General features: G+C 37.1%; 11 protein-coding genes, 1 long non-coding RNA gene and 1 pseudogene across 20 annotated transcripts; 5 read left to right on the top strand and 8 right to left on the bottom strand.

Annotated features, from left to right (window-relative positions):
* Positions 1-977: 977 nt before the first annotated feature.
* LOC121731484 (small integral membrane protein 14) lies at positions 978-3,986 on the bottom strand. Its single transcript, XM_042120913.1, has 4 exons — positions 3,813-3,986; positions 3,493-3,565; positions 1,490-1,675; positions 978-1,017 (listed from the first exon to the last, which is right to left on the bottom strand). The coding sequence occupies exons 2-4, from the start codon at positions 3,562-3,564 to the stop codon at positions 979-981; spliced, it is 297 nt and encodes a 98-aa protein (XP_041976847.1). The 5' UTR covers position 3,565; positions 3,813-3,986; the 3' UTR covers position 978.
* Positions 3,987-8,780: 4,794 nt separating this feature from the next.
* LOC121731790 (sodium-dependent dopamine transporter) lies at positions 8,781-48,337 on the top strand. The gene is made up of 13 exons (XM_042121416.1): positions 8,781-8,829; positions 16,836-16,991; positions 31,985-32,119; positions 33,660-33,814; positions 34,390-34,493; positions 35,731-35,869; positions 36,284-36,418; positions 36,919-37,022; positions 37,283-37,413; positions 37,645-37,751; positions 41,427-41,655; positions 42,687-42,955; positions 47,497-48,337. The coding sequence occupies exons 2-13, from the start codon at positions 16,853-16,855 to the stop codon at positions 47,659-47,661; spliced, it is 1,812 nt and encodes a 603-aa protein (XP_041977350.1). The 5' UTR covers positions 8,781-8,829; positions 16,836-16,852; the 3' UTR covers positions 47,662-48,337.
* Positions 48,338-58,684: 10,347 nt separating this feature from the next.
* LOC121731927 (ankyrin repeat and MYND domain-containing protein 2) lies at positions 58,685-60,783 on the top strand. The gene is made up of 2 exons (XM_042121626.1): positions 58,685-58,913; positions 59,376-60,783. Exons 1-2 carry the CDS (start codon positions 58,740-58,742, stop codon positions 60,357-60,359), a joined length of 1,158 nt encoding a protein of 385 aa, XP_041977560.1. The 5' UTR covers positions 58,685-58,739; the 3' UTR covers positions 60,360-60,783.
* A 3,338-nt stretch (positions 60,784-64,121) lies between these two features.
* Positions 64,122-104,980, bottom strand: LOC121731787 (T-box transcription factor mls-1-like). The gene is made up of 5 exons (XM_042121413.1): positions 104,856-104,980; positions 99,459-99,576; positions 73,060-73,327; positions 69,123-69,263; positions 64,122-64,556 (listed from the first exon to the last, which is right to left on the bottom strand). Exons 1-5 carry the CDS (start codon positions 104,932-104,934, stop codon positions 64,122-64,124), a joined length of 1,041 nt encoding a protein of 346 aa, XP_041977347.1. The 5' UTR covers positions 104,935-104,980.
* A 6,028-nt stretch (positions 104,981-111,008) lies between these two features.
* On the top strand, positions 111,009-159,115 carry LOC121732121 (ubiquitin-protein ligase E3B). Of its 2 annotated transcripts, XR_006036325.1 has the most exons (21): positions 111,009-111,319; positions 111,627-111,866; positions 117,291-117,543; positions 119,379-119,567; positions 120,371-120,562; positions 120,862-121,184; positions 121,424-121,548; positions 121,997-122,168; positions 122,463-122,581; positions 123,511-123,680; positions 125,718-125,798; positions 126,219-126,426; positions 127,284-127,447; positions 127,999-128,145; positions 128,639-128,754; positions 129,188-129,317; positions 130,401-130,565; positions 134,248-134,359; positions 135,483-135,948; positions 146,445-146,455; positions 159,103-159,115. XR_006036325.1 is itself a non-coding variant. In XM_042121916.1 (19 exons), exons 1-19 carry the CDS (start codon positions 111,165-111,167, stop codon positions 135,653-135,655), a joined length of 3,234 nt encoding a protein of 1,077 aa, XP_041977850.1. In that variant the 5' UTR covers positions 111,009-111,164; the 3' UTR covers positions 135,656-136,515. The 2 variants fall into 2 exon arrangements, 1 of the variants encoding a protein (XP_041977850.1); XM_042121916.1 differs by lacking the exons at positions 146,445-146,455; positions 159,103-159,115 and having other exon boundaries at positions 135,483-136,515.
* Positions 146,862-293,583, top strand: LOC121732122 (serine/threonine-protein kinase NLK). Of its 7 annotated transcripts, XM_042121918.1 has the most exons (11): positions 146,862-147,376; positions 225,576-225,705; positions 232,121-232,176; positions 269,646-269,752; positions 286,898-287,066; positions 289,546-289,672; positions 289,806-289,976; positions 290,515-290,734; positions 291,098-291,191; positions 291,974-292,077; positions 293,443-293,530. In XM_042121918.1, the coding sequence occupies exons 1-10, from the start codon at positions 147,180-147,182 to the stop codon at positions 292,068-292,070; spliced, it is 1,368 nt and encodes a 455-aa protein (XP_041977852.1). In that variant the 5' UTR covers positions 146,862-147,179; the 3' UTR covers positions 292,071-292,077; positions 293,443-293,530. The 7 variants fall into 7 exon arrangements, with proteins under 7 accessions (XP_041977852.1, XP_041977853.1, XP_041977856.1 ...); XM_042121919.1 differs by lacking the exon at positions 291,974-292,077 and having other exon boundaries at positions 293,443-293,583; XM_042121922.1 differs by lacking the exon at positions 291,974-292,077 and having other exon boundaries at positions 293,399-293,530.
* Positions 293,584-296,895: 3,312 nt separating this feature from the next.
* LOC121732124 lies at positions 296,896-298,339 on the bottom strand. Its single transcript, XR_006036326.1, has 2 exons — positions 298,232-298,339; positions 296,896-296,928 (listed from the first exon to the last, which is right to left on the bottom strand). It is a non-coding gene; the product is annotated as an uncharacterized LOC121732124 (long non-coding RNA).
* A 190-nt stretch (positions 298,340-298,529) lies between these two features.
* LOC121731838 (secretory phospholipase A2 receptor-like) lies at positions 298,530-302,136 on the bottom strand. Its single transcript, XM_042121502.1, has 5 exons — positions 302,070-302,136; positions 301,449-301,751; positions 300,877-301,020; positions 299,767-300,024; positions 298,530-299,057 (listed from the first exon to the last, which is right to left on the bottom strand). The coding sequence occupies exons 1-5, from the start codon at positions 302,134-302,136 to the stop codon at positions 298,897-298,899; spliced, it is 933 nt and encodes a 310-aa protein (XP_041977436.1). The 3' UTR covers positions 298,530-298,896.
* Positions 302,137-305,152: 3,016 nt separating this feature from the next.
* Positions 305,153-349,669, bottom strand: LOC121731839 (integrin alpha-PS4-like). 2 transcript variants are annotated; one of them, XM_042121504.1, is made up of 25 exons: positions 349,579-349,669; positions 325,805-325,946; positions 324,563-324,657; positions 324,188-324,258; positions 323,254-323,305; positions 322,005-322,076; positions 321,044-321,148; positions 320,236-320,319; positions 319,944-320,026; positions 319,442-319,651; positions 318,714-318,810; positions 317,895-318,077; positions 317,302-317,396; positions 316,127-316,211; positions 315,628-315,743; positions 314,385-314,584; positions 313,447-313,651; positions 312,166-312,326; positions 310,844-310,925; positions 309,417-309,506; positions 308,576-308,753; positions 307,636-307,726; positions 306,833-306,944; positions 306,466-306,537; positions 305,153-305,274 (listed from the first exon to the last, which is right to left on the bottom strand). In XM_042121504.1, the coding sequence occupies exons 2-25, from the start codon at positions 325,912-325,914 to the stop codon at positions 305,173-305,175; spliced, it is 2,751 nt and encodes a 916-aa protein (XP_041977438.1). In that variant the 5' UTR covers positions 325,915-325,946; positions 349,579-349,669; the 3' UTR covers positions 305,153-305,172. The 2 variants fall into 2 exon arrangements, with proteins under 2 accessions (XP_041977438.1, XP_041977437.1); XM_042121503.1 differs by lacking the exon at positions 349,579-349,669 and adding an exon at positions 327,015-327,132.
* On the top strand, positions 336,627-358,691 carry LOC121731841 (integrin alpha-4-like). The gene is made up of 25 exons (XM_042121505.1): positions 336,627-336,633; positions 337,873-338,013; positions 338,689-338,823; positions 339,501-339,565; positions 340,698-340,848; positions 340,981-341,145; positions 342,220-342,305; positions 342,918-343,163; positions 344,224-344,317; positions 345,296-345,499; positions 345,818-345,915; positions 347,206-347,290; positions 347,511-347,641; positions 348,367-348,439; positions 349,306-349,432; positions 349,779-349,908; positions 351,271-351,345; positions 351,937-352,100; positions 352,859-352,940; positions 353,369-353,452; positions 354,077-354,212; positions 354,654-354,738; positions 355,293-355,416; positions 355,822-355,896; positions 358,476-358,691. The coding sequence occupies exons 1-25, from the start codon at positions 336,627-336,629 to the stop codon at positions 358,584-358,586; spliced, it is 2,874 nt and encodes a 957-aa protein (XP_041977439.1). The 3' UTR covers positions 358,587-358,691.
* Positions 358,692-360,121: 1,430 nt separating this feature from the next.
* LOC121731860 (zinc carboxypeptidase-like) lies at positions 360,122-379,058 on the bottom strand. The gene is made up of 9 exons (XM_042121534.1): positions 378,874-379,058; positions 378,451-378,584; positions 371,947-372,022; positions 369,876-370,026; positions 369,089-369,249; positions 364,262-364,349; positions 363,729-363,931; positions 362,166-362,253; positions 360,122-360,344 (listed from the first exon to the last, which is right to left on the bottom strand). The coding sequence occupies exons 1-9, from the start codon at positions 379,021-379,023 to the stop codon at positions 360,160-360,162; spliced, it is 1,236 nt and encodes a 411-aa protein (XP_041977468.1). The 5' UTR covers positions 379,024-379,058; the 3' UTR covers positions 360,122-360,159.
* Positions 379,059-384,136: 5,078 nt separating this feature from the next.
* Positions 384,137-384,730, bottom strand: LOC121731837 (annotated as a pseudogene).
* Positions 384,731-421,126: 36,396 nt separating this feature from the next.
* LOC121731989 (vascular endothelial growth factor receptor 3-like) lies at positions 421,127-486,915 on the bottom strand. The gene is made up of 9 exons (XM_042121708.1): positions 486,863-486,915; positions 443,037-443,116; positions 438,957-439,332; positions 436,629-436,737; positions 430,435-430,517; positions 429,632-429,768; positions 428,053-428,233; positions 424,237-424,388; positions 421,127-421,255 (listed from the first exon to the last, which is right to left on the bottom strand). The coding sequence occupies exons 2-9, from the start codon at positions 443,095-443,097 to the stop codon at positions 421,152-421,154; spliced, it is 1,203 nt and encodes a 400-aa protein (XP_041977642.1). The 5' UTR covers positions 443,098-443,116; positions 486,863-486,915; the 3' UTR covers positions 421,127-421,151.
* Between the last annotated feature and the right edge of the window lie 5,978 nt (positions 486,916-492,893).

The raw sequence follows: 492,893 nt of genomic DNA, 5'->3' as shown, positions 1-492,893 counted from the left end.
TATCACGTGGCATTAAGTAGAAAATAATAATGACAACTATACTATTAAAATAAAATTAATATTTAAAATAAACTTTAGGAATTTCGCAAGCAATTTTGCTGCAGACTCGGAAAAATAATTTAAATTCAGATCTATACTAAAATTCGACTAAAACTTTGTGATAATATTGTAACTATTTGTAATAATTTTGTGACAAGGCAAGGTAAGTCAATTTAAAACAAATTCAAAGAGTGTATTACCTATCTACACTTCTACCATCAATTTCCGAGAACAACATTTTTACATGTTCTCGAAATTAAAAATAGTAGTACTTACATACAAATTTAAAAGTGATTCATTGAGACAATTTTAATAATTTACTACAATGAAATTAAAATTTGCTACACATTTCATTCCTTTTCATCATCACTTTTTAGGTAAATAAGCAAAAAATAAAACTGGATGAGCCTTGAAGGCTTTAGCACCAATTAAATAAAAATAAAGCATTGACAATTAATATAGATAGAATCAGCAATCTTGAGCGTTTTTGTTATTACAAGCTTATCTGTTTTTATCAAAGGTAAAGTAAATTTTCTTTGTATAATGGCGACTGCTTTTATAAACGAAAGCATACCCTTTATCCCTTTGGCCTAAACCTAAATTAAATTAAATTTTTATTATCATGTTAAAGCAAATACTTCTTTGATAAGTTTATTTTTCATATCTTTGACTGACGCTCAAGATTAACCAGCTCGTAACATAATTATTATGGAATGATCAAAAATACTCTGAAACAAAGGTCCACTTTAGAATATACGTTTTTAAATTACAATGTATAATTATTATATTATTGTATACATCTAAATACAGATCTTAAGTTATACTTATATCATACATAATTTATCTTTTTAATTTCATAATTTTGTATGCCATAATATCATAGTATGGTGTATTATACATTTTGTCTTTTGTATAAACCTTGTGAAGACCTTGTATTCATTAAATTCTGGGTGGAGTTGGCGGCGCACCATCGTTGTCCTGAAAATATAGAGAGTGGATATTAGGAAAGTTTCAATATTCAATACAAAATTGCAACAATTAAGTAGTTCCGACTACTTCTTTACAACAAATTCAGTCTACTGAAGAATGTCAAAGCTAAACTGCAGACACAACTGACATTTTTGTTTGCCTCTAGCTCAGATGGGTAAACAAACATTGGGCACTTTACACTAATGGCCGATTTTCCATCAATACAGGGTTTTTTTTATTAAGGGGCAAACAAGCAAATGGGTCACCTGATGGAAAGCAACTACCCATGGACACTCGCAACGTTAGAAGAGCTGCAAATGCGCTGCCGGCCTTTTAAGAGGGAATACCCTCTTTTCTTGAAGGTTTGCAGGTCGGTGGGAAAATTGCCCAAATACATACATGCCCAAACACTCGGGGTGTTTTGGGCATTTTAAATGTTCGCTTACACACATTTTGCCCACATCTAAAGACTGACACATACATGAGAGTTGGTGGTCGGTTTCGCGGCATCCTGCAGGCGGTCGCGGCGCGGGCGCATCACGTACATGGCCGCCGCCAGCGCCATCATCATGAACACCACGAGGAAGCTGTTCCCGGCGGAGCCCTGCGGCCCGGGCAGCGTCTCCAGGCACTCGTTGTCCGTGCAGTACGACTGCCCTTGCCGAAGCTGGGGAAATTAAAAAAAAGGTAATTTTTTTAATTCTAGGGGCAAAGCGTTATTGGCAGAAGTCAAATTTACCGCGCCGGTATAAATTGAGCCTTACATTTTCGCGCTGCCCACTTCCCTTCTCAACAGAGACAAGTATAAACGACGCATCAAAGTTGCTGGTAATATATTTGGTTTAGGGCCTGTTTCACCGCTTCCTGATAAGGCAATCCACCACTTAATTTGACAGATGGAGTATGGAAAATCTATCAAATAACCCTATCGGGCACCTTATCAGGAAGCGGTGAAACAGGCCATTAGATTTTTTTATATAAACAAGATTGCAGCCAAAACTTCCATACAAATGCAATTAGTTACAATCACTACCATGTAATGTATTAAACCGCTACCTGCAATTTCGCGATATCAAGGTGACTTGTTGTTACTGCTATAGCAGCTGTTGTTTATCTCGACGACGCAGTCAAGTAATTAAATCTCGACACACGACAACGGACGACATGTAGTTGAGAATAAGATATTGCATACAGTATATAAACTAATACTTAAATGTCTATATTCTGTTCTTTTTGTCATGTAAAACGATATTCACCACACACACCAAAAAAAATTATGATCGTTCTTAATAATAGAGTGTGTCCCAGCTAGTTTGTGTAGTGTAGTCCCAGCTAGGCCAGTCTTTTAGGTCAATTGTCTTATGTAGGAAGGAAACAATAAAATACATTGACATTTGACCCTTTAGTTAGCATTACATAAATTACATAAGTTCGGAGGACAACTTGTGCGTATATTTGATAATTTACATTGTGTTAAACATAAAATATGTATTTTTTTCATTGAAACTTTTTAAAATTAAAAACTCACAAAATTTAAAGCCATTATTAATAATAGCCAAAACTATTGTGAGATTGTGTAAAGCAATAAAGATTGAAAACATTGAATTTTGAGTTAAGTATTAAAATTATTTTTCATTTCATCACACAATAAAAATAGTATGTATATTAAATAGTTAGATTAACCCATCAAGCCCCATAAGCTCACCAGTGATCGAGACACAATAGTATAAAAATAGATTTCCAAGAATCCACGATTGAAGGATTGGTCTGATATAATAATTAGTACTGCAGACTTGGTGACATAATAACTTTCATTCTACTTTTTCTTCATGCATCACTGCATTTCTTGAATGGCTATTGAAAAACAATAACAAGTTCTATTGATAAATATTACTCAATATCAGAAATTGTGCACCTTACTTCAAAAGATTTGCATTAATACAAGGCCATCTTCAAAATGGACCTAATATTCAAGGTACTTCAGTTGCATAAAAATCTTTTTATAAATAGTGTAGGAATTGGATATGTTTTTTATGAGCGACAGCCGACAACTGATGATGTCATACACATTAATTGTAAATAATTTTAAAAGATATGAATAGTTCTACATGTTCTTGTTTATAAATAAATTGTTATGAAAACAAGTTTTTTATCCTCAATTAAGTGGTTTAGGTTCATATTAATGTGTAACTTCTGTGAATGTTACAGAGGTAAATAGCCTGTCTTAAAAGATATTATTATCAAGGTGTATAAGGAGGAAAAGTGTCTATAAAACCTTTGATTTGTAGTTCACATTGCATTGTTAGTAAAGTCTGCAGGGGTAAAAAATTACTAGTGTATTTAAAATAATTAGACATTATGTTTATTGACCTACTTCTAATGTTAGTATAGTCAGCGTATTGAAGCAGATAAACGTGCGGACGTGGTTGTGATTTGCTGCAGATAATGTAGCTACAAGGTCACGTATAGTAAAAAATAACTAACCAGAGAGATCAGCCGCCGCATCGCTAGCTCATGGTTCCACAGGCACTCGCACGGATCCATTTCGTCGCCCATTCTGCGCACAAAATATTTTTAGATGATGATAAGTGATCGACAAAAAATGTACCAACACAAAGTAACAGAAGGAAAAGTCACGATACGCAATCCCAATGCGTTCTATGTATGTGCTGATGGAGGAAAGAGTTGTAAAAATAATGCTAGGGAAATCCTTTGTTATTATTTACAAATAACAAAACCACATCTTATTAAAACTTATCAGCTGTCACGAGTGAAAGTTTAATAATAAAACAATATGCACGTACTTGAGCAACTTCTTTACACTATAAACTATATAAAACGTAAATACAAAACTATATTTTCTAAAATATTTAGTGGAATGCACCCGCGCTTCGTCACTTTTTAGGAAAAAAACAGAAAAGTGTCGAATCCACCTACGACGACATTTTTATCACTGTTTGCTTGGAGGACTTTGATTGGTTCAAGAATCGTGACAGATAGGAACCATAGACTAAAGATTACTAAGGTGCTGCTAGTTTAATAAATTATCATCTGTCAACCACGTGATCGGTGGCCACACCACCAGTCACCACAATCCACAACCATTGACATAAGAAACAGGCCACAGCACACAATACAACCACGAATCAGCGGCCTGCCTTATCTTGTAGCCCCGTGGTCCCCAACCGTTTTTTAATACGTGCCAAAAACACGTCTTACTACCGCACTCAGAGTGGAACTAATGTTCCATAATTAATATTAGGTACTTAAATGTAATTAATTCAAAATTTTGGCATAAGCCCCATACATTATCTGTCAAATTCTTCATTTAATTGAAGGTTAATCATAACTTAATGTCTCTGAGTGCGGCGGTTAGTCTTGGTGTCACGGGCCGCAACAAAAATTTTTTAGGGTTAAAAAATAACGTTCTTCAAAATTAACGATTTAAAAGTGTAAACAATTTCACACCTTTCACGAATAATAATAAAGTTTATTTGCAACTACATACATACTGTATGGTGCAGATTTATATACTTAATAATAATATTTTGCTTTACATTATTTTGCCGCTGGTTGTGAATTTCAAAATGGTTTAAGCGCTTATTCCATTTATTCTAGCTAGGTTAGGATCCTAGCTTTCTAATAATGTTATTCCACTTGACTAATTTTTTTAGGATCCTAGCTAGGACGTCCTAGCTAGGATAAGTGGAATAAGCGCTTTAACATCACGCGGGCCACAGATAAAGTCCCGGAGGCGCGCGGCGGCGCGCGGCGGCGACGCGGTGGGCCACATGCGGCCCGTGGGCCGCGGGTTGGGGATAGCTGTTGTAGCTTTATCAAAAGGACTTGGAAATAATATTCATCATCATCATATCAGCCTATAGTCGTCCACTGCTGGACATAGGCCTCTCTCAATGAACGCCAAGATGACCGATCTCCTGCTACTCGCATCCAACATGGGCCTGCAACTAAGCGGAGATCGTCGTCCCACCTAGTTGGAGGTCGACCTACACCCCGATTTCCCACCCTTGGTCTCCATTCCAGAGTAAGTTTACTCCAGCGATCGTCTGTTCTTCGAGCTACGTGACCAGCCCAGTTTCACTTCAGCGTACTAATTCTCTGCACTATGTCGGTGACTTTAGTTCTTTGACGAATTGTTTTATTTCGAAGCTTATCCGCCAAAGAAACTCCGAGCATAGCGCGCTCCATAGCACGCTGAGCGACGGAAAACTTACGAGCTAGCCCTGCTGTAAAAGGCCAGGTTTCCGCCCCGTAGGTCATAACGGGAAGCACGCATTGATCGAAGATTTTCGTCTTCAAGCTCTGCGGAATATGTGACGTGAGAATGTGGCTTAACTTCCTGAATGCTGCCCAACACAACTGTATCCTCCTATTGGTTTCTCTCTCGAAGTTATGTCTACCTACCTGCAGAATATGCCCCAAATAGACCATAACAAGACTTTCTTTTAAGAATCTTGTATCAAGTTGGAAAACACTTTGCCCTTTAACCTAGACTCAAACAACTTATTACTAACAAGTTACACCAAAATTTTATCTAAAGGTAAGAGAAAAATGTAAAAATGTATCATAGCACAATACGTCTCATAACAGGGAAGATGCGATATTTTTATTTTTGTGTTTATTTTAAAGAACTCCATGTAGAACCACCACACAGACTACAAGTACGTATATTAAAAAAAAAACACTGGAATTTACTGCAAAAAATGCGGTTTAAAATTGTGAATTTAAATTTTGTCGCCAAAACGGATCTATAGTCTGTATGACGTCACTACTGTTTGACAATTATTGACAATGGCCCCACCGCCCCCACCCACAGGCCCCACCTGATCGTACCTCTCAAAAAGTGGTGAGCAGGTGTGACGTCACTGAACGCTGATTGGTGTTTTGAAATCCGTTCCGTTTCAAGTTAATTTTAAGTCGTAATTAAAAAAAAAAACAACTTTCTATAAATTTTTTTTTTCTTTCTACAAACCTTGCAGTTGCAGCAGTTCTTTTGTATTTTTTAGCGCGTATCTTGTATGTTTGTAATATTCTTTATTGCCTCGTATCTTCAGAACCGCTAATTTATCATTTTAATAGCAAAATTTTCATCAATACTATATTTGCATGTTCCCTATTGTCTTTAATAGAAACCCACACACTGCAGCTATAATTAAAAAAGTAGTTCACTCTACGCTACAAGTTATAATAATAAAAATCATGCCAAGGAAAAATGCTAAGACGTAAAAAGTGGGCTAACAAATGGCGCAAATAATATGAATTTTCCAGAAGCCCAGCATTTCTATACGTTAACTGAATTGACATGCTCCGTGTCCTTAATACGTCCTTTGAGCGGTGACCCTTGTAATTGACGGGTCGGTGGGCGTGGCCAGTGAGCCACGCCCAACGCCACGCCTACACCCACACCTCGCTAATTGATCTAATTTCTGCGAAGTGGCATTAATTTAATTTTTATCATTTCTTTTTGCAATCTGATTAAGGTTTTTGGTATCGCTAGGTAATTGGAAAGGGAGGCTTGGGATTCCAATTTTACAGTGCTTGGGCTCGTAACTTTTGTAGGTTAAAAGAATTAGGTAAGTATGTAGAGGTAAGAAAGGGAAGGTAGCCCAATAGTATTAACTATAAAAATCATGCCCACTATAAAATTTTCTTTTTTAAAAATTATCTTAACTACATTATAATTTATAACAATATCCAAAAGTTAAACTTCTACTAAAAGATTCAAAGTATAATAATAATTATAGCTCCCACACCGGTTTCGGTGACGGTGGCCGGTTTCATTGAAACCAGGCCAGCTACGCAGGAGTAATTTTATAGTGCCCAAGTGTGTGCGCAGTATACAAGAGCACTCTCTATTCCTTTACTCTCATAATCCAGTGGGACGGAAGACCGACACGACCGGCGAGAGATCAGGCGCGGGACCGACTTTTTACATGCCCATCCGACGCATGGATCATCTTACTTGTCAGACAATCAGGTGATCAGCCTTCATTGTCCTAACCAAACTTGGAAATAACATGTTTCCAACGCGGGAATCGAACCCACGACCTCCGAGTCAAGATTCAAAGTATTATATTTATACGTGGGAGAGCCATGCTTCGGCACGAATGGGCCGGCTCGACCGGATAAATACCACGTTCTCACAGAAAACCGGCGTGAAACAGCGCTTGCGCTGTGTTTCCCCGAGTGAGTGAGTTTACCGGAGGCCCAATCCCCTAACCCCTACACTATTCCCTTCCCTACCCTCAACTATTCCCTTCCCTTCCCTTCCCTACCCTCCCCTATTACCCTATTCCCTCTTAAAAGGCCGGCAACGCACTTGCAGCTCTTCTGATGCTGCGAGTGTCCATGGGCGACGGAAGTTGCTTTCCATCAGGTGACCCGTTTGCTCGTTTGCCCTCTTATTTCATTAAAAAAATATATATATAGTACATATAACTAGATTAGTTACATATTGTGTGTACTCAAAAAGTTGGAGAGTTTTGTACGCCAAGAGATTGTACTTTGTATGTCATGAGTCATGACTCATGAGTCATGACTAATCATAACTATAATAATATTATTCTAGCCTTATAGACATAATAATATAGTAGCTCGTAATATTATCTACACAAAATCTGTATTATTCTTTGTGATAATAATATTATCAAATAATGTTTACTTTGTTTTTCATCATTGCATTCTCGTAGCAACTCGTAGCAGCACTACGGTTTTCGTTGACTTACCGTAGTCGTGTAATATTTTGTTTCTTTAGTAATATTTTGAGCCTTTAGCCAAGACGTTTTCTTTTATTATATAATTGCCGACCAAAATGTATGGAATTGACTTAAGGGCCTTATCACACTGGCGATTAGCGAGCGATTTGAAAGCGACGCGACTGCGCAACGCACACGCCGCGATGACGCTGCGATTGCGCGGCGTGCACGCAGCTTGCCTTCGGCGTTTTGTACACTTAGCAACGAGTCTACTATATTATATACTTAATAATAATCTGAGTAATCCTTCTAGTGCAGTCGGCCAAAGTTTATATAATGCTGATTTTATTTATGTAATAAGGGGGCAAACGAGCAAACAGGTCACCTGATGGAAAGCAACTACCGTCGCCATCATCAGAAGAGCTGCAGGTGCGTTGCCGGCCTTTGATTTCTGCGACACTGCAAAGAGTATCCAGCACAGTCTGATAGACACTGGTTTTTTTTATTATTATTATTATAATGCTCTTGTCCCTGATTTTTATTCGAGGAATTTATGTTCTGAATACAATTTATACTGTCCCATGTCTACAGATAGACACTGGTTACTTTTTGCAGTAGTGTTTCTAAGGCCGGAACCATAAGATCAAATAGGTCACGAGAAATACTGATTTCGACTGAATTTTATATTTACTCGTAGTATAAAATCACTGTAACACACAATACGTTTAGACGTGGGAGAGCCATGTTTCGGCACGAATGGGCCGGCTGGACCGGAGAAATACCACGTTCTCACAGAAAACCGGCGTGAAATAGCGCTTGCGCTGTGTTTCGTCGAGTGAGTGAGTTTACCTGTTACCAAACTCCACTGTTTAATCAAATGTGAAATTGCATACGTTGAGCATACTCGTATTTCAGTAAAATCGATCCCCCAGCGTCGTATGCAGTTGATCCTCTGTACAACAGCCTGTGGCGTGGGCTATTCTGTGCAGTGGGCGTGTCCACTCCACAGGCGTGGTGGTCCAGCCCACCGCCGCGCACCCAGCAGTCTGCTGCGACCGCCGCGGCGCGCGGTCATGGCGCGAGAGCTGCGCCCGCCGAGCCGCACGTAAGTACTTTATCTTCTATCTATCTATATATATAAAACTCAAAGGTGACTGACTGACATGGTGATCTATCAACGCACAGCCCAAACCTATGGACCGATCGGGCTGAAATTTGGCATGCAGGTAGATATTATGACGTAGGCATCCGCTAAGAAAGGATTTTGATCAATTACACCTCCAAGGGGATAAAATAGGGGATGAAAGTTTGTATATTATACTTCTTACGCGAGCGAAGCCGCGGGCAAAAGCTCGTTTTATATAAAACTAGCTGGCTGACCCGGCAAATGTTGCCATATAAATTATTTCTTGTATCAATATTAAAATGTAGATAAATATCTATTCTCATGCCTTACGAATACATATACAAAATTTCATTAAAATCGGTGGAGCCGTTTTGGAGGAGTTCGCGCACAAACACTGTGACCCGAGAATTTTTAAATATATTAGAAAAGGGGCAAACGACCAACGGGTCGCCTGATGGAAAGCAACTACCGTCGCCCATGGACACTCGCAAGAAGAGCTGCAGGTGCGTTGCCGGCCTTTAAAGAGGGAATACGTTCTCTTCTTGAATGTTTGCAGGTCATATTGGTTTTGTTCAGTACTTTTAATTGTTAATGGGATAGTCTGTCTGTACGTTAACTATTGTTTAAATGGGAAAGTTTGTTTGTCAGAGTATAAATACTTTAGTATGAAGATACTTTGACCCCGGTAAAGGATAAGGGATAACTTTGATCGCAGTATAACAGTACTGTACGGTTCCCGCGCGATTATCGAACTTCTACTTGTAGTTACGGATAAATTAATTTTCGCTTGGTCCGTTTTTAAATTCATGTAAAGATGGTCACAACAACGATGCACGTATTTAAAAAAATCAGCCAAGTGCGAGTCGGACTCGCTCACGAAAGGTTCCGTACCGTCTTCCGTGATAGAACGAACGTAGGCAAAAATTGATTTTTTATATAAAATACTATTTACATACTAGTTGACCCGAAATACTTGCTATTTAAAACACGTAACTACTAAACTATAAAAGGTAATATATTACGTCCTTACAGTTCAAGGATTTGACGAGGACAGCTTCACAAGATTTATCATGTTTATAATATCAAAAAACCAAACAAATTTTTTGTCGTACACGGTGGATTTATAATAATAAATAACTAGCTACTAGTGTTGCCCGCGACTTCGTCCGCGTGGACTTTAGTTTATAGTTGTTCCCGTACATCGATTGAGTCGTTTACGCGCAAATCAGAAAAGCATATAGTGTGGGTCCGGGACAAAAACATTCCTTGTCCCAGATTCAAATAAGTATCTCCAATCTACATGCCAAATTTCATCAAAATAGATTAAATAGTTTAGGCGAGAATCATAAAAGTTTATTGTGCGGGAACCGTATATTTTCCGGGATAAAAAGTATCCCTTGTCTTTTCCCCAGACTGAAAGTATTGCCATACCAAATTTCATCAAAATAGATTGAATAGTACCAAATTCCATGAAAATAGATATAATAAAAGTAAATTATGCAGTAACCGTACATTTTTCCGGGACAAATGTATCCTATGTTCATTTTCGGGACTCAAAGTATATTTATACCAAATTTCAGCAAAATAGGTCCAGCCGTTCACGCGTGATGACGTGACCACGCGAAATATAACGTTCCGCGCAGCTTCGGCCGCGTAAATTAGATATTTCGCAGACAAATTAGTCCACAAAAAATAGTCTATGATCCTTCACGTGGTCTACTTCTTATCTGTGCCAAAAGAACAAAAAAAATTGCTCCAGTAGTTCGTGAGATAAGCCCCTTCAAATAATTTCCTCCGTTTTTTCCACATTTTCCTCTATTTCTTCGCTCTTATTAGTCTTAGCGTGATAAAATATAACCTATAGCCTTTCTCGATAAATGGGTTATCTAACACTGAAAGAATTTTTCAAATCTGAACAGTAGTTCCTGAGATTAGCGCGTTCAAATAATTTCTTCCGCTTTTTCACACTTTCCTCTATTTCTTCGCTCCTATTAGTCTTAGCGCGATAAAATATAGCCTATAGCCTTCCTCGATAAATGGGCTATCTAACACTGAAAGACTTTTTCAAATCGGACCAGTAGTTCCTGAGATTAGCGCGCTCAAACAAACAAACAAACTCTTCCCAATTATAATAATATTAATATTAAAAGTATAGATATAGATTATATTTTGCCCAAAAACAAGAAATGGAACATGCAACTCCTATCAGCATTTTTCGCTATCTCCTATAGCGACAGATTTTTCCTTTAGAATTTTTAAAATATTAAAATCGATTCAGTAGTTTTGGTTTATATTTTTATTAGGTACTACCCGTGGCCGCCCGTGGGTTGTGGTAGGTTCTATCGTACCCGCAACTCTGCCCTAAGCGATGAGTGGAGCGCCATGGGGATTAGTCGATAGACTACGCTGGAGTCCCACATACCCCGGCCGATATCCCTAATTTGCCCGGATGCGTAAAGCATTTCCCCATGTTAAAAAAAGGTACTACCCGTGGGCCGTGGCCCGCATTGGTTGGTACCGCCGCAAAAGCTACGTCCCGCAATTTTTTAATCTGTAATATCTTCGAAAATATTAATTTAAATCATATGCTGTAAACGGCCATAGATCTATATTAAATCAGTAATGAATTTAAAGTATTTAATTGAAAAAGGATTATTTCCGTATTGGTTAAAATCGCGAAAAATGAAGTTAAAAGTAAATGACAAAAATGTTATTATGGGATATCCATAAGAGATATTATACCATCGCGAAGTTTTCTGTAGACCTTTTTATAGTGTACAATTAATACAAGACTTAGTACATTATTTTCATAAATTTCGTAGGGTTCAGCCTGCGTTTGCAATGTAAGCGGAAAAGAATGTAATTATTTATGACATCATATTAGAAATCCCAAAAATGATAGGTTAATATTTATATAATTTAACAGTAACATTGTCCTACAGTAGAACAATCCGTATTTTAGGATCATCAAATCGAAATATTGAATCCTTTCTATCCCTGTTAGCAAACACTTTCGAGAATTTTTGCAGTTTTCACGAAAAAGCTTAATAGTAATTAAACGAAAAAATGTTTTAGGGAACCTAGATACTAATTGTTTTCAACCTTTATTGTGATGAGTGGTGTGTATAATATTTCGCGACCCCCTCAATCCTTTACTTTTTAATGTACTATCAGAGAAGTTGATTCCTATGCAAATTGGGGACCTAAGTAGTTTGGTTGCGTTAGTCAAACCCGGCTGACAGATCACAATTAACATTGAATTGACATATTCGACCGAATAACGTTGGTCTGTCATTTGCATAGGAATCAACTTCCTCGATGGTACATTGTATGTGTGGTTATGAATTTATCATTTTGTTTATCTACTAAATCTATACTTATAATAAAATCGTAGAGGTAATATTTTTGTACATTGAAAATAAACTTGAAAAAATGAGTCAGGGGCATGTAAGAAGAGTAGTAAAATACATTTTAACTGTTTTTGAAATTTTTGTTTCTCTGTCTGTTTGTCTGTTTGTCTGTTTGTACAGGCTAATCTCTGAATCCGCTGGACTGATTTCAATGAAATTTGGCATGATGATACCTTACATCCCTGGTCAACATCTTAGATACTTTTTTTTAACCGACTTTAAAAAAAGGAGGAGTTAATGTTTACTTTGCTGTTTGTGGTCAGATTTTCAAAATTCTTTTTTTGTTATATATATTGCCCGAATTTGATACCATGTTTACAATAAAATCGGCCAAGTGAAAGTCGGACTCACGCACGAAGGTTCCGTACCGTGATAGAGAAAAAATAGGCCAAAAGTTGTGCTGTTGTATGGGAGCCCCCCTTAAATTTTAATTATATTCCAATTTTATTATTAATTATTAAATAACACATATATTTAAGGATTCTGCAAAAATTTCAACTGCCTGCCTGTTGTAATTATTGGTATCGAGCAAAAAAGGCCATAAAAATCATGTTTGTTGTATGGGAGCCCCCCTTAGATATTGATTTTATTTTGTTTTCAGTATTTGTTATTATAGCGGCAACAGATATACACAATCTGTAAAAATTTCAGAACTCTAGCTATAACGGTTCTTAAGATACAGCCTGGTGATAGACAGAAGGACAGGCAACGAAGTCTTATAGTAATAGGGTCCCGTTTTTACCCTTTGGGTACAGAACCCTAAAAGCGGTGACTTGATAAGTAATGGAATTGAAGAAACTCCTCGGAATTTACAACGACAACCAAAGTGATTAGGTACCAATTCTAGCAAAGGTCGATCTTTAAAACTTTTCCTAATATTCGTAAACGCTTATCCAAACCCTGGATGGATATTGACCACTGCGTATCTCAATTCGTTACCAGCCATGGAAATTTTAAAGTCAAACTTTACGGATCTAAGTTACTAGCATCGGTCGAGCACATAGGTAGAAATGGTAGAATATGTACGACCGAAGGCAGTATGTTTGAATCATGTTCTCTGGGAGAGTTTTTTCTGCCAAGACGAAAGAAATATATTTGTGGTGCATTAAAAATTTCGTGTGTAATGTAGATTCAAATAAAATAGTCGTAGATGGGTGTTCAATTTTGTAAATCTCGATTTTAATAACATACATTCACGCGGACGAAGTTGCGGGCTACAGCTAGTATATTATATTTTTAATCTTTATTGTCGTTTAAACAGTTCTCTCAACTTTTGGCGACCTACAGATGCTTCATAGGTTGAAAAACACTGCCGTAAACGATTCCGGCTTCATGTAGGATACGGATCGGATGTAGTGGGAAGCGGCTACGCATTCTACGAAATTCGTAGATGCTGCTACGAACGCTGCGTCGCGTCAGAGCCGGGACACATAGACACGATACGACGTGCGGCGTCTACTACGTCGCGACATCGTAACGTGCCACGATACACGGCACGACGCCGTCGATACAATGCAGGGTGAATTGTCGCAGTTAATATTGAGGAATGGACCGTACTAGGACGCGACGTAGTTTTTTACGATGCTCGTCGTAGATTCCCATTCCTCAGGGCACAGCGACGACGCTCTTCGAAATTTTCGTAGACTTCTTCAATTTCAAATTTAAATCACTACATAGTATAATTTCACTACATAGTATAATTCCACTACATAGTATAATTCCACTACATAGTATAATTCCCTCTTTTCTGTCAGATAGAGTGATTAAAGAGGAAGGTTTATAAGTATAATAACATTAATTAAATAGTGGAGAAATACTGTTAATAAACAAAAAATCTGCTGGTTAGTCATCTTTTTTTAGGGTTTCGTAGTCAACAAGGACTTATTGACTACCAACCCATATTTTAGGATCATCAAATCGAAATATTTAATCCTTTCTATCTCTGTTAGCTACCACTTTCGAGAATTTTCGCAAAGAAAATTGTTGTTGTGAGGAAGCTACTCACAAAAAATTAGTTTGATAGTAATCAAATGAAAAAAATGATCTAGGGAACCCGGACTAAATGGTTTCCGGGGACTAAAAACCATATTTTAGTCACAAGAATATTAAAACAGCGTAACTATATCGATGGGTATATCTACTTGGACCAGCTCTTTTGGGTCGTACTTACCAGTTTCCAGACAGAAATGAAAGAAAACCGTTATCACAAAACCCCCGATTTTGTGCAATTTTGGTGTACTTAAATTATCCTACTTGTGGCAATAATATCTTGTTGTTATTTTGAATATCGGTAGAGTTTTAGTTTGTTTATAATTAAGTTAATGTGTTATAACTTTAGTGCACGTAGTTTTCTTTTAAAGATTATTAATTTTCTCGCAAATTCCAATTTTGGTGGGTAAATTTTGGTGGGTGTGTAAAACATAATTTTTACAAAATACCATTGATTCTTAAAGCATACAAATACGTCATTCACTTACTCTCACACAAGCTAACTCGTCTAGGTGGTGGTTGTCGTACCAGTTTCCCGTGAACACCTAATCTGTAATTTTGGTGGAAACAAAAATTTCCACCAAAATTATATAAAAAATGCAAGTTGTTGAAATCAATTCAACTAAAACTAATCTAGAAATACCTTATAAAACTAAGTTTACCTATAATATTGTTCTACGATCTATTCGTACATGAAAATTCATTAAACATAATAGTTATAGTTCCAAAACGAAATTCGTTACACACTCAAATGTGATAGCCTATCACTCCCAGTAATTAAACCATAAAGGTCAGGACTCATAAGTCACGAAACAAACGCCAACCAATTATCCCGCATGTCCGGGATTTTCAAGTCCCGGGATTTTCGAGTCCGGGATTTTCAAGTCCGGAATGTACCGGAGTGGTGTTGTGATGACGTCCACATTTTTCGCGCGTTGGCGTGACAGCCACTCCACCAAATTCGATCAGGGTTGTCACGTTGGAGTTGTTATTGATTCTTGAGTAAATTTTGTATATATTTTTGTGATTAAATAAAACCTTAATATCTGAAACTGAATATATAAGACGTAAGTATCGTATTGTATGCCCTAAGAAACTGATTATATTCATCCTTAAAATTCAAAATGTAAGGTAACAGTAGTTTTTCGTAGAATAACATTTATTTTGTTTTGGCAGATGTAGCGTGGCATTTGTCTATCAAAAATTGAATTCTGTTTTACAGGATTGAATAGACATTATGCTTTAAAAATACTCCCTAATTTTACCTATTGAAAAAGTATCTTTTATTAGAATTTTCATGTAAGAAATTTCTTGTTATTATTTTTACAGGCTTCTAATATTAAAAAAAAACTGAATTGAAATCAGTTCACCCGTTCGGGAGCTATAATGCCACAGACAGACAGACTGATGCACAGACAGACACGTCAAACTTACAACTCACCTCTTATTGCGTCGGAGGTGAAAAAAAAATGTAAGAAAATATTTATAACCTCTAATATACCCTCAATCTAAACAAACGCTTTAAGCTGTGTTCAACCCTAGGTCGGGTGGACATGGACATGTCCCATGTTGAGTGTGACGGCGTGACCGCTAATGGAGAGCTTACGAGAGCTTTATCGTGCCGGTTAATTAAGCTCGAAGGTCGAAGGTCATTTGTGCGAGCTTTTAAAATAACCGAATATTGATTACGTTTGAAATTATATTGATATCACTTTAAAAAGTTACGTTTTAAAGTGACGTAAACACATGGTCTAGGGATATTTCAATTGAAATTCTAAACTAACTCTTTGTTAAGACACCTACACATTTAAATAAACCTTGTTTAATAGCCTATCTAATCTGATATTAAACTTTTAGATAAAGTTAAATTAAAAAAAAAAAACTTAAAAGAAGAGAAGGATTTTTTTAATGACTTATACAATTTAGGGCCGTCTATGGGCTGTTCCTTGTTGACCTTATGTCAGATGGGAGGATGAACTTTCAAAGAAAGCTGGTTCCAACTGGATGGAAACAGCGAAATCAAGAGAACACTGGACTTAGAGGAGGCCTTCACCTGTGGAGGGGTTCTTACAGTAGAAACAAAATAAACAAAATAAAAATGTTATTAACCATATTATATAGTATTAAGATTAAGATAGTATTATTTTACTGTTAAGAAATAAAAGGCATTTTTATTTTATTTTATGGGCTGTTCGTTTTTGGCCTACTTTTGCTGTACTTATAACAGTAACAAAAACACAACTTTTGGCCTATTTTTTTCTCTATAACGGTACGGAACCCTTCGTGCGCGAGTCCGACTCGCATTTGGCCGATTATTTGTAAACTATCATAGATTTTGGCACCAATCTTAATACAATTTTAGTTGTTAATTAATTAATTTTATTAATTAAATCGATTCCATTTTGACACCATACGATTATACGCCAGGGTTAAGATGTCGAAAGTATCAAAAACTACATATTATCTAATTGGTTTGATTCTCGATTGTATCTTGAGCAAAGGTGCCTAAATATATTTTGATCAGCTACCAATTTTAGTTTCCCCTGGTTACTCCTCTATCTTACTAAACTGGTCCTCGTCTCCCAGGTGGTGGTGTGGGTAAGATGTGCAAGTCGGCGGTGCCGGGCGGGGAGCGGGAGACGTGGGGGAAGAAGGTGGACTTCCTGCTCAGCGTCATCGGCTTCGCGGTGGACCTCGCCAACGTGTGGCGCTTCCCATACCTATGCTACAAGAATGGCGGCGGTGAGTAACTCTTGGTCTCTAGAATCATAGCTGGACACTGAAGGTGACTTAAAGTGCTTTTTAACACCTTCATCATGACACAAACAACAGTCTACAGTACTCCCAAATTAATAATGCGCATGGAAATCTTCGCTAACTGTCGTAATCACGAAAACACCCGAATCTATGAAACGTAAGAGCCCCAAACAATGCACTTGCATTTAGCACCTTGATCAAAGGAAATAGAAGTAAATATCATATATACCGGTGGCTGTCCGCTGTCGCCGGTCATCTATAATAATCAGTGCTTATAACTCACCGGGAAGCCATCGCGGCGTTATATTACCGTGGTATCGTCCAAGCTACGTCAGGCGCCTCTGCGTCGCTGCAAAGCGCTGTTTTTTAAGTTAAGTTTAAAACAGCGCTTGCAGCGACTCTTCCGACGCTCGGGAAATACGACAGTTGCCGAAAAATTACGAAAATTTCTATGCGCATTACCACTTTGGGACCTCCATTATACAATGGAGATCAGTGCTTTGGGAGCACTGGGCCTGTAGACAAGTGGCAAAGCGCTAACGCTGACGCTAACGCAAGCGCTACAAAATGTATGCGATTTGACATAAGTCATCGCTTCGCTAGCGAATACTAATGTCAAATCCATACATTTTGTAGCGCTAGCGCTAGCGTTAGCGTTAGCGTTTTGCCACTTGTCTACAGGGGCTGTACTGTAAGCACAATTGACGTTTTTCATAAAAAAATAGTTACCTTCGTAATTAGATTACATTTTCCAGCCTCATGTAGAGCCTTTCTTCTTTAAATACTTCACTCTAGGAAACGTAGAGTGTAGAAAAATCCTAAGTCTCAATTACTATTTTTTGTAAATGCCAAAATATGTCTGCCTCCCTGTTTTCTCTGCAACAGCTAAACAGATTTTGAAGAAATATGTGTGGCTATTTTGAAAGGATATAGGGTAGTTTTTATGACGGAAAAATATAACAGCTGCACGATAAACGAATTTATGGACAACTTGAACATCTAGTCGACTATTTTCTATCCATTTAAGACGAATTTATTTAAGACGAATCCTGCCGAATATTCCGCCATCTCTAATAGACTATAGAGTACAGAGTGCTGAGTGGTTCTCGCCTAACACGGTCCTCGTACCGTCTGTAATTACTGCGGTCTCTTACGACTACGAATATCAGATGTGCTAATTTAATAATATATTGTTTAAATGAAAGTTAACTTTAAAGTGGCCATGTACGTTATAAGTACGCTAGAACTAAATAGTATTTTTTTTAATCTGAATTCTTAATTTCGCCTATAACTAAAATTTAATCTATTATTATGTGTGTCAACGGACACCCGAATGGAACGAAGTTATTTCTTATGTTCAAAAAACCTGTATTACATAATTCACACTCAAAAAATATTTAAAAACGTCATCTATTTACGCCCAGGAATACTAACAACGCGTCGCTGTTTACTCTCGAAACGTAGTTAGTTGACGCACAGGAATACTATCAACGTCCTCTGCCCCTAACATGTAGCTAATAAAAAAGTGTCGAGGTCAAATATCGTTCTCCTCCTTTACGCCGAACGCGCGATAAGGAACTTCGTTCCAAAACGCTTGACAGCGTGAAGACTTGAATAGCTAACAGACAAATTAAATATTACACAACTGAAAAATTGGATACACATCAAACACAAGAAATATTTGCTCCAAACACTCCACGAAAAGTATTATAAACTCCACATGAAATGCCTTAATAGAGACTTAGAGCGCTGATTGCATTCAGGCCGTCTGTAGGGCCCTCCACACTAGTACGGCCTGGCCTAGAGCCCTCGAGGCCTGAGGCCCAGCTCGAGAGCTACACCTTCCTTTGCTAATTGAACGCTTAAACGCTCTAAGATGTGTATTAGTGTGCGTATTATACTATTCTAGGTATGTATGTTAGCTACTTTCAAGTGTTGTAAGTGTATTATGTTCTTGAAAAAATGGTGGTGAATACGTGGTGGTGAATGTTATAAACGTTTAGTTTTTTATCGCTTCTTGGACAGTGCCTGGCTGATGCCATACCACTTTAGACGTTATATTTTGAGAATTCCTTAGTGGAGTACGCGAATAAGAGGAATACGCGAAATTTTAAATTTCCTTTAGAAGCGAAGAAATAGAGGAAAATGTGGAAAAAACGGGAAAATTGTTTGAAGACACTTATCTCGCAAACTACCGAATAAGTTTTTAAGTTATTTGGCACATATTATTATGCAGACTACTGAGTAGATCACCTGAAGCGACATAGGCTACTAATTTATGCGGGCGAAGCCGCGCGGAACATCTTGTTAATTATAAGCAAAAGACATACAGGCTTTATGTACTTTATGTCCTTTATATATGTCGTAGGATGATTTGATAAATCGAATTTTCGCGAAAATTCTAAGGTTTTCGCGAAAACACGGATAATTAGACAATGTTGATTACATTTTTTAATCTTACTGACACAAGGTAGTGTTTTCGCGAAAATGCGAGTCGCCTTAGTACGATTGCAAAACGAATCGTTAGTTATTATCGAAAAAAATCACTGATTGGTCGGTTTAAGCGCCTCACAACAAAATCTTCTCTGATTGGTTGAAGATTTGACGTTTTAAATGTCAATTCATTGTCACGCGTTGTTTTGTTTGTGGTTGTTTTTGTAAGCGAGCTAGCAGTTTTTGATATTTAATGTGTTTAAAATTGCAGTTGGACTTGAAAATTAGTGCAAAAAGTTATCTAAAAGTGTGTCTGTAAATACAAAATGACTGATACATGTGAAATTAGTGCTGAAAGTTAAACAGAACCAGAAACTAATTCCGAAGTTATGTCCTTTATAATTATCTATATTTACCTCAAAGATACATAGGAAAAGATAGTAACCAATCAAAATAAAAGTTGGCCAGTAAGCAAAAATCAAGCCAATCAGCGTTAAGAATGTGCAATGTTACTAAGGCAACTCGCGTTTTCCCAAAAAACCTAATTTTTTTAGGATGATTGAAAAATGTTATCACCATTATCTAATTAGATAATGGTGAATTAGAAAATTATCCGTGTTTTCGAAAAATCCCTAGAATTTTCGCGAAAATTCGATTTATCAAATAATCCTACGACATATACAAGAAATAAAGCCCGCATTGCTTGAAAAATTAATAAGTTTATTCGCATCACTTCAAGCTTCACATCTCAAAGATCAAAACAATGAGCTGTTCCGTGCAGCCGGAAGTGGTTCTCCACCGGAAATGAATAAAATGAGCGTCTCACACCATAATACGGTAAAGTTTTAAGCACTGTAAAGGAAAGTGAACTTTATGTCTTTGGTACTAAGCGGCTCTGAGAGGTAGAATGGCTGCGTATGTCCCTCCGGCTAAGTCCGGCTGTCGTCGGCAGATTATGGTGATATGCTTTTACGTCCTGTGAGAATCTTTATTTACGACCTTTGTGGAAAGGAGAACTAGATATTTTTAATTTTTATTGCTTTTTGATTCGATTTCTTGAGTGTAGAGAGTAATAAAATCGATATTTATTTGGTAAAAAAATATAATAATAGGAAATAAGACAGATAACTACTTAAAACTAGAGATCGCCCAATTGTCGAAATTCGACCTCAGTTTCAACTACATTAGGAGTTAGGACTACTACCTATATTTTGTAAAAAAAAATATTACTCTATCGTATCTTTTTTAACTCTTGTCTCTGGGACTCAGTTAATCTCAGACTGGCCGTGTAAGCATTGTCTAATAGTATCTAAGATTCAATAAAAAAAAACTATAATCTATTTTCAACATAAACCTATAGTATATATCATAGACATAATATATACTGTCGTATTATGTCTATGGTATATATTATTATGTCTATGATTTTCAATTTGTCACCTTGTTGTCAACAGACTTCAACCATGAATAAAAGAGTATAATTCGAATGCATAGGCTTGTCACTCAAAAATCTGTCATTTTTCCTAGGGTGTGTGTTGTAGTGTGTGTAATGTTTTACTTGTTAAAATTTTTTATGATAAAAGCATAATTTCAAAATAATATTAGGTCGATGCACTCCTTCACCATATAAACTATAATTGTGCAAAATTTCATTCACCTACGTTTCCCCATTTTTCGTCAAAAGGGTAACAAAGTTTTTTTCTCACGTATTAATATATAGAAGATAGATAAAAAGCTACCAGAAATAGGCCTCTTGGATATCGTTGCTAAGCTACGGCAACGCCGCGGGTCGGTTGACGGCGGAAACTCGTGACCGCTTTTCTCATAATCATATTATGATTCTCATACAAGCCACTGCACTTTTTTGGTAGGTAATTGTTTATATTTTTAGCACAATAAAAAGTAATGAGCCAAATTACTATTAAGTTTGGATTTCGGAATATTTCCACAGACTTTTTCCGCGAAAAATCTGTATCGGAAGCTATATTTTACTTAAATATACACGATCATGAAATATTTATTTCAAATTCATTGAATATGATTTTTTACTGTGTATTTATTTATTTGTAAGATCATCTTATTAGTTACCTATTACTTATTAGTTATTACTTATTACTAATAACAGGTTGTTTACCTAATTAAAAATTATAGAGCACAAACTAATTCCAAGGCAATCATGTTCATGAGGTCTTCGAAATCCATGATGATGGAGAGCAAATCATCCGTGTAAAAGTAATACCACAGACCAGAGTAGGTAATCGACTGTACGACGTGAAAGTGGAGCTATGTATTAATTGGAAAATTTATGAATAGTTGAATAATGTAAACAAATATATTTTCAGCAACTATTCAACCGTACATGCAAAATAAAAATGGAAAATGAAGATATTGTATTTCATTATCAAAGAAAATTTTAATATGTAATAATATATTATACATATTTACTAGATGACGCCCGCAACTCCGTTGTGCCATAACTCTTGCACAACGGAGTAACCGCGCGGGATTCGGAAACCGTACATTTTCCGGAGACAAAAAGTATCCTATGTCCAGTGCTTGGCGTAACTATAGGGCTGGCAAAATGCCACGGGCCTCCGGCTCAAAACGGCAACATTTTTTAAGTACATAATATTGTTTTATTATTAACGTGACGATTTTTACTGATAGAGCCCCATCAATTTGCCACGGGCCCGGATCTTATAGTTACGCCACTGCCTATGTCCTTTTTCGGGACTCTTAAGGATGTATGGAGTTATCCATGCCAAATTTCAGCAAAATCTGTTCAGCAGTTTAGGCGTTAAGAGGTAACAGATAGACACACTTTCGCACTTATAATATTATTAGTAAATTAGTAATATCAGTAATTAGTATACTTATTATGACAAAAGTATAAATGCAAAAGTGAATATTGAAGGAATAAGTATTGTTCTGAAATATTGAACCGACAATAATTTTATTTGTTATTTTTTATTATATCGTTTTTTAAATTACAATATATATTATTATACATAATGAAACAATGATATTAAAATAACTTGCACGTGATATTTTTGTAATATTCATGCGAGATTTAGATTTAAGCATGATTAATAATCGGCATGTTGATTTCCATACGTTTCCCAATTCCGTCTCGGGAACGAATAAAACGTTAATTCACGATTCGAAGACTGGGAATTTTTGCACCCTACAACACAACAGTACCTCGTACCGCCCATATATTCCTATTTCAGAGCATTTTTTAGCATTTTCAACGTGTTTTCATTAAAACTAGTAAACCGTATTTCACAGCTGATCGCACTCTGACGGACACGTGTTGCCTGAATCTGCCACTCGCCGCGCCACTAGAGATATCCAAGAGCCCTATAGAAAACGCCTTTACCAGGCATTTAAGTACCTTTTCTTCTTTACCTGGAGTTACCAGGCAAAGAAAAGAATCAAATAATATAATAGTATTAAGTAATAATAATTATTATGTACATTAACTTGGAGCCTTTATAGAAACTTTCAGGATATCAAGAAAGAGTTATTTTTAAACAACACACAGTTAAAAACGGTTTTAAAATAAAATAGTTAAAATGACTCTAAGCCGAATAAATTTCTTAAAATGACCATAATGATTATTTTGGATTTCATTACTGGTGACTAATTACTGGTGATGCATTTTATTTTATACTATTCTTACACCAAATACTACACATAAACGTTCGTTTTATGAATCTTCAACCCAACTTCACCAGTCTTCAACATAAGCTAATTGCATCCTCCGCGTCCGGCCGTAATTGACTATCAAAGCGCTGGCAACTTTGTTACCGTAACACAGTAACGGTAATTACGTAATGGACCCCTCGACCCCTCCAGCCTGCTGCTCCCCCAGACCCCTGTTACCCCTGACACCCCCGGCGAGGGGTCTAAGGTCGCGATCGCCGATACCAATTCAATTTCAGCTGACACTAATTTTATTTAGTTACATAGACGCTTTGTAGCGTTACTGTAAGTTTGTTATATTTTTGTTACTAGAGATCGCCCAATGGTCGAAATTCGACCTTAGTTTTAACAACATTAGGACTACCATATCATATTTTTTTCAACTCTCGTCTCTGGGACTCAACTGATCTTAGACTGGCCGTGTAAACATTGTCTAATAGTATCTAAGATTCAATAAAAAAAAAAAATCTATAATCTATTTTCAATTTGTCAACTTGTTGCCAACAGACTTCAACCATAAATAAAAGAGTATAAATTAGTATATATGTATAGGTTCGTCACTCAAAAATCTGTCATTTTCTTGAGTGTGCGTATTGTAGTGTGTGTGTGTAATGTTTTATTTGTTAAAAAAATGTGTTGTAAAAGCATAATTTCAAAATAATATTAGCTCGATGCACTCCTTCACCATATAAACTATAACTGTGCAAAATTTAGTTCACCTACGTTTCCGCATTTTTCGTCAAAAGGGATACAAAGTTTTTCGCTTGCGTATTAATATATTGATAAGAAATATTGTACAAGCATGGAACACAGCTACCAAATAAATGTATTTAACAATATTGTTGCTTTTAAATTATAACATTGTAAATTCAAAGGTGTGTTATATGCTAGTCGATGTCTTTTGTTTTTTTTTCGCCAGAAATTGCTGAACCAATTTACATAGAACACAATATATGGGGACAATATCTCCATACTACCACAGTATAGCAATATGACATAAATATTGCTATACTGTGATACTACAGTATGAAATATTGTCCCGGAGAGGTCATGCAGTAGTTATTCGCAGAAAATGTACCGTTCCAGTTCGATGTACGAATTTCTGCGAGAATGATAATATTACGAGCTACATCATTAGAATGCAATAGCATAGAAATTGTTCGTTTACTTGTTACCTGAGTTTAATTCAAAGTTTGAAGAAGTATATGTCTGTTTCATGACATGTAGGAAGTTTGAATTCGACACTTATTTGTACTTTTGAAACAGAATAAATATTTTTGTTTTCAATGGACATTTGGTAGCAATAAATATAATTACAAAATTCTTCTTATATTCTCATTACTCATACTGTGACATACTTAACAGTATTTCAATCCACTCCCAAACTTTTTCCACCTACTAAAGGGTTGTACCCTCGGTCAGCTGACGTGACGTAGCGTGACGCGCCGTGACGCGCCGTGACGTGACGTGACGGATGGCGGGGGCGGTATGATGAAGTGCACGATCAATTACGACATTCACTAATGACTGATAGCCCTATTATGACGGATTTACTACAGGTATAGCCGTAAATGAAATGTTGCGTTGGCCTGCCCTTTATAATAGTAAGGAGTTATAGATTAATACCCTTTTAAAATATAAGCCCAAAGGTCGAAATTATAGTAATAAATTGATCAACAACAAATATAAGTAACAAAAAATAAATAAATAAAAGCGTTTTGTAAGTGAAATTTAAGGTGGTTAGCCTTTTGGAATTCAAAATGATTAATGAAGTTACAATTAAACACTAGTAAGTATGCGTGAGCACACTGTATGATAACTGGTATTTAAATATATTCAGAAAAAATACGTTATTAAAAATTGTAATAATCTATTCATATTATAAAACAAAGTCGCTTTTTTCCCTCATGTCCCTTTAATCTTTAAAACTACGCAACGGATTTTGATGATTCTATAAAATGTTAGATAGCCCATTTATCGAGGAAGGCTATAGGCTATATTTTATCACGCTAAGACTAATAGCAGCGAAAAAATAGAGGAAAATGTGGAATAAACGGGGAAAATTATTATTTGATGGGGCTTATCTCGCGAACTACTGGAGAAATTTTTATGTTACTTGGCACAGATAAGAAGTAGACCACGTGAAATATCATAGGCTATCGATTTTAATAATTTTTTCATCGGCTATATATTTTATACCCGTGTGATGCCGGGGCGGGTCGCGATACAACATTTTCATTTACTCATACAGACTCTTCACATACACCTTGAAAACGAACATGGATAGTCGCAGCTACTTGTATCCGGTCTTAATATTTAAATACTTCGGTAACTTAATATGAAGTATTAAAGTACATGTGTAGTAATGTACCAAATTATAATTTTGAAAAATATATATAAACAAAGTACAAGACTGAGCTACGCCGTAGCACCGCGTAGCACGGCGTAGCACGGCGTAGCACCGCGTAGCACGGCGTAGGCGTCAGTAAAAATTGACGTAACGTAATTTCAATTTACCTTTCATAATATTCCATTTCTTAACTTATAACTTTAATCTATACTAATATTATAATTTTGCAGAGTTTGTTAGTGTGTTTGTTTGTTTGAACGCGCTAATCTCAGGAACTACTGGTCCGATTTGAAAAATTCTTTCAGTGTTAGATAGCCTATTTATCGAGGAAGGCTATGGGCTATATTTTAGTACGCTCAGACTAATAGAAACGAAGAAATAAAGGAAAATGTTAAAAAAAACGGGGGAAAATTATTTGAAAGGGCTTATTTGAACGCGCTAATCTCAGGAACTACTGGTCCAATTTGAAAAATTCTTTTTGCGTTAGATAGCCCATTAATTGAGGAAGGCTACAAGCTATATTTGATCACGCTAAAGCTAATAAGAGCTAAGAAATAGTGGAAAATGTGAAAAAAAAAAATGGGGAAAATTATATGAAAGGGCTTATTTGAACGCGCTAATCTCAGGAACTACTGATCCGATTTAAAAAAATCTTTCAGTTTTAGATAGTCCATTTGTTGAGGAAGGTTATAGGCTATATTTCATTACGCTAAGACTAATAAGAGCGAAGAAATAGAGGGAAGTGTGGGAAAAATGGGGGGAAATTATTTGAAAGGGCTTATTTGAACGCGCTAATCTCAGGAACTACAGGTCCAATTTGAAAAATTCTTTCAGTGTTAGATAACCTATTTATCGAGAAAGGCCATAGGTTATATTTTATTATTCTACGACTAATAGGAAATATGGAAAAAAACGGGGGAAATTATATGAAATTGCTTATTATCTTAAGATTCTTAAGAACTACTGGAGCAATTTTTATGTTATTTGGCAAACATGAAGAATAGACCACGTTAAGGGACGACATAGGCTATTTTTTTGCGAAAAAATGTACGGTCGCGTGAAATTCCTAAATTACGCAAGCGAAGCCGCGCGGAACATCTATATAATATAATAAAATCGTAAGAAAGTCAATGCTGTACATTGAATATTTTTGTACAATAAATAATACTTGATCTACTATACTAACGCGGACGAAGTCGAGGGCAACAGCTAGTTAAAATTATATATACTCATAGTTTAAATTTCAAGTATTTGTTATTATAACAACTCTTGAACTTATGATTTTATAGTGTTATAATAATTATTATGTGCTAGTGATTATGATGTCGTTCTTACTCAATAATTCATATGAATTATGTCTCCAATCTCTATGATAGATCTATTCAGTATTTATTACCCACTGATCCACTAATACAATTTAAACCACAATCAAAATTGAAATCTCAATATCGGAATGAAGTGAACCGAGAATTATTAAGTCAATAAGCACATTTCCGATACGAAACAATATCCTCCCGGGGGATGATCTAATACCGGGACGGGATTCCAATCATCCCCATCCCGCCGATCCCGCCGGGATGGCCCGGGATAATGAAATATATCCCGGAACACTTTTGTCGCACCTAGAAACAATTAAGTTTAAAGATTCGTTGCTAAGTCTTATCGCTATGTCGCTATTTATTATGGCTGGAATTATATGCGCCGCGAACGCGCGACTGCGCTATCATTTACATGTATATATGCTTGTAATCTTGCGTCGTTGCCGATAAACCTCGCGTTTGTGCAGACGCATATCACACTTAAGACATATGACACAATTTCTCATTTATAATATTAGTATGGACCTCAGCGGTTTGGGCGAGAAGAGGTTACAAACAGACAGAAATACTAACAGACAGCTGATAGATACACTTACGCATTTATAATATTGGTATTTATGATATTGTGCATTTACTCGATAAGATCGTATTATTTTCGAGTAAATGCATACATGACCCTTTTTCTATCATAGTTGGTTAAAAAAACAATATTTTCTCTGACATAACTGTCGACGTACCTCTAACTTCTCAAAGATAAATGATGGAGAAGTTGAGACACTTTGGCCGACTTATGCTAACCCCGACCTGTTGCATCCGGCAATAAAGTAAATCCCTTTCCCCCTGTCTTCCCCTCTATCTTCCCTCCTACCCTCTTGTCCCCCTCCCAAGAGAGTGCCGAGACAAAGCTGAGATTCTCGATATTGTATGAGTGTAGTGGATTGTGAAAATATTGAAGTTAAGCAGGAGGATTTCTCGGAAAGTTTTTTTTCTTTATTAGTGTTGATGGGTAGCGACTAATGATTGTTTCAAAGATTTTAGGATTTTATTAATTTGTTGTAAAAGTAATTGAGAAATACGTATATAATTTAATAATATTATTATGAAAAAAATGGATTTACCGAAATTTTGTAGCTATTTTATTGTGTGAACCAATTAATATACTATGTATTGTTATTTGTTGCTAAAAGTCAAAAGTGTGAAGTACGTAAGTATTTAATTCAATGATAGATTTATGTTATAAAATGCGTATTAAATAAGAATTAATAATTAACGTAATCCTAAATGTTCGTTGTTGTTGGTTCTTTAATTAATCAATTTTGTTTTATAATTAGTCATTGCATACGAAAGTTTATAAATAATAAAAACATTTATAAACTTTTATATTATACGAGCTTTTGCCCGCGGCTTCGCTCGCTTTAAGAAGTATTATTATATACAAACTTTCATCCCCTATTTGAACCCCTTGGGGTTGGAATTTATCAAAATCCTTTCTTAGCGGATGCCTACGCCATAACATCTATCTGCATGCCAAATTTCAGCCCGATCCGTCCAGTGGTTTGGGCTGTGCGTTGATAGATCACTATGTCAATCAGTCAGTCACCTTTGAGTTTTATATATATAGATTACTATTAATATTATTGTTTTTAAAAACTGGTGACATACTCGATCGGCGTGGTGCCTCAGCCTAGTCTAGTCTCTCCAGAACCTAGATTCTAGACCAGCAGGAAGACACCATCCATCGGATACGCGGCTCCGGCACAGGAATCGTCCTCCCACATACGGAGTTTTGCCTAACGCCTCCGTGGTCCAGTGGTTTATGGCGTGGCTCTTGACTCTCGGAGTTCGTGGGTTCGATTCCCGCGTTAGAAACATGCTATTTCCAAGTTTGGTTGGGACAATGCAGGCTGATTACCTGATTGTCTGACAAGTAAGATGATCCATGTGTCGGATGGGATGGGGATCTCTCGCCAGTCGTGTCGGTCGTCCGTCCCACTGGGTTATGAGAGTAAAGGAATAGAGAGTGCTCTTGTGTACTGCGCACACATTGGGCACTATAAAATTACTCTTGTGTAGCCTGGCCTGGTTTTAATAAAACCGGCCACCGTCACCGAAATCTGTGTGGGAGGTATTATTATTATTATATTACTTTTGTCTTCACTTACACGACACGACGATGGTGAATCTCGGAGCCTTTATATACGAAAACTGGTTAACCATAGCGCGATTTAGGATGCATTCACCTGACCTCTGTCGAGTGGCTGAAGAGCTGTGAGCACGCGTCTAGGTTTGAGTCTGGCTAGATAACTGAATGTCGGACGCGGGCGTAGCTTAGTTGAAATCATTGATTGGCAGTGCGGGTTGTTCTGGCGATGTACTGGATGTGTTCGAATTTCAAACGTGTTTGAAACGCACTCTGTTTGATTCTGACGGTTTTTATTCTCATGCCTGTAGATGTAGAGACAAGGCGTTTGCGAGATAAAACTACACCGGGAAAAGTAAAGTTGAATGAGAACAAAAATAGTCGAAGTTAGATTTTTACCAAACCTATTATTACAAATTTGAATTCCCGCTAATAAGGCTGTTTTTAGGGTTCCGTAGCCAAATGGCAAAAAACGGAACCCTTATAGATTCGTCATGTCTGTCTGTCTGTCTGTCTGTCCGTCCGTATGTCACAGCCACTTTTCTCCGAAACTATAAGAGCTACACTATTGAAAATTGGTAAGTAGATGTAGTTTGTGAACCGCATTAAGATTTTGATACAAAAACGGAAAATTTATTAAAAATTTTAGGGGTCCCCATAGGTACAACTGAAACAAAAAAAATTTTTTTTCATCTAACCTATGCGTGTAGGGTATTTATAAATAGGTCTTCAAAAATCATATTGAGGTTTCTCATATCATTTTTTTCTAACCTGAATAGTTTGCGAGTGAGACTCTTCCAAATTGGTAAAATGTGTGTCCCCCCCTCTAACTTCTAAAGTAGGGCCATGATAAGTCTAAAAAAATATATGATGTACATTACTATAAAAACTACCAACGAAAATTGGTTTGAACGAAACCTATCAAGTAGTTTTTTTTATACGTCATAAATGGTAAACCTTAAATAAACTTTCATTAAATCTACTGAAACATAAAAATAAATCAAAACCCTCTTAATTTCATAAAAATAAACCTTATTGCTGCTGCGGAACCCTTCATGGGCGAGTCCAACTCGCACTTGGCCAATTTTTTTTTTCTCGAAAAGACCAATGAATATAAGTGCTGTTATAATATTTAAATAGGTACAAGCCGATTACTGTTTTCCAAATTCAAATTTTCAGTACCTGAGCTTAGTTTTAAATACCGATTGTTGTTTCTAAATTTGATTTACGCTTTGCCAAATTGCCTCTTTTCTTTTCATTTGAATATCTAACTGCTAACACCTCTACATCATGATGGACATAAGGATTCTCTAAGAGGTAATGTAATAACCATACGCAATGTTAGCGCTATTTTACAATACGGCAGTTGTTTAAGTCGTGTCGAACAATATCTGCACCACAGAAAATCTGCACGTAGGAATTTTACTTCAATAACGCCAATTTGGGAATCAAGAGTTTCTGAGAGTGAAAATTGCATGAGATAGGATAATACTCCTTTGGTACTAGTATAGTACGTAAAACAATGCATTAATTTACACACCGAAGCTAATTTAAGAACAAGCGTCGTTCTCGTAAACGGTAATCTCTGATGAGGCCGGAATGCACGTCCGGCGGAAGTGGCTCGTTTAGGAGTTCTTACGCCTTCGTCCAGTCAATTAATTACATTGACAGTGGACAACATTAATGATACTTTGTAAGTTGATATTATTTGTATAATTGATTCATAAGCAGATCATCGTATTAGTTTTTTTTTTATGAAATAAGGGGGCAAACGAGCACACGGGTCACCTGATGGAAAGCAACTACCGTCGCCCATAGACGAGCTGCAGGTGGGTTGCCGGCCTTTTAAGAGGGAATCTCTTGTTGAAGGTTTGCAGGTCGTATAGGTCCGGAAATACTGCTGGTGGCAGTTCATAGTAGAAGGTACTTAAAAGTGAATGTTGGCCGACGTAATCTATCGGCTGGGCTTGATATTGCCGGACCGAATTACACGTAGGTCCGCTATCTCATATCTGCTTATAAAATAGTTTCTCAGATAATAACATAATAATAATATAATATCTATGGACGCTTCACACCACATCAGTCTGGCCCTGTGCTAAGTACCCGAAGGACTTGTGTTACGGGTACCAGACAACGGAAATATATTTAATACTTTTATACTATACATATATTTAAGATTTTTATTATATGATACACATATTTAATTCACATCCATGACCCAGGAACTTTGAAAACTTTTTGTTCCGTCGGCGGGATTCGAACCCGCGACCCCCGGCTAGAGCTACCAAAAGCCCACCAACTGAGCCACAGACGTCGTCACCAACTGAGCCACAGAGGTCGTCGGACAACCAATACAATCTTTAACAATTATAATATCTGTTTAGTAATTTATTAATCTATTGAACTTGCGATGCAACTTTACAACTATTATCGCCCGAAAGTTCCACGGAATCATAAAAGCTCGTAAGCAGATGAGGGACTTAAAAGGGCAATTACCACACAATTTGCCCCTCAACCCCCCAGCCCTCCCGTCGGCCCTCTCGATGAAATTATGACGGAATTGCCCGATCCGAGATTTCTATGGAGCTTTTGAAGTAAATAGGGTGTAAAAACTTTACGGAGCCACTCATCCTGCAATATTGTCGAGCTTTTATTTAATAGTTGAGTTGTGACTTTTTGTAATGGTATGAACTTATGAAGTTGTATAGTTTTAAAATAAATTTACTTGCAGAATAACTGAATTTTAGTGCTTTTGTGAATATATATAATAAAATATCTCCTCTTTACTATACTTTGGTCTTATTGAACAATTTTTTTTGGCTACAGGCTGCACATTTCGTGCACCGCTGCAAAGCTTACGTTTCAAAAGACACGACTCTCTCTAGTATCGACATCGAGGATTAATTTGATATTTGAAAGCCAATTCTTGGGTATCAAACACAGTCAGAAATTGGTACATTTTTCTTGGATTTAATTTCTCACTTATAGAGAACTAGTCGTAACTTATCTACTTTCACATTGTCCCCAGGCGCGTTCCTGGTGCCGTACTGCATCATGCTGGTGGTGGGCGGCATCCCGCTGTTCTACATGGAGCTGGCGCTGGGCCAGTTCCACCGGAAGGGCGCCATCACCTGCTGGGGGAGGCTGGTGCCGCTTTTCAAGGGTAAGCTTCTACCGAGTATAACATAACTAAGTGATGATACTCTAGGGTACCTTGTAAAGAGTTCACTGTGAAAGTAGCAGCGTTGGAAGACCAAATTTTTTTCGCCTCAGCATCACGAGTCTCCCCATACAAAAGTGAAAAAAAAATTGTGAACAACAGTGAACACGGGACTAATACCTAAAATATCCTAAAGTACGGCATCACATTGTTTTGTTACACCCTATTATATATTATGATGTTTGAGGCGGCAACGACATCATTGTAATTTTATGTAAGTACTAACTACTGGTGTCGAAATGCGCAGTTTTTTACATATAGTAACCTACTATACCATACCATACACAACTGTAGCACTAACACGCATAAATATTTACTTAGGACTAATTATACGTAAACCGAGCAGGCTTCATCGCCACATTTATTAATTGAAATTGTACTTCTTTATACCAAAGCTCAAACGCTTAGACAATCATACACAGTAAAGTGTGCAGCACCGGAAAACATCTTAAAAAACTATTTCACTCCATAACAATTCCACAAAAATATTCGAGCAGAAAATTCCATTTGACATAAGCCGTTTTAATAAAATAAAGGTTGTGATTCACCCCCGGATCGCACTTAACACATAATTGACACCACTCCCCCTGAGTGCTCTCAAAGGCGGTAGATGTGCGACTTACGGCGATTTCACTGGGTCACGTTCGCCTGAGTGGCTGCGATGTAATTTTTTCAGGAATAAAATCGGTAATGGAGTGGAAACTTCTGTCCGAGTTAATGCTGAAAGGATTGTTTGTGATTTATGTTCTTTTGGAATGTATTTACATTTATGTACGTTTATATGTTAGAAAGTTAATCTACATGATACATAATGATTTAAATACGTGGTATAATAACTTTTCTTGCCGATATTGTCTATTATTTTCAAGTTTCAAGTTAAGCGACAAAATGTTTGTACTGGTTAAAAAACCCTATGGTCAATTTGTTGTATGGAATTAAACGTGAAACACTCAACGCTCTGTTAAGACTTAATCGGAAGAGTTTAAAGTATGTCAAAGTTTTTTCTTTACCAACGTATTCACGCCTTTACTTCAAGAAGTATTTTTGGTACCCTTGTAAGAGCTAACTTGAGTAAGAGCAAGACGTAGTTTTACTAGATTTCTAGGTGCTCATAGTTCGATATAATACGGTTATTTTTTGTTTTATAAGTTAATCTCAGGTAGCACAAAATTGCGATATAAACGTATTAGATTTCTTTTGGTAAATAATTAACACAAAAGTAAGGGCACCATTTTATTAGCAGAGCACAAAAGTTACAGAGTAAAGTTTTGACATATTGTCATAGATAATAGATGCAATAATCATAGATAGACTAACATAGAGTATTGACAGATTATGAAGTGGACAAAGTAAATATACTCAACACCGCTGTGAGCACGCTTTTTACATAACCAACTATATAATATGTTATGACTACTAAGTCATATTATGGTGTATACTGTATGTCAGTAAACTTTTATTTAGCGAGTTTTTTCTTTCCCAGGTATCGGGTACGCGGTGGTGCTAATAGCGTTCTACGTGGACTTCTACTACAACGTGATAATCGCGTGGGCGCTGCGGTTCTTCTTCGCATCGTTCACCACCATGCTGCCGTGGACCAACTGTAACAACGAGTGGAACACGCCGTTATGCCAGCCGGTATGTAGTTTAACATTGTAGTAACTTTTATTATAACGTCTAGTGGATCAAGTTAAAAATAAGAAGGATCAAGATATATCGGTAACTCTGAGGAAGCTCCAAGGCAAAGCAGGAACACCATCGCATTGTGTTTAAAATAGTTATGATGCACTGCATGTTGTGGCAATTGGCATACTCGTGGTTAGGACGTTTTCTCGTCATAAAAAAATAGTAAGAAAACTAACATGAGGTACCTTACAAATAGTATTTTAATAATTTTTTGGATCCGAATTTTTCTTGATCTTTTCCATGATGAAAAAGCCAGGCAGTTTGCAAATCTAAGCTTATATTTTTGTATCATCACGTACACTGAGTGAGTGACGAGTGTAGTGATTTCAGGCGCGGTCGCAGCATTTCAGGGGGTCACTCACTATACTAAAAATTTATTGGAAAAAATTTCCTTTTATTATTTGGCAAGATTTTGAGATTTTTCAATTTGACCTGAGATTTTGGGGGGAGTCATGTCCCGTGAACCCCCCCCCCCCCCCCTTCGGACCGCGCCTGAGTGATTTGATGTTTCTTTTATTCCTGTCCAGTTCGAAGCCAACTGGGAGGCTATCCGCATGAACCGGACTGCCCGCAACATGACCGTCGCCACCCCCCGGCCCCACTACACTTCCGCCGCTGCTGAATACTTCAAGTAAGTTATATTTGACTGGACGACGTCCGCAACTTGTTTATCGCGCGTGAACCGTACATTTTTACGGGATAAAAGTATCCTATGCCCTTTCTCGGGAGTCAGAGTATCCCCATACCGAATTTCAGCAAAATCGGTTCAGCGATTTGGGCGTGAAGAGGTAACAGACAGACAGGCACAATTTCGCATTAATTTATTAGTAAAGTATAAAGACAAATGGTATAAAGAATCATAATCTAAAATTACTTGCAGCACGTCAACCGTAATAAACGTTATAGAAATTATGCTACACAGTACACTACAATATCAAGGTCGTGAATTCGATTTCCGTACACAATGCTAGACTAAAAGTTGTTTTCAGATTTCTTTGAGATAATGCAGAATTTACCTGATAAGCAAAATTTTATCTATACGGATGAGAAAATTAAAATTCGGTATATCATACGGATTTTAAAAGCACAGACATTCGGTCCTGCGTCTGCATTTTCGCCGGTAGTATTGGTTGTTCAGATGCACGTTATATTATACATACAGGTGTAACAAAACTAAACTACTATTATAATAATAGCTCCCACACCGATTTCGGTGACGGTGGCCGGTTTCATTGAAACCAGGCCAGCTACGCAGGAGTAATTTTATAGTGCCCGAGTGTGTGCGCAGTACACAAGAGCACTCTCTATTCCTTTACTCTCATAACCCAGTGGGACGGAAGACCGACACGACTGGCGAGAGATCAGGCGCAGGACCGACTTTTTACATGCCCATCCGACGCATGGATCATCTTACTTGTCAGACAATCAGGTGATCAGTCTGCATTGTCCTAACCAAACTTGGAAATAACATGTTTCCAACGCGGGAATCGAACCCACGACCTCCGAGTCAAGAGCCGCGCTCTGTACCACTAGACCACGGAGGCGTCACCACTAAACTACTACCACTACTACGTTAGGGTGTGTTTATGCACATGAGTTCACTGTGAAAGTAGCAGCGCTGACAGAGTAACTTTTTTTTTAAATTTTGTATGGGAAAATCTATGACACTGGCGCTTGGCTTTCACGGTGAGCTGTATATAATGAACACATACACACCCTAAATTATTATCACTTTGTTTTGTTACCCCTTATATTATATTATATAAGCACAGTAAACATAACTTCTTCGTAGTTAGGTACACTTCAATTAAGCCAACGACCGACACCAAGGCCATAATGACGATCTGTCTGACATGACTGTTTTGTAGTCGGGAAATCCTAGAGCTCCAAGGCAGCTCGGGTCTGCACGACCTGGGCGCGATCAAGTGGGACATGGCGCTGTGCCTGTTCGCCGTCTACGTCATCTGCTACTTCTCGCTATGGAAAGGCATTAGCACCTCGGGCAAGGTATGCAATCTTCTCTTTGTTGTGTCATATTGCCGCAAGTTTTTTATCACTACAGCTGTTTAACAAGCAAGTATTTTATGATAGAAACCATAATCAGAGATAATAATTATACAGACAGAAGAGATATTTGGACTGTACTTCACCTTTTTCCGATTGTGCAAGAACAGAGGTTATGTTTTTTGGTTGTATTGTACACGTATTACTTCTTTGACACGCTTTAGAAACATGGTAGTTGGTTAATTTAATTCCATGTTATTTGCCCCATAATCTTATCGTCTCAAGCAACATAATGCTTCATACAAATCAAACGCTATCTTTGGTCTACGAACTATAAGTAAGCTTCACCTTCGGTTCGAGTCGGCCCATTCATGTAAGACCTTCCATGGTGCATGGCTTATCGTTAACATATTCCAGGTGGTGTGGTTCACGGCGCTGTTCCCGTACGCGGTTCTGCTGATACTCCTGGTGCGCGGCATCACTCTACCGGGCTCGGCTACCGGCATACAGTACTATCTCAGCCCGAACTTCGAAGCTATAACACAACCTCAGGTATAAATAATATTATTTTTTATTTAATCAAATTATTTATTAAGGTTTTCTTATATTGAACATTTTTTTAATTTTGCGGGTGTCACAAGTATGCAGCCGTCTTAAACTACACCGTCGGGTTGTGTCGGAGCTGGTATTAGCCATCATGTCTCTATGTAGACATAAGCCCGGACGCGTACTAGCGGCCAAGCCGCGGCGGCCATCGAGATAGATACCTTCGTATGAAAGCGCCATATACGACGCGCACCTGGCCGCAACGCGACCTGCGGCCACACCATACTTTCGATGGCCGCCGCGGCCTGGCCGTTGCGGCCTGACCGCTAGTGCGCGCCCGGGCTAACTCAATAAGAGTAGTAATTTCGTTACGTATAAAGTTTTAATTTTTAAAGTTCTTAATTTCATGTTTTAAAAATGTTACTTTTTTGTGTATTGTGAATTTGTACATTATAATTTCTTACTATTAATCAGAATGACGCTCTTCATTAGTGATTAATTACTAGGTTTGGGTTGACGCAGCGACGCAAGTTTTCTTCTCATTGGGCCCTGGTTTTGGAGTTCTACTGGCATACGCTTCGTACAACAAATACCATAACAACGTTTACAAGTTAGTACATACCATACCTTCTATTCTTACTCATTCGAATTTGTTTTGTACAGGTCTTTGTTAAGTAAATGTTAAGTGAAAAACATTTTGAAAGCAAATGTGTTGAAAAAACAAAGAACTGCAAATAGTCTAGTCAGATTGTAGGCTCTGCAACATAATACTATACAACATGCAGAATACTTCCATTGTTTTACTTAGAACAAGGTGCCTAGTTAACTTCTGCATATTACTGCACTTCACCTCGATTGATGTTTGACCAGGGACGCGATCCTGACGAGCGTGATTAACTCGTGTACATCGTTCGTGGCGGGTTTCGTCATCTTCAGCGTGCTGGGCTACATGGCGCACGCCTCGGGGAAGGATGTCCAGGACGTGGCGACGGAGGGACCAGGTTTGTTAAATACCTAGTAGTAGCAAGGCATGAGTTCCTTTTTTTATCTGCTAAAGTATTATAGACATTATTTAAGAAGCATAAAAAAATCTAAAATATTCCAATGGTGCAGCAAAGTTTACTATGGGCGTCCACGCTATACGCGTGACGTGCGTAAAAGATAATAGAAAGGTATGAGTCAAGTGACAAAATATCTTTGATATCTAGTAAAACCGGTCCATTGTTCTCCAGGTCTAGTGTTCGTTGTGTACCCAGCTGCCATAGCTACTATGCCAGGATCTACATTTTGGGCGCTGATATTCTTCATGATGCTTCTGACTCTGGGTTTGGATAGCTCTGTAAGTGTTTATTATTGGTAAAACAAAAATACTAAACAAAAGAGGAAAATTAACTTTATCTTGAAACACATATTAGATAAGGGGACGTCGCATGGTACGTCAAAAGGTAACGAGGCGTCTATTCAATTATATAAAAAAAAGTAAAAACACAACTTGACATTCAGTGTCACTGTTGTCCCGTCGAATCCCGTTGCGTAAGGCCGGCCGCAAATTGTCCGAAATTTCTGATCAGAAACATATGAACTGCCATCCGATCGAGTACTCTGGTGTTTCGTCCCAACCAAGGTTTTTGGGCCCAGTAGGCCCAATCACCAGATATGAATTTTTAACATTTTTTTCATCTGGCGATTGGTCCCAAGTAATTATTTTTTATGACTTTTGGGCTTGTGTCCGTAGGGCTAGCAAGAAAGTTGTAGATTTGAATAAAAAACAAAATAATTGCTTTGTATGAAAGCATTCATTACACACTGAATGAATATAATATGATATTTAAAGAAAAGTAATACAATGGACATGTATATATTAAATCTCTTATGACATAAATAATAACAAAAGTACTTATTTTCTAAATAATCTAATTATATTATTATTGTATAGGTATTTCAGTTTAAAATTTATTTATAATTATTATTTTTATATTAAGCTTATATATTTCTTTAATTGGCAAATTATAGGTATATATTTTTTTTAAGAGAACGACTAATTAATTAATTAATTTTATAAAAGTAAGTTTAATTCAATTACGCGCCATTGTTGTGGCAGAATGTTAAAACTATAAGTATTTAATAAAACCTTTATATCAACAACATTCTGGCAATAAAGACATTTGAATTTGAAAATGAAAAATATTTTGTATCACGTAGGTGCTATGGCAACTTTATGCCGATAGGCGCGAGCGGCTATAGCCCGGCTGAATTTTATTTATGATTTAAATATTAAAAAAAAAAACTTTCCAAGTCTATCGTACAACTAAGATAGAATCATTTTATTTTTCATGGGAAAACAACCATTAAAATTTTACGCAGTACCTTAATAGGTACTGCGTAAAATTTGAAACTCTAATGAGCAGGTATTTTTTAAAAACTTGATTCGACGCAGTATGTTTAGGTATTAATAATAATAATAATAATACAAGTTTTAAGGTGTTAGATATTTTTTAGTGTTAGATATGTTTCGGATCAGAAATTTCGGACAATGTGCGGCTGGGCTTAATCGGCATAGTCTCTTCTAACAATTATTATATCTGACTTAAATAAATATTAAATAAGTTATTATTTATGTAATTAATTATTATTATTTTGAATATGAAATATTTCCTGTTAATGCGGTGTTGCAATAATTAGTAAAATGAAAACTCGTATATCCAATACGTGACCTATAATATTATGTTAGATATTTTTTAAATTTACAAAACAATATTATGGTTATAACTGATTATTTTTGTGTGTGTTTTTGTGCCTACTTCAAAATTTCTTGCCAGAAAATAATGAATCATAAAAGTGGGACCAATCGCCAGATGATAAAATGTTAAAAATTCATATCTGGTCATTGGGCCCACTGGGCCTAAAAACCTTGGGACGAAACACCAGAGTACTCATCCGATCGACGTCATCTGATACATAATGTCAGATGCCTGCCGGAACGCACTCTGCTCATATATTTTGTATCTGACGTCCGGTCCGGATGAGTCGTCAGATACCGTCTATCGGATGGCAGACATTTTTAATTGCGTTCCGGCGGGCGTCTGACATTATGTGTCAGATGACTCAGATGACGTCGATCGGATGGCAGTTCAAATGGTTCTGACGGATCGCGCTCTCTCTTACATTTTGTACTGAGCTGAGTGAGCTCGAACTCGCCGGAAGGAAATTTCGGATAGTGTGCGGTGTGGCGGTCCGGCCGACGTTCAAATGTTTCGTATCAGTAATTTCGGACAATGTGCGGCCGGGCTAATTTCAGTGGGAACTGACAGTAATTAAGTAAACATAGATGCTGCACCGCAGTGTATAGTACCTATATCTATAATATATATATATATATATATATATATATATATATATATATATATATATATATATATATATATATATATATATATATATATATATACCGGTGAAACACCACGTTCTCACAGAAAACCGGCGTGAAACAGCGCTTGCGCTATGTTTCGCCGAGTGAGTGAGTTTACCGGAGGCCCAATCACCTACCCTATCCCTTCCCTGCCCTCCCCTATTCCCTTCCCTTCCCTACCCTTTGCCTCTTAAAAGGCCGGCAACGCACTTGCAGCTCTTCTGGTGCTGCGAGTGTCCATGGGCGACGGATGTTGCTTTCCATCAGGTGCCCCTTTTGCTCGTTTGCACCCTTATTACATTTAAAAAAAAAGGTAGATATTATGACGTAGGCATCCGCTAAGAAAGGATTTTGACAAATTCCAACCCCAAGGGGTTCAAGTAGCGGATGAAAGTTTGTTTATAATAATACTTCTTAACGCAAGCGAAGCCGCGGGCAAAAGCTCGTTGTACATATACATACGTACATATTGTGCCTGTTTGTAATATTGAAAGAACCGTTTTTTACTACATGCATATGAATGTATATAGGGTACAGACATCAAAACAATTTTTTTTTACAATTTTTGTCTGTATGTCTGTCTGTCTGTTTGTTCCGGATAATCTCTGAAATGGCTGGAGTAATTTTAACGGGTCTTTTTTAGGCACATAGCTGATGTAGTAAGGAATAACTTAGGCTACTTTTTAACCGACTTCCGAAAAGGAGGAGGATATATTTCACTTTTTTTATAAAGGAAACTTAAAAGGGGGATTTTTTGCTCTTTTTTATTATCTTTGTTATCACATTTTGCTGACGCGGACGAAGTCGCGGGCAACAGCTAGTAATATATCTTTCACTATACGGTCTTCAGTACTTATCCAAATGCAGTAACTGTCAAAATCCTTTCTTAGCGGATGCCTACGTCATAATATCTACCTTTTTTTTTAAATGTAATAAGGGTGCAAACGAGCAAAACTCGTTTGCACCCTTATTACATTTAAAAAAAAAGGTAGATATTATGACGTAGGCATCCGCTAAGAAAGGATTTTGACAAATTCCAACCCCAAGGGGTTCAAGTAGCGGATGAAAGTTTGTTTATAATAATACTTCTTAACGCAAGCGAAGCCGCGGGCAAAAGCTCGTTGTACATATACATACGTACATATTGTGCCTGTTTGTAATATTGAAAGAACCGTTTTTTACTACATGCATATGAATGTATATAGGGTACAGACATCAAAACAATTTTTTTTTACAATTTTTGTCTGTATGTCTGTCTGTCTGTTTGTTCCGGATAATCTCTGAAATGGCTGGAGTAATTTTAACGGGTCTTTTTTAGGCACATAGCTGATGTAGTAAGGAATAACTTAGGCTACTTTTTAACCGACTTCCGAAAAGGAGGAGGATATATTTCACTTTTTTTATAAAGGAAACTTAAAAGGGGGATTTTTTGCTCTTTTTTATTATCTTTGTTATCACATTTTGCTGACGCGGACGAAGTCGCGGGCAACAGCTAGTAATATATCCTTCACTATACGGTCTTCAGTACTTATCCAAATGCAGTAACTGCGCTGTGGCTTTGCGTCTCTCTATTTTAGAAATTTGTTACAATAATTTCCATTTCAGTTCGGCGGCTCCGAGGCCATAATCACCGCTCTCAGCGACGAGTACCCGCCGATCGGGCGACACCGCGAGATATTCGTGGCCTGTCTCTTCACCCTCTACTTCTTCGTCGGACTCACCTCATGCACGAAGGGCGGCTTCTACTTCTTCCAGCTGCTGGACAGATACGCTGCAGGGTATTCTATGCTGGTGGCCGTGTTCTTCGAAGCGATTGCGGTTTCTTGGATTTATGGTAAGTGAAAAGATTTTTATGGTTGTGAGAAAAACGGTCATAGAAGGGTCATATAAGAGTTAAATCAACGTAAACGACCTCTATTTTAAGAGTAAAGGGAATATAACTACTGTATTCAACAAAACAGAACAATTAAATGGCATATTGCTTTTTTTGTTCATTAACAATATTAACCATTTATATACTCTCTTTTCGGTTCAATATTAAACTCAAACTCAAACTTTTTTTATTCAGAATAATGTTTTGCAAATGTTCTCTGAACGTCTACATGATGCCTACCACCGGTTCGGGAACTAACCCGGCGAGAAGAACCGGCGTAAGAAACTCGCACGGGGCCCACTTTTTACCAAAAAAAGTGAGAAAAAATTAATCTTTTAAAATAAGGTTTACAATGTTGTAACTTAAAATTATATATACAATGTCAACAAACATAATTGTAAGTCATAAAATAATGTAGAAATAGCCTTGTAAGCAGCAATCCTACTCCCAAGATGTGCCATCGTTCATGAAATCATTGACCTTATCCAGCTTTGGCACACAAACGCTCTTTGACTACTTTTTTAAATTTATTAATGGAAAGATTTTGAACGTTTTCTGGGATTTTATTGTAAAGGCGTGTACATTGACCTTTAAAAGATTTACTAACTTTACTATCAATCATATCAATATAAACATAAAGGTTCAACATTATCTTGCATTATAAAGCCAAATTCTCTCAGTCTATTTGGGTTAGAGTAAATCATGGATTTTCATTCATTCATTCAATCATATTTATTAAAAAAATAATTATAATTATTATATATATATCAACAACCGCCTAACATAAGCCGGCCCCTAGACGACCAATTTTATTGTCAATATCATGCTTCAATTTTATTGAACAGTTTATTTGACAATTAGATTGAATGCATGCGATGTTCCATATCAACCCTAGACGGACAATTTACGCATTATGTGATTTTGACAATAAAATTACTCGTCTAGGGGCTGGTACAAGGCATAACTCTACAAAAATGCCTTACAATTTTTAGGCACAGAACGATTCTGCGAGGACATCCGCGATATGATCGGCTTTCGGCCTGGCCTCTACTGGCGCATCTGTTGGCGCTTCGTGGCCCCCGCCTTCCTCCTGTTCATCACAGTATACGGGCTCCTGGACTATGCCCCGCTCCAGTACGAGGACTATGTCTACCCGGGCTGGGCTAACGCGCTGGGCTGGTGCATCGCTGGATCCAGTGTTATTTGTATCCCGACGGTCGCTATATACAAGATACTGACGACTAAGGGTACCTTCTTTGAGGTGAGGAAAAAGTTTCTCGAAATAATATGGATGTTTAATCGTTGCTTTTTCTTCTTCTTCTTCTTTCTTTCTTTAAAATCGTAGCGTCGTAGTACTTAGAGGATTAGTAACATAGGTACTATAATAGTAGTAAAAGTGATTTAAAATTTCGACTTCTCTATTTTTCTTACAATCAATATTAAGAATATAATAAAAGAATAGATATTCTAATCTAATAAGTTCGTTAAAAGTTGATGAATTTTAATATTACGTAATGTGCTACGTTTTTATTATTCGTAGTGTGCTACGAAGCCGCTACGGTGCTACGACGCTACGATCAATATTTATATTAAGAGGAGTCCACACCGCCCTTTTTTCCATACAAACGTTGTCCCCTGTTTCCTCCCTGGATAATGCTAGTAGAGTTATAATTTTTTCCTGTATATCTACGGCCACTAATACAATGTCCCTATGTTTTCTTTTTTTTCATAATTTAATTATTAAATAAGATATGAACGTTCAAAAACCCAAATAAATGGCCAGATTTTCCGTTGTGTTCAAACATCCAGAAAACAGATTTGGCTAGATTATACAAAAAAAACATAGGAACACAGCTCAAGCCTTCCTTTAATCTTTAATGAAAAAAGTACTTAAATCGGTTAAGTTTTGGAGAAGGAATCAGGGGACAACGAATCGTTGATTTTCTGGATTTTCTGCAGTTGTCTCTATCGTGTTCTGCGGTATAGGCTTGAGGTAAGGGAGACAGCTATAGATATTACACGTACTTTTTTTCATTTCTCTAGCCCCTGGTGTATCCTCTTAATGATCGTTGCTGTAGATAGTTTAAATTTAACCCGTAGCAGTATAATGTTATATTGCTACGGGTCTACTGCATCCCTAACTGTTAGGGCATCCCTAAGTTTTTGCGACTATCTTAGATCCTGGCTACCCAAAATCTTTTAGTGGAGAAACAATATCCGTGGGATTGTATTTTAATAATAAAATCCATGGAATAGGCATGATGACTATATTTTTTTCTTATCGGTAATTGAAAGACACTTAAAAAATAGAAACATCGTTGAAAGAATGACTTTGCTAGCTTAAAAATTCACCAAGATATGACAATTCAAATATCTCATAAAAAAGACCTGCCCGAAACGCTCCATACAAAGTGGTACGAAAGTATGACGTCAGTCTTTCGTAGTTTGTATGCATCGGGAGACAACTTTGTTCGACAGGTATATTAAATATTGCGTTTATGAAAGTGGTTTCATAAGAAATAATAATAACTTTTATTTCGGATCACAACAAAAATCCATAGTGTTAGTAAATAATATAATTGAGACTTAAACTATGTTAGTACATCACATTATCAAATAACAATAGCAACAATTTGTGTATTAGGAATGGTGAGGCGTTGGAACTTTTAATGAGCCTATTCCTATTTAACGTGAACCTCTATCCAATGCCTTACCAAACCATCAAGATTATCAGTCAATACCCTTAGAATGCTGTTATTACTACTTCTGACACGCTGCATCAATGACGCCACTCTTTTTCTTATTATGGCGTTAAAGCCATCGGTGCGCATTTCTGCAAACATGCCTGAGGCACTACAGTACCTTGGTAGTCCTAACAGCACTCTAAAGATATTATTGTATTGAACACGAAGAGCATTTATCGCGCGCTGGGTGTAGCTCGCCCATAGATTGCATGTGTAAAAGGACTGGCAGTAAGCTTTAAATAAAGTCACTTTTACCTCATCAGAGCATCTTGCAAATCTACGAGCTAACATGTTCCCACGTACGGCCAACGCTCTTCGCTCCCTCTCAATGTCTACATCGTCAACAAGCGTATCAGTTACCCAATGACCCAGGTATTTAAATTTATGGACTCTAGCAAGTGGAACTTCATTAAGAAACACGGGTGGTATTGTGCTAACTTTATGTTCACGGGGTTGGAAAACAAGTAGTTCACTTTTCTTAGAGTTATACCTGAGTCCTTGGGCCTCAGCATACGCTTGACACTTGCCTAGCAGTTTTCTGAGGCCACTGACCGAGGGACTGAGCAGCACCATGTCATCAGCATAACTAATGTTGTTTAGCATCACTCCGCCCATGGAACAACCGACATTAGTGTTGCTCAGCTCCTCGATCAGCTTATTTATGTAAAGGTTGAAGAGACGAGGAGAAGTTAATCCACCCTGTCTAACTCCACACCTTAATTTGTACAGGTTAGAGAGAGCCCCAGACCACTTTACAGCATTTTCCTGGTTCTTGTACCAATAATCAAAAATATTAATAATCTCAATTGGAAGATCCGTCTCATCCAGCAACTTGTTGCGTAGTATCTCATAGGACACCATATCGAAAGCCTTTGAAAGGTCCAGAAAACATGCATATACTGGAGTGCTTCTATCGGTGTAGTATTTGACAGTCTGCTTGAGAGACAGAATTGCAGTTTCTGTAGATAGTCCTGCTCTGAAGCCAAATTGGGCATCGTGCAACTTAAGATGCTTATCTAGATATTGATCAAGCAGACTGTCTAGGACCTTTGCGATTGTTGTGGCTAGCGATATGGGCCTATAATTAGCTTTACTGGAGGAATCTCCAGTTTTATTTTTGATTATTGGTACAACAACCGTCTTCATACAATCGCCAGGTAAATAAGTGTGCCTAATGCAAAGGGTGTAAAACAAAGACAGAACCCTTGGTAAGTGTGAGCCAGCGTATCTCAGATGCTCAATGCTAATTCCATCATGACCTGGAGATTTACCCTTCGTCATAGCGCGTATTGTGTTAGACACTTCTTTCGCAGTAAAACGTATCGGGTGAGCAGATGTCCGGCTGGGCGAGTGGTTATTAGACTCGAGCGGCTGAGACACACAGTTTGGCCTGGATAAGGGCTCTATCAAAAAGTTCTCCCTAAACATATTGGCAATACCAGCTGGCTCTTGTATGCCTTCAACATTGAGAGGAATGCACGGCCTTGGATTGAGCTTATTGGTTTGCCTCCAAAAAGATTTAAAGTTCTTTTTCGTGTGATGTGATGCCAGAATATCCATTTTTATTTTCTCTTGATTATTCTGACACCACTTCAGTTTAGACTTAAATATTCTCCGAGACGAAGACATATTTTCGAAGATTTCACCCGAGCGAGGTTTGCCATGAGATAACCAAACATGATAGTTGTGTCGTGCTACCCTATGAGCCGGTTGGATATGCTTGTTCCATCCCACAACGCGCAACTTTCTTTTGGTCTCATTACACTTAGAGCTCTCCAAGGCCGCTTCACTTAAAGTATTTACTATACTATTATAAAATTTGTCAATGACATGCTTGTGCTCACCATCATTGCACATATGGTCACAACAGCGACACAATTCCTCAGGAAAGTCCAAAAGTTTTAGTTTTTCATTACATAGCGCATTGTAGAGTTCTATTTGCTGTTTATCTCTATCACCCCAAATTATCTTATTAATTGAACTTTTGCCAATAACCCGTGACTGCTGAGGAATTAGTTTATCTAAATTGCATACTACTTCCAGTGGAAAATGGTCAGACCAAGCAACATCGTCAATGACTCTTACACTGAGCACAGATTGCCTCGCGGCCTCGGTCACTACACAGTGATCGAGCCAGCGAGTGCAACCATGAGCATCACTTATGTAGGTATGAACATTGTTTAAAATATGCGTATCAATACATGACCAATTTTGGTCTTTACAAAAATTTAAAAGTTCTACACAAAAAAGTTCGCCTGGATGAGCGTTAAAGTCCCCTAAAATAATTACAGAAGCGACTTCACATTGATCTACTATAGCGCTAATTTCACTTAAACAGTTTGTGAACTCAATAAGATTTTCACTATTGTCCACTGGCATGTACACCGAAAATACTAAGGTAGATCTATCACAGGTGTGTACCTTTATAGCTGATAACCGAACACTATTACACTATATGACCACCACTTTTTCAAATGCACTTTTTTTCCACAAAAGCGCAACTCCGCCATAGGGCCTTCCGCGCATAATTCCTTCAGAGGTATCAATCGCTGATTTTCCCGTGAAACCAAAAGTTTTATTTAACAAAAGTTGCTTTCAATTGCATAAGTTATCGAATTGTATACAAATATTAAGAAATTTAATTGAAAAAAAATTCGACTTGAATATCCAACTTTGAAGGCGCATAACAAAAAAAATACAAATGCTATCAAGCTGAAATTTATTTTTTACCGTGATTTCTTTATTTTATTCACAAAATTCGCTAATCTTTGACCTTGTCACCATCCCTATTATATGGAGTTTTTTCGTGTTCTGAGTGTTTTGTCATACAGTTTGCGCACGAATTGCGTAAACTTACAAAAAAAAAACAAGACGATGCCCGCAACTCCGTTGCACCAAAATTCGTTCATCTCGCGGGAACCGTACATTTTTGCGGGATAATGAGTATCCTATGCCCTTTTCTGGGACTCAAAGTATATATACTATAGTGAGGAAGTAACAGACACATAGACAGACACATTTTCGCAATTATTATAATATTACTACTGTTTTTTTCCAGCGTCTCACCATCCTAACAACCCCCTACGCGGACACACAGCGGAGCGCCGTCAACGGAGTTGTTGTCTCGGAGAGCGGCGGCGTGCGACTGGCGTCCGCCGCGCCCTCCCCGGCCACGCCCCCCACCACGCCCCCCTCGCACCCCCCACACCCTGCCCTCGTCTGAGCTCAGCTCTCCTTCGACGTGTACTACGTCTAGAGTGTTCTGGAACTATAGTGTGTTGTGGCATTTAAGATCTACTTCTCGCGATATAGACAACATGCATTCAATAATATTGGCAGCAAAGTTACAATATAAATGCATATAGAATCACTCAAAACACTTATATTATCAAAGCAAAAGTTTGTGAGTGTGTATGATTCCTAATTTTACACATCTTAAGGGCTAAATCGATTTTAATAAAGTTTCCTATGGAATTAGTTGAAACCCTGGATTAACAATATGCTACGTTTTACTTCAGTAAAATATTACATTTTTATAATAATAAACAGCGAATAACACAGCGGGGCACCGCTAGTTTATGATGAATGGTGATGATGAATAAATGATCGCAAATGCCATATAACCACTATATAACTCTAAAAAGCCATCACGAGCGCGATGTCTTTGCGGGGAAATAATATTATGTTAAATCCCATACAAATAGTATGATCTTGATTTCTGCTGTCGAAATCATTGAATGCAAGTTGGCTATTGCATAAATTGAGTATCCTACTAAGAGAGCATGACTTTTTATGAGTTTCAATGGAAATTTCAGATGATGTAATTATATCGATTCTTGAGGACTGCGGGGCTAATATGGTCGCTTTGGAGAATCATAATATGATTCATTTTTTTTATTGCAAAATTGACACTCTGCTTGCAATTCATGTCTAGTAATTCGTACTAATTTGACATTTGTCAGTTTGACTGTTTTGACAATTCATTTGCTGAATTGATTGAGAGGAATTGCTAAATGTGACCATTTTAGCCCGCCTGTTAAAGCAGGATAGCGAAGCTGTACATGTATATAATATTAAATATCAATAATAATATGAAATGCTTATTACAATTTAGGAAATATTGGAGTGTAATGTAAAAACAATAATATTTCTTCCCCATGTAGTATTATTAATACTGGTATTTATATTTTTGATCTGGTTGTTTCTTAGAATAATAGTAAGTGAAGTAATTAGGCAATGAATATAATATTATAACTAAGTATAAGGTATCTGACATAATAATTATTGTGTCTTTTGGTCAAGGCGGTATAATAACACTCGTAGTAAATAATATTATATTCAATATGTATACCACTTTAATAAAATAATAACCTTATTGTTATTAAAATCAATGTTATTAGCAAGTATTTCAATGACTCTAGGTCTTTCGAGATTTTATTAGTACTAATATCTAGAGTTTTAAAGTAATTAAAAGTTACTGGATGTGTATTATATTAAATGTGAGGTTTATTATTATATTATTGTTAACGAATGTAATTTTATCAATATTATAAAATAATTGATGAATGTTTATAATATTGTCATTATAAGACGTTGTATCGCATTATTTCACTAGTGAACTTATTCAAGTGTTATATAAAAACATATTAATAATACGTTAAGGGAATAGTTTATTCTACTGTACATTAAGGCAACGTTTAGGTACGGTAAAGTAATATATTATGTAGGCTTTAAAAACTCGCTTTTTTCAAAAACAACGCTTCGCTGAACTATTGACAGGATGGCAAATTCGGGCGATGAAAATTAATAAAACAATGATTATTAACGAAAATAAATATTGCTTAGTCACATAATAATATTAATAAAGTCTTAAATAATCACGTAAGTAGTAAAAAAATAAAGTAGATCAGTGTCATGTATAATATGATATTAGTAATTGTTATAATCATAAATGTGTGTGGTATTAAGCAAGCTTTAGACATAATTTAAACGTAGACTCCGTTCTATGGAATATCTTGTATTAGAAAGCAATATAAAGCAGTGTTAGAGAGTTATTGTGTAGGCTAAGTCACTTCTCGAAATATCTGCACAGTAGAATATAAGATTCAGAAAAGCCGTCGATGTAATAATACAGATAAGATACAAGGTTGATGCTGGAACAATTAGTACAGTAACAGTCGCTACACAAATATATAATACTACAAAGTATTAATTTATAAAGAATATTTTACTTAACGGGCAACATTTAATATAATATTGATACTCGAAATATTGATTGCTTCTTACTTAATATTGTTCGTAGCTCAGTAGCGCAATATATAATGGTACAGAATATTAAATTATATTGAATATTTTACTTAAAGTGCAACATTCGAAATAATATTGATACTCCAAATATTGATTGCTTCTTACTCAATATTGTTCGTAGCTCAGTAGTGCAATATATAATGGTACAGAATATAAAATTGAATATTGATTGCTTCTTACTTAATATTGGTCGTAGCTCCGTAGCGCCATAGCAGCTTCGTAGCTCTTTCGTAGACGCTGCGTTTGGCAGAAATGCTTTTTAGACTTTTTAAGATGTTTAGAAGTGAATAAAAGTATTATGAATATTGAATAATAATAATCTATAGTTGATAAGTAAATGAATATCGTTGGAAACGATTTTTTAGAATAACTGGCAAAGGATAGAAATCATTTGACGTATATTTATTGTTTTTGATATTTAGGTATTTGGAAAAGCAGTGATTTTAATGTTTTTTAGTGTTTTTTTTTAATTTTATTAGCTTAATTTTTTTCTTATTTAATAATGTTAAGTTTTTAATCGTAAACTTGTATTAAAACTTCTTTTTACAATACAAAATAAGATCATAATTGTACGAATACCAAACAAATGCTGTGTAGATAATAGAAAATGTAGTTTATAAAATTATTATATTATAAGAATAAACATAGTTCATATACCCACAGATAGTTTTAAGTATTTCGAAATTCTATGTGTCTATTTAAAACTTATGAAATTTTAATCATCTTAACTCTTGATGTTGTATTGTGGAGTGTGCTCCAATTTTTGTTTGAAATGTTCGTTCCGTTTTTTTTTTTTTGAGATACCATAGTGTAAATGTTTTTTTAAGTCGACAAATTTTAACTAATTAAAGGATGTTCTCATTTTTTATTACTGGAATTGTTACATGAATGATTACTATTCGTCTCTCCGTCTTGGGCAATGCGGATGGATGAATGGTAAAACTTAGCCCCTCCAATGCCCTTCTTCAGTCTTTGAAGACGGCACTGAATGGGTTAAGAGCGCGACGAAACGGAAAGTTAACCCTTCAACGTCCTTCTTCCGTCTTTGAAGACGGAACTGAATGGGTTAAGAACACGACGAAAAAGGAAGTTAACCCTTCAATGCTTTACGCCTTCTTCAATATTTGAAGGTGGCAATGAATGGTTTAATCTCACGACAGGTCTTCTATGATATCAGTCCCGCTTTCAGTGTTTCTATATTGTAGTTGTTAGTTGTCAGTACTATAGTTGTTTGTTCTTAAATATGTAGAATAATCACTAGTCATACCAGCCATAATGACTACTGATTTTATAATAAATTTGTTTATGGACACAGTGTTTTATTTCTCTATATATATTAATAATTTTATAATTGGTATCTACCTCATCTTGTGTCTACATCACCCAAAGGTTGGCTGGCAGGAAATGCCTAAAGGCATTAAGCCCGCCTCTGTACCTTGTTGTGTGCAAAAAGTATATAAAAATATTCTATACTTAATAAATCATCAAGTTGATCAAGTATCATACAGGTTGTTAGGGTGAACACCATCAAATGAGCCCGTCAAAATGAACAACTTTTTCTATGAGAACAATGCTGGGAACACAAAAAAACCGTCATGAACCAATGCAAAAACCCGGGTATTCTTCCGAACGACCTGTGTAACGAGTATACCTAGTTATGATTTTCGGCGTAACGTTTCGGTTTGAGCATTTCCAACAGGCGATCTGTTTGCCTATTTAAGGAGATCATAAATTACAATCATTTAATTACAATGAAATGGAAAGACAGAAGACTTAGTTTGAAGTTTAAAGATAAAATGCCAACTAAGTACATGTAAACTTTGCTCAGTATTGATGGGTAACTAAAATATTAGATAGGTACTTACCTAATAAAAACTAAGGAATCGTAACTCCCATACTATTAACGTTTTAAATTTGGTTCCTTTTGATCTGTCATGTAACGTCAGCCTAGTACCGCTCAAGGTCACCTAAATCACACCTAAATATTGTAAATGTATTGAAATGTGTACCTAAGGTACACTTTTTTGACAAGTATTGTGGAGCATGTTTTTTGACGGAGTTACTTTTCCTTAGTTTTTATTATTCGTAGATACTTACTAATTAATTTTATAAGTTACTCGAATTACTTTCTTATGCGATAATCGCGTTTTTAGGGTTCCGTACCCAAAGGGTGAAAACGGGACACTAGATTCATGAGACTTCAATGTCTGTCTGTCCGTCTGTCTGTCTCCAGGCTGTATCTCAAGAACCGCTATAGCTAGAGTTCTGAAATTTTCACAAATTGTGTATATCTGTTGCCGCTATAACAACAAATACTAAAAACAAAATAAAATTAATGTTTAAAGGGGACTCCCATACAATAAACGTGATTTTTTTGGCCTTTTTTGCTCGATATCAATAATGGCAACAGCCTACCTGTTGATATTTGATATTGACTTGATATTTTCACAAATGCCTCAATTATAAATCTACTTCAATACTTAAGAATATTATTAATACCAATAAATAAAATAAATCATACAAAAACACAATTTTTGTCTATGTTTGTTCTTTAACAAAGATATTCAACACAAGGTAGCCAGCAGCTGAAAAAGCTTGCTCAGCATCCACGCTGGTTGGTTCAATTTTCATTTAGAGTGAATTATAGGTGAATTGAAGGTAAATTGTTTAGCGGGCTGCCTGTAGCCAGTTCACGAACCCCCGCACGCAAAGTTACACGAACGAATCACATTTCTTTGTAATCCCGCCAGTCCCGCGGGATCCCGCTAAATTTTCGACCGGGATTAGTCCCGCAAAATACATGCGGGATCCCGGTATTTCGGGATCCCGGAATTCCGGTATTGCATTCCCTAGCTTACAATATAATAATAGTAAATTTGGGCTCATTCGAAATACCGTCACAGTGGAAAGAGTCAGAGATTATTTTGATTTACAAAAAAGGAAATGCAAAAGATATTGCAAATTACAGACCGATAAGCCTTCTCTCTTGTCTCTACAAACTTTTCGCTACAATTATTAACAACAGAATTAGCAGGACGCTGGAAACAAAACAACCGATCGAACAAGCTGGCTTTCGAAAAAGTTTCTCAACGATTGACCACATACATACGTTGGAACTCATAATGGAAAAATATCAGGAAAAACAAAGAAGTCTCTACATAGCGTTCATCGATTATAAAAAGGCCTTCGACTCTGTATCACACTCTAGTATATGGACTGCTCTACAGGACCAGGGAGTTCACCCAAAATATATAGAATTAATCAAAAATATTTATAATAATAGCGTAGCGAGAATAAAGTTGGGAACCACTGGACCTACATTTGCTGTAAAAAGAGGGGTAAAACAAGGAGACCCCCTATCCCCAAAATTATTTATATCGGTCCTAGAATCAATAATAAAGAATTTAAAATGGGAAAAAATGGGACTCAACATCAAAGGGAATTATCTATGTCACCTGCGTTTTGCAGATGATTTGGTTCTGTTATCGGAAACGAGCACACAACTCCAATCCTTGATCGACTCCTTAAACACGGCTAGCAAACATGTGGGACTAGAAATGAATCTAACAAAAACAATAATCATGACAAACAGCTCAAAATACAGAAATATATCAATAGACGACGAAACTCTACAATACACTGATACGTACACATACCTAGGAAAACTAATTGGATTCGACAGAAAACTAAACGAATTGGAAGTAGAGCGAAGCGCGCAAAATACGTGGAACAAATACTGGTCGCTCAGCGAGATATTTAAAAGCAACAATAAGTATAAAAACAAAAGCGATGAATACCTGCCTCCTACCCTGCCTGACCTACGCGTGTCAAACTTGGAAATTCTCTAACAAAATTAAAGACAAGATTACGACCTGCCAACGCGGCATAGAAAGAAGTATGCTCAACATCAGAAAAATACAAAAAATCCGCCACTCCAACATAAGGAAAATAACAAAAGCGAAAGATACCCTAACCTACGCTAGAAAATTAAAATGGAAGTGGGCAGGACACGTAGCGAGGCTAGAGGACGACCGATGGACTAGCAGGATAACTAAATGGGCTGGCCCGTATGGTAAACGTCTCCAAGGCAGACCACATGCGAGATGGGAGGATGAAATAATAAAAATAGCCGGTCGCTCCTGGCCAACAGTTGCTCGAGATAGAGAAAAATGGAATTCTTTAGAGGAGGCCTTCACCTTCAACTGAGAGGGGTTCTTGCAGAGAAAAAAAAAGTTACATTAACATTAATTATGTAATTAACAGTAGAATAGTATAGTAGTATAGTTAGTTAATAGTCGCAAGTAAATTAAGAGTAGTTTTGATATTTTATTAACCCCCGACAAAAAAGAGGGGTGTTATAAGTTTGACGTGTCTGTCTGTCTGTCTGTTTGTCTGTGTGTGTATCTGTCCGTGGCATCGTAGCATCCAAACGGGTGGACTGATGCTGCAGCATCACCTGGTAATCAATAGGATATCCCACTCCTCGCCAACTTAGAGCAGAGGTTTCGTGTTTGGGCTCATTTTAATAGCGACAACCAGTAAGAAATAGATAGACAGTAAATATTTACATGCTGCTGCTGCAGCATCACCTGGATTCTATAGGAACCGAGCTTCGTATGAACCCAAAGTGGAGGTTTCATGTTTGGGCTCATATTATCGGCCTCATCGAAAAAGACATTGATAGATATAGTAATCATGAGAACATGATTCTGTATATTATAGGAATTATTCTGCACTATAACCAACACAAGTTTAAAAAGTATGAAATAAAATTAAATTAAGAAATTAAAAAAAACCCCCGCCAAACAACTTTAAAAAGTAATGAAATAATATTTACTGCCTGTAAGTTCAAATAATTCCTAACTTGTGTAAAGTAAAATTTTAGTCCATAATTGTTGTCAAGGTGTGTCGGGGGACCGCTATTATAGATGTTTGATTTCACATAACATTATAGTTTAAGGATCAGTTCACACTAATTCACAGCGAACCGAATGGAGATAATCAGCGACTTGGCGGTTCTAGGTTGTAGCTTACTTGGCGGTCCCCCGACACACCGTGACAACAATTATGGACTAAAATATTACTTTACACAAGTTAGGAATTATTTGAACTTACAGGCAGTAAATATTATTTCATTACTTTTTAAAGTTGTTTGGCGGGGGTTTTTTTAAATTTCTTAATTTATAGTCATTATTATTTATTACCACTGTTTGTAAACTTTTATTTTAACATAAGCTCTATTCTATCACATTAGTATCATAGCAAGAAATAAAAGGCTTTTTATTTTATTTTTATTTTTTTTATTATTATTTATTACAGAAAGGGTTAAATAAGTTTTGAATTCTTTTAGCCTCTCTTGGAATTTTGATAGAATGTTCTAGTCTATGGTATTCCGAATCAAATGAGACCAAAATCTTTGAGGAAAATGGTACGTGTGAACTAGAGTAGGAATCTTTCTTAATTATTTTCCTTCTATATTGTATAGAATCACTATAGGAATACATTTGTCTATGGTTGCATGGTATTTGCCCGGGCCGTACAGGCTGCGTAGTGCTTACTGCTTCGACGATCTGCGTGTATCGTCCAATGGTTTCGTGTCATAACGGCCCGGCCGCACCTTTTTTTTTTTTTAAGGATGGGAAATGCTCCTACGCATTCCGCGGGGGACGGGGAAATCCAGCCGCGGATATGTGAGGCTCTCTGCGGTCGGCAAGGTGGTAAATTGACCGCAGCTCTACCCACTAAAACCCGTCCGTGCCTTCTCCTCCGCTTGGCGCTGAGCCGCTGGACCCGCCTAAGGCGAAAACTGCAGCGTCCCAGTTAGCGGCGTCTGCTTTCGCGCAGATACTCCGCGCGGCAGTCTGCTACCGCCTACTCCGGGAGAGCTGCCCAAGGCACCGGGCGCTCTACGTCCGGAAGGACTCGTGCAATAGGCAGCGGGTTCCCCAGCCCGTTGCCCGAGTCCTATCAACCTATTTGAGATTATGGTCGGGAGTGTTAAGTCAAGTCCGGTGGTCGCAACAAGCACCGCTCGCTGTTTAACCCAGGCTGGGCATTCCAGGAGCGTGTGCTATGCGGTGTCATCATCATGATCGCAGTGGTGGCAACGAGGCGTTGGTTCCCTCCTGGCAAGCGTCTATCGTCCGAAGCTTCGTGCTATGAGGCGATACTATTGGACGATACACGCAGCGCAGATAGTCCATTTAGTATCGTTTTTAGCGCGAAGCTCTACGCATATGCGGCCGCGGCATAACACGAAGCTTCGGTACCTCAGAACAGGAAAATAAGGAGAAGTGTTATGTAGCGCCATTTATATGGAAACCTATGTCGCCGACTTCAATGACACTATATTGTCAGAATAGTGTCAACGGTACACGGTCTAGTGATGTCCGGTCTATCTACGGTGTCGATTAATTATTATTACGACGATATGGATGTATTTAAATAATATTAAAAGAATGAAAGTGATAAATAATTAATATTACATTCTAACAAAAACAACTTAAAGGGGCCGAAAGGGGTTGAAATCATCCGTGATTACGAAAAACTTTTACTATGGGACCAACTCAATTCGGCAAAATAATCAGCTGTTTGGCAAAATCGTAACTAGGCAATAGATAAACAAACATTCATAATATTATGTAACCAGATTTTAAGTTGGAAAAAGACAAATATATCTGCGAAAACCGCATTCAAAACGGATCATTAGTTTTTGTGTGATGCTGGAACAAACATACAGACAGACAGACAAAAAACTAGCCACAGTTTTGGCTTCTATAGAGATGTAGTAACATCCCCCGCTTATTATTTTTTGAATATCTTTATGAAGGAAAAAAAGGGACCCTATTCCTAAGACTTCGATGTCTTATTGTCTGTCTCGGCTGTATATCTCAATAACCGCTACACTTCTGAAATTTTTACAGATTGTGTATGTCTGTTACCGCTATAATAACAGATACTATAACAAATTAAATTAAATATTTAAGGGGGCTCCCACACAACAAACGTGATTTTTTTGCTATTTTTTGCTCGATATCAATAATGACAACAGGTACTAGGTAGGCACTTGAAAAGTACAAAATACTCCATTGTATTTATACTTTAACAATTAATAATAAAATTAAAATAAACTAAATAATACACCAGGGGCTAGAGAAATGAAAAAAAAAGTACGTGTAATATCTATAGCTGTCTCCCTTACCACAAGCCTATACCGCAGAACGCGATAGAGATAACTGCAGAAAATCCAGAAAATCAACGATTCGTTGTCCCCTGATTCCTTCTCCAAAACTTAACCGATTTAAGTACTTTTTTCATTAAAGATTAAAAAAAGGCTTGAGCTGTGTTCCTATGTTTTGCTTTTTTTGTATAATCTAGCCAAATCTGTTTTCTGGACGTTTGAACACAGCGGAAAATCTGGACATTTTTTTGGGTTTTTGAACGTTCATATCTTATTTAATAATTAAATTATGAAAAAAAAAGAAAACATAGGGACATTGTATTAGTGGCCGTAGATATTCAGGAAAAAAATTATAACTCTACTAGCATTATCCAGGGAGGAAACAGGGGACAACGTTTGTATGGAAAAAAGGGCGGTGTGGACTCCTCTTAAGGATTCGTACAAAAACACCTTATTTGCCTAATTTTGCTCTATTATGATAAGGAACCTTTCGTGCGCGAGACCAACTCGCACTTGGCCGATTTTTTTCATACATTTCTCTTTGAATTTTGCGTCTCTGAGAAAACTGTAATAGGACTAAAAGCGATGAAGGTAATACAAATCATTCTTCAACGATGCACTAATTATTGTGAGTTATTATATGAGTAACCGTTAAAACACCACTTCTTTCGACTATAAAATAAAACTTCCGCATATCTATAATATAAAAATGAGTCGCTGAATGTGTTGCTAAGCGCCAAACTCGAGAACGGTTGGACCGATTTCGCTAATTCTTTTTTTTTAATATTCCTTGAAGAACGAGGATGGTTATTACGGAGAGAAAAATTCTAAAAAAAAAAATTAAATTTCCTGAGAAAGTCTAAAAACAACACTTTTCTATACTCCCATACAAAAGTTAAAGAAACGACTGTTAGGCGATACGAAGTTCGCCGGGTCAGCTAGTTTATAATAAATTTAGACCTTCCGCGCGGCTTCACCCCCGTAAATTAGGAATTTCAAAGACAAAATAGCCCACAAAAATAGCCAATGGGCTATGATCCTTCATGTGATCTACTTTTTATTTATGCCAAGCAACATAAAAATTGCTGGATGGTGCGTGAGATAAGCCCTTTCAAATAATTTTCCCCGTTTTTTCCACATTTTCCTCTGTTTCTTGGCTATGAGCTATCTAACTCTGAAAAGATACTTCAAAATTTCAAATCGGACTAGTAGTTCCTGAGATTAGCGCATTCAAACAAACAAACTATTCAGCTTTATAATATTAGTGTAGATAATAACGCAACCGCATAAAAAATGTCGATAAAAATATCGATACCAAAATCTGCATCACACCACATCACTAGTGCCTTAGTTTGATAGTTCACGGAACATTTTTCGTGTAAATAGGTGATCCCGCTATTTTTGAAATTCACAGTATCGCTGCAATTTTTGTAGGTATTTATAGCACAAGTCAGCATTTTGTTCACAATTTACGGCGTAGTGGCGGCGTAAAACGTGTAAGCCGTGGAGTGACTGACATACGACTGACAATTTGTGCCCATATGGGCAGGATTTGGCGACATGTGACACGCTCTATAGCATATCTCTTACTTCTAAAATCTGTGTCCGGTACGATAGACGCATGTGCGGCTGCAGCATAAGAGTTAACCAAAAAATGTTCTAGTCTCAATGTTCTAAAATAAAAAAAATAACGTCATTTAGATTTGACATTTCTGACTTTACACTATTGCTGTCAAAAGTGTCAAAATCTATTGAAAAATTGTGTGAAAAGCGATCGGGATTTTATCTTTTGGTGTGCCTATTAAAAGTGTAAAATGTCCGCTGAAAATATATTTGCTGTTATAGCGCAAGGCGATCTAAGTGAATTTAAGACTTTACTAGCCAATTACAAGGGAACTGTTAATTTATTTGACGAAAATGGTATGACGGCGCTACAGCACGCTGCTTATAAGGGTAACAAGGATATGGTCCAGTTATTGCTCGACAGGGTACGTGTTTTAACTATTTATAAGCTTTAATAACTTAAAGATGGGTTGTCTTGACATAGAAATGCTAAAGATCTCAATTAGTTTAAGTCATGCAAAATTAATTTGTATAAAGCGTAAATGTTGCACATTGTCCGCTATTTAAAAGGAGCTATTGAATGTATTGAGGTTGATGTCACATTAACCATTGTCTCTACAATGCTAACATGAATTATTATGCATCATAATACTTGTGCACAAATTGCCTGAGCATACCTTATAAGAAAGTTCCAAATCACATTGTTAGATATACAAACTGTAGGTATGCTGATTAAATTTTTAGTACTACAATATTGGTGTATATTTGTACTTTTATCTTTAGAATTAATGCATGTTAGTATTATTGGCTAATAAAAGCAAAAATATAATTGATAAAAGACAAACAACTTGTTGCAGTTGTTATAAAGAAAAATTGTATATTTTCAGGGTGCTGATGTGAACTCAGGTAAACATGAGTACAATTACACTGCCCTACACTTTGGTGCCTTGTCTGGAAACTCTGAGGTGTGCAAGCTGCTCCTCGATGCTGGAGCAAAACCGACTGCCACAAATTCTGTAGGACGTACTGCATCTCAAATGGCTGCATTTGTCGGCAACCATCACACAGTCGCCACAATTAACAACTACATTCCATTCAAAGAAATATCATACTACTCAATACCTCAAGGTCAACAGACGGACCCACATCTGCCCTCGGTCCTTGTAGAACCATTGCATAAATTTGTCCTAGGAGTGAACATTCATCCAGTAAGATTAGCGTTGAACCTTCAACACACCCCTGCATTACTCGAAAATGCAGACAAAGTAAGTAAGGTCCTAGACATGCTTTGTAAAAAGGAAATGACCAGAGGAAGCGATACCAATGAAGTTATGGCATTTAAGTACCACTATCTAGCTTATATCATAAGAGAAATTAATAATATAAGGGACAAACAGAAACCAAACTCAGATAAGGAGGAAAAGAAACATGATATTGTTGAAGTGTTTGCAAAGAAACTCTTGAAACCTGGCAAAGATGGATTCTCGCTGGACCTCATGGATACCTTCCTAAAGGATTGTGTTCGAGAGTTCCCCTACAGAGAATGTACAACATTTCACCAAATGGTCACTTCCCTGACTAGTAAGGATCCCCCACCTGCATTGTCGGTTATAAACTGTACTATCAATGGCCAGAGAGGCTTTGTTGATGCCATACCATACTGCAGTACTTGTGGAGAGGAGAAACCAGCAAAGAAGTGTTCAAAATGTAAATCGGTACAATACTGCGACAGGGAGTGTCAGCGCCTACACTGGTTCGTGCACAAGAAAGCCTGCAACCGAGAGTCCAGCTCTCCCGCAATTATGAACGCTAAACCAAACATAGACGCGGGCGAATTAACCACTGAACTCCAAAATCTTGTCGCCGGATAGAAAAAGTTAATAGTTTTTGTTAATCACAATATAATTTATATTATGTTTATGTTCTATGTATCTACGTCTGATCTATAATGAAAAACACCAGTTATATTCTAAAGTTAATGTGAGTAGTTAAATTTATGGCCTTCTTAACGCTAAGAGATCTATTCCTAAAATTAGGGAAACCTCTAAAAATTGGAACTGGAGTAGCTGACTAACAAGAAGAATGTTTCACTAAAGCCAAACCATGATAAAAAGTTACACTAAATAAACATTAGAGGCTGTGATTTAAAGTAATTCAAGTAAAGAAACATTATTTGGCTACTTTGGTTTCATATTGCACATGTCTATGTTGTGTGTAATTTTAGGAAAAACAACATTATAGGTCAATTAATAAAATGTATGTATGTATATATTATTTGTTTAAAAGAATACAGAAGCATATTTTGTTGTTATCTTTGTACAATATTATGTTGGCAAAACATTGTGAATTCAATTCTTATTTTTTTTTAACGTAGTCCAAAATTGCTTGATTCCTTGCATTCATAAAAATGATGTGTAACAGTATAAAAACTCTGTACTTAATGATAATATTTTTATGACTAAAACTTTATGATATAAACTTGACCATTAGGCATTCCAAGTTAATATCAGGGAATCTTACTTTTAAGCAGGAAGTTTTTATAATTTGTTTTGAATAATAGATGATGTCAAATAATATGATGGTTAATAACTACAAATAATAAAAACTAAGGAAGAGTAACTGTGTCAAAAAAATGTGTCCACAGGTCTACAAAATGTGACCCGAATACATGCATACTTGCATGTATTCGGTACACAATTTTGTGTAAATATAGAAGTGATAATTAATTTCAACGGCTTTATTTCGTAAATTTGAGTGTAGGGTTTTGTTGCTATTGCCATATTTTAGTGTGCGAAAAGGAACCAAATTCAAAACGGTTGAAGTATGGGAGCTATGTTTTTATTATTCGTAGATTAATAATAATAAAAAAAAGATGTCCACAGCCTCCTTTTATGAAAGTTGGATAGAAAATGTTCAATTATGACACTCACTCTAATAATAAGATTCCCTGACTGTATAACACAAGTAAGTACCTTATACATACAATATTATTATGTGTGTCATAAAATATAAAACATGTTAGCTTTGTGAAGATTTTATATGCAGCTACGGCTGTGTTTTGACAAATTTTATTGGCAAAAAGATTTAACTACCTCCACATATTATTGTGTGCTTTCTGTATGTCAGACTATAGTGTCCTGTGGTTGTACATTAATTTAGTGTTCTATATGGTATATAAGAATGTTAATTCACACTTTTCCAATGTATAGTATACAATCTGAATAAATGTGATCAAACAAATTTTATTTTATTTACTGCTGGAGTATGTTTGATTCGATTCAATGCATTGGCTTCTATAGCTCCAACTGAGTATTATTTTACATAATATTATGTAGTTCTTGTGACATAAAATTAACGATTTTTAATTGTACACTTATAAATAACAGTAGGAAGAAAGCAAGAACACATATACATTTTAAATGTATACTTTTCTAACTTCTAGTACGAATCTGCTATAAGTACTTATATATTTTTTTATTTTATTTATTTATTTATTTATTTATTGATACCACAATAAGTATATAATATTAGTAGTACCAATTGATACACAAAAATGAATATACAGTTAACAAAAAACAGTGTTAAAAAGCCCATACCGGGCTTGTGTTATAAAGATTTCGCTACCAATTAAAAAATACTAAGATGACTCACTAGCATTTGAATTTTGAAGAAAAGAAAAAATGTTTTTTGAACCAGCGCCATCTTGTAGTATTCTTTAGTACCTCTATGTCTCGTGCAGGTCGTGCTACGAAAGCTAGAGTAAACTGACGGGAGATGGCGTTATAGACATCTAAAAGAGCAACATCAAAATAGTATTCCCGAGTCGCTTTTATCTTGCGAGTTGCGACTGGCGGATTTTAAAAATTAACCGCTATTTAATTTTTTACTCTAATGTTTTGGTTTCATCCAGCTCCAGCAAAGCCGATAGGAATATCAACGATCTGATCTTGATGAATAAAAAACCGTCACCGTCTGCAAAGAGTTGGATGTTTCAACGTCATTGTATCGACAGATGCCATAGGTAGTCCTTCCATAGCCCAGTTACCCAGTCCACTAGCACCTCACCCCCATAGCCCAGTATCATTTCTAATATCCATTCTCTGCAATAATTATAGTCCTACGCTGGCCGCTGGCTCTCCTTAGTACACCCATAGTGCGGACAGGGAGAGTCGCCGGCTAGTGTCATATAACAAATATTATATTTTTTAATTTTATTAAAAGGACTTCTATATTGACAAATTAAACATACAAAAAACTATTTTTTTTTTAAAAGTAGTAGAGGAATAAGACTTCGCGCTCAAGTCCGACTTGCACTTGGCCGATTTTTTATTAGGCTTGGGTTAAAGTACTAGATGATCCGCGCGGCTTTGCTCGCGTAATTTAGGAATGTCACGGCAACCGTACATTTTTCCGCAAAAAAGAAACCTTTCACATGGTCTATTCTTCATGTGTGCCAAATTACATAAAAATTGCTCCAATAGTTTCTTAAGATAATAAGTAATTTAAATAATTTCCCCCGTTTTTCCACACTTTCCTCTATTTCTTCGCTCCTATTAGTTTTAGCATGATAAAATATAGCCTATAGCCTTCCTCGATAAATGGGCTATCTACTTAATACTGAAAGATTTTTTAAAATCGGACCAGTAGTTCCTGAAATTAGCGCGTTCAAACAAACAAACTAACAAACTCTTCTGCTTTATAATATTAGTAGGTATAGTATTAAGTATGTAGTAAGTATAGATACTTAATATCAAAATGGAGTTCGCCACTGCAAAGAAGCATTTTAGGCTATCTCCTTTATTTTAGGATATTGCGTACCATGCCAATTTTCAAAGTTTATTTGTATTTATAGGATAGGGTTTAACTTTAATAAAAATTAAACAAAAAAGTTATAATATAAAAATATATTTAACGTTAGGAAAATAATGAACTTACTATGAATACTAGGTACAATTATTTATAATTATTTACACGATATTTACAATTTTTTAATTACGAAAACCGAGATTTCGTTATGTAAATTGTCTTCGAATATTAAATTACAAAATGTAGTCTACTCACCAGTACCTAGACCTATCCTCACATTAAAAATGCTTAACTTATTTTATGATCTTCTTATTAATGGTAGGTATCTATTTAGGTAGGTACCTAGGTAGGTAGGTAGGTACTTACTACTGACAATTCATTAATTAATTATTGACAAAATCTTCTAACAATAATTATGATTACATTTAGGTAAGAACTTAATGTTTACAAAATAATATAAATTCGTAGTTTTTAGGTTGTTATAATACACAGCAATAAGTAGGTAATAGGTATGCACATTGCACATATGTGCAATTATTAACAATTTTTAGATCCAATTTTTATTATTTAGATACATATCGTTTATAAGAAGGTTTTATAATAATAATAGGCAATATACTTAGGGTTTACGACGTATTACGATATAAATACCAAAATATTTTACTATTAGAACAATTCAACTCGGTACAATTTAATAACCGACTACTAAAAGGCGGTTTTTACAGTCTATGTAAGGCACTGTATCACATTCCAAAGCGCACGAGGTAGATGGTTTTTACAATTAACGTAAATATTGCATGTTCTTCCCGCCTCTCCTGAAAATTCCATCAGCCCTCCCCAAGAAGAGCACTGATGGTGAAACTCTTTAGTCGTCTGCAGGGAGCTGGCTGGGGAGGAGAGGGGGCTGGGACGGGGAGGGGAGGAACCCAAGAGGGTAGAGAGGGTATCGCCGGGGCCCACATACCCAGGGGATGCATCTGGAGGGGATTAATGTACAATTCCGGTGGATAGAAGGGGGGGTTTTCCGTCGTTATGAGGGGGTTGGGGGATTCTACTAGCGGGGGTGAGCGGGGGGAGGAGGAACGGAGGCTCCCTTCTTCGGAGCAGGAGGACGCTTCGTCGGAGCAGGCGCGCTTCGCCTCGGAGGCTTCGGCCTCGGTGTCGGGCTCCAAGGTTTTCCTTTTGCATTTGGACTGGCCGCACGCCCGGAAGCCCTTGGCGAAAGGGTTGTTGTCGATCTTCAGTTTAGTTATTCTGTCGTTCTGTAAAGATAGAGAAGAATGGTTAGATATATGCGGGGTTCTTTCTATCGTATATACAGGGTGTAACAAAAACAAGTGATAATAATTTAGGGTGTGTACGTGTTCCCTGTAGAGAGTTCACTGTGAAAGTAGCAGCGCTGAAAGACCAAAAATTTTTTTCACTTTTGTATGGGGAAGAAACTCGTGACGCTCGGGCCCTTGCCCATACAAAAGTGAAAAAAAAATGTTGGTCTTTCAGCGCTGCTACTTTCACAATGAAATCTCTACAGGGAACACGTACACACCCTAAAGTATTGTAGAAGCTAGCAAAGGACATCGGTCTAACAATTTTCATTGTTAGTATGAAAGTTTTACAGACTGTATGTACTTAATAACTCTAAAGCAGGTAATTATTAAAACTACGTATTTTCCTTGAAGCATATACATGTTTGTTAAATAAAATCCTTATCTGTGAAGTACATACTTTTATAGATTGTGAATTAGTTGTCTTTAGCCTTGAAGTAACTAACCAATATTTAAGGCGAAATCTCTACAAATTAAGCAATATGCAAATCGGAAAAGCGTCATCTAGCTGAACACTACAAGCTCAATCGTCTCTGATTGAGTCATTACCTACTAACCACTAAATTATTTAATTGATCCAATCACCAGCCCATCACTATTAAGAATCTAACATTTTGTAACAATCAGCAATTCTACTGCTCTACACTAACCTTAAAAATAACATTCGTCCTAAAAAAATCGATTTTAGATTTATTTATACAAGAATCTATAATTCTGAACATTTTGTGTCTAATTTATGATGAAGCTACGAAAAAGATTATTGTATTTTAATCTGGAATGCTTTAAAACCTTTTTACTTTGTTTATTTTGTACAGTCTTTTCCAACCCCGATTATTATGTTTTATTAAATAATAGCCCATAATTTCGTTCCTCAACTCATAAATCTCGCTATCTCCCGACAACATCCGTTTCCGCAAACAACCTACTAATAGGCAGGGATAATTGTCACATGTGCATGGCGACAGGCCAATTAGCATGGCATGGCATGGCATGGCATGTCGCCGAGTGCGCCGGCGCCCGCCGAGTGCGAAATATGATATACGCAGCCTTAATTGTTTGTGTTGTGGTAAATACCAATAAGAACTCCTTAAGTACATATTCTGATACATAAGTGGACATTTTAATAGCTTTTTATACCTAACACACGGAAAATAAACAGAGAAATACAATTTTATGTACGAGGATAGATTAATTGGACGTGAAAAACATGAAGTACGCGTTATGACCTTACAATGAGTATTACAGTATAAAATATTTTGGCATTGCCCAATTAAAATCTTTTGACTGTTTGAAGGAAAATTGTTAAAAATGCCTGATTTGTGACCTACGCAGTCGCTCGCAAAGATTTCTGTTTGCGATTGCAAAAAACAAGCTATTTGTGCGTCGCGTCATGTTTGTTAGCGCTTATCTAAGCCTCCGCAAATAGTGGATACTTGTGAAGGCTCGATAAGGCGGCGCCGGGTGCTGTTTGTCGATAACTCTCCCAAATGTGAGAGCGCTAAAAGCCCGCTATTAGCTCGAGATAGGGGCCTCCTGAAACGCGTCGGTTAATTCGGGCGAAGCGGCGCCGCCCTGGCCCCGCCCTGTCGTGTTTTTGCGCTGTATATTTGCGTACGTCGCCCGTTTTTTACCGGTCTGATGCAAATTCGTCTAGACGGCAACCGCGGTAACCGTATGCCGCATTATACTTTGCCACCTAGTTACGCGGTGCCTTTGCGCTCGCCGTGATCGGCGGAGCGGTTAATGCGCAACGATACGCTTTGTCCGCGATTCCCGGGCTTTGTCCCGCGTCCCGCGAGTCCCGTTAGCCGGACAATCCCGGGATTATCGCCTCGCGCCTGGCTGCGGCCATAGAGACGCCGCCTTAACCTAATTACGCCTGCAGCGACGGCCCCCGTTTGAAGTAGAGTATCGTGTTGATCCGACTTTATGTTAAGTTACATTGTTGCGTGTAATACGGTGTACAATAGCTTCAAATAGCTATAGATTAACAATAACGGATAAAATACATCTGGGGTAGTTAGCCGCCGCTACCAGTGGGGGGTTAACACAATTTTGTGAGGAAATCTTTAATTAATGTTTACCTTTAAAGTCTATTACTCTACAGTACTACATAATAATAATAATAAAGCTTTATTAATTCCACAATGTAAATTAAGTACTTACTACGAACAGTTTTGTAATTATTATTTATCTAGATGTGGACCCCCTCAGGGTAAAAGCCTCCTCCTACAGTTTACAAACTATATAATAATTACAAAGATGCATAATTGATATTGAATCTAAAATTTATCTAAAAGACTAAGGGCCTGTTTCACCACTTTCTGATAAAGTGCCTAATAGGCTATTCACAACTTTTTTGACAGATTCTCCATACTTGATCTGTCAAGTTAATTGGTGGACAGCCTTATCAGGAAGTGGTGAAACAGGCCCTAAAAATAATATATCAAAAGGGCTATAATTTGTACCTAATTATAGAGACTTAGGGCATGTTTCATCACTTCCGGATAAAGTGCCAGATAGGCTATCCACAACTTATTTGACAGATTCTCCATACTCTATCTGTCAAGTTAAGTGGTGGATAGCCTATCCGACACCTATCAGGAAGTGGTAAAACAGGCCCTAAGTATAAGAAAACCTAATTATTTTAACCCATAAGTATTACCTTTTATTTCCTCTAAAGTCACGAAATTACTTTTTTACCCCACCTAGCTCGTTACAACTATTTACTATTACTTATCCCCATGTCAGTTTGTGAGTCACTTGACACGTCCCAAACAACAGGACAGACAAACAAACACCGTGACTTTGCCGTTTTCTTACACACTCCATTCGTCTAGACGACTGTTGATACTCGTAGTGAATCACGACCAAACATTGTAAAAAGTGACGAATATTTTAGCACATGCTTTTAAAGTTTTAAGTAGATAATTGGCTAGTCTCAAATATTTTAAGATAAAAAAAGAGTCTTAAAAGACATAAAATTTGTACAGATTTTCTTATAACCAGTACCTAAATGCTATTTTTGGATTTTTGGTGTGTAATGTATAAGCCTAATAAGATTTTCCAAAAAAAATATGGATTAAATTGAAATTAAAAAATACTAGGCAAAAAACTATTATAGACACTCACGATTAATAATAATTCAGATTCAAGTAAATTAACTATTTCTGAAAAGACAATTTTGACAAGGCAAGCAGTTTAACATTTAGTTAAATATTTGTTTCATTAATCATCACACAATTATTTAAAAGAATGCGAAGTTAACCGCCGGCTGACCAGAGTGGCCAAATTATCTGTTTTTTGTTAACCCTGTAATGGCGGTGGCGCCCGCCGGGACAAAAACTCACAAGTGCGAAACGCATGAGTTTCGACGAAATTAGTGCTGTTTTCTCAGTAGTGTGACGTCACACTAACGGTCATTTCACTATTTGGTAGTAGACAATCTTATAAAATTCTCGTGTCACAATGTTAGGCCGCGTACTCCTCCGAAACGGCTTTACTGATTTTAACCAAATTTTATATGCATATTCAGTGGGTCTGAGAATCGGCTACTGGGTACTTATTATATTGATAAGTGCATTTGTTGAATAAATAATAGTAAATTATTACAACTCGAGACTGACGGCGACCATTGTGCGACGGGATAGCGATGGACGTTGCCATGGTGACTTCAATAAAATAATACGGGTGAATATTTATATAGCAAAGAAACGTTTGCCGGGACAGCTACTATAACTATAAAAATCGTAGTCAGGAAATGTTCTAGCACTGCAAGCTAATATTTGTTGTTTTTTACACTATTAAGTAATTTAAATAGTGAACATAAGAATGTTATAAAATTTCAAGGCAAGTTTTAAAATATTAAGATAGTTCTCCTGTTTATGCTACTTCGCTTGATTTCGCTCAAAATATAAATTACTACTCTTTTGCTTGTAAGCTCTATCAGAAGACTAGAAGGATGGAGCGTAATGTCGCTCACTTGCAGCAGAGGAAAAATGTACATGTGCATGTCTGGTCATCTAAAATAGAAATAAAAATGAATCCAAATATCCCTTGGTCACGACTCACGACATCACGCGTAAACGGCTGGCCCGATTTTGCTGAAATTTGGTATCGAAATACTTTGAGTCTCGGGAAAGGACAAGGGATACATACAATATTTTTTTATGATTTTCGCATAAACTATTCAATTTATGTATTTTGATGGGTATAAAGATACTTTGAGTCTCGGGAAAGGACAAGGGATACTTTTTGTCCCGGAAAATGTACGGTTCCCGCACAATAAACTTTTATGATTTTCGCTTAAACTATTTAATCTATTTTGATGTTTGGCATGGAGATACTAATTTTAATCTATTTTTTCTTAATTCGAGTTAAATAATCATCGTTAAGACAGGACAACGTCTGTCGGGTCAGGTAGTGCATAATGACTTAATAAGCATAGAATGAGTGATGACTGATGATATGGTAATTTGATATGGTAATATATGCCATATTTACCTGATAAGCAGTGACAGCGATGAACTCAGTCTCTGGGAAGGAGAAGGCAGCGTGCGGCGCGCCCCACGCCAGCGCGGCAGCATCACGCGCTCGCACTACCAGCACTCGGGGGCGGTACTTGTGCATGGACGTCAGGACCATCTGGAAATAAAGGAGGTATTAATAAGGTACTAGAGATAGGCAGTATACTGCTGGATTGATCAGAACTAAGACAGGAGCAGTATGTTGGAAAATATTCAAATAAACGAAAGCGCGGTTCTAAAATGTATTTTAAGGAGCTACGCTGCTTACGAATCCATACAAATATTGTATACGAAAATGTCTCTAATATTTTTGTCTATCTGTCTGTCTCTCTGTCTGTTGCATCTTCAAGCACTGCTGCTTTTGATTTGATGATATAATATTGTTGACTTTCGACCCTGGACAGGATATTAGATAATGGATAGTTTTAACTTTTAAGCCCGTATCAAAGTTGCGAGTAAAATATATTTCCTAATCAAACGCAGAAAAGCTTAGCCCAGCTTTTAACGCCAAACACTACAGCTTTCAAGCACAAAATTTTCCCATAATCCCAAACACTTGAGGTTTGACATAGCAGCGCTACCTGCCGGCGCCGCCCGCACTTGAGCAAGGGTTTCTGTTTTCAATTGTAACCACTTTTTTATATTTTTTTCACCCCTCTCGACTACTGGCGTTGTAAAGTGATATGTTTTTATGACTTTTATTAACTTGTCTACATTCAAGGAATCAGACATTTTTATTTTGTAGACAAATCATTAATTAACCCTAAAACGGTACGTGAAATACAGCTGACAAGTCTAAGAGCGTGGGCTCAGTAAAAAAATAATAAGCTGAAAAAAATTAATATCATTTGGTATGTCTCATCAAGTATGGGTGAAATAAAAAAAATGTTTTTTTTTATAAAAAAAAATATGTATAATATCTCACGGAAATATCATAGACGTTTAACACGGAGATTGACGGAGCAGCAGTTTCATCGAATGCCGTGCCTCGTCCATCAAACTGAGGCGTGCTCGATCAAACACGATTGAAACATCGATAAAATACCAGTCCGTCACTAGTTTTCGCATACAATCATAGTCAGTTTGTGTCATGGTTCCATTATAAAACCGAATTTAACTTAAGTTTAAAGTTTAAACTAAGCATAAGAAATGCCTTTTGTGTCAAATGCTTCAATGTAGTAATTTTAGTTGGTCTAAACTCCAGTCAATCCATTGCAGCTCATTTTTTCAAACTAAATATTTAAAAATAATCAGATGTGAGTTTATAATGTATGTATGGTAAATATGCTGCATGCTCATAAATAATGGGCTTAAGAACTATAATTTATAGCAGTGATTATATCACTTAAAATGGTATTTGATTGTTTTATAGTCATTAAAACAATTTATTTTGATATTTCGAATCGTTATCACACAATACACTTTTAATGGTATTATAATTATTTTCCAGTAAATAAATTAATTGAGCCGCATAAAATTATACTAATTTTACACCCCTTTCATTATTATAATCTGAAATTTCTCAAAAACACGATTATAATATGCATTATAATAGTATGCAATTAGGTAAGCTGCGTTTTAATTGAAAAATAGCTTAATTAATTTAGGGGTCGTTTTTGTCGGATCGGTCTCATTAGGTAGTCTCTCATCAGATAAGGCGGTTGAGGGTTAGTCGCGGCGACATGTCGCATGCTCTACATTTGTCGGTTGACATCCGTCGCTTTTTTCGAAGCCTTCCGATTTCATGTTCCGATAATATTTAATGTGTCGAACATGGGTTTTTGCGTTCGCTTTTTGTGTGGGTATTGTTTTTTATGCACTATAGATGCTCAAAATATTTCACGGTAAAAAATTGGGTATTATAATGCGGCATTACATGCCTTACAAGGCGTGTAATTTGTCTAGAAAAGCATAAAAAAATTAGAAAACATAAATTAAAATAATTTTAAGGGATATCTAAGTACCTATGCTCATAAACTTTCGAATATTAAACAAAATTGCTACTTATTCTACAAAATATCGCATTTCATGAACTGAAATTACTAAAATAAGATTCAATAATAAAGAATTTTAAGTGAAATACCATCGTAATTACACGCTCAGATTGTTTCGGTACTTTTATACCTCCGTCTCTAATAATCTCAAACATGAAACGTTTACCGAAAAATCCGTTCTGTAATTAGCTCCATCTTACACAAATCCTTTGACGTATCGTAAACAATACAATACAATGGGATACGATACAATACAATTCAATACAGGTGGCGAAACCTCAAGTGCGCAAGCGATGCGTATATTTCCGTCTGACTTGTCAAGCCCGGTAGCTTTGACTACAAACACGCCGACAAAAAAACAATGTTTTACCGACAAAAAGTGATAAACATTATAGTACCCGTGTGACTACAATTTTGTCCGCTATTCGGGGTGGAAAAAAAGTTTAGTATTTAGGTGAGGTAATTTTTACCCCGTCTGCATTGGGGGGTTAAGATTTTTCAATCCATACTATTATAAATGCGAAAGTTTGTCTGTCCGTCCGTCTGTTACCTATTCACGCCCAAAGTTTATTCGATTTTGTTGAAATTTTGTATGGGAATACTTTGGGTCCCGGGAAAGGACATAGGATACTATTCATTAAATATGCTAGTAAAATACATTTGAGTAACTTTATGATGAAATTGTCCATGTTAAAAATGTCGATATTTTACCTACCGTTATACCTAGTATTCCGCAGAGCTAGTAAGATCTATTTAATAAATAATATCCAAATAAACAGATGTTTTTTATTGCAGGTTCAAGGTCTAAACATATTATTTCCCATTGGGACTTTTAGAATATATTATGTACTTTCTTGTCTCTATTCTTTAAAATCTTCTCAACTGCGTGTAGCGAGTCCTTTATGAGACACTCATAATATGAGAGTGTATTGATAGGCCTAAACAAATATTTACTGCGGTCAACAATCGTGAAATCTTTCGCGACTCACGCAGGTGACGATCAATGTAAAACCAAACTTGATCCAATCAAATAAAGCACATTTTCCATCGCCAACTAAAGCTGCGAAGCTCAAAAGTCTGTTTGTTTTGGCAATTTATACTTTTTTATTATGGGGCTAAAGTTCAAAATGTAACAATGTCTGTCGGAGGGCAGAGGTAGGCGTTGCCTCTGTAGTTGTGAAGTCACGATTCTTAAGGCATTTCGACTCCATGTTCTTTTGTATGTTTTCTTTTCGATTCAGACGTAACTTTCTTTTTTTTAAACTATTTAATATTGGACTGCGTCTGGCGCCACGTGCCTTCGAATGTTTCGATTAATAAAAAACAAGTAATTAAACAATGTGTTTAGATTCATATTTTATATCCTGTGGGCTTATAAACAATTAATACATGACAGCATTCTTGTTATCAAAAGAGAATTATATATATGATGACATGACTATTGACATTCGATGACGAATACGTAGTTGTCATTATTCGTGCTAGCACTATTGTAAGTTAATGTTACATTTTACGCGACGTAAATTTCATTTAAGCTTATATCTACGACGCTACGCCCGCGTCGTAGAGGGCTCTACGAAATTATTAATATTTATTTTATGCATTATATTAATTTTACAAGTCTGCTTTGTTTGTTTTCTATCATTTTTATAACTGTAGTAAATTTCATCTGCATTTACATCCTTTGCAAAACTGTATCATTTTACTCCATTCAGATCAAAGCACAATATACAGCATACACGAAAAAAAATACCTTAATTTCTTTTAACGCGGTCAAGTAACTATTCGATTCTTGAATTATAAAATTAAAAAGAATAATGAAATCATTATATTTAATCATTCTTTTTCATATTTACTGTAAATTATAATCAAATTACCTTTACATAAATACTATTGTTTAAACAATAAAAAAATACTTACATGTCCCTGCGCATCCATGGTATTATTCGTGAGTTTGAGCTTGCTGAACGACACGGGGTTTGCCGTCCAGTGATGACCAGGGGCTGGCGAGTCGGGGTGCAGCATCAGCCGTCTCGGAGACTGGGGCTCCGCGCCACCCGCAGCCGCCCAAGCACCACCCGCCCAGCGCCACCGCCGCCGTCCTACCAGAGCCAGTTCGAGCAGCACGCAGTACTCCTCCCGAGGGTCCAGCCCTCCCAGTGACATGCGGAGAGACGGGAACATACGTCTGAGGAGAGAAAGTAGTGTTATTGATGGCAAACAGGGTGTTGTAGGAAGATCATATAAAAGTGTTTTTATGGATCGTGAGTGATGACCTTTAAATTTAGAAATAACACAGCCGAATTTCATGTATTATCCCATATATTTTGTCTGCGATGAAACCTATATTAGATATTCTTTCTCGGGACTAAAATTCATCTAAAAATATTCAGAAGCTAAGGCGTGGAAAGGCGACATTAAACAGATTTTTTTTCTTTTAATAATATTAGAATTGATTAGAGTCCTAGTGCCACGTATTGTCAAGATCTTTACGTAACATAATATTATGTTAGTACAGTATCGTTGCTACTGGTTTTTAATCAAAGATTAATGCATAGGAGCTATTTGTAGTATTGAGTAACAATAAAAAATGAATGTTTGTCCGTACAAAGTGGGGGCCGGAGTAATGGATACGATAGTGGACAATAGTTTTAACGTGATTATAAAACGCGATACCACTGATCAATGGGCCGCTTTTGACACCCGCGGCCCCGCACACACTATAGATAAGGCGAAATGAAGAATGTAACACAAAGACCAGAGCCCACTGTTGACCGAGGCAAATATTTTGGAGAATGTGACACAAAGACTAAAAACCACTTGCGCAATGGTAAAATTTTGCGATGGGTTACACATCGTTACACCTAAAAAGCAAGAGAACTGTGATTTCCAAATTAAATGCAAAAAATTGATGGTGTGTTTTTTAAATCCGATTTTTTTATAGCTCACACGAAAGATATAAATTGGCAGCCAAGACAATTATTTGACCATAGATTGTAAATTGTAATTAACTACAAAATTTGTATTTGATTAGTTCTATAGTTTTTAACATAAGTATTGCATGTCTAAAGTATGTCTTTAACTGCTCGTTCATTGGTATAGAACCAATAAAACCAAATACCAAGTCCCTAATATTTATAAACTCAATCATCTGTAGTATCACAAATTACCGAGTTTTAACTACACGCTGTGACAAATCCCCAAGCTTTAAAATACTTTTAATCTATAGTGTGCGGTGTCCTGGCGGTGGCGCCAGTTATCTGCGAGACCGCGGCCGCCGGCGGCGCGGAGATAGCGGCGGCTACCGACTGTGCTAAATGTATGTACGTGTGGGCCTACTCATTTGTACCTCTTAAACTATACCGCAAGTCAGAGGGAGAGGGGTATTTGATAGTATACCGCCTCTTGAAGACTGATCAAAGGATATTTAGGAAATTTTGGTAGTATATTATTATTTATAGATACTTTTTCTTATAAAAATAACGGCGAGCTATCGAGTGCGCTAAATATATGTACGTGTGAGCTTACTCATTTGTTCCTCCTTAAACCGCAAGTAAGAGGGAAAGGGGTATTTCATAGTATCCGCCTCTCAAAGACTTTTCTTCAAAGAAGATCATTTGCGTTAATATTTGGAAAAAATATTTTAAATCTTGAAAGTATAATTTCCATGAATAACTCTGTAGTTTTTATTACATTTCCTAGGACAAGGACAGGAGGTTAAGTTTCTATCTGTTTAAAACTGTTTTTCGCAAAAGTAGGCTAGATTCTAGCCGTAGACAGTCGTAGGCGTAACGTACCTAGCGCGTTGATGTCTTTTGTTAGGTAACATCGTTGTTACAAAATACGAATTTCAGACGTATAATTGTAAGTTGCTACGATCGAAACTGGATGCCAATTCCAGATAAAGCGAAGGTAAATTTTGGGACTTTTTTTTATGAAATAAGGGGGCAAACGAGCAAACGGGTCAACTTATGGAAAGCAACTGCCGTCGCCCATGGACACTCGCAGCATCAGAAGAGCTGCAGGTGCGTTGCCGGCCTTTTAAGAGGGAATAGGGTAATTATAGGTGAGGGTAGGGATGGGAAGGGAAGGGAATAGGGAAGGGTAGGGAAGGGTAGGGAAGGGTAGGGAAGGGAATAGGGTAGGGGATTGGGCCCCCGGTAAACTCACTCACTCGGCGAAACACGGCGCAAGCGCTGTTTCACGCCGGTTTTCTGTGAGAACGTGGTATTTCTCCGGTCGAGCCAGCCATTCGTGCCGAAGCATGGCTCTCCCACGTCTAAAGGACTATCCTGTTTAGGCTATTTCGAATCTTAGCTAGTTGAAACCAAGGGGCTCAAATAGGGGATGAAAGTTTGTATATAAATAATAAACAAAAACATTTGTTTTTTTCCTAACACCACTCAAATTATTCTCCGAGCGATTTTCGAAACGGCTGGTGTGCAGACATTCTGTACAAAATTCATTCTAATTTTTTTTTAAAACACCACCCATGAGTCACGCTGCGGTGACATCAATAGCATCCGTAATTATTCCATTAGCCGATAGATTTTAATTGTATCGGAATTCGTCGGGCGATCACTCATAACCGTTATCAGGGCCGGCGCTAATGCAGGGGGCGATAAGGCGCGGGGCCCACAATTAACGGCCTCGAATTATATCCCCGTTTACACTTTACGAGCGGACTACCGCCTTACACGTAACGTTAGCAACACAGATTTGTAGCAGGCAGAAAAATTAAAAAGAAAATAAGAATTAAGAGTAGCAAGAAACCCTGACCATACTTGACGAAAAATATCTAAGCATGGTAACATTTTTGGCCACGCTATTCTTCGCGTTTATATTTTAAAGCCTAAAAGATTGTAGTTAGAAAATGCTAACGTGGGAGAGCCATGCTTCGGCACGAATGGGTCGGCCCGACCGGAGAAATACCAAGTTCTCACAGAAAACCGGCGTGAACAAGCGCTTGCGCTGTGTTTCGCCGAGTGAGTGAGTTTACCGGATGCCCAATCCCCTACCCTATACAAGGGAAGGGAATAGGGGAGGGTAGGTAAGGACCTACCCTCCCCTATTCCCTTCCCTTACCTACCCTCCCCTATTATTCCCTCTTGTAAGGCCGGCAACGCTCCTGCAGCTCTTCTGATGATGCGAGTGTCCATGGGCGACGGAAGTTGCTTTCCATCAGGTGACATGTTTGCTCGTTTGCCCCCTTATTTCATTAAAAAAAATGCTTATATTTAAGAACCGCCACTGATTAAGGCTGTAACATATTTTTAGAATATTTGTAATTGTTATAATAGAAAGTACATATATCTACACAATACAATAATTAATAAAAAAACGAAATTGATATAAAATGCATACGTTAAACTAATATTGAATGAAATAAATTAATATCTAATTATGATATCGATTGTTAACAATATTGATGAATATTTAAATATGTTCACGAGGTGTCTAATTAGTATTTTATCGAATAAATTCAGCTGCGAAATAATATAAAGTAAATTATTGTGGTTGTCAGCTTACATTACACTTAGTAATTATACTGTACAACACCTGCCAATAAGCTGTAGGAATAAGGTAAATAAATAGACAGACAGAAAGACAATTAATTATAAATTATTAATCTAATATAAAAAAATGCAAAAACTTGAGATATAGTTCCAGTCTAAATTCAAATTAATTAATTTAAACTTTAAAAACTTACATCTACATACATTTTATTCTTAAATAGAAATACTTCGGACATCGTACATTTTACCGTCACAGAAAGCCTTTACCATTCTCTGAATTTAACCCATAAATCCCTAAGCGGCAGCCGGCTGCCGCCATTTAAAAAGATAGTGTGTCTGCAATTCCCTGTGGAGGTGTTAATTATAATAGTTGTGCAATTTTTTTTGGTAATCGACAAATTGTTTTCCGAGCCTATTCATACAAATAAACATTTCAAGACGTGAGTAGAAAAATAAGGTAAGAAACATGAAAAAACTTCCCGTTTTTTTGTATATATGGAAGCGCCGGTCCGAAAAAATTATTTGAAATAGAGAAAGTATGTATTATATAATGTGTAGCCAGATACATTAGCTGGGTTATAAAGTAGATAAATTACAAGTTTTATTAAAATAATTAGGGAAAAATTAGTTATTGTCAATATGTTACGAAATGTTACTTGTTCGATTCTTCCACTCACGTCTTCAATTTTATTTGGTTTTGTAAAAAAATCGAAATTTTTTATTCGAAATATTAATACAAGATTCTTATTCCCCCAAATACCATGTAACATTCCATCGTACAAACTTTTATTATGCAAAGCTTCAAAACATTTTCTTGCGCATCGCTTGATACTCTTATCTGGGTGCCGTCTGTACCGGCTACCGTCGCCTATCAGTCGTCGCCGACAAAGGTGACGAGGACAATTTATGCGCCTACCTTGAAAGCCTACCGCGGATAGATACGGTGTAAGTGCCTGATAAACTTAGGGCTGGGTTTGTGCTAATTTTTTGCTATTGACGCTAAAATATTGAGGTTTTGTAGGTTTTTTTTGACTGGATTTATTGATTGGTTTCGATTTTTAACCGACTTCCAAAAAGGAGGAGGTTATAATTATGTTCGGCTGTGTTTTTTTTATGACGGAAGTTATTCTAAGCTTGGCTCAGAAACTAGGCAGTGGCAGTTTCAGGGCAGGGCAGTGTGTATAAATAATCCTATTTAACGTCTAACAGAAGACCGTAAATATAATATAAAAAGTATCATAAAGTAAGCAATTAAAATGTCGAATAATGATACAAATGGGCGAATCATTTTAAACATTTTATGAAAATATAAAAGCTTATCAAAAAATGCAACTAAAAGTGAAGTAACTATATACCTACTATCAATTGCTTACTTACAACTTAGAAATTATTACAGTAGCTATAGAGCTGCACTATGCAAAGAAGTTTTCTCCTCATAAAAACTAGTAATATAGGTAATCTAGCATAGTGCTAGCCCTAGTATTTATCATCCCCAATAGGTATTAAAATGCAATTACTTTATTATTGATACTCCTAAGTACTGGACGTATATTATATACATTTACTTATCTAAATCGCGGTTTAAATGCTTCGGACAGCCGCGGAATTACAGGGCATTTACTTTTATGACTTTTACATTTATCCACTAACGAGACTTTATGAGAATTGTCAATGGCGTGAAATCATAATTAAAAAGCTTTTATTACTCTTTAAATTCGTACCCAAATTCGCCAACTTATTACCTGACTCAGATCTGGATTAAACGTAAACTGCGCTAAATCTCCTATCTCTCTCTTGACTCTTCTTTTGCAATAATAAAAGATATATTCAATAAGATGTTAACACCCGGCTTAATTGAACAAAGGTTCGTGAATTAGGACAAAGGACTTAACATAGAGTGCTAAGGTATATGCACTGGCAAAAGCCAAATTTTCTAAGTTGGATTACTTTATTAGGTACTTAAATGACATTCTAATATTACATAAGTATACCTTTCAAATTGGTAGCAATAGTAATAAACTCCAAAACTGGATCTTTCTCTACCACTCATACCAGTTTTTGGTTTAAGTTTTGTTAAATACTACTACGGTTTAACTTTTTCTTCCATTTTTTTTTTAAATGAAAAAAGGGGGCAAACGAGCAAACGGGTCACCTGATGGAAAGCAACTTCCGTCGCCCATGGACACTCGCAGCATCAGGAGAGCTGCAGGTGCGTTGCCGGCCTTTTAAGAGGGAATAGGGTAATAGGCGAGTAGGGATGGAAAGGGAACGGAATAAGGGAGGGTAGGGAAGGGAATAGGGTAGGGGATTGGGCCTCCGGTAAACTCACTCACTCGGCGAAACACAGCGCAAGCGCTGTTTCACGCCGGTTTTCTGTGAGGACGTGGTATTTCTCCGGTCGAGCCGGCCCATTCGTGCCGAAGCATGGCTCTCCCACGTCAAAAATAAATTCCATACTTCTTCCACGGTATCTAATAATATTAATTCTGCTACTTCATCATAAAAAGTACCACGCTGCGACCAAGTAGCAAGTGACACACTTATTTATACATATTGATCGTGTTTAGGTGTAGTTTTAAATGTCAATACTGGTTTTCGATTTTTACTATTCCCCGAACCTGCGTCGTAAATAACCCCAGATTAATAGGATGTAAACGACAAAAATAGGTAAATTAGTTTGACGAGAGACAATAAAAGTAAATTATTGTATCATATTACGTCTGTCACACGAATTCATTTTTATAATTTTTAATGTGTATGCAAATTGCGGATCATAAAACGACGAGAGCTACTTACACAGGTTTCGAACAAAATGAATGAGTTGCTTAAGAGTCCCGAAAAAAATTTTAGAATGTGTCAGGGCTCAAAAGGTCAAGAAATCGAATTCAAATAATGAATTTCTCAATTGAATGAAGGCCGGTAGCGAAACGAGGAACGAACGAGTGGCTGAAGTCCTGAAAGATTCTCTTAACCTTTCGAACTCGGATATACCGCGTTATATTGCTTTCAAAGCGCAGAGCGGATTAGATCTATATGGTTGATGTTACAAATCCATACTAATATTATAAATGCGAAAGTGTATCTGTCTGTCTGTTTATCTTTTACCTCTTCACGCCCAAACCGCTAAACTGATTTTGCTGAAATTCGGTATAGAGATACTTTGATTCCCGGGAAAGGACATAGGATACTTTTTATCCCGGAAGAATGTACGGTTCCCACGCGATAAACGAATTTTGGCACAACGGAGTTGCGAGCGTCGTCTAGTTTGTTTATAAAAACGTTACGATGCTGGCTGTTACGAATAAAACACAATGGGACCACCGGCCAGGCCAGGTTAAGAGGCCATAAACTCGTAACAACCTGCCAATTGTACGGAGGCGCTAACAGGAACCGCGCTGATCGCATCCGCACTCGAAACACCATCGTGCGACATCCGCCACTCGACAGGAATTCGCACCAGAATTGGACCCTTGACGGGATTTTCATGCGGCAAAATATTGACGGTGTACGGACAGGATGTTTATGAAATATTGACATGACGCGTTAAAATATTGACATGAGTGTCCAATTTGACGGGTTTTTTTTTAGATATTGTCACTTTATGCGTACTGTCTAAATTGGCCCATGGGCCACCGGCCAATACAAGCATGTTCTATGATTGCTCGTGAATCGTGATTGAAGCCGATTACGTTTTGCAACGATGACAAACATGGTTCGCTATTGTGGCCGCACGCGGAGATGAGCCCTTATAGAACAGAAGGTTAATAATCGGTAATCATAATAGTCGCCCAAGTGCGAGTCGGACTCGCGCACGAACGGTTCCGTACTGTTATAGAGCAAAAATAAGCCAAAAATTGTGTTTTTTGTATGGGAGCCCCCCTTAAAATGTTATTTTATTTTAATGTTATTATTAATTATTAAAGTACACATATAATTTAGGCTTTTGTGAAAATTTCAAGTGCCTACCTGTTGCCATTATTGATAACGAGCAAGAAAGGAAAAAATCACGTTAGTTGTATGGAAGCCCCCCTTAAATATTAATTTTATTTTGTTTTTAGTATTTGTTGTTATAGCGGCAACAGATATACATAATTTGTGAAAATTTTATAAGTCTAGCTGTAGCAGTTCTTGAGATACAGCCTGGTAACAGACAGACGGACAGACAACGAAGAAAAAGGGTTTCGTTTTTACCCTTTGGGTACAGAACCCTAAAAAGGAACGTCAAAGACTATCAATATAATTCAAATTACTAGTTGCACGGGGATCAAATTTCAAGACGGTATTTCCTCAAACTTTTAAAGTTGAGGAAATAGCGGCTCCGTCTGGAAAGACTACACTGCTAAAAACTTGCATAGACCAACATTTGTAATACATCCGGCACTAAAACAAAGAGTTCTTCTAGCTACTGTTTATACTAACGACACTAACCTACCCCACAATAAATTATCTTTACAGCAATTTAATGACTGCTTTATCGTCAAGTTCAATGTTACTGCTTTACCATCACTCGCACAGACCATCTTTGTGCTTACATCTGTCATCTCAAGAGGCTTTAGAGATCAAGGCTAAATAAACAGAAAGAACTCCGTTTGAACGTTAAGTTACTGTCATTACACTGAGACATCTTGTGGTATCAGTGTGGTATAGACACATATACAAAGGTGTTAGGTATATTGTATATAAGAAATATAATATGTTTTGTCTTGTTCTTCCTGAGTTGCAAACATTACATTTGACGGAAGAAATAAGACCACAGATAACTTAGCCAATATTTTTCATCACAAGCTTTTTATGAGAGTGCTCAATTCGTTGGCATAACCTTATTACATTTACACAATTTTTTTTTTTTTTACTTTTTTGATTTTTTTGAAATTTGAATTGAAGAATAACTTAAGCTTTTAGCTTATGTGGTCACATAGGCTAAAAGCGGCTCTACCAATTATCACCAGGTTGAGAAGTCCGGTTTTTTCCCCGCCCAGATGTCTAAAACCTTCGGGGTAAAAAACCGGGACACCTGGATGTGTCAAAATGTTCACCAGTGCCCGTGAGAACCATGGAGTGTTTGCTGATTATCGCCACAATGTTAGGTATAATATTGACATGGGGTTAATCATAATTGCAGTGTAGGGTTAAGAATTAAGATGCCATATGGTCAAAAGTCATACTCCATATAATAGTAATTATTAGTACTCCATATAATAGTAATTATTAGTACTCCATATAATAGTAATTATTAGTACTTGTGTACAAAGTATGTCTTTCTTTAGAAGCGTCATATAAAAGAAGGTGAAGCCAAACGAGCGCAATTTGTGAGTCGTGAGTCGCAGAATTTCGGTCGCGCATATATCTTTTCATACAAATCATGACTCACAAAATTACGCTCGTGTGAATCAAACAGGACTTTTGTATGAAACTGAATGCAGCAGAATTTCTGCCAGCCGAAATTCTGCGACTCACAACCCACAAATCACGCTCGTTTGGCTTCAGCCATACAGGAGAAATTGAGTAGGTAGTTAGACAATTGCTTGACAACATTTTTGGACTAAAGAGTAGTAATTGCCAAATTTGACATTTTCTTTAATTTTTGGCAAAATTTTTAATTTTGCCAAAAATTAAAGAAAATGTCAAACACCTACTTAGGCTAATTAATAAATTTACATAAGCAATAAAATTAATGTCAAATTACTAACAACTGCTATTCGAATAAAAACCACTGAACTAATACACAAACTGCACACTCGAGGTAGGAATGCATAAGAATTAAAGTAACAAAACAAATAAACCAATTTGGGACGGTAAAAAAGGCCGGCCCTCAACCCTGTATTAGCATATTGATGGGACCTATCTGTCCCTTTGTTTAGAATCAGCGACGCAACAGTCAATCATACGATCGCGACAGAAAGTTTATATTTTTTGCCAGCTACCCGCAGGTGGCAAAAAAACTACCGTAAATTTCGAAAACGCAATTAAGCGTAGAATAAATTAAAATTACTTTTTAGATAATTTTAATAGATGTTCGAGTTTTATGTCGTCGTTTTCGAGTGCAATTAAAGTTGTTGATAAGGTTTTTTTGAAGTTTTGCGCTAGACCTAAGTGTTGAGGCCGTGGGTCTAAAATATCCAGGGGCTGTAGCCAAAGTCCCTTTCGTTAAAAACGATGACGAAATTCGTTATCAAAATGTATGCGGTTTGACATATTATGTCAAATCCCATACATTTTGATAAGGAATGAGATTTGACATAATATGTCAAACCGCATACATTTTGATAACGAATTTCGTCATCGTTTTTAACGAAAGATACTTTGTCTAAGGGGGCAGTACATGTTACTTTTCTTTTTTTTATGAAATAAGGGGGCAAACGAGCAAACGGGTCACGTGATGGAAAGCAACTTCCGTCGCCCATGGACAATCGCAGCATCAGAAGAGCTGCAAGTGCGTTGCCGACCGTTTAAGAGGGAATAGGGTAATAGGGGAGGGTAGGGAAGGGAAGGGAAGGGAATAGTTGAGGGTAGGGAAGGGAATAGGGTAGGGGTTAGGGGATTGGGCCTCCGGTAAACTCATTCGGCGAAACACAGCGCAAGCGCTGTTTCACGCCGGTTTTCTGTGAGAACGTGGTATTTATCCGGTCGAGCCGGCCCATTCGTGCCGAAGCATGGCTCTCCCACGTATATACTGCAACTTATTTTGCCGAAGTTTGTTTATCGTATAAAGGCCGCAAATTTTATCTAATATACTTTTTCTAATTTTTAATATTAGAATGGAAATACGGATTATATAACTAAGATTTGCTTATAGTAAAGTTAAATAAAAGTCCAATTTATCCATAGTAATTATAGTAAAGATGTAGAAAAGTGAAATTTATTTAAAACATTAAACAAACTTTTAATTTCAACAAAAAGTTTTGACAAGTCATTATCATTTAAGTGACTTCAAAAGAAGGTCATTCATGTCCATATAAGCCTCAGTGAGATTGAGATCAATTATCGTAGAATATCACTGTAGTCAGTCAGTGCTAATCGACGCACTTGCAACTCCCCAGGTGGTCTGCTTAAAATAAATGCCTAAACGGAAGCTACCACTTTTGAAAGTAAGTATGTGCCTAAAAGTTACAACCATAAAGATCAATGCGAAAAGATGAATTTTACATGAAAAAATGGAAATTTATTTCGCAGTGAATCTGTCTATCTGTTGATTTTATTTTGGTTACCTCTTTATGCTAAAGCCACTGAACAAATTATTTCGGTAAAATGTACTATGGTCCCCCGTCATTATTGTGCAACAGACTTGCGAACGACAAATATGTTTCCCGAAACTTTATGGAAACAAAACTCCAGAGTTCTTCTTATAAACTTAAACTTTCGTGCTTCTCAAATTAGCAGACTGTAGAGGCCTCGCGTTCACTAAAGGAGAGAACACACTGAGACGGGCCGTGCCGGGGCTCAGCGTGCCGGGGCTCATCGCAAAAATCCGCCTCCATACAATTTGTATGGAAGCGGATGCGCGTATCGCACACTGTGTCGGGGCGCAGCGGATTTCCGCTTCCATACAAATTGTATGGAGACGAATTTTTGCGCTGAGCCCCGGCACGGTGAGCCCCGGCACGACCCGTCTCAGTGTGCTCACTCCTGGGGCACTAACGTCGCAGACATTTTAACCCTTAACGGCCTGTCCTCAACAAAATATCTTCACGCGCACGTATTAGTGCAGTACGCTTCGCAATTTTTATCCGACTTCCAAAAAGGGGGTTCGTAAAAAGAGGCGACAAGAGTTTCGTAGAACAAAGACGCCCCGCGGTGCCACCTGCCGACATGTTTATGCGTCTCGGCCCGGTAACGTGCAGTTTTTAATTACCTTCGGCGCTTTATATGTTAAGATTAAAACCTCTTTATGTCACCGAACAATTAATACTTGATAATTATGTACAGTAGTTATTACAGTTTATTACATCGTTTTTGATTCGTGTCTTATAATTTTATAAAGTTAAAAGAAAAGAACGAAAAATATGGATTTAAAAAATCGTTCATTTTTTAGATATTTGCTGCACGTAGAAATATTTATACTGGAATGAAAACTTTAAAGCGAATTTTAAAACAAAGAAGGCGAAGAAGATTATCAATTTGTAAGGTGGTTTTTGTGGTTTTATAAATAAATGTAACTATTAGTTAGCTGTTTCTTTCGATGTTAAACATACTTTGTCTCTTTAGTAAAACATAAAGGCAGAATGAAATGATGGGGCGTGTCCAAGTATAAAGTAATTGTTGCAATTATTTTCACGTTTGCATAAACTAATATGGGTTTTAAAAGTGTAATGGCTGACATTACTTCGAGAAGAAAACTTAATAAATAAGAGGTATGAAGAGAACTTAATAAACTAAAAAAAAAAAAACAAGAGGCATTTAGTAAAGAAATGTAGAAAGAACATGAGAAATTCGAGACAACACAGGCGGTTACTCAGTTAAACGGAGTTAATAATTAACAATGTTGACGTGTACAATAAAAGTTGTCCATTTGTAACTGTATAGAGAGTAGAAACTAAAGAGCTAAAGACGATAATATATTTATTTAATGGTTAAATGTGCTGTCATTAATAAGTAAACTCTACAACGCTGAAAACCTAAAGTTAATACTGGAATTTCGAAACCCATACTTAATATAAAAATTTTCACAATAGTTAAGTTAAGCACCGCTCTTCTTATAAAAAATGTAGTTTTTTTGTGTAGTCAATAAAAAATAATTTAAAAACATAACTTTAAATTGTAATAACTAGATACTGTACAAAAATAAAAAAAAAAACATTTCTGTGTGAAGGACTGTTTTTTTTTTTTGTTTTTAATTTTTATGTAAAAACAAAAATAAAATCAATAAGGTAGTCTTAAAATAAAAAAGGAAAGGTTTTCCTTGCAAACAAACTTGGAAAAAGCAAAAAAAAAACTTGTAATTTAACTTCACGAAATCACATCGTAGAATATTCTAGTACCAAAATAGTAACGTAAGCAAACTCAACGAAACTAAAAGTTCAAGCCGTATATATCAGTCGGCGATTGGCGAAGGACAAACGCGGTAATTTAGTTGACAGTAACAGCACAAAGACGATCGCCGCATCTACGCCATTATGCGCTTGACGCCGGTCAATGAGAACAACAGATTGTAAAGATAAGATCTTGTATCTTTGCCTATCTTTTGCAATTTATTGCTTGAGTTCCGGTATCGTTTGCGGTTCCTTTTGGAAAAAAAGATTTGATGCGATTATAATTTTTGTCATATTATCTATACTAATATTGTAAATCTGAAGAGTTTGTTTGTTTGAACGCGCTTATATCAAAAACTACCGTACCAATTTTTATATGATTTGACACGGATGTAGAATAGGTCATGGGGAAGAATAATTGTATTTTGGGAAGATGTACGGTTCCCGCAGAATTCCTTATTTACATGAGCAGAGCCGCGTGAAATATCAAGTTTTATATCAAGTAGCTTGCTCGCAAAGAATTATATTAACAAACATAATATACATAATAAAACCATTATGTCAAAACAAACTTAATTTGTACGTGTTTAATTGTAATATTTTCTCAGCGCAAGTCAGCGGGAGAGTCCGAAAGAGGTTACTCTATAACTTCGGTTTTTATGGTTCTACTAATTTTAAAATGTAGAAATGTTAATGTAATTCGTATTTAAAAATGCCTAGAAAAAAGCTGTCTACCAAAAATCAAACCTTAAAATAACGATTTTAACAAAGTTTTTGTAATATAATAACAATAAACTAAAACAATATTAAACTGTGGGCCGAAAGGCGGTGGCCTGTTAGCTCCCGACACGCGTAAATCACGCACTTTTATGAGATCCCAATTTTTTTTATTTCTTTTTTTTTTTAACTCGCATTAATGATCGCAGTATGGTGCCTAGCGACGGACGACATCTCCGAGGATTTCTAATTATTATCCTGTCAAATCGATATATTGATGATCGAACATCGCGATCTTAATCTGATTGTGCCACTTGCCGATATTTGATGGCAGTGGTGGCAGTTCCATTTTTTACGGTCGCCGGCTAACCAAATAATTTTTTTCCATATAAAAAAATTGTGTATTTTATGAACGTTTACAGTTAGGCTTCTCTTTAAATTTTATTATGGCAAGAAATATTCATCTAAAACAAAACGTATTTCACTTATCTTTATTGATAAAAAAATGGAATTTATGACGTGAAGTTTTTTTCGTCTCATGTTACTTATTAATTGGGGTTCTTTAATTAAAATGATTATGATACGGCGCCTCTGTACGACGTGGTAAACTTTGCGCAATGTACTTTAATAAAGAATCACTCTGTCGCCTACTCCAATTATTTTTGTCTTACAAACCATAACTAATTGCTCTGCGACGACACTGCTCTACGCCTATTTTTGGTAAATAGAAAGATTACCGCACGGGCGATTAATTTTATATAACAATTTCAATAATAAATACAATGTAATTAAACATTGAAGTAAAAACTATGGGCCCTGTGAAAATGGTCAACGATTAAGAATGTAATAAACAAGTTTTTTGTTGGCTGGCGCCGGCGTGTAAAGCGCAGTATCAGATTCGGTGTAGAGTAACGCAAAACAGAGACTTTTTTTAATCTGGTAATTTCTGATAAGATTAAAATTATTGCTTGATCTTTAAGGAAACACTTCTTTTAAATAAAAAATAAAAGTTTTCCCTCACTGCAGTTTTAACAGCTCTACAATTCGTTTCAAATTTTTTTCACACCTTAGGTCCAAGTTATTTCAATGACATAATAAACCTCTAAAACACGAGTGCCAGTAAAGTTTTATGGGTCTTAAGGGCAAGGGTCAATGTATTAAAATTGAATCATACAACAATAAAAACGGTAACTTACGCTGTCACTTGTATGGAGAAGACAATAATCGAATTCGTTAAGCGTTATCGATTTTAATGAATCGATTTTATTATTCGTCTTTACCGTAGGCGTAAATTCTGCGATTACTAATTGTGACATCAATATTTAAATTCGCAAAACATATTCAAATCGACCGTTTATTTTCGAGTTCGCGCCCACGCGGACTTGCTAAATGTTTTTAAAATATCATATATTAGAGGTCATAGGGGGCAAAAATAATAGCATTATTATAATCTAGATGATGTCCGCCAAATTTGTCGCATAGAAATCGTTTATTGCGCAGAAACCGTAAATGTTCGGAATATAAACTATCCTATACAGTGCCGTAAATAGGGCAGTGCCACCGGTGCCCAGGCACAGGGCGTAGACTCTGGGGGGCGCAAGAATGGCCAGACTAGGCAGGAATATTATTTTTTCTGTTATTTCTCCCGATAATCGATTCCCGAAAATAATAAAGGAGATCCGAGATTGATAGACCAATTTCAATTCTACCAAAACCAAGTTTTTACCCTGAATGGAAGAAAATAGGAGTAACATAGCGTTGCTTTCGGTACCTTTATTATTTAAAAAATACCAAGGGCGTTGTTATAGAAGCTCGCACAGGGCGCAAAAAATGCTATTTACGGCACTGATCCTATATTCATTGTTTGAACTCAAAATATTTGATGAGTGGTTTATGCGTGAAGAGGTAACAGTCATACACATTCTTGCATATTATATAATATATAATATAATATCTATGGACGCTTCACACCACGTCAGTCTGGCCCCGTAGTAAGTACCTGAAGGACTTGTGTTACGGGTACCAGACTACGGAATATTTAATACTTTTATACTATACATATAATTAAGATTTTTTTATTATTTAATACACATCCACGACCCAGGAGGCAGGAACTTTGAAAACTTTTTGTTCCGTCGGCGGGATTCAAACCCGCGACCCCTGGCCCGAGCTACCAACGGCCCACCAACTGAGCCATGATAGAGGTCTTATGTATGGTATTGTACAGAAAAACCATTTTTACTTACTATCTATATATTATATTCAAATATCTTGTTATAGCAAAAATATACTACGAAGCAACATTATTATTCGACGATTCTAAGTATATTCCACAAGTGCATCCAGACTTATAGGTCATACAGGATCTACGCTACTCCGCTTCCTGTTGCCGGATTTCCAACGCTATTCCATGGTTATACAGTCCATAATCGCGTGTGCTCCCGGCGCCAGTATTTTAGGAAGTTTTTCGAAGAAGCGGCAAGATACGCCGACAAAGGCGCCGCGTATTAAGCTTGCTCTAATTGAAGTAATACGTTGCGTGTGGTACAACGAACTATACATGAATATCGTTCGCAGTTTTTAATGTGATACATTCATCACAAGCCCCTTGGCTTGTGATGAATGTATCTATATAAGGTAAGAGGCAAGAGTGAAAACAACGCGAGAGGAACACATTTCATGCGCTATATTCTACGAATAAAAACTAAGGAAAAGTAACTCCGTCAAAAAACATGTTCTACAATACTTATCAAAAATATGTACCTAGGTCTACGAATAATAAAAACTAAGGAAACGCAACTCCCATACTATAACCGTTATTTTGGTTCCTTTCGAACTGTCATGTAACGTCAGCCTGACACTGCTAAATATTGCAATTGTATAGAAATGTGTACCTAAGGTACACATTTTTGACAAGACGTATTGTAGAACATGTTTTTTTAATGATTTACTTTTCCTTTTTTTATTATTACGAGACCTATAGGCACACCGCACACATTTTCAATACATTTGCAATATTTAGGTGGCCTCCAGCGGTATCAAGCTGTCGTTACATGACAGTTCGAAAGGAATCAAAAAACGGTAATAGTATGTGGGTTACGTTTCCTTAGTTTTTATTATTCGTAGGCTATATTATAAAAATACTTATTACAGAAAAAATATAGGAAACCCCCTCATTGTCAAGATTTACGTACTGATTGATAATGGTGATCAATCTGATCATAGAACACTTTTGAATTCTCGATTAGGTACTTCGGTTTCAGAATAAAACTAGACTGTTATATTATGTATTTCGAAGCTGCCATGGAGTACGGACTGAAGCTCAGAAAGATCTATTAATTGTACCACTACAAAGCTATCTGCTTCATACTTCTATTTACTTCATGCTTAAACCGCTGAACTAATTTTCGATGGATGTAGTACTTTGGTAGACTTCAAATCCCTCGAAAGGATAGTAAAAATTCGGTAATTGCAATGAAGTTCTGGCATATAGTACGTATAATATGTTTTATGGGCCCCTATGAGATTGCCCTTCGTCGACGACGATGTTCACACCTCCTCTGATTGTTGTAATCACGCAAACATCGCGTTATCAAACGCGCCGACGCAAGGGTTGCCATGTGCAAGAACTATATTTTCTTTTGAAATTTTCATAACTCTTTTTAAATTATCTCAGAGATTAGAAAAACTATACAGTAAAGAAGAAAAAAATGTTTAATGGAAACTGACGATATAGGTTACGTTACTGACAGGTTTTTACTAGTTACCCTTGGTTTTAACTTAGCTCCTCGACGAGCTCAATGATATTAAATTGTGTATTTCAAGTTAAAGAAAAAATCTAAACCAGTAATATAGCAGGTAACGTATTTATTATTACAGTTATGTTACTAATGAGTTTGTCAAATGAAAATCGAAATAAATTTTCCCTAGAATGTTGTAACTTCTTTGTGATGTTGGCAACCCTGCGATGTCGGGTGCGCGGGCGCAGACTGTGACACTGTTGACATTGAACCGGCGTTTCATGGAAATGTTTCGATGTCACCGCATCACTAATCGCCCGTAATTGGCTCTCGGAAACTCGGCGGCGTTTATGATTTATTTATACCGCTTCATTAGATGTACTTTCTATTTCTTTATGGCTAGTAAATGAGTTGGTTTGAATTCTTTTCCATGTTTGTTAAGCTTAGGTATGTATGTTGTAACTATCGCGTACTTCTTTTAGCTATTGATTTGTAGCAAAAAACGCCTTAAGTTTAAGACTTCTGAAGTTTATTTCAATATAATAAATGCAAAGAGCGTGTCTATCTGTCTGTAAGTCTGTTCTTCACGCTTTAACCACCGGATTATGACTAAATTGGGTACAGAGATACTTTGGGTCCCAGGAAAAGACATACGATAGTTTTTATCCCGAAAAACTGCACTGGGGCCTTACTTCCGAAACTGATATCGATTTCGATTTTCGATTTCAACTGTTTTTGACACTTTAGACATCTAAAATATATATTTTAGATGTCTAAAGCATGTCTAAAGTGTCAAAAACTGTTGAAATCGAAAATCGAAATCGATATCCGTTTCGGGAGTAAGGCCCCAGTGCAGTTTTCGTGTGACACACGAATTTCGACAAATAGGTTGTAGCCAACATCTAGTAGTGAAATAAGTTTTTCAAAGAATCCTGCCACTGTCCACTGAAACTACAGCGTGGGCGCTTCTTTTTGTAATATTTTGTAACGTTAGCATTATGATCACGCGCCCATAACGCCCATCAGATAGCCGTTCTCACAACACGACACTGTGACACCCATCTGACGCTTTATTTGAGAATCGTGCGCCCATGCTCACCCATTTTCTGGCTCCCTATGTAAAATATAACAAGAAATATCCCCCAAAGGAAATTCTACTCTAAAATTACAGTTGTAAGGTTGTATTTCCATTGTGTTTATCACAATCGGGCAGTAGCTGGTTGGCGATAGAGATCGCGGCGTGATGTCGCGATGGACCGGCGATGGTATCTGCGCATGCGCGGGTGGTACAATACATGACATACTTTTGTAGGGAGTAGAGCGCCTGGGAAGCGACAGAACAGTCGGGACTTAGCTTTAGGGACTCATTCGTCCCGTAGAATATCTGGGTGCAGTTTGCAAGATAGTTGGTCAGTATTTCCGTTCGTCCTACAGAAATTCTTAGTGCACTTTTTTGGCCACGCCTATTAATCTTTAATTTTTACGTTGCCCTGAAGGCTAATATTTGCAAGTATTATACTAAAAGTTTAGCAGAAGTCGTTTGTTTTCCGGAATAAAAAATATAATTTGTCCTTTTCAGAAAGTTCTAAGTAGGTCTTTAAAAATCAAAATTGGTGCAACGTTTTATGTTAAGACAGACTGATGACAGACCCAATGTCGTATTCATATTTTAGTGTGGACTAAATCAAACAACCAATTAGAGAAAACAAAATCGGAATCGGTCGTCAATACCATAAAAGGCGCTAAATGATGTAACCTGCATATTGCATTAAAAACCTGTCAAAATATCATCCCGGCCAAATTAAATTTAATATCTGCAATAATTCACAGACAATTATGTTAAATGTGTCTTAATATATGTAATCTATGCGTACGTGGGCGAATCTGATAATATTTACCGTGTAATATTCATATTTTACCATTTCGGGGTAAGAGTGGGTATCAGGTGTCAGCGGTGTCGCCACCTAACCTGTTGATTGCACTTGACACCACGGCCCGGTTAGGTTGTTTATATCAAAATATCACTAATTATAATTTAATACCTACCCACTGAATTTTTAAAGTTGTTTTAACATGACGTGTTTAACAGCTACTGCACTTAATCCCCGCGTTCCATTTGATGTTAAAAACGATCAAAACGCTCAAAATAGGAGGCATTTTGAGCATTTTGATGGTTTTTAACATCAAATGGAACGGGGGAAATATGTAATAGCCAGTGGGACAGTAGTAGACATAAACTCAGCTTTAGAGACAGTAGACACTAGACAGTTGAAATATAAAATAACATAATTCCGTTGTTTAATTGAATTTTTATATGAATGTAGCAATAAAATGTACAAACAAACAAATAAACATTATTTTATTTCTTAAAAAAGTTCGACTACTGCTTTCGTGAGCAGATTATGGAAATAGTTCGACGTCTCCGTATAAATTTGAATAAAATAAATATAATGTTAAATATCATACTTATAAGGCTCGTTGACAACTCACGCTTATAAATTATATTATTTATTAATAGCTGGGTCCAACGGTTGCTACTGCAGGACTGCCAACAGAATAATGACAATAATAGATTAAAAAATCTTAAAACCTAACCTCAAATTCCTATAAGTTTTTAACTAGCTGACTATGTTTAATCATACGTCAACATACTAAGCAATCTTACCAAAAGAGGGCATAAAATAAAGATTAAGATTATTGATATAGATTTAGAAGAAAATTTTTAATTTACAAATCATTTTCATGAAAAAATCTTGCTTGATAAAAATTGGTCGATGGTAAGGAGGTCGATTTAAAAAGATAAGAATAGCATGCTCCGTTTTTCATTGTAGGTTAGGAAGGGTATTTACTATTTATTATCATACTAGTTATTTTGCCCTATCTGAGGTAGGTTACCTACCACATAGATAAATCATTAGGAAAATAGGTGCTACATAAAAAGTTAGCGATATACGGACCATATATCATAGTAATTTGACCTGAACTAAACATGTACTACCAACAAACGCAAAAATAAACCTTACACTTATTGCAATAAGGTCGAAATATGATTTTTAAGATAAACTCGTAAATTGTAGTCATACAACCAGTTAGTGCCGAAGTCCACTCATTTTATAATTATGAAACCATAAATTATATATTTTACGTGGTGGTACTTAGTCGTCAGTGTTACAAGCAGTTAAATATAATTTAGTACATAATTACTTATTTTAGGAGCTTTTATTGTAAGATTGTTAAAGAAAAAAAAAGAAAATTATGGCATAACTATTGTTTGTGGTCTAGAGTTCCTAAAACATTATTTCTATCGGCTTCTCTAGCCTGTTACAATTTACAAAACGATCCAATATCTCTAAATATTCTACAAGACTCGCTTCCCTTCAAAGAAAACTCAGTCTTCTTAATGAAGCAGTGCATCAACAAATATTTCTGCGTTATTTCTTATCTGCCTGCCTGCCTGCAGAACCATACCAAATTTCATCAAAATCAGCTAGCGATTACCGCGAGGAAATGAAACAAACAGATAGACATAATTTTTCATTTATATTTAATGTATGTTTTTTTATATACACATACCTAAGACAAACACGAAACATAAGCTTAGTGTGTTCTGTGCATGCAGCTGCCCATATCAAGGTAACAGGTGCAAGGCCATAAGAGGATCGTTCTGAACCAATTTGACTAATGTTCTTCTAATTACGTAACATACACATTCTAATAAGCCTATCGCTTTTGAGATAAGCTATTTTTCAATTTCTGGAACTCGGTGAATCTATTTTTTGGTTCTACTAATCGTCTGAAAGAACAGGGAGGTGAGCCAAAATCTTTTCGTTTTCGCTTCGTCATAGAATCGCCGATGAAAATGTATGGAATTGACATAAGCGTTCATTAATATGACGTTGACGTTCGACTCGTCTTATGTCAATTCTATACATTTTGATCGGCGTTTCTATAACGAAGCGAAAACGAAAAAGTTTCGGCTAAATGGCTAGGAGCACACAATTTAACTCCACATTTTTGGGAGTCGGTTAAAACGATCACGTTCAAAACAGCCCAAGCTATTATGCTTTTTAAAAGCGTCCTAGCAAAGCTTTTAACTCTCAAAACGCTCTAGAGTCTAGTATCTAAAGCTCAAAAGAGAGCTTCTTATGATCTATCTTATTTTTGCCCGACTTTCTTCAAGAGAAGTTTTCAACGCATTTTTTTTTAAACCAACTTCCAAAAATGGCTGAACTTTTCTAATAAGTCTGAATTTAATTGTCAAGCAAATAATAACATTTTCATAACTATGATCTAGTTGTGTGATCAAGATGACCGTTTGTCCACTTTACGTGATCACGCGATCACGTCAGGTAGGTACTCTACGTGATCATATTTTAATGACGACGCACCCACTGCGCGGTTCCCGGAGACGGAGGCTGTATGGACACGTACGCAGGGCTGTCAAAGATGAGTTTTGAAAAATATTTTTTTAAGAAATTACTTTGTTGATTGGGTGTTTGATTGTACAGATTTGTAGTGTTGTTAATATTGAGTCGAAGCTCTTTCTATTAGGCGGACTATACTTTTATTATGTTTCATTTGTGATCTGTAAGGATATTTATAATTAAGATACAAAATTTTACAAATGCCTAGTGTTATTATACTTATATTTTCAATTAAAACTGTATTGGTGAATTTTGATTTTACCGATTAATTGAGTAGGTATTAATTAAGATGATTACTTACACTTTAAATAATTATTGAATATAATCCTGTTATGTGACAGCCCTAGTAATTTGGGAACGAGTGTGGTTATGAAATTATATTTAAATGCAGGGTTATGATAAAAAAGTGGTCATTAAATGTTTTCTCTTGTGTCTATTGTTATTAAAAAGCTAAAACCCAATTACTATGTTCCTAAATAACTAAATATTATAACAATACAATGTGTTGTGCAATTATTGATTTCAGATTGATATAGAGATTCTTAAAGTATTTTGAATTTTCATTATTTGGAAGTATAGAGTTTACTATAAATTTCATTTACCTTAATTATAACCCGTAATACAGAATATCTATAATAAAATTTAACTTGTGGTCACAAATCACAATGTTTGTAATATTTAAATCTAAATTTACTCACAGAGACTTTCATTAACACTAGGAGCTAGTATCAACTCTAGATACCAAAGAAAATTATAAAGGTGCTTAAACAAAATATCTACATACATGTGAAAAAACAGCTACTTAAGTTACAATAAAAATGCCTCTTCGTCCAACACAGCTACCTTAAAGACTCTAAAACTAGTAGCTGGTCGTAGTATGTTAAGGATTTTTTTAGCCGCTAAAACACTAAAAATGTCTCTACATCCGAATTAACAACTATAAAAAGTGGGATTCCGTGAGAACCCCGCGCCCGACACGGGTTAAATACTCGCAGCGATACGCATCTAAACCGCTGGCGCCATAAAAACAAAACACGACTTTCTTCACCAAATCATTCCAGGAATTTACGTATCCCGATCAGGAATACTAGACTTTTTCCGTCGTGACTAGTCGATATTTCTGTCGCCAAACCATTACTGAATGCTGCCCAATAAACGTGTTTTAAGTGACTCGTGTTTTTGTTTGTTCCATCGATGCTTCGCTTCCGAAATGTTAAGTCAGCGCATTCGATTGCCGCGATGGAGGGTTGGCCGACAAAAAGTGTCGTGACCGGTGAAGATTGAGGGGGGGGACATCGCGATATGATCTGGCGACGACGCGTGCTTCGGATTCCTTATTACGTGCGATGACGTTTTATTTTTTCAGTGACGTCACCGCCGCCATCACTCTAAACGGCAATTTATCGGAAATCGGTCGAATCGCTCCACGGATTACGAGATTAAGCAATTTAACTCTCGATCTCTGCCTCGAGCACTTTGTGGGACGTTCATCGTTAAACTGTTTGATTTTATATCTGTGACCTGTGTCTAATTTATCGGTCGATAATTGCGAATTAACGACGCTAATTAAATAAATTGACGAATCATCATTAATTAGCGCTCAATTCGCTCATTTTATCTGAAATTATTACAATAAATTTTATTACCGTGAGTGTTAATGAACAAAGCCTACTCGTCCAACCACTTTTCATCGTATCACTAAAATCTATCTAATATTTTATAATTTATGGATCGTCGGGAAGCGTAGACTCTTTTATTTATGGTTGTTTAACGTGGACTGACAAAGTTTTTTTGTTTAAATGAATTTCTGCCGTCAAATATTTCGGAGACATTGAAAAGTGACGAGTGGAGTCCACTAGACGGAGCCTGTCATAATCTGATTATTGCCGTGTAGGGCGGGGCGCGCCGCGCGCTGCAGGAGGTCGGCGCCCACGAACCTCTCTCTCCCGCATGCGTATCATCCCGTAGGACAGCCAGAGAGAGAAGATAACCCCACGCAGCTCGCAGGCGACAAACGACCCGTGGTAAAACAAAAGGAATGCCGGGCTTTGAGGCGCCGGCGCCGGCTGACGGCTCTCTAATCACCGATTTTAATTACGACACAGATCGAATCAATTAATCGGTATTTCTGTTGCCGGGCACTGTACCGGAATCTGTATAGTCGGCAGGCTGCTCAATACGAAATATTATAATAAGAAATCATATTAACTTCAATTGCTTCGTCCTGTAGCGAGCGAAATGTTTGAAAGGCAATGATGCATTTACTTAGCTGCATAATGCATTTCTCTTGATGCTACCGCGACTCACTGTTCACTGAGCATGTTATTTTTTTTTTATGAAATAAGGAGGGCAAACGAGCAAACGGGTCACCTGATGGAAAGCAACTTCCGTCGCCCATGGACACTCGCAGCATCAGAAGAGCTGCAGGTGCGTTGCCGGCCTTTAAGAGGGAGGGTAGGGACGGGTAGGGACGGGAAGGGAATAGGGTAGGGGATTAGGTTTCCGGTAAACTCACTCACTCGGCAAAACACAGCGCAAGCGCTGTTTCACGCCGGTTTTCTGAGAGAACGTGGTATTTCTCCGGTCGAGCAGGCCCATTCGTGCCGAAGCATGGATCTCCCACGTATAATATCCTGTTGACTGTACCTCCGTTAGTTCGAGATGGAATCGATAACGGCCTATCTAACATCAATAAACATACAGATTATGAAATAATATCCAACCTGTTGCTCGTCTCCGATAACTATTTCCGTAATCGCTATTGAAATACTTACTCTCGAGATATAGACTGAGCCTTCTCGATTGCAACACAATTTCTTCGGATAATTTGGGAGCCCGAAAAAACACATCAAGAATGCTGTAGGTAGATGATACTGTCGGACGTTTTTAATTATAACTTATGATTTTTTCAAGTGAATTCGGGCGCGCCCTTCCCTTCAGCGAGGATAAATAACGAGTTTTTGTGTTGTGTGTTTGTTTTTAAATGGCGGGAGGTCTGCGCGACGACACGCGAGCGCGGCCAGCGAGCCTGGGGGCTTGGCCAATACGTTTTCTTCATCGCTTTTTTTATCCAAATGTATGGAATTGACAAAACATGAGTCAGATGCCGACTTCATGTCATCGAACGCTTAATTCCGTTTCATACATTTTTGATCGGCGATTCTATGAAGAAGCGACAAAGAAAACGTGTTGGCTAAGCCTCCTGACCGGCGGCGACGATGGCCCCGCGCCCGGCCATTTGTCATATTCGGGGGTTTTTAGAAAAAACAAATGAAACCATTGTTTGTTTGTTTGATTATTGGGGTATTGTTTTATTGATCCAGATGCCTCTTGTCATGTTTTAGGGGTTGAGGATAATCATGCGCATTGTTTCAGCTGTTTGCCTCCGCATTTGTATATCGTAAATCATAATATGCGACCCGTCAATCAAGCGCCAAACGTCGAGACTAGAGTAGAACGCGACGCGAGTTTTTTATGTATTTTGATAGAAACGAGGTCACGTTTTTGAATCGAGATAAACTTTACGACCACAAATATTTGGGTTCCGATGTGTACATTGTCCGGAGAGATGTACATTCTGGAAATTACACTGCCGTCTGCCATTGTGGAGTTGTGAAACGCGTAAGATTTTTCTTTGCAGTTAACACATGCATCTAAGGGCCGGTCCGAGTGTTTGTGCTACCACTTAGCGGGATGCGCAGGTGGGAATAATTGCTTCGGGGGCAAATCCCGGGAAGATGGCGGCAGGTGTTAGCGCTCCGCCCAATCCGCTGTTTGCTCGGAAAGCGCTAAAAGCCGATAGGAAAACTCGTGGACTCAATTACGCAAGAAACGAATTAAACTCTCCCGACGGCGCCCGCGCCGGCGCCTTCGTTAATGTAAAATAAACAAAACTGACCTCCCGGCCGGCGGGGTACCGGGATAGAGCGGTAAATTATCCGAATGTCGGTGGTCCGGGTAGAAAAAAAAAGCGACGTTGACAGCGCCGGAGATGAGGTCATTTAATTAGCTGCAAAAAGCGCCGCTATGCCCTTAACGCGACCAGCGCAGAACGATGCAATTACATACTATTAATTACGACAATTGTGAATGTATCGGACGTGCGACAGAGCTGTGGGACTCGTAATTGCAGGTCCCGCGGGTACCGAGGGGGGATGGGTCTGGTAGGGGCGGTGGGTCTCGCGGGGGCCGTGTGTCTCGCGGGGGGCGGTGGGTCACTCCGGCCGCGCAGGAAACGCGAAGGCGCCGCAGTAATTTCTCCGCTCGCATTATCGACGAAAAAAAATAATTGGGGGGTACACTCGTAAAGCAAACAAGCTTATAATAAGGTGTAATTTGCTAGGCCATTTAGAGAAATGGTCGAATTGGTATTTGGGCAGCTGTTGTCTATGACGGAGGTCCGGACCAAATTACTCGTTAACAAGCCCCGCGTCAGATTCGGCAGCCCTAATGGGTTTTTGTTAAGTTTTTGTTGTTTTACAAGAATTTATGATATACGGCCAACGTGTAATTATTTGGGAACACGCAGATGGCTTATTTAAATGTATTTGTTTTGCCTCGGCGTTTTCACGTTGGGTGTTAAAAAAAGAATAATCGCTCGCTTGATTGAACTTAAGAGTTGTGACTTGGGCGTCAAAACTTAGTGCTAGTCTAATACTAAAACACCATAGCTTACTAAACATTGGAATCTCGTGTTTGTGACTTGTATTGTAAGATTGAACACAACTGCCACGAGAAAGTAGTCTCAATTCCTCCATGCTAAAACCACGAGGTTAGTCACAACAATATCAATTGTATTTGTTTTAACCTTATAAATGTGAAACTTTTTGTCACTCGCTTAATGGATGAGACTATGGTGTATACAACGGATGTAATGATGATTGATGGTACACAATTGCATCAAACGTTGGACCATGATTGCATAGCTGTTAGCGTATAACATAAAGCACATACCTGCCACCCTTGGTGATGATCATCTCTGTCCCGATGTCGTGGAATCGTCGCCACAGCTCGCCGTTCAGTAACCGTGCTTCGCAAGCCGGCGGGGATGCATCTGCACCCACACGAGCGTCTGGAATTACAGAAAAGTTAGAAAAATAGTGATCTGAAATAACAGGGTAATTAGAAAAAACAGTGGTCTGATATGACAGGAAAGTTAGAAAAATAGTGATCTGAAATAACAGGGTAATTAGAAAAACAGTGGTCTGTTATGACAGGAAAGTTAGAAAAATAGTGATCTGAAATAACAGGGTAATTAGAAAAACAGTGGTCTGTTATGACAGGAAAGTTAGAAAAATAGTGATCTGAAAAAACAGGGAAATTAGAAAAACAGTGATCTGATATGACAGGAAAGTTAGGAAAATAATGGTATGAAATGACAGGGATGTTAGAAAAATAGTGGATTAATCACAAAAAATATAGTTTATTCTTTAATGTTATTAAAAATTTAAGGTAAAATTGTCATTGTAGTTTAGTAACCAATATTTGTCAAGTTTATCTATAAGTGATCATCAAATCTTTGGAAAAAAACCTGAGTATAGTTAGGTGCAGATCAACAGTACTTAGTGCTGAGTTGAAACTACCTTAATTGCAAATTCTAAAGGATTCAATTTTGTAAGTGTAGATTAGTTTAGGAGCTATTGTACTAGGTTAGGTAATACTGTAAAACTTCATCAATCATAATAAGAAAGTCATGTTATAATTGCTACCTATTAAAGAAGCGTCAGTAAGCATAAAACAGGTGTGTCCCTAAAATGTAATAAGCAGTTTAATGCGGTCGTGGGAAATATAAATAACAAACAAAGAAATGTAGCGTAAAGTTTACTATCAAAGTCACGAATGTTTTGTCAGCATTTAAGGCTTCTATAGACTACATATTCTAGAAAAATAAGTATGATTCACAATTCTTAAACAGTACCACACTTAATTTAAAAAGACAGCTTTTGAATTTGACTGTCCCGGTATACGGCCACACGTAGGCCAGTTTGAAGACAAAATACTTAAGGGCCGGGTGCCATTAAAATTCTCATACATAATAAGTACCAAAATTATTTTCTCCTACGAAAATATTTAACATGTTTGAGTTATTTTTCAGCTCAAAATAGTAATTACGTAGGTTCCTGCACAAAAATTTACTACAAAATATTTACACACTAAAAATATATATGGAAATAATAAATTTACTATAAAATATTTTCTAGAGTTTAAATATTTTGTAAAACAGAAGATAAGAGATCACATATTGATCTGAACTGACCATAGCTTTTTTTAAAACTCGAAATATCATAATATGTATTGACAGCTTTATCAACTGAGCTCGCATTGACTTTACCAATTTAACGACGCTTACGTAACAGCGTAACGAACATCGTCATCGCCAAAACCATCAACAATTATCTCAGTATTGCAGTGTCGGCGCGTTTGATCCCTGTTAACTCGTTAAAATCAAATATGCAAATCAACGTTCACGGTGTATTCCGATTCGTTAATGAAAATGTACGAAAATAAAATTCGATTTGGCGCCAATGAATATGACCTCTCACCTCTTTCGATTTTGCACGATAGAGTAAACATCTTTGATGATTGCTCATAGAGGTAAACAATTTTGATTGCAAAAATGCACGAGCAGACGAATCACCTGATAAAAAGCTGTTACCGTCGCCCATAGACACGTGGAACACTTTGAGGAGTTGCGTATACGTGCCGGCACGTTCAAGAGATAACCCTACCTATGCTTAGGTAAAACAAACTTTTTTTACCAATAAAATTTAATTAACTCGATTATTCTATGAGGCTGGAATTATTCTAGGAGGACATACAACGTATATTATGGTATAAAACAACGTTTGCCAGAACAACTAGTTATTTTACAAAAGTGGCAAAAAATAAGCTATGTAAAGTAAATAATTTTTCGCTCGATATAACTGATAAGCGATATAGACAAAAACCATAATCGTAAAAAGCAGTAATGACATTTTTATTACTTGTAATTATTTTAGTTACTTTGTTTATTATATGGCATTCGGAACGCGAACAAGCAAAGGGTAAGTACCAAAGAGGCGGAATACTTAGGGCATAACTACAAGTACTAACGCCGGTTTAGGGCATAGGACCCTTTAAATTTACCACCTGCTGCGTTCGCCGTACACAATTGTTCCAGTGGGCTTTTAAAGATCATCATAAGACTTAGGTATGCTTAACTTCTCAATATTATTGTTTTGTTGAAAACATCGAAAATGTTATTGACTTTCTGCAAATCAGATTGTTTACTTGATCGTAATATATTTTTGGTGTTTTTATTAATTACAAATTTTATAAAGCTGAAGAGTTTGTTTGATTGAATTTTGAAGTTTAAATCTTACCGTCGACTTTTATGTAATTTGGCACAAACAAAGAGTAGATCACGAGAAGGATTTTTGAGAAAAATGTACGGTTCCTTATTAACGGGGATTATCTTATCTATACATTTATACATCTATACAATATTATATATATAAAATTGGAGTGTCTGTTTGTAATATTGAAAGAACCGTTTTTACTACATGCATATGAATCTATATACGCTACATACACCAAAACAATTTTTTTTTACAATTTTTGTCTGTATGTCTGTCTGTCTGTTTGTTCCGGCTAATCTCTGAAACGGTTGGAGCTATTTTGCCGGGACATTTTTTTGGTAGATAGCTGATGTAGTCAGGTGTAACTTAGGCTACTTTCTAACCGACTTCCAAAAAGGAGGAGGTATTATTTTACTTTTTTCATATTTGTTAGCGGACTATACGTGTTTGTTATTATACTAAGTTAACGCGGATGAAGTCGCGGGCAACAGCTAGTATGATATAAAATTCTCGTGTCACAATGTTAGTCACCGTACTCCTCCGAAACGGCTTTACTGATTTTTACCAAATTGTATATGCATATTCAGTAGGTATGAGAATCGGCTACTGGGTACTTTTTATATTGATAAGTTCATTTGTTGAATAAATAATAGTAAATTATTACAACTCGGTACTGATGGCGACCATTGTTTGTGCGACGGGATGGCGATGGACGTTGCCATGGTGACATACTTATTTAGTCACTTCAATAAAATAATACGGGCGAAATACTTTACCTATATGGCAAAGAAACGTTTGCCGAGACAGCTAGTTATAAAATAAAATTACTTGTGACATGTTGAAATATTTCCACATGTTTATTCAAAAACTGCGCTGTTAAAAATCATTTATTATTTTTAGAATTAGGTGCATATGCTAAAATAGTTTACACTCACCTGTCCCTAAAATCTTGGCTTGTTCACCACTTCCTAATAAGTGACGAATAGGCTATCCACCAATTAACTTGACAGATCAAGTATGGAGAATCTGTCAAAAAGTTGTGAATAGCCTGTTCGGCACTTTATCAGTAAGTGGTGAATCAGGCACTTAGGCTGGTATAAATAGTCAGTACTCAAGATGCGACCCGGTCTCAAGACGCGGTTCGGCTCTGTGATTGGTCCAAATTTTGACAGCCAACCAATCACAAAGCCTGAACCGTGTCTTGAGACCGAGATGCATCTTGAGTACTGACTATTTGTACCGGCCTTAATAATGTAAATCTCAAGTTGCTGCTTAGAAAGATACAAGTAATTACACTTGTTTTAATCCACCTAAAACTTTTAAAATCACTAAGCTCATTGTAACTTTAAGGACTTCAAATAATTAGAAGATTACGGCTGCCGGCATTTTGAGAGTACAATACAGATTATAACACTCAAGAAATGTGTACAAATGTATACATAATTGCTACTGAGAAACGAAATAAATATTTTAATCCTTTCGACTTCGTGATTCATAGAAAAGACATCAACGCGTACAAGTGTGGCTTTAAACATAATCTAAGTTGGATTATCACTTTTCTTTTGTTTAAAACATTATTTTAATTCTGATTATATTTTCAGCATACTGATAGAAAACATTTAGGTAATTTGTAATAAGGATTAAATATAAAATGAATCAATTTAGGCCTAATATGATTAAGTTAAAGAATTGCATGTCTATAATTGCTCACATTACGAATTTTGTATGACATAATATCATATTATCAAATACAAAAATGTTTCATACAAATCACACCACGTGGAAACAATACATGTCATAAATTACCATTATGTAAATATACCATTATTATGCGTTGTACCTTTAATGAGTGTTTAAACTGCATTTAATTATAATATTTAATATGATAGAATACAATTAATCAATTACGTACAATCATGAATATATTTTAAATGTAAAATACAAGTTTACAGTTATAAAATTAATTGGGTTTTTTTTAACAATTAATATCTTTCAACGTGTAATAGGTGGACTATTTACATTTTTTTAGTTATTTTTTTACCTGTCTTCTTTCTTATCTTTGAAGTTAATTGACTTATAATTAAATATATAAATACTCCCTTACCTACTTTTTAAATTACGCATTGATTCGATATTTTAAATCTTATTTTGAAATATAAGCACTCTACAGTTTTAGTAGTCCCTTTAATCACATATCAATATATTATATTTTTTGCCTTCTAAATGTTTTGTTTATACTACATGCCAAATTTATAACTCCAAAGACGCTTTGACATCCAGTCTTTTGTATAGTATGCTATTTTGTAATTTAAATTTTATAGAGATTCCCCCTGACCTAAATAGCATAACTTTGGTTCAGCTTGATTCCATTAATTTTAAAACAACTTCTCTGAAATCCAAAAAAAACTTTAGCTCTTGCTCGTGAATATGTTATCCCACAGGAATATTGTTTTATAATAAAATACAGTCTTAAAGAGTATAATCAATATTCACCCATCTTAACCAACTTTTTAATAGAAGTAGGATAGGAGGATCTATATATTAATACGTGAGAGAAAAACTTTGTAACCTGCTTTACGAAAAATGGGAAAACGTAGGTGCATGAAATTTATAGTGAAGGAGTGCATCGAGCTAATATTATTTTAAAATTATGCTTTTATCATATATATTTTTAACAAATAAAACGTTACACACACTACGACACTACTACTAGGAAAAAAGACAGATTTTTGAGTGACAAGCCTATACATACGAATTATACTCTTTTATTTATGGTTGAAGTCTGTTGACAACAAGTTGACAAATTGAAAATGGATTGAACATAGAAGAAAAGACAATAACAATATCTTTTAATCCAATATTTAAGGCTGAATAGGATTTGTTAAGAAGACTACTTACTAGTAGTCTTCTTAACAAATCCTATCCCAATTTATTTAGAAGAGTCTAGACTCTTCTTAATAAATTCTAATCAGCCTAGAGTTAAAAGATAGATCCTTCTAGAAAAGGGACTTACGTAGACCACTCAATGACGCCGCATGCAGCATTTGCTGCCTCAGCAGATACTCTCCAAAGTGTGCTTGGTCCATCATCATGATCACTATAGTCACTTGACCACAGCTACTAGAACATCACTGGCACCACTATGTTTATTTTTATAAAAATCGTCTATTAATCTAAGTAAATTCTAAGTAATATAGTCCCAAATACACTATAGTTCGTCTCTGTAAAGTTATTAAAGTAATTTTCTTATTTATTTGTTTGTTTACGCTTCAACACGTGTGTTACGCACGGACGCTGCGAGTAAACTGACTTGCGGTGGTTTCACAGGCGGCGCGTGCGCAGGGCCACGCCCCTCGGCGCTGATTGGCCGAGAGCGAGCTAATGGCGGCCGTCAAAGCCTGAGCTTTCCGCCCGCCCTGACAGGTGCATGACGGTGCTGTGCTGTGGTTTTACTTCAGTTATGTGTTACATGCCGGCTTATGATAGAGTTGTGTACAAATTACTATAAAATAACTTTTATTAATTAGGAAACTGCGTTACAATACAGAAACAGTACAATTTACAAGCTAAATAACACGAAAACGAATTAAAATATAATATATCAATATTCCTCCTAAATCCTAACTCATAATATATTTTGTAATAAGACACAGCAATGAGTGAGGGTCATGATTACACGAATGAATGGATATTTTGCGCAATTAAGATTCGGTTTACTCAGGCGACTTCCATAGGACGGATTTTCTATCAATAACAGAAACATGGTCATTTAAAAATCTGTGACAATATGATTAAATAAATTTTTATTTACTATTTCTATCACTTTCTAAACGTTGTAAGTTCGTGTTAAAGTATAGGTAATAGATTCTAACTAATATTAATAATAGGTGTAGACACGTCTAGGTAGCCTATAATATCCTATATCTATACATTCTGCACTTTGAGCAAGTATAACGAAGCCTTAATTTCGTAGGCGCAGTTCGATGGATATTGTCGGCGCCGAACACTATCAGATCAGCATATGGGACCAGGGCTGTCTACACCACTTCAAATACACCTGCTTTTATGGCCTAATTCTTGAACGTGATAACCCTATGCAATCTGGAAGCGGCTTCTTTAATAAAATCTATCCACTAAATGACAGTCGCCAGTCGGCTATAATTTTCTATTGTGAACTTATTGCATTAAGTACTAAAGTATTTAAGCAGTAATATAAAAGCCTACTAGTATTTAGACTTTAAGCTTTGATAATAAAGGTGTGGTAATTGGTAATTTTACAGTAGGCTACTTGCCTTTTTTTTTTCTTATTGGTAAGTAATTAAAAGAACTCCTGTAAATAGAAATATCGGTAAAGAATGACGCTGATATCTTAAAAACTCTCCAAGATTACAATTCGAAAATCACATTTAAAGTAAGGGTCAATTCAGACCGCAACGCGACGAGGCGAGGCGAGGCGCGACGAGGCGAGGCGAGGCTCGGCGCGGCATAAATTTGTATGGATTTGACAGATTTCAATTACAAATTTAGAAATGCATCTACCCTTCCCGAAACGCTCCATACAAAAATATGTCAGCACGCTAATGACGTCACACCTATAGTTTGTACGCTCGCGGCCCGCGGGAAGACATGTTTTCGATAGCTATGTTTGTTGCGTTATGAAAGTGGTTTCATAAGAAAAATGATTAGAAATTGCTTAACTTATCGAACGATATACAAATATTTATAAATTTTATCCAAAAAAAATCGACTTGAAAATTTTGATTTTTTTTTATTTTCTTTTTTTTTATAACAAAAAAATACTTACACAAGTTACAAAGCTGTGGAAGTGCTTATTTTTTACCGTTATATCTTTATATACTTTGTCTAGGATGAATCAAATGAACTGACATTAATCCTAATTAGGTACTGTACCTACATAATACTTTACCACGAAAACTATTTTCTAGTACCTACTTAAAAATTAACGCAATGCACATTAAAAAAAATTAGAACCGCCACCTTTTTGCAGGTCAGTTTAAAACCAGATTAATCTGCGCTGGGTGCTCCAACAAATATCAATATCTTATCATATTAATGTCCGAGTTTTTAGCTACTTGATGTCAAACTCAGTCCATCGAACTTAATACGTCATAATGTATAAAATATGCAAATGATTTTACTGATTTAATATTTATAGCTACTGATCAATTAGGTGAAGCAGCTGCTCGTTAACTGTGAAACTTACTGTTAAGGTGGTCACACACCGTAAATAAAAGTTGTTATATAGTTAAAAAATAATATTATGCTGAATTTCAAAAGTTGTAACATAAAAAACCTTGTAGGTACGGAGACGGGGTAAATTAAAAAAAAATATGAAATTCCAAACTATTGGAAACTGCAGATAAACGTTAATATTAACTGCGGGCTTTCTCTGATATTCTGAAACCACGTCTATTTTAAGTAACAGCTGTCTTCCACCAGCTCAAAATATTTACTCAGGCATGTCACATAATGTGCAGGTGTCATATAATAAATAATCCTAATAGGTAGATAGTAGGTACATAAGAAGAGTTTATTGTTATCTTTAAAATAATCTTATTACACTCTCTTTTAAAAGTCAAACCTATTTCTATATCTTATCATGTAAAATTAATTAAAAAAAAATCGTCCTTCGTGTTGCCTACTACCTGTTCGGAAACTAACCCGGTGAGAAAAACCGGCGTAAGAAACTCGCACGGACCACTTTTTACCGACTTCCAAAAAGGAGGAGGTTATACGTTCGCCTGTATGTATCTTTTTTTTTTTTGTATGTTCAACGATAACTCAGCCGTTTGTGATTCGATTTTCAAAATTCTTTTTGTGTTGTATAGGGTTTAACTCAAATTTGGTGCTTACAAAAGTGGTGATCTGATAATGGAATCCTGGAGGAATCGAGGGGACTCCTTGAAATTTGTATGGAAACATATAGTGATTTCAATTTTTTCTGAAGCATTCGAGGTAAATGCTACCAAAAAAGAGAAGAACAAAGAGTTATTTAATACTTTTTAGTTCATATTATTATTGTTTTTACCTTTGAAGTCAGTTTTAATTTTTTGTTAAAAATAATAATTACCAAAAACGTGTAAAACTCGTCTTTTAAATAAAATGAAGTTTACTATTTAACCTACTTAATATATTATACAATGTAGGAAACCATGCTAAAATATTAAGTATTATAATATTAATTGTTACTTAAAGCTGTGATCAGTGAGTTTTCCATATCTCGACGCACATGGAAATGTTTAGTTAGGTATACCTACTTATTACCTCATGAGTCATAATACTTTCTTATAAGTACATTTAAATTATAGCTAACGTGTGTAAACACCTGAATGGCGAACACATAATTATAATTTTATTTACACCATAAATGGTAGCATCATTTGACGTTATCTGTGGCATTTCGATGACGACTTTATGTAGAATTTACAAGTTAACGTCTTGATAGATAAGTTAACAGCTTACCTACAAGGAAGAAAATTAATTACCTAAATATTAATAAGTTGAGAAGAAAAAACTGTCACAATAATTCCTAACCATCAGACATCAGTCATCACTCATTAGTCATCACAGATACTAATATTATATACCGTACGCTGTGAGTGCATGTTTGTTACTTATTTACGAAAAACTACTCAAACATTTTGATTTTACCCGCGGCTCTGAAACTAGTGACATAATTATTAATAAAAAGGTAGTTAATTCATAAAATTGGTGTACTTAATTGTTTTACTCTACAGAAATGCTTTTTTTGTAGATCTTTTAATACCGAACCTAGACCAGAATAGTTTCAATCATACTTAGAAGTCTAATTTTGAGTCATACAGCAAAATCAAAAAGTTGAAAATTCCTCACATAGTGATGACGTAATCCTAATATGCTTTTAGCACGATATTGTTCGAGTTAGTCACATTGTAATCACCGGATACTAGACTATTTAGCCGATAGCTAATTGTCAGCTAGCCGGCTAATCTGGTTTTAATTGCTCGCAAAATGATAACGCACTTTTGTTGCTATGACACATTGCTCAAGCCTTTGACTAGTCGAAGAATTTTGAACCGACTTTTAAAGGAGTAGATTATTTAATTACAGGATTTTATTACGATATTATTACGATATAAAGAAAGTGGCTGGCAGCGTATGGATGTTGGCGCCCATCGGGGAGGCAGCAGAATATGGCAATTAACTGATTATGATGATGACGATGATCATTTAAGTTAATTTTTACACTGTTTTTTTTTTTTGCTTGAATGACAGCAATATAGGGGGAATTAAAAATATAGGAAACACTTTGCTACCTCCTAGCGATACCTATTACTTACTACGTCAACTTATGAATAACCCTCTGACCCGGCAAATACAGGGAGCAATTAAACTTTCCGGCCAAATGTCGATGTCGAATCTTTGTTAAAAATAAAAATACACGTACTTTTTATTTTATAATCACTCAGTACTAAAATGTTGACAAATAGCATCCGAAAGTTATCCTAAAAACACCACAATTTTTATCCTAAAAACGCCTCTCCCTGGCACCACCCCCGCGTAACCCCCGCTCTACCCACCGCCGCGCCGCGAAGTGACCGTTCTGCAACGATAAGTGGGATAAAAATATATGTTATTGTTAAGCCGGCGCCAGAAATTGGCTTCAAAGTTTGAGCAAACTTTGCACAAATAGGAAAATGCCAGCAATTAACTTTGCACAAATAGGCAAATGTCAGTGCTACACTTGGCGAATTTGCGTATTTGATCACAATATGACTGGCGCCCGCCTAAAAAAATAACACCCTATTTTTTGGTTAAATGCTCTCTGATACCTCAGCCCTAAAAAAAATGGCCGGTAGGTTTAATTGCACTCTGTATATATTTTGTATACAGAGTGTAACATTTTAAACGAAAAAAAGGAATAAACAGTATTTTACTTATCATGGAACCTGCACCTTTGCAAATTGCAATGTCTTCTTTTCGACAAAAAATAATCTTAAAAATCGGTTATACGACGAAGTTATCAGCCAACAAAGTACAATCTTAATAAAGAATTATTGTGTATGGTCTGACGGAATTGATAACACGGGACACATTTATTTAATATACCCACACAATATTGTGTCCCTTGTATAGAGTTCACTGTGAAAGTTACAGTGCTGAAGGAGTTGCTGGACTTCTATAAAGGTATTGGTATGAGAAATGCCCAATGACAGGTATTACACGCATCAATATTATCATGATTCTAGTATCACGCGATTCACAAGACGTGTAGTGTGATACTGCGATTCGGCTTATTACACCATCAATATTATCACGGAATCGTGATAATATTGATGCGTGTAATACCTGCCAATGTTAATCTAAATTCATCATGCTAATATTCGCTATATTTATTATGTAAGCGGGATAATGTTGTATCTAATACTTTACTGAAGTCCAACGACTTGACATAACTATGCTGACCAGTCAGTCACGATTTGTTTGAAATTTTGTTTTGCCAATTTTTATTTTAAATTTCACATTTCACGCAATATTATAAAATTCAACTGTAGCCTGTAGAGTGATAAAAAAAATCAAAATGGCAACACTGCATTCCTTATATAAGTTATTACCTGTCAGGCTGGCTTGCCGGGGAAAGACTAAAGAGTGACGTTGTGTTTTGTATTATTTTCCTAAAATTGTGTATATTAGGTTTTTAATGTATAATGTTGGCAGAATATTAACCATTAAATATTCGATGTCGTGCACAAGGGTGGGCAAGCAGGGCAAGTGCTTCAAGAAACGTGCTAGTTTTTGTTCCTTCCAAAACCCTCTCGAAAGTTTTAGTAAAAACTTTACTAAAACAGCTAACTTGACTCGTTGACTTAACTGACTACTTTTTTAGACATTTACTAGACTTTCGTTTTAACGATAATCTAGAAAAACAACTTTAAATTTTGTAAACTTTTTACGAATATTTTTTTCCCCGTCATATTTTACTTGACACTGGCCGTGGTTAAAAATCCGAGCGCCATAATAAGAAAAAAAATCTGTCAGGCTGTCAGTACTCAGTTGTCACCACTGTCACCAAGTTGTCACTTGTCATTTGTCAGGAAAAAGTAAAGTGGAGTGTATTTTTTAGAAATTTTAGAAGAAAATGAAAAAATAGAAAACATAATACAATAAATATAATTAATTTCATTAAAATTAAGTGGTATAAAAATGCATCATTATCTTGCATGCATCAGTATTTGCAAAATCGTAATACTACAAGTAATGAATAGTCTCTGACATAAATAAATATAAAGCTAAAACAAATACATTTTAGTAAATCTTCAGAATGTTTCCTAAGTCTAGCAAAGACAGCTTCTTGGAACAAACCAAAGCAGCGAGAGAGGAGCGGGCCTTGGAGAAAAAGCGGGAACAATCAGTTATAAAAATACAGGCCTTGGTTCGTGGCTGGCTTGAGAGACAGAAGTTTGTCAGACTTATTCTGTAAGTAATCTCAATATATTCTTATCGTAGGTTTACTTGCTGCATGTAGACAGCTTATAACTAATATTCTACATAAAATGTTACCAGAGAAATGTATCAATTCAATTTACTAAATCAAGTCTGACAAAACAATATAAAAACAAGATAAAATCTAAACAAAGATTTTATTTGAATGAAGTTTCAAATAAAATCTTTGTTTAGATTCTTAGCTGTGTCACCGTAATTTAATAGCTCTAAGACAGAAATTAAATAAACCATATTACACTTTTAATTATATTAAAATTACAAATATCATAAACAATTCCAGGAATGAATTTGACGAACTTCTGCCAGAACCAGTTAATCAAAGTTCACAAGATGAAAACCATCAACCAGAGGTGATACAGGCTTTGGATGTGTATAAGGTTACATGCCGTCTCTTTCTTATATTCAAACAAGACAGAGACAAACGGAGATTTGAAAAACTATGTAAATATATTGTACAGTCTCTTCATTCTGAATCAGTCAAAGTATCTTATGTTGGGGTATTCCTAAACAAAGAATACAGGTATGTTACATGAATTTTGTTTCTTATAATTTTGTCAACAATATTGATTAAAAAATAGTTTAAACAAACAAAATATATTTACCTAGCAATATTTTTCTCTCATAACCAGGTATCATTACTACAGTTGTAAATTTTTTAACCGACTTCCAAAAAGGAGGAGGTTATATGTTCGGCTGTGGAGTTTTTTTTTTTTTTGTATGTTCAACGATTACTCCGCCGTTTGTGAACCGATTTTCGAAATTTTTGTTTTGTTGTATTAGGTTTCACTCCAATTTGGTACCATGTTCACAAAAGTGGTGACCTGATGATGGGATCCATGAGTAATAGAGGGAACTCCTCGAAATTTATATGGAAACATATGGTGATTTTGGTTTTTATAAGAAGCATCCTAAGCATATGCTACCAAAATGCAAGATTTTGCACCGAGGTATGGTTCCGAAGATACTAACAGAACTCCGGATTCCTTATAAATACAAGTTTGGGGGCTTAGGCGCTGTTTTAAGAACTGAAAGCATATGCTACTATGCAAATTACATTCATCATCATCGTCATCATCATCATCATCACTACCATGTCAGGGTCACCAATGTCACAACTCACATGGTTGTATGTGGATACAATATACATTATACACACAATACCATAAAATATCATCAGTCATCACGTTATGTCCTTATTTATTTGGTACATTTCAAAACGATTTTAGTACAAAAAAATATACTTAATATTGTTTCAAAATACATAATATTTCAAGTACTACAAAATTGAACATAAATAACAAATTCAACCTTTACTCCAGAGCGTAAGGCACACATTTGGGTTGGACTCAAGGAATCGGGGCACTATGGAAAAAAGACAGAAAAATTTTTCGTCCAAATTTTAACCTATTATAACCACCCTTTTTGAATATACCAATCGATAGGTGGCGCCAAGGGAAGCAAAAAAGCTCAGATAAACTTTTCTCAAAAATCAACCCCTGTCGAATGACAGGCTGAAATGTGACCCTTGTTAGTATGACGAAAATACAAAAATTTGGCTAAGGTTTAGGAACCTAGGTCAATCAAATGTTGGTGACATGGGTTAAGCAGGATTGTTTTGGTGAGAAAAACTCCTACTTACCGTTTCCACCGCCAGTAAACTCTCCGTTTAGAAGAAATTCGCATTTGAGATTTTCGTAATCTTCAGATAAGTTCATTGGTTTTCTGATGTTTACGAAGTATTTTTAAGGCATCTCAAGGCTGTGATGTCTTACTTAACTACTCAGCCACGGATACCGAAGGGGGGGGAGGGGGGAGAAAGTCCAAAAGAGGTTAGGTTAGGTATCACTTAGACCACAACACCCACAAATATTTTTTTTGTACTAATTTGTCAAATAAATTGGGGTAGGTTTGTAAACTTCAAAAAGTCTTTTTTCCATAGTGCCCAGTTTCCTTCAGGCCAAGCGAACAAAAAAAAATATCATATTGGCGTTGCGTTCTTTGACGCATTCAATTATTGAATGCGCCAATACGAAAGTTGAATGAAAGAAGATGACGAAAATTGAAGATGAAAGTGCACAGTGTGGACATACATAGCTAATCTACATCGTAATAGGAATAAGAAACACAATCGCAATTAGTATAAAAAATACTTCGTTTATACGGTTTATATTTACACGATTTTGATACATATACAGATCGAATTCCTATGCAAGTTTATAGGTACAATAATTGCCTAGCGGCTAGCACGTGTTTATTGTTCACTTCGACTTTTTTAAATGTATTGTTTAAAATTATCTACCTGATATTTGTGAGCACGACGACTGACTCTTAACAAATTGTAATAAGAATTAAGATACGTAGAATATTAAATATACTTACGCGATGATTAGTAGGTAACTAAAAAAATTATTATTTTTAACAAAAAATTAAAACCGTCTTCCAAGGTAAAAACAATAATAACATCCTTATATTATGAACTAAAAAGTATTAAATAATTTTTCCTATCTAGTAGTAGGCACTATTTTCCGAATTCGGCTAAACCTCAACTATTTCTGTACTCAATCTTCTTCTCATCTCTTCTTCTTATACTTATAAGCTTTACTATTTTTATATATTAATGTAAACAAAGTATAAATAAACAATATGTAACATAGTATAATGGCAATGCTGAATGCTACCAATTTAATGTCACAATCAACAACACAATAAAGTAATACAATGACTAGGGTATGTTATTCGAATATTCGAATACTCGTTTTATTCGAATATTCGACGATTTTATTATTCGAATATTCGCCAAATTATTTTTCGAATAATTCGAATAGTAAAATTAATTTTTATTTTTGTTTAAAATGCTATCAAACATAAAATTAACATGGAATAAGAACATAATTAAGTTTATTTCAGAAAAATAATATTACTTATTTATGAATATTCTACATCTTTAATGATAATATTATAATATATATAAATCTGTTTTAAGTCTAACTAATGAGTATACGACCATTCATCGTCGCCGTTGACCAAGTTTTAGTAACGTGTAATAAATTCATTTGCATGTTTTAGGCAAAATCACGATTTTGCCTAAAGACATGAAAATGAAGATATTATAAACTCCTTTCAGTCGTGGATTTCAGTATCGTATTCGTCAGTAATGGTCGCTCACGATCTGTATCCATTGACTTCTTTCAAGCATAATCACATCAGAAAAGTAAAAGGTGCTACGATCGAAAACGGTTTACACTTTACAGCCTTTCTTTTATTGCCCAGCTGTAACCTTAAAATATACATTTTTAAAGTGTGTAACGATAAAAATTAACTATGTCATTTACAAAGATTTATGTTGATAAAAGTAAAAATTAGAATTGCTTACTTCGTAGTATTAACAAAAGGAAACAAATATAATGACCACCAAAAAATGCTCTGATACCCTTAACTTGTTTACCAAAAAAAGATAATTACCACCAAAAAAAGAAAGTCTAAAATTGCAATACTACCAGCTATTTTAGTCACGGCTACACTTCAAATTGTAATCGAACGCCAAATATAGTAAATGTTCACCAAATATAGTAAATGATCATCAAGTATAGTATATGATGACCAAATATAGTAAATGATCACCAAATATAGTAAATTATCACCAAATATAGTATATGATCACCGAATATAGTAAATGATCACCAAAGCGAGCAAATCAATGCGATATTTCTGTCCCATAAAGTTAATATACCTATAGGTAAATTAACTTTATGTTCTGTCCAAATAAATTACCACGATTGACAAAAATGTGAGCATAATATTAACAAAAAAAGTTTAATAACTCTATATTATATTATGTTATATTCAGCAGTTTGGACCTGAAGAGATAACAGACGGACACCTACCCTTTCTAATTTAAAATATTAGCATGGATGATGAGAGTTTTACATACTACATAATAATAAATGCGAAAGTTTTTCTGGCTGTCTTTCTGTAACCTCTTCACGCCCAAACCACTGAACCGATTTTGCTAAAATTAGGTATGGAGATACTTATACTGAGTCTCGTTATCATTATTATATTATTATTATTTATTTACGATAGTCAAATAACGAGATATTGTAATTCTTTTGTTTCTCATTTTAAAATTAAAATGTAGTTGGTTTTTATTATTTTCCGGTTAGCAATATATTTTTTGGTTCATTTTTCTTTTATAGGATAGCAAAATGAAAATACTTTGGTTATAATTTTACATTAAAATGCTAGTATAATGTTGGAGATCATTTACTAATTTTGGTGATCATTTACTATTTTTGGTTTTACAATGATTTATTTGGAGTCATTTTACATAAATAGGATAGCGAGATGTTAAATCTTTGGTTATCATTTTACATTAAAATGGTGGTCTGTATTTTGGTGATCGTTTACAATTTTTGTTTGTGAAATGTTACTATTTCTGGTGATCAGTTAATTTTATGCCTTAATAAAATAGGTTGTACATGGTTGTACGAAGTTTTTGTTACTTTTGTTCAGAGTTTTCAGCATTTTTAAAAAATTTGGGATTATTCGAATAATATTCGAATTATTCGAAAACTTTTGTAAAATATTCGAATTATTCGAATAGTTAATTTGTCGAATAATAACATTCCCTAACAATGACACATTTTATTAGCTCCATTCTTACTCGTAATCTATACTAATATTATAATTCTGCAGAGTTTGTTAATTAGTTTGTTTGTTTGAACGCGCTAATCTCAGTAACTACTGGTCCGATTTCAAAAATTCTTTCAGTGTTAGATAGCCCATTTATCGAGGAAGGCTATAGCCTATATTTTATCACGCTAAGACTAATAGAAACGAAGAAATAGAGGAAAATGTGGAAAAAACGGGGGGAAATTATTTGAAAGGGCTTATTTGAACGCGCTAATCTCAGGAACTACTGGTCCGATTTGAAAAATTCTTTCAGTGTTAGATAGCCCATTAATCGAGAAAGGCTATAGGCTATATTTTATCACGCTAAGACTAATAAGAGCGAAGAAATACTGGAAAATGTGGAAAAACGGGAGAAATTATATGAAAGGGCTTATTTGAACCCGCTAATCTCAGGAACTGCTGGTCCGATTTAAAAAAATCTTTCAGTGTTAGATAGCCCATTTGTTGAGGAAGGTTATAGGCTATATTTTATCACTCTAAGACTAATAAGAGCGAAGAAATAGAGGAAAGTGTGGAAAAAACGGGGGGAAATTATTTGAAAGGGCTTATTTGAACGCGCTAATCTCAGGAACTACTGGTCGGATTTAAAAATTCTTTCAGTGTTAGATAGCCTATTTATCGAGGAAGGCCATAGGCTATATTTTATTATTTTACGACTAATAGGAGCGAAGAAATAGAGGAAAATGTGGAAAAAACGGGGGAAATTATATGAAATTGCTTATTATCTTAAGATTCTAACTACTGGAGCAATTTTTATGTTATTTGGCAAACATGAAGAATCACGTTAAGGGACATAGGCTATTTTTGCGGAAAAATGTACGGTCGCGTGAAATTCCTAAATTACGCAAGCGAAGCCGCGCGGAACATCTATATATAATAAAATCGTAGGAAAGTCAATGCTGTACATTGAATATTTTTGTACAATAAATAATATTTGGGACGTGATCTACTATACTAACGCGGACGAAGTGCGGGCAACAGCTAGTGTTTTATATAAGTTTATCAAATGAATCAAAACTCTTGACAATTTGTTAGATAAATTTGTAATTTGCAGCAATAATAATGTATATATTATAGTTAAGTAACCCTATTTAGGGCCTGTTTTACCACTTCCTGATAGGTGCCAGATAGGCTATCCACAACTTATCGGACAGATGGAGTATCTATCAGATAACTCGTGGATTGCCTATCCGGCACTTGCGGGTAGGCAATCCACAAGTGGTGAAACATGCCCTTAATGTCATATTTTCAGCCTACAATGGATTTCACACATCAAAGATCTACTCTACAAATGCTGTCAATACCTCGAAGCACTAAAGCCAGAGTCACCAGTAGACATGCAAAGTATTCTGATACACCTTCACACTTTGCTGGCTTTCACCGCAACAAACACTTGGGCGTTAACTCGGCTGAGAAACTTTGAGAAGCTTAGAGGAGGCATGACTCAGCTGTGTGCAAATATCATGGGCTCTCTGTTTCACAGAGGATACTATTTGACTTTAAAGGTGAATCATGATATTTTTTATTAGCCTGTCAATCCCCAAGCGGCAGCCGGCTGCCGCATAACAATGGAGAATTTTACTAGGTATGCCAAATTGCTTGAAATTTTGTCACAAGCCTGTGTGTATACTAGATTTTGTTGCAGTCAGAAATACCTAGTAGTTTTGATTTTATAGGGATTCAAAGTTTCGAAAAATATCGATTCCCGCTAACAGTCCCGCGACCGCTTGTGACGTTATGATGTATGACGGCACAATTCTGCCGCGCGGGCCCCATACAATAAACGTGATTTTTTGCTCTATCTCAACAACGGCAACAGGTAGGCACTTGAAATTTTCACCAAGGTCTTAATTATATGTGTACTTTAATAATTAATGATAATTTATAATAAAATAAAAAAATTAAGGATACATACAAAAATCACAATTTTTGGCCTATTTTGCTCTACAAACTATATTCTCTATTTTAGACGTCGTCTATTTTAGACGTGGGAGAGCCATGCTTCGGCACGAATGGGCCGGCTCGACCGGAGAAATACCACGTTCTCACAGAAAACCGGCGTGAAACAGCGCTTGCGCTATGTTTCGCCGAGTGAGTGAGTTTACCGGAGGCCCAATCCCCTACCCTGTTCCCTTCCCTACCCTCCCCTATTCCCTTCCCATCCCATCCTTACCCTCCCCTATTACCCTGTTCCCTCCTAAAAGGCCGGCAACGCACCTGCAGCTCTTCTGATGCTGCGAGTGTCCATGGGCGACGGAAGTTGCTTTACTTAGTTTGCTTACGGGGGCCTCCCATACAAAAATCACTGTGGTGGTACGGAACTCTTCGTGCGCGAGTCCGACTCGCACTTGGCCGATTATTTATTTGGATTTTTTTACTAATCGGACTCGCTCATGAATACACATACCGTTATAGAGCAAAATAGGCCAAAAATTGTGATTTTTGTATGGGAGCCACCCTTAATTTTTTATTTTATTATAATATTATTATTAATTATTAAAGTACACATATAATTAAGGCCTTGGTGAAAATTTCAAGTGCCTAACTGTTGCCGTTATTGAGATAGAGCAAAAAATCACGTTTATTGTATGGGGCCCGCGCGGCGGTATTGTCCTATGACGTCACACCGTAACCGGCCGCCCGCATCGTACAGTTACAACTTGTTTTGCTTATAAATCGGAAACTAATTAACGTATCCAAGTAATTCTTTCACTAATATTCTTTATTTTTGACAGAGAATGTGGACTGCTAATAATCAAAATTAGGTAACATTCTCCATTGAAAATCTATTGTGTCTGCGATACCCACAATGGAGGTGCTACCTTTTACCAAAAAAAAGTCCCACCGGAATCATACATTTTCGTTCGAAAAAAGTAACTTATGTATTTTCCGTCAACTACTCTATATCTAAGCCAAATTCCATAAGGCAACTTAAAGTTAATTTGTTTTATACTATGTAATGATTAAAAGTAATATATAATATTATATTAAGTTCACTTTTTAAAATTTATTGATTCATCAATAAAATAATCATTAGTTGCTAATTAAAATAACAAGTCTTATTAGAATTTTTAAGCATTATCAGCCATCATAGTAAATAAGCATTGAAATGCGTGTTATTGTAACAAGTATTTTCATGTTTTAATATTGTAACCATTTTAATAGCTTGGGCTGTATGTATGTAACGGAATCTTTAAGCCCGATTTTTACAAATCTCCAGTAGTTTATTTAATTCGAAACTTTGCATGTGTAAATTAAGAGACTCTTTGAAGAAAATAATTGAAAAAGCCGGGGTCTTTTTAGTTTTTTTTTTTAACTATTATTAATTATTATATTTCAGACTCTGCTATTACGAGGTTTGTGTCGAGAGAAGGTCTGCTTGAAGACTATATCTATGACGGCGATAGTAACACTGACGTTGCGACCTCTGGTGTCTGCACAGTTCTCGGAGAAGCTCCTCACGATGTATATAATACAGATACTGTCTGTGCCGACGCTGGTTTATCACATGCAACAAATTTCCCCTGAGGTAAGTATTTAAATATACATGTAACACCAAACTTTATACGTGGGAGAGCCATGCTTCGGCACGAATGGGCCGGCTCGACCGGAGAAATACCACGTTCTCACAGAAAATCGGCGTGAAACAGCGCTTGCGCTGTTTTTCGCCGAGTGAGTGAGTTTACCGGAGGCCCAATCCCCTACCCTGTTCCCTTCATTACCCTCCCCTATTCCCTTCCCTTCCCTTCCCTACCCTCCCCTATTACTATATTCCCTCTTAAAAGGCCGGCAACGCACCTGCAGCTCTTTTGATGCTGCGAGTGTCCTTGGGCGACGGAAGTTGCTTTCCATCAGGTGACCCGTTTGCTTGTTTGCCCCCTTTTTTCATTAAAAAAAAAAACTTTTAACCAGTTCAATAATGATATTACACCACCTACACTGATTTTCGTGATAAAAATTCGTTTATCCCGCGGGAACCGTACATTTCTCCGGGATAAAAAGTATCCTATGCCCTTTCCCGGGAATCAAAGTGGCTCCATACCAAACTTCAGTAAAATCGGTTCAGCGGTTTTGGCGTGAAATGGTAACAGACGGACGGACATCGCATTTATAATATTAGTATACTGTAAAACTGCTATTGTCGCAAGTTTTGCCACCAACCAAGACAAACAATTTAGTCAGTTTGTATGTTCAATCTTGTCGCAAGTAGATTGTAGATATGTTTACTGTTCGTTTTATTGATACAAGTCGTTTAAGAAAATAATTCAGGAAAATCTACTTCTTTATTAAAAAAAAATTGTAAAGTAAAATGCTCATTTTTTTTCGTTCCAGACAATAGTGGCCTTTCGTACACATGGAATTTTTGATAAGTGTGTAGAATTCCTAAGTACGGATCAGAATATGCGTATAGTATTCAACACATTGGAAGGGAACTACGCTTTATGCTTGCTGGCTAATTTGATACAGCTGGCGTACTTGGAGAGAGAACATGCGCAACCAAATACATACTACCCGACTTTTGTGGTATGGTACACTATTATTTTCATATAAATCCTATTTTATGTATAAGTTTATTCTATTATACTTTATTCCCTTATACTTAATTTAAAACCAATTCTCTATAAACACGCTTGTAATACAGTTAATAAGTTAATTAAAAGTTAAATCTCTTTTTGTGTCGTTTATAATTTTATTTATTTAAATTTGAATTTTATTTATGCAATTTATACAAAATTTATACTATGCATGCAATAAAACATTTCTTGTGTGGTAAACAAAATTCAAATTACAAATGTTCACTGAAACTAATTTATTTTTTCCAGTTGGTAGTCACTCGCTTCTTAGACAGTTGCCAGCAGTACGTAGTATGCAAGCAAGGTAACTTAAGCAACTGGCATCCCATACTGGGTTGGTTCTCACAAGGCTTCGATGTCTACCTTCCACCGACTATGGGGAACCTACGGACTCAGCTGTCCTTACTATGGGGTGCTCCGCTACTGAAGAAGCTTCTAGCTAACCCGCTGAAGGAGATGCTAGATGCCGGTGTGAGCAGTGAGGAAGCGGGGCCTTCGCAGCCGTCTACACCGGTACAGAGTAACAATCCAGCTGCGTTTATTAGAAGAGCTATAGAAGCTAGGACTAATAGGTAATATGTTTTAAAGGTCTCAATGTCTGGGTTATGGCTAAAAGTTTCCTCTTTTATATTATCACTGTGATTTGAAAAACGAGAGAGATAATAATAAAAATTAGTAACTTTGTATGAATGAATGAATATACTTTATTGTGCACACATTTACAATAACAACAAACGTTTGTAATAAAAGTCTGAAAAGCGTATATCATAAGTCCTATTTACATTAGCTAATTGTAATTTATATTTCACAGGGGAAATTCAAGTAAACATTTTCGGAAGTTGGGATCACCTGACTGCACAAAAATAGCACTGATATGTACGATGTACCACACCGCCTTAGAGACTATGTCGCAAGTTAAGATGGACATATTGACTGGTAAGAATTTTTCGATAGTTGCTATGAGTATCCCACCGCTGCCACCATTTTTTTGAAAAACTTTCTTCCAAAAAAAAATTCCAACATTGAAATCTAACGTAGGAAATGATGAAGTAACTATTTGTTACTTAATTATCCTGCAATTTATTGTTACTTAATTATGCTGCAATTAATTGTTACTTAATTAACTTGTAATATGATACGTTAATTTAGCTGTATTTACATATAACTTATTGCATTCTATTCTAAAGGTACAAGTTGGAAGTCGTCGCACACGTCATTTCTACGTATTTCTATGAATGTGTCGCTAGCTTCGTGTCGCTAGCTGCATAAAAATACATAAAAACCAGTAGTGTCGCGACGATACGTCGTCTGAGGTTGCTTCATGTTGTCCGCTGCCAACCGGCACCTTTATTCTATTCCAATTTATATATTCTTTTGTTTACAGGACTTTGCAGTCAAGACGAGATACTATACCTTCTCTGGCAGTTTATGTGTACCCTAGGCCCTAATAGTGGACTAAAAGCGTTTCTAGATCTCCTGGCTGTTAACACTAAACTGTCTGCCCCTGAGTTCCAAATGTTGATACTATTTGCTGACTGTATGACGCATTATGTTACGTAAGTAAACTATAAAAAAATATATACGTATTATAATAAATAGGACATGCTTGTTTGTTTGAGTTGAATAAGCCCGAGTGAGTGTTGGTTCTCGCTTAAAACTTTATATATACTCGCTGATACTATTTAGGTGTTCCAATAATTTAATAGTACAGATTTTTAGAAAAGACCAATATTAAAATACAGTTTTAGCTTGTATCAAAATGTAGTTTCTAACTATTTAATTGCAGCCTATTTCGCTTCTACATATACCTTAGTGCTTTGTAACCCCATTTATAACTTTGTATGTTTCAGTATACTGGACGACATGGAGATGTACGAGAAGCAGGAGCCGTTCAAGCTGCAGGACTTCGTCAACATGTCGCACTTCCTCAACATGTTCATATACAGGTGTATCATCGGCCAGCTGCTGGGTGAGTGTCATCGTGGTTGTATATCAGTACACTCAGCTCTGGATTTATGTAGAGAGCGTATAGGCCATGGCCTATGCGTGGCAGCGTTCTATGGCGTTCTAGGATGGCGGCAGAGTTCGTACATAGGGGCGGCGAAATTAAAGTTACCTACACTTATAAAAAATATAAATCTGACCCTGAGTTTTTTTTTTATGAAATAAGGGGGCAAACGAGTAAACGGGTCACTTGATGGAAAGCAACTTCCGTCGCCCATGGACACTCGCAGCATCAGAAGAGCTGCAGGTGCGTTGCCGGCCTTTTGAGAGGGAATAGGGTAATAGGGGAGGGTAGGGAAGGGAAAAGGGTAGGGGATTGCTCCTCCAGTAAACTCATTCACTCTTTTCTGTGAGCCCGTGGTATTTCTCCGGTCGAGCCGGCCCATTCGTGCCGAAGCATGTCTCTCCCACGTCAATGTACACTACAATATGCGACTTTGGTCTACAATAAAGACCGAAGTTGCATTACTGTCAACGCTATGTCGTTTTACATACAAATTTTATTATATTATGTCACACTAATGCTATATTTTTCAATGGATTTACTGAAAAGAAACTTTCGAAAGAAAAGTCTTTTGGTACTCCGATAATACTCTGGCAGCTCAGGCATTGCTGCGGTAAGAACAAAGTACGAACGTAATTTTTCATTTATTGCGCTAAAGGAACGCTGATGTGGCATACAAAGCGTGACGCGACATATCAATGAGGGACAAGGCGTCGCTCTATGTAGCCATAGGGTCTGTCGTGTCAATAAGTTGTCATATGTCACGAAATAGATTCCACATGTCACGAATCACGATATAGCTGTAATATGTCTGTCTGATATATCGAAAACCCTCATTTGTCCTTGGTTTTGAACAAATGAAGAACTGTATTCTCACCCTCCCTCCGCAGAGCTCAAAGGCTTAGCGCACAACTCGCTGTTCACGGCTGCGCACACACTGCTGCAAGCGCTATACCGCCGCGACTGTCGCCGGCCGTACGCGCCGCCCCAGCACTGGCTGGCGAGAGATAGAGATTCGCACTTTCTAGCTGATTTGGACAAGGGGAAGAAACCTCATCAGGTATGAGATCAGTATCATTTTTTCCTATTATAAGTATATACAATGTGCCACGACATCGGTGTCCGATCCTTTAATGTCGTGATCTATGGCATATTTTATCGACAAATTGGCCCTTAAATTTTTTTTTCTCTCTCATGGTTGTAAAATGGCAGCCATTTTATTTTTTTTGGGGTTTCACACTAATCTGACCAGAACTGCTTTTGTAAATATCCTATGAAGATAAAAAAGGTCTTATTTGATAGCTAAATTTGTGGACTACGCTTACACAGGCAATATGTTATAAATTTCGTGGAATTAAACATAGAAAAACCCAAGTTTAAGAAAAAAAATGTGTATTTTTTATTAATGGCTTTTTGTAAAAAATCTAGCACATTAAACTGGTTCTTTTTTATTTTTAAAATATAGAGGAAGTTTTCATCTTCTAAAATTCTTTTACTTCAATGTTTTAAGTCAGATAGTTTAGAAGTTATAACGATTTTCTTATGATGAGGTGGTCAGATTAGTATGAAGCCAGAGAAAAAATTAAAAGGCTTCATGTTAATCTGACCACCTCATCATAAGAAAATCATTATAACTTCTAAACTATCTAACTTAGAGCATTGAAGTAAAAGAATTTTAGAAGATGAAAACTTCCTCTATCTATTTGAAATAAAAAAGAACCAGTTTCATATGCTAGATTTTCCACAAAAAGTTATTAATAAAAAATACACTTTGTTTTTTCTTAAACTTGGGTTTTTCTATGTTTAATTTGACAAAATTTATAACATATTGCCTATGTAAGCGTAGTCCACAAATTCAGCTATCAAATGAGACCTTTTTTTATCTTGGTAGGATATTTACATGTGAAGTACTGGTCAGATTAGTGTGAAAGCCCGAGAAAAATTAAAATGGCTGCCATTTTACAACCGTGAGAGAGATAAAAAATTTGAGAGCCAATTTGTCGATAAAATATGCCATAGATCATGACATTAAAGGATCGGACACCGGTGTCGGGACACATTGTATATGCGAACAAAGTAATTATGTTTCTACTTGCTATCATAGCTGGGCATTAACTCGTTAATCCGTTAATCGTTAATTAACGAAGTTAACATTTTGATTAACGGATTAACTTTTAAGTTAACTTTCAAAAATATGAACGGACTCGTTAACTTCCGTTAATATGCAGAAGTCCGTTAATCGTTAATCCAATGCCTACTATATACCGCACGGCACCGCGGCGGCGCGACACGTAAACAGGTTCAGACCTGTTAGTGTGAAACGACAAGTGCCGGGCGGGCGGGCAGCGCGGCGCCGCGGCACGGCAGCAGCGAAACAAAAACAATACTAGATAAATTTTCAGGCGCATGTGAGTGAGAAGAGATTTGTTTCGTTTTATCATTTTATTACTCTGCGCCGCGCCGCGCCGGTGCTTATAGAGAGAGTGATTTGTTTATTGTTATTATATAAATCATTTGCACGTTGATAAAGAAGAGTGCAGTATAATTTAGTTAGGTAGAATACAATAATTATAGAAGTATTTTGTTTTGTCCCTTACATGTTAACTTCCAAAACCTTAAACCAACAGGTTTTGTATATACACTAACCGAATGATATAAGTTACAACAAGGCCATATTACACATATTAACGGATTAACGATTAACGTTTACTTGCGTTAATTCGTCCGAAATGTAACGCTTTAACGTTTAACGAAGCTGACATTTTTTTTAACGGATTAACGATTAACGAAGTTAACTATTTGATTAACGGTGCCCAGCTATGCTTGCTATGTATTTATTCATATTGTCACTTAATTACTGTTTTGCTTTCCAGTATAACAAAATAAGTAAAATACTGTCAGACTTAACTTTTGTATAGTCCAATCGTAGAGTACACATGTTTAGTAGGGACACGTTTGTGATAGATCAGAATGAATACGGGTCGTTATTACGCATGCGCCGATTGTTCCCTCTTATATTGCTGAGTGAATTGAAAATTGCCATGTACTTGTATTTCTATGAAACAATAAGACATTATGATTCGACGCTTGTTCGTAGGTGCTACTGCAGAAGGCCCCGCATATGATAGCACACAGCGAGAGAGTCCGCCTGTTCAGACGCGCTGTTGCCGATGAAAAGGTAAGTTTTATTAATTTTAAAATTATTAATTCACATTTCACTGTACAAATTGCCACGTGTACATAGTACAAGTTACAACTTCAAACTTCAAACCGCTAACTTGTACATAGTACAAGTTAGCGGTTTGAAGTATTTTTTATCTTTTTTTTGAGTGAGGCTATTTTAACACTTAGTGTTAATTTCAGCCTCATGGGTAAACGCAGTATTCCCAACACAAGGACAGATCAAGATAATAGTATAACTTGGTTGCTTCTGTTGATCCATCCATTGTGCAGGCAACCACAGTCTCCTAAGAGCCTTGATCTTAGCTCTGCAGTCCGAACACCCTCCGGCAAAACATGATAAAGATTTTCGGGCTTCTCGCACACATCGCAATCGGGGTTTGAAGACTTGCAGTGATGTCGTTTTGTATTTTTACAGGTAGTTCTAGGCCTGACCGAGCGTGCGTGCGGCGGCGCCACAGCGCGCTCCACCCTCGTGACCGTGCGTCGCGCGCGGCTGGTGGAGGACGGGTACCGGCAGTTGGCGGCTCTGCCGAGCCGCGCGCTGCGGGGCGTCGTGCGCGTGCGGTTCATTAACGAGCAGGGCCTGGACGAGGCCGGCATCGACCAGGACGGCGTCTTCAAGGGTATTACACGCTGTTACTACTGTCAGAGCGTGCGTGCGCGGCGCCCCAGCCCGCTCCACCCTCGTGACCGTGCGTCGCGCGCGGCTGGTGGAGGGCGGGTACCGGCAGTTGGCGGCGCTGCCAAGTCGCGCGCTGCGGGGCGTCGTGCGCGTGCGATTCATCAACGAGCAGGGCCTGGACGAGGCCGGCATCGACCAAGACGGCGTCTTCAAGGGTATTACACGCTGTTACTACTGTCAGAGCGTGCGTGCGCGGCGTCCCAGCCCGCTCCACCCTCGTGACCGTGCGTCACGCGCGGTTATTGCAGAACGGGTACCGGCAACTTTCAAGTGTATGTACAGTAAAAGGATGAAAGTTAAATGGGAAAAATTAGCTAGCTAAGTACGTGTATGCGACGTATCGTAACATTTTAATGTTAAAGGGCCGAGAAGACAAGGATATTTCGGAGCTAAGTGTCAAGCACACTAGGCTGAATTACGCCGGCGTAATTTCCGTCGCAAATGTCAAACGCATACAAAATACGGACGGAACGCGACGTAATAGTGTGTCACCCCTCGCGTTCGGCCCGTATTTTGTATGCATTTGAAATGCGGCGTAAACGCGGCGGAATTTACGCCGGCGTAATTCAGCCTAGTGTGTTTAGACACTATGACGCACTATGCGTCAGCGAAACTATATACGAAAAGTTAGTTTTGCGGAGTGTGATATGTCGCGTCGCTCCGCAGCAGTGTAGATACACCTGGTGTGGTTCCACCTGTAACCAACGTTTAACAAAATGACGGTGTTAGTTTTGACTTCTATCACTCGCCATATTATCCTTGTAGCTCTGACGAGACTAACATAACTTTATCTTCCAGAATTCCTGGAGGAAACAATCAAGCGTGTATTCGACCCGTCCCTCAACCTGTTCCGGGCGACGAGCGAGGAGCGGCTGTACCCGTCGCCGACGTCCGGCGTCCAGGAAAACCACCTCCAGCTGTTCGAGTTCATTGGACGTATGCTGGCTAAAGCGGTGTATGAGGTGAGCTTATATCTCTTCTAGAATTCCTGGAGGTGACGATCAAGCGAGTATTCGACCCGTCTCTCAATCTGTAGGCCTACTACGAAACCGTTTTGAGACTCAAACGAGAATGCCGCGTCCTGCTCTTACGTCATTTCACGTTTGTTAGAATAGGACGCGGCATTCTCATTCGGTTCGCTTAAATCCCCTCCCGAAGTTGCAATTTAAATTGACCCATTATGATGGTATGCGTGTTTAAATATTAAGGGCACACACAACAATTTTTTAACTGTTAAACAACTGACACATTTACTTCAATCATTGAAGACTACGCCACGCTTTTTGAAGTTACTACATAGCAGCAATACGACATAACGCGTCCCCACTCCCCGTTATATGTTTTCTTTATAAAAACAAAACAACTCACATCACTTTATTCGAGTGTACCGACATACATTACAACTTTTTCCGTCTAGCCCCCTTTCGCAAGTCGCAACGCGCGATAAGGAACTTTGTTCTAATACATTTTAACGAAGCCGCGGGAAAAAGCTAGTCAATATTATACATTACAGGGTATAGTGGTGGACGTGCCGTTCGCGTCGTTCTTCCTAAGCCAGGTGCTGGGTCAGACGCAGGCGGCGCTGTACAGCTGGATCGATGAGCTGCCTTCGCTAGACCGCGAGCTCTACCGCAGTCTTACTTATATCAAGCACTTCCAGGTACAATATAGCTAGGGCTAAAGTTATTAAACATAATATTATTACTCTTATTAAGCATTGCTACCTTTGACCCCAGCTCATTCTAAAAAAAGTCATATAAACTTTGACATAACAACTCTTTTTTTCCAGTTAAAAAGTAGCCTATGTCCTACCTTGGGCTGTAGTATAAAATTTCATTACAATCAGTTCATTAGTTTTGGCGTGAAAGCGAGATAGACGTTATATTAGTATGGGTTGTGGCGAAGCAGCACCATTTGTTTATGTTGTTACTTGTCATCTGAATACAAACGATCTCTTCAAAATCCCGTCATAGGATCTGATTCAATGATTAAGGGACCAACTGACAAGTTACTCTTTCGAACATTAAAACATTTTTTCAAATTGGTTCAGGCATCACAGAGTTATCGATGAACATACAAAGAAAACTCTGAGTAGACATCTTCATTTGATATCGAAGGATAAAAATACATAATAGCTGTCATTTTTGTTTCAGGGTGACATTTCATCACTAGAGCTAACGTTTTCTGTAGACGAGGAGAGACTGGGAGAGATTGTTACGCATGAGCTAGTGCCGGGAGGAAAGGCGGTACCGGTTACTAATGAAAACAAGTAAGTATTTATTAATGCTTCAACTCCCAAGCGGCCACAGGCGGCCGCGATAACAATAGATAAGCTATTGTGTCTGGTTTTTTCACGATCGGTATTAAAATTCTTCTTTTAGTTTTTGTTTTTATGTTACGATAACTATTTACACAGACGTTATAGTTACAAAATGTTACGTATTTGTTTGAAACTTTAGAAAAGTCAAGTAATATATCAAGATTACATGGTCGTGAGTTTTTTTTTAATCTTTATTAAGGAATAGTCGTGAGTTGGCACCATTTTTGTTGCTCACGTTTCCTGGTCGTGAGTTTTTTTTTAATCTTTATTAAGGAATAGTCGTCAGTTGGCACCATTTTTGTTGCTCACGTTTCCTATAAAATACAAAATATAATCTTTACCTAGCTATTCATAGTAGAATAATGTATTTTAAAATTTTCAGAATAAACTACATTCATCTAATGGCTCATTTCCGGATGCACACGCAAATAAAGGATCAAACCAATGCTTTTATAAAAGGATTTAGGACAATCATAAATCCAGAATGGCTCTCCTTGTTTTCAACACCAGAGGTTAGTTTGGTAGTATCGCATTAAAAGAGAATTATATTTTGGCCCAACTTATGAACCTTGTGGTACGCCAACTAATAGTGTATGTACAGAGTGGCAACGTCATTATAAAGTTATATATTTTTTATTGTTACGATAAACTGCCCCTAAAACGTTTACCACTCCTAGTTTGTATCTAATATATTTTGCTTGTTATTCTGTATACATAATGTGATTAATATTATCAAAAGCATTGGTCAAACCCACCAGTATTTTTTATATTTATACAGGGTGTAACAAAAATAAGTGATAATACTATAGGGTGGGTACGTGTTCCTTGTAGAGAGCTCACTGTGAAAGTAGCAGCGCTGAAAGACCAAAATTTTTTTTCACTTTTGTATGGGGAAACTCGTGACGCTCGGGCCCTTGCTCATACAAAAGTGAAAAATATTTTTCGTCTTTCAGCGCTGCTACTTTCACAATGAACTCTCTACAAGGAACACGTACCCACCCTAAAGTATTATCACTTATTTTTGTTACACCCTGTATATAGGTATATCGTATCTTGCAGCTTATTGAAATCAAATCTTTGTCATACCTTTAGACCGATTTGCTTAAAAATAGATGAAGGATCATGATATCTCCGATAGGCTTTCATGAATATAAAGATTGTTGGAGATTTCTCCTGAGTTAAGATAACCCAGGACTGCACAAACTGTATCCTGTACTTATACGTGTCTTCTTCTTAAAGTTAAAATATACCTAGCGTAATAGAGCAACAATCTAGAGCTGTCAAATGAAACCGAAATTGATTAACATCTGTGTGTAAAAATTTGTTTACGTATACATTTAGAGAAGCATCTTTCTAAGAGATTAAATTGCCAACGTGCCGATAAGTGCCGACTGGACGTCAAACAGATGAAAACAATTAATTCTGCTGTCATGTATCACACGTCTCTTCTTACCACGCAGTGTTACTTATAGTGACATCTCGCTTGCTCAGGCCTTTGTTTCTCTATTCCGCTAGGTATATTAACTTTATGGTCTTCTCTTGAACCTAGACAACTCTCTTCCTTTCTTTTGACCACAGCTCACTCTTTTCCTCAGCTCCAACGCCTCATAAGCGGGGACAACGTGCCGCTGGACCTGCGCGACCTACGCCGCCACACGCAGTACTACGGCGGCTTCCACGACTCGCACCGCGTCGTCTGCTGGCTGTGGGACGTGCTGCAGCGCGACTTCACCGAGAACGAGCGCGCCATGTTCCTCAAGGTATTGTCATGTTATAGACATTATAATAATATTCATCATCATTAACAACAGCAACAACAACATCGTAGTTACATTATTCATTATTAATTGTGGTGGTCATCGTTATTAATATAATTATCATTAATATAATACTGTTTATCATTTTCAATAATACCACCAATTACTTCCAACTCTATCCTTTCTTCTAATTTATTTATGGGTCCCAAACTTAAGCTTGTCGCTTGCTGCCAATTTTTGTATCTGTGGATACAGTAGCTTCTCATGGCTGGTTAGAGATTACCGTAACAGACGCAATCGTCGCAAAAATGACCAATATTATTGATATTATAGGGAATTTAATAAAACCACGAATTAGAAAAAGTATGGTGCATCGGAGCGTTCAATAAGTTGAGTGTCGTTTCGCGTGCGACTTGCGTGCTTTAGTTGCGAGTTGCGACTGTGGGTCCCGGCCGGCGGCCCCCGGGAAGTCGGGCTAAGGGCCTAAACCCTTTCCTGTGGGAACGCTCTTTCAGCACCTAATCTTTATTTATCGAAACCATACAAATGTTAGCAATATTTCAAAACCAATACAAAGAGCTTATTATTTAAACTTACAACATTGACCATGCATTCAACACTGTTTCTTACACAGAACTAATTCTAATAAATTACGAGGGCTGCTATTTATGTATCCGGAACTGGCCACTTACAAGAACAATATTTAAAAAGTAATTACAACATTTGAAAATAGAACTCTTTGGTTGAAGAATACATTTTGTTTCATGTGACTGTCAATTATTTTTCCATTGTGGCGTCATTTTGAAAATTGCGTGTCTTCATTTGCCATGGATTTAACGCGTGAACATTTTCGTGCAATGATTTACTACGATTTTCGGCGTGGGCTAAATCAACAACAGTGCTTTATTCAACTTACCGCAACTTTTGGAGATGAAGCACCATCAAAAACCACTGTTTATCACTGGTACAGTGAGTTTAATCGTGGGCGGTCTATGCTCACGGATGAAAATAAAGAAGGTCGCCCAAAAACAGCTGTTGTCCCACAAAATATAGATGCTGTGCGGGAACTAATAATGCGTGATCATGTTACATATCGCGAGATAGAGGCGTCCTTAGGCATAAGTATGACGAGCATACATAAGATATTACACGAACATTTGGCTGTAAAAAAAATATGTTCGCGCACAGACGTAAAAAAAGTACGGACGTAACCTTCTCTAATCACGAGTGAAGCCTAGTTATGGCCGCCCGTGTAGGACGTGTGCGTGATATGAGGGTTGCCATATAAATCATAAATTTCCCTACTTTTAAATTTTGTAAACTCAGACAAGTTAAATGTATTTTTTATACTTAAACATATTTTTATGTTTTTTTCGCTTCAGAAATGTAAGCGGTTGTTAAAGATGTCATAATGAAAATATTATTTTTATGACACTATAGATAGAAAAAAACACATATTACGTACAGAGAAGTATATTATTTACATAACATTATTAGTAATAATGATTATGTACAAACATTTACAATAATAAAATTATTACTAGCTATTTGACCGAGCTTTGCTCGGTATTCGATAAAACACGAATAAAATGACATTTTCTAAAAATAATTCCTAGCTAGACAGATTTATCGCCCCCGAAACCTATTTATGAAACCTGTATACGAAAAGATATAAGATACTTAAGTCCCGTAACCCGTTTCATCAAACAATCAAGTAATATTAAATAAATAATGGCTTGTTAAATCAGTTAACGGCCTGTTAGAGCTATCGAGAGTTCTACCATGCGCTAGCGTCAAATCAAATCACCTAACATGGTGTTGAATTTATTCCTGGTTTAGAGGTCCATTCAATATTTTCATTCCTACTAGGTCTCAATGACGCTCGGGTGACTACACCAATAGCACCTTCCCTCCCCTACTACTGAAGGAAATCTAAGACAACAATTTTATCTATGGACGCTTCACACCACGTCAGTCTGACCCCGTGCTAAGTACCTGAAGGACTTGTGTTACGGGTACCAGACAACGGAAATATATTTAATACTGTTATACTATACATATATTTAAGATTTTTATTATATGATAAGTACACATATTTAATACACACCCATGACCCAGGAACTTTGAAAACTTTTTGTTCCGTTGGCAGGATTCGAACCCGCGACCCCCGGCTTGAGCCACCGACAGCCCACCCACTGAGCCACAGAGGTCGTCAAACAACAGTTATATCCACTTTTGTAAATTAAGAAATTAATAGGGGTGTAGACTATTTTTAGGAAATATATTTATTTTACAGATGTACCATCAAGGAAGTTGATTCCTATGCAACTGACAGACCAACGTTATTTGGTCGAATACTTATGTCAATTCAATGTTAATTGTGATCTGTCAGCTGGGTTTGACGTAACGCAACCAAACTACTTATGTCCCCGATTTGCATAGGAATCAACTTCTCTGATAGTACATAAGTATTTTGGTACACCTAAAAATATGTATAAAAAATAAATACACTCTTATTTCAATAAAAAAAAATCACTTATTAAATATAAAAAATATTATAAAGTTATTAAGTAAAATATGTCCATTTTTGGTAATTCTATAATACAAACTCTCAAAAAACAATAATTTGTATTAGAATTCGTTTAATGTCTACACCCCTATTATTGTATTCCTGCCTAATTACTAGTCAATAGTATCAGAGTAGACAGAATGATAGTATGCTAAATACTTACATGACACTAATAAAAGACAATAAAATTAATTATTTGATTATTTAAAAATAATTTAAAATTTTCCCCGGTTTGGGGAAAATTTCCCCACTTTGTTATGGACATTACTGACCTGTTTGAAGTTGAATTAATATTTACATTATTTTATCAAAATACTTTAAAAATATGTTATCTTACCTATGAAATATTATTCCTTGATGTTTTTTGTGTAAGGTTGTATTGTTCTTGCACCATTTTACAACACAAGATGGCATAATTATTTATTTTTATTTATGAATGACAAAGATGTGTCACCGCGATGCAGTCTAATTGCGTAATGGCGGTACGATCGGCTTATTACAGTACGAGTGTTTGTGCAAGATGTGTACATATGATCGCCTGGGCTTATTAAGGGTGCTTCACTCATTTCTTAATGGCGATCCGTCCGTATTTTTTTTACGTCCGTGTGTTCGCGTTGGATTCCGCACAACTTGACAATCGATCAAAAACGGGCTCGTGTCGATTGGTGCAAAAAAACGATTTCTTTTTATTTCCATACGCGAAGAACAAATTACGTGGTCAACGTTTTTCGAGCCGCGAAGAGGCTGTTGATGCGTTCAAAATGCACGTTTTGGAGATACCTCAATCAGAATGGAAAAAGTGCTATGAAAATTGGTTCCAGCGTATGCAAAAGTGTGTCGATCATCGCGGCGAATATTTTGAAAAGCAATAAAACCATATTAAATGATATATGTTTGTTTCTTTTTTTAATTCCGGATACATAAATAGCAGCCCTCGTATCATAACTTATGGCCTATGGTGTAGTGCGTCGCCTACAGATATATCATCAACATCATTATCATCACATTTACAGTCAACATCTTTATATTCTTGTATGTTGTGTAACAATGTTATTATTAATCATCTTAACTATATCCATAACGGTTTGAATGATTGTCTAATGATACATATTTCAGTTCGTGACGTCATGTTCTAAGCCGCCAGTGCTGGGGTTCGCGCACCTCAAGCCGCCATTCTCCATCCGCTGTGTGGAGGTCGGTGATGATGAAGACACCGGGGATACTATAGGTTAGTGGCAACGCGTTACTTTCATGTTAGTTGGAACGAAGTTCCTTATCGCGCGTTGCGAAAGGGGCTAGACGGAAAAAGTTGGTTCGACATGATACAAAAATGCTATAGTTGTAAGCCGTGCGGTAGCGCGTGTTTCTCTCGCTGTCTCTCTCTCTCTTTTTTTATATAACTTCGTTCCATCCGGGTGTCTCTTGACACCTCTCAAGTCATTTTCATTTGAATCTAATCACAACCTGAAATGGTGTAATAATAATAATACTCCCCACGCCGGTTTCGGTGACGGTGGCCGGTTTCATTGAAACCAGACCAGGTACGCAGGAGTACTTTAATAGTGCCAAAGTGTGTGCGCAGTACACAAGAGCACTTTCTATTCCTTTACTCTCATAACCCAGTGGGACGGAAGACCGACACGACTGGCGAGAGATCAGGCGCAGGACCGACTTTTTACATGCCCATCCGACGCATGGATCATCTTACTTGTCAGACAATCAGGTGATCAGCCTGCATTGTCCTAACCAAACTTGGAAATAACATGTTTCCAACGCGGGATTCGAACCCACGACCTCCGGAGTCGAGAGCGACGCTCTAACCACTAGACCACGGAGACGTTATTGTGTTGCTTACTGAAATGGTGTATTGTGTTATTAAAAATGCCAACAGATGGATTATTTTGAGTTTCTTTATGTTCCTAAACTTAGTAAGCGTAGTAAGGACACGGCTTGTAAAAGGGTTCCGTACAAGTTGGTATAATCAAATGAAAGGTTGTTCGGTCAAATACTCGTTGCATTTGAAGGAATTTTTAATTAAGAAATACGCCATCTTGTGACAAAAAAAATGTTTAGGACTCCTTGAAAATCTCCCTTTTCTACTAATTTCTTCTCTTCTTCTTCTTGTTTCAATATGTAACTAACAGAGAAGTTGATTCCTATGCAAATCGAGGACCTAAGTAGCTTGGTAGCGTTACGTCAAACCCAGCTGACAGATCACAATAAACATTGAATTGACATATTCGACCAAATAACGTTGGTCTGTCAATTGCATAGGAATCAACTTCCTCGATGGTACCTATATTGAAAATAACTTATCTACCCTACGAATAAAGAACGTTTATAAATTCCAGGCAGCGTCATTCGAGGATTCTTCACGATCAGGAAGAAGGATCCTCTCAACCGACTACCTACATCGTCTACCTGTTTCAACCTACTCAAGCTACCCAACTATCAGAAGAGAAGTACTCTACGCGACAAACTCAGATACGCCGTAAATAGCAACACAGGTTTTGAGCTGTCTTAGAAAATACTATTTAGTGTAGTCGGAATTGACTTATGTATGTGGATTTCTAAGAAATTGCTATTGGATATAGTTGGAATGGATCGAAAGCAAGGGCGTTGCTACCACCGTATCTGCCTTATCAATCATACGGGGCCCCGGGCCACGTGGGCTCCCAAAGTGTATAGTTTACCCAAACATATTTTTATACGGGGCCCTAACAAGGCACGCTACGCTACTGATCGAAAGCAATATATTGTAAATTGATATCAAGTAGGTTTTTAGCTCTACTTGGAGAAAGGCGATCACTGTAAAGCGTTTGAATTATCCAAACGTGTTACATAGTTGTAACATTAGATAAAGAAAGGGTCAAAATGCCTTAAACACCCAGCATTTTCAATATTTTTGCAATCAAAAGCTGGTTATGAGTTTTGACTGTAACCATCTGTAACATATAGATAGAATCCATTACTAAAAGGGACTATATGTTAATGAAAACTAAACTTATCATGCGTTGTTTGTAACTGACGTCTATTTAGCTTTAATACCTGGACTTATCAATGTTGTTATTTTTGTCTTACACGTTAGAAAAGCTTTAGTCAAAAGAGTTTTTCTAAGACAAGAAAACAATGATAATACATGGATTACTTAATTATGTCCTATTCGTTTATTAATAAGATCGGGTAGACTTTTTGTTTTCACGTTAAATATAATAAAATGTTATTGGTTAGATGATCTCAGAGGGATGGGTAGTAGTGATAAAACTACTTCTATTGCTATATTATTAATGATAATATTTTGTTCTCTCAGGGAAATAAAATAATTAGCAGTTTAAACCTCCTAATTTGTTCAGCCCTAAAAGACAAGTGGCAAGCGATTATCGTAAACGCTAACAAAATGTATGCGATTTGACAGTCATCGCTGCGTTAGCGAATACTAATGTCAAATCCCATATATTTTGTGTCGTTGGCTTTTACGATAGTCGCTTGCCGCTTGTCTGGGCCCTCACTTTATCTGCGAAAACATTAATTATTATTATGAGGTTTTCGCAGAAATAAATAGATACGCATTTGTAATATAATTATATGAATAATAACCATGTTTCAAAAAGTAGTTTTATTACTTAGTTACTTGTAAATTATGTTAAACTGTGCGCCTAAAATGGAATTTAACAACATCGTATAGTGCAAAACTGTAAATTATAACTGTATGTTTATAATCACATATTTGAATTAGCGTTTGTAGAATAAAACAATAGTTTTGTAAGATTTTTTACGGAATAGTATCGGAATGTTTCTATTTATGTATTTAATTTACACGCCCAGTTTTGTATAGGTCATTAGTTATATTAAATATTCTGTATTTAATTCTTATGTAAATACTTGATGTTGCCCACAACGTTTTTGCGCCAAAATTCGTTTATAGCACTTTATATATACATAAACTCTCTCTCGCATTTATAATATCAAGTTTTAATTATAAATAACAGTGTTTCTTTATTGCACGGCAAACAACGTTTTATTTTTATGTTGCATTCTTGAATGTAACATAAGATGTTAATGTTCAAGAATGCAACATAAGAACCTCTTTCATAAAAGAGTTTCATAAAAGAATAACGGGGTGGTTAGGTTAGGTTAGGTTTGCAAATATCTTAATAGGAAAAGGAGATTGTTAACTTAACCTATTATTAGACAAAAGAAAGCAAATAAACCACCACTTATCAAAAGTTTATTGACTGGTTTTTACAAATATCATATTTAAACCAAAATGATAACAAATAAAACAAAAAATAAAATAAAAATAATAAACATATTAAATACAACTCAAACTACCAGCGGGCCCCTGGTCAGTTACTCAAAAAAATGGCGGCCCTTTGTGAAAAAGGGCGTCCCTTTTTTAAAAACGTGGGCGCGTTCTGTTACAATATAACATTAAAATATTAATATGTTATATGAATGTATATTTGTTTACATAAAGATTAAATTAAATTTGAATAATACACGATAGTCTCTTGCTCGCATGCCTTTAATCTATTTATTATTTTTGTTAAAGTTTTAGTGCAATTTTTAACGCCATCGCCAACGCCGTAATTTAAGTGTTGATAAATCTAGCGTATATTGTAGTGATCATGTTGTGTCCAAACGAAAATATCGGTAGACATGGCTTGACGACGTAAAATGTGTACTGTTTGGCCAGTGTGACCACATTTAGTAGATTTCTACTTTTTGGTAGATTTGAGGTCAAATGAATTATGAATTACGATTTAAGCTTCGCGCACACTTAGCCGGGGCGGGTCGGGGCTCAGCGCAACGCAAAATACGCATATATAGCACACTATTGCCGGGTCGGGTCGCATCGCATTGACGGATTTTGATAGCTCTAGTGTGACCACTTTTAAATCAATCGTGACTCGATATAAGTACTTACCAAAAACGTTGTTATATTATTCACAGATTATTTATATTATCGTCATTAATTTGATTTGAAATCTACCAAAAAGTAGAAATCTACTAAATGTGGTCACACTGTGTTTGGCGTGATTTGTCAGCTGGGTTTGACGTAACGCGAACAAACTACGTAGGTCACCCATTTGCCTAGGAATCTACTATCACTGTGGTACTCCGAAAACTTAGAAATTCGGCAGCGATTTTCGTAAATGAAAGTAATAAGTAGTAACAACCTAACAGGTCAATGACCGAATTTCTACTTCTTCCGTGACCGAGTACAGTATATTCTGTTCGGAATTGTTCTTGTTCTTGTTCTTACATTTAAGGGCAAAAATTGATATCTTGTCAGAGTTAGCATTGCCGAAAGAAATTAAGAAGGCAGTCACTGTTGTACACTATAATGTCTCTCAAGCTACGAATAATAAAAACTATGGAAAGCAACAGGTCAGTGACCGAATTTCTTGTTCCGTGACCGAGCTATAGCAGTATATTATGTTCGGAATTGCTTACATTTAAGGGCAAAAATTGATATCTTGTCAGGGTTAACATTACCGAAAGAAATTAAGAAGGTAGTTTCTATTGTACACTACACACTGTCTCTGAGGCTTTCTTTAATCAGTCGTTTATGCATTGCCTGTAAAATAAAATTCCTGAGTGTCACGCTTTACTATATAGGCCTCGCACAACTAAAAATCGCTGGAACTGGAGGAGAGTAATCAGCGTATGTGTACTATAGAAATGCCAATAACGTAATTAATAATAATAGCTCCCACACCGGTTTCGGTGACGGTGGCCAGTTTCATTTAATTTTATAGTGCCAAAGTGTGTGCGCAGTACACAAGAGCACTCTCTATTCCTTTACTCTCATAACCCAGTGGGACGGACGACCGACAAGACTGGCGAGAGATCAGGCGCAGGACCGACTTTTTACATGCCCATCCGACGCATGGATCATCTTACTTGTCAGACAATCAGGTGATCAGCCTGCATTGTCCTAACCTAACTTGGAAATAATATGTCTCCAACGCGGGAATCGAACCCACGACCTCCGAGTCAAGAGCCGCGCTCTATACCACTAGACCACGGAGGCGTTAATAACGTAACTACAATAGCTACCAATAACGTAACACCGTCTCATCGCGATCTACCAATAACGACCAGTTAAAAACTGATCTTCTTTTATAAAATAAAAGGACAAACGAGCAAACGGGTCACCTGATGGAAAGCTACTACCGTCGCCCATGGACACTCGCAAGCGCAAAATTAGAATACGCTCTCTTCTTGAAGGTTTGCAGGACGTATCGGTCCGAAAATACTGCTGGTGTCAGTTCGTTCCAGAGTTTTACAGTGCGCGGCAGGAAGTTACGCGAAAAACGCACGGTGGAACTGCCACCTACCAATGATCTACCAATAGCGTGGTCCCGTGCGCATCCCGCCCCGCTTACTCCTCACCCCGCCAAAGAGACCCAAAAATTTACCTTTATATTTTGCATAGCGATTTAAAATTTGTGCGTTGTCTATACCAGTTATTTATTGATGCAACATAATGTAAATTGTAAGATTTTGTACCACGCCAGTTAAGTAATCGATGGTAGAATACATAACCGATATTTAAATAAGTATTTTGTACGACCCATATAAATATGTTATATACAATGTGATTCTCTGTGATAATATAATTGATATTTATAAGATTGCTTTTGTTTTATTTCCTTCTAACTAACTATTGTTATCGTACCAATTACCGTACACTCACTTTTCAACTTAGGTAAGTAGTTACTTAGACTGGGTTGCACCAACTAACTTTAACTTTAACCTTAACTATAACCGGAAAAATTGACAGATGTCGTATGAGAATATGGGGTGTTTGGACGCCATATTTAACTTTACCCACGCCTCTGGTGCACCGTGCAACCCAGTCTTAGGGAGCATACCCATACTACGTGACCTACTTTTTAAGATTTTTTGCCCCCCCCCCCCCTCGTGACCACGGGGCATATACCACGCTAACCTAACCCCCCCTTCAATTGTTCACGTGGTATTGACAAGAATAATTTTTAATCATTTTGCAAGTTAATAATAATATCTATGGACGCTTCACACCACGTCAGTCTGGCCCCGTGCTAAGTACCTAAAGGACTTGTGTTACAGGTACCAGACAACGGAAAAATATATTTAATACTTTTATACTATACATATATTTAAGATTTTTATTATATCATACACATATTTAATACACATCCAGACCCGGGAACATTGAAAACTTTTTGTTCCGTCGGCGGGATTCGAACCCGCGACCCCTGGCTTGAGCTACCAATGCGCTCACCACTGAGCCACAGAGGAAGTTGAAAGAGTAGATACTAGATAGCAAATGAAAATAATTTGACTCATATATTTTTAGTTTATTAAGTTATTTATTACAAAAGACTCTTTGCATGTTTATAATAATTATTACTACTTAATTATATAAGGGAATAAAAATAACGATCTCCAAAAAATACATTGATACCCAATAGATTGCCAAAAAGAAATACTTGACACCAATAAAAAAAAATTAACTATAAAAGTAGCAGCGTTGAATGAGCAAATTTTTTTTTCTCCATACAGAAGTGAAAAAAATGGTCTTTCGGCGCTGCTACTTTCACAGTGAACTCTATGTTAGGAACACATACACATCCTAAAGTATTATCACTTAGATTTATGTATAATATTGTATAATAACTAGCGACCCGCCCCGGCTTCGCACGGCCCGGGTATAATAAAATATATAGCCACTGAAAAAAATATTAAAATCGATTCAGCAGTTTTGATTTATATTCTTGGCCGGTGGCCCGCATTGGTCGGTACAGCCGCAAAACTAAGTCTTGCAATTTTTAAATTTGTAATATCTTCGAAAATATATTTATTAAAATCATATGCTGTAAAGGGCCATATAGATCTACTAGCTGTTGCCCGCGACTCCGTCCGCGTGGACTTCAGCTTGTAGCGTGCGGTAGTTCCCGTTTCCATGTAGGCTACAGAAATGCTTCGCGGTACGATTATTTCAAACTTCAAAAATCTTCTTATAACTTCAAATAAATCGTTATCCTTACCACCCCTTACAGAAACACATTTGAGTAAGCGCTTAAGCGATGTAGGACGACGCACAGCGTCATCTATTATGAATTTTTGGAACTAACTTAATTTGAACAGATTTACGTATAAACACTCCTTTACAACCTCTTTTTACAGTTAAAAAGTAGCCTATGTCCTTTCTCAGGCTTAAGACTATCTGTGTACAAAGTTTTATTACAATCGGTTCAGTAGTTTTGGCGTGAAAGCGAGACAGACAGACAGACAGATAGAGGTACTTTCGCATTTATAATATTAGTATAGATATTCAATTTACAATGTATTTAAAGTGGTAAATGACAAAAAACTGTTATTGTGGGATATCCATAAGAGGTAGACATATACCATTGCGGAGTTTTCTGTAGACCTTTTTAATGTGTGCAGTACTTGGTACATTATTTTGATAAATCTCGTAGGGTTCAGCCTGCGTTTACAATGTAAGCGGAAAAAATGTAATTATCTACGACATCACATTAATTAGAAACCCCAACAATAACAGTATTTCTCCACTATTTAAGGAATGTTATTATACTTATAAACCTTCCTCTTGAATCACTCTATCTATTAAAGAAAACCGCATCAAAATCCGTTGCGTAGTTTTAAAGATTAAGGGGAATAAAGGGACATGCGGGAATGTTTTATAATATTTGGTGATAGTCTAAAATTACAATAGAACAATCAGAGAAATAATAGCAGTATTTTGTTTCTATTTTTATTAGATTTCTATCTACTTTTTAGGTTTTTTATGCATATAAGTTCTATGTCATTAGCAATTATTATTGATTGCTCGTCGTTATCGTAGTTACAACTACTTAATAATTAAAAAGTTGATTGATAATTAAAGTTGAGTTGGATCGGGCATACCTACAGGAACGTGGGTTCGAAAGTAAGTAGTTAAGTACCTACGAATCGACAATCTCCACAAAAACATACTGCATAACATAGTACACTACATTCTTTTGAAACAAGAAAACAAAATATGTTAACGTACTTCGGTCTACCTAAAATAGTAATACAGTATTCAATGCCCGTTCCATTCAAAGGATCCCTGAAGTTCGAAACACAGTGGAGCCATGGAATAAAGAGCGACAGAAGACAAGTTTGGTACATACCGGCGAGATAACAAAACTTCTAGTAATGCGCGATATTTTTCTGCAATGACCCACTCTAAAACTGGATTTGTATTAGTTGGATTAATGAATTAATAACATATTAATTTTATTACTTATGGTGTAGTGTAGCTGTTCATGAAATTAAATTGTGACTGCAGCTAAACGATACATTGATTGTTGTAAGTATTTGTTGTCTGTAGTTCAATATTGTTAAAACGAACAACTTAAATAATATTTTTTATTTTAAAATCTTTTGAAGCCGCAATTAAGTTAAAATTTAATTCGGATTTAATAGCAAAATTAGATCCAAATCAGTCCCAGCTTAGTTGCAATTCATATAAAACTCAGTCACCATTGTAATTCATTATTCAATCGAAATCCAGTCAATATTTAGTTTCAGTTCAATCGTGATGCAGTTGCAGTTCAGTCACAATTCAGTTTAAGTTCATTTCCAATTTAGTCGTTAAAACTTAAAATACACAGACACGGTCAAATTAGTTGAAAATAGATCACAATAATTCAATTGAAATTCAGTCGCAATGACGTTTTTAGTGCATTCGCAATCAGTTTCAGATCAGACACAATGCAGTCGTAATTCATAACCTATTCGGTTACAGTGCAGTTGAAATAATTGAATCGCAATAAAATTGGAATTGACATTTTTTAACACACAGTGCAAAACTAGAGGATTGCTATAACTAAACAATAATTATTATTATTTATTGATAACCTAAGCCTAACCTAACCTAAGTAAGTGGTAGAGCCAAGCTTCGGCACGTATGGGCAGGCTCACCCGGTGAAAGACCACGGCCTCACAGAAAACCGGCGTGAAACAGCGCTTGCGCTGTGTTTCGCCGAGTGAGTGAGGTCTCCGGAAGCCCAAAAGGGGAAATGCACCTGGGACTCTTTTGATGTCTCAGATCGTCTCCTCTTATATTATATTTATGTACGTATATATTTTTTATATTATTTATTTATTATATTATTATTATATATATTAATATTCTATCTGCCAACACGCAAACGGACCAGCGTGGCAGATTACGGTCCAAACCCCCCCAATATGATAGACACAACGACATCACGGCCCCGAGTGCCCGGCATCAGGGGTGCTAAGAATCCCCGGGCGGCGGTATCCACACAAACGACCAAGGCTAACATTATAAAGGACTCCGATATGCTTAACGTACTGACTTACAATGTCCGCACACTCCTGAAAGATGAACGTCTAATAGAATTAGAAAATGCATTAAATAGTATTAAATGGGACATAGTAGGACTTGCTGAAGTTAGGCGTGAAGGCGAACACACTGAAGAGAGAGACGACGCTATTTTCTTTTCCTTTGGCAATTCTAGTGGACAACACGGGGTAGGATTTCTGGTGGCAAAAAAGTTAAAAAACAATATAATAGAATTCATTGGATATTCTGAACGGATTGCGATACTAAAATTAAGCCTGAGACCTAATAAAACCCTTACGCTTATTCAAGTTTATGCGCCGACATCTGCATACTCAAATGAGGAGGTCGAAGACTTTTATGACCTCCTAAACAAAGCATGCGATGAAAATAAGGGAACTTTTAATATTATTCTCGGTGATTTTAACGCCAAAATAGGTTGCAGACAAGAAACGGACGACAACACTATCCTGGGTAAACATGGTCTGGGAACTCGAAATGAGAGAGGAAGTCGTCTCCTGCAATTCTGTTTTGGACAAAAACTACATGTAGCTAATAGTTTCTTCTCAAAAAAGTCACAAAGACGTTGGACTTGGGCTTCACCGGATGGAAAATCACATAACGAAATTGACTTCATTCTTCCCTCGCACAAAGAAATAATCTTAGATGTCAACGTAGTAAATAAAATTAAATACAGCTCAGACCACAGACCACTAAGGACTAAAATCAAATTCAATTTTAAAATTCATCGAACCAAAATATTTAAAAAAATTACACCAAATTATCCTAAAGAAACCCTTATCAACAATTCAGATCAATTCAATATAGAACTCTCTAACTATTTTAGTACCCTACAACTAGACGAATCAGATGCAGAAACACAGTATAATGCTATTTCCACTGGTATTCTCAACAGCATGAAATGTATAAAAAAACAGCCCAAACAGAAACATAAATTATCAACCCGAACCATAGCTTTAATAAACAATAGAACTGAAAAGAATATTGGCACAAAAGAATATAGACAAATAGACAGAAAGGTAAAAAGAAGTATAAGAAAAGACATAAGAGAGCTCAACACACATCTCGTGAAAGTAGCATTAGAAAAGAACTCATCGTTAAGAATTTTGAAACAAGGTATCACAAAAGGCAAGTCTTGGATTAGCAGTCTGAAGGATGAAGACGGTAAAAAATATAATAGCAGAGAAAGAATAATGAACATTGCCACAAAATTTTACAAATCCCTTTACAACGATAACACCTTACCAGAAAATAAAAATCTAACATATTTCTGCACACAAGAAGTCAGTAAAGCATTGCGTGAAATGCCATACAATCGAAGCCCTGGAGAAGATGGCATAACCACGGAAACACTTAAAATCGGTTCACCAGTTTTACTACCATTTATAACAAATCTTTTCAACACGATTCTCATATCCGGTAAGGTTCCAAACAAAATGTGCCATTCTAATATAGTATTATTACACAAAAAAGGAGACAAAAGTAACATTAGCAATTATCGGCCAGTCAGCCTAATCTCCCATTTATACAAAGTATTCATCAAAATCATATTAAACCGCATCGACCACAAATTTGATAGACATCAGCCAGCAGAGCAAGCCGGATTCCGACATAACTTTTCTACAACTGACCACCTACATACTCTTAACCAACTACTAGAAAAATATACAGAATTTAATAAACCCCTTTATTTAGCTTTCGTAGATTTTACTAAAGCTTTCGATAGTATAAAGCATTCGGCCATATTTAATTCTTTACATAACCACGAAATAGATCCTACATACATCGAACTTCTTCAAGTAATTTATAGCAATAGTACAGCTGATATTAAACTCAACACCACCGGTCCTAAGTTCCAAATTTTGAAAGGAGTTAAACAAGGCGACCCAATTTCCCCAAAATTATTTTGCTGTGTCCTTGAGGAAGTTTTCCGAAAGCTGGACGACCAATGGAAAGAGAGGGGCATTGAGGTCAATAACAAAAAGCTAACCAATCTTCGCTTTGCCGATGACATTGTCCTTTTTGCTCCTACAGCCACAGACCTTCAAACCATGCTACAAGATCTAAGCACGGCAAGCCTCGAGGTGGGACTCACAATGAACAGGTCCAAAACTCAAATAATGACCAACAGCACGAGACGTAGGGTCGAGGTAGACGAGCACGAAATACACTATGTCGACGAGTACATCTACTTGGGCCAGTTAGTTTCTTTTCATAACAGACAAGGGAAGGAAGTCGATCGACGAATCGAAAACGCCTGGAAGAGCTACTGGTCCATGAAGACGCTGATGAAGGGAGATTTACCAATCTCCCTGAAACGCAGACTCGTCGACATGTGTATTCTGCCCGTCCTAACCTACGGTGCGCAAACTTGGTCACTGACCGATTCGCAAAAGTCCCAACTCGGGGTATGCCAAAGGGCGATGGAGCGCAGTATGTTGGGAGTAAAACTAGTCGACAAAATAAGAAACACCACACTGCGCTCCCAAACAGGTATCAAGGATGTAGGAGCCAAGACGGCAAAACTAAAATGGGATTGGGCTGGTCACGTTAGTCGCATGCATCCCGACCGCTGGGCAAAGCTAACAACTGAATGGATACCCGAAGACGGACGACGCAACCGTGGCCGGCCAAGAAAGAGATGGCGCGATGAGCTGGAGGCATACCAGCCAGGCTGGCTAACGGTGGCGCAGGAGCGAGAAAAATGGAAGACCCTGGGGGAGGCCTTTGCCCAGCAGTGGGACAGCATAGGCTAATTAAAAAAAAAAAAAAAAAATTGATAACCTAGTACTAACTCCTTTTTACTTAATTTTAATCAATTTAGATTGTAAACCTCCGAAAATACTCTGTGTCAACAAAGCGCTATCAGACCGCAACGCGACGCGTTATCTACACGTAATTTGTATGGATTGTAGTTTTTATTATTCGTAGATGGATATGACAGATTTGCACGACGTCTCACTTAATTGAAATCTGTCAAATCCATATAAAATTGGAAATGTACCTACGCGTCGCGTCGCGTTGCGGTCTGAATTGGCCCTTACGGTCAATTCAGACCGCAACGCGACGCGTAGATGCATTTCTATTTTTATATGGATTTGACAGATTTCAAGTGCACGAGACGTCTTGCGAATCTGTCAAATCCATATAAATTTAGAAATGCATCTACGCGTCGCGTCGCGGTGCTGTCTGAATCAACCCTTAGTATTATTATTGCACGCTTGCGTTCTGTATTCATCTATTTTGTGACGAAGCTTGAAGCAGCTGTTCATTGCGTCGTCGCCATTGTTGTTTTCGTCTCGCTCTAGCTGCCGCGGTCCCACTCCCCGGCCCCCGCCCCTCCCAAACGGGCCAGTCTCGTTCGATCGTCGTGGCGCGTGGACGATTACGTGTTACGTGATATCGACAAATATCACGGGGCTCATCCTTTGTGAAACACAGTGAAACCGACAAACAATAACCTTATTCAGGTTCCTGAGTAACGCTGATCCGCCGCAGATACGTACCGTGCGACTGAGGGGTGCCTTTCGTTTGTGAAGTGCGTCGAGTGAATCCCGCATAGTCGTTCGAGCATGAATAATAAAGAAGTAGCCGGTGACACCGTCGCGTTTTCGGGATCGGTTTGGTGATCACAGTGAGGGCTAGGGTCGGGTGATGACCCGGTGACGGCGACCCGCGGATGGCGGCTGTAAGTGGTCCCGCGCGGCACTCTCGCGTCTCCATGAGTGTATCCATGTCGCTGATGCAGGGCGGTACGCAGAGCGCGCCGCAGGGCGCCATCCTGGCGGCGGCGGCGCCCTACTACCAGACGCCGGCCATCCCGACCGATGTGCAGCCCGATCGCCCCATAGGCTATGGCGCTTTTGGAGTCGTATGGTGAGTCATTACTTTATTTTATCCGCAAATTCGCGAATGGAAACGGTCACGGTAATCAGCGTATTGTTAATTATTCGTTATAGCCATTTACTATCTGCAAAAAAAAAGTAAAATTAAAAAAAATAAGTAGCTCCCTTTTTAAAAAAGGAACATGAAGGACGAAGGTAGTTTTAGATTAACGCCTGATGATTGATTGATGGTCTGATTAGCACGTACAAGTTCAGATTTCAGTCAATAAACTCTATTTACTTAAACTCCTTTAGGTATGTACTTATAGCAGGTAATCTCTCTCTTAACTGATAATTCTACTTGAATATAATTTTCAATTTTCAGACATTATGTTTACATATTTAAAAGATTATGGCGTCCTGTTTACAAAACTGAATGTAACATCTTCGTAATAATTTTGCTGTCTATTACAATAAACCCTGACTCTGACTCTTAACATAGTCATAAAACAGTCCACTGTTTTAACTTTTAACTGCCTGATACAGTGCATTATTGTATATCCTTTACAGGTAGAGACTGCAAATTACAATATTTTATCTCTAGTAGGTAATAAATACCTAGGTTTACCTGTTGTAGTTTTAATTTTAAATATTTTATAATGTTAAATTTAATAATTAGGAGGCAAAATAAATACAACACTTTATTTTGCCTCATAATTAAGGCGCAGACAGCTGCCAATTTGACATCTTTGTGCAGTTTTCTAGACGTATGTATTTCATTGATTGGCACAAAAAAAATATATGTGATTTTTGATTATATTTGGAAAAGCTTGTCCGATTTAAATAATAAAATAATGTACTCCTACTGGATGAAAAAAAATACCAAAGTCACATCTTTCGGGAACTTTAAACAGTTCTAACTAAAGTAATAATACAATCTATGCTTTAAAAATTTGTTTATTTGATACCTTTTACAAAAATCCAAAGATTGCCCGATTTAATTTTCGGCTCTGACATCTAGATTTCCCACAATATTTATTTTTCCTCTAACAAACGAAAAATATTTCCACGCTTCTGAGTGAACATTTCACATCTCTCTCTCTCGCATGAAAACCGACAGTGTTCGCTGAGGCGCGGTGCTATGTGGACGTGTGACGGATTTCGCTCTGCCGATATTGTGATTTTAGTGTAATTGAAGCGTTTAGTTCTTAAAATTTGTATATAGGTATTTCTCATTGTTTTATAGTATATTAACTTTATTCTGTAAATATTTTTCTGTAAATATTTGAAATTATATTGCGCGTCTGTAAAAATGAGTGACAAGAAAAAGAAAAGACGTCCAGAAAAAAAGCGACAGCTTCGTGAAAGCCACAAACACATGATGGAAGTAAAAGTAAGTTCAATTTTATCTACTTTCTAGTTGCGTACGTCTTTATTAAAAAAAAACGAACAATTACGACCCCGAATCAAAATATTTCGTCACTCTCAATGTGTTTTAGGATAGCCAGGATCGTTGTGTCAAATAAAACATAAAAAAAACTGTATTACGAATTACGATTGATTACGATTTACGAAAATCCTCTAAGATTCGAACCATAGACCTTGGAAATTGACATAATAATGTTATCACAATCGTTGTGATAACATTATATCAATTTCCAATCGGCCTATGGTTCGAATCTTAGAGGATTTTCGTAAATCGTAATACAGTTTTTTATGTTTTATTTTATCACTGATAATAATTTTGCTTTGTATCTGAACATTTATGTTGGAGTTTTGCACTCCAAAATAAATGTTCAAAAAGTTAAAAAATCACCACTCATAAAGTTGATTATTTCGTTAGCCTAAATAAGTTTTAGCGTCGCGCGTCGGGGATCGATATTCTGATAAATCAATATTCAATCGGTCTATGGATCGAGTTTCAGAGAATTTTCGTAATACTTTTTATGGTTTTTTTTTTATCACTATTAGCACAGAATAAATAATAGTACAAGTACTATAATTAGGTACTATAAGTTCATTTTGCTTTGAATCTGAAGTTTTATTTAGGCCTTTATTATTTAAATTTTTATTTCAGGCGGCGGAAAACCATGGATAGTGCAATTATTGATAACCCAAACGAATCACCAAATGCCAATTCAGATCCAGCGGCAGGTAGTATGTTGGAAAGGTAATATAAGTTTATTTATCTACTTATTATAAGTTGTAACCAAACGTCCTTCACGACTACGAAACACAGCGCAAGGGCTGTTTCACGCCGGTTTTCCTGTGAGTCCGTGGTATTTCTCTGGTCGAGTCGGCCCATTCGTGCCAAAGCATGGCTCATTCATTGTATTTTTTATGATCCAGTTTATCTATTACAAGCTATTTTAGCCTTTTTATGATTAATTATGATTTAATTTTTTTCCAGTCGACCGAAAACGATGGAATTAGATAATAACGCAGTGGAAAATGTAGCAAATGCCGATCGCAATATAGCGACGGGTAGTATTTTAAAAAGGCAAGTATATTTTTACAATTACGATAGGCTAGGTAAATATAGATTTATTAAGTTTATTACTATTTGAGCGCGATGCGATTGCGCGATTCTTTCAGCTCTATTCAAGGACATGCTCCGTAAGGGCCGGGACACAAAATCGCGGCACGACGACGCGACGTCGTACGGCGCCGGACCGTGTTTTTGTGTCCCGGCTCTAATAGGGTGCGGCTTCACTGCGGAGTAGGGGTGAGCGTTATTTCACGTCACTATAGTTACAATAACTAGCTACATACAGTAACCGAATAACTAGTTTCGTGTCGTATTTATGTAGTAGAGTAGTGATTTTTGTAACGTTTTTATTGCATTGGGTGGTATGAAGTACCGTCGAGCGATCGTCGCGTTGTTTCGTTTGGAGTCGCAGCTAGCGCCCGCCGCCCACTGCACCGGTCGACCTAGCGAGCGACAGCGAGTTTGCTATAGTCCGCGCGGAACTAGTTGGCCGCGCCGCCGGTATGTGCGGCCAACTAGTTCCGCGCAGATTACTATATTTTTTTAATACTAATATTATAATTGGGAAATATTTCCCAATTATAATATTAGTATTGATATAAATAATTATATCAATACTAATATTATAATTGGGAAGAGTTTGTTTGTTTGTTTGAACGCGCTAATCTCAGGAACTACTGGTCCGATTTGAAAAAAGGCTATAGGCTATAGGCCCGCGCGCGCGCCTCATCCCGGCGTCACCCCCTTTCATTCCCCCGCGCCGCGAGTGACCTTTCTGCAACGATTTTAAATGGGATAAAATATTGTCATTTAAAAAAAAATAACACCCATTTTTTTGGTTAAATGGGCTCTCCTAATGATACCTAAGCCCTGCGGGGCTAAAATGGTAATATTTAGCAATTCCTCTCAATCAATTCAGCAAATGAATTGTCAAAACTGACAAATGTCAAATCAGTGCAAAAATACAAAAATTAATTGCAAGCAGAGTTGCATTTTGCGATATTAGAGAAATGAATCATATTATGATTCGTCTCATGATTCAACAAAGCGACCATTTTAGCCCCGCTGGAATAATTGGGCAGGAAGGTTTAATTGAGAATGTTACTAGGTATGCCAAATTGCTTGAAATTTTGTCACAGTAAAGCCTGTATGTATACAAATACACTAGTTTTTGTTGCAGTCAAAAATACCTTGTAGTTTTGATTTTATAGGCATTCAAAGTTTCGAAAAATATCGATTCCCGCTAACAGTCCCGCGAACGCTTGTGACGTCATATCACAATTTTTCCGCGCGGGTCCTATACAATAAACGTGATTTTTTGCTCTATCTCAATAACGGCAACAGGTAGGCACTTGAAATTTTCACCGAGGCCTTAATTATATGTGTACTTTAATAATTAATAATAATATTATATTATGTTACTAATCGGACTCACTTATGAATACACATATCGTAATAGTGCAAAATAGGCCAAAATTTGTGATTTTTGTATAGGAGCCCCCCTTAATTTTTTATTTTATTATAATATTATTGTTGATTATTAAAGTACATATATAATTAAGGCCTTGATGAAAATTTCAAGTGCCTACCTGTTGCAGTTATTGAGATAGAGCAAAAAAATCACGTTTATTGTATGGGGCCCGCGCGGCGAAATTGTGATATGACGTCGCACCGTTACCGGGCGCCCGCGTCGTACAGTTACAACTTGTTTCGTCGGTTAAAAATCACATAACGACCCACCCCTACTGCGGAGTGCAGCGTATTAGCCTAATAAAATTTTTAGTATACCTTTTTAATGAAATTAGAGGGCAAACGAGCAAAAGGCTTTTTTAAATATTGACTTCTGTATAATTTTATCCTAATTCCTATTTCCCAATAATCGAAAAGTTAATCATTTTAATTTATGAAATTTTGTGGTGATCCAGTTTTTAAACTGTTGTTAAATGTCGATGTCTCAAAGTATAAACTTACTTACAGGCTGGAAGAAAAAAGTACCCATGACGCTGGACTATGTAGTTTGGAGGCTGAATGTGATGCTGAAAAGCTTATTGTTGAAACTGCACTTCCTCAGAAGAAACCAGATGTCGGAAGAAGAATTATAAGTGTTTCATATTTTTATAAGAGGTTGCAAGAAATTTCTCATCATGGTCCTCTTGGATGTGCTTTAACTGACATAGAACTAGTAGGTGAAAAGCAAGATGGCCTCAATTCAAAATTCACATTTCTATGCATACTTTGCAATCTAATATTGATAATTGATAGTGACTCAAATGAAGACCATTACATGCCTATCAATAATAATAAGGCAATATTCTTAACCTGAAATATGGAGCTGCCCTTGCACCTTATAAAACCAAGAGTGATTTTTGTCTATATTTAATTTGCCCTGTTTATCTATTTTCCAAAATGTAACTTTTTGTTGTGTTATAGCAGCGTCTACTCCAATATATGCTGTGATGGGACATTTAATTTCTAAAATAGTTTTTTCATCGCAAATTCCATCGGGCGTTGCTCCTAAAAATGGCAAGTCTGTATCTATAAATAGCCCGCAAGGCTTTACTTTAATTCCTTCTTGTAATTATAAATCTCTTATTGCTTGTTTTTAATTTTTGATAGAAGAAACGAAGCTAATTTTTTTTATATAAAATGTCTTTTACTAGGTTAGCACTTGCAGTGTTGGGTCTTCTTCTTATCACCCGGCCAAAGTTTTCTAATAATTTTGTAATAACTTCATCATGATCACGCTTTGGGTCAAATTTGTGTCTTTGATGGGATATTTCGTATCAGTTTGTAAATTTTTAGCCTATTACAGAAGTTCCGAAGTAGGTGATTTCGGCATTCAATTTTTTCGACACAGGGTTTGTACGTGTTCCTTGTTGAGAGTTCACTGTAAAAGTAGCAGCGCTGAAAGACCTAATTTTTTTTTATTTTGTATGGGGAAACTCGTGACACTTGCCCTTGCTCATACAAAAGAAAAAAAAAAACGTCTTTCAGAGCTGCTACTTTCACAGTGAACTCTCTACAAGGAACACGTACACACCCTAAAGTATTATCACTTGTTTTTGTTACACACTGTATATATATATATATATATATATATATATATATATATATATATATATATATATATATATATATATATATATACACATAGCTGGGCATTAACTCGTTAAACCGTTAATCGTTAATTAACGAAGTTAACATTTTGATTAACGGTTTAACTTTTAAGTTAACTTTTAAAAATATTAACGGACTGGTTAACTTCCGTTAATATGCAGAAGTCCGTTAATCGTTAATCCAATGCCTACTATTTACCGCACGGCACCGCGGCGCCGCGCGAAAACAGGTTCAGACGAAACAAAAATAATACTAGATATATATTTTCAGGCGCATGCGAGTGAGAAGATATTTGTTTCGTTTTATCATTTCATTACTCAGCGCCGATGCTTATAGAAAGAGTGATTTGTTTATTGTAATTATAAATCATATTTTGCATGTTGATAAAGAGGAGTGCAGTATAATTTAGTTACCTAACTAAATTATACTGCACTCTTCTTTATCAACATGCAAATGATTTATAATAACAATAAACTATATCTATAATAATAATTGTATTGTAATTTCTACCTAGAATACAATAATTATAGAAGTATTTTGTTTTGTCCCTAACCTGTTAACTTCCAAAACCTTAAACCAACAGGTTTTGTATGTACACTAACGCAATGATATAAGTTACAACAAGGCCATATTACACATATTAACGGATTAACGATTAACGTTAACTTGCGCTAATTCGTCCGCAGTGTAACGCTTTAACGTTTAACGAAGCTAACATTTTTTTTAACGGATTAACGATATATATATATATATATATATATATATATATATATATATATATATATATATTATGCATATTCAGTAGGTTTGAGAATCGGCTACTGGGTACTTTATATATTGATAAGTGCATTTGTTGAATAAATAATAGTAAATTATTATAACCTGAGACTGACGGCGACCATTAACTTTGTGCGACGGGATAGCGATCAACGTTGCCATGGTGACATACTTACCTATTTACGGCCGTTCCCAATATTTGATCTATCTCTGGTTTTGCCCTACTAGAGATAGGAATAGCTCACAATTGACATAAAATATATGTCTCTAATGTCTAATGTGAGCTATTCATATCTCTAGTTAGGGCAAAAACAGAGAAAGATCATATATTGGGAACGGCCGTTAGTCACTTAATTAAAATAATAATATTATCGTAAACATAATATTATGGCAAAGCAACGTTTGCCGGGACAGTAAAAAACGATTCCTGAATTTTGTTTTATTTCTTGCTGTACTTATGTAATTGTAATTTTAATGTAAATTGTAATGTAACAGAAAAAATGTTTATGAAAAAAATTGAATGTTTTTACGCAGTTGGGTTTTGTCATTATTTTATAATATAATAGGTATATTATAAAAGAATAACTGTGTTTTATTTACCATAAGTAAGCCTTACACGCTACGGTCTACCGGGGACGGGGGAGATCCACCTCTACAGCACGCAGGTATGCCTGCACAGGTATACCGGTATGTGTGTGGGACCTGGTCGCCTGCGCAGGTCCAAAAAACTGCAAAGGTATATTCCCTCACACATTCCGGTCTACCTGCGTAACGTGTATGGCTTACATTACTACCACAATAGACATAACGAATCAGTATAATATCGACTTCAAACTTTTAAAGATTCCCGCGTATCCTCGAGGACAAACGTGCATTTTTTGTAAGATTCAAGCATTTATGCACTTTAGTTTAATGATTATAAAGTTTATTTTCAAGTGCGTTAATATTACCTCTCCGCTGTGCTCCGTTCTATCTGCATTCTGCACTAATCTTCCGCACTCTTTTAGTTCGCTCACGGAAGTATAGTACATAGTATTTATTTATTACGCGCCATCTATTGAAATCTCTATGCGACAGCTCAATATTAATCAAACCTATCTTTTAGAAGTTCCCGGTTTAGCCGCTAGCAAAGCTGGCGCTGTCTTATCGGACAATTAGGGGGCGTGGCTTAGAAATGCGAATCCTCAAGGTCATTGGCAGTTGTCAGCGTCTTAAGTAGGTAAAATAAAGTGCTTTGCATTTAACACAACCTTTACTAGTTACTACAACTAGTAAAGGTTGTGTTAAATGCAAATCTGGATTATGATAGACTAAAAGAGTATAGACAAAGGCTATCTTGTATTTAATACTTTTCAATGTGTGTCTTTGGCTGTTGTGACATTTCCAATATGCTAGACTTGAAAGACAAGAAGCCATTGTATAGCTGTGTAAATTATTTATTAGTAACGGGTTAAAAATACAATTCTTAATTCGTAAGAAGGTACAGAAATCCATAATTTGATTAAATTATACCATTGAATCTAAATTGATACGGAATTCAGTTATTCTTGTTTGAAGTGGACCAATTTGATACACAGATCAATAGAACCATTTACGTTACTAAAGAGGCTTATTCATATAATTTCCATTCAATATTACGTTGGATGAGTCCTGGTATTATAGTTACCTAACATGAATTTTGTTACACATTAAATTATTGCTTTGGATCTTTTGTAAAAAACACTGTAATAATTAAAATTGTACAGTTAGCAAATAGTTATTTTACAATTATTTTTGTTTAACTATTAAGTTTAAAAGTAAAGTTGTGTGTTTATTCTACTTTTAGTCTGCAGATAATTTCAGTTAAATATAATGGCGTGCGAACGTCTCCACCATATTTTTCTCTTATTTCTCATTGTACTGCTATACACATGCTACAAATAAAATTTTATTAAAATCCGGCAATCACTATTCTAAGCTAGTACCGAATCACAAAATATGGAGCGATTTCAAGCTTGCGTTTTAACTGCCGTCGATAAAATTTTACGGCGACCCCGTTTCTGAACTTCAAGTGCGTTAATAGGATACACCAGAGGCTAGAGAAATGAAAAAAAGTACGTGTAATATCTATAGCTGTCTCCCTAACCTCAAGCCTATACCGCAGAACGCGATAGAAACAACTGCAGAAAATCCAGAAAATCAACGATTCGTTGTCCCCTGATTCCTTCTCCAAAACTTAATCGATTTAAGTACTTTTCTCATTAAAGATTAAAGGAAGGCTTGAGCTGTGTTCCTATGTTTTATTTTTTTTGTATAATCGAGCCAAATCTGTTTTCTGCATGTTTGAACACAGCGGAAAATTTGGCCATTTTTTTGGGTTTTTGAACGTTCATATCTTATTTAATAATTAAATAATGAAAAAAAAGAAAACATAGGGACATTGTATTAGTGGTCGTAAATATTCAGGAAAAAAATTATAACTCTACTAGCATTATCCAAAGAGGAAACAGGGGACAACGTTTGTATGGAAAAAAGGGTGGTGTGGACTCCTCTTAAGGGAGATCGCAGACGACAGACTTTTTGTGCGATCGAGTCTGCGGCGGCGCCCATACAGTCGGCGCGGCGCGGCCATGCCGACTGTATGGGCGCCGCAGACTCGATCGCACAAAGTCTGTCGTCTGCGATCTCCCCAAAGCGGAAAAAGTTTACATGTGTGATACTACTAAAAAGTAAAGTCAAATCACATTGTACCGTGACGCGTAGACGCAATAGATATTCAAAAGTAAACTTTATTAACACACAAGAAGATTCACATTGTTGCCTGCGGGTTCAGGCTGCCTGTTGCGAACGAATCGTGACGATGCAATGTGAATTGACCCTCACACGTAGCTTTATCGCCAAAGACATAAGAGCGGTTTTCAATATTCATATTTCGCGCGTTCGGATGCACACCGTCCCCGAGCGTGCGCCGAATACAAACGATTCTGCGCTCTATTGCATTTTTTTGTCGAACCGCTTTGTTGGGTATTGTAAAATTGCCCTTGATGCGTTGAATTATAGTTGTGTTTTGTTTGTTCAAGGGTTAAGGACGTTGTGCGTAGGTAGGGCCCTTTGCGATTGTGTGAACGACCGCAGCAAGGGAGGGCGTTCGAATCCTCTCCAAAGGTTGAGTTCTATACAATATTTTATGCTAATAGGGGACATAACGAATTAACATTACTCGTTTTGGTCTCTTTAAGTTATTCTAAACACGAAAATAATTTATAGAAACCGATAAGACGGGTGCATCATTCACTTATATCAGCCGACCTCTAGTTCTTTAAATTAAGTTCAGGTTTTGCTATTTTGGATTATGTAGTAGATCATAATCTTAATATAAAACCACATAATGATAGGGGCCACACTTGGAAAATTAACTTTAATGAATGTAGGTATGTCAGAAACAGTATGGAAATTATGTCAAAACTCAAAAGTTAGTTAATACGTCTTTTTAATAAAAAATTCTATTAACTTTATGGTTGCACCAGAGGCGTTCTTATAGTTAAGGTCAAATATGGCGTCCATTATTGACTTTTACTAGGGATTTGACAGATCATTTGACATTTTGTAATAGTTAAAGTTATAGTTACAGTGAGTTGATGCAACCCACAAACGGTAACAACGCCATTATAATAAGCCAGATAAACTAGGGTCGAAATCGCCTGATTAGTTGCATAATAGATCATTAGTCCCGTAATCTTTGAACGATCAACAATGGCACAGTATAGCAGTGACAATGGTTTGAGTGTTTGACACGGACCACGGATTATAACGCAACTGTTTTCCATAAGACTGTCCAACGACTACAGAGTAATAGAGCAAATGGCTTACTTAACTTAGTAGGCGAATATTTCTGTCTTATCTAATATCTTTTATGTACCCAGTAAAATAAGATAAATTGTTTCTTAGGCGGACGTCTACGTTATTTAGATGGATCAAGTCAAGTCAATGTTACTCGTAAGTCGTAATGCTGATGACTGGTCTTGACTCTTGACATTACCCGACTAAATTACGTAAGTAGATATCCGCTAACTGCCTATGAATCGTTTTCTCTAATAGTATCATCTATACATCTAAATAAAATTGGAGTGTCTGTTTGTAATATTGAAATTACAGTTTTTTACCACATGCATATGAATGTTTAGACGGTATATACACCAAAATAACAATTTTTAGAATTTTTGTCTGTCTGTTTGTTCCGGCTAATCTCCAAAATGGCTGAACCGATTTTGACGGGACTTTTATTGACAGATATCTGATGTAATAAGGAGTAACTTAGGCTACTTTTTAACCGACTTCCAAAAAGGAGTAGCATATTTTTTACTTTTTTATGTTTTACCTATGTATTTTACTCCGCCGTTTGTGGACCGATTTTCAAAATTCTTTTGTTGTTGCATAATATAATTATGGTCCAAATTAGATACCATGTTCATAATGTTCATTCTTTGTTATCAACTTATCACATTTTTTTGACGCGGACGAAGTCACGGGTTACAGCTAGTCAAAAATAAATACTGACATATGTCTAAGACACAATTATTATTTGACTGTCACTATTATTGCAGTAGTAAGTATTTTTAAACGTCCAAATATAAACTCATATTGTGTATAATAAATAATAATACAATCTGTTTTGGACGTGCATTTTACTTAATGCGATTGGAATACCTTTATCAGTGTTTAATTAATCCTAATTAGTAATTGGACGTAAATCGCATTGGAAATTTCACGGCGTATTCGGTAATAGTGGAGCGTTTGTCCAATCACTGGCCCCGGTTTGATCACTCAAATTAATTGCGTGGGTGGTAGCCTGGTAGGGTTGCCGAAAATGTTACGTATACGGTATACCGTATACGTATGTTTTGGTACGGTTCCTCTTAGACTTAGGACATAGAAACACTATGTACAGCTGTATATAATAGGGTTCCTACTTCCTATATTATTATTTCATAGTAGTCATTAGAGACGAAGATATCTGTCCACACTCCACAGCCATGCTCTAGTGCCCTTAGGGGCATTCGCTGGCAGGGTCGCGGTTGTGTATCCCGCGTATCCCGTGGCTCTGCCTAAAGCGGAAAGTAGGAACACTCGTTGGGGTTTTAGTGGGTATGCCCAGGGAGTCCCACATACCCCGGTAGCCCTCCCCAGACCGCCGGGGATGCGTAATTGCATTTCCCCAACGATAAAACAAAATGGTAGGCCAACAGGCAAAATTGAAGTTTCTAATGAATTGGGAAGTAAAGAAAATATGGTAGCCCTACTGTTAAATTGCTTTGAACTGGTTTATTTATCCTCGCCCAATTATTCGAAATGTTTTAAAAAGTTGACAGGTAGGCAACCTTAGGAGTGAATTCTGTTGAACTAGCCAACCTTTGGAGCTTGAAAATTGTTGGCAAGTTTTAGCTCCTAAGCCGTAAGTATTCCATCGGTGGTAACCCTGGACCGGCAGCCCTACTGTGACCGATTGCTCTGAACTGGTTCCTTTATGTCTCACCCGAGATTTTATTGTGCACGGGCGATGGGAGGACCCGTAATTTATTACCTGAATTTAATTCTGAGAAATACCCAGTTAATTATACCTATGATATATATGATTATTTTTCCGACCCAAATATCGACCAATAGAATTGCACCATTCGACGTCACGTGGTACAACCTACATGGTATTATACTGATAATTTTTTGAAAATTTTCTCTGGTAGTTGCTATATATAAAAAACAAATTCTAATTCTATTGGCCGACATTTGGGACGGAAAAATAATCCCCCGAATACCACACGAGCTTCAAAATTATCTGGCATTTCCCTCATTCTCTCTTCCCTCTTGTGGAATATATAATATAATATAATATATATAATATAAGTGAAAATAATCTATGAAATATTCTTTCGAGTGTCTTACCTGATTAGTGTTCCTAGTAGAAGATCCATAAGGCCCTAGACAGTCTACACATTCTCAAAATTGAGGTAAAATCTGTTTTTATATTCACGTCAAATTAAATTTAGAGCCTAAAGTTTCACAAGCACAGAAATAAATTAAGATTTATTGTATTGTATTTAGGGCATCGAGACCGGGTTTTCCCGAAACTCGAAAACCCGGGAAAACCCGGGTTTTTGGGCTCACGAAAAAACCCGGGCTTCAAAAATGGAACCCGGGTTTTTCGAGCTTTTCGGGTTTTTTGTTTTTTTGATTATTATTAAAAGCTAGACCTGATTTAAGGTATTTATAACAAACTAACATACAAATTCTTCATCTTTATAATATTAGTATACTTAGATTTAATAATTTCTATTATTCATAATTAAACAAAATATAATATTAAGTAAAAGTTTCGTTTTTAGAGCATCACGGAGTAATTGTTACAAAAATATTTATTTATATTTTAAACATACCTACCAAAACTATTCAATGTAAAAAAGCCAAGTCTCTTCAAGCAACCGCAACACCCACCCACCGCAAAAAGTTTTCAAATCTCATAGAAGTATTACTTTTCAATCAACATTCAGTGACTGACTACAGTTTTCTTCATTTTGTGATCAAAGGCCTACGAAATAAAGAGAACAATGTCAAAAGAAAACAGATTCCAAGAGTTCTAAGTCTGCTGAAAGTACCACTGAGGAAATTGATTCCTCGGCAGTTGACAGACCAACGCTAGGTTTGACGTAATACGACCAAAATATATGGCCCTTTTCACATGCATACGGTTGTGACACGGTCGGAGTGCCGTACAAAGTAAAAATGTATGAGCTATTTAGACAGCTTTCACATGGCACAGCTTAGTAGCGCATACATTTCTATTTTATACGGCACGGCCACCGTGCCGCAACCGTATGCATGTGAAAAGGGCCTATTGGTCCTCCATCTGCCTAGGAATCAACTTCTCTGATAGTACCTTAGACTTTTGATAATGGGCAAGTCAGCGGCTAGTTGGTAACAAAACGTTGTAATTTGGATCGACTGTTGCTGAGAAAATACACCCATCATCAAAGTTTCTATGAAAGAATATTTATAAACCTATCAGGAATTTTGAAGCGAGCCCTATTATATCCCACAACCTGAGCATTTTTGTGGTACACTTTACCGAAACCCGAAAAAACACGGAAAAACTACGCCTATTGATTTGTGTTTTAATATAGTAAAGTTTATTTATATTATGTAGATGTGTTATCATCGGTTACTCAAGGTTTGGTTACTATTAAAATATAAAAAAAACTGTTTTTATTACCGCGGCAAAAAACGAAGCGAGCCTCAAAGCTCGGCTTTTAGCTAGTTCTAATTGATTTTTACCTCATTTTTGTGCCTTGCTATGGTATGGGGCCCAGTCTTCTTTGCAATTTAAAGTCTATTTTATAGTCGTCTAACTTACTAAAAACCTCTTTGTCGTTATAAAAAGCTTTTTGTCGTTATTTGTTATTTATTCGCAATAGTCATAAATCATAATCGTATCAGATAACTGTGAACTAGCCCTAAGTTGCAACCAGTAAAATGGCTCCAGAAAAGCAGCCCCTAGAAACCGACAAAACCATCCAGAGGAGTTTCCATCAAGTAAGTTCTTATGATGTGAAACCATTTGTATTCCAACATTACGGTCTGGCTAATGCGGCAGATTGCTTTTCATAAGCTTTGGAGACTGATGATGGTAACACATAATAGGACGAATGATCTTTCTATAGCCGGCCGTGAATGGCATACTCACTGCGAAATAATTGTTAATACAGTGATTTTAGTGAACCCAGATGAAACACAAGCCAGATTGTTATCAGCACCAGCACCAGATACAATTTCTTGTGTGTTGCACCATGACACCATGGTTTAGCTTCCAAACTCATAAAAAGCAACCTTCCGCATTTGCCGAGTGGTCTGATCTGGTCAAATAAATGGTTATCTGACATGAATTTTGTCACAATAGACTAGAACAAACAACGACAAAATTCTTTAAGGGATTTTCCAGTAAGTTAGAAAATTAACTTAAATTGCAAAGAACAATCGCCTTAGAAAAAAAGCAATTTAAGGTAAAAACTATGCCACAAAAATTTAGTCACAGGTACAAAGTATGCCAAACATCAATTAGGATTAAATAATATAATATTAATAATTTGACAATCAGCAATAAAAATGTAAAAGATTCAATAAAGATTTGCTGGCATACGTTTTATATTAAAGTTCAATTTACTGTCTTCAAAAATTTGAGATAGATTTTATATATTTCATAAAACCCAAATTACATTTAAATAATACATATTGTATTAAGCTTGTTCTAACACGTAATTTAGGCCCGAAAATCTATATATTTAAGCTTTGACAAGATCAGTAATATAGAAGAGGTTAAAATAGTCGCCTCAATAAAAGTATGATACAGCCGTGTCCGTTTGGCGTTTACCCGAGACTTGGTTGGGTAGTGATGTGACCCGAAACAATGGTATTTAAATAGTATTTAACTGGGTAGGTGCTGTCAATCGCAGAAAATCATATGGAACGTATTTTCGCATTGTTAATATTTGAATTGTAAAAAAACCCGAAAAAACCCGAAAAACCCGGGTACCCGGTTTTTCATTTAACAAAAACCCGAAAACGTGGGTTTTGAAATATGGGCCGGGTTTCGATGCCCTAATTGTATTGTAGAAGTAAGTACTTAAAAAAACACTAAAAAGTAAAAACTGTACACCAAAATATCAATTTGAAAAGGATGTAACAACTTTCGTCTAGAAATCTCAAATACGGAAATAATAGTAAGTACCTAGTGTTTTATCAAACTGAACGTTCATTGACCGTCTATAAAAACTTGCAATTAGCCATTTTGAATTTTAACTATTCCATTGTTCATTCAAAAATTTGAATTTGGAATAGCGAATTGGCCTTGTCGTCAGGTTAATAATAATTGCAAACATTTTCTTAGAACTTTGTTTAGATTTGTACATACATTTTCTTACAGTATGTTTAGAATTTGTACCTGCTTTGAACGTCGTCCCCAAGTGTCTTTTGATTGAACCAAAACTCGAGATTTGTACCTGTAGTTAACAGAAATTCGAGAACTTTTTACCTGTATTTGCGAAGTTTGTGTTACTGTTGGCTGTTGCCAACAATTACTATTATTATTTATTAGGTAAATAAACTAACCAGTTTATTATAATTATAAAGACAGAAAAGTTTACTTCGTGTTCGATTAACAAAGATTAACGACTTTTGTCTATTGAGAGAATGAAGTCGCATCCAATTATATATATAATGTAAGTATGTACTTATAATAATACTAGCTGTCCCGGCAAACTTTTTTTTGTCATACTTATAAAGTATTTCTTTTATTATTTTATTGAAGTGACTCAATAAGTATGTCACCATGGCAACGTCCATCGCTATCCCGTCGCACATACAATGGTCGCCGTCAGTCTCGAGTTGTAATAATTTACTATGATTTATTCAACAAATGCACTTATCAATATAAAAACTACCCAGTAGCCGATTCTCAGACCCACTGAATATGCATATAAAATTTGGTTAAAATCAGTGACCCCGTTTCGGAGGAGTACGCGGCCTAACATTGTGACACGAGAATTTTATATATAAGATAATAATATGATAAAAGTAAACAAGCCTGTAATATCTGAAAATAAATGTTGGTAGGTACATGGTTATCATTATAGTCCAAGTATTTTATCGTATTATACGTGACTTCTGCGAAATGCTATCGTAGGCATGTAAAGTCCAAACGGCGAAACGACAACAAAATTTCATTAGTATTTTCTTTTTAAAGAAGAAGTAAGGTAAGTACACTTTTTTCTCTGACATCTGACCATTATAGAGGATATAAGTAATTATAAAGTTAAGTATGAAAGTCGCGCCATACTTTAAAATTTTAATTATAAATATTTTTTTTTAATTAAATAGGGGGGGGGGGGCAAACGAGCAAACGGGTCAGCTGATGGTAAGCAACTACCGTCGCCCATGGACACTCGCAACATCAGAAGAGCTGCAGGCGCGTTGCCGGCCTTTTTTTAGAAGGAATACGCTCTCTTCTTGAAGGTTTGCAGGTCGTATAGGTGTTTTGAAATATTACTTCTGTAACAATTGAGGCATTGCTGAGGATTCCCGTATATAATAACATTTCCTTTAACATTCGTCTTTGACACTCATCCAATTGTATAGGAAAGTCCTAGAGCAAGAAAACTGGTTATTTTACTGTTATGCTTACAAATCAATAAAAATTAAAAAGGTTCTAAAAAAAGAAAACTAGTTATTTTACTATTATGCTTACAATTAAAATATAGTAATCATAAGTTGTTTTGCCTACCAAATTATCGAAAGGCAAAAAATAAACCGGTAATTTTGAGACAGGTCAGGTTCTGAGGCCTATAACTCTTACTCGTAAATCTCTTTGCATCTATGACTAGTTGCGCCGTGCCCACTTCAAGACATTTATACTAATACTAGCTGTCCCGGTAAACTTCGTGTCACTATAAAACCTTTCCTGGACTTCTACGAATATTTTGAGACTAAAATTAGCCCAATCCGTTCAGCCGTTTTCGAGTTTTAGCGTTACTAACAAAATTGAAAATTCATTTTTATTTATAAGTATAGATTATAAATGCGAAAGTGTGTCTGTCTGTCTCTCTGTCAGTTACCTCTTTAATCCTAAACCGCTGAACTGATTTTGCTGAAATTTGGTATGGGGATATTTTGAGCCCCGAAAAGGACACAAGAAACCTTTTATCCCAGAAAAATTTACGGTTCCCGCGCGATAAACAAATTTTGGGGCAACGGAGTTAACTAATCCTAAAAAAAATATGTAACTTAATATGATAATGATGATAAATAAATGTATTCAATTACAATTTAAAATATGTACTTAACATGAAAAAAATTAGAACGCTTTAAATGGTTAAAAAAATATTAAAAAATTACTGGTATTCTTTGCGTGATGCATACAAAAATTTTTAAAAACATTTTTATAATAACTAATAAACGTGTACAAACATAGTTTAGACTATGTGAGTTCTTTTAAACAAAAGTTCTTGTGAAAATAAATACTTTGTTCTATTTCCTTTGGTGAACTTTCCTTACAATTTATAATTTCCTCTGTGAGCTCGATTTTTTCCGGTATTAAAATAGTTTTGCAACTCGACTCAAAACCGTTATTCTATAGAACATGGAAGATAAATGCTTTATTAACGTTGTTTATTTAAGGAAGATATTATAATTTACTTTAATTTACTTACTTATTTAAGTAAATGTGTAAAGATAATAATAATAAAACCTTGCATCTTAAGGTGACGTAGCGTTAAAGTAAAAAACCGTGTTGGTTATGTTTTAGATTGCTTGTGTTCTATGAGAGGCCGAGCAAGCAACGAAACAGCAAAAACTGGAAAGGGCGTAAGCGACAAAATGGTTTTTGTCGCGTTATTTAAAAACCATAAATGCATTTCATAAAAGCTATAGGCAAATTAAAGTGTATGCTTGAACCAATCTATATGTACAAATTTTGGAAGCTTAAATCACTCTCCTCTGTTGGCAAAATAGGAATCCCTTTTTTTACAGAGGTCTTTTTGATTGATTATTCTGTGTTATAAAAGTTGACCAATCGTGTTATGCTATGGGCAATTCAAAGACAAAGACATGATGAATACTGACAATGAACTTTTCTTAGCTTCAGTCATTGCTGAGAAAAATCGATATCGCTACAGCCAAATTATTAAGGCGTCGCCTTAATAAACTTCGTTGCGACTTGCGCCGATATTAATTTATCGCGCGAGAACTCTACATTTTGTACGTGATAAAACTATCCTTCATAATTTTACGGTAAATGCTCAAAATATTTATCCAAAATATGTTCGTATTTAAACAATGGAAGTCTGTTTTATCGCTTAACAATCTTAACATGCTTTTATTTTATCGAAAAATAATTACTTAAATAACTATAATATTATGTTGCAGTTAAAAAAAAGATTGCGCATTTCTAACAACGTAAAGAAAGAGATATAATATGTAGTTATCATTTTTCTTTTTAATCTTGAGGTCTTAATAGCACGAACGTCCTAAAATGATGTCTAGACACGCAATGTCTAGGTGACTTAAAACCAGACTATAGCAGCGAGGTCTTAGGTCAACCACCTATGGCCAAACTGCACCAGTCTAAAGTTAAAGCTCATGTTATTTCTTATGTTCTACGTATTTATTATTGAGAAGACATGATTTTGGACAAACAAAGAGATAGCAAAAGGGCCTAGAAAGTAGAAACTCTTGTTGCCGGCCCCCTAGACGAGCAATTTTATTGTCAATATCACGCTTCAATTTTATTTGACAATTAGATTGAAGGCGCGCGATATTCAATATGAACCCTAGACGGTCAATAATTTTAAGCAATACGTGATATTGACAATTAAATTGCTCGTCTAGGGGCCGGCTAGGCAAATAGGCCTATGAATTATACCTAAATAATTCATAGGCCTATTTGCGCCAATTCGAGTAAAATTTAAACCTGAATTCATATATTTTTGAATAGGAGAAACTAGAGAACCATAATGCTAAATATAATACACGAATACACTGACTGACACCCGACAGAAATGTCGACACTAGTGTCGATCGCGTCCGAACGTCTACATCTGCAACTAACTGTCGCGGCCGTGTACATGTCGCAGACGGCTGGTTAAAATAGGTGAGGTGTACTCCTTACCATTATAGGTTGAAACCTAGGTCCAAGACTAAACTTGGCGCAAGTTTAGACGTGGGAGAGCCATGCTTCGGCACGAATGGGCCGGCTCGACCGGAGAAATACCACGTTCTCGCAGAAAACCGGCGTGAAACAGCGCTTGCGCTGTGTTTCGCCGAGTGAGTTTACCGGAGGCCCAATCCCCTACCCTATTCCCTACCCTACCCTCCCCTATTCCCTTCCCTTCCCATCCCTACCCTCCCCTATTACCCTATTCCCTCTTAAAAGGCCGGCAACGCACCTGTAGCTCTTCTAATGCTGCGAGTGTCCATGGGCGACGGAAGTTGCTTTCCATCAGGTGACCCGTTTGCTCGTTTGCCCCCTTATTTCATAAAAAAGTGGGCCAAAGTAACGTGTTAATTTTGTAATAACGTGCACCGTGCTGCGGGACAGCTATGTGACGTTACACGCAAAATCGCCTGACCCGGTTTTCGTTATCGTCCGGCTGTCACGCTCCGCTAAACCAATCAATTATAACCGAAAACGGTTTAGTTGAATTAAACTTTTTTAATTTTATAGTTTAAAGGTTGAGCTCCCCTGAAAGCGTGATTCGCTATGACGGCTCGATTTAACATGAATTATGAGCCTTCAGTCTACTTTACAGTCATCATTATAGTAATAAATTAAATAAAGTAGGCACTAACAACCCCAGTTCTGTTCGGGCGTTATATTTCATGCTACTAATGCTTTAAAACAATAGTGCAGTGGTGGGACCACAGCAATATCAATCCAGGGCTGCTAAAACCCTTAGAATTTGTGACAAATTAAATCTGACTAAAGGTAAGTATAGGAAGGTAAGTATAGGAATTACTATTCCTTTTTTTAAGCTATGTAGGAGACTTTAGCATACATCTGTGTGAGCGGTCTTCAGTCTTGTATGACCTGTACTTATTATTATTAACATGTATATATTGACCTACAAAATAGTCGCGTCAGCAACTTTATAATAACAATGCGTTATTATTATTATTGGAACAATAAGGAGGTTAAACACGTTATCGACAACACGGCACGTGAACAACACCATTATCGACACAGCCCGAAAATAGGCAGCCTTCAAACTTGGGAATGGGTTATTTTTGGTATAGCTGAGTTAAGCGTGGTTTGAAGCCTTGTTTTGAAACACGGGTAAAGGGTAACTCTACGGTACTAAGACGGAAAATTTTGTGAGTTAAGGTGGCTTTCGGATCTTTGCCGCATACAACCGCGACCGACGAAAATTCAAGCTAAATGCCACTTTATGACATAGGTTATAGGTTTCATTTTACTCTACCACTAGCTTTTACACCGCCGCCGGCGGCAGCGTGGGTCGCCACGCAAATGTCGGTAGAAAATGATACCTATATTCTATGTCATAAAGTAGCATTTTATTTGAATTTTTACCGGTCGCGGTCGCTCGCGGCAAAGATCCGAAAGCCTTTACAATGTTTAATTATTACAATGACACTATGAATCGACACTGGAATAAAGAGTGATATGAAATGAATTAAGAGGAGTCCACACCGCCGATTTTCCATACAAACGCTGTCCCCTGTTTCCTCCCTGGATACTGCCGGTAGAGTTATGATTTTTTTCCTGAATATCTATGGCCACTATTAGCATGTCCCTATGTTTTCTTTTTTTTTTTTCATAATTTTATTATTAAAAAAGATAAGAACGTCCAAAAACCCAAAAAATGGCAAGATTTTCCTCTGTGTTCAAACACCCAGAAAACAAAACTGGCTAAAATATACAAAAAAAAAAACAGGAACACAGCTCAAGCCTTGCTTTAATTCTTAATGAAAAAAGTACTTAAATCGGTTAAGTTTTGGATAAGGAATCAGCGGACAACGAATCGAAGATTTTCTGTTTTTTTATTTATTAGAACTTTTGTCGTGTTGTCTCTATCGCGCTCTGCGGTGGAAGACTTGAGATTGGTGAGACAGCAATAATTTTCAAATACCTATTTTAAATTTCTCTCGCCCCTGGTGTATCCTCTTAATTTTATTGCAGCACTACAAAAACCACTTCACAGTTCACACCTAAACCACATTAACCAAACCGGGCTACCTTATCAAGTAAAAATAGCGATCAACAATCCACTAGAAATAATCGCGCGAGCGATTGCTGGGTGTCATGAATGTCACAAACAATGGTGTCATTTAATAGTGATCGATTGCAATCGTATTGTTTTGGCTGATGCGTGATACGGAATTGCGATTTTGGAGCAATTATCGCGCAATAACTGCTATCGCATTGCTCTCGCAAGATACGTGATACGGGGGCGGGTTTGATCAAATTTACCATGAACTATGAGGATACCTTGAGTCATTCCTGACAAGAAGGTAACAAGTATGTGACAAAATGTACGGTTCAAGATCCATTTCTACGTAACGAAGTTGCCGACAGGCGACAACATTTAGTGTAAAAAAAAGGCTTTTCAGATTATGGCGCCTCTATCGAAAACCACAACGGGTGTTCTAAATCCACCAAAATCCATGAAACTTTTTCTCTCCTTTGTCCGATTCACATGCCATTGAAATTCACGTGAGATGGAAATAACTTTTATTCGCCGGCATATGTATTTACAACTTGGCCGATTTTATACATCCTGGGTTATGGCTTCCTGATCTGGTAGGCCAGGTCAACAAACGATTGATTAATTAGTTTTCCAGGTCAATAAACGATGTGTTGATAAAGCGGATTTGATCGAACGAAAATAGGTCTAGGCACATTTGGAAAGTTATAGTGTAGGTTCCAAAACAAAACCCAGTATATGTTGTATCCGACGCTATTTTTGCTGGTGTCTTTGGTGAGATGTAACTTATTATAAAAGTATCCCAGCAAAGTCTCATAGGTACGCCGTAAAATGCACCGTATATTTCAGAACGAATCGACATTATGGCGTCAATTTTAGCCCTGAGATTCTAGACTCCGTGAGCGCTGGCTGGCCAGTATACTGAGTTTTATTTCGGAACTTACCCAACATTAGAGCGTTTTAGGCAAAAAGTCGTCTAGATAACAGTGTTAATAGCTAAAGGGGTATGAAGATTTTATATGGAGCTGCCAAAGTTGCAATATCATAAATTAGTAAAACTTTGGCAGCTCATATCTTCGAAATGTGACACTTTACGTGGTTTTGTCCAAGATTATCTTTTGTATGTTTTAGCTTTCCATTTTTGAAAAAAATATTCGTGAACGCGAAAAAACACAACAGCGGACAGTAGGTCGGCCAAAATCTTTTCATATCCCTTTCCCGTTTTTGTTTCGGTTTATTAATTTATGGGCGAATTGTTTTCAGTATTGATTTAGGGAGGCACCACCCGGCAATAATTTTTGCCCACCGTCACACCTTGGATTTGTTTGCTCGGCCGGTTGAAATTGATTGCCTTATTTTTATCAGAATATCGCGAAGGAAGACTCAGTAACAGGATCACCTTGGTTTTATATTTGCATAAAGACATAAGGACCTTGGCTGGCTTTCTTGTTGAAGTCAAGTTAAATATGTTTTGGTACGTTTCGTGGTAAATATTAACAGATCTGAAATTATTCAGTTTCTTAACTCTAAGAGCCCCCGCAGACTGCCGACTTTTAGTCGGCTGATAGTTTAGTCGAAAGCTTAATCAATACGAAGATATATGATGGTGCGCACGCGTGATAATAATGTACTGAAACCCCAATTCGGTCAAACTATCCGCCGACTAAAGTCTGTAGTCTGTGGGGGCTCTTAAGCGACCTCTTCGCGTTAGCCGTCTGGGGGGCGAGCCAAAATCTTTTCGTTTTCGCTTCGTTATAGAATCGCCGATGATAATGTATGGAATTGACATAAGCGTTCGTTAATATGACGTTGACATTCGACTCGTCTTATGTCAATTCCATACATTTTGATCGGCGATTCTATAACGAAGCGAAAACGAAAAAGTTTCGGCTAAATGGCCTGATCATGATGAACAAATCTGTACCACCAATAATGAACGTGTTGACTGTAGAGTATTCGTGTATGAATGATCCCATGATCGTCGACGGTGCCATGATGGATGATTATATCCTAATTATCCAACAATGACCCAACAAGGAATGGGCTAATTATGATATGTAAACGAATGTTTTTATTTTTAACGGGTTGTTGTCGGTCACGAAACGTCGAAACAAGAGCAATTATAAGTAACTGTTCGTTTATCTCACTTTCCCCCGTCGACAGGTAACATTACCGTTGGCTTTTAATGAGCCTTTCAAACTTATTTATTACTACCAAATATCGGAAGACCGGTCTTCGATTGAAAGACGAGCTACACCGTTTCTTTTGAATAAAGTTATAATGTTCCTTATTATTGATATAGAATAAAAACACACAACCAAAGGCTCTATCAACTATCCTAGGTCTTTCCCTTGTGTTGCGTTTCTTGTAACCTCTTTTAATTTGACTCGGTCCTCTTTTTAGGGACAGCCAGCTAGGAGTTAGGACTAGTCAAAGGACAAAATTAAGGATAAATCACTTAAATTTTAAAGATCCAAATGAATTTACTTAAAACATGTAAAATGCTGCTAAGCCAATTTAGATGAAACTCTAGCCATCTTATTTTGCAATCGCAATCGCAATTTTTACGCAGCTGCTGAATCTATTTCTATCTGTCTTCTGAACATCTTGAGTATTATGCAACAAAATGGTATACACCATCTGTTGCGACCAGGTGCGGATGTATGCACCTGACACACATAAAGTGCCGAAGGGTCCAATTCAGGTTATCTTTTAAATGAGTTTTATAATATCTTACAAGGGTGAGGCTAAACTAGTGTATTTTCGAATATTTTCTATGCTGTGGTTTTCTGTATAGTATATTTAAGAAAAGTGAATAAAAAAACAGCGAAAAAATCTAATTCACTAAAATTAAGCCTTTTTCACAATCAACTAATTGCAGAAAGACATTTTGTATTTAAAAGACATGTATATATTATATACTTTTGCCTATTTACTTCTTTTATTTAATCAAATTACCTTTGACCTCACCTTGCTTCTGTCTTTTATATATAAACAACTAGTGGTCCGCCCCGGCTCCGCCCGTGGTACATAGTACATACAGAGCCTATAGCACTTAGGGACATCTTAGCTATACATCGCTTTATTCGCAGATCGCAGAATTTTTGAAATCGGTCCAGTAGTTCCTGAGATTATCGCGTTTAAACAAACAAACAAACTCTTCAGCTTTATAATATTAAGTAAGTATACCAGTAGTTCCTGAGATTATCGCGTTCAAACAAACAAACTCTTCAGCTTTATAATATTAGTAAGTATAGGTTTCGACTAAGCTAATGAAAATACCTCGCATCCAGGTATGAAATCGCGAATTTCAGTATAAAATCTCACAAAATACTTTTACCGTGATTACAACACACAGACAGACGGACCGCAGACACGTTTTGTCAATTACAGAGCTTTTCATTGTGTAGTCTGCCGCCAAGCGCTCCGTCTAGACGTCCAACGTAAACCCTAACTTCTTTTATCTAAATAAAGACATAAAATGCCTCTTTCATAAATTAAAAACATGATATCGCTGCGTTTTAGTATATCTGACATTCCTGTACGTGACTAGTAGGATGAATTTTATCAAATCTTGCAGTCACAGCATCACTAACCTTTACGCAATCTAAGTAGTTAGGGGAAATAGGGGTGGATCTCTTTGTTTATCACCTCTGAAGATAAACGAGCTAGAAACGCACCTCTTTATCCATGTCATTACCATTTCTTGGTTAGTGTAACTGTCTACCCACTAGCGATTTCGATTGCCTCGTTAAACCAATCAATCAGTCAAGCTATCGGATAGATAAATTCTGGTCAACCTTACAAACGGGCCATACAGGAGATATAGAAGCCATATACCGTATACCCACAGGGCCTGCCTCTATCTGTAGTCGAATCAGCATCGCTATCTGATAGATAAATTATCGTCAACCTTACAAACGGCGATACAATATTTAGCAGGAAATCTTTATGGCCATATTCAATGTACCCAGAGGACCGGCCTCCATGGCCGAACCCACAACGCTATCGATAATATAAACTTCGGTCAACCTTTTAAATTGATCATACAATATTTAGCATTGGATATCGAGGCCATATACCGTATACCCAGAGGGCCAGCCGGCCGTTAATCAATTTAGCATACGACCGGAGGTCAGCTACAAGATGGGTGCCGAGCAAATTGCCTACTAAATCTTATCTGAGCCTAGAGGAAATTGTGCGAACTTCATTAGTGCGGGTTTTCTGTATAAAATCACCTATCCGTACTTATATTATACGCATGTCAGAGTTGAGCTTATACCGCTAGATTGTATTTGATGGAATTTGGTTCCGGATAAAGATATAAAACAGTTACTACCCTGGAAAAATTTAAAGTGACTGCAAGATAGGCTAATTTCTGCGCAAACAAAGCCTACATACTCGTGGTAATCGTGTATTCATCGGGCTCTAATTGAATACTTAACCCATTAAGCCCCATAAGCTTACCGGTGAGCGAGACACAATTGAATAACAATAGATTTCCAAGAATCCACGATTGAAGGATTAATAATCATTAATCTTTGGTAAAAGTTGCAAATGTAGGTTCAGCATGCTGTTATCATTTCCAAACGTTGGTGGCACTGAAAAACCCATTAGATTGCCCGTTTCACACAATTCAATAGCGTTGTACTAGGAACGCATGAGCTAGTTGAACGCTACCAGTCGGGCAACCTCGGGTTTCGCAACGCAGGGTGACGCAGGTAGATTTGACATTGTGAGCGTTCTCACACCGCGCCACCGGAACGGAAGCCGCGCGTCGCATATTAAGCGAACAGGATGGAATAGCAATTTTGGATCGTAGAAAAAGTGGGACTGGTTTTTTGCCGACTTTTTCGTAACGTTACAACTTACACCCAAGTAGAACATGAAGAACTAGTATGCAGCTGGCTCGGCAATTCTCAGCAATTCTATTAAATTACTCGTCGTAAGTATAAAGCCATAAGTCTAAACTGTAAAATATATTGAATCCGAGATTGCCTCAATATTCCTATTTCCTAGCGACACGTTTCTCCATTATACGTGGAAAAGTGCTCTCGTGGATTGAGTGATCTTAGACACGGAATATGGGTCGCGCTAACCACGCCCAGTGACACATTAACATAACCACTCAACATATTATACTTGTGACAAAGTTATTATAGTATAACTTTGTCACTCTCCATGTTGGCGAATCATGGTGGTTAGCCACGATTGTTTTCAATAGCATCCACAATGGGCGACGATCATGGCCAATAAAGACATTCAATGTAGTTATGGTTAACCATAACCCCCTTGAAATCGCAAGAATCACAGTTTATTCTTTTAGAATTTAGATAGTTGCTACCCCTATGTATTTCAAATTTAAATATATAAGTAATAAATAAAAGTTAAAAACAAATGCAATGCTAGCCCATTATTCACTTCACGTTATATAAAGAATTATGAATAGGCTTTTCCCTGCATACCTAACATTACCGCACGCTTATCCACAATTAATGACTGCGTTCTAAACAAAATTCAATTAAACCCAGTCACGCCGAACAAAAAGCCGCCATTTTACAAACAAAGAATTTAGAAAATGGAAGATAAGTCGGATGCGCTGACGGGCCCTTAATTTATCAGCGGAGATGCAGCCGGGATGAGCTTCCCGCCCGTGATTGCACTGCCTCCTGCCTCAACCCTCCATCCTGCCTGAAAAGGCGTTTTTCATTTCTCTTACCTCATGCATTATATTTCATACCTCAATTCTTGTATTGCCTGAAGACGCCACATTTCTTTTACCTCATGCTTCTTATTTCGTAACTAAATTTTTGTTTCTTCGTGTTTAAATGTGAATCATAGCTTCCTGAATCGAGCTTTATGCTTCAAATCAAACACTACCCTACTGTATCCTGCCTGGAAACGCCTCATTTATCATAACTCTGCTTTGCGTCTCAACTTACTTAACTACTTACGTACCTTTGCTCTTCATGCCTCGAATCATTGTAAGCTAATTATTATTTACGAGCTTTTGCCCGCGGCTTCGCTCGCGTTAAGAAGTATTATTATATACAAACTTTCATCTCCTATTTTAACCCCTTTGGGTTGGAATTTATCAAAATCTTTTCTTAGCGGATGCCTTCGTCATAACATCTACCAGCATGCAAAATTTTAGCCCGATCTGTCCAGTGGTTTGGGCTGTGCGTTAATAGATAGATGATATAGATGTCAGTCAGTCACCTTTGAGTTATATATATATATATATATATATATATATATATATATATATATATATATATGTATATACCAAATTCAGATTCCGAGTTAAATGTGATGTGATTTGCGTTATTGATTTCAGGTGCACAAAATATTGCGCAACACATTGCAATGTGGACCGATTGTAGGCAATAACATCATGGTCTTGATAATGTAGTATCAGAAATTAGGAAACACACTGCTTGAAACGGGTCAGTCACACGAAACGTTACGAGATAAGGCGACTTGGCGCAGCATTAGGGTCAATTCAGACCGCAACGCGACGCGTACAAACATCTCTCAATCTGTACTGAATTAACAGACTTCTCTACGTGTCGCGTTGCGGTCTGAATTGACCCTAGCAGCAATCCTATATAATGAAACGCTGCTGAATATTTAAATTTTGTATGGCTATCATGCATTGACTCTTAGAAGGTATTAGATGCTTAGAATCCCTGAAGTCTAGACAGTTTAATAGCCGATATATTGTATCAATTAAGTGCAGTCGAAGTCAAAAAACAACATTCAATTTATAGCAAATAAAAATGTTCCATTTCTTATAAATTGGTATCTAGAAACAGTATTTGATGCATTAAATATTAAATAGTCGTCCCGATTTGTTTCGTAGTGCTATGATTTACTAGCAGGTAATGATACACACCTCCGTCTAACGAGCTGTAATTACATCTAATGGACCGTCCTCTCGCACGCCACACTCGTTATATATTATGTTAATTTATTCAATTTTATTCCTCTGGGAAATAGTTTCTTGCTATCAACCAAACTAATACTTAATGTTACTGCTGAACAGAACCTCCTTAAAAATAAAAAATAAAAGATTCACACTGGGCATACAGAAGTTTAAAATAAATAATGTTCAATGTTATAATGAAATAATGAACAGGCCATTTAGCCGAAACTTTTTCGTTTTCTCTTCGTTATAGAATCGCCTCGACTCGACATTAGACGAGTCGAACGTCAACGTCATATTAACGCTTGATACGCTTATGTCAATTCCATACATTTTCATCGGCGATTCTATAACGAAGCGAAAACGAAAAGATTTTGGCTCACCCCCCAGGTGGTAGGTCATCACGTAGATATTCTAAAAGAGGAGGAGAAATAAAACAATTTTAATATTTTATTTATTTTTTGTCTGATCCGTTAAAAAATCTTCTGTTCGCTATTTAAAAGTAAAACGTTCTACATTTTTTGCAATTCTGTTGAAGACAAATTATACAACCTTTGATTACTAATACTTAAAAGACTTACTTTAAATAACGTTTTTAGCTTAAGATTCTTAATTTTAGTAAATGAAATTATTGAGAATTAAATTCTCAATCAGCCAAATCTCATTTATTTGAGTGCCAAGAACCGTGATTTTTAACGATTCCGCGGCGATGCAACTAAGATTAATAAAACTGGAAAGTTGGGTGGAAGTTATTGGATTATTTGGAATGTTCAAGTGTTGGAAAGTCTGAAAGAATTTAAGCTGCAAGTCGCTGGAGGGCTAGACTTTATTTGCGTTTTAGCTCCGCAAAGTCGATAAGGATGATTATTTTAGCTCTTACTAATCTACTACCAGTAGCCCTAGCACGGCCACCAGTAGAAATGCAAAAGTATGGACAAACTATGGAGATAAACTTAAGGTAGCGTTCCGATCATTCTTCGTTCCCAAAAATTCAATTATAATGCCACTTTATGACAGACTATAGTCCTAAAAAATCAAATAATATCCTACTATATTATATATACTACAGTCTGTCATAAAGTGGCATTTTAATTATTGAATTTTTGTCGGTCGCGATTGGCCGCGGTAATGATCGGAACGGCACCTTTAGTTTATGTCCACAGTTTGTCCATACTTTCGCATTTCTACTGGTGGCCGTGCTATGGCTACAGATGGTGTTAGATTCAAGTTTGAACTGTGTGCTATACCTTTATTATTACCCAATACGGATTTGCATTTCATCATCTAGTGACGAAGGGTATCTGCGTATCCAAGTTGCATCGGAATTTTACGATAGGTACGTCAGTAGTTGCATTCTATTAATTATTATATATGTATGTATATGGTACAACGCGCATTGGCTATTTTGTAAATATTGGCAACGCGTAGCTTCAGAATGGCCGATGCAGTAAACGTGCAGCTTGAGTCACTGATTAAATATGAAAAGGCAAATAAAAAAGTTCATAATTTCATTAAACACGGCATGCTTCGGCACGAACGGGCCGGCTCGACCGGAGAAATACCACGTTCTCACAGAAAACCGGCATGAAACAGCGCTTGCGCTGTGTTTCGCCGAGTGAGTGAGTTTACCGGAGGCCCAATTCCCTTCCCTATCCTCCCGTATTCCCTTCCCTTCCCATCCCTACCCTCCCCTATTACCCTATTCCCTCTTAAAAGGCCGGCAACGCACCTGCAACTCTTCTGATGCTGCGAGTGTCCATGGGCGATGGAAGTTGCTTTCAATCAGGTGACCCGTTTGCTCGTTTGCTCCCTTCTTTCATAAAAAAAAAGTGTCCTCTGCTCCGTAGTAATTTGATTTCACTTGATGAGGTGGTCGGTCGATATGACTCATTCGATTCGTGACATACTCAGCAGTTCATTCGATTATCTTAATCATTCAATCTAATTTCGATGTACTTTCGAAGTCGACAAAATTTATTTCGACGTTTATGACTTCTTTCTTGGCCTTAAAAATAACTGGGGTGGAATAGATTTTGAGCACGAGCGATCTTTATAGTATCATTAAATGTTATAAACTATAAAGCTAGTAGTTTCCTCTATTTGTCCTTTTGTATTTGCACAGATTTAAAAATAATCTAAATCTATTAAAAATAATTTAAAAATAATTTAAAAATAAATCTTGCGAAACTGAGTCTGATAATATCTGACTTCAAACGAATGAAAATTGAGTACAGAATAAGTTGAGGTTTAGTCGAATTTTGAAAAAGGCACTAATGAAGAATAAGAATTATTACCTCGGAAGTAGGGTTCAATTTTTTAGGTTTAGTTTGCTCCACGACAAAATTCGTAAGTACCCTCTCAAACTATATTCGCACAAATCAAAGAAATTAACTAAAGTTCTAACTGCGTATATATCATATTCAAAGCTAGATTCCCAGTGCGATTGTCTGGTGACCGGTCCCGGGTTCGGATCCGGTTTGTTTCCACCGTGCACTCAGCTCCGGTTGCGGTGTTGGATGTCGCTGCACAAAGCTTCGTCCAGTAATTAATATCTTACTGCGCAGAACTCTTGACAATGCATTGGGAAGAGTGCGGTCCAGACAAAAACCAAACAAAGAGATTTTCTAAGTCTATGACATATTTTGCTATTTTGCGCACGTCTTTCATGGAGAATTTTACATCAAGGTCGAAGCAGAGGGCGCTATTAGCACACACAGTATATAATTATTTTTTATGAAATAAGGGGGCAAACGGGTTACCTGATGGAAAGCAACTTCCATCGCCCATGGACACTCGCAGCATCAGAAGAGCTGCAGGTGCGTTGCCGGCCTTCTAAGAGGGAATATGGTAATAGGGGAGTATAGGGATGGGAAGGGAAGGGAATAGGGTAGGGGATTGGGCCTCCGGTAAACTCACTCACTCGTCGAAACACAGCGCAAGCGCTGTTTCACGCCTGTTTTCTGTGAGAATGTGGTATTTCTTCGATCGAGCCGGCCCATTCGTGCCGAAGCATGGCTCTTCCACGTCTACGTCATAATCCGACCAAAATCCGGCATGTTGCACACGTCATATCAGAATATTGACAGAAACGTTGTCAAACAAAAGTCTGTTGCCGTCTAGCGTGAAAACATTGCAGTAATAAATATACTATTCTTTAACTCATCAAATTGAACTTTATATTGACGTCATGAGAACACCATACCACGGTCAGAGTAGACAGAATGATAGAGTATGCCGACTTAGAACTGATGTTGAAATTTTTAAATTTGACGTATTATGACTAAAATCGTCGCTAGGGTTGTTAACTTGTTACCTACGAATTTAAAACTATGACATATTCGCTGGACGTGTTCCTCTTTGGTCGTATTGTTGTTTGTGTTTTGGCACATGCGATTAAAATTGTCAGAATCCAATTTTGAAATCTTTATTTTAAATATTTAAAAATAAATTATATCAGCCAGCGCGAGGCACATTCCGCTTATAATCCTAGTGAAACCCGACGAATTTGACAGATATTGAAACCTGTCCGTCTCTTTGCAGTCGAACTACTGGTCCTTATGTCTATTGTGCCACGGTTTACAGCTTGACTATGGTATTTAGTGTTGAAATTCTAAACGCCTATTCTGTCTTCTGCTATGTCTTCTGTGCTATTTCTTAGTTCTTACAAGCATATTTTAGCATAAGAGGCTTTATGAGTAACATACATAATTTCAGTGAATTAATCTATTCACTGAAATTATGTATGTTACTCATAAAACCTCAAATGTTATAAAATATAAAATGTATGATATCAACAGGAAATTAATTAAACGACCTTTCTGTTACCGCGTTTTAATTAATGGCAATTTTTTTGAAAAAGCTCTGATAATATCCTCGTAATAATATTATGGCATGCCAAAAAACGTACATTCTCCAAGTAGTTGTAACTTGTAAGGCACAACACCATAATGTCCCCAACTTCTACGGACCAGAGCATATAGCCAAACAAACTTTTCCTCTTTTTCATTAGTATAGACTAGGTAGGTCGCCTGCGCCGTTTTCAGTCAGTAACGCGATCGTTACGCGCTGGCGACCGCAGGCTGTGCAGATGCGAGGTCAGCGCCCCACGCACACATACATCATACACATGTGTGTGTTGATTGTAGATTGTATAAGGAATTAATAAGGTGTAGGTCGCAAAGTTTCAATAAGATTCCTTTTGGCACCTTGAAGAAGTAAATTCTGCTGTTTGTATAACGTAGAACTACAGAAATAGCGAAATACTATTGACCAAACTATAACACTTATACGTGGGAGAGCCATGCTTCGGCACGAATGGGCCGGCTCGACCGGATAAATACCACGTTCTCACAGAAAACCGGCGTGAAACAGCGCTTGCGCTGTGTTTCGCCGAGTGAGTGAGTTTACCGGAGGCCCAATCCCCTAACCCCTACTCTATTCCCTTCCCTACCCTCAACTATTCCCTTCCCTTCCCTTCCCTACCCTCCGCTATTACCCTATTCCCTCGTAAAAGGCCGGCAACGCACTTGCAGCTCTTCTGATGCTGCGAGTGTTCATGGGCGACGGAAGTTGCTTTCCATCAGGTGACCCGTTTGCTCGTTTGCCCCCTAATTTCATTAAAAAAAAAATAACGCAATAACGTCGAAATCATCTCGATGAACTTTGGGTTCTTCAGCAAATGCATGACAGTTTCGTTTTGTCTGTTTCTCAAACTTAAAAGTTAGCTAGGTAAAGAGAAAAATGATATTACTTACATTTGTTCCGTTTACTACGTATATTATATTAGTTACATTTGTTCATTTGTTACGGTCTATGGATAATTTTCTTTTTCTTCATTTTAATCAAGCCCATTATTAGCTGTATATTTGAAAACATGAGTGGAAGAAGCAGGTAACAGTTAAAAAATGTGTATTTTATGGGAAGCCAGATAAATTAGCCAGATAATAAAGTAGATAAGTTTGAAACAATCATTTAGACGTGGGAGAGCCATGCTTCGGCACGAATGGGCCGGCTCGACCGGAGAAATACCACGTTCTCACAGAAAACCGTTGTGAAACAGCGCTTATGCTGTGTTTCGCCGAGTGAGTGAGCTTACCGGAGGGCCAATCCCCTACCCTATTCCCTTCCCCCCCCCTCCTATTCCCTTCCCTACCTATCCCTACCCTCCCCTGTTACCCTATTCCCTCTTAAAAGGCCGGCAACGCACCTGCAGCTCTTCTGATGCTGCGAGTGTCCATGGGCGACGGAAGTTGCTTTCCATCAGGTGTCCCGTTTGCTCGTTTGCCCCCTTAATTCATAAAAAAACATAAGTAACATTTAATAAATGTTACTTATCTGGTTCCTTCACTCACATCTTCATTTATTCCTTGCCTACAATAAAGCCAGTAATATTAAATAGCATGCGGGCAGTAGGCACGTATCATAACATCTGTCGTAGAGCACGTAGGACGCATGGTTTTCTTTTTTTTTCTTTGTAAGACATTTTTTTTTGCTCCGACCCCGTCATTATCGCCGGGGAAGTATTATCTGTGGTACGCATATTAAGCCCTTTAAAGGCCATACATACATACAGATAATAATATATTATGTAGGTACATGCAACATAGTTAACTATGTAATGTGGATGTTATTATTTATGAGATATGTAAAAATCTATTGTATAATAAAAGTATGATTATTGATCTACATAATATACAAGGTGTAACAACAAAGTGAATTAATAATACTTTAGGGTGTGTAATGTGTATATTATTATAGAGTCCACTGTGAAAGTGGCAGCGCTAAAAGAACAATTTTTTTGTGATTAGTATGAGAAAGCGCCTTAGCGTCATAATAATAATAATAATAATAATGTTTATTCGACAATATGACACAGCATTACACTACAATGATAAATTACACGTTACAATACAAAGAAAGGAAATTAAAAACATCACACACTTACGCAAAAGACACAAAATTATAAAAAAAGAGAAAATAAAAAAGAAGGAATAAGACACGGTGATAAGACAGTAGGTATGCATAACGTAAGGACGTAAACTATGGGGACATCCCCATAGTGCTTATGGGTCAGCCATACGAGTAGTGTATTGTTATGTCTATTGTAGAAAAGGATACCACTCAGGCTTATTACCGTGGTGTACACCACAGTGCCTGGTGTTATGTGGTTCCTAATAACAGTCATCTAGAAATAGGGACAGATATGCACTCAGCGTTAACATTTTAACCTAAAAAAAATGTATTTTAAATATTACTTATATAATTATTATTATACATTCTATAAAGTTACATAATACGATGATATCAAATTATGAAAATAAAATAACAAATAAATAAACAGGTATTATTTATGAAGCAACGCGCGTGACCCATTGCTAGCTAAGCTATGGCATGATTTACGGCTATCCCAGCCCCCCGCCGCCCGTGCCCCTCGTAAAACCCATGCACACCATAAAGCATATGGTTGTTGCATGGGGTAGGTGCGCCGCGCGCGCAGGGCTACGGCCGGTCACCGCTAATATACCTCAGCAACGAACAATATACAGTGTAGGTCTATTATTATTAACGTTAGAAAAAGATGCGCATCGTTGATGAACAGGCTCCAGGCAAGCCCCAACACTATCCTAAGCGCGTTGGCATTCAGGTGGGACTCCCCACTGCTGCGGCATTGGATAGGCCTGCATGCGCCTCAAGCTAGGTGCAACTTATTATGAAATATGAAAACAACTAACCTTACTAACATAAATTTTAAGATAAAATATTGTAACTAACAAAACTAACACTACCACTAACACTACTAACTTAGTCTAAGAAAAATTGTTACTAACTTAATAACTAATACTTATGGATGTGTTGTCCGAAATAAATGATTATTATTATTATTATTATTAATAAGTAATAACAATAATAATATAATTTATGTAATACAGTAATGGTACAAAGAGATGTCATGAATTTTTCCATACAAAAGTAAAAAAAAGTTACTCTTCTCGCTGCTACTACAGGGGTGCTACTACTACTGGGGCCCCATACACACCCTAAGTAGTATCACTTAGTTTTGTTACACCACTTACACCCTGTATTATTAATCTTTTATAGCTTTTGATCTGCGTCGTTTAAACAGATGTTATGTACTGTTAATTTTATGACAATACTTTTTCCTTACCTGATAGACAAGGACAAAGTACAGAGTGATTTCTAACAGATACGAGTAGGTTATAGGTTAGGTTTGGTGTATTTGATTTTTTTTAAATACTCCATTTAATTCAATATCCTTGAAAATATTGTACAGAAAATTAATATACAACATTACCCCGAACAGAGGAATTTTAGAAGACACTCATGCCTTCTAAAGTATCTCTGTTAAAAGCGGTCCATGCGGGACGAAAAAGCCGCATCCGTAATCCCATGGAAATAAGAGTCAAAATACATTGTCGTCCCAAGTCATTATCTCAGTTTTATCTTTGGCCCATCAACCCCAGCTTAGAGTTGTATAAATGTAGAGGAAAATGCGACCTCACCGACCTTGCCGAAAAGAGCAGTTTATTTTAATTTAGGTACATTGTTTAGTAAGGTTTTTGCCTCCGCTGGCCTTCACATAATATTTTACCTATATATGTAGAGTTATGAAAATATAAGTTTTTTTGTGCGTTGCAAAGTTTCAAATTGCGTATAAAATAGATTTGCCCTTTGCTAATAAATAGATCTAGTCTGTAAAAATTTATCCAATGATCAAGGATATTTTTTGAAAATCTGCCATCAAAATTTGCCATCCGATCATGGTCCGACCTATACATTGCAATATCATTATTAATTATTTTTTTCTAATATTAACAGGCTTATTCATCCTTTTTTGTATCTGACCGTTCCCTCTGCCCAAATATGAGGGTGCGTGCGGGCTGCGGCACAATCGATACCGCCCCACATGTAAACTTATAAAGCCGTTCTATTTTTGGGCCTCCCATGCCGTAAGGTCTTTGCTCGGGATTTTTGGGGGTAAGTACCTATGAAAAGATAGAATTAAACGGCGAAGTCCGAAAAGTGTGCGCTATTTTTAAAGGGTTGATTTCTTAAATGAGGTGACACTTACAGTACTCCCAAATTAATAATGCGCATGGAAATCTTCGCTAATTGTCGTAATCACGGAAACACATCTATGAAACTTGCATTTTGCACCTTGTTCGAAGGAAATAGAAGTAAATATCGTATAGCCGGTGGCTGCCCCTGTCGCTGTCTCACCGGGAAGCCATCATGGCGTTACCATGGTAACGCTCAAGCAACGTCCTAGGTATGTCCATTTTAACGTAGGTCCTCTACGTCGCTGCAAAGCGCTGTTTTTCTTAAAGTTAAGTTTAAAACAGCGATTGCAGCGACGTCTTCCGACGCTCGGGAAATACAACCGTTGCCGAAAAATTACGAAATTCTCTATGCGCATTGTCACTTTGGGAGCACTGTAGTTATATATCTCTCTACCCAGGTAAGGTACTTCGACACTTTGTTCCTCTTCAGCTGCTTTAATCATGTAAACGTTTTCTGATGAAATTTGACGATGATGATGATGATTTGGTGGGAAGTTAGCCCTTAAACGTTTCCATGCGTATTTACCAAAGCCCAGCTGAATAAAGGCCTCCCACTGGAGTTTTTTTCAATTTATTGATTTTATAGATAAAAGTAAACAGTGACTATACCATTTTCCCATATTACAAACTACTTACTACAGTTAGTAATACAAAGAATATAATATAAAGGGTTAAAAAATATACAATAGTGTTTTCTCACGGCTGGTGTGGTGTTCTGACGTTGCGGCCTGGCGTGCGAGATTGAACGATTAACAGTTTTTACGTCTACCCGCAACTCGGAAATATTTATATGGAGTAAATAGAATTTTATGGTTTACGTCTTTTTTTTGGAAGTGGAAAATTGTTTGATAGAGTTTTTTATTGATAAAAACGCAGTAATACTTTAAAGCGGTCTCTCCACGATTTATATTCATTACAAGCACTGGTTACACGTATAATCTTCTATGATGATTCACATAGGCTATGTGTACGATATCAATTTTGTATGCTATAGACCAGTGACCTAAACCTTTTTTTTACAAAGGCCACAAATCTTGGCGTCGCGGGCCGCAGTCAAAATTTAAGGGTTAAAATTCTTTAAAATTTGCGATTCAAAAGTGGCAAAATTTTCACGACTTTCACGACCACCTTGCACAATTTTGCAATTTTGCCCGTGGCCGGTGGGGGTGAAATTCAAAATGGTTTGTAACGCGGTTCACTGCAAAAGTCCCGGCGGGCTGCAGGTTGGGCATAGCTGATAGAGACAGCTTCGCAATCGTGGCTATCCATCAGCTGAATGTTACCGGACCTTAAAATTTATAATATCCAATCTATATATATGAAACTCAATGGTGACTGACTGACTGATTGACATAGTGATCTATCAACGCACAGCCCAAACCACTGGACGGATCGGGCTGAAATTTGGCATGCAGGTAGATGTTATGACGTAGGCATCCGCTAAGAAAGGATTGTGATAAATTCCAACCCCAAGGGGTTAAAATAGGGGATGAAGGTTTGTATATAATAATACTTCTTAAAGCGAGTGAAGCCGCGGGCAAAAGCTCGTATATTATAAATTTTAACAATGATTTGTTATGCAAGTAGTTCAAGAGCCTGTTGTTGAAGCATCGATTAAATCTGCATCTCACGTAGCGAAATCAATTAAATCACTTTCGTTTGCATCACAAACAGGAAAAGTTTTAATTTTCAACGATTACTTGCATAAAAGTAATAATCGTAATTTTTATGAAAGTGGACGATTTCACTCAAGACTCTTGATAGTATATAAAATAACTGGATATTGAAATTTGTTTATGGGACGGTGAAATTACTTTGTGTTAAAATCTATGCTGTGTCCTGCCACGGCATTCACACTTCAAAGTATCTATGTGCACATGGACTGCCCTGCTCTACTACAGAGCAGGAACAGGCACCTTAGTCGCCACGAATACTCGTCCACAGAGGAAATTCGTGGCACCAACCCCAACCATATCGTTCAATTTATGAGCAGTATTGGGTTGGGGATGATACTCTAGTGCGAAGGAGTCACAATAGATCCTCATGGGTCGCAGTGACGTCAGGGCTACAGTGACCTGCCTTCTTTAAAAAAAAAATTAAAAAAATGTGCACATGGATATTAGTTTTCTGCGATTCACGTAAATACATAATGGACGCACTTTCCCCTTTAGATTATTATTTATTACTATGTATTTAAAACTAATCGAAACTTATTACCCAAGTATTGTATCTTCATGACTTCTTAGCCTAGTTGGTGCTACAATAAGCTATGCCATCAGGTGAACCGACAGCTCGTTTACCCCCTATAGGTTTAATTTCTATCGATATCAAACGTTTGATCGTCGATATAATGCGGTGTGAAATTCTCGGAAAGGTCCAAACAGGTTCAAGACAACAGGTAAGGCGTACGCGGCCAAAAATTATTCATAGTTACGGCTAGGGTTGCCAGCCGTCAGGATTAAGTCGGATAAAGCCGGACATATTATGTCAAGGTGATTTGGATTCGTGTGACAGCAATGCAACAGGAGAATTTGTGATTGATGGCAGATGTAAGTAATTTTCGCCCATCGCGTTGCTGTAGCAAGGAGCAAAATAATTCCTAAAAAGCCGGCATCTAAGGCTTTTGGATAGAAGTATCTATATATTTTAACAGAGTTGTGGTTGGTTAAGTAATGTTTTGATAGTTAATCAGAAGAGCTAGTACATAGGAATTTCTGACAAAAAAAATTGAAATCTCGATCAGACTTATACTTTTCCATGGCAGGCATCTGGCCAAAACTAAATTCTGGCTGTATAGCTTTGCATTCTCAATAATTTGATATGATAAGGGCTTATCATGTTTATATCAGAAATTGTTGATCTTATTAGTCAGAAACGTACTTACTTACCCATTCATACAAATTCACAAGCAATATGTCCGGCCTTTTTAATGTGCATAGTGCATACATGATACAACGTTTGTCCGGCTATTACGTTTAGCGACTTGGTAACCCTAGTACATCCCGTTCAGGATTTCATTGCCCTTGATAAAACCTTAATGCCATCAACATAAGGATCACTTTATCTCGAAGGTTTGTAGGAGCTGGCCGGAATTCCAAAAGGAATCGAATGCAATCCTAGTTCGTTGACTCCCCGCCATCTTGGGTCGCGGTTTTGTGTGTCAGTAAGGTCGTTTTGATTAAAAAAAGTTTTAGATTATTTAGAAATATTTTCCCGGACATAGACAGACAGGACAAGAATAACTTGAATGCTGACTAACTAATAATTAATTGTGGCTTAGTAGATCTTAGAATGAAACGTGAAAAAAAATCTTAGAATGTAACATCCCTGAATAACCAAAAATAATAAGTATTGAATTGGATTTACTTTGTGTAAAACTACTAATCATTTTCTATTTTAGAGGTTAAGTGTCTAATCATAGAAGAAAATCAAGTAAAGTATAGGTTACGTCAGATTATATTGGTAGAATTTGAAAGAAACACTATTTTATATCAGAAAACAGCTAGAGGAATCCGTAGCTAAAACCTCTATGTAGAGTCCGTTCACAGATATACTACCTCTCACGAGACCCTCATGCCAAAGATACAAGAACTATATAAAATGCGATATAAAATAACTGAAAGCACTGCAAGTGTCCAATTTAAATTTATTTAATGAAGTTTTACTCTCCCACGGTACGGCCGTTTTAACGGTCCGAGTGGTCCGAGCTATATCGGAAATCTCACTGAGAGTGCTTGTATTTGTTTCTTTTTGATAAAAAATCTGGGTCCTTAGTCAAAGGTCTCGAAAAAAGCTTGAAACGAAAAAATACGTTTAAATTATCGTTTGACATGATTAACTACTTTTTTTACAGGAGTTCAATAGCGTTGTTAGTTGGATTTCACATTGGCTATTTTTAACACGTTCATTACTAACAATCTAATTTAAAGTATCGTCAATTATTACCATTCATACCAAGGTATGAATTCTTCCTTAAATAGTGTTCTACTGAAGGCCAGGTCAAGTCAGGCGAAACCGCTGTAACCGAAGGCCCAAAGCAACAAAAATATGACATTGTAAAATATTTGCCAGTATATACCAAACGCCTGTCGTAAGATGCTTTAACAAACCTGCGTAGCATCTTACCGGGAGTTACGACTTTAATATTATTTGATATTTCCCTACCCAATATCACCAATATCAAGTATCCTTTGAACAGCCGCCTCTAATCTTTCACACCAATCATGGCTGTGATCACGAACTCGGTGCGGGCGGAAACCGCAGGTAGCTTCGTGCTTCGCCTGACTCAGTATAGGAGCTGGGATTTCCAACATACTATGACGATTCGCACTAAAAATTTAACCCTATAAAGCTGTGCTTGAACTCGTAGTATCGAGACTCGAGTAATAAAAACGCCTGCTATCTCTTCGCGCTTAAAAATCTGAACCGATTTTTATAAATTACGTTATGGAGATAGCCGAGGCCCGAGTCCAGAGAAAGGACGTATAAATTCGGAAGTGTGTATCTGTTCGCTCTTCATATCTAAACCGATGAAACGATGTACAGTGTGTTAGTGTAAACACCGTTATGCTTGAAACCATCAAATGAGCCCGTCAAAATGAACAACTTTTTCTATGAGAACAATGCTGGGAAGTGGGAACTGAAAAAAATGCCGTCTTCATACCCATACGGATGCGGCAATTTCTATGGGTATGAAGACAGATTTTTTTCAGTTCCCAGCATTGTTCTCATAGAAAAAGTTGTTCATTTTGACGGTCTCATATTTGATGGTAGTGTTTACACTAACATCTTGTATAGAAATTTCTGTATTTGTGATATTTTGAGTCCAAGGAAAAGATTCCGGATACTCTTGTCCTTCTCGCACAAAAAATGGCCGAATAGGCATAATTAAGTTGGAGACTTCGTTTAGATAATTATATTTTTGAAATCAAAGCACGGTTGGTTAGTACTCGTATCGAACTCATCACCAAGAAACATGAAACCACTAAGCCATGATGGTTCGTTCGATTTCAACTTTAATGTGTATTTGAAGACATCTAGATCCCCGGCGTATCGGAAAACCATCTGAGGTTCCCCCGGGAATGTTTGTATAATGTCATTGGACGGAGGATAGACGTGATGTGTAAGGAATTAAGTGTGTTCTTCTATAGTCAATAGTCTTTACTCTATAGTCTATACTCTATACTATAAATATTATGTGAAGTTAGTACCTACAGATTACTAGTAGTACTAGTAGTACAGTACAGGTTCGTAAAATTTAGAATATGACAGAAGAAGAAACCTTCGACAACTTTTGAGTTTTGGCCAGTATGTAACTTAGAATTTTTACTATAGAGTATAAACCTGTCTCTAGATTGATCGATTGATGTCCCTTGCGGGTAAAAGAGAAAGAGTAAGATTATTTGTCGATTTTCTCTCATTTCTGAGAAAGTAATTGAAATGATTGTATTTATGTTAGAGTTTCAATATTTACGATATTTAGTTGTTAATTAAATAATTTAAACGAAGTTTTTATCTTGTAATTAATTACTTACCAACGTAACATGATCGCGGTATAAAATAAATAATTTCCGAACACGAAACCACAATATAAATAACTAATAGTAAATCGTCTTCATACTATAGACTGATCACTCACACAGATACATTATTATTGTAGTTCACTGCCGAAACCGGCCAAGGCACATTTGAGTCATTTCAGGCCATTTAGCCGAAACTTTTTCGTTTTCGCTTCGTTATAGAATCGCCGATCAAAATGTATGGGTAACTTGAACGCAGTATCACTTCGCGCACGCATAGAACTTGTATTGAGTCTGATTTTCCGCAGCTCCGGTGTACTTGTACTAATATGTATTCTGTATCTGGTTGAAATGTTGCCTTACTTTACTGTATTTATACTGTGACGTAACATGAAACGGTGACAAAGTCTTTTGCCCAGCCCGCAGCCGGCGCCGCGTTTTCGGCCATCCCGGGTCCCGGAGATAGCGGGGTTGTTGTACGGTGGGGTGTGACCCCCCGCCCCCCAGGGGGAAGCAGGGGGGCGGTTACCCCTCTCACCCCTCGTCGCCCGGGCATCGAGGGCCTCATTCATGCGGCGCCCTCGGAGTTCGTGACCTTTGCGAGTGCCAAGGGAAGGACGTATTGAACGTGAATAAAATTTAGGCCCGCCTGTTCATTTGGATGGAGATTAGAATTCGTTTATCGAATATGTAAATATAAATTATACAATATTCTTATTAGGTATTGCAAGTTTTATCATAAAGACTAGTAGAAATATTAGGTACAACATTTTTGTCCCGGGATTCAATGAATCTCCTTTCATCATCGGTAAAGCTTGAAATAACAGACGAACAAACAGCATGTTATAGAAATGCAGACACAGTTTCTATGAACTTTACTTTGTTTTAATATAGCTGCAATTTTTTGGTACATTACTTTATCAACTATAAATTAAAATTATATACACCAAAAGTGGAAAAATATGAATTTCGTGTGTAAATATCAGTTTAATGCGGTACGAACTAGAAAAATCCAGCTGTGTTCGGATGTTATTTGTATTTGTTACCGGCATTGCCAGGGCTGCCATTTCCTTTCGTGCTGCGGTCTCGTCTTTTAAAATGGTTTTACTTTAGTGCGTCCTAGTTTCTGCATTAACTTTTTTACTAATAAAACTATTTACTTGGCGAATAAACATTTGTATGCTTGTCTTTGTTTTAATAAGCAATCGTTAAAAGGGCCATTAGGATCTTGCTGTCACACTCAGAGACATTTAATGATAACTTAACATAATTTATTAATTGAAGATACGTGGGAGAGCCATGCTCCGGCACGAATGGGCCGGCTCGACCGGAGAAATACCACGTTGTCACAGAAAACCGACGTGAAACAGTGCTTGCTCTGTGTTTCGCCGAGTGAGTGAGTTTAACGGAGGCCGAATCCCCTACCCTATTCCGTTCCTTACCCTCCCCTATTTCCTTCCCTTCCCATCCCTACCCTCCCCTATTACCCTATTCCCTTTTAAAAGGCCGGCAATGCACCTGCAGCTCTTCTGATGCTGCGAGTGTCCATGGGCGACGGAAGTTGCTTTCCATCAGGTGACCCCCCTTATTTGCTCGTTTGCCCCCTTATTTCATAAAAAAAAAGAGTTTGACAAAAATGCATTCAGAAGTGTATGTCATAAACTTTATTTAATTTTTTTAATGAAATAAATAATAATTAGAGTAAAGTAAATAAATAATAATAATATGAGTGCGGCCGTTATACTACAATCTTGTATTTTTAGAGATGTGGCTAGAGGTCTCCTAAATACCTCCTTTGTTGAAGTTATCCCTTGAAAAGCTAGCATATTATAGTTACAATAAAATGTTGGTAGCCCTATGCAAACAAATGATTGTGTAATATAGCGCCAACGAAACACTGTGGGAATAACGTTTAAAATAATGAGAAGTTTACCGTTCAATTCGTTGACTCCTGAAATTCTAATTTTCTCACTTACCACATTTTGTTTCTTGAGTCTGATTTCATTGGTTAAAGTTGGTAATTATTGACTCATTATTTTATGTGACCTGTGCAGCTGTGTTATATAGGGTGGCATACGCGAAAAAAAAAATTAAGTTTTGTGCGTTAGCTTAGCTCCTAAACGGATAAACCTAATTATATAATTTGTACTTTTGTTGGTTTTTCCTGCTAACATTCTACACCTGTTCTTGTCATTCATCAAACTCGAGAAGTCTCGGGGTTTACCAAAAATAATAATATGGTTTTTTTACATTACTACTTACAAGTAACTATTTTGTAAGTGGAAAGTATAACATAATGAATGTCATTGGTTCATTATCGTACAAGGCCAGCTGATAAAGGTCTATTTAATTAGTCCGTTTTAAAATTACGATAGGTACTGAGTTAATGTGCTATTTAAAATTATTTTAAAGTACACAATAATATGCTTAAAATACTGTAACCCTATAAACGTTAATAATTAATGTTGCAAAAACAGCCTATGCAGTATGCACCCTTGGCATTTCATTTGTTAAAAACGTTAAAATCGGCCATATTTCAAGCCACCAGATAAGTCGTTCACATCATGCAAATAATTTAAGACAGTCAAAAGTTTCGTGGTTTTGACCAAAGGTCAATAAAAATAATAATGATGAATAAAAAGTTTAGAACTTTTATTTACTACTAAAAGTTCAAAAACCGTTCAAAAGCTCGACTTGGGAGACAAACAAAATATTTTATTTTATTTACAAATAAAAAAAATAATTTTAATGAATTCTAACTTCTCAGAATTCAAACTGCATCATTGACAGAACCGTTCGTAGAAACGAGATCTTGGTTATCAGTTTTCTCTGACTCAGCTAATCCTTTTGTAGATTATGCGGGCAGGGTTGTGTAACATGTGGCCACTAGTGTTACCAGAAGTTGAGTGTTTCTCAGGACAGTGACTATGGTAACCAGAAATAATGTATTTTGTAGGATAGAAGGCAAGAGATAAGTATTGGCCGCACGAATCGTAGCTGGTTTACTTTATTGTAATCCAGTAATCCAATACAGCGCTGGATTGCTACTGGACTCATGTAAACGGGCATTGGAATGCACTGAATTGAATTCCAGTGCATTCCAGTGACAGTTTACGTTATTCTAGTATCAATCTCAGCGTTGTATTGGTTTACTGGATTGGAATGATGTAAGCCGGCCATTATTTTTCTCTTTTTATCTCTTGCAACTTAATCTTCCAAAGTAATGTTTGTTTCCCTATTGTTCGGAGATCTGGCCAACATGGCCACCCTCTTTCTTAGTGTTCCGGGTAGATGTGGGTTAACTGCTGTTGGCACAAAATCCGACAGACTTTGTAACGACAGTTCACTACCATATGACAGATATATTATTATATAGAAACAAAGGTGCTAAGACAATTGCAAGTGGCTATAATATAGTTGTGCTGAAATTGGTGTATCACGCGGAAACCGTACATTTTTCGGGATAAAAAGTGACCTATGTCCTTTCCCGGTACTTACTTTATCTCTATACCAAATTATAGCGGAATCGTTTTAGTGGTGTGGACGTGCAAAAGTAATATGTAATTTTTTTTTTTTAATGAAATAAGGGGGCAAACGAGCAAACGGGTCACCTGATGGAAAGCAACTTCCGTCGCCCATGGACACTCGCAGCATCAGAAGAGCTGCATGTGCGTTGCCGGCCTTTTAAGAGGGAATAGGGTAATAGGGAAGGTAGGGAGGGTAGGGAAGGGAAGGGAATAGGGGAGGGTAGGAAAGGGAAAAGGGTAGGGGATTGGGCCTCCGGTAAACTCACTCACTCGGCAAAACACAGCGCAAGCGCTGTTTCACGCCGGTTTTCTGTGAGAACGTGGTATTGAATTTAGTATAGATGTAGTCATCAGCCATTCCTTGCGAAAGGGCAACTTGAAACAATCTATCCCAAATGTGTGCCCATAGTAATAGTACAAAGGAAAGTTCCTAGATGGCTCCCTCGTTGATGAATTGTATAAAATAACGCTTAGGGGAAGGGATGCGAATTACCCACAGTTACCCTAATGCCACTTCTATACAAAGAGGGCTCTATAAGCGTATTGATCTAATACTGGCCTGTAGTTGAACTTCTTTGGAAATCAGATTGAAAGAGACAGGTAATAAGTTAATGTACTATTTTTAGGGTTCCGTACCCAAAAGGTAAAAACGGGACCCTATTACTGAGACTTCGATGTCTGTCCGTTCGTCCGTCTGTGTGTCTCCAGGCTGTATATCAAGAACCGCTATAGCTAGACTTCTGAAATTTTTACAGATTGTGTATATCTGTTGCCGCTATAACAACAAATACTAAAAACAAGATAAAACTAATATTCACATACAACAAACGTGATTTTTTGGCCTTTTTTGCTCGATATGAAATATGAATAATGGCAACGGGTAGGCACTTGATATTTTCACAAAGGCCTGTCTACTTTAAAAATTAATTATAATACTAGCTATTTGACCGAGCTTTGCTCGGTATTCGATAAAACACGAATAAAATTACATTTTCTAAAAGTGATTTATCGCCCCGAAACCCCCTATATATATACAAAATTTCATGAAAATCGTCGTATTTTTAAAGAATTTCTCGTTTAAATATATAGGATAATAAGATTAAAATAAAATAAAAATTAAAGGGAGTCTATTTTTGCTCTATATTGGTACGGAACCCTTCGTACTCCGACTAGCACTTGACCGATTTTTATACATATTTTAAACGAACTGTGAACTGTACAGTGTTCTATCACTGAAATTGGTTGATAGGCAAAAATATGCGGGACCAATGCTAATGGTACGGGTAGCTAAACCTTAGATAGGTAATAATTATGTCAAGTGACAAGTCCATGTTAGCCATGAACTGTTGGATCAGACCAAAAAATTGACTGAACTCGACGTAATTTATAACGTGGCCTGGGTCCGCCATCTGCCAATGATTCAACTTCTCTGATAGTACATACTGCAGAATTCAGAAGTCGGAACAAATGATCACGTTATATTTTACTCCAAAAGACGCGTGTGAGCCCAAAATTAAACATGGAAGTCGCATTCAAAGAAAAATGAAACATATTTTATTCGAGTGAACCGTAAGTATCAGCTTTGGGAAGCTGCGGATTGAATAACAAACATCCTGACTAACAATATCCTCGTATACAATAACATAGTGTTAGTGCCGCATTGCTAATGTACTGTACAGTTAGAGACATTAACACGTACGCACTTATTCGCTTCACTAAGATATACGAGTAGAAGCCAAGTATCTACATATAAGTATTTTGAGTACGACCTTTCAGGTAATCCTTGTCATATAATATCGAGAAGTGTGTCTGATTGTCACGTCTCTATAACTAAATAAATTTTAAGACTCGTAAGTCCGAGAATTGTCCGTGACCTAGTGGGTATATGACCTTTGGTTAGCATTCGAGTTTTTTAGATCTCAAGTATATGATACGGACGCTCGTACGGTGAAGGAAAAACATCATGAGGAAACCCGTACATGGTTGGTCCCAGAAATATTGACCTGTTACCTCCTCTGGACTAGGCCAACTATGTTGCGAGAATGCTGTATGTGCTTGGGCAAATATACGGACATTTAAAATCTTGTCCCAGGCAGTGACTGTATTGGAAGAGAGGTTACTTCGCTCTGAAAATACTGTATAAATCATCCACAACGGATGCTAAGGCCTTGTTTTTTAAGTCCGGGAAACGCACTTATTTTAAAATATTCATTGAATTAAAGTTAAGTGATCGTAAAATCTCCCTCAGTGCGATCTTCGTTTTTAGGGGTTCCGTAGTTTGTCTCTATGTGCTTGCGACTGTACCAAAGCTACTCAGATATTCCTAATCAAAGCGTTTAGCAGTCTGTGCTAAATCGAGGCTTATGTCATCAGAGCTCCTGAATATGTAATTGTACGGGATAAGCCTGATTATTATTGGCGCCAGTATCAACTAAGACCATCGAATTTTCACTTCGAATGATGAATGTGCTGTACTTTCTTTAATACTTTCAACGCTAGAATAACCTAATAAATAAGTCTTAATAACATATTTAAATTCAAATTACGTAATACAATAATCATGCTTGGATCCTAATCGATCCTATTTTCCAAAATAAAAGACAAGATTTTTACACTAAATTAGACAGTGCGAAATTGATAATAAAATCTGTTATTATCAAAAAATCAATGTTCTATTCTATTCTATAACATCCCATTTCTTCTGTGGTCATGCTAAACCCATTGTTCTAGTAAAATGATGATGATTAGTGGTCAATGATCATCAAGTAGGTGAGGAAATTGTGTCGCTGGCGCTGCCAACTGCTCAGCTGATCGCAAAGGTCTCTGGGTCAATTGCACAACGGCACCTAGATACGAAGACCCAAATATTGACATTTTTAATACTAACTAGACTACTAACGAATGCTAAAACGACTACTGAATTTAGACCCAATTTCACCAACGACTGTTAAAGTTAATGCACGAATTAGTATCAGTTACCTCTTTCGTTTTTCATATGAATGAAAGAGAAGACATGCCATTTTAACAAGCTGTTAACACTAACAGAAGTTGGTTAAATTGGGCCTTAAACATAATAATAAACTATACTGCTGAATTTAACAGTACTCCGTAGTCCGTACAGAATAATTCTCTTCATGGCGTAATAATAGTGATTGGTATTTTGTGGGTGTCTATTGTTTGGTAATAAAATGAAGAAATTGGATTATGCAAAGATGTAGCAATTTTCGCCATTAAACATATTAAATTAATTAAAAATTGTTTTAATTTTAAACATGCATGACTGGTTGGAGCAAGGTACATAAACTTTGCTAAAGACTCTAAGACTTGCTTTTGGGGTGTTTTTGGACACTGAGGTGCAAAAAGGAAAGTTTAAGGGCCTGTTTCACCGTTTACTGATAAGTGCCGAATATGCTATCCACAACATAATAGTTATCTGACAGATATTCCGTACTCTATCTGTCAGATAAGGTATGGATAGCCTATCCGGCACTTATCAGTAAGTGGTGAAACAGGCCCTAAAACTATTTATATAATTTGTAAATGGCGTTCCAGTCTTCAAACTCATCTATCGCAAAATATACTAAACACATTACCCTCCTTTTTGTCCCGTCGGCTAAAATGCTGGCTGTACGTGCGAATTACAATAAGGGCTAGGGCAGCTGCGTCATGCGTATCGCCGGAGGGCGGAGGGCCCATGATGGATGAGGGCTTACAGTGGTTTTATTATTGAGGATTTTGTTCAGGGATATTTTTTACCTTTGATATGAGGTCTTTATGGCTAGGAAAATAAGGTTTATTTTCGAATGGTAATGTTGTTACTTTGTACGTATGTGCGTTCTTATCAATCGCGTTGTTAAATGATAATATTATCAATACTCCTTTAAATTCAAGATGTGCTTTTTGCAATATTATTTCAAATGATTTTGCGAGGTAGGCAGAACTACTTGTATTGTGAAGGAGGACCTATGATTAGGTTCAAATATTATACCTTTTAATCATTGTCTTAATTTTCATTGTAATTTGTAGTGTAGTGCATGTTATATAGTTGCATGTCTTTATTTTAAAAATTTTAAAAACTAGTGAACAGACATCTCTCAACTTTGCTTTGCAGATATAGTAATTGTTTTGGCTACTGTTTAACGTCAGCAGCCCAGCAAAAGATAATGCCACTGTATTTATATTTTGCACCTTATCAAGACATACGTAGTATTGTTTTATCTACGAGTTTATCCATACTAATATTATAACAGCTGCAAAAATGTGTCTGTCTGTTACATCTTCACGCCCAAACCGCTGAACCGATTTTGCTGAAATTTAGTATGGCGATACTTTGAGTCCCGGGAAGGGACATATGAAATTTTAATCCCGGAAAAATGTATGGTTTCCGCGCGATAAACGAAATTTGGCTCAACGGAGTTCATCTAGTTGATAGTGTGTGATCATGATTCACGATGAAAAGACTGGAAAATTACCTACTAGGTTTCGAACTTTCAAGTTTTTCTTTATTTTACTTTTTGTGGGTTCCAATTCTCGTACCTCGATTCTATTCTTTGGTTGTCTCGTATCTTTTTTCTGATTTTTTACGATGCCACATTGTACACCCGTCTGGCAGCCTGACTCGACTAGTTTTTAGTGACAAGTTAATCACTAGATGCACCTTGAGTTCAGAATGGCATTTTTACCCGATAACTTTTATTTTGCCAATAAAATATTATTGCTATAATTATGTGCAATATTAACGCCTCTTGTGAAGAGAAAGAATAAAAACTTGAAGAGTAGGTTTTAGTTAGCATGTTCTTAGAAGACGATAAAAGACAGAATTGCTGGAATGCTAGATGTATCTTTCAATGATTTATCGAAGAAACTAATAATAAACGCTTAACATATCTAAATAAGAATAAACAATTTTTGTATCATTTGATAGTAGAATTTCTCGTAACAAAATATCTAAATACTGCCAATTTCTCTTCATTTCTACGTGTTACATACTGAATTATGATCAATGATCTACGATACTTTGACCTAGATCTTATGTATCTCGTATAAAGAGCAAAAGTTTCAGCTGTTACTGCGTCGCGTTGCAAAACGTCACGATTCGCATGTAAGTGGGCCATGTGTCCCTTTTGCCCTACATACATAATGGCCGACTGCAGCAAAGGGACTTCGGCATCTTTTTGTTGCTTTTAATATTAGTTTTTTCGTTTAAAAAAGCTGAGAATATGACATTTTTTTACATGAGTTTCACTGTAAAATATACTTACTATATAACTGTTTTGTTGGGGATGACCTGGCCGCTTTCGATTGCCCATGGTGGGCCACATCATATGGCTAACCCAATTCGAGATTCGAAGAATGAGAATAGAGCCCCTGAACTCTTTGTTATTGTCATCTGGAACCATAGATTTTTTCTGGTGAAAGTACCTAAGTACCAGTGGCGTGTTTCCATAAAATGGTTGCCCTTTTGTTATCACATTAAGAGGGCGCGTGTGTGATATCAATATTTGGATATTTACGAGTGGTGTGTACAATGTAGTTAATTTGTGGAGTGAACGGTGATCGTCATCTATCACGCAACAGCGCTCACGAAAACAAAAGGAAAGGTTGGGGCAAAATAAACACGCTTTCATTATTGTACCTACTGTGTCATTGAGAGGAACGATATGTGGCACATAGGAGCATACCTATTATATCTCTACTGAGTTACTATTTAGTATTTTATAATAAAACTAGCTGTCCCGGTAAACGTTGTTTTGCCATATAAAGTATTTCGCCCGTATTATTTTATTGAAGTGACTAAATAAGTATGTCACCATGGCAACGTCCATCGCTATCCCGTCGCACAAACAATGGTCGCCGTCAGTCTCGAGTTGTAATAATTTACTATTATTTGTTCAACAAATGCACTTATTAATATAAAAAAGTACCAAGTAGCCGATTCTCAGACCTACTGAATATGCATCTATATATTAATACGTGAGCCAAAAACTTTGTATCCCTTTTGATGAAAAATGGGGTAACGTAGGCAAATGAAATTTTGGACAGTTATAGTGCATCGAGCTAATATTATTTTGAAATTATGCTTTCATCATACATTTTTTTAACAAATAAAACATTACACACACTACAACACACACACTAGGAAAAATTACAGATTTTTGAGTGACAAGCCTATACTTACGAATTATCTATATATCTCTTTTATTTATGGTTGAAGTTTGTTGACAACAAGGTGACAAATTGAAAATGGATTATAGTTTTTTTATTGAATCTTAGATTCTATTAGACAATACTTATACGGCCAGTCTGAGATCAGCTAAGCCCCAGAGACAAGAGTTGAAAAAAATATGATAAAAATATAAGTAGTAGTCCTAATATAATGTCGTTGAAATTAAGGTCGAATTTCGACCATTGGGCGATCTCTAGTATATAAAATTTGGTGAAAATCAGTAAAGCCGTTTCGGAGGAGTACGAGGCCTAACATTGTGACACGAGAATTTTATATATAAAATTATTCTTCCCACATCGGTTTCAGTGACAGTAGCCGGGGTTTAATTAAAAAGATGATCAGCTCTACTCAGTTGTTTTTTTATATTACCCAGTGTCTCTCTTCTCGTAACCCAGTGGGATGATTGGAGTGGGCGAACGATCGCCAGTCGTGTCGATCATGGAATCGAACCCACGTATTACGGGTCAAGGGCCAAGCTCTTAATTGGACAACGGAGGTGCTGATATAATGGAGTACCCAGTAATAGTATATTTTTGAGTTATTGACTATTTTATTCGCACATTCCACATCCAAATAATATTTATTCAACTAAAAAATGAGATTTTTTGAGAATAGGTTTCTTGTAGGCACGCACATACCTATTGTATAGTTAGGTCTCGCTTAGGATCTTGATCTCAAGAACTTATGTCTTTTTGTATTTTTAACAACCGATGTTTTTACCAGAAAGCGAATACCACGAATGCGAATATGAAAGTCGGCTACAAACCGATCCACATTTTATTTCACCTAAATTCGGAAAACGAGAAGTTACAAACCGAGCGATCATGTTCGAGTTACGAGTTAACAAAAAATATTTACAGACACATCGCAGTTTGCTTGTTTTTGTGCGGGAATTTTACGCATTCCGGCATTGCTGTGTGCATTTTGTAGAGGACTTTAGGTTAGACGTTTAGGGGTGATTCGGGCAATTGATAGGTTCAGGTAGATAAATTAAACTTAAGCTTGGAAACAGAGCCTCTTAAGAGGAATAAGGAGGAGAATTACAATAATAATAATTAGTAGAGCCCGCAAACAAGACATTTTCTACGCGACGTTAGATAAGTATAGGATTTAAAATTGAGAGTTTGACGTAGGTACGTTGTTAAGACAAGAGTTACGTAACTAATCATGTCACCTAGCGACCAGTTATGTCAGATTCCACACATTGACTAAAACCTCAGTAGGTGAATTCTTTCTATGGCTGCGTTTCCACCGGAGCTGAGGGGAGCTGTGTAATATGTTGCGACTTTGCGAGGAATGTGTTTTTGAGAACCAATAGGATCGCCACGCTGAGCGATGTCATGTCAATGAAGCGATTCTATTGGTTTTCAAAAACACATTCCTCGCAACACATTACACAGCTCCGCTCAGCTCTGGTAGAAAGGCAGCCTAAGACATCTGCTTTACCTTGCTTTTTCAGTCAAATACAGAAATAAAACAGCAAATTGAACCTTTTTATAATAACCATAACGTAGAAGTATTCAGATTCCTCCGGCACTTGGGCCTTGTAACAGGACCAAATAAGGCCAGACTTTTCTACAATGAGCCGATTTAGACCAGACCAGCATGACGAGAATCGGTAGATAAATTTCAGTCTAGTTGAAGGCCAATAACTAATATTTAATTTACGATATAACAATTATTTGTCAATTTTGATAAGAGATTCTGAATATTGCCCTTGTAAGTTTTTTTTTTATGAAATAAGGGGGCAAACGAGCAAACGGGTCACCTGATGGAAAGCAACTTCCGTCGCCCATGGACACTCGCAGCATCAGAAGAGCTGCAAGTGCGTTGCCGGCCTTTTAAGAGGGAATAGGGTAATAGGGGAGGGTAGGGAAGGGAAGGGAATAGTTGAGGGTAGGGAAGGGAATAGGGTAGGGGTTAGGGGATTGGGCCTCCGGTAAACTCACTCACTCGGCGAAACACAGCGCAAGCGCTGTTTCACGCCTGTTTTTATGTGAGAACGTGGTATTTATCCGGTCGAGCCGGCCCATTCGTGCCGAAGCATGGCTCTCCCACGTATAAAAGTAGAGATATTTGCTGAACTTACAGCTGACTAGCTGTTTTCACCAAAAGAAAACCAAAAAAACTTGGCTGTTAAAACTGTCTTGTCTTTTTCCGAAGTTCTCTTCATAGACAAAATCTAACTTCGGTGCTATGAGCGTGATATTGTATAAGGTAGTTGAATAGATTTACTTAACCGATTCGTGCCCACTGCCGCGCTCAGCGCGTCATTTAAAAAGATTCAGTGAGGCCGATGACGCGCCAGGCGCGGCATACAAGGATTGTTCAAAAACACGTTAAAACAAATTTTTTATACTGTAATTACAATTCCTTAGTCTAAATGTGCATAAAACACAACCAGTAGCCAATGCCGCACGTGGGGCGTCATCGTTTAGCAGGGCCGATGACGCTTATGGCGCGTCATCGAACAAACTGCTTGGCCTGTGGTAAGAATTCGTGAAAATGAATGTGGCAACGAATCGGTTAAGCAATTATTGTAATACTTAGATTCTAGTAATTCTATGCGACTCCACCTAACGCAATTGTGAACTTGCGTTCTCCCATTGTTTTACTTCATAACATACACTATGAACAAAAACACTGAATATTGAATCTAATTTATGTAATCGAATAGGTTACGGAGCTCAAGGAATCGATTATTCTGCAGTAAAAAATCGATATTGGCTCGATGCGCACGAACTGCTGCAGCCAAGGTGCTGACCTTTCCGCGTCTTGACTTCTTGGGCTTGTATTGATAGACAATAGCTTGTACAGTTGTACTCCGTTTTTATTAATTTTGGTCTTATTTTAAACAATGCTTATAATGCTACCAATGTAAATGTTACGTAGTAATACCGTGCAACGTGGCACATGAATTACAATTACATCAAAATGTTGTAAAGTGCGAGCTTGCGCCTTCTACAATATAATGCTCTCTGAAAGTTATTCGTATTGAAGAAAGAGAAGGCATAATTGACAAAGCATCATTAATATTAAAATAAAAGAAAAAACATTTTAATTGTGTTAAAAGTATTTTGTGTTATTTGAGAGAAATCTCTAAGTTTGCAGCTGGCGTACGTTTGACCAGTGTGAACAATCTTTATTCTCTACTTAGGTCGCAAAACCTTTGATCGTAAACTTTGTAACCACAAGATATTCACACAAAAGATTTTACGGTGGAAACAAAGTAAAGTTTTACTGAGAAAATCTAGCAACTATAATGTCAAGGGATTGGCCGTTTGTCCACCGCTACTGTAGCCGGGACGTCGCCGACAAAAATTAAAATAAAATGCCACTTCATGACCTAGGCTGTAGGTTTCATTTTTTACTGACAGTCAAGCAACCCATGCCGCCGCTGCTTTGTTTATTAGGACCTAAGCCACTTGTAAGTTGTAACTATGTAAGAAAATCTTGGAATCTTAATTTGACCCGCCTCCCGGTCTTGGATTAGGATGAAATTTTGCACACGCTCTGAGTTCTGATGACAATACAATATGACTAGCTAATAAACGTCATTACAAATCGAATATGGCGGCTATTTGAAATGCGTGATATGGGTATCAAATGAAAGGGTTGCTGTCAGTAATACGAAAAAAAATATAAAAGTATTGTGACTTGATTGAAGATTGAAGATGGCGGATTGGCTTAGTGCGTGCTTAAAGCGTGTTTTTTTAGTTTTTTAAACTATTAATACTAATATTATTATCGGGACGCGACGTCATTAAGAATAAGTAATCTCGGTGACGTCGCGTCTCGATGCCGGCGGCGATGGACAAGCGGTCTAATGTCAAGGGATTTTATGTAGTTGCGAGGGCAAAAACTTATTCAAATAAGTTTGTATGACACTTAAAATGTATGACGCAACGTGTCGAAGACGTTTCACACTACTTTAGACCTTAATTCTACGTGTTATGGTTAATTTTCGATTGTGTTTGATATTTTCTGTTTGTTTAAAATATGTCACAGTGATAATAGTAACTTAGTAACTTGATATAAGTAGTGTTTTTACTAATCGTTATCGGATTCAGTATTTTCAAGGATCAAGAATAAGTGCTTACATACTTACTAGTTTTCGTACTTGTAACTACAGAACTACAGTTCAGACATTTAAATTTATAGTCCGAACCACGAGACAAGCTATAAAAGTATATTATAACTAGATGTCCCGCGCGGCTTCGCCCGCGTAAATTAGGAATTTTACGGAAACCGTACATTTTCCCATAAAAATAGCTCTTATGTCCCTACTCCCTTCACTTGGTCTACTCTATATCTGTGCCAAATATTGCCATAAAAATTGCTCCAGTAGTTCGTAATTTCTAATATTTCCCCCGTTTTTCCCACATTTTCCTGAGTTTCTTCGGTCGTATTAGTCTTAGCCTATAGTCTTAGTTCTTACTCGATAAATGAGCTATCTAACACTGAAATAAGTTTTTAAATCGGATCTGTAGTTCCTCCGATTCCGTTCAAGCAAACATACTCTTCAGGTTTATAATATTAGGTAGGTATAGATTTTTTTAAATTATCGCTTGACAAACTCGAGTCTCGATCTAAAAGACTATGAAAAGTACTTACCAATAACATGGTATAATATGGTAGTGATGATGATGACGATGTTGATGATGAATGTAATTTGCATAGAAGCATATGCTTTCCGTTCTTAAAACAACGCCGAAACTCCCAAACTTGTATCTATAAAGAATCAGGAGTTCTCTCAGCACCTTCCGAACCACGGTATACCAGGTATACCTCGGTTCAAAATCTTACTTGTTGGTAGCATATGCTTAGAATACTTCTCACGAAACCGAAGTCACCACATATTTCCCTATAATTTTTGAGGAGTTCCCTCGTTTACTTATGGATCCTTCATCAGATCACCACTTTTGTGAATATAATACCGAATTGGGATGATACCCTATATTTATGATGATACCCAAAAGAAAAATTTTGAAAATCGGTTAACAAACGACGGAGTAATCGTTGAACATAAGAAAACGAACATAACACCTCCCCCATTTTGAAAGTCGGTTAAAATTGTAGCCTATGTGTTATTATGATGTTTAAGCTATATTATTGTAAAGTTTCATTAAAATCCGTTCAGTAGTTTTTGCGTGAAAGAGTAACAAACATCCATACATCTATGTATATGTATATGTATACATCCATGCATCTATACATCTGTGGGATAATGCGTGGCGACGCTAAAGGAAGATCTTCCGACCGAGCGAGGTGTTATGCTCGGTCAGGCCGAAGCCCACGTGATACATTTCAGCTGTCGTATATATACCGACGCGCTCAGAAAACTTCGATAGCGCGATGCAGGAATATTAGGCGATTTGTGGGTACCGCCACACATCCAAAATTTTTCTCACCTTTTAAACCTTCCCTAGACCTCCACGAATAATTCAAGACCAAGATAAGATAAATCCGTTCAGCCGTTCTCGAGTTTTAGCGAGACTAACGAACAGCAATTGATTTTTATATATATAGATATGTGATTTGTCTTGTGGTGTAGGCTGTAAGGAACTAAGACTTATTTACTTTATTAATTTGCTAATGATTTGTTCTTCTTGTTTCAGGTAAATTATCTGTTTTGGTGCTGCTGCTGTGCAGGTTTTAACATTTATTTCCACCTACTTAAATTCATCATAGCTAGTAGGTACCATTTGAAAAATCTATTTATAAGCAAACCTACGTTATTTGTCCAGCCAAAGTTATCTAGTTGTGATCTCGTGTTATGTATTTTATAAATAGTTTTTTATTAGATCATAGATGGGCCTGTTTAAAGCTAGCTCTTTTACAAAAATATATTGTAATAAACATTCATAATATACTGTTCGACGTATGGGATAGCTTTGACTATTCAAAAAACGGTTTTCGTTTGTAATCTCTGCCTGTAGGTTGTATAAAATGTAGACTGTATGACTTAGTTGATGAAGGTTGATGATGATGAATATGATATATTTCAGTATGACATCAATCCGGCGGGGAAGGTCATTGGTTGTCATTCGACGCCGCAGATATCGAATGGACAATATTAGAAACGGCTGGTCAGATGCCATAGATGTAAAGAATGGATAGATCGGTCCATAGGCCCCAAATTCTGACTCATGTACCCTGTGTAGTGTGTATGGGCTCTATACACACTACACAGGGTACATGAGTCAGAATTTGGGTATGAAGCGTGAAAGTATAATATGGTTCGAACCACGGCGCCAAAACATTCCATTCCAATTTTAAATTTACGAGTAATCTTCTATGTAATCGTAAATTAGTTATCATTTAGAAGCAAATGCGCTAATATAAAGTGTGGTTTCCGATTTAAAACAAATTAAATAAATGTCTGTGTGGTCATTTCCGCGTGGTTCTATTTACTCGTTATGTCCATAATATATACCGACCACACTCAGAGAGACTCAACATTAACTTAACTTTAATGTAGTGAAGATTTTTTGACGTCTACACTTTACACTTTACTTTTTTTTGTCAGACTCTTTATTTAATTAAAGTTTAAAATGTATCTGAGTGGATCCGTATGATCCCTATTCCCTATGTCTATTGTCATTTATCCCTCATTAGCTAAGGGCCTGTTTCACCACTTCCTGATAAGTGCCTAATAGGCTATCCACCACTTAACTTGACAAATGTAGTATGGAGAATCTGTCAAAAAAGCTGTGAAATGCCTATTCGGCACTTATCAGAAAGTGTTAACTATGCTATAGCTACACTTTGTCTATGGACCCTCTCGTCTATTACTTCTCTATATCTATGGTCCATATCACGCTGAGTTGCGATTTTGGTCGCAATTTTTCACATCCAAAACCAATATTGGCGGAAAGCGGCTGCTCATGCAGCGGTGTGAAATAAATCCTTAACGACTTGCAAAGAAAAGCTTTTTAAATGCCAAAGTTGGCTGTCACCGATATATACGCCCTCCCACACCGATTTTAGTTCTATTGATACATAATATTATCGACATCGTCCCTATTTTCTCGCCAGTTTTCACCGTCGTATGATCTATACTCTACAGGACTGGTGAAAAATTGAAGGCAGGAGTGCAGGACCCACTTGCCCATACCCAAATGACGCAAGGATCTTCTTTCTTGTCAAACAATATATGATCGTTTGATAAGAAAGATGTAGATCAGAGTGAAATATCCTAACTCGTAATTATTATATCATTTATTCAACTTAAGTTTTTCCCAAGAAATTCCCTCAAAATAACAGCCAGACGTTATAGACGTGAAATTGGAGGTAGTTGGCGTATAAATTCCGCTATCCCATTACTGATGGGAATCGACAGACATATCTATGTGGATAGCTCTACCGTGAAATGCAATACCCGTGCCTCGCCGCTCTAGGTACGGCTCTACAAAAACCTATAAATGTCTATGCATTCTCGAATGTATTTTTTCAATCTTTGTGTTTTACTGTAGGTTATTTAACCTAAAAAGCTGTGTAGATTGTAAATTAATTTATAGTGTCATCGTAGTTCATGAGATATAGCCTGGTGACAGTAGATTCCAACAGATCAAATTCGTAGTATTAGGGTCCTGTTTTTACTCGGGTAGGGAACCCTAGATGAGGGTATATTGCGTAAGTGCTTAACTTTCTCTAGTAAAAATATTAATTTGCCATGTCTCAAGTCTATATCTAGTATCCAGAGACAGATAGATAGCTATCTCACGTGGATCTCGCTCGAGAGTTGAGATACACAGCGGCGGGTTCCAACTTAAAGAACTACATGTATAAATCATACTTCCATACTAATATTATAAATGCGAAAGTGTGTCTGTCTGTCTGTCTGTTACCTCTTCACGCCCAAACCCCTGAACCGATTTTTCTGAAATTTGGCATGGAGATACTTTGGGTCCCGGGAACGGACAAAGGATACTTTTTATCCCGTAAAAATGTACGGTTCCTGCGCGATAAACGAGTTTTGGCGCAACGGAGTTGCCGTCGTCATCTAGTTATTAATATATCAGTTTTTGTTTTCCACGACTAAGGGCCTGTTTCACCAGAACTTGACAGATGGAGTAGGTATACATATATGGAGCATCTGTCAAATAAGTTGTGGATAGCCTATCCGGCACCTTATCAGGAAGTGGTTAAACAGGCCCTAAAACTATCCATGTACTCGTATGTCCTTTATAGAGACTCGAAGAATATCAATACCAAATTTCATCTGGATCGATCGACCTTCGGCGTGAGGAGTTAACATTATTTTTAATATTAGCATGGGAGTTTTAAATTTTAATGTATGTTATATTTTTTTCATGATACTGATTCTTATGGCTCTCAGCATCGTCAGTCCTATTCCTTCTTTGGATCTAAAAATTATAGCATCCAATCCCCGTCCTCACGTAATAATCCCGTTTTACGTCACGTCATATCTGCTCCTCCCCCTCCATCCCTACCCCCTCGTCTGGAGCTGATGATGACCGGTCGATGCGGCTGTGATAAAACTCCGCGCTTAATGTACCTCGTTAGTTGGGGGTTAATACGTGTTGGGTATTTTGATCGGAAGGCGATCGATGGCCTTTGGCTTTTGTATGGGATGCTGTGATGATTATCTTAGTTTAAATGTTACGGGCATAGGTATATGGGTAAACGCCAGGGTATATTAGGCGACTGGCGGATACGGGCTAACGCCCGCAGCATTTTTCCGTCATGTATATGTATGGACTAACGTCCATACATATACATGATGGAAAAATGCTCGTGCTTTTTGGGCATTTATGGGCACGTATCGACCTATATTCTCTGTTTCGCCGCTTATCTTATCATCGTGTATGCCTATTGCCAAATTTTTTGTAACTAGAACTTGTGAGCTTAGCAGGACAAGTTAATCATTTGTAAAAGAAAAATACTTTAAAATGTTAAATTAAGGCTTAACAAGAACAATATACAATATGATAGCTACGTATTTGTTGCAAATTAGAATATCATTAGAAAATTATATTCGTAACGAACACCTAGTTATTTTATTACTGCTAAGACCTGAAGTATCTATAAAGCTTATTCTTGCAAATGCAAATTATAAATCTCGTGCATGACATGGGCTGTGACGTCATAATACTGACTTGCTTTGTCGCGAATTTGCGATAATTGTGCTGCTAATATTAGCTTTACCGTACATGTACAAAGTACAATTCAATATTTCGTGCTGACCTTTATGCCTATGCTACACGGTTCATTTTCGCAGAAACACCGAGGTAAACAACTAAACAACACAGTGTGCATAATATTAGCTACAGCCTATTTATCGTGCATGATTACACATATTAAAGTGTAAATCTTACTCTTGAATCCATTCGTTTAAAAACCACATCGAAGTCCGTTGCATTGCAGCTACATAGGAAAATACGGCAAGGAGCGAGTCCTATTATTTATATTACAATTATGTACTGACTCAACTGAAGTATACCTATATAGAGGTAGAAAAACCCTTCCTGGCAGTCGGGTAAAAATAATAAGACAAAAATCCACAGCCGAACATAGAAACTCCACCTTTTTTGGAAGTCGGTTAAAAATTAAAAAAAGTACGTAGAAAACAGGATCAAAATGTACTGGTAGAATTCAGAAACTTATCTACTTTATTCGTGACAAAAGGTAGCCTTACGAAGCGGGAGACGAAAATATCTACTATCAAGTACTTACCTAAATAATGAAAAAATCTGATCTTCTACTCTGTAAGTCACATAATACATACAAAATGGGCGTACAATGAAAAATATTTCGTTGGGACTAGGATCACAAAAAGCGCCAGGTAAAGGACCCTTAGGTACGATCGGGGACATTTGCAATACCAAATTAAAACCTTATCACACAGAAATAAGGCTGAAATTGTTAGACGCGAATGTGCCGACCGTACCGCCGGGGGCGAAGTCCAAATTTCGAGGACCGGGGCTTAAAATTGGGATATTGAGCCGAGGGAGAGACATGCGCAGCGAGGGACTGGTCAGAGACTTACGTCTGGTGCCAACACTGCAGTAGGGCAGAAGTGTATATGAATATTGTTATACTAGCTTTTGGTTGCGGCTTCGCCCACGTGGAGTTCTGAGAACTAAAAAATTTTAGGAAACAAAAAAGATCAACTTTTTGTACATAAAATATAGCCTATGTCACTCAGGAACACACCACCTTTCTATCGGTGTTAAAATTTTGGCAATCGGACCAGTAGTTTCAAGCCGGGTCCCGACGAGTGTAACGTGTAATGTAATTCACCGTGTAATGTAACACGAATTCTACGTGTGGACGGCACTACGAGCATTACATGTAACGCTCGGGGTTTATCCATCGGCTGTCGGTTTTCGCGCGAGCACAAAGGCTCGTTTGGACAATTCGCTTTGAGTTCGTGTGCCGTCCACACTGTTGACGCTAAATTACACGTAATCTTACATTACACGTTACACTCGTCTGGACCCGGCTTTACAGACTACCACGCTATAGCAGCACAGGGTCAAAATATGTACTATCAGAAAAATTGATGGCAGATGATAGAGTTCTTCGATGGTACATGGTCGCTTCACACTTCATACCGGGTTTACATTATTCTTAATCCAGCCGAATCCAGCCAGATGGAATCGAGCGCTGGATTACTACTGGAATATTTAAACGGGCATTGGAGTAGCAATTCAGTGCTGGATTGGATGACTGGCTTGAAATAATGTGAACCGGCCATCAGTCTAACCCCGTGCTAAGTTCCCAAAGGACTTGTGTTACGGTTACCAATTAACAGAAATTGCTGAAGAGAAGGATTTTTTGTTATCCATTATCATATTATGTACATACTTTAATACCTACTTATCCAGGAACTTTCAGTGTTTCTTGGCGGACTTAGTCCTACGAACCCGCCGTCTTGAGCGATGCGTTCACCAACTGAGCCATTGAGGTTGTGACTATAAACAGTGTGCTAGTTCGATCTTACGTAAAGAAATAATTTTCGATTAATCAAAACAAAATGACTGAATCCTTATTTACAAAAAAGGCAATATTTTTGTTGTACTCGTATTACGGTGCGGGTTTAGTGCGGAAGTAAACATGCGATACCTTATCCTAAAGGTTTCAGGAAATTACCTGACAAAGAAAATTGAAGATGCGTATCCAGAAAGTTTCGGGGCTGTCTTTTGAATACGATATGTTTATAAGGTGTAACAAAACTAAGGGCCTTATCACACTGGCGATTAGCGAGCGATTTGAAAGCGACGCGACTGCGCGTCGCGTCGCGCACTAAGTGATAATACTTTAGGGTGTGTACGTGTTCCTTATTATACCTATAGAGTTCACTGTGAAAGTGGCAGCGCTGAAAGAAGCCGTACCCATACACGCCCCAAAGTATTATCACTAATTAGTTTTGTTAGACTCTGTATTGTATAAATTGCCTTAAAATCTTTGAGCTTTCTGGTATCAACATACAGAATTAAAAGAAACGTAATACTTTGCGTTTTACCGCGAAATCTTTGCCCCGATTTTTATGCCCCTTCCCGGGACTACAAACATCTATTATTACAAAATTTCATTGAAATTCGACAATGTTTAAAACTACGTAATGGATTCGTAATAGAGTGATTCAAGAGGAGGTTTAATAGTGTGAATTGCGATTTTACAGATTGTGCTATACTCCACTCGGGCTAACTTGTCGCTAGCGGTCATTGACTACCTGTCAAAAACTTGTCATTTTCCATATAAAACCACGATTGACAATATCTGACACTTCATTGTCAATCGCGGTTTATATGGAAAATTACAAGTTTTTGACAGGGAGTCAACGACCGCTGGCGACAAGTTAGCCCGAGTGTAGTATAGTGTTCATTAATTTCATTAAGTATATTGATCAAATTATATTTGACAGTTTTCGAGCTTAATAGAAAGTGCAAAGTACAAACCGATGACTGAAACAAAACGATTGTTTAAGCAATTCCAATGGTGTGGTGTAATAATTGTAGTTACTATCCAACTAGCAGTTATTGTGCTACTGTCAATGAAGGCAGGTGGTTAGCTGTCACGGTTCAGGAGACAGCAGGTGCACTCGAGTTACTATGAGTTGGGCTTTCTTTAAGGATAATAACAATAAGTGTGTCTATGGCCAAATACTTACCCTTGTATACCTTTACTAGATGATACCTGCGACTCCGTTGCGCCAAAATTTAATTTTTTGTTTTTCCTAAATTTTTCCTGGATACAAAGCATCCTTTGTCCTTTCCCGGTACTATAAGGCTTTCCAAATTCACCAAACTTTAGCAAAATCGGTTCAGCGGTTTGGGTGTAAAGAGGTAACAGACAGACAGACACTATTTCGTATTTATAATATAGGAAGTATGGATTTAGACTCTATCTATTTACCCCCCCAATTTTAAGGCCAATTAAAGGGTTCATACTTCATAGAGATTTCTAAGTTTAGGTGTAAGATTTAAGTTGGAAGAAAATACTATTTAGTTCAAAAAGAAAAAGAAACAAAAGATGGAAAGAAGAAAAAATACGATATATCTACAAACTTTTGGTAGCCAGTTTATTTATACGATAGATCGATACTATCGATCAAAAATAAATGGCCGCCCTTACAGGACGAGTTACACCGTTAATCGATCCAAATCAGTCATTACAGTATCTACCGGTTAATCGGCGCTATATTGACAACCATAACAGCCACAATGGAATGCAACGATGTAATAATACATGAATGCATGTTGTTCGTGTTACAAAGTCAGAATGTTTGATGAATAATGAGAATAATGATACAGTAATGACTAATGAGTAATGAGGCAGCAGAACCAGACAGAATATTCAAGTTTTGCTGAAAATCATCATCATTGGTCTTTAGCTGTCCGCGTCTAGCTACGCCAGGATTAGGCTGCCTTTCCACCAGAGCTGAGCGCAGCTGTGTTGCGAGAAATATGTTTTTAAGAAAAATGTGGAAAAAACGGGGGAAATTATATGAAAGGGCTTATTTGAACGCGCTAAGCTCAGGAACTACTGGTCCGATTTGAAAAATTCTTTCAGTGTTAGATAGTATATTTATCGAGGCTATATTTTATCACGCTACAACTAATAGGAGCGAAGAAATAAGAGGGAAATGTGGAAAAACGGGGGAAATTATATGAAATTGCTTATTATCTTAAGAACTACTGGAGCAATTTTTATGTTATTTAGCAAACATGAAGAATAAACTACGTGAAGGGACATAGGCAATTTTTTGCGGAAAAACTTACGGTTGCGGGAAATTCCTAAATTACGCAAGCGAAGCCGCGCGGAACATCTATACATAATAAAATCGTAGGAAAGTCAATTCTGTACATTGAACATTTTTGTACAATAAATAATACTTGGGATGTGATCTATTATGCTAACGCGGACGAAGTCGCGGGCAACAGCTAGTTGGTAATATTAATTGGAGGCTAGGTGTATCTGACCCCGGGGTTACTGTAGTTGACAGCTGGTATTCATATCGATGTAACGGTATGGCGTTACGTAACCACTAGGACAATAGGGTGTTACAAGTTTGAAATAGAACTAAGGTAAGTACTAAGTACTAAGCCACTGTACCAATCATCTTGATACGCTCTGGAGTCTGGGCATATCAAAAACGTGTAGCTAAGTCAAGATTAGGCCAATAATCAAGCCTTTCACGTAACTTTTTGACAGCACAGTCCAACAGACATAGCATTGATAGTATTGCAGTATTTTTAAGCAGTAGAACTGCAAACGTGGGAGAGAAATACTTCGGCATGAATGGGCCGGCTCGACCGGAGAAATACCACGTTCTCACAGAAAACCGGCGTGAAACAGCGCTTGCGCTGTGTTTCGCCGAGTGAGTTTACCGGAGGCCCAATCCCCTACCCTATTCCCTTCCTTACCCTTCCCTATTCCCTTTTTCTACCCTCCCCTATTACCCTCTTAAAAGGCCGGCAACGCACGGTCTACAGCTCTTCTGATGCTGCGAGTGTCCATGGGCGATGGAAGTTGCTTTCCATCAGGTGACCCGTTTGCTAGTTTGCCCCCTTATTTCATTAAAAAAAATCATAGTAAGGTGAACGCCGATACTAGCTAGGACTTTTTTGCGTACAGACATGTTGCGTAGAATGTTTTTTTTTAATTTCAAATAAAAAAACATTCTACGCAACATGTCCTTGGGACTTGTCGTAGGTATTTAATAAATCATCCCCCTTAAATCTGGCTTCGCCGTAATTGGGTAAAAAGTAGTCATGTTGACTAAAATCTATCCAAACAACAAATAAATGATAAAATATTCAGCGTGATGCGAAACAAATTCCAGGCCTGCCAAATTAGATTACGAAGAAAGCAATCTAGTAAAAGCTTTTAGTGAGTATTCGCACAATGTTTATTCTATTCAAGGATGATGGAATTTCATACAGTATAGTGCTCCGAAATATTGGATGAATCCTAACTAAATATTCAGACGAGCTGGCGGAAAGCAATTCCGATAGGAAGCCCTTTATCAATCTGGAGGCGGGTTTTTTCCAGAAGTTTTCGTCGAACCGCGGAGATTAGGCTCTGAAAATTAACTTGGATGTCATATTATGTGGAACAGCATTTATGAGATCGCTGAGATGGGTGATGGTAGATGGTATATAGGTGGCCATCCACCTCTATACCATCCTATTATCTAAAAACCCAGAAATTAGTCGAAAAGTGGTAGAGAATATCATGGACCTAACCTAACCTATAACATAAGCCCTAATAATTATATACTAATATAGTTAAATGTAATATTTTTATATATTTTATATGACACGTACAGTATTTACGATGTGTCTATCTCCGCGCAGGTAGCTCGTAAACATTCTGCGTTGATAGTGGAGCCATCGGGAAACGTTGATAGCGCTATAACACCATAAAACTATATTGGATCTAGCTGGATCTAGTATTTTAGGATCTAATAAATCACAATCTAAATCGAGAACGTTTAAAAAGTTATACATTTTAGGCACGCCACCAATATGCTAGATATTATGCTTATGTCATAACTTATATAAATGAGTCCTAGACTTTATCTTATGTGACTTACATCTAAAGTCCAAACGGCGAATCGAGACTCAAAACTTGGAATGAAATTCTGTGTCTCATTATTTTGGTTAAGTAATGATCTATTTGTTGCTCTAGCAAAAGAAAGATGTTATATTATAGTGTTCTTGCGTAAATAAGCATTACAAAAATAATACCTAACTGGTTTGATTTTCTGAAACAAGCCACCGTCATCAAAAACCGAGCTATTATTCATAAACTCTACTTTAACGAAACATTAATTGCTCTATAGGCTTTTACAGAATATTTGGGGCAGCATATTGAGGGTAGTGGGCCAATGAAAGTTACCGGTACGCGACTGAAAAAGACTGGTACGCTACAGAAAAATGTTCTTTTTGTGACGTACCGGTAGAGTTGACCGGTCATTCGTACGGCAGAGTTTACCGCTAGGGCTACGTTTGGAAACTAGTTACGACTTACGTACCTACTACGTAGGCCTTTTTTGTCTTTTTATGAAATAAGGGGGCAAACGAGCAAACGGGTCACCTGATGGAAAGCAACTTCCGTCGCCCATGGACACTCGCAGCATCAGAAGAGCTGCGGGTGCGTTGCCGGCCTTTTAAGAGGGAATAGGGTAATAGGGGAGGGTAGGGAAGGGAATAGGGGAGGCTAGGAAAGGGAATAGGGGAGGGTAGGGGATCGGGCCTCCGGTAAACTCACTCACTCGGCGAAACACAGCGCAAGCGCTGTTTCACGCCGGTTTTCTGTGAGCCCGTGGTATTTCTCCGGTCGAGCCGGCCCATTCGTGCCGAAGCATGGCTCTCCCGTGTCAAATCAGGCCGCTTTCAAACTTGTGAAAACGTTCATATTTTGAATTTTTGAAGCAATACTTTTAGGATACTAGATTACTAAGTGGATTTCTAACTGGAATACGCGATAAACGAGTGGCGCAGGAAGTAGGAACCGTACATTTTTCCGCGATAAAAAGTATCCTATGGAATTTCCCGGGACTAAAGTATCTCCATACTTTTACTACTTCTTTAGCAAAATCGGTTCAGCGTGAAGAGGAACAGACAGACAGACACACTTTCGCATTTATTATATTAGTATGGAAGTATGGATTATGTAGTTAATATTATAGATATTTCTATGTGGCACAGATCTAATCACAGTTCACACAATTAATTTGACTGATTAATTGAATTCCTGTGGATAATCGCTGGCTATTAAACATAATATTATTATAGCATAACTGTATTTGATATTAGATACATTAAAAAGTATCTACAAGGAAATTATTTGACGTCAATCTTTACAGTTATAGATCAATACTTTAGTGTCTACAGTAGAAATAGTAAATTATTGTTTTAACAGAATATGTTGTCTGTAATTTTGTGGGGCAAATATCTGTATATCACGTGGGAACCGTACAATTTTCCGGGAATATGCTATGATCCTGCCGATTCCTGCCCAGGAAAGTACTTCATACCAAATTTAAATGCAGACTAACTAACTCTGTTAAGTCTTGAATTACATAACTCTGACAGGGGTGACAGACGTGCGAGTAAGTACGCGGACTTATGGCTCGACGATCTTAATCGCCTGTGTGTCAGCACTCAGCAAAGAGCCGCGAGCCGCGGCCCGGGCCGCGAGCCACGAGCCTGGGGATTACCATCCAGTGTGGGCGATTCTCGCGTGCTTTAAGTTCGTACGTCTATCAGGCCTTTTACGTTTTAGAAAATCTGAGTTTTAGTATAACCAAAGAAACTGCTATTTCCTTCAGCTACCTACCTGGAAACTGCTATTTATTTCAATAAAGATACTGATAGTGTAGAGCACAGACGGACGCTAGCCAATGTTATCGTATCTAACCCACATACATACACTTTACAACGTAAAACCAACTCTATTTTCTAACTATTAAAGTGCAAAACGTTTCACACGGTTCTACGTTCACCTTTACAACCAATGTGGAATGAACTCTAAGATCAACTCATTAGAGTTGAAATTGTCTTGTGTGACGTATGGGGGGCGTATGACGTGTGACGGGTGTGACGCGTCGTCATACACAGCTGATCGGCGCTCCCACGCGCATTCATATTCATCAGATATGACGCGATATACGTCGGTCTAAACTATAGTTATATTGATCCATAATTCGAAAGCATTAAGAGACATGTTAGAGGTAAAATACCTAACTCGTTTTTACGTTAAATTACGTTCGTTCGAAAATCTAATCGTTTTATTGATTCTTAATCCGATAGAAACAATGGTTCATGAGTTCATGACTCATGGTAGAGGTAAATTGTGGATGCACCGTTATTATGGACATTGGGTATTTTTTGTCACATTTAGCAAACGTTTTTTGACTCCGGTCCTACAGGAATTATACTCGTAGCATTTATAGAGCTAAGTTTTAGTATTGCGTCAAAGGTGGTGTATGTGTTTCTACTTCCTATACTTGAAACGGGCGCCGCACTGGCTAGTGCCATCTGACGTCTAGGTAGCCATTAGCCAATCAAATCTCTTCAAACTACAGTGGCCAAATTATAGTTTCGGATTAGCCCCGCTATTAGCATTTCGAAATTTGAAAACATCGAAAATTGTTTTTCTCTGGTGGTACTGAAAAATATCAAGAACTTAAAATTTAGTCTTAAATGATGTATTTTATTGTAATTATATGAATTAGTAATATTATGAATTAGTATGAATTATGATTGACCACATGGGCGTACCCAGGTAGGGGCAGGGGTGGGGCAGCTGTCCCCGTTGACGTCTTCTATCTTTTATAGAAGATAAAATAAACGTCAATTTTCCTGGCAAGTGGGAATTAAAAACGAACGTTACGTACTCTGCTTGGTACTCTGCTCAGAATGAAGTGTTGGAAACAAAATATATTTTGAGTCAGATTAATGAAAGTCAATTTTCATGATTTTTTGTTTCAAATTTTCAAAATATCAGACCGACCATCTTCTCGAAACAGGTATGCTGCCCTACTACCCAGGATTTTACCCCCTAGCTAAAATCCTGGGTACGCCCATGATTGACCACCAAAATGAACTACCAAACCCTAATGCGAAAGACAATAATAATTATTGTCAATGCCGACGTTTCAGCGACCGTGGTCACTAAGTTATACTCGCGTAAACTTAAGAAATCATATATTCGTTAAAGTAACAAAACATGCGTTGTTTATGTCAGAAACTCAATACGTGTTCTTATACCAATAAATTGCCCATGAAATAACATATGGGTTTTGTGATTAAACTACTTGGAATTTTAAACTCTCCACCCAGGGTACAATGTTGAAATTTCATTGGCGTTGTCGGAAGCCCCACGTAGAGAAATGAGGGCGCTCGAGGAGCTAGACTCGGGCTAAGTTAGGTCCGACGATATAAATAGCCTGCCCTTTGTACAAGATGCTCTTTCGGACGTTTAGTTAAAAAATATACTGGCGTACGATATAATAATATGCTACCTTTTAATGTGGCTATAGATCTAGATATAGATTATAAATGCGAAAGTGTGTCTGTCTGTCTGTCTATCTGTTACGTCTTCACGCTCAAACCGCTGAACCGATTTCGCTGAAATTTGCCATGGAGATACTTTGAGTCCCGGGAAAGGACATAGGATACTTCTTATGCCGGAAAAATATACGATTCCTGCGCGATAAACGAGTTTTGGCGCAACGGAGTTGCGGGCGTCATCTATATATATAAAAATGGATTTTCAAATGTGTTAGTCACGCTAAAACTCGAAAACGGCTGGACGGATTGGGCTGATTTTAGTCTTAAAGTATTCGTAGACGTCCAGGGAAGGTTTTAAAGTGACACGAGGTTCACCGGGACAGCTAGTCTAGTATATGACAAATGTGAAAGTGTGTCTGTCTGTCACCTCTTCTCGTCCAAATCGTTGAAAGATGCTTTGAGTCCCGGGAAAGGATATTATTTTTATCCCCGAAAAAATGTACCGATCCTTTTACGGTTTAATTTTGGCGCAATGGAGTTGCGGGCGCCATCAGTCATATAGACTATATTGGTATATTATATAAAGTCTCTTTAAGACTAGAAGGTAGCCAATGCATACAACGAAAAGTACCCATAACTTGAAAAATAAAATATTATTTTACATAATGTATGTAGAGTGTAGACACATTGTCGAACGTTGGACAGCTGTACAAATAACCCTCCAACCCATGCCCTATTGTATTAAAACAAATTCAATTATTGTAGACATCGAGTGGACTCGAACCCGTGACCCGAGGTTGTTAATTTCAAATAGGCAGAAAATCATTAAATATGCAAATTGAATAGACGTGGCATATCGAGCCAAAGGCCGTCGTCAAAGAATGGGCCTACCAAGGGGTTTTGGACCTTTATGACATTTGAAGTATTACTGTATGTTGGTGTAGGTTCTGACATTACTGGTTCTTGTTACATGTATATTATACAGTGTGTAACAAAAATAAGTGATAATATTTTAGGGTGTGTTCGTGTTCCTTATATAGAGTTCACTGTGAAAGTAGCAACGCTGAAAGAACAATTTCTTTTTTTACTTTTGTATGGGCAAGGGCCCGAGCGTCTCGAGTTTCCCCATACAAAAGTGAAAAAAAATTTTGGTCTTTCAGTGCTGCTACTTTCACACTTAACTCTCTATAAGGAACACATACACACCCTAAAATATTATCACTTATTTTTGTTACACCCTGTATATACAGTATTAAATTTTATTATTATTGTAAAAAATGTTTTTTTGTCAATATGAGTCACAGTAAACATAAGAGCATTTCAAAAAGATAAATTGTACGTAGGTAATTGAGAATTAAAATTTCCTATCTCAAAAACTACTGAACAGATTTTGATCAAACTTGCAGCATTCCCTAAGTTTAACTCAGACTCCCGGAAATAATCATTTCCTTTTAGCAAAGCAAGGATTGGTTTCATAATAAAGTTAAGAAAAACTTGCCACCTTGGTGTTTCGGACCTTGTGCGCAGATGTGTCTACGATTTCTGTTCTTGACATTTACTGAAGGACTGTGAACTCACCACCTGCGTACGCGAAAATGCCGAACTAAAAATAATAAATCGATTTTATACAGGGTGTGACAAAAGTTAGTGATAATACTTTTTTTTATTATTCGTAGTTCGTAGGTCTTAGAAGACAATGAGTAGACAGTCATCAGTGACTACTCTGACTAGTGAGTGACATTGAATGGAAGCTGAAATGTGTCACATCTGTGACATCACGTTTGGCATTGACATATTCTTTTGTTGTATTTTTGTACGCTTATCTCGGCTATCACTGAGTCCACGCATCGAATAGCGGTTCGCTTTTGAGGTAGGTTGAGAGTTGGGACTCCATTTATACCCGGTTTTCAAGAGCGGTTCCTTTAAGAATCTACTGTCAGAAACCTCCTAATGAAAACCTCAGAAATCGGACAATAAACGAGATTTATGCTCATCTGTGTTATTGATTGGTAAATGTATGGATGTAAGTCATTCAAATGTACTTACTAGTGAATAAATAAACTCCTATCAAAAAAGATTATGTCAGAAATAGGGCATGAGAAATACGCATATTCATTCCCACTTATTGCATACTCCCAAGACTTCGAAACTACTCGACCGATGGTAATGAAATTGGTCACTAATTAAAGTACACCACGAGAGTGGATATAGGCTACTTTTTATCGCAGAAAAATGTACGGTTCTCATGAAATTTTGCTCTTACGAAGTCGCAGAAGTCATGTAAAGCGCTACTTGATACCTGGCGGTTTATTTTCGATCGGCATTGAGTAAAAGTCGGTGTTAGTGCGAAACCTTGTGATACAATTAGAACCGCCTTGTCCCACTACCAGACAATGGTGGAGACATCCGATTGTGACATACAGACAACAATGAATAGTAATACTAATATTATAAGTGCGAAAGTGTCCGTCTGTAATACCACTTCACACTTTAAATACCGCCGTATGGAACTATGGAACTCTACATGACAGGACCGTATTGGAACGAAGTTCCTTATCGCGCGTTCGGCGTGAAGGGGGCTATACAGAACGATATTTACCCCGACCATTTTTTATTAGTACCTGCATGGTAGGGGCAGAGGGCGTTGATAGTGTTCCTGTGCATGTCAACTAGATGGCGTTTTTGAGAATTAACAGCGACGCGTTGTTCGTATTTCTGGGCGTCAATAGATGGCGTTTTTAATATATTTTTTGAGTCTATATTATGTATACAGGTTTTTGGAACATAAGAAATAACTTCGTTCCATTCGGATGTCCCTTGACACCTCTCAGGTTTTGGAACGTAGTTCCTTATCGCGCGTTGCGCCTTGGGCTAGCCTGAAAAAGTTGTAACGACACTATTTTATCAGCACCTGCATGGTAGGGGCAGAGGGCGTTGATAGTATTCCTGTGCGTCAACATTTTTGAGAAATAAAGTACAGCGTAGTGTTACTATTCCTGGGCGTCAGTTTTTTAAATATATTTTGACTGTATATATTACGTACTTATACAGTTTTTTTTGAACATAAAAATAACTTCATTACATTCGAGTGTCCCCTATCACCTCTCAAGTTTTTTTTTTATATTATAGTATTGGAGCGAAAACAATTTAATAATAAGGTTTTCACTACCAAGCTACACGAGTATAATTATTGTCCAGTAACATCTGGGACCCGATTCTCATACCTCGGAGGTAAATTCGCAGGCAGTCTCACTCGCAGCTTGTATTATACAGCCTGTGGTCGTAACCATATTCTAGATGTAAGAATCGAGACCCTTATAGGCAGTTAAGCAGTACCATGTGAAAATAAACGACAATTTCATATGAATTTAAAGCGCGTTGTTACAACGTTTTGATATTAATAAGTAATGGAAGGGATGGTTATAATAAAAGTAACCTAAAACTAGTTTTCTTACATAAAAACTAATGTAGGTAATAAATATGAACTAAGTGCTTCTTTTGAAACTGGTGATAAGGAGTGTTAAAGTGTTATTTTTAATCGACTTCAAAAAAGGAGGTTATCAATTCGACGCGTATGTATGTATAATTTCCAGAAGTGACCAGGTTTTGTATATTATGTTAATCTATAGCAACTTCTGAACAAATGTGCCAAACAAAAGTGTATGTATTGTATGTACGTTTTTATGTTTGTGCACGCATATCTCCGGAACTACAAGTCCGATTTAAGCGATTCTTTTTTGTTGTACTAGGTATTGTTCAACTTAGGGAATGCTGCAAGTTTCATCAAAATCGGTTCAGTAGTTTTTGAGATAGGAAATTTTAATTCTTAATTACGTACAATTTGAAGTCGGTTTTATCTTTTTAAAATTCTACTAGCTGTCCCGGCAAACGTTTCTTTGCCATATAAAGTATTTCGCCCGTATTATTTTATTGAAGTGACTAAATAAGTATGTCACCATGGCAACGTCCATCGCTATCCCTTCGCTTAAACAATGGTCTTACTATTCCTAATTAGTAATTACTATACTTAAATTTTATATGAAATAAGGGGACAAAAGAGCAAACGTGTCACCTGATGGAAAGCAGCTTCCGTCGCCCATGGACACTCGCAGCATCAGAAAAGCTGCAGGTGCGTTGCCGGCCTTTTAAGAGGGAATAGGGTAATAGTCGAGGTTAGGGAACGGAAGGGAATAGGGGAGGCTAGGGAAGTGGATAGGGTAGGGGATTGGGCCTCCGTTAAACTCACTCGGCGAAACACAGCGCAAGCGCTTTTTCACGCCTGTTTTCTGTGACAACGTGGTATTTCTCCGGTCGAGCCGGCCCATTCGTGCCGAAGGATGGCTCCCCCACGTTTAAAAATAATTAGTAATTACTAATTAGTATGATACATCAAACACGTTTATGGCAACCGTACACGCGGGTTTCAGACAGTTTTAGAGCATCCCTAGACGATTATCTGTTATAGGGATTCCACAAGGTGTAATTAAAAATAATTACATTAATTGAATACCCGAGAAGGTGGTTCTAATCTTTTTTTCCTGTTACTTTTCTAGACGATTATAATATCTTTATTTGCTTGGTCCTTATTACCAAAAGTTAACAGTTTTTCAAAATAATTGTTTCTTAGTTTGTCAGGCCCCATTGTAAGTATATTATTTATCCATTAGATTTTTGTAAGATTCATAGTTTTATTGGCAGATTTTTCTATTCTATAGACGTGGAAGAGCCATGCTTCGGCACGAATGGGCCGGCTCGACCGGAGAAATACCACGTTCTCACAGACAACCGGCGTGAAACAGCGCTTGCGCTGTGTTTCGCCGAGTGAGTTTACCGGAGACCCAATCCCCTGCCCTATTCCCTTCGCTACCCTCCCCTATTCCCTTCCCTTCCCATCCCTACCCTCCCCTATTACCGTATTCCCTCTTAAAAGGCCGGCAACGCACCTGCAGCTCTTCTGATGCTGCGAGTGTGAATGGGCGACAGAAGTTGCTTTCCATCAGGTCACCCGTTTGCTCGTTTGCAAAATAAGGTGAACGCCGATACTAGCTAGGACTTTCTGTGGTGTGAGATCATATTTTACCATACCATTAATTGCAGTAAAATTTTGTTTAGTTTTGTTAAGTGGACACTCCTGTGGGGCTCAAATGGTCGCTTTGGAGAATCATAATATTATTATGAATCGTAATATCGTAATATCGCAAAATGCAAGTCTGCTTGCAATTCATGTCTTACTAGACTATGTTCGTACTATTTTGACATTTGTCAGTTTGACAGTTTTGACAATTCATTTGCTGAATTGATTGAGAGGAACAGCGGGGCTAAAATGGTCACATTTAGCAATTCCTCTCAACCAATTCAGCAAATGTATTGTCAAAACTGTCAAAGTGACAAATGTCAAATCAGTACAAAAATACAGAAATGAATTGCAAGCAGAGTTGCATTTTGCGATTTAAAAAATGAATCATATTATGATTCATATCGTGATTCTTCAAAGCGACCATTTTAGCCCCGCTGCTAAATGTGATCATTTTAGCCCCGCAGTTCCTTTATGTTCATTATGATCGAAATGAGTCGAAACCACACGCTAGGTGGCGATGCTTAAAATCAACACAAATTATAGTATCGTTGCGACGCTGCGTCGTCCCGTTTCGGCCTGACCCTTACAAAGTTGAATGTTGAAGCTTTAACGAGTCTTGTGCAGGTTAAAGTTCTTTGTCTTGCAAAGACAAAAAAGCACAAAAGGATTTATGATGAATTGACGTGAAATTTTTGTTCCGGTCCCTCCGGCTTAGAGGTAGGGCTGCCACTTGCCAGTTGCTAGACGTCCGGTAAAGCTGGACATACATTCATACGCAGGCATTATGAGTTATGACGTGTCTATAAGTTTACAACATGAACATTTTACTAACCTTAGAAGATTTTACTTCTTAATAAAATGACATAAAACTTGTTCTATTTTCGAATACATTTAAATATGTAGGTCAATTTCAAAATGTTTTAAATATTGACCTTGTTGAACCTGTAGTGGTTACTACCACCTGTGGTAGGCTGCCACCTGTTCGAGAAGTAACTTGGCTAACCAATCAAATATATGCGCGATATTAATATACTAAGAGTTGAGATGCAAATTACAAAGTCCTCAATAGCAGGGTCCGGCCTTTTCATATAGTAATCCGGCTATGAAGTTTGGCGACGTGACAACCCTACTCGGAGTCTGGGGTTGACTTTGACGGATGTTATCTCCTGGCCGCACAAAGAACGACCTATTTCATCACGGCCGTTACGCAAAGTGGCAAAATTTAGACCAGTTAGCTCAAGTTTTAGACAAGATGTTGAGATAGTATCCTATATTACATCTGGAGGAAACTGCTGTTAGCTGGTAACTCTAATGAGTATATTTTTTGAGGGCAGTCCGATAAGTACTTACTACTTAGCCTACAAAAGAAAAACTAAAAACGAAAATTATGGAAAAGTGAGGATTTATTTCTCAAAGTCTCCTTTCAACCTAACCCAGTGATTCTTCAACTTCTTTACCCCTCTGAAAAATACTTTTTCTGGAGGTATGCAAAGAAAGCCTCCGTGGCGACGATAACCTATAAGGTTGTTGGTACTTTGTAGTTGGTAGTATCTTTGACGTCAAAAAGTGTTTTTGTAAACCTATTTTGAATAAATTATTTTGAAGTTCTGAAGACTACTTCAAGTCAAAGTATGAAAGAAAATTTTTCTATTTATCTCTCTAGATATTCACTATATTATATCTATATCCGATTTAATTAAAATCGGTCGGTATTTTTATTTAAAAATAAATTCAAAATGGAAGTTGTTGGACTAGTATTGATGTCGACCTCATGTTGTTTCCTGTCATTGTAGGTACAGCAGTTTAGCATACGTTTATGGTAGAGGGTTCGCTTTATGGCGCGTAGTAAATCTAATAATTTATTTAAATGTGTGCATTACTTGTAACATAAAATAAAAGCCTTAGAGCTTGGATCGTCTAATGAGTGTTTTATAGCGTAGCTGAATAAACTGTAAATTTAAATAAAATTTGTTTCTAATAACATTATCGCTCAGTAATATAAGCTTAGCCCAGCCGACGGATCACTAACAGGATCTAGACATCTAAAAATGCATTTGAATTAATTCCTCGGATGGTATTTTATTCAATAGAACAAGAATTTCCCTTGTTTCTAGACATCAGCTACTTTAATCACTTCTAACGTATGACTCTAGTCTCTATTCTCTACAATGCAATGCTTAAATTTTGTACAAAATTAACTACAATTATGATGCAAGCAGTTACAGGCGTTATTAGCGAACAAGCTCAAATGTCATAAACTCACGTAATTGTTGGAGATTAGCTCCAATTTTATTGGTCATTACAGCCGGCGTAAACGAGACGAAACACATTAAACGTAGGCGCAATTGAAACAAAATAGGTTATGATTTCCGAAGTAAGGATAAGCTATAACACTTCACGTTGCCCGCTTCTTCGTTGCATACGCAAGTACGTCAGAAATAATGCATAAGTAGGCAGATTAGAGTAGGATTTTGCCCGCAATTTTCTTGCTCGCGAAGAGATTCGCGTAATTTTATGATATAAAAACTACGAATAATAGTTTTTATTATTCGTAGTATAAAAACTTGTTTTCTCGCGCGTTTATTTACAGGGCATTTACATTGGATACATTTTAAAAGTCGAATAGGTCTGTCCTTACGACAGTTATAAAAATGGAAATGGTTTATTATTTAACGATAGAGTTCTGTGAAATACTAAACGCTACAGATACTGTTTCATTTCACTTTTATGTTTGTAACAGATGCTGGGTTTTGTTAAAAAATAATTAAATTATTGCTTTCCAACGAACACCTAAAATGTCGCTTGGAAAAATGTGTTGTCTTTGAAGTTTAAAGGTATATTTTATGACAGTTTCGTTATCTGGAGGTGCAACTTGCAGGGACAAAAAATAACTTAGACAAAAATTGTAGTAAAAATTGTATATTATAATGTGTCTATTACACATAATAAAGTGATTTATTACACATAATAATAATTCATCACTATGACTGATACAGGCCTTATATCTAAGACGTGTGTGTCTATCTATTCGGTGGCTTGATCTAGTTTTGTAAACAGCATACAACCAACAAATTCATCATCATCGCAATCGATTGCTCTACAATATAACTTGATAGAGCACAAAGAGCCAAATATGTATACGCTACGCAATGTACGCACTTGGCGATACCGCTGCCGCGTTCTAAAATAAGGTTTTCTCAAAGTATTTCGCGGCTATAATCTCTTAATCCTCTCTCCTCGCAAAGCCCTTCCACACGTACTAATAAACCATATTTTCCGTTGCAGGGCAGTGACGGACCCGCGCGACGGGCGGCGCGTGGCTCTCAAGAAGCTGCCCAACGTGTTCCAGTCGCTGGTCTCCTCCAAGCGCGTCTTCCGCGAGCTCAAGATGCTGTGCTTCTTCAAACACGAGAACGTGAGTATGACATGTTTCTTTTTAATGTACTTAATACTTATAAGTTATAGTACATACTATAACTTATAAGTATTATGTAGGTAGGGTCAATCCCTACCTACATACTATAACTATTTTTTATTATTCGAATAAATATTCGAATTTATTCAAATGAAAATATTCCCTATGTAGGAGCTAGGTAGGTATCTTGTTTTGAGGAAACTCTATGGCAAGCAGTGACCCTAACTTAGAGATAATTGTGTTTTTCTACGAACCCTAACTAACATGACAACACATTTTTAACGAGATTTGTTGAGATTTTGACATCATGAGAAGAGTAGTATGTCGTCTATGGTTTGGAAGGTAACGAAACACGGCATGGCATCATCGACATATCTTATCGAGTATAAAGCTAGTCTACGAACGTGAAATTTATCTCTTGACGTACGCATGTTACAGAAAAAGAGATATATTATGTCGATATCGACAATATCTCGTTGTACGCATGCTAGGCCGGCATGTGTCGGGTTAATTTTTGCGTGTACTACGCAAATGTGGCTAAAGAACGCTTCTGCTAATTTGGCATCTCGTTCTAAGGAAGTTAACTCTCTATGGAAGTGGATCCCAAGATTGGTGCCAGTTAAATTGTGCAAAATACGTAAATAGTGAGAAAAAATTAGAAATTTGAAACATTTTGTAAGAGGATCTTATAGAATACTAGATGTCCCGCGCGGCTTCGCCCGCGTAAATTAGGATTTTTACGGAAACCGTACATTTTCCCATAAAAAATAGCTTATGCCCCTACTCCCTTCACGTGGTCTACTCTATATCTGTGCCAAATATTGCCATAAAAATTGCTCTAGTAGTTCGTGAGATAAACCCTTTGTAATATTTCCCCCGTTTTCCCCACATTTTCCTGAGTTTCTTCGGTCGAATTAGTCTTAGCGTGAATTATTACGCTAAAATAGAGATATAGCCTATAGCCTTACTCGATAAATGAGCTATCTAACACTTAAATAAGTTTTTAAATCGGACTACATTCCTGAGATTAGCGCGTTCAAGCAAACATACTCTTCAGGTTTATAATCGTCCCAATATTATTATAAACCTGAAGAGTATGTTAATATATGTATAATATGGTAGTGATGATGATGGTGAATGTAATTTGCATAGTAGCATATGCTTTCTGTTCTTAAAACAACGCCGAAACTCCCAAACTTGTATCTATAAAGAATCAGGAGTTCTCTTAGCACCCTCCGAACCACGGTATACCAGATATACCTCGGTGCAAAATCTTACTTGTTGGTAGCATATGCTTAGAATACTTCTCACGAAACCGAAGTTACCACATGTTTCCCTATAAATATTGAGGAGTTCCCTCATTACTTATGGATCCTTCATCAGATGACCACTTTTGTGAATATAATACTAAATTGAGATGATACCCTATATATACCAAAAGAAAAATTTTGAAAATCGGTTAACAAATGGCGGAGTAATCGTTGACCATAAAAAAACGAACTTAACACCTCCCCCATTTTGAAAGTCGGTTAAAATTGTAGCCTATGTGTTATTCTGATGTATAAGCTATATTATTGTAAAGTTTCATTAAAATCCGTTCAGTAGTTTTTGCGTGAAAGAGTAACAAACATCCATACATCCACACATCCATACATCCAAACAAACTTTCGCCTTTATAATATTTCTCCTTATAAATAAGAAATTAATTGAAAAAACATTTTCCAGTAGACCAAACTGTAAATCTAAACCATTCTCGAATCTCCACGAACACACACAAAAAATTTCATCAAAATTGGTCCAGTCGTTTAGGAGGAGTTCAGTCACATACACACGCACACAAGAAATATATATATAGAATATAGGCCATGCCTAAGGTATCCTCCCCGAAATTATTTAAATTCAGCCAACTCCACGTTTTTTCTGTTCTCAATCTAGTTGATTTTTAATTGATCAGACAAAGACGGTTCCGTTGTTTAGCTAAAAGCAACACAGAAATATTTTTATCATTAAAAGGGCTAAGGTTTTATCCTCACAATTTAACTGTAAGTTTAACTGCAAACGGTTACGACGACTCGTAACAATTTTGATAAATTTTTATGTAACGCGAAAACACCTAAAGAAACGGTAGCCGAGGGGGCATTGCGAAATTTTCATTAAAACAATTCTAGTTTAGAAGTGAAATTGTGCTCAATTGTTATTTGGCACTGAATAATTAAACGATAATAATTATATTGCGTCACACTACAACTGGGTTAGCTGGTATTATATTACACGTTTTAGGTCTAGGTTTTAATTTAACATTAGGTTTAGCTCATACTGGGCTAAGACGAAGCGACGCGTCATGTTTTTGCCAAAGCTTGATATCTATCCGCCCCAGTGAGATCCTTAGGATCAGTTCATACTGAAACTTCTCTAGTGTAGAAATAATATTATATAGTTTGAGAACCGTAGTTGAGAACCGACCAAAAAGTCGCTGAAGTATGTGTCTTTCTTACTTTCGTATCGAATTCTTCAAGTCTCTTATATACAAGAGAGCTACGATTTATGAGCTTAGGTCTCAGCAGCACAAGATAGTGTGAGTTGATTTGATAATACAGTGAATTTATGGTGCCAACAATAACATAAATGCTAAAATAGCACTGCCATTATTTGATGATTTTTAGCCGGACTCTTTTATCTTAGAGATGCTGCTCCATATGCCCGTTGCAGACGATGCACAGTAGCTTGCGCGAGTACTTGCGCAGGTACTTGCGCCAGCGTTCAAACGTAAAAAGATCACGCGAAGTAGCTTTGTATAGTGCCAGTGCATAGTAGGCAACCATGGACAAGCGTATGGTTTTGAATAAACTTTTTAAGTGCCTAATTCAAGAGCTAAATGGAGTGATAGCAGAGGAACTGATGCAGGAAATACAGAATTTAGAAAAAGGGAAACTGTATAGTTTTGTCTGAATTCCATTTATTCATTTTTAATTCACAAACTTAAAACATTAAGACTCAATAAAACAACCAACTCCCCAACAATCTAGTGGTAGGTTTCTACATCTTTACCAAAACAACAAACAGACTGAACTGGCGCTAGTACTGGCGCTAGTACTGGTCAACGCATGTTCAAACGATGACCAGTGAAGTAGCGCGGGGGTGCAGTAGACGGAGCGGGGGCAAATGAGTCACACTTGCGCGAGGACCAAAGCGAGTGCTACTAAGCAACTTGCACTCGCACTTTCACTAAGCAAAATGCGTTCACACGATGAAAATATATGCTTAGTATTAGTACTTGCGCAAGCTACTGCGCATCGTCTGCAACGGGCATTACTCTATACTACGCTACATTATGCCACATCACACATGTTATACCATCGAAGAAATTGATCCATAGGAAGATAGGAAGATGACGGACCTACGTCATTTGGTTAGGTTATGTCAATTCAATGTTAGGCGTAATCGTGATCTGTAGGCACTAGGCTGGGTTTCACATAAACAGCGTGGCTAAAATGGTCGCTTTGTAGCATCATAATATGAATCGTAATATTATTCATTTTCTTAAAATTGCAAAATGGTCACTCTGCTTGCAATTCATGTCTACAGATCGACAAGGCTTTATATGAACGTGGCGAAAAAAGGAGCTAACGCTGCCATCATATAAAAACGTCATTTATGACAGTTCTCCTTTACGTGCAGCGCCCCCGCTCAGGTTCATAAAAAGCCTTGTCGATCTGTAGTAATTCGTACTAATTTGACATTTGTCGGTTTGACAGTTTTGACAATTCATTTGCTGAATTGATTGAGAGGAATTGCTAAATGCGACCATCTTAGCCCCGCAGACTAAAATTGATTCATAGGCAGTCGATTCCCTATGTGTCAATTTCTTCTATAGTACATACAGGTCAAAATCGTTTGTACTATAGAAGATTTTATACGTGGGAGAGCCATGCTTCGGCACGAATGGGCCGGCTCGACCGGAGAAATACCACGTTCTCACAGAAAACCGGCGTGAAACAGCGCTTGCGCTGTGTTTCGCCGAGTGAGTGAGTTTACCGGAGGCCCAATCCCCTACCCTATTCCCTTCCCTTCCCATCCCTACCCTCCCCTATTACCCTATTCCCCCTTAAAAGGCCGGCAACGCACCTGCAGCTCTGCTGATGCTGCGAGTGTCCATGGGCGACGGAAGTTGCTTTCCATTAGGTGACCCGTTTGCTCGTTTGCCCCCTTATTTCATAAAAAAAAAAGTCATGACCCTCCTTTTTGCTTTTGTGGGATGACTGACAGACTAGTGGTCAGCAGTGATCACTGATGATAGAGGTCTGCGTAATTCATTTCGCGTGTTATCGATTAACGTCCATTGTTTGTGGTCGCCGCTCGAGAGGATGAAATGCAATTGCGCTATACGTATTATGTTTGGTGAAAAGTTCTGGCCGCTTAAAATATGGAAATTCTGGACCCGCACTTCACAATTTTTATCATTATTTGAGGATGTAGTTCAATCATAATCCAATATTAGACAAGCTTCGACCTAGTCTGGATTCCAACAAGGCAGTATTCTTGTATACGTCAAACAAGTAGTGCCCAATATTGGCTGTTAGATTTTATAAAAATCCCTAGTTCTGCCTCTATGTATCCCTATTTCTCTTGGACACTGACTGACAGATTTTGATTGAACTAAGCACGAATATAGAGTAGACCAAGATAAAAGATAAAGAACAGGCTACTTGACTACGGTAAAATGCATGGTTTTTCGGGATTATTTATTACTTAGTAGGCGCGACTTATTTAGTCGTGGGTTACAAATTGTAAACAAATAACAGCTGAATTTTTTTCACGTCACTTTGCTTGTCTTGGCGGTTGCACTTCTGTGTCATCATTGCTTTTCTACAACAGATGCTAGCGACGAAGAAACGGTACTAGCTTCCTCTATTAATTTAATAATAAACATGACACCTGAATATTCGCCTTGCCAACTAGGATGTGCTGTTTACAGTTATTAATAATGTTGACTATCCTCTAACCATGTACTATTAAATAATTGTCCCCGTTATAAGAACATTAATATTGATCTAAAACAACCGTTAAGGTGCCGGTTGGCATAACACAATTAACAGTAATAAAAATTATTGACTAACTTTGAATTGCTAAGGTCCAAACGCGAGGCTTGATCAGAGATTGCCATAATATCAATCTCAGCATTATGCGATTAGTCTAGTTTGGACATAGTCAATAGCTATGTTCCAAGCCATATGCCGTCAGAGATTCGTCTTTACCTTATATCTGTCTATATAAATATTTTATCTCGCCAAAAGTCGAGGATGGCAGAACCAATTTAGCTAATTTTAGTTTTGAAATTTCGTAGAAGTCGGTGGGGTTCGTGGGTATATACGGTTCAACCCATCAAGTCCCATAAGCTCACCGGTGAGCAAGACACAATAGAACAACAATAGATTTCCAAGAATCCACGATCGAAGGATTTAGTTGGGAGAAAAGTGATACGATGTTGAGCAGGTCATCTAGTAGCAGAATATATAGCTAAAAATATATTCGTTCATTTGCAAGAAAAAATAGTCGTCTACAAGGTGGTTTGAGGGTATAGTGAGAGAGTTGGCCAAAAACAAAGCCAGATAAAAACTATACAATACAACCTCTTCATCTTTCCTCTTAACCATAGGAACCATTATGAAGACTATCTATTAGATTCGAAAATATCATTCGAATTCGAATCGGAAATTTCATTCCGAATGTTCCGTTAAGCTTACGACTCCCATATCTAAGCTCTAGCGCAGACCTTATTGAAAATTTATGAAAATATCACCCCTTTGACGGAGGATTATGTGAAGCTCCATATTGCCTGCAACTGGAATGAAAATTGATTAAAACAATGGTTTTTATTCTGATTGGTTAGTGCTTGAAGTTAGTTTAAGTTGACTTTACCTTACAGTTTTCGAATTTCTTGACTGCTCTAAAGTAGTAGCCTACTTTAGAGCAGCGGTTCGCAAACTTTTTTAGTGGCGAAACCCTTAATAGGGTTAAGTTAAAAGTGACCTTTTTCAGGGACTACCAAAAAACATGCGATTGTCTTTTAATGAATTTTCTTGATGCTAGTGTCTGATGACATATTTTCTTAAAACAACTTATGTATCGCTAATGGGGCCTCTACATGCCCTTTGCGGAGACCCAGACTCCGCGAAGGACAGTTTGAGAATGGCCGCTTTAAGGTAAAGAGCCCACGCAGTTTCATATTTGACAAAAAAATTATTATATTTGTAAAGTCAAGCCAAAATCTAGTTCTACCTTCTCGTAACCATATAATTTTTCGTGGATCCTGAGGATGACCACACCTTCTCCATTTCCTGGCCATGCCCTCGCATAAGGGGGTCGCAGAACTCACTTTGGGAATCAATTTTACAAATTATTTTTTTCTTTTCAGGTACTGTCAGCGTTGGATATCCTACAGCCTCCCAGCCTCGACTTCTTCCAAGAAATGTATCCTTTTTTAATGTTTATTAATTGGTGAATTTAATTAGGAAGTGTTATGTGACACGTGCCATTGTTTAAAGACTCTCAAGACGTGTATTGTAGGCTGTTTCTCTAATAAGGGTAAGTCACGCCTAGCCTATTTTAAATTTGACGGCATAACTTTATAGGGTAAATAAGGTTTTATATTATTAAGGGCTAAATCAGAATACGTTTATTGAAGCTATTAAGCACATCTATACAATATACAAAGTCAAAATAAACTATTTATGCTACAATAATTCATATTTTACATTTTTATGGGCCACATTATATTTTTAGCAAGTTACTTTTATGTTCTACGCAGGCACATATTTTATGGACAGCGTACTATACCTACCTAATCTATCACCATTTTACGCGTGAACAAAGATAGTTCAAAATAACCTTACCACTAAAAGTACAATACGTGCTCTACCAAAGTACCTAGAGAGTGCAGGTTCGAACCGCATTGTTCTATTGTTGGGGTCCTATGAAACTTCATATGGGGTATTTTAGAACCCCATAAGCTCTCAAAAAATGTTTTAAGTCTCATAAAAATTATTAAAATTGACCGTAAGATACGTTTAATATTTTATGTAAATAATGCTTCAAGCTGAGCCCAGGAGACTTCATTCATTTAATTTCATAACTTACGAAAAAAAATATTAAGTAGACACCAGAAAAAAACCCCTACCCTCCCCTATTCCCTTCCCTACCCTCCCCTATTCCCTTCCCTACCCTCCCCTACCCTCTCTTATTCTCTTCCCTACCCTCCCCTATTACCCATATTCCCTCTTAAAAGGCCGGCAACACACCTGCATCTCTTCTGATGCTGCGAGTGTCCATGGGCGACGGAAGTTGACCCGTTTGCTCGTTTGCCCCTTTATTTCATAAAAAAAAACATAACCCTCTTGGCAGTCGGGTAAAAATCACGCCTTTCGTCATTTTTTCATGAATCCTCAAATGTCCAAATACTTTTTGTTTACTGTCTACGCTGGTGGCAGCACCAGCGTAGACAGTAGAGGCAGCTCTAGCGTGAAAATATTGCAGTAATATATCATAAATTCAAGGAAGAAGAGGAAATTAATATTTTGAAGAAGGCAATCATAATAATGCACAAAGTTTGTACGTCAGTTGACTGGATGCCAGAATAATGTGGTAACATAAACAAAGTCTTTGTGCTCTTTGTTTACGGAAGAAAGTTTGCTAAAATAAGGACATTGTCCTTTTTAAATCATAAAGTTAATATACCTTTCCGCTAGGTATATTAACTTTATGTTTTAAATACGCTCACTATACTAGGGATGTTTTTACAGATGATGGTTCATAATTCATCTATACTAATATTATAATTCTGCAGAGTTTGTTAGTTTGTTTGTTTGTTTGAACGCGCTAATCTCAGTAACTACTGGTCCGATTTGAAAAATTCTTTCAGTGTTAGATAGCCCATTTATCGAGGAAGGCTATAGGCTATATTTTATCACGCTAATACTAATAGGAGCTAAGAAATAGAGGAAAGTGTGGAAAAAACGGGGGGAAATTGTTTGAAAGGGTTTATTTGAACGCGCTAATCTCAGGAACTACTGGTCCGATTTGAAAAATTCTTTCAGTGTTAGATAGCTTATTTATCGAGGAAGGCTATAGGCTATATTTTATCACGCTAAGACTAACAGGAGCGAAGAAATAGAGGAAAATGTGTAAAAAACGAGATAAATTATTTGAAAGGGCTTATCTCACGAACTACTGAAGAAATTTTCCTGTTATTTGGCACAGATAAGAAGTAGACCACGTGAAGGATCATAGGCTATTTTTGTGGACTAATTTATCTGAGAAATATCTAATTTACGCAGGCTAAGCTGCGCGGAACGTTATATTTCGCGTGGTCAAGACATCACGCGTAAACGGCTGGACCCATTTTTGCTGAAATTTGGTATAAAGACACTTTGAATCCCGAAAAGGAACATAGGATACACTTTTTCCCAGAAAAATGTACGGTTACTGCGCAATATACTTTTATGATTTGCGCGTAAACTATTCAATCTATTTCGATGGAATTTGATATGGAGATACTTTGAGTGTCGGGGAAGGACAAGGCATACTAATTATTTTGTCCCGGAAAATGTACGGTTCCCGCACAACAAACTTTTATGATTATCGCCTAAACTATTCAATCTATTTTGATGAAATTTGGTATGGCAATAATTTCAGTCTCGGGAAAGGACAAGGGATACTTTTTATCCCGGAAAATATACGGTTCCCGCACAATAAACTTTTATGATAACTATTTAATCTATTTTGATGAAATTTGGGATGGAGATTGGAGAATATACTTACTAATTTGAATCTGGGACAAGGAATGTTTTTTGTCCCGGAAAAATGTGCGGTTCCCACTTTACTTTTCTGATTTGCGCGTAAACGACTCAATCGATGTACGGGAACAACTATAAACTAAAGTCCACGCGGACGAAGTCGCGGGCAACAGCTAGTATTATATATTTTATAAACATATAATGAATCTTGTGTCACATCTTTACTATCGCAGGCCGTAGCTCTGAAGTCTTAACGGATAGACCGCTTTTAATAAAGTTTTTCAAGGCTTAAGAGTTCTAAATTCTGATTGATAATTATTAATTAATTAATTATTATGAGTTTCATGGGTACTTAATATCAAATATGTGTTGCAAACTACTTTAAGAATATTAAATTGGAAGCTTCATGAAAACTGTAGTTTTATGCTGCTGCCCGAATTGGCACATTTTATCAATTCAGAATAGCTAACAAGAACCATTCCCAGTTATAATTGCCATCATTTATTAATGACAATATTAATGATTGCAATTTGTCATTTGTGAAAATTTGAGGGTAGGAACGTGGGTTCTGTTAAAAATTGCTCGTCTGAGGGTTACGTTTCATGCAATTATTCTGTTTGTATGCGCTAGGATGGTGTGGCCAACCTTTTTTGTATTTGGTTCCAAAAAAGAGGAGACTTTATTCGTTTCCGAATATAGTCTCCTTTTTTTTTGGTATTTTCTTTTGAACGTAGTTTTATAAATGCCAAGCGATTGACTTTTAAGGTTATTAAATGCTTAGTCTTAGAAACATTAATAAGGTTTTTATTATTTCCCATGTTCAACTTTATGCAGTCGAAATTCTTTACATTTACTATCGACCAATGTTAAATGTACTTATATTAAATGTTAGATATTTCTTGACAATTTTATACTACATACTGTAATTTTATACAATGTATAAAATTTTGTGCCTCGTATCGTCATTTTGACTATAACCAAACTAACGGTTTTACCAGCACTCACAAAAGCTCATCAATTCGATCAATATAATTTTTCTCAATATCCTATCGATTTCCCCGCTGGTTGTCGATCCCTGGTATGGGGTGCGTCAGCTGCGCCCTCCGGCTCGGGTTCCGTGACAGTTTTTTTTTTAATAAAATCCTTTTAATCGTCGTGAAGATCACGTTTCTAAGTGCTCTTCCGGATTCTACCTTGTTAATTCATTGTTCTTTTTAAGGGAATTTATCCATGCCTATATGTGAGTCCAACTGCAGTAGGAATAACGCGAGTAGCACCTTAAAAATTGATGTGTTTTTTAATACGTGGGGGAGCCATGCTTCGGCACGAATGGGCCGGCTCGACCGGAGAAATACCACGTTCTCACAGAAAACCGACGTGAAACAGCGCTTGCGCTGTGTTTCGCCGAGTGAGTGAGTCTTCCGGAGGCCCAATCCCCTACCCTATTTCCTTCCCTTCCCATCCCTACCCTCCCCTATTACCCTATTCCCTCTTAAAAGGCCGGCAACGCACCTGCAGCTCTTCTGATGCTGCGAGTGTCCATGGGCGACGGAAGTTGTTTACCATCAGGTGACCCGTTTGCTCGTTTGCCCCCTTATTTCATAAAAAAAACCCCGATGAAAACTAGGGATATATGTATAAGTTTGAAGAGTGTGTGTTGTCTGTTTGTATGTGTGCTTCTGTCCGAGGCAAGATACGGAAATCGTAGTATCCAAATTCCAAACAGTGGACCAAATGAAATATTTATTGATTTCAGTTTTTGAGTTTTTTTTTTCATAATATTATGTGTTTAGTATGGAAACAACTTTACAAACATACAAACATTGAAACTGAGTCTTTTACCTGTGTGGCGGTACCCACAATTCGCCTAACATTCCTGCATCGCGCTATCGAAGTTTCGGAGAACGGCAAGATATATACAACGTCTGAAAAGACGTCAGTGGGCTCCGGCCTGACCGAGCATGCTATCTCTCTCGGTCGGAAGATCTTCCTTTTCGGCCGCCACAAACAACGTTAAACCTGCATTTACTATCTACAATTTTTAAATGGAGCAGGTAATAATCTAGCAGACTAATATTTTATGCCCCCAAATCAGTGCCGCCGCAACTCGGGGCCTAATTAAACCTCGCGGGTAATGGCGCGGGGCCGGGAGGGGTCGCTTTGTCATGCACGCCGGATTACTGCCCCCGAACCTGTTTCATATAATGCTTGGAAATAGTAAAAGAATATATTTTTACCTACATTAATTGTTATTTTATGTTTAACTTGCAATGTCATTGGAAATATTACTAGATGACGCCCGCAACTCTGTTTCGCCTAAATCCGTTTTTCACGGAAACCGTACATTTTTCCGGGATAAAAAGTATCCTATGTCTTTGCTCGGGTCTCAAAGTGTCTCCACTCCAAATTTCAGAAAAATCGCTTCAGCCGTCTAGTCGTGAAGGGGTAACAGACAGACAGACAAACTTTCGCATTTATAAAATTAATATAATAATAATAACTCCCACACCGGTTTCGGTGACGGTGGCCGATTTCATTGAAACCAGGCCAGTTACGCAGGAGTACTTTTATAGTGCCCAAGTGTGTGCCCAGTACACAAGAACACTCTCTATTCCTTTTACTCTTATAACCCAGTGGGAAGGAAGACCGACACGACTGGCGAGAGATCAGGCGCAGGACCGACTTTTTACATGCCCATCCGACGCATGGATCATCTTACTTGTCAGACAATCAGGTGATTAGCCTGCATTGTGCTAACCAAACTTGGAAATAACATGTTTTCAACGCGGGAATCGAACCCACGACCTCTGAGTCAAGAGCCATGCTCTGAACCATTAGACCACGGAGGCGTCATAAAATTAATATAGTATGTATATGGATTGGACCTGACTCCTAAGATAAAAACTCCACCGCAGTTCTGTAGCTCTACCATGAGTTTAAAGCTATAGGTTTTATCGATACTCGACACCGACTACGTAAATTTTTAGCATGGCAAAGCGCCCCTAGCGGTCACTTGCGGAACTAAAATCGTCATACTAAATATTTACGTAGTCGGTATCGAGTATCGATAAATACTATTATAGCTTTAAACTCATGGTAGAGCTACTGTAATATGAATAGCATACTTACTAGATGATGATATCACAACTATTACACTTCACGTTCCTATCCATTATTATACTGAGTAATAATAATAATACAATAATAGTAATAGGAAATGTAACGAATACTATTTACAGTAACAACAGCCCACGCGTACTCGGCAGTCATAATATAAATCCGAAGCGACAGTAACACACACTATTAAATTGTCTTTGTAACAATTTGCTGTGAGTTACAACCCTATTTTGTATTATTTACTGTTTGCTGTACAGGGCTCGCGAACTTTTGGCACACTCGATTAATGCTGTAGAGACAATACGTAAAATTAATTTTCCATTTTCACAAAATTAACACAGGCTGTTCTTTAAAAAATCGTGCGTAAATTAATATTATCTTCACTTGTTGTTAACTAATCTTTTACAATAATGTTATATCTTAATGATAATATTACATCTAAATTAAATAGTGAAGTATGTAATAAAATAAATCTTTCTATCAACACGTTTCTAAAATTAAGTATTTTAGAACTTATCTTTCAGTCATAGAGCTAACTCTCACCGCTAGACAGCTTATCATAATTAACACAGTCACATAATTCACATGGAAACCCATTTATTATAGCAGAACGTATTTCACTGTATTAATTAAACACAGTACAGGTAAACATTTCGCCATTATCGCTACAAAGCAGCGCCCGTTAATGCCGTCGTAAAAACGCCTAAATTAATTTATTTTGCGTCACGCATGTACGCGACAGTTGAGCGCACCTGACTTTCATATTTGATATTAATGTAATTTTTTCATTTTTTTAGGGTTCAACAAGGAACCCTTATAGTTTCGATTTGTCCGTCCGTCTGTCTGTCCGTCTGTCAGGCAGACGGACGGAAACTTCATGGGCCATGGCCATGTATTGAGATGACTATAATCATCGACTATTACTCAATACAAACAACTAATAAAAATGTATTTGGCGAAGTATAAAGGAACTTTTCGTTAAAATTCCTTTGAACGTAACTGAGATGATGTTGTTAGTAGTGTAAAACACGTCATAAATGTAGCTACATTCATTGACTATACAAAAATAAAATTAAAAACTAGCGGTAGGTACTACGGATCCCTATATTGCGCGTGGCGCGACACGCACTTGGCTGGTTTTTATGCGTAGTATCTCGATTCTCACATTAACTTGAGATTATGAATTGATAATTATTCAGTTAGGTATCACGACTATCGTGAAATTGTAGAGAATTTATTTTTAAACGGAAATGATAATGAGTGAAAAAGAATGATCGCTGGGCATCATATTTTAAAGACATGGCCATGTATATTTTCAGTTAAGAGTTACTAGCTATTTGACCGAGCTTTGCTCGGTATTCGATAAAACACGAATAAAATGACATTTTCTGAAAATGATTCCTAGCTAGATCGATTTATCGCCCCCGAAACCCCCTATATACTAAATTTCATGAAAATCGTTGGAGCCGATTCCGAGATTAGTTGTGAATTTGACAAGGAACCAGCTGATTCTACTTGATATAAGAGTACGGTTACACAGTCAGTCAGGCATCAGTTCAGTCCATCAATCTGAGACTGACGCCAGAATGATGGCCGGAAAGTACATAAAGTCAACCAAGCGGTTACACGATCATTCTCCCGTCAGTCTGGATCAGACTGATGGACTGAACTGATGCCAGACTTACCGTGTAACTTATGTCTAAAGTGTTTGCAAAATCAGTCGGATACTCTGTCAAGTGAGGTCAACAGTCAACACCTACTCTAATTGCCACTCCCGCGCAACGTCCGGCACAGGACAAAGGCCACCTGAATAAGATATGATGCTGCAGGCTTTGTGTTAGGTAGGGAGTCAGGGAATAGGTTAAAAAGTCACGGTTTGAAATTCTAATCTAAAAAGACGCTGTGGATTTAAATTCCGTCAATGAGAATATGAAAAAAAGTAAGACTAAAGTATACTTAATATTGTACCTATATCAAATATTTAAAAGAACAAAGCCAATTGGGTAATATGATTATGTAGGTACTGGATGCAGAAAGTAGGCGTAAAAAGAGCTAGGGTGGAACGACTAGAAAATATTAGGTTCTGGATGTTTAACTTTTTAAAGATGTTGTCGGATGAAGGCGTTGGGCCAAATAGCATAAGAATCGTCTATATTATATACTAGATGACGCCCGCAACTCCGTTGCGCCAAAACTCGTTTATCGCGGCGGAATTTTTTCGGGATAAAAAGAATCCTATGTCCTTTCCCGGGACTCAAAGTATCTCCATGCCAAATTTCAGTAAAATCGGTCCAGCGGTTTCGGCGTGAAGAGGTAACAGACAGACAGACAGACAGACACACATTCGCATTTATAATATAAGTATGGATATCATGCTATAGAGGGGTCACTAATTAGTTTCGTTCGGGGTCCGTTTTATGGCCCCTCGTCAAGATGGGCCAGCGCTGGGCGATCGAATGGCGCATGCGATGGCTATGCAATGGTCGCAACATCTCTATATGATGGCCGTGTTCAGTTGTGATCTAAACGTCGTTCAAGATGAACGACGTTTAGATCACAACCATTGCCATTGCGGCAATGCAAAACGTGCATTTTTAATAATTTATGACTTCACCAGATGACCCGGTGAACTTCGCATCACCTCCCTCCTAATATGAACCTTCTCTTGAATTCTACAAATAATTATTTCGAGACTAAAATTAAAATAATCGTTTATGGTAGTGATGATAATGACAATGATGAATGTAATAATAGCATAATATGCTTTCCGTTCTTGAAACATCGCCGAAACTCCCAAAATTGTATATTTAAAGCGTCAGGAGTTATGTACAATGTAAAAGCTATAATAATCATTGTAAAGTTTCATTAAAATCCGTTCAGTAGTTTTGAGTAAAAGAGTAACAAAAGTAACAAACATCCATACAAACTTTCGGCTTTATCATATTAATATAGTTTCATTTATTATGAGTAAATTGTAATACGAATTACGACGTCCTCACTCGACCGCGGTCAGGCACCGACTGTCGTATCGCCAACGTGTAGAGGCGTACCGCCATCGCTGGGCCATCATCCTTTGATGTGCGGCCGAAAAACCGACACCGCCGCCATTCCACGGCCAGCGCTGGCGCCATCGGCCATCCTACGCCACTACGTCCTCCACACGCTGGGCCATCGTGATGGCCCACTACGCTGGCCCATCGTGAAGAGCCGCAATTAATAAATAAAATATGGACCTTGGCGGTCCGCACATTAAAGAAGTTAAACAAATGTAATTTTACGGAAATTACAAAGGTATTTGTATCAATGAGAAAAGTGACATGACGCGGTCCGCCATTTGGTGACCCTACTATATAGAATATAGATTTTATACTAATATATAGCATGCCCAATTATTGATGTCGATCATACTCGTAGATGAAAATCACACGTTTGTGCTGACATTAAGTTGATGGGCCAAAGTAGAAAGGCCGCATAACGTTGTTTATAAATAAATTCACGTTATATTTATCATAAGTCGTGACGACGCGATGTACGCACACGTTGAAATTACCGCAACGATTGTCGACGATAAGGGCAAAACGTCTCGACTTCCGACGAAGCGATTCGTCGAACCCTAATGGCATTTTTCGTCGAAAGTCGACGTTCGTCAGCCGTCATGACGCCCTTTGTTCCTCGACGTTTGAAAGACAATTCTTTGTTATTCCAATTCCAAGTCTTTCCAAGTGCAATAAACGGAAATGTTCCTTTGTGAGTACAGTCGGAGGCATTCGGTGACATCAAATTTGAACCTTATCGCTATAGAATTAGGATCGAAATGTGAAAAGAATTCCTTTGTTCTTGAATATGTACTGAAGTTCCCCTTGGGGAAAAGAAATTTAATTACATAGTTCGGATTTCAGAACACTTGTTTAATTATTGTTTGGTTGACAACTTAGAAATTTGTTTTTCGTGTTGAAATCGTACATTTTTCCGGGATAAAAATTAAAAACTATCATGTGCCTCTTCCTGGACGTTTCCATAGAAAATGTCACCTAAATCGGCGTGAAGAACATTTAAAACAGGCCGACGGAAGGACACACTTTCGTGAGTTTCGCATTTATATTTGACATGTCCGATATGATATTATAGTTAAAACAACTTTACTTATCTGACTAAAATATATTAAAGCACCAAGTTAATGCAACAATATGAAGCTATATTTATGCTAACGCTAAACAGGAAAAGGAGTATAACATTAGCAGATAGAATAATAACCTGCCGGGGGCGCACGCGCAGGACGAAACGCCGTTATGTGACTCACTGTACTGTGACCGTACAGTCGCCGACATCCGGTATAGGGTCGGTTTACATTGCGACGTGACGACGATGCGATTTTATTGCCAGATAGGATAGACAGCCCAACGACGTGGACTCTAAAAACTATTAGACTAAAGGCACAATAAAGATCATTTTCGAATAACTCATTTAAAAATGACCTTTAGGCTTTAACCCACTTGTGCCAATATGAGTTAGTGCGGACACTGTATGATAATATCAAGCCTTTTTCATTCATTAACTTATGTATTTTAATAATACATATTATTATGTATTTGTTCTGGTCGAAAAGTTATCACTGGATCTGTATATTATATCACCAAAAACACCAAATCTGTACACTAATAAAACACACTTTTCTTGCACTTTTTCCACTATATTTTATAGTGGAAAAAGTGCAAGAAAAGTGTGTTTTATTAGTGTACAACATGAATTTCCACCAAGAACCGACAGTACAATCAATTACACACCAAATCTGCGCATAGTCTGAAAGTGTTTGATGTACTTAGTGATATTGAGATGCTTGTAAGGTCTCGAAAAAAGTAGGTGTGGGAATTGGTGAAAACGTTTTGAAATTACATGTAGAATATCCAAAAGAAGCTAGCCAATTTTGTAAAAACGTAAACTATTAATTTCTTTGTAGTACTTAGAATAATTTAGAATTTTCAATTTAGATTGTAAATTGTACCTAAAATCTAGTATAATATGCAAAGCAAATTGAATAAGTGCTTCTAGATTTTTAATTTTAAGATCTCGTTCTTTTAATCCTATTTCGTTAAGTGCTTTTAACCTAATTAAGTCCGCTTCTTGTTTCAGTTTTCGTTTCAATAAGAAATTGTTTGAATTATAAGTTGTGACACCTCGCCAAGTTCGAATAAAGTCTAAACTTAATTTTATTTCAGCCTTATTATTACGAAGAACAAGACAGAAGTAACTAATTTATGTTGCTGCCTTTGTCTGATATGTTTTAAAGGCAAGACAGACAATGACAGCCAACATGGATTATTTAGTCTCTAAAGTTTCTTGACTGGAACAAAGTAATATGTATTTTGTGACTGGAATTAATCTTTTCAGTAGCTTATTCATTCGCTTATTTATATTCATTCGCTGACGTCGAATAATATTACCAAACAAAAACTTGAAAAGACCTTTTAAAGAAAGAAAAATATGTAAATTTATTTTGGTACTTATAACATTTTACAAACTTAAAGCCAATTATAAGATTTAAGTAAAACCAAATTGGTTCATATTCAGCAATGTTTGGAATCCATAACGCTGGTTTTCAATAACCATTGACAGTAACTACCTACCTATTTTACCCGGGTACCTTAGATATCTTGAAAAGGTACATTAAAATAATTTATTTCTAAAGGTTATAATGGAAATAGCTATCCGGTTTAATATGATATGGCATATCTAGACAGGTCACTAAATATGGTAACACTTGCCATATTTCAAATTCCTAGTTAACAGGTAACAAGGAATTTAAAAACAAAGGACAAACACGTGCACATTTTTGTGACTAATAACCAGTTCTAAGCTCTAAAAGGAAAACCTCCTTTTTCGGAAGTCGGTTAAAATAATTGTGATTATTTTACTAACGCCATAGTATAAATAGTATAGAGTACATCAGTGGACCACCGGTGGCTTCCTCAAACGTGGCGCACACATGAACATGGACAGGTAACTTGAAATAGCAAAACTATGTAGAGTCGCGTTCGCCTACATTCAAACTTATCTCTGTGTTGGGTTTTTCTGACATCCATTATATCCATACTAATTACTAATATTATAAATGCGAAAGTGTGTCTGTCTATTACCTCTTCATGCCTAAACCGCCGAACCGATTTTGCTGAAATTTGTTATGGGGATACTTTGAGTCCCGGGAAAATGTACGGTTCCCGCGCGATAAACGAGTTTTGGCGCAACGGAATTGCGGGCGTCATCTAGTTTCTCCTAATATCAATAACACGGCTGAGTTACTTTACTGTATGATGTTTATACTACGGTACGGTCGTAGAAACAACTCACTAATAAAACGTCCGTACTGTCAGCAAATTAATTGTGAAGAAGATAGTATCATAAAGGGGTATTGGTAGAGTTGTTTTATGTACTGTATGTATATATATATATATATATATATATATATATATATATATATATATATATATATATATATATATATATATATATATATATATATATATACTAGATGTCCCGCGCGGCTTCGCCCGCGTAAATTAGAAATTTTACAGAATCCGTAGGTACATTTTCCCATAAAAAATATTTTCCCCGTTTTTCCCACATTTTCCTGAGTTTCTTCTGTCGTATTAGTCTTAGAGTAATAATATAATATAACCTTCTCGATAAATGATGAGTCTTACTCGATAAATGATCTATCTAACACTGAGATAAGTTTTTAAATCGGACCTGTAGTTTCTGAGATTGACGCGTTCAAGCAAACATACTCTTCAGGTTTATAATATTAGGTAGATATAGATTTTTTTTAATTATCGCTTGACAAACTCGAGTCTCGATCTAAAAGACTATGAAATGGTATAATATGGTAGTGATGATGATGATGATGATGATGAAGAATGTAATTTGCATAGTAGCATATGCTTTCTGTTCTTAAAACAACGCCGAAACTCCCAAACTTGTATCTATAAAGAATCAGGAATTCTCTCAGCACCTTCCGAACCACGGTATACCAGGTATATCTCGGTGCAAAATCTTACTTGTTGGTAGCATATGCTTAGAATACTTCTCACGAAACCGAAGTCACCATATGTTTCCCTATAAGTTTTGAGGAGTTCCCTCGATTACTTATGGATCCTTCATCAGATCACCACTTTTCTGAATATAATACCAAATTGGGATGATACCCTATATACCAAAAGAAAAATTTTGAAAATCGGTTAACAAACGGCGGAGTAATCGTTGAATATAAGAAAACGAACATAACACCTCCCCCATTTTGAAAGTCGGTTAAAATTGTAGCCTATGTGTTATTTATTTAATATTTTAATCAGCACATGAATTGAATAACAAAATTTTTTTCAAATTAATCGTAGCACCATCTGTCAGGACAAACTAAAATTGAAATAGAATAATATTGAATGCGATGATAGCGCCGTCCGCCGGATCTAATGTAAAACATTCCAAAATCAACAACTCCTTATAAATAAGAAATTAATTGAAAAAACATTTTCCAGTAGACCAAACTGTAAATCTAAACCATTCTCGAATCTCCACGAACACACACAAAAAATTTCATCAAAATTGGTCCAGTCGTTTAGGAGGAGTTCAGTCACATACACACGCACACAAGAAATATATATATTAAGATATATATATATATATATATATATATATATATATATATATATATATATATATATATATATATATATATATATATATATATATATATATATATATATATATATATATATATATATATATATTTCCACCTCGGAGTTGATATTACGTCCTACATGGCGGTTTTTACCGATGATATTGCGTCCGACTGACTTGTTGCATCCTGTATACGGACGCAAGATTGACCATCTCTCAAATTCAGCCAGAAGTAGTGTTAAGGTTAGTACAATGGCTGGGTGAAATATTGGCATGGACGTTGTTTTGTCACCGGAGTGCTTTTCGGCGTATTTCTTAGTTCCGCTATTTGGCGCGCGAATTTTGGAGGTCGCTACTGTGCGCCGTATATCAGTGGCGTATATTCGATACTTTGTTTACGTATAACACGCCGATAATGTGGATTCCTGTATATAATGAAAGTTTTTATCAATTCTAATGTGTGATTTAATTACGTCCCACAAAACGACATCGTCCCAGAGGAGACGCGGGGGTGACAGAGGCGAGGGGGCGGAGTTCGCACGCGACATGCAAGGGCATGTTTTTGTTTATATTTTTTGCCGGCCAGCGCGGACGTAATGACGCTTGTGGTATAAATATTGTGTAGTGGAGCGAATATTTGAGAGAGACTAAATTCATGTCTTCGAAGTTGGGTTCAAAACGCCTTCGTAAATTTGATGTAACATTACACATTTCAATGTCTAATTAACTTACGAAAATGCTGCTAAAACTATTTGAAAGTAGAGTTAATATTTCAAAAGTTATTATAAAAAAAAGGACCAAATTATGAAATTTTTGCGTGTCGTTTCGATACTGCCGCTTACAATTTATTTATAAAAAAAATGAGCTCGAAAAGATTAAAAATTTGATGTTAATTTGAAGATAAAGAACTAATAAACTATCCGATACCAACAAATAACACATCAACTTACATTAAATAACTAAAAATTATATTTTTAAAATGTTCTTAAAATTAGCGTCATTGTCCTGCGCATTGTTTGTTTTGAATGCCTTGCCGATATACTCAACGTGACGGGTTGAAACCTGTTTTGCGATAAAATCTGCTGGCTCACTTTATTTGATCGCAGTGCTTTGGTGTGGATAGAGGTCTTCGTTTTATGCTCTCTCTCTCTTTGAAATACGTTCTACAAAAATTTCCAAATAAGACGTCATTTACATTTCTCGATGTGTGCCAACATTTGTCTGTTTTTCACTACTTTTTTTTATACCAAGTTATAAAGGCCCGCAACATTTCTAAGTTCTTAATAATTTTCTTAGTTTTCTTTATATCAATACTTAATTATAAACGAATTTAGTGAATTCCTCATTTTCCTGAACGTCTTTTTCCTGAATAGCCCTAAAAACATAATGACGATCATTCAGAATAATGATCAAATCTGTAACTGTATTTCAGGAAAACAGGAACAAATATATCGAATCGATGCAATGTCGATATTAAAATTAGGTAGTTATTTGACACATTTAAGAAAAGTAGTAAAAATGTTATCTACACTTCAATATTATAAAGCAGGAGAGGTTGTTTGTTTGTTTGAACGCGTTAATCTCAGGAACTACTAGTCCGATTTGAAAAATTCTTTCAGTGTTAGATAGTCCATTTATCGAGGAAGGCTATAAGCAATATTTTATCACGCTAAGAATAATAGGAGCGAAGAAATATAGGAAAATGTGGAAAAAACTGAGGGAAATTATTTGAAAGGGCTTATTTGAACGCGCTTATCTCAGGAACTACTGGTCCGATTTGAAAAATTATTTCAGTGTTAGATAGCCCATTTATCGAGGAAGGCTATAAGGAATATTTTATCACGCCAAGAATAATAGGAGCGAAGAAATAGAGGAAAATGTGGAAAAAACGGGGGGAAATTATTTGAAAGAGGGCTTATTTGAACACACTAATCTCAGGAACTACTGGTCCGATTTGAAAGATTCTTTCAGTGTTAGATAGCCCATTTATCGAGGAAGGCTATAGGCTATATTTTTTTACGCTATGACTAATAGGAGCTAAGAAATAGAGGAAAAAATGGAAAAAACGGGGGAAATTATTTGAAGGGGCTTATCTCACGAGCTACTGGAGCAATTTTTCCTTTTATTTGGTACAGATAACTGATAAGAATTAAGAAATTGACCACGTGAAGGATCATAGGCTATTTTTTGTGCCCCAATTTGTCTGTGAAATATCTAATTTACGCGAGCGAAGCCGCGCGGAACGTTTGATAATAAAATATTATTTGAGAAATAATAAATAGGTATCAGAATTATTATTATTTAACACGTGTACATTTTTTATTGCAGGTGACTCGAAAAGGTAGAATATATTTTTTAAAGGCAGATTTTGGTATTAGCTATATTTTAGGAAATACATTTTTATAATAAATCAACACTTTTACTAACATACAAGTTTTATTGAAAATCCTATTTTTTACTTATAATAATAATAACCCCCACACCGGTTTCGGTGACGGTGGCTGGTTTCATTGAAACCAGGCCAGTTACGCAGGAGTAATTTTTTTAGTGCCCAAGTGTGTGCGCAGTACACATGAGCACTCCTTTTAACTGTCATAACCCAGTGGGACGGACGACCGACACGACTGGCGAGAGATGCGCAGGACCGACTTTTACATGCCCATCCGTGATCCGACGCATGGATCATCTTACTTGTCAGACCTTATTTTCCTGTTCTGAGTGTCAGACAATCAGGTGATCAGCTTGCAATGTCCTAAGTCCTTACTAAACTTGGAAATAACAATTAACAATATGTTTCCAACGCGGGAATCAAACCTCTGAGTCAAGAGTCACGCTCTGGACCACTGGACAACGGAGGCGTTTATAATAATAATAATAATAATATAATCAGCACGAATATGGATAAGATTTTTAAAATAATCATTATTCTCAACAAATTGTCATTATTCTAAGTAGACACGTCATTTTCCACAAATTTTGTCATTGTCATGAACAACAGTTTTTACTTAATATTAAATATCTCTTAAATTATTTAATTTTTTTTCGTGACTCTTACAGAAAAGGAATTCTATTTCGGTGTCTTTTAACACCAGAAACATTCAGAGCAATATTTAAGGGTTTTTTAAAAAACACAATTTTTGGCCTAAAATAACATTTTGAGTAGATTCACCCAGTGGAAGTAAAATAACAGGCATAATGAAAAGAAGTGCTAGGATACTCTCATTAGTAAGTAAGTATCCCATTAAGTATATTAAAAATAATGAATAGGTAAGTACCTAGTAGATTTTAATTTATACTTGGTTTGTTAATTTCAATTATGGTTATTATCTATAATAGTACCTATTATTTCTGTTTATTTGTTTTGTACAAAAAGAGGACGGTATTTGATTATAATACAAGTTCACAATAATAATAATTTTTTTCGTAAGTAGTAGGTTAACGCGCGCGCGTAAACAAACACGACGCGACGTTGCGTTCTGTGCTGTGATAGTCATAGTCAATCATGGTTGTCGTGATTGATGTAGATCGTTTCGATCGTTTTTTGTATTGTTTATTGTATCAAGTTTGATTAATTTTAAACATTGATTTGATTTGTAATCTAATTTTAATTGCCTGAAATGTAAAATCAGCGATATGCGATCAGTAGTTGGGAAAGGGTCCGGTGGCTTTAACACAGGTTATACTGTAACCTAGCTAAGCTGCCGGTACATTCTAATATAAAAAACCATTGAAAATAAAATAATTTGCATGTTGTAATTGTCTAGATTAAGGTTTTTTATGTTATCGAGCTGAATAAAAGTACATTATTATTATTATAAGTATGCCATCACAGTTACTATAAATCTTGTCAAGGGTGTCAATTTAGGAATGAAGAAAGTCACCAAGTCAAGATTTTAAAAAAATCTCAGAACACCGTACAGTGTACAGCCTAGCCCATGACCCGGTAACCACTTGACGTTGAGTTTCGATGCACTTGTTTGGGCTATTTCACTTCTCATTACCGTGGCTTTCTAATACCAAAAGAATTATTTAAATTGGTTCAGTAGTCTCGTAACTCGTAAGTTAAATAGTAATAAGCAAACGATTAAATATTTCGTCTCTACAATATTAGTAAGTATAGATATTTAAAAATACATTAGTCCCAACCCAATTCGCAGTCTAAACTCAGTCACTGATGGGCTTTTGTTTAAAATATACAATAGGTAAGTACTTATCAAAGGAAATCATATACGTAGGTATGTAGGTAGGTAGTAGTTAATACAATCGATCCAAAATACTTTTAGACAGGTAAGTATATAAACAGTTCAACAACAAACAGGACACTCGACGTCAGGATAATGATCGTAAATTGCATATTTACAAATGCTGCACCAGAAAAATGAAGATTTATAAAGCGATTTTATGTTCTTTCGTTTCATAGGTAGAACAAAATGATTTGTAATAATATTGATATTATTCTTGGTCGTTGCACCATAATTAAAACATTTTTTTTGTATTACAAAATGGGTCGACGGCCAAGGCCATTTTATTTTGTCTTTGAAATAGTTTTTAAAATCACTTCTTTTATAAAAACGATCTACATCAATCACGACAACCATGATTGACTATGACTATCACAGCACAGAACGCAACGTCGCGTCGTGTTTATTTACGCGCGCGCGTTAACCTACTACTTACGAAAAAATTTATTATTATTGTGAACTTGTATTATAATCAAATACCGTCCTCTTTTTGTACAAAACAAATAAACAGAAATAATAGGTACTATTATAGATAATAACCATAATTGAAATTTACAAACCAAGTATAAATTAAAACGTACTAGGTACTTACCTATTCATTATTTTTAATATACTTAATGGGATACTTACTTACTAATGAGAGTATCCTAGCACTTCTTTTCATTGTGCCTGTTATTTTACTTCCACTGGGTGAATCTACTCAAAATGTTATTTTAGGCCAAAAATTGTGTTTTTTAAAAAACCCTTAAATATTGCTCTGAATGTTTCTGGTGTTAAAAGACACCGAAATAGAGTTCCTTTTCTGTAAGAGTCACGAAAAAAAATTAAATAATTTAAGAGATATTTAATATTAAGTAAAAACTGTTGTTCATGACAATGACAAAATTTGTGGAAAATAACGTGTCTACTTAGAATAATGACAATTTGTTGAGAATAATGATTATTTTAAAAATCTTATCCATATTCGTGCTGATTATATTATTATTATTATTATAAACGCCTCCGTTGTCCAGTGGTCCAGAGCGTGACTCTTGACTCAGAGGTTTGATTCCCGCGTTGGAAACATATTGTTAATTGTTATTTCCAAGTTTAGTAAGGACTTAGGGCATTGCAAGCTGATCACCTGATTGTCTGACACTCAGAACAGGAAAATAAGGTCTGACAAGTAAGATGATCCATGCGTCGGATCACGGATGGGCATGTAAAAGTCGGTCCTGCGCATCTCTTGCCAGTCGTGTCGGTCGTCCGTCCCACTGGGTTATGAGAGTTAAAAGGAGTGCTCATGTGTACTGCGCACACACTTGGGCACTAAAAAAATTACTCCTGCGTAACTGGCCTGGTTTCAATGAAACCAGCCACCGTCACCGAAACCGGTGTGGGGATTTTTATTATAAGAATTAAAAAATAAGATTTTCAATAAAACTTGTGTGTTAGTAAAAGTGTTGATTTATTATAAAAATGTATTTCCTAAAATATAGCTAATACCAAAATCTGCCTTTAAAAAAATATATTCTACCTTTTCGAGTCACCTGCAATAAAAAATGTACACGTGTTAAATAATAATAATTCTGATACCTATATATTATTTCTCAAATAATATTTTATTATCAAACGTTCCGCGCGGCTTCGCTCGCGTAAATTAGATATTTCACAGACAAATTAGGGCACAAAAAATAGCCTATGATCCTTCACGTGGTCAATTTCTTAATTCTTATCAGTTATCTGTACCAAATAAAAGGAAAAATTGCTCCAGTAGCTCGTGAGATAAGCCCCTTCAAATAATTTCCCCTGTTTTTTCCATTTTTTCTTCTATTTCTTAGCTCCTATTAGTCTTAGCGTAAAAAAATATAGCCTATAACCTTCCTCAATGAATGGGCTATCTAACACTGAAAGAATCTTTCAAATCGGACCAGTAGTTCCTGAGATTAGTGTGTTCAAATAAGCCCTCTTTCAAATAATTTCCCCCCGTTTTTTTCACATTTTCTTCTATTTCTTCGCTCCTATTATTCTTAGCGTGATAAAATATTCTTTATAGCCTTCCTCGATAAATGGGCGATAGCCCATTCTTTCAGTGTAAGATATTACACTGAAAGAATTTTTCAAATCGGACCTACTGGTCCGATTTGAAAAATTCTTAGGAACAAAATTCTTAGGAACTACTGTTCCTGAGATAAGCGCGTTCAAATAAGCCCTTTCAAATAATTTCCCTCCGTTTTTTCTACATTTTCCTCTATTTCTTTGCTCCTATTATTCTTAGCGTGATAAAATATTGCTTATAGCCTTCCTCGATAAATGGGCTATCTAACACTGAAAGAATTTTTCAAATCGGACTAGTAGTTCCTGAGATTAACGCGTTCAAACAAACAAACAACCTCTCCTGCTTTATAATATTGAAGTGTAGATAACATTTTTACTACTTTTTAGGGTTCCGTACCTCAAAAGGAAAAAACGGAACCCTTATAGGATCACTTTGTTGTCCGTCTGTCCGTCCGTCCGTCTGTCAAGACCCTTTTTCTCAGGAACGCGTGGAGGTATGAAGCTGAAATTTATATCAATTACTCAGGTCTATTGTCCCTTGAAGCTGTGAAAAAATCAAACTTCTAAGCCAACGCAATCAAAAGATACAGCCGTTTATGCCGCAAATTTTCGACACTTGCAAGGGAATCAAAACCTACAGGGTGCTTCCCGTGAACTCAGAATCTTGAAATTTGGTACGAAGCAACGTCTTATAGCATAGATAAAGGGAAAATTACGAAAACCATAAATTTTTAGTTACATCACATAATATATATTTTTTTAATAATTTTAAACTTACTACCCATTTCCTCATAAACGCGTAGAGGTATTAAATTGAAATTCATACCAAATACTCAGGTCTATAATACCTTTAAGCTGTAACAAAATCAAACTTCTATGTCAACGCAATCAAAAGAAACAGCAATTTAAGCTGCATATTTTGAAACTCGCAAGTACTCGCAAGGGAATCAAAACCTAAAGGGTACTTCCAGTCGACCTAGAATCTTGAAATTTGGCATGAAGCAACGTTTTATAGCAGACATAAAGGAAAAATTCCGAAAACCTTAAATTTTTAGTTACATTACAAAATATATATTTTTTAATAAATATAAACTTATTACTTTTTTCCTCATGAACGCGTAGAGCTATCAAGTTGAAATTCATATCAAATACTTAGATCTAATTGCCTTTAACCCGTGAAAAAAAAAAAAATTCTAAGTCAACGCAAAAACGCAAAACGCAAAAGTACAACCATTGATACCGCATATTTTGAAACTCGCAACTACACGCAAGGGAATTAAAACCTAAAGACCACTTCCCGTTGACATAGAATTACTTAAACGATAAAGAGATCTTTGTCTTAAATTTATGCTCCTCCATCTTTCCCCATTGTAATGTTATGAATTTCATTTTGCAATAAAAATACCATAGTTATGACTCGATTGTCGTAATGAACGAACTTTGTAAACCTTGCAGGGCCTGTAGACAAGTGGCAAAGCGCTAACGCTAACGCTAACGCTAGCGCTACAAAATGTATGCGATTTGACATAAGTCATCGCTTCGCTAGCGAATACTAATGTCAAATCCATACATTTTGTAGCGCTAGCGTTAACGTTAGCGTAAGCGTTTTGCCACTTGTCTACGGGGGCAGGTTTGTACGGAACCCTCGGTGCGCGAGTCCGACTCGCACTTGGCCGGTTTTCTTACTATTCTACTACTATTTTTCGAAAATGTGTCAAATAACTACCTAATTGTAATATCGACATTGCATCGATTCGATATATTTGTTCCTGTTTTCCTGAAATACAGTTACAGATTTGATCATTATTCTGAATGATCGTCATTATGTTTTTAGGGCTATTCAGGAAAAAGACGTTCAGGAAAATGACGAATTCACTAAATTCGTTTATAATTAAGTATTGATATAAAGAAAACTAAGAAAATTATTAAGAACTAAGAAATGTTGCGGGCCTTTATAACTTGGTATAAAAAAAAAGTAGTGAAAAACAGACAAATGTTGGCACACATCGAGAAATGTAAATGACGTCTTATTTGGAAATTTTTGTAGAACGTATTTCAAAGAGAGAGAGAGCATAAAACGAAGACCTCTATCCACACCAAAGCACTGCGATCAAATAAAGTGAGCCAGCAGATTTTATCGCAAAATAGGTTTCAACCCGTCACGTTGAGTATATCGGCAAGGCATTCAAAGCAAACAATGCGCAGGACAATGACGCGAATTTTAAGAACATTTTAAAAATATAATTTTTAGTTCTTTAATGTATTTATTGGGATCTATTATATAGGTACCTATGTATGTATCGATGTAACATATAAGGTTAGGAGGAAGCAACAAACTCAACAGTTTATGGCGTACATACAAAAATAATATACGGTACCGATATAATCTCAAATATAGTAAGGAGTCATTTAATTAGTAGAATGCATGGAATTAATACAGTACAATATATGGTATCAATATATCCATACATTTAAATGGATGTAGGAAAAACGATTAAATGCATGGAACGAATACAAAAATATACAATGTGTCACATGATTTCCATCGCGAACGGAAGCAAAAAACCAGCGAGAATTATTTGAAATTGAATATCTAATTTTCGTACGTAAACAAAATTTCTCGTCGACAATAGAATTCACATGACAGCAATGTAACTATATTCGCACGAATAACAATTAAAAAGTCATTGGAAATGGTAGACGCCATAGGGTTCGACTTTGAAAAGACGCAACAAGTCTTCGGCGATTTAAATATATATATATATATATATATATATTATATAATTGGAATCTCGGAATCGGCTCCAACGATTTTCATGAAATTTAGTATATAGGGGGTTTCGGGGGCGATAAATCGATCTAGCTAGGAATAATTTTCAGAAAATGTCTTTTTATTCGTGTTCTATCGATAATCGATAAACTGAAAAATATGACTCTTCCTGACATCTATTGGCAAATAATAATACTATTTTGTTGGCAACTAATTGTTTAACTAATTGGCAACTAATTGTTAATAAAAACGACCAGCAGATGGCGTTATTAAGTAACACGAAGTCAATGAGTGTTTGCTATACCGAGCAAAGCTCGGTCATCCAGGTTCTTGAGAATAAAGCCAGATGAAACGATACAGTATGCCAGAAGATGTTCTGACATATTACGGTACACATCATGGGCTTATTTTGGATTACCCTGTGAAGAGTACCGATAAGTCCCTTAAGGTCCCTTAGGATTCTCTAAAAAAGTCTTAAGTTTTCGACGAAAATTTTCACACCGAATATTTTTGCCGAAAAGCGCGTTGTGTTGTAAGTTGTAACTTGTATTTATCGAAACTCATCAAATGTATAATGCTAGTGATAGCTGAAGCTGATGCATAAAGTCGATATTTACGACTTCAGAGACCAAGGTTCGTTGTTTCACGACTTTCGTGCTCCAAGTTTTTTAATTTATCGTTACTGTTATGTGCAGTTAGTGTTTTACAGCAACGGACATCATATTCTAAATCAAAGCTACAAGAAAAGTTACAGATTCTCATGATACATTATTTATGGTTCAAACCATTCCTTAAAAATGTTGACATTGACATAAAGTTTTGTGCAAAGTGGCTCGGTCCATAGTTTCTGATATTGTGGTGCCAACGCCACCGAACGGTGACGCCTCGTTAAAGTAAAAAACCGTGTTCGATGTGTTTTAGATTGCTTGTTTTATATGAGAGGCCGACTCGCCTCTCATAGAAAACAAGCAATGGATCAGCAAAAAATGGAAAGGGCGTAAGCAACAAAATGGTTTTTGTCGCGTAATTAAAAATCCATATATACATTTCATATAAGCTATGGGCAAATTAAAGTGTATGCTTGAACCAATCTATGTACAAATTTTGGAAGCTTAAATCACTCTCCTCTGTTGGCAAAATAGGAATCCCTTTTTTAACAGAGGTCTTTTTGATTGATTTGAATTGGTTGACCAATCGTGTTATGCTATGGGTAATTCTAAGACAAAGACATGATGAATACTGACAATGAACTTTAATTTCTTAGCTTTTTAGTCATTGCTGAGAAAAATCGATATCGCTACAGCCAAATTATCAAGGCGTCGCCTGTAGGGTGTAATATCATAATCGATTCACTCGTTGATGTACAGACCGACAGGCACGTTGGGAGTTAAAAAAAGAAGAAAGGATTTTGGTTAATTCTACCCCAAAGAGACAAAATAGGGTATGAAAGTTTGTATGAAACTTTGTCAATTTTAAACCGATCAGGCTGAGACTTTGATACCTAATTACCAATAATACTTCTAAACGCGAGCGAAGCCGCGGGCAAAAGCTAGTATCTCATATAGGATTACCCAATCTCCTGTTTATCACGTAAATATCATAAATTCAAAACCCAAAAGCCGATATTAAGCAAACATTCCGAGGTCGTGACTACGATACGGTATTTCGGGGAAGTCGTTCGGTTTAAATGAGTACGAGACGATTTTATTGCGTCGTACGCACGGTCGTAATAAACGAAAGAAATTCCTCCTTTTATAGACGTATTCGTGGGTATATTATAGCTTTCACATTCTCCTAGAGTTTTTATGGAAAACGAGCAGACTTGTCGCCTGATAGGAGCACCGCAACACTAGCTAAGCCGCAGTTTAGATACAGCGGGAAACCCACAGCGTTTGGTTAAAAAAAACCGCATACAACTTATGACAAAATATAATAATAATAATAGCCTTTATAATATTTAAAATTAGAATACTTTCGTAATGCTTTTTAAGCACAACATATTGAAAGTTTTCTAACTGTTAACAAAAAGTTCAGTTTTTCAGCTGTAAACTTTAAAATTACATGGCATAATTTTCCTATCAGTTGTCCTACCGAAATACATTATTTACAATTTCCTTTCTTATACACGGCAAAATGTATCAAAAATGACTCCATTAATCATGTAGGTGTAGGAAATCATATAATAGGGGATGATTTATCAGGAGTGGATCGGGCAAGCTTCCAGCTCTCTTGGGGCCAACGCCAAGCCTCTCCGAGCCTCTCTGGGGCCAAGAAGCCTCCCCTTGCCAAGTGCTAGATCGATATGTTACGACATGTATTGTTCATTATGAAAGTAGGAGTTTTGGAACTTGAAGAGACCAAAAAATGTTGCAATTTTGAGTTTTTAGTTTGTTTGCAGACGAAAAAGCAACTGAAATATCTGTCTCACCCTCATACGTCAAACTGCGATGCGTGAAAATTACCTAAAATTAGCAATAGTAATTTAGGACTTAAATCTTGGAAAACATAGACGTATAATATGTAATGTACCTCTTTTTCACTCTTATGAGTTCTTTACCGTTTCAATGGATGTTCCAAGTTAAGTTTTTTTGTCAACTTTGATCCTTTTTAGGCAGTACATTTTAATATGATTGGCGTTGACGTTGTACTTCAGTGACCCAACTTTCCCGGTTCCAACATATTTAGATGCTCAAGGTTTCATGAGTCACTGTGAACTGGGAGACAAGGACACGTCACCTAATTATAAGCACAAAGGAAAGTCTGATTCACGTTGATATATTTCTTGCGCATTCGGACATCACCCTTTTATGTGTAAACAAAGAGTAGGGTCAAAACATTAAAGGTAGCAGTCATTATAATCAATATCTTTACTTACTAATATTATAAATCCGAAAAAGTGTCTGCAGTCTTTTTTTTTATGCAAACGAGCAAACGGGCCACCTGATGGAAAGCAACATCCGTCGCCCATGGACACTCGCAGCATCAGAAGAGCTGCAAGTGCGTTGCCGGCCTTTTAAGAGGGAATAGAGTAATAGGGGAGGGTAGGGAAGGGAAGGGAATAGGGTAGGGGATTGGGCCTCCGGTAAACTCACTCACTCGGCGAAACACAGCGCAAGCGCTGTTTCACGCCGGTTTTCTGTGAGAACGTGGTATTTCTCCTGTCGAGCCGGCCCATTCGTGCCAAAGCATGGCTCTGCCAACGTCTGTCTGTCTGTCTGTTTTCTCTTCATGGATCCACCAGAACGGATTTGATAAAATTTAGTATGGAGATTTAATCCCAAAAAAAATGTAGGCACACATAGGGATAGACGAATTTTGGCGCAACGGAGTTGCGGGCGTCATAATATAGAAATATTAGGATTTTTACAATAAAATGTTTCAATACATTTCCCAAAAGTACCTAAAGTTTCCGGTGATTCCCCGTCTCAAAACTGTCCGATTCCAAAATGACCGATTTTTCAAAATCAGTATACTTACCAGTTCTCTGTACCCTAGTGATGATGATTAACGCCAAAGACAATAAGCAAAATATATTTTAATCCAAACACGGCAGCGTTTTGTTAAATTTGAAGCTACGATTGGAAGCCGGCTTACTGGCTTATTATGTTAATACAATAAATTGGGATTTGGGAATTCACGAAAAGGTAAAAAAGGTAGACCAGGGTACGGATAAATCTTTCGAACCTTTTTTAATCTTTTAATTCTCTTCAATTATAACGTAGATGAAGCATTATACGTTTGACGCCTCCGTGGTCTAGTGGTATAGAGCGCGGCTCTTGACTCGGAGGTCGTGGGTTCGATTCCCGCGTTGGAAACATGTTAATTCCAAGTTTGGTTAGGACAATGCAGGCTGATCACCTGATTGTCTGACAAGTAAGATGATCCATGCGTCGGATGGGCATGTAAAAAGTCGGTCCTGCGCCTGATCTCTCGCCAGTCGTGTCGGTCGTCCGTCCCACTGGGTTATGAGAGTAAAGGAATAGAGAGTGCTCTTGTGTACTGCGCACACACTTGGGCACTATAAAAAATACTCCTGCTTAGCTGGCCTGGTTTCAATGAAACCGGCCACCGTCACCGAAACCGGTGTGGGAGCTATTATTATTATTATTATACGTTTGACGATGTGTTGTATGACTTTTAGTCGTAACGTTATTCTCCCATTCGGAACGGGTTTTCTACGGGAAGGAACAACCCAAACTGCTTAAATTGAGAATGGGTTGGTGACTGCGGGAGGGAAATTTTTACATGCTTTTATCTTTTAGGTAAAAATCGCGTTAAAAATAATTATTATTGTGTTGTACAGTACCACTTTTAAGTTAAAACATAATTAATTCATAGACAAATCTTGTACCACGGTGGTCGCTGAGGAGTGAAAATGCCATGACGATTATCACGTAGTGCGATACGTTCCCTAAAGATGTTTCTTCTTGTAGTAGTATGATTGCGTCGTAGTCATCATACATCCTGAGTCCTGCTCCTGTCACGCATATTTCTCTCACTATATAAACATAATATCACATTAAAACATACTGTTTAATATACTTAATATTAAACAGTATGTTTTAATGTGTTTTGTAGCGAAAGCGCTCTCGGGAGAGAATAACGAATGTTCCACGGTCCGTACGTTTATGTTACCTCTGTGTGCTGTAACTCGCATGTAAAAAACATGAAAATGAGACAGGAATATATTGCTTTTTATTATTTATTTATTTATTACTTAAAATATTAAATGACTGAACAAATAACGCTAAATTATCTAGGTAATATTAGATCTTAGTTAAAGTTGATCCTGCATTAAATAAAACAATGATAGTAATATTATCTCTCTTCCTAGTTCGTATTTATGAAAAATTGATATTTATAAATTATAATAAGCATAAGTTTAATCAGGGTTGGGTAAAGAGCCTTGTGGTAGTACCATTACGGATTTGTAAATTCATCGTTTTTAATAATTTAAAATTTTGATATTTTCATAGAAAAACTTAAGATTAATAAAAGAAAAACTGTTATCCAGGGTAATTAGGACAATGTGACTGTATTTAAATTTTAAAATAACTTTACTATAGCAGTCGAAATTTTGTTCAAAATAAGGTAAAGTAAAAATATAATTTCCATTGGGTCGACGGCTAAAGTCAGTTTTAATTCTGTCGCCCAAATTCCACATTTTAAAAGGGTCACGATCTAAACTATTTGCGAAAGTTTAGGGACAAAATGAAGTATTCCGGCCACGCTAAATATTTAATAGTTGGCCAACATCATCATGAACTTTAATCGAATGTGTTATGCCGAATTGATCCTATATTCCGAAATTTTAGTTAAAATCAGTTGTCTCTTAAGAGACAACTGATTTTAACTAGGTTTTAATTTTGTAGGTTGGTTTTTTATGAAATAAGGGGGCAAACGAGCAAACGGGTCACCTGATGGAAATGGCTGCGAGTGTCCATGAGCAACTTCCGTCGCCCATGGACACTCGCAGCATCAGAAGAGCTGCAGGTGCGATGCCGGCCTTTTAAGAGGGAATAGGGGAGGGTAGGGATGGAAAGGGAAGGGAAGGGAATAGGGGAGGGTAGGGAAGGGAATAGGGTAGGGGATTGGGCCTCCGGTAAACTCACTCACTCGGCGAAACACAGCGCAAGCGCTGTTTCACGCCGGTTTTCTGTGAGAACGTGGTATTTCTCCGGTCGAGCCGGCCCATTCGTGCCGAAGCATGGCTCTCCCTCTTTATCGCGTTAGGCCATGCCTAAGCGGGGAGTGGAGCACCGTGGGGTTTTAGTGGGTAGTTCCTCGGATAGTCCCACGTACCCCGGCCGATGTCCCCAATCCGCCGGGGATGCGCAATGCATTTCCCCATGTAAAAAACCATGAATAACCATGCTTGTCACCATGATTGCGAAGATATTATCTATAGCAGACATTCTCTAAGAGTACTCCGTCCTCCGACGTCCTCTAAGGGCTCCGCCCTGTGGCCTCGCAAAGGCTTTGTAGGGTCTACGCGAGCGATCAATATCAGATACCAGCTTGGAGACAATTCATTCAAAGACAAAACTTGGGGGGGTAATGTCAATTCTTTAGACGGTCCCGCCAACAAAAAGTTTGGGAACCGCTGATCATACCATGGACTATTGATGTCGGTGACATGGTTTATTTAAGAGTCTTGGGATCTATGGAGGTTGGAGACTTTTAAATTTTTATTTCTGATGCTCAAACCAAACTCTACAATGGCTGAGTCGGAATTTTGATGCTGTCTTCAATGCTTAAACTACAAATTATATTTCGTACTAAATTATATACAGTTCGACAAGGCTTTATTTGAACGTGGGTGACATTGACGGGAGCGCTGCTGGTAAAGGAGAACTGTCAAACACATGTCAAAATGACGTTTTTCTATGATAGAAGCGTTTAGTTCCTTTTCTGGCCACGTTCAAATAAAGCCTTGGCGAACTGTAGCTTATTTTACTGCTATTGATTTTTTATTCATCAAAATAAGATCAGATATTCGGGCACTAACGGTAAACTTACCATAGAGAATGCGTAAAACCCATTTCAGCATCGCTGTCAAGTAAAAACTGGACGAATATAAAATTATCTCTTCTCTCTATTATGTAAATCCACCGTGAAATGCTGAACCGAAACTAATGAAGTTCAATATATCGGTTACAATGCAAATCCCGCGGTAGATCCATCACTGTCCGCGCGGAATGCGCCCGCGCAGCTTATTTCACACTTGTTAGCATGCAACTGTCTATGGATTTTACATCATAGTCCATGACTAGACACTGACCAACGCGTCATGTAATTTTTTAGATGTGGAGTAAAAAGAACCCTTTTAATACTATTATATTGGCCCGTGAATCGTGATGAATAACCAATATCCAAGATTTTCACCATGATTTCAAAAGTCTTATTTCAAGGCTAACATACAAGGAGAGGCCGATCGTATCTTGATTGACTGATCGCCGACCAAACTGACTGGACTCTTGCACGAGAAAGCACACGAGTCCGGTCAGGTTGCCCTGTCACCCATTCCGACCAGGTTGGATCGATCTCCCTGTGTACGAGACCTTAAAACTAGAGTTATAATTTCTAGTTCATAAATTTGTTTATTTCTGGTGCCGAAAGCTTCTACTGTTACAAATACTAAAAAAATATTAAATATGTTATTTTGCGCCAGTTTTCTGTCAGACACGAATATACAAAATAACATAAAATTTATGGCTGACTGTTTGTAACAATACTCCTAAACCGTAACCTCTGACCACTAAGCGGTAACCGTTAAATTATATTGCCAGAGCTCTTGCGAATGATTTATATGTATTTCGTATTATTTATTGTTATGCACTAAACTCTTATGCGCTCGTGCCTCGTGCACCTTTGTATATCGGTTAAAAAGCACACATAACTATTATTAATGTATCTCTCTGTCACTTCCTACATCGCTGAACCAAATCTTCTTATATATAAAATTCCCGTGTCACAATGTTCGGCCGCGTACTCCTCCGAAACGGTTTAACTGATTTTTAACCAAATTTTATATGCATATTCAGTGGGTCTGAGAATCGGCTACTGGGTACTTTTTATATTAATAAGTGAATTTGTTGAATAAATGATAGTAAATTATTACAACTCGAGACTGTTTGTGCGACGGGATAGCGATGGACGTTGCCATTGTGACATACTTATCTAGTCACTTCAATAAAATAATACGGGCGAAATACTTTATATGGCAAAGAAACGTTTGCCGGGACAGCTAATTATAAAAAAAAAACTATTCTATTCACTATCCTGCCTAGGCCTGTGACACCATAGTTAGTTCTTATATAAACTAAGAACATAATTTTAGTCCCGGGAAATATTGTTATTACGACAAAAGAGCTCGGATAAAGTTGGGCACTAGCTAATATCTTCTTCAAAACTCTCATGCTATCAGCACCGTATTATGTATGTAGGCACTGTGCCAGCCCTTTCTGTAGGTTTTTTGAGCGCCCAAGCCCTGTAAAGTGTGGATAAATTACCGCAACTACGATACAAACCCTTAACGACTGCGGAACAAATTTTAATTGTTTTCTCCGCAACTTCGGTAATTTACTTATCTTCCTTTGGTTCAAAATATCCTGTTTCAGTATAAGTTTTAAGTGCTCTATTCGTTATACAAATTTAGAGCCAAACGCAACTTATCTGATTTGTTTTAAAATCAACGCCGCAATAGACGTAATTCGATAAAAAGTAATTGAGTAATTGAGACGGCAAAATGAGGGCGCCCTTCCCCTCACAGAGACCCATATTGGACCAATATGACGTGTATATTGGCATATTGGATGATATCCTTTGTTTGCCATGATCGTCGTCGAATGTGAATGCTATATTATTACGCAAGTTGTTTATCCATCATAGGCCAACGTAGGTCTAACATAGGTAATATCTTAATTGTTTTGCAGAAATGTTTGATGATAATTGAACTGAGGGGTCGCCTAAAACCGCTACGACTTACGACTAGAATCTAATTCCAAGCCTACCTTGATACTGTGGCGGTACCCACAATTCGCCTAACATTCCTGCATCGCGCTATCGAAGTTTCGGAGAACGGAAAGATATATACAACGTCTGAAATGACGTCAGTGGGCTTCGGCCTGACCGAGCATGCTATCTCGCTCGGTCGGAAGATCTTCCTTTTCGGCCGCCATTAACAACGTTAAATTGGTGACCACCGACAGGAACACGCATCCTTCTGGACATCAATCATCATCAACACTCCCCGCCCCTCCGCACCACGTCAGCAGACATCAAGCATAACCGGATCGCCTCGACCATAAGCCGCGTTGGAGGTCCGCGCCGGTCGAACCCGCGTCTGGCTTGAACGGGGCAGCCATAGGCTACAACGACCGGTCAGCAAGCAGAGCACGGGGTCCCTCTCCTGGTCATTGCACGCGTAGCTTCGGCCCACACCTGACAACACAAGCGCATCGAAGAATACCACAGATCTTCGGGGGGGGAGTGATGTGGCGGTACCCACAATTCGCCTAATATTCCTGCATCGCGCTATCGAAGTTTCGGAGAACGGCAAGATATATACAGCGTCTGAAATGACGTCAGTGGGCTTCGGCCTGACCGAGCATGCTATCTCGCTCGGTCGGAAGATCTTCCTTTTCGGCCGCCACTAACAACGTTAAAATACTCTAAAAAAACTTTGTGAGAGGATCCATATTATTACTATTATAAATGCGAAAGTCTGTCTTTCTGTAACCTCTTCACGCTCAAACCGCTGAACCGATCTTGCTGAAATTTGTTATCTACATAGCTTTGAGTCTTGAGAAAGGACATAGGATACTTTTTATCCCGGAAAAATGTGCGGTTCCCGCCCGATAAATGAATTTTGGCGCAACGACGTTGCAAGCGTTAAAGCCACTGGGACTGAATATCAAATATCCCATCAACACAAGCTGCAGCCGAGGCGTTGGCCGGCAGCTGCGCGGGTCTAACCCCGGGCAAAAAACGACGCCCGCATCGATACTCGATGGAGCTGCGGCAAAAACCTGCGGATAATAACTTGTTATAGTTTTCATTGTGGTGCGTTTTACTTGTACGATGACATAGGAAAGCTAACTTAGGTAAATTTTACCTCTCTAAGATTATCAACCAGGTTACCTTTTTTTTGAGATGCGTAGGGGAAACCCTTTATGGGGTGGGGATGTGCCTCAGTTAAGCTGAAGCACCCCGGAGGTATGTGGGACTCTTGACGTCGGGCTTACCCACTAAAACAAACTCCCATACTCCCATACTAAAAATACAATTTATAGCCTATTTTTGCTCTATAACGGTACGGAACCCTTCGTGCGCGAGTCCGACTCGCACTTGGCCGATTATTGAGATTGGTAAGAACTACGTATTTTTATTCAGATTTTCCTAGTATTCCCCTTGATCTTTCAACGGATTTCATCGAACTGGCTATTAAAAAGTCACTGTAAATAAACTCGAAAGTTTTACGCGCCTCTTCCGTTCCCGAAATAATTATCAGCGCCCTTTTTAGGGACGTTTATGTACCAAAACAATGGAATGTAGGTAACGTATCCATTTGCAGCGTAGGGTTATGTTAAGTTCAACATACCAGAGTATTAGCACCTTGTTTTTAGTGCCTATGATGCCCAGCGGGGCTAAAATGGTCGCTTTGAAGAATCATGATATGAATCATAATATGATTCATTTTTCTAAAATCGCAAAATGCAACTCTGCTTGCAATTCATTTCTGTATTTTTTTTTATTTAATTTATTTTAATTTGAAATTTGTCAGTTTGACATATTTGACAATTCATTTGCTGAATTGATTGAGAGGAATTGCTCAATGTGACCATTTTAGCCCCGCAGTTGTGCCAGTCGAGTGTGCTAAAAGTCGATCGGAAATCATGATATCTCGCTTAATTTTTGTACTTATATTTATAAAAAAAATAATGCGTGATATTTGTCACACGGCTAGCAATCAGCATTAATCCCAGAAAAATACCCGTATGACCTATTCTTATGAATTGTGAAAAGTTTAATACTCCTTCAGAATTTCGTATCTGATCGTCGTCGCGTCATAAGTAGTCGTAACTTAAAATTAGTTACTACTTCAGATTTTAATTTAATTCCGTGTACCGCGAGCGAGCAACGACAAAAGGAACTACATGTAGGCGGCCCCCAAAATTCTGTTTGATATCCCTAAAATTGCTAAACTATACAATATTTAAAGAGGGTCTTAATCTCTGCAAAGCTAGGGGTACATAAAAGTTGGGACATCCCCATAAAACGATATCGCTCGACACTTGACGGATTTGCCGGCCGCCCCAGGCGAGAGAGATTTTGTTCCCTAGCCCTAAAAGCGTTTCGGGGTAGAGAGATTTTAGTTTGTTCTAGGTGCGTATTACCTTTAGCTCAGCTTCAACATTAAAAAGGTTCTAGCTTTAGTTGCAGGCAAGATTTGGTGCGTCTAATATATAAAAATAAGTCGGGTTTTCCTTCTTGACGCTATAACTCTAGAACGCTGCATAAAACCGATTTCCTCCGGGTTTGCATTCGTTGGAAAGGTCTCGGGCTCCATGAGGTTTATAGAAAAAAAAACAGAAAAAACTTCAAGAGAAAAGCAGGAAAACAGGGAAAATAATTTTATGGCAAAACAACGTTTGCCGAAACAGCTAGTTAGATATATATACCTATGTACAGGTACTATATTATATTATAAAATAGGTCTAGCTGTTCTTTCTTCTAATATTATCACTGCTTCATTTTCATTATTTTCTCAAAATGAAATTAATTACACAAAATTAAAACTACTCTACATTACGAGTATCTTTGTCACTACCTACATTCCATGTCATAACCTATGTCCACACCTTCAATTTTCGTCATCAACTTTCATATTGGCGCATTCAATAATTGAATGCATCAAGGAACGCAACGCCAATATTGTCATTTTTTGAAGTTTTGGATACGATCAGAGGGCATTCGTCGCAGGCATGCCTCACGTTCGCTGTTGACTGCGCCATAACGCATGTCCTTAACGAACAGAAAAAGGCACAGTGTGGACAAAGCTATACGAACACTTATTGACGACTGATAAGTGATGACTAAGTTGTTCCTCCAGATATTTAGTACCTACCTATTGCCTTATTCCATTTGTGTACAGAAATAAGTCCAATATGTCCTTTTGGCGCGGGCCCGCCAGGGAGGCCAGCCCCTCGGTAAATAATTACGTCTACGACGCCGTGAGGGTGCAGCCCCTAGCGTAGGGCTGACACAGGCGGGTTTTTGGTATAAAAACTTATACTTTTGGATATATTATGTACTTTTCGATACTGATTGTTTAAAAAACTGTCGAAATCGTCCTAAAGTGAGAAGAAATTCCCAACCCCTAAACTTTTAAAATGTACCTACTACCTAGACTTCATGCCTTTTAAAGATTTTCTTGTGCGCGTATCTAGCAAAAAATGAATTGTTACATAATTACTCAGCGTTTGAACATCTGTCTTTTAAAAGTAAAAAAAATCCCCCCAGAGCACAGAATAGATAACCCAGAGTAAGCTACACTCAAGATTGTGCTGTTTTTTTTTTGGCATTAAAAACATTCGTGGCAACCCTACATCTCCGCCTCCCTTTTTGCGTTTTTGTCGTTTTCTCTCAGTTTCGGCAGTCTTGCGGCTCCGGGCTAAACATTTTTGTCACACCATCCCTAGACACCCTAAGGGCTAAAACTAATGCTGTAATATCTAGCGAAATTGTATCGCTAAAAATACCTATGCGCCAAAACATTTAAAATTCTTTAGCTACTTATTTTAATCCGCTTTGTCAAGGTATTGGCTTGGCACCTTGAAATGGCTTTTGAACCAAAGATTATACCTAATTATTTTATACTGATAGTTCTAATAGGCAAGGCAAGATTGTTGCTTTTTGCCATGACGGTAGGCAAAAATGTAATACATGTAAGAGCCATGCTTCGGCACAAATGGGCCGGCTCGACCGGAGAAATACCACGTTCTCACAGAAAACCGGCGTGAAACAGCGCTTGCGCTGTGTTTCGCCGAGTGAGTGAGTTTACCGGAGGCCCAATCCCCTACCCCATTCCCTTCCCTACCCTCCCCTATTCCCTTCCCTTCCCTACCTTCCCCTACCCTATTCCCTCTTAAAAGGCCGGCAACGCACTTGCAAACCTTCTGATGCTGCGAGTGTCCATGGGCGACGGAAGTTGCTTTCCATCAGGTGACCCGTTTGCTCGTTTGCCCCCTTATTTCATTAAAAAAAAAAATTTAACATCGATGTCTGTTCGGTTGTCACCAGTATTTACACAGTAATCAGTATAAAGCCTGGTGTACCTAAGGTATTTGTTTGGCGAATTTCGGAGCAACTCTACCTGATTGTACCTACTGAATAATTTAATGCATTATAAGCGTTAGTTTCTAACCTTCATCTCTTCTTGCGCATTTGATATTTCATATTAAATTATAGAGAGCATAATAAATCAAAAGGCATGCGCCAGGCTGAAACGGGTCAAAAAGTTTTTACGTAATGCCCGCTATTAGTGCCTTTTAGAGCACGTTTCTGTATCAAGTATTTCTAAACGAATGTAGGTTGTGCGTCTGGCTTTGCCTGCTCTAATAGCTCTGATTTAAATCCTAATATGAACTACTATTTTTATATTTTATTTAACTGTAGACTGTGTTGTACAGAAATATTATTTCTGTACTCTAGGTTTTTACCTATTACTCTAGGTTAGCCCCCGACGTTAATATATTTTGGGTGGGTTCTTACTTCTTTATCGGTATTTTTGCGGCAGAATAAATATTCTGTAGATATAATATGTGATTGGTAGTAATTTTAATACCAATTTCAATACCACCTTACGTCACACGCTTTTGCCAACATAAGGGTCTCAAGTACGGTTTTGACCATAGCATTCTTACTCACCCTAAGCCAACCAACGCGACGGCACAATTCTGTCACAGAAATTTCTATAAAATTACACTGATACAGACGTGGAGGTGGTGGTAGACACACTAAGTGGTAGAGCCATGCTTCGGCACGAATGGGCCGGCTCGACCGGAGAAATGCCACGGGCTCACAGAAAACTGGCGTGAAACAGCGCTTGCGCTGTATTTCACCGAGTGAGTGAGTTTACCGGAGGCCCAATTCCCTACCCTTCCCTTCCCTATTCCCATCCTTACCTCTCCTACCCTGTAATCCTATTCCCACTTAAAAGGCCAGCAACGCACCTGAAGCTCTTTTGATGTTGCGTGTGTCCATGGGCGACGTAAGTTTACCCGTTTGCTCGTTTGCCCCCTTATTTCATAAAAAAACTGAACAGTATCCGGCAACAAGTATTGCACATACGTAATTTCGGTAATGTGTCCGACAGATAAGGCCTACCCCCCTGTCTGCCCCCTGCCCCCCTGGTGGGGTGCCGGGCGTGGTAATTGATTGATTGTCCCGCGGCCGGTAGGGCGGTAACTAAACACGCGCGGTGTTGTTTACATTATTGTGTGTAATTGTTGTTTGTTATGGCGGCTCTCGACATAGGCGAACGCGTTGGCCAACGCGTCTGCAGACGCGTTGGCCCAATGTGTAGAACGGGCGTTCGCGCGTTGGCCGTAGGTATTTAGACGTTGGCCAACGCGCGAACGCCCGTTCTACACATTGGGCCAACGCGTCTGCAGACGCGTTGGCCAACGCGTTCGCCTATGTCGAGAGCCGCCATTACTGATGTGTATGATTATGATTACTAGATAATAGATAACTGGTGTATGTCTTTCCAATCATCCAAAACAACAATCTTTATCACTAGCTTCCCCTCCTAGTGTATTTGCAGATGTCGTCAAATTATGGACAATTTAAATTTAGCAATGCTAGTGCATATGCAAGTAAATTCAGTGTAACATAACACTGTACTCTTGGTATAAAAAGGAGCCTATGTGTCTATCCAGAAGATCAACCACTACCTTATCAAATGTTAACTATTAAGGCGACTACTTGATAATTTGGCTGTAGCGATATCGATTTTTCTCAGATATGACTAAAGCTAAGAAATTAAAGTTCATTGTCAGTATTCATAATGTCTTTGAATTACCCATAGTTTTTGGTCACACGATTGGTCAACTTTTATAACACAGAATAATCAATCAAAAAGAGCTCTGTAAAAAAAGGGATTCCTATTTTGCCAACAGAGGAGAGTGATTTAAGCTTCCAAAATTTGTACATAAATTGGATCAAGCATACACTTTAATTTGCCCATAGCTTATATGAAATGTATTTATGGTTTTTAAATTACGCGACAAAAACCCTTTTTTTCGCTTACGCCCTTTCCTTTTTGCTGTTCCATTGCTTGTTTTCTATGAGAGGCGGGGCCGACCTCTCATAGAAAACAAGCAATCTAAAATGTTTTAGATTGCTTGTTTTCCATGAGAGGTCGGCCCGGCGAGGTTGGATATGTATCCAACACGGTTTTTTACTTTAACGCTGCGTCACCTTAACTAAGAATCCGCCCAGTAGTTTTTGCGTTAAGTATTTCCTAACAACTCATACTGTGAGTTTGTAACATCAGCCTTTTTGGTTACCTCATATTGGTCAAGCAATATATGTATTTTTTTTGTAGCCTTGTACGCAAACCGAGGACTATAGTTTAAATTGCCTGAGGGCTGAGACTCAGTACGAGCTATCAAATGAATGGGCTGATAAAGATTTTTTTTGCATCCACAATTACTTATTACATTTTTTTTCTCTTGTATCTCATACATTTTTAAATTTAGAATTATGTGTGTTTGTACATCCGATGTATTCCTTAACCCACACCAGTTATGTGATAACGGAGCTGCTGCAGAGCGACCTGCACAAGATCATCGTGTCGCCGCAGCACCTCTCCGCCGACCACATCAAAGTCTTCCTCTACCAGATCCTCAGAGGTATGTACAAATACTATACTATATTATTATCTTCTGTATTGAATTATATGTCGTCTTATTATCTGGGGGTGCCGTGCTCCCTCCAAGTCGAGCGCGAAGCAAACACTGCCGTACCATCCACCGCTATTTCGCCGCATTTATGATTGTTCAAAACACATTATCAAAACTATTTGTATGTCCGTAAGTTTCTTTGCGTGCGCGCGATTCTGGGGCGCTGAGCGATTTTCATTTTAGTGATTTCAGCATTCCTCTTGCGTAAAATTTCATAAATCTAGTACTGACCGTCTCGATGATGGACCAAAGATGGACAGGCATGAATCATGACAAAATTATGAGAGTTCCGATTGAACGCTGGAATTCTAAAGGGTCCCACACATTAACAGTCCACCTGCAGGCTCTGGTCGGCAGGCTGCCTTGCAGTCATTGACCGTCTATACAAAATATACAAAATCTTTAGGGGAACTGTGAGTCTGTGGTCTTTTCCGATTGATTAACTGTCAGGTGACGGCCTGGCGGCGACCTGTTAATGTGTGGAGGCCCTTAATAAAGGAATGTATTACTCAGTTTTAACAAATAACAATAATAACTTAACGCTTTATCACACAGGTTTTTAGTAATTATACCTATCACAGAATACAATATGTTAGTATATGTAGTTATATTAAGTTTAATTTTCCCGCAAGCACTCAGTCAACTCGGCTGCACCAAGCACTAAATCAATTAAAACTCGCCAACTGCAAACTATTCCTGTTTGTGAAATTTTGCGAAAGAACACTTGGAAGTTTTAATCTTATGTCTTAACTCTGAAGGTAACGCTGCTTTTAATTCATATATTTCTTCTTAAAAAAGGATTATATATATTTTGAAGGCCACTTAGCAGCGGAATATACAGTAAGATGTGCACTGTGCAGCGTGCATTGACGATACGTCCGTTCAACCAAGTTGCCGGTCAACGGTCCAAAAACGTACGTGAAAATGCACGTACGTCCGTTTGGACGGAAGGCTGTGTTTCACTCCGTTGGAAGTCTTCTAAGTTTTGGGAGTGTTAGTTCCTGTTTCACCACTTCCTTATAAGGCTATCCACCACTTAACTTGACAGATAAAGTATGGAGAATCTGTCAAAAAAGTTGTGAATAGCCTATTCGGCACTTTATCAGAAAGTAGTGAAACAGGCCCTTAATCTGCCATTTGATTGAGAAGACGTACCGACAATGAACGCTTAGATATGTAAAAGAAAGCGTTGGGTTTAGACCTTGCCCTTTTTATAGTCGTTTTTTTTTTTTAAATGAAATAAGGGGGCAAACGAGCAAACGGATCACCTGATGGAAAGCAACTTCCGTCGCCCATGGACACTTACAGCATCAGAAGAGCTGCTAGTGCGTTGCCGGCCTTTTAGAGGGAATAGGGTAATAGGAGAGGGTAGGGAAGGGAAGGGAATAGGGAAGGGTAGGGAAGGGAAGGGAAAAGGGGAGAGTAGGGAAGGGAATAGGATAGGGGATTGGGCCTCCGGTAAACTCACTCACTCCGCGAAACACAGTGCAAGCGCTGTTTCACGCCGGTTTTCTGTGAGAACGTGGTATTTCTCCGGTCGAGCCGGCCCATTCGTGCCGAAGCATGGCTCTCCCACGTATAAAGGAAAATTAACTGCGAGCGGACTGCACTCTATAATCCAACATACAATTAACATAATAATATTATATTCCATTGTAGGCTACGAATAATTAATAAATAGTTTTTATTATTCGTAGAGTGGAGGACTAATCAATAATGACATTAAGCTCCGTACAAATATTTGGGACCGGCCGGCGTGAAATTAATTTTGTGTACTATGAGCTATGACAGATTAATTATCTGTCATTGTCCTAATCAGACATAAATTATTGATTTAATAGCGAGTTTACATTATTCTAATACATCAATCAAATCCACACTATAGGAGCAATGTTAACAGGCACTGGACTGTATTTAAGATTTCGAATTGTATTTCAGTTCTAGCGCCTTATTGGATTACTGTATTGGAAATTGGAATAATGGAAACCGGCCTTAATGGTGTCTTGTGTGTTTTTGTTAACGTCTGTTAGTTTTAACAGCTTGTTTAAAATTAAAATGTGATGCCTTCACTTTCATTCATAAGAGAAAAAACAAAAGAGGTAACGTGATATTAATTCGAGCGTTAACTTTAACAGTCGTTGGTGAAATTGGGGCTTAGGCTACGGGCTACGAATAATAAAAATTAGGTTTACGGTTTAACGTTGTTCGTGGCGGCCGAAAAGGAAGATCTTCCGAACGAGAGAGTGAAATAAGCGTGGCCACCACAACCAATGTGGGATAATATGCGTAGTGGACACAAAGGAAGATGTTCCGACCGAGCGAGGTGGTATGCTCGGTCAGGCCTAAGCCCACTGACGTCATTTCAGACGTTGTATATATCTTGCCGTTCTCCGAAACTTCGATAGCGCGATGCAGGAATGTTAGGCGAATTGTGGGTACCGCCACAACGGTTTAGGTGTAAAAAGTCATAAGTATAAGGGCTAAACTTGAGAATAATCTCATATACCTTAATGCAATTAAGGTCTTTTTGTTTGGTCCATACAGCCATCAGCTCCATAACTCTAATATAACCAATGCCCTCCTCAATCTACTTAGTAATAAAAATACTAAGGGCCTGTTTCACCACTTCCTGATAAGTGCCGGATTTTACCACAATTTAACTTGACAGATAGAGTATGGAGAATCTGTCAAAAAAGTTGTGGATAGCCTATCCGGTACTTTATCAGGAAGTGGTGAAACATGCCCTAACAGTTTAAGTCCTTGTTAAGTACGCGAGAAAAGGCGCATGACAGACTCGGATATTATAACATTGTAAAATTTTAAATTATAACGCCGCACAGTAATCTGTATATTATAATGTATTTGTATACTGTAATATGTATGTTTATACGTGGGAGAGCCATGCTTCGGCACGAGTGGGCCGGCTGGACCGGATAAATACCACGTTCTCACAGAAAACCGGCGTGAAACAGCGCTTGCGCTGTGTTTCGCCGAGTGAGTGAGTTTACCGGAGGCCCAATCCCCTAACCCCTACCCTATTCCCTTCCCTACCCTCAACTATTCCCTTCCCTTCCCTTCCCTCCCCTATTACCCTATTCCCTCTTAAAAGGCCGGCAACGCACATGCAGCTCTTCTGATGCTGCGAGTGTCCATGAGCGACGGAAGTTGCTTTCCATCAGGTGACCCGTTTGCTCGTTTGCCCCCTTATTTCTTAAAAAAAAATTGTTAAAAATAAGGACTAAGGAGGTGTGTATATTTACGTAATAGTGCGCTCAAAATGGAACCTTTAAAGGTTGTAAGTTGCTTTCGTCGACTCGTGAGTCGTGAGTCGTGTAATTACTACGACAGTATATATGGTCTATGGTAATTACAGTAGAAAAGTTGTTTGGGTATGACGTCTAAAAGTTCCATTACGGTTAATGACATTTAGAAATTTCATATTCATACACTATTTAGACAGAAATAAGTTGATGACCTATGAGTAGAGATGAAAATTCCCCGGAAAGTTTCCATTTCTAAGGAATATTTCCTGAAAACTTCCAAATTTGGAAGTTTTGAAAACCGCCATTTATCTTATAAAGACAGTTGTGACGTTTGTTTTTAAATGCAAATAACACTAAAATTAGGTACTTTTTATAGTTTTGATTAAATTGAACATACTTTAGGTATAAAATATGTGATATGAAAGCAGATTTTTCTACTTTATTATTCAGTCGCATGATTTATCGTTTCTATAAATATTTATCTAAGATAACATTATTTTCAAACATAATATATTGCTCAGGATTGACTTTGCTTGTTTCTATCGATTTTTTTTATATATTTTTTTTTAAACATACATATAAAATTGTATTTTTTTAAGAAAAACTAGAAAAGTTTTCTAATAGTAAAATAGTAGAACGGCTAAACTTCTTTCTAAAGTCAATCAGCTGATTTGAACTTACTTATACCTACATAAAAAAAAATACGTATTGAATTGAGTACCTCATCTGTTTTCGTCGGTAAAAGTTACTATTTTATAGAAGAAAAACCATTTTTAAAAAATTCGCAAATGTTTCTGAAAGTTTCCAAAATTTCGGAAACTTTGGAAGTTTTCACGGAAATTTTCCGGTAAACTTCCTGAAATTTTCCAAAGTTTCGGAAACTTTCCGATATTTTCAACACTACCTATGAGATAAAGTCAAATAATAGCTTTGTCCACACTGTGCCTTTTTCTGTTCGTCAAGGGCACGCGCAGTCAACAGCGAACGTGAGGCATGCCCGCGACCTCTGCTCTCTGACCGTATCCAAAACTTCAAAAATGACAATATTGGCGTTGCGTTCCTTGACGCCTTCGATTATTGAATGCGCCAATATGAAAGTTGATGACGAAAATTGAAGATGAAAGTGCACAGTGTGGACATAGGTTTTCAGGTTTTAGACAGATTTTCCAAGGTCTACATTTTCGGGTACCTAAGTTTCCCATCGTAAGTATAATGTTATGTCGTCAATCTGATATCGAAATACTATATCTTCCAGACCTCCATTTTACTACCGTGCATTTTAGGTAATAAAAGCGGTAGAAATACCGCACACTAAAACTATAAAATGAACTGTCGCCAGCTGTATTAACCACTTACAAACCTTCAAGAAGAGTTTCCCTCTTCAACGGCAATGCACTTCCAACTTTCCACCTTTCCATGTTGTCGCCTTCCTTCAGGTGATCAGCGGGGCTAAAATGGTCACATAGCAATTCCTCTCAATCAATTCAGCAAATGAATTGTCGAAACTGTCAAATGTCAAATTAGTACGAATTACTAGGTACAGTGCGACAAGGCTTTAAATGAACGTGGGCGGTGGCACTGCTCGTAAAGGAGAACTTTCAAAAACTGACGTTTTTGTATGATGGCAGCGTTAGTTCATATTTTCGCCACGTTCATTTAAAGCCTTGTCACTTAATTGCAAGCAGACTTGCATTTTGCGATTATATTATGATTCATAATATGATTCTCCAAAGCCCTGCAATTGCTCGGTCAGCCCCTAGTCTAATAAAACCAAAGGTGCATTAAGAAAGTGTGTACTGATCTAAAATTGTTTCATAGCGTGTTTATATTCCTGTGACCGATCTTTCGCAACCGTTAGTGGATAATATTTTATTGACCATTAAACATCGATGGTAACTTCGACCTAATTACTATCGATTACACGTATTAATCGATTGGAATCGTTCGGATATAGTTATCTAGGGCAGGGTATTTTTGGCGTTCCCTAATGAATCAGCAACGTAGGGATTTTTTCCCATTATCTCATCAAAAACTTTAAGAGGAATTACATAGAGAATAAAGCCATGTTACTTACTTAATTATTATTATTACGAATCCATTTACACCTAGATTCTAGAAGAATAAGATCAATCTTTAATTTATTACTATCTGTGGTAGTAGCTTTTAAATCAGCTGTACGATCTCTCGAGTCTTGTTATGAAAGTATGCCTCAACTAAGTCTATAATAAAAATTTATAATAAGTATAACGCTTCAACTCCCAAGCGGCCACAATATAATAATAATAATAATAAACATTTATTCAACAAAGTTCACAGTACACTACAATAGAACAAAGCACACAACAATAAAGACAGAGAAAGAAAAAAAAAAGACATGCATACTATAAGCCTAACCACATAATAGGTATACTTACATATGTACCAATATGTGGCCGCGAGAACAATAGTTTTTTTTTTAATGAAATAAGGGGCCAAACGAGCAAACGGGTCACGGGATGGAAAGCAACTTCCGTCGCCCATGGACACTCGCAGCAGCAGTAGAGCTATAAGTGCGTTGCCGGCCTTTTAAGAGGGAATAGGGTAATAGGGGAGGGTAGGAAAGGGAATAGGGGATGGTAGGGAAGGGAATAGGGTAGGGGATTGGGCCTCCGGTAAACTCACTCACTCGGCGAAACACAGCGCAAGCGCTGTTTCACGCCGCTTTTCTGTGAGAACGTGGTATTTCTCCGGTCGAGCCGGCCCATTCGTGCCGAAGCATGGCTCTCCCAACGTATATTTTTCGATTTCCAAGAATCCGACATTCGATCCTGGATTAACGGTTTTGAGACAAAGAAACAGATAGTTATTAACCTTTAATGCGAAAATTGCATTAAAGTTGGTAAAATAGACCAATTTTCGCACAAGGAAAAATTCACAAATTATTTCTGTAATTTCTGCAAACCTTCTTCTCTAGTGTTATCTAATTAATGAACAAGAATTACATTAACATTTCCCTTACCATGAATAGTAAAAATAATTGCAACATGTCCTCAAGGTCCCCAAAGTCGGTGTCATCAAAATGTTAATTTAAATTCATAGAGCCGTACCCGGAGAATTTTCTCAAAGCAACATTACTAAGGGGAAAATACTAAAATCCACACAAGTTGTTATGCGGTGTAAAGGAGTGAGCACACTGAGACGTGCCGGGGCTCATCGCAAAAATCCGCCTCCACACAATTTGTATGGAAGCGGGTGCGCGTATCGCACACTGTGTCGGGGCGCAGTGGATTTCCGCTTCCACACAAATTGTATGGAGGCGGATTTTTGCGATGAGCCCCGGCACGACCCGTCTCAGTGTGCTCACTCCTTTACACTAAAATTATTTGAAGGTTACGTTAAATACTACGTCAAATATTATCATTTTTTCGTTCTTACATAGAAGGTAAATCAACGCCTTACCTGGCAACTTGAATTTTCAAACACGTCTTTCTTTTAAGATGAAACTATCAAGTAAAGAAAAAAATTTTCAAAATTCAACTCCCAAAAGGTTGAAATGCGGAATAATAGTTAGTATCCAATAAACATAATAGTATTTTAAAAAGGTAAAACCGACTTCAAATTGTACGTAATTAAGAATTAAAATTCTCTATCTCAAAAACTACTGAACCGATTTTGATGAAACTTGCAGTATTCTCTAAGTTGAACAATACCTATTTCAACTAAAAAAGAATAACTTAAATCGGACTTTCAGTTCCGGAGATATGCGTACACAAACATAAAAACATACATACATACCTACAGTTTTGAAACTTGGCACATTTGTTCAGAAGTTGCTATAGCAACTTTAGATTAACATATACAAAAATTGGACAGTTCTGGAAATATTACATACATACGAATCTAATTGATAAGTGATAACCTCCTTTTTTTGAAGTCGGTTAAAAAAGTTTCACGCGGACAAAGCAGCTAAAAAAGGTAGTAAACTTATAAAATCACATAATATAATTATTATGTATTAGACATAGAATAGTTATATGAATGAGTCTGCGATAGGTACCTAATATTAAAATATCCAGGCAACCTGCGGATAGTCACGTTCGGTCTCCAAGTGCAACGGCCATGTCAGACGCCGTATGCTGACTCAGAGAAAGGACATCGATATGCAAAGACCCAAGACGCGACTTAAAGAGTCGTTTTTTTTTTTTATGAAATAAGGGGGCAAACGAGCAAACGGGTCACATGATGGAAAGCAACTTCCGTCGCCCATGGACACTCGCAGCATCAGAAGAGCTGCATGTGCGTTGCCGGCCTTTTAAGAGCGAATAGGGTAATAGGGGAGGGTAGGGAAGGGAAGGGAGTAGGGGAGGGTAGGAAAGGGAATAGGGTAGGGGATTGGGCCTCCGGTAAACTCACTCACTAACTACTAACACTAACAAACACACACACAGAAAACCGGCGTGAAACAGCGCAAGCGCTGTTTCACGCCGGTTTTCTGTGAGAACTTGGTATTTATCCGGTCGAGCCGGCCCATTCGTGCCGAAGCGTGGCTCTCCCACGTATTAAGCTATCTCGCGTGTATAAGGTGAAGCCATAATATTATGTACAGTACTCCCAAATTAATAATGCTCATAGAAATCTTCGCTAATTGTCGTAATCACGGAAACACCCGAATCTATGAAACATGCACTTTGCACCTTGTTCGAAGGGAATAGAAGTAAATAATAAATGGCTGTCCGCTGTCGCTAACTCACCGGAAAGCCATTGCGGCGTTACCATGGTAACATCCAAGCAACGTCAGGCGCCTCTACGTCGCTGCAAAGCGCTGTTTTTCTTAAGGCGAGGATAAACCCCAATTTGTTATTCCGTGACTCCCGGTTTACCTAGTTCCAATATAATAACGAAGTGTTAAAAAATATGAGATATAAAGCACAATATTTAAAATACCTTAAACCATAAACATTTTAATAAAACGTAATACTTTGGCTGTAATTCATTTACAAACTCACCTCCGAAAAAACTCTATTTCATCGAAATATAAGTATTAACTAGTATAATTATACATTTTATTTGAATAAATTGTTAGTAAATCTATTTTAAAATCTCTTTAACCGAACAATTTTGTTTCTTAATATTTATTTCCAAACATATTTAAAAAAAACATGAAAAATAGAGAAGATCCGCCCGAGAACCTACAGTTTTATGCTAAGCTAAAATGAATCTTATTGCGATGCGTATACGCTTGGTCTTTGGTTGTGTGCAAGGTTATCGTTTTGGATTGAGATTAATCCCCGCCTTAAAGTTTAAAACAGCGCTTGCAGCGACGTCTTCCGACGCTCGGGAAATACGACCGTTGCCGAAAAATTACGAAAATTTACATGCGCATTTCTACGCACACTTTGGGAGCACTGTACCTTCTAGGCAGTCATATCCATACTGACATTACAAAAGGGAAAGTGTGCCTCTGTCTGTTATAACTACAAGATGTAACCCGCAACTCAGTTATGCCAAAGTCAGTTTATCGCGCGGGAACCGTACATTATTCCGGTATAAAAAGTATCCTATGTCCTTTTCCGAGACTCAAAGTATCTCCGTACCAAATTTCAGCAAAATCGGTTCAGCGGTTTGGTCGTGAAGAGGTAACAGACAGACAGAGATACAGACAGACAGACAGACACACTTTCGCATTTATAATATTAGTATGGAAGTATGGAATATAGATACTGTAGAACGAGTAGAAAATAAATATCTATGTGGGAAATTCCCCATACAAAAATGATCACAACGGGCGCTTGTCATTGCATTGTGATTTAAGGGCAGGGTAGAAATCTCAACCTGTTTCGGTATGAACTAACCCTTAGATTAGACAAAGTTTTTAATTTAATAATAATATCTATGGACGTTTCACACCACGTCAGTTTTGCCCCGTACCTGAAGGACTTGTGTTACAGGTACCAGACAACGGAAATATATTTAATACTTTAATACTATACATGTATTTAAGATTTTTATTATATCATACACATATTTAATACACATCCAGACCCGTCAACATTGAAAACTTTTTTGTTCCGTCGACGGGATTTAAACCCGCGCTTGAGCTGCCACACACTCAACCAATTGAGCCACAGAGGTCGTCTAATTTACTGAACATAATTCGAGGATTTTGCTAAAAGTGTTAAAAATATTTCCTTTCTCGGCTAGGGTTACCGCAAGGGAATAACAATCTAATTTATGTTTCGCGCCTCCGAGTAATGAAAAAACCTGGTATTAAATAACCGAGATAAAATTTTTAACCGCATAAAAAGAGGATTTATTTATTCGTCTTGATTTCAATTAGTGATTATTTTAATTAAGACATAAAATATTTAGAACTTGTAATAATTGATAGTATCTATCCTAGAAGTTATATCCGGGCGATGTTTTACGAGTTAATTTATGACTAAGGACCCGATTTTTATATTTCGAATTTCGCTTCGAACGCTGTTTGAATTGCGCATCAAACAGTATATCGTGCGCTCACGAGAAACAGCCTTCTTTTATAAAGAAAGGGGCCTTCTTTTATAAAGAGTGGGGGTTTCTTTTATAAAGAAAGGGGCCTTCTTTTATAAAGAATGGGGGTAAATGAGCAAACGGGTCACCTGATGGAAAGCAACTACCGTGGCCCACGGACACTCGTAACATTAGAAGAGCTGCAGATGCGTTGCCGGCCTTTTAAGAGGGTATACGCACTCTTCTTGAAGGTTGGCAGCCTGCGCTCGAAACGATATACCTAAGAATCGATCTCCAGTGTCGATTCTTATACTACGGATATTGCTTCGAGCGCTGACTGGTCTCTCTCTTTAGTCAAAGTATTTAGGAGTGCGAGAGACACCTTGCGATCGAAGCGAAATTCACTATTTGAGAATCGGACCCCTGGCTTAATTAACACAGTATTTCATTATTTATAAAGTTCTAGCGAAGCTTTCGTGAGCGCAAAAAGCCTCAGAAATACAGTTAACTGGTGTTGCCGTGCCCACTGTGCACATCTCCCCGTATCTTGGCAGATTTTGCAACCTTGCTTTTTATTCGCTTCGTTATTTTTTTAGAAATCGTGTTTCAATATTTTTGCCTGCAACTCGTATACGAGACGCTATAGCGTCTGGTATATTATGTTTTAGTATGTCAGGGAATTTGTAACTTTCAATTGTTACTAGTAAGTATGTAATAACTAATAAGCAGCAAGAGTAAAGATAGATTATTTTTTCTGAAGTTCCTTTGCAGTATTGACTTTAAGAACTAACTCATCTATAGGGAATGCAAATCTCGCGAGATTGGGGCTCAAGCGAGATCCCGCGAGTTTTTGAATACAATACCGCGAGTTCTCGCCAATTTCGAGATCTCGCGAGATTAGCAGTTTGGTGGGTTTTTTTTGCAAATAATCACAATATTTGAATAAATTACGAAAAAAAAGTAATAAAAATTATAAGTTTTATAAGATTAACATTTTTTTACAATTTTATGCATCAAACATAAACAATGTTTGATGTAAGTATCTGTCTATAATTTTAAGTAGTAAGCTTTGACATACGTATCTATTATCTATCAACAACGTTTTATCGTGGAAGCCGGCGTCCACGATAACGTGACGTCCAGAATTATAAAAGCGCACTATCAAATACAAATCTTTTAGTAATAAAATAGTTTGTTTTATAATTACTAACAAAACAACGAAAAGTCAAAATTCAGGACCTAGTTGAGTATCACAGTGCACAGTTGCTTAGGCCAGCTCCTCTTTGTTTTGACTCCGTGATCGCAACTCCGTCCGTGTCAGTCGGCGCTTCAAGTAAGACATTTTTATGCTCAAATGCAATCTCGTCAAACTCGCGAGATCTCGCCTCTTTTTCGTCTGAGATCAATCTCGCTAAAAAAGGCTGAGATCTCGCGAGAACGAGATTGCATTCCCTACTCAACTAGTGATCAATTTATACTTACTTTTTATTCCTATACGAAACGCACATATTGTACATAATATTTTTCTAACCTCCCTTCTCGATTAATCTACGTCCTTGACGGTAAACTTCCGTAGGGTAAATGACAAGTAATTGGACGGCACCAGTCATTGGACAAAGCACAAAAACACAATATTAAATTAGGTTGCTTTAAAAACTGTCTGTTTTTAAAGTAATAGAACCCCTTATTTTAAAGAAAAACAGGTAGTTTTTCAAGCAACCTTAATAAATGTAGTGTTTTTGTGCTCTGTCCAATAACTAGTACTGTCCAATCACTAGTCATGTTCACCCTATATTCTCCCATGCATAATATTTTACAATGAGGTTGGCAACACTTGTGCTAGTGCACGTATGGCGGCACATTTCCATAATTTAGCTCGTTACAGAGTTCGCGATTATATCTTCTCGTTTCGTTGGACATAAAAACCCCGGCCTCATTTACTAATTAACAGCTTCATATAACTATTGGCTACCAGTTCATAAAATATCGAGAACTACCTTTTTTTTAAACATGGGGAAATTTCTCTACGCATCTCCGGCGGATTGGGGCATCGGCCAGGGTTTGTTTGGCGTCGGTCCCTCTAAAACCCCACGGTGCTCCACTCCCCGCTTTAAGCAGAGTTGCGGGTACGATAGAACCTACCTCAACAAGATCCTAGAATTTGAGAACACCAATGGCGAATATTTATACTTACAGCCGATGTTTGAGTTTCTGTAAAGTTACCATCTTTTAAGATAAAGTTATGCACTGTAAACGAAGCTCATAGCTTTGTTAACAGTAAAGCTTTAAATGTTTTCCGTTCAATAAAGAAAATACATACCACTTAATTTAAGGTTTTACTTTTTAAATTAAAACAGAGTACGGGAGAAACCATGTTGGAGCTAGAACCTCTCGACCTCTAAGTAACACCATATTGGGTCCAGTCGGGTATTCGAGCCCTCAGGTCAATGACACTCCTTTACGTAAAGGAACTGTGCCTTTCTTTACGTATAGAATTACGAGCATTTACATTTTCAATACGAGGGTCGAGGACCAAGGGTTCTGTGTTAACGGTACTGCGGGGCTAAAATGGTCGCTTTGGAGAATCATATATTGAATAATAATATGATTCATTTTTAAACTCCATTTTGCGTGCGATTCATATAGTGATTCGCTTCGATTAATGATTGCTATACGCGCGCGAGCGCCGCTCGCGGGACCAATCATTAATCTAAGTGAATCACTATATGAATTGGACGCAAAGTGGAGTTTAAAAATTAATCATAACATGATAAATTATAATATGATTCTCCAAAGCGACCATTTTAGCCCCGCTGTGTAGTAAGCAAAGTGATATGAACATTGTATCCGGCGAATTCAACGCGAAAATATTGCGGGAACCGTGCATTTTGTCGGGATATAGTAGCCTGTGTGATCTCCCGCGGCAAACTCAATGTATGTTCCTTTGAATGAAATCGGTCGAGTTCTAGACTCTAATAGCTTTTCCAATGGCTAATAGAAATCAAAATATCTGTCACGTTTAAGTAAATACTTGTATGGATAAAAAAAAATGCGAATATCATGATGATGATAGTGACATATTCAAGACTAGATGACGCCAAAATTTGTTTATCGCGCGGAAACCGTACATTTTTTCGGGATACAAAGTACCCTTTGTCCTTTTCCGGGACTAAAAGCATCTCTATACCTGTAGCCCTAGCACGGCCACCAGTAGAAATGCGAAAGTATAGACAAACTGTGGACATAAACTAAAGGTGCCGTTCCGATCTTTTCAATTAAAATGCCACTTTATGACAGACTACAGTATATGTCATAGAGTAGGATAGTATTTGAATTTTTAGGACTAGAGTCTGTCATAAAGTGGCATTTTAATTGAATGTATCGGAACGAAAAAAGATCGGAACGCCAGCTTAAGTTTATCTCCACAGTTTGTCTATACTTTCGCATTTCTACTGGTGGCCGTGCTAGGGCTACAGATATCAGCAAAAGAGGCAAGAGACAGACAGACACACCTTCGCATTTATAATATTAATATTAGTATGGAATAATGGAAGTTGGATTCGTTTCGTTGTCTTTTTTCTGTCATGTGACTTTTCCTATGTGACAATGACAAGCATTTACATGTAGTCATGTAACCTTGTATAGTGATGTGATGAAGTATAATATTATAATATTATTGTACCTATATGTCTCAGTCCTACTCTATATCGTAACTGGTTACACCAAACGCGATGAAACTTCACAATAAGAGAGATCATCCCAAGAGATAGAGTTTCACGTCAGGAAACCGTGACCGCTGTACTAAGAGCATGCTTTCACCTTATTGTTACTGGACATTGTACTATCGACGAAGATCCTGCAACACCAGTTTCGTTTGTCTTTGCACTAGGACGCCGGAGTGACATCTGCAAAGTTTAGCTTGCCCATTTCCAAAAACTTTTTTCCACTATGTTGTCAAGTAGAGCCCAACTATTGCATTTATTGTTGTATGCCTGCAGGTCCAGCGGTACTATTCTCGATGGTACACTATATTTTTTCCTTGGTACTAGTAACATTTACTAAGCAGCTAACTAAAGGTCACAGCACCCATATCAACTCGGAAAGCGATCGTCACCGTATCGCCTTTCGCCTCGCCGTCAACCAGGCGTCAACGTGCGTATTACCATAGCGTATCCGTAGCCCATGTACGTCAACTCGACTACGGCTAGGCGACGCCTCGCTTACGGCTCGGGGAAGGGAAAAGGGGCAAGGGTGGTAGGCGTAGGCGGGTGTTTGATGAGCCGTAAGCGGGGGGACGACGAGCCGTAGGCGGGTGGACAACGAGTCGTAAGTTGACCACGCATCGTATCCCGGTTCGGAGCTTCCAACTTCCGAGGCGAGGCGAGTACGTTACGGTTCCGCTTAGTGTGCGTTGCAGTAGGGAGCTTTATACAAACAATATTGAACGGCTCGAGGCGATACGGTGCCGATCCCTTTCCAAGTTGATACTTAGTGTACCTTTAAGGCTGTTTTCTTAACAACTTCGTTATTTATAAATAACTGACGTATTAAAAGTATTCATTAAAAAGTTAGAAGGTTATGTGGCGTTATACCAATGTGTTTTGGGAGCTCGTTATTTGTGGGAGTTTTGGACGTTGGGGAAATTAAAACACATTTGGAGGCGAGGTTTAGTACTTGTGTCTGACTGTGTTATGACTTATGACTACATACTCAGAAGTCATAATAGGTAACACGAATCTTAAAAACTTAAAAGAAACTTATTTTAATTTGTAAGATAAATATTACTAGAGTCTTCTAATCCTTTAGTTTATTTATAATAATTAAGAAAGAAAGAACACATAATTGATCGGTAAAAACGCAGAATATAAACATTTATTTAATTATTTCGTTTCAATAAAAACTAGCTATTTGACCGAGCTTTGCTCGGTATTCGATGAAAATGACATTTTCTAAAAATGATGTATCAAATATATATATATATATATATATATATATATATATATATATATATATATATATATATATATATATATATATATATATATATATATATATATATATATATATATATATATATATATATATATATATATATATATAAAACTTGAGAGACTAAACTAGTCTTTCAAGTTTATAAACTGAAGTTTATAATATAATGCGTTGAAAGATACAAAGATACAAAATCATTCTAATAACATTTCTCCTATGTCTCTTACCCTATGTAATCATTAATTGATACTTATTTATCATGGTTATAAGTTATAACTTATAAACCCCGTATTTGTCGGTTAACTCTCTATGTAAAGTTTACGTGTAAACGCTTAGTTTGTGCAAGAAAATTTCATTTATGCTGGAGTATGCTTTGTCAACTATTTTGGTTAAACATTGTTTAGAAAATGACGTTGTGTTAGTTAAATGTTTTAACTCGTGTGGTATTTTGTTTATAACCGTGAGTTCGCCTAGAATATTATTTAGGTGCGTTTATAATCATCTTAAGATATTGAGAATATGCTCTTCAGCTTAAGTAGGTATAGATTAGACGTTTAGGCAAAACAAAATGTCATCAACCCAACGCGAACTCTTCCAAGTAAATAGAATATACCTATTTTTGACATTTCTTCTCGAGTATGACAATTATGTTTCTGCCTAAAGCAGTAGATTATTATGTAGCCAAAATATCAGTCGTATATTTAAAAAAAACTTTACAGTTTTTACTTTAAGTTTAGCGGGAAGAATGCTCTTTTTCCGCTTCTAATCTGTCAGTGCCAAAACATCCAGCTATGATTCTGTCTACTCTGATCCAGCGAAGTGGCTGAAAAAGTGTTGAGTATAGACTACAGTGCTTAAGGCGCTGTGGTTGTTGCAACTACGTAAAATGGGTTTTTTAAAACACGTTTTTAGTAAAGGAAATGTCATTATTTAAGTATAAAATAAGTACCGTTTTAAAATTGAGAAAATTTTCTATACGCAAAGGTATATCAGAACACAATTTGAAAAATTCTGCTCGATAGAAAAAAATCTCAAAAAATGACTGTTATAACGCTGTTTTTCATAATTAAATTATTTTATGGCTAAATTACACACTTTCTAGAAAAAAACAAAAAAATTAGTATATGTGTCGTAACCTAACGGAAACGATTTGATATATTTGATTTGTGTAATACTAAAAACAAAAGGTTTTTACCCGTATTTTCTATTATCAAGGCACGCGGCGAGCGCGTAACAGCCACTGTTCAAGGCGCGCTGATATGAATGTTATTTTAATGTTCTTAACGTCGATATTCGTACTGACAGACATCGACCTGCTTATTTTAGGGACTACTCGGCCTTAAGTTTTGAAGTGAATTTAACTTCTGTGGAGCTAAAACGACCACATTTCCTTCACTTTATGTGGCCTCCGTTGCGCCAAAACTGTACATTTATCGGGGATAAAAAGCTTTTTCAGGGACTCAAAATACCTCCATAACATTAAATAAATGATTTGATTAGATTCGATTTGATAAATTCCAGCAAAATCGGTTAAGTAGTAGAAGACACTTTATGTATGGATGTCACATGAAAAAATGACACAGAGAGCGGATCTTCATTAGTTCAATATAAAATCAGTAAGGTTAATGTATGAATTTGCTATGTGTTCCATGTTCAGCCCTTTTAAATTTACCTGTTAATTGCAATTTGCGAGCTGAACCAACTGAATTATTGATTGCGTTGTGATTTGTGTTTGTCTTGTGTCTAATCCGATACGTTACGATGTTCATATCATTAGTTTATATGTCCACTGAATACCAATTTTAGGAACATGAATCTGTTATAATTATTATCTTTGCCTTTTACTTTATATTTAGAATCTTCACTCAAAATGATCGCAGTAGAATTTCTCAAAACTTACGTATTTAGGTCTAGAGCTCACTTCACACTTGGGACACGACAGTCTTAAGACAGACTTAAATTGCTGTACAAAATACATGAAGATGAAGAGGAGAAGACTAAGAAACAAATATTTTGGATTGTAATAGACTCTTAAGACTGTTATGTCCAGTGTTTCCTAAAATCAGGTGTATGAGTGCGTGCAGCTGTCTAGTAAAGATGTTTGGGGAAATCTTTCAATTTTTTAATATTGCAAGTCCAACCTTTATCTGCTCACAACTTTGGTTCAGGGCTGCCAAACTTGTTTCAGTGCTGCGCAATTATTATTCAGCTTTCAACTTCTTTGTCAGGGCTGCCCAACTTTTATCAGGGCTGCCAAAACTTTTTTAAATGTTGCCCAACCTTGTTTTCAGGGCTGTCCAACCTTTTTCCAGTGCAATCCAACATTTTTTAATCTGGCAATATATTTTTAACAAAATTTTTTCTCTTCTTCCAGGTCTGAAGTACCTGCACTCCGCCCGCATCCTGCACCGCGATATCAAGCCCGGAAACCTGCTGGTGAACAGCAACTGCGTCCTCAAGATCTGCGACTTCGGTCTGGCGAGGGTTGAGGAGCCGGATGTGACAAAGAACATGACGCAGGAGGTCGTCACGCAGTATTACAGGTAGCTATCTCTTTCTATCTGGGAGGAAATAAACAGTGCAGAAAATAAAACTCTGTGTAAATGCTTGGCTCTGCGAGCGGATAAACTGCAAAGAAAATTGAACTCTGTATAAACTCTAATAGAGCTGAAAATGGGATAGATGAACGTCGAGTTTTTCCCAAGTAAACTAGCAGCTTCGTCTTCTGGTAACATAGACAATCGTTAAACAGAAAAATCCATACTAACTTTTAACTAGATATTACTAGCTGTCCCGGCAACGTAATTTGCTAAGGTATTTCGCCCATATTATATTATTGAAGTGACTAAATAAGAATGGCACCATGGCAACGTCCATCGCTATCGTCCAACAATGGTCGCCGTCAGCCTCGAGTTGTAATAATTAACTATTATTTATTCAACAAATGCACCTATCAATATAAAAAGTAGCCAGTAGCCGATTCTCAGACCTGCTGAATATGCGTATAAAGTTTGGTAAAAATTAGTAAAGCGGTTTGGGAGGAGTACGGTAACTAACATTGTGACACGATAATTTTATATATATATATATACCCCCTTACTAATAAACGTTGTATAATATAACTTTTAGCTTTGAATAGTTATACAGTGTTTTGTTCCTGTCACACAAGTGACATTTTTAATTAGATTGAAGAAGACAAAACATATATATTATGTATAACTATTCAATGCTTATACAGCGTTTATTAGTAAGGGGGTTAGATAATAACTTATAGGGGTGCCAGACTGTGAGTAGATACTTCTATTATTAGGTACTTATTAGATTTTAATAATGTATCAAATGCTTGCAATATTGCTTAGGCATTTGAAGATGTGGTCCCAACTGCGGCATTAACTATGAGCGCACTATAACAGAATAGTTCTCACGGGTGTAGTTCGCTATAGCACGATATGACCAATAACGCCAACACAAATTGACTCCAATAACGCTGTTATTCGCTGATTTATACTACGCCGCTGGGAAATATAGAGCTGAAAACTAATAGTTATCTAATATCTGTTGGTATACGGTTTTATGTACCATCGAGGAAATTGATTCGTAGGCAGATGGCGGATCTACATAATTCGGTCGTTGATATCAAGCCCGTCTGATGGTACTACAATCAGTTAGAGCTCGTCAACTTTAAAATGACGTGCCCCCCTCTTGTATTTACAGTACCAAATTTCTCATTTATATCAACTGATGCAGTGGTGGGGCGCGTCATTTAAAGTTAGACAAGCTCTATATAAGTATTACCTTAATACATTAGTTGGATACAGATAATAAAATATAATAGAGATAGGAATAGCTCACAATTGATATAATATGTCTAATGTGAGCTATTCCTATCTCTAGTAGGGCAAAACCAGAGATAGATCAAATATTGGGAACGGCCGTTAGATGTTTAATTGAATGATGTAATACAGTGCTAAAACGAAGAAACCCTTTTGAATTTGAATTGGTTTGGTGACTTTAGTCGATGTAGGTATGTGCTTAATGCAATTCCATTGGATAGTACTGTATATGATCAGTGTCAAAGAAATAAAAATGTCAAAATAGACATTAAAGGTGGGAGAGCCATGCTTCGGCACGAAGGGCCGGTTCGACCGGAGAAATACCACGTTCTCACAGAAAACCGGCGTGAAACAGCGCTTGCGCTGTGTTTCGCCGAGTGAGTGAGTTTACCGGAGGCCCAATCCCCTACCCTATTCCCTCCCCTACCCTCCCCTATTCCCTTCCCATACCTGATCCCCTATTAGTTATTACCCTATTCCTTCTTAAAAGGCCGGCAACGCACCTGCAGCTCTTCTGATGCTGCGAGTGTCCATGGGCGACGGAAAAAACCTATCGAAAAGAAAAAACCCTCGAATATTCCGTACCTACGGGTGAATGTTTAGTTATTGTAAACTCATGCGACCGCGGTTGCGAAAGCGGGCCGTGTCGCCGTGCGGTTTGTCTGCGAGGCGCGATATCGTCCGCACGGCTTTCGGAATTACTAATTGCAGGTGGATTAAAGTTAGTTTTGTGTTCTGTTAATGAACAAAATACAGGCTTCGTATTATAGCCCTCATTACTGTAAACATAAAATGTCAATGTGTTTCAGACGAGAACCTTAAAACCCATTTTACTCTTAGTGGATATAATATGTGGCTGGTTTCGTTAAAACTAAAACAGCTACTCAAAAGTGTTTGAGGGACCCAAGTTAATGGCTATCGCTAGAGCAGTTTCTTTCGGCAAGGGATGAGACACAGAGCCGATGCTTGGCCCATCCGATGCGTCATCATCTTTCTTGTGAGACAGTCGAGTCGAGCTCGATTAAACATTAACCTATCAACTCCCAAGCGGTGAATTTCGACCGCGTAAACAATAGATTTTCAAGAACCTGCGATCGAACGACTTTTAAAGTATTCTTAAGAATTTCCATGAACATAATATTTTGTAATTAAACTCCATGTATCCACCCACTTCTGCCTCTCATTCCAGAGCTCCGGAGATCCTGATGGGCGCGAACCACTACACGGCGGCGGTGGACGTGTGGTCGGTGGGCTGCATCTTCGGCGAGCTGCTCGGCCGCCGCATACTGTTCCAGGCGCAGAGCCCCGTGCAGCAGGTACGGTACCGATGGTAAACTTAAACCAAGATAGATTTTCATGAAGAAGTTTATGACAAATATAAGTATCAGAAGAATTTTATGTAACTCATTTAACAAAAACTTTGCTCAACTCTCATGAATTTCGTTTTAGCTGGAGCTCATCACGGAGTTGCTGGGTACGCCGTCACTGGAAGACATGCGGCACGCCTGCGCCGGCGCACGCGCACACATGCTGCGCCGCGCGCCCCGCCCCCCTGCGCTCGCCGCGCTCTACACGCTCTCCGTGCAGGCCACGCACGAGGCCGTGCACCTGCTCGCACAGGTACGTCCGCGCGCGTGTTAGACAGAGATAGACATACTGCGCACGCGCACACATGCTGCGCCGCGCGCCCCGCCACCCCGCGCTCGCCGCGCTCTACACGCTCTCCGTGCAGACCACGTACGAGGCCGTGCACCTGCTCACACAGGTACGTCCGCGCGCGTGTTAGACAGCGATAGACATAGTTGTCGTACGCACACATGCGCCGTGCACAGATAGAAAGAGACAGAAATATTGAGTCTAGACGCTCTCCGTAAGAAGGAGAGGAAAAGAACACATTTGAGTTAGAATTTAGATGCATTATAACAGCAATCAAACATCAAAAATATGTACTTGGAAGCGTGGACAAAATCAGAACTAACACTCCCATCATGTAAACATGTCACTACAGAGAGTGAATGGCACATAAATATATCCTCCTATCCGACATGTAACTGACAAAGATTCAATTATCTTCTAGGCAAATAACTTTAGACTTTAATAATAAATATTCATCTTCATCCACAACCTTTTAAAACTCCACTCACTCTTATTTTTCCAGATGCTAGTATTCGACCCGATGAAGCGCATCTCGGTAGTCGACGCACTGGCCCACCCGTACCTGGAGGAGGGGCGTCTCCGCTACCACTCGTGTATGTGCAAGTGCTGCTACAGCGCGCCGCCGGCCGCGCGACACTACTCGCCCGACCTCGAACCTAATGCCCCGCACGCTTTCCATGACGCCTGGGAGAGAAAGCTCACGAGTGTGCATCAGGTTAAAGGTAATACCTGTTTGATTTTATTATACATCATAAAAAATTCAGATTGATTTTTCGCTCGTCTCTGTCAATCAAAAGAAAAATATTGCTATCTCAATTACATGTATCACGACAGCACGATATACTTTCATGTGAATGACAAATTTGTTTGCGAATCTGTACATGCTTCGTGACTACTGAGGTAATGTATGTCTCACGAAAAGATACCAAAGATTGCTTGGCTTAAAACAAAAAACTTTTAAGCCAAGTCTACAAATGTACAAAGCATTATTTTAGTGATGTTCGCCACATCACTATCGACTATCGATAAAAAACCTATCCAAGATTCCAAAAACCTCATACTTACCTTCTCCCCATATATTACAGAGGAAATACACAAGTTCATAGCTGAGCAGCTGCAGACTTCGCGCGTACCGCTCTGTATCAACCCGCAGTCCGCGGCGTTCAAGAGCTTCGCAAGGTAAGGCGCCGCCACCAACCGCAACCGCAACCAACCGACACTAGGTGATTTCTTTGCGATACGTAACAATGGTGCTTACAGTGCTGGCCGATCAATGTTTCACACTCGATTTGCCGTTAAATTTACGATTTGATAAAAATATAACCTAAAAATTAAAATTTATACTTTTGACATTATAACCTACAAATTGGAAATTTCAAGTAGTTTGATGACGTCAGTTTTGTCAGTAGATTTTTAGTTTTGATCGGTCAATATCTGTAGACATCACATAAAGTATAGCGACCACCCCGCACCCATATTGGACCACGCTCTTTCAACGTATCGACAACATTCTATCGATAATTTTACAACACTATGATTCAACTTTGTAATAAACTTTAGTAAACATTGTTGTCCATACGTCCAATGATAATAAATAAGACTAAAGCAAATAGTCATCACAATTTGTGGCACGGTGTTTGTGTGTGCACGTCAGTGTCACTGTTTACAAATCCGAAGTCTAGAACGGTCTAGAAACGTCTAGAAAGTCCTAAATGTCTAGAAAAGTCTAAGGTGGTCGCAGAAGTTAGCCTATGTCGTCCCGACCCGCTTCCTTCCCGTAGTATTTGCGTAGGAACCGTATCGCCTTTGCCTTCGGGATTTTGCTAGCCCGAGTTGTGCATGGGTTTTTTGACCTCTTTTTTTCTTTCGCTTCCGAGCGCAAGCCACCGCAAGTCGAGCTATCATCAACCCTCTTGAAATGGTGGTTTCGTTTTTAACCTGCTTTTTTCTTTTTGCGGCAGCCCTAGAACCAGTTCGAAAGCAAAAGTCTGTTCCCCTTTCAAGACTGCGGCAAAAATTCTACTGTTAACGCCCGTGATATTTTTATGCGCCGCCTAGACCCGACGTAAGCGCAATTTGCACGCTCTACTTGTGTTGTGCATCGATATAGCGCGGGACACCGTTCGATAAGGCACTTTTGACAACCCTAATGAATAAACAAAATGGCCGCCTTGTCATAAGATAGGGTGACCAACTTAAGGAAAAAATGTTTAAGTTAAATTAAAAAAAAAGGGGTGCCTTCCCGAACGGTTGTCGTTCGTAATTTCAAAAGGGTTGATCGTTGGATAGAGTCAATCGGTTCGGTTGCAATGCATGCAATAAATTCGGTTGTTATTTAGTAGTATAGGTGACTGGTAAAGATATCCATTTTTTAGGGGATAATCGTTAATGCTATAGGTCCATTGTACTCCCAAATGATGGTCCCACTACATTTCACTGTTTAGTACCTTTGCACGTTTAAATAAAGGGTAATATTTAAAAAATAGTAGTTAGTAATGTTTATTACTAACAACTGGTTACTGATTGGTTTATCACCCGTCAAACATAGGGGAACATGTCCACGATTTGTAACACAAGCGGGACACTCTTGACTTATTCATATCCAGTCACCAAAAGAAACTATTCGAAATCCAGATTTATTCCAAAGAAGCAGTAGAAATTTCTATCATAATATAATGGTAATTATATTGTCGTCTCGTTCTTTAGAAAGAGATAGCGAGCAATTTGAATGCTGTGGTTGTCTGAGTAGTGCATGCGTAGACTCCGGGTTTGGTCGACGGTAGAAGTAGTTTGTGATGCGGTTTGCTGTAAGGTCTTTTATTATCATGCATGGTCGAATAGCTCGTATGTTGGATTTGGAGTCCATCGAATACTATAGCGCTGGCCCAATAGCTTTCATATGGCTCGTCCAAACCGAGCCTGGCTAGTCTAGATTTAGCTGTAGAGCAGCTATACTCAACCTGCGGCCCGCGGGCCGCATACGGCCGGGACTTTGTCTTCGGCATTCGTGAAGTTAAACCATTTAGAATTTCACGCCCACCGGCAATAGTATAAAATCGTCTTGAAAGTGTTAATTTTTTTCCACTTTTAGGCTGCGTTTTCACCTGAGAGGCGTTGCGAGGAATGTGTTTTTGAGAACCAATACAACCGCTGCGTTTAGCGAGCTCAGGCAAATGAATCGATTCTATTGGTTCTCAAAAACACATTCCTCGCAACGCAGCTCCGCGCCGGTGGAAACGCATCCTTTAACTGCTTTGAAAAACATAATTTTAATAAAATTCGGAAAAAAATCGGTTGCGGTCCGCGACTCCCAGACCGATATATGTGGCCCGTATAAGGTTGAGTTCTGCTGTAGAGGATCTAATCTAACCAAATCCAACATGCAGCTAGCGTGGGTGTGGGTAGTTGCGCGACTAACGGCCGCTTGCAGCTCCACAGTCGCGCACCCCTCGGAGCTGCCGCCGTCGCCGCACCAGTGGGAATGACGCGCCCGACGCGAGCCGTAGCCGGCAACGAGCCTGGCCGCGATCTAGTTAACAAGGGAGTGACGGCCAGATTTTTAGTTCTAATTTTGAATGTGAAACGGCTCAGGATGAACGTGGTTAAGAATAGGGAAGATGAATAATATGTTTCGCAATTCTGTGACTGTGATTAAACAAGTCGCACTATCCATCCAGTGACGTCACTCCAGTCTTTTCAACAGTTCATTGTTGCAAAAATTCTTTATTTGAATTTGCAATATAAACCTAAATGACAAAATATAGTCTGTCAAAAAAGTGAAGAAATTAAAAAGTGGCAACACCGTGGTGTCATCCCTTATTTCTTAGATTGATTTAAAAGGGATGACACTACGATGTTGCCACTTTTTAATTTCTTCACTTTTTTGACAGACTATAAGTGACGTCACTTTCCGTTTCGCTTCGAAATTCAAACAATCGGTTTAAGCCTGGCATTATTAAACTACACGTCATTCAATTTATTTTATAATAATAATCTTTTATTAAACAAAATTACTCAATGCTCAAAATATTGCATCTTCCCTAATTCATACAAAACAACAAGACTAATGACACAAAGTGGCGCCATCTACGTTCATCCTAAGTCGTGTCTCTCTATAATATGGCGTCTTGGCGATGTGTGTAATATGTATTCTGATTTTAAAAATTGTAATGCCGTACAGGCCAAAATTAGAGACTATAGTATTAGTTGAGTTTAATGGAAATAAATTGTACTGGCGTGCTCGCCATTTTTGAAGTATTTAATTTCAAAAATTGTAATGGCATCTTGCCCAAATATTTTGAAATTGGAATGCTGTATAGCGCCATCTATGCGAAGTTTTATTTTGTCTCAAATAAATTTTCGTGTAAAATATGTCTAATTCAATGATTGTTTTAAATGTTTGTCACTAAATTGTAATTGGCTAAAATTTTGTCATTTATTCTAAATGTTAACGCGAATATTTCTTAATATCTTCTATATAATGTCTGTACATAGTTATTATAAGTTTTTATTTGTATTGTGAGTCGTTGCTTTGTGCCTCGACGTTTAGTACAGTCAACACAAATCCTTAGTTTTTAGTTTTAATTTTTACAAATTGACAATGACAATATTTTGTTGACTGTACCGTTTTATCACAATAATTATTATTACCGTCTTTCAATGTAGCATATTGTACCGCCGCTCAATATTTTTCCTTTACTTAAGATCATTAATTATTATACTCATTAATTCGCAAGAATTTTTGAAATATGCTTAGTTTCGAAAAAAAAACAAATGCGTGTAAGTTTCTTTAGACAAGAAGTCAAATGACGTTGCTACCAAATATTTCCAATTTATTCTCATTACTTACTATAACTAGTTAAGTTCCTTAGTTTTATCGTATACGTATACATTTAGATGTACGGAGAGAGTTCAAAATGGATTGTAAAGGAAAGAAATGGACGCTGCGCATTAAATTGCTTTAGACAAGGATGTAAAATGACTATAATTCAATGCGTAGCAAGCTCATTTACACTCACTCGGTTACCAGAGATTTTCCTCTGTAAATAAACAATTTGACAACAAGTCAGAATACTTTTTTAGGCTGAGTGTAAATGACGCTTAAGGTGAGATCGCACTACGTGACGCTTCACTTTCCACAGAACTGACGTTATATAAACGTGAAACTGGCGTATAAAAAGTTTGTCAGAAAGTGAAGTGTCGTGTCGCGTAGTGCGGTCTCACCTTTAATGATACAACGAAGTGGATATGCTATAGTTTTGCTTGTAGGGAGGTGTGAATAGTTTTGTGTGTGCCTGATTGTACGTCATAGCGAGCAATAATGTTGCAATACGCATAATTTTAATTTAGCAACGTGTATTGCGTTTCCATATGTGTGCCAACACTTTCCGTCTGTACACATAAGCATCAACATCGACTGAACACTTAGGTTAGGTTATTGATAATTTACCGATTAGAAAAATTAAAATCTCAGTAATGTAGTGGGGCTCGGAGTGGCCTGGCCGCGACGTGACATGGCTAGGCCAATGGTCATGGCATGATTTGGCCAGGCCACGCCGAGTCCGCGTGACGTATAGTGAGTATAAACATGTTAAATTCGAGCATTTATAGATATTGTACCGGTGTGTTAGTGTGCGTGATTCGGCCGTGTAGCAGAGACTAGAAATAGGAAGTTCCGAAAGTATCCACAGTGGCGCTGCTGTCGCAAAGGCAAAAAGTACCTTCTGTCGCCGCATGGCGCTAGTAGTAGCGACTCCAGCGCCCTCTGTTCAAATTAAGGAGGCTCTCTTTAAGATAGAGTGGCGCTAGTGTCGCCTCAGTGACTTCAGCGCCCTCTACGCATTTGTGGACGCTTTTCATGACAGACGTGCTTCTTATTTCTAGTCGCCGCGTCGTAGTTTCAAAATTAATGTCTCATATTGTTTGTAGTCGTAGCTATAGCACGCTAACATGTCTATAGCATAGGAAACTGTGTGCGTGTCAGACGTAGCCTTAACGGTAGTTCAAAGCTATATAAAAGTTAAAAAAAAAACTGTAAATAAGTAGAGTAATTCTAGTATGGGATATAGGCCGTTTGTAAGTCCGCACGTAGGCGCCTGGTCGTGTACTGTTGGGAATAGTTTTAGTCCCGATAGTTTTAGACACTTGTAAATATTTTTATGCTGACTGTACTAGTTTTAGTCCGAGTGTGACCAGACCTTAACCTGGGTAACAGCTAAAGTAGTTTTGATACTCAATTGTATTCAGCTATCTCACTCGTTTATGTAGGTTTTATTTTAGGTATAAAAGACACCAATACCCAATAGTACACAACACAGGCTAATATTGTACAAAAAATCCCGCTTAATATTTCATACAAGTTTAGAAATCTTGCGTTGCAGTCTTAGTTTAATTTTGGGTAAATATGGTTATGACTAGTTAAAAAAATGTGTAATACTTATTTTATTGTGTTCAAAATACGTAATTCTTTCGTTTGGTTACAGAAAAAAAGGTTAGTTTTTTTTCTGATCCAAAGACTTGTATGGAATATGAGCCGGGCTCGACAGACCCCACCTTGCCTTAACTCAGAAAACTGTCACTGTGATCCGTTAGGCGTAATTATTGGATGTCCCTTGTCGCTCGACGTGATACAACTTGTAAAATAGTTCAACCGTATGAGTACTACAACAAGAATCATACTAAAGAAGCACAGTAAGGCTCCCTGCGCCAATTGGGATTAAATTGATCGTGGATTGAATAACATGTTCTTTCTCGTCTCGTATTTATGAAGGAGAAGGCTTGATTTTTAACAAACGATTACTTATAATCCAGACTGGTGCAGTGGGCTTTCTTGTAGTATTCATATCGAAATAGACAAGAATCAATATTTAGAATTTTCATAACATGTAAATAAACGACAACGTCCCAAAAATTAATGCTTTTTTGTAAATGTTGAGTATCCAGACTTTCAGAGATCTCGTATTGTTCGTAAGACTTAGCACACTAGTATAAGTTCCCTTACTTTCTCTAAGTGTAAGACGAGTCAACTTAGAATAAGCACACTCGAATTCGGAGGCACATAACGGAGTCCATGTAAATACTTAATGTAAAGACCTTAGTTTAATTTTGTGTCCTAATAAAAAATATTATTTGAAAAACAAAAAAATGTAAGGGTACTGCAACAATATGTAAAAAATGCTTATATAATACCTACAATAGCTAGAAACTTGATCGTCTAATTTTAGATGTAATATTTTGCTTTCTCTTGCGTTAGTATTATTGCGTCGATATCGGTACGATATTGGATGATGAAAACGCTGTCATAATAAAACTGGAAAGTTTCATGTTTACCGATGTTATTGTACTGCCTGTAACATGTTGCGGTATCCGTGTTAATTTTACTTTACCATTGTACATAGTAGGCGGCACTGATAGCGTTTCTAAGTTTTTCATTTAGATTTAACGAAATGGCTGTATTATCGTAACCCACTTACGACTTATCACTTACCCCACACGATGGAACTGCACAGTTCGGCCGCAGAACAGATAATGTAGACCACGATATATTGTAAACGCAGTTAAACTGTATTGTGTATGTTACACAGCTTAAGTAATATACAGTAGAGACCTAATACTAAAACTTAAGACCGAAATCAGGTGCACGCACACATACGCGTAATTTTAGATAGATTAAGAGAGCAGAAATGCGCTAATGGCGCTTAAACCTTGTCTGTGTGTTTTCAAAAACACCACACACTCAACTTTTGATATCTACTGAGGCTAAACTGTACAGTTCCATCGTCTATCGGGGCTTAGTTTGCTTTGCGACTGTCATAGTACGGCCGCGTGAACGCTCGGTGTAAATATATTTGATACGTGTTCGCGGCGTCACTTGCATTTTACCTTGCGGACTGCCAAATGTAATGTTATATTGAACGCCGCACGGATAGTACAACTTAAGAACAGTCCAGGTAATAGAAGAAGTCTATACTCATTATTTTAGAAATATAATTTATAAAATTCTATTAGAAATATGTATTGTTTAATAGCAGCTAAAGTCCACTTACTGTGCACTTTAGCTGCTAGTCGATAGTCGACAGACTATGGTCAAAATATCTAAAGACCTGATTAGATTACGTCATACCACGTCGACGATGATGAAAATCAGGCACAGACTAAAGGCATTTCGACCAGTCTACATGTTTTAATTTTTTTCCTAAATCGAAAACTACATTGATAACTTTTTGTCCCTTTTTCGCCAGTCTGGCTTATTTATCTAATGGCTAATCTATTGTTAAAAGAAACAAAGAAGGGCAGGAATCCACGATTACTGTAACCTACATTGGTACAAATTGGCTTCAGTGTTATACTGATTATAATACAATATTTTTCACTAATTTTGTGTCAATTTTGTGTACATAATGTATTGTAATGGACGTGTCAGTTGTAGTATCCGTGCGGCAGGTAGCGTAGCGGAGGCATAGTGGCTAAGAACTCAGCCAGTCATTGTAAGAATAAACGGCATAATTAAATATGTGTTTTATTTCCAGATATCCTTTAAACGCAGCCTTTTTCACAAAAGCTGTACTGCGATGAAATTTTGAGAAACAATAGCGTCAATTCCTTTGCCTGATCTCGATTAGCGCAGTGGTTCTATTGAATCTTCATTTTCACAAAACACATTCCTCGCAACGCAGCTTCCACTTTTTTCCACCAGGAAACGCAGCCATAATTGGCTTAATAATAGCCGTAATCTTCGTCACAACCCAAATTACGCAGATCCGACATAATATGCCTATCAATACATTTCTGTGATAGTTGATTTAGCTTACATGATACAATCTTATAAAAATAATCTTCTGGAATGGCTAACTCCGCAAATACATTATACAGATAGGGCGGGCTTCTAAAGCTCCTTTTCACATACGAAGCCCAGAGTCTTGGTGCAGTCCTCGTCGTTAAATTTTCCGTCAAAAGTGAGTATGGTCCCGCAGTACTGGTTGCCGTCACTGTTGTTGGGCTCGCCTGTACACCACGTGTTAAACCCTGCTTCCGGTAAGGTTTGGTCTGAAAAAAAAAGTCAGAAACATAAGGATTATAGCAGACGAACGGAACATGCCAATGGCAGATACAACTGCAGCTGTCGACGCGTGCCGTCAACAATTGCCGTTCGTCTGTAAGGAGCCTTTTTTTTTTTTTGCGCCGAGAAAATGCTTTTAAGCATCTTGCGGGGGATGGCGGTCCTATCCGCAAGTATGTGGGTCTCTGCTGCGTCCGAAAGATGCGGTGGACGCAGCCCCTACCCACTAAAAACTCGGCGGTACTCCTCTATGCGCCTTGGGCGGGCCGCGGTATCGCGTGAGCCTACACCACGACTCCGCCGGCGAGCGCCTGCTGCTGCGCAGGCTCTTCTCTGAAGAGAAAAAAAATAGTGGTCTATAAATAAATCGGATCGCTTAGGGCTTAGCACACCAATGCCGTGAACTGTAGAAAAGCGAATAACGGAACGTGCAGAACCTCAAGATGGCAGTTCATGTGAAGTAAATAATAATTAAGAACACGTTTATGATTTGAGACGCCTTTAGCAGTATTGCCTTTGTATACCTAAGATAGTTTTTATTATTCGTAGACCTAAGAGAACTTTCACGTTATCTAGTTAGCTATTCCGCCAACTGTCTATAATAAATAAATTTCATCGATATTATGTATAGATGTATATTATGTATCACTTAGTGCATTATATCTCGAGATCTTTGATGTGAGTATCAAGTCTTACTCAGTATTGTCCTGAAGTCTGGAGTCCCGCCTTCCTTTGGTTTCTGAGCTCGTACTCCGACAAAGTAGAACCAGGGCACTTCGCTGCCTACAGCCCTCGCGACCTTCGTCAGGTTCCTGACAACCTGCTGCTCGGCTACGGAGTTGACTACCACCAAATGCCCTCCCTCAGCCTGGCAGTAGCTGTACGCTTCGTTCCACGAGGCAGCGTACTTGGGTACTTTGTAGCAACTTTTCTGGGCGTCAAAGTATCGGTAGCCTGAACACACAAAATAAAGTTAACCTATACATTTCTCGGTAACACCCTTACTTTTCCTACCTTTACTCTTCCTTTCTTTAAACAAAATTTTACGTCTAGGCAGGCCTGTCCCACTCGCGCGTTTAGGTATCGAACTATAAGTACCCCTTTAAAGGGGCAGATCACAAGGGACTCACAAGCGAGCGGTGACGCGCGCGCAAGATTTTTTTGTCGCATATATCTACGTACTGATTTAACCGCTGTGACAGAATCATTATTAATCTGATAAATATGAACAATTGAAAAAAGTCAAAGAAATATTTCAATAAAGTAATTTAAGACTTTAAAATACAAAAAAAAATACACAAACAGCAAATAAACCAATTTGTTACAAACAAACCGCATACTACACATAAATAAACACAAGTTACTATGTTTAAGTTGTAAAAAAATCCTGACCAGCTCCTACACTATAATCGAATATAAAACTATTATAAAATATACGTTGTGTTACTAAAATTTGATTATTACTATAAAAAAGTTTGCTATTTGTAGCTATAGTAATTAAAAGAAGATTATTTTATTTTCTAAAAGGTGACAATCTTGATTTCGTCAGAAATGGTACCTCTTACGCGATAGAAAGAGAGCGCACATGTAGGCAAATATAATTGTAGGCACCTAGCACTGCGCGGTCGGAATTTGGACTTTATAGTATCGCAGCAAGAGTTGTTATTTTTTTAAACGGGTTTCACGAGTTGGACTTCTGTTGGTACTACTAATATATATTCTGTGGTCTAGGTGAGTTAATGCGTGAAGGAGTAGCTGGTTGCTACTCTTTCTCCTGTTCAATTTCAGAACCTATTACTACGATACCTTTAACGTAGATCTTGCAGTATGGGTCATATTGGACGTCGCTAGCGTCAGTCTTGCAGACAAACGGATGGCGGGTGATGCAGTGAGCAGTCCTCACCTCTCCGTCCCTCGTCAGCACATTACACTTGGTGCCACTCATAATGCCTGAAACGTAAAGCGTGTGCTGTAGATAAGAAAGAGTTGTAGACATATAAAGAATAATTTATTAATAGCTTCATTATAAGGCTACGTTCCACCGGCTGCTTTGCGAGGAATACGTCAGTCAAATAAAGCGATTCTAACGCTTCTCAAATGCAATTGCACCCTGAAGGCCCATTCACAACAGTACAGATGATTATTATTGTTAATTGTCAAAATATCGTGCTTTTCCGAATTCCGAATGCATGGAATCAGTAGAAAATACATTAATTGACGCACACGTTAGCTTTCTTCCGAACGGAAGGAATTCTGCAAGTACGTTTCAAGCGCAATTACAGGTACTGGCGTATTCGCCCGTGAAAAAAACGAACGTGTGCGCTGGTCTCACGGAATTCTGAATGGAAATTCTTATTTTCCTATAGCGATCAACTCACGTCCTTGAGATACCAATGTCAATAGCGGTTCAACACTATCATAATCACTATAGTCTTCGTCTTCGTCAGGATGTTCTTTCCCATCGGTGGCGATCCAGGCTTTGCCGTCCAGGTCGGGGTAAACCTTCAGCATGCCGTGGGCTACATCCAGGTCTCTTGGTGACGTCACCACCATGAGTTTGGAGCCCTCTGCCTCGCAGACGTCCGAGGCTCGGGCGTTCGACGCGCTCTCTATGTGGAACTTGTAGTAGGCGTTAGTATGCTTGCTGTATGTGTAATCCGACCGAAACTGCGCGCCTGCGCCTGTATGTGAGGTATATAATTAAAATATTTATAGGATAAGGCCCTTATGGCCTTATCAGTTTTTTTTGGTTTGCATATGACTATCCCACTGCTGGGCAAAGGCCTCCGGCTCATCGCGCCATCTTTTCCTAAGCCGGCCACGGTTGCGTCTTTCACTTATCAGATACGCTTGAAATATCGTTCGAAAGTGGAGACAGCAGACTTGTAACATAAAAAAGGTCACTTTATCGGATACGTTTGAAAGAGGAAGACAGCTTTGTACAACGTGACCAAATTCTACTTTCTGATAGGCGAATAAAAAATGGTAAAAGTACTTACCAATAAAAAGGGTCAAACAAATTAAAATAATGTCCACGCAATCTAGACATATTTTCTTGAACAACATTTTAAACCAATTTGTAGCTTTGCTCTGATTCGTGTCCATCGTACGAGTTGTTTTATATATCCGAGCATTCGATAAGAAGAGTTCAAAGAATGTTTTATTAATGTACTAACTGCAACCCGCGACTCTTCGCGTATGAATCACTCCACAATAATATTTGTGTTTATCACGACTCACTAGCATGGCCGGATTTATATTTTTTAAGAGAGTCACCAGGTCTTTCTCTCCAAATCCTCGAATTTGGAGAGAAAGACCTGGTGACTCTCTTGAAGACTTTATTCACTAAGTCCAGGTCACACAAGCACACGCTAGGTCACAACACTTAGCACTAAGTCCAAACACTAATCACTAGGTCCAATCACTAAGCACTATCACTGTCCTAGGTCGTAGCCAAGTCGCAGGTTTCACTGGTTCACTCACTATTGATCACTTGTTGTCACTCCGAAATCGCCTCGAAGATCGCTCAGATCGAACTAAACTACCGGGCCGTCTACCTGCGGCTTTTTATATGGCGAGACGAATTCCAGAAAGTTCCCGATTCACGTAAACAAGTAAACAACCGTGGGAACTTTCTAGGAGGCTCGAGCATGTACCACAATAAAAGTAAACAACTAAACGCGTTAACACGTAAACAAAATAAACCGGTAAACACGTAAACAAAAATGTTGGACTTTTCTAGAAGGTTCGAGTATGATTTATGTTGCCTATGCTCCCTCGGTAAGTTTCGCTGGTTTGTCGCTAGATGGCACCACGTGTCCGTATACCATGTACCGTAACAATATCTCTATAAGTAATTATAGTATAATATTATACAGATTTATACGTGGGAGAGCCATGCTTCGGCACGAATGGGCCGGCTCGACCGGATAAATACCACGTTCTCACAGAAAACCGGCGTGAAACAGCGCTTGCGCTGTGTTTCGCCGAGTGAGTAAGTTTACCGGAGGCCCAATCCCCTACTCTATTTTCCCTTTCCTACCCTCCCCTATTCCCTTCCTTTCCCTACCCTCCCCTATTACCCTATTCCCTCTTAAAAGGCCGGCAACGCACATGCAGCTCTTCTGATGCTGCGAGTGTCCATGGGCGACGGAAGTTGCTTTCCATCAGGTGACCCGTTTGCTCGTTTGCCCCCTTATTTCATAAAAAAAATATATTATAAAAATTGTTTTATTTCTGAATAAATTTGAATCAAATATTTTCAGAATGTTGAACTACATGTTGCCTACCACCGGTTCGGGAACTAACCCGGCGAGAAGAACCGGCGTAAGAAACTCGCACGGGGCCACTTTTTAGTAAAAAAGTGGAAAATTTGTCTTTTAAAAAAATAAAATTTACAATGTAAATAACTTAATCTATACAATATGAATACACAATTGTAAGTCACATATAATAAATGTAGAAGCAGCCTTGCAAGCAGCCATCCTACTCCCAAGATGTGCTATCGTTTAGGAAATCTTTGACCGTATAGTAGGCTTTGGCACACAATCGTTCTTTAATAATTTTTTTAAATTTATTAATTGATAGATTTTGAACGTTTTCCGGGATTTTATTGTAAAGGCGTATACATTGACCTTTAAAAGATTTACTTATTTTGCTAAGTCTGATCACTGGTATTTCCAGCTTGTGCCTATTTCTAGTGTTTCTACCGTGACTATCACTTTTAGTTTTAAATTTAGTTAAATTCTTTCTAACATACAATACATTATCCAAAATGTATTGAGAAGCAACAGTTAGAATACCAATTTCTTTAAACTTTTCTCTCAGAGATTCAAAAGCTGACATTTTATAAATTGAGCGTATAGCTCGCTTCTGCAGCACAAAAATTGTATTGATGTCGGCAGCGTTTCCCCATAAAAGGATACCATAAGACATTCTACTGTGAAAATAACTAAAATAAACTAGTCTTGCCGTGTCTTCATCAGAAATTTCCCTAATTTTTCTGACTGCATATGCTGCAGAACTGAGCTTACCTGCAAGATTAGCAATATGAGGACCCCACTGTAATTTACTATCTAATGTAATGCCTAAGAATATAGTGGAGTCCACCAAATTCATTTTCTCATCATTTAATAGTAAATTGGTTTGAACTTGCCTAACATTGGGCAAAGTAAATTTTAAACATTTGGTTTTCTTAGAGTTTAAAAGTAAGTTATTAACATTAAACCAATGTACTATTTTTGAGAGAGCACTATTTACCTCGTCGTAATTTGACTGCCGTCGCTTCACTTTAAAAATAAGTGAAGTGTCATCAGCAAAAAGTACTATCTCATTATCCTTAACTAGATAAGGTAAGTCATTAATGTAGATGAGAAAAAGAAATGGTCCTAAAATGGATCCCTGTGGTACACCTAATTCTATTTTGGTCCCATTGGATCTTTTACTATTAACTTCAACCCTTTGAGTCCTATTTTTGAGGTAAGAAGTCAAAAGGCTGAGTGCTGAGTCCCTTATGCCATAGTGGTGCAATTTTTTGACTAAAGTAGCATGCTCGACACAGTCAAATGCCTTAGAGAGGTCACAAAAAATACCTAAGGCATCCTGTGACTCCTCCCAAGCTTCAAATATGCTACAAAGAAGACCTATACCAGCATCCGTTGTGGAACGACCCTTAGTAAAACCGTATTGGTTATTGTGTAATAAATTAATATATTTTTATTAATGTCATAAAGCTGAAGAGTTTGATTGTTTGTTTGGGCTAATCTCAGAAAACACGCGACTTCAAAATTATTTTTATGTTGGATAGTTCATTCATCGAGGAAGGCTTTAGACTACATAAAATGACGCTGCCACCAATAGGAGCAAAGAATCAGAAGAAAATGTGAAAGTCTTCTTTGTAATAATAGGTATTTAGTATTTACCTACATAAGTGTTGTGATGAAGTTACAGGCAGGCAACTTCATCACAACACTTGATGAACATGAACACATGATTAATTTTCTCGCGGTGCTACAGTCTTAGAGGAATAAAAGCAATTTGAATCGAATACCGAAGAATTTTAATGTAAAAGTAAACTTAATAATTGATCTTAATTCTTAATGTTTATTCTGCGGTTTGTTCTTGTTCTTTCTGCTGCTGCTCCTCGGAAGAGACCAGGTTAGCAGAATCTCCTGTCGCGCTTCGAGATCTATGCCTGGTCCTAACCTGAAAAGTAATAATTAAAATAAATATAAAGTAGCCAGTACACAATGGCCCACAATGGCCCAGTGCAGGCCACGCCATTGCGCGTCACGTCTGGAATTTGTCCGCCATCATACACCATTACCCCCTCTACACAATGGCAATGGGTTGTAGTGGGCCAGCATGGACCATTGTGAAGAGGCACCCAAGTTTTTACCCAAATTAACTGACATAAACTAAAGGGAACGTGCAAGAGCATGTGGCAGCACATGTTTAGTAAATTATAAAACATAGTTTCAGGTTAGCGACATCAGTTAGAACCTTTGTTGCGCATACTACCTATACGTAGTTTGTTAAAAATGCCGTCTATTTTTGTTTTATTCATTGTGATGAATAAAACAAAAATAGATGGCATAGCGGCAAAAATAACAAATTCGCGGTTACTTTCCCATTGCAGCACTCTGCAATGGGAAAGTAACCGCAAATTTGTTACTATAAGCGTTTTAGTAGTGGGTTTTTAGTAGGTTTTATCTCTTTAGGTTGTTTATATATTAATTTTTAATTTTTACTCCAAAAAAACCAGTGCTCTTGCTTGCCCCTGTCAGTCTGGCCCCAGAGAATACCCAAAAACTAGTAAACAAACAGACACTCATCTTGTACTGTAAACTGACACGTACTTATTGCCAGGTCCGGAAATAGGCCGTTATAGGCCGCGGCCTACGGGGTCGACAGATTTAAATTTAAAGAAATAAAGTGCCTTACACTCATAATAAAAATATAAATTCGGCACTGTTTATCGCTGCGTAGGTTAGACAGAAACATTACGACTACGTCAGAGTGGATATAAAAGAAAAAAAATTGAAATCACTGAAGCACAGAATTGATAAAATGTATATTTCTATAGTGGCTTAATTAGGTAAATTGCCAGTTACGAGTATTATTAATGATGATCTTCTCAATTTCCCAAAAGAAATGCTCGAGTAAAATCATCATTCTAAATTTTTTTGCATTATAATTTATAACGAAATAGATGACGCCCACAACTCAATTGCGCCAAAATTTGTAATATCTAACGGGAACCGTACATTTTACCAAGATTAAAAGTATACTATGTCCTTTCTCGGGATTCAAAGTACTTACACCAATTTTCAAAAAAATCGATAGACAGACCGACAGACACACTTTCGCATTAATTATTATATTGATATGGATCACCATGGACTGTCTGTAGACAGATCTCCGTAGTCGCTGCAGCCGAGCCTTTTTCTGCCGCCGCAAGAATCCACACTGAAAAAAAAAGTGAAAATATAAAAATTCTACAATTCAGGGACGCGATTCTCGAACTTCGAATGTCGTTTTGCTTAAAATACAACTCGCAACAGAACAGAGCCTCTAGCCAAGACGTTTTCTCTATCACTTCTTTATAGAATCGCCTATAAAAATGTATGGAATTGACATTACACGAGTCGAACGTCAACGTCATATTATCGAACGCTTATGACGTCAATTCCACGCATTTTGATCGGCGATTCTATAACGAAGCGATGAAAGGAACGCCTTGTCTAAAGGACCAATTCCTCACCTTGTACAGGGCATACGCAATAAGCAACAGCAGGAGCAGGCCCACGATCACCGACAATATGATTATCCACAGAGCCACTGTCGCATACTTCAGTTGGAACGTCGTAGTCACCCTGGTAAATAAATATTTTTGATTAGCCCCTCAGCTGTCGATGCAAAAAAATGCAATATGGCGCATCTGTTGACGTCAACGTGGGTGGCGTTGGCAACCCACGATGACGTCCATCATGATGATTATGATTAAAATGGCAATATCTTAAAAATTATTTTATCGCGCGTGAACACGTGTACATTTTTCCGTGACAAAAAGCATCCAACACTCAAACCCGGACCGAAAAATGTCCTGGACAAACGACACTTTGGGCGTTTGTGCACTACACGGAATTTTACCATCCGGCGCGGCGCGGCATCTCGATTTCCTACCTTATTTATATGGCAAACGTGAAAGTTATGAACGCCGGACGGTAAAATTCCGTGTAGTGTACAAACGCCCTTTTTGTCCCGGAAAATTTTACGGTATATCCATACCTAATTTCAGCAAATCGGCTCAGCGATTTGCTGAGCAGACAGACAGACATACACTATTTGATACACACCGGTTTACCAAATCTCTAAATATGTATTGGAATCATAGAGGAAAATAATATTATTTCATGGCACGTCTGTGATCCCACTAAGATTTCTTTAGAAAAATGGCAATTTGAACGAAAATTTTCGCCATACCTGGTCTATACCCATCAAAAGCGGTATAGACAATAAGCGGTAGCAGATTCGATTTTAAGAGGATTTTCTATATAATATTACCTTTGGATAACGTCTGGTACTATATCACCTTTTAGTAGCAACTGTAGACTTGTTGTTAGCGTCCGAGTTTCATTCGTCTTCTTCACCAATCCTGAAATGTAAATATTGATAGTGCAATATAAGATGACGCAAAGCTCGCAAGAGATAGTGTACTAGCCATGAAGCTAATTTTAGTTTCGTGGTACTAGCACATACAGTAGGTAAACAATCCGACCAAAATACGACATGCTATACATTATACAAGTCATATCTTGTTTTTAAATGAGTGTAGGCCACTTTATTACCGCGGCCCCCTACAACATCTGCGCGTTCATAGGACGCTGATGCCCTGATGCCCCTAGGCCGCGGCCTATATGACCTATTTATAAATCCAGAATTGGTCATATCAGAATATTTACAGAAACGTTGCCAAACAAAACTCTTTGTCTGCAGTTGCTGGTGCTCCTCTAGCGTTAACACTGCAGTAATATAACTTGCTAGATGATGCCCGCAATTCCGCTGCATCAAAATTCGTATATCGCGGGGAACCGTACATTTTTCCGGGATAAAAAGTATCCTATGTCCTTTCCCGGGACTCAAAGTACCTCCATACCTTTCAGCGAAATCGGTTCATTGGGCGTGAAGATGTAACAGACAGACAGACGGACAGACAGACTTGAAGAAGTAACAGACAGACACACTTTCGTATCCATACTTCCATACTAATATTATAAATGAGAAAGTGTGTCTGTCTGTCTGTTACCTCTTCGCGCTCTAACCGCTGAACCGATTTTGCTGAAATTTGGCATGGAGATAGTTTGAGTCCCGGGAAAGGGCATAGGATAGTTTTTATCCCGGAAAAATGTACGGTTCCCACGTGATAAACGAGTTTTGGCGCAACGGAGTTGCGGGCGTCATCTAGTTTATAATATTGGTATCGATTAAGGTACTGTCTGCTTACCCAACAAATGAGGTGCAACTTTGATGTTAACGTACACCGAGGTCGATTGCCCTCTGAACACGTTACCTATGTCGCACACCACAGACCCTGACTCCTCTGACTTCTCTGACCCCATCAACCCTTCTGTCCTCCAGGTCGCATCGTCTATAGGCCAGTTCCTACTTGTACCGTCGCTTTGCTGAAAAACGTAAAATTGAGAGATTAATGATTTTTATTATAATTAGGTCGCGTTTCCACCAGAGACGGGTTGCGAGGAATGTGTTTTTGAGAACCAATAGAATCGCTTCATTGACGTGAGCTTGCCATGACATCTCTCAACGCGCCGACGCGATGCTATTGGATCTTAAAAACACATTCCTCGCAAACACATCTCTGGTGGAAATGTAGCCTTAGGCTCGGCTGAATCGGTAATGCGTTTAAGAGCTTGATTACACACACCGAGACAGTGCTGTCGATCAGTCAAAGCCGAGAGCACTGTCTCGCCATTCTAAGGCTGCGTTTCCACCAGAGATGTGTTGCGAAGAGTGTGTTTTTGAGATCCTATAGAATCACTACGCTGAGCGAGGTCACGTCAATGAAGCGATTCTATTGGTTCTCAAAAACACACAATTCCTCTCAACACATCTCTGGTGGAAACGCAGCCTTATCGGTAGGTGTAACAAGACCCTTATCTCGGTCTATCGATTTTTTGCTTTATTAATGCAAGCGGCCCTTTAAAGCCTCCTCTCCACGTGGAGTTTTAATGGTTGCTTGTTAGTAATCATGGCAAATATTACGAATGTAATTAATTGTCGTCCATCATAGGCCAACGTGAAATCAAAGACCACAAAAAGGTACTTACGAAGAATATTTGGTACGTCGCGTATTTCACCTTTGGTAGAGTTACTTTACATTCGACCCCAACCCAATTCGTTCTACCGTTATTTTGGATCTGTAAATTAAAGTTTTTCAGTTAAAAAATAGTTATAGTACGGGAGCCCTAGAACAATTTTTTTATTACTATCAAGCAAATTTACTAAAAAGTCCAACAACATTTTTATCTGCGAATAATTTGAAAGTGGTAGCTATAGATAGAAAGGATTTCGTTTGACTTGATGGTCCTAAAATATGGATTGTTCTATTTGTAGGACAATATTACTCTTAAATAATTTAACTATTGACCTATCAATATATTATTAAAAATCAGCTTGTTAGGGTTCCGTTTTAGGGTTCAGTAGTCCACCCAAGTTTTGTTGATTACAGAACCCTATAACGAAACCCTAACGAGCTGATTTTTTGTATATTGATAGACCAATAGTCATTTAATTTAAGAGTAACATTGTCCTACAAATAAAACAGTCCATATTTTAGGACCATCAATTCAAAGTATGAAATCCTTTCTATCTCTGTTAGCTACCACTTTCGAGATTTTTCGCAAATAAAAATGTTGTTCGCCTTATCAAAATGAAGCTACTCACAAAAATTTGCTTGATAGTAATAAAAAAAAAATCTAGGGCTCCCCTACTACGACGACTACGACGCTCGGGCCCTTGCCCATACAAAAGTGACAATTTTTTTTCGTCTTTCAGCGCTGCTACTTTCACAGTGAAGTCTCTACAAGGAACACGTACACACCCTAAAGTATTATCACTTATTTTTGTTACACCCTGTATATATATTTTTATGAAATAAGGGGGCAAACGAGCAAACGGGTCACCTGATGGAAAGCAACTTCCGTCGCCCATGGACACTCGCAGCATCAGAAGAGCTGCAAGTGCGTTGCCGTCCTTTTAAGAGGGAATAGGGTAATAGGGGAGGGTAGGGAAGGGAAGGGAAGGGAATAGTTGAGGGTAGGGAAGGGAATAGGGTAGGGGTTAGGGGATTGGGCCTCCGGTAAACTCACTCACTCGGCGAAACACAGCGCAAGTGCTGTTTCACGCCGGTTTTCTGTGAGAACGTGGTATTTATCCGGTCGAGCCGGCCCATTCGTGCCGAAGCATGGCTCTCCCACGTATTAATATATCATTTAGTATCAACGTCAAAATTATTATTATGAGTCTCAAACTATATATACAATTTCTACATGTTACGTCTGTCTAATGTTCATTTTTACCACATATTTTTACAAAAAGTTAAAGATGAATTAAATTTCATATTCTCTCATTCTTCATAGGTATTGATGAAAGATAAGGCATGGTATTGACTATTCGTAGTGATTATATTCTCTTTGTTGACTATTGACAAACGTTGATGCTTAACCCTGGTAGGCGGAAGTGGACCAAAACATACCTTATAAACGTGACTGACACTTCTATTTCCGTCCAAGTTTTCACCACTGGTAAAATTTACCGTGGAATCCGGCGATGAGTTCCTAAAAAAAATTCAAAATTTCCTTTAATTCTCGTTTCGCTATAGATATGTCATATGACTATGTTTACATAGTAACTATAATATTTTATTGCATATTGCTTTTTAACTTGTAAGTAGGTACTAGGTCGTAATAATTAACGTTTAATTTTTTTTACAAAATTTTTATTCCTTCCGAAGTCACGAGGATCATTTTATCAAAATGTAAGCCGGTTTTATTAAACCGGCGTGGCGGTTTTATTGATTTTTTATTTAAAAAGTCAGTACCAAAAAGGTACATACTATAAAGGAGGTTGATTAACCAAGGTATGCCAAACTCAATCGACAGATCACGACTAACATTGAATTACTCGGCCAAAATATGGTGTAGGTCCGACATCTGTCTATGCATCAATTTCCTCGATGGTACCATCGAAGAATTTGATTCCTAGAGGCAGTTGACGGACCTGTGTCAATTCACGGATTGACGAATTATGTCAATTCAATGGAATGACGGATTATGTCAATTCAATGTAAGTCGTGATCTGTCGGCTTGGTTTGACATAACTTGACCAAACTACGTAGGTAAATTGATGTATAGGCAGATGGCCTATGCATAAATTTCCTCCATGTTACATTCAAACATACATATTACATACACAGTACACAGTAATTGGATTTTTCAAGCGCTCTAAGATCATTTTACCATCAGCCAACCAAAGTTAATCTTTGGTTAAATAAAACCAAAGATAAAACCAAGAAGCGACGCGCGACGCCTTGAAAATTTGGCTGTAGCGATATCGATTTTTCTCAGCAATGACTAAATCTAAGAAATTAAAGTTCATTATCAGTATTCATCATGTCTTTGTCTTTGAATTACCCATAGTATAACACGATTGGTCAACTTTTATAACACAGAATGATCAATCAAAAAGACATCTGTAAAAAAGGGATTCTAATTTTGCCAACAGAGGAGAGTGATTTAAGCTTCCAAAATTTGTTCAAGCATACACTTTAATTTGCCCATAGCTTATATGAAATATATTTATGGTTTTTAAATTACGCGACAAAAACCATTTTGTCGCTTACGCCCTTTCCATTTCTTGCTGTTTCATTTCTTGTTTTCTATGAGAGGCCGGGCCGGCCTCTCATAGAAAACAAGCAATCTAAAACATATCCAATACGGTTTTTTACTTTAACGCGGCGTCACCTTATCTGTAAATGTTGGTGACTTACCTTAACTGTAAATCGGGATTAATACTTACCCTGTTATATTGAACATCTGATCTCGCTGTAGAGATATCTTCAAGGAGTTATTCTGCCTCTGGTTCGGCTGATCGCAGAGATTCAACACGTCGTATCGAACCTCCAACACCTCTTCCGAGCTGGTCAACCCACTTGTCTCCAAGGTCACGTTCTCAATTTTCTGTTAAAATACTCATGAATATAAGAAGAGTTTACTGTAGAGACAATGAGTCTGCTGGAACACTGATCTGAACCAGAATCACTAAGACTTGGCTAAGAAAATCTATAGAAAAAGTTTAGTACCACTGGCCTTGAAAAAGGTCAATGGCCGATTGCCTCTGTCATCCGCGGCCCGTTATTAACAATAATAATATCAAAACATTTAACTTTCCCTAAATAAGAGGAAAATTGAATAAAGGTGCAGCGATGTGCAAGTATATCACATGATAAATTCTTTAAATACTTGCACAAGTTAGATAACATTTTAAACTTTCGCGTTGCATTATAATTAAAACTTTTTAATCGGGACTTAACGCGACTTATTCACATACAATTCGAGGGTAGTCGTAGAACAGACCGCCCGGTGCAAACGAAGACGTCGCGCTCCTGCAGTCCCCTCGTGACCACGGCCGTTGCAACACGGCCGAAACGTCGAGAAAAAGTATGTATTCGTAGTAGCATTACTACTTGAATAAGTCGCGTTAAGTCCCGATTAAAAAGTTTTAATTGCACAAGTTAAATGGGCTACGGCGTGTAACTAATTGTATTCGTTGGGCCAACGAATATAAGTAATATGTTACTGCGGACTGCAATATTCACGCTGCAGAGTAGAAGACAGCACCAGCATAGACAGTAAACAAGAAGTTTTGTCGACTTTTGACAACGTTTCTTTCAATATTCTGATAGGACGGTTGCAACATGTCAGATTTTTGGTCGGACGTCTGATGGCAATTTTTAACCGACTTCCAAAAAGGAGGAGGTTATATGGTTCGGCTGTGAATATTTTTGACAGCAGATTTTCATAAAATATCCTTGATCATAGGATGCATTTTTATATTTGCATATTTAACACACAGAATTAGCCGCTATAAGAAAAAAACAGGATCAAAATGTTTTATTCCAACTACCCCGGTATTGCTAGAGTCAATTTATTTACGGTACTCACTTTTTGCCATCAGATTCTGGTAGACCTATAATAACTGTATGTGTTAGTAGCGCACGCCCTCTGATTCGACCTAAGCATAATATTCCCCATTAAGGATCAATACGAGCTAAAATACGCCATTATCCAAAGTGTTTACCCAGTTTGTGTCGTTGCGTAGGGCAAGTCTGGGCGTGCAGATGATACGAGTCCCGGACTCTCTGAAGGAGCAAGACCCTGGCTTCAGGATGCTGGCTCCGAAGACCTCCACCTCGATACATGGAGAGTATGCGGTGTCCCCCTTGTTGGAAACGACCATGGAAAACGATTCGGACTCCGAAGATCCGATAAGATACTGGTTATCTCTGTAATACAAAAAAAATTGTTACTCAGATGGCTCAGACGTGGACTTCGTAACCCTCCTAATATAAACCTTCCCTGAGAGACCTTTAGTGACAACCTTAGGTACAAAAAATCCGGATATAAATTTAATTGGATATAACTTTTGATACTATCACACAGATATTAGAATGTGATTTTTAATAATATTGATAAAGGATTACTCACGCTATCGTTTCATGCTTAAAACTTTTGCTAATTCGTTCTAATCGCAAAATTAAAAATGAAAAAATAAAATTAATAAATAAATTAATATCTCTCTACTTGATCACAGTAGGTTAATCAAACTTGGAGAAAAAGTAAAGTATTAAGTGCTTATTCAATTGGTATAAACCATGGTATAAACAAAATTAATGTTACTTGATTAGTTTTTTTTAATAAATTTTTTATTTGAATTTATGACCCGGAAAAATGCCAACTTTGACAATCTTTAAAAAAAACTACAAAGAATATCTCGGAGTTTTACTCTAATGTTTATATATCTGCTATCAATTACTATAGTATTTAGAAATAAAAACGCGGTGAAACGAAATTGAGGTTTTTATCACACTGTGGATTGTGATTATCATCCTTGATATATTATTATGATCAGTTGCTTACTCTTCTTGCCGAAAGATGTACCTATATAAAGAAGACTAAAAACAAAAATTCACAGCTTGATAATATTAACGAACGACGATGATTTAAGGAGTCACTTACCTCATAGTTGTTTTAATACTGACACTCAACACTGGGTGACAGTTGCCCCCACCGCAATCGCTGATAGAGAACTGACCAGACTTGTACAGCACACTGTCGTTTCTGATGAGGACTCTTGTGGGGTCAAAAGTTGCGAGAGACCTAGGGTCCTCATTCAAGACGATGTCTTTGACTTCGAACATTAATATTTGATGTGCCGTCTGAAAATACGATCATGTTATTTATCAAAGAAAAAGATTATTTTTATTAACAGAACTAAGATATTATGTAATATGTAAAACGTGCCAAATCTAGCAGGCTTTAAGCGAAAACTGCTTTAACGGTCCAGCCCCCGTAGACAAGTGGCAAAACGCTAACGCGAACGCTAACGCTAGCGCTACAAAATGTATGGATTTGACATTAGTATTCGCTAGCGAAGCGATGACTTATGTCAAATCGCATACATTTTGTAGCGCTAGCGTTATCGTTAGCGTTACCACTTGTCTACAGGCCCTGGGGCCGTACCACAAAACCAGACTCAAACAATCGTTCGAAAATGCCGCGTCCGACTCTAAAAAACGTGAAATGACGTTGTTAGAGTAAGAGTTCATTCAGAACGCAACGCGACGCGTAGATGCATTTCTAAATTTGTATGGATTTGACAGATTTCAATTGCGTCAGACGTCTTGCGAATCTGTCAAATCCATACTAATTTAGAAATGCATCTACGCGTCGCGTTGCGGTCTGAATCAACCCTTAGAGACGGCATTCTCGTCTGATTTTTTTTTTATGAAATAAGGGGGCAAACGAGCAAACGGGTCACCTGATGGAAAGCAACTTCCGTCGCCCATGGACACTCGCAGCATCAGAAGAGCTGCAAGTGCGTTGCCGGCCTTTTAAGAGGGAATAGGGTAATAGGGGAGGGTAGGGAAGGGAAGGGAAGGGAAAAGTTGAGGGTAGGGAAGGGAATAGGGTAGGGGTTAGGGGATTGGGCCTCCGGTAAACTCACTCACTCGGCGAAACACAGCGCAAGCGCTGTTTCACGCCGGTTTTCTGTGAGAACGTGGTATTTATCCGGTCGAGCCGGCCCATTCGTGCCGAAGCATGGCTCTCCCACGTATATTGTTTGAGTCTCAAAATTGTTTCGTAGTATGCCTACAGTTTTGAAAAATTGTTGGTGTGTGTAAAAATAGTTAAACCCACGTTGCTTATTCAGATGATAATCTTATCATTGAAAGTAATGATCAATAATTTTTATACTTACTTCGACTAAAGGAACCGAGTACTGTTTACATGATTTTGGTAATGCCCTGCCCAGAGTGACAGACTCGTCAACATTTTTGACAATATCATTCCCTGCTTGGACGCGATATCTTATATCTGTAAAAACAACTGACATATTGATATTTACCACCTCTATCTGTCTGTATTAAGTTGCGGATAGACTATCCGGCACTTATCAGGAAGTGGAGAAATAGGACCTTACTGTATTGATTTGGGATTCATCTTTTATATAAAATTCTCGTGTCACAATGTTAGTTACCGTACTTTTCTGAAACGGCTTTAAGTTCCCACGATAACAATGCATTTTACCGCGAAATAAAGTGTCTTATGCGTAGCATGCCTTGACTGGGCCCCGTGTAAAAATTTTTAGAGGAGAAAGGGTGAAGATATTCTCATAAAAGAAAAAAATACATAAAATAGGCCCCCTAGCCTGTTAATATATTAAGTATAAACGTTTTTAACTAAGTGATTACACTTACCTCCTTTTACAATCTTCGGCTTTTCCGGATAAGTAAATTCTAAGCAGGTTTCAAACGTAACAGTCACTTCATTTCCTTTTCGTGTCTGGAAATATTAAATATAATAACGGCGTTAATTTTTAAAGACAAATATGGTGTCGTTAAACATTTGACACTTCTACTAATTAAAAGATCTACGGGCTGTACACACTATACAGGCTGTTCAGTGTTCACATGTCTATCCCTATCAGTCAAACCACATAATATATTATTGGTATTTTTACAATAACAAAACACTGCCTGTATAAAACGAAAAAAAAAAACAAATGCATTTTAATAATTATTCCCCGAGACGGTCAAACGGTTTGATTCAAACAAGTAAATTTTGGTTTGACCATTTTGATCGCTTATAGAGCTAGTTTGAACGGTTTATCAAACATTTACGTGTTTGAAGCTCGTTTGATGAAATTTCATATTTTTGTTTGTTTGACGCGCCGTTTGATCGTGTTCCTAAGTGTTTGAACAAACTCGGCGTAGTTTAGTAGTGGATTTTGAAGTTTGAGAGCTTTGTCTACATCACACACGTCTAATTATAGCGGCGTACCAAACCAAATGCGCAATGCCGTTTGACAACCGTTTAAATCGACATCAAACACGTAAGGTTTGAATGAAACCGTTTGATTGTCTCGGGGGCCCTTTAGGGTCTGATTACGCCTACCAATAAGAGTGGCATGGCGAGACAGTGCTCTTGTCCTTTTACATTGGCCGAGACTCCACTCGGTACCTACTGGTAGGTGTATTCACTATTCAGGCCCTTACATTCACCAACTCATGTCGGCAAAGGTTAAAAGATCTACTTTCAAATATTAGGGTTTAAGATAGTTCGAGCTTTTACATTAACATGATATACATAGTGTACAGCCACATTTTAATATACAGAGTGTCATAAAACTAAGTGATAAAAGTAACAGCGCTGAAAGAGCATTTTTTTCACTTTTGTATAACCCACCACCCCATACAAAAGTGTAAAAAATTGCGCGCTTACACATACAGATCACAAGAAAAAATTTGGTCTTTCAGCGCTGCTACTTTCACAATGTATTCTCTACATGGAACACATTACACACCCTAAAGTATTATCATTTAGTTTTGTTACATCCTGTATAGCCTCTTAAATAATAATAATATTCTCTTACCGTATTTAACAGTTTGACATCAATGTCTATTTTCACAGACGCAAAACTCCTGTACACAACGACTGTATTGCTTTCGGGTGCCCCTATAGCCAATTCTGAAAAAAAAAAAAAATATTTTATACAATAAATACCTTAGATAATGAAATATAAGAATTTAAATCTTGCTTCTGATGATAAGCATGAGTAAGCAAAGATTGGGATACTCGATATATGTATATCCAGTCCAAGAAAATCTAATGTATTCGATGTATTATATATTGGAACTAACACTGATTGGATATTATTAATTTGGTCGCTTTAAGTATTTGTGTACTAACCCACAAATATTTTTTTTATTGAAACATAAATCCAGTCTTGTTCTAAATGATCTAAATTACATATGACTGCATTCGTAACTCAATACATAAATTTATGTGGGATCATACACAAATGCTTAACAGCGTCCATTTATAACTTGATGTTGCTCGTATTTTTATTCCCCCGAATATCTTTGTTTACGACTGTACAGGATAAAAACTATCCTTACCAAAAAATATCAAAATCGCCTCAGCAGACTTCACAATAATTAAAACATTTCCTTTTTAATTGGTTACCATTACATCCGTTGTCGTCAAAATCCCCGAGTCTGGCTAGACTGAAGCCGAAGTAGAGAAGTGACTCCGGTTTGAGGACTTGTGCAGGCTTGTTGTCGCTGTTGACGTCAGCAAGCACGGCCCCCGAGTAGATATACACTGTGCCCCGCTGCTCGTAGTCGTAGGGGGCCGCGACCGCCACTTCTGGAAACACAACGTGCGAGCAGAGACCATATATTTTCCTTTGTCTATGGTGCGGGGTAATTCAAAATACTCGCGGCGAGGGAAGTGATGTGGCAGATTGAACAAGCTCTCAGCGGAGTCACGAAGCTCATTTTCCTAAGCGCTGCTGCTGAATACAAGATAGTCAAAAATATACACATCACACCACACCACGCCGTGTCTAGTCAGAACTAGACACGGCGGGTTCGCCTTCTACTTGCATAGATTCAAGTTGAGAGAGGATCCGTCGTGCCCGTGTCAGCCAAGAGTTGAGGAGACGGTTTCTCAGTCAAGCGACTAATTTTTGCTAGCAATAATATGATATTGAGCAAAAATTGGCCACATCGGTGACGGGTGAGAATCTGCCAGATATAATAATAAATCTGCGCAAAAGGCTGCGCCAAGCGTTGATTAGCTTTACGCGGTAAATGTCCGATCCGATTTGTTGAGTATACGGTGCTTGTGAAGAAAGGTCTTCCGACCATGCGAGGTGGCTCGGTCAGACTTCGGCCAACGTGATTGGTTTCAGCTACCATACATTTACCGACGCTTTAAGAAATCTTCGATAGCGCGATGCAGGACTGTGGGGCTAGTGGTACTGCCACATGGTCAACGTACCATCTTTCCCATCGCCGTCCAGATCTCCGAGGCTGATAATGGTGTTGCCGAAATAACCACCGTTGAAGGAGCCCTGAATCTTCTTCACAAACACCATCTTGAACAGAACGTCAAAAATTTGATGAAATACTCCGTAACTGAGATATTTAATTATGATTTAGGGCTCCCACACGTAACTGCGAATTCGGATCGCATCGCAAATATCTGCGACAAAATTCATAATAAAAATGACATTACGATGCGATGCGAATTTGCAGGTTTGCGTGGGATCCCTAAATTTCAGTGTAATGGAGAATTTGACAGATAGTGTGTGGAGATTATGTCAAAATTTTAATTTCATTTTAAGTTATTAATGTTCGTAACTGAGTGCGGCAGTAGGTGCTTGGTCGTTCCATTCACTAGTTTTGACAGCTAAGTTAGATGTTTAAGGGGTTTGTCCTAATGCTACTCAGGGCCTATTTCACCACTTTCTGATAAAGTGCCTAATAGGCTATTCACAACCTTTTTGACAGATTCTCCTTACTTGATCTGTCTGAAGTTAATTGGTGGATAACCTTATCAGGAAGAGGTGAAACCGGCCCTTAGTGTCATGGCGCTTGCGATGCATTATGTCAAATTTCATACATTTTCGATATCTAACTTCGCTAAACTAAAAATTTCAATATGAACAAGCACTTTACAGTTTTGACTGTCAACTACCTATATACTGTTTATAAAATCAGACTAACTTTCGTATCATCCAACGGGTCCTTTCCATACAGGGACACCGCGCCAACGTCGTACGTACTAATATCAGTGCGGCTCAGAGGAGCACCCACAAGCAATTGATGGTAGCCCGAGCCAAGATCCACTTTGCAGAGTGCAGCACCGAACAGTGTCCCCACGTGGTCGTCCGACACCACGTGCAATATGTCGAACCACGAGTTGTAGAAGATTATCTGTAATGTAACTTTGAATTGATGTCGATGTCATTTATCAAATTGTTGCCAAATTTGTTACAAAATATTTTAGAACTGGATGACGCCCGCAACTCCGTTGTGCCGAAATCCGTTTATCGCGCGGAACCCTACATTTTCCCGGGATAAAAAGTATCCTATATCCATTCCAGGGACTCAAAGTATCTCCATGCCAAGTTTCAGCATAATCGGTTCAGCGGTTAGGGCGTCAAGAGGTGACATCTAGTGTATAAAATAGGCGACATCTAGTGTATAAAATAAATGTGAATATTACTTTTCCGTATCCTAAAGTTCCATAAGTGGAGCTGACTGCGCACTTTATTTTCTTTGAAAATCTCCCGCAAGCAATACTGTAACCTAAAAAGAATAGTACAGGTAGGTTAAAAACAAGCTTTTTGTTTATTCTAAAGTAGATTTACATACAAACATACATTCCATCTGTATGTAATATAGTAGTCTCTTAAAAAATACACATACTAAACTATTTGCTAAAGTTAACAATACAGTAGGTAAATAATTAATATAGTTTATACTGAGCGACATTTCAAATTAAATAAATTTTTCACCTAAATTCTGCATAGCCTTCTGTTCCGTCTGTCTGCTTATATAATCTGGTGCTCCATCCAAGCTATTATATTTTATGACGTGACCTGAAAAGAGCATTAACAAAATCAGTTCACCGGTTAGGGTGTGAAGACAATAAGGTTGGGTTGCAACAACTAACTTTAACTATAAGTTATAACTGTAACTTTAACTACAATGCAAAATGTCAAATCTCTGGTTAAAGTCTGGTAAAAATGGACGCCATCAAGACGCCATATTTAACCATAACCCTAGAGCTCGACATGGTTTTAAATGCACGTGGCGAAAAAAAGGAACTAACGCTGTCATCAAACAAAAACGCCATTTTTGACAGTTCTCCTTTACCAGCAGAGCCCCCGCCCACGTTCTTATAAAGCCTTGTCGGACCAGCAACGTCTTCTGTCAAATTCTGTGGTCAAGTTAAGGTTAATGTTAAATTAGCCTTAACTATAACCATAACTTTAACTTTAACCACGCCTCTGGTGCAACCCAACTTTACTAATTTATCAAGGCGAGCACAGCGAGCCCTATTATATCCCACAACCTGAGTATTTTTGTGGTATACTTTACGGAAAAACTATCAAGCCTTTTGATTTGTGCTTTAACATAGTAATTTTTTTTTATATTATACAGTAATGTGTTATCATCGGTCAGTCAAAGTTGGGTTTAAACTATTAAAATATTAAAAAAATTGCCTTTAAGATTATTACCACGCAGAAAAACGACGCGAGCCCTCACAAAGCTCGGCTTTTAGCTAGTAACAATATTAGTATGGATCTGTTAGGTTACTACCTTTGCCCCCTGGGCCGCCCACCAGCAGTACCAGCAGTCGATTATTTTCCGTCGTCTCCAGACTCCAGCCGAATATGACGTTGTAGTTTGTGTGGCTGTAGATTCCTGGAAAATATATAATTTCCTTAGCGGGTTGGTCACACAGAGCCAAAAATGAACTGAATAATAAAAAAAAAATTAGCACCGTTTGTTTAGTTGTAGTTTATTATTATTATGTCATCTACTTAATTGATAAACTTATTAAGGGCCTGTTTCACACCTTCCTGATAAAGTGCCGGATAAATCAATCAGATAATGGAAAATCTGTCAGAAAATTACTTTTTTGACAGATTTTCCATAATTTATCTGTTAAGCTAAGTGGTGGATAGCCTATCCGGCACATATCAGGAAGTGGTGAAACAGGCCCTAAGTATTTTAGCAATACACTCCTTCTGTTTCCATCAAAGTATATTTTCTTAATTAACTATTATAAGTAAGTACCTAATCGTTTTAAGAGTTTTAAATGTAATTTTAAAAATATATTATATTTTTTTAAAATGAAAGAAAAAGGTTTCGATGTTTTAAGATGCGGAAAGCGGGATGTTTTAAGATGCGGAAAATACGTGGCAGAGCCATGCTTCGGCACGAATGGGCCGGCTCGACCGGAGAAATACTACGTTCTCACAGAAAGCGCTTGCGCTGTGTTTCGCCCAGTGAGTGAGTTTACCGGAGGCCCAATCCTCTACCCTTTCCCTTCCCTACCCTCCCCCCTTCCATTCCCTACTCTCCCCTATTACCCTATTCCCTCTTAAAAGGCCGGCAACGCACCTGCAGCTCTTCCGATGCTGCGAGTGTCCATGGGCGACGGAAGTTGCTTTCCATCAGGTGACCCGTTTGCTCGTTTGCCCGCTTATTTCATAAAAAAGCGGAAATATTTTTTTTAATAAAAATAAAATATTTTATTTAACACCTACTTCCTTACCTTTGTTGTCACCGCGATGCTGCATTTCCGTAAAATCTTGTAAATTGCTCTTAAAGCACGTTCCCTCAATTCCTGAAAAATTGTACATCTTTGAAGAAAAGGTTAGTGACCGATAGGTGTACCAACTGCAATCTAACGCTAAAGGCCAACCCACACGTACCATAACCACATCACATGGCAACGACAAAATGTCGCCGAGCAGTGGTTACGTGTGCATGGTGTCGCTGCAGCTTTTTGTAGTTGCGTTGTGGTACCGACAAAATGCCAACGTTGTTGCGTTGTCGCCAGTGGTTGCGAATTGCGATGTGGTTGTGATGGATAACGACTGCAAAATGCGATACGTGTGAATGGTCCAGTTCATTTACAATAGGAAATATACGCCCGACCACGTGGTGTGGTTGTGGTACGTGTGGGTTGGCCCTAAGGCCGTTTGTCCACTACCTCAGATCCACTACCGTCGTGTCACATCATCGACAAAAATATAAAATGCAACTTTATGACCTAGTCCTAGGTTTCGCACTTGCAGAGAGTGCAGGTTCGATCCCGGGTGGGAATGAGACATTTTCTGATCTCAAGTTCGTACGGTGAAGGAAAAATCATGACGAAATAGTTGGCTCCAGACGTATTGTCTGCTCATTCCTTTGGGATAGGCCGTATGTTGCAAGAATGCCGTATGTGCTTGGGCAATCTATTTAATTTTACCGTGATCTTACGGACGTTTAAATTCATGTCCCAAGCACTACAGAATTTTTAAATAAGTGGTTACATTAATTATCCACAACGGATGCAAAGATTTAGGGCCTGTTTCACCACTTCCTGATAAGTGATAAAGGCCGGATAGGCTATCCACAACTTATCTGACAGATTCTCCATACTCTGTCAAGTTGTAGATAGCAGCACTTTTCAGGAAGTGGTGAAACAACCCCTTAGTATATTACAGCCTCTGACGGCGCGGCGCACGGTGGAAAATTTGGGTCCGTATCGGATCAAAAATCTGTAACTTCAAGGTTTTTTATCGTATTGTAGTTTATCGTTTTAGTAGAAAAAAATGTCTGATTAGGATTATTAGGTTATTAGAGTATCGAATGCAATAAATATTTCGTTCAAATTGTGATATTTTTAAAAACCATTTATGATACGCTCTAGTTCTACCATTTTCCATAGTGAGGCGTCGCGCTTTTTTTGTGCAAGCATGTCTAACTACTTAACCATATTATTTATATAATTATACTAAAATTAAACTACATACTAGGCTCGTTGTAAGGAGTTGTAAACAGCTTGGCGGACCTCGGAGCGCAAGCCTGAAAGTGAACGATATTTAATTTATATTGTACAAAATGAAAATTACAATGAAAATCGGGCTAGCAGTTACTTATAGCAAAAATTTTAGTCTGCGATACCCTGATTTTTGATTGCGGTCTGGTTATAATGATTCAATATTTAGTAGGCAATTTTACTATATAGGTATTGTAAGTGGTGGACATTTGGACCAAACTCCATACATTTTATGTCATACTCCTTTTAATCCTCTCCTGCCGATTCTCCTACCTCGAATATAACTTCGATTGATCGATGTCTTGCTTGCGAATGGGGGTTGTCGATATTATATCATTTGCCACCACTCACCAGAGGAACGGTAGGATCATTCGTGTCAAATGTGGTGTCGGACAGACATATTATGACAGCTATATCGTGACATTTGGAAGCTATTTCGTGACATTTGACAGCTGCTTGACACGATAGACCATACGGCTACATACCGCCAAACAACCCTCATTGAGAAAAGGAGGAATAATATTATGATAAAGGACTATGAGAAGAAACGTCCCCACCAACCAACAGAGCAGAAACAGGTGTCATTCGAATGATACTGGTACTTAAGACTTTTCTGGGTCCCAGTGAACAAATCGAGACGCATCCCATGACTGTTGAAGGGTGGGGACGGGGTCCATACAAAATCCCCCATAGGCCTTTAGAAATGCATCTACGCGTCGCGTTGCGGTCTGTCCCTTATGTTGTCTCGCATAAGTGACACACATCCTTCGTTACGAACGACATTCGACCTGAGAATCAGGGAAAAATACTGTAGTTGGCGCGTTATCTGGACTGTGGACACTTATTTTGAAGGAGCGCTTAAAACTTGAAATAGTAAGATAAATAACTTTTTATACAAAATGAGTTACCACAAGACTGTCCTTAACAGCCTTTAGCGTAGCTCCGAGCCATACTCCACGGTCTGCGTTTGCCACCGACACTGTAATCGTAGTAATATTATAAACACGTTGTTGAGAATGTAGCACATTGTCCGAAGAGTTTGTTACCTTTTTAAGGGTGAACCGTTGAACCGATTCACGAATATAATATCTATTGAAAAATAATATTATAATTTTTTTCTCATTATTACTCTGTACAGTTTATGTGATTGTAATTTTTATAAAACTCATTAAGCAGATTGTTTGCCACTGAGAGTTCATAATTTTATTTTTTACTTTAGGATCTTTTGTTACCAACATTCTACGCAAACAAACGATTATGATTGTATTATAATTTTTTCTTACCAGACGAAGCATTTAGTTGGCTAATAATTTTCATATTCAAGTCTATATTATAGATGTGACCCCGTACGTCCGCATTTGGGGCACTCACTATCAGGCTGAAAGAAATAAACATGATCAACTTTTTAAATGGCAAGAAAAGAAAAGGAGAGGAGAAATCAGTAGGAATAACGGAATTTAAATTAACTTTCATTAAATCAACTAAAATATAAAAATAAATCAAAAACCTTTTAATTTCATAAAAATAAACCTAATTGCTGCTGCGGAACCCTTCATGTCGAGTCTAACTTGCACTTGGCCGGTTTTTTTGCTACTGGTTCCTACCAAAGAGTTGTAGGTATGGGGAAACACTTAGGTCAAACCACCGTCAGCAAGTATGTGCAAGAAGTCACTAATGCATTACTCACAACCACCGAACACGGCGGTTAAGTTAAGTCACGTGACAAACTTCGGTCAGCCCGAGCCCCGAACTTTAAAAAAGAGTATTTCGGAGTAGGAAACGACCCGCTGGACTAAAATGAATTGTCAAAACTGTCAAACTGACAAATGTCAAATCAGTACATAAATGCGGAAATGAATCGCAAGCATGGTTGTATTTTGCGATTTTAGAAAAATGAATCATTATAATATCTATGGACGCTTCACACCACGTCAGTCTGGCCCCGTGGTAAGTACCTGAAGGACTTGTGTTACGGGTACCAGACAACGGAAATATATTTAATACTTTTATACTATACATACATTTAAGATTTTTATTATATGATACACATATTTAATACACATCCATGACCCAGGAACTTCGAAAACTTTTTGTTCCGTCGGCGGGATTCGAACCCGCGACCCCCGGCTTTAGCTACCAACGCGCTCACCACTGAGCCACAGAGGTCGTCAATTATGATTCTTCAAAGCGACCATTTTAGCCCCGCAGATCATTCGACCGAAATATTAAAATTTGCAATTGGAAATAGACCTCCTGGTTTCAATTAAACTACAGTAACAGTGGGAAGCATCCATTCTAATATTATAAATGAGAAAGTGTGTCTGTCTGTCTGTCCGTCGCGTCTGTCTGTCTGTTACCTCTTCAATTTTTTGGTGAATTTGGTATGGAGATACTTTGCGTTCCGGGAAAGGACATAGGATACTTTTTGTTCCGGAAAAATCTACGCTCCCGCGCGATAAACAAAATATTTTGGCGCAGCGGAGTAGCTGGCTGGCATAATAATAGTTGTTAATTATACGGTCTACCTTTTATACGTCTCCATATACACCATGCTGTAGCCAAACAGTGAACTATTTCGAAGTGGTAAATTGTATATATCAGCAGGAGTTTTGTGGAAAAACCCATCTATCGTCATCGGCAGAAGAACCCATACCGCTAAAGCTCCAACTGTAAGTAGAGGGTATTAGATTAGCGGAAAAATCTATCGTGTGACAAAACTAAGTAATGATACATTAGGATGATAATACTTTGACATGGGAGAGCCATGCTCCGGCACGAATGGGCCGGCTCGACCGGAGAAATACTACGGGCTCACAGAAAGCCGGCGAGAAACAGCGCTTGCGCTGTGTTTCCAACCACCAAACTACGTAGGTCCCCTAGGAATCAACTTCTCTGATAGTACATAACAAAATTGTTCACACAAATAACAATCATAATGTTAATTTTAGCTTAAATTTATTTCTTACCAGCGAAAAATTGTTATTGGCATATCGTTATTTAATTTGTATCATTACTATTATAATTATATGCTGTAAGTTTTCCCAATAAAATAAAATAAAAATAAAATACGGTTGTTTACTTGTTTACGTGAATCGGGAACTTTCTGGAATTCGTCTCACCATATAAAAAGCCGCACTGCAGGCCCGGCGAGTCAGTTCGGTTCGAGCGATCATCAAGGCGATTTCGGAGTGAACACAAGTGATGAATAGTGAGTGAACCGGTGAAACCTACGACTTGGCTACGACCTAGGACAGTGATAGTGCTTAGTGATTGGACCTAGTGATTAGTGTTTGCAATTAGTGCTAAGTGTTGTGACCTAGTGTGTGCTTGTGTGACCTAGACTGAGTGAATAAAGTCTTCAAGAGAGTCACCAGGTCTTTCTTTCCAAATCCTCGAACCCTAGCACGTAACAATATTATCGCTTGGATTCATGTGTCAGGCTAGTACCTAAACTGGGCGTGAGCCTGTATTTCAGGACACCAGGCCTCTATATTAGATTATGGAGCTCTACAATACAATAAGTTGCTAAAAAATGCAATGTATAGCTTTATCGCGGCAGTACTCGAGTGCACGTACTTTTTTAAACTTGGACAAAGAGCACTATAAATCAGAACGCGGACTGCAGGCACACATACGCATATTACGTGTAAATGAACGAGGCTATGTCTACTAACGAAATATGAAAAACAGTTTTGACTCATTATCTACAAAATAGAGAAAGAGAGAAAAACTTACGGTTGCCCATAGCTCATGTCTTACAAGATGTTGCTCCAAGCACGTATTACAGGACTATGAGCAAAGCTGAACATGAATTATGATTGCATCATTGACACGAGGAAAATGGACTACCATCCCACATTTACCTCAGGGTAATGTTCGCTTTTAGAACATGACAACGAAGGAATAATAATAATTTAATGTCTGTGCTGAATATTACTGCAATGTTTTCACTATTATCTATACATCTATACATACTACATACATATAAATAAAATTGGAGTGTCTGTTTGTAATATTGAAAGAACCGATTCTTACTACATGCATATGAATGTATGTAGGGTACATACACCAAAACAACATTTTTTACAATTTTTGTCTGTATGTCTGTCTGTCTGTCTGTTTGTTCCGGCGGCTAATCTCTGAAACGGCTGGAGCTATTTTGCCGGGACTTTTTTTGGTAGATAGCTAATGTAGTAAGGTGTAACTTAGGCTACTTTTTAACCGACTTCCAAAAAGGAGGAGGTTATTTTTACTTTTTTTTTTTAGTTAGCGGACTATCCATCTTTATTTTTAGTTAGCGGACTATCCATCTTTATTAACTATGTTGACGCGGACGAAGTCGCGGGCAACAGCTAGTATTATTATATATCCTGTAAAAATTATACGCAGTTTGCTGTAGTTCTTACACGTTTCACTCGAGTGATTGTCAGTCACACAGTGTGAGTGACAATCACTCGAGTGAAACGTGTGAGTCACACTTCAGTCACTCATTTCACTAGTAAAAAAAATGCATCGCATTACAATTTACAACATGACGATGCAATGCAATGCATTTTGCTGTACCCAGGCCAAGGCAGCTCAACACCGTGGGCGGCAGTCTTACCTATGCTTATTGTGTAGCAAATCCATACTTCCATATTATCTACTTCTATTTATCTACTTATAATATTATATATTTATTATAATATTATAAATGCGAAAGTGTGTCTGTCTGTCTGTTACCTATTCATGTCCAAACAGCTGAACCGATTTTGCTGAAATTTGGTATGTAGATACTTTGAGTCCCGGGAAAAGACAGGATACTTTTTATCCCGGAAAAATAAACGGTGCCCGAAAACCGAAATCCGAATTTCAGCACAAACTTGAGGGTATCTATTTCTATCTATATTAATATCTACCAATATTTAGAGGTATAAGCGATTTCGCCAAAAGCTGTTAAAATTACTATCTAGTAAATATATCTTTAAACGAGCAATTCTTAGATATATATATATATATATATATATATATATATATATATATATATATATATATATATATATATATTTCCACCCCGGAGTTGATATTGCGTCCTACATGGCGGTTTTTACCGATGATATTGCGTCCGACTGACTTGTTGCATCCTGTATACGGACGCAAGATTGACCATCTCTCAAATTCAGCCAGAAGTAGTGTTAAGGTTAGTACAATGGCTGGGTGAAATATTGGCATGGACGTTGTTTTGTCACCGGAGTGCTTTTCGGCGTATTTCTTAGTTCCGCTACTTGGCGCGCGAATTTTGGAGGTCGCTACTGTGCGCCGTATATCGGTGGCGTATATTCGATACTTTGTTTACGTATAACACGCCGATAATGTGGATTCCTGTATATAATAAAGTTTTTATCAATTCTAATGTGTGATTTAATTACGTCCCACAAAACGACGTCGTCCCAGAGGAGACGCGGGGGTGACAGAGGCGAGGGGGCGGAGTTCGCACGCGACATGCAAGGGCATGTTTTTGTTTATATTTTTTGCCGGCCAGCGCGGACGTAATGACGCTTGTGGTATAAATATTGTGTAGTGGGGCGAATATTTGAGAGAGATTAAATTCATGTCTTCGTAGTTGGGTTCAAAACGCCTTCGTAAATTTGATGTAACATTACACATTTCAATGTCTAATTAACTTACGAAAATGCTGCTTAAACTATTTGAAAGTAGAGTTAATATTTGAAAAGTTATTATAAAAAAAAGTACCAAATTATGAAATTTTTGCGTGTCGTTTTGTTACTGCCGCTTACAATTTATTATTTATAAAAAAAATGAGCTAGAAAGGATTAAAAATTTAATGTTAATTTGAAGATAAAGAAGAGAAGAATCCGATACCAACAAATAACACATCAACTTACATTAAATAACTAAAAATTATATTTTTAAAATGTTCATAAAATTTGCGTCATTGTCCTGCGCATTGTTTGTTTTGAATGCCTTGCCGATATACTCAACGTGACGGGTTGAAACCTATTTTGCGATAAAATCTGCTGGCTCACTTTATTTGATCGCAGTGCTTTGGTGTGGATAGAGGTCTTCGTTTTATGCTCTCTCTCTCTCTCTTTGAAATACGTTCTACAAAAATTTCCAAATAAGACGTCATTTACATTTCTCGATGTGTGCCAACATTTGTCTGTTTTTCACTACTTTTTTTATACCAAGTTATAAAGGCCCGCAACATTTCTAAGTTCTTAATAATTTTCTTTATATCAATACTTAATTATAAACGAATTTAGTGAATTCCTCATTTTCCTGAACGTCTTTTTCCTGAATAGCCCTAAAAACATAATGACGATCATTCAGAATAATGATCAAATCTGTAACTGTATTTCAGGAAAACAGGAACAAATATATCGAATCGATGCAATGTCGATATTACAATTAGGTAGTTATTTGACACATTTTCGAAAAATAGTAGTAGAATAGTAAGAAAAGTAGAAAAAATGTTATCTACACTTCAATATTATAAAGCAGGAGAGGTTGTTTGTTTGTTTGAACGCGTTAATCTCAGGAACTACTAGTCCGATTTGAAAAATTCTTTCAGTGTTAGATAGCCCATTTATCGAGGAAGGCTATAAGCAATATTTTATCACGCTAAGATTAATAGAAGCGAAGAAATAGAGGAAAATGTGGAAAAAACGGAGGGAAATTATTTGAAAGGGCTTATTTGAACGCGCTTATCTCAGGAACTACTGGTCCGATTTGAAAAATTCTTTCAGTGTTAGATTATCGTGTCAATGGTTGTCGTGATTGATGTAGATCGCTTTTTTTAAAAGAAGTGATTTTAAAAACTATTTTAAAGACAAAATAAAATGGCCTTGGCCGTCGACCCATTTTGTAATACAAAAAAAATGTTTTAATTGTGGTGCAACGACCAAGAATAATATCAATATTATTACAAATAATTTTGTTCTACCTATGAAACGAAAGAACATAAAATCGCTTTATAAATCTTCATTTTTCTGGTGCAGCATATTTATTTACAAATAAATATGCAATTTACGATCATTATCCTGACGTCCAGTGTTTTTTTTTTTTTTATGAAATAAGGGGACAAACGAGCAAACGGGTCACCTGATGGAAAGCAACTTCCGTCGCCCATGGACACTCGCAGCATCAGAAGAGCTGCAAGTGCGTTGCGGACCTTTTAAGAGGGAATAGGGTAATAGGGGTGGGTAGGGAAGGGAAGGGAAGGGAATAGTTGAGGGTAGGGAAGGGAATAGGGTAGGGGTTAGGGGATTGGGCCTCCGGTAAACTCACTCACTCAGCGAAACACAGCGCAAGCGCTGTTTCACGCCGGTTTTCTATGAGAACGTGGTATTTATCCGGTCGAGCCGGCCCATTCGTGCCGAAGCATGGCTCTCCCACGTATAAAGTCCTGTTTGTTGTTGAACTGTTTATATACTTACCTGTCTAAAAGTATTTTGGATCGATTGTATTAACTACTATGTCCCTACCTACATACCTACGTATATGATTTTCTTTGATAAGTAATTACCTATTGTATATTTTAAACAAAAGCCCATCAGTGACTGAGTTTAGACTGCGAATTGGGTTGGGACTAATGTATTTTTAAATATCTATACTTACTAATATTGTAGAGACGAAATATTTGATCGTTTGCTTATTACTATTTAACTTACGAGTTACGAGACTACTGAACCAACTTAAATAATTCTTTCGCTATTAGAAAGCCACGGTAATGAGAAAATAGCCCAAACAAGTGCATCGAAACTCAACGTCAAGTGGTTACCGGGTCATGGGCTAGGCTGTACACTGTACAGTGTTCTGAGATTTTTTTTTAATCTTGACTTTCTACATTCATAAATCGACACCCTTGACAAGATTTATAGTAACTGTGATGGCATACTTATAATAATAATAATGTACTTTTATTCAGCTCGATAACATAAAAACCTTAATCTAGACAATTACAACATGCAAATTATTTTATTTTCAATGGTTTTTTATATTAGAATGTTAAGATCGCAACCGGCAGCTTAGCTAGGTTACAGTATAACCTGTGTTAAAGCCACCGGACCCTTTCCCAACTACTGATCGCATATCGCTGATTTTACATTTCAGGCAATTAAAATTAGATTACAAATCAAATCAATGTTTAAAATTAATCAAACTTGATACAATAAACGGGGGCGGTGGTTACTCGCGTCCGTAGGAATTACCTTTTACTACCCTACACGTGTCCCCCGGGTGGTGCTAAACGAGTAACAACGCCGAGTCTCAGGCGGCGGATATGATAACCTGACTCCTAGGCAGTAGTGGCCTTGAGGACTAAATACCCTCAAAAAGTCTAGCGCGGAAAGCAACGGGAAACTACCGCGACTATAATCCCAAGAAAACCACCATGATTAAGAACGCCACCAGAGATAATATGATGTCATGCGACCCGACTAACGCTCGGCGCCAGCTTGGTTCCGGGCCGACTGGTGTGAAATTGGCTACCGGCTGCAGTTGGAAACATAACATCTTACTCTAGCAAACTAACACCCAAGGGAAGGGCAATAACAATAGGAACCTGGAATGTCCGTGGACTTTTAAGGCAAGGAAAAATCGAAGTTGTTGAAGCGGAGATGGAGCGCTATAATCTGGCTATACTAGGATTGAGTGAGACCCATGTCAAAGATAACGGATACCACATCACACCTGAAGGAAATATGGTAATCTACTCTGACAGGCAAGACAATAGTTTTAGTGGTGTGGGCTTCATAGTTGCTAGCTGGCTACGAGACAAGGTATTGGGGTATAATACCATCAACAATAGAATTATATCCTTAAAAATTTCAGCCCATCCACACCCAATTAACTTTGTACAGGTCTATGCGCCGACCACTGCAACCACCGAACAAGAGATGGAGGAATTTTACCACGAGCTAGAATTAACCTGCAAAGCGTTACCAAAGAAGGAATGTACTATCATCCTGGGAGACTTTAATGCTAAGATAGGGCACACTGATAATGATCAACACCTAAGGAATGTTATTGGGGAATACGGCTTAGGAGCCCGCAACAGTCGAGGTGAGATGTTGTTAGAGTTTTGCATTGAAAAAGGACTATTCGTAACTAACACGGCATATAAACAACATCCAAGACGCTTATGGACATGGCGATCGCCAACAGGTCATAAAAATCAGATTGACTTCATATTAATCAGCAGCAGATGGAAATCGTGCATAACTCTCTCAAAGACTTTTCCGGGTGCAGATTGTGGCAGCGACCATCAGCTGTTAATAGCTCAATACAGAGTCCGCCTCAAAGTAGTTTCAAAGCCTCCACCATCCAAAAATATTCTTCTAACACAAGAAGCGAAAGCTTTTGAGGACACACTACAAACTCGACTGGACAGTGAAACGTATTGCCCATTTGACTCAGCCTCATACATCATGGAATCAGCTTAAGGCCGCATTAGAAGAGACAACTAGAACAATCACAAATGGACGGAAAGTAAAACACCCTAGATCTGAGTGGATGACCACTTGGGAGGCAATCGCACAAAGAAAGGCTCTAAAGACTGGAGGAATTCGTTCAAAGGAAGAACAACAGCGATACTCTGAACTTGACTCACTAGTACAGCGTCTCTGTAGACATGACAAGAATGCATATATCAATTCTATATGTAGAGATATACAAACACACTCTGATACCCTACATCCAAGAGACATGTTCCAAAAGGTAAAAATTCTCACACGGGAATGAAAATCAAAATCTTAGAACATAGAAGATGAAAAGGGTAACCTGATTTTAGACAAGAACCAAGTGATGACAAGATGGAGGAACTACTGCCAAGACCTGTACAAATATGACGCTGATGAACCTGACACTAGATTAGATTTTACAGATAAAGAACCCGACATCGTTCTCCATGAAGTAGAAGCAGCTATAAATAAGCTCAAAACAAAAGCTTGCGGTGGAGATGGTATACAGGCACAAGTGCTTAAGAGCTTGGGTAAGTGTGGAATCAGAGTAATGCATTCAATATGTCTTAAAGTATGGAGAACAGGACAGTGGCCAGACGATTGGACAGAATCTCTCGTGATACCACTACATAAGAAAGGGTCGACTAAAAAGTGTGGAAATTATCGGACCATCTCACTAATTTCACACGCCAGTAAGATTCTTCTCCATGTTATAAACAACAGATTGGCACACTATATAACTAGACAGATATCCAAAGAGCAGGCGGGATTCGTAAAGGGCAGGGGTACCCGAGAACAAATCCTAAACATCCGTCAGCTGATAGAAAAGAGCAGAGAATTCAATGTCCCAATAGTACTCTGTTTTGTGAATTACGCTAAGGCCTTTGACTGCATCGTCTGGGCCAAAATGCTGGAGGTGATGAGAGAGTTGGGCGTCTCCGATCATCTCATATTTTTGGTACAAAACCTCTATCTGGAAGGTCGATCAAGGGTGCGATTAGACAATGATCTGTCAGAGCCGTTTGCTACAGAGCGTGGTGTCAGACAGGGTTGCATCCTCTCTCCACAGCTGTTCAACCTCGTAGGCGAATATATAATGCGTCGAGTGTTGGAAGATTGGGAGGATGGTATTAAAATTAACGGATACCTTCTCAACAACCTAAGGTTCGCTGACGACACCACGCTTATAAGTACTTGCGAAGTGAAACTTGCTGAACTTCTAGCGCGGCTCGAAAAGATTAGTCGAGACTTTGGCCTCCAAATCAATCGCAATAAAACCAAACTGATGTACGTCGATAAGCTGAACCAAATACAAAAGACATCCTTACTACAAGATCTCCAACCCGTAGAGGAGTTTGTCTACCTGGGATCGTTGATTAGCAACAATGGTAACTGCGAGAGAGAGGTTGTCCAACGGGCTCAGATGGCTAAATCTGCGGTTGGGCGCTTAGAAAAGATATGGAAGAATAAGAACATCTATCGTAGCACAAAAATAACACTAATGCGTTCCCTAATCTTTTCAATATTTTTATATGCCTCCGAGACATGGACACTAAAAGCACGTACTCGAGCTAAGATTGACGCTTTTAAAATGTGGTGCTGGCGTAAAATGCTCGGCATCCCTTGGACCGCACACCGGACCAACACGGCTATACTTCAGCAACTCAAAATTACCACCCGCCTGTCCACGCTTTGTCTACAACGATCACTTGCCTTTTTTGGCCACATAGCCCGCCGGGAGCCTAATAATTTTGAGAGTCTCATACTAGCTGGGCAATTAGAGGGGAAAAGAGGCAGAGGCAGAGTGGCTACACGATGGACAGACGCGATTGTCAAGGCTGCTGACTGCACGTTCCAGGAGGCATTTCATCAGGCCAAAAATAGAGACAAGTGGAGAGCCCTACCCCAAAAAGCAAATTTTGGTGGTCACGTCCCTCAGCCATGAGGATACGACTAGGAAGAAGAAGATACAATAAACAATACAAAAAACGATCGAAACGATCTACATCAATCACGACAACCATGATTGACTATGACTATCACAGCATAGAACGCAACGTCGCGTCGTGTTTGCTTACGCGCGCGCGTTAACCAACTACTTACGAAAAAATTTATTATTATTGTGAACTTGTATTATAATCAAATACCGTCCTCTTTTTGTACAAAACAAATAAACAGAAATAATAGGTACTATTATAGATAATAACCATAATTTATATTTACAAACAAAGTATATATATTGTTGTGTAATTTTTGTGTAGTTGTGTAATTTTTTGAGATTTAGGACTGTTTTATCTTATTTTTGATAGGTACGTTAATAATTTTTTAAACGTTTTTATTTTTCTTTTCGACGCCTAAAGGACCTTTTTTTGAGACTTTGTACTGATAGGTATGTCTGATATGTGATTCTTCAGGTTAATATTTTTCTAAGCATTTTTGTTTTATTTTTTTAACGCCTAAACGGCTAATAACGAATTTCAATTTGTTAAATTTTATCAACTTGTCACGTGGGCAGAGCCACGATTGAAAACTAGTATTGCTTACATACACAAGTTAACTATAGTCAATGCCACAGTAAATTAGCCTCTCAACTGGTCGTTCTTAAAATTGTTAATTTCTTAAATTACTTTTATGTTCCTATTTCGGTGTATTTGATTTGTCCGACACTTTGATTATTATGACTATGGGTTTATTATTGTACCTACTTGATTTTAAACAATAAAACTTAAAAATACCTACTACCGAAACAATTGTTTTATTTTGTGTTCATACTTAAGTTCAGAAGAAACACGCTCACATAAATAAAATGCTCCCACATCATATCTATCATAATTATCCTTAATATTTTTTAGTTAGCCTAGCGGACTTACTTAATTATAATTTAAAATTTAATTAATCTATGTAATATAGGGATAACTTGTTTTTAATGTCTGTTATGTACTCCAAGTTATAGAAATAAGTATTTAATTTTAATCGACTTCATAAAGAGGGATGATTCTCTATTCATACATACATATCGTCACTCCTGTCCCTCATTGGGGTAGACAGAGACCACATCACGCAATGAATTTATTGGGATCTCTTATATAGGTACCTATGTATGTATCGATATAACATATAAGGTTAGGAGGAAGCAACAAACTCAACAGTTTATGGCGTACATACAAAAATAATATACGGTACCGATATAATCTCAAATATAGTAAGGAGTCATTAAATTAGTAGAATGCATGGAATTAATATAGTACAATATACGGTATCAATATATCCATACATTTAAATGGATGTAGGAAAAACGATTAAATGCATGGAAAGAATACAAAAATATACAATGTGTCACATGATTTCCATCGAGAACGGAAGCAAGAAACCAGCGAGAATTATTTCAAATTGAATATCTAATTTTCGTACGTAAACAAAATTTCTCGTCGACAATAGAATTCACATGACAGCAATGTAACTATATTCGCACGAATAACAATTAAAAAGTCATTGGAAATGGTAGACGCCATAGGGTTCGACTTTGAAAAGACGCAACAAGTCTTCGGCGATTTAAATATATATATATATATATATATATATATATTATATAATTGGAATCTCGGAATCGGCTCAAACGATTTTCATGAAATTTAGTATATAGGGGGTTTGGGGGGCGATAAATCGATCTAGCTAGGAATCATTTTTAGAAATCGTCATTTTATTCGTTTTTTGTTGAATATTCAAATTGAATAGTCAAATAGCTAGTTTCAATAATAAAGGAAAAATACATTAACATTTTGTTTGGCGTAATAAACTTATTTATAATTAAGGAAAATACACACAACAGGATAACGTCACCATTTGGTGATACTAGTTTCAGTGATCGGTTCCATGTCATGGCAAGATGGCGGGTAAGTGCTTATACAAACTAATATTATACATGCGAATGTGTCTGTCTGTCGATCTGACTGTCCTGGGAAAGGACATAGGATACTTTTCGCGGAAAAATCTCTACGGTTCTCGCGCGACAAACAAATGGCGCAACGGAGTGACGGGCGTTATCTAGTTTGATAATATTATCTATTAATAAATAATATATAACTTTTTCTAGACAACGCCTGTAACTCCTTTGCGCCAAAATTCGTATTCGAGTATCCCTACCCGAGTACCCTATATTTTTCAGGGACGAAAAGTATTCTATGTCCTTTCCCGGGATTCTAAGTATTCATACCAAATTACATAAAAATCTGTACAGTGGCACAATAGACTACCAGTAGTTCGACTGCAAAGCTACGGAAAGGTTTCAATATCTGTCAAATTCATCGGGTTTCACTAGGATTATGAACGGAATGTGCTTCGCGCTGGCTGATATAATTTATTTTTAAATATTTTAAATAAAGATTTAAAAATTGGATTCTGACAATTTTAATCGCATGTGCCAAAACACAAACAACAATACGACCAAAGAGGTACACGTCCAGCGATTATGTCATAGTTTTAAATTCGTAGGTAACAATTTAACAACCCTAGCGACGATTTTGTTCATAATACGTCAAATTTAAAAAATTCAACATCAGTTCTAAGTCGGTATACTCTATCATTTTGTCTACTCTGACAGTGGTTTGGGCGTGAAGAGAACAGACAGACAGAAGAACACTTTCGATCAGTTCTGAGAAATACCAGATAAAGTCAAATCATTGTATAACTATTTATTCATAAGTTCATTATTGTAAAGTGATTTTGATTACGGGGGTGCATGACTTAATCACTAAGTGATCAAACCCCCTTAAAAATAAAGATAAAAAAAACTATGCGGTACTACAGGATACAAAACTGATAAAACTTTAGGGTGTGTATGTGTTTTTTGTAGAGAGTTAAGTGTGAAAGTGGCAGCGCTGAAAGACCAATTTTTTTTTTCATTTTTGTATGGGCAAGTGCCCCAGCGTCACGAGTTTCCCCATACAAAAGTGAAAAAAAGGTCTTTTAGCACTACTACTTTCACAGTGAACTCTCTACAAGGAACACATACACACCCTAAAGTATTATCACTCAGTTTTGTTACATCCTGTATACAGTATGGATCTTTCGTACCTTATTGATGTTGCGACGACCGATCTCTAAGTTTTACATGGCTTATACATTTTTTTCAGGATTACTAGTATTTTGTTTAGCGGCGGTCTGTACGTGTGTCACGGGAGAGTTCCATCTTCCCTCTCGTATACAATATGACGGCGCAGATGGCTCGCTCTTTGGCTTCTCATTGTCCTATCAGAAGAGTAAAGGAAAGCTAAGTAAGTTGCATTCATTACTAAAAGACTGGTTTTTGCAAAAATGCAACCGGTGAAAATTATAGTTTTTTTTTTTTTTATGAAATAAGGGGGCTAACGAGCAAACGGGTCACCTGATGGAAAACAACTTCCGTCGCCCATGGACACTTGCAGCATCAGAAGAGCTGCGAGTGCGTTGCTGGCCTTTTAAGAGGGAATAGGGTAATAGGGGAGGGTAGGGAAGGAAAGGGAAGGGAATAGTTGAGGGTAGGGAAGGGAATAGGGTAGGGGTTAGGGGATTGGGCCTCCGGTAAACTCACTCACTCGGCGAAACACAGCGCAAGCGCTGTTTCACGCCGGTTTTCTGTGAGAACGGAGTATTTATCCGGTCGAGCCGGCCCATTCGTGCCGAAGCATGGCTCTCCCACGTATGAAGAATCTGTGTCAAATTGCGCTAACAAGATGCGCACTGAAGTTTGAAGTACCTAGTTGAAGTTTGACATTCAAGGCATGAGAATACCCCAGCACGATCCGCGGTCAGTACGGGCTCGATTGGTCTCATTAGTTACGATCAAGATCCCATGTACATAGGCAAAAAATATATTCTGCTTAGTTCATATCTACATTACAAGATTAATCGTATATTTTTTATCGTGTTTTTTGCCTTGTTATAATAAAACACTATACGTCTCTTTTTAGTTGTCGGGACACCTCGGATAGACCTTGAGGGTGGTGTGGAGTCTTGTCCCATATGGCCGACTGGCGCGGACAGATCATGTGGTTTCATACTCCAATCGAAAAATATCAACAGTACCTGGGGGGAATTTACCAGGGGTAAGTACTCCAATATTTACATATTTGTCTGATATGTTAATAATCGGCCAAGTACGAGTCGGACTCGCGCACGAAGGGTTCCGTAACGTTATAGAGCAAAATTAGGCCAAATTTTGTGTTTTTTGTATGGGAGCCTCTCTTAATTTTTTATTTAATATTAATATTATTATCAAGTATTAAAGTAGACATAAAACTAAGGATTGTGTGAAAAATTCAAGTACATACCAATTGCTATCATTGACATAAACCAAAAAAGGTCACAAAAATCACGTTTGTTGTATGGGAGCCCCCCCTTAAATATTAATTTTATTTTGTTTTTAGTATTTGTTATTATGCGGCACACAATTTATGAAAATTTCAACTCTCTAGCTATTACCGTTTTTGAGTTACAGCCTGGAGACATACAGACAGACAGACAATGAAGTATTAGTAATAGGGTCCCGTTTTTACCCTTTGGGTACGGAACCCTGAAAATGGAGAAAGAGAAGATAAAAGAAGTGCATTTTTACGTTACGTTGACGTAAATTTACACGTCACGTCAACGTACCGTGCCACGTTACCGCACGGTTCCAGGCTGACAACGTCGTGATGTGGAGATGTGGACAGGCCCTAATGAACACCTTAAAGTATTATCATTCAGTTTGTTACACCCTGTATATAAAACCTTATATTTACAGAGTTTAGCCCGGATCAGCACTTCATGCTTGGAGCAACAGTTGCTGCAACATCAGACTATGTACTAGTGAGTATGCCCGGTGGCAATCTTAGCTGGGCCCTAGACGATCAATTCATGTATTGTTAATATCACGCTTCAATTTTATTGAACAGTTTCTTGACAATTAGATTGAAGGCGCACGATGTTCAATATCAATCCTAGACGGTCAATAATATTATTACGCAATACGTGATGTTCAATAGCTATGTCCACACTATGCGCTTTCGTCTTCAATTTTCGTCGTCTTCTTTCATTCAACTTTCGTTTTGGCGCATTCAATAATCGAATGCGTCAACGAAAGTAACGCCAACATTGTCATTTTTGTTTTTTGGATACGGTCAGAGGGCATGCGTCGCGGGCATGTCTCACGTTCGCTCTTGACTGCGCTATAACGCATGCCCTTGACGAACAGAAAAAGGCACAGTGTGGACAAAGCTAATATTATTGTCGGTCTAGGGGGATAGAGTCAGTATATAATGTGGCGTGACGAGGTAACTTTTTGCAATGAGCCATTGCCCATTCCAAATAATACTTTACTAGATGATGCCCGCAACTCCGTTGCAACGGAGTTGTCAGATTTAGTTCTCTTCCCCCGCATTGGGGGCGCTGATTCCGCTTCAAATAGGCACAAAAAGCAGGTGGGTATCATAAGTCCAGTGTAGTTGACAGTTGTATAATGGAGGTCAGTGCGTGTGCAACATGTCGGATTTTGGTCGGATTGTTTACTGTTTGTGCTATTAGCGCCCTCTGCTCCGACCTATGCATAATATTCCCTATTCCTTACTGTTCGTAGAGCGTTCGTGGCTTAATGGACAGACCTTCGGTTCGCACTCCTCAGAGGGTGCAGGTTCGAACCCGGGTGGAGGCGTGTACCTATGAGACATTCTCTGATCTCAAGTACATAATGCGGACGCTCGTACGGTGAAGGAAAACATCGTGAGGAAACCCGCACATAGTTGGTTCCAGACGTGTTGACTAGTTCTTTCCTCTGGACTAGGCCGACTATGATGCGAGAATGCCGTATGCGCTTGGGCAACCACACGGGCATTTAAAAATCTTGTCCCAGGCCCTACACTTCGCTCTTAGGTTACTTCGCTCTGATAAATACTGTATAAATCATCCACAACGGATGTAAAGGCCTAGTTTTTACTGTTCGCAGGCTTGTGCACCGTTGTTCACAATAAATCAAAAAAGCGTGAATAGTGAAACAAATAAGCAACATACAAAAATTCTGCCAGTCGGCCGGTGTTTCATCCAAAAGGATGCAGCCGGTCCATCACTACTAATTCCATATCAACAAGATAATAAAGGTAACTTTAATTTTTGTCTTTTAATCTTTTCATAAACTTAATATGTTGAGGTACGAGTATGGTTGGTACATTTTGATCGGCGATTTTATAAAGAAGCGATAAAGAAAACCTCTTGGCTTTGGATATTTTCAGGGACCTCTCTCGGTTGGAGTGCGTGGGTGGACGAGGCTGATGACATGCTGCTGATATCGAAGCTGACCGGCGCTCACAGTGCCGTCATGTACACTCGCGCGTCCAATCCGGCGGGGTTGGAACAGGCTAACATAGCCCCGATCATTAAAACCCAGAGGTACTTAGGTAAGTATAACTCACACACCGGTTTTGGTGACGGTGGCCGGGCTCATTGAAACCAGGCCAGGTAGGCATACGCAGGAGTAATTTCACAGTGCCCAGGTGTGTGCGCAGCACACAAGAGCATTATTCATTTACTCTCATTACCTAGTGGGACGGAAGACCGACACGACTGGCGAGAGATCAGGCGCAGGAACGACGAACAAACGGTATTTCCGGACCAACACGACCTGCAAACCGTCAAGAAGAGAGCGTATTCCCTCTTAACCTATCAACTCCCAAGCGGTCAGTTCCATGTGAAAACTGCAGCTCTGTAGAGAGTAAATTTTTTTTTTAACTTTTGAATGAGAAAATTCATGACGCACCGCGCTGAGGAGCTTGCCCATACAAATCACAAAAAAATGCTCTTTCAGCGCTGCCACTTTCACAATAAACTCTATGTGTAACATCATAAAGCAGGGGTCGCCAACTATTTTCGCTTGGGGTCCATTGAAATGAAAATATGACCTTAAGTTCGCGGTCCACATATTTTATAAAAAAAAGGTAATTACGGAAATTAATTATCAATGAAACAAGTGTCAATTTTTGTTGCTTAAGTTTGGAGTTAAATTGGTGCAAGCTATTGCCATTAAATTCTGGAGATGTTCATCAGTAAGTCGAGACCGAAATTTATTTTTAACGAAGTTCTTCTTCGAAAATGCTTGGTCCGCACACAATGGGTCGGCGGTCCGGATGCGGACCGCGGTCCGCCATTTGGTGACTCCTGCCCTAAAGTATTGTCACTTATGCCTGTTTTCACCAACCGCCTCCTAATGCTAAGTGGTTGGTAGCAGCCATTAAGGGTACACACATCCTTCAAGATTTCACGAATTTTTGTGTGTCACGTTCGTCCTTAGGGCGTAATAACTTTTGCAAAACATTACTTTTTTTTTAAATGTGTTTGTTTTAAGAGATATTTGACCCGCAAAGATCTCTAGGGAACACTTAGCGTTAGGAGACCGTTGGTAAAAACAGGCATTAGTTTCGTTACACCTTGTATATTATAGGTATAATAGTAAAAGTAACTTGGGTATTCTTTAGGCTCAGCGATGACTTCGGGCGTGTTTTTTTCTGATAAAAAGAAAGTCTACGCCATTGCATTAGAGGACACCAAACGCAAGGGCTACGTAAGTAAACAAAATCTAAATCAAAATCAAAATATTTTTTATTCAGATTATTAATAATTTTTTTACAAAAACATTTCCGAACGTCGATACTAAGGTGCCTACCACCGGTTCGGAAACCACCTCAGACTCAGGCAGGAGGCGCATGGTCTCCATAAGCTTTGTTCACACTGTGCCTTTTTCTGTTCGTCAAGGGAATGCGTTATAGCGCAGTCAACAGCGAACGTTAGGCATGCCCGCGACGCATGCCCTCTGACCGTATCCAAAACTTTCGCTTTGTGATTAAAACTGCTAAAAAAATCAACGAACCAACTGCGTTGCGTTCGTTGACGCATTCAATTATTGAATGCGCCAAAACGAAAGTTGAATGAAAGAAGATGACGAAAATTGAAGACGAAAGCGTATAGTGTGGACATAGCTACAGAAACTGTTTCTTTCTACGGAAGAATCACAGAATAGACAAAGTGACAGATTGACACAGGTAAACCGCCTTTTTGTCACAAAAATCTGTCAGTATGTCCATTCTTTCCCATTTTTAGTTATGCTCTGCGTACAGGAGTACCATGTTGCTTGCCGTAATTAAGGGATCAAACTATAAATATTAATATTTTTCAGATTGGTTTCTTACATTTCGTGAAGGGTTCTCTCCGAGCCCTTTCGAGTAGACGCGAACGGATAGAACGCGTCCGCCTCATATCGGCCAAGGGGGGTAGGAACATGTTTGGGGCTTCGCTCCTGATGGCCGACTTCAGCAGGGACGGGTTCTCTGAGCTGGTGGCGGGGGCGCCGGCGCAGCCCTACAGGGACGAGTACGAAGCGGGCTCTATATTCATCTACCGCGGAGGATTTGCAACGAAACAGGTCGTGAGGAAGTTAACACCATCCATACCTATTTAGTATTTACCTATTGGTAGGTATATAAATGCGAAAGTGTGTTTGTCCGCCCGTCTGTCCGTCTGTCGGAGTTGCGGGCATCACCTAGTCTAGTAATAATTATAACGAGCGATTTAGTTGTTTTAAAGAGATTTTTAATTCGATGACAGGATTTAAAACTTTATATTCGTGACTTAAGGCACTACTAATATAATAGAATATAAAATATAATATATTTTGTGCTTAAGGGGGCGACTAACCCAAAAAATCAAACATCGTCCTTCTCTCTTCACACACACGTCTTTCATAATATGCCAGGTGAAAAAGGACGATGCGGAATCATCGCGAAGTTAGTTTTTTCTTAATATCTTGATAAATATACAACATTTTAAAAATCCGCCAGATTAGTGTCTCAGTGATAGAATTTTATACAATGTGTTATACAATATTAACTTAGTCTAATGCACGGTTACGGCAATATATGAAAAATTCTTGAAAATTACATGCATCTTTGTGATTTTTTTTCATTGAGAAAATTTTAAGATATCGTGTTTTCGCTCAGATCAAATTCTTGGAAATATAATGTAGTATCTATGTTTAGAAAATGAAACAATTCGAGGCTTATTTTTAAGTATAAAAATGAATTAAAAAATCGACAATTTTGGGTTAGTATAAACAAATATTCGAGCTCGGAACCGAATTCGATCGTCTGTGTAGCACTGCTGAGCAATACGATAACCAAAATATTAACAGCTGCTTATTAATAATAATTGAAGACGTAAATGGATAAAGCAGGTAAATAACAGTTAAAAATTACGTTTTTTGCATAAATGGAGGCTTTAGTGCTGGGATAATGTTTTTACTTAAATAAAAAAATGTATATTTTATGTGTAGCCAGATATTAGCTAGATGAAGTAGGTATAAATTACAAGCTTAGTTAAAATTAAAAGTGAAAAAAATTGTAATTGTCCTTATGGTATAAAATGTTAGTTATCCGGATCATCCACACCCATCTTCAATTCATTCAGATAATATACATTATTTACAGATAGAAAAAAATATATGCGTCTGTCACAACAGAGCGGGCTCACGATTCGGCACTGCCTTGGCTTCGATGGATCTGGACGACGATGGTTTGCCAGGTCAGATGTTACTGCTGGTAGCTACTGAACTTAAGTTTCTCACTGCTGCACTCAGGCTGAAGTCTCGAAACCAGCGGGCAGCGGCGCGGGGCGTAATAGTGTAAAGATTTATATGGATAATGTCATCGCATATTACATCGACTCCACTCAACCCAACTCACAGAATGGCATTGAATTCTCAGCTTTATGTATGTAGTTCCCGAACCGGTGGTAGGCATCATGTAGACGTTCAGAGAACATTTGCAAAAATTTATTCTGAATAAAGTTTGAGTATGAGTTACTTAGGAGTTAATATCCGGTGTATGTATTATATTTATCTATGGGAGTTAACTTACTAACAAGCGAATAACTAGTTGACGACGAGAGAACGCGATGTGAGTAAGGCAAAATTTGCTCTTATGGCCTAACAATATAGCTCACATTTCCATGCTATGCTAGGTTGGCGTCGAGTCGGTATAATGTGCGATGACTTTAAGCCGTCTAGTACGCCTCGCGCCGCTTGGTTTTCGAGGCCTGTCCATATAAATCATTACATTGTCACGCACCGCGCCACTCCCACACCACAGTATAGCAATATGACATAGGGACTAATATTGCTATACTGTGCCCACTGCCCACACCGCTCCCGCCCCGCTGCCCGCTGGCTGCCGCTGGTTGCCTTCGTATTGTCGAACGCGTGAGCGGTAATTCTGTCAATTCAATGTTTATTTTCTTGGTTAATTTTTATTGCTTATTTAAATATGTATCGCCTTATTACGTTGCAATGACTAAGGGTCAATTCAGACCGCAACGCAACGCGTAGATGCATTTCTCAATTTGTATTGAATTGACAGATTTCCATAACGTCTCATAACGCAATTAAAGTCCGTCAAATCCATACAAATTTAGAAAATATGCATCTACGCTACGCGTCGCGTTGCTTTCTGAATTGACCCTAACTAACCATAGATATTTACGTTGTTCATTACTTATTTACAGAGCTGTTTATTAGCGCACCCTACGAGAAGAAGGGAGGTACCGTTTATGTCGTATCTGGTGCGGGAGTGAAAGCACTGCTGGAGAAAGAGAGGGAAGATTGCACACTCATCACTGATATACACCACCAACCGCTCTCCTCGGAACATAAGTCCTTTGGATACGTTATGCAGCCTGCTCTGAATTTTAATAATAACGGAGGCAAAGGTAAGATTTCCTAACAGAGCTTTTTTCAAACAATAAAAACATTTTCGTCCGTTCTAAATTTGAATTAGTGCATTTAAAGATTAAGCGGAAAATCTACACTAGTAAAATAAGAATATACAATAATGCTAATGGTAAGGAGCGGTCGATTTTGTAACGTATGTAGGTAGAATCTTGCTACTGACTCTATTTCAACTTTAGGCGCAACTTTACCTTACTCCATACCTTGCCACTTTGACAAGCCCATATGTCGATAAAATATACCCTACATCAAAACATTATTGGGACACATTGTAATCAAATCAATTTTCGACATTTCAGTTTTGGCAATCGGTGCTCCTCTTGTTGATAAAGTATTTGTGTACCGAAGCATTCCTGCAGTAAAGGTGGAAATTTCCGCCAAACTTAAAGATAAAGATGTAAGTTTTTTTCCATATTATGTACTTTTAACTTTCTTTCTTAATTATAATTCTACGTCAATATAATATTATTATCTAGTACTAGATGACTCGGCGAAATTCGTATCACTTTATTACCTTCCCTGGACTTCTGCGAATATTTCAAGACTACAATTAGTCAAACCGGTTCAGCAGTTCTTGAGTTTTAGCGAGATAAACAAAATTTATAATTCATTATTACTATTATTATTATTTATCTATATAATATTCTAGTTTCGTATTGTTTGTTGCCAAACTCTTAAAAATGTACAAAATCGCGACATTAAGGAGTGAGCACACTGAGACGGGCCGTGCCGGGGCTCAGCGTGCCGGAGCTCATCGCAAAAATCCGCCTCCATACAATTTTATTTCGATGTTGCATCTGAAAGACTTCATAATAACCATGTAGTCCGATTTACTACCTACAACATCGCCACACGATTTAAAAGGATATAACAACTACTCGTTCACTCACTGACAGCTCGACCGATCCCGAACCTCTGCTCGGCTTCATTCGTTTTTCGTGTGCGATATCGTCAACACGTTAATCTTATAAAATTAATTTCTACAGTGTTAAAGTGTTATAATTAGTGTAAATCGCCGAATAACATGGGGAAAAGGAAGAATAAGGATGATTACGAATATATTCACATCTACATAATTATTATGAAGTCTCTCAGATGCAACATCGAAATAAAATTTATGGTTAAACGAACTTACCTGAAGTGAAGTTCAACCAAAATTTTGTGAGATGCTGCATCTGAGAGACTTCACTCCCTCCCAAACCCTAACACGAAGCGCGCAGATGGCGCATGCTGCGTGAGGACCCCCGGAAGCAGAATAAAAGCCTCGACTACTCCTCTGAAACAAATGAAGCCGAGCAGAGGTTCGGGATCGGTCGAGCTGTCAGTGAGTGAACGAGTAGTTGTTAAATCCTTTTAAATACTTATCTAAAAATCGTGTGGCGATGTTGTAGGTCGTAAATCGGACTACATGGTTATTATGAAGTCTCTCAGATGCAGCATCGCACAAAATTTTGGTTGAACTTCACTTCAGGTAAGTTCGTTTAACCATAAATTAGTGTGGAAGCGGAAATCCGCTGCGCCTCGACACAGTGTGCGATACGCGCATCCGCTTACATATAAATTGTATGGAGGCGGATTTTTGCGATGAGCCCCGGCACGCTGAGCCCCGGCGCGGCCCGTCTCAGTGTGCTCACTCCTTAATGGTGCGTTTTCAGTCCTTCACTCATATTTTATTATAATTTTTCAGATAGTTTTAGAATTGGATAAACATTTTACAGTTACTGTAATCATAAATATAACGTATCCCGTTAATCAGACCAAATCGTCAGGGTGTAAGTACAATATTATAATTATTACATATTTTTACATAATGTAAATTGTTATAATTATTATATTAAGTATATCTTCACCTGCTTTAATTTTACTTATTTTCGATATAAGTACTTTGTATATTGTGTTATGTGACTATTAATAAATAAAAAATACGAGATTTTTCAGAAGAACTGCCGGGTAACCTAATTTATTTTTTATTCAAATTTAAATATTTTCTAGTGTTATTCGTGACGACAGATATATCAGATCGGAATCAAAACCAGAAACCTGTTATGGACGAGAACCAAAAATTTACAATAGACCTAGCTAAGCACGAGACACGAGTGATAAAAGATGTAGTTGTCAATATGGTAAATATTTGTACACTTAAAGGAGTGAGCACACTGAGACGGGCCGTGCCGGGGCTCAGCGTGCCGGGGCTCATCGCAAAAATCCGCCTCCATACAATTTGTATGAAAGCGGAAATCCGCTGCGCCTCGACACAATGTACGATACACGCATCCGCTTCCATACAAATTGTATGGAGGCAGATTTTTGCGATGAGCCCCGGCACACTGAGCTCCGGCACGGCCCATCTCAGTGTGCTCACTCCTTAAGTAGGTAGTATAAAAATAATATCTCCGTCACCGGTTTCGGTGACGGTGGCCGGTTTCATTGAAACCAAGCTAGTTACACACAAATAATTTTATAGTGCTCAAGTATGCGCGCAGTACACAAGAGCACTCTCGATTCCTTTTACTCTCATAAACCAGTGGCACGGATGACCGATACGACTGGCGAGAGATCAGACGCAGGATCGACTTTACACATGCCCATCCGATGCATGGGTCATCTTGTCAGATAATCAGGTGATCAGGCTGCATTGTCCTAACCAAACATGGAAATTACATGTTTCCAACGAAGGAATCGAACCCACGACCTCCGAGCCAAGAGCCACGCTCTAAACCACGAGACCACGGCGCGGAGGAGTTAATTATTAGTATAATATCCTTATATTACGTATATAAAATATTATATTATTATTGATGCATTTGGCAGTATAAATAATAACTAAATATAATCACTGTTTTTTTAGAATGATGAGAAACCTCATACGTATGATTTTGTGGCAAGAGTGGATATCGACAAGAGCTTGTTGGTAAAAAAAGGTAAGTACTTAATTAAAAACGATGTTTTCTTTATGGTAGACTATAGGTCTACCAGAATCTGATGGCAAAACGTGAGAAAATAAATCGACTCTAGCAATACCGGGGTAATTGGAATAAAACATTTTGATCCTTTTTTTTCCTTTAGCGGCTTATTCAGTGTGTGAAATATGCAAATATAAAAAAAATTGTCAAATAAAAGGATTTTTTTTGATAATCTGTCGTCAAATTTTGTCATCAGATTCTGTTAGACCTACAGTTGATGCCCAAAGCTCCGTTGCGCAGAAATTCGTTAATCGCGCGGAAACCGTACATTTTTCCGGAATGAAAAGTACCTTATGACCCTTCTCGGGACTCAAAGTATCTCCATAACAAACTTATAAGTGTCTAAATACACTATGCCGAATTTCCGCGGCGGAAGATCGGCTTGATTCCGCCTGCAATGCACCGATACCGATGAGTGATGACACACCATGCCGAAATTCCGTCACGTTATATGTTATATGGAAATTCGGCATAGTGTGTTTAAACCATGAAGTTAATATACCTAGCGGAATAGAGCAACAATCTCGAGCTGTCAAAAAAAATCGAAATTGGTTTTCATCTGTACACACTTACACAAGCATGATTGAACATGAATTCTATGAGATTTAATTGTTAACGTGCGGCACGTGCCGATTGGACGTCAAAAAAAAGAGTGCCGCTGTCATGTATCACACGTCTCTTTTTAACACGCAGTGTTACTGATAGTGACATCTATCTTGCTCAGGCCTTTGTTTCTCTATTCCGCTAGGTACATTAACTTTATGGTTTAGGCACTAAAAACTAACAAACGTTATAAAACTTACAGATGTAAATAATGTTTACAGAGTTCGACGAATCTCTAATAAGGTTGAGTGAGAACAGTGTTAGGCAGTATAGTTTAGAAATACTGAGGAGGTGTAAGGGCGGCGAGTGCGTACCTAAACTAAGCATGGAGCTAAAGTGGAGTAAAAGGTAATTTATGTAATTAATTTATGAATAAAAAAAGCGCGTAGTAAACTTTCTTAGCTGTACCAAAGAAACCTTGCAGGTTTATTGTATTCTCTAAGTAAGACGTAAGTTGTGATTGTCTATATTACTTATTGAAGCTTATTACTTACTTAAATAAACGAAGTAGGCATGGCCAGTTAACGCTAGTGCACTGGATCAGAGGCTTCAGTATTAGGTACTCATGTACAATTTTGTGGCTTAAATGAGGATGTTCCTAAAGTCTTCTTAATTCACTAATAATTGTCTGCAAATCAGTAAATTTAATTTTACAATAACTAGAATTGTATGTTTATATTCATTGTTTATCCAGTTGTCCTAAATCCGAATGCACATATTATGTCCTGGGGTCGTCGCTAAATGAGACCATGACCGTCGCGATTAGAAATGACGGTGACAACTCGTACGTATCCTGCGCCAAAGTTTATGTTACGGGGGCTAAGGTAAGATTTTTAATGAAATCTTCTTTTTTAAATTAGTTAAAGAAAGTAAAGACGCCTTAGGCAGCCCCTAAACCTGCAGTAAAATTAAACAATATTTTATTTGACATTAAGATTGAATGGCGCGCGATGTTCAATATTAATCTTAGACGGTCATTAATATTTAGGACAGGGAGATACTGACACAAAATTCTTAGTCATATTTTGTACCAGTATGGCGGTTCTACAGGAGTATAATTACGTAAAGGCAAAAAGGACAATGATAGTCATAGCGCTCGCACCGACAGCCCAAACGCGTGGGCGTTAATCGAACGTGTCGGATAAATAACGAGTGTCGAACGATTTGTTCCACAAAAATGCTTGTATTTTCAGATAGTCGAAAAAAAAAAAATAAGTAGGCGAAAGCGTAATGCCATACTTATCGGGTGCGGCTTACAGCCCGCCATACCGACGCGAATACGTTAATTTTAATAAAAAATTGAACCATTTGTACCACGCGTTTGGGCTGTCAGTGCGAGCGCTATGATCATCATTTTCCTTTTTGCCTTTACGTAATTATACCCCTGTAGAACCGCCATACTGGCACAAATGACCAAGAATTTTGTGTCAGTATCTCCAGGCCTAATTGCACAATATGTGATATTGCGCAATAAAATTGATCGTCCCGCTAATGCCCGGCTTATGAGATTCTTTGACAGAAGTTCATCTTGTCACTAGCTTTGTTGATTGGTTAATTTTTGAAGTTTGGCTACTCAGAACTGTTAATCATCAGCATCAGTCTGCGTTGCAAGGAGTGCGTTTTTAGATGCAATAGAATAATTGCCGCGCCGAATTTGCTCAGTCAAATGAAGCTATTCTATTGGTCCTCAAAAAATCTTTCCTCCCAACGCAAATCCAGTGAAAATGCACCTTTATGCCTTTAGGTCATTTATTTATTTATTTATTTATTTATTTAATAATTTATGTACACATAATCGTTAACAGAGAAAACTTAAAATAAGATATACACTTTAGTACAAAGGTACTACTTATTCCAATTGGAATCTCTTCCAGTAGACCTGTTACAGGAAACATTAAAAAAGAGGTAACAATAGGTAGTGCACACGACAATTTAACAATAACGTACATATAAAGAATATTAAAAAATACATAAAATAAAATTTAATATAAACCTAATGCTATGTTTTAATAAAATACGATACATATATTTCATATTATAAGTTATATATTACTTAAATAATAATAATAATAAACATTTCATCATTCACAAACATCATTTTCATTTGTACATAAAATTAGTACCATAGTCTAACTTTATGCACACTTTTTTCTACTGTCCTGACTGTGTCTTATTACGTATTTCAGATAGCCGACTGGAGTTGTGACCCGAGAGAAATAAGAGATACCTGTAGATTTAAAGAAATTAAGCGCTCTTCTGAGGTAATTGATAACCCATAAAAAATAAATTTATTTATTTGTCGTAGTTCCTAACATGAATGATGACGCCATGACTGACATTTAACTTCGCTATCAAAACAAACGAACGCATTTTGATTAAAAGGTATTGTTACGTGCTAGGATTCAAAGGATTTGGAGAGAAAGACCTGCTGACTCTCTTGAAGACTTTATTCACTAGCACTAAGTCCAACACTAAGCACTGGGTCCAAACACTAAGCACTATCACTGTCCTAGGTCGTAGCCAAGTCGTGGGTTTCACTGGCTCACTCACTATTGATCACTTGTTTTCACTCCGAAGTCGCCTTGAAGATAGCTCGAAATGAACTGAATTACCGGCCCGTCTGCCTGCGACTATTTATATGGGCCGAGGCGTATCTCAGAATGTACGAGAACATTCTTTTCCCGAATGTACAAGATTCGCGTAAACAAATCCTAACGCCATCTAGTATCGAATAGCGGATTTATACTGTCTGCGTTTCTTCGATAAGAGATTATTTATCAAACTGACTTACTGGGATCAAAGAGGTCTAGAGTAGGATTGAAACCATGATTTTTGCACTTCCTTGGTTCTAGCACCCGCTGACTATCAAGTTGGACATGAGCAAGTTTTCGTATGGAGCGGAAAAACTAGATGTAGTTGTGGAGCTGTTCAATAGCTGTTCTGACAAAAAACCGACACAAACTGAAAAGAAGACGATAAACTACGAGTTGAATAGCAACGAAATTGTTGTCAAAGGGTAAGGCGATGAGCAAAATTGATCTTGATTCTTGGTCTTGTTCTTGCAGAAGTTAAATCGAGATCTTTACCGTGACTATAATATTGCATTATCCGCCTCCGCAATTCAGACCGCAACCGCATATTTTGTACTAGATGACGCCCGCAACCCCGTTGCGCCAAAATTAGTTTATCGCGCGGGAACCGTACATTTTTCCGGGATAAAATGTATCCTATGTCCTTTCCCGGGACTCAAAGTATCTCCATACCAAATTTCAGCAAAATTAGTTCAGCGGTTTGGGCGTGAAGAGGTAACAGACAGACAGATAGACCGACACACTTTATTAATAATATTAGTATGGAAGTCTGGATGAAACGTATGTAGGAAGCAGCTGCTCTACGCTGCACGGAGCTACGTGACACAAAACTATGGAACGTGGAGCGTCGCGTCGCGTAGCTGCCGCGTAGTGTTAAAGAGTTTGGACTTGTAGAGTTATTAAATGAAAACGACTTGTCTCCTCCGATGCATCTTTATTAATGTATTAATCTCACATACAGTTATTGCTTAGCTTATTCTACTTGGGTGGTACAATAATTATTAAGAAGTTACGCCACAATATTCGGAACAACGTTGGACACATTGGGAAATAAGCATAAAGTTATTATCATACATTAAGCTATACCAATACTATACTATAGTATTAGAATATACTAAGATATAATTATCACACTTCAGTGTCGCTATAGTGTGGGCTCGCCTTTATAATGATGAAATTTCAGATTCTACTACCCTCTGAACGTAACCGACCGAGACATTGCCGACACCACGTTACCCACTGTGGGCTTGCTGGAAACATTTACGGTATGTAATGGTGACATTCCGCTATCTTATCACGTAAAAATAGCGATCCACTAGCAATAATCGCGCGAGTGATTGCTGGGTGTCATGAATGTCACAAACAATGGTGTCATGTATAGTAATCGCTTGCAATCGTATTGTTTTGGCTGATACGTGATACGAAATTGCGATTTTGGAGCAATTATCGCGAAATAATTGCTATCGCATTGCTCTCGCAAGATACGTGATACGGGGGCCGATCCTTGTAGCAAGCGATCGCTACCGAACCGAACATTATTCCGGGATAAAAAGTATCATATATCTTTTCCCGGGATTCCAAGTATCTCCATACCAAATTTAAGCAAAATCGGCTCAGCGGTTTGGGCGTGAAGAGGAAACGGACAGACACCCTTTCGCATTTGTTATAAAATATTAAAGTATGGACGTTTCAGATACAAAACAACGGTCCCGTAGTATGGGAGCAGTTGCTGACCGAGATAAAGATTTTGAAGCAACCCTACATCAACGACTTTGTTGTAAGTATGACAATTACAACTCTAGCGGATGTTAAATAGAGTTTATTTTTCCATAAGCCTGTACGCTCAAGTTCTGTGGAAATATATCTCCTTAGACTTTAGAGCGCTTTCGCACTACGTTCGATCCGAAATCGATCCGAATCCGATCCGAACCCGAGATTCACGGATAACGTAGAAAATTCCAACTTCGGATACCTCACTATCTGAAGTCAGATTAGTGCGTAAGCTATCATAAAAACAGAGCCTCTAGCCAAGATGTTCTCTTTATAGCTTCTTTATAGAATCGCCGATCAAAATGTATCGAATTGACATATTTAGACGAATCGAACGTCAACTTCATATTATCGAACGCTTATGTCAATTCCATACATTTTGTCCGGTGATTCTATAAAGAAGGGACAAGGGATAAATAAAACGTCTTGGCTTAAGACTTAACTAAAGTTCTACGTCCGCTCCGGAGCGTATTTTCACGACTACCGATCGGATCGGATCGATTTCGCAGTGCGAAAGCGCTCTTATAATTAAAATTTAGCAAGGTCCGTTTGTCTTCATCTGGATCATTGAAAAAGTCTGACGACAAAGACAGTGGACCTTCCTTGAGTAAATAACACCTTTTTGTTTCAGATTTTAAATGAAGATTTCTATTGTGCAAAACAAAATGATACAAAGTACATAAAGTACAGTAACTGCACTTTGAATTTAGACGCAAATTCTTATATTGAGTTGAAAACGCAAGTCAACATTACCAAAAACGCAGTGGGTATGTGAATTTTGACCTGGCAAACGTTGTTTTTCCATGTATGTTATTTCACTCAAAATTACATTTAAGTAATTAATGTTCCACTCTGAGTGCGGCATAAAGTGGCATATTATTTGTATTTTTGTCAGTTTCGACTAGCCACATATTATATAAGATCGGAAAGTCACTTTAATATCTGTCAAACTCTTCATTGAATTGAAGTTTAATCATCATTAATTAATGATTCTGAGTGCGGCAGTCAAACAGTTGCCTTTCAGTAACACTTTACAAGATGGTGGTTTTGGAAATTGTTTTAAAAATATTATCCTTATTAGATGTTTAGCAGTTATTTTATTATTATTATTTATTATTATTATCATCTCGTTTTAATACTACAGTTATAGTGCTCTGCAACCAAGCACACTATCATTTTATGTTTTTTAAGACTACTTTTTGTTTCAGTTAAATATACCAACAAAAATAATTCGTTGGTTTTCAAAACGGAAATAATTTTAGGCTTTTCACCCACGGAAATCAATAATTTCACGTAAGTTATTTTCTAATATTATGCAACCACTTTGTAAAGTAGTCGTATCGTACACAATAATATTGGGAAAGCCATGCTTCGGCACGAATGGGCCGGCTCGACCGGAGAAATACCACGTTCTCACAGAAAACCGGCGTGAAACAGTGCGCTGTGTTTCGCCGAGTGAGTAAGTTTACCGGAGGCCCAATCCCGGCCACCCGGCAAAAAATTAAAAGGCCGGCAACGCACCTGCAGCTCTTCTGATGCTGCGAGTGTCCATGGGCGACGGAAGTTGCTTTTCATCAGGTGACCCGTTTGCTCGTTTGCCCCCTTCATAAAAAAAGCAGCGTAACGTTTTCAAACATCGAACAAAATTCTTATGACGTACGGTACCTAGGTCCGTCAACTGCCTAGGAATCAATTTCTTCGTTATTACAATAATGATATTGAAGAACCACTTACTGAACTCAGAAAGAGGTGAAAGTGTATAAAATAACAGTCATAAGAAGGTACCGTTTTCAAACTTCGAACAAAACTCTTTGTTTCCTCCATCCTATTGAAAATTTATTTTTTAGGTTAGACGCCACGGCAATGTACGTTAAAGACAAAAGTTTTAAGAACCAGAAGAGTTATATAATAATTCTTGCTGTAGTAGTAGCGACAATTGTGTTGCTGATCATTGGCATTATACTGTTTAAGGTACGTAATTAGATTATTCTAAGAAGAAATTTAACCTTTTTACAAAAAAAAAAAGTGATCTGACAATATGTTTTTTTTTAATTTGAATAGATTGAAATACATATGTGATGAAATATTTATTATTATTATTACTAGCTTTTTGACTCTTAGTAGTCGATAAAACACGAATAAAATAACATTTTCTAAAAATGATTCCTAGCTAGATCGATTTATCGCCCCTGAAACCCCCTATATACTAAATTTCATGAAAATCGTTGGAGCCGATTCCGAGATTTATTAACCGATAAGATTAAATAACCGATGGTAATCTTCCTCCATCAGCATTTAAAAAACCTTACCTATTATTTGATGAATGGAAAATAAATATTATTGTAGATTTTCTTATTTATTTTTGTGCGTTTTCAGTGCGGATTTTTCGAAAGAAACACAAAGAAGGAGCTGATTGAACTAAAGAAGGAGTTTAAACGACGCAGCACTATGGTATGTAATATGTATATTTACTTTTTTTACGTCTGTGATTAGGCCTTTATTTTATGATTTGTAAGCTTACAGTGCGTCAAGAAAGTCATGACAGGCGGGTAAATTTTCATAAACGTAATTTCACGCTTAAAAGGTGTATTTTTTGCTTTGTATTTTCACAGAGAACGCTTATTACATTTTAAATATTCTCACACCTTGCACATTTTTATCTCCAAATAATAAAGTTATCTTATTATGGAAGAGCCATGCTTCGGCACGAATGGACCGGCTCGACTGGAGAAATACCACGTTCTCACAGAAAACCGGCGTGAAACAGCGCTTGCGCTGTGTTTCGCCGAGTGAGTGAGTTTACCGGAGGCCCAATCCCCTACCCTATTCCCTTACCTACTCTCCCCTATTCCCTTCCCTTCCTTACCCTCCCCTTACCCTATTCCCTCTTAAAAGGCCGGCAACGCACTTGCAGCTCTTCTGATGCTGCGAGTGTCCATGGGCGACGGAAGTTGCTTTCCATCAGGTGACCCGTTTGCTCGTTTGCCCCCTTATTTCATAAAAAAAATTTTTTTTTTAAAGTTTCTCACCTGTCATGCCTTTATTGACAGACTATAATATAATATTATAATTAACTAGATGATCAAACCGTTATTATCTCGGTAAAACGTATTACGGTATTCGCGAAGAAATTACTGTCATCTGCGTATGAATTTATCTCTGACTAGCTGTTGCCCGCGACTTCGTCCGCGTTAGCATAGTTATAGATCACATCCCAAGTATTATTTATTGTACAAAAATAGTCAATGTAAAGAATGGGGATTGTCCATTTTTTTTTAATTTTCCCATTACAAAAACATTTCGAGGAATAAGGTCAGTGATCGTTTTTCTGTATATAAACGAAAAAAATACCCATTAGTTACTTATATTTTTGAACAAATACGTTTAACCCTTGTTTGACCTTCAATGGCGTTAAATTAGCAATAGATTCGACCAACATTACGTTTCGATTTTGTAAGCTTTTTAAGTTTTTTAAGCTTTTTAAGTTTTGGTAAGCTTCTCGTAACAGCTTTCACATAATGAGAACTTGCATTTGACGAACCAGCCATTATAAATAAAATTGAAAGGAAATTTAAAACATATGCATAGGTCAATTGGCCGCCGATGATGACGTCAGAGCGAAACTTTAAAAATTTATTGAGAAAAAACTAGCCAATGAATTTCAAAATTATTTAATTTATATTCTTAAAATACCCTATTTTAACGAAAAAAAATATAAAAAGTACATGTCATTTTTTTTGGACAATGCCCATTGTCTTTCCTACGATTTTATTATATATAGATGTTCCGCGCGGCTTTGCTTGCGTAATTTAGGAATTTCACGCAACCGTACATTTTTCCTCAAGAAATAGCCTTTGTCCCTTCACATGGTCTATTCTTCATGTTTGCCAAATAACATAAAAATTGCTCCAGTCGTTTTTTAAGATAATAAGCAATTTCAAATAATTTCCCTCCTTTTTTCCACATTTTCCTCTATTTCTTTGCTCTTATTAGTTTTAGGGCGGATTCGACCAAACTGGAGTAAAATTTTACTCGAGTATAACTGTCTGCTAATCTAAGAGTAAGCTGGTTTTGCGTTTTTCCAACTTCTAATCCAAGAATAAGGTAATTACTCGGGAGTAAATATTTACACGGGATATTTTGGTGGAGTAAATATTAAACTGATAATAGTTGCACAACAGGGTTCAACTGTCACGGTCGGTGTCATTGTGAACTATAATTGACATTTTATTTCATACTCTTTGAGTAACTTGGTAAAATGCAAACGATAATACCCTAGAGTAAATTAAAGGAGTAAAATTATTCTCATGATAGTTATACTCGTGTAACTTCAAGTTTGGTCGAATCGGGCCTTAGCGTGATAAAAGGCCTATAGCCTTCCTCGATAAATGGGCTATCTAACACTGAAAGATTTTTCAAATCGGACCAGTAGTTCCTGAGATTAGCGCGTTCAAACAAACAAACAAACAAACAAACTCTGCAGAATTATAATATTAAATATAGATATAGATTACTACGAACACAAATGCGCATCACTTTAGGACTTAAGAGGAAAAATATTAAAGTTTTACTGCCACACTCAGAGACTTAAGTTATTAATGTTCTAACTCTGAGTAACAGACGAATATATTTTATTACTTAACTACAATTACAATTTTTGACGACCTCTGTGGCTCAGTGGTGAGCGCGTTGGTAGCTCAAGCCGGGGGTCGCGGGTTCAAATCCCGCCGACGGAACAAAAAGTTTTCAAAAGTCATGGTTGTGTATCATATAATAAAAATCTTAAATGTATGTATAGTATAAAAGTATTAAATATATTTCCGTTGTCTGGTACCCGTAACACAAGTCCTTCAGGTACTTACCACGGGGCCAGACTGATGTGGTGTGAAGCGTCCATAGATATATTATATTAATTAAATGAGGATTTGACATAACTTTTCATTAAATTGAAGTTGAATCACCAATAAACGTAGCTTACGGTACGGTTATTTAAATGTGGCTGTTAAACTCGGTTATTTCTTATTTTTCAGAGACGTCCAGAAAGTTCCTGCTATCGGCGCGTAAGTGAGGGTGAGCTCCACATTGAGGAGATACACGAAGACCAGGAGACCTTGGTCCTCGACCATCCTAAGTCCTCATGAAGGAGAAGATATCAGGAAGAGAGGAAAGCCAATCAAAAGTGTCAAAACATGATACTTTGAAAATTATCGTCCAGTTATTATTGTTACAAAATTAAATACCTATAATATTTACCTGTACGTTGCTGTTCCATTGTGATTTTAGAACCAGTAGGTAGCTACCAGTCAAGTTTTTTTTCATTTTTTTAACTCTTGTATGGGAAAATTCATGACTCTGGGGTGCTTGCACAAATCACAAAATAAATTGCACTATCAGCGCTGTTTGGCATAATGGACTCTATAATTTAAGAGACACATACGTACCCTAAGCTCTACAGTATTAGCACTTAGGTCGGTATAAATAGTCAGTACTCAAGATGCATCTCGGTCTCAAGACGCGGTTCGGCTCTATGATTTGACAGCCAACCAATCACAGATCCTGAACCGTGTCTTGAGACCGAGATGCATCTTGAGTATTTATATCGGCCTTAGATTTGTTACACTCTGTATAGGGGTTGTAAACAGAAAACTTTCAGGTTTTATAAAATAACAAAAGTCTGGCTATAACTATTGTTGCAATCCGCGACATCTGTCGACATCACGAGGCTACATCTGACGTACTATGAAACAACTAAGCTTCTGTGGGCTCTGTAGCACCTGCTTTTAAAGTTTATCCTTCTCAGAACAGATGTCAGGATCTATTTTTTTTTAATGAAAATAAGGGGGCAAACGGGTTACCTGATGGAAAGCAACTTCCGTCACCCATGGACACTCGCAGCATCAGAAGAGCTGCAGTTTTATACGTGGGAGAGCCATGTTTCGGCACGAATGGGCCGGCTCGCCCGGAGAAATGCCACGTTCTCACAGAAAACCGGCGTGAAACATTCGTGAAAATTTCGCATAAAAATCATCATTTACTAATATTATAAATGCGAAAGTGTATCTCTTCACGCCCAAACCGCAAATTTTGCTGGGCATGGAATTAATATGGGCGAAGATGCCTGAGTTATATAAATAAATAAATAAAAAATATAGGTAGGTACTTTTGAGTCCCCGGGAAAGGACTTACTTTTTATCCGGGAAAAATGTACCTACCCGATAAACGATTTTTGGCGCAACGGCAGGCGTCATCTTGTTAAGGCGCTGTGGTTGTTGCAACTACGTAAAATGGGTTTTTTAAAACACGTTTTTAGTAAAGGAAATGTCATTATTAAAGTATAAAATATAAAATAATCTCAAAGATGACTGTTATAACGCTGTTTTTCATAATTAAATCATTTTATGGCTAAATTACACACTTTCTAGAAAAAACAAAAAATGTAGTATATGTGTCGTAACCTAACGTAAACGATTTGATATATTTGATTTGTGTAATACTAAAAACAAAAGGTTTTTACTCGTATTTTCTATTATCAAGGCACGCGGCGAGCGCGTAACAGCCACTGTTCAAGGCGCGCTGATATGAATGTTATTTTAATGTCCTTGACGTCGATATTCGTACTGACAGTCATCGACCTGCTTATTTTAGGGACTACTGGGCCTTAAGAAATAAATAATAATTGCTCGGTAACTGTCACATATATTTTTTATTTGGTCATCAGAAGTAACCCAAGGCGTTGGCCCCGTCAGCGAGTCCCAGTATCATCTGCGTCACCTCCTCCCCCTGCTCCGGGATCCTGGACGCTGGCCAGTGGAAGGAATCCCCGCGCAGCTCGTAGGTGTAGACCAGGGGCGCCCCTAGGGCTTGGTACACCCAGTCCATACTCCCACCTGACGCTTTGTCTGAAATATATTGACAACATAACAGTTATTCTTTGACGACCTCTGTGGCTCAGTGGTGAGCGCGTTGGTAGCTCAAGCCGGGGGTCGCGGGTTCGAATCCCGCCAACGGAACAAAAAGTTTTCAATGTCCCGGGTCTGGATGTGTACCTATTAAATATGTGTATGATATAATAAAAATCTTAAATATATGTATGGTATAAAAGTATTAAATATATTTCCGTTGTCTGGTAACACAAGTCCTTTAGGTACTTAGCACAGGGCCAGACTGACGTGGTGTGAAGCGTCCATTGATATTATTATTATATTATTATTATTATTCATATGTGGCGTTTATACAAGGTGTAACAAAACTAAATGATAATACTTAAGGGTGTGTATGTGTCCCTTATACAAATTATAGAATATACTGTGAAAGTAGCAGCGCTGAAAGAGGGAATTTTTGTTTGATTTGTAATGGGCAAGCGTCATTAATTTATCCATACCCATAAAAAGGGGTGCTGAAGGCAAACAAAAGGATTGCCAAATTTTTCAGCACTACCAGCACGCCGAAAAATTCTCGCCCAGGACGCTGGTAGTAGTGCTAAAACCGGCGCTGCTTTTAGCGCTACATTTAACTTAGAAAAGGGGTCATCAATAATTAGTTTCGCTCGGGGTCCATTTTATAAGAAACTAGCGACCCGCCCCGGCGTCGCACGGGTATAAAATATATAGCCACTGAAACAATGATTAAAATCGATAGCTTATGATCCTTCACGTGGTCTACTTCTTATCTGTGCCAAATAACATAAAAATTGCTCCTGGAGTTCGCGAGATAAGCCCTTTCAAATAATTTCCCCCGTTTTTTCCACATTCTCCTATTAGTCTTAGCGTGATAAAATATAGCGAGATAAAATATATATAAATGGGCTATTTAACATCGAAAGAATTTTATAACGATCGGACCAGTTGTTCTTGAGATTAGCGCGTTCAAGTTACTACTTTCAAACAATTTTCCCCGTTTTTCCACATTTTCCTCTATTTTTTCGCTCTATTAGTCTTAGCGTGATAAAATATAGCCTATAGCCTTCCTCGATAAATGGGCTATCTAACACTGAAAGATTATGCTTCGCGGTCCATACATTTTGTAAAAAAAATATTTTTTTAAAATGAAATACGGGGGCAAACGAGCAAACGGTTCACCTGATGGAAAGCAACTTCCGTCGCCCATGGACACTCGCAGCATCAGAAGAGCTGCAGGAGCGTTGCCGGCCTTTTAAGAGGGAATAGGCCAATAGGGTAATAAGGGAGGGTAGGGATGGGAAGGGAAGGGAATAGGGGAGGGTAAGGAAGGGTAGAGGGTAGGGGATTGGGCCTCCGGTAAACTCACTCACTCGGCGAAACACAGCGCAAGCGCTGCTTCACGCCGGTTTTCTATGAGAACGTGGTATTTCTCCGGTCGAGCCGGCCCATTCGTGCCGAAGCATGGCTCTCCCACGTATAAAATTATTTACATATCAATGAGAAAAGAGACAATTTTTGTTGCTTGTTTGGAATTAAATTGGTGCAAGCGGAGATGGAGATGTTCACCAGTAAGTCGAGACCGAAATTTATTTTTAAGTTTTACGAAGTTCATCTTCGAAAATGTTTGGTCCGCACACAATGGGTCGGCGTTCCGGATGCGGACCGCGGTCCGTCATTTGGTAACCCCTGCCCTAGAAGATGGAATACGTTACAGTAACCAAAACTCTTTTCGGGCTGGATACTCCTGGGTGTACTCTAAAGACCACCCAACATATCACATACTTTGGGTATGTTCCCTAGCCTATGGTTCTGTTCACTTACACAAAACCTCAGCAGCCGGCGCCGGTCCACCGTAGGACGAATTGGCAACTCTCTTGCCGTACTCCAAAGACACTTTACCCACTCTTACCTGCAATAAAGAAATTGTCAATTTAGAAAGCGTTTTTACGCAAAAATATGAGTGAATCGATGCACACGTTAAGCAGAACCTGTAGTCAAGACGTTTTCCTAATCGCTTCTTTACAGAATTTCCGATCAAAATGTATGGAATTGACATTAGACGAGTCGAACGTCAACTTCATATTATCAAACGTTTATGTCAATTCCATACATTTTGATCGGCGATTCTATAAGAAGCGATAAAGGGCCAGGATGCCAATACGCGAGACAAGAACAGACCAATGGACGATTTCTATCTTTGTCAAACCGGAGTATAATATTAAATGAAAAAGCCTTAGAGAAAATCAACATTCTTAGTATTAAGCTAGTCATTAAGTAACTTTTCAAAGGATAAATATTACTCTAAACTCTAAGGTTGGGTTGTACCAACTAACTTTAACTATAACTTGTATATATTTGCATTGTTTTTAACAATGCAAAATGTCAAATCTTTGGTTAAAGTGGACGCCACCAAGACGCCATATTTAACCATAACTATAGAGCTCGACAAGGTTTTAAATGCACGTGGCGAAAAAAGGAACTAACGCTGTCATCATACAAAAACGCCATTTTTGGATGTTTCCCCTTACCAGCAGTGCCCCCGCCCACGTTCATTTAAAACCTTGTTGGATCAGCTGTCATCTGTCAATTTCTCTGCTCAAAGTTAAGGTTAAAGTTAAAGCTAAATTTGGCCTTAACTATAACCATAACTTTAATCTTAACTTTAACTTTAACCACGCCTCTGGTGGTAAGGGATAGATAGATAGATAAACACTTTTATACAATTAAACTTAAAGTACTAGGACTGACCTCATTTGAGATTTTCTAGAGCAAAACGAATGAATACGAATTTTTATAAATATATTCGAAGGTCAGGTCTCCATTCACATCATCATTCAACGTCAAATCTTTCATTCAAGAGCCGCTTAAGGTGGTGAGGATACGCAATTCATCATATCCTATTAGATTATTTGAGGTCCACATATTATGCTCTAACATTCATGCCAGCGCAGTATCGAAGCGTAGCGTAGTGAATGTTGAAAATATTTTTGGAACAAAAAGTGAATAAAACTGCATTGTTCGCCCGGTTTTTAGCAACGCCTCACTTGCTTTTAAAGTACCCTCGCTACGAGGATTTGTCAAAAATGTTGCGGGATCACGAAATCTTTACATACCGTGCTTAACTTTTTTGTTCAGCGTCCGAGAGCCGGGTGAAGATACAGTGTCATATTTTTTACACAGGCCATTTAGCCAAGACCTTATCTTTTTCGCTTCTTTATGGAACCGTCGATCAAAATGTATGGAATTGACATAAGCGTTCGTTAATATGACATTGACTCATCTAATGTCAATTCCATACATTTGATCGGCGATTATATAAAGAAGCGATAAAGAAAACATCTTGGCTACAAGCTCAAGATTCAAATCATATTATTATTCACTTACCAAATCGTCGTAATTATGCACGTGGTCGGTGGAATCAGAGTACGGTATGAGTAGCAGCGATGCGTAGGAGTGGAAGGCGACGTAGAAGAGCAGGTTGTCGATGGTGGATAGGTAGTCCCTCAGCGCCCTCGTCTCCGCCTCGGAGAAAGGCTTCGACCCAGCGTAGGTCTGGTAGTCGCAGGGTCGGTTGCTGGAGGAGTATTCTGAAATATGATTTTAGTATTAAATAAAAAAGGCAAAGAAATATCCTGGTTTCTAAATGAAGAACTAAATAATTCTAATTGGTTGGCTACTTAACTGCTTCGCTCATCAAGAAATCTTACAAATGGTTGTCTAAGTACGTCCATTTGACGTCAAAATAAAACAAAAGTTGGTCTTTGGATTACGAGACAAAAAGTCAACCAAATGGATAGGTTGACACAATATTATAATGAAGAATTAAGGACAGGTTTCATACTCCATAATATTATAGCCAGTGATATTAAATCGAGAGGGCTTTATCTAGCTGGACACAAACGGCACTTGACACTTACGTCCCCAGTTGTGGTCCCAGTTGCGGTTGGGATCTGCTCCGAAGCAGCCGTTGGCTGACCTTGAGCGAGTCTTCCTCCAGTAGCGTTCCTGTAAATCCGTTTACTTTTTAATAAGCCTTGGCAATCTTCCTTAACCAGTAACAGGGAGAAACTGCGTATGGAAAACCAAGAGAATGTGGAAGTATTTTTAATGTTTAATGATTTTTACATCTTTGTCGCAATTACCTAGTGCAAAGCAAAATTGTTCTGATCTTTCAAAAATGTTCAAGGTATTTAAGTTATTTTTGCCATCAATTTAACCGATAGACAAAAAATTGGCTTATCACGTCACATAACAATCGAATAATTCATAAAGTAGGTGCTTCACGTTGACAAAGGGAAATTGATATAGGGTTTTTAGATTAAGGCTGCGATCGATAGACGGGATTACTGGACAATTGATGTCTGACATCTTTGAGGCCGTCGGACGTCAGATAAGTGATTATGTCCCATCAGTCCCATCTGCTGGACTAGACTAGTGATAGATCATGTACCTAATAAATTGACTTACCAGTAACCACCGCCTAATCTCAAAATTACCATTAACTTAGTACATTTTACGCTCGTTGTTCTCGATAATTGAAATGAGCGAACCGAGTATAGGATTAATTTTTTTATAAAATAAGGGGGAAAACGAGCAAACGGGTCACCTAATGGAAAGCAACTATTGTCGCCCATAGACACTTGCAGAATTAGAAGAGCTTCAGATCGTTGCCGGCCTTTTAACACTAGAAAGACCGGAGCAGTCAAATGACCGCATTTTCGTTTTTGATTTGCGATATTTTTGTTACCGTTGCGTGAAATTCGTTTTCCTCTCGTGACATTTAATAATTTTCGATTGTTTAAATTGTGATAGCCTGTTTTTAATGATTAGTCGAAAATTTCACATTTTTATATGTAAAAATAATGGTTATATATTTACAAATATAGTATGTACACAATTAAAACCTTTTGCCTTGTCTGTTTTGATATATTTCAAGTTTTTTGCCTAATGAAACCCTGTTTTTGAAAATTATCAACGTTATTAGGAAAATCTGACTGAATTTTCATAGTATTGTTGCCTGAGTTGACCTAACATAGCCAGGGTTTATTAGTAGTTCGAATTTCAATAATATATTTATGCTGAGTTAATTTTATTTTTTGTTTTACCTACACAAACAAAGCAAATAACAAAGTAAAGGTTGCGAATTGTAGTTTTATGAAAATATGATAAAAATTGTTATATTTATGCTAAATTAAAGTATTTTTCATTTCTAAAGCATATTTTTTGTACTTTGTTAGTTTTAGTGATATAAGATTTTTATATTGTGACCAAAAGTACGACACGAAAAAATAATAGTTTTGTCCTCCAATAGGGTATTTTCATAAGATGTTCATGACTTCTAGACGTGAATTACTGTTCATAAGAATAACTTTACCATTCTATTGCTAAAATGAGAAAATATAAAATCCGAAAAAACGGTGTTTTATGTTCAAATACAGGAACAAAACTAATAAATCTTGTGGAGTCATTATAATGTCATTATATCAGTAGCAGGTCTATAAAATGCTTTTTTAAATAATTTTCTTGAATATTTGCTCTATAATTTAATTTAGTTACATTTATAAATAATTACATGGTCAATAAAATGCAAAAGCAAAACAGTAAGACACACAAAAAATGTAAAAACATACGATGGGTCATTTGACCGCTCTTGGTCTTTCTAGGAAGTTCAGAATTCAGGTCTTTCTAGTGTTAAAAGGGAATACGCTCTCTTCTTGAAGGTTTTCAGGTCGTATTAAGTATTCCGTAAATCATGCTGGCGATTCTCAACTCTTTAATTTGTTTTAGTTTCACCAGGGGGGTGTCACTCCGCCGCGCTGTTCCGCCGCCGACCTACAAGTACGTACAGAGACTCCCCGACGCCGCGTCGGGGCGATTCAATGGTTGCCGCGCACTGACTCGTGGCGCACGCGCGCACCTCTTACGCAGTGTCATATTTTAATTGGCAAAATTTATCAAAAAAAATACTGCATTGCAGCCGATTGTTGGGACAATGAAAAAAATAGCAAAGAAGGAGGGGCACTTCGTACCCACCAATGTAGCACGTTGAGACATATACCAAATTAAAGGGCTTGAAAAGTTGAACATTTTATTGTATGAAAAAAATCTCTAAACCATGGGAGAAAAAAGTTAATGAGGGTAGAGGGTAAGAAAAAATCACAAAAAACACCCTATATTATTGCATCAGTTTATAGTGTTGCTAGTAAGGAATCATTTCTAGAAAGTAATCGTATATGACAAACTTAAGGAAAGTGTTATATTTTAGTATATTCTTTCATATTTATGGGAAAACAATAAAACCTTAAAAATCTAACCTTTCCTGGATTTAACCGTATATTGTAACCTTGGAGAAATTGTTTATAATAAGCAATACTAGCGAATGGTGCAATAATACAGAATGTTTTATTTTTTTCCTAAGAACTAAAAAAAACATCCTTTATTATTGCACCATGCGATAGTATTGCTAATTAATAATTATAAACAATTTATCCAAAGTGATAATTAACCTAAAAATCAGGCAAAGGTTCGACATTCAGCATTTTATTGTTTTCTCATACATTTCTTTGAAATATGAAGCAATATATTATTGAAATACAACACTTTCCTTGAGTTTGCCATATATGATTAGTTTTGAGAGATTATTCCTTACTAGCAACACTACAAATTAATTCAATAATACGGGATGTTATTTGTTCATTTTCGGAAAAAAATAAAACAACCTGTATTATTGCTCCATTCGCTAGTATTGCTAATTATAAAACATTTCTCCAAAGTGATTATTGTTTTCTCATACATTTCTTTAAAATATAACATTCTTTAGAATACAACACTTTCCTCAAGTTTGTCAAATACGATTACTTTCTAGAAATGATTCTTTACCAGCAACACTATAAATTGATGCAATAATACAGGATGTTTTTCTGTGATTTTTTCTTACCTTCTACCCTCGTTAACTTTTTTCTCCCATGGTTTAGAGGTTTTATGTCATACAAGAAAATGTACAACTTTTCAAGCCCTTTCATTTGATGTATGTCTCAACGTGCTACAGCTTGGGTACGGGTTCCATACAAAAATGCCCCTTCTTCTTTATATACTTATCTACTGTCATGGTACCTAAATCTATGACAATAATAATATTATTAAATATAAACACAATTAATGTTTTATAATTATAATAAATATACTTATTTAAAATAGGTGGTAGGTCATAGGTGGTAGCTGCATATACATTATACATAATAAAATAATCCATACCTAATTACTTACTTACATCAAAAGAAAATCACGTGCCGTGTCTGTGTAAACTGATTTATATGTTCGGTATTCATTTACCTAATAGGTAGGTATAACGGTTTCCGTATGTATATACCTTGCGTGGTATTTATACTTATTTGATTTTGACAACCCTATTTTCGGAATATCTGACAAGGTGTGGAATTGGTGTGGAATAAAGTCGACCTTCGCGCGGCGCCAGAGAGCTCAATGTCGGCTGCTCGCGTGCGGTCCGTTGTTAATAATACTTATGTAGGCACATAAAACGGCTGCATTTCTGAACATCAAAGCAGTGAGACTTCTGCGGGGCTAAAATGGTCGCTTTGAAGAATCATGATATGAATCATAATATGATTCATTTTTCTAAAATCGCAAAATGCAACTCTGCTTGCAATTCATTTCTGATTTTTGTACTGTTTTGACATTTGTCAGTTTGACAGTTTTGACAATTCATTTGCTGAATTGATTGAGAGGAATTGCTAAATGTGATCATTTTAGTCCCGCTGTACTTGTACTATTATCTATTCTGTGGTTTCACTCGATGCAAAGTTTCTAGCCATGGGTCAAGGTCAAAATAATATGTAAAATTCTCATGATCCACTTTTATTTTTTTTAGGTACCATTAGAATCCAGCAGTTTTTAGTATGATATTTATATAATAGAGTTGTCCTGGCAAACGTTTCTTTGCCATATAAAGTATTTCGCCCCTATTATTTTAGTGAAGTGACTAAATAAGTATGTCACCATGGCAACGTCCATCGCTATCCATCGCCGTCGCACAAACAATGGTCGCCATCAGTCTCGAGTTGTAATAATTTACTATTATTTATTCAACAAATTCACTTATCAATACAAAAAGTATTGATAAGTGCATTTGTTGTAGCCGATTCTCAGACCAACTGAATATGCATATAAAATCAGTAAAGCCGTTTCGGGGGAGTACGCGGCCTAACATTGTGACACGAGAATTTTATATACCTATAAGATATAGTTTTACGTGGGAGAGCCATGCTTCGGCACGAATGGGCCGGCTCGACCGGAGAAATACCACGTTCTCACAGAAAACCGGCGTGAAACAGCGCTTGCGCTGTGTTTCGCCGAGTGAGTGAGTTTACCGGAGGCCCAATCCCCTACCCTATTCCCTTCCCTACCCTCCCTTATTCCCTTCCCTTCCCTTCCCATCCCTACCCTTCCCTATTACCCTATTCCCTCTTAAAAGGCCGGCAACGCACCTGCAGCTTTTCTGATGCTGCGAGTGTCCATGGGCGACGGAAGTTGCTTTCCATCAGGTGACCCGTTTGCTCGTTTGCCCTCTTATCTCATAAAAAAAAAAAGTTTGGTTAACTCATTTATAGTTTGACAAAGTCAAAAACGTCATTACTATACTTGTGCCTATCGCCGGTTCCCCAGCGAGAAATTACTTACAGGCAAGTAAAAACGTCACTCTTACTTTATGTGTGTGGTATACTAACGTATCTGTAGCTGTACTGGTAGCCATCAGGGTTGACTGTGGGGAAGATGCGCCAGTCGAACTGGTCCCGGAGCCGCGTGATGTTGGGGTTGGCGCTGGTGAGGAGCTGGTGCACGAAGTAGGTTGTGGTGGCTGGGCCGATCCACTCACGCGCGTGGATACCTGAAATGGATTTATGGGTTTTGGTTTTTCGTCGCAAAACATCAAGCTGATCTGTCCGAAGGACAATAGGCAGCAGGAATTTAAAAGGATTAAAGTATAGGAGCGTGGATTCCTGAAAGGGATTTTTGGGTTTTGGTTTTTCATCGGATAGCATCATGCTGATCTGACGTCCAAGGACAATAGGTAACAGGAATTTAAAGTTTAATATAAGTTTATTTTTCTGAAGCCTGAAACTTTGACACAATTAATTTTGTGCCTTCTAAATGGAACCCGGAAACTTATATTTCCTACAGACTACAGTTTTCTTCACAAACTTTATTGCTCTACCTATTGGTTTTATTTTTTACACTTTCATGTTTTAACTGTATGTAACCAATGTTTTTTAGTTCTGCAGAACTTTAGTAGAATTTATAATAAAAATATGGATTAATTATTATTTTGAATACTTAGGCCCTATTTCCCCAACGACAGTTAAAGTTAATGCTCCAATTAGTATAATGGTACCTCTTTTGTTTTCCATAAGAATGAATGAGAAGACATGACATTTTAACAAGCTGCTAACACTAACAGACGTTGGTGAAATTGGACCTTTGTTGTGGAATATTTGGTTAACGATCCAACCTCACCTGACTCTATGAAGAACACCGGCTTGTTGCTTTCAGTGGGTGTATTTATCCGGATCCCCATGACAGGTCTACCTTCGTAGCTCTTGCCGGCGACGATCACTTCGGTGATCTCTGGATATGCCTTGCTTATGTTCTTTATGAAGTTTTGCATCTGGAATATTGAGAGAATTAGATAAGTAAACCTACCTTTTTTACCTAATTAATGCATTGTAGTACAAAATAAGAAGATTGCAAGAATGAAAGTGAAATTAGTAGTAAGTAATAATATTTTAGAAGAAGAAGAAACAAAGTGATTAAGTGTATTTTCCTGCGCAGTATCTAAACTACAAAACCTATTTTAATTAAGGTTTTAATATTATACAGTATAAGCGGTCAAGGTAACCGAGCCACCCATATCATAATATTATGTGCAGTCGCGTTATATTATAGAACTGTTTTCTCTTGTTTAAGTTTCAGTTCTGATAACACAATTTAAGGCCTCGGTTATCAAATTCCATTTATTCCCCTTTCCTCTCTAAGCTCCAAAGCCACGTTTAAATGTTTATCAGTTTAAATAAACAGGGTTCAGAGGTGTAAAGAGCAGGTAATCTTATCAGCGCTGCGCGAAGCACGTAGTAGCAACTGTACATTTTTATATTTTTCAGCATTCATTTTTAACCAACTGCAGCTGAATATAATAATATTATGTACTCTATCCATACATTAAATGAAAAATATGTGTGTCTGTCTGTTTCTCCATCCCGGATGGATGGATCCCGGATGGATGAACGGATTTTGATGACGGTAAAGAAATGCTTTGAGTAACATAATTATTATAATATTTTGCATCCCGGAAAATATATGTGCGAAGGGTCTACTGCTTTAAAATTTTAACAATTAATGCCATTCGGTCACTTGAAATAATATGTTTAAAATGTATAAATTTACAAAATTAGCAATATCGCTTACAGTTCCGTGATAAATATGTTTTTTTATATTTCGGCTTCACGGCCAAAACCCGTGGCTAAAACGCTCAACGTCACAGGCGTTTCCTTTAATATAATCTTTACCGTTTCGTTATACCGTTCTAAATTTAAAAACCCAATTATCTTAAAACTATCAACTTAGGACATTCATCATTATTGCAGGGGAGCCTTCATACGGTTCCATTTTGTAATTATAAAACTATCTTATGTTATTTTTCGAGACTGAACTAGGCACATCAACACGGTCATTTAGACAGTGTTGATGTTCGGTTGAGTGAATTTTTCAGTGTTTTAGGCGATAAAATAAACTACAGACAGAATACAGTCAGAAAAGCAGATATTTTTTATGTACGTAAAATAAATTTTGTAAATTGTAAAAGCCACCTAATAATAAAGTGACTCGAAAAACTAACTTCTAAAGCCATTAAAACTTATCAGTTTTGAACTCTGTGCCAACGGAGACTTGGCAAAAAATATCCTTGCATTTGCTGAATTTGCATTAATTGTTGTTACTATAACATTACCAGCTACGAATAATACCAGATGTTGAACGGTTAGGGTTGATTCAGACCGCAACGCGACGCGTAGATGCATTTCTAAATTTATATGGATTTGACAGATTCGCAAGAAGTCTCACGCAATTTAAATCTGTCAAATCCATACAAATTTATGCCGCGCCGCGCCTCGCCTCGCCTCGTTGCGTTGCGGTCTGAATCAATCTTTAGAGCCGGAACACAAAAACACGTCGTGTGGTTGGAATCTACGACGCGCTTCGTAAAAAACTACGACACGACATCGTACGACGTCGTACGTAAGTTTCTACGACGCGACGTCGTGCCGTGTATCGTGGCACGTTACGACGTCACGTCGTAGATTCCCACGACACGACATCGCATCGTGAAACGACGTCGCGTCGTGGTACGACACGTCACACGATGTCGTATCGTGTTTTTGTGTCCCGGCTCTTAGTCGTGCAGCTATTCGTATGTGACACAGTAACCGTGCATTTTTTCGTATCTTTACTGTATACTGTCCTATTCTATTTAATAGGTTGATTGGACCTTGATGTAGTAGGAACAATATAACAAATTTTTAAGTAATATTACCTCAGAAACATCGTGGTAGGCTTTGAAGGAGTACTTCCCGCGAGCTCTTTCATTTCCTTTTTCCGAGAGCAGTAACCTAAAAAATATCACGAAAAAAGTTAATCCATATTATCTGGGGGCACGGGAGTGCCCCCGCCAAGATGAGCCAAGCGAAGCGCGCAAGCACCTACCTTTTCTCGAAACGTTTCGTCGTATTTTTGAACCCTCGTAACTTTGGTTTGAATGATGACAGATAGTTGAAATTTTTAAGATATAATGACATGGGTATAGTTATTAAATGCGCAAAGTTTGAATATCGTAGCTATTATACTTTAGATTTTATAGGTGTCCAAAAACCCACAATTTGGTCACTGACTCACCGATTATCAAAACTGTTAGGGTACTTCCTGAAGTCTTAGAAAGCTGAAATTTGGTATGTAACATAATATTAGTACTGAAACAACAAAAACATTATCAAATCCAACTTAACCTATATCCGTACCATTATAGAGCAAAATTAGGCAAAAATTTGTGTTTTATGTATGGGAGCCCCCCTTAATTTTTTATTTTATTTTAATATTATTATTAAATATTAAGATATTATCTTATTTTAATATTATTATTAAATATTAAGATAGTAGAAATATAACTAAGAAGTTTGAGAAAAATTTAAGTACCTACCTGTTGTCATTATTGATATAAGGAATTTTAAATGTATACAAATATTAACTTAGCATAATATATAAATATCTATATAACTTCTTTATTAAACTAATACAATAAAACTAAATTACAATAAAAACTAGCGTAAAAAGAGAACAGTTTAAATATAAAAAAGGTTGTCATCCAGACTGCTGCCTTTAGGGAGAGTGCCCAGAATACTAGCCACATTGCCCCGCTGTAAGGCCAGGCTTAATCGCTGGCCAAAATACGCTCCAGCCCTCTGGTCACCTGTGCGATCTATGAGGCGGGATGATATAAGATTGAAAAACTTTTTCATATCATCCCCCCATGGGCCTAACGTTTCAAACGCAAGCGGCAAAAATATGTAGTCACGGCTTAAAGATACATATCTTCGCCGCTTACGCGTTTGCGCTTCGGACGCCGCCGCACCAGCCGTCACTGAAGTTCCATGTAAATAGGAGGCCGCCAGTGTGTCGACACATGTTGCGTCCCACACCAAGCACCTCCCACTTTTCCATGGAACTAATGTTAAGCCGTCGGGTCTCTTGCCATCATCACGGGCAATACCATTCGGCTCTAAAAGGGCATGATATAAGGGCATTTTCAAAAAAATGTGTACCCCTGACTTCGCTACAGATTATTTGTAAAAAATTACATACTAACATTTTGTAATTTTAATGTAGGAGCAAAAACAAGTTTTCTTTTATTAAAATACATTCACGTTTGTATAAAATTTTATTTAGTATGAGATTTATAAGGGTTTTTAAGTACCGAAACCTATTAAATTCACCTGTCCCCTTCCCAGAAGTTGTAACAAAATATTTAATAACTATTTTTTTTCTTAAAGTAAGTTACTTAAAAAACATATGTTAGATTCCTAAATACTTAATGTATCAATTGAATGTCTTGTTATTGAAAAATCTAACATAATTTAATTACAAATTAATTAAAATTATAATCATGAAAAAACAACCCGACCGGAATGTTCGGTTTAGTGACCGTTTTTTTTAGTTTTATAAACATACTACAAAAATATTTTCGGCACTAAATGATAGCACTATATTTCATTGTACATCGAGAAACTTCAATTTGAATTTAGTAGTTAAAAATCTGCTACAAGACGCGGACGCAGGTTGGATGGTTCTTCAGGAACGGTTTATTTGTTCAGATAAGTGACCATATTTTGTAAGTATTATTATACTTTCTCGAACTGTTTTTATTGTTGACACGTTGCAAAATTAGCTTAGTATTTAGTATAAAAAATGAAATTGTGATAACTATTATCGGTTATTTACAAACACTTTAAAAGTATAAGAAAGTAATATTACGTGACTTCCGACTTGTGACTTTTCGTATGGTCACATATAATGGAACGGACAAGTCACAACAAGCGGAAAGCATAAGGCTTAGTTCACATTTTAAATAAATATTTTTTTTATTCACAGATTTTATTAAGAAAATTGGAGATTTTTAAACTGGTACGATTAACGTACAAATATATTTTTTATTACTTATGTGTTAAGGTGACGCCGCCTTAAAGTAAAAACCGTTTTGGATATGTTTTAGATTGCTAGTTTTCTATGAAAGGCCGGCCCGGCCTCTCACAGAACACAAGCAATGGAACAGCAAAAAATGGAAAGGGCGTAAGCGACAAAATAGTTGTGTCGCGTAATTTAAAAACCATAAATACTTTTCATATAAGCTATGGGCAAATTAAAGTGTATGCTTGAAGCAATCCATGTACATTTTTGGAAGCTTAAATCACTCTCCTCTGTAGGGAAAAATAGGAATCCTTTTTTTTTACACAGGTCTATTTGATTGATTATTCTGTGTTATAAAAGTTGACCAATCGTGTTATGCTATGGGTAAATCAAAGACAAAGACATGATAAATACTGAAAATGAACTTTAATTTCTTAGCTTTAGTCATTGAAAAATCGATATCGCTACAGCCAAATTATCAAGGCGTCGCCTTTACTTAACAATAACAAATATTTAAAATTTAAGTACCTAAAAGTTTTATTTTTTAAATAATTTTGATTTTATTTCCACTACTTTTCTATCAGTAAAGTTGAAAATCATTTTGTGTCATTGATATTTTTAGATTTATAATAACTAGACATAGGATTATATGCATTTGCATACTTGCATATGCAAATGCATATTATAATGTCACTTTTTAGGCGATAGTGCATATTTTGGCAATTTTGCATATTTCGGTAGTTTAACTTCCATGGGCATTAAGATGGCAATCGGAAAATGTTGGTAGACAATTATTATTGGCGTATAATAAATAAATAAAAACTAAAAAGGCTTTATTTCAAGAAATTAAAAATTTTGATTTTATGAAATTATAAAAATTGGCGCTTTTATTAATGTCACTACCGGAAAAGTCTTAAAAAAAATATTAATATTAAGTGACTTTTGATTGATTGATTAAATACTGACAATGAACTTTAATTTCTTAGCTTTAGTCATTGCTGAGAAAAATCGATATCGCTGCAGCCAAATTATAAAGGCGTCGACTTTACTTAACAATAACAAATATACTATTTAAAATTTAAGTACCTAAAAGTTTTATTTTTTTTAATAATTTTGATTTTATTTCCACTACTTTTCTATCAGTAAAGTTGAAAATCATTTTGTGTCATTGATATTTGCAGATTTATAATAACTAGACATCAGATTATATGCATTTGCATACTTGCATATGCAAATGCATATAATGTCACTTTTTAGGCGATAGTGCATATTTTGGCAATTTTTCGTTGATAGTGCATATTTCGGTAGTTTAACTACCATGGGCATTAAGATTGCAATCGGAAAATGTTGGTAGAAAATTATTATTGGCGTATAATAAATAAATAAAAAATCTTTATTTCAAGAAATTAAAAATCCTGGATTTTATGAAATTATAAAAATTGGCGCTTTTATTAATGTCACTACCGGAAAAGTCTTCAAAAAAATAATAAATTTTAATATTAAGTGACTTTTGATTGTGCATATTTTGTGCATATTTCGACCATTTTTCGTGCATATTTGCATGAATATTTCGGCACTTTGATCGTGCATATAATCCGATGTCATTAATAACTTAGGAATTCGTAGACATGTGAACACATCTTTATGATTATGAGATGTTCGTCCCTCTAATTAATGAAGTTAAATCTATGAAATCAACGTATTTTTTACTTTTATAAGTAGTGCAACAATAAAATGTTTAAATAAAAGGTTTTTGTGTTATAAAAACTTCTTTAAATATGTTAAATATTACTTACTCATGTAAAAAAATGAAAAATTAGCTAGTGGGTAGGTCACATAGTCACACTATGGATTAAAAATAATTGCTACTCTTGTTGATCCTTGAAATTATCTAATTTTTTTTAATAAACAATTAAATATGCATTTCACTAGATTAAATTAACGAAGAAATCCATTTATTGCTGTATTTTTTTTGTATTAAATTATATTTTACATTTAGTCGCACAACGGAATCTGTTTCGTCGAAAATTCGATTTTGTTTCAATAATATCAGAATAATATAACGTTTTCAGCGTTCTTTTTAACTTATTCCATTAGTTCAATATTTTTCCTTGTATATGACATTCAAATAAAGGTAAATTAATGACCTTAAAAAATATAGACATATTTTTGCAAGGGTACACGTTTTTTTGAAAATGCCCATAAAGCAAAAAAGGCCAAAAAAATCACGTTTGTTGTATGGGAGCCTTATATATTAAATTTATTTTGTTTTTAGTATTTGTTGTTACAGCGGCAACAGATATACATAATCTGTGAAAATTTCAACTCTTTAGCTTCTACTGTTCTTGAAATACATCCTGGAGACAGATAGACAGACAGACAGACGGATAGACGGACAGCGGACAGACATCGAAGTCACAGTAATAGGGTCCCGTTTTTACCCCTTGGGTACGGAAACATAAAAATAAGGTGAAAGTTTATAATTTATATTATGATAGTTGGTAAGTCACGACGGCCGTCGCTAGATGCATGAGTTGGTACGACTAATATTATATATTCTGTGGCATGAGATACATCCAAGATAGACAGACAGACAGACGGATAGCGGACAGACAATGAAGTCTAGTAATAGGGTTCCGTTTTTACCCTCTGGGTACGGAAACCTAAAAGAAATACACAAAAAAAAAAAAAAATAGCCAAGTGCGAGTCGGACTCGCGCACGAAGGGTTCCGTACGTAATATAGCGAAAGTAGGGGAAAAAATTGTGTTTTTGTATGGGATTATTATTTTATTTCAATTTTATTATCAACGTACTTATATAATTGAGGATTTTATGAAAATTTCAAGTGTCTTAATGTTGCCATTATGGAATACGAGCCGAAAAGGCCAAAAAAATTACGTTTGTTGTATGGGGGTCCTCCTTAAATATTTACTTTACATTTTTTTGAGTATTTGTTGTTATAGCGGCACCAGAAATACACAATCGGTGAAAATTTCAGAAGTCTAGCTATAGCGGTTCTTGAGTTACAGCCTGGAGACAGACAGACGGACAGACATCGAAGTCTTAGTAATATAATCAGTCCCGTTTTTACCCTTTGGGTACGGAACCTTAAAAAATGAACTAAAAGAAAAAATAACGTAAACCAGCTTATGAGCTTACAAAAAGAAATGAAATCCCATCAAAAACATTTTCATGTAAAAATGTTGCCATTTTGTTATTCGTCAGGGCTTTGAACTTAATATACCGTAACTAATGAAAAATGGCCAAGCCACTGATTTTGGCTAATGTATAGAGTTTTTAGATTCTTTTCGTGCGGCTAACACATTATATTGTTATCAAATATTTTGCAGCGCTTTAGTGTGAAATTAAGGTTTTTAGATTTAGGGCTGAGTATGTAAGGTTAGAAACTTGGCTCTACATGAGATCTCACTACTTTTTGACACGACGAATAACTATTTAATATTATGTTCTCATCTTGGCAACATTTTTACATGAAAATGTTTTTGATGGGTTATGTTTTCAGATAGATACCTAATTGTGTAATTTTACAAAGAAGTTCTATAAAAGTCCTTAAGGAATCATGAGATTAGTTGTTCTATGGAAAAAGCAGACAAAAATTATATCTTAAGATGTTAATCTTAAGAATTATATCTTAAGATTAACATCTTAAGATATAATTTTTGTCTGCTTTTTCCATAGAACAACTAATCTCATGATTCCTTAAGGACTTTTATAGAACTTCTTATATATATATATATATATATATATATATATATATATATATATATATATATATAAGATTTTGACATTTTCTTGCAAAATATGGACTTATCTTTGTAAACCCCTAAAATATGGAAAAATATGGAAAATAAAACTTGGTTTTTTGCACTCTAAACATGATAATTCGTGTAAAAAACACACTCTAGTCCGAAAATCGCGTAAAATAAAAATATGGATTTACATATAAATCCGGGCCCTAGTCATCAAACACGGATCGAAATTACATCATGGAATAAATCCATCAAAAGACAAAACATTATTTTTCTTAGGGTCCGGGTTCCGCCACCAAAAAAGTTTGAGAATCGCTGATCTAGGTTATGGCTAATGCCGACACCTTCTCATTCATACGTAGAAAGAACGAAAGAGATAGCTATATTGGACTAAATAAAAATACGTGTGGCACTCGGAGACTGCCGCGGTAAAGCTAGTCGCACGCACACAAACTCCGTGCCGAAGTCTGCCGAAGTGAAACGACGTTAGAAGAGTGTTAGGTTTGTTTCGTTACGGAATTTATTGATTCGATTATAGGTTAAAATGGTAGTCGTGAACAATTAGGGGTACACCGTACAAGAGACTTACTCTGACACATCGTCGGTGACAAGAGTGATCTTCAGGTTCCTCTCAACTGCGAGGTCGTTGAAGACTGCTGATGATGAAGGTGCTACCAGAACCTGGGCACTATCTGCGGTTCCATCCAGCAGCAGAATTGAGTCCTACAAACAGGTGCTTAGTAGAAATGGAAACAGTTACTAATACATTTATTATTGTTGTAAATATTTTTTAATTCAAATTGAAAAATATACCTATTAATGAATGCAATAATAACAATTAATTAATAACACATTTTTTTATAATTCGGTCAAAAATTAAGGTGATAAAAATTAGTAGGCGTTAGGACTACTTCAGTTAAGATAATTTAACCATAATAGTTAAAATGTATAACTAAGTTAGCCCCAATAGAGTCTACAAAATATCATACGAGCACATAACAAAAAAACTCACCTCATAATCCTGTAGCACATCGTCCAAAGTCTTCAAATTCTCATTATTACCCTGGACATTGTAGAGTCTGTAATCCTTATAGTCTTTGTACTCAGCACAGTTAAATACTGGAGTTAAAGTTAGCAAAATAACCGCTGCAGTTAGCCTCATGTTTGCACTAGGGCTTCCGAAGCTGAAGTGATTCTTAAGTAGGCTGATAATATTTAAAACCTACATCATTGTCATGTGTATTGTAGTATATAATAACTACTCGTAAATGCAGATAGTGGAATAGTGATTCATGAGACAGAAAGGTCTTTAGGGTTCCGTATCTAAAATATTGTGAAATTGTATTTTTACTGATGAAATAGTTACTTTGTACCGGGGCCTTAATCCCATAACTGATATCGATTTAGATTTTCGATTTCAACGGTTTTTGACACTTTAGACATGCTTTAGACACCTAAAATAGCGCACGATCGTGCTGCGGATCGGTTTGAAACTAATCAACCTCAATGGATTTTGCTATTCCTGACAGCTATGCTAGCGCACGATCGGGCTGTGGCTCAATTTGGAACTAATCAGCATCGAAACATTCGCCAAATCGAAATCTTAGGTGCTCGCGACAAACAAAATTGTCTGAAAATCGACTTTCAGATCGTTTACAAACGTCAAATTTCACGGTAGCAACAGAGGCATCGACATCGATTGAGATCGATTGTTGCCGAGTTATATATTGTAAACGTTTTTAGGGTCACTATGGGTCGATTGGTATGGTGTCGTTTCATTTTTTTTTTGATAATAAATATTAATTCATTATTATTTTAACATAATAATATAGTTCGCTTGCAAGCTTTTTTAATGTGATTGATGGCACTTCCAATGGAGCTCAACAGCTATACGGTCTCATTTAAGTTTGGTATCGTGCTTAGCTTGGCTCGCCCGTATGTACCCTTTTGCGATTCCTGGATTTTCTTCAAGGAATCTCAACAGCATTTATAGTTTTTTTATGAAAGAAGGGGGCAAACGAGCAACGGTTTTATATTCTAGTATAAAATTTGTAAAATTTGTATCACTGCATGCCGACATCAAAAGTTAGTTTTTATTTGTAAAATAATGGTCCGTCCGACGCACCTTACTTATTTATACGTGGGAGAGCCATGCTTCGCCACGAATGGGCCGGCTCGACTGGAGAAATACCACGTTCTCACAGAAAACCAGCGTGAAACAGCGCTTGCGCTGTATTTCGCCGAGTGAGTGAGTTTACCGGAGGCCCAATTCCCTTCCCTACCCTCCCCTATTCCCTTCCCTTCCCATCCCTACCCTCCCCTATTACCCTATTCCCTCTTAAAAGGTCAGCAACGCACCTGCAGCTCTTCTGTAGCTGCGAGTGTCCATGGGCGACGGAAGTTGCTTTCCATCAGGTGACCCGTTTGCTCGTTTGCCCCCTTATTTCATAAAAAAAAAAACCGCTACCTACCTATAATTGCAATTAATGTATCACATTTTTGACAAGTATTGTAGAACATGTTTTTTGACCGAGTTACTTTTCCTTAGTTTTTATTATTCGTCGGTTGGAGGCTGGAGCCCTTTTATAATAATAATAGCTCCCACACCGGTTTCGCTGACGGTGACCGGTTTCATTGAAACCAGGCCAGCTACGCAGGAGTAATTTATAGTGCCCAAGTGTGTGCGCAGTACACAAGAGCACTCTCTATTTCTTTACTCTCATAACCCAGTGGGACGGACGACCGACACGACTGGCGAGAGATCAGGCGCAGGACTGACTTTTTACATGTCCATCAGACGCATGGATCATCTTACTTGTCAGACAATCAGGTGACCAGTCTGCATTGTCCTAACCAAACTTGGAAATAACATGTTTCCAACGCGGGAATCGAACCCACGACCTCCGAGTCAAAAGCTGCGCTCTATACCACTAGACCACGGAGGCGAGGCCCTTTTATAATATTAGTATAAAAGTATGGATTTAAATTTCTATTTTTATTCAATCCGTTTCCGTAATTCACTAATTAGGTCGATCCGGCTCCGGCCAGAACTCTCCAGTTATTGTTAGTTTTCGAGTGGCAATCGGAAATTTTTCTATAACAACTAGAACAAGAACCGATAGTCATTAAAACTTTACAAGTCTCACATACAACGTTTGTCGTTCCCGTGGGATCGATCGATTCGATGTAACCACAACTGAAGACTTATTTACTACTCTTAGGCATCAGGACATTCTGAAAACATTTATTTTAAATTTATTCAGAAATAAAACAATTTTGATTTGATTTGATTCTACTAGGCGGACTAACTCATGTCTTTACATAATAATATAAAGTATTTCGCCCATAATATTTTATTGAAGTGACTAAATAAGTATGTCATCATGGCAAAGTCCATCGCTATCCCGTCGCACAAACAATAGTCGCCACTCGCCATTAGTCTCGAGTTGTAATAATTTACTATTATTTATTCAACAAATGCACTAGATCAATATAAAAAGTACCCAGTAGCCGATTCTCAGACCTATTGAAATATAAAATTTGGTAAAAATCAGTAAAGCCGTTTTGGAGGAGTATTTTATTTTATTTTACTGGAAAACAATGACACTAAAGTGCGATAAGGGATTCCGCGTATCCTCGAGGACGCACGAGCATTTCTTGTAAGGTTCAAGCATTTATGCACTTTATTGTAATACCATAATGGACACTGCGCAGTGCGCATTCTTAAAAGAATACCTTGCATTCTTAAAAGAATACCTTCAGTCTATTGGCATATTAAAATATGCCAATAGACTGAAGGTAAAAAAATGAAAACTGCCCCAGTTACCACAAAAAAGACTTGTTCTCTCTCTCTCACTCGTTGTTTCAAAAGTCGGTTAAAAATGATACATTTTTTCAATGAAGCCTGCTCGTAAAAGTAAACGCAGGGTATTGTCAACATCTGGCACGCACTAGCTAGACTTTAATGCTTAGTCGTTTACCCTTTTTTAAAGAGGGTAAATGACCAAAACATTAAGGGGGGCTCCCATACAACAAAACGCAATTATTTTTGTCTTATTTTTGCTTTATAACGGTATACGGAACCCTGCGTGCGCGAGTCCGACTCGCACTTGGCCGATTTTATTTGTCTAGTGTATACTACGAATAATTTCACCGAGTAATTGCTAAAATATCATGTCTGACATAATATTTTAACAATTACTTGGTGAAATTATGAATACGGTGTCGTTTCTACTAAACGTATACATAATAATATTATGTTTGGTGTAGTCGTAGCACTGACCTCTATAATAAACTGGACAGGCTATGCCGTACAAAATGACAGCTATATTTTGTGCCGATTTGAAGCGCTGCGGTGAGCGTACTGTGTACTAATTACATAGAAAAAAAAATATATAATAGTAGTTCCAAGTACACTCACTACTGTTTTCACATAGCAATCAGCGCCAGTATGGCGACTTTCAAATAGGAACATTTTATTGATAGCGATCGCCTGTCCAGTGTATTATAGAGGTCAGTGAGTCGTAGACATCAATAATACATGTCATATTATGACATGAACGCCTGCGTTGTCCAGTGGTTTAGAGGGGGCTCTTGACTCGGAGGTCGTGGGTTCGATTCCCGCATTGAAGACATCTGCGCACACACTTGGGCACTATAAAATTACTCCTGCGTAACTGGATTGGTGAAACCGGCCACCGTTACGAAAACCGGTGTGGTTATTATTACATGACATGTCTTCTCTTTAATAATAATTGAGATTTAACTTTAACCCAGACTAGCGTAAGTATTATTATGCTTACTTGCCCAATTTTGTGCTAAAATTTAGGCCTAGATTAAGTTAAATGTGTGTGTTAAAGAGATAACATGATATTTAATTCATCTCCGTTTGTTCGTACTCAGGGTTCTATAATTAAATGAGCGATTATACTGGCTTTCCCAAAGTGGGCGATAACGCCTTCTTGTGGGCGCTGAAAGAAGCTGCTGAAAAAAGAAGAAGAAGGCGCTGTTGTAAAAAATGTGGGCGTTGTGTAGAGGTTTTGGGATGATATGTAATTACATTTCATCTGGATGCATTTTAAATTAAATGAATATCTATTTCCTCATTTTTGTTTTAATTTTTGGCTAGCAAGTTTTTGGAGACGACTTCTAAGAATACAATAACAAAATCCCGGAATTCCGGTGAAAATGGTAAAAAATAAAAATATAGTTTGAAAGCGACTATTTGGCATTTTGTATTTATTATTTATAAAATTTGCGGCAAAAGCCCCTTTATTAAATAAAGGTGAAAAAACAGTGAAACAGTGGGGACAGTAAGAAAATATTGGTTCTCAAAGTGGGCAGTAGACAAAATATGTATGGGAACCCCTGATCTATACGGAGCTCTTACTCAGCAAGCAATTAACGCTATTGTTTATCTTAACATTAAAAGGTAGGTCTCTTCCGTTCCCGAAGATGATTAGATTTGGTCCCTTTCATGGCCCCAACTGAATAATACACAAAGATCAAACATTTTCACGAGTCAAAATTGAAGCCCTTATTGTTTCCGCCCTTATGATAGATAAAGGGTCGAAGCCTTTATATTTTTTACTCTATTTTTTTTGTTTTTTTTTTTTTAGTTCTTGAAACAGGATTAGAAGTATGAAAGTTGACAAGAAATATGCTAGCTGAATAATACTCGAGCATGCCCACTACGTTGGGCATTAACATTTTTAATTGTAATTGATAAATTGCCTATTTATTGAGTAGGTTTATAATGTAGCATTCGGATTTCGAATGGTAGTATCAAAATCGGTCTAGTGAAAAAAATTAAAAATATCTCGTTACAATTTTTTTTTCATACACTGTTTCATAAAACATATATACTACACCAGCTGTCCCGGCAAATGTTGTTTTGCCATAAAATGATTTTCCCTATTTTCTTGCTTTTCTCTTGAAGTTTTTTCTGTTTTTTTTTTCTATAGACCTCACGGAGCCCGAGACTTTTCCAATGAATGCAAAACCGTGAAAATCGGTTCGTGCGTTCTGGAGTTATAGAGTCAGGATGGTAACCCCGACTTATTTTTATAAGTATATTAGATAATTAAATAAATTGTAACTAAATAAATTGCATGTCCATTGCCCAATGATATGTGACGGCATATCGTAACACTTAAGCACATGTCCGTTGCACCACTATAAGAGTGAGGTTATTGATTCCATGGCCTTTCACTCCAGATATTATACACTGAAACCTCGTAGGATGGCAGTAATAGTGTTCTTAAACATTTTATAGCTTAGAAAGAGAACAGCAGCAAGAAGGCCATCATAAGACAACATACCCATAGCCTTAGACAGGGCGAAACCTAAGATGGCGTATGAGAAAAGTTGCTGTTAGAGAGATGGGTTCCTGGCGTAGCCGATGATGAGGGAGCCGAAAACTGTTCCGATACCAGCACCAGATCCAGCTCCTACTGTCGCCGCACTAGCGCCGATGAATCTAGCAGCTGAGTCGATATCAGTGACTACTACTAGTACTAGACAAGTGGCAAGCGATTATCGTAAACACCAACAAAATGTATGCGATATGACATACTCGTAAGTCATCGCTTCGCTAGCGAACACTAAAGTCAAATCCCATACATTTTGTTGGCGTTTACGATAATTGCTTATGCCACCTGTCTAGCTCTGAGGTGGTCTGGTCTGGGAGGATCGGACATCTGAGAATTACTATGCTGGGGCCACAGGCACGATCTGTGTCTGTGAGGGTACTGCTGCCAGGGGTCTGACGATGGCATTGCTGAAGATAGCAGACCTGGCTGTAGGGGCAATCAATCTCACGGCGGACAGCATTTTCATGTTGATTGGGTGCGGAGATTAACAACAAAGAACACCGGCCTTTGGAATCAATTTTAATAAGCAGTTAGTGTTGATGACACAAACAAAAAGTATCTAAATTAATTTTAGAATTTTAGAAAATAAATTATATTGTAAAGATCAGTTGCCAGTTAAAGATCCATGCTCAAGCCAAGTTTTGAAGGACTCTCGTCTCTAATTGAGAACAATTACAAGTGCATACGGGTGTTTATGCAGTGATAACAATATGGGTCGCTAATTTTAAGTGCAACATTGTACAAACATGTAACCCTCAAGTGCAGTATTGTTTATAGGATTACCTGAAATTCATGGATGATCAAAACGACCACGACAAAATATAATATGTTTTTTATGTAAGTAAATAATTGTTGTTAAAAATCGGACATGGAGGGGATACCAGCCGGCTGACAATCTAATATTGGACAGCACGCTCATCACCCTCCTGCCAATGGACTGATAGTTTATAATTTTTTCATATGGATAATAATGAATAAAAAACCTTCCCACCATATTTTTGGCTGGCTATTTTTTGGGGATTACATACTAACTACTCTCGCGTCAGAAAAAGCCAACACAGCAGGCTTACATGAAAATAATAACTGTTTTCCTAGGTACTATTAATTAACGCTGGCTACCTCTTCCCACCACCCGATCAATTTAATTTTTTTTTGGTGCACAGGAAGTATAGAACAGCTGTTTGGAAAAAAAATAAAGTTGCTGAGCCTACATTTTTACCGTTTTTTTCCCACCCCACCACACCCACACAAACCGCCTGCCAGCACGCAGATTATCAGAAAAGGTTGTTCAGGTAAGTAACTTATGGAGTTAGCTACTTCCTTGAACACCTTTTCCACCCAGCTGAAGCCACATGACCGATTTGGTCGCCAGCTCTCTGTCGATATAGTTTACATGAGCTCTAACTTTTTGACGTCGTAATTTCATGATTTATAATATATAGAAACTAGCTGTCCCGGCAAACGTTTATAGTAATAAAGTATTTCGCCCGTATTATTTTATTGAAGTGACTAAATAAGCATGTCACCATGGCAACGTCCATCGCTATCCCGTCACACAATTAACAACGGTCGCAGTCAGTCTCGAGTAGTAAAAATAATTTACTATTATTTATTCAACAAATGCACTTATTAATATAATAAGTACCCAGTAGCCGATTCTCAGACCCACTGCCCACTGATTCATATGCATATACAATTTGGTTAAAATTAGTAAAGCCGTTTCGGAGGAGTACGCGGCCTAACATTGTGACACGAGAATTTTATAATTAAGATATATAATGATAATTAATAAGTAGTAATGTAAAATATTATATTATGTTACCAGCAACTTTATATTATATTGTGTGAAAAATAATGCGGATAGTATGATCGTTCTGTGAACGGTAAATTTTTGGTGATCTATGGACTATGACAAATTTCATCTAAATCGGTACGATAATTTTGGAGTCAACACGATGCTTACAAACAAACCTTTTCTGTATATAATATTTAATATAATATAAAATCGTATTAAATAAGGAAGCTCTCGTAAAAATAATTTCCTCCGTAAAATACAACACACACCTTCAAGTGGAGATAAAACACGTGATAATTTTCTAGCGCCGATCGTCAGTAGTTTGCTTAGCACTTCATAAATTCCGTCCTCAATTCGGAACTACTTACCCGGTACCCATTCGAGGGTTGAGTCGAGTGGAAATTTTTAATATCGAAATATCGAACTTATATTAATACTAGCTGTCCCGGCAAACGTTGTTTTGCCCATATTATTTTATTGAAGTGACTAATATATAAGAGACCTGGCTCTCTTAGGCATTTTCAAATATTTAAGAAAATGTTAATAGCGTGTAATATTCTAACTCTGAAAAGAACTAATTACATCTAAACTCCCCTCTCGCACGCGACTCCCACCTTAATGACGCCCACTTCGCAACGGGCCGTGCAGTAGAAATCGTAATACATATTTTAATTTCGCCATAACTTCAAAACCAAACGTCTAATTTTAGTCTTTCAAAGACCAAATATTATCTACATAAACTGTACTTAGTGATTAAATAATTTATTTTGATAAGGATTAATAGCATAAGTAAAATAAACGCGTTTAAATGTAGTCCAAAAAAATCAAGATTTTTTAAATAAAAAAATTGTTGTTGTGCCTCACTTGACAAAGATAGGTATAGTGTGTCCCGGACTTTTTTGTACATATTTATAAATTCTACAATTGATTAGAACATTTTATGGTTCTATCTTTTATAGTTTAGGCAGCGTACGCAAAATAAGTACCTTTTCTGGTTGATTTTTTACACCTTGTCTCAGAAAAACCCAAATACCTTACGGAAACCATTTTTTTCCTAAATAAATTTTAGCCTATGTTACTCGTGGATAATGTAGTTATCGAATGGTGAAAGAATTTTATAAATCGGTCCAGTAGTTTTTGAGCCTATTCATTACAATTATACAAACAAAGTTTACCTCTTTATAATATTAGTATAGATAATATTATTATACTTACCAAAATATCTTTAAGCTAGAAAAAATGTCCTCATTGCAAATATCAATTTAATATTTTAGTCCTCATTTTGGCACTTTAAAATTGTAAATCTCTAAATAGTATAAAACAAAGTCGCTTTCCGCTGTCTGTATGTATGTGTGTGTGTATGTATGCTTAGATCTTTAAAACTACTCAACGGATTTTGATGCGGTTTTTTTTAATAGGTTGAGTGTTTCAAGAGGAAGGTTTATATGTATAACATATGCATAATATGGTAGAGAAACACTGATAATTTTAGAGGTTTCTAATGTTATGTCGTAAATAAATTCATTTTTTTGCGTTTATATTGCAAACGCTGGCTAAACCCTACGAGATAGATCAAAATAATGTACTACAGTATTGTACACCTTAATAAGGTAAACAAAAAAGTCCGCGATGGTATATGTCTATTTCTTAGGGATAACTCACAATAGCCATTTTTGTTCTTTACTTTTTACGAAAAATAATGTCTTATTTACGAAGCGATTTTAACAATTTACAACATTAACCCTTATCCAAATAAACATGTTTGGAAGCTAAGACATTAAATGTAGATTATAATTGTCTTTTACACTATACAATTTCGATCAATACTTTAGAAGTTTTCAAACGTATAAACTTACGCGGAATCAAAAAATATGTCGCGCGGCGGCGGCCGAGGGACATAGCGGTTACGGCGGAACCGGCCGGGGGCTCTCATAAGCTTCGGGCTTATGTTATTGTAGTAGATAGTGTATTTCGTCATTGTGTGGTTGTGCAGACGGTAACGCAGAGGAGCAACCACAGCGCTTTCTTTCAGATATTCATTGTTTCTGGTTCTTTGGTTTCTGAATTGTCTATAAAAATATATTTGACTTGGTTAGAAAAACGGACTTTTGTTTTTGCTTTGCGATTGGGTTATTTGTTGCTTTGTGGGTATTACTATACAATCATGCCTGGAAGACGTCGTCGTTCGAACATAGGTCGTAGTACAGTGAGTGCCAAAAGAGCACGTTCAGCAAGAGATGAAGAATCGTCAACGGAACGTTAGACTCGCCTCAGCCAGAATAGTGATAGAAATCGGATACAGAGAGAAAGAGAATCGTCTGTAGAGCGTGAGGCTCGCCTCAGTCGGAAAAATGATAGAATTCGGATACAGAGAGAAAGAGAATCGTCTGTAGAGCGTGAGGCTCGCCTCAGCCAGAATAGTGATAGAAATCGAATACAGAGAGAAAGAGAATCGTCTGTAGAGCGTGAGGCTCGCCTCAGCCAGAATAGTGATAGAAATCGAATACAGAGAGAAAGAGAATTATCTGTAGAGCGTGAAGCTTGCCTCAGCCAGGATAGGGATAGGCATCGAATACAGACAGCAAGAAAATCATCCGCACAGACACATAGCAACACCGAACAAAACGAACAACCAAACAGCCACAGACCCGAGAGAGTAACTAATTCATGGGTAAATAAAGAAAATTCTGCCAATTTTTGCGAAACTTTTATCGTTTACGCAGCACAATAGGAAAAATCACCCGATTTTGAAACATTCTTCATTGGTGCTCCGCTTCTATTGGTCTTAGCGTGACAATATATTATAGGGTACATCCTACTAATATTATAAAGGCGAAAGTTTGTTTGGATGTATGGATGTGTGGATGTATGGATGTTTGTTACTCTTTCACGCAAAAACTACTGAACGGATTTTAATAAAACTTTACAATAATATAGCTTATACATCAGAATAACACATAGGCTACAATTTTAACCGACTTTCAAAATGGGGGAGGTGTTATGTTCGTTTTCTTATATTCAACGATTACTCCGCCGTATGTTACCCGATTTTTATATTCACAAAAGTGGTGATCTGATGAAGGATCCATAAGTAATCGAGGGAACTCCTCAAAACTTATAGGGAAACGTGTGGTGACTTCGGTTTCGTGAGAAGTATTCTAAGCATATGCTACCAACAAGTAAGATTTTGCACCGAGATATACCTGGTATACCGTGGTTCGGAAGGTGCTGAGAGAACTCCTGATTCTTTATAGATACAAGTTTGGGAGTTTCGGCGTTGTTTTAAGAACAGGAACCATATGCTATTATGCAAATTACATTCATCATCATCATCATCATCATCACTACCATATTATACCATTTCATAGTCTTTTAGATCGAGACTCGAGTTTTTCAAGCGATAATTTAAAAAAAAACTTTATTTTATTTCTAAAAATAGTTTGACGACCTCTGTGGCTCAGTGGTGAGCGCGTTGGTAGCTCAAGCCGGAGGTTGCGGGTTCAAATCCCGCCGACGGAACAAAAAGTTTTCAAAGTTCCTGGGTCATGGATGTGTATTAAATATGTGTATCATATAATAAAAATCTTAAATATATGTATAGTATAAAAGTATTAAATATATTTCCGTTGTCTGGTACCTGTAACACAAGTCCATCAGGTACTTACCACGGGGCCAGACTGACGTGGTGTGAAGCGTCCATAGATAAAAAAAATCTATACCTACCTAATATAATAACATTGAAGAGTATGTTTGCTTGAACGCGTCAATCTCAGGAACTACAGGTCGTATTTAAAAACTTATCTCAGTGTTAGATTGATCATTTATCGAGTAAGACTATAGGCTATATTATATAATATATTATCACGCTAAGACTAATACGACCGAAGAAACTCAGGAAAATGCGGGAAAAACGGGGAAAATATTTTTTATGGGAAAATGTACGGTTTCTGTAAAATTCCTAATATACGCGGGCGAAGCCGCGCGGGACATCTAGTAACTTTACATAATAATATGACTAGCAAGATTATAAAATGTCGAGATTTTGTAAAAATGTAAAAAACTACATAGTTATTTCTCGCTTTGTATAATATACAATTTAACGTTTGTACATAAATTATTCTAAATACCAGATTGCAGACATAATAATATTATGTCTACGCCTTATAACATGAAGATTTTCTTTACAAAATCACTTTACTATTTTATCATCTCCGATAGAAACAGGTTGAACAAATTAAAACCAAATATTCGCTACATCTTCGACATAATTGCTAGAAATTGAAACGTGCCTACAGAATTAATTTGGAAATAACAGTGTAACCCTGTAACCGCCGCGGGACATTTATATTCTGGGACACGTCCCGCGAAGTCCCGTACTCTGCCGGGATTCCGGGAAATCTTTGAAAGGTGCAACTGTGAAAGGGAGTTTAAAACCAGACGAAAATCACGACCGGCTAGAATAAGTAAGATTATTAAATAAATGTTTTTTTAGCTATTAATTTTAATGTCACATACCCCTGCCAATTTCACACATCCGCCCGCGCCGGGGATGCGCAAAGCATTTCCCCATGTGAAAAAGATATTATTTTAATGTAATAAAGCAGATTTTATATTCCACAAAACTGCGATTATATATTTTCATATTTTAATTCATGAAGTCCTAAGCGGCCGCATCCGATAACAATAGATAAGCTATTGTGTCTCGTTATTCCACGATCGATGGGTTAATCTGTTAGCAGTTTTCGTTGATTTACAAAATGAAATCTTTTTGTACATAAGGAACCTTTATCACGCATAAAAGTAGCCTTTATGGTAATCCAAGCTATAAACTGTCTAGTGTCTGTGTGCCTAAATTTATTCAAATCTCTTCTGTGATTTAGACTAGATATGAAGCAAACAAATTAATTTTCACTATTATTATTATAACACACATAATCTATACTAATATTATAAACTCGAAAGTGTGTCTGTCTGTCTGTCCGTTACCTCTTCACGCTCAAACTGTTGCTGAACCGATTAAGCTGAAATTTGGTATGGGGATACTGTTAACCCTGGGGAAAGGACATAGGATACTATTTATCCCGGAAAAATGTATAGTTCCTGCACAATAAGTGAATTTTCGCGCAACGGAGTGGTGGACGTCATGTAGTAAGTATAATGCTAATTTATTAGTATATTAATCACATTATAATTTTAATTTTTGTGATATTAGTATTAGTTTTATTTCAAAGTAGTATTATTTGTTTAAAAAATAAGAGATCTTTTTTGTTGCACACATATTTTATCATTATCATTTATCACCAATCACCATATTCACTACATTTCATCTCGTCTAATTTCTGTCGCATACGCACGCTGTACTTCACCTGTCATTAGAACTCATTGTAAACAAATATGTACGAACTTAAAATGTCACAAATGCTGTTCTGTTGGTGAGTCTATAAAATAAATAAATCACACAATTATTATGTGCATTTTGAGCCCATAATTAATCAGAGACACATTTTATTGATTAATTTAGTGAAGAAATTTATAGAAAACTAATGGAGTTTGAGTCAAAATGTTCTTAAAATTTTAATATTATAATATTTAATTTATTGGTTATTAGTATAAGTGACACATACAAGCCAGGTTGGCCGACGGTGGCGATGGATCGGGATGAATGTAAGGACTTGGGGGAGGCCTTTGCCCAGCAATGGGACAACATAGGCTCTTTAAAAAAAAAGTAATGACTAACGTCTCTGAATTTTGCCATTACTAAAGCAAACTGTCGTAAGAGTACCAAATATTCGTGTATTGCTTCGAAGAATTTAGATACCAACTATCAGAATAAGGATAATCCTGGATAACACACTCGGCGGGGATCTTACGGGAAGGCAAACATAACTTCGAATCTAGCTGTCGCACCGGGGGGTTAAACTTCCGGGAAATAAATATTGAGTAATGATCTATGTGAACTCCGTAAGAAAGCGTCGTTCCGGTCAACGCGGCAAGACCGATCGATCGACAAAAATTCAAATAAAACGCTACTTTATGCGACGGCATGGGTCGCTAGACCTGAAATGTCGGTAGGAAATGAAACCAGCTATACCAGATACCTAATGCTTGCGGCAAAGATCGAGAGGTCACCTCAGTTAGCATACAGTGCAAAATAATTGTCTATCTCAGGTGCTGTCAACCTTCTGAGTTGAAAGTTTAGATCATAAAGAGTTAATACAACTAAAATTTTTTAAAGCGTCAAATTTCATGTGTGAACAATATTTAGAAAATATAGTAGATAAATTAATTACATTATTTACTAAAAAGTCTCGGCTTGCAATTCCTTTATACACCGCAAGCCTTACATAATATTACCGCAATAAAAACTACTCCTTTCTCAAAGGTCCTGTCCGTTCTTCGTCCGTCCTTTATACCCATTAAAAATTCGTTCAGTGAATAGACCGTGTTGGAGTAACAGAGAGACGGAAGTACACACTTTAGTGTTTATATAATTAGTATGTATAATATTAATATGTTCTCATAGTAAAAACACCAGGGTCGATAAGACCCTATATTGCAGAGGAGGTGTTAAATATTATGAGTTCTTAACACGCGCACTAATCTGCTACGAACGTGTTAAATATGGAAATATTCAATGCAATGCTCATACGAATGTAACAAAATTACAATGTTATATGTATTATTATAAAAAAAAAACATTTATTTTTTTAAATAAGGGGGCAAACGAGCAAACGGGTCACCTGATGGAAAGCAACTTCCGTCGCCCATGGACACACGCAACATCAGAAGAGCTGCAGGTGCGTTGCTGGCCTTTTAAGAGGGAATAGGATTTCAGGGTAGGGGAGGTAAGGAAGGGAATAGGGAAGGGAAGGGTTAAGGGTAGGGAATTGGGCTTCCGGTAAACTCACTCACTCGGCGAAACACAGCTCAAGCGCTGTTTCACGCCGTTCCATTCATACCGACGCATGGCTCTACCACGTAAATACTAATGAACGCAAAAGTGTATGTCTGTCATATTATACATCATCATAATATCCGTTTTATGTATATTTATCAAGCCGTTGACAAAATGCGCACCAGCCAACACACCCGTAAAACGATGAAAGGAAAACAACTCACGTTTTCGTATATTTTTACTGAAAATGAAACGTAAGCTTTCTTTAACTATATACAGCGTATGTACGAACATACTAATACAGTAAAAGCACGCATTTGTCGCTTAAACCGCTGGTAAAATTACACTATAGGTACTCATAATATTATTATGTTATATGCAAAAATATGGACTAGTACTTATATTACGAGTATGTTACCCGTAAGTCGCAACTTCGTTCGCGCAGGACATAGGTCAACTCGCGGGAACTGTACATTTTTCAGAGACAAAATAGACTCTATGTTAATTCCTGAGACTGTAGTATGCTAACATTCATCAGTTTAGCAGTTTAACAGTAATGTGGTTATAGATAAATAGACAAAAATACCTAGGCGCGCGCGCACGCTTACGGCCTCACTCCTCATATTTTAATGACTATTATTAAACTTAAATTTCAATAAGCATATCTATGAGAGCGGCAGTAACTGTTATTATTACGAAAATACATGAACTCAATAAAAATTAATATCAATTACTCCTAATGTGACCTGTAATAATTTCTGCTAATAGATTCTGCCTTTCTAAGTGGGGGTTTTAAATAAATTATCCGCCATTTCCCGTCTCTAGTGATTTACGTCCACGGTTCCGAGCGATTTGCTAACATTTGTCAATAGGCAGGTGCGACGTTTCCACCGATTAGGTTATCACACTGCGCCTAATAAACGCACGTACGTTACGACTGACTATTTAAAAAATTCAAAGACTGTATTTGCAAACTAAATAGTATAAAAACAATATTGTCAGTACAAACTTATTACATGTGTGTGCTTAAACATTTTTGAACAATTTTATCTTATATTTATATAAAGTAGATCAGCTATGCCATTTGAAAAAATATGATAAGTAAAATAACAATAAAAGCTACGTATAATAAAAACTAAGGAAACATAACTCCCATACTTTTACCGTTTTAAATTTGGTTCCATTCGAACCTTTATACCGCTCAAGGCCACCTAAATATTGCAAATGTATTGAAATGTGTACCTAAGGTACACTTTTTTGACAAGTATTTTGGAGCATGTGTTTTGACGGAGTTACTCTTCCTTAGTTTTTATTATTCGTAGAATAAAAGTCAATATGTTTGTGATGCACCAGTAAAGATTTATTAATTAATAAATGAATAGTTTTTTTATTAATGATTAAAAAAAGGTTTTTTGCTAAACCTTGCAGTCACGTTTAGTAAGAACTTTATTTTGATTTTAATCTAAATTACGTAAAAAATACGACAAAATCCAACCAAAATCAAACCATTAGTACTAGTGCCCATTAATTAAAGTCAAAATTTTATATTGAAATGTGTTTTTGGAATTCAAGTTAAGAGAAACTAAGGCGTTTCATTCTCATCTAAATACTGCTGGCTAAAAAAGAAATACGAAGCTAGGAATCTCACTAAGAGTAAACTCTAGTTTTATTCCTGTAATTTAAAATGCTTGTACATTTTCTGTTCTACTTTGCTTGCACTAGAATCTAATCATTGTGCTGTGTACAATTCATTATTTTCCAGTGTTATTGGAAAAAGCTGTCTTCGTGTGAAATACTTTTAAGTTACACCCGCATAACTTATTTTACATGTTGGATAAATGAACATAGATTAACGACAGTTTCTTTAACAAATAACTTAAGTTGATTTATGTATCAATGATTTAAACACGCAGTGGTGAATGGTAGCCGCGATAAACAGAGTTCGTGTGCAAACATAAACAATGACTTATTTGCGAAGGCAAGGTGTTAAAATTTTATCCGAAGCCGACGTGAATACCTGTTATTTTTGTATGAAATATGTATGAGTAATGTAAAATAAAAACGGGATTCATGATAACGGCTCCGCGAAAACCTCACACATACACTGGGCTTTATCTTTTTATTTTTGCAAAATATTTGGCTTTCCTGATAACATTTTCCTCTCCGAATAATATTCACCGTAAATTAACACGGATGTTTTTTAGGTAGGTAGCTTGCAATACACTTGCAACTCTTCTGGTGTTGCGTATGTCCATGAGCGACTCATGGCGACAACTGTTTTCCATCATGAGATCCATTTGCTTATTTGCTCTTTGATGTGATAAAAATTTGAAAAACCTATTATTGAAAGGATGTCAGCATCAATTAATACTGTTTAGGTATTTGATTTTTATAGCATCTTGTTTGATATCTATCGCCTATTACCTTTTCCTGGCCGGTTTAAATTATTCCAAACGGAAAATGGAATGTACTAGAATGCAATTCAGTTCATTCCAGTGCATTCCGGTGACCGTTTACATTACTCCAGAAGCAATCCAACGCTGGATTAGATCACTGGATTGGAATAATTTAACCCATTCATGACCACCGTGCCAATTTGGGAACACTTTGTTTTTAATTGTTTATGAAAAAAATATTGACATTAGGTGAAAAAATCTTACGTAACAATAAACTTGAAAGTGTTGTCATTACGTATAAAATTAAATAGTTTAATTAAATATTATACATTTATAGCAATATTTGGCTAAAATATGCTTTCGAATGACACGTCGAGGTAGTTACCTGTTTGTAATTATTATATTTTACACGTTAAGTATATCATCGAAAATAGACATTATTCTTCAAATACAATAAATAATGTATCCTATAAGCACATAACAAGTTTTTTTTCAAATCGTTTTTTAATATTTTATAGCAACTGAAACGTTGCTGTACCAATTTTGGTACACTGGCTACATGTATACTAAGAAAAAATATTTTTTTACATTATTATGATGAATCGCTAACGACTTTATAGTGTCACTAACAGCTTCCGTGGGATTGAGGAAGCGCTGAATACGATTATCTAAGGTAGTGATGATGCCTTGGAGTAGAAATTGACCATAATTTCACTGGAATCCTGTATATTTATTGACAGAGTGGTTTTGATGATAGATAAATTTCATTAACCTTGCTAAATTTTCAGGAGAAACTGAAGTTCATAACGTTGGTACTTTTTCAGATTATGAGGATAGCGGACATGCATGATGAACCTGCAGCAGGCAGTGAATTCAGCTTGTCTTAGATCTAATAAGATTGAAACTACCGCTAATATAATAGCAGTACATATGATTGGCCTAATTGATTAGTGCTAAGTGTTGCTTCTTGACGAAGTGTACTCCTTATACTCAGACTTATTCAACATCGCATAGCCTACCACTAAACTAAAAAATAGCAAACTTTTATAACAACTACTACAAGGAACCACATGGATGATGTGGTCAAAATGGACCAATCAATATTGTTGTATAGAATTGGCATTCACTGTTGAAGTGTTAGCACATAATATATAATCACACACATGATTGACATGAGATTATCCAATGCATGTCTTTTACATGTTCAGCATAAAGAAGGTGCAATTGACAAGTTATTATTTCATCAAGGCAGAGCTAGATTTTACCTCCTATAATGATCTCGTCAACGTCCTACTCGCCCACTAGCATCCAAAATCGAAAAACTTCGTGTAAAAACCGTAAAATATTAGGTTGTCCGTCCGTCATAATAAAATTCCAAGAGCTTATAAAAAAAAACGAAAAAATAATTTGCATTGAGTAGGAATGCTTCACATAAACCCACCTACGCCGACCCCATAAGTGGCCATTGTGCCAATTTGCGTACACTCCTATAATTTAAATAAAATATATATTTTTAATTTTTTTAAAGAAAAAAAAATGTGGAAGCAGTTACTGAATGTAGCTGCACTGACAAAATAAGAAAACATAATATTATTATTATATTAATTAATTGATATTCGTACAGGCTATATTATATTATGATAAATCTATTGTTAATATTATATTATAAATAAATGAAATATTATATAATAAATGAAATATTATAAACCTATTATTATTAATTAATTAATCATGTAAGCTGTTACTTTGAAATTGATTTTAAATGTTGTAATGGAACTTACTGAAATAATAATAAATAAAGAATTGTATTATACTTTGTCCAGCCTATGTTAAAATAATATGCTAAAATATATTTTTATTATTTACAAGTAAATTATTCTTAAATATATAAGTAAGTACAGTAATGTTTTAATAAATCAATGTTAATTATATTTGCACACTATGTAAATAGTAGAATATGCTTAAGTCCAAACAGAAAAATTGTAACACCTTTTTGTACCATATTCTGAGCAAATAAATGAATTATGAATTATGAATTATGAATTTAATTATTTATATTCCTTACTATTATAAAATTCAGAAGTTTCTAATTTTTTTCTTGCCGTTTTGGTTTGGCTACAAATGGGTTAAGCCAGTTATTCCATTTAAACCGCTGGATCGATTTAGGATATATTATAATGTTTTATCCCGGAAAATAGTTCGGCTGCCACCGAACTTCAATAATTATTCAATGAAGAGTTTGACAATGTATGGGGCTTAAGTAAAATCTGCATTTAACTCATAAAGTCAATATACCTAGCGGAATATAGGTATTTCCACTAGGTATATTAACTTTATGATTTAACTACAGTTAAGTGATTAATATTCGTGTCTACTGTCTGAGTAGAGAGCCGATGGTTTTTTTTCACAAGTTAAACCTCTCAACAGAAAGCCTGCGCCAATCGGTCGTAGGGAGTTTATTAACATTCATACATAAATTAATATATTGGGCCACTCGCTCATAAATAATTTTAATAACAAAGTTGAAGGCATTAATATTTATTTCGCACGTCATCTGCACGGAACTTCGGACCTTATTGAACAAGAACATGATTTAATATTCGTAATATATATTACTAGCTGTCTCGGCAAACGTTTCTTTGCCATATAAAGTACTAGCTGTTGACCGCGACTTCGTCCGCGTGGACTTCAGTTTATAGCGCGCGATGTCAACAAAATTGGTGTCAAAAGCTTTTATAAAAAAACCCTGGTACCCCTTAAATCAATACAGCTGTGCAGTGTGCAAACAATAAGTACTTCATTTTTGTATGTTAAACTTTATATATTATGTCAAATTTTAAAGCTTATTTAGCCCCCCAATTACACAACTTTACCCATAAACTATTTATCATTGATAGGTTTAGCCCCAATTTCACCAACGTCTGTTAGTGTTAACAGCTTGTTAAAATATCCTGTCTTCTCTTTCATTCATATGAAAAACGAAACAGCTAACGTGATACTAATTCGAGCATTAACTTTAACAGTCGTTGGTGAAATTTGGTCTTAAGGTTACGTCACTGCCTGCACAGATAAAGTACTGAGTTATTTAATATCGTAGAATAGATATAACAATCGAAAAAAATCGAGACTTAAATGTAAGATGATACCACCTCTTATAGAAAGACTTTTGAGCAAGCGTCAGCGCGATGTAGAAGACGCACGGCGCCATCTATTATGAATTTTTTGAACAAATTTACGACCCTTACAACCCTTTTTTCCAGTAAAAAAGTAGCCTATGTCCTTTCTCAGGCTTTAGACTATCAGTATACAAAATTTCATTACAATCGGTTCGGTAGTTTTGGCGTTTGGCGTGAAAGCGAGACTGACAGACAGACAGACAGACAGAGATACTTTCGCATTCATAATATTAGTACAGATTATGTGCACACTGCACAGCTGTTTTTGGGTATTTTGATTAATTAAGGGCCGTGCTACACCGGAATGGCAGCGGCGAGGCGAGCACTTTCAGCGCTGCCATTCCGGTGTAGCGCGCTGCGCGGCCCTAAGAGGGGTACCACTTACCAGGGTTTTAAAAAGTTTTTAAATTTGACACAAATTTTGTTGACACTATAACGCTATAAACTAAAATCCACGCGGACGAAGTCGCGGGCAACAGCTAGTTATGAATAAAAACAATAATATATAATAAAGTAGGTATGATTAGTTCTGTTATAATAATGAAGTAAAAAATAAAGCGCCATCTGTTTTCATATATTAGAATTAAAATGTTGATTGCATTGATATATTTTCTGGATGGAATATAGGCCAACACAACACACTCGAACTCCTTAGAAATGCAGTAGGAGTTCTATAAGATAAGATAGATTGATTATTATTATAGCAAGTGATAATATTATTAAACATAATATTCTAACGTATTAAAAACTATAAACAAAAACATAATAACTAATAAGTATGATTAGTTCTATGTTACAACGAAGTAAAAAAAAGCGCCATCTGTTGAATCGTATTAGAACTAAAATGTTCATTGCATCGCGTCGATATATTTCTGGATTTTTTATAATATTATACATAAAATATATTTAAGATTTTTGAAATATTGTTTTAATACACATCCAAGACCCAGGAACATTGAAAACTTTTTGTTCCGCCTGCGGGACTCGAACCCAGGACCCCCGGGATGAGCGCTGGCCACGCGCAATGCGAAGTAATTTTCATCGATATTTTCATGGAAATAAGATATTTTCCCACATCAAAATGTAGCCTATGTCCTTTCTCAGACTCTAGAATAACTGTGTACAAAATTTCATTGCAATCGGTTCAGTAGTTTTGGCGTGAAAGCGAGACAGACAGACAGACAGACAGACAGACAGACAGACAGACAGACAGACAGAGATACTTTCGCATTTATAATATTAGTATAGATTTCGCCCGTATTATTTTATTGAAGTGACTAAATAAGTATGTCACCATGGCAACGTCCATCGCTATCCCGTCGCACAAACAATGGTCGCCGTCAGTCTCGAGTTGTAATAATTTACTATTATTTATTCAACAAATGTACTTATCAATATAAAAGTACCCAGTAGACAATTCTCAGACCCACTGAATATGCATATAAAATTTGGTTAAAATCAGTAAAGCCGTTTCGGAGGAGTACGCGGCCTAACATTGTGAAACGCGAATTTTATATATTAAGATATATGTAGTACTAGGTGACGCCTGAAACTCCTTTGCACAAAAATACGTTTATTGCGTGGGAACTGTACATTTTTCGGGATTAAAAGTATCCTATTTTTTTAACGGGCTTTGGCCCACCACACATTCCCACCACTGTATCTCCTGTATCACCAGGATCGACAGCGGTATCCAACCACGAAAACCCTTTGATATGATCTCAGGGAGCCCGAGGGACATGCTAAAGCTGTCTTGGGACCCGCAACGAAATTAATCAGAAGAAAATAGGAGTAGGAAGAGTTCCAATTTCCCTCCCCATATAAAGCGGGAGACAGCACAAAGTTGCAATTACCGAAAGTCAGAGAAGTTAAGGGGGAGCACCAGGGAAATAAGGCTAATAATTATGACTCCTAAGCTAAAGGTAAGTTAATATTGGAGTTTATTGCGTTTGACTGTCGCCAATAATAAATAGTATCCTATGTTAATATTGTAATATTATGTAATAAAAAGTATCCTTTGTTCTTTCCCGGGACTCTAAGTATCTCCATACCCAATTTCAGCAAAACAGTTCAGCGGTTTGGGAGTAACAAACAAACTGACTTTCGCATTTATAATATTAGTTTATAGTATTAGGATTTTTATTGCAAGCACATGCAAAAAAATGGATGCTTAATGTTTAGAATCCATAAACACAGGTTCGAATGTTTTTCGGTCATGCGTGTTAACTGAGCCCGTCAGTGGTTATATAGAAAGCGGTCCTAAAGGACAGTCTGCTAGCTTCCGATCGATTAGACTATCAAAATCTTATATTGTCCATACTAATATTATAAATCGAAAGTGTGTCTGTCTGTCTGTTTGTCTGTCTGTCTGTCTGTCTGTCTGTTTGTCTGTCTGTCTGTTACCTCTTCACGCCCAAACCGCTGGACCGATTTTGCTGAGATTTGGTATGGAGATACTTTGAGTCCCGGGAAAGGACATAGGATACTTTTTATCCCAAAAAAAATGTACGGTTGCCTCACTATAAACGAATTTTGGCGCAACGAAGTTGCGGGGGTCATCTAGTATAAAATAAAATAAATAATAAAGTTTTGAGATACTAAAACCGCAAAAAAATACTTTTCATTTTATAGAACTCCAATGCGAAAGCGTTTATACCAACTGTGCCATTTTCCGGATAAAAATTCAAAGGTTACTCACATTCCTACGCATATGTAACTTGTAAGGATTTTGTTAGCGCATAATTTACGATAAAGAATGTATTTTTTTGTAACCCAACAAAATTAAGAATTAATAATGTTTGCGGAACCCCGAGGACTACGCCACGGATCCTTGGCTTTCACGGAACCCAGTTTAGGAATCCCTGGTTAAGCGGTTGACCGCCACATCCCTAAATCCCTGTGGCCCAAAACAAAGTAGCGTTTTGTTGTGGCGTGTAGTTTGATGGGCTAATTCGATATACTTTGGCTAATTTAACTTTGTGTGGTTATACGCAGAAATTTTGTAAATATATATAACATTTATCAAATATTTTCTTGTGAAACCTAAGACTAAAATGGGTAAGCACGTTTGAAAATTGAATATTTTGTTAAAAAAATCTTATTACGTCTTTCCACAAAACTATATTTACCACAGAAGTAATACTTGAAGAAGTTGAAGTTGAAAAAAGAATAAAGTTGAAGAAAAAGTAATATTCGAAGACGTTAAGAGCTCACCTGACCCTAAAAATCAAACATCGTCCTTCTCTCTTCACACTCACGCCCGTCTTTCATATGCCAGGTGAAAAAGGACGGCGCGGAATCATCGCCGAGTTAGTTTTACTTGAATAAAAGACGAACTATAATGATTATGAAAAAAGTGTTTTGAGCAAATTTAGGTTTTATCAATATCTTTTTAGATATTAAAAAATATTAAAGAAAAGACAGCAAACTTCGACGATCCAAGCAAAAATGTGTCTAAAACAAGGTTTTTTTGTAAAAAAGAAATTATCGAGCATTTTTTGAGCAATCGTGTTTTCGTCTTGAGCATTTAATCTTTATGAACTGAAGTTACTTGTGTCAAAAAATCAGTTTTCTAGACCTTACAGATTTTGAGATCTAGGTTAAAGTATGTAGTCAAGTTAGGGTCATATGGGCTCTTAAGCCCAATAGCGCACTAGCAGCTAGGGCCGCAGATCGACAGCAATTTATTTCTGATATAGACAGCTTTACAGTAATGGTGGCAATAATTTCCCAACGTGAAGAGGGGCCTTAAGCGATACCAGTCAAGAGTTTTTCCAAAATCTTGACTGGTATCACTAGTTTTTAGGGTTCCGTACCCAAAGGGTAAAAACGGGACCCTATTACTGAGACTTCGATGTCTGTCCGTCTGTCTGTCCGTCTTCAGGCTGTATCTCAAAAACCGCGATAGCTAAACTTCTGAAATTTTCACAGGTTGTGTATTTCTGTTGCCGCTATGACAACAAATACTAAAAACAAAATGAAATTAATAATTTAGGGGGGGTCGCATACAACAAACGTGATTTTTAGCCTTTTTTGCTCCATTTCAATAATGGTAACAATTAGACTCTTGAAATTTTTACAAAATCCTTGATTGTATGTGTACATTAATAATTAATAATAATATTATATGTATGTGTACTTTAATAATTAATAATGATTTTAAAATAAAATAAAAAATTGAGTGGGGCTCCCATACAAAAAACACAAATTTTGCTCTTTATTGGTACGGAACCCTTCGTGCGCGAGTCCAACTCGCACTTGGCCGATTATTCCAAATCTAAGTTCTTGATGTGTTTGTGAAGAATAAAAAAAACTTCTGTAGCTTAAGTGTAAGTGCCTTAGCTTGTGCCTTAACTTCTGGTTAAGTGTAAGTGCCTACCGTCAGACGATTTCATGCTCGTTTCGTAATAATTATAGTGGGATGTAAAATTATCGGGAACTACCATAAATTCGTGTAATAATTATTCTGCTTATTGGGTGTAAATTTTGTGATCGCCATTGCTTTATCTAATTAATTATTATTTAATGAATAGCGTTTAATTAATTATAATTTTGGCTTATTAATACAATCTTTTAAGCTTTACGATAATAATTATATGAATATTTTTTTGATAAAGTGTTATAACTATTAAAAATCGGTTAAATATTATCTACTTCAAAATTAAGTCCCAAAATTTCACCCGAACATACATACTTACATACATACAGAGCAAGTTAAATATAAGCTTTTAAAAGCTGGTTATTTCGATGTATAGCTTTGAATTTCTGAAAGAAACAGCGACATATCTGTTTTTAATTTTTTTTTACTGATCAGTGCCTCGAGAATCGTGGCTAGTTTATAATTTTACTTACATTCAATTCAGTTAGCTTATACGTAGCTTTTGGTAGCTTACATATAACTTTGCAACCGCCTATTTCACATGTAGCGTCAGAGACGTCGAAACATGCAAACCAGCCTATTTATCCACATCCACACATCCACATCCACATATACCACATCTGACCTATCTACCAGTAGATTAGGATCTACTTAATCACCTATTCCGGAATCATTTCCTATTACGAGCTATTATCGAGGAATTCGCAATTGCGTATGTAGTGTGAACCGATGATAGATGTTTCTGAAACGATAATACGTTTCAGAAACTGATGAACTGATGAGCTTTATCATCAGTTCAGGAAGTACTGAATTATTCCTGAATTCGCAATTGGGTATGAACTATGATCGTTTCAGAAACAATTTGCTTTCATATATCACGCGACTGACGGCTACAGCCTAAAGCAAATTTAAGATCCGATATACTGGATCCCAGCCAGCTCGATTATGAAGCATTTTCTCGAATCATATGAGCATAATATTTGCTGGAATATTCAGAAAATGTTGTGATAAAGATCTATGTACTAGCGGAGAAATTAATTTATGGGAACTACGTTATTTGGTGGGGACTGGGGTCATATTTTCAATTTTATACCGACTTTACACGTTTTCTCATAACAAATATAAGTTATTGTGAACGCTGGTCATATTCGTCTATGATTGCCCATAATCGACTTCGATGGTGCATGATGGAGACAGCTTCGTAATCACGGTGACATCGCGGTCTTTAAGTCAGAAAAAAAGTGTTTTTTTTAGAAGAAAATATATGTAAATTGTTAGTGCAATATTGGCAGTTTTAGAATAGTTAAAATACAAAAGAACAATAAGTACTTTCACTACACACATGCAAATTTTCAGTTGTAGAGATGAAATAAACAAAAACGTATTATTAAGTTTTTGTTGCTTCCTAAAAAGTAGGAGCACCGCCTATACATCCTTCTGGTTTTAAGCCCACGACATGTAAAGAGGCTTTTAAACAATTAAATATTTTATATTACCTGTTTTAGACCTGGATCCCAGAAGGATAAGACATAACTTACTCTCTGATGGATGAAACCATAGGTTAGGTTAGGTAAATTAGTAGTGCCTCATGTACTTAGAATACCTGCGAATTTGTGTAGCTCTAAGTGTGACACCTGGTCAGGTACCAGGAACTAAAGTGGACAAAAAATTAGTCCTACTTTACTTATTTTCAAATGGCTAATATTTATATATAATTTATAGATTATTGTTCTGAACTAGTATCATGTAGTGTAAGACACTTTTCAATGACCAAAACTATTGCCAGACGTTTTAAAAATAACTTTGTTGCTATTTTTTTTCAAAGGCATTATTGTTATTTTATAAATTAATATAACACCTTAGAAAACAATACGATATTGCAAGAATTTATTTTCTACTAGCTGTTGCCCGCGACTTTGTCCGTGTCAGCATACTGCATAGTATAATAACAAAGATGGACAATTTCCCCTGTTTCCTTACCCGAAGGGTAAAAACGGGACCCGTACAACGAGACAAAAAGTACCTTTCCTAGGAAAGGACATAATTATATCATGATACTTTTTATCCCGGAAAAAATATCCGGAAAAAACGAATAGGTATGTAACTATAACCCCAGGGCTCAAAGTATATCTGTACCAAATTTCAGCAAAATCGGTTACGCGGTTTGGGCGTGAAGAGGTTACAGACAGACAGACAGACATTTTTACACATTATGAGTGAGTGAGTGAGAGTGAGAATAGCTCCATGTAGAGCATCACAAATTCGAAGGTATTCTTAGTACATAAGGAACTACTGAGAACCTAAGGTTTCATCCATATTGTGATAGTAAGTTGTTTTATCGCTCTGGGATCTGGGTCTAACAGGTAGGCACTTGACTAGGTATATGACCAAAAAAATTCTCAATTGTATCCTTACTTTAATAATATTCACTACACGTTAGAAAGGGGAGGTACAGTCTGGATATGGACAGACAGGCAGACAGACGGACAGGCTGAAATATCTTTGTTATCGGGTCCCGTTTTTACCCGTTGGGTAAGGAAACAGGGGAAAATTGCCCATCTTTGTTATTATACTATGCAGTATATATTGCATTGCATTGCAACGGACAAAGTCACGGGCAACAGCTAGTAGAAAATAAATTCTTGCAATATCGTATTGTTTTCTAAGGTGTTATATTAATTTATAAAATAAAAATAATGCCTTTGAAAAAAAATAGCAACAAAGTTATTTTCAAAACGTCTGGCAATAGTTTTGGTCATTGAAAAGTGTCTTACACTACATGATACTAGTTCAGAACAATAATCTACAAATTATATATAAATATTAGCCATTTGAAAATAAGTAAAGTAAGACTCATTTTTAGTCCACTATGGTTCCTGGTACCTGACCAGGTGTCACACTTAGAGCTACACAAATTCGCAGGTATTCTAAGTACACGAGGCACTACTAATAACCTATGGTTTCATCCATCAGAGAGTAAGTTATGTGTTATCCTTCTGGGATCCAGGTCTATTTTCAGAGGTTTATTGATTGATGTTTGTTCTATTCATAACTTTTGATTGACTAACGTCAAACTATTAACTGATCAACGATATACGTGGGAGAGCTATGCTTCGGCACGAATGGGCTGGCTCGGTCGGAGAAATACCACGTTCTCACAGAAAACCGGCGTTAAACAGCGCTTGCGCTGTGTTTCGCCGAGTGAATGAGTTTACCGGAGGCCCAATCCCCTACCCTATTCTCTTCCCTACCCTCCCCTATTCCCTTCCCATCCCTACCCTCCCTTATTACACTACTCCCTCTTAAAAGGCCAGCAACGCACCTGCAGCTCTTCTGATGCTGCGAGTGTCCATGGGCGACGGAAGTTGCTTTCCATCAGGTGACCCGTCTGCTCGTTTGCCCCCTTATTTCATTTAAAAAAATATAAGAAAAAATTTAAAGACATGTAAAGAGGCTTTTAAACAATTAAATACTTTATACCTGTTTTTAGAGGTTTATTGACTGATGTTTGTTCTATTCATAACTTTTGATTGACTAACGTCAAACTATTAACTGATCAACGACGCTGTAGAATAGAAAAACTCCCTTCAAAAATGCCTAGAAACCTGGCATAAGTAGCGTTAATTAATTACCCATTAACATAATTAACTACTCGCCTAGTCATTTAATAAAATGCAACTCGATTATCTAGCCGTTTTACAAACGAAAGATGAGCCATGTGAAATAATATTTTCGCTATGAATATGCAGCGGGCGTAGAGGGTAGAAATAAATTTCATAAACGCGCGCGACTCCTGCATTTTTATGAGAAACAAAATGTGCAAGTTGTCAACACGCGGAAGCGTTTAATGTAATCGTAGTTACTTTTCAATTGTTTAAGCTCATATGGTATAAGCCACAAGACGAGTCACTAATCTTCAATGTCAAGACTTTGTGTTTTTTTACATTAGTGTATTTTATATTTTATATTTAGTGGATTATTTACTTTCATGTGCTAAGTACTGACATACGGTTTTACTCCAAATCGAAGGAAATGACATATTTGACATATTTAATTCCATCGAACCGGCTCGAAGCGAGCCTTCTGCTAAGTACTGACGTACGGTTTTGCTCGATAGTTTTACTCCAAATCGAGCAATAACCACCGTGTGGACCGCAAAACTGACAGCTCGAAGGCTCGCTTCGAGCCGGCTCCGATAGAATTAAATATGTCAAATATGTCATTTCCTTCGATTTGGAGTAAAACTATCAAGCAAAACCGTATATGAGTACTTAGCATTCGAGCTGTCAGTTTTGCGGTCCACACGGTGGTTATTGCTCGATTTGGAGTAAAACTATCGAGCAAAACCGTATGTGAGTACTTAGCATTAGACTGTAGCGTCTGTTTACAACGTGGCGACTGGTGAGGCAAGACGCGATGTGGATAAAATACTTAGTAGGGACGTCAACATGATCCAGGGGGGCCCTGCCCCCCCCCCTCTGGACCGCCCATGTCCTAAGGTATTAATTATCACTTTCTTTGTTTCACTCTGTATAGTGTATAGGTGTGAGAATTTATTACCAACCTAGTATATTACATAAAGTGTTATATAACAAATTTAAGAAGAAATTATATCTCGTTACGCGATATGAACACAGCAACTTCGCGCCGTAGCGAAGTTGCCGCATATTCATAACTTCGAAGCCAAATTCAATCTTACATTACAACTTTTAAACTTCTGTGTGTTCATCACGAGAATAACAATGTCTGAATTTAACTTTTCAACATAATACTGTCACTTTATGGTTTACTTTGTTTTGGTTAATAATTTACATACAACTCAATTTTATTATCGAACTTTATTCTACTGCAGTGTTTCTAACGTTGATCTACGATGCTAGCTAGAGCCTGTCGTTTTCTTTATCGCTGCTTTATAGAATCGCTAATCAAAATGTATGGAATTGACATAACACGAGTCGAATTCGACTTTATTTTATCGAACGCTTAAGGCTAAAGGGTCAGGTCACAGGTGTAAGAAACTGATGTGTACCATTGTTAACAATAACATTATTATTATAGAATTCATTATGCTGGCCAATATATTTTGGGTCCTAAAAAGCCTTAAGGCGAGGATAAACCCCAATTTGTTATTCCGTGACTCCCGGTTTACCTAGTTCCAATATAATAACTAAGTGTTAAAAAATATGAGATATAAAGCACAATATTCAAAATACCTTAAACCATAAACATTTTAATAAAACGTAATACTTTGGCTGTAATTAATTTACAAACTCACCTCCGAAAAAACTCTATTTCATCGAAATATAAGTATTAACTAGGATAATTGTACATTTTATTTGAATAAATTGTTAGTAAATGTATATTAAAAATTCTTTAACCGAACAATTTTGTTTCTTAATATTTATTTCCAAAGATATTAAAAAAAGACATGAAAAATAGAGAAGATTCGCCCGAGAACCTAAAGTTTTATGCTAAGCTAAAATGAATCTTATTGCGATGCGTATACGCTTGGTCTTTGGTTGTGTGCAAGGTTATCGTTTTTGATTGAGATTAATCCCCGCCTTAAACAGTGGGCACAGCACACCGATTTGCTGATTGAAAACAATGGATGCCTGTTTTAACATTCCTAAAAATACTCTTAAGCGGACCCTAGACGGTAATGCAGCTTGACATGCATTTAGGCTCAAATCACACCGAAATGGCAGCGCAGCGGCGAGCATTTTCAGTGTCATACACATTATAAGTTTATGGTGTTATATGATTACTACATAATAAAGTCATAGTATCGCTTGAGAGACAGTCTCACGGCCGCCCGCGACGCCGCGAGCACTTTGACGACTCCTACGCGGTGGCGCGGCGGCGCGTAGGCAGTTTGTAATGAAGATAAAGTTTAAACGGTGTGCTCTGTCCACTGTTTAAGGCTTTTGAGGACCCAAATATTGGCCAGCATAATGAATTCCGTAATAATATTATTGTTAACAATGGTACACAATATTGATATTGTGGTACCGGTGGCGGTAGCGACAAGCATATTTTTCAGTGTCATATGATTTTAAAATCATAATATGACACTGAAAAATATGCTCGCCGCTGCGCTGCCATTTCGGTGTGATTTGAGCCTTATGTGACAGTATTCATTGTTGCAAGACATACCAATCGCGAAACGACCATGCATGCATGTCATGCACATATTCCATAACGAAAAATTAAACAACTTGTCAATCAATGTACAGCACGTAGTTTGCATGTCATTCGCATCAATCAACACAATTAACGATCATGCGTGCATGACAGCACGTAACGCATGTCATGCTGCATGATCGTCTAGCGTACCTATTAGAAATTATAACCAGCTCCAAAATCTCTCTCTGATCTCACGAACAAAATACATATTAAATAAATAGAATAATGTAGAAATAACCATAAATTGTATGTTACAAATACGTATGGGAAAAATACCCATTCAGGGGCTGTTTCTATGGTGTCAACTGTGATGGATGTGGGCATAGACAATAGACACATTACCGTGCTTAATATCCTGTTGTCGAAAGCTTTTTGGAAGGTAAATGGGAGTTTTTTAGAGTGTTTGACTTACAAGTTATATTTGTAATTTGTAGGATACATACAAAATTTGACAATTTGTAGGATAATGGAACTTGGAAGATATTGGATGATCATCAAAATGTTTGGCTACTTCCTGAAGTGCTAGAAAGCTGAAATTTGGTATGTAATCTAAGTGTACTATACAACCAACAAAAAAAATCATAACCTTATTACTTTCGCCCCCCATTCCCTAAAATGGGTGGTGGAGGTTTATATGAGACTTTCACCAATTTTATGAATTAGGACATAAGATTTTACACGGGACTGTAGACAGTAACTAAAAACCTTTAAATAGGTAGTTTACAAAAACCAACTTACAAAAAGAACTGAAATTCCGCCAAAAACATATTATCTTGTAAAACGTTGCCGAGACGACCACATAAAGTTTACCCTGTAAAAAAGATAATAATATGAGATCTTATGTAGAGCCAAGCTTCTGAATCTACACGGCCTAACTCTACTGACCCTACCTAAAACAAATTCTACATAATATCAGTAAATATGTATGGCCCGGCCATTTCGTTACTAACTTCAGGCACGGAATAGATAATAGTACAAGTACTTCAGGTCAGAAGCTAAATATTCGCTTCACCTCTGCAACGGTAGCGATCTATATATTATCTTTTCCACAGGGTAAACCTTATGTGGTCGTCTCGGCAACATTTTACAAGAAATGTTTTTGGTGGAATTCCCTATTTATGGAAAAGATATAATAAGTTATTGGAAAGTCTTTGCATCTTTTGTGGATTGATACAGTATTATTTGAGCGAAGCGCAACTCTTCAAATACTGTAGTGCCTGGGATAGGTTCTCAGACGGTTACAAAGCACAATATGATATCGACTATCGTACAATGGTTCGCATCACTACTTGTTATATTTTCTATACTCCTATAACCTATTGTTCGGTCTTCCCAATATATTACGTAACCTTTCTTAATGATAAAACTGTAATTAAATTATTATCTTATATCTTTAAACGAGCAATTCTTGTATATATAATATTATATATAATTGGAGTCTCGGTATCGGCTCCAACGATTTTCATGAAATCTATATAATATATAGATTTCATGAAGTTCACCTTTGAGTTTTATATATGATATAAAACTCAAAGGTGACTGATTGACATAGTGATCTATCAACGCACAGCCCAAACCACTGGACGGATCGAGCTGAAATTTGGTATTCAGATAGATGTTATGACGTAGGCATCCGCTAAGAAAGGATTTTGATAAATTCCAACCCCAAGTAATTAAAATAGGGGATGAAAGTTTGTATATTATAATAATACTTCTTAACGCGAGCGAAGCCGCGGGCAAAAGCTCGTTTAGTATATAGGGGGTTTCGGGGACGATAAATAGATCTAGCTAGGAATCATTTTTACAAAATGTCAAATGTCAATTTATTCGTGTTTTATCGAATACCGAGCAAAGCTTGGTCAAACAGCTAGTAATATTATTATATTATACAAAATATACAAATTTGTGTTTCTATCCGCCCCCACATTTTGTATTTACACTAAATTAATAAGTACACTCCGTATTCATCAGCAGAGGTCGCTACTAACACTTATAGTATATAATCCGACCGAAATTCGACGTGTCGCACACGTCATATCAGAATATTGATAGAAACGGTGTCAATCGTAAACAAAACTCATTGTGTACTCTAAATTCTGGTGCTCCTCTAGAAAACATTTCGGTAATATATCTGATGGAAAATTGTAATTTTTTCAACGTCTATATAAATATATATTGTTTTTCCTATTAAGCAGGCTCGTGTTACGTCTCCGATACTCCTGGGGCCACAGTAATAGGTACTCGGAAATTGATCCATTTCGATTCTATATTACATTCATAAAACCATCATTACCACCCTTACCTACCACCCTTCAGGCTGGAAGGGACTAGAATACCACGGGTTCTCAAAAAAATACTCAACAAATCTTTCTCTACTCAATTTGCATCATTTAGTCTGTACTTCTGTAGTCTGTCAAAGCAAATGTGTGTAAATGACAGACCCATTTAAATAAATAATTTTGTAATTGTATACGATATTATACAATAAATAAATAAGCAAATGGATACAGTACCTATAACCTCACGGTGTAGGCGATTTGGGCGCAAGGGCTGGGTCCAGGTCCTAGGTGAACCACTAAGTAAAATTGTTATACATACTGATTTTCGGACGCATATAATTAATCCAGCCTTTTTGCTTTTCAATATCATCATCAAATATGTTCTTGATATCTTCGTTTACTATCAAATGCAACATGTCTAAGTACCCTGCACGTTTTTCCGGTCTCAGGTGTGCTAATTAAGCTCCGCCTGTCTGCCAAGAGCAGTTCCATTCCCCTCACGTTTCCACCCAATTGTATTTACTTCATCGGTACATGTTTTGGCACTACGAGCTACAAGAAAACGTTGCCTACTTTTGCAATCAAAAGGTACAGAGATGCATTGGAAATAAAATACACCCTGTGTCGACAGCTCAAAACACGAGTCGAGAATTATATTATCTTATGTCTTTAAACGAGCAATTCTTGTATATATATCTGTATAATTGGAATCTCGGAATCGGCTCCAACGATTTTCATGAAATTTAGTATATAGGGGGTTTCAGGGGCGATAAATCGATCTAGCTAGGAATCATTTTTAGAAAATGTCATTTTATTCGTGTTTTATCGAATACCGAGCAAAGCTCAGTCAAATAGCTAGTATAATATTAAACTAGATAACGTCCGTTTCTCGCTCGGGAACCGTACATTTTTTCGGGATAAAAAGTATCCTACGTTAACGTTTGTTTATTAATTTAGATGACATATTCTTTACCCCGCATACCTACTACTTTTAGTTTAAATTTTCCTCTCTCGTAGGGTTGCCTGGAAGAGATCGCTCATAGCGATAAGGCCGCCCTTGCCCACATTTATGTTTTTTGTTATGTTTAGTTTTAGTAACATTATTGTATTATTTAGTTAATGTGAGCAATAAAGAATCTATCTATCTATCTATCTATCTATCTACGTTTTATGACTTTTCCCGGGACTCAAAGTATTTCTATACCAAATTTCAACAAAACCGGTTCATCAAGAGTTGGCGCGTGAAGAGGTAACAGACAGACAGAATTTATAATATTTGTATTTATATCTCAGTTGTTGACTCTGACTTTACTGGAGAGTGTCTCTTTCTCTTTAATACTTACATGATACTTCTCTATTTTATTAAATTGTGTTTAGTGCAAGCTACAGACATTTCTTGCTGTAAAATATTAAAATACAGTTTGTTGTTTTACTACACTGAAAACACATCACTATTATTTATTATTCAACAAAAATCTTTAGGCTTTGAAGGTCCTTACGTCTTAAAAATCTCGCCTAAGTGGTAGACGTTCGGCGTTATACATTTTTAAAGGGCGCAGCTCGCAGGGCGAAGGAACCACTAACCAGGGAGGGAAACTCATTAAACTTTTGTTTGCAAACGCCAAAGTAAACCACCGACATAAAATATTTATGACCCAATGGGTCTTTTCATTATAAAGTGAATTATAAACTAACTGACACTGCTGCTGTAGAGGACGCTTGGGAAGGAAAATACGTACTCGTGCAGAATCTTTTGTGTTTCTATATTTTGATTTAATGTAAATTAAATATATATTTAATGGACAGTAGTAGTATGTATACATACAGCGTTGCGTATACTGTATAATAACGTCTCCGTGGTCCAGTGGTTAAGAGCGTGGCTCTTGACTCGGAGGTCGTGGGTTCAATTTCCCGTTACTTAATAAACATGTTATTTCCAAGTTTGGTTAGGACGATGCAGGCTGATCACCTGATTGTCTGACTGATCCATGCGTCGGATGGGCATGCAAAAAGCCGGTCCTGCGCTTGATCTCTCGCCAGTCGTGTCGGTCTTCCGTCCCACTGGGTTATGAGAGTAAAGGAATAGAGAGTGCTCTTGTGTACTGCGCACACACTTGGGCACTATAAAATTACTCCGGCGTAGCTGGCCTGGTTTCAATTAAACCGGCCACCGTCACCGAAACCGGTGTGAGGGTATTATTATTACTGTATATTTATAATATATAAGGTATAATTATTACACACTGTCACAGAATACATATTAGTACAAAATACTTAACACTGTTTTATTTTTCAATCGTCTTTCTAACGTCAAGGGCTTATTTATCTAATCTTATTTAACTATCGAAATATTCGTTCATATTTGGAATACAATTCCATCAAGTCCCCTTTTTCCGCAGCAACCTCCATAATCATTATTATTCAAAATCTACATACATAAATAAAAATGAATTTAAATTTTCGTTAGTCTCGCTAAAACTCGAGAGCGGCTGAACCGATTTGGCTAATTTTAGTCTTAAAATATTTGTGGAAGTCCAGGGAAAGTTTATATTATTCTGAAGGATACATTAAGTTCACCGGTTCAAGAAGATGTTACAAGTTTGCGAAAACAGTACATGTTTTGCCGTTCTAATGGCATGCAAATATTACAATAAATAGGATCCTCTAAATTCACTAAATCAACAGCCAAAATATTTATATATTCATTGATTCTCAAGCAAATATGTTTTCGCGAAAACACGGATTTATCAAATCATCCTACGACATATATATAAATATATTATAATTGGAATCTCGGAATCGGCTCCAACGATTTTCATGAAATTTAGTATGTAGGGGGTTTCGGGGGCGATAATCGATCTAGCTAGGAATCATTTTTAGAAAATGTCATTTTATTCGTGTTTTATCCAATACCGAGCAAAGCTCGGTCAAATAGCTAGTATCTTATTAAATATTCAATTCTTCTTAAACATCTTATTCAATATTCAATATGAAATAATTTGAACACCGAACAGAATATTAATCACGGTCCGGTAAGCCAGTAGTAATTATTCAACTACCCGCAAACGTGACCAATCGCTGTCCTAATATAATGACACCTCTTTATAATTCTTACTAGAGCCTTATTTAGTTATTATTTGGTGTAATATTGGTCGCTTAGGCTTAATACCTAAAACTCTAGAACTTTAGTTTCATTTACATGCTTCAGCATGTTCATGTAACGCTTCGACACGGAACGAATCAATATCATGGTCTCACAAACAAACGGCGTTAAAACGCCTTTTTATGTTTCGTCGTGTGAGATAAGTAACCGGAGTAAAGTTGATGGTTTAAGCTTTAAAAACTAGGAGTGCAAATTTCTTTTATTTAAAAAAAATATATTTTTTCATTTTCAGAGAACTGATGGGTACTTTAATTTTTGAACAATGTCGTAAATCCCAAGCTTCCAATTATACCATCTGTAGTGTATTGATAAATAAAGTTAGTGTTAGTTTTTTAGTATAATTGTATGTATGTTAGTCTATATTATTATTATTATAAGCCTAAACTGTCCCACTGCTGGGCAAAGGCCTCCCCCAAAGACTGTCATCTTTGGGGGGGTTTGGACCGTAATCAGCCACGCTGGTCCGATTGCGTGTTGGCAGATGTAAAGTCTGTCAGTCTAGTCAGTATGTTAGTCTATAAGGTATTTATAATATGGGCCAAGATGCCTGAGTTAAATAAAAAATATATATATATGCCCCGCCTACTTGGGTAGGTAGTGGGGAGAGTAGTGGTGGTCGCTCGACTTCGGTCTGCCGATCACTTCTTCTATCAGCTACGAGCCCGAGTGGTGGTGTTGAGTGATATAACAATATTCTGTGTTTTACTCTCCCTACAAGAATGTACAAATTGTACACCATCATAATATATATATATATATATATATATATATATATATATATATATATATATATATATATATATATATATATATATATATATATATATATATATATATATATATATATATATATATATATATATATATATATATCTATACTTGTACTATAAGTAAATAATAATATATCCTACCTAGTACCTACGTACTATACAAACAAAAATCTATTATTACGTCTTACATAAGCTTAGAAAAAAGCTGGAAAGTAACACAAAAAGTAATTTCTTAATTAGAGACGTGAAAATTTTCAAGACTTTGAAGTCTTTAGGGCTCTTTGAAGCAACTTGATAAAAATGTGGACAAATATGTTAATGCTGTGATCTCAAATTTGGGCGACGCAAAAAAGTTGTTTCAAGCTTTTATCTAGGGACTTGTGTGGGTCATCCTTAGAGTAATGAATGGAATAGAGGGGCCGCTCTGTAGTCCTTTTGATACACGAAAAAAAAATATGGTGTTGTAAATAAATTTTTAGGGCGTTATTTACTGGATAAGCTGGAAAATAGACATTTTATTTAGATTTTGGGTGCCGCTTGCTTGTACTAAGTGTTAGAAACATTAAGCAGCTATGTTAAAAAAATACTGTATCATGTACGTAATAATCATAAATAAGCTTTGAGGACAGATCTTTTTTCTAAATTAATGGAGGTGTACCAAATTGTGTGTGTGAGTGGCTTTCTCTTTAAACGTGCGGTGTGCCCAATCCAATACCTAAGGTATTGACTATTGTCACCGAAGGTGAATGCGACTTTAATCACTAACGTCTCCTTAATCTTGTGGTTAGATGTTAGCTTTTGACTAGTCGCGGGTTCGATTTCCACTTTGGAATAAACACTTGGGTTCCAAAACTTACTTCTGGAAAGGATTCGTTTCAATGAAATCAGCCACTAAAATAAGTGTAGGAACTATATTAATTTATTACCTTTCTCGGACTACGATAATCAGGTTCAGGAACAGGAACAACTTTAACAGTTTTAACGTCATTTAAGCCCGGTTTTTATGTATTTGTCAGAAGTAAAGTTTATATTCTAATTTGCTTCTTTGATTGGTCAACTTTTTGATGTTAGCCAATCCAAAGCGCTTGTGACTAAACAAGACTCAGTTTTTTATTGGCTGGTTCCTTTATTTTTTACTCTACGGTCTCATCAATATTTATAAATGTAGAACCTGACACTTCCGTAAGTATTGAGCCCGACTCTCCTCCCCGGAGATTTAAACTTCTCACGCTGTTGGAAAAAATATCAATTGTGTCACAACTCACAACAGATTTAGAGACAAGTAAAGAATAGAAGTTACAAAAAATGCGAAAGGCTTTAAACACTTTTTACTTGTTGTTAATGTCCATATTATAAAAAATCCAGTAATTTTCAGTATCCTTAAAGAATAATTCTATATTTTTATAGAATTATATTATATTTAAAGTATTGTGCCTGTTTGTGACCATTGTCATTGTTTTATATAGATTTTTACCAGCATGCATAAAAGATGCATTTTATATAAAGAAAATTAATTGTTTTTCAGTAAATTACATTATAACGGAGTTCTATGAAGTGATTTCCAAGACCCACGTAGGCTTTTCGTAGAAATGGTTTCATAGAAATTAGAATTTGACATTAACAATAACCACGCCTACTTTTCATACAGTTAATGAAAAAAAAAACTGTTTAAGCACTGCTTTAACAGTAAACTTTATACAAAGGACACATATTACACATCCTCAAGAATTATTATTACTTTGCTTTATTACACCTTGTATTATAAAGTTTTTATTCACAGGAGATATACGCCCCAAAATGTACATCCATACTAACTAGCTATTTGACCAAGCTTTGCTCGGTATTCGATAAAACATTAATGAAATGACATTTTCTAAAAATGATTCCTAGCTAGATCGATTTATCACCCCCGAAACCCCCTATATACTAAATTTCATGAAAATCGTTGCAGCCGATTCCGAGATTCCAATTATATATATACAAGAATTGCTCGTTTAAAGATATAAGATATTATAAATGCGAAAGTATGTCTGTCAGTCTGGCTATCTGGCTGTCTGTCTGTCTGTTACCTCTTCACGCCCAAACCGCTAAACCAATTTTTCTGAAAGGTTTGGATATACTTTGAGCCCTGGGAAAGGACATAGGATACGTTTATCCCGGGAAAATGTACAGTTCTCACGCGAAAAACGATTTTTGGCGCAACGGAGTTGCGGGCGACATCTAGTTTTAGATAATTGCCATGTGAATTTTTTATCAACCAAGGTTTCCACCAGAGACGTGTTGTGAGGAATATGTTTTTAAGATCCAATAGCATCGCCGCGCTGAGCGATGTCATAGCAAGCTAACGTCAATGAAGCGATTCTATTGGTTGATGGTTCTCAAAAACACATTCCTCGCAAGTTCGCAACACATCTCTGGTGACGCAGCCTTATATTATGGCGGTTACTATTCAGCGTCACCCATTTTATTAGTTCAAAATTTCAATCTACTAGCTGTTTCAAGTAGGAGACTCGAGGTCCTTGTCCTGTCCATAAGACACTATGTTCTTGCTTTATGAAGACAATTCAAATTTAATTCAAGAGCCGTGCCAAATAAGGAAATTCGAGTTAATTTCAAGCGAATTAGGTTCGCCTTTGTAGACAACTTGGAAATAACATTTCTATTCAGTTATTCGGTCGCACTGAATTGACACACTTTACTGACGAATACACGACCTACTAAGTATTTTGCTTAAGGCAACACGTGTGTGTAAACTTTTGTAGCTTATTTAGGACCATATGCACAGAGGCTTATTTAATCGAGTCTTAAACTAAATATTGAATACTGCATTTTTTTCAAGATCAAATGTAGCCTGGGTTAATCCAGACGTGACCACCATAGTGGACCACCACGCTTCTTTGACATATAAAGTATTTCACCCGTATTATTTTATTGAAGTGACTAAGTATGTCACCATGGCAACATACATCGCTATTCCGTAGCATGCAAACAATGGTCGCCGTCAGTCTCGAGTTGTAATAATTTACCATTATTTATTCAACAAAATCTGGTACTTATTATATTGATAAGTGCATTTAATGCTGCACTATAATAAGTACCGAGTAGCCGATTCTCAGACCCACTGAATATGCATATAAAATTTGGTTAAAATCAGTAAAGCCGTTTCGGAGGAGTACGCGGCCTTACATTGTGACACGAAAATTTTATATATAATAAGAGATAATTCGTCTATGGTTATAATAATATTAGTATAGATTATATGGTTAAAATCTATGACAAAACTCAACAAAGTTCTCTAGTACCTTCTATAATGTTATGTGTAATCTAAATATATTAACCTCAAAGGTGACTGACATAGTGATCTATCAACGCAGAGCCCAAACCACTGGAGGCATCGGGCTGAAAGGCGTGCAGGTAGATGTTATGACGTAGGCATCCGCTAAGGAAGGATTTTGATCAATTAAGGGATAAAATAGGGGATGAAAGTTTGTATGAAACTATGACGATTTTAAATCGATCGGGCGGAGATTTGATACCTAATTAATCCATACTTAATATAAATGCGAATGTGTGTCTGTCTGTTACCTCTTCACTCTCAAACCGCTGAACCGATTTTGCTGAAATTTGGCATGGAGATACTTTGAGTCCCGAGAAATATACAGGAAATAGGATAATTTTTATTAAATATATAAAAATGTTCGGTTCCCGCGCAATTAACGTATTTTGGCGCAACGGAGTTGCGGGCGTCATCTAGTAATGATATAACTTCTTAAGGCGACGTCTTGATAATTTGGCTGTAGCGATATCGATTTTTCTCAGCAATGACTAAGCTAAGAAATTAAAGTTCATTGTCAGTATTCATAATATCTTTGTCTTTGACTTACCCATAGCATAACACGATTGGTCAACTTTTATAACACAGAATAATCAATCAAAAAAACCTCTGTAAAAAAAGAGATTCCTGTTTTGCCAACAGAGGAGAGTGATTTAAGCTTCCAAAATTTGTACATAAATTGGTTCAAGCATACACTTTAATTTGCCCATAGCTTATATGAAATGTATTTATGGTTTCTAAATTACGCGACAAAACCATTTTATCGCTTACACCCTTTCCATTTTTACTCCCTCTCATAGAAAACAAGCAATCTAAAACATATCCAACACGGTTCTTTACTTTAACGAGGCGTCACCTTAACGCGAGCAAAGCCGCGGGCAAAAGCTAGTAACGTCATAAAAGTGTAGTTTCTGTAACATTAAGGAAATAGGTCAGCTATATGTTTATGCTAAGCTGTAGTATGCGAGTGTAATGGAGTATCTCACACCGCACTCTCGATAATAACCTTTAACGCCTCAAAGTCTTCATAAATATGGTAATACTGTCTTTAGAATAGTTCATTTTATGCTAAAATGTACGTAGCAGGTAGCTTCTGGGAAGGTGTGGATGGGGTTATGTTCAGTTTCTCTAATATACAAATATGGGATGGAGTTCTTAAGAGCGATGCCATCGAAATTCTCATACAAACGTAATACCAAGATCATTTCCCATACGAGAATATTTACCATATTTGAGTTATTATTCAGCTTAAGACAGTAATTACCTAGGTTCCTATACAAGATTTTCTGCAAAATATTTACATACCAAAAAATATGAACGATTACAATTATTTAGTATGTTAATATTTTAATCGTTCATATTTTTGGTATGTAAATATTTTGCAGTAAATCTTTGTAGAGGAACCTAGGTTATGACTATCTTAAGCTGAATAATAACTAAAATATGGTAAATATTCTCGAATGGTAAATGATCTTGGTATTACGTTTGTATGAGAATTTCGATGGCACCCGGACTCTTAAGGCTTCGTATACAGGAAGGCCGATCAACCGGTCTGCCTGCGTGGTCGCAGGTAAGTCCGGCCTGATGGCTGGGTCTACTGACCGAACTCGTTCTCTAGCGTGTCCGGCCGATCAGCTAGTTTGGTCGGATCGGCTGCCATGAGCCTTTACCATAATCATGGATTAACTTAAATTCGCCTGCACTGATCCATAGAGGTCGAAGACGTCGTGGACTACATCCAGATGAAGACGACACTGCGCTTGTGGGTCGAGCGTCTGCAGTCTCGCCACAAAATTAACTTTAGTTCCTTTGTGGTGAGAGTCCCGACTACCGACGAATCTTCTTTCGACCTTTGAGGCGCCGGAGTTCTGGCCGATGGATGTGGTCTACCGGAGGTTCCGGGGGAGACTCCGGAACGAAGCGCATCACGTAGCCGTCAACACGTGACAAAGTGTAGTTTTAAGTACGGTATATTATAATAATAATAATTATGTATGTTATTTATGTAAGGTATTTATTATATTATAAATATTATGTATACGTTAGTCTGTAAGGTATTTGTATTATGGGCCTAGATGCCTCAAATAAATGTTCAAATAAAAAAAAAATATACTCATGATTTATACAGTAGGTATGTAACAAAAATAAGTACCTAATAATACTTCAGGGTGTGTGTGAGTCCCGTGTATAGAGTTCACTGTAAAAGTGGCAGGGCTGAAAGAGCAAACTTTTTTTCACTTTTGTACTGTTTCTTTCACAGCGAACTCTCTACAAAGAACACAATATACACACCATTTTAAGTATTATCACGTAGTTTTGTTACACCCTGTATACTGAAGTTCCTGATAAATTTTCATGATTTTATTTTTTTATATAAGTCCTGCTTGTTATTGAAACGAAGTAAAAATACTTTGCGTAAAAGTTAGATGCTTAGAAATTTTCTTTGTTGGTCTAAATTAGTATGTACTTTATGGATCACTTAATTTGAATTAGATATAAGTTATTTAAGAAATTAAACAGCAACATTAAAAATGAACAATTTATATAGTATTACAATAATGTATGTAAAATCAGGTGTATCGCTGGAATCAGGAGCAGCCATTTTGACGTTGACGTGGACTCTGCCCCCTGATGAAGTTCTGCCAAACTCTCTCCTGAAACAAACAGTTATTTAAATTAATGGATCTAATTGAAACAACATTATATGTAACTAGATGACGCCCGCAACTCCTTTGCGCCAAAATTCGTATATCGCGCGGGAACCGTACACCGGGATAAAAACTATCCTATGTCCTTTCTCGGGAATTAAAGTATCTCCATGCCAAATTTCAGCAAAATCGGTTCAGCGGTTTAAGCGTGAAGAGGTAATAGACAGACAGACAGACGGACAGAGACACACTTTCGCATTTATAATATTAGTATGGAAGTATGGATATAAGGTAAGTTAATCCGATAAAATGTTGATTTACTTCAAACCACTTTTGTTTTTGTAAACAACGACAGAAGTTAGTGAAAAAAAAAATACGAATCAATATAATACATGTACAAAATACAATTGAAGAAAATAAAATGAAATAAAAAACTTAGTCGGAAGATTTTTGGTGTAATGTTCTTTGTCTTTGTTATTTTTGTCTTTTGAGATAAATCTCGAATCAAAATCAAACTTTAGCAACAATACATCAATAATTCAAAAATAATATAATAATATCAGACCTATTATCACAAACTACTGAACACATTTCTGACCACTAGGCTAATATTTTCTGTCAATTTTTGTAGTGAAAGGCAGATACATAATAGCGTAGATAATAGCTAACCAAAAAAGGCCGTACTATCGCAATTCTCATCCGTCATTGATCCGTCGCACAAAATATTTCGCGACACGTTCACCAAAGAAGATGAGTCGAATTATGATAATAGATGTCTGTTGTAGAGCAAGAAATGTGCAGAGCTGGCAATAGTTTTTTAGTACTGACAGCTCTTTACTTTCATATTTAATTTCAGCTACTCTCAAAACTTGAACAAAATTCTGCTCCTAGAAATTGGTAAAAACTTTTACTTTAAAAAAAATTACAAACAATTGTCATACCGCCTATTTCAGTAACTTTATACAATTCTTAATGCAGATTTACAATGATGAATTTGTACGTAGCTTCTGGCAAGATGTTGATAGTTATGTTTAAAAGTTACTCCGTTTTAGCGCCATCGCTATCGGTTTGGTGACTTTTTTTTAATGAAATAAGGGGACAAACGAGCAAACGGGTCACCCGATGGAAAGCAACTTCCGTAACCCATGGACACTCGCAGCATCAGAAGAGCTGCAGGTGTGTTGTCGGCCTTTGAAGAGGGAATAGGGTAATAGGGGAGTGTAGGGATGGGAAGGGAAGGAAATAGGGGAGGGTAGGGAAGGGAATAGGGTAGGGGATTAGGCCTCCGGTAAAGTCATTCCATCGACGAAACACAGCCCAAGTGCTGTTTCACGCCGGTGTTCTGTGAGAACGTATTTCTCCGGTCGAGCCAGCCCATTCGTGCCGAAGCATGGCTCTCCCACGTCTAATGTGTAAAACATTCTTGTCCAAGTCTTTTGTGTAAAACATTTCAATAATATGAAATTATTTTCATTAAGAAAGGCATTGTCATTCCTTTGTGGAATATCTGCTCTTCCTATATCTATAGCCGAAGGTGAGACAGGGGTTGTAGGAGACAATACACACGTTCAGGTCCTAACATCTGACGTGTTTCGGCGTGTGAATCGTGTGACGCGTGTGACGCGTGTGACGCGTGTAACGCGTGTGGCGCGTGTTGCGGCGCGGTGGGCTGTGGCGTGCAAGCGCGTGTTGTTGGGTGTTGTGGCGCGTTTACGCGTGTTGTGGCGTGTTATGACGTGTTTGCGAGTGTTGATCTTGACTTACATCCTAAGCATGGTGAGAAACGAATACTTAATAACTGTACCGTTTTATCGAATCTACTTTCTGTAGTAATTGTAGTATTTAATTACGGATATTAATGAATACACTTTTGAATGTGTACTAGTGAATCTATTACGTCATTTTGGGTAACTTCGAAATGCGGTTTAACTTTGGACAATACATAATTGTATTGTTCAAAGTTAAACCGAAATTCAAAGTGACCCAAAACGTGCGTACTAAAGCCAGAAAAACAATCACGTTCAGAAAGAACAAAGTATAAAATAACAGTAATTTTCATATTACAGAAATTTGCACTTACAAGAGTTTCAGGAAGAATCATAATAATATTATAAACCCTCCTAAAACAGAAGGTATAAAGTAATTTTTACGGTGCACATTTCATATTTGACTTTTACAGGTACTCGGCCTTTTCGACCCCTTACTTTTTATTACTTTCACAAAATCACGCGCTAGGTTATAAGCGATAAATTAAACTCGCACATAATTCACACTGAACTCGTCATAAAAACTGCCGTAAAAACAAATATGATCAGCACTGTATTATGGCTTTTGTGTTTTTGATTTCTGACTTTATTACTCTTTTATTGATTGTAGTTATGATTGGTAATTCAAAGTCAATGGATGAGCAAATGAGGCAAATAGTTGTGTTACAATAGGTTACAAAAACCGTAGGAGGCTTTCAAGTCAAAGTCTATACAGTGTGTAACAAAAATAAGTGATAATACTTTAGGGTGTGTACGTGTTCCTTGTAGAGAGTTCACTGTGAAAGTAGCAGCGCTGAAAGACAAACATTTTTTTTCACTTTTGTATGGGCAAAGGCCCGAGCGTCACGAGTTTCCCCATACAAAAGTAAAAAAAAAATTTGGTCTATCAGTGCTGCTACTTTCACAGTGAACTCTCTACAAGGAACACGTACATACCCTACAGTATTATCACTTATTTTTATTACACCCTGTATAATATCAACGTCTATAATATTATAATATGTTTTTTATTCAATAATTTACAAAAACCCAATAAAAGATTAAACAACAAAAGCACATAACTTATAAACATATAACGGACTTAATTAAGAAATAAAAAATCTGAAGAGCAGAATCAGAAGTGGGATCTAATGGCAAAACCAACATCGCAATCAAAAAACGCCATCAGAAGTGGGATCACGGCATCAGAAGTGGGATCACGGCATCAGAAGTGGGACTCACCTTTGATAATGTGCAGCGTGACTTGGGCGGGCGGCGGCGCGGGGGGCGGCGCGCGGGCGACGGTGCACGAGTACAGACCGGCATCATCAGCCCGCACCCGTGCAACTCGCAGCACAGAGTTTGCGCCGTTTGAACCGAACTCTGTTCGGACACTGGAAGAAACGATATAGATATGATTTTAAGCATTTATTGCAAGAGCTGCAATCAAAGACAAATTTTGAAGATTACCAGAACCTTATTTAAATAATATTTACTTTAAAACATACAATTTTTTTACCGTTTATTAAATTAAACTAGAGATCGCCCTATGGTCGAAATTTGACCTTACTTGCAACGACATTGGGACTACTAAGTACCTATATTTTGTAAAAAAATATTGACTTCATCATAGTCTTTTTCAATTTTTGTCTCTGGGACTCAGCTGATCTCAGACTGGCCGTTTAAGTATTGTCTAATAGTATCTAAAATGAAATAAAAAAACAATAATCCATTTTCAATTTGTCAACTTGTTGTCAACGGAATAAAAGCTCAGCATAATTGGTATGTATAGGCTTGTCACTCAAAAATCTGTCATCTTTTTTAGTAGTAGTGTCGTAGTATGTGTAACGTTTTATTTGTTAAAAATATATATGATAAAAGCATAATTTTAAAATAATATTAGCTCGATGCAATCCTTCTCCATATAAACTGTAACTGTGCGAAATTTCATGTACCTACGTTTCCCAATTTTTCGTAAAAACAAAGTTTTTCTCTCACGTATTAATATATAGATGTAAGTACTAAGTAATCATTAAATGTCGCTAACTGAAGTCGTTAATATCAAGGACGTCGCCAGCCGATGGCGCAGGGGGGGGGGGGGGGGGGGGGGCAAGTTGACTTTACCTACTACATCATACTTTTCTCATTCTCTATGAAAGTCGACAGCACATGAAGCTTTTCACTTGTACTACGAGCCTCATCTATTACCAGATTTTAATATTATACTCGTAATAGTCGTTGTTTGCATTATATTTGGCAACTTTTTTAGAATCTCTAGGGGGGGCAGCTACCCCTCCCTGCCCCCCCCTTGGCAACGCCCTTGGTTAATATCATTAAAATTTATAAATAACATTAAAGAGCTAGCAAATTGTCTTCTCATTTTACGCAGGTTGATAATAACTTATAATAAAAAATCTATTACTATACATGTAGAAAAATGTTTTAAAGTGCAGAAGCAAAATCAGGTGGTACGGATGATATGTACTGTCATTCAATTTTACCTATGTTACACACACAGACATAGATCAAGATAGATACCGCATGTCGCTCCATTTACGTATGAAAACGAGCGTGCCACTTAATTCCTACCTACTGTGACGTACCGATTATAAGAAATGATTTTGATTTTATACTGCACAATACGGCACTTTTAGGCATTTAGGCATTTTTTAAATTCCGATTGACGTCCGACTAAAGAACAGACTTTCAAAAGATAAGCATTGCTCGTCATTTGGGAACGCGATATGGCACGCTAAGTACATACACATGCGGTTTCTATCTTGATCTATGTCTGTGGTTACACTATACAACATCGCGATTTTAGTTTTAATTATTATGATCCAAAATATCCTATTAGGACGAAAAAAGTAATACCCTAATTGAAAAGACAAAAGTTACTCCCATAATTTGAACTCCCATCTCTTATACCAATAATTCACATCAGCGATACAAAAATAAGACTTATTCTACAAAGACTAGGAAAAGCTAACTCAAGATAAGCTTATTCATTCCTGACACACTGTGAACTAATTTCCTTTATCAATAGATAGCTTGTTATTTCCATCGAACTGGCGACCATTAATCAGAGAAGATAATTATCAATTAGAAATGAGCATTTAGGTCATAGGGGTCAAACTTTTTTCGGGTGGACGAGTTGTAGGGGACGAATGAGTGGTAATCAAGATAGCGCCAGTAGAAACAAATGTGCAGATTCTGCAAATTTTAAGACGCAGTATAGCGGATAATGTTCGCATAATATATTGTATCTAATATACATAGACATCAAATAGCTATTTGATATCTTCAAGTTATTCATAGGAATAATATTTTTCAAGTTATAGAACTCGAAGAAGCAAAACAGAGAAGAGCAGTTTGTCGCACGCGCTTTAAGGTGACGCCGCGTTAAAGTAAAAAACTGTGTTGGATATGTTTTAGATTGCTTATTTTCTATGAGAGGCCGGCCCGGCAAGCAATGTAACAGCAAAAAATAGAAAGGGCGTAAGCGACAAAATGGTTTTTCTTGCGTAATTTTAAAACCATAAATACATTTCAATACATTAAGCTAGATTTATGCCTCTGGGTTAGTTCACATTGAAAAGTAACGCGGCGCATTACACTTCTAGCCAATCAAAATTTTCATAAATACGATTACATTTATTAATCCTATATCCGAAGATATTAAAGGGTAATCAGAGCAGTAGAAGAGATGACGATGATCACAATTGTTATAATAATGTTCAATTAACTCGTTTTTCTTTGACAAAACCACTTCCAGAAATCTACAATTATTATCAAATAAACGTGTACCGAGTACGGCCATCTTCTGCCTTTGATATTAAACGAACGTCGATTTATTACAGGAAATATTATTCGAAGAAAGTTTATCAAAAAATTGTTATATTTATCACGAGGTAAAAAATGAGTTTCACTTTTTGAGGGTTGAAAGTTCAAGACGGGTGATCGTTCAGAAGGCTACATAATGGCACAATTCAGACTTTCCATCGCTCACTCTCAGCTTCTTTTGTAGAAGTAATTTTCCGTTACAACCTAGAAAATTGTTTCGAATAACAAGTAATCTAGCTAAAATATACCTTACGTAACTCAGTGAGATAGAAACACAGAGAACAATTTTGTTTGCAATGTGTATTTTGCTTGTTTTGTTCCGATATTATCACACTTCTGTGGTCATACAAAACATTCACTCATTTTTCAGACGTAGGGTGTTTTTCCACTTACATGCCTCAGTATTAACCTCACAGTTTTCTCATAACTCACTATAGTCACCTCGTTATACATATAACGCCTCCGTGGTCTAGTTGTATAGAGCGCGGCTCTTGACTAACCTGGTCGTGGGTTCGATTCCCGCCTTGGAAAAATGTTATTTCCAAGTTTGGTTAGGACTTAGGACAATGCAGGCTGATGACCTGATTGTCTGACAAGTAAGATGAGCCATGCGTTGGATGGGCATGTAAAAAGTCGGTCCTGCGCCTGATCTCTTGTCGGTCGTGTCGGTCTTCCGTCCCACTGGGTTATGAGGGTAAAGGAATAGAGAGTGCTCTTGTGTACTGCGCACACACTTGGGCACTATAAAATTACTCCTGCGTAGCTGGCCTGGTTTCAATGAACCGTCACTAAAACTGGTGTGGGAGCTATTATTATTTATATATTATGTAGTTTTCCGCTTATGAGTGACGGTAGTTGGAACAACTTTTGGTAAAAATTTCCTATTACTTTACTAGATAACGCCCGCAACTCCGTTGCGCCAAAAATCGTTAATCGCGTACATTTTCCCGGGATAAAAAGTATCCTATGTCCTTTCCCGGGGCTCAAAGTATATCCATACCAAATTTCAGCAAAATTGGTTCAGCGGCTTAGGCGTGAACAGACAGACAGACAGACACACTTTCGCATTTATAATATTCTTTCCTATATTCTTTCCTATTTCCTATATTTCCTTTTTAAAATTTTAGGTCCCATAATATAAAGGGAGGCAAATCTCCAGCCAGACAGATCGCAGGTTGATCTCACCGGCCTTATAATATGAGGTCTTTATATTACCTGATACCACCCCTCGTGGTGTCATCATTAAGGAGCAGATCCCGGCGGTACCACAGCAGCGAGGGTCCACCTTCCATGCGGAGCCCCCTCACTTCGCAGCGAAGCGCCACCGTACTGCCGACTTCGCAGACCTGTTCTGAAACCTCCGCCCCCGCTCCGTCAACTATTCGGACTGACACTTCTGTGAACAAAGTTATATGCTTGTAAAACTACTTTTTAAAGGTACTCGGCAGTTTGTGTTTTTCTATGAAAATATATGAAGAAAACGACGATCGCGGAATGAGTTTAAAAATATCGTGATTATTAAATGTTTTACTTGAAGTATGCGTGAACTTACACGTGGGAAAGCCATGCTTCGGCACGAATGGGCCGGCTCAACCGGAGAAATACCACGTTCTCACAGAAAACCGGCGTGAAACAGCGCTTGCGCTGTGTTTCGCCGAGTAAGTGAGTTTACCGGAGCCCCAATCCCCTACCCTATTCCCTTCCCTACCCTCCCCTATTCCCTTCCCTTCCCATCCCTACCCTCCCCTTTTACCCTATTCCCTCTTAAAAGGCCTCTTAAAAGGCAACGCATCTGCAGCTCTTCAGGTTCGCTCGTTTGCACCCTTATTTCATAAAAATAGAATATACTTTTAAGTGAATAATATATTTCACTTTTATTGTGAAATCTACTCGCATGCTTGAAAAAAGAACTGCTGTTTCGAAGGTTTGGGACAAAGGGCGGATTCGTATGAAATGCCTAATTAAAAAGATGTGGCTAAACAATTTTTTTCTTATATTCATGAGTTAAATTAAAATTTAAACTTTGCTGTTTTAATTAGCTCACCATGACCAGATAGGTCCATCTGATATTTAATAACGTTCCGATTACCTATAGTTTGTGCGTTTTATGATGATATGCGTGACACATTATAATTGACAATAGTAGGGAAGTTACCTAACAAAAATTAATCGATAGTTTAAAAATATCGAATCACTTCGTAAAGGAATTGCAATCGAAATTATCGATTTCGTACTGACATTTCAGTGGTGCCGGCGATTTAAGATGGCCGTCCTTTTTTATCGATTTGATTTCGATTGAACAGAGTCAATCTCTATTGACATAAGTTCCGTTTCATGCATATGACATTTTTCAAATGTTTTCGTAACAATAATTTTATACTCCTATTTCACAGTTAATATTTATAATTTTTATTAATAAGTTAGCATTTAGCATCTTTTCATTTTTATTCATTTACAATTATAGGAAACATTTGTTTTTGTAGATGGAATATAATTTATTACATTTTGTTTTTTTTTGTTTTCTTGTAATAAAAACCCGTAGCAAGGAACATGAAAACTGTCACCCATATCATCTTAGAACGCACAAACTGCCCTAGACAAGTGGCAAGCGATTATCGTAAACGCCAACAAAATGTATGCGATTTGACATAAATCATCGCTTCGCTAGCGAATATTAATGTAAAATCCCATACATTTTGTTGGCGTTTACGATAATCGCTTGACACTTGTCTCTAGGCGCTGTTATCTCTTCCTGTTAACCTTCAGACACCATACCTGTGAGGGTTTCTCTCACCTGGCACTCTCAACGTGACCCGTGCAGTGCGCGGCGGGTGTGCGGACAGCTGACAGTCGTAGTAGGCCTCGTCCGACGGTCTCACCTGCCGCACCTCCAGTCGCCAGATGTCCGGCGGGATGAAACGGGCGGAATACCTAGAAAAGGGTTTCTGTATAGGTTTTTTGACAGAATTTAAGGTTCAGTTGCCCAGTTGGTTAAAGCTTTGCATAAAGCTTTGGGTTAATCACAATGTTATCTTTATCGTTCGTCGTTTGGACGAGAGACATGCGGTCTTACCACAAAGGATTAAACATCTGTTGAACAGTTGTTTTCAACTGTTCAACTGGTGTTTAAATTTTTTGTGGTAAGACCGATGATCTTTAGGCCAGGGTTAACTTTATAGCAAACGTCATGTGCCTAAGATGCAAGGTTATGGTAACCTTGCATCTTATGTGCATGTATATCTTCTGAAAGCGATTTATGTTTAGTAAACTAGGAAATCATTTATCAAAAACTGTTTACCGGCCACGCTGTTTTTTCTGTCAAACTCTACAAAGTTAAATCAAAGTAAAGTTATCATTAAACGTCTCTCATTGCGGCCATAAATCATTGAACACAATCACTAATTAATTATTTTAAGCAACGAAAAATTACAATCGAATTCCACCAGAACATTCAAATGTATCAAACAATTTCACGCTAGCCGGGGCGCATTTCTCATCAGAACGACCAAATCAAACATCGGGGGTAAAATATATCCCAATTAAAACATACGTGGGATGTGACAGGTTTATGATTACAAATGACTCGTAAATTCCTACCTGTCGTCGGCGGTGTACAGCTGCGTGCCCGTGGTGAGCAATTTCATCGGCTCCTCGTCATTTTTCCGCCGCACCCACGATACCTGTGACAAAGTGCGTTATTATGTGTAATGCGGGCTAATCGACCATATGGTGCTGCGGGGGGTTACTTGGGAGTTTGAGAGGGATAACATTCACAACCATACTTTCGCGTCTTTCAAGATAAATTGTGTTTTGAAGTCTGTTTTATTGCGTGTGCTCTTGTTGTACGTAATGTACCGAAACGTTGTACATATACAGTGTGTAACAAAAATAAGTGATAATACTTTAGGGTGTGTAGGGTTCCTTATAGATAGTTCACTGTGAAAGTAGCAGCTCTGAAAGACGATTTTTTTTTTCACTTTTATATGGGCAAGGGCCCGAGCGTCACGAGTTTCCCCATACAAAAGTGAAAAAAATTTTTGGTCTTGCAGCGCTGCTACTTTCACAGTGAACTCTCTACAAGGAACACGTACACACCCTAAAGTATTATCACTTATTTTTGTTACACCTTGTATATTGTACCTACACATTCGGTACATAATAATACAAGAGATGACAAGATGTTTTAAGAATAATTATTAGTAACTCAGACTGGCACAATTGTTCCAAAGGTGCAAATGAATTAATTCAAAGTTAAGATAAATTACAGTCGTTTATCATGTACCATTGAGGAAACTGATTCCTAGGCAGTTGACAGACCAACGTCATTTGGTCGGATCATGTCAATTTAGTGTTAATTATTGTGATCTGTCGGCTGGGTAAGCTGGGTTTGACGTAACGCGACCAAACTACGTAGGTCCCCCATCTGCCTAGCAATCAACTTCTCTGATAGTACATAACTATGAAGATGAGAATATTATACTTAAGTGTAAGTAAATTAGCAGAGTAAAATATTTAAGAAAGTATGTTAACTTACGATTCATTTTAAAATTCCTATCATCCTGCTTCACGCGTTTTAAAATTATGATTACAAAAATATTACATAATAATTCGCGTTTAATAGCCACCTACACTGCGCTTTGTTTACATATAGATAAATTAATTTAAACAATCTATAAGTATAATGACATTTATTCAAAAAAACAGCTTGAAAATGGACACGCTTGGCATTATACTTCATGATCGGCTTTTACGGAAACAGAGCCAGGCCCAGGGGAAATATCTAAGTCAGAGACTCTAGCTAACAAGACTCTTAATAACTTTATTAATATCCTTTATATTCATAAGAAGAATTGATAAAGAAGTGGACTTTTGTTTCGAACCTTATTATTGATATTAATTGGTCTAATTTTTAATTAAATTTTAACCCGTCGATCGTTGAAAAACGAGACACAACAGAATTTCTATTGTGTCTCGGTCACCGGTGACCGCATGGGGCTTGATGAATTAATTATATTATCGAACTTATTTTAACGTACTTAAGTAAAAAAAGTTTATAATTGCGATATTTAAGTTGTTTAGTTATATATATACCTAACATAATATTACTTTTATTATTTCTTTTCTTTTGTTTTAAATAGTCCTTGCTTGATTTTGAAATCTAAACAGACTATTATGTTATCGTTTAAATTACGTCGATAATTCAATTAAGTAGTTATTTATTGACACACCAACAGAACAATTAATTATTTAAAATATAATTTAAATAATGCATCAATGCGATTTTGAACCGATAAAAGATAATTTATACTTCTGCGACGAACTTTTTCCAAAATCGATCTATATCTTTATTTTTGGATAAAGATAAATCTAAAATTTATCTTTATCCAAAAATATTTATTATTATATACAAAATGGCTACATGCTTCTAGTAGTGTCTATATTATAGTCAATAGGGCGTTAACTGCAGAGTGGTTCGGTATGAGAATATCAGAGGGCCGCGGACGAATTATTGAGATGGTTCGAGTGCGGCCTATATTCCCTCACCTTGACACTACTGGGACAATGGGAGCACAACTACCCTCATAGAAAACTTGAAAATATCGATACTACATGATGTCATAATGATGCGTCGTGTAGACAAGAGTACAGTGCTCCCAAAGTGATAACGCGCATAGAAATTTTCGTAATTTTTCGGTAACGGTCGTATTTCCCGAGCGTCGGAAGACGTCGCTGCAAGCGCTGTTTTAAACTTAACTTTAAGAAAAACAGCGCTTTGCAGCGACGTAGAGGCGCTTGACGTTGCTTGGACGTTACCATGGTAACGCCGATATGGCTTCCCGGTCTCGGTAAGTTAGCGATAGCGGACAGCCGACCGGCTATATGATATCTTATATATATAAAAATCAATTGCTGTTCGTTAGTCTCGCTAAAACTCGAGAACGGCTGAACGGATTTATCTTATCTTGGTCTTGAATTATTCGTGGAGGTCTAGGGAATGTTTAAAAGGTGAGAAAAATTTTGGATGTGTGGCGGTACCCACAAATCGCCTAATATTCCTGCATCGCGCTATCGAAGTTTTCTGAGCGCGTCGGTATATATACGACAGCTGAAATGTATCACGTGGGCTTCGGCCTGACCGAGCATAACACCTCGCTCGGTCGGAAGATCTTCCTTTAGCGTCGCCACGCATTATCCCACAGATGTATAGATGCATGGATGTATAATGTACATATTATGTAGATGTATGGATGTTTGTTACTCTTTCACGCAAAAACTACTGAACGGATTTTAATGAAACTTTACAATAATATAGCTTAAACATCATAATAACACATAGGCTACAATTTTAACCGACTTTCAAAATGGGGGAGGTGTTATGTTCGTTTTCTTATGTTCAACGATTACTCCGTCGTTTGTTAACCGATTTTCAAAATTTTTCTTTTGGGTATCATCATAAATATAGGGTATCATCCCAATTCGGTATTATATTCACAAAAGTGGTGATCTGATGAAGGATCCATAAGTAAACGAGGGAACTCCTCAAAAAATATAGGGAAATATGTGGTGACTTCGGTTTCGTGAGAAGTATTCTAAGCATATGCTACCAACAAGTAAGATTTTGAACCGAGGTATACCTGGTATACCGTGGTTCGGAAGGTGCTGAGAGAACTCCTGATTCTTTATAGATACAAGTTTGGGAGTTTCGGCGTTGTTTTAAGAACGGAAAGCATATGCTTCTATGCAAATTACATTCATCGTCAACATCGTCATCATCATCACTACCATATTATACCATGTTATTGGTAAGTACTTTTCATAGTCTTTTAGATCGAGACTCGAGTTTGTCAAGCGATAATTTAAAAAAATCTATACCTACCTAATATTATAAACCTGAAGAGTATGTTTGCTTGAACGGAATCGGAGGAACTACAGATCCGATTTAAAAACTTATTTCAGTGTTAGATAGCTCATTTATCGAGTAAGAACTAAGACTATAGGCTAAGACTAATACGACCGAAGAAACTCAGGAAAATGTGGGAAAAACGGGGGAAATATTAGAAATTACGAACTACTGGAGCAATTTTTATGGCAATATTTGGCACAGATATAGAGTAGACCAAGTGAAGGGAGTAGGGACATAAGAGCTATTTTTATGGGAAAATGTACGGTTTCCGTAAAATTCCTAATTTACGCGGGCGAAGCCGCGCGGGACATCTAGTTTACTTATATTTCCTTAGAACAAGGTGCAAAGTGCATGTTTAATAGATTCGGGTGTTTTCGTGATTACGACAATTAGCGAAGATTTCTATTCGCATTATTAATTTGGGAGTACTGTACTATGACAGCGACATTTCAAAGTGTGTTTGAGGACTGTAACGGCCGTTCCCAATATTTGATCTATCTCTAGTTTTGCCCTACTAGAGATAGGAATAGCTCACAATTGACATAAAATATATGTCTCTAATGTCTAATCTGAGCTATTCCTATCTCTAGTAGGGCAAAACCAAAGATAGATCAAATATTGGGAACGGCCGTAAGTGTATCACATCCATTATCTAACAAATTCCGTTATGAACTAATAGATGTCAAGACATGTCAAGTAAATAACACAAATTTTGGATTTGTGACGCCAGAAGACAGCACTTTCTCTGTATATCTTTTTAGAGAACGTGTCGGAACTATAGGCGGTAAGTGGTAACAGGTTTGCTTTGACCACACTGTACCTTTTCTGTTCGTCAAGGGCATACGTTATGGCGCAGTCAACAGCGAACGTGAGGCATGCCCACGACGCATGCCCTCTAACCGTACTCAAAACTTCAATATTGGCGTTGCGTTCCTTGATGCATTCAATTATTGAATGCGCCAATATGAAAGTTGATGACGAAAATTGAAGATGAAAGTGTGTTTTCTTAATAGCTATGTCCACAGTGTGGACATAGCTAATAAGTAATGTATGTCAAGTAAATAATTAATAACACTGATTCGTAAAACTTTTAATGCATACGTTTCCTATACATTCCGAAACCGTGTATCGACTGGATACACGGTTTCGGAACCAAGGTATAAGTGTGCATTAAAACATACAAATCCAAAAGACAGCGGTTTTACTTAACTAAGGCTTAGTTGCAAGAACTGCTAAACCACTTTCATAAAATTTGGTATAGTAAAAGTATGAAGTAACAAATATAGACTATTTATTATCCAGTATATAATATAGATAGTATAACCACTCGATAAAATAAGAAACACCATGCTGCGCTCAAAAACGGGAATCAAGGACGTAGGAGTAAAGACAGCAAAGTTGAAATGGAATTAGGCGGGACACGTAAGCCGCATGCATCCCGACCGCTGGGCAAAGATCTCAACAGAGTGAGTACCGGAAGATGGACACCGCCGCCGCCGCGGCCGGCCTAGGAAAAGATGGCGCGATGAGCTGGAAGCATAACAATTACCAGCCAGGCTGGCCAGCGGTGGCACAGGAGCGACCACAATGGAAGACCTTGGGGGAGGTCTTTGCCCAGCAGTGGGACAGTATAGGCTAGAAAAAAAAATAACCACTCCGTAGAATACTATAATAACTAGGTCACTATTTTAATAAGTTAATTACTTTCACACTAGCTTTTAACATAAATTTCGAATAAATCCCGCATATTATTATAATAGCCATAAATATTAAATGATAGTAAATATCGGGACGATAACAATAATCGCTTTATTTCAATTCAATGGGCTCCAATTAGAATCAGTATTTAGTATGACAGTTCAAATTTAACTTGTCCGTTAGTAAATCTAACGTAAAACCGCTTACCGCGATTAACTGTGAATAGATTATTGAATAGAATATGTAATTTGGATCTAATTATGTACCTATTATGATTTTAATTCAGTTACTAATCTCAAATCTCGTTATGTAAATATTATCTATTTATATAATAAAATTATAAAAATGGATTTCCAATTGTGTTAGTAACGCTATAACTCGATAACGGCTGGACCGATTCTGCTAATTTTAGTATTAAAATAATCCTTAAAGTCCAGGCAGGCTTTTAAAGTGACACCAAGTTCGCCGGGACAGCTAGTAAGTTATATTAATATGTTAGGCATAATGTAGTCTTTTATCCAAAGGCCCTAGACAAAAATAAAAATGTAGTGTTTTATCCAAAGGCCCTGTGAAACTTTATACATGGTCATAACTAAATGGTCATAACTAAGACTTTAACAGGAAGATCTATCGTTGTAATATATCGTAAGCGCTTTTCTTCTCGTTATTTTCAAACCTTTCGTAAATTCATAAAAATCTTAATGGAAATTATTAAGTGCTTTTGGCATAGTTTAGTTCACCATGATAAAGGATCATGGTGAAAGTATCATTCCTTACGTTGTTTTGTGATACAAAAATCTTTAAACATAAAAAACGGGCTCCATTCCGGGAGTACCGGCAGAAGAAAAATCGTAACAACAGGCGTACATTCTCGCGGGACGGTGAGTTAATTTCCTCTCCTACGCCGCGACGTCAGTCCATTCATGTTCTAAAATCATCTTGATCTATACCAGTCATTCTCAAAGTGTGCTCCAGCGGTCTCCGCAAAGGCCTTGTAGGGGCTCCGTGAACGACACATTAATTGGTTTAAGATATGACATCAGACAACAGATGGGAGACAACTCCAAAGACAATTTTTTTGGGGGTGCGTGAAAAATGTCTAATCAAAAGGGTACTGCTAAAGTTTGAGAACCGCTGATCTATACTCTATATTGTGACGCGAGTAACAATAATGGAACATACTTATTACCAGTTTATCATGCAGCGCGTCCACCTTGCAGTCCAGCTGCGCAGTGGAGCCCACCAGCGCCTCTATCTCCGGCCCCGTAGCCACGTAGATGCTGTTGCCGTTGCCTGGCCTGGAGAATTACAAGGAATGAAGAAGTAATTATGAAAAGGGTCTGTTCATCCGAAATCTCTACAATGAAAAGTGATAACCAGATAAACTTATGCAATGCTACTATTACAGAGAACTCTATATACGGAACTAGATAACGTCCGCAATTCCGTTGCGTCAAAATACGTTTATCGCGCGGGAACCGTACATTTTTCCGGGACAAAAAGTATCCTATGTCCTTTTCCGGAACTCAAAGAGCCCACTTAGTAAATTTCAGCAAAATCGGTTCAGCGTTTTTGGCGTCAAGAGGTAACAGACTTACACGCTTTGGCATTTATAATATCAGTATGGATATAACATAAACACACCCTAAAATATAACCACTTTGTTTTATTCTGAAGAAACAGTATTATTATATTTTCACTTCATTTCTTTATTTGTTTCACTTCATACAAATGTAGTACCGTACCTTACAATGTCCATTATTTTAAGAACAACTGAGAAACACTCACAAAAAACATATTTTGGTGAAATACGTTTGACCGTGAAAACGAATGTCAAAGTAAATACGAGGAAAATATCGCCCGAAGCGTAGAATTTTACTTGAAAGAAGGGGCATGAAGTACCTAAATGTGTCTCTATTTTTAGTGCCCCATTGGGCCACATTAGTTTTACAATAAGACAATATAGAGTTTAACGTAGCGATGTAGATGTTTTTTTTTAATGAAATATGGGAGCAAACGAGCAAACGGGTCATCTGATGGAAAGCAACTTCCGTCGCCCATGGACACTCGCAGCATCAGAAGAGCTGCAAGTGCGTTGCCGGCCTTTTAAGAGGGAACAGGGTAATAGGGGACGGTAATAAAGGGAAGGGAAGGAAATAGAGGAGGGTAGAGAAGGGAAGGGAAGGGAATAGGGGAGGGTAGGGAAGGGAATAGGGTAGGGGATTGGGCCTCCGGTAAACTCACTCACTCGGCTAAACACAGCGCAAGCGCTGTTTCACGCCGGTTTTCTGTGAGAACGTGGTATTTCTTCTGTCAAGCCGGCCCATTCGTGCGGAAGCATGGCTCTCCCACGTATAAAAGGCGTGAAATTTGGATGTACGAATAGACTACTAGATACTTTACTTTTTATTTTATTAAGTAAAAGTTAGTCTAAGTACAAAAATATTTTTTTTTTTTTTACGAAAAATGTAACAAATTCTAATTTGATCGCTCGCATTGTCCAATCAATACAACAATAATTATTGTTGTCATCACGTCTTAGTTATTACTATTTTCTTAGGCGATATATTTTTAATGTATGTGATAGCCGGTCCATAAGTGTAACTCTACGACCCGCAAACAAAACAAAAATCAAACAAGAACAATATCAATAACCTTTGATCTTACACAGAGCAAAAACAAAATACTTTTTGATATTAAAACGACAAAAAAACACCCACAGATGGATATTTGGGGTATTTTTTGCAAGAATTGTAGTCGGATCTAATGATATTGGAAAATTTAACCCTTGTTCGCGTCGCCATTTGGGACCTATCTGTTTTTGTATCCTTATCCTTGTGAGAATTCTATATACTTAGGACCATAAACCCTTAAAAGTACTAAATGTAAGTTTATTTTATTCTGTCTAACCGAGTTCCAAGAGGGGTGACCATATTATATAGTTCGGCTATGAATAATCATGATTAAAATTACTGGTGGACCGATGATAAAAAGTTTTTTCATTAAAACTGATTTAAAATCGAACTTTGTGTTGTATGATAATTTTTGAGGTTATTCTAATATTACATAAAGCATTTACAAATACCCATTATCTATTTTACAAACAGTAGGATTACCCGATAGCAAAAGTTCTAACTCCAATAACAAATGAATAAATTACAGCAAGAATAGACGGAAATTTCTTAACGGAAAACACTTAAGGTTGTCCCTCATCGGGAGCATTCGCTTGTAATGTAACGTTACAGAGTCAAGTATTACATCAGTGAGGGAGGAGAACCGAGCATTATACAATGCGCACCTTGTAATGATACAATGTGTATTATCTTGATACAGCTTGTAACATCAATGCATCAATCAGTGAAGTTAACTTGCTATGTAATGCTCAAAGTCGAATCTATAATGTTACATTACACGCGAATGCTCCCGGTGAGGGAGGACCTTTATGTAGTGTACTCAAATTTAAATTTCCTCTTGCTTCAACGCTTCAACTAGTTATGTTATGTAAAATTAGAATTACCTTTCATTTCTATGCTGATGTGAATTAGAATACGTATCAAATATATAATTGAGAAGAGGAGCGCTTGAGCCCGTCTCGCCCGGCCTGCGTCGTCTCTCCAGCGAAATAGGACTATAGGCAGTCGTGGACTCCATATTGAACGTGACATTTTCATTTATTCGATTTATATTCACAACCCGTCTCTTTCTTCCTTTAGTATCCATCTCTTTCGTTTGACAGCACGGCTTAGTGTCAAAATCAGTGAAATCTAAGTTTGTGAAATTGTACACTGGCTCAAGAGTTGTCGAATGCAGCATTCGGTAGACTTTGTTGAGAATTGGCAGGGATTTCTTTTCTAACTTCGTATTCGCCGTAGTGGAGACGTCGGCGTCTGAACCTGTCAACAACAAAACATTTTCATAACGACGTGTGCCAGCGAGAAAATATTTGCACAGCGCAAAGGTGCCACTTATATCTGAGGTAAAGAACCAGAATTTATTGTTACATTTCTATGTAATTTTTTAGACAGCTTTTTACAAGAGTGAGGGCCTGTTTCACCACTTCCTGATTAGAGCCGATTAGGCTTTCCTCCACCACTTAACTTGACAGATGAAGTATGGAGAATCTGTCAAAAAAGTTGTGAATAGCCTATCCGGCACTTTGTCAGGAAGTGGTGAAACAGGCCCTAAGTGTATTATTTTTGCTAAATGTTGCCCGCATTTTCGTTCGTGGAGATATAGATTCACGCGCGGAAACCATGCATTTTCCGAGACAAATACAGTGTCCTCTTTCAGGACGAGAAGTTTCTCCATAACCAATTGAATCAACAAGATGTAACAGGTGACGAACATAATATGAGGTTCACGCGTGGAAAACGTACTTTGTCCTAAAAGAAACTATGTCATTTTCCAGGACTTACAGTATTTCCACATTCAATTCACGTAATAGACAAGAGGTAAGATGGACAGACACATTTTATTAACTTAAAATATTCCTATTTAAAACACTATAATGTTGTACAATGGCATACGTTAAAGAAGTTTTAATGGGGTCACAAAACAAAAGAATACGTTAAGATAAAAAGTTCGTGACACAAGAGGTCGTTTAATTATAAGAAAGAGAAACATATAATATACATTATACGTAAAAAGACAAGTTCGTTGTTCTGGGGAAACTTTAATGTCTCATTAGAGAACTATTCGTTAGCCGGTCATCTGAAAAGTGCGAAGTCATCAAACAACAATAAAGTAATCTCGAACTTTCTGTTGTGCAGACTCGTTAAAAATACTAATGAAAACGGTATTGTGCGAATTTTCGCTTTAATGAATTCGAATTTTTTATAATGAATCCGAAATTATCTCGAATGAATTTGATTTTAAATGAAGTCGCATTTACTGAACCCTTTCATTGTTACACAATGAAGGAATACGAAAGATTTTACAATTTTTATAGAGTTGTAAAATTCGACAGAATATAACGTTATGATAAGCATAAAGTTTTAAAGTATGTCAAATTGTCTGATATAAGATACCTACTTATTCTCAGAGGAGTTTACATTTTGTACTGGACTTTTGTCTTCATCTTCGCCTTGAAACCTTATCCCACGGAAACAAAGTTATATTTTAAGTTATAGTTTCGGTTTGTCCATCCGTCTGTCTGTCCGTCTGCCTGTCCGTCCGTCTGTCTATAAGACCTACAAAGCTGTATATCGACATGAATGCACAATATCTTAATGATGCCGACAAAATGGTATAATAAGTCTTTGAAAAAAAATGTTTTTCCGGTACCTACATATCAATGCGGGAATGTTTTTTTTTCACGTCCGCCCCACCGTGTACGATATCGTTGGATAAGTATTTTAAAAATATTACGAGTATTCGAAGATCATTTTACGATTTAGGGATCCATTTGTGAAATATGAAGCTTTAAACGTTTAAAGTTCCGAACCGGTGGTAGGCACCAGTAGTATCAATGTTCAGAAAAGATTTTAAAAAAAGAAAAACTCTGAATAAAAATTTTTGAGTTTGAGTTCAAAGTGGAAAAAATCGTTAGTGTCCAGCCCCCCCCCCCCCCCCTACTACCAGCTAAACGGTTGCTTCTGGAGATGTGAAAAAATTCACGGGAGTAGGAACATGCTGAATTCAAAGGAAAACTATCACGGCTAAGAAGACTTCATAATATAAGGTTATTGAGTAATAGTCGATCAACTAAAAAAATGTAATCGTAGAAGTGCAAACGAACTTTTCGTAAGTGTACGCATAGGCATGCGTACAGCACCTCCCTCCTCCCACACTGCCTATGCGTACACTCGCATGCAAGAACTTGCAAACACCACCACCACACAAGCAATAATGTTGGGAAATCCGTGTAAGGCCCCTCACCATCATGCAGGTTCTTGCATGCGAGTGTATGCATCATAATCCCTGCCTTATCTATAATGTAATTATATTAAAAAGTTTCAAGCTTTAATGTATTACTCGAATACTAGCAGTTTAACGTGTTAATTATAGGTGATTTGAAAGCAACTTCGCAATTTTTTTCTATCGAGAATATTGTATGCTACCGTGTTTTTGAGTAACATAGTCACTAGTGTTACGGCCATTCTAAATATTTGATCTATCTCTGGTTTTGCTCTACTAGAGATAGGAATAGCTCATGTCAATTCAATATTAGCTGCGATCGCTTGTATGTCAAACCATAGATAGATTGAATATTGGGAACGGCCGTAAGTCCTGAAGTTTGCTGCATCTTAATTTAACATTCAGTTTTTCATTAATATTGATATTACAGACGATCATGTAAAGCAATTTAGTATAATGCACGCCCTTAAAAACTTTCGCGCTTACATTAGCAGCAGGATCTAGAAGGCTTCTCAGAAAAGTTAACATTCATTTATAATGAATAGAGCAAGCTCACTTTTAGTAGCTGTTAGTAGCAAAAACTTTAAAAGTTTCAATCTTCAATAGCATAGTTTGGAGTATTAAAGTATGCATAATATTAAGAGTAAAAATCTCTTTTAACTTTTAACCCTAAGTTGGGTTAGACTTTAACTTTGAAGCGGGGTTTAGTGGTTCGTTTAAGTTTAGACATTTAAGATACACTTAGTAAAATCTTTAGAAAGTTTCAAACGGTATGCGTGGTGCCAAGATTGCTTCAAAAGTGCTTATCTCAAATGGCCTATTTGCACTAGACGATTCCGTTTTGTGAATACCTACTTGTATTTACAGCTTTTTATTACCACAGGCGACCATACTAAGTCGGTGCCTATTGGCTATTGGTGTGCTGATTTCAAAGGATTAAGGATTGAGGCAAAGCTAGTTATACATTATACAATTTTTACTTTTGACATTAAATAAATGCTCTGGAGATCGAAACTCAAACTTCGAATCTCCCTCCTTAAGACAACGTTAAAATTAATCCGAAATTCAAAGCATGAGAATTGGGCCAAGACCGCGTGAAAGCCGCGATGACGCTAACTTTTTTATTGTGAATAATAATTAGTTACGTTTTGCCATTCTACTACTTGTGTATTAGCTTTAGGTATACCTGACAGATCCCTATTTAATCGCCCTTTTGAAGTGAATTTAAAAAATCAAAATAAATTATTAATGATCAAAAGCTTAATTATTCTTACATTATCAGTCATAAACGTGCCATTTTAAGATGATGCTATGCCCCCAATATAATAATATTGTGTGAATAGTTTTGCGTGATTTTTAAGGACAAGGCGCAATAAACTTATATGCATAATATTATTATTATTATAATGATTAATATATGATAGTAATGTAATAATTAAAATGTAACAAAAAAAAAAAGAAAAAATCTTATCAAAAAGTCCGCCCCGCTGCGTACCATGTTCAAATGACCCTATCACGCTGGCCGCATTGCCGCGCTGGATGGCCAGGGAGACATGTTGGGCTAGGTACGCCCCGGAGCGTGGATCGTCACCTGATTCCCGCAACCGTCGACCGAGCTGGCGAACAAAAGCTTTTGCATCATTCCTCCCGCCCTTCCGTTTCGACAGCAAAAGGCATAAAAAGTATAACTTTTCTAATGTCTATGATTAATATTATGTATATGTATGTATATTGTATGCACCTCGACAGGGCAGGGCGGAGAGCGCGGCCAGGAACAGCGCCGCGGTCGCCGGCGCGCACATCTCTACATTATCGCGCCATCTGCGAACAACATACACTATTAATGGGAGTTCGGTTAACAGTTCTAGATAATACTAGGAATAATAGATTATTTTTTTACTACTGGCGTTTAATAAAAATGTATTATTTTTAATTAACTAGATGACACCTGCAACTCCGTTGCTCCAAAACTCGTTTATCGCGTGGGAACCGTACGTTTTCTGGGATAAAAACTACCCTATGTCCTTTCTCCGGGCTCAAAGTATCTCTATGCCAAATTTCAGCAAAATCGGTGATGCGGTTTGAGCGTGAAGAGGTAACAGACAGACAGACGGACGGACAGATAGACAGACTGACATACTTTAGCATTTATAATATTAGTATGGATTTGGACATTAGGTCTTATTCTAGAGTCAAGGCGCTACGTAGTGACTGCGATACGCATGGTGATGTCGATAAATTACGTTTTGTCGAATATTGACTCTTGTCATTTGTGTTTTGGCGTGAAAATATATCATATTGGTTGAGTCAGTAAAACTAAAGCTATGTTTAGAAATAACAGTGAGTTTGTGTTATTCCATAATGCACTAAATTGCATTCCAGTGCCCGTTTACATTATTCTAATAAACACAAATAAAACACAATATTACTTGCACTTTTTCCACTATATTCATTAATTACTACAAATTTAACTTAAACACGACCGGATTCGATATAAATCATCATTTATGAATATAGTGGAAAAAGTGCAAGTAATATTGTGTTTTATTTGTGTTTAAAATGAATTTCCACCAAGAACCGACAATACAAGCAATTATGTATAATATTCTAATAGGCAATAGCAATCCAGGACTGGATTAGATTACTGTATTGGAATAATTTAAGTTGGCCATAATACAAGCAAACGTAGCTAACTATGGATTTCACATTTTTGGACAAATCCTTTTGAACTGCACATTATACTTTATTCTGCACACATGCATTACACGTTTGAGGATTTTTTATGTCCTTTCATTAGATCATTGGCCTTTACGTCTGTGTCAGACGATTTACGGCGTATTGGTCTGTGTTACACCTCTTTTCATGGCTGCGCAAGCCGATACGTGAACGACATAGACGACCACAGTAACGACAGGAGAAATTAGAAGTTGATGGTAAAGAACACTGGCTTTGACTTTTCCCTTTTTCAAGACTCACCTAAATCATGACAAAAGAGAAACCTGTGCACGAAACTTTCTAAGTTTATAAAACGGCGAAAACGTTCTGGGGCATAAAACGTGTGTGTTAGTGCACATAAACTTTCTCCTGCATTGCGACTGAATTGGACAAGACAATGGACATTACAGCCTGGGCATAACTCTACCTACTGTAAGGCTGGGTATACAAACTTCGAGAAAACGCGCGGTGCGGGATGGTTTCATAAAACTTCAAAATTTCAAAAATATTAGTAAGTTTATTTGTATTAATATTACTGCAAAATGCTGTTATTGTTTCCCTCTGCCATACAAGTATTCTGCAAATTATTTTAAAATAGCTCTACATTTTCAGCCCCTTTTAACCTGTATATTATTACAAGTTTTTTAGTTTTAGTGGGTACTCAATTATCTTAAAAAATATTTTCGGTATTTAATGATTTTGGGCAAAAAAATTATTATAAGAAAATATATGTAATGTAATCCTGTTGCTGAAATAGTTCTACATAATAATGTACAGTACAGATAGTACTGAGTAACATTTTATTTCCTTATGAATCTTTAACGAAATTTCTTGCAATATTATAAAAAAACTTATTTTTACCGCTAGTTCCATCCTAAAACGCTAAACGGAGGAAAATTTTCTCATGTGATATTAATTTGTAGAATATTGTTACGTTATCCATAAAGATTTGGTTAATTTTTGCGACAATTATACCGCTTAAGACACGGCAGTGTGTAATCGCCTCAACTCGTAGTGAGCTCACATTTCTACCGAACAAAAGGTATTCCCGCACTACAGATCCCATCTTATAAGTTGTATGTTGCATTAGATATGGACCCTCTATTTATGTTCATCTTTGTTATTTTAAACTGGGACTCGGAGTATGCAAACGTAATTTAGTTTTTTGAGAGTGAATTGAGAATAATAAACAAGAATGTACCTCTTTTTGAATATTCTTTATATTTTGTAATATATGTTATTTTACTCTAATAATTTATAAAAATCACGTTTGTTGTATGGGAGCCCCCCTCCCCCCTTTTATACATAATCTGTAAAAATTTCAACTCTCTAGCTAATAGCTAGATCACAGATCTTGAGTTACACCCTAGAGACAACGAAGTCTTAGTAATAGGGTTTTTACCCTATGGGTACGGAACCCTAAAAATCAACCTTAGATTTTTGTAACTTAGGTCTTATCTTTTGTTTAAGTTAATTTTAAAATTCACTTACATAAAAATTATTATATGACATTATATTAAACCAAAAAAATGTTAGCCCGATCTGCGCAAGTAGTTCTTAGTGTGTAAAATACTCTTCCGTAACTTTAAAAGTTATTTTTAAAACTACCCCTTCGAGGAATTCTGCAATTCACAAAATCGATCATTACAGAACAATTGCACCATCCTGGCCTCTATTATGCTAACGACTTACAATTACAACGCTATTGTCATTACACCACCCTAATGAAACCATAATGGCACAATTAAAATAGCAGATTGCGTTTTAGTCTCTTCCTTAATATAACACTCGTCTTAGAACGCTAAACATTGAGAATGAAAAAGCTATTTTTCCGCACTAAGGCTGCGTTTCCACCAGAGATGTGTTGCGAGGAATGAGTTTTTGAGAACCAATAGAATCGCTTCATTGACGTGACCTCGCTCAGCGCGGCGATCCTATTGGATCTTAAAAACACATTCCTCGCAACACATCACATGGAAACGCAGCCTACTTCCCTGGAAAGACACCATGGCCTTATAGAAAACCGTTTACATGTTTTAACTTCGGTGTCAACTCGAAAGTATGGATAATAATAAATTTATAAAATATGCGAAAGTGTGTCTGTATCTCAGTTACCTCTTTACGCCCAAACCACTGAACCGATTTTGCTGAAATTTGGTATGGAGATACTTCGAGACATAGGACAATTTTTATCCCGGAAAAATATGCGGTTCCCGCGTGAAATACGAACTTTTGCACATAACAGCGGAAATGTGGGCGCCGCGCGTCGTCTAGTTTTATCAGTCTGTTTGTGACGAATAAATGTATAATCTCTTACTTATAATGATATTTATAAAGCATCGAGCTATTAAAGGACAGACGAAGACAGGGGGTCTTCGTCTGTCATTTCATTCATATAATTGGTATGAATACATATATTTGGATGTATAATTTCACATAACATTTAAAACTTTTTCTATAATGTTACAAATAGCTGTCAATTACTCCCGCTAAGCTCGCTGGTATCGCGTTTAGAACAAATATATGTGACGTCACAGTTGCGACTCAACAAACGCTATTGTTTTACACTTTATTCAACTCTGATTTGAATGTAAAATGTTTTGTCGAAAACTTTTATAACGATTTCTATTATACTGTGATTTTGTGAATATGTGTGTTCGTATACTAATTGTGTTGATCAACGTAATGTAACTGATTTTAAACGTATTATTATTATTAATATAGTGTGTGAGCTTGTGCAACTGTTGATGTTTTCGTAATTTCAACAAGGTACTGATGGAGTATCGCTCAGTTTTAATGGTTTTTTTTTCTTTTTTTTTTTAATGAAAATAAGGTGGCAAGCGAGCAAACGGGTCACCTGATGGAAAGCAACTTCCGTCGCCCATGGACACTCGCAGCATCAGAAGAGCTGCAGGTGCGTTGCCGGCCTTTTAAGAGAGAATAGGGGAGGGTAGGGAAGGAAAGGGAACAGGGGAGGGTAGGGAAGGGAAGGGAATAGGGGAAGGTTGGGAAAGAAATAGGGTAGCGGATTGGGCCTCCGGTAAACTCACTCACTCGGCGAAACACAGCGCAAGCGCTGTTTCACGCCGGTTTTCTGTAAGAACGTGGTATTTCTCCGGTCGAGCCGGCCCATTCGTGCCGAAGCATGGCTCTCCCACGTATGGGTAGGGTAAAAAGGCCACATATATTCACCACAAAGTAAAACTATCTATAACAGTTAATTATGCTGAAAAAAAAAAACAAATTGCGTAGCCCAATGATATTATATGTTACTCTTAACTAGATTGGCAGTTTACGGCAGCAACGCGTTGCCACTTCGAAGATGCCTGCTGCCTGGAGGCATATCTGACTTCAGTTGTCTGTTAATTTGTGGAAGGAACGAGACAAATATAGTTTACTTTGGCATAATGTATCGGTTTCAAAGCTACGTTTTTTGAACTATCAAGTGGTTACGCATTTCTCAGAATCGTTTGTAAGACGTTACTACTCTAGTATTTTATAAGCTCATTGGCGTAGCCCGTTAATGTACCGATTGTCAATTTCATAAGAAATTATGATCCGACAATTCATTTAGAGTCAAAGGCATGTCAAAGAATAGCATACAAACAGTCGAAAAACATGATATCTTTAATAATTTTTTAATTTTCCTTACCTTAATATTATAAATCATAATTATTTAGCTACTTTTCATACAAAAAATAAATCTTTGCCAATAAAATGACTTACAAATTACTTGACTATTACGACATAATATAATAATATACAATTCATAATCTCTTCCGGTATTACAGCATATGAAGTACAATAAGTCCGGCGGGTATCTCTTAAACTTTTCGATAACACAACAATGCTTATTATTTTACTGCTTTACCGCATATTTTATATTAAAAAAAAGTCTCATAGAATAGATAAAAGAAAGAAAAGCAATTAGGGTATGCGTAAAATATCTAGTTTTGATTAAAAATAAACGTTTGGGTATATTATGTCAAACAGGATGTTGCTTGCAACTTTTATGAATTGAAATTGATTTATAGAGTCAGAATCAATCATTTTACCAAGATTTAAGCTAATTAGATTCCCAGCCTTAAAGTTTTTGTAGGAAAAATATCATCAACATTAGTTTGGCTATTTGAATGAATTAAAAAAATAGAGATATATTATAATAGAGATATATTGTAATCCATAATTTATAATTTGCACAGAACTTTAATCTTTTACTTTCAAGTTTTATTTTTCTATTAATACCTATTTCATTTTAAAGTATAAATACAGGAAATTTAGAGGAAAATTCCTCTTACTTACTTCCAAAAAAGGAGCAAACCAAAAATACGGGGAAAACGTAATGATTGTGTACAAAGCCGCAATTCCTTTGTCAGGTGAGTGACTTCCTGATAATTCTGTTACTCATTTGTCTCATTTATCCGAGACTTAGATAATTCGATTTCTTTGACAGTAAAATCAATAGCCGACAGGTATTAATTAAAATTTACGTTTCTCGGACAATTAAGATAATTCGTAAACGTTTCAGTTTATTAAAATTTATGAGTCTTCTATATTCTACTTGCGTAATTTTTATATATAACACTTTGGGCAACTACGGACGCGGTCACAGTATTCCTACGCCCATAGCACAGTGTAACTACTTGCGTAGCGCAGCATTGCTACACGCGCAGCACGGTATAACTACTTGCGTAGCTCAGTATTGCTACACGCGTAGCATGTAGTATGGCTACGCACGTACACAACACTGCTACGCTCCATAGCACAGTATAACTACTTGCGTAGCACAGCATTGCTACACGCGTAGCACAGTATGGCTACGCACGTAGCACAGCATTGCCACACGCGCAGCACGGTATAACTACTTGCGTAGCTCAGTATTGCTACACGCGTAGCATGTAGTATGGCTACGCACGTACACAACACTGCTACGCTCCATAGCACAGTATAACTACTTGCGTAGCACAGCATTGCTACACGCGTAGCACAGTATGGCTACGCACGTAGCACAGCATTGCCACACGCGCAGCACGGTATAACTACTTGCGTAGCTCAGTATTGCTACACGCGTAGCATGTAGTATGGCTACGCACGTACACAACACTGCTACGCTCCATAGCACAGTATAACTACTTGCGTAGCACAGCATTGCTACACGCGTAGCACAGTATGGCTACGCACGTAGCACAGCATTGCCACACGCGCAGCACGGTATAACTACTTGCGTAGCTCAGTATTGCTACACGCGTAGCATGTAGTATGGCTACGCACGTACACAACACTGCTACGCTCCATAGCACAGTATAACTACTTGCGTAGCACAGCATTGCTACACGCGTAGCACAGTATGACTACGCACGTAGCACAGCATTACTACGCCCGCAGCACGGTATAACTACTTGCGTAGCACAGTATTGCTGCGCACGTAGCACAGTATGGCTACGCACGTAGCATAACACTGCTACACCCCATAGCACAGTATGACTTTTCAGTTTTTACTATACGCATAGTGCAGTGTTAGTATGAAGATGAGAATAGCTAATAAACTATAGTCTACTTGTCTACATCAAATCTTAAGGTTGGAAGTAGACGTGTTTTCTCTTGTTATTGTATTACGTTGGTACAAAGCCTAAAACAAGCCCTAACCTAGTTCCTTAAGAGACAAGAATTTGAAGCGAAGTCTGAAGTATTGACACAACTCACGAATTAAGGCATAAAACACCGAACATTTCGCTAAAAGAATTTCATCATTCGAATTTTCTCGATTCCCCGGGTGAATATTATTTCGCAATATTAAGATAATATTTTGTATGAAAACGAGGGTTCCCTGAAATATGGACTTTTTGAGTATTGAAGGGCCTTTGAAATAAAATCTTTTGGAAAATTCAATTTTGTTTGTGTATCTCGCCGGAATATTTTATTTAGCGGCGCTTTATTTGGAGTGCCTGAGGAGTTTCGACTCTCTTAATAGGCGCAAAAACACTCTGGATGAAGACGAGTACAATATAAGTAGTAGAATATCTGCAGGTATCGTATTATATATCTTTGTACAAATACTTCTAGAAATAACAGGCTGTGAGTCAGATGAATTTTGATGAAATTTTGTATAGTTGTAGTATTAGAAGTATTGCTCTTGCATAACTTGAGGAAACTAATGAACTCGAAATGATGCTGCGTTTTCTCTTGTCGTTCTACGATATACGAGAATATACTATAACAGTTTAGGTTACTATTGTAGGTTAATTATTAATATGTACTATTGTAGGTTAACTAATTAATTATTACTATTGTAGGTTTATTAATATTTTGGGAATATTATTATTTACATTTATTAACGTTTAAGACAGTTAGACTAAAAAATATTCCCTGAAATACTCTCAATAGACTCTCCGCCAGACAAAAAGTGTGAGTGTGCGTTCAATTTTAATTACTTTTCCACCTAAATGACTGTAAATAAGCACAATATACGTGGGAGAGCCATGGTTCGGCACGAATGGGCCGGCTCGACCGGATAAATACCACGTTCTCACAGAAAACCGGCGTGAAACAGCGCTTGCGCTGTGTTTCGCCGAGTGAGTGAGTTTACCGGAAGCCCAATCCCCTAACCCCTACCCTATTCCCTTCCCTACCCTCAACTATTCCCTTCCCTTCCCTTCCCTACCCTCTCCTATTACCCTATTCCCTCTTAAAAGGCCGGCAACGCAATTGCAGCTCTTCTGATCCTGCGAGTGTCCATGGGCGACGGAAGTTGCTTTCCATCAGGTGACCCGTTTGCTCGTTGCCCCCTTATTTCATAAAAAAAAAAAAACAATTTTGTCATAATATTCTAAATTGACTGTATAAAGTGTCAAAGTTTGCAGTAAAAATCGTATATTGATGATCATTATTGCTGAACGACTATTCACAAATCCTATCATTAACCTTGAACATTTCATTACCAGAGCAGGCCACGTCGGCCGCGTTACGTGCCACGTTATCCTGCACGTACACGTATACGTATTTAGTAATATTCTGTCGGAAAACATGATTTCGCCGACGTGAGAAAAGCGTAACGGTAGACTTCGATTAAACCTATTTTCGTTTACCATAAAATAACCGTTTGGACCGTATGTGGGTAATTTTGGCTGAATAGATTACGGGTTTGTTGATGAAAATTCGGTATTCCTTACTAGAGGAGCACTTGATATCAGCTAAGTTAAAAGAATCATATTTGTTATACAAGTATGTTTTCAAGTCATCTATTTTAGTAAACTTTCTAGATAGGGTATGCGACTGCAGAAATATTCTTAATTGAATGTAAACTTTTTATTTAACAAAGTTTATAATTTTCCAATTTATTTTACATTTCATTAAAATGTCCTGTATTTTATAATTATTATAGAACTGCATTGCGAATACTGTTTTAGAAATTGCCGTTTGCCTTTTTGCATTGCTAACAAGAAACCGGTCTTAGGATTATCTAGTTGCATTGATTAAGTCTTGAAGTGGGTCACCGTCATGCATATGCATGCACTTAGTTGGGTACAACTCGATAATCCTGCATATGCATAAACTACTACACAATACAACGCGTTGATTTCTTGTAACTGTAGCGAAAGTCAGCCGAGAAGTCTACTTCTGAACTATTGATAACATGAGTTGTTTTATTGTATCTGTTTTGTCAACAACACTATTCTACTTGATCTCAAGGGATCACGATGATTGGAATAAGTTAAAGCCTTATTATTGTGTAGAAACAACAATATTTTAGAGTGTATAAAAGTAAGACTGCAGACTGCGTTTTGCTCTCACGCATAAATTTTTATATACCTAACGACAACAAGTGATGATTATAGTCATTCTAAAATTCACCTCATTTTATGATTTCCAAATTATAATACAAATTTTAAGCAACAAAATTAGTGAAATATAATTACCTACATCACTGACAAATACGACTTAAGATTTTCTGTTAAATAAAACGTGTCATAATTATTTTTTTTAAAAATTAGGCACTACATCTAGATAAAAAATTCTCGAGACCTTTTACAACGCGAAAATTGGCGTCAATATTAAATATCTGTCTCCTAAAACACTTTTAATGTAAATTTTAAGAAACATTCCCGCCTCGCGGAATATCTTTTTAATATTTTATTAGAGATAAAAGTAAGCACCAGAAATCCATTAGACGCAAGCACCTCCATGTGTCAATGTTCATAAATTCTCAAATTACGGTTAAGATAAGCTACAATATACTTCTAGTTGTTGCCTGCAAAATTGTTAAAGCAGAAATTTCTTCATAGCCTGTGCTGTTGTATTATTCTTGGTAAATAAAATATCACCGTAAATGGGAGAGCCATGCTTCGGCACGAATAGGCCAGCTTGACCGGAGAAATACCACGTTCTCACAGAAAACCGGCGTGAAACAGTGCTTGCGCTGTGTTTCGCCGAGTGAATGAGTTTACCGGAGGCCCAATCCCCTACCCTATTCCCTTCCCTTCCCATCCCTACCCTCCCCTATCACCCTACTCCCCCTTAAGAGGCCGGCAACGCACCTGCAGCGCTTCTGATGCTGCGAGTGTCCATGGGCGACGGAAGTAGCTTTCCATCAGGTGACCCCTTTGCTCGTCTGCCCCTTATTTCATAAAAAATAACAAATTTTATCTACATTGATTCAAGGGCTTAAGAGTAAATAGGTTAAATTCAGACACACTGATGCGTTATTACATTTTATAAGGGTCAGTACACGTCACGACTTTTTTAAATTACTTTTTTGAATGTTTAAATGACCCACTCAAAACAGACTTACCGTCCGCGGTGTTGGGTTGCCTAGTCCTATTTTGAATGCGTCGTTTTAGGTTCAGTTGCGTCGTGCGATGTGATGTGATCACATCGCATCGCACTGAACCTAAAACAATGTATGGACTATAATTCACCATAGAGCTTTATAGAATATACAGCCGAAGCAAATTGAAAATAATCACTCCTATAATGAGGTGTAATAGGGAGTGATGACGAATAAATTCACACTGCCATAAATCTGTTACGAAAGAATTATGGCCGCCGTTAGCGGTAATTAGAGACCTCGTTTCTATTCATTATACTTTTTGGATCAAGATTTGTTGTATAGTATAACACGTTCCGATTTAATCATTAATTATTGATGCCGAAAGTTTGTTTGTGTCATGTTTTTATGTGTTTGTTGATCTTATTAGATTATAGTATAGTAGTTTATGATCTGGATTATTATATACGCTTCTTTTTATCTTAAAATCTTTATTAATTAGGTTCGAGTGGCTGTTAGGTTGGCTAGGCAAGAGCCTAGCCAACCTAACATCCACTCGATGTCCATCAATGATGCATTAGATCAGTCCTTGAGAACTAATTTTTTTTTCACATTTCGCTGTTGGTGCTGACGGTAAACGATCGGTCATTGCAGCAATAAAATCAGATGGTCTTGAATTTATACTTTCATAATGTTAAAATTACGTAAGAATGAATGAAATATAAGATATTTCCATTGCAAATTATTGTATAAGTAATCCGTTCATAAAATTCAGCTTTCTATAATATAGTGGTTTCCTATCCGATCCAGGTGCTGGTTTCAGCTTTGTAACCATCGCGTTGCAGCGATTTGAGATGCCGCAAGAATTTAGTTTACAACAACTTATTTCAGTGAAAATTATGTTATCTTTTTTATTCATTTTTTCATTGTTGAATCTGGAATCTTGTTTTTTTTTTATGAAATAAGGGGGCAAACGAGCAAACGGGTCACCTGATGGAAAGCAACTTCCGTCGCCCATGGACACTCGCAGCATCAGAAGAGCTGCAGGTGCGTTGCCGGCCTTTTAAGAGGGAATAGGGTAATAGGGGAGAGTAGGGATGGGAAGGGAATTGGGGAGGGTAGGGAAGGGAATAGGGTAGGGGATTGGGCCTCCGGTAAACTCACTCACTCGGCGAAACACACGCTGTTTCACGCCGGTTTTCTGTGAGAACGTGGTATTTCTCCGGTCGAGCCGGCCCATTCGTGCCGAAGCATGGCTCTCCTACGTGTGTTGTGTTAAGAATGTAAGTGAATTTAAATAAAACACAATATTACGTGCACCTTTTCCACTATATTCATTAATTACTACCAATTTAACTTAAACACGACCGGTTTCGATATAAACCATCGTGCCTTACTACCGAAACTGATATCGATTTCGATTTTCGATTTCAACGGTTTTTTGACATTTTTAGACAGATTTCAGATGTCTAAAGTGTCAAAAAACCGTTGAAATCAAAAATCGAAATCGATATCAGTTTCGGGAGTAAGGCACGTCCGATATATCGAAACCGGTCGTGTTTAAGTTAAATTTGTAGTAATCTATACTTAATATTATAAAGAGGTAAATTTTGTTTGTTTGTTTGTTTGTTTGTTTAATTGTAATGAATAGGCTCAAAAACTACTGGACCGATTTTAAAAATTCTTTCACCATTCGAAAGCTACATTATTTACGAGTAACATAGGCTACTTTTTATTTTGAGAAATATAGGGTTCCGTAAGATATTTCAATTTTTCGGAAACAACCAGAAAATTTACTTATTTTGCGTACGCTGCCTAAACTATAAAAGATAATACTATACAATGTTCTAAGTGAATGTAGATCTTATAAATATCTACAAAAATGTCCGCGACACACTATACCTATCTATGTCAAGTGAGGCACAACAACCATTTTTTTATTTAAAAATCTTGATTTTTTTTTGGACTACATTTAAACCTATGCTAATAATCCTTATCAAAATAAATTATTTCATCATTAAGTACAGTTTATGTAGAGTATATTTGGTCTTTGAATGATTAAAATTGGACGTTTGGTTTAGAAGTTATGGCGAAATTAAAATATTGCGATTTACGCCCTTTTCAAAGTGGGCGCTACCAATGCGGGGGTGCGCTCGCGGGAGGGGTATCACTTAGTATTTTTAGGGTTCCGTAGCCAAATGGCAAAAAACGGAACCCTTATAGATTCGTCATGTCTGTCTGTCTGTCTGTCTGTCCGTCCGTATGTCACAGCCACTTTTCTCCCAAACAATAAGAGCTATATTATATATGCTATTGAATCTTGGTATGTAGTCTGTGAACCGCTTTAAGATTTTGATAAATTATTAAAAATTTTAGGGGTCCCCATAGATACAACTGAAACAAAAAAAAAATCTAATTATGCGTGTGGGGTATCTCCATATAGGTCTTCAAAAATCATACTGAGGTTTTTAACATATTTTTTTTTTACCTGAATAGTTTGCGAGAGAGACTCTTCCAAAGTGGTAAAATGTGTGTCCCCCCCCCTTAAGTAGGGGCAGTAGGGGCATGATAAGTCTAAAAAATATATATGATGTACATTACTACAAAAACTACCAACGAAAATTGGTTTGAACGAGATCTAACAAGTAGTTTTTTTATACGTCATAAATGGTAAACCTTAATTTAACTTACGTTAAATCAACTGAAATATAAAAATAAATCAAAAACCTCTTAATTTCATAAAAATATACCTTATTGCTGCTGCGGAACCCTTCATGGGTGAGTCCAACTCGCACTTGGCCGGTTTTTTTTAATCATTTTTTCAGTGACATAGGCTAATATATTTTGTACCCGTGCGAAGCCGGGGCGGGTCGCTAGTTAATGAATATAGTGGAAAACGTGCACGTAATATTGTGTTTTGAATGAATTTCCACCAAGAACCGACAGTACAATCAATTATATACAAATTTTTTTGTTAATAGTTAGTTTTACTAGTTTTTGTTTTTTTTTTTTGTAAAAAATGTACATACATTTTAATTGAAGAGTAAAAAATTTAACCAAACGAGATTCTTTGAACATTATCTTTTTAGTACCTTACTGGAATTATCCAAGTACATTATTTTCAGCTGAACGTATTTTTCTAGTACGAAGAAAATAGAAATCCATTTTGTAAATTAGTAACGAAGATGCCGTCCGTGATCATTTGTCACTATTAAAAATGCATTAGGTACTACTGCAGAAAAACTTTAAGGTAATTTGTGATCTGGAATACGCGTGTGCTGGGAGCTCGGCGCAGCTGGAGTTAGTTTCCTTTGAACTTATTCAAGTATACCGTAATTAGTTAATTTGGATTCATTTTCGACGATATATGTTAAAAAATAATTGATTTATAGGATAATCTATTTATATAATAGAATTAATGATAATTATAATACGTTATAATATGTTTTATCGGTATGAAAAGCTAATTATCTATACTAATACTTATAAAATTATAAAGCGGAAGAGTTTGTTTGTTGGAACGCGCTTATATCAAGAACTAGCAATCCGTTTGAAAAATTCTGTCAGGGTTAGATAGTCTATGTATCGAGAAAGGCTATAGGCTATATTTTATCACGCTAAGACTAATAGGAGCGAAGAAAAAGAGGAAGATGTGAAAAAAATAGGGGGAAATTATTTGAAAGAACTTATCTCACGAACCACTGGAGCAATTTTTCTGTTATTTGGCAGAGATAAGGAGTAGACCACGTGAAGGGTCATAGGCTATTTTTTGTGGACTAATTTGTCTGTGAAATATCTAATTTACGCGGGCGAAGCCTCTAGTAAGTTTAATAATTTGCGTTAAGTAGGAACAAATTGGTTATTAATTTAAAAAGACACTGAAAGTTAACAAGGAATATACCCAATAATCCAAACTTTCACATACTTTTAACAGCAATGTTTTTTCGTCACTGCCTTAATATTATATGCTCACTTGAGGTTTAAAGCTAAAGCTTTTATTTTGATTCCATATGACCAACAACTAACCAATTTTTGCAACAAAGTCGTTAGGTTCCTATTCAATAGTGCAAACTGAATAGGATTAACATCAAAATCGCTCTATTATTGCAATAGTTATTCATTAGATACAAACGCAGGAAACTAGTTAATATTAGATAGCGGTATCATGATGACATAACGGTCTGGCGAACGTTACGGTCGGTTATGCTCAATATTGCGGTTCCGGGCTTATTGTAAATGAAATTATGATTATTAGCTCGCTTTAGATGTTATAGCAAGAGGATTATTGTGTAATACAAACTTTGTTCCTAAACTGTACCGCCCAGCCCCCGTAGACAAGTGGCAAAACGCTTACGCTAACGCTAACGCTAGCGCTACAAAATGTATGGATTTGACATTAGTATTCGCTAGTGAAGCGATGACTTATGTCAAATCGCATACATTTTGTAGCGTTAGCGTTAGCGCTTTGCCACTTGTCTACAGGCCCAGGGCGCCGTAGAAGCGAGCAGCGCTGAGATTTTGTCTTCTCTGATTATCTAGAAATTGCTGTTTGCGAATATAAACATTACATTTTAGCTAGTCACCTTTGGTATACAGGAGACAAATTAGCGATGGATTCTTTAAGTTGACTTTTAAAGTATAGTAAGGCAGTATTTAATTTTCTATTTAAGCCCCTAAGAGCTAGATTTTTTTAAAAAGCCCTTCGTATATTATGTCTATATCATTAGAGGAACATGTAGGATAGAAAGTACAAAGACGTAAGCAAAAGTTAAGTTTTTAGTTCCAAAGATTTGGTTTGGCATACATCTATGAGTCATCAACTTTGCCTTTTAGGCCGATTAGTCCCGAAATGTGTGAAGTTGTAAGTGTTTTTAAAATATGAGCCGTAGCGGTCATCACTAATATATCCGTACTTAATAATATAAAAAGGAAAGTGCAGTTGTTCGTCTGTCGATTACCTCTTCACGCCCAAACGGCTGAACCGATTTTGCTGAAGTTTGGTATGGGGATACTTTGAGTTCCGGGAAAGGATATAGGATACTTTTCATCCCAAAAAAATGTGCGGTTCCCGCGCGATAACGGATTTGGCGCAACGGAGTTGCGGGCGTCATCTTGTTTTCATATATTTCTGCGTCGGCACCATAAAGTTAATATACCTAGCTGAATACAGCAACAATCTTGAGCTGTCAAACGAAATCGAAATTGGTTTCATCTGTGTGTAAAAATATGTGTAGTGTATACACTTACACAATCATGATTGAACATGATTTCTATGTTCATTCATGTACATTAAATTGTCAACGTGCGGCACGTGCCGAGTGGTCGTGAAAAAAAGAGTGCTGCTGTCACTATCACACGTCTCTTTCTACCACGCAGTGTTACTGATAGTGACATCTCTCTTGCTCAGGCCTTTGTTTCTCTATTCCGCTAGGTATATTAACTTTATAGTCGGCACCGACGGACAACGAGTGGTCAGGGCGACAGTAAAATCAGCCTAATAAAAAAACGTGTCACAACGCCATCAGACACGCAGACACGACTACTGTACCTATCGTGCGTATAAAAAAAACGTGTCACAAAGCCGCCAGACACGACTACGATATATCGTGCGTGGTAAAGCTTATCGTTACTACACGCCCATGTCAGAGTCACCGAAGCCTAAGGGATAATACCCGACACGGTGGATTTGTAAACACGATCGCTTCGTGATTGCCTGTACTGTATTGTGTTCTGAGAACTATTTTACATTTTATATCGGCGTTTTCCTCAGTGAAATGAGAAGCGATTGTTTATTGCAGCATAAAATACAGTAGAATTTTCATTATTCATACTTCCATAATATTATCCATATTCCAAATCCATACTATATTATAAATGCGAAAGTGTGTCTGCTTGTCTGCTACCTTTTCACGCCCAAACCACTGAACCGATTTTGCTAGTATGGAGATATATTGAGTCCCGGGAAAGAACATAGGATACTTTTTATCCCAAAAATGTTCGGTTTCCGCGCGATAAACGGAGTTGCGGGGGCCCCCTAGAAGCTAAAATTTGACTAATTTTAGTCTAGAAATATTCGTGAAAGTCCAGGGAAGGTCTATATATGGAGGAGAGTGATACGAAGTTCACCAGGTCATCTAATAGAGGACAGAGATTAATTTAAAATATAATTTTGAATTAATCTCTGTGCCTCGTTAGAGCTGGCACGCACTACGACTTTTTGTTGCGCGATTATACCGACCGACCAAAATTCAAATAAAATGTTACTTTATAAAATAGGCTACATAAAGGTTTCATTTTCTACCGGCATTTAGCGACCCATGATGCCTCTGCTTTTCAATGGCGTAGAGCAAAATGAAATCTATAGCTTATGTCATAAAGTGGCATTTTATTGGAATTTGTGTAGGTCGATAAAATAATCGCACGACTAAAAGCCGTAGTGCGCGCCAGCTCTTATTTTGATTACAGTATACCGTACTGTATTATCTATCCGTAAGGCTTGACAATACTCGACCATCTGACGTAAGCCTACGAATCTATATCTCTACGCAATAGATGGGAAGTATGCAAATAGTCCATTATACATGCAGTCCACATCGATGGTCCATCATACCCGGGAATATTCGCGGAGGAAAGATTTTTGTCGACCCACTATCTATGTTTGCTTTTTCATATTCGTCCGAAAGCGTCAGGTGGTGAACGTACTGATATGGCTTTGTTATAATAGATTGTCGCTTTTAGAGCATCCCTACTAATATTAAAAATGCGAAACTGTCTGTCTCTTAGGGCCAACCCACACGTACCACAACCACAACACATCGCAACGACAAAATGCCGTCAAGCAGTGGTTACGTGTGAATGGTGTTGCAGCTTGCATTATGGTACCGACAAAATGTCGACGTGGTTGCGTTGTCGCCAGTAGTTGCGATGTGGCTACGTACGAAAGTCAATGAAACGGAGGGGGACGAAGAGCGCGGGCGGTGTGCGTGCACTGTCATTGCATCGACGCAACGTTGTGGTTGCGATGTGGTCGGCAACTAGTTCGCTTGTGGTTGCGATGTGGTCGGTATCACACAAGTGGTCGACAACGACTGCAAAATATGGTACTTACTTCTTCACGCTTAAACCGCTGAATCAATTGTGATGAAATATGGTATAGAGATGGTCTGAGTTTTGGAAAAGGACATACGATACTTTTTATCAGGGCAAAAGGTACATTTCCCGCGCGATAAACGAATGTTGGCGCAACGGAGTTGTAGGCGTAATCTAGTATTACTTATATAGATACGTCTGTCCGTTTGTCTGCTACGCTATTCTTAAGCCACTTTTGTCTATATCGAACGAAACCGGATATTTTGCTATACGAAAATTCATTTAAATTAGGTAGTTATTTTAAGCATGAAAAAGACAGACAAACTTTCGCACTAATTACAATAGTATGATTTTTTTGTCCTGGCAGTTTTTTTCCCATCCCGAATAAAGTACAAAGTCACTTCACAAAGAAAACTTTTTGTGGTTTATCTTACGAGAACCTTTACACGATTTCTTGACGTACAGGAAAACTGAGATAAAAATACACACGTCATAACATATCACTGTATCAAAATGTATGAAACATTTCTGTGCATCTTTTATAACAGGCCTATCGGTATCGAGCAAACTTACGAATGGTGCCCGCAAAGATCGAACGAGAAGTTAACACTAGTACACTTCTACACTTCCACACAATGTAGTTTACATTACGCGCAAAACCTTTCAACGAACAGAGCCCCTAGCCAACACGTTTCAGTATCTGTTGTTTTTAGAATCGCCGATCAAAATGTATGGAATAGACATGACAATACAAAGTCGAAATTCGACTCATGACATGTCAATTACATACATTTTGATCGGTGAATCTGTAAGGAAGTGATGAAGAAAACGTGTTGGCTAGGCCCTCAGGTTTTAGAAGTTGCTTAGAATATTGTGCGGTAAAGACCGCCTCGGGAGAGGATGTTTTAACAATATTTGTTTTTTATTCAGTATACGAGTATATTTTAGTTTGCAACGAGATTTCAATGCAGCTTCGTATTTTGTTTGCCGAGATAAAATATTTTACAGTAATTGTACAGTATTGTCTTTGGAGAATAGTTTTTAAAACTTTCGATTACGATTGTCTCTCAATGTGAAGAAATTAGTTAGTAGTATAATAATCTATTTAGTGCATTAAATCAACTTAAGAGTAAACTATTTAAATGTTATTTAAAAAATCTGACACATCTGCCTTGAGTCTTCTCTCTATCTATAAGCAATGTTTAACTAAGCACTCAGTAAATCTTCTTTTCTTTTGATCTTTCGACAATCAGGTGATAGGTCTTTTTCTACGTTGTGCTCATCAAACTTCAGAACATTTTTTGAACCCAAGACCTCCGATCAAGACTCAAACTCTAAACCACTGAACCTCGGAGTCCTTTCCTTGAAAGTTTGTCCCTTATAGCCGTTTACTCGATCAATTTACATGATGGATATTGTAGGCCGATATTGAAATGACATGATGTATCTGTTTATAATGCCCTGACCCCAGTATCGAGACAAATGGCCTGACATAAATACTTTGTCTCCTCTCACTCTACCGTGTAGAAAGGGATGGCCTATATCTATGGCTCAATGGGTAGTTGTATAGATTATCAAAATTAGAAATAGTTATGTTAATGACTAGGAGTTTCGTTTAAAGCTAGTGTTGTAACGGTTCTAATTCTAAAACATCAAAATAATAGTAATAACTCCCATATCGGTTTCAGTGACGGTGGCCGGTTTCATAGAAATCAGGCCAGTTACGCAGGAGTAATTTTATAGTGCCCAAGTGTGTGCGCAGTACACAAGAGCACTCTCTATTCCAGTGGGACGGATGACCGATACACCTGCGAGAGATCAGACGCAAGACCGACTTTTTACATGCCCATCCGATGCATGGATCATCTTACTTACACTGGACCACGGAGGTGGTTTCTAAAACATCATAGAAATATGAGCCAAATTATAGTTAGTATATTCTAATATAATAGAAGCAAAACGTAACTGCCTTTTACTTATTTATTGTTAAAATTGCCGAACGAACGTCTAATAAAATCGAAAACTTTAAATACGGAAAAATGTACGGCTTCCGCGCTACAATCAAATTACTACGCAAATGACATTTCAGATAACATCTTGCCTAAAATATTATTTGACTAAACACTAAACACGGTAGGCAATAAATGTGGACAGACTATTTTTTATCTTTCATAAAATATTTAGATTTAATAACGTCGATCTATGGCGACTTTGTTAAATCTTATTATACAGCGTATTATAATAATTATAATTTCATTATATTATGTTTACGACATTAATTATTTTCGTAAATAGACGTTCGTTCGCCTAAAATAACATGAATAATTTTAGTAATTCATAAACTTGAAAAGAGATATTATAAAAATAAAGCGAAGAAAATGTTGTAAATTTCCAAAGAAGCTAAAGGCCCTTTTGGGCCTGACGATTTTATTATTTTTCTTCAGACTAAAAACTTCGAGAATTTTTTACGATTACAACACTTTTATGTTCTAGCGTCAATTTTTTTATTTACATTTTTCACAAGCTGAGAAAAGCTGTACTTAGTTTAGTGTGATTTCTCATAAAATTATACAATGTGTAATGATTTTCGAATATTTGAAATATTTATTTAACGTTAGTTTGGAAATTGTGATTGTAAATTTTTATTATACGTTTATTATATTATTGTTTAAATCAAATTATTTTATATTTATACTTTATGAAAAATCAATATTATTTATTTCATGAAGTCATATTAATTTTATATTTACATTCTATATTGTTAATAAATTAATAATAATTCTTAAATACTAATATTAAGGCTTCTGTTATTATTTTTTTATTTCTTGTTAATTATTCAACTGAGGAGAATGCCAATTCTTAATTCAATGAAAATGTATGGGTGTACTTCCGGTCGGATGAAGCCGGAACTGCATTTTATTAAATATATTTTTAAAATATCGTATTTCCGGTGAATGATCAATAAATAGTTGATTTTTGATTTGGAAGGGGCATTCTTCTTAAAGCAGCCACAGAGTGAACATTAGGGCAGTACTGTCACTGTGAATTATTAGTGCAGTTTTAAGTAACTATAAATAGTGTTGTAAGAATTTGAAGGTGAGAAATTAAAAGGCGATTTATTTTATCTGGAGTGTTTGATTTCATCACATTTCAGAAGTGGGATAAGGACCCAACTTAAGGTATGTATCCTTATAATGTATAAAAAAAATGGTTTATTGATTTTGTTGAAATTTCGCAAGTTGTAATGAAGAATTAGATACATTTGATAAAGAAATAATAGGCCATTTTTAGCAAAATGTTTGGATGTCAGTAAAGCCAACTTACTAGATCTGAGGTATATAATATGAATGTCTACCAAGCCAAGTGAGCTTGTTATGAGAGATTATGTATACTTACCAAGCCAAGTGTGCTTGTAAATAGAGGCTATGTGTGCCTACCAAGCCAAGTGTGCTTATTGTTAAGAGGCTATGTGTGCCTACCAAGCCAAGTGTGCTTATAGTTAAGAGGCTATGTGTGCCTACCAAGCCAAGTGTGCTTGATATTAGTGGTCATGTGTACCTATTGAGCCAGGTGTGCTCCAGCCTTGAATGTATTAAGCTAAGTGTGCTCTAATTAGTAAAGTATTATGATACAAAGCTATTACAAGATTCTTTAAAGCTTGTACATTTTCCCCTTCTTATTGTATGAAACTAATGATTTTTTTTTTGTGTTTTTATATTTGAGGTTATGAACTCCGACGGAGCAATGACACCGGAGGAAGAACCTCCAAGGCGTAATCAAAATCCTTCATCAAAAACCAATAAGGCCAAGAGATCTAATAAAGTCAAAAAGGCGACGCAGTCGATCACGCAGTCTGTCATCGTCTAGTACTGAAGGTTCTACGACCAGGCGACGACGTAAAAAGGCAAAACTTAGAGAAGCTGGCAGTTGGTCCACGAAAGAGGTACTGGATCTTTTTAACTCCCTTCAAGAAAATAAAAGTAGATCGCAAAATCTTGGCAATAACCATTATAATAATGTTATACCGGAATTTGATCCAGCAAGCAAATCTCAGAGTATAGATAGCTGGATAAGAAAAGTCAATGAGTGTTCAGTCATTTACGAATGGGATGAGAAGCAAACCATACACTTTGCTTTACAAAAACTTTCTGGGCTAGCAAAGAGATGGTTTGAGGCTCTTCCAAGCGTCGTGTTTAGTTGGCAAGATTGGCAAACAAAATTGAAAAGGGCGTTTCCAAATGAGCAGAACTATGGTAGACTACTTGAAGAAATGTTAGCTCGGACTACTAGGAATAACGAAAATCTACGCGAATATTTTTATGATAAATTAACTTTGTTAAATAGATGTGAAATTAGAGGTAAAAAGGCTGTAGATTGTGTAATTCACGGAATATTAGATAAATCTATAAGAAGTAGTGCCCAGGCATTAACTTGTGATGAACCAGAAGACTTATTGAATTTTCTCAGTTCTCAACGTCCTGTTTTTGATAACACCCTAATTAACATTAGAAAACGTGGTGATAACATAATGCCAAATCGTATGAATAACGTTGCGTCATCAACTGATAATTCGATTACTTGTTTTAATTGCCGTTCAAAGGGACACCCCTACTTTAGATGCCCCAAGCCTCTTATAAAATGCATGAAGTGTAATCGAGTAGGACATAATAATGATAATTGTAAGCTTGAACCTCTGACTTTACGAAATGAATCTAAGCAGTCTGATGGTAACGTTTTGGCGGAACGAAAGACTTTAAATATTTCAACTTTGAATAAAGGTGGTGACAAATTTTATAAAAATGTAAAAGTTAACGATATGAGTTTGGTAGCTTTTATTGACTTTGGCAGCGAGTGCACTTTAATACGTGAGTCTGACGCTAAGAGTCTTAGTTTACAAAAAGATTTTGAAAATTTACCTGTGATTAAAGGATTTGGTAATTCGAACGTTTCACCGCTATTTAAAAGTACTGTGGAATTAAAATTAGATGAAATTGAAGCTAATGTTGAATTGTTAGTGGTCAATGATGAGTTCTTGCAGTCATCAATGCTGATCGGTCAAAATGTTACTGAGCTTCCCTGTGTAACTGTTTTTAAAGATAAAAGTACGTTATTGTTTTATAAAAGCCCTGAAATGTTTGATAATATTCAGTCAATACACTGTCTCAAGTTGAATTTAAACAACAAATGTAAAATTTCAGATTCAGGTTTACTTGAAGTCATGTCATCAGACTCAACGTATAGTGGGGATGTTTATGTCGAGGGATATTGTAGCACTGAGCCAAGACGAGAGTTCCAAGTACAGCAAGGTGTTTACCATATCGATGAAGGTAAATGCTCTCTAGGTGTAACTAACTTGTCAGATAAAATCATAGAATTTCCAGAAAAATGTATCATAGCTAGAGCATTTCCTTTCATCGAAAGGCGAGTCACACACACAAATAATATTATAACTAATGATAATACTAAGCTAGAGCCTCTACTGATTACAGATATTAAAGTTGGTCCTGAGGTGGGTAAAGAAAATTTAATTAGGCTTCATTCCCTTTTACTAAGTTATCGCGACTGTTTTGCATTTAATCTCAGTGAAATAGGCTGCATTAATTCTACCGAAATGAAAATTGATTTATTAGATGACAGGCCTGTCGTGTATAGACCATACAGACTATCGTTTTCTGAAAGAAGTCAAGTTCGTGAAATAGTTAACGAATTATTGGAAAATGACATTATTTGCGAGTCTAATTCTAATTATGCGAGTCCTATTCTTATGGTTAAGAAGAAAACTGGCGAACAACGTCTTTGCGTAGATTATAGGGCCCTAAATAATAAAACTAGAAAAGACTGTTTTCCTTTACCCATAATTGATGACCAGCTGACTAATTTAAGTGGTAATAAGTTTTTCACGTCCCTAGATTTAGCTTCTGGATACTATCAGATACCCATGGCAGAAGAGAGTCGTCCACTAACAGCATTTGTAACGCCTGATGGGCACTATGAATTTAAGAGGATGCCTTTTGGGCTTGCAAATGCTCCAGCTGTGTTCCAACGTGTAATGAATTCTATGCTTGGTGATAAGCGTCATGATACAGCACTAGCTTATTTGGATGACATTCTTGTGCCATCGGTTACTATAGAGGAAGGATTTGTAAAGCTAGAAGAAGTTCTGAAATTATTACGGTTAAATGGTTTAACTTTAAAATTATCGAAGTGTTATTTTTTTGATAGCTCGCTGGACTATTTGGGGTACGAAATTTGTGCTGACGGCATACGTCCAAATAAAAACAAAATTATAGCTGTCAAAGAATTCCCTACACCACAAAATGTACACGAAATACGCCAATTTTTGGGATTAGCAGGATATTTTAGAAAATTCATTAAAGGATTCGGAGAAATCGCTAGACCTTTAACCAACTTATTAAAAAAAGGTAACTCTTTTAAATGGACAAATAATGAAATTGACGCTTTCAATACATTAAAAGAAAAATTAGTTGACAGACCTATTCTGGCTTTATATAACCCTAAGTTCCAGACCGAATTACACACAGACGCGAGCTCTTTAGGCGTAGGAGGAATACTAATGCAGTGGCAACCTGGGTCCGGGGTTCTTAAACCAGTAGCATATTTCAGTAGACAGACCACGCCCGAAGAACGTCATTTACATTCTTATGAATTAGAAACACTTGCAATTGTTTGTTCGTTAAAGAAATTCCGAGTTTATTTATTAGGCTTAAAATTTAAAATTGGAACAGACTGTAGCGCTCTTCGGACCACACTAACTAAGCGCGATCTTGTTCCCCGAATAGCGAGATGGTGGCTGTTGATTAGTGAATTTAATTTTAGTATTGAATATCGACCTGGAACACGTATGGCTCACGTAGACGCATTAAGTCGTAATACAAAGCAATCACCTGAAATAGTTGATAATTCGGAGTTAACTGTGTATAGCACTGAAACAAGTAATTGGCTTTTAACTTTGCAAATGACTGACCCTGATGTTGCGCGAATATTTAAAATTCTGAAACCTGAATGCGATGAAGAAAGTAAAGAAATAAAGAAACATTACTTAGTAAAGAATAATAGAGTATACAGAAGAGTAGGTGAAAAACTTTGTTTAGTTGTACCTCGCAACGCTCGTTGGCAAATATGTGTGTCTAACCACGATGATGCAGGTCATTTGGGTGTTGCTAAAACAACTGAGAGGATTCAATCTAATTATTGGTTCCCAAAATTAAGAAAGTTCGTTAAGAAATATGTTAAATCTTGTATCAAATGTGCTTATAATAAAGACGATTCATCACAACGTAAGAGTGGGCAATTGTTTCCTATTGAGAAGATAAGCATTCCATTTCACACTATCCATATAGACCACTTAGGTCCGTTTGTCAAAAGTAAAAATGGTAATGCTTATATCCTTACTATAGTCGATGGTTTCACTAAATATTTGTTTGTAAGGGGTGTTAGAGATACAAAGACTAAAAGCACGATAAAAGTCTTACTTAACATTTTTTATGACTTTGGAATACCATCTAGAATAGTGTCGGATAGAGGTACTTCTTTCACTTCAACAGCTTTTAAAAATTTTTGTGAAACTCATGGGATTAAACATACACTTAATGCCGTTGCATGCCCCAGAGCCAACGGCCAAGCTGAAAGGTACAACAAAACCATTTTAGAATCGCTAGCAAAATATACTGACGGCGAGGACGAACGGAACTGGGACATGTATTTAGGCAAAGTTCAGTGGGGAATTAATAATGCCATTAATTCTACCACTCAAAAAACTGCGACGGAAATATTATTTGGAACCAGATTGCGTGACAGCTTAACTAACATGTTGGATATTGATAACGAGTCGCGTCTTAGCATTGCAAAAGTAAGAGATGAAGCAAGTACAAATATAGAGTCTAGTCAATTAAAGCAAAAAGAAACCTATGATAGAAATAGAGTACCCGCTCCAGTTTATAAGGAAGGCGACTTAATTAAAATAACTAGAACGAATTTTAACAACAAGGGTAACAGCACTAAATTAATGTCAAAATTTATAGGTCCTTTTAGGATACAAAACGTTTTGAGTAATGACCGATATAAAATTGCTGAAATACCTGGCTTTAGTCAGCGAAAGAATAAGTTCGATAGTGTAGTAGCAATTGATCGAATACGACCATGGATTAATGTAAATGCTTTAGATCAAAACAATAATAAAACAATTTCAAGTAGTAGTAGTAGCAGCTCATCAGAAAATGAAAATAATAAAAGTGACGGTGAACCGCCACAGAGTCAATCTGAGTCCAAATAATGACTGAATGTAATAAAAAAATAAACTGTATTAGGTTAATAATAAGATACATAATATTAATAATAATAATAAAGCATAATTTAATGATATAGCCTATTTTGTTCAATGATTTTAATGTGATGTTTAGTTCATTTTACGTGCGTCAGGAGACTGCACGTAGTAGGACGGCCGAATGTAATGATTTTCGAATATTTGAAATATTTATTTAACGTTAATTTGGAAATTGTGATTGTAAATTTTTATTATACGTTTATTATATTATTGTTTAAATCAAATTATTTTATATTTATACTTTATGAAAAATCAATATTATTTATTTCATGAAGTCATATTAATTTTATATTTACATTCTATATTGTTAATAAATTAATAATAATTCTTAAATATTAATATTAAGGCTTCTGTTATTATTTTTTTATTTCTTGTTAATTATTCAACTGAGGAGAATGCCAATTCTTAATTAAATGAAAATGTATGGGTGTACTTCCGGTCGGATGAAGCCGGAACTGCATTTTATTAAATATATTTTTAAAATATCGTATTTCCGGTGAATGATCAATAAATAGTTGATTTTTGATTTGGAAGGGGCATTCTTCTTAAAGCAGCCACAGAGTGAACATTAGGGCAGTACTGTCACTGTGAATTATTAGTGCAGTTTTAAGTAACTATAAATAGTGTTGTAAGAATTTGAAGGTGAGAAATTAAAAGGCGATTTATTTTATCTGGAGTGTTTGATTTCATCACAAATGCTAGATGATGCCCGCAACTCCGTTGCGCCAAAACTCATTTATCGCGCGGGAACCGTACATTTTCCTGGGATAAAAAGTATCCTATGTCCTTTCCCGGGACTCAAAGTATCTCCATACCAAATTTCAGCAAAATCGGTTCAGCGGTTTGGGCGTGAAGAGGTAACAGACAGACAGACGGATAGACAGACAGACACATTTTCGCATTTATAATATTAGTATGGAAGTATGGAAGTATGGATTGTCCGTGTATGAAACTTATGATGGTGGAAGCCACTACTTGGGATCGAACTTGCCACCACCCTTATGTGTATGTGAATCATACCAATTCCCATTGCAATGTGACACGTTAATAGCTATGTCCACACTGTGCACTTTCATCTTGAATTTTCGTCATCAACTTTCATATTAGCGCATTCAATAATTGAATGCGTCAATGAACGCAATGCCAATATTGTCATTTTTGAAGTTTTGGATACGGTCAGAGGGCATGCGTCGCGGGCATGCGTCTCGTTCGCTGTTGACTGCGCTATAAAACATGCCCTTGACGAACAGAAAAAGGCACAGTGTGGACAAAGCTAATGCGATGCATTTTTAAATTAGTGATTCAAAATTGGAACACCCCTATAAGCGCCAAGTCTTCTTATGTTTTCTTATGTAGTAAATAAAGTTCAGTTTTTAATGGCTAATTTCATTGCATCATTTCAATTAACGTGTCACTTTGCAATGTACACTGACCCTTAAAGGTCTACCTACAAGGCCACGGACGCCGTTGCAACAACACCGGTAATAATCTCATTAATCATATCACATTCTTCCATTTTCATCACATTTTAATCACAAGATGCCACATCCATCATTCGCGACAGCCAGCAAATATCATACCAATTACGGGTGTTAGGTATGAAAAAAATATCAATTTTATCACAGCAATTCCCACAAGCTCATTAATAATAATCATTCCTTTGAAGGCTTTGGAAGTGTTTGAATAGACGTTTGGAGATTTTTGTACAAAAATAAATTCTTATTATTGTGTACCTATTGATAATCATTTAATATTCTATTTCCACGTGTAACGGAGATCGCGGGTGCTTCGGCACGTACCGTATGTGCTTAAGCACAAAAAGCCGTTGATTCTTGTTGACCGACTTTGAAAAAAAGGAGGAGGTTGTACGTTCAGCTATGAATGTTTTTTTTTCGAATTAGGTACAATTAACATTTGATTGCTCAATTGAGAAATTATCAATTAGTGTTTACCTAAAGTTATGTTTTTTGCGCGTATAAAATATTAATTTATTTAAACACTCAAAACTCAATTTGAATAGCGTCAATTATAGTAAATGAAATGTAAATATATAACATAAAGTACAGACGAAATGGTAATTTCGTAGTTCAGGGAATAAATAACTAATAGCTCCCAAGACCATTCGTGTTAATACACAATTTGTAAGTCAATTACGGGGGAGGAGAACTAAATTATATTATAATTACTAACAAACTCAAAAACACAGTAGGTGTCAATGTGTGTAAATATTATAAATGTGAAAGTTACCTTTTCATGTCCGAATCGCATTGCTAAACCGATTTGCTAAAATTAGGTATATAATAATAATAATAGCTCCCACACCGCTTTCGGTGACGGATTTTATAGTGCCCAAGTATATGCGCAGTACACAATAGCCCTCTCTATTCCTTTACTTATAACCCAGACACGACAGGCGAGAGATCAGGCGCAGGACCGACCCCCGAGCCCCGGGGATAGGTCATAGAAAACTTTTTATCCTAGAAAATGTGTGATTCCCGGCGTTATTTGAATTTTGGTGCAACGTAGTCGCGTGGAAAATGTGCAATTCCCGCGCGATATTTGAATTTTGGTGCAACGTAGTTGCGTGGAAAATGTGCGATTCCCGCGCGATATTTGAATTTTGGTGCAACGTAGTTGCGTGGAAAATGTGCGATTCCCGCGCGATATTTGAATTTTGGTGCAACGTAGTTGCGTGGAAAATGTGCGATTCCCGCGCGATATTTGAATTTTGGTGCAACGTAGTTGCGTGGAAAATGTGCGATTCCCGCGCGATATTTGAATTTTGGTGCAACGTAGTTGCGTGGAAAATGTGCGATTCCCGCGCGATATTTGAATTTTAGTGCAACGAAGTTGCAGACGTCATTTGGTTTTGAATATAATCTATACAAATAAATAAAATTGGAGTGTCTCTTTGTAATATTGAAAGAACCGTTTTTTACTAAGTACATGCATATGAATGTACATACGGTACATATACCAAAATAGCACTTTTTACAATTTTTGTCTGTCTGTATGTCTGTCTGTTTGTTTGTCGGCTAATCTCTGAAACGGCTGGGGCAATTTTAACGGGACTTATTTGGCAGATAGCGGATATAATAAGGAGTAACTTAGGCTACCTTTTAACCGACTTTCAATAAAAGAGGAAGATATATTTTAAATTTTTATATTTGTTCATACATATTTTGTAATTTCAACTTTCTAGCTAGCACGATTCTTGAGATATATCAGCCTGCAGACATACTACTATAATATTATTGCCGCGGACGAAGTCGCGGGCAACAGCTAGTTACTCTTAAAATCAATAACATAGTAGGTATATAGTATACTGAATATATCTACGAACTATAAAGACAAAAAGAAAATTGGTAATTTAGTTATTAATTTAGCGTACGCTTTTCAGTTAAATATTTCTTGATCTGTTAAAAAAAAACACGAAAGTGTATGTCAGTTTGCTAAAGCTCTTGAACCGATTTAGATGAATCTCGGGAAACGACGTAGAATGACTATTTTATTTTCCTTGTTTTATATCATATAAGATTTTTTTTAACAGTACAACCACAATCTCCAAAAGCAAACATAAATAAATTCAAAAATAGCCTATATCACCCGTAGAATCATAAGTTATCTATTGACACTACATTTGCTAAAATCAGACTTGTAGTTTAACCGCTACATCCATACTAATATTATAAATGTGAAAGTATCTCTGTCTGTCTGTCTGTCTGTCTGTCTGTCTGTCTTGCTTTCACGCCAAAACTACTGAACCGATTGCAATGAAATTTTGTATACAGTTATTCTAGAGTCTGAGAAAGGACATAGGCTACATTTTGATGTGGGAAAATATCTTATTTCCATGAAAATTTCGATGAAAATGATTTCGCATTGCGCATGGCCAGCGCTCATCCCGGGGGTCCTGGGTTCGAGTCCCGCAGGCGGAACAAAAAGTTTTCAATGTTCCTGGGTCTTGGATGTGTATTGAAATAAAATTTCAAAAATCTTAAACATATTTTATGTATAATATTATAAAAAATCCAAAAATATATCGATGGAATGAACATTTTAGTTCTAATACGATTCAACAGATGGCGTTTTATTTTTTACTTTATTGTAACATAGAACTAATCATACTTATTAGTTAGTATGTTTTTGTTTATAGTTTTTAATACGTTAGAATATTATGTTTAATAATATAATCACTTGGTATAATAATAATCAATCTATCTTATCTTATAGAACTCCTACTGCATTTCTAATATATGTGACAAGTTGACAACACAAGGCGCTCTAAAATAAAGGAGTTCGAGTGTACCGTGTTGGCCTATATTCCATCCAGAAAATATATCAATGCAATCAACATTTTAATTCTAATATATGAAAACAGATGGCGTTTTAATTTTTACTTTATTATTGTAACAGAACTAATCATACCTACTTTACTATATAATATTGTTTTTATTCATAACTAGCTGTTGCCCGCGACATCGTCTGCGTGGACTTTAGTTTATAGCGCGCGGTGTCAACAAAATTTGTGTCAAATTTAAAAACTTTTTAAAACCCTGGTAAGTGCTTCCGGTGTAGCGCGGCCCTTAATTAATCAAAATACCCAAAAAGTGCAGTGTGCACATAATCTATACTAATATTATAAATGCGAAAGTATCTCTGTCTGTCTGTCTGTCTGTCAGTCTCGCTTTCACGCCAAACGCCAAAAGTATCTCTGTCTGTCTGTCTGTCTGTCAGTCTCGCTTTCACGCCAAACGCCAAAACTTCCGAACCGATTGTAATGAAATTTTGTATACAGATAGTCTAAAGCCTGAGAAAGGACATAGGCTACTTTTTTACTGGAAAAAAGGGTTGTAAGGGGGTGAAAATGCGTAAATTTGTTCAAATTAAGTTAGTTCCAACAATTCATGATGGCGCCGTGCATCTTCTACATCGCGCTGACGCTTGCTCAAAAGTCTTTCTATAAGACGTGGTATCATCTTACATTTAAGTTTCGATTTTTTTCGATTGTTATATCTATTCTACGGTATTAAATAACTCAGTACTTTATCTGTGCAGTAACGTAACCTTAAATCTATCAATGATAAATAGTTTATGGGTAAAGTTGTGTAATTGGAGGGCTAAATAAGCTTTAAAATTTGGCATAAAATATAAAGTTTAATATAAAAAAATGAAATACTTATTGTGTGCACACTGCACAGCTGTATTGATTTAAGGGGTACCAGGGTTTTTTTTATAAAAGCTTTTGACACCAATTTTGTTGACATCGCGCGCTATAAACTGAAGTCCACGCGGACGAAGTCGCGGGCAACAGCTAGTACCTAATATATATTATACATACATACACTGCCAAAAATGCTACCCTTCCTTTTCGCATCGGCGTAACCGGGTAAAAGGACTATTGTGGACTGTATGATTAGTGTTGATATTTATTTATCTATATTTGAGCTTTGATGACTTTAAATTAAATCACTTTTAACTCTTCACTTCGATTTATTATAGTGAAATTAAACTTTGTGCACTGTACCAAGGCAAAGGGCGGACTATTCAATCTTTATACTCGTACTCGTTACACCCGTAATTTAACCTATCGGAGCAATTTATATCCGTCCCATAAGAATGGTGTTATCTGACCAACATCCGTCAGAGTTTCTGGAGTCGTAGTTGCCATATGAGTCCTATGCCCAATTACTATTCTATCACAACGCCACGACACAACGTCGACCGGCCTATTTATACGTCTAAGCTTCACTCCCGCCATGCGCTAGCGCAGAGGGAGAAGACCCCGCCCACTTATCATGCGGGGATATACGCAGAAGCCCCGCCTTATTTCTATCCGCGGAGATAACGTTTCAGCGTACATCTATCTCTTTCCTACCCATTGCGATGGCACTGTGCACTACACAATACAAATTACATACACAATAATTATTCAATACATATGCAATACAACAATTTCAATGCCATGATATTATGTTCTTAATCTACACGTAACATAATATAGTGACTCACAGATCAGAGTCTTAGATTAATATACAAATTAAATCTAAATCAGATGTGTACTAATTAATCATCTACTAATACACATTATTCGTATTTCTTGCCCTCTGATTCCAAACGTACGAATTACACAATACGTGGCAAGAAATACTCATTGCAACAACTATCGCGGAAATTAATACACAACAATACATAACGTTTTATTATACTCAAAACCTATAGCTAGATACTTCAACACATTTAATAATTAATCACATTCGTATCTAACCCCAAAGGTGTCCCATATCACATACGATAGCCTAGTCTTTATTTATTTGTAGTTTACACATATTCTGAAACACATAATCAAATAAATAAATCTACCGTGGACAATAAACTAAGCATCTGCTAGCATTCTAAAATTCTATTCTCACGCTAGTTTCTCAGATATTGCCGAACGTCTGTTCCTAAATATCCTTTATATTTAATTGTTCTGACAAAGATAATGTTTTATTACTTTTTAAGAGAAACAGCTTTACTCGTTACTAATTTTTAAGGAACACAATAATTACGTATTTTAGCTAATAAACCTAATACAGTTAAAGGGACCGAACATGTGTCGATTTCACTTTAACAATATCTTAGAAATATACTACTTAACTTTCTAAAATATGTTCGCCGCCCTTTTCATCGTTGTGTCCACAACAAGGACCATTTAATATGTAACAAACACGTAAATATACACGTAAAATTTAAGCAACATGTATATATATATACAGTATAAATTGTAATATAATTTGTTACATGTAGCGGTCATGATACGGCTATTTGTCGGCTGTCACGGCTAACTACTGCCGATCGCGCCGATAGAATTTGATACATTTTTGTTATGTAATAGGAGAATATGCTTAAGGACCAGATTATAAAATATAAAGTGATAAATATTTTCACCCTGGTGAAATGGTTGTGATGCTAAATATTATAGCTCTCTAAAATTAAAAGGCTATTATTTATAATATTCACAAACTGGCTTACTTTTAAATCACTTTTGTTTATCGAAAAAAATGTACCAAAATCAGTTGCGTAGTTCCATAATTATTAATTTAAGAAAGACTGATAGTGAAAAGACACTTTGAAATTTTGTACCATGCGATACATTAATTTCATAATCAGATACAGAATAGATGAGTAAGCTATAACGTATGCCCTTGACGAACAGAAAAAGGTACAGTTTGGACAAAGCTATTGTTAATTTGTTGAAAATAATTATTTTTAACAAATTAACAATAGTTTTGTCCACACTGTACCATTTTCTGTTCGTCAAGGGCATACGTTTAAGCGCAGTCAATAGCGAATGCGAGGCATGCTCGCGACGCATGCCCTCTGACCGTATCCAAAAAACAAAAATGACAATGTTGGTGTTGCGTTCGTTGACGCATTCAGTTATTGAATGCACCAAAACCAAAGTTAAATGAAAGAAGAAGACGAAAATTTAAGACGAAAGCGCATAGTGTAGAACAACCTAAAACTAAAGAATACGCTGTAATTTTATTTTGTCAAAAACAATTTGTTTTCTTTCTTTCTACAACGAGATTAGAGTAGGCTTTTATTTGTCTACGTGTCTAATATAAGACCTTGATATATAATCAAATAAAACTTTTGTATAAAAGTATACTAGATGCCGCGACTCCGTTGCGCCAAAATTCGTTAATTGCGCGGGAACTGTCCCTTTTAGTATCTCGATACCAGATTTCATCAAAATTGGTTCAGCGGTTTAAGCTTGAAGAGGTTACAGATAGTACGGGAGCCCTAGAACAATTTTTTTTTGTGATTACTAAGAAGCAAATTTTTTGTGAGTAGCATTTCTATTTTCGAAAAATCTCGAAAGTGATAGCTAACAGAGATAGAAAGGATTTCATACTTTGACTTGATGGTCCTAAAATATAGATTGTTTTATTTGTAGGACAAGGTTACTCTTAAATTATATAACTACTAGATGTCCCGCGCGGCTTCGCCCGCGTAAATTAGAAATTTTACAGAATCCGTAGGTACATTTTCCCATAAAAAATATTTCCCCCGTATTTCCCACATTTTCCTGAGTTTCTTCTGTCGTATTAGTCTTAGAGTAATAATATAATATAACCTTCTCGATAAATGATGAGTCTTACTCGATAAATGATCTATCTAACACTGAGATAAGTTTTTAAATCGGACCTGTAGTTTCTGAGATTGACGCGTTCAAGCAAACATACTCTTCAGGTTTATAATATTAGGTAGATATAGATTTTTTTTAATTATCGCTTGACAAACTCGAGTCTCGATCTAAAAGACTATGAAATGGTATAATATGGTAGTGATGATGATGATGATGATGATGATGAAGAATGTAATTTGCATAGTAGCATATGCTTTCTGTTCTTAAAACAACGCCGAAACTCCCAAACTTGTATCTATAAAGAATCAGGAATTCTCTCAGCACCTTCCGAACCACGGTATACCAGGTATATCTCGGTGCAAAATCTTACTTGTTGGTAGCATATGCTTAGAATACTTCTCACGAAACCGAAGTCACCATATGTTTCCCTATAAGTTTTGAGGAGTTCCCTCGATTACTTATGGATCCTTCATCAGATCACCACTTTTCTGAATATAATACCAAATTGGGATGATATCCTATATACCAAAAGAAAAATTTTGAAAATCGGTTAACAAACGGCGGAGTAATCGTTGAATATAAGAAAACGAACATAACACCTCCCCCATTTTGAAAGTCGGTTAAAATTGTAGCCTATGTGTTATTTATTTAATATTTTAATCAGCACATGAATTGAATAACAAATTTTTTTTCAAATTAATCGTAGCACCATCTGTCAGGACAAACTAAAATTTAAATAGAATAATATTGAATGCGATGATAGCGCCGTCCGCCGGATCTAATGTAAAACATTCCAAAATCAACAACTCCTTATAAATAAGAAATTAATTGAAAAAACATTTTCCAGTAGACCAAACTGTAAATCTAAACCATTCTCGAATCTCCACGAACACACACAAAAAATTTCATCAAAATTGGTCCAGTCGTTTAGGAGGAGTTCAGTCACATACACACGCACACAAGAAATATATATATTAAGATTAACCTACCAATATACAAAAAATCTGCTGGTTAGGGTTCCGTTTTAGGGTTCTGTAATCAACAAAACTTTGTTGACTACTGCAGACGGACAGGTAGTATGGATTGACATTATTGTGTCGAATTTCGTTACACGTAATCGGAAACCATATATTTTTAGTTTTAAAAAGTACCCTATCTTTTCCGAGACTAAGGGCTTGTTTCACCACTTTCTTATAAGGCTAGCCACCAAAGGGGATTGTCTATTTTTTTTTTATTTTGCTCATTACATAAACATTTAAAGGAATAAGGTCAGTGATCGTTTTTCTGTTTATAAACAAAAAAAATACCCATTAGTTAATTATATTTTTGAACAAATATGTTTAACCTTTGTTTGACCTTCAATGGCGTTAAATTAGCAATAAATTCGACCAACATCACGTTCCGAACTTTTGGTAAGCTTCTCGTATCAGCTTTCACATAATGAGAACTTACATTTGACGAACCAGCCATTATAAATAAGATTGAAAGGAAATTTAAAACATACTCAGAGGTCAATTGTCCGCCGATGATGACGTCAGAGCGAAACTTTAAAAATTTATTAAGGAAAAAACTAGCCAATGAATTTCAAAATTATTTAATTTATATTCTTAAAATACCCTATTTTAACGAAAAAATAAATAAAAAGTACATGTGATTTTTTTGGACAATGCCCATTAACTTGACAGATCAAGTATGGAGAACCTGTCAAAAAAGTTGTGAATAGCCTATTCAACACTTTATCAGAAAGTGGTAAAACAGGCCCTAAGAATATCCATACTCATTATGAATCATCGGTCTAGCAGCAGAAGGCAGGCAGACAAAATATAATCTTTTGTATAATATTATTATTATGGAATATTAGTCGCGTAGCTTTTTGTCGTGCGTTTCGTATTGAAGCTGTCACAATGGGAGTATTAAATTTAGAGGCGACCATTCATCACGTCCCGTCGCGACAGATATTATATTTCACGATTAATGACTTTAACTCATCATCATCATCGACATTCTAAGTCCAGTATATTTATTACTAAACAAGATGATGCAGTAGGACATTTCTGTATCCTTTCCCGTCTTTCAAAGTCACTATATAGCATCATAATTGTTTCAGGTAACAGACAGACGGACACTTTTATAATATTAGTAGGGATAAGGTTAGCGTACGAATTGCAGCTTGATAGATAAGGGCTGCCAAAAATCGCGATGCTTGGCACTCGTTGAAGAGGTACGTTCAGCAATGCGTTGTGAAAAGATAACGATGGAAATACGAGTAAAATATGTTAATTGGTTACAAACGGACAATTTTAATATGCCTACCATCATAAGAAGAACTAGTGTAAGACTGCGTTTCCACCAGAGATGTGTTGTGAGGAATGTGTTTTTGAGAACCAATAGGAACGGTTCATTGACGTGAGCTTGCTATTACATCGCCCAGTGCGGCGATGCTGTTGGATCTCCCATTCCTCACAACACATCTCTGGTGGAAACGCAGCCTTAGAAACTCACCGTACCATCTTTTGAAAATATTAAATGTCACTATAGTGTTGCTCATATCATGCTCTCAAAGGATAATCCTTCTGGCAGGCATTTGTATCAATATACTTTGATATCGGTGACGATAACGACAACAATCACCGAAGTTTCCGATCCCAAATAAACGATATCTACAACGAGGGCGGATTGTGTACATTGATTGTTATTAAGAGTTGTTATGTGACCCTCAGCCTCGGCAGATGGGCGACATGTAGTCGCGACTTGATGCTAATATTATAAAGGCTAAAGTTTGTGAGTTTGTCTGTTTGTTACACCTTCACGTCTAAACGGCTGAAGCGATTTTAAAATAGCACAATTTATTTTTCCTAATAAACCGCGGGCAACACCGCGGGGCACAGCGGGACATTTTTACTTTTTACATCACATTCGATCATACGAATCATTGGTGAATATTATGTTTAGTGAAATAATGTGTATACTAAATAAGCATTTTAGCCTCTTGTTTGATTTGTAAATCTAAAAAGTTATCGAAAGTATATGGCGAGAAGTTAGTTGCATCAAAAAAAGTTGTGTTTAAACGAAGGCCTTTGCATTATTGAGATATTATAGATATTATATTATATTTTACTTTTTATCGTGCCAAAATGTACGCTTTAACATTATAGCGTATGTATCTCGTCTGCACCATCCATAATATTACTCTCAAACTTTTCGATATTGTGTTAGCTTCGAGAACGATGTGATACCAGCTTGTCGGTTAACTTTTAATATCGTTTGGTCGTCTCATAGAGCGCTACGAGACGCGTAGGCCGCTACGAGTATATGCTACGAGCTGCGTAGATACTGCTACGAGCTGCGTAGATACTGCTGCGAGCTACGAGTATATGCTGCGAGCTACGAGATACTGCTACGAGCTACGAGATACTGCTACGAGCTACGAGATGTTGCTACGAGCTACGAGATGTTGCTACGAACTGCAAAATATTCCTATGAGCAACAAGGAATTGCTACAAGATATGAAATAGAGCTACGGTAGCACGAGATGGTGCTACGAGCTTTCAGTAGTTTAGGAATGAAGAGCCGTACCAATTTTAAGAAGTAAAAATAGAAAAAGGTGAAAGACAAAAGCAAAATTTTAGCACGGAATAATGCATAGTTCCAAAGGGATTTTATTTGACGCGTACGAGGTCATCAGAAGCAGGTAGTTTTACAATAAATCTATTTACTACGCTATCGAATTGGATATCAGTCTGTAATGATAGTTACTGTTGTAACAATGTATAATAAATAAATCTATCTTCTTATATAATAAAATCGTAGAGGTAAAATTTTTGTACATTGAAAATAAACTTGAAAAAATGAGTCAGGGGCATATAAGAAGAGTAGTAGAATACATTTTATCTGTTTTTGAAATTTTTGTTTCTCTGTCTGTTTGTCTGTTTATCTGTTTGTCTGTTTGTACAGGCTAATCTCCGAATTCGCTGAACCGATTTTAATGAAATTTGTCATGGTGATACCTTACATCCCTGGTCAACATCTTAGATCCTTTTTTTTATCTGACTCCAAAAAAAGGGGGAGTTAATGTTTACTTTGCTGTTTGTGATCAGATTTTCAAAGTTCTTTTTTTGTTATATATATTGTTAACCCGAATTTGATACCATAAATAAAAATTATCACATATTCGTCATTAAGGATAGTAAAGTCATATAATAGGGAGGAGTTTTTCATTAAAGCTATTTAACTAAACGACACTAAAAGTTAATTACAAACAGGTAGGGCCGATGATAACACGCACTTTACTTAATAAACTCACAGAAACATTCGTTTAGAACTTTGTGTATTTTTCGCACGAGCTTGACGAGGACTTGAATCAAGAGAATTACTCAAGATCTAAGCCCTTATTTAAAGTTATTTCCTTCAATCTTTTTGGTGAATGTAAAACTTGAAGATGTACTTTAAACATAAAATAAAAATATGCGAAACTGAAATGTCATAATTACACACTAGAGATCATTCTTACAAAAAGATATTCTATAGCTATGTCCACATTATACGCTTTCATCTTCAATTTTCGTCATCATCTTTCATTCAACTTTTGTTTTATATGCCAATAATTAACGTGATGTTATTATATTTAAATTGTTCATCTTTGCGTTACATTTTTACATAATTAGTAACAACATTATATAAATAAAAAGTTAACGAGAAAAAAACCACTACCACATACTAGGTTAGTATGTGGTAGTTATAATTTTTGTCACAATTATAACAGTTCTAACAGGCGAGACATTCTGCACGCAATGTAGTAATTGTTTCAAGTTTTTGTTACTGTTATTATGCTTCTATTACAGAAATTGACTTTAACGCTATTACGACAATTAACTTGAACTTACCAAAATAAAGGCTTAATAGTGTTTAACTACTTGCCAGCTGTAGAAGTTACCGTGACTTCGTCTATTTAATATTTACTAGCTATTTGACTAGGTATTCGATAAAACACGAATTAAATGACATTTTCTAAAAATGATTCCTAGCTAGATCGATTTATCGCCCTCGAAACCCCCCAATATACTAAATTTCATGGAAATCGTTATAGCCGACTCCGCGATTCCAAATATATATATATATATATATATATATATATATATATACAAGAATTGCTCGTTTAAAGATATAAGATATGTAGATGCTATAATTTTATAGATATACTACTTTTATAATTTTTTCAGTGACAGTTAATAAAACCGTCAAGTCTTATTAATCCAATTTAAATTACTCAAAGTGTGAAGAAAGATAAAATAGCCATAAAAGATAGAAATAATGAAGCTAATCTCTATACAAATTGTGTTAAAGTAATTTTGAAGTCGACTGTGTTATGATAATGCCCGAGGCCAGGGGAATAATTTGTAACTGACATGCTTCTTTTCACGGACTAAAAAGAGACACAATAGATATTCGCCCGTTATTTAATTAAGGGAAGAATATAATAACCTGTTTTTGTATAATCGGGATCATTCGGAAGCGTTGTTGTTACTTGATAATAATAAAAACATTTTAACTTCCTACACCTCACTACATGACAAAGTTAAAATGAAGACGTGAAAAAAATATTTTAAAACAATCTATATAATACGAGCTTTTGCCCTCGACTTCGCTCGCGTTAAGAAGTATTATTATATACAAACTTTCATCCCCTATTTGAACCCCTTGGGGTTGTAATTTATCAAAATCCTTTCTTAGCGGATGCCTACATCATAACATCTACCTGCATGTCAAATTTCAGCCTGATCCGTCCAGGGGTTTGGGCTGTGCGTTGATAGATCACTATGTCAATCAGTCAGTCAGTCACCTTTGAGTTTTATATTCTGTACTCAATAAAACCAGTTACAAAGATTGTTGTATAAAGACGATATTTTAATAATTCTATGAATTACTTTGAAAATAACATTTCGCAAAATAAAATATATTTTACAAATTCTAAACAATCTAAGCTAAACTAAACTAATATGTAACATGTGGCACTTATTAAACTAGCTCACAATAAAACAATCCAATCCCTATTCATTACAACAACGTCCATATTTCTTTCGCACAAAAAACAGTAGCAGATGTTAATTTTAATTTCCGCAAAAACACGCTACGAAGGGTCGTCGAATAAATTCCCTAATCAGCCGTCAATAGTGGATGTGTAGGCCTTGGAGAGGGGCGGGTTAAGAGGTGGGGGTAGGGGGGTATAATTACCGAAAGTTCCCTGACAAAATGGCCCGGGGAAAAGTTCATTAAAATTCTGATCGCATAGTTTGTTGTTTCGCGCTGCACACCGACGTCACTTGACCTATATCAATTATTATAATGTGCGGGCCACAAGTGGCCGCGACTGTCGCTGAATTAATGTCGCGAGTGATTTAAGAAATATATTGGTTTTAGGTCTAGTTAATATCTATATATATAAAACTCAAAGGTGTGGTGACTGACTGATTGACATAGTGATCTATCAACGCACAGCCCAAACCACTGGATGGATCGGGCTGAAATTTGGCATGCAGGTAGATGTTGTGACGTAGGCATCCGCTAAGAAAGGATTTTGATAAATTCCAACCCCAAGGGGTTCAAATAGGGGATGAATATTTGTATATAATAATACTTCTTAACGCGAGCGAAGCCGCGGGCAAAAGCTCGTCTAATATATAAAATTCTCGTGTCACAGTATTTGTGCGCGAACTCCTCCAAAACGGTTCAATCGATTTTAATGAAATTTTGCAATGTACATTGTTAGACTTGAGAATATGTTTGTATCTACTTTTATAATGATACTAGTAATAATTTATATGGCAAAACAGCGTTTGTATAAGCATGTGTCCCATGGCGCAAGCGTTACTAGATGACACCCGCAACTCCGTTGCGCCAAAATTCGTTTGTCGCGTTGTACCGTACATGTTTCCGAAACAAAAAGTATCCTATGTCTTTTCCCGGGAATCAAAGTGTCTCCATACCAAATTTCAGCAAAATCTTTTCAGCGGTTTGGGCGTGAAGAGGTAATAGACAGACAGACAGAGAGATATTTTATCTAATGCTAATTAGACAAATTGTATTTATTAGACAAATAGAAAATAAAATATAGCCCTGATAATGTAAGGGGGACGAAAAAAATAATAGACAGACAGACAGACGGACACACAGACAGACAGACAAATTTTTGCATTTATAATGCATGCATGTATGGATTATTATGGATGGATAGTCAAAGCTTCATGAAAAGGCGCTCAAGGTTTCAGTGACTACCGTCGACGCGTGCCGTCGACAAGTGATGTTCGAAGTAAGAAGCCTTATTCAAAGCCTACCAAAATCGCTTAAATCTAAGTTATTGTTCCTAAAAGAAACAAGTTTTAGTGGAATTATTAAGAAGTTTGTACGTGGGAGAGCCATGCTCCGTCACGAATGGGCCGGCTCGAGAGATACCACGTCCTCACAGAAAACCGGCGTGAAACAGCGCTTGCACTGTGTTTCGCCGAGTGAGTGAGTTTACCGGAGGCCCAATCCCCTACCCTATTCCCTTCCATACCCTCCCCTATTGCCTTCCCTTCCCTACCCTCTCATATTTCCCTATTCCCTGTTAAAAGACCGGCAACGCACCTGCAGCTCTTCTGATGCTGCGAGTGTCTATGGGCGACGGAAGTTGCTTTCCATCAGGTGACCCGTTTGCTGGTTTGCCCCCTTATATCATAAAAAAAAAAGTCTATATTTATTTCTTGTACACATATAAGCTGTTCATATACGTAAGTACTTGTTATCTAGCTTATCTAGTTAGCTGCTAAAAAGTAATGTTATGCATCTGCTCAGCTTCTCTTAATGGCTCATGGCTCATTGGTTTTTTAAAGTAGCTTTTTAAGTAGTTTAAGACACTAGATAATTATGTTCTGTTTTAATACATTTACTCGTTAAAATACCGCATTTACTACCTTCTCTTTTAGCAAGCGGCTTACATTGCGATAGCAGAATAAAGTGCATTCTCACTAGCATGGCGAAAGCCTTATTATAATTATAAGTATGGATAATCCATACTAGTACAATAAATGTAAAGTGTGCTTGTTTGTCTGTTACCTCTTCATGTTTAAACTGCTGAACCAATTTCGGTGAAATTTGCTATGGAGATACTTTGAGTCCCAAGAACAGACATAGAGTACTTTTATCGCAGAAAAATGTACAGTTCCAGCACAATAAACTAATTTGGCATAACGGATTTACGGGCGTCCTCTAAAACTTGTAATAATATTCTTAATGTATTAAAAATTTATTACAGTTTGTTACCGCATAAGGCCAGATTTATACAGGGTGTAACAAAAATAAGTGATAATACTTTAGGGTGTGTACGTGTTCCTTGTAGAGAGTTCACTGTGAAAGTAGCAGCGCTGAGAGACCAACATTTTTTTCACTTTTGTATGGAGAAACTCGTGACGCTCGGGCCCTTGCCTTTCAGAGCTGCTACTTTTACAGTGAACTCTCTACAAGGAACACATACCCACCCTAAAGTATTATCACTTATTTTTGTTACACACTGTATAAGCGAGAACACGAATAAAACGGTGCCATCTAGGACTTTAATTAATTAACGTGAAAACATTAATTTCCTATTCACAGTTGCCGAAGGAGAAGTTTGATATTTTAGTTTTCCTAATTAAAAGCCGAGAAGCTGCCAAGATTAGAACTTAGAAAGCAACAATTTTGTTTTTTAAATTTATACGGAACGAAATAATTATACTACGTTACTATTACTATAATTATTACTACTATTTAAACATTTTTACTTGAAGTGTTTAATATATTGCTGTTTATTTATAAAATAGTTTAATTTTGTATTTTTATAGTAAACTTTTTAGAATTTTGTAAATTATTTTTATAAGTCAATAAAACTGACATCCTTTTTTTAGAATCAGAGTAACATAACATCAATATAATATGTAATAGAAATTAATAATTATAAATGATTAGTGATTACTCTAAAGTTTAACTTTTTGTCAGATGTAAAACAATTGTAAAATATAACACCAGTGTTTTTTTTATTATTTTCAAATATTTTATATTAAAACCATAAACTAATACAATAAAACTAAATTACAATAAAAACTAGCGTAATAATAAGTAAAAAAAGAACAGTTTAAATATAAAAAAGGTTGTCATCCAGACTGCTGCCTTTAGGGAGAGTGCCCAGAATGCTAGCTACATTGCCCCGCTGTAAGGCCAGGCTTAATCGCTGGCCAAAATAGGCTCCAGCCCTCTGGTCACCTGTGCGATCTATGAGGCGGGATGATATAAGATTGACGATTTTCAAATTGAATTAAATTGTTACCGTTGTCAATGATCATATCCTTTACAATTGCGGCATTAAAATGCTCACTATTTTAGATCCACAGGGTTATGCACCAGCGGTCCGCGGTTCGAACCATCCATCTAGCGTTATTCATGGTTCAGTTGAAACCATATATCTAGTTTTATTCGCGGTTCCGTTGAAACCATCTATCAAGTTATGTTACGTTAATCCGTACATTTATCATCCTCCAGCGGTGCAGTATTTTCCACTTAAATAAAGTTTAAAAGATCATACTTTTAGTAGTGCTTCTTGAGTATTTATAATCTTGGAAACTACAAGATTGAAATTTTTCTCATTTTGTAGTATCACAAACATAATGTTATTAATGAAATTAATGAAAAAAATATTTGTGCACTTATTGAGTTTCATTAAGTTTTTATTTATTTATTTAAGGTCGCTTTCTTTTAGTTTATAAAATAAACTAGAAAGCGACCTTAAATAAAAAAATAAACTGCAGAAATAAAATAGTTAATTCATTATAGTTAATTAAAAAAAGTTTACACGGAATACAGCAATCACATTACTTCAACATGTTTCCACAGTTACCACACAAACCAATAATGCGTTAACTAATTAAAACACATTAACATAAAATAAATGTTAATGTGTTTTCTGAGGTCTTTGCGGTATAGGCTATATACCGCAAAGACCTCTTCAAAGCCTATCACGTTATTACTTCTAAATATTATTATTTATAATTATAATAATAAGTAAGTAATTATCAGTTATAATTAATAATAATATTAAAATAAAAATTAATAATTATTTTTATAATTATAGGTATAAAAACTATTAAACAGTCACAACCAACACTTTTTTTTAATAATTCTTACAAGAATTTAAAAATTAATGCCTTAAAAATATTGGTAACTTTTCATTACTTACATTTTTTCATTTCAAAAGTTTATTCATAAAAAATCTATATTACAAAAAAATATTGTCCCTAAAATTTTTTAGGGACAATTTTTTATTACACACATTTTTTAAAAGTTCATTAATAAAAAAATCTATCTTGCAAAAAATAAAAAAACTATGTCCCTAAAATTGTCATTCCTGTTGTCCAATTGTCAGTAATTACTCTAAAATTACTCATTTCTTTGTTTTCGTTACTCTCACTACTCTCACGTACTCTCGCTACTCTCATTACTAAGTACGTTACTCACCGGCACTGTCAACACAACACACACAACACTCGCGCGCCTCCCGCCGCGGTCGCCGATACACTGCTGCGTCCGCCGCACTTGTACTACTACTATACTAGTTATACTGGAATATGCAACAATTAGTCACATTTTATAATAAGGTACTATTATTATTCCAATGTCTATATTGGTATTTTCAGTACCAATATAGACATTGGAATCTGCACTAAAACTTTTAACATCTAAAACGATTATTTGGAGAATAAGACCGCAGTGCGATTAAAACTATTAGTAAGATACCTAACTAATAATCTATTTATAACGTGATAAAGATCTATTTATAATGTGATCAAGAAATTCAAACGAAGAAAATAAATAAAAATTAAGTACTTATTATAAAATCTCCGTCGCGCTTATTTTCGCATAATTTCGTAGCAAGACGTAGCATGCTATTCAGACGCGTAGATCCTCTACGCGTTAAGTTTATAGCGAGCAAAGTAGCATGCTTTGCTACAGTGTTTCGTAGATCCTCTACGCAATACGTATGGACGCTTCACACCACCTCAGTCTGGCCCCGTGGTAAGTACCTGAAGGACTTGTGTTACGGGGACCAGACAACAGAAATATATTTAATACTTTTATATTTATACTATACATATATTTAAGATTTTTATTATACACCTTATTAAATATACATCCATGATCAGGAACATTCGAAATTTTTTTTGTTCCGTCGGCGGGATTCGAACCCGCGACCCCTGGCTTGAACGCTGACAACACGCTCAACAACTGAGCCACAGAGGTCGTCGCCGCTTTGCTGCGCTACGGTATTTCGAAGATCCTCTATACGAATATTAGGAAAAATACACTATACTATAACTTAGCACCACGGACGTTAAATATTATGATATTTAACCACCTACCACCACCTACGCTATGTATGATCTACACTACACAGATGAACTTAGCACCGCGGACGTTAAATATCATAGACCACCTACGCTATGTATGATCTACACTACACAGATGAACTTAGCACCGCGGACGTTAAATATCATAGACCACCTACGCTATGTATGATCTACACTACACAGATGAACTTAGCACCGCGGACGTTAAATATCATAGACCACCTACGCTATGTATGATCTACACTACACAGATGAACTTAGCACCGCGGACGTTAAATATCATAGACCACCTACGCTATGTATGATCTACACTACACAGATGAACTTAGCACCGCGGACGTTAAATATCATAGACCACCTACGCTATGTATGATCTACACTACACAGATGAACTTAGCACCGCGGACGTTAAATATCATAGACCACCTACGCTATGTATGATTTACACTACACAGGTGAACTTAGCACCGCGGACGTTAAATATCATAGACCACCTACGCTATGTATGATCTACACTACACAGATGAACTTAGCACCGCGGACGTTAAATATCATAGACCACCTACGCTATGTATGATCTACACTACACAGATGAACTTAGCACCGCGGACGTTAAATATCATAGACCACCTACGCTATGTATGATCTACACTACACAGATGAACTTAGCACCGCGGACGTTAAATATCATAGACCACCTACGCTATGTATGATCTACACTACACAGATGAACTTAGCACCGCGGACGTTAAATATCATAGACCACCTACGCTATGTATGATCTACACTACACAGATGAACTTAGCACCGCGGACGTTAAATATCATAGACCACCTACGCTATGTATGATTTACACTACACAGGTGAACTTAGCACCGCGGACGTTAAATATCATAGACCACCTACGCTATGTATGATCTACACTACACAGATGAACTTAGCACCGCGGACGTTAAATATCATAGACCACCTACGCTATGTATGATCTACACTACACAGATGAACTTAGCACCGCGGACGTTAAATATCATAGACCACCTACGCTATGTATGATTTACACTACACAGGTGAACTTAGCACCGCGGACGTTAAATATCATAGACCACCTACGCTATGTATGATCTACACTACACAGGTGAACTTAGCACCACGGACGTTAAATATCATAGACCATCTACGCTATGTATAATCTCAAAGCAAGCTGTATATAGAATCAAAGATCCTTTTTCTAATAAAGATAGATATGATGTATTATCGTCATCTAGTTCAGATGACGCCCGCAACTCCGTTGCGCCAAAATTCATTTATCGCGCGTGTACCGTAAATTTTCCGGGATAAAAAGTATCCTATCTCCTTTCCCGTATTAACTCAAAGTATTTCCATACCAACATCAGCAAAATCGGTTCAGCGGTTTGGGCGTGAAGAGGTGACACATTTTCGCATTTATGATATTAAGTATGGACTATGGATACATTTATTTTAATCCAATCTTTTACAGTTTACTGTATAAACAGATATGTACATAATAGGAATAAAAAGCTCTTATAAGTAACTTTTAATCCTTCTTTGTAACAAGGTAAGGGGGTAGGAGGAAAACATTAAGGAGTACCGATTACAGCTTACCGCCACGATACTTCTACACCATTAACCTTAGACCCTCTCAATATCTTTAAGGGTGTGAAAATGTGATTTGGCTAATACGTAATTTAAGGGTCAATTCAGACCGCAACGCGACGCCTAGATGAATTTCTAAAGGGGTAGGAAGATTATGGCCGACCTACTGTCCGCTATTGTGTTTTTTTGGGGTTCACGAATAGTTTTTTTCAAAAATGGATAGCTAACATCAATACAAACAAAAAATAATCTTGGACAAAACCGCGTAAAGTGTCAAATGTCAAAAGTTGCAATATCGTAAAACTTTGGCAGCTCATATCTTCGACATTTGACACTTTACGCGGTTTTGTCCAAGATTATTTTTTGTTTGTATTGATGTTAGCTATCCATTTTTGAAAAAAATATTCGTGAACGCCAAAAAAACACAATAGCAGACAGTAGGTCGGCAAGGCTCCATATAAAAATCTTCATACCCCTTTATATGGATTTTACAGATTTCAATTGCCTGAGACGTCTTGCAAGTCTGTCGATTCAATACAAAATTTAGAAAAGCATTCACGCGTTGCGTTGCGGTTTGAATTGACCCTAAGTGTACCTTAATGATGTACAAGTTAATAGGAATTATTAAGCTATTGAATAGCTTTTATCGTGGGCTTTAAGCTCGGCGACTGAGACAATAAATTACGTAACGAAAATAAACCTAACGCCCCACTCCAACCAGCACAGCGGTGCAGCAACGCCGCGGTCGGTGCGGCGTTGCCGTACATCGTCTAAAGTCGTTTTAGTTCGGCAGACTTCGGCAAGTTGTTTGTGTACGTGTGACTAGACGTATGTGAATTATAATTGAATAAGTTGATAAAAAATGCTATGCGAGAGTTTTACCGCGGCAGTCCCCGAGTGTCACATGTATTTTTCTACTTTCCAATTAATATTTTTTCTCGAGAGACATCCAAAATGCTTTAGGATTGAGCAAGGTCATTTTCCTTGGTGATGATGATTTATGACATTGTATATTACGATGCGAAATTATATAATATATCGTAGATTGCTTACGTCTACGATGATCCATAACTTGCTACGAAGACCGCTACGATAGTTTTCAATTCGTGGCTCTACGCCATGCTACGTAGCTAACTTCAAATAGATACGTTACCCATGACAATTTTTTCAAAATAATTAACCTCTTGAACCCCAACGACACCATATCGCGCCACCCGTAAAAATACCTCAGTGTACCACCGGCTCTATATCGAGCCACCTAACTGCACTCGAGCTCACGCAGTTTTGTAACATATTTTAGTGTGTATAAGATTTAATTTCATTTGTTCAATGCATTATTTTAAAGAGTATGAAGTTGGCCACAAAAAGAGATCACTAAATTCGTTGCTGATTGGCGCAATTTTGTAAATAAAAAAAAAAAATTAAATGGCGCCATAGAACTCGGTATTTAAGGCTCAATAGAATTTTTACATCCCGGTAATACCGGGCCTGTATTCGAGAGTTTAAAACATGTTTTGAAATTGACAAAACACATCGCTAATTGATAACGCGATGGAAATATTATCAAATGCAACTTGACTAACTAATTTAAAAGTCTCTGAATTTAATTTATAGAGTTGAATATTATAATTTAACACAATCTCTACCGAAGACGAAGCCCCAGGAAAGAGCTGTCAGCGAATTGTTTGATACACAAAAGCCATAACGCCTACAACCTTATTTATAATCTGCCGACGTAAGTAAATTACTAATCCATTACCTTCTGTCGGATTAGATAAATTCCATTTTCACAAAATGAGGTGGGAAGTTGAAACGTGTGATTACAATAATTGTCCATTATGTTACCAGTTACGGGCACGATAACTTTTTTCCGGTATTCTATAGAACTATTATAATAGATAACTTTAAATCTTAAAAAATAACAAAAATACTAGGAATTAATATCAGGCCTGTGACGTCATAATATTTTAGTTTACACGCACACACACTCTATCTCTCTCTCACACACACACACACACACACACACACACACACACACACACACACACGTGACGACACGTATATTAAGTTTACTTTTTCTCACTGTACCTACTCAGTAGACGTAAGCCATTTTATTTTACTCTCACATTTAAAGCTAATAAATATTTAAATCCAATATAATTTTAAGATTTATATTATTTGAACATACTTTGAATATATAATATATTCAAAAGGGAGGCCTTTAATTATGGCTTGGGATTAAATTTATCTTGAGGATACCGTGCGGGAATATAAAGTGCGCTGTGAGATATATTTATACATGAAAAACGAAATATTTAATTAGAAAACTATACGATTAGAAAACTACACAAAGTCAAAAGCTTTCAAAGCATTATTCAGAGAACAGAGTAAAAAAGTATAAATATTTCAAATTAAAATGCTGTTGTGTAGGATTGATTTTTACCCTCTAAAATCGCCAAACTGATTTAGATTATTATAAGACTCAGAGTTCCTTGGTAACGAAATAGAGTATTATAAGAATCAGTACGTTTTCTTGGTCACCTAGGCTTATATGAAAAAAGTATGCTATAGTATAGTCTATTAGTATTTTTGTCCCGACTGCCTTTCCGTGTTGTGTTTATGCCAAAACCACAAATAACTGAAACATCAGTATATACACTATACAGTGTGTCCTTGTTTACGTCAAGTCAATGTCCGCGTGAAGTTAACTTAGATATAGCGTATCCTTATTTAGTTTACGTAAACTTTCCGTAAATAACATAGCTCCTATCGCATATTATCTACGAGTATACTATAATATTATAATTCTGCAGAGTTTGTTTGTTTGTTTGTTTGAACGCGCTAATCTCAGGAACTACTGGTCCGATTTGAAAAAAAATGTTACTGTTGGATAGCCCATTTATTGAGGAAGGCTATAGGCTATATTTTATCACGCTAAGACTAATAAGAGCGAATAAATAGAGGAAAATGTGGAAAAAACGGAGGAAATTATATAGAAGGGCTTATTTTAACGCACTAATCTCAGGAACTACTGGTCCGATTTGAAAAATTCTTTCAGTGTTACATAGCCCATTGATCGAGGAAGGCTATAGGCTATATTTTATCACGCTTAGACTAATTGGAGCGAAGAAATAGAGGAAAATGTGGAAATAACGAGTGAAATTATATGAAAGGGCTTATTTGAACGCGCTAATCTCAGGAACTACTGGTCCGATTTGAAAAAATCTTACAGTGTTAGTAGCCCATTTGTCGAGGAAGGCTATAGGATATATTTTATCACGATAAAACTAATGAGAGCTAAGAAATAGAGGAAAATGTGGAAAAAACGGAGGAAAATTATTTGAAATTGCTTATTATCTTTAGAACTACTGGAGCAATTTTTATGTTATTTGGCAAACATTAAGAATAGACCACGTGACCAAAGGCTATTTTTGCGGAAAAATGTACGGTTGCGTGAAATTTCTAAATTACGCAAGCAAAGCCGCGCGGAACATCTATATATAATAAAATCGTAGGAAAGTCAATTC

Source organism: Aricia agestis, chromosome 11 (assembly GCF_905147365.1).
Source record: "Aricia agestis chromosome 11, ilAriAges1.1, whole genome shotgun sequence".
Lineage (NCBI taxonomy): Eukaryota > Metazoa > Arthropoda > Insecta > Lepidoptera > Lycaenidae > Aricia > Aricia agestis.
The sequence above is the reverse complement of the archived record's forward strand: the minus strand, read 5'-3'. Positions and strand labels throughout refer to the sequence as shown.

Excerpts from the sequence above, each read along its gene's own strand:
- LOC121731927 (XM_042121626.1), top strand. The coding sequence starts at position 58,740 with ATGTCCGCTGAAAATATATTTGCTGTTATAGCGCAAGGCGATCTAAGT. Across the intron at positions 58,914-59,375 it reads TCCAGTTATTGCTCGACAGG|GGTGCTGATGTGAACTCAGG; the intron begins GTACGTGTTTTA and ends GTATATTTTCAG.
- LOC121731787 (XM_042121413.1), bottom strand. The coding sequence starts at position 104,934 with ATGATGATGGACCAAGCACACTTTGGAGAGTATCTGCTGAGGCAGCAA. Across the intron at positions 99,577-104,855 it reads GGCGTCATTGAGTGGTCTAC|ACGCTCGTGTGGGTGCAGAT; the intron begins GTAAGTCCCTTT and ends CTGTAATTCCAG. Across the intron at positions 73,328-99,458 it reads ATCATCACCAAGGGTGGCAG|ACGTATGTTCCCGTCTCTCC; the intron begins GTATGTGCTTTA and ends TTCTCTCCTCAG.
- LOC121731790 (XM_042121416.1), top strand. The coding sequence starts at position 16,853 with ATGTGCAAGTCGGCGGTGCCGGGCGGGGAGCGGGAGACGTGGGGGAAG. Across the intron at positions 36,419-36,918 it reads AAGCTATAACACAACCTCAG|GTTTGGGTTGACGCAGCGAC; the intron begins GTATAAATAATA and ends ATTAATTACTAG. Across the intron at positions 41,656-42,686 it reads TGCGGTTTCTTGGATTTATG|GCACAGAACGATTCTGCGAG; the intron begins GTAAGTGAAAAG and ends TACAATTTTTAG.
- LOC121731484 (XM_042120913.1), bottom strand. The coding sequence starts at position 3,564 with ATGGGCGACGAAATGGATCCGTGCGAGTGCCTGTGGAACCATGAGCTA. Across the intron at positions 1,676-3,492 it reads TGCGGCGGCTGATCTCTCTG|CTTCGGCAAGGGCAGTCGTA; the intron begins GTTAGTTATTTT and ends TAATTTCCCCAG. Across the intron at positions 1,018-1,489 it reads AACCGACCACCAACTCTCAT|GACAACGATGGTGCGCCGCC; the intron begins GTATGTGTCAGT and ends CTATATTTTCAG.
- LOC121731839 (XM_042121503.1), bottom strand. Across the intron at positions 322,077-323,253 it reads AACTCCTTACAACGAGCCTA|GAATTGAGGGAACGTGCTTT; the intron begins GTATGTAGTTTA and ends ACAATTTTTCAG. Across the intron at positions 310,926-312,165 it reads CAGATGTTCAATATAACAGG|GAACTCATCGCCGGATTCCA; the intron begins GTAAGTATTAAT and ends AATTTTTTTTAG.
- LOC121732122 (XM_042121918.1), top strand. The coding sequence starts at position 147,180 with ATGGCGGCTGTAAGTGGTCCCGCGCGGCACTCTCGCGTCTCCATGAGT. Across the intron at positions 269,753-286,897 it reads CCTCTACCAGATCCTCAGAG|GTCTGAAGTACCTGCACTCC; the intron begins GTATGTACAAAT and ends CTCTTCTTCCAG. Across the intron at positions 290,735-291,097 it reads GAGTGTGCATCAGGTTAAAG|AGGAAATACACAAGTTCATA; the intron begins GTAATACCTGTT and ends CATATATTACAG.
- LOC121732121 (XM_042121916.1), top strand. The coding sequence starts at position 111,165 with ATGTTTCCTAAGTCTAGCAAAGACAGCTTCTTGGAACAAACCAAAGCA. Across the intron at positions 111,320-111,626 it reads AAGTTTGTCAGACTTATTCT|GAATGAATTTGACGAACTTC; the intron begins GTAAGTAATCTC and ends AAACAATTCCAG. Across the intron at positions 130,566-134,247 it reads AGCGCGCCATGTTCCTCAAG|TTCGTGACGTCATGTTCTAA; the intron begins GTATTGTCATGT and ends TACATATTTCAG.
- LOC121731860 (XM_042121534.1), bottom strand. The coding sequence starts at position 379,023 with ATGAGGCTAACTGCAGCGGTTATTTTGCTAACTTTAACTCCAGTATTT. Across the intron at positions 369,250-369,875 it reads GGTGTTCTTCATAGAGTCAG|GTATCCACGCGCGTGAGTGG; the intron begins GTGAGGTTGGAT and ends AATCCATTTCAG. Across the intron at positions 363,932-364,261 it reads CTGGGACCACAACTGGGGAC|AATACTCCTCCAGCAACCGA; the intron begins GTAAGTGTCAAG and ends ATCATATTTCAG.
- LOC121731841 (XM_042121505.1), top strand. Across the intron at positions 338,014-338,688 it reads GAAGAGTAAAGGAAAGCTAA|TTGTCGGGACACCTCGGATA; the intron begins GTAAGTTGCATT and ends GTCTCTTTTTAG. Across the intron at positions 354,739-355,292 it reads ACGGAAATCAATAATTTCAC|GTTAGACGCCACGGCAATGT; the intron begins GTAAGTTATTTT and ends TTTATTTTTTAG.
- LOC121731838 (XM_042121502.1), bottom strand. The coding sequence starts at position 302,136 with ATGTTGTTCAAGAAAATATGTCTAGATTGCGTGGACATTATTTTAATT. Across the intron at positions 301,021-301,448 it reads GACATTGGTATCTCAAGGAC|GCATTATGAGTGGCACCAAG; the intron begins GTGAGTTGATCG and ends TTTACGTTTCAG. Across the intron at positions 299,058-299,766 it reads AGACTTCAGGACAATACTGA|ACCAAACCTTACCGGAAGCA; the intron begins GTAAGACTTGAT and ends TTTTTTTTTCAG.
- LOC121731989 (XM_042121708.1), bottom strand. The coding sequence starts at position 443,097 with ATGTGCGCGCCGGCGACCGCGGCGCTGTTCCTGGCCGCGCTCTCCGCC. Across the intron at positions 430,518-436,628 it reads ACGCGCTGCATGATAAACTG|GTATCGTGGGTGCGGCGGAA; the intron begins GTAATAAGTATG and ends ACTTTGTCACAG. Across the intron at positions 428,234-429,631 it reads GGTCACGTTGAGAGTGCCAG|AAGTGTCAGTCCGAATAGTT; the intron begins GTGAGAGAAACC and ends CTTTGTTCACAG.